The sequence below is a fragment of the Halichoerus grypus genome, chromosome 4, assembly GCF_964656455.1.
Source record: "Halichoerus grypus chromosome 4, mHalGry1.hap1.1, whole genome shotgun sequence".
Taxonomy (NCBI): Eukaryota; Metazoa; Chordata; class Mammalia; order Carnivora; family Phocidae; genus Halichoerus; species Halichoerus grypus.
Window position 1 is genome coordinate 139,152,896 of NC_135715.1, and position 447,981 is coordinate 139,600,876.

The 447,981-nt window shown below is 39.3% G+C and overlaps 4 protein-coding genes, 3 long non-coding RNA genes and 1 pseudogene across 19 annotated transcripts; 2 read left to right on the forward strand and 6 right to left on the reverse strand.

The window, feature by feature from the left end:
- Positions 1 to 6,611: 6,611 nt before the first annotated feature.
- LOC144381631 (uncharacterized) lies at positions 6,612 to 128,931 on the reverse strand. The gene is made up of 7 exons (XR_013447226.1): positions 128,440 to 128,931; positions 127,038 to 127,261; positions 109,250 to 109,366; positions 58,373 to 58,573; positions 55,930 to 56,030; positions 12,916 to 13,032; positions 6,612 to 7,113 (listed from the first exon to the last, which is right to left on the reverse strand). It is a non-coding gene; the product is annotated as an uncharacterized LOC144381631 (long non-coding RNA).
- Positions 47,136 to 54,629, reverse strand: LOC144381508 (uncharacterized). The gene is made up of 3 exons (XR_013446770.1): positions 54,423 to 54,629; positions 48,122 to 48,245; positions 47,136 to 47,393 (listed from the first exon to the last, which is right to left on the reverse strand). It is a non-coding gene; the product is annotated as an uncharacterized LOC144381508 (long non-coding RNA).
- A 132-nt stretch (positions 128,932 to 129,063) lies between the features above and the next one.
- On the forward strand, positions 129,064 to 139,153 carry HNRNPA3 (heterogeneous nuclear ribonucleoprotein A3). 6 transcript variants are annotated; one of them, XM_036099184.2, is made up of 12 exons: positions 129,095 to 129,208; positions 130,162 to 130,235; positions 131,105 to 131,227; positions 131,317 to 131,463; positions 131,541 to 131,751; positions 132,027 to 132,116; positions 132,200 to 132,292; positions 132,370 to 132,450; positions 133,371 to 133,514; positions 134,491 to 134,613; positions 134,713 to 134,785; positions 134,878 to 136,837. In XM_036099184.2, the coding sequence occupies exons 4-11, from the start codon at positions 131,320 to 131,322 to the stop codon at positions 134,763 to 134,765; spliced, it is 939 nt and encodes a 312-aa protein (XP_035955077.1). In that variant the 5' UTR covers positions 129,095 to 129,208; positions 130,162 to 130,235; positions 131,105 to 131,227; positions 131,317 to 131,319; the 3' UTR covers positions 134,766 to 134,785; positions 134,878 to 136,837. The 6 variants fall into 6 exon arrangements, with proteins under 6 accessions (XP_035955076.1, XP_035955072.1, XP_035955071.1 ...); XM_036099186.2 differs by having other exon boundaries at positions 129,099 to 129,142; XM_036099183.2 differs by lacking the exon at positions 130,162 to 130,235 and having other exon boundaries at positions 129,064 to 129,142.
- Positions 139,154 to 144,849: 5,696 nt separating this feature from the next.
- NFE2L2 (NFE2 like bZIP transcription factor 2) lies at positions 144,850 to 179,944 on the reverse strand. 4 transcript variants are annotated; one of them, XM_036099168.2, is made up of 5 exons: positions 179,756 to 179,944; positions 149,362 to 149,628; positions 148,739 to 148,828; positions 147,706 to 147,897; positions 144,850 to 146,589 (listed from the first exon to the last, which is right to left on the reverse strand). In XM_036099168.2, exons 1-5 carry the CDS (start codon positions 179,798 to 179,800, stop codon positions 145,363 to 145,365), a joined length of 1,821 nt encoding a protein of 606 aa, XP_035955061.1. In that variant the 5' UTR covers positions 179,801 to 179,944; the 3' UTR covers positions 144,850 to 145,362. The 4 variants fall into 4 exon arrangements, with proteins under 4 accessions (XP_035955061.1, XP_035955069.1, XP_035955068.1 ...); XM_036099176.2 differs by lacking the exon at positions 179,756 to 179,944 and adding an exon at positions 179,069 to 179,220; XM_036099175.2 differs by lacking the exon at positions 179,756 to 179,944 and adding an exon at positions 178,899 to 179,033.
- Positions 179,945 to 190,609: 10,665 nt separating this feature from the next.
- On the reverse strand, positions 190,610 to 247,085 carry LOC144381632 (uncharacterized). Its single transcript, XR_013447228.1, has 3 exons — positions 247,059 to 247,085; positions 197,374 to 197,549; positions 190,610 to 191,053 (listed from the first exon to the last, which is right to left on the reverse strand). It is a non-coding gene; the product is annotated as an uncharacterized LOC144381632 (long non-coding RNA).
- Positions 247,086 to 247,239: 154 nt separating this feature from the next.
- Positions 247,240 to 435,110, forward strand: AGPS (alkylglycerone phosphate synthase). Of its 5 annotated transcripts, none has more exons than XM_078071030.1 (20): positions 247,240 to 247,455; positions 316,515 to 316,604; positions 329,614 to 329,704; positions 331,711 to 331,831; positions 331,927 to 332,001; positions 336,666 to 336,737; positions 338,268 to 338,347; positions 349,584 to 349,664; positions 359,414 to 359,539; positions 361,834 to 361,942; positions 371,644 to 371,771; positions 381,618 to 381,669; positions 385,139 to 385,215; positions 387,767 to 387,879; positions 393,513 to 393,582; positions 394,517 to 394,578; positions 399,730 to 399,819; positions 404,757 to 404,856; positions 407,018 to 407,075; positions 429,258 to 435,110. In XM_078071030.1, the coding sequence occupies exons 2-20, from the start codon at positions 316,525 to 316,527 to the stop codon at positions 429,377 to 429,379; spliced, it is 1,707 nt and encodes a 568-aa protein (XP_077927156.1). In that variant the 5' UTR covers positions 247,240 to 247,455; positions 316,515 to 316,524; the 3' UTR covers positions 429,380 to 435,110. The 5 variants fall into 5 exon arrangements, 4 of the variants coding, with proteins under 4 accessions (XP_077927156.1, XP_077927153.1, XP_077927154.1 ...); XM_078071027.1 differs by lacking the exons at positions 247,240 to 247,455; positions 429,258 to 435,110 and adding exons at positions 284,386 to 284,664; positions 408,350 to 408,599; XM_078071028.1 differs by lacking the exons at positions 247,240 to 247,455; positions 429,258 to 435,110 and adding exons at positions 284,386 to 284,664; positions 407,933 to 408,330.
- On the reverse strand, positions 399,929 to 400,055 carry LOC118540142 (U4 spliceosomal RNA; annotated as a pseudogene).
- Positions 435,111 to 441,421: 6,311 nt separating the features above from the next.
- Positions 441,422 to 444,289, reverse strand: IFT70B (intraflagellar transport 70B). The gene has a single exon (XM_036099161.2). It carries the CDS (start codon positions 444,043 to 444,045, stop codon positions 442,048 to 442,050), a length of 1,998 nt encoding a protein of 665 aa, XP_035955054.1. The 5' UTR covers positions 444,046 to 444,289; the 3' UTR covers positions 441,422 to 442,047.
- Between the last annotated feature and the right edge of the window lie 3,692 nt (positions 444,290 to 447,981).

Below are 447,981 nucleotides of genomic sequence, written 5' to 3' on the forward strand. Positions count from 1 at the left end.
GGCAAATGCTTCAGATTCTTGAGGAAGATAGTTTAACTCTTCAGCTCTGCCTCTTAAATTTTCATCCCAAACTTGAGGGCAGTTTCAGAGGTCACTTTTCCCACATCAGAGCTCTTACTCTGCCTGAGTTATTCAGTTGGAAGCCTCTGGAAGACAGCTCTCCATCACAGCTCCAGCCGACACAGGGAAGGGGTGGTTCATTCTATTGATGACACGGGCTCACCAAGACAAGGAGGCCAGGGCCAGGGGATGGAAGCAGACAGACTGGGAGCTAGACTAGGCTGGGAGGACCATGCAACAGAGGATGGGGTGCAGCGGTCTCAGCCCTTATGAAGGGGGCACTGAGGTGGGTATGAGAGGACCCGATCGGATCTGCGGGGCAGGGAGCCTCTAGGGAAGCAGAAGGCAATAAAGTGTTAGGGGTCCGAGGGCTGCCGTGGCAGCTGTAGGAGATCTCTCTGTACAGTCCAGCACAAGCAGCCAGCACCCTGGGGGGGCAGGGGGGCACTGCACAGTGGTCAGGCAGGCTGACTTGGGTTTAGGGAAGAGCAACTAGGTAGCCCGAGATGCTGGTCCCTGGACTGGCTAGAGATGGCGGAGACAGATAACCCTGTGGCTAAGGGAGGGCCTGGGTGATGGATCAGGTGTGGTTCTGGAAGGAAAGAGATGCACACAAAAAAAGGAAAGGGAGAATTTCATGAAGGGACAGGTTTCAACGGAGGGGGCAGGGTTAAAGAAACCCTAGAGGGGACCCATTGTGCTCCCAAGTGCGGGTGAGGGAAGGAGTTACCACCAGAGGCCTGGTGGGTTAAGGGGAGGAGCCTCCGGGAACTGTCTCTCAGGGGTTTTGACCTAGAGAGTTGTCAGCGTGGCTGCAAGAGAGGCCCACCAAACAGAAGCTGCACCCCCTTGAGGAGGAGCACGGCCACCGCCAACACAGGCCAGGCAGGGAGGGAGCCCAGGCGCGGACACGTTCTCTTGTCTTCTCTTCCCTGGTCAGATGCAACAGAGGGCACGGGAGGAGGGCGACTGATGCGGGAGACACAAGACAGCCCCTCCGAGCGCAGGGCAGGAGGCGCGAGCGTGGAGAGTGAATTTGCTGCGGCAAACTAAGAATATACAGCACAGTGAGGACCCTGGGAGTGAAGGATACACAAGCCCAGAAGTCACACTTCGCGGCCCTAACTGTGAGTCCGAGCAGGTAGACCTGCTTCCAAACCCACAGAGATGAAGACGTGGGAGGGAGTATCCTAATGATTCAGTTTCTATTCTTATTTTTTCCCCCCAGCTTGACCTAGGTACTGGAGCTGGTCTGAACTGCACAAACAGTGGAGCAGAAGAGATAGAGGTGGGGCAAGCAAGATGGGCACGACCTGCCAATACAGCTCTCTGGGCCCCACCAATCTCAAAAGCATGCCCACTCTGATACTTGTACTTGATTCTCAAGGCCCCTTATTTAGTGGGTCAGGTCAGCATTCATGTTCTAAGCGCCATTCAGAAACCTGAGGAAATTTAGACAGCCCAATAAGCAGCCCCTCTCCAACTCCCCCCACCTGCAAGCATACTGGGCACATGAATCACAAAGAAGTTTGATTAGAAGAAAATCCACAACCATTAGAAGAAATTTCTGTTCAAAGGAGCCCAGGGAAGGCTCCCTCATCAGCACACACCACACCTCCACACCTCCCTCCCTCCCTCCCTCTGGACTGGAGCTGCTGGGGGTGCGGGGGGGGGGGGGATGGGGGAGGGGACGAGGCATGGTGCCACTGACCGCACTGTGTTTCCTCCCGCTGCCCTTCCCCAGTCACTGCTGATGCCAGAGAAGAGAATATGATGTACTGCCACTTCCCTGGTCTCTTTCTTTTAAAGCTCCGCCCCCCAGCTGGTTCCCTACAGCTCCCCCAGTTGCAGTGGTTGTTTGCTTGCTTGTTTAATGAGGCTCATTAGCGTCTAGGCTGTAGCAGGTCAGACCAGAGCAAAGCACTCAAGCCAGCCGCTCCCCCAGCACAACCAGCACGGTCCCAGCAGGAGCCCCAGCACCCCAGCTCCCCCCTGCCTTCCTTCTCGGCCAGGCATACTCTGAGAGCTGCTAAGAGCCTCTCTCTTCTTCTCTCTTGTTTGAGATCACAGACCTGGTGCTAACTATCCATCTCAGCCTTTCCCTCCCCTACTTTTACCCACTAGGGCTCTTCAGGAAACAAGTTTTACGAATGCTTTGCAAAGGTGAGATGATGTTGAAAGAGAATAAAACAGTGACAGCAATCACATCTGTGTGTATGTTGCCCATAGGCTCATTCATCTGATGCTACACAGCTTGCAAGGCTCATAATTAGTTTGACCCAGAGAATCTGGGACCTTCCCGAAGCAGTTTCTAGAATAGCAGCACAAATTGTCACCATTATAATGAAAACCAGCATTTACTGAGACTAACTAGGTCCCATACATTAAACTGCATGGTTTGTTTATTTATCTTTAATCTCCACAGTGGCCCAATGGATTATGGATTATTATCTTCATTTTAGAAATTAGCTTAGTAAATTGCAAAGACAGGATTTGAATTCAGGTGTCCTGGACAGGCTAATCTCAGCACCTGCCAGGCCTCCTGACCCACTCTGAGCCTCTGCTGTAAGGGAGCGCCAATGCACCTTATTAGGCAGAGAACTGGGAAGATGTTCGTTTAAAACAATAACAATGTCCTGAAACTAATGTGACATTTGTGTCAACTACACCTCAATAAACAGATAGATAGCAATTCCAAAGCATGGAATCCATAGCATCATGAATGTGAGAATAAAATGTCTCAGGAAACACGGCATGTGCGTCTGGGCTTTCACCTCACTCATATCCGTGTATTCTTAGACCCGTTTCTTAGATGCATTATGTTCTTGGAATACTACATAATTTACATATTTGCTTTTCAGAGCACTTCTGGAACTATTTAAAGTTCAGAATAATTATTCTTCTCACAGCTTCCTTAATACAATACTTATTATAAAAATTATTAATTCAGTATCTGTGTTTAAGTTGGCAAACTCCTTTCCCTAAAGCACCATTTCCAGCTTCTGATCTTAAGCGGGTCCAGCAGTTCATGACTGCTGTCCATATGGGCCCTCCCTGATGTCATGACACATTTTCCTCGCTTCCCAACAACCCCTGTGATGCGTCCTCCTCGCCTTCCAAGATCCGCAGACATGGGCAGCAGTCCTTGACCAACTCAATTGCAGGAGGACCTCTCTTCTGAAGACTTTTCCTAAGTGTCTACAACTCTATCCCTTTAATGCTCACTAGAACAACTTTCCTGCCTTTCCTGAGGGCACTTTAGATGTATTAATATTTCAAAGGCTCACACTTGAATTGAATTTATTTTTTATTCCTATTTGATGTTGCCTCACACCTAGGCTGTCTTTTCTCTTTAAATTCTTAAAGTGAAGAGTCGGGTCAGCTTCTCCTGTTCAGTCGCTTCCCGAAGGCCCCCCAGCTCCTCCCCACAAACGCAAACATGCTAACATTCAGACCTCTGTCTTTGGAGTTAGCTGACAGTGCTGCCACTGTCCCCCTTGGGCCTCCTGGGGGTTCTGACCTGTCTGAGGACCCGTGGCCAGGACTGGGAGCTCTCTGAGGGAATTCTGCAGATATTTATCTGGCACCTCAGCAACCAGACTTTCTGCCAACACGGAGCCATGTTCATCCCACCTTTCCTGGATTCGTCCCAATATCCGGTCGTTTCACAGAACTAAGATGTCAAAAACAGAGCCAATCTTGCATCTAGAGAGAGTAGGCAATTACCTATATACTGAGCTTTAGTCAAAAAGACAATAAAAACTAAAAACTTCCCCACCTGTTCACAATGGCTGAAACCTCAGGCCAAATTTTTCTCGCCACCACAGAAGTGTGGGAGACTGCGCCCCGGAAAAAGCTTCAGCAAGCTTCAGTCCATCCCGAGGGGGAGCTACCAGGTGTCAAGCATTTTCCTGGGAAAGCAAAGGGGGAAGCTGGGGAAGACGTGGGGCCATGAAGTCCGTGGGAGGCCCGCCCAGGAGAGGGCGAGGAACCTGAGATGAGGGGCCCGACAGTCATTGCACTGTTTTGACCGAATTGCTCTCCTACCTCGCTCCCTCTTTGCTCCTCCGCCAACCCTGGAGCACAACCCTGGAGCACCGTCGGGACCTTTGCCCGCCCATAGGGGAGAATCTGGGGAAATATTTTCATCCTCCCTGCAGTCATTAAGGCAAGATTCCAGCCCTCACTCCCCTTCCACCCCCAGAACTCCCACACCACCCCAGCGTCGGGCCACTGACAGACAGCGCAGGAGACCCATGAAATCTGCTGGAGTGTGAGGCTGCTAATTCCTGCCGCTGAAGACTGAGGCGAGCCCTCTCTCATGGAGGAATTTCACTTTTCCTGGTCCAACAGAGATACAGCCCAGAGGGCAAGCTCCCATGTTGGGCATAATTCTTCGGGTGAAATGTTTAGAAGAGTCCTGCCAACACAAAGCAGCAATTTCCATGCAAATTCGTGCCTGTGGGGGAAAATGCAATTGGCCCAACAATGGTACTGATGGGACACCCCCTTCCCACTGCAGTGGGGTGCGGAGGCACGGCTTGAAGGAAAGGATCTATCCGTTCAGCTTTTCTCCCTCTGAGCGTGCCAAACATAAACGACTCCTGTGTTCCAAAAGGGGTGTTTGCTCCACACTGCTGCTCAATGACGGGACTGCATGGAAATGAGAAGTCATGTTCCCCTCCTTCTCAGGGGGCCTGTGAGAACAAAGGCAACCTTTTCTCAGAAAGAAAGAAAGTCAGGAGTTTCGTGTTTTGTGAAACCAAAAAGGCTGGTTAGCCATGTGGAGTTTACAAAGAAAAATAGTAACAATCCCCTAAGCTGCAAGCCCCCCACCGCGATTCTGATAGCCACGCTGGGGCCTCGGGGGATGTAGTGGCCGAAAGAGTTCAGGATCCGTAGATTGTTCTGGTCTCCACCGGTAGTATCAAGGTGAACCGGGGCAAATTGCAATAAATATGATGTTGCTGAACTAGCTCGGGGATCTTTAAGTTGGGGGAGAGCTACATGTGCCCTGGTGCATGAAGACTTCCCAAGGGCTTTCCAAGGGAAGGGATAGCTCTGGGGAATCAACCGCTAAATCTTCAGCTTCTGCATGTCCTCTTTCCTGAAATTAATTTGTCTAAGATCATGCCACAAGGACTCTTTCTATCTCCAGTAGTCCTTTTCCGACTTTGCAAGAAAAGCATACCCTTCACCCACCTCGGTCCTACTCAGGTGCATTGTCCTGGGGTGCCAAAACTTTCACGGGTTCTTCCTGAAGGACAGTCCTTTGAGAGAAGAGCAAGCGAGCTTCAGAAAGGAATATGGAAGGCAGGTGAAAAACTCATGGTTAGCCTCTTTTGTTCCTTCTTCCTTCCCCTCACTTCCTTCTTTTCTTCCTTCACTTTTTTTTTTTAACTTTATATTCTGTCTACTTTATTTAGGATGTAATGAATGTGAGACCGCCTTCCTTCACTTCTTAAGAGTCAGAATTCAGGAGCAAGAAGATTTCAAAGGGTTGCATGCTAACACTTCTCTGAATTAAAAAATGAAGTGAGATTTTTTTTTTCCTGACATGAAGCAAGTCCAATTTGGCAGAATGGTTTGACAATAAGGACTAGCTTTGCCAATTAATTTATATGATGGACACTCTCCATAAATTTAATGAGCTAAATCTGCAGCTCCAAAGTTTTGATGAAAATATATTTTAATCATGGATATGATATTCAGTACTTCATCTAATACATACTTTGCAACTACTTAAATTTATGATAAAAAATTTTAGATGTCAACTCAAAAAGAATCTTTCAGAATTCTTTCATGGAGTACATGAGCAAAAAAAGACTGAAACTACTAGTCGAACTGATTCTTTCCAGGTCAGAGTGCTCCTAAAATTTCTTGGTATCTTCTCTTTCTCCCCCTCTCTGCACCCGGCTCTATACCTCACTCTCCCGACCTTGCCCCACTGCCTTCTCAGTCACGGCATTTGAGAGGTCTTGGTTACCAGGGTTCAGTATCTCTTTCAGCTCCCACAAATTAAAACACACCTGAAAAACCCAGAAAAGTAGAGGGAAAATCTATGGGAGCCAGGCATAAAGTCCCCAAAACACTTCCCAAATATTTTGACCGTCTTACAGATGAGGAGACTATGATGAACAGACTGAATATCTCAACTGTTTCAGAAAAAATAATAAATTCATTCTGCTCCCAGTTTCCCCACTGGGCTAATTTAATATTCCCTTCCCACTCGTAAGAAATAGGTATGATATTCAAGGCCAAAGTAGCAACTTTTCCTTTTAGGTTTTTTTGTTGTTGTTGTTAGTTCAGTTGACATTTAATATTGGTTTTAGGTGTACAACATAGTGGTTCAACATTTGTATATATTTCAAAATGATCACCATAAGTCTAACCACCATGCAAAGTTCTTACAATATTATTGACAATATTCCCTATGCTGTACTTGTCATCCTCATGACTTACTTATTTTATGACAGGAAGTTTGTACCTCTTAATCCCCTTCACCTATTTTGTCCATTCCCCCCACCGCCTTCCCCTCTGGCAACCACCAGTTTGTTCTCTGTATTTACAAGTCTGTTTTTGTTTGTTGTTATTTGTTTTGTTTTTTAGAGTCCACATATAAGTGAGATGATGCAGTATTTGTCTTTGTCTGACTTATTTCACTTAACATAGTGCCCTCTAGGTGCATCCATGTTGTCCTACATGGCAAGATTTCATTCTTTTTTATGGCTGAATAATATTTCATCAGAGAAATACACCACACCTTCTTTGTCCATTTATCTATCGGTGGACACTTAGGTTGCTTTTGTATCTTAGCTATTGGGAATAATGCTGCAATAAACATGGGGGTGCATGTATCTTTTCAAATTGGTGTCTTCAGTTTCTTTGAGGAAATACCCAGAAGTGGAATTACTGGATCCTATGGTGCTACTATTTTTTAGTCTTTTGAGGAAGCTCCACACTGTTTTCCCAAGTGCAAACTTTCTTTTTAACTTTCTCTTTGTAATGCCTCCCATTGATCCAATTCTCTTCTTTTGTCCACAATGACCACTCCTGGGTGTGAAAATAAGGAGAAAAAAATACTTAGATGTAGAGATACAGATAGAGATAGCTGTAGAGGTAGAAGTAGAGATATCCCCCATTCCCTTTGCTTGGTTGATAGAAGGCCAGAGTGATGAGAATCTCAGTCTTTACCAACAAACCTCAGAAAAGGACATAAATTTGATGACTTTGATTAGCCATACTAGCCAGCTGGTTCTTGATCTAGACAAAATTCATAAAATTTTCATGCCATGCCCCCCTTTGGTCATCTAAAGCCTCTACAAACCTTTTTTTTCCCCAGAGTGGCTGTACACTTTTTTGTTTATTGCGGTAACCCTTAACACGAGATATACCCTTTTAACAAATTTTTAAGTGTACAATTCACTTAAAAAGAACATGTAACATAAGGCCTATCCTCTTAGTGAACTTTGATGTCCGCTGTGACTACAGACACTGTGCTGTACCGTAGATGTCAAGGACTTTTCATCTTGCACAACCAAATCCTGGTGCCCTTTGAACACCACTTCCCCATTTCCGTCTCCTCCACCGCCAGCCCCTGTTAACAAACATTCTGCCCTCTGCTTCCAAGAACCTATTTCAGATTCTTCAGGTAAGTGAGATTATAGAGTGTTTGTCTTTCTGTGTCTGGCTTATTTCACTTAGCATAATGCCCTCCCGATCCATCCATCCATCCATTCAATCCAAATGGCAAGATGTGCTTCTTTTGTAAGGCTGAATAACATTCCATTGTGTTTATATACCTCATTTTCTTTATCCATTCATCCATAGATAGCATTTTGGTTATTTCCTTATCTTGGCTACTGTGAATAGTGCTGCAATGAACATGGGAGTGCAAATATCTCTTTAGGATTCCGATTTCAATTCTTTGGGAAGTGGGATTATATGGACCCCTTCTCAGAATACATAAAACAAATGAGTAAGATTGCAAAAGGAGATAATTATCTTAAAATACTGTTATCAAAATATCTTTAAAAGCAATTTTGTGGCATAGTAATATATGTGTTTTTTTATTAACATATTAAATAGCAAGGTCAGCATATTATTCAGGAATAATATCTATCATAATTTTGAAGTAGTAATTAGTATAAATGATATTTTGAAATATCTGCAACCACTGTAGTATGTTATAAAAATATCTATAAGTTGGTGACAAATTCACAGACACTGCCAATATTACTGGGGTTTGTTGGCTATGTACATAAGAAAAGGAAATGTTATATTTTAGTTAGAACTTAGTGAAAGTACACACCTGTGTATTTTCCTATCCAAATTCATGGATACCCTGCTCTAAACAAACCGTGACTCAGGCAATATTTTGAAGACACGCCTACCTTCCCTTTTTGCTCCCTCTTTACTATTCCTGTTGACTCTTCCTTCCCCAAGCACCTACCCTATGGTAGTTTCGATAGCTGAAGTAATGGCTCACGAATAACAACCATCATTCATGGACCGCCTACTGTTTCGCATACATTATTTGTATGCCTTACAACAACTGTCTAAGACCTTTTATGAAAATAACACCTGAAGCTCAGAGAGCTTACACAATGTAACCAAGGCAACAAAGTGGAAGACTGGTATTTAAACTCAGGTCTGCATGGCTTAAAGTTTGTTCCCATTTCCACTACATTATACTGCCTCCTTTCAGTTTAGAGAAATTTTGCAGATATCTTAATAGGGAGTCTAAAAACCATATACCTCCAAGAAATAGATTTCTAATGGAATTTCAGATAGAATCAGAGGTAGAGCTTCTTGGAGATGAGGAGTCTTTAGATACTCTCTAAATCTTGCGAGACCAGTGACAGTTCTCACTCACTGCCGTGCGTCTGCAGAGAGGTAAGCAACTGAGTCAAACCACAGGAATCTATCCCTAATCCCTGGGAGAGCTGCACAAGTTACAGAACATGTGGGCAGACAGAACCCTTCAATACTTGTGAAAGACAAAGAGAGATTATAAGAAGGCTCTTTTTCGTGTTTTGGGTTTTTTTTTTTTTTTTTGGTTTTTTTGGGTTTTTTTTTTTAAGCACTCCAAACACAGTAAAGAAACATTATAGAGGAAGAACTGCGTGCCAAAAATGATGAAGAAAATGGCACAGAGCGCTCTCTTCATCTGTGCAACTTGACAATGGCTTTCTGTTGTTACAAGTAGATTTTCCACAGCCTAAAAGGAAGAAGTGTTGGGCAGAGGAAGGAGAGCATGTCTTTTGTGGCCCAGCCTCAGAAGGACATAGCATCACTGTCATAATATTCTTTTTGGCTGAAGCAGCCACAAGCCTGCCATCAGAGGAGACGTAGACCCCTGCCTCTCCATGAGAAGAGCATGGAAGGATTCATGGCCATGTTTTAAAACCGTTACATATGGGTTTCTTATTATTCCATTTCTTGGCCAAGAGTTGTTTCTCTTCCCATCCCACCCCCATTTCCTCTTCTCAAGTCACCCAAGTTGGTGAGCCCTCTTCTACCTGTCCTGCACACTCTGCACGTTCCTGTCCCCTGCAGTGTTGTGTTGGATGCTCACCTCCTGAATCAGGGCCCTCGTTACGCACGGTTCTCAGCCACTGTCTATGGCTACATGAGGTTTACACAGGGGACTGAGTCTTCATTACTTTTATTTAAAGTGCTGCTGGTTAGTGCCAGGAATGGCTTCTTTCTCCATCGGCACTGCATTTGCATTGCTCAGTCCCTGAGGCAGTTTGCTCCTTTCTTGTACGTCCATCAGTTCTGCACTGATCTCTGCCAGTTGAAAGTGAACTCTCAGATTCAGGCCTTTACCCATCCTAATAGGATATTTTGTGCTCCCAACAGTACACTTGAGACTGGAGTGCAACATGGATAAGAATACAAGCTTTGGGGGCAGAAAGATCTGGATCTCTAATCCCTGCTCCCTCACTTACTGTGTGATCTTGTCCAAGCTACTTAATATCACAAAGCCTTAGCTTCCTAGTCTGTAAAATGGAGACAGAGAGATATACTTCACAGGGTTGTGAACAGGATTAAAAGGGACTGTGCGGCCCGAGCAATTACCACACTGCCTGGTACTCAGTGAACACCCACTAAGGGCTAATGATAGTAGTAAGAGCAGCATTACTAGTAGTAACAGCGGCGGTTAACAATCTCTAACTGGGAGAGGACCATGACGACATAAAGTACTCATGACGTGCAAATGAGCTTTTAAAGCTCCAATCCTTTCTCTGTGGGTACATAAACTGGACTCAAAGAAAATCTGTGTACGAATATGGGCATGGACATACATACGCATATGTTTAGTCAAAATCTTTTTTTCTTTTCACCAGCTGTATTTTATTTCTATTTCTTAAATGTCCACATGGATATTTTTCTGTCAGTCATTTACACCAGCATTTTAAGTAATTTTTACTAAGAGAATCTCCCTGTCTTAGAAAAGCATTCAAATGCAGTGGTTGGGCTCAGCAGATCACAAAGAATACGGCATGATGAAAATGTCTCCAGAGCATCATAAAGTAACACTTCAATATTTAAGATGGCTGGATTTACTCCAAGGACTGAGACAGTCTGCCTATCACCAGCTCAGCTTCAAAATATAGTTCTTGGCTCCAGTCTGAGTTCAATGAATGCGATCAGTGCAAATACAAGGTGAATAAATCTTAAAGATACTGAACAAAGTTATTTCCCAACACAAGAACACAAGGGACAAGACAATCTTGATTAGTCGATGCCTATGCTAGTATTTCATCTTGGACTAGCTGATGTGAAGGTTCGTGTTATTGACTCCCTGTTTGAATCTTCCTTGGAAGAAAGCAATATTCTACTTTGAATTGGTTATTATCACAACACCCTCTCCATAGTTAAGATCTGTCAATATTCCTTTATCTGGGAGATGCTTAAAGGTCCAAGGTTTTACTGGTGCTGACATGAAGTAATCTGCATCACAATTCATGTCACTTACACAGTTCACCCTTTCTGAACAAGTGAGAATCCTCCCAACAAGGACTCTACCTGCCATTCATCTACAGCTGTGCAGAGGAAACTGGGTGGACAATAGAGTTAAGGACTTTTTAGAGGGTCTGAAATTCTACTTCTCAATAGACAGCAAAGGACTGGAGGAAACATTGAAAGTTCCTAAGTTCAGAGTAAGTACCGTTTCGTAATTACCTAGGGCTGCCATCATGAGGTACCATAAACTGGGTGGCTTATCATCTTATAGTTCTGGAGGCTAAAAGTCCAAAATCAAAGTGTCAGCAGGATTGGTTCCTTCTTAGAGCTATGAGGAAGAATCTGTTTGGCTCTCCTAGTTTCTGGTGGCTCTAGGCATTCCTTGGCTTATGGCTTCATAACTCCCATTTCTGCCTCCACCTCTACATGGCCATTTTCTCCCGGTGTGGGTTTACATCATCTTCCCTCCATGCATATCTATCACATTGGCTAAATTTCTTTTACATAGGGACATTTGTCATATTGGATTAGGGCCCATTATAATGATCTCATTTTAACTCAATCACCTCTGTAAAGATCCTACTTCCAAATAAAGTCCTATTCTGAGGCACCAAGGGTTAGGACTTCAACAGATCTTTTTTGGGAGACACTATGTAACCCATTATATACAGTAGGCAAAACTTTGAGCAAAACAGAGCAAGGAAATGGTACAGTCATATTACAGCAATGTGGACCCAGGAAAAATGCCAAAGTAATACAAAAGATTCCCATTCTAGTTTTCTAAACCCACTTCTCCATTGTTTAGTCTCCTTTCCTGCAAGCTACCATTCATGTCGTTCCACTTTCAATCTCTGTAATTCAAAGCAAAGAGTACAACCTGATACCTTGCCCCACAGATCTGTTCTGGGAAATCTAGCTCTCAAACAGGTTCATCTGTTAGGTACAAGATTCCCCTGAGTTTTCTGTATTTGTTATCTCCTTAGCAAGAGAGCTTGGAATAACTCACAACCAATTGCTTTGTATCTTATTTTGCTAAGAGTAATACATGTGCATGGTAATTATCATTAGACCTGCATTAGTTGTAAACTGACAAAAATCCTTCCAAACGTTGTAACACTGACCTCATCTTTCTCAGAAGAATGTTTTTCCTCTCTCCACCTCTGGCCTCTAACTTCTTAGAACCAACACATTCAGGAAAGGTTTAAATAAAGAACCTACAGTATTTACGATGCTCTTAGGCCATAAATAATGCCTCTGCCAAAGACTAGTCTCCCTGGAAATGGACTTTCAGTTTCTCTCAAGTACACTTCAAGGAAGAACACTATGAATCTGAGAATATCTCCTTCCTTTACCAAAAGAACATATTTTAAGTTCTGAACCTCCTAAAGGACTAGCTACCTACAAATTCTGTATTAGAAATGAGGGACAAGAGACCAATTCATAGAGATCATATCTGAATCCAACTCTGGATATATGTGAGACTTTGAGACTATACTCCAGACCAGAAGCAATAATGTAGAAAGTCTACCCACTGTAAGAAATGGGTAGACTCATTTTTGCAACTGCATCTTCATCCTAGATTGGGTGCTGAGTTTTGAATATTCCAAAGTAAAAAGAGCAGCCATGTTCAAGAGATATGTGGGGACGCCTGGCTGGTTCAGTCAGTAGAGCATGTAACTCTTGAACTCGGGGTCGTGAGTTCAAGCCCCATGTTGGGCATAGAGCTTACTTTTTAAAAAGAGAGAGAGATGTAAAGAAACATTAGAGAAAATTACCTGTTCACTAGAACTTATAAGTTAGAGTTATGGAATTATAAATAATTGTAACAAATTTAAAAATGAAATATCAGCATCAAAGGAGCATTTAGTTACAACATATTTTTACCTGAGAAATGGATATTACAGAAAACCATTTGTGGAAGGTGCATTTACAGCAATAGAGCCCGAGATTTGTGTCCCACATGTAGATTTCTGGATCTTTCAAAAGGTGCCAACATGTGCTCTATGAAAGAAAAAAAATATTAGAATTATCTTTCCCAAAGTTGACCTATTAATTTCAGAGATAGAAGTCATTTAGCTTAATGGTTGTTTGGCTACTTGTGCTAGAGTACTGGTTTTAGATATTTTTCTTTCAAGTGAAATTGTGGCTTTATCATACGTAGATATTTTGTGACATCTCTACAACATTGATATGTTGTAATAACTAGAATAGTTGTGTTGCATGATCTCAAAACTAGGACAGCCCTTAGAGATTATCTAAACTTTCAAAGTGACTTTTACATACATATCACTGTATCTCATATAAGCTTCCAACAACTCTGAAAAGGAAGTAGAAAAACATTATTAACTTGAATACAGAGGTCCAGAATGGATGTGGGACTTGCCCAGACTGCCCCCTAAAACAGAGCCAGGACTTCACACTTCATGCTCCCTACATCCTCTTTTCCATTTCTATTTCATGTCTGTGTCACGTCCAAACACTTTGTTCAGATACTTGAGACACAGTTACTCTCCCCAATCTTTGGCCATAATCCTCAATAACAGAATCACCCATGATGAGGACCACAAAATTTCTCAACTGCTCTCACTTTCAACTCAACTCCATCACACTTCAGCCCCAGCTTGGGTTTTCCCACCACTAAGAACTGTTCATCTCTAAGATTTCTAGTCAGTTGTTATTTGCTGACAAAATCTCCTCACTTTCTGCTTCCATCCCCACTTACCTACTCAACCTGCCGTTTGCCATTGTCAGTCAGTCAAAAAACACATATTGAGAACCTACTTCACCTGGGCCTAGGAAATCAGTAGAAGACTAGCTAACCACCGGCCCAACCCAGCCTGAATCTTCCCCCTCAGCAGAGCCCACCCTCTGACCTCTTAGTCCTTTGGAGCTCCCCGTATTCCAGTCCACACCTGCTCTGAAGGCCTCAACTGTCTCCCCAGCAATTGACGGTCATTTCAACTTTAACCTCCACAGCATCTTAAAATTCTTCAATTCACTGATCTTCCAACCCCCAGATCTGAGTCCCTTCATCATTCATTCTCTGCTCCTAAATTACCTTGCTGCTGGTTAAGATCATAAAACTATGATGATGGGGTCCATCACAAATTCAAATTCTCCAACTTGACCTAAGACTTTTAAATTACTCTAAACATTCCAGAAAGAACCAAAAAAAAAAAAAAATGGGTGGGTGCCTTGAAGATGAAAATTTTGGTTTGAAATAAGATAACAACTTGTAATCACATCAACTAACCAGGAACAAAATAGTAATGAGCTCAGTGTTACTGTTGATGCTTAAGTAGAGTTCAGGAATTCCCAAACATGACTGGCTAGAAGAACCCTTGGAGAGATTTTTTTGAAATACGGAATCCCAAGTCCTACTTCAGATTAGTGAAGCAGAACTTCTAGAACGTGTATATCTAGAGCTCTCTAGTAGACCTGATGCAGCCAATCCACAGACTGACTCCCACGGAGCTGCACTGTTGACTATGCTTTTCTCCAGGACACAACGAAAGGGATTTCTTCACTGAAGAGGTGTCTGGGTTGGATGATCAGGCTTTATGTTTTATTACCTCTTTTTTTTTTCTCCTCTGCCTGAACCTGAAACCTGTTAGTGTTATCTATTGTTTACACTCCTTCTTTACCCCACACGTGGCTTTTAGAGCTCCACACACTGAGGCGACTTGGGAGCACAATGTGTGTGTCAGTCCAGGACTCCTGCCAGTCTAAAAATGGCAGCAATGGATGTGCGTCTGAATCCTGCTCTTTGCACATCCACCAACATGAAGCACCCACAACTTCTCTTAATTTTCCCACTGATAGGGACTGACACTTGCTTTACACTCCACTGCTCTCTTGCCTCATTTGTAATGACTTTATGTTAGCCAAAATGAATGTGTCTTCATGTCTGCCCTTACAGCAGAAGTAAAGGCAAGATGAATATCATGTCTTTGCTGGACTAAACACTTAAATCCATTGCTGCTGCCGTGGCCTTGGTGGACTCTACTGAGTGCGGCTTATGTCACTGTTTTTGAAACATCTTTATGGACAGTGAAAAGATCAAGCATTACCTCCAGTGATGGTAAGATCCAAATAGCCACTTCCAGTAACATCCCTGAAGATGAGTCATAGTCTGATCAGTTGATTTATAATAAACCTTCCCCACATGTATCTTGATAAAAGCAGACCTTTCAGGATTTTTTTAAAAGTCCCCTACCAAGGCTTTCCTTTTCATACTTCTCAGTTGCCAGATTATACAAAATTATAATTTTCCTCATTTACTATGGATTTGATTGATTACATAGTCCTTAAAAAAAAGTTACCTGCAAATACAGTTACTTGACCCCAATTGCATATACACACGAAAAAATAGGTAATACTCTAAATGTTGTCTCTTGTCTTTTTCTCATTAAATTGCAAAAGGTTTCACACAGTTCAGCATGGCTGGTGCCTCCTTACTTTCATTTCTGTAACACTCTTCTTTATTATTAATAACATTTATGGCAATAAAAGTAATAATAATGTCTACATTTCTTCCCAAGAGCACAAAGGTCTTGGCCCTGGGTACCAACATGCACTAAAATATATAACAGATGCTGTGAATCTCTTTTCTTTTAACATCTTGAATGTCTTAAACAATTTTCCTTTAGTTACTATTCCCAGTTACTAAAGGCAAGAGAGTGGTAAAAAAAAAAAATTAATTAATTAAATATCCTTCTTTCCTTTTGTCCTTTTAACAGAGCAGCTCACATTTTCAGTCTTTCAAGTCTCATGTACACAACACAAATTCACTGAAATTGACCAGACATTAGAGAAACACTTCTGTTTTCTTCTCAAGGAAGAACAAAGCCAGAATTGACATAGGGGCTTTTCTAACAGGGAAGGCACTGAGAGAAGACAGCTGTGACTTATCTAGAAGTACGCTGTGTCTCTGAGGAAAGACGGGTTTCGGGCCCCAGTCTGGACTATTCTCTTCTCACCCTGAATCATTCACCCTTCATCTTCCCTTATTGAACCAGCCTTTTGGTTTTTTGTTTTGTTTTAATTTAAATTCAATTAGCCAACATACAGTACATTAGTTTCAGATGTAGTGTTCAATAATTTATCAGTTGCATATAACACCCAGTACTCATCACATCATGCCAGTTGCCCCATCCCCCCACCCACCTCCCCTCCAGCAACCCTCAGTTCCTTTCCTATAGTTAAGAGTCTCTCATGGTTTCTCTCCCTCTCTGATGACTTCCCATTCTGTTTTCCCTCCCTTCCCCTATGATCCTCTGCCCTGTTTCTTATATTCCACATTTGAGTGAAACCATATAATTGTCTTTCTCTGATTGACTTAATTTGCTCAGCATAATACCCTCCAGTTCCATCCACGTCGATGTAAACTTAAGTATTCGTCCTTTCTGATGGCTAAGTAATATTCCATTATATATATGAACCACATCTTCTCTATCCATTCATCTGTTGAAGGACATCTTGGCTCTTTCCATAGTTTGATTATTGTGGACATTGCTGCTATAAACATTGGGGTGCACCTGCCCCTTTGGATCTCTACATCTGTATCTTCGGGGTAAATACGTAGTAGTACAATTGCTGGGTCATAAGGGTACCTCTATTTTTAACTTCTTGAGGAATTTCCATACTGTTTTCCAGAATGGCTGTACCCGCTCGCATTCCCACTAACAGTGTAAGAGGGTTCCCCTTTCTCTGCATCCTTGCCAACATTTGTTGTTTCCTGTCTTGTTAATTTTAGCCATTCTGACTGGTGTGAGGTGGTATCTCATTGTGGTTTCAATTTGTATTTCCCTGATGCCGAGTGATATGGAGCATTTTTTCATGTCTGTGGCCATTTGGATGTCTTCTTTGGAGAAGTGTCTGTTCACGTCTTCCGCTCATTTACTGACTGGATTATTTGTTTTTTGGGTGTTGAGTTTCATAAGTTCTTTATAGATCTTGGATACTAGCCCTTTATCTGATGTGTCATTTACAAATATCTTCTTCCATTCTGTAGGTTGCCTTTTAGTTTTGTTGACTATTTCCTTTGCTGTGCAAAAGTTTTTTATCTTGACTAAGTCCCAATAGTTCATTTTTGCTTTTGTTTCCCTTGCCTTTGGAGACGTGTCTAGCAAGATGTTGCTGCAGCTGAGGTGAAAATGTGAACCAGGCTTTTAGAAATGTATCTTCTCTTTGATTCATCTAGTAGACCCCTTACTATCAGTGAAATGGAGTCTGATTTGTTGGTTGTTTTTTTTCCAGGCACCAGCCCTACCAGTCCAGAGGCAGCCACAAGATGACTGGGGCAGGAGGTGCAGATCAAGTTCTTCGGAAGCAGAGAACGATAAAAATGACTGAACAAAAGCCCCTGTTTAGCCCAGACTCTAGTTTTTATTCATTCCAATGTACTAAACATTATAGAACTTTTATAGTCCTGGAATAAATTCCCTTGAAAATTGAGCCTGGGTTGAGGCTTACATTCTAAGCTTCATTAGGAGTGTAATCCCAGGGCAGTGTGATGATGGAGAAGAGAACTGAGGCAGGTAAGACTGGGGAGCACATGCAAGATGCTGTGTTACAAAATTAGTCCCTTCACAAAGAGAAGCCTCCTAGGATAACCTCTACAGAAAGCTGTCTCTCGGAACAGCCCATCTAGGGGTGGAAGAGAGACAAATTATCTATCCAGCCCCTGCATCTATCAGATCCTGGAGCCATACCAAGTCAGTTACCAGCCGGCAACTACAGTGGAAGACATCCAGAGCTCCAGCAAGACAGGTGAAGGCCAGAGAATCCGAGGTGGCACAAAAGAGATGTCTGATACACTTACCGTATGCAATGAAATCTCTGGTATACTATTTCCTGGTCAAATATAATTATCAAAAATATAATGAAATGTATCCTACCAGTGTTTTCAAGCCACAACCAAGGGAAAATACCTCCTGATCACCGGTTTCCTTTGAAGAAGGCATATGTAATAATAGCATATAATTTTTTTCAGGAATTGTTTTCACCTGTGAATTTCATTTATAGTATTTCCAAACAATAAGCATTCATCAAAGGAAAAAACAGTTGATCTGGACAACTTTTGCTTGCTGAAGCCCCTCTAGATTAGCAGAATTAAATAAATACCAAGTAAGGGCTTCTGAGGAAACACTAAGAGATCACGTGAGCTGTCTAGGCAGCCACCCTGTCGGGAAGGTGGTTACACAGATGACACTGACTTTCTCAACAGAGTAGTGTGAGCATGATGTCCAGTGCTGCGGGAGAGGGAGGAGAAATTGAGGAAGAATAAATTACTCCCTTTGTTAGTATGCAAATAAATTATTTATATGCAAATAACATGAGCAAACAAAAAGTCTATCTTATAAAGAAATTTTTAAAATTTGTCTGCCTGAAAAAATTTTAAAAAACTTTTTTTTATTATCCTACCAAATTTTCCACTAAATTATTTAGGCCAAAATAACTCTCCATCTGATGCAATCTGAATCAAGTATCATTGGATACATCTTTAATTGTGATTAAAACACTTCAGCTCAGTGTAATTTCTTTCTGCCCCAAGGGTGTCCAGCTGTCCTTAAGGACAAATGACTCTACCATCGTCACAACCATCATTAAGTATTTGGATTGAGTTGAAAATTCATTTTGGATAATAATGTCTTATGTTAAAGAAGTCATTTATTTGAAAGGCACAAAAGACAACTTAATTCTACTATGTACCAAGTCTTACTTGCCATGAATTAGCAGTTCAAGGTGCTTACACCATTAACCCTAAATCCTTAGACTACCTTTATTTTCAGTTTGTCCAAAATTCTTGAAAAATAAACTCCGTTACTTACATTTGATTATTCTCTACCTACAAGAAAAATAAGGAGTCTGCTCAGGCCCTCCAAAATAGTACTGTGGACCTTGTCTTATTATAGGACTAGTCCACACAAAAGATGCCTTCGCCCCCGTACCACTTTGCCAGGCTTGCCGGAATAAAGCATCACACAAGTTCTGATGGCTTACATAACAAAAATTAGTTTCATCATTTTCTGGAGCCTAGAAGTCCAAAATCAAGGTGTTAGCAGGGTTGTTTCCTTCTAAGGGCTGTGTGGGAAGGATCTGTTCTGGGCATCTCTTCCTTGGAGGGCAGATGGCTCTTTTCTCCCTATGTCTCTGTCTCTTCACGTCATCTTTCCTCTATGCAAGTCTCTGTATTCAAATTTCCTCTTTTGGTAAGAACAACAGTCATAGTAGATTAGGGTCCACCCAATGATTTCATTGTAACTTGATTACCTCTAAAAGACACTATTTCCAGGGGCACCTGGGAGGCTTAGTCGGTTAAGCGTCTGCCTGAATTCAGCTCAGGTCATGATCTCCAGGTCCTGGGATTGAGCACCATGTTGGGCTCCCTGCTCAGCAGGGAGCCTGCTTCTCCCTCTGCCTCTCTCCCCTGCTCATGCTCTCTCTGTCTCTCTCTGTCTCAAATGAATAGATTTTTTAAAAAATCTTTTAGAAGAAAGAAAGCAATTTCATAAACCCTACCTCCATTATTTTTTTTTCTGTTTATTCCAAATCTTTATTGTTAAATGCCTTGTTCTTGAATTGTGGGATACAGCCTGGCAGTGCGTCCTCACTTGGCACAGGTTGGGTCCCCAGGTCCTTTTTGTTTTAGTGGTTTCAGGGACCAACATCAGCAAACTGCACTTACGCACAGGAGTAGGTGCTGAGCGCCCGAGGCGGGGCAGGAGGAGGGCAAAGGCTCTGACAGGTCGGCCGCAGAGCTGCCATGCCCCCGTCATGGAATCCATCCCAGTGCAATGAGAAACAAAATGGTAAACCAGAAAGTAACTAAAACCCAGACCCCAGAGAGCTATGGAAGTGGAGGCGGGGAGGCAGAGATGGGGGCTTTAGGAGAGAACATTGCGGCTTGAGGTCTCAGGGGGACAGCAGAAAGCACTCATCAAGACTACCCGAAACACAAAATCTAAACCAGCCTGCATTGAATCCATAGTGTGGTGCGGCTCCCACAACTGAGCCATGTTCTCAGGAAGAGGTCAGCACCACAGGCCCAGGAAGGATGCAGGGTGTGGGTCCATCTGCAATGCCACCAGATGGAGACACTACACAGGTCTAGTAAGCTTGGTGACCAGTGGACATGCCCCCGTCACAAGATTTAACATGAGATAGCTAACTCAAAGCCATAGTGCGTGGGGACTGGGGAGGGAGGCAGCACCATGGGGGCCTGAGAAGGAATGTCAAGGAGTCAGGGGAAACAGCAAAGCCCCACAGACAGGGAGGCAGGTAAGCTGACCTCCCTGGATGAGAAACTAGCCTCTGGAGGGGTAGGGGCAAGTCAGAACAGAGCACTCAGAAGTAGGAAGGTAGGGTCCCCCTCCTCCAGGAGGCTGAGCAGCCCAGCAGGTCCAATGCAAGAAGAGGGCTATAGTGACCATGTGAGGAGGGGCCGGGCCTGCTGGACAGACACGGGACGCAGAAGGGAGAGCAGGGCACAGCAGCAGTGCTGAAGGTGAGGCGACCAGAGTCGGAGACCGGAGCTGATGTGCGGTCAGTGTGTGTGAGTCACACCAGGGGCCTGCGCAGCACACAGTGTGGGGCAGAGCCAACAGTCCTCTGGGAGGAAGTGGGAGTGACTGGGCTGACGAAGACAGGAACAAGGATGGGGAAGGACACAGCTGACGAATCGTCTCTTACATGTATTTATGCACGATGAGGGTGCCGACACCTCACCATGGGGTGAGAAGCCACTGGCCCAGCTGGGCCCGGGCTTTGCTTTGTGTGAACACGGGGCTGGCCAAGTGGGCAGTGAGGGCCCAGGGAGAGGCGGGCACGGAGGGCAGTCTGCAGAGGCTGGGGATGAGAGGACGACTAAGAGTTCCCTTAGGAAGGGAATACTCACTGTTGAAGGGCCTCACATGGTGGAGGGGAAGCTGCCTGGTGACCCTCAAAAAGTGACCCATGGGTCCTATGAAGAGAGTCCTTGTAGGGAAGCCTCCGGTCTTGACCCACAGAAGGTGCCTCCCCAACACACACTCTGCCTGACTCTGAAACGCCAGATGGAACTGCTTCTAGAGGTCTGGTCTCCCCGAAATACATCTTTGGTGTTGGCTACATCTTGAATCCTGAGAACAATGAGAGTTTCTGCTCCTGGATACAAGACTGTGAGATCCAAAAGGATCAGGGCCCAGTGCGTCCAGCCAAGGTTGCGGTCCACCTCTTCATCCACAACACCCTGCCCTTCCCCGAGGGTCTGGAGCGCAGGCGAGGCTGAGCCGCCCATGCTCAGCAGCCCTAGCCAAGAGGAGCTGCAATCTCTGAGCTGAGGAGATGGTGCTCAAACTTCACAGCCAAACCCCCTTCCTGTGTCAGCTCCAGGCACCTCAGGAATCAGAGGCGGCCTTACCCAGAGACATGGATGGGGCAGAGCCTCGAGACGTCAGAGTCCCAAGGGACAAAGGAAGGGCTGCTGGCCACAGGTAGCCATGTCCAGGATTTCCAGAGGCTCTGCTCACACCTGGCTCTGCCAGAGCCTCTAGTACCCAGAGTAGCACAGGGGCCTGGGCCTTGGTTTCCCCAAGGGCAAGAGACCCTTACACACATAGGAGCAGCCAATATGAGCTCACTCGGTCAGAGGCAGCCATGAACGCCAGTCACAGAGGAAGAAAATTCCTAAGCCACGATCATCATTTCAAAGGAGTATTTTGCAGGTAGGTCCTCTGGAGCCTAGGACACCAGGCAGGGGAAGACCCTGGTTGCCCCAGGCACCCACAGAAGTCAGCTGCTAGTGGCTCATGTCCTTGCCCACGCTGTCCAGGTACCGGTTCTGGTCTCCTGCGTCCCTATCGATGTCCAGGGCCAGCGATTTGAGCCTGGTGACCTTGGAAGCCAAGCTGTCGGCCATCCGCTTATTCTCCCGGTCTAGAAGCTCCTCCACAGCGGCGGGGCTCTGAGCCCGAGCCCAGTCCACCACCGCGCCCGGCCCCGGCCCCCCCGGCCGCGGCCTCCGTCAGCCGCGCGGCCGCAGCCCCTGCGAACGTGGCGTAGTCGCAGGGAGGCCCCTCCGACCCCTGCCCTACCTCCATTATATCTTACAACCCTGCGAGGTTTTGTTTTTTTTAAAACAAATATATACAATTTTATTGTTTTTAAGTTAAAAATGAATGAATACTTGTAAAAATTTTCAAAACAATATGGAAGTACATACAATAAAGAGTGAAAGTTTCCCTTAATCCTTTCTACAAATTCTATCCAGAGCCCTTTCTCACAGGTAAAGTTTGGCACGTATCCTTTCAGACCGTTCACAATGCATTTACACACACACACACACACACACACACACACACACAAATCCTGAAATATTCAGAAAAGCTAGAGATGGAGGCAGGAGATTTACCGGGAGAAAAGAAACTTTGGGGAGACAACTGAGATGTTTGAGGATGAACTAAAATATTTTGTGACAGGCAATGTAACCCATACATCATTGGAGTGTTGGAGTTTATGTTTGGTTTGGGACAGAGAGGGAGAGAGAGAGAGAGTTAAAAATAATTATTGGAAGTCCTCAAGGGTGGGTGTTGGGTGAGAGCAGAGCCATCTCAAAGAGCCTAGTTACTTAGGGTACATAGATTATAGAAATTGGAAGGAAAAAGATTGTCTAGTACTCCAATCTCCAAGCTGAAGAATCTACAGGTTTTTTTCTCGAGGCGGTAAGAAGTCATTGAGGGCTGATGAGCATGGGATGGATGATGTGACTGAAATCTCAGGAAAATGCATCTTGTAGCAATAGGCAGGACATAGACTCTGAAGTTATGGAGACCAATTAAGAAGTTACTAGATCCTTGAAGTATATATTCTCAAGGAAATAGTCTTAAATAAGGTCAAATATTTATATACAAGTATTTTTACCACAGTATTATAAAAGCAAAAAAGTTTCTAAACAAAGAAACAACCAAAATAGCCAAAAATAGGAAAGTAGTTAAGTAAATGATGGCATCCCCAATTCAATGAAATTTCATGAAGCCATTAAAAATAATGTTTTTGTAAAACACTTAGTGACATGAAAATGCTGGTAATGCAATGTTGAGTGAAAACACTGACACATAAGATCTTGCCATTTGCAACGACGTGGATGGAACTGGAGGGTATTATGCTGAGCGAAATAAGTCAAACAGAGAAAGACATGTATCATATGACCTCACTGATATGAGGAATTCTTAATCTCAGGAAACAAACTGAGGGTTGCTGGAGTGGGGGGTGGGGTGGGAGGGATGGGGTGACTGGGTGATGGACACTGGGGAGGGTATGTGTTCTGGTAAGCGCTGTGAATTGTGCAAGACTGTTGAATCTCAGATCTGTACCTCTGAAACAAATAATGCAATATATGTTAAGAAAGAAAAAAAGAAGAAGAAGAATGTAGCAGGAGGGGAAGAATGAAGGGGGGGAAATCGGAGGGGGAGAAGAACCATGAGAGACAATGGACTCTGAAAAACAAACTGAGGGTTCTAGAGGGGAGGGGGTTGGGGGATGGGTTAGCCTGGTGATGGGTATTGAGGAGGGCACGTTCTGCATGGAGCACTGGGTGTTATGCACAAACAATGAATCATGGAACACTATATCTAAAACTAATGATGTAATGTATGGGGATTAACATAACAATTAAAAAATTAAAAAAAAAAAAAAGAAAGAAAACACTGACACAAAACTATATATGAGCTTGACCCCAATTATATCGAGAATTTCCTTAAGAATACTGTTGTGATTATCCTGCCTTAGGAAAAGACCATTAGTCATAATGAACATGTTTTAGTTTATAATGCTCTGCTTTCAGTAAATAAATTAGAGAAAACTTTTATGTATCACAATGACTTGGCTAAAGGAATGTTTCAATTCCTATGATCAATTCAGGTTTATCTTCCTAAGCGTAAGAAAGGATAATAATTAGACTCCACTTCTCTGAATAGGACTTAGAAGTAAATAAGCCAATGAAAAGTAAGACTCACTTCTAATATAATAACACTGAACCCGTGGGGAGCCAGCGCCTGCTAATGGACCCCTTGCAATACCAATATTTAAAAACAAACCCAAAAAGGGGCGCCTGGGTGGCTCAGTCGTTAAGTGTCTGCCTTCGGCTAAGGTCATGATCCCAGCGTCCTGGGATCAAGCCCTGCATTGGGCTCCCTGCTCAGCGGGAAGCCTGCTTCTCCCTCTCCCACTCCTCCTGCTTGTGTCCCCTCTCTCGCTGCGTCTCTGTCTGTCAAATAAATAAATAAAATCTAAAAAAACAAAAAACAAAAATTATACATCCACATCCATCTAGAAAGAAAGAAATCAAAAGTCCTAGCCATGTTATCGCTGGAAATGCCATTATGGCTGATGTGTTTCACTGTTATGCTAATAAGCATATATCACTTTGAAAATTAGGGGAAATTTTGTTTGTTTGTTTAACTGGGTTTATTTATTTAAATAAAGGAGCAAGTGCTTAAGACTATGAAATGCAGGAACAGAGAAACCAAAAAAGATCCAGCAGTACCTTCTAATTCAGGATATAAAGGCTTGATAAAATACAGTTTAAAGTTGTATACACATTTCACCGACTTTTCAGAGAAAGAGGATGATAGACACTTTAGACATTTAAAAAACTCAAGTAGGTAATTTTCTCGGACTTTTCCCAAAGAATCTGTGTGGAATAAAGTAGAAAAGTGAAAAGTACATTCCCTCTACCAAATCTTTCTCCAAATTTCCAAGATAGCTTTCAATCAGCACTGTCAGTGTGGTAATAAGAACATTTCAAAATTTCAATTACTAGTCCAAAACAAGCAAAACAATAAAGAGGAAAGTTACACAGTATTGCTGTGACATTTTTGAAGGGCACCGAGTTCAGACCCATCCTTTTCTTATACAAGTTCTCAAATTATCATTCTAATCATTCATAAATGCTAATAGGACTATAAACTTACTATAATGATTTATAATAATGAAGACAGAGACTCCTAAATTAGCAGTCTATTCTCCATTTTCCACCAAAATAGTCAACAGGTAAATTCCATTTTGCCATAAAATTTCTATTTCTATTATTTCAGTCATTAAACCAAATGGTAATGAAATAAAAATTTACAGTGCCTGCTGGGGCCAGGATTAACCCAATCCTGCCCACAGTCTTCATTAAAATTGACTGTGGCCTTCCTCCCTGCCCCTGACTTCCCCCAGGAGAAACAGACACTTCTGGACCACCCAGAGCTTCCTGTCCACTCTAACAAGAATGTTCCTGGGTAATTATGTAGAGCTCAAATAAAATCAAATAAAATTAAATAGAAATCAGACATACTCTAATTTCACTAATAAAAAATAATAACTAGGAAAAGTTTATGCCACATCTATAGAGGATTTGTTTCTTAGTAGCAATGGATGCACAATAAGAATATGGAGAGAGATTAACAAAAAACATTTTCATGGTACATTTTTGCAGGCTCTGACATGTTCATGGTTTTTTCTGATCTCACACTTAGTCTTCTTAATTTGTTTTTAAGCCTCGGCATTGTTAGTTGTACCAAAACTGGTAAATTAAGCTTCCTGAGGCCCATTGGCCTTATCAGAAAATAAATTTGTTAAAATTTATTTAACAAATACGTATGAACCAATTGCTCTGTGAAATAGGTATATTTCACCAGTGGAAATTTTAAAACTACTAATTCTTTTTCTGACTATTGACCATTAGCCATTCTTCCTCAAAGCCTTCTCTACCCAATATGAGATGAAAAGTAATAAAATCCAAATACTAAAGGATCATTAACATAAAGTCTTTAATTTACTCATACAGTCTGATTCTATTTTCAAGTTCAAACCCTAAGACTATATACAACAATGCTAAACTTCAAAACAGTGATATGTCAATTAATGCATGCTTAGAAAGCTCTTTTTTTCCAGTTTTACTGAGATATAATTGACATATAACATTGTATTAGTTTTAGATATGCAACATATGATTTTATATATATATATATGCAACATATGATTTTATATATATACATATATGTATTGTATATGTTTATATATATAATTATATGTATATACATATATATGTATATATAAAATATATAAATAACAAAATAATTATCACAATAAGTTTAGTTAACATCTATCACCACACATAGTTACAAATATTTTTTCTTTTTTTTTAATATTTTATTTATTTATTTGACAGAGAGAGAGACAGCAAGAGAGGGAACACAAGCAGGGAGAGTGGGAGAGGGAGAAGCAGGCTTCCTGCTGAGCAGGGAGCACGACGCGGGGCTCAATTCCAGGACCCTGGGATCATGACCTGAGCTGAAAGCAGATGCTTAACGACTGAGCCACCCAGGCGCCCCACAAATATTTTTTCTTTCCTTTTTTTTTAAGAATTTTATTTTATTTTTTTTAAGATTTATTTATTTATTTATTTGACAGAGAGAGAGAGAGACAGCGATAGAGAGAACACAAGCAGGGAAAGTGGGAGAGGGAGAAGCAGGCTTCCCACTGAGCAGGGAGCCCAATGCGGGACTCGATCCCAGGACCCTGGGATCATGACCTGAGCTGAAGGCAGACGCTTAACGACTGAGCCACCCAGGATTCCCTATTTTCTCTTATTATGAGACCTTTTAAGATCTACTCTCTTAGCAACTTTCCTTTTTTTTTTTTAAGTAATCTCTACGCCCAACATTGGGCTCAAACTCATGACCCCAAGATCAAGAGTTGGATGCTCTACCAACTGAGCCAGCCAGGTGTCTTCTTCTTCTAAGTAAACAATAGTTTTCAAATATATAATACCATATTGTTAGTTATAGTCACCATGCTATACATTACATCCCAGAACTTCTTTATCTTCTAACTGGAAGTCTGTACCTTTTGATCACCTTTGCCCATTTTAGAAAGTTCTTTAAGGATACCAAATCCTTGGGCATCTATATGCTCGGCGGCATGATTGTATCTGTTGGTGGCCTCTAGCTGTACTGAAAATTTTCTTGTGAAATAGGACTGCAACCTGAGTTTCCCCAGGCCTCCTCAACCTGTGAACACAAGCAGAATCACACGAGTAATTAGAACTCAAATTCTGTTGGTCCTTGCAGCCACCTGGCAGGACCTCAACAACCTATAAAATTTCTCAAGTGCTTCTGGAAGTACAAGTTCTCTCTGAAGTCAGGTGCTTCTGGAATTCAGGTGTGCCCATGAAGAATCTGAGCATCTGCTGTGGCTGTCTCTGACATCCGCTGGGCACTTCCATGTCACCAGGTTTGCACGCTCTGCCAGACCACACTGCTGCCCTTCTGCCACCGGAGGAACCAGAGACGTGCAGTGGGATGGGGACGATGCCCCACATCTGCCCGATGTTGACGAGTACTGACGTTACAATATGTTCAAAGGTTCCAACATAGTGGTGTTTATGTGACTGAACCATACAGAATTTTAGGTTTTTCACTCTATTGTACACCTGCAACTATTATAACACTGTATGTTAACTATGCTGAAATTAAAATAAAAACTTAATAATGTAAAGAAATAAAGAGAAATTTGGGAAAAAAAAAGAATTTTAGGTTTTGTTTGTGGTTTGACTTTTATAGGCAACATGCTCCCCCACAGTATCCAGAGCTCTATCACTGTGTCAGGCGTGCCTGGCACCTTCTTTCTTTAAAATGAGTTCTCCCCGTGAAAGCTCCCCAGCCCCCCTTTCATATATCCTTTAGGTGCCATACCATGCACACCCACACATAGCCAAACCCCAGCTCAAGCTCAAGCTGAGATCCCCCTATGTATTAATCACACCTACTGGAAGGCTAAATGGAAGTGTCAACTTTGGAAGAGAAAAATACTCTTTCAGTTTCCTCTAGAGAAAGGCTCTGTGGTCCAAGTTTGGGGTTTATTATTTTGGGAGAAATAAATGTTTTATTTAGAGCAAGTCACTATATTTCTTCCTTTGGCATAAAATTTCACCAAAATAATTTAAAACTTGAACCCTAAAATTCCCATGTGCTCACTCTCACAGAGTAAATGAGTATTTAAGCCAGGCAAACAGAACCACTTATATTTAATGGTGTCATAAATGGATTGCAAAATATTTTAACCCATTGGTAATCCTTTGGGCCATTACTCTCAAGGAATGAAAGGATAGCTTATGAGTGCTATTTCTAAAATTAGTAACATACCCAAGAATTCCAGTAACTCTCCACTGTTTCACTGGATAATTTTCACCCGGCTAAATGCAAGTACAAGAAGAAAATGACAGTGGGTGTCAGGAGAACTGTTTTTCTCCGCTGATCTCTTCACTTCTGTGCACTGGTTCTCCCCAACACAATAGTTTTCTCACTGGTTATCATTCTTGGCAATGGCAGATGGCCTTTCCATTCCATAGTTCACTTTAAGATCAAAAGTTCTAAAACACGATACCATCCTTCTCTTTATCCCCTCACTTATTTAATCACCCCCTGATTCTGGTGAGTATGTTTTGGCTACTTGTGAGCAAGAAATCCTGATTCTGTTCCAAGGCAGACTCTCCTTTCCATTCTCAAAGTCTTGATTCATGTTTTGAGACACAGTATAGCATAGTATTCAAGAGCACAGACAATGGACACAGATCACCCACGCTCAAATCCCGCTTCCTCACTTATGAGTTGTATGACCTTGGGCAAGTTACTTAAACTCTCTACACTCCAATTTCCTTCTTTTTAGAATGAAGACCATGATAATAAGACCCACCTTATAGGTTTCTTGTTAGGATTAAATGAGTAACACACATACAACTGTCAGAAAAGTGTCTGGTACATAATAGGCATTAGTTGTTGCTAATACTTTAGGACTATTCTCTTGAAGACAGGAGGAGGCAAAGCCGGCGAGATTCTGAAGAGGACAAATACCATTATCTAAAAGCACTCTCCAGGGATTTGGTTCATGGCTGAGTGACATTAAGAAAGTCACTCTCTAAACCTCTGTCTCCTCATCTATAAGATGGTGCTAATTGAAAAAAAAATGCATGTAAATTACTTGGCAATGACCTAACAAGCAGTAAACATTAAATTAGCTCCTATATCATCTGTAAAATAATCCATAATTATGTCTGCTTTACAAGAGTATTGTAGTGAGATAACAGATGAAAGACTAGCATAATGATTTAATATCTATTAAGTAGAGGGTTGATACATAGTTTCCTTTCCACACTTTGCTCTCAAACTCTACGGAATTATATATTGTCTCTTTTAATTACCCTTGTCTTTCCTTCCCTTGCCAGCTATACCTGAAAGTTCAAGGAATGAAGGGAGTCAATGATTATGTAAATTCTACCTACCAACAAGACCCTCCACAAATCTATAATTGATAAACAAAGCTTTATCAAAAGTGAGGATTTATCTGGATAATTGAATTTCTAGCAACATATCAGACTAAGTATCAGCACCAACCTTTCCTGGAAATGACTAAAAATGCTGGATATAATATAGGAACATCTTGAATGCACCCAAATGAAAGCAAAAGAGTAAGGAATACCTAGAAATGCAGTACTGAATCAGCTCTACCCTCAGAGCATTTGCTGAACCAAGTGAACTTGAGCACAAATTCTGTGCTCTGGAAACACAAAACAAAACCCCAGGACCACCCACATTGGAGTGTCTTATATTAGAACCCTCATAAAACTGGGTCCCAAACACAGAAACTCAGTGAAAGAGGGGACTAAAATAAACCACCCATTTCCACCATCCCCCCCAAAAAAGATTGCATGGAAAACTAGCAGTCTCAAAACTTGGCAGTGAGTAGAGTGGGGGAAAATTATACCCTGAGAATTTATAACCACAAACTACCCTTCCACAAGTTAGCACAACTGATTTTCACTTTTGAAGCAGCCTAAATAAAACCTGAAGTCAATTGTATTTAAAGTGGTCCTGGACTGGTAAGCCCCAAGTGTCTAACAGAAGCAAATGCAAATCCTTTGTAGGAAATAGTCTCACTCTAAGATACAGAGAATCTCAATGGATACTTTTCCAAGGAAAACTAAACAATGTAAGGTTCAAAATTACTAAAGAAGGAATCAAAGCCATGAGTAAGAGCCAGCAGAAACAAAAATTAGCACAATCAGACCCAAAATACTTCAAATACTTAAATTATCAGATACAGAACATTAGTATAGAAAAAGTGGGACAAATGGATAACATAGAAGACAATAAAAATAAACCTAAATATGTTTGCAATTACAACAAATATAAGCAGATTAACTGCTTCAGTTAAAAGACAAAGATGGGGCGCCTGGGTGGCTCAGTTGGTTAAGCGACTGCCTTCGGCTCAGGTCATGATCCTGGAGTCCCTGGATCGAGTCCCGCATCGGGCTCCCTGCTCAGCAGGGAGTCTGCTTCTCCCTCTGACCCTCCCCCCTCTCATGTGCTCTCTCTCGCTCTCTCTCTCTCTCAAATAAATAAATAAAATCTTTAAAAAAAAATAAAATAAAAATAAAAAAAAAAAATAAAAGACAAAGATGTTAAACTGAGGGTTTTTTAAATCTTTTTTTATGTTATTTATAAGAGAGATGTCTAAAGCTTAAAAACACAGACTAAGAATGTAAAAGTAAAAAGATACAAAAGGATATACAAGGTAAATACCAAAGAGGGGCACTGGGTGGTTCAGTGGGTTAAGCATCTGCCTTTGACTCCGGTTATGATCCCAGGGTCCCGGGATGGAGCACTGGGCTTCCTGCTCAGTGGGGAGTCTGCTTGTCTGCTTGCGCTCTCTCTCGCTCTCTCTCTCTCTCTCTCAAATAAATAGAATCAGAAAGAAAGAAAGAAAGAACGAAACCTGGTGTAGCCAGTTCCAATAGACAAATACTTTTATAGATGAACTTTATTAGACACAAAAATAATCATCACCTAATGATTAGAAATTCAATTCATTTGGAAGATATCATTTCGAAGTTGCCTATACCTAAAGCCCTGAAATACACAAAGCAAGGAAACTTGACAAATTCTCTACCATACTGAAAGATTTCAACACACTTTCTCAGCAATTGACTGTTGAGATAACATAAAAATCAGTAGTTTTATAGAAAACTTAAACACAGTGAATAAATTTAAACTAATGAACATATATTGAATACTGCACTATTTGGCTCAAAATGTACATTCTTTCCAAACATTCTTGAAACACTTTAATCAAATGGTGTTTTCAAAGAAGTTTCAACAAATGTAGCCCTACCCCAAAAAATAGTATCACCCAGATGAAGTTCTCCAACCACAATGGATTTGCAACCAAAACACATAATTAGAAAAATTCCTATATGTTTGGAAATTAAGAAACACCCTTTTAAATTACTCAAGGATCAAAGAAGAAACTATAATGGACATCAGAAAACATTTAGAACTGAAAAACAAAATAGTACATATCAAAACATATGTAACATATAAAATATTACATTATGGAGCTAAAGAACTTACAGGAAAATATGCAGCTTTAATTTTAAAATAGAAAATAATAAAAGCTAAAAAATAATGAAAACTGGGGCACCTGGCTGGCTCAGTCCATAGAGCATGTGACCCTTGATCTCAGGGTTGTAAGTTTGAGTCCCATGTTGGGGATGAAGATTACTTAAGGGGCACCTGGGTGGCTCAGTTGGTTAAGTGTCTGCCTTTGGCTCAGGTCATGATCCTGGAGTTCCAGGATGGAGCCCCACATCTGGCTCCCTGCTCAGTGGGGAGTCTGCTTCTCCCTCGCCCTCTGTCCCTCTCCCTGTTCTGTCTCTCTCTCTCTCACTCTCTCAAATAAATAAATAATTTTTTAAAAAAAAAGATTACTTGAGCGCCTGGGTGGCTCAGTTGTTAAGCGTCTGCCTTCAGCTCAGGTCATGATCCCAGGGTCCTGGGATAGAGCCCCGTGTCGGGCTCCCTGCTCAGCCAGGAGTCTGCTTCTCCTTCTCCCACTCCCCCTGCTTGTGTTCCCTTTCTCACTGTGTCTCTCTCTGTCAAATAGATAAAATCTTAATAAATAAATATTACTTACATTTTTTTAAATCTTAAAAAAAAAAGAAACCTATGTCTATCTTAAAAAGTTAACAAAAGGACAGAAAAAAGCCCAAAAATAAGAAAGGAAATAATAAAGTTAGGAGAAAATAATTAAGTAGAAAATGAAAGATTTAAAAATTAAAAGTTGGTTCTCTGAAAAAGCTAGTAAAATTTACAAACCTGTGATAATATTAAAAAACAAGAGAGAAGACCCCCAAAATTAAAATAATGCATATATAACATGAAAATATTATATATATATGAAATAAAAAGGGGACATATATTAGGATGCAACAGACATTAGATAATTAGGAGATATATGAGCATTATTCCAATAAACTTGAAAACATAGCTGAATGACTCCTATAAAATATAACTTATCAAAACTGACTTAAGAAGAAAGCAAAAACCTGAATGGTCCTATAACTATTTTTTTAAATATTTTTTAAAGATTGTATTTATTTATTTGTCAGAGAGACAGAGAGAGAGCACAAGCAGGGGGAGCGGCAGGCAGAGGGAGAAGCAGGTTCCCTGCTGAGCAAGGAGCCCAATGTAGGACTGTATCCCAGGACCCTGGGATCATGACCTGAGCCAAAGGCAGCCACTCACCCAATTGAGCCACCCAGGTGTCCCTAGTCCTATAACTATTAAAGAGATTTAGGTCGGGGCGCCTGGGTGGCTCAGTCAGTTAAGTGACTGCCTTTGGCTCAGGTCACGATCCTGGAGTCCCAGGATCAAGTCCCATATCAGGTTCCCTGCTCTGCTGGGAGTCTGCTTCTCCTTCTGACCCTCCCCCTTCTCATGCTCTCTCTCTCTCTAATAAATAAAATAAAATAAAATAAAATAAAATAAAATAAAATAAAAAGAGAGAGATTTAGGTCATCAGTTTAAAATCTTCACCCAAAGAAAATGACCCAGGCGACTCTACTGGTAATAATCATTCAAAAAACAATTTCATTTTACACAAACTATTTCAGATTATGGAGGGGAAAAAAGACATTACTCCATTCATTTTTTGACGCTAGTATAACCTTGATACAAAAATTCAATGATATTCAAAAAGAGGAATTTACAGACAGATCTTACTTGTGAATATAAATGCAAAAGTCCCAGACAAAACACTAGCAAACCAAACCTCTCCAAGTATTAAAAATACACACACACACACACACACACACACACAAATGAGCAAGTGGGCTTATTCAGAAATAAAAATGAGTTAAAGAGGAAAAATAAATAATGTTATTGGCTACATTAATGTACTGAAGGAGAAAATTGTGACTATCTCAACAAATGCACTTGATAAATTCAACATTCCTTAATAGTAAAAATTTTTTTTATTTTTATTTTTTATTAAAGATTTTATTTATTTATTTTGACAGAGAAAGAGAGACAGCCAGAGAGGGAACACAAGCAGGGGGAGTGGGAGAAGGAGAAGCAGGCTTCCGGCTGAGCAGAGAGCCAGACGTGGGGCTCAATCCCAGGACCCTGGGATCATGACCTAAGCTGAAGGCAGACGCTTAATGACTGAGCCACCCAGGCACCCCAATAGTAAAAATTCTTAGTAAATCATGAATTAAAATGAACTCCCTTAATCTGATACAGGATATCTACCCAAAAAGTTACAGCAAACGGCATATTCAATTTTGAAGTTTTCAAAGCATTCCATTTAAAGATCAGGAATAAGGTAAGTTTACCTACTATCCCCACTTCTACACAAAATTAAACTGGAGGTCCAGACCAGACCAATAAAATAAGAAAAAGAAATATGGTATAAGAATTCAGAAAGAAAAAACAAACCTTTCATTATTTTAAAATGATGTGATTGTCTACAAATATAAACTATAAAAATAAAAAGTTCAGTAAACATGATAAATATAAAACCATTATGCAAAATCTATTTTATTTCTATATACCAGTAATAAGCAGAAAAAAATTTTAAAGATGTCATTTCTTACAGCATCAAAAATATGATGTGCTTAGGAATAAATCTAACAAAGGATATGCAAGATCTTTAAGGGAAAAAGTACACATCATTATTGACAGATATTAAAGAAGACTTTAATGAATGAATAGCTATACAATATGACATATAATTTTTAAGAAGGGAGGGGGGTGTAGAAACTTGAACCAATGGAACAGCATAAAGAGTCCAGAAACAAACCACACATAAATTGCCATTTAACATATCACAAAGGTGCTAATGCAGATCAATGGGGAAATGATGGATTGTTTTCAATAAATAGTGGTGGAGCGATTTGTTTTCAATGTGAAAAAATTAAACTCTTACTTCACACAATAAACAAACATCAGTTCCAGGTCAATTAAAAACATATGTGGGGGTGCCTGGGTGGCTCAGTTGGTTAAGCGACTGCCTTCGGCTCAGGTCATGATCCTGGAGTCCCTGGATCGAGTCTGCATTGGGCTCCCTGCTCAGCGGGGAGTCTGCTTCTCCCTCTGACCCTCCCCCCTCTCATGCTCTCTCTATCTCATTCTCTCTCTCAAATAAATAAGTAAAATCTTAAAAAAAACAAACAAACATATGTGAAGGTAACTCTACAAAACTTTTAGAAGACAGTAAGTCGAGCACCTTTATGGTCTCAAAGTAGGGAGAGGTCTTAAACCAGACATAAAAAGTTCAAATTATAAAGGAAAATATTTACTACATTGCAATTAACGTCTTCTGTCGATCAAAAAGCATTATAAAAGGTGAAAAGACAAGCCCAAACTGAGAGAAGATAATTGCAGCACATCAAGCATCATGATTTGCAGATGATGATGCAAATCAGCAGGAATGACAAATATCCAAATAGAAAAATGGAGCACAAATGGCCCATAAACACAAGAAAAGATGTTCAACTTCCTCGCAAATCATGGAATTTCAAACCATGAAAGACCATTCCAAAGCTGCCAGACTTAAGAAGTGTGATACAGTCTTTTACAAGACTGAGGGGGCACGAGAATGTTAAGACTCTGCTGGTGAGAAAGGAAATTGGTACACTTTCGGAAAACAGCTTGGCATTACCTTGTAAAGTTAAGCATGCCATATGTTCCCACTCTTAAGTATGTGTCCTAGAGAAATCTGTAGATGTGCACCAGGAGACATGCAGAAGGATATGGATGACAACATTGTTTATCGCAGTGAAAACCGGAAAGCAACCTCGATGCTTTCAACAGACTAGATCAATAAGTTGTGGTACACTTTCATAATCAAATACCATACAACAATAAAAATTAGCTTACTACAGCTACAAGCCCACATGAATGGAGCTCAAAAATAAATACAATGTTAAAAGAAACAAGTTACAGAAGAATATGTACGGCATGTTTTCACTCATATAAAGTTTTAAAACTAAACAATACATCGCTTCTCGGCCTTTTGGCTAAGATCAAGTGTAAAACTAAACAATACAATGTTTAGGGAACATATAAATAGGCAGTGGTGACCACAAAGAAAAGCAAGGAATGGATTAACAAAGTTCAGAATTGCAGACATTTCCAGAGGAGAAGGAGAAGGACAACAAAGGGGATTTCTGGGTTACGGTAATGTTCTGTTTCTCAGTCTGGGCGCTAGATACAGAGGAATCTGTTTTATTTTTCTTTAAACTGCATACATATATTTTCATACATTCTTTTGTATGCTACTGTATTTTGTAGTAAAAAATAAGTAAAAAATATGTTTAAAGGATTTTGATATTTGCCTTATCTGAATTTTTCAGACCAAACTGTTTTTTCCTGAATTACAAGAATAATTATTTCAGTTTCCTCTTTCACACTTGTAAAAGGGAGTCCCAGCACTTAAGGTTTCTCTGTGATCAAATTGGAAAGAAGTACTTTTATGCACAATCCCTGTGTATCTAGCAATAGGTTTCAGTTAAACAGTGTAGGTTTTCACAGTCACTCAAAACGTGGTAGAAAATTATGTCATATCCCCTAAATTCTTAACAGCATTCATAATACTCAAGAATGGCACTCGATAGCAATGTTGTCCAGTAGAAATACAGCATAAGCCAAAGATGTAATTTTAAACTTGCAGTAGCCTCAACATCTGATCAATATATTTAAAGTTATTAGTGAGATGCTTTACATTCTTTTTCATACTAAATTTTCAAAATTCAGGGTGTATTTTACACTTCACAGCACATTCTCATCTGGACTAGCCTCATTTCAAGTGCTCGACAGCCCCACGTGGCGTGTGACTACATACTGAACACCACAGTGTTCTGGTCTCCAAAGGAATAATGATCTACTTGGCTTCAGCTTTAGAGATTAAAAATAGAGACCCAACCACCAAACCCAGAGGCCTATTAAACCTCCAAACTACAAAGGAGATTTCTAATTTTAGCATTAAGTAGAAGCAGGTACCTTATTCACAAAGAACAATAGAACTGGTCATTTTTATCACATCTTTTCTCTTTATATCCCTGAATTTCCTCTGGATTGGGCCTAACAGGAACTTCTTGTAAAAGGGAAATAATAATGCTTTGGACTTCTTAAGCCTATTTTCCTCTGGGATCTAAAAAATTTTAAGAACATTGGTTCACTAAAAAAAAAAAAAACAAACACACACACACACATTGGTTCACTAATCAACAGTCTTGACATATTCTGCCATTGCAATTCATTTATATTTAGGGAAATTGAGCCTTAGAATAGAATGGCTAACATCAAATATGGAGACAGAAACTGAACCCAGGACTGAGATTCTGAGTCTCACGGGTCTCTGAGCATATATACCTGTTTCATAAGGTTATTAAATTTTCTTTTGGTTCTACTTGTCAATCCTTCATGCTTAATTCCTTTTATTATCTTTCATATTTCACCTAATCTATCCCATTTCAATATTACTCCAGCCCTCAGTTGGCTGCAGGAACCAAATATAATATGCTAACACTATGCCTTATTTAGTAACATTTCTAAAAGGAAATATACAATTCATAAAAGGTTTTGTTCCCTGATTTTTTAAGGATCAGATATTATAATTTTTGTAGAACAACTTTTGTAGCAATAAAAGCCAAATACTGACTAATTACCAGAGAACTAGAGAATGAGATCATCAATATTTATGGGATTTTTCTTCTAATTTCACTATTTTGCATAGGAAATGTGCGTTTTCTTAGTAAGTGTTGTTTAGTGAGTATATTCATTTTCCAGCAGTAATTGCATGAAGGTGTTACTAATGAGAATCAAACATTGACTTTCTGGAATTCATTTGTATGCTTATATACACACTCATTTTCCTGGCCTTTTCCTATGTTTTGAACTATTTATTATCCACAGCAGCACAAAATTATTATTTAACGAACCTCCAGTACATTGGTTTTCTGACTTTCAGATTTCATAAACTAACAAAAAGTACATGTTTTAATTGAGGGACTAGCGTAATGTTGCCAATTTCTTATTTTGCCAATTAGGGTTATAAAAAAAAATCATTAAAACCTACCCCTTATTTTATAACCATCATTTCATTAAGGCAGTGGTTCTCAAACTTCAGCATACATCAAAACACCTGGAGGGCTGTGAAGACATAGATTGCTGGGCGCCACCTGCAGAGTTGGGTTCAATAGGACTGAAATAGGGCCCAAGAATTTGCATTTCTAACAAGTTCCCACGTGATGCTGATACTGCTGGTCTGGGGAACCACACTTTGAAAAGTACTGCATTAAAGAGAGGCCATTTCAACAGCAAAAATGAGGGAAGATAACCTCAGGATAAAGGAGCATCATTTAAATTGAGTAAACTCAGGGGCACCTGGGTGGCTCAGTCAGTTAAGTTGAGTGTCTGACTCTTGATTTCACCGGAAGTCATGATCTCCCGGTGGGGGGGATCGGCTGGTGCTGGGCTCTGAGCTCGGTGGGGAGTCTGCTTCTCTCCCTTTCCCTCTCCCTCTGCCCCTCCCCCTGCTCATGCGTGTGCTCGCACATGCTCTCTTTCTAAAGTAAATCAATACATCAATCAATCAATGCCATAAACTCAGCTTATGTCTCTCATTTCTCCCAAGGCCCATGCAAGTTTCACAAACAGTGACAGTCCCTGAAGTAACATTGGAAAACCAATGCCCTAGTACACTGTCTGGTAAGGTAGCCTAAGCAGCCACACGGGGCTAGTGAACATTTGAAATATGGCTACCCTGAATTTAGATGTGCTGTAAGTATAAGACACACACTGGATTTTAAAGACTTGCTACCAAAAAAAGAATGTAAAATAGTTCATTAATAATTTTTTGTATTGATCAGATGTTGAAATGACAACATTTTGGATACATTACCTTAAATAAAAGATATTAAAAATAATTTCACTTTTTACTCTTAAAATGTGGCTACTAGAAAATTTTAAATTACGTATGTGGCCCACATCATAACTCTATCAGACAGCACTGCCTTGAGCGGACGTTCTCAGTGTGGCCTCTGGATCAGTAGCATCGGCAGCACCCTGGGAATGAACATGAGAAATCTAAGTTCTCAGCCCCCCAGACTTACTGAATCAGAATCTCTAGGGATAGAACCCAACAGTTTGTTTTAATAAACCCTCCAAAAAGATTCTGATCCAGGTTAAAGTTTGAGAACCATTGCTATAACAGGGCTTATCAAATTTTAATATATATACAAATCACCCAGGGGGCTTTTAAAATTCAGATTCTAGTTCAGAAGGTGAACAGTGGAACTCAAGATTCTGCGATTGTAACAAGCTCCCACAAGATGTTAGATGCTGCAGGTCCTGGGCCATTCTGTGGGTTGCAAAGACCTAGAACATTTACTCCTCATAGAGCACTCACCAATATCCATTACACATGAGCACACATCTCCAAACTCCAAAGGATTCACATCTCAAGATTCCAGGTGGGCTGCTGTAAACAGAAGGGAATTGTGTTTCTCTGACAGAAGGGATTCTGTCAAGACCCTTGGAGAGCTATAAATAAATTCTTCTGTTTGTTTGCATTATCAGACAACCTGCCATGTTCATCGAATAAGAAAGTGTGTATTTGTGTTCCCATTTTTCCAGTAGGAGAATAGTGATTCAACATATTTAGAGCTGGAAGCTACTTTTACTAGGCTGGAACATTTGAATGAAAAATGGGCACTCCAGCCGAATCTCCCTTGGCAAAGTGATCCTTTTAATCAGCACTGTTGTTTATATCCAGATAGTAGGTTTTAATCTGAGTTACTATCTGCTGGTTTTAACTAAGAGAAGGCAAAGAAAATAAGGAAAGGAGAGGGAACTCTTCTCTTAAGCTATACTGAGTCAATTTCTAGTTTATCCATCATGACAAGAGCCACTAGAGATGGGGCAGACCTTCTCAAATTCTGCTTGGTTCCCAGGAGACTCCATCATACATCCAAGAAACAGCTGCTCCCATATTTGAAAGAGGTGTTATTTTTCTTGATTTCCTCCTCCTCTGAGTCTCTTATTATATAATATATCCCCCACAATTTGCTGTAGTAGAAGAATACAGAAAAACAAACACATTTACAATTGTCTGGGGGGGGGAGCTTACAGTCCAACTGAAATGATAGAAAGTGACTATTAACTGTTCAGGTTGTATCGTGTCATATTTTTTAATAAACCAGAACACAGAAATGAGAAGTTAGGAAACGTGTCTCCTATAAAATTTTGCCAATAGTCTTTGAAACAAAACTATAGAAAGCTTTTTTTTTTTTTAACCAAAATCTCTCTCTTTCATTGTCTATTGTAAGTATAGGAAGGAAAAAACACAGAATGGATGAGGCTTTTTTTTTTTTAATACGTGATTTATTACCCTTCTTCAGTTTTGACAAAAACCTATAATATACAGTACATTATTCATGCTAGGTACAAGAATATGCTGTAAAATAGATTTTTGGTATGTACACATATACATGTGTGTACATACATATGTATGTATATACTTGTTTTTTCAGCATTTATGCAGTGACTTAAACCCAACCATTGAACTTAATTTATAAAAATCTTAGTTATGAGGGACACCTGGGTGGCTCAGTCAGTTAAGCGTCTGCCTTCGGCTCAGGTCATGATCTCAGGACCCTGGGATTGAGCCCCGCATCATCGGGATCCTGCTTCTCCCTCTGCCTGCCGCTCCCCCCTACTTGTGCTCTCTCTCTGTGTCAAATAAATAAATAAAATCTTTAAAAAAATAAATAAAATAAAATCTTTAAAAAAATATCTTAGTCATAAGAAGCCAGTCCACTTTGTGCCTAGGCCACATGCCATTTGAAGAGACAAAGAGTCATATAATGCTGGGGCAATAAAATGAAAAATTTGGCAATTGAGATCTGTGAAGATTTTTCCTTATGTGGCTATAAATATAAAACAATCATTTATTGTTTGGACAGAGACTATAAAAACAAATCCCATAAATCACTAGCTACAATACAGTAAAAGGTTAAATCCAAATAGTCACTGTACTTGAAAACAAACAATTTGTATCTTTTGCATGAGTTTAGATCTATGCGTGGTCATGGGGAGGCACATGCTGTGGAAACTGAATTTGCCGGGAAAGGAAAGCGGCTTATAGAGCCAGTGAAGAATGAATGAGTCATCCTGGCAGGTCTGGACTTCAACAGGCCATCTCCTGGAGTAGGACACTCAGTCTCCCTCTGGTCCCACGGAGCAGTGTGACAAATCCCTTTTACACAGTCCTGGTTTCGGATCCCCGGCTGTTCCCATTCCAAGCACGTTGACTTTGAACAAGTCACTTACCCTCCTTCCACCCCAGCTTCCTCGGCTCAGGTTGATCCTGAGTGCAGAGCAATGTTCTTCCCAGTGATCTCTGGATAAATCATTTTCTTCCTTGGACTCCAGGACCCTGTTGATTTTTAGTTCCTTTCTAAATGCAGGCTGACGGCATTGTTGAATATGTTAAAAATACATGTACATTTCCCGGAACAAGGTGGTGCTCGGTCACTGAACTGTGAGAATTTGGAGGCAAACCCAGGGGACTAGAGATGAGCAGGCAGAGAAGCAGTGAGGCTTGCTGCTCTCTCCATCTCCCTCCTACATGGTGATTCTGCTTCCTCTGAGGAATGGGAGAGATACTCTCTCCTTCGAGTAAACCAGTAAAGCTTTGTGTAATCTTTGAAAACCATGGGATTTTCTTTTTCTTTCTTTTTTTTTTTAAGATTTTTTATTTATTTATTTGACAGAGAGAGACACAGCGAGAGAGGGATCACAAGCAGGGGGAGTGGGAGAGGGAGAAGCAGGCTTCCCGTGGAGCAGGGAGCCCGATGCAGGGCTCGATCCCAGACACTGGGATCATGACCCGAGCCGAAGGCAGACGCTTAACGACTGAGCCACCCAGGCGCCCAACCATGGGATTTTCAATTAGCTCAGAAACGATGCCTACTCTGCTATGTTCACATTATACATTTTCCTTGAGTTCAAAAGTCCTAGCTTTGTCCATTTTCCCATGTTCATTCACCAAATGTTTATTTAACATTTACTGTGTTCAATGTTTTAATGCAAGAGGAACTGTTTATGTCTAGATGTCTCTAACTTTTCATTTCTGTGGGAGCACGTGAAGCACAGGGCTCAAGCCCAGCACCACGCAGCTGAAAGACCGGCCGAAAGATGATACCGAGTACAAATGACACAGATATAGGAAGAGTCCATGCTGCATTCAGAGTAAAATGCCAACTTGTTTGTGTGGTCCCTGCTGACCTCTCCAGGAGCACCTCCTCTCACTCTGCACCAACTATTCTAAGAGTTGCCTTCCCCTAGAAGCAGCCCTAAAGCCTCCAGCCCCCTCTCCATCCCTGCTGTACCTACCAAAGTCTGCTAAACTGATGTTCCTCCTAGAGACCAGTGGTTATCAAACTTTATCTAAGTCACCATAGGCCTTGTTAAAACCGTGCTGAGCCCCACCGCCAGACTTTCTGATTTAGTACATCTGGGGTGGGGCATGAGAATTTGCTTTTCTAAGAAGTTCCCAGGAATGCTACTGCTGCTGGTCCAAGATCACACTTGGAGAACCACCACTCTAGTTTACCAGTTCCTCGAGAAGAACCTCAATTTCTTTTATTCGGTTATCCCTAGCACCTAACACAGAGTCTGACATATGGTAGACATTCAAACAGTATCTACTGAATGGAAGCAATGGGTGAACTGATGAATTCCTTGCTATTTCATTTGGAGATTGACATATTCGTCTCACAGTATAAGAAGAACCCAAGACACTCCTCCATTAATATTAAGCTCCCTCGACACATCATAAGAGACTCTTAATCATACGAAACAAACTGAGGGTTGCTGGAGGGGAGGGGGTTGGGGGAAGGGAGACCTAGGGGATGGACATTACGGAGGGCACGTGATGTAATGAGCACTGCGTTTATATAGGACCCCTGAATTACTGACCTCTACCTTTGAAATTAATAATACATTATATGTTAATTAATTGAATTTAAATTAATAAAAATTAAGCTCCCTCTTAAAATGGATCAGAGACTTGGTTTGACTGGAGATTAAAATGGTAAACCTTCTCTTCTGTTAAATATCGCTTTTTTGATAGTATTCATATGTGAATAAGTAAAAGAAGACAAATAAGCCACTGGCATGAGAACTGTCTTCAGGACCACTAAATTCATTTCAAAAATGTGATATTAAGTGCTCTTTCCCAAGACTGACACCCTAAATCAGGTCGGCCAAATTTCTCTGATCACCTGGGAGTCTTGTTTATAATACAGATACCCAAGGCCCTCCTGCGGAGAGTCTCAATTCAGGTAGGTATGTGATGGGGCCCCTGAATCAGTCTTTTTAACAAGTTTCCGATGCGGCCCAAATGGTCGTTTTTTTAATCTCCCCAGCCTATTTTTTTTCTTTTTTTCTGTTTTTAGTCCCCAGCCAAGTTTAATGTGCAGCTAGGAATGAGGACCACTGCAAGAACCCAGGTAAAAGTTTTCCTATGAAACTATTTTTGACCTAATATTTTTCACCTGGAACAGGTTAGGTCATGGTGCAAAAGGCCAGGTTCTCAACATGGAATGTGGCTTTGTTGCCCTTTGGTTTCCTGGAAGGAATAAATGTGTAAGGTATTTCTACCAAAGATCAAGTTTTGCGTCATGGCTCTATGGAGCTCAACCCACTCCAACAATAACAATAGAGCCATTAGTCAAAAGACCTCAGGAAAAGGGGAAACTTGTCACAGGATGATGCCAATTACCCAATTATTCTGAACTCAAAAACTAAACCTTGAACACTTGTCTTATAGCATCAGAACCATGGGTATGATCTGGAGAAGTAATTAGCATATCAGAATTTTATGCTGGGACAATGTCAGGTAAAATACAGGTAGGCTCTGGAATGTTACAGGGGATGGAACTAGGAATGGTCTTACACTTGAGTGTAAATATGGTGATGTCAACAATTAACCTTCCACTAAAAAAAATTTTCCTGTTTATACATACGCTCTGGTGGGAAAAAAAAATTTGATGTAGTTGGATATTATGTTTTGAAAAGAACTTCCTTTGCGCTAAGTTTATTTACGGTGAATTATAGTTTTAATTCAGAAAGTAAGAATTTCTATTTTTTTTTTAAGTAGGCTCCATGCCCAACATGGGGCTCGAACTCAGGATCCTGAGTTCAAGAGCTGTACGTTTTACCGACTGAGCCAGCCAGGCACCTCTATCTTTAAATCACAATGTCTCAGAATCATACTTGCTTTCCTACCTCTCTTCACTCTCTTGCCTTCACATCAAGTCCCAAGAATAAAATCTTGGCAACACACTCTGTATTGGCCTCTGCTCAAGGATCTAAGGGAGGCCAGTCAGGCTACGTGAGGTCTGAAGCACCTCGGTTCATTAAATTGTTTAGAATGAGCACTAACTTTTACAATTGTGTAATAAAAGCAAATGTTTTCCAGAATGGACAGTAGACAAAAGTAGAAAAGTATATAGGATTCCAGAAAACAACTCATGGGGACTTGACAGCTAAGAAGTCATTTTTCTAAAACATATTAAATAGTGTTGCAAAGTGCCATTCGTTCTCAGCAAAGCATCAGCATACAGGAGCCGCCTGGTGAGTGCTTGATGGCATTAGCTTTCTTTCAATAACTGCCCATGTCGTTCGTTAAACACCTACCATCAAAAAAAAAATCATTTCTTGGGGCGCCTGGGTGGCTCAGTCGTTAAGCCTCTGCCTTTGGCTCAGGTCATGATCCCAGGGTCCTGGGATCGAGCCCCGCATCAGGCTCCCTGCTCAGTGGGAAGCCTGCTTCTCCCTCTCCCACTCCCCCTGCTTGTGTTCCCTCTCTCGCTGTGTCTCTGTCAAATAAAAAATTTTTAAAAAATCATTTCTTACAAAAGAACGCTTTGAGGAATGAAAGGCTGCCAATGTGCAAACTAAAGTTCATCGCATTTTTAATAAGAATTTTGAGCACAATAAAGATTTTATACCCAAATATATTACAAGGAAATAGATGTAATGCTACAGTAAACGATCACTTCATTTGCCTCTTTCTCTTTTTCCCATGCCCAAAGCCATTGCCTTCCTTTTAAAAAGGACACGGTCTGGGGCACCTGGGTGGCTCATCTGGTTAAGGGCCTGACTGTTGGTTTCGGCTCAGGGTCCTGATCTCAGGGTGGTGAGATTGAGCCCAGCGTGGGCTCAGCATGGAGTCTGCTTGTCCCTGTCCCTCCTACTCTGCCCCTCTCCACCCCCTAAAATAAATAAATAAAATCTTTTTTAAATAAATAAATTAAATAAATAAAAAGGACAAAGTCTGAGATGCATGTGGTAGTCCCCGTTTTTATGTCTGCAAGTCTTTGGGCATCATGTAGTCCCCTGGCCCCTGTTGTTCATGACGGGAGCCTGGACCGCCTGGGCCAAAGGAGCGAGGCATTGCTGCAGGCTCATGTCTCTGCAACCCTTTCTCAAACTGGCCAAACTCATCTTTACCAATCCCTTGTGTGGGAGATTCAATAGTTGTCACGTGCAGAAAAGCCTATGCCAAGAAAGCAAGAATAGAAGCAACCTCCCTCTCTCCTATCACCCAGGTTCTTGTGGCTATTTAAATGTGTTAAATTCAGACGCCTCGGTGGTTCAGTCGGGTGAGCATCTGCCTTCGGCTCAGGTCATGATCCCAGGGTCCTGGGATCGAGCCCTGCATCGGGCTCCCTGCTCGGCGGGAAGCCTGCTGTTCCATGCGTGCTCTCTCTCACTCTCTGACAAATAAATAAAATCTTTAAAATAAATAAATAAATGTGTTAAATTCAATAAAATTTAAAATCCCATTCCTCGTTTGCACTAGGCACACTTCAGAGCGCTCTGCAGCCCCCAGGGCCTAGAGACCACTGCATTCGACGGCACAGACATAGAAAGGTCTGTCGGACAGCACTAGTCTCCAGAGGGCAGAGCTAAGGAGGGGAATAACAGCTCCCTTCAACCGAGAAGGAGAGAAGGAAGACGTAGGGCGATCCACTATTTCTCAGAGCATTTGTTTAGGCCCACCAAATTGCCCCCCCTTTTTCCCCCATAGGTGCCACCCTTCCTCCTCCTCAAATCTTTCCCATATTTCCTCAGCCCAGGGGAGGATAGGGGTGGCAATGTGTGAGAGATTTTTGAAGGCAACTTTTAAAAAAAACAGAAAGAGGGAATACCTCTTGTATGCAGCCCACTGGGGTAGCTTCCGTATGGACATTGCTCTTATAACCCCTAGATGTTCAGCAGGGGCACATTTATTCAGTTATTATTATTTTATATATTATTAATGTTATTCTATATATAAATTAATATATTTTATATGTTAGCATTATTTTTGTCATAGAATCCTCCTACTGGTTGGAATTTGGAATTCATATTCATGCTGCCTCAAGTAATAGCTGTGGTAGTTTAATTTCAAAGATTTAAAAGAACAGTTTTAATATTGATGAAAACTGATCTTCTACTACTTTTAAATAAAAATCTGATTGCCAACAATCCCACATATATTAAAAGATAAAAAGAATGATAACTGATAGTAACGAAGTCATTTTGTGCTTCATGTGGGAAAAACACAACCCTTCTATTTCCAACACACATGGGTGGAGCTGAGGAGGCTGGCTTTAGCAGACATCGTTACAGTCCCCGATATCCAGAAAACACAAAGATTCTAACTCTCTCATCCCTTTGAACTTAGACATGGCCACGTAATTCTTTGTGACCAATGAAATGAGGGCAGAAGTGAATATATCACTTCCAGGCAAAAAGTGTTAATTGGCAGTTCTTGACTCCATGCCTGTCCTCCCTGCTTTGAGGAGCCCTGAAATATTGTACTGGCAGGTCACATCTTAAGGTGAAATTGCCATCTCTCTAGGACATGTAGAATGTAGCAGAATTTGCCACCCATCTATGTACCAATCCACACTGGACATCAAGGGTGATCAAGAAATAAACCTTTCTTGTCTTAGCCACTGATGTTTGGGGTTATTTTTATTGCAAGCACAACTAGCCTATTCTGACTAGTACACCAAACCAGAACCAACATGGTCTCTCTGCTGGCATAGCAAACTGTTTCTGTTACTTAGAGCTATGAAACCAGATTTTTCCATGTGTTTGTCAGTTAGACACCCTCTGAAATACCACTTACTATTTCTTTTAGGGATTTCCTGAGAGTGGGTCTCTAGTGAAACTCCACGATGATGCTTCATGGATTTAACCATACACAAACACATCATACCTCATGTGCCCAGAGCTGTCCCTTCAGTACCGTTTGAAATGTTACCCTTGCCCTCTGACATCATTGTTCTGTATGACAATGGGTGTGGCTTAGTGAAGCCCTCCCTGACAGTTCTTCCCTCCTGTGCTCCCTGGTGCAGACCTCTATTCCAGCACAACACATTGCACTATTATCACCCAGATACAAGAAAGTGAATTCCTGGGAGGGAGGAATCCTGTTGACTCATCTCCATTTCCCCAGCACATCATCTGAGAGTAGAGAACTACTAACCATTTGAGTGGAGAATTGAATAGATGTATTTACAGGTTTGGTCATACTGTCTTTAGCCTCTCTCTATTTTTATCCCCCTCTTCCAGCACCATCTCAAATAAATACACAACCTTGTAAAAATAACGTTCTATAAACACAGCTTTGGGGCCAAGTCCCTGAATGACCCATCCTGCCACTGAAATTGTGTTACACCGTGGTTAAGCTCACCACCTCGGAAACTGTCGGCTTAGATTCAGATTCCAGTTCTGCTACTTACCAGCATGACGATTCTGGGCAAGTTGCTGAACTTAGCCAGGGCTCAGTCTTCCCATCTGTAAAACAGGACCTCTGGCACAGGCTTGTGAGAATCCAGTGACTACAGAGCACTAAGCGCCGGGCCTGGCACAGACTCAGCACTCCACCTGATCTTAGGGTTGTGGATTCGAGCCCCATGTTGGGTGTAGAGATTACTTAAAAAAAATTATTTCAAATGTTGTGAATGATCCTGTTTGCTCAAAACAAGAGTGCTTAAAGCTGTGGTCCTCTACCCTCACTGTGCCTCAGAATCCCAGGGAGAATTTTAAGAAAAAATCACACATGCCTGGCCCAACCCCACCTAAACCCAGCCCGCCCCCCACTAAGCCACCCTGCCCCGCCCCCCGAGACTTATTCTATTGGTCTCAGGTGGATACAACTTGGCATCCTAGTTTTTTACAAGATCTCCCCAGGTAATTCTCATGAGATTGAGACCCACCTGCTTAAAGAGAGCATTAAATTCGGACAAGGTCTGTGTGGTGACCCAGCTCACCGGGAAAAGAAACAGGGTCAGTAAAAAAGAAGTTACTCTGCAACTTGAGGAAAGGATTCCAGGAAGCCCGATCAGGTTTTTAGGTCTTGCACTGTTCGCCCCTCAGCCGGGAGGGCCTACACCTGGGACCTTCACCTTCACTCCCTCTCGGTCGGCTTCATTCCAGCGCCATCTATCCTTGCTTCAGGCTCTGTCTCCTGCCCTGCCCTGACTTCTCAGCGCCCTTCCACTGGTTCACCCACATCCTGCTTCTGACCCCAGGCTGGTCCTGGATCCCGATTCTGATCAGAACTAGATGAGACTTTCCCAGGGCCATGGTTCTGAGGAAAAAACAATACAAACCCTTCCCCCTAAAACTGAAGACTAGGGGAGCCAGAGAGGGATGCTCACCTGTTTAAAGACTGCAGAAACCAGGGGTGGTTGGCTGGCTCAGTCTGTGGAGCATGCGGCTTTTAATCTTGGGGTTGTGAGTTCAAGCCCCACGTTGGGTATAGAGATTGCTTAAAAATAAAGTCTTAAAAAAAAAAAAAAAGATTGTAGAAACCAGCCTCTCGGAGCTGAGGCTGCCAGCAACTATACCTCAGGCCTCCCCCTTCCCTTGCCAACTAATTCTGTCAGCAAAATACCTAATGACAGAGAATATTAAACAAATATTACGACTGTGCTTTTTTTTACTTTTGAAAATTTATAGCTAAAAGCTCTGGGGTTGACCCAAGAGTTAGAAAACACTGATTTAAAACTTGCTCTTTGGGCGCCTGGGTGGCTCAGTCTTAAGTGTCTGCCTTCAGCTCAGGTCATGATCCCAGGGTCCTGGGATCAAGCCCCGCATCAGGCTCCTTGCTCCACGGGAAGCCTGCTTCTCCCTCCCCCACCCCCCCCCCTGCTTGTGTTCCCTCTCTCTCTGTGTCTCTCTCTGTCAAATAAATAAATAAAATCTTTTAAAAAATTTTTTAATTAATAAAAAAACTTGCTCTTACCAAAAAAAAAAATGTGATATATATACCCAATGGAATATTATTCAGCCATGAGAAAGGAAGATACCCTCCCATTTGTGACAACATGGATAGACCTTGGGTACATTATGCTAACTGAGATAGACAGAGAAAGACAAGTACTGTTTGATATCACTTATATCAGCAGGGAGCCTGCTTCTCCTTCTGCCTGCCTCTCCCCCTGCTTGTGTGCTCTGTCTCTCTCTCTTTCTCTGACAGATAAATAAAATCTTAAAAAAAAAAAAAAAGGAGTGAAAGCAGAGAAATCAGTTAAGAAGCTACTCCAGGAGTCCAAGCATAAGAAGGTCACAAGTTGGGGCACCTGGGTGGCTCGGTTGGTTGGGCGTCTGCCTTCGGCTCGGGTCATGATCCTGGAGTCCTGGGATCGAGTCCCGCATCGGGCTCCCTGCTCGGTGGGGAGTCTGCTTCTCCCTCTGACCCTCCCCCCATCATGTGCTCTCTCTCATTCTCGCTCTCTCAAATAAATAAAATCTTAAAAAAAAAAAAAGAAGGTCACAAGTTGAACTTGGGTGATGACAGCAGATTCAAGAGATATTTTAGAGGTAGAATTAACAAGATTTGCTGATGGATTTGATTAGGTAGGGAAAGAAGGAGGAATCAATCCTAGGTTCCTGGCTGGAACCTCTGGGAAGGACTCTTACTCTAATGGAAAGATCAACAAAGACAGACTCTTTGGACAGACCTACTGATGTTCTGGCAAGTACTCAGCAAAAGGAGGAGAGGCAAGTGGAACCACCAGGTAGAAACTGCAAGAGTAGTTATCACGTGTGCATTTAAACACTGGAAGAGTCTAGTGCCTAGAGTGGGTCCTCAAACACCAGTGCACCTCCCCAGGTACCCAAACCTTCAGTAGTTAGGATATTTGTCAGAGAACAAAGACAGATTCAAGCATGGGAGAAGAAAACAAAGACGCAGGCACAGCAATAGATGGAGCCTGGGGACAAGCCATGAAGCAAGTCCTAAGATCCAGGAATTCAGGTCCAGGGTAGAATGAGAGCAGCAATAAAGGTCCTCTTTTCTGAGATGTATTCCCAGAATCCAGCATAGCGCTTGCCTATGTTATGTGCTCCAGTATTTGTTAAATGGCTTTATTTATTTAATAAGTACTTGTATAATGCTTACTATGTACCAAGTACCATTCCAAGGCCTTTAAAATATTAACTTGTTTAATCCTCACAACAACCTTATGCAGTAAGAACCATGATTATCCCCATCTTTCAGATGACTTTTACAAAGTTTTCATGTTTTAGCTGCTGCAAAACACTGGTAAATTCAAAGCTGTCGCAGAGAGGGTAGATGGTCATCTGTCCTTTCTACTCCTCTCCACTATATGCATACATACTCTAATGGGCTTGATACGTTAGTTTGTCTGAGCCCTTTCAAATTGTGTTGTGTTATTTTCTTTGTGGCTGTTTTAAATCTCTCTCTATATATACACTCTTCACTAAACACTATATTTTAAAATCATAAGATGTTACTGTAAATCTCTATTGTTCCCAACTAACTACTGCAAGATATGCATCCACCACATTTTATTCATTCACTCTTTGTGGTGGACACATAGGATGCTTCAAACACCCTGCTACCACAAACAAGACTGTGATGAACTTTTTGTGCAGCCCCTAATGGACTTATGGAAGAATTTATCTGGAATATATATGTAGGAGGGGTCATAAGATATGTATAAACTTAATCTAAATACCGACACATTGCTTTCCAGAATGGCTATATAGTCCAGACTCCCATCAACATTACTTGAGGGCTCCCACCACCCACATCCTTGCCAATACTTGCTATTATCCACCTTTTAATTTCTGCCAGTTGGATGAGTATGAAGCAATAACTTGTATAAATTTGCTGTTCTCTGATTACTGATAAGTTTCAGCATCTGTTCATATATATTTTTGCTAGATTTACCAGTATACCCCTGTGAAAATAATCTATTCATAACTTTTGACCATTTCTCTGTTGGGTTTCTTATTTTCCTCATGTTGATTTGCAGTAGGTCATTGCATATTCTTTATATTAATTCTTTGTTGCTTTTAAACATTGAAAATATCTTTTCCCAGGGGCGCCTGGGTGGCTCAGTCGTTAAGCGTCTGCCTTCGGCTCAGGTCATGATCCTAGGGTCCTGGGATCGAGCCCCGCATCGGGCTCCCTGCTCGGCAGGAAGCCTGCTTCTCCTCTCCCACTCCCCCTGCTTGTGTTCCCTCTCTCACTGTGTCTCTCTCTGTCAAATAAATAAAATCTTTAAAAAAAAAAAAAAAAAGAAAATATCTTTTCCCAGCCTATTACCTGTCAGTCAAATGTATCTACGAGCTTTCTATAATTTCTATGGCAAACAATAGGAACTTTTGATAAAATAACATTCTTTTTTTTTCTTAAGTAGAATGGAGAAATGTGAAGGTGTCAGCTTTCATAATTGCAAAATCATTCCTTCATCAAACTATGAGACACAATAACTAAGGAGAGAACCTGAAAATAAATAAATTTGAAATTCTAATTCCCAAACAACTAAGTTGGTGATTAAGGAACACTTTTGGTATATTCTATTAATAAGCTGAAGCCATTTTTTATTTACCCCACCTTGTTTCACAAAGGATCTGAGGAAGCTTACAAGAAAACAAGCAATAAAATCAAAAAATATAAATAACCAAAAAATCAGGAACAAGGAAAACACACAGCAGAATAGAAGGTCAAGACCAGGAGGAAACTAAGAATGCAGATATGTAGGCCACAGGGTTCGATAAAATTATTAATGTTGAGCCAAAAATTTGGCTCTGAGCTTCTTGGCAACCAGAGGGAAAAGGGAAAAGGGAAAAGGGAATACAATCAGGCACAGTCAACGATATTCTTTGTTGATAAGAAAACATACAAGTTCCTCAGGGGAAGATAAGCTTTTCCTGGCCCCGAGTTCTAAAATAATTTCTCAGGTGGGCTTCATACAGGGGACAGTTCCTTCACTGACATTTCTGTGTTCAAAGCAATGTGTCTCATTTCTTGTAACATTTCTGTAAACGCTAATGGCCACCAAACTATTCTTAAACATGGAAAGTAACCCTGTCTCTGATATGCCAGTTAAATGTGACAAGGAGGAAATGAAGAAGAGAGGAAGACACCAAAGAAAAGTCCATCCAAGGGGTGCCTGGGTGGCTTAGTTGTTAAGCGTCTGCCTTCGGCTCAGGTCATGATCCCAGGGTCCTGGGATCGAGCCCTACATAGGGCTCCCTGCTCCGCGGGAAGCCTGCTCCTCCCTCTCCCACTCCCCCTGCTTGTGTTCCCTCTCTCGCTGTGTCTCTCTCTGTCAAATAAATAAATAAAATCTTTAACAACAACAACAAAAAAAGAAGTCCTTCCAAGGGCAAAGCGTTCGAGACTTCAATTTAGTTTAAGAGTCAAACCAAAAACATCTGGAAGAATTAACGACATATTAGTTAAGATAACACTAGTTGCTGACATAGAAACCCCTGAAAATCTCAGTGGCTTAACACTGAATTGGGGTAGGGGCGCCTGGGTGGCTCAGTTGGTTAAGTGACTGCCTTCGGCTCAGGTCATGATCCTGGAGTCCTGGGATCGAGTCCCGCATCGGGCTCCCTGCTTCTCCCTCTGACCCTCCCCCCTCTCACGCTGTCTCTCTCTATCTCATTCTCTCTCTCAAATAAATAAATAAAATCTTTAAAAAAAAATAAAACTGAATTGGGGTAATTTGGGAATAGAAGTTTCTTTCTTCCTTTCTTTCTTTCTTTTTTCCTTCCTTCCTTCCTTTCATTTTCTTCTTAAGCAGGCTCCAAGCCCAAAGTGGGGCTTGAACTCAACCCTGAGATCAAGAGTCACATGCTCTACTGACTGAGCCAGCCAGGAGCCCCTAGAAATTTGTTTCTTATTCATGTAAAGCCAAAATGAGAACCAGGCTCCTTCCATCTTGAGTCCCCACCATATTCAACATATGGGAAAAGAACAAAGAGGAGCATGCATGGGAGGTTTTTATGGGCGAGGCCCGGAAGCAACAACACATCACTTCTGCTCACATTCCACTGGCTAGAACTTAGAACACTCTCAGCCACAAATTATCAGTTGTGTCTTTCCAATATTTCCTCACAAATAATTTTCTATACCAAGGTTCAGCAAATTACCACATGAAGGCCAAGTCCACCTCACTGCCTGTTTTTGCATGGTTCACAAGATAAGAATGAGTTTTCCATTTGTTTAATGTTTGAAAAAGAAATCAAAAGTGGAAGAATAGGGGGCGCCTAGATGGCTCAGTCGTTAAGTGTCTGCCTTCAGCTCAGGTCATGATCTCGGGGTCCTGGGATCGAGTCTCACATCGGGCTCCCTGCTCAGCGGAGATCCTGCTTCTCCCTCTGCCTGTTGCTCCCCCTGCTTGTGCTCTCTCTCTGATAAATAAATAAATAAATAAATTTAAATAAATTTTAAATAACTAATCATTTTATTATAGAAAGGATACTATTTTTTGAGGATTCTAATGGTGAAAAGGTAGAGGATAAAGGTAAGTGGCTAGGAATCATATTTCATGAAATTCTCTCTCAAGAAGTTTATTTATAAGTAGTTTTCTGACAATTCTGTTGGCATAGCCTTCTTTGTTTCTTGATAATTCTAGAGTCAGATCAAGAACAAAGGTAACTCTTTTTTATCAAAATGCCTTATTGACCTAACATTGACTGACAGCATTTCTTTCTACTGAAGTTTCAAAACAGGGAATATGCGCTGCTTGTACCTACATGAGACCAGTTTAAGACTTTAAGAAAGAATATACCAACTTATCAAAATAAGCTTAAAAAAAACCTCAACCTTCACGTCAATAGGCATCCCCCTTGAGCATCACGGTGACATAAAGGACAAAGTTTGTCTTTTAGCCACTGTGACTGTAATCGTCCAAAGCACAAAACTCCCAGTCCTGAGGACCCAGGCTCCCTGAGACCAGAATGCCCAAAACTTGGGAATGATCTGAGTGATGATCGTACCAGGATCCAATATCAAAGTCTTGCTGTATATAAGAGTAAACTGAGCACAGACTGGGTAAGAGACTTGTCCGGCGAAACAGCCAGCATCAGAATCCAGCCGACCCATTCCCCACCCTGTGCTTCTCCCTGTACACCACAATTCATCCGCCTAGGCACTGGCTCTCCAGAGCTATCGGTTTGCAAGCAAGGCTCAAGTAGCTTCCTTCTAAGACAGATAAATTCATGAGGCACCTGGGTGGTTCAGTCGGTTAAGTGCCCAACTCTTGATCTCAGCTCAGGTCTTGATCTCAGGGTCCTGAGTTCAGGCCCCATGTTGGGCTCCATGCTGGACATGGAGCCTACTTACGAAAAAAAAAAATAGGGGCACCTGGGTGGCTCAATTAAGCGTCTGCCTTCAGCTCAGGTCATGATTCCGGAGTCCTGGGATGGAGCCCCACATGTGGCTTGGAATCAAGCCCCCAAATCAGGCTCCCTGCTCAGCTTCTCCCTCTCCCTCTGCTGCTCCCCGCACTTGTGCGCTCTCTGTCAAATGAATAAATAAAATCTTTAAAAAAAAAAAAAACTAAGTAAATTCAAATTCGAGTCCCATACCACTTACTGCATGAACGTCTCCCAGTGAGACCTATAAAACAGTGTCCTGTCAGTTCTGTGGGCCCTAAAGATCCCACAATGCCTTTTTGTAAGAGCTGAGTTTACCTTGACTCTTTGGCCTAAGGCTCAGATGTCTTTCACCTTTCCCTTCAGGCTGCATTGGTTAACCATGGTTAACCATGGTTCTTTTCTTCCCTTCTCCGGCATCGGCTTTGCAAATCATTCTTCTGTGGTATGCGGGGATGGTTAACGCCAACAAGCACACAACTGCTCAACTGCTGGAGAGCAGTGCTGGGCAGCCAGACCCACCACTTCCACCTGAATATTACAAATTTCTGTGTGAAAGTCCATGATGTGTTTGTAGATTTATTTCTGTTAACACAACGATTTTACTAACTAAAACCATGATGAAATTTTGCTGATTTGTAAAGTTTTTTAATTCTTTTTTTTTTTTTTTAATTCTAAGACATTACAACCTGGGCCACTTCCTCTTAGTCGGTTATTTAGGGGAGAAAAAATCTCTAATCAACCAAATTTAATATTATTTGGTGTTACTTGACAAAACTAAATAGTAATCTCTTATTTCCCTCTGTTTTTGAATAAGACCAGATCTCAATTTATAGCATTGATTTATTTAAAAATAAAAATAGCAATCTCTCTTTATTCTCTAGTTCCCAATTATAAAATCTCACTATCTCCAATTAACACTGATTCATTTTAAGCAAAATTGTAGCAACTTTTTATTTTCTCACCCATTCCCAAAATGTAAATGTTACTTTAGTGCTTCTGCTACCCCAAATCAGATAGCTGAAGCTCTTTAAAAATCTAGCATGATAGATACCATCAAAATGGGTAAACACTGCAATCCTGATTTTCGAAGTTCTTTTCTAGTAATGACTAATTTTCTTTCTAGAGCTTGAACTGTGATACTTCCAAGTGGTCAGCTCCTGCAGTTTCTGATTTTTTCACCTAGACCTAACTTGTGTTAAAACACAAAATCATGGTAGTCCGACCTCAAAGGCTGGGGACACAGAATGTAAAGCATCAGGATTAAAAAGTAAAAAGGCAGACATCTTGGGGCACCTGGGTGGCTCAATCGGTTAAGCGTCCACCTCTTGATCTCAGCTCAGATCTTGATCTCAGGGTCATGAGTTCAAGCCCCAGGTTGGGCTCCACACTGGGTACAGAGCTTACTTTAAAAGATTTTTAAAAAGGGGCACCTGGGTGCCTCAGTCACTGGGCGTCTGCCTTCGGCTCAGGTCATGATCCCAGGGTCCTGGGATCAAGCCCCACATCGGGCTCCCTGCTCAGCGGGAAGCCTGCTTCTCCCTCTCCCACTCCCCCTGCTTGTGTTCCCTCTCTCGCTGTGTCTCTCTCTGTCAGATAAATAAATAAATAAATAAATCTTTAAAAAACAAAATTAAAAAAAACGGCAGAGATCAGATATCTCGATGTCTGGGAGCATATATAAGTCATCAAGAGATGGGTTTGTTTTTTATTTTTCACAGAGATATTTGAAGTTAGAGTTTTATATGAGTTACAGATAGAACGGACCATGAAGATCACATAGTCCTACCCTTCTTTAAAAAAAAAAAGAAAAAAAGATAAGCACCTTAGTTTTGGACTTTGATGGCCAGGGCTCAAATCTTGACTCCGTCATCTTCCATTCTATGAAGTCGATCAAGTAGACTGTCTTCTATATAACTCTATCTTCTATAAAACAGGGTAATAATGAAATTTACCTCATGCATTTTGTGAAGAATAAACAAAATTATATAGATATATATTTGGGAGGAACACTCAGGAAGAACCTATGTTTTAGTAAATGCTTGACAAATACTAGATTTTTAAAAATATGGATTAAGAAGTTAAGGCCAGGGAGATTATGTGACTTACCGGTATGACAACACAGGGAGCGCTGGAATTCCTGGTCTTCCTACTCTACACCAGTGAGTTGACTTTGCCATTTTCTTTCTTACAAATGTTTTGATCCAGTAAATGTTTTGATCTGCTATAAACATTGCCTAGCATTAAAGCAACAGCTGAGGCAAATGCAAGTGTTTTCCTCAAGAATAAAAAAAGAGACTTCCAGGGGGCACCTGAGTGGCTCAGTCAGTTAAGCGTCTGCCTTTGGCTCAGGTCATGATCCCAGGGTCCTGGGATCGAGCCCCACATAGGGCTCCCTGCTCCACAGGAAGCCTGCTTCTCCCTCTCCCGCTCCCCCTGCTTGTGTTCCCTCTCTCGCTGTCTCTCTCTCTGTCAAATAAATAAATAAAATCTTTAAAAAAAAAGAAAAAAGAGACTTCCACAGGTACGGATGCAACTTGCAGAGAGTTTTCTAATTGAAGGCACTTCTGTAATACTGCCCACATTTTCATAGTAATTTATGGTGACTTTGCTGTTGTTCCCATTAGTTGCTACTCTTCCTGTCCTGTGAGAAGCAGGACTAGTACTATCCCTACTTACAAAAATGGAAGCTGGAGAACAGAGTTGATCACAGAAACCAATCTCCCTATAAGCCTGCACTTTTATGAAATGACACAAAGATTTAGCTAGATTTATCAACTTCTTCCAGGAAATGTAAACATCTAAATTTTTATTTCTTCTGTATATAGGACTAACTCCAAGGGAAAAAAAAAATCCAATTTGTATGTCACAAAAGATCAAATGAAGCCAAACAAGTCTTCTAGAATAAATTTGAGACAGAAAGTAATTCCATTATCACCACCAGAATAACATGCCCTGGTTTAATAGTAATTTTTTAAATCTTAGGCCATCTCATACACTAAAGAAATGCAAATAAGCTATATTTTGTTTTAATTTGGGGATGAAAGGAAGAGGGACTATAAGCTCACCCAACTTTTAATAGTTTAAAAGAGGATTTTAAAACCTTTCATAGGCAAGTATCCAGATACCAGGGTATCTGTTACAATGTTGTTTGTATAATGTGTAAAATAGACCACAGGGGTGCCTGGGTGACTCAGTCCTTAAGCATCTACCTTCAGCTCAGGTCATGATCCCGGGGTCCTGGGATTGAGCCCCACATAAGGCTCCCTGCTCAGTGGAGAGTCTGTTTCTCCTTCTCCCCCTGCCCCTCCCTGCCACTTATGCTCGCTCTCTCGCTCACTCGCTCACTCTCAAATAAATAATTAAAAAATAATAAAAATAAAGTAGACAATAATTTAAATACCCCATAAGGGGAGGACAGTAAATAAATTATGGCATATCACTATTATGGAATATTATACAACCATCAACACTGATGATAAGGCATATATCCAACATGTAAAAATGTTATATTAATGAGAAAAAAGCAATTATAAATAGTATTTGTTATGGTCCCATTTTGATAAAAATCTAAGTGAAAAACATACATCATATGCATAGGAATACATAAAAAGGAAAGGTTGGAAAAACACACATCAAAATAAAAATACGGTTTATTTCTGGGTAGTAGAATTATTTTCTTTTTTATATTTTCTAATTGTTTCATATGTTTCACTTGCTAAAAAGAGTAATAAAGTTTGGGACACCTGGGTGGCTCAGTCGGTTAAGCATCTGCCTTTGACTCAGGTCATGATCCCAGGGTCCTGGGATTGAGTCCTGCACTGGGCTCTGGGCTCAGCAGGGAACATGCTTCTCCCTCTCCCATTCCCCCTGCTTGTGCTCTCTCTCTTTCTCTCTGACAAATAAATAAATAAAATCTTTTTAAAACATAAAATCAGAAGAACTAAGACCAAAACACAAAGGTTCAGAATTTCAATTCCCATTACTAAAGTTCATTAATTCAATAAATAGTTATTATGCAGCTAGAATTTAAGGAGCATAAGGATAAGTCATAAACAGATCCTACTCTCCGAGACCACAGTTACTAAGAGAATAAAGAATCTACTTGAATTAAAAAAGAGATAGTGCCACAGAAAGGTTTGTATGAAGGAAAGCTTTCTTTTTACTCAGGGAGTTAAGGAAGTATCATTAAACAAACAAACAAAAAAAACACAACAGAGGTTTGATATTGGAAAGTTGAATTTGTATGGTTATATGATGTGTGTTACCTGAGGAAGATGAACTCTGTATAGTTTTAGGTGAAAAAAAAACAAGTTTTGGTGCGCCTGGGTGGCTCAGTCGTTAAGCGTCTGCCTTCAGCTCAGGTCATGATCCCAGAGTCCTGGGATCAAGTTCTGCATCGGGCTCCCTGCTCGGTGGGGAGTCTGCTTCTCCCTCTCCCTCTGCTCGTGTGCTCTCTCTCTCCTTCTCTGTCAAATAAACAAACAAAATCTTAAAAAAAAAAAAAAGTTTCAAAATAATATGTGTGTTTAATAAACACATATACCTTAGAAACGTATACACCAAAATGTTAAAATGGTATCTCTAGATAGGGAAATCACAGGTTTGTTTTTTTCAATCATTTTGCTATCTATCATGTCCTATCCTACCACAATAAACCTAAAGGGTGTATTACAATCAATAAATGGGGAAAACCTGCCCATCGTGACCAAATAAAAGCTTGCATCATGCCATGATTAGTGCAGACTATGAAGGAACTAATGTTGGCATGTGATAGATTGTGACCAGGATACAGGACTTGCCGCCTTTTCTGACATACCGGGCTCTGACTTTCTCCATCTGACAACATTGAATGAGTGGTACAAAATTATCATCTCTACTTTGGTGTAACATTCGGAGAACTAAGTAGAGGTCTACAAACTGAAAAAAGGATCAAAATAACCAGAACTTGTGTGTTCGCGATTATATGACCATGAATCATCAGTAGGACTTCACAAAGAACTGGTCGCGTCTGGGGACTATATAGTCAGCTTCTGACACAGGAAAGTAGCAGGCCTGGTAGATCACAGAACTTAAGCTGATAAAAACCTAGCCTGACTTTAGGAGGGCTTTAGATCCTGTCCTATAAGACATGCTGGGAAAATATGAACAGGAGCAGACAACTCTTCACTAGCTAACTACAGCCTGATAGGGAAGCAGTAAGCTAAAACACTCGAATTTAGGAGATCACAAATAGTGTTTTGTAACATCAGACCAAACAACAAAGAGATATGCCAAAAAGGGTGTTGAGAAGGGAAAACGACAAGTTAAGATGAAACAGTATAAATCACCAGAAACAAAATTCAGAATTAAACTTAGTAAGAAAAATGTGCTCCAAACATACCTTGATTGTGGGAGATAAAGAATTAGAAATGATTTGGATAGAAATCTGACTTACCAATAGGCATTGCAATAGCCGTTAGACATGGCTCTGACATGGCTATGGAATCAGGGCTGTAACATACAAATGCACATGGTACACACCCACATTAGCATTGACCACACGGTGCTGTCATTATTTGTTGGCAAGTCTTGCTCTCCCTCAAGTTGTTTTTTTTTTTCTTTGCTGTATTCCCAGTCCCTAGCAGAGCCTGGCAAGAGGAGTCTTTCAATAAATCCTTAAGAATGAATGAGATCATCCTCCCATCTTCCTCAGGATACCCCAATAAAGCACTAAGTTTGCTCTTGGCTCTATATTTAAAGACGGATATGAATAATTTTCTGACCATTCAGAGGAGAACTTAGAAATGCTGAGAGGTCAGTAAATGAGAACAGGATTATCAGTTTATAGAACTGGATTCTTCAATTTATGGAAGAGAATCCGGGGTGTATTAGTTACAATGCTCAAATTCTGAAGAAATCTGACAAAGGAGACATCTTTTTCTACTAAAAATGTCCCCAAATGGATGAGTAAGAAGCCCAGATTAGAGAAATGGACCATTAAATGTTGTAATGGAGACTAACAACATCAACAACAACAAAGTTAAAATACATTTTACTAAATGTTTTCACAAAAGAGCCGGCTCCTCAGCTCCACTGATGAGGGTGGTATGTGAGCCCTTGTCAATTAAGGAGCTAACCTCTCAAAAGCAAGCCCCTTCCAGAGCCAGAGCCCCACAATTTCATGATAAATAAGAATAATCAGACATCATCAGAAGGTTTGCATGAAAATGCGAAACCCAATTTTATTTTTATGATACTTATGTTGAATGCATCATAGAGGTCTATATCAACAAAATATAAAATATACTGTGGGTAGATAGGAAGTAGATTTCTGGAAAGTCCCCATACTTATCTCTTCATGTATATTTGCATATATTTCTATGTTTTAAAAATTAGCTGGTTATTTAGTAGTTCAGAATGCTCTAAATGAAACCTGGTATCGAATATAATTATTTCAGTTTCAAAATGCATGACCTGGGCGCCTGGGTGGCTCAGTTGGTTAAGCGACTGCCTTCGGCTCAGGTCATGGTCCCGGAGTCCTGGGATCGAGTCCCACATCTGGCTCCCGGCTCGGCGGGGAGCCTGCTTCTCCCTCTGACCCTCTCCCCTCTCATGCTGTTTCTCTCTCTCTCTCTCAAATAAATAAATAAATAAAATTTAAAAAAAAATGCATGACCTTTGTACCTAATGTGTTCAGTATACCCAGTAATATATGGTTGTAGGGAGAAATTGTGAGAAAACAACCTAACTCTTGTTGATTCATCTGATGTATTTATTATTATATTGTTCTATTCTTTGGCCATTGTTTTTATTTGCAATACATAACTGTTCTAATAATCCACCATAAAGAACTGCCACCATAAAGAACCTTTGGATTTCTTCTCCTGTCCAAATAACAATGAAAGGGTTCCCCAAACCTACTGATTTAGCACCAAATTTAAATAAGCCCAGAGACACTCTCACTTTTCACATTGAGTAGAACAAGGTCAGATTGGGCATCTTCCAAATGTAAAGGCTTAATTGGACTAATTCTTTCATGATAATAATGTATATTTAAGATAGCCACTAAAAATTGTCAATGCTAATTTAGTAGATCAATTCCATTAAATGCTTTGAACTTTTCACCACTTGCTAATCTCATTTGTTAAAGCTGCTGTTTTTGTTGAAAATCTGAAGCTGTAACTTAATATCAAATTACAACAATTCCAGCCAGACCTAAGAAATATTTCTTTATATGTGAAATATAACAGTAAAGGATCTTAAGTTGTGTTCAATTGTAAGATTCTAGCCATAAAATTTCCTGCAACCAAAATGCAGAGAGATCCTATGAGTCTACTGGCAATTGGCGCTATTGTAAGAAGCGTGCAGCAGTGTTTCTATTTCAGAAATACACGTTTCTGCTGTCTGAAGCAAAGCTTTAACATCTGTGATTATTGATTATAGACCAACCTCCATATAACTATGTGGTTCGGATTTTTATACCAAACACCATGTCATTTAGGTAATAGTTCAATTCAGATCAATAAAAATGTCAAGATTTTGCTCAACATTCTGATGAACAACTTAAGCAATATAACTCCTCAAGGTAAAAATAATAATGTATCTGTTAATTAGCTAAGGAAGAATTTGGAGAGAAGAGACTCCACGCCACGATCACATAGCCAACCATGTGTAACATTTGTTTGGAGCTAGACTTCCAAAGCTATTTTTATTCCCCGTGATTTACCACCAGTATCCTCTGGGTGATAGTGGAGGAAACAGATGCTGGGAATCTCTCTCTGCTCAGTTCCTGAGAGGAGAATTCTGACTCACAGCCCTGCCAGCTCCCTGCTTTGTACTCACATGCCGAGGGTGGCGGAGTGAAACGTAAATGACTGCCTGATTTCCAGTCTCCCATTGCCAGTTTCCTCAAAGTTTCCACTTACGCATTTGACTCCTTTACCAACTTCGTTTGAAGTTCCCATTCCAAAATCCTGAACAGCATGTTCCCAGGATACATTCAATTTTTTTTTTTAATTCATTCAGTGGGGATTTTCCAACTGAAATAAAAAAATAAATTGAAACTGGGGAGTGGGCGTTCTTTTTTGGGGAGGAGTTTTTCTTTCACCTTTGACTGGGAGTACTGATTTCCGCAGAGGGAAGGTGCAGGGGAAAAAGAAATTGAAAAATATTCCCTGCCAAGCTCCAAGCACACTTTCTTATGGAGAATCATAAACCTTACCAAAGTTTCCTGGACCCTGTTATTTATTGTGAACAGATTTGAACTAAAATAGATCTGCATCTATTTGGAGATTATATTTAAATTGTTAATAAAAAATTAATGTTTATTAAATTTCCACAAAGCTTAGAGCCTTTTTCTTCCTTAATGCATGTAAGCTAACAAGAATATAAGGGAGGAGGGGGGAATCTATGCAGTTTAAATACCTTTCATAATGGATTTATAACAGAAGCGGGTTACAGATTGAGAACTCAGTTTCACAAGGCAACAGTTTCTATTAAAACTACTATTTTATGGAGAAATTAAATTCACTGGCCAGTCTATGTTTTTACAAAGCTTTTTTAAAAAACCTACTTTATTTGAAACAATAGGACCTATATAGGGGACTTTTACAATTTAATTTTATGTAAACCAATGGGTTTCCTTATCAAGCACCACTGAATTACCTAAATGTGTACTTATTAATCCTGTTATTTAGTGTTTAATGACAGCCTAGAATAATTGACTTAGGCTATTTTTACATTAGAAAACTTAGTAATTGTTAACTGCATTTCAGATAAAATGAGTTTAAGCAGATGAATTAGGCCTCACAACATAACTGCAACAACTTCTGTTGGTGTCTCTATGTGACACTGAAGCACAAAGTCAATTTACTAATCTAATGGAAATCTATCCATGCGGGGCGGGGCGGGGGGGGGTATTAGCATAAAGATCAAGCAAACCACCTAAAGACTAAATTATAGCTTTTCCTTCATAAAGACATCTAACCACACTCAAGGTTACCACCATATGATTCTCTGTGGGAGACCCCACTCGTAGATTGGGCACAAAATCACTACCACCAAATAAGTACTTCTTCCTAGCCACACACACACACACACACATAAAAAATATACATATATGTGTATATATATATATACACATATATATATATACCGTGCCAAATTAGTAACATTCTATTGGAAAATGAGGCAATTTGAATGAGGAAAACTACTTTATGAAAAAACGTGGTGAGATGCCCACACTGAGCAGAGAAACTTAAAATGCAAGAGATCCTCCAGTGGAAAATCATCCCAAACCACTACACAACAAGCAAAAAGTCAACATAAAAATTTTGACTTAAAAAAATCCACTTGCCAATAATATTTGCACAGACATTAAATGAAAACCGCACATACACACGAAAAACGTATATGATGCTGAAAACTCCTTTCGTACCTGCAACAAATAACGGATGCTTAACAGTTTACACTCTTGGGCTCAATGTATGTACAAAAACACCAAAATAACCAATCAACTTGATCAGACATTTGAGCAAAGAAAGTCAAATATCTGGGTGATCTAAACAACTATTTGGCCACCCAGACAAAGAGAGAAACTCACCACTTTACATACAAATGACAAAAGAGAGGGTCAGCAATATGTTCATGGGGACACAGACAGGAGCAGGGGTAAAATTTTTTAATGAATACATCAAATCTGGTATATGAATTACAAAACTAAAATCCCTCCAATACACTGAAATACAGCTGCCTAATCTAAAAGTCCCAGTCTCAGCACCAACAGAGATAAAACATACTTTCATTTTAATGATCCCTGATGCCATCAAATGGCCTAATAAGTGTAATATTGAAGATCAATTCTATAGCATCTCAAGGGTTAAGTTCTGTGTTGTGAATAATTTTGAGAAAGTATTCTAGTAAGAACCAGGCTTAGGCTGGTTCAGCAAGAGGAATGGTTCCATAATGAGGCTTGGCCTGGCCCAGTCCCAGTAGAATTCATTTTGTGCCGCAGAACACCTAGATAAATTAGTTTTGCTTTAAATATTGAGTCCTAAAAGAGTTAAAAGAGGGAGAATATCAATCAATAATTTTTAGATTAACTACTTTGTATATGACAAAACAAAATTAACTTTGGCATTATAACCCCTTCTTCTGGCATTTCAGATGAACCCCAAGTTTAAAATAAATAATTAGAGATTTAAAAACCAACCAAACGTGCATTCGTCTCTTGGCACAGAATACTAACTCACTGCTTGGTTTGTTAAAAGAAAAGATTACTCATACATTTTGCAAAATGACAAATATGGTTCTTATTTTTAGTTATTAAAATAATCGTGTCTGAGAATTAAGACTTCTGAAAATATACAGAAATATATTTTGTAGGGTTTTTTTTTTTAATGGAAACACTGAAGCAGTTAAGCTTTAAAAGTAAGTGGAAAAATAATATCTCAGTTAACAATGTTAGATTCTCAAAATTATATTTTAATTGATTATTCCCCTCATGTCTACCTAATTATTTCCCTTTATAAAATTGATTTCTATGGAAATATTTGCGCAGAATTAAAATCATGTCTACAGATGGCAACAAATTTAAGCTAAAACTCCCTTTTGTCTAAATGGCTTTTTCTGGTTAAATGCCTACCAAAAGGTAAGTATAAGATTTATTTCCACGGGAGATGAAATCAGGCTTTTAACCTGGCCAATTGCCCATATAAACAATCTTCAATGTTATTTGGTCATCATTTGGTAATTAAAATGGCAAATCACAACCATGCTGAATTTACATCCATGTGCTGAAAAGTTATTTAGCAGATAACTAGAGACAGGGGAAATGTCTCTTTAACAGATTCTTTTAAGAATACATCTACAGGAAGCATCCGCCTTTCAAACAGTCATAAAAAACAAGAAGCAGTTGAACAGTGGCACCCAGAGGTGAAAAGTATATTACTTCTAGAGATTTACATGGTTAACCATCGTCTGGTTTTCAGACATCCTTTTTGTCACCTCCAGGTTTTTTTTACTAGTAATGTACCAGAAATAATTTTTTCTCAGTTACATATTGAAATACCATCATTTAATGAAGAAAAATAAATGTCTTCGTTTTGAAAAAGTACTTTCCTTCTGGATTACATTGCGTATCAATTCCGCCCCCCCAAAAAAACAATAAGCAAACCAACTGAACACCAGGCAAAATACTTTCCAGAATGGAATATAAAGCCCACTCGTCTACTTCTAGCCTAACCAACATTATTAGCAAAAACATTTTTTCAGAAATAGTTCTGTTGACTGCTACACAATTTCCATATACCCCGTATTACCTTTTTTCTAAAAACGTTTATTTGAACTATTGTATAGCCCTGAACCCAAATTATCAGTCTGAGGAGATGTTAAGAATTTTCTACTGAACCCTCCCATTATCATGACAGCAGAAGGTGGGGACGGAATAAGAGATGGGCAAGTACAGCAAAGGAAATAAGAGTACTGTTTCATTCCACAGGAACTTTAAAAATAACAAAATCTATTTTGACCAAAATTAATATGAACCTGCAATTTTTTAATTAAAGAGGCTCCAAAACTTTTAACCTGCCAACAAGCAGCTGCATGAAGCATTTGACTGGTGCTGAGTTTCTAAACTAACTGCAGGAAAAAAAACACCTCCTTCTGAGTATAATCACCTTCAGGAGCTCAAATAAACCTTAGTTTGTGGGACCAGAGCAGGTCAGGTTTTTTAAGAGCCTCAGAAGAAGAGTCTTACTTCTGCTCTTGAGCTGAAATGCACACGTGTACTGTAGCAGAGAGGGTTTTCCCAGCCGGTTACGGATTTTCATCTATGAACTGTGTTTCCATTACCTTTTTTTTTTTTAAAGATTTTCTATTTATTTGACAGAGAGAGACACAGCGAGAGAGGGAACACAAGGAGGGGGAGCGGGAGAGGGAGAAGCAGGCCTCCTGCGGAGCAGGGAGCCCGATGTGGGGCTCGATGTGGGGCTCGATCCCAGGACCCCAGGATCATGACCTGAGCCGAAGGCAGAGGCTTAACGACTGAGCCACCCAGGCGCCCTCCATTACCTTTTGTCAGATGTTTTCTCCAAGATTCCACTGCTTCTTTTTAATCACCTAAGAAGCAACACTAACGTGACAAGCTCCAGAATGAGGTTCATTCTTTCTGATCTGCATCTTAAGCCTAATGAAGAGAAATGGGCTCCCATAAACTTGAAAGAGGCAGGGAAATGCTGCCAAAGTCATTATCCACTACTCTGAATTAGAAAGAAGAGATGTGTCCCTTTCTAGAAGAATATTAATAAAGTATAAAATAATTTTACAAAGCCTTCAGCGTTTCATTTGTGAAATAAAGGCAATTCCCCAGTGCCATTCAAAAGAAAAAACACTTCATCCCCTACTATCTGAAATCTACATCAGAATATATCCTCGATTTTGCATCTCAAGCAGAGTGTTCAATTGTCTGACAGAATGAGAGAGGATTATGCATACATGAAAAGCTAATATTAAGATCTCTTCCTCTTTCTTGTCCATCTTCTTGTCCCTTTATCCCTTCTCCACAAATAGCAGGGTCGTTGCCTAAATCAATATTTTGGCATTAAGGAGTAGCTTCTATGTAGCTTCTAAGTCGCCAGCATGCAATTTGCCCGCGAACAGGCTGTGAACTGCAGCTAAGTAAATGCCTGTCTGCCCGCTGCCTGTGGCTAAGTCTCGAGGCGAAATTGCAGGCATTCTCGGATTCAAACCACAACATCGCTGCCCATATTTGGTGATTCCATTACAGTAACAGTGTGAAGGAGCTTACAGCGTTTTGGCTTACAGCATTTGGAGCAGATCTTTAGGAAGCTGCTGCACACGGATCTTATTGATCTCTCCAGCCATTCTTAGAAAATCCACCGCTGTTTCCAGGACCTGCGCCCCGCGGAGGCAAGACGCCGCGGTAGATCTGGGCGCCATCTAGTGGACACCATGGATCTGGGGGAGTCGGCAAGAGATTGGGGAGTTGTGTTAAGATTCTGGGAATAATCCCTACAGCGTACTTGTAAAAAAATGTTTTGCCTCAAACGACAATCGAAGCAGTGGGGAAGGAGGCTTATCTAAAAACAAAGGAGGGGCACTTGGGTGGCTCAGTCGGTTGAGGTCTGCCTTGGGTTCAGGTCATGATCCCAGGGTCCTGGGATAGAGCCCCACATCGGGCTCCCTGCTCAGTGGGGAGCCTGCTTCTCCTTCTCCCTCTGCTCTTGTGCTTTCTCTCACTCTCTCTGTCAAATAAATAAAATCTTTGAAAAAATAAAAACAGGGGCGCCTGGGTGGCTCAGTCGGTTAAGCGTCTGCCTTCGGCTCAGGTCATGATCTCAGGGTCCTGGGATCGAGCCCCGCATTGGGCTCCCTGCTCCGCGGGAAGCCTGCTTCTCCCTCTCCCTCTCCCCCTGTTTGTGTTCCCTCTCTCGCTGTGTCTCTCTCTGTCAAATAAATAAATAAATAAAATCTTTTAAAAAAATAAATAAAAACAAAGGAAAAGAAGAATATATATAACTCAAATGACTCTTAAAGGAATTTCACCACTGGTTTTTCAATATGAATTTTTAAGTCTCTGAAATGTCAAATGTGCTTCATTATTTATATATTTATTATGAGAAGGAAAATATGAAAAGCTTATTTTGCCAAAATATTACCATTTTCTCTTTCCTATAATCTGCCAAAATGGATACTGTACGATTACATGTTAACTTTAAGGGTTTATGATTCAGTAAGGCAATCCAAATGGAACTGAACCCTTATTTTTCCTAACATCTAATAAATATATGCTTAAAGATGCTGCTTATAAAATATTCCACCAGGGCGCCTGGGTGGCTCAGTTGGTTAAGCGACTGCCTTCGGCTCAGGTCATGATCCTGGAGTCCCTGGATCGAGTCCCGCATCGGGCTCCCTGCTGGGCAGGGAGTCTGCTTCTCCCTCTGACCCTCCCCCCTCTCATGTACTCGCTCTCTCTCATTCTCTCTCTCTCAAATAAATAAAATCTTTAAAATTTAAAAAAAAAAAAAAATATTCCACCAACTATTTCTCCCTTCTTTACCCAAATACCATCTATTCCTAGCATCTCCCAAAAGATGTTCTTTGCATACACATACCTTCTGGATGAAAGAACTTCAACTTTCTTCTTGGCCACATTATGTCAATTACTCAGTACAAGATCAAATTCAAAATACAACTCCTGGAAAGCTGTACCCCTGGCTAATCCACGATTACTTTTTACTTTATGTTACCAATCATGTCTTTATTTTTTTATCGAAGTATAATTGCCATACAATGTTATATTAGCTTTAGGTGTACAACATAGTGATTCGACAATTCTATACATCACGCGGTGCTCACCACGGTAAGTGTACTCACCATCTGTCCCCATATGTGATTACAGTATTATTGACTGCATTCCCTACGCTGTTCTTTTTTAAATTTTTTTATTGAAACATAATTAACATACAATGTTACATTAGTTTCAGGTGTACGACATCCCAACACGTCTTATTTAACCGTTGCCACTTGTCTGTGATTTCCTAATTGCTTATCTCCACAAACAGTACTTTTGTACGACCCACAGACTCTACCACAGTCCAGGAGCCTATTAAATGTTGAATACATAGCCGTGACATTAAGTAGATGACTGTCTCTGTTCAGATCTGTTAATAAATACTCTCGTTATTCTACCCTTTCTGTTGGGCTAAATATATCAATAATAACTAACTTTATTGAGCCTTATTAAAGCAGGCCTTGTAAGTACTCATAATTTTCTTATTGGGTGCTCACAACAACCTTATGAAATAAGTACTACTACCATCCTTATCGTATAGTTCAGGAGAGCCGAGTCTGAAAGGTTAAGAAATTCATCCAGCTGACATGGGTAGTAAGAGGTAGAGCAGGAACCTGATTTCAGCCTGTCTCCAGAGCCTGGACTCAGAACCACCGTGCTACACTTTGTCTGCCTTCTATGTTGTTATTAAATATATGATACACTCTGATCTTATTACTGGTTGTATTATATTTCAATGATTCATGTTACACAAACTAAATAGTTATTATTTTATCCCATGTAAAACCAGTTATTTTAGATAGCTGCTAAAATTATTCAAGTTGTTCATATTTTTTACCATGTTTGTTCTTCAAAGAATGAGCCTACTATAATTAAAAGACTTGTACAGAGGAAGGAAAAGAAATTACTTTGCTGATCAAAGGACTGATGTAGGAAAATATGCAAGCTGACTGCATTTAGCTAAGATTGCAACAATGAAGTGGAAAAGCTAGGGGAAATGGGGGATCTGGTAATAACTCTTTGTTTTTTCAGTTCACCTGACCTCTTTAAACATTTTAATTTAGAAATGCTCTTCACAGTCCTCAGGCTTGGCCTCATGAGTAAGCAAATCAGGAACCCGACAGGAGCCACCTGTGGGTTTTCATTTCAAGAAAATTAGAAAGAGCTCCCACCCCCTAAAATGTTTAAAGATATTTAAAATCGCATTCTTAGAGCATCCTGCCTTTGACTTAACCGAAAAAGGGACAACATTGGTCATTATTGCTCAAAACTGGAAATAATCCACATGTCCCTAGACAATAAAACAGATAATATGGTAAATTCATACAATGAAACATTATTCAGCATTGAAAATGAATGCACTGATGCCACACACAAACAAAATATAATTTTTTATAAACATTATATTTTTGGGGGCACCTGGGTGGCTCAGTCGTTAAGCGTCTGCCTTCAGCTCAGGTCGTGATCCCAGGGTCCTGGGATCGAGCCCGGCATCGGGCTCCCTACTCAGCGGGAAGCCTGCTTCTCCCTCTCCCACACCCCCTGCTTGTGTTCCCTCTCTCGCTGTGTCTTTCTCTGTCAAATAAATAAATACAATCTTTTTAAAAAATAAAAAAAAAATTATATTTTTTAAAGTCTGGGTTTTCTTTTTAAGTAAACTCTACCCCCAACATGGGGCTTGAACTCACGACCCCAAGATCAAGAGTCACATGCTCTACGAACTGAGGCAGTCAGGCGCCCCACACAAAAGATAATTTTGAGCAAAAGAAGCAAGACACAGAAAAACACACACAATTCCACCTACATGAAGTGCCCAAACAGGCAAAACTGAACTATTGTTTAGGAATGCATCACTCAGATTGGGAAACCACAGAGAAACGTAAGGTAATAATGCCACCAAAGCTGGGCTAGTGGCTGCCTCAGGGAAGAAGGAAAAACAGGAAGGGAGACACAGGCAATTTCTGGAGGTCTGGTGATGCTTCCTCAAACTGTCCGCTCATGTTATGTTCACTTTTCTATTTGAAAGTTATATTTCACAATAAAAAATGTAGAATAAGCACATCTAATGATCAGTCCAAAAATGCATCAGGAAAAAGAACACACTAAGCTTTATCCATCATTTATGCAGATTTGCAAGGAGAGGGAAAAGGAGCAGGCATGAAGACTTTAAATTCTAGAAGAAGCAGTGGTTGGATTGTGAGCTCAAGACGCAGACACACTTGGATTTGAACTAGAGGGCTGCTACTTGCCAACTCTGGGCCTTGGGCTGGTGGATAAGCCTCTCAGAACTCTTCACTCTCTTCACCTATGAAATGAAAATCACAGTAGGGCCTCTATCACAGGGTCATTATGAGGCTCCTACAATGCACTGGTTTTCAGTAATTGCCCGGTAAGTGGTTCTGTTTTGTTTTTTTCTTTCTTTCTCTGAGATTGGGGATAGAGGAAATCTCCACAGGGAGTAGAAAAGGAGAAAACTCAGAGACTGCACTCACTATATTTCCTTTCCACTCATCCCTGGGTGACTCCTCAACCCCACCAGCTTCAAGAACCGCTCACCTGAGACGGCTCTAGGAAGAGTCGCCAGGGACCTTCTTGGAACCCAACAAACATATTTTCTTGACATCGTTGGACTGTCCCTGAGCTGTCCTCTTCTCACCGAAGCCCTGCCACTTGTCAGGCCCTTGTCATTTCCCTCCTGTCCTCCCCCAGCTGCCTACATGGTCCTCGCTATTGTGACCCCTCCCCAATCCTTTCCCCACACTTTAGCCAGAGTGCTTATCCTAACAAGTAGATCTCATCATGCCTCTCCCCTAGAGCCTTCATATGAACCTCTATGATCCTCAGCCCTGGAGAACCTGGTCTGTCTGTCTGTCCATCTTCAGGCTCATCTATTGCTATGCTAACCCACCCAAACTCCTTTGGACCTTCTGGCCTTTATTCCACCTGCTCTCTCCGCCTAGAAAGCCCCACCCTCCTGCCTCACCCTTCACCATATTGTCTGCCTCACTTGTAAATCTTCAAAACTGAGGACAAGTCTACCTACCACCCACCTTTTCTAGATTACATACCTTCTTTTGTCGTCAGTACAAATTCCTGATCATTCTTAAGCTACTGCACTATTTGTGTGATGGTCTATATCCTCATAAGGCTGTACACTCCTCAAAGGTGGACACTGTTTCTTAGCTTTGTACACCACCACCCATCAGAGTGACCAACAAAATCCTGCTTCAGTGAATTAATGAACTGGGCAAATAATCAATGCTCACCTCACAGTGTTACAGGACTGCTCTGCCATCGCGCCTACTGTAATCTCTCTCTCACTCTTTCTACAAGGGAAGAGGGTAATGTTCCATATCCTTGGCCCTTAAACCCTGCCTTCTAGCATTCTTGGCCTTGTCATAATTATTATATTTTTCCACCTGATATTTAACTAACAAAAACTTTACAAGTAAATTTACAAGTAAATTAAAGCTATCTGATCTTGTTCAATGTACAGTGGGTATAAATGGATAGCCATGGGTTAAAATCCTAGCTCTACCAATAACTAGCTGTGGGACCTTGAATAAGTCATCCAATCCCAAGTTTGTTTTTCACTCTAAAATGAGGGTAAAAATATCTCCCCCCACCCCACCCCACCCCTGCCGGCTTGTGAGGCTAATGAACTACATTGTACATAAAGCACTTAGCACATTGCTTAGAACAAATAAGTATGCAATAAGCATTATCTTTATTATTAATGCACAATTAAGACACTTGTGCGCTTTGCAAACTATAATTTGTTAACCATTCATTATAGTGCTCTCTGTACTTTTCAAAACTGAGGGTCACCTTGGTTTTAAGATGAAGGCCTTAATAACAAGAAAGATGTTATATACATATATGCATATCAAATGAAAAAACCCTAAAACATATGCTTGTATTATATATATATAATTAGTAATTAATATATGTGATATATATATATATTACTACCTTGCTTATTTTATAACTGAAAAAAATATCTGAACTACGGTAAGTTCAATGAAAATATAAATAGATTCCATTCAGTAAATGCTGGAATTTTCACAGTGGAATCAACATCGTTTATTAAATACACATTAACCATATATGTTATTCAATGGCGAAATATGCTTTAAGTACATAAAATGAAAAATGCAATACCACAAACTTAACCTTTGCTATTGCTATTTTTCTGTGCTTAATATTGCAATTCAAATCTGGTTATGTTTTAAATGATGGTTTTGAAGAATGCAGTAAGAACAGAAAAGTAAAAATGAAGGGAAACAAAATTCATTAGCTAGAACCGTATGAGGAGATTGCATGGCCTTTGGAAATATGAAGACAAGACCTTTGGAATTTATTCCTGATCTTTATTTATATTAGAGGGATATTATATATTTGTATTTTTAAAAATCACTCATCCAACAGGGAAGGGTCTGTTTGTTTTATCTACGAAACTTACTTTCTCTCTCCCAATTGCCCCCAAAAAAGGAAAACCAAACGTGAGCCACTTTATTCAAAAAGAAGAATCTCATGACAATAGGATTATTATGACAAGCATTTCCCATACTTTATTCTTCATGCCCAGAATGACATTGGTAAGATAAGACATTTTAAAACTCAATAGCACTTATTTTGAAGTTTAAACTATCATGTTAAAAAAAAAAAGTCATTTCCTTAAACAGGAAATGTATTAATAATGGCACAAAAGACAGTACCAGTCACACTATAGAGTACAATGTTGCCCTTCAAAAAGAAAATAATATCCTTATCCTCAAAGGGTAGTAATTCTTGAACAGATTTGTTTAAAAAATAAATACAGAGGGGGAAATCTTGACACCCCTCACCTCACATTCGCATATATTTTATTGAGTTCTGATCATGTGACTTAACTAAAGATTTCAGTTGAGGCCATCTAAAATTTAAAGTTGCAACAATATTCTCTAGTTCTCACCAAATAAGTTCTCTTTGCTTTATACATCAATTTTTACACCAATATTTCCAAAACGATCATATTTTTGCAATTGGTCATTCTGTTCAGCATTATACCCCAGAAGGCTCTGCAAAGAATGACTTACTAAAATACATTTTTAGAGACTCCTAAAGCTTTTAAATTTATATAATAGGAATTTAAGATGAAAGCATTTGGGGCGGGGCGCCTGGGTGGCTCAGTTGGTTAAGCGTCTGCCTTCAGCTCAGGTCATGATCCCAGGGTCCTGGGATCGAGCCCCGCATCGGGCTCCCTGCTTGGCGGGAAGCCTGCTTCTCCCTCTCCCACTCCCCCTGCTTCTGTTCCCTCTCTCGCTGTGTCTCTATCTGTCAAATAAATAAATAAAATCTTAAAAAAAAAAAAAAAAAAGCATTTGGGGCATTGTTTGTTTTTATTTACTATTACTTTGGATTAGATAGTATTGGGGGGGGGGGAATTCCAAGAAATGTAATTATACATGGATTCAAAGTCCTGAGGCGTTGGAAACAGATTTTAATTTCCTATTAGCTAAAAACATAACCTTACATTCTGCTTCAATTCACTGCCTAACTCATTTTTTTGAAAGATATTTTAAATTTATTTTAGAGGGGGTGGTGGGGAGGAGCAGAGGGAGAGAGACAAGCAGACTTGTACTGAGTGGGGAGCCCGACGTGGGTCTCAATCCCACAACCCGAGATCATGACCTGAGCCAAAACCAAGAGTCGGCCGCTTTAACTGACTTGAGCCCCTCTGCCTAACTCATTTTACCAACAGGTCCGATTTACCTATTCTTACCTAAGTAAGATTTCTCCATTTGATTATAATGCAAAACTTTAGTCTTAGTTTAGCCTAATAGCTAGGGGTGTGTGTGTGTATGTGTAAGTTCCTTTGTGTGTTGACCAGCTACTGGTCAATCAATGGCATTATTAAATCCATCCTGAAATACAATAAACTAGACTTTAGTCTTAGTTTAGCCTAATAGCTAGGGGTGTGTGTGTGTGTGTGTGTGTAAGTTCCTTTGTGTGTTGACCAGCTACTGGTCAATCAATGGCATTATTAAATCCATCCTGAAATACAATAAACTAGACTTTAGTCTTAGTTTAGCCTAATAGCTAGGTGTGTGTGTGTGTGTGTGTGTGTGTGTGTGTGTGTGTGTGTGTGTGTAAGTTCCTTTGTGTGTTGACCAGCTACTGGTCAATCAATGGCATTATTAAATCCATCCTGAAATACAATAAACTAGACTGTGTCTGTCCACTTCATAAAATCCATCAAAACACATCAAAATTAATGAGTTTGGGTCAATTTTCTAAACTGTTTTTCCAAAGTAGCTAACAACCAGATTTCCTGAAGCCAGTGGACGGGACTCTCTCAGTGGATTGAGGCAGTTCATTGAGTCAGCATGTTTGTGAGTAAAGGTTACAGAAAGGTTGTTAACCCAGTGCAAGCCCCTTATTCTCCAGGGTCTGGATATACATTGGTTTCTGGAAACAAACCGTTCTTTACTTGCTAAAACTAACTTTCTAAGATGGGACACTCCTGAGCCTCCAAAATTGTTGCTTTGCTCTTGAATCAGCTTCCTCAGGATCCAAGATGTAGATTATTCTCTTGAAAATAACTTTTTACTAAAAACTGGTTTGAGGAGTGATCCAGAAATACTTATTCTTGGGCGCCTGGGTGGTTCAGTCGTTAAGCATCTCCCTTCGGCTCAGGTCATGTTCCCAGGGCCCTGGGATCGAGCCCTCCTGGGATCGAGCCCCGCATCGGGCTCCCTGCTCAGCAGGAGTCTGCTTCTCCCTATCCCTTTGCCCCCTCTCCCACCAACCCACCCCACCGCCCCCCTTCCGGCGCACGCACAATCTCTCTCTCTCTGAAATAGATAAATAAAATCTTTTAAAAATAATGAAAGAAAATAAATAAAAAGAAAAAAGAAATACTTATTCTTAAAGTCTCATTTTTATGAGCAAAGAGGATCAGTTTGCGCTTGGTAATAGAAACAGCAAAGAGGAGATTTTTATTTTTGCATAAAGTTGGAGGTTGCATAAATACACGAATATGAAAAGACACATCTTTTAAATGTGAATTACCTGAAAGTTGATTTTAACCAAAAGACGAGCAAGAGAAAACAGTAAGATCAAATCTGCCTTGCTAATAGACTTGGATTCACTGGAGTTGAGCTGGGGGGTGGGGCGGTGGGGGGGGTGGCGGAATCACTCCATTAGGTTGATTTAGTAAAAGCCAAGAAATATGCTCCTGAGCACAGCATGGATGTAGGATGACTCACTCTTCCACTGTTTCTTGAACTGTTTTATGAGCAAAGATGCCTGTTACTTTGGTGTGATTTGAGGGGACTTTAAGGAATCTAGAAGTTCCTCATCCATTCAAAAGACAAACAGACCCCAAATAAGAATTTTTTTCTGTCCCAAAATATCTTCCTTACTAATGTGTGAAATTTCACCACCATTTTATTAAAGTAAATAAAAGAGCAAGTCTGTATATTCTAAGGAGACAGAGACTATAATCTCAGTTCTGTCCCCAGGATGAGATTAGTGCCTGGCAGAGAGGCTAATCAATAAATATCTATCTGTTGAATGAACACATTTCGTGACACTTTTATGCAAAGGAGAATTTTTTAATGTTGTTTGCTGTTTTTTTTTAAATCAATTTTCTTTCTAATCCATAAATGCTAGAACTTAAAGAAATTGTTGAAAGGCAAGAAAAGAGGGAACTTCAGAGTGAATAAAGTATAATTATTCTTTCAGGATAATGGAAATGAGGGCAAATTTCTGATTTTAACAATTTTTTTTTGGCCAGCCTAGCTACAGTCTAATAAATGAAAAGGAAAGAATGTGTTGTCTTTTAATACATGAATTTGGTTGCTTACCAATGGAGTACATTCCTTATCATCAAAATTTTGTGACCCAAAAATCAGTGGGTGGTAGTGTGTCCTTATCTTCATAAATTCCTATGAATCCTAATTATTTTTTTTTTAAGATTTTATTTATTTATTTGACAGAGAGAGACACAGCAAGAGAGGGAACACAAGCAGGGGGAGTGGGAGAGGGAGAAGCAGGCCTCCCGTTGAGCAGGGAGCCCGATCCAGGGCTCGGGGATCCCAGGACCCTAGAACCATAACCTGAGCCAAAGGCAGGCGCCTAACGATGAGCCACCCAGGCACCCCCCCATGAATCCTAATTCTAACCTTATTTGGTTAAGCAGTTGGGGTGGGAGTGGTGGGTTAACTGACAAAAAAAATTATTCCAGCACATAGATTTTTCACCGGCCTCTTCATGTTATCAGATTTCACAGTAATAATATTTATTATTGGGACTGAGCGTTAACACACTAAAGAAGGACAAATAACTGATGCTGGAGACATCATTTTTTTTTTTAGATAATTTTAATCTTTATGAAAATTCTTACATGAACAAAGTCATCCCCCCCCAACCCCAAGGGCCTGTGCTAATTTGCATAGTTTATAACCTTAAATCTGAGTAAAGTGTTGGCATAAGTCAAATGCAGGGCTGTGTACTATCATATTATGCCAACTCTCGGATTACCTTTTAAAGAGGGAAAAAATATATGGCAGGTTTCATTTCAATACTTGAAAGAAAAGGCAATTGGGGGAGGTTAAATTCAGGAAGGAAAATTGTTTAGTTGCATCTTTGTTAACAATTTGGAAGCATCCATTGTATTAATTCTGCAATGGTACTGAGCTAGTTTTATTAAGGCAAATTTATAGCAATGTTAGAAATTAATACCACTCTTATTTCCTCCACTGCCTGACTTTATTGAATGCCATGGGGCATATTAATCAGTAAAGCCAAGTAGTGCATGAAATAAAAGTATAAATTAACCTGTAACATGAATGTAAAAGGGGCTTAATAAAATAGAAATAAATAACACTTTAATGATAATCAACCTGCCCTGTCTGAGCCAAGCAAAAATTGTGATAATGCCAAACACAGGGTCTAAAGAGCCCTATATATTTTTATAAAGTTAGATGGAACCAAGCATTGACATAGAAGTCAAAGTTGATAATTACGGCCACATAAGCCACAAATGATGTGTTGCAGGAATCTGGAACTATTAGTTCAACAGACAAACATATGCACTGCATTAAAAGAGTTTGAACACTGAGCAGCTAACTATTCTAAGTTTCCACTTTTTTACCACCCTGAACACACCCAATCTCATCTAAGTTCCCACTTTGGGTCAGGTAGTTTAGAAAAACATGATTGTCTTACTGGGCTTCCCCGGCCAATATATTCTGGTATTTTTTAAAAGTATAGTAAATGGCTTTTAAATTTATTGATGTAAACTGTACTTTCTTCACATTTTTATATAAACTGTATTTGCTTCAAATTTTTAAAAAATATCACATTTTATTAAAATTTTTAAAATCTTAAAAAATCTCTTCTCTGTCTATAATTAGGACTCCCTTTTGCTTTTTTCATGTTACCGTACCTTTCTCTTTCTTTCTGGATCAAGTAAAAGACAGTGTTAATATCAATACCAATATAGTATATATATATAAGTTGTAAATTTTTTCAGAGAAAAAAAAGATATACCAAACAACATATATAACTGGATGACACTCTATTTCCCTCCAAAACGTGTTTGCTTTGAGTATATAATTGAAGCAATGATAGTACCACAGTGTAAGACACCTACAAAATGAAATTCAAAGCTTCTTTGAAACAAATAGCCATAGAGGGGCACCTGGGTGGCTCAGTGTCGGTTAAGCATCCAACTTTTGATTTCAGCTCAGGTCATGATCTCGGGGTGCTGGGATCAAGCCTGTGTAGGGCTCCCTTCACAGGAGGGAGTCTGCTTCTCCCTCTCCCTCTGCCCTCCCCCTGCTCATTCTCTCTCTCTCTCAAAAAAATAAATATTAAAAAAATAATAATAACCATAGAATAATATTGTCAACTCTTCACAAAGAAACTGACACAACCATAAGCTTCATTCTAATCTCTCGATCTACATTTACATATGCAACCAAAAGATAATGTGGGGGCGAAGGGTTGGGCATGTAATACCTGTTATTTTTATAAGTATCCATTAACCTTACCAGATTGATAAAAGAATAAAACAGTATGTTGATATTTGGAATAATAAAACATGCTCCCCAAATGCAAGATACTATTATTAATATTCATGGAAAGAAAATATCCACACACAGCTCTACTCAGACTTGTTCTCCTGGATTTTAGCATTGACTATAATAATCAAGGAAGATGATATAAAAACACTTTATTTTTTTTTATAAAAACACTTTAAATCATATTCTAAAATTATGTGAACAGCGACTTTATTTTTTTTTTTAAGATTTTATTTACTTGAGAGTGAGCAAGCACAAGCAGGGAGAGGGGCAGAGGGAGAGGGAGAAGCAGGCTCCCCGCTGGGCAGGGAGCCCAACTCGGGGCTCCATCCCAGGACCCTGGGATCATGACCTGAGCCAAAAGCAGGTGCTTAACCGACTGAGCCACCCAGGTGCCCAAAACAGCGACTTTAAATTATAACTTATTTTTGCTTTCTAATGCTGATGCTATATCAATTTGATTAAATCTTCAAGGATCCTGTTCCCTGTCACCAGATCAATCTCCCTGGAATATTATTCCTATGAGTATGTCTCCCTCTAAAATCCTCCCTGGCTCCCTCTGCCTCCAGAATAAAGTTCTAACTGCTTAGCTGCACATCAAAACTTCATGATAATGCCCCACTCCTTGTAGGTAGCCAAGGTTCCTACGCTCTGGTCTGTGACCCTTTCCAACTATGACCCTTTGTTTATGACCTTCTTTTTGCCTGGAGTGTCTTTCCCTCTCACCACAACTACATACTACAGCCCCACCATCATCCCCATAAAGTTCTTCCCAACCTTCAAAGCTCTGCTCAAATGCTACTCCTCCTAAACTTTTCTGATCACTCTGAGATTGCATTTTTTTCTTTTTAATTTCAGCATGGAGGAAACCAGCGGATCCACAGAATTGTGGATCCATCATAGAATTTTAAATCTTACAGTCTTTTAGCAAAAAAGAAAAAAATTAATTCTTTATTTTGTTAAAATTGCATGTGTTGTACCAACAGTGTCCCAGTCAATATACAGTTGATGCTTTGTTTTAAGCTATTTCTTAAGAAATTCAAAAATTATTCAATAGAAATTGTTTCAATTTACAAACCCCTTTTTAACATCACAATGAAACGTCACGCTGTGAGGTGGCTTTTCTGATATTATGGGCAAAATCACCAATGCAGGTATGTGAGTATCACTCTAGAATTCCTTCCCCTCCAATAGAGCAGAATAATCTAGGATGGGCTCCAATATATAGAATGTATGCCTAGAGACATTACAATGGCTTATTTAGAGAGCAAAAAGTCATTCAGATATTCTGAATTATTTTATGGTAGTGAAAACCTACTGACCCAAGGATCTCATCAAGAATAAGAAAACAATATTAAAGGCCATTGGGCTTTTGCATTTTATTAACTTCAAAATGGAAAATTAAGTCTGGGTCATATTAGAACACCAAGCAATTGCCGTGGGACCTCCCCTCACTATCACAGTCTCAAAAATATGTCAGTTGGTATATTTTAACTTTTACACTTTATTTCAGGGGGTGAAAAAAAGGTATAAAGTGTAAATGCCAAAGAACAGGCACAAGAAATTATATAGGGATTTTAGCTGATTTCATTTTCTGAGAAATAAGATTCAGAACAAGTTTTTCCCTGGGTTAAAAGACAGGGAAGAAAATTCTTACTGCCAAATTGTTACCTATCAATTATTCTTAGTGCTATCCTAATAATTTCATATAATTAAAGAATAAAAATTGACCCTCTGTGACTTAAAATTGTAATAGTCTAGCACATGGGGATTATCTGAATTCTAAACATCTGTTATAAATGTACATAGATTGTAAACATCTCTGTTATAACTGTAAAACAACAACTATAATAATTATTATAATAATCAGCCAGTCAGAGAAACTGCAGAGCATAAAACAGTATGGGCTCCCCCTGCTGTCTCTACTGCTAAACTTAACTAACATTTCCGGTTGCCAGGGCTTGGTGCCCTGATTTTAAGGTTGATTCATAAACAAAGGGTAAACAAAACAATATTAAAATGCCATTATATCAATAAATCAGTAGGTCGAGAGGGAAAGGAGAAATGAGATTGTCGTAATAAGGAAGCACGTACATGAAGGTGAGCATTGCCTGGAATTCCAAAAGCTGTGCTAATGAGCTTCTGGGGAGCATCAAGACTGTCCTGGCACTGCATTTAGATAAAGAAGTTTATAAGTCTGACTTGCTAGGGAACTTTGTCAAATCTGAAAATCATCTAATGCCCCTTGGCAAGTTGGACACAGTGCCGCCATCTCAGCTCTCTGCAAGCAGGACATGGAGACAAGCCCAAGCCCAACAGGGTACACTAAGGAGATTATTTTGGAGAAGTCCTAATGACATTGAACAGGAGGCTAGCTTAACATCTTATCCAAGTGAGATCCCAGGCCTCCTCCGTGATGGTTGCTTGGAGTTCTGTAGGCTAATGAGGGAAACCATCTGTAGCACTTTGCTGGCAGATGCGTCCCCTCCTCATACTGTGCCAGAGTCTCCTAATGAGGAGGTCTGTAGAGGGCTTCGGGATCACTCTGAGAGGGAAGATTATGCTATTTAGGAACCATGTGATCTAGAGGCCAGACCAGTATTTGATTATTTGTACATATGCATTTTAGTATGCCTTGTCTTTTCCAGTGTGAACATCGTAATGTGTGACTGTATTTATAAGTTTGTTTTCATGTTGCCAAATTCAGGGACACCCACGAGTAAAAATTATATCCTATGTTTATTTCTTTTGTAAAAATGTTATAGACTATTTCAAATAAAAGGAGAATCCAAATTGAGTAAACCGGTTATTTGCTATCACTATTTCAAAGTCATCAGAGAAATCTCCAAAGAGGAAAAATATATAGAGAGACACTCAGGTGTATTTTCCTTCCTTCCTTCAAATGTGTTTATTTTGCAATGTAGAGGTAATTTCTAACTTTATAATATCAAAAAGTAATAAGAAATCAAACCCAAATGATAAATCTTAAAATCTTTATGAGTAAATTTCAAATTATGACGGAATGACATTTCAAAGCATTTACCTGGCAGCATATGGGAAATTACATAAGGATTATAGTAGGCATCAAAATATTTTAAGGCAACCACTAAACAGTTTTAAAGATAGACTTAATTGGGGCCCCTGGGTGGCTCAGTTGTTAAGCGTCTGCCTTCGGCTCACATGTCATGATCCCAGGGTCCTGGGATCGAGCCCCACATTGAGCCCCACATCGAGCCCCACATCGGGCTCCTTGCTCTGCAGGAAGCCTGCTTCCCCCTCTCCCACTCCCCCTGCTTGTATTCCCTCTCTCGCTGTGTCTCTGTCAAATAAAATCTTTAAAAAAAAAATAGACCTAATCACAAACTCAGCATTTAAAATAAGTAGTTACATACTACAAAACTGTTTTAAAAGAGCATAAATTATTTTATCTTGCTGTAATTCCCAAAATTTTATGACAATTCCACTCTATCATTCATTTCAGTTTCAATTAATCTACTGTCATTGAAAGAGCCTTGTTAAAATTAATTTTCTTTTTCCAAAAAAGAAAAAAATACTCCTTAAAACTCATACTCATTTAGATAAGCTCAACTTCCATCACGAAGAGAGATAAAAGAGACTCAGAGGAGACCAGATAAACTGAAGATTTCAAGATGTTTAACTAGGGCTTTATTATAGATCAAAAGTTACAAGATGCTTAAAACCAAAGAGACGATGTCTATACTTTAACTTGGTTGACAAGGAGGTTAGGTGAATTTTTAATATGAAATATGCAGCTTTTAGCAAAAGTGCAAAGTAAGTTCAAAGTTCCAGTTTACGTAAATCTCACACAGCGGCACCGGGAGCTGCTGGCTATTTTCCCATCTGACGTCTCCCATAGAGAAGATTTTAAATGTGTTTCCCCAACAGCAGAGTAACACTTTAGGCTGCCCGGGAAGACTGTGACAATAATTCCTGCCTGAAACCTTCTCTTAAATTAGATCTGCCTTCTAAAAATATTATTACAAGAATTTTAGTTCAGATTATCCTTATTCTCTAGAACTGACATAGAGATATACAAATGACATTTCTTTTAATAATAAATTCTTTATTTAAATGCAATTTAGTTAGCATATACTGTATTATTAGTTTCAGGTGTAGAATTCAGTGATTCGTCAGTTGCATATAACACCCAGTGCTCAATAACAAATGACATTTTTTTAAAAAGTTCTTTACAAGCTTCAGCTTGTTTTCATTAGAAATTCCACATCGAATATTAGTACTAATAATTGATTTTAGCAATAAGTAATAGAGTTATAAACACTCCTGCTATTTAATGAAAGAAATGTCTCAGCTTCACGTTTTATTTATTAGCATTTGAAGTCCCTCCATAACCCTAGTAAGATCAGCTATAGCTTAAATGAGAAAAATGGCCTGCCAAAAATTCTTTGTTCTTAAATACATACTGTATGTTTGAAGTTTTCCTGCAAATCCTTATAACCTATTTCAACTTGAGGACAAATTGGGCTCCAAGCCTAGATTTACTTCATACATCCCCAACAAAGTGTCTTTTGCCCGAAATTTTTATATTTTTTTTTCAGAACGTACCAGCTACAAATATCATCTTAAGAGGTTTCTGTTTTATTAACCATCTGAGAGTTATTCATCTAGAGTTGTACCAGTGAGAAGGTAGCAGAGCCTGTTCACAGCAGAAATATTTGCTACTTAAAAATGAACACAAATTTAGACTTACAACATGTCTGTCTTCAGTGCTGTGTTTGTGGTGAAGTTCCATAGTTATTACATGTCCTAGTATATATTCAAATATCTCTACAAATGAAAAACAAAAAGCTAAGCATTCACTCGCAAAAGATTGAGCTGCTCCATCAACATGGCAGGAATATTTCAAATAAATGATCTCTTCTCAAATCCATTGGAAGAATGGAATGCATTTGTCTGGCCTTTCCTCTTTCCGCCCCTGCCCACCATTTTTCTCTACTTTGATCTGCAATTCCGCCTGCCCCTCTCTAGGCACGCGGCAATGATCCCCCATGATACTGATGGGGGAAAAAATGGGGAAGGACGAGGGCTAAGGGGAAGCAACATGATGAGAGCCGCCTCGCCTGATTTGAGAGCAACCACGCGGCTCCCTCTCCTACCACTAGCTGGCGCCAGAGCTCTAAAGATGCAGTGATATATTGCGTCACAGCCTGCTAATTAACAAGGCTGTTTTCAAACTGACCGCAGTTATCCGAGGAAAACATGAAATGATTTTCACTGTGAACACGTAGTAAAGCAGCACCACAGAGGCTGCCATTTCGATTAAAATAACTCCATTTTATGCCTCCAAGCTTTTGTCGAAGGAAAGAAGAAAGGAAAGGAAGGACGGAAGGAAGGAAGGAGAGAAAAGAAGCATCGTTAAAGAATTTGAAGGGTTTTTTTTTTCTTATCTAAATTTAATAAACCTAGGAGAAGCCCTTTTTTCCTCCACCAACTACTCACTATACATATAAAACTGTAAAAATTCTGGTTATATAATGCTCTGTTAACCTAAATAATAAAGTGCCTTTTTTTATTATGCCTTTAGTCTTAAGACAGAAATGTCCAACATAGGAGGGTCACACATGAAAAGCAACTTTACTGACTTAACTCCTAATTCACTGTTACACCCTCCTTCCTTGTAACTAGCTTCAGCTTTGCACTCCTAGCATGCCTGCTCTGCAAGACCAGCTTTCTCTCATCCTGCCCTTGCCTCCTCTCATGTAAGCAGAACACCGCCCTTCCAGACACTGCCATGGCTGCAACTCTGTGGCCAGGAATGGCAGCCAAATGCACATAATTGCTCATTTTAGGGAAAGATGGGTCCTGGACAAAAGAGAGGAAACAGCACTTTTGGTTCATGACATAAATTATCGTTATGCAAGTAGATACACTGAGATAGAGGTGTGACTAGAACAAAATCATATGTGAAAAATTCAAAGCCTTTGCTGCCATGGAAAATACTGGTTTTCCAGTATGGAGGTTCATCAAAAAGTTGAAAATAGAGCTACTGTGCGACCCAGCAATTGCACTACTGGGTATTTACCCCAAAGATACAAATATAGTGATCCAAAGGGGTACGTGCCCCCCAATGTTTATAGCAGCAATGTTCACAATAGTCAAACTATGGAAAGAGCCAAGAGATGTCCATCAACAGATGAATGGATAAAGAAGATGTGGTGTATATATATATGTGTGTATGTGTGTATATATACGTATGTATATGTGTGTGTGTATACACATACAATGGAATATTATGCAGCCATCAAAAAAACAACGAAATCTTGCCATTTGCAATGACGTGGATGGAACTAGAGGATATTATGCTAAGCGAAATAAGTCAATCAGAGAAAGAGAAGTATCATATGATCTCACTAATATGAGGAATTCTTATTCTCAGGAAACAAACAGGGTTGCTGGAGTGGTGGGGGGTGGGAGGGATGGGGTGACTGGGTGATGGACACTGGGGAGGGTATGTGCTATGGAGAGCACTGTGAATTGTGTAAGACTGATGAATCACAGACCTGTACCCCTGAAACAAATAATACATTTTATGTTAAAAAAAAAAAAAAGATAGTAGGAAGGGAAAAATGAAGCCAGGAATCGGAGGGGGAGATGAACCATGAGAGACTATGGACTCTGAGAAACAAACTGAGGGTTTTAGAGGGGAGGGAGGTGCAGGATGGGTTAGCCCAGTGATGGGTATTAAGGAGGGCACGTATTGAATGGAGCACTGGATATTATATACAAACAATGAATCATGGAACACTACATCAAAAACTAATGATGTATGGTGACTAACATTACATAATAAAATTAAATTAAATTAAAAAAATACTGGTTTTCATTTGAGCAAACTTCATATATATGTAATACATTTTTACAATTAGAAAAATGGCAGACACCGATTATTTTGGCAAGAGGAGAATTTAGACAAAACTACAGTGAAATATCATAATTTTCTGAAGCAATACTTTTTAGTTTAACTTATGAATGGTCTAAATGGCTGGTAATACCCATTCGAATCACGTACCTATTACCCACTCTGCCCCCTCGTGTCCTCCAGGACAGTGGAGGTGGACCACGTGGGACTGGGGAGGAAAGAACTGGTTTCTCGAAACCAGCCTTCCCCTGGCTTTCGGGGACAGAAAAACATCAAGCTTTCCTTCACTCACCCTTACGCTAATTCCTCAAAGAATGAATGCTAAGCTTTATCTTGGGCGGATTTGCTTCACCTCCAGGACAAATGAGATAAATGTGTTTTCTGTACTTAGAAGCCAGTCCCTCTCTGAGCCAAAGTATACATGTGGTGCCTCAGACTTGCAGTTCTAAACCTTTCCTGAGCTGAGTTTTCCCTTGGCATATCAGTGAGTCATGTCCTTTCCTCTCCAAATAAGGTCCCAGAAATGAACCGGGACAGAGTGTGGGGTGCCATACCAACTGATGTTTGTTTTGGTGGCTTTTCAGTATGCCCCTTGAAATCTTTACAAACACCTAATGACACCTAGGTGACTTTGATGAAAGAGGGAATATTCAGAAGGTGATAATAAAGTTTTGAGACTGTAAAAAATTCTGCAGAGCAAACACAATGGAGCAGCTCAGTGCGTCTGCAGTGTCATGGAGGGTCAGATTTACTCTTTTGTTATCAATCCTGATTTTGCTGGGCCTTTCCAGGAGACATAATGACGGGGGAAATACATTAACCACAATTTGGAATGCCTTGATCTTCATGCTAACTGCAGTTGTCTTTTGTTACTTACTGGCCTTTACCTATAGATGGACTGCATCAGTTGCTACTGAACCCAGCAGGTTCCTAGTGCAAGCCCGAGTCTTATGCATAGTTTAATTCATATTCCACTCAACATGCCCGTTTTATTTCCAGTGGAAATTGCTCATTTAATTGCACTGTAAGTTTTATGGGGTATGCCCCAGGCTGCGTTCTTTATGCTAGGCATTTCAGTATTTATGGGCAGAGCTATACCCAAAACTTCAAACATAAAGTAAAACCAGCAAAATATGCTCTCCTCCAGTTCCATAAATACTTTTCTCCAGTTTCATTATTTTTTCCAATGAAATTAAAGGAGTGTGCTAAACCTGTAACATAGACTATTGCTTGGTGTCTCCAGAGCTGCTTTTGTCCTTCAGATTCATATCTGATACAGCTCTGCTTTCCTGCTCAAGAATGAGACTACAAGAGAGCAAGAGTGGTCCGTTCTGTGCATGAGCTCGCTCTCCACTAACAGAAAAGACCTCCTCTGTCCATAGTCTACAGAATTTTTTCCATAAGACTAACCTGATTTTTTTTCCTTTGTTTTTTTAATGAGCTGTGCCTGCTTCTAGGTGACACCTACACACAGTAAATAAACGCTCTGGATTACAGATTTAATGGATGTGTTGCACAATAGGTCTGGCTGAAAGAAAGAAATATCTGTCAGCCTTCCACACAGATGGTTTCTATGTTGGGGGGCAGGGGCAGACAGACCTGATTTTACCTATAGCAGATCAGAATACATTCCTAAACTACTCAAATACTAAGGTTCTACTGTGTTTTCTAAACCTATGATTTGCTTTTATCTACTATTGTTATCCTGGGAATTCCAGAGATTTCGACAAACACTTCCTACGGATTACAGCATTGATGCCATCATTCCTGTATTGGTTGGGATTCAGTGAAGCTCAAGTAGAGGAAAACCCAAAATAACAGTGGCTTAACCAAGACAGAAATTCTCGTACTCATTAGGATAGTTCACATATTCTGGTTCTTCTCCCATTGGGGCACATGGAAGGATTGTACTTCCCTACCCTCTTTGAGGTTAGGCATTTTGATGTGACTTACATTAGCCAATGAAGGGACACATGTGTTTTCACATGTGTGAAAACACAGGTCTTTCAGGCGGAAGCTTTAAGAGTATACGATTGACTACATTCCCTTTGCCTGTCTGGACAGTAGTGGGAGCACTGATTGAGATAGAATGCTTCAGCCCAGGTCTCTCAGTGCCCTCGATGAGCAGATTCCCCTGCTGACCAGCGCTGGACAAATGGTGGGATCAAGAAATAAACTTTTGTTGTGTTAAGCCACAGATTAAATTTCATTCTCACATAACAGTCGGGGTGGAAGGGCCAGAACTGACATAGTGATCCATGGTTTTAGGAACCCAAGCTCCTCTGTCTGGCTGTTCAGGGGAGCATAGCCACGTGCTCTTGTTCTAAAATTCCAAGCAGCAGGAAGCTCCACTCAGATCCCCCTGGCCAGGACTTGGTTGCATGGCTACCTCTAGAGCTGCAAGGGAAGGGGGATAGATGAAAGCTAGCTGACGCTCAGCCAAAACTTGTGGACTGTTTTACTATGTGAGAGGAGACAGGGTGCTGCCGTTCTGCTCTCTCAAAAAGTCCTTTTGTTGGGCACTGGGTGGCTCTGTCAGTTGAGCGTCTGCCTTGGGCTCAGGTCATGATCCCAGGGTCCTGGGATCCAGTCCCGCATCGGGTTCCCTGCTCAACGGGGAGTCTGCTTCTCCCTCTCCCTCTGCCGCTGCCCCTGCTTGTGCTCTCTCTCTCTGACAAATAAATAAAATCTTTTTTTAAGTCCTTTTTTTTTTTTAAGATTTGATTTATTTATTTGACAAAGAGAGACACAGGGAGAGAGGGAACACAAGCAGAGGGGGTGGGAAAGGGAGAAGCAGGCTTCCCGCCAAGCAGGGAGCCCGATGCGGGGCTTGATCCCAGGACCCTGGGATCATGACCTGAACCGAAGGCAGACGCTTAATGACTGAGCCACTCAGGCGCCCCTAAAAAAGTCCTTTTGTAAATAGACGCTGGTGGTAGGATTGCACAGCCCCCATCACAACCATCTTTTATAAAAATGCAGAAGTAATTAGAATATTGGTCAATATGGATGATGAGAGATTGAGGCCACCTGAATTTATTTTGTTGCTGGGGAGAGGTTCTTTTCTTCCCCAACATCTGTGTTGGTAAGAAATTCTGAGACAATAATCCTCATTTATAACCTTCAACAGGATTTGAAATGAGACTGTTTGTATTAATTCCATGTATTTGTTCATCTGGCTACTTTTATTTTATATATTTTTTAAGAAGATTTCATTTATGGGGGTGCCTGGGTGGCTCAGTCGTTAAGCGTCTGCCTTCGGCTCAGGTCATGATTCCAGCGTCCTGGGATCGTGCCCCGCATCGGGCTCCCTGCTCCGCGGGAAGCCTGCTTCTCCCTCTCCCACTCCCCCTGCTTGTGTTCCCTCTCTCACTGTGTCTCTCTCTGTCAAATAAATAAATAAAATCTTAAAAAAAAAAAAAAAATTTCACTTATGTACTTAGAGAACACCAGGGGTGCCTAGCTGGCTCAGTCAGTGGAGAATGCGACTCTTAATCTCAGTACCAGTTCAGGCCCCGCATTGAGTGTAGAGTTTACTTAAAAATAAAATCTTAAAAAACAAAATCACAAAAATCAAGTTTATATTATCTGCTATGATATCTCACTACCAGTCCCAGAAATACAAGAAACAGGGACAGTGAGTTTGGCTGTACCTTCATTGTTTTTTGCAAAGACCAGAACTAAAGAAAAATCAATGTGATCAATTCCAACGTCAGGGAGTTGTTTCCCTATTGTGTCTGAGCTGAAGCTGGCAGCAGGAATTAGTGATGCTATCTTATATGCACACCACAACTGACCCAGTCCCCAAAACCCCCGTTGGACAAATCGGGTGAAACTGGCCACATTGGACCTATATCACAACGCAGAAAAAGCCTTGTTCTTTTAACAAAGTATTCAGTTCAAAGCAAAGTGAAAAGCCTTTTTGTCAGCTTTAGTTTCACATCTAAGTTCATTTTTGGTCACCCCTCCTTGTGTAGAAAAAAAATTATTTATTTATTTATTTATTTTCAAAGATTTTATTTATCTATTTGATAGAGACATAGAGAGGGAACACAAGCAGGGGGAGTGGGAGAGGGAGAAGCAGGCTTCCCGCTGAGCAGGGAGCCCGATGCAGGGCTCGATCCCAGGACCCTGGAATAACGACCTGAGCCAAAGGCAGACGCCTAACGACTGAGCCACCCAGGCGCCCCCCCTCGGGCAAAAAATTTTTTTTAATTGTCCAAAATGTTTCCAAAGCATTTTTGGTCAACACTACAGCTCAGCCAGGGGGGAGCCTGACCCCCAAAGGATTTATGGTCTAAGATGTGGAGAGAAGCAAGGCAGACAGGTGAGTACTGCTGAATTAGTCACCCAAATGCAAATCCACAGCGGGCCTGGGGCAGGCAACAGCACCAAGTGTGGCAAGTCACACCTTCTTTTCACTCTCCTTTCTTGACCTCCACTTCTCTTCCTGCTTCCTGGCCTTCTTTGTACAGTGGGAAATCTACTGTTAACTGGTGGAGTTCCAGTATGCCTGAGCATGTTTGTCAAACTGGTGGGGCAGGCCTTGGAGAAGCCTGAGGGGCCTCTGGCAATGAACTCAAACTGGGTCTGCTACTTAAATTCAAACACATCCAGACAAGTCTGGCAAATGAGTAGGGGTAGGAGAAGGGCGTCTGTGTGAGATGCACAAGTTTCCCAACAGAAGAACTCCATTTTCAGGGTAGAGCGAATCTTATTTGCATGAGCAAGGGCTGACTTAATCTTCCCCTCTCAAAATAATTCTTTTTTTTTTTATGATGATTAAGGTATAATTGACATTCAACATTATATTAGTTTCCAGTGTACAACATAATGATTGGATATTTGTATATACTGCAAAATGATCACATAATAAGTCTGGTTGACATCCATCACCATACATAGTTATAGATTTATAGATTTTTTTTCTTATGATGAGAATTTTTTAAGGTTTACTGTTAACAACTTTCAAATATGCAATACAGTATTATTAACTACAGTCACCATGCTATACATTATATCCCCATGACTTTTATTTTATAACTGGAAGTTTATACTTTTTGACTCCCTTTACCCATTAAACCCCCCCCCCCACCCTGGCCACTGGCAGGCACCAATCATGCTAACTTTCTCTGTATCAGTCCAATTTTAGTGTACGTGCTGCCAAAACGAGCCCTCAAAATAACTCTGATGATTGTTTTTGAGTCCTAGGAAATTGGGACACAGGGTCAGAATCTTGTATACCCAATGGGAATATCACTGTTGCAGGCTTCAGCAGGATTTGCTATCAGATCAGAAAACAAGCCTTATGGGTGCCTTCGTATTCATCAGAAAAAGATGCCCTGGGCGCCTGGGTGGCTCAGTTGGTTAAGCGACTGCCTTCGGCTCAGGTCATGATCCTGGAGTCCCAGGATCGAGTCCTGCATCGGGCTCCCTGCTCGGCAGGGAGTCTGCTTCTCCCTCTGACCCTCCTCCCTCTCATGCTCTCTGTCTCTCATTCTCTCTCTCTCAAGTAAATAAATAAAATCTTTAAAAAAAAAAAAAAAGATTTAAAAAAAAAAAAAAAGAAAAGAAAAAGATGCCCTGCCTCAGAACCTGGCCAAGGGAGAGGCTGGGGCTGGTACCTGCAGTTCAAAACCCCACAACCACACATGGAGGCCCTGATGGGAACGATGAGCATGCTATTAAGCCAAAGGACTCCAAAGTACCCAGCTCTCCTCCTCTCCTCCGCATAGGCCCCGGGAAAGATACTTAGAAGCAATGAGAAATGGAAATCAAAGAACCATACACCTAAAACCCCAATGCAGAGCTCTCTGATGCTAGGCCAAGCACATGGTTTAGGCTTAACTCAAAATGAGTTCTCTCCTTTCCCTCAAGCCCATCTTACATCTTGGCATCTTCCATCCCTCAAGCCAGCTAGCCTCGTGGGATAAGAGACCAAAGTAAAAAATAGCCCAAATGGTGACCTGAAATCTGACCTAACAAAGCCTGAGAAAGGAGCAGTCAGAGGAGAGGCTGGGGAGAGCTGGGGAGAGTGATCTAGGCTTTAAATCACCAATGCTTCCTGGTCATGGGCTTGACCATCATAGGTCTCAAAGGGCAAGTTTAAGGAGCTGCTACAAAAAATGTGAGGAAAACAATTGGGAAGCCAAAAGTAATGAGGGAAAAAATCAATACAGTATTTCAATACCATAATCCAAAAAAGAACAAAAATGTTAACCAGAACTTAAAGAAATATTAATTCTGCTCCCTGGCAGTATTAAAACATAGAGGAGTGGCAATTTCCTGGAACACATCCATTTCTGTAATTACTTAGGTGACTAATCCAATAAAGTCTACATTTACTAAACTCCAAGCCTACAACTAAGGGTTTTTTTTTTTCCTTTTGATGTATTTTAAAGCATTTTAAAGTACTTGATGCAGGCATTTTATGTAGATTTATTACAAAGCTTATGAAACGTAATGTAACCGCTATAGTTTTAGTAAATAATAAAATTAAAATGATTCATAGTTCTTCAAATTACAGATGGCCCTCGACTTACGGTGGTTTGACTTACTATTTTTTTTTTACTTTACAATGGTGCAAAAGTGATAACGTTCAGTAGAAACCAAACTTCCAATTTTGATTTTGATCTTTTCTGGGGCTAGTAACATGCAGTACTATACTCCCTTGTGATGCTGGGCAGCCCCAGCCCCCAGGCAGCCCCGGCTCCCAGTCAGCAGCAGCCCCTAGTCAGGCCAGCCATCACGGTGGGGGGTTGGGGGGGTGAAAACACCCTTATAAAACCTTTCTGTACCCATACAACCATTCTGTTTTTCACTTTCAGCACAGTATTCAATAAATCACATGAGACATTCAACACTCTGTTATGAAATAGGCTTCGTGTTAGAGGATGTTGCCCAACTGTAGGCCAGTCTAAGTGCTCTGAGCAGGTTTAAGGTAGGCGAGGTTAAGCTGTGATGCCCAGTAGATAAAAGTGCATTAAATGCATTCTTCACTTCTGATGGGTTTATCAGGACTTAACCCCATCATAAGTTGAGGAAGATCTGGATAATATTCACTATGCATTTTACTCAGAAAGGAAGAAAAAAAATCCAACTGAGGCATGGTGTTCAAAGTTCCTCGTGGCCACAAAACTTTTTCAAAAGCTGTATTTTACACAGACATTACCTACATAAATACAGATAAAAGCAGATCTGCTCCAGGGGTGTGCTGGTAATGTTTAACAAGGAGCTCTCTAAGAAACCCTGATTTGGAGGTTCGCTGCTTTCTGTGGTATAAATGCTCCCACCTTGGCGATCACCGAATGAAGACTTGGAAGAGATACACAGAATCTGCACCTAGGCGCCTCAGACACCCCTGAGCCAGCCCCCCACCCCCACCACTCAGTCCCCTCTCGCTTAACACCCAAGGGCACAGTTTGAAAACTCTTAGTGAGATAACTTTGTACAAGGAAACTTTTTGGGGCGCCTGGGTGGCTCAGTCGGTTAAGCGTCTGCCTTCAGCTCAGGTCATCATCTCAGGCTCCTGGGATCGAGCCCCACATCGGGCTCCCTGCTCAGCAGGGAGTCTGCTCCTCCCTCTCCCTCTGTGCTCTCTCTCCCTCTCTCTCTCTTTCAAATAAATAAATAAAATCTTTAAAAAAAAAAAAAGAAAACTTTTTGATGGTTATCCCAAAGATTGCTAAATTGCTGCTTAGCAATACTTAGAAATCCTGTTTTCCTCACCTTATCTTACAATTCAATGAGAGCTCTAAAAATACACAGTAGAGATTTACTAACCCCCAAAAGACAACTCCCTCCCTCATTTTAATAACCTTTAACCTTCATTGTAGGATATTCCCAGTATACACTTTATATGCGTTTTGTCTCAAAGAGGACACACAAAAATTTGCTCTTAAAATTCTAAAAGTCAGAGGGACAGATGTTATCTGCCTCCCACTTTCCCTCCCTCTCCTTTTCCTTATCTTTTTCTCTCAAAGCCTCTCAAGCCGCCCCCCTCCTCCCTCTCCTTCACTATCTCTTTCCAAAAGTTGTAGTACATGTGGAGCTGGTCGGCCTGGTTGAATGAGGAATTCGTACAGAAGCAGAGCACATTTCAATCCCCTACCCTCCCAGCCTTAGCCCTGAAGAATGCGGGTCTTTTGATTTGGGGGAGTCTAGAGAGAAGGCCAGAAGCAAATTACCCTCCTGGTGATTCTGTCTCTGAGAGCCCAGGGAGTCACAACCATCAGCCATTGTCACATGAGAGAGACGCCCAGTTAGGGAATGTCAGGAGAGACAGTGGCCTATGGACAGAAGCATGAACGGAGGAACTGGTTAGGGATCCCTGCTTGTGTCACTTCTTAGCAATACCTACATTTTTCTCCCCTCTTTTGATGTGTTTGCTCTCTTGTTAGCAAATAACCAACTCCATTTTTTCTTCTTTTCATGGCTCTCTCTGGCCACCTTATTTTTTTAAATACTGTTGTATTATGCTATCAGCCGACAAGAAATAAACATTTCCTCAGATATGGTAGGAAGCTACAGTGAAATCTTTGCAGTTTTTCATGGGCAGGTCAAGTTAACCAAACAAAATAAGGGGCAGAGCCTGATTCCCAGAATTAAGTAAAGTCAGGAGCCCTCGAAGACTGTCCTTCCCAGACTATAGCTTGGCTGGAAGGGGGGGCCAGTTCAGTATTCCACACACGTTTATGAAGCTCCTACTATGTGCTAGGCACTTACTAGGTGTGGAGCTCTGGAAATCAGTTCTGCTATTCAAGAGCCCCAGGTTGCCCTCATGTTATTATTATTGTTGTTTTTTGGTGGAGTCAGGGAGCTGAGTGATCTATTCTCATTCTAGGCGATATTTAAATGCCTTGCATACACCCACAGACTTATCTGAGACTCTAAGCAAACAGCTCCCAGAGGAACTTCTGCGGCCAAGCCAGGGAGGGAGGGGCAGTAACTGGGGAAAGGAAAGTGAAGGTCCTCTGGATCAGGCTAGGCAGCTTGAGGACTTGGGGAGAGGGTTTGTGAAAGGCGAAAAACTTTCAAGAGAAATCACAGGAGAGGATCTAGAATATACGAATTTAGGAGAGAAGAGCTCCAGGAAGGAGCAAGGCAGGAGAAGACAGAGAGAATACCTCCTGATGGGAAGCTCACCATGGGGAAACTGCTCAGAGGGGAAACCCTCATAACCAGGAAATACCGGAGAGATTCCAGCACCCAGAGTTCAGGATGTGCAGCCCACGCGCCAGTCACATGGCTACGGAAAGAACAGAGTCAAAACTGGAGGGCAAATCTGGTGAACGAGAGCAAAGTCAGGACTTAGCCCACTTCTTCAGAAACCAGAAGGCTGAAAGAGACAATTCATCCTAAACCCGGGAATAAAAGAATGATAGGATAACCAGCATAGGCTGGCCCAGGGAAGGAGCTAGACAAACTAACATTCATAGTGTGTGCTAAGCACCATTCTAAGCACTTACATATATTTTAGCTCATTTAACCAACAACAATAGTTCTGTGAGATCGGTGTTATTATTATAACCATTCTACACCTGAGAAAATTGAGAAATAGAATGTTTATTTCTGCACAGCTAATAAGTAATATAGTCTGGATTCAAAACCAGGTAGCGTTGTTCTGTGGTTGCAGAACCCGCACCCTCAATCCTATGCTAGAGCACTAAAAAAGAGCAACAGAACAAAACTGGGAACAACAAATTCATGTTTTCAAATGAGTAACCTTGAAATTGGGTTTTTAGAACTTCATTCATCACTAGACTGTGTCCCAAAATTCTTTTATGTCATAGTAAAGGTATTTGTCCACATGATGTTCTGAGCACATTGTACAAGAGACATGCATTCAGCAAATATTTACTGATCACCCCTCTATCCCAGGCAATAGACTAAATCATAGGAGTTCCTGCTTTGGTGGCGTTTACAGCCAAGTGTGGGAACTCAGTGGTTATAGGTTATTACTGGAGAAAGCAAGATAGAGAAAAAGGTTTTAAAAAAAAAGAATTGGGGGTGCCTGGCTGGCTCAGTAAGTAGAGCAACTGACTCTTGATCTCAGGGTGGTGAGTTTGAGCCCCACAGTGGGTGCAGAGATCACTTAAAAAATAATTAAAACTTTAGGGGTGCCTGGGTGGCTCAGTCGTTAAGCATCTGCCTTCCGCTCAGGTCATGACCCCAGGGTCCTGGGTTCGAGCCCCGCATCGGGCTCCCTGCTCGGCGGGAAGCCTGCTTCTCCCTCTCCCACTCCCCCTGCTTGTGTTCGCTCTCTCGCTGTGTCTCTCTCTGTCAAGTAAATAAATTAAATCTTAAAAAAATAATAATAATTAAAACTTTAATATTAAATACTGATTCCATATCATGTACCAAAAACTTCACACATAATTGCTCTATTCCCACATTAACTCTACCTATCATACAAAGAAACTGAGGCACTGAAAAGTTAAATAAATTGGCCATAGTCACAGAATAAGAGGCAGAGATTCAAATCTAAACTTCTCTGATACGAAAATCTAGGTTCCCTCTTTGACTCTACACTGAAATAAAGAAGTCCCATGAAGGGACGCCTGGCTGGCTCAGTCTCTTGACCCTGGGATCGTGAGTTTGTGATTACTAAAAATAAATAAATAAACTTAAAAAAAAAAGTCCCATGAAAAGAATGAAAGTTAGTGGGGCGCCTGGGTGGCTGAGTCGGTTAAGCATCTGCCTTCGGCTCAGGTCATGATCCCAGGGTCCTGGCATTGAGCCCCACGTCCCCATCAGGCTCTCTGCTCAGCAGGGAGCCTGCTTCTCCCTCTGCCTGCTGCTCCCCCTGCTTGTGCTCTCTCTCTCTCCCCCTCCCTACCTCCCTCTCCCTCTGTCAAATAAATAAATAAAATCTTAAAAAAAAAAAAAAAGAATGAAAATCCGTGATAGTTAACTGAACCTCTGTGGACTTTCTAAACCATAATCACAAATGTTTAGTTTGAATACGTGGATTTTTTGTAAAACCCGTGTGTGTATTGGACAGGGAGTGGATTTGAAAGCAAGGGAATGTTGGATTAAAGGCCTGCTTGTTCTGAAGTAGAAATTTTATAGGAAATACCTTTAGTTTAATGATGATAAATACTTAGCCTTTAATTAGCTCCTCTTTTGAGGGTGTTTGAGGATAATGGCATTTTCAGGGCAGCCTTAAGATGTGGTGAGAAACTTCACCTAATTCCTAGCGTAGGGGGTAGAATAAAGTCCCTTTAGTGACTTAAACTACTCTGCATTTCTGTTAGAAAGCTCCTAGTGGCAAGGTGATCTAAACACTCTCTTCCCTCAGGGGGTGGTGGAAAAGCTTGACTCATTGAAAACAGCTGTGGTCCCAGTTCAATTTTGGACCCCCCCCATTTATTCCTGTTTTGGTAGAAATACAAAGCAACCCAAGGTAAGTAAGTAAAGGTAGTACCATCCTCAAAATTAATTTGTTCTGTTTACACACACAGAAACAGTGATCTGGCGGCCCTATGAAAGCATGTCCTAAGAGTGAAAAGGGAAAATAATACAGGACCAATGTAGTAACAAGAAAAGAGGAATAAAAATGATATAATGAAATCTTCATGAGGATCCCCATGATTGTCCTTCTCTCTGGGATCCTATAAGCAAGTGCCACTCTGTAACAGCCTTTATTTCATTAGTCACAAGAGTATCTCCTAAAGTAATCAAAGCCTATGGGCTTAAAAAAGAAGAGTTAGCCGTTACCACTTTGATGATTGGAATCATCTAGGGAATTTTTAAAACTCTTGATGCCCAGGTTCGACCACCAAAGAATTGGGCTGGAGTACAGCCTGGACATCAAGACTTAATTTTCCAAAGTTTCCCATCTGATTCTAATGTGCAGTCAGTGTTGAAAATCATCACCACTGTGAGGTTTGAAACATAAGGTGTGACTGGCTTTCATCTAACTATTTAAAAATAATTAGTGTGGCACCTGGGTGGCTCAGTCGTTAAGCGTCTGCCTTCGGCTCAGGTCGTGATCTCAGGGTTCTGGGATCAAGCCCCGCAATCAGGCTCCCTGCTCCAAGGGAAGCCTGCTTCTCCCTCTCCTACTTCCCCTGCTTGTGTTCCTGCTCTCACTATCTCTCTCCGTCAAATAGATAAATAAAACCTTTAAAAAAAATTAAAAATTAAAAAATAATTAAAAAATAAAAATAGTGTGTTGTGTCTAGACAGGACAGCCCCCGAATTCCTGGCCACCCATGGGTAAGAATCTAGACTATACCCCATCGACCCTTTAGAGGACAGCTTTTATGGCCATCTCTTCCAGAGGGAACATGGCAACAGGGCACACAGCAGAGCGATGCACTTCCGTTGCCCTGCTAAGCCCAGGTGTAAGAACCACCATTCTTCTCCTGACATGATGAGGAAAGTCAGTTTCTAGGAAGGCAGAACCACCCCCCAAACCCTCCTCCCCATGCGTCTCTGCTATCACTGTACATGGATCCTGCCTGGAAAAAGCTGAGAAGCTGTAACCCTTAGCACTTTTGGAAGGCCAAATTCCTGGCAGGAAAGCCAAACTTGCTCTAAATGCTGCCGCACTCTTGTATAGGAGAAGTGGTCTACCTTTACTTCTGAGAAAACTTTTCTTTTCTTTTTTTTTAAAGATTTTTATTTATTTATTTGTCAGAGAGAGAGAGAGAGAGAGAGCACAAGCTGGGGGAGCAGCAGAGGGAGAGAGAGAAGCAGGCTCCTCACTGAGCAAGGAACCCGATGCGGGACTCAATCCTAAGACCCTGGGATCATGACCTGAGCCGAAGGCAGACGCTTAACGACTGAGCCACCCAGGCGTCCCATGAGAAAACAACTTTTCTGTGATGGATTTTGTTCCAAAGTTTGCTTCTTCCAAATATACTTATCATCATTTTATTCCTATGCTTTTATATTTCATTCTAAAAATATTACATAAGTTTTAATAGGGGAGGTTAACACCTTTTATTTTATTTTAGTCAAAACATTTTGAAAGAATTCTACATTGTGCTAGGGGCAAATACAAAAAATTTGGGAGAATCTTCTTCCATAAATACATTTATTTTAGGGGCGCCTGAGTGGCTCAGCTGGTTAAGCATCCGACTCTTGATTTCACCTCAGATCATCATCTCAGGGTTGTGAGACTGAGCCCCATATTGGGCTCTGAGCTGGGTGTGGAGCCTGCTTAAGATTCTCTCCCTCTCCCCCTCCCCACCCCTCTAAAATTAATTAATTAATTAAAATAAATTTATTTTACTTATTTCCACTTACCAGACATACAGTACCTGTGCACTGATTGTATTTCTATTGTACTGATTTATATATGGAAAATATTTGGTGTCTAGTCAAAAAGCAAGTACAACTTGGGGCACCCAACTGGCTCAATAAGCAGAGCATGTTACTCTTGATCTCAGTGTGGTGAATTCAAGCCCCATGTTGGGTGTAGAGATTACTTAAATAAATAAAACCTAAAAAAACAAATAAACAAGGACAACTTAAGTGATGTATATTTCAAAAGCAAACAAGTCAACAGGTTATATTGTGTCATAGAGCATTTGTCACTTTCAAAGGCTTCTAATTATTGGATTTAGACTGTTCAATATCTACATAGTCATTTTTGTAATATCTCAGGATCATACAAGATTTTTTAATAGTATTTGCATATTAATTCCATATATGCCTGAAAACAGAACATAGAACACTACAACACCAACGCTGTCCTATACAATGTTACACAATGCAAGAAAAAGGAAGTCTGTGGTATCAGCTCCAAGAAGGCAGGGACCCAGTGTGTTTTATTCACCACCGTATATTCAGCACTTTGCTCTGTGGTGAGCACATGGTAGGTGATCAATCAATGTTTGTTTAGTGAGAATAAACATGGAAAGAGAATAAAAGGAAGGGAGAGAGAGAGGAAAGGCAAATATGGAAGTAAAATAGGAGAGCATTTCACAAATCCTAGTACGGAACCTCTTCTGTTTTGACATTTATTACTCTTGCTGTAAATAGGTCTTTGCATTGAAACCAGTTATTTTTTGATGACGGCTAAGACTATGTATTCACATGTATATTGTCAGAACTTTTTGATGGTGATAGAAACCCCACTCCATTTATTTTAAACAAATAAAGAGAATATTTTTGCTCACAAAAATATAAAGTTCCAGTTCTTGGCTGGCTTCAGTACATCCAGATACTCAAACGGTATTCTCTGGTTTGTCTCCCTCTGTCCCTCTGTCTCTGTCTCTCTTTCTGTCCCTTTCCTTACTAGGTTTATTCTCAGGTAGGGTTTCTGCATGTGCTGCGGAATATGGGCCCTGGTAGTTCAGATACCTCTCCCTCTCTGAGCATTCATATCAATCTCCCAAAACAGGGTTGGTCCTGCTTAGACAGGTCACAAGCTCATTCTTAGACCAGCCTCTATTTCCGGAGAAGTGGGTTGTTGTGATGGCCAATCATAATCACTCAGAGCAGGAGAGAGGCAGTTCTCAAAATATAAGCTATGGAACAAACAAGAAACTCCTTCCTTTCACAATTTGGAAAGTGAAAATATTTACGCAGATAACTATAATGCAAAACCTGTCCTTTCACATATTGTGAATACTAAGTTTCTATTCACTGTTTTTTAGTGATCTCTATACCCAACATGGGGCTTGAACTCACAATCCCTAAATCAAGAGTCACACACGAATTTTGTTTCCTTAGGTTTATGAAAGCTGAGGTCTCTGCTCCTTTCTTCTAATTTCCTTTCTCACTTTTGCCTAAACCAGTCCCCAAAGGGAAATGTTGATTGGTCTTAGCCCAACACATCAAATTAGGCCAAGTTGACCCTTGGGCAGATTTACCGTGTGTTAAAGGTCATGCTCACCTCTCTTTCCGTGACACTAGATCAACTGGTAGCCTGATTCAGATTCCTGGCTGTCTCTTTTCTCATTCTATCCTTTCATGTAGCCAATCAGATGATAAGATCTCAAAGCAAGTTTGAGAACAGAATTGTCCAACCTCAAAAGAATCTTATCTTCCTTAAATTTGATTGAACTCTTAGCCAGCATTCTCAAAAGTACCTGAGGCAAAACAAATGCAAAGGTTAAAAAAATTAAAAAATGAAAACTATTTCAGGAGTGATCCCTTTAGGTTAGGAGTGAAGTAGTTTGTGGAAAACTGGATAAAGACTAAAAAAGGAAATTAATCTGAAGTCACATTTTGTGTTTTATCTAATAATAACAAGCCAGAAAAATCTGCTGGTTAGTGGTGGAAAGTTGTCCTGGCATGCAGTGAAGAGGAAGCTACCATACATAAATACAAATATAAAAAGGATCTACTGAAATTTCTGTATAACCTGGAAGCGATGGGCCAATGAACTGAACAGAAATAAACTGAGAAGATACTCTGTTACTGGAAGAAGCCGGTGAAGGTGCAATAGGAAAGGGAGGGCGCTCTGGTTCAGGTTTGTTAGTTGGAGCTCAGCTGAGAAACACTACCTGCAAGAACATGCTACTGGTTCTTTCATGAATCTGTTTTTACCATTTTATAAATGCTGTGGAGATTTTTTTTTAAAGATAAAGCAAAAGAACAAGGAATAAAAACATGGAGTTTTATTTGCACTTTGCTTGTGTTTAGCAATTAGACTTCGGTCAAATCACTCAACTCACAATGAGGAGACAGCAATTTTGACTGAGCCAGGAGTAAATATAATAAATCATTGTAAAGTACCCCACTACTAAATACCAGTGTGATCAAGATTTGGTAGTTCTTATGTTTGTTTTTGCAATTAAATGTAAACTAACTTTAATTTCTTAATCCTGAAAACATTTTTTCAGCGACATGATGCTAGCCAGAGAGGTTCCAGAACCTTCCTGAAGCTGCCCACAGAGACTATGCAGACAAACCCATTTAAAGGAAGAATACCTCTGAAAATATCAACGTATAGTTCCTATAAAAAGGATTGTGGTATTTTATTTCAAGGTAAAAAATTGAAACATGTTGCTGGTGGGGTGCCTGAATGGCTCAGTCAGTTAAGTGTCTGACTCTTGATCTCAGGGTCGTGAGTTCAAGCCCCGTGTTGGACTCTACCTTGGGTGTGGGGCCTACTTAAAAAAAAAAAAAAAAAAAAAAAGTGGGGAGCCTGGATGGTTCAGTCGGTTAAACATCTGACTTTTGGTTTTGGCTCAGGTCATGATCTCAGGGTCCTGAGATCAAGCCCCTGAGATGGAGCCCCATGCTTGTCCCTCTCCCTCTGCTCCTCCTCTTGTCCTCTTCTCTCTTTCTCTGGAATAAATAAATAAAACTGAAAGACAAGAAAAGAAAGGAAAGGAAAGGGAAGGGAAGGAAAGGGAAAGAAAGAAAGACAAAGGGAAAGAAAGAAAGACAAAGAGAAAGAAAGAAAGAAAGAAAGAAAGAAAGAAAGAAAGAAAGAAAGAAAGAGAAAAAGAGGAAGGAAGGAAGGAAGAAAAGAAAGAAAGAAGAGAAAGAAAGAAAGAAGAGAAAGAAAAAAAGAAGGAAGGAAAGAAAGGAGGGAGGGAGGAAGGAAAGAAAGGAGATGGGGAATATCCTTTATGTGCCTCAAAATCAGCCCAGCCAAACCATGCTCTTTATGTCTTTCTTCATCCCTCCTGAGTCCTACCTTAAGTCTCAGGAGTTAGTTGGACCATCATCCACTCAGTTGAAGAAACTTCAACTCCTACTTTATTTAAGCAATTACTAACTCTTGTAAACTTCCTTAGAACCTGTTTGTTTTCCTTATATACATCCAATAACTCAGGCCCATAACCCCTGACTAGTCTGTCCCCTCCTCTGCCTCATTCACCCCAATAACAATACAGTTAGATGAAATAATCGATGTATTAAAAACAAAAATTCAACTGAGTAAATTTGAAGATCTAAGTGGCCTTCTTAAGTGATTCATAAATCAGGCAGCATCCCATCTAGCAAGAAGAAAGGAACTCTGGGGGCGCCTGGGTGGCTCAGTCGTTAAGCGTCTGCCTTTGGCTCAGGTCATGATCCCAGGGTCCTGGGATCGAGCCCCGCATCTGGCTCCCTGCTCCGCGGGATGCCCACTTCTCCCTCTCCCACTCCCCCTGCTTGTGTTCCCTCTCTCGCTCTGTCTCTCTCTGTCAAATAAATAAATAAAATCTTAAAAAAAAAAAAGAAGAAAGGAACTCTGAAGAGTTGTACAAAATGGAAGGAGGGTGGGGCAAGGAAGTATTAGCAAAAGAAAAGAAAACATTGTTTCAGGCAAGGTCACTTTTCCTGAGGGGGAAAGGCAGGGTATCTTATTATACAGATTACCTCACCTTCCTTTGGGGGTGGGGGAATGGAGAGGGCCCATGTGACAGATTACCTCATTGGTGCGGATCAGAAAATTCCTGACTGACTGGTTAAGAATACATTTCTGAGGAAGGTTGCAATTAGGATAAATATCAATCCCCAGTTTGTTGGTGTGGCCTAGTATAAATGACTCCATTTTGGGCTTGTGGTTTTCTTTTTGACAAATGTATATTTATAAACCCCTTGAAGAGAATGAAGAAAATTTAGATTTGATTCATCAATTGTCATCTACTGAAAATACATGGGATTTTATAAAAAATTCATATTATAAAAATTTCAAATATATATATAAAAAGAAGAAAAAAGACCAACAAAATAAAAAAGAAAGAAAAAAAATAAAACAAAACAAAAACTTCAAATATATACAAGAGAGAAGGAATAATGAAACTTCATGACCTATCACCTCTCATTGCTCCTCCTATCTGCTCCTCTCCCAACTTTGTTCCTCCTGGAATATTTTGAAGCAAATTCTTTCATCTTATTGGCTCACCGGTATATACTTCATGTACTGAATTTTTGAAATTTTAGTTTCACTCAAAGAAAGAGGAGAGGGCACCTGGGTGGCTCAGTTGGTTAAGCAACTGCCTTCGGCTCAGGTCATGATCCTGGAGTCACAGGATCGAGTCCCGCATCGGGCTTCCTGCTCAGCAGGGAGTCTGCTTCTCCCTCTGACCCTCCCCCCTCTCATGCTTTCTCTATCTCATTCTCTCTCTCAAATAAATAAATAAAATCTTTGAAAAAAAAAAAAAGAAAGAGGAGAAATTTGTAGCTGATAGTCTGAGAACATACTCTGCCCCCTTAACAAGAGTTTTTCATAGTCTTTAGGAATTTTTCCTAATTTTCTATCTTCCTTTCCTTCATAAATTGCTCTTTAACAGTTGTATTGAATTCAATTATTTAAATTCAAGTAGGAGTTTCTATGCTGAATTGTGAGTTCTCAACTAATAAACTGTCCTCAGGTAAAATTAAATTCTTGAATTTTACTCCCAGATCAACAAAAATTTACAGGTCACATACTTGAATGTTAAATAAGGGCCTAGATGATCATTTGTCAATGAGATTAATTCACTCATTTCCAGGACATCCCATGATTCAGTATTATTCTAAAGTGAATTATTATGTTTTCACTCTTATGTAAATAATCCTATATTCTGACGATTCTATTTAATATGCATTAATTTTTTTAAAATTTTAAAAAGATTTTATTTATTTATTTATTTGAGAGAGAGAGAATGAGAGAGAGCACATGAGAGGGGGCAGGGTCAGAGGGCGAAGCAGACTCCCCGCTGACCAGGGAGCCCGATGCAGAACTCAATCCCAGGACTCCAGGATCACGACCTGAGCTGAAGGCAGTCACTTAACCAACTGAGCCACCCAGGCGTCCCTTTTAAATTTTTAATTGAAGTATAGTTGACATACTATATGTTAGATTCAGGTATGCAACACAGTGATTCAACCTTTATATACATATATAAGACTCATGCTCACCACAATAAGTATAGTTACTATCTGTCACTACTGTTAAGCATCTAAGTTATCAATAAGGGACCTTTCATCAGAAGTGTTTATTTTTATTAACAAAATTGAGAGGGCCCTTTTGAAAATTTGTTTGAAGACCCAGATCTGAAGTTTAGATTCAGGGGCGCCTGGGTGGCTCAGTCAGTTAAGCGTCTGCCTTCTGCTCAGGTCATGATCCCAGGGTCCTGGGATCGAGCCCCGTGTTGGGCTCCCTGCTCGGCGGGAAGCCTGCTTCTCCCTCTCCCACTCCCCCTGCTTGTGTTCCCTCTCTCGCTGTCTCTCTCTGTCAAATAAATAAAATCCTTTTAAAAATAATTAATTAATTAATTAATTAATTAAAATTTTAAAAAAAGAATGTACCTCGGGGCGCCTGGGTGGCTCAGATAGTTAAGCATCTGCCTTCGGTTCAGGTCATGATCTCCAGGTCCTGGGATGGAGCCCCAGGCGCAGGCTCCCTGCTCAGCGGGGAGTCTGCTTCTCCCTCTCCCTCTGCCTCTCCCCCTGCTTGTGCTCTCTCTCTCTCCCCCTCAAATGAATAAATAAAATATATTTTTTTAAAAATATATCTTAAAAAAAAGACCACTTGCTTGCACATACTCTCAGAATTTTATTTTTTCTAATTCATATAGTGGGCCTATGTTTTAGCCCAATTTACTAAACAACAAAGTGTAGGGGAGATTGAGTGTTCTTGCTTTTATGTGGTAGGTGTAAACCCAGGGCAGTGAGAGGGAGGAGAAGCAGAGAAGAATGGGAAGCAATGCACAGGTAGGCTGTATGGGAAAGCTGTGCCACAAGGTAGTCAGCCAATGAAAGGGAACAATGGGGTTCAGGGCGGGTCACCCCAAAATATGCCACTTTGACATATTGATTATTTTGAACTAAAGTTACCTAAGAAACAGCTGGTACAAGAAGGCCCTTTTGTCCCCCTGAAAGCAGGAAATAAATTCCCCATGTGAAGGCTACCTTCCCTGCACCTGGAGGGTAGAAAGCATCCTTACCACCACGGATAGGGAATTCAGGGCCAAGAAGGCCACATAAACAAACTTGGTTACTTCTTCATTTATTTGCTACCCCAAACCCAAAACCTTTTGTCAGTTCTTCACAAATAATTGTTTGTTTAAAAGGTATAAAGGCTGCCTGCTTTGGTCACTTCAGGGAGGCTCATATTTTTATCAGCTCCCTTATGTTTGAAATTAAATTTGTTTTCTGTTTATCTGTCTTATGTCAATTTAATTTTTTTTTTTAAGATTTTTTATTTATTTATTTGACAGAGAGAGACATAGAGAGAGGGAACACAAGCAGGGGGAGTGGGAGAGGGAGAAGCAGGCTTCCCGTGGAGCAGGGAGCCCGACACGGGGCTCGATCCCAGCACCCTGGGATCATGACCTGAGCCGAAGGCAGATGCCCAATGACTGAGCCACCCAGGCACCCCTCAATTTAATTATTAGACCAACCAAAGAACCTAGAGGGGACACTGCAGGTTCTGATGCATGCTCCAGGCTGTTTGGGCAAGGAATTTGGGGGTCCCAGGAAGCCAAAGCATGTTCCAGAAGGGGGGGCTGTCCCAAGAAAACCACAAAAGAGCATGTCTTTTGTAGGTAGTTGAGTGCAGTAGACTGGATCTGCTCGATTTAGGCCTGGAGGCCTTCCCAAGTGCTTCGTGTCAGCGGTGGCTGCACTGTTCGTTATCTGCAGATGATATACTGGCCTTTGGTGTGAGTGGCTAGGAGAGAGTAAAGGCTTTGTTTGTTATGCAGCAATTTTTTTGTTTTGTTATTCTATTATGTAAATCTAGCCAAGGAATTGATTATTGACATTCAACAGTTCATACTGCAGGGTTTATTTTTAGCAGAGAATTGCTAAAGCAGAATGGTGTGAAGATGTTAGGAACTAGATGATGAGAGATTACTAGGTGATAATTATAGCTTCACTTTAAATTGTGTGTTGCAAAATACCTGCTTTGTTTCTCTTGTGGATGAGGAGGTAGGGAGGATTTGAGGATTTAGCCAGTCTCTCAACCTAATTTCTCAGGGACAGTTCTTGGAAATCACTCATTTTTCTTGCATGAAATGATATCATACACTATTATTTTTTAAGTGACTCTACACCCAACATGGGGCTCAAACTCACCATCCTGAGATCAAGAGTCTCATGCTCTACCAACTGAGGCAGCCAGGCGCCCCGATACCATACACTATTTTGATTACAATTTATGCCATTTTGTTCTTTAATCTGAGCAATTTATTGTATCTTGTGAGAAGGTAGTTAGTTGCTTATTTTATACCCCTTAACTCACAAATCTAATTTTTTTTTAAGATTTTATTTTTATTTTATTTATTTGACAGAGAGAGACACAGCGAGAGAGGGAATACAAGCAGTGAGAGTGGGAGAGGGAGAAGCAGGCCTCCTGCCGAGCAGGGAGCCCGATGCGGGGCTTGATCCCAGGACCCTGGAATCATGACCTGAGCTGAAGGCAGACGCTTAACGACTGAGCCACCCAGGCGCCCCTCACACATCTAATTAAACAAACAGAACAATTAGCATATATATCTCACACCACTTTGGAAAGAAAAAAAGACCTTTACTGAAAGCCAATTCTGAGTCTTAAGAAATGAATTGCCCATAACTTGAAAGACTCAAAGGAGGAAAGATTTGAAAGCACAAAAACAAGCCTGCACAGTTTATTTGAGGTCGTCAGAAGAGAAAGCTCTGGTACAGGTGTCCCACATCAGCCTGTATGGTGAGCTATACGGACTCCTTATGGAGAATTTTCACTACAAAACTGTTAATAAAAGAAGCAATTCAATATTATACCTTCCATTTTTATGGCATCTTACTACAAATATACTTGGCAGGTTATGGCCTTTATTTCAGAACTTAAAGCTTCTACGGGATGGCAGTTGCCCTCATCCTGCTCAGAGGCCCAGGGCAGCCAAGGCTATTACTGCTTCTACTGTCCGTGTGGAAGGGCGGTGAAGAGAGATGAGGGTGCGTGGCTTACCGAGTGAGAAGTTCATCTCACGCTATCTCTGTTTCTGCTCAGGCAGTGTTCTCTCCCAGTCACTTCTATTCACCATATGACCTTAGGCAAATTACTTAGTATCTCTGCCCTATAGTGTCCTACTCTCTAAAAGGGAGATAATTGACCTACCTATGGCCAATAAAAGGATTCATTGAAACAATTTGCACACACTTTTGGCAATTAGTGGGCTTTTTTTTTTTTTTAAGATTTTATTCATTTATTTGAGAGAGAAAACGAGCAAGAGAGAGGAGCAGGGGGAGGGACAGAGGAAGAGGGAGAAGCAGACTCCCCACTGAGTGGGGAGCCTGATGTGGGGTCTGATCCTGGGATTCCAGGATCATGACCTGAGCTGAAGGCAGACTTAATTGACTGAGCTACCCAGGCGCCCCACTAGTGGGCCCTTTACGTGTAAGTTTCCAGCTACTTCATATCTTTTAAATATAGGTGGAAAGGAGGAGCCACACTGTTCCTACCTTGTTATCTTTATTGCCTAGAAATTCAAGATCACAGTGCAGGAAATAGCACAAAATCTAGTGTCGAAATTGACAGAGAGCCAGGGATGGGGGAAATGACTGTACTGTTCTTACCTGAGACTTATTTAAATCTAGCGAAGCAAAGTTCTCAAAGGAATAAGCAAGATTTTTTTTAAATTTTAGATATCTCTTTTTAATTTTTTTTTAACTACTTAGGAGTTTGACTTTATGAACACTTTTTAGAAACAATCTTTGCTCCACACTTTAAGGGATACTTTAATGACACCCTCGACTTGGCTGACACTATCATGTAAAAAAATGTATTGGCTAGAATGTGATGTTCTTGGCAACTAAAAATAGCCTGCTGTCTGTCCTTTCCATTGCTATGCTGAAAGACTCCTTTCAGTTCTCAAAGGTGTGTGGTCACTAAAACACGAACAAAACTGAAATGTTTGAGCCTGACGACTTTAGCTTGAGGACTTCAGAACACATACTTCTTACAGCTGAGATGGTGCCTTGTCCATCAGGGCACTACAAATATTAATAAGTATAGAAATAAGCTTTCCTTTATCAAACAGCATACTGTTCAAAACTTATTGTAAGACTAAAGTAAGTTTTTCAAATTTGTCTACATAGAAAAATCTCAACATCAGTGATCCATATAACGTCTGTGTATATTTGAGACTCAACTAATTACGAATGTAGGAGAATCACCTAAAATTTGGTTTTCTTTCCTGTAACAGAAACCATAAACATGGCCACCTTATTTCATATCTGTGAATACTATGATTATTCCAAATTTTAAAAATCTATCAGGTCGGGGCGCCTGGGTGGCTCAGTCATTAAGCGTCTGCCTTCAGCTCAGGTCATGATCCCAGGGTCCTGGAATCGAGTCCCACATCGGGCTCCCTGCTCAGTGGAGAGCCTGCTTCTCCCTCTCCCTCTGCCTGCCACTCTGCCTACTTGTGTTCTCTCTCTCTCTGTCGAATAAATAAATAAAATCTTTAAAAAAAAAATCTGGGTGCCTGGGTGGCTCAGTTGGTTAAGCGACTGCCTTCAGCTCAGGTCATGATCCCAGGGTCCTGGGATCGAGTCCCACATCGGGCTCCCGGCTCAGCGGGGAGCCTGCTTCTCCCTCTGACCCTCTCCCCTCTCATGTTGTTTCTCTCCTGCTCACTCTCTAATAAATAAATAAATAAATAAATAATCTTTAAAAAAAAATAAAATAAAAAAATAAAAAAAAATCTATCAGGTAATAATTATGGGGTAAATGAGTAAAGCTTTATTGATAAAGATAAGGCCTCATTTGAGTTTTGTTTCCTTTCCAAAAAGCACTTCATCTGATGTAATTCCAGATTTTTCTTATTCCTTTTTGCTACCTCAATATGGTATACCAATAATTGGAAGGATAAAATATAGTATTAATTAATGAGGGAATTGGACTCCATAATTTCTAATATTTCTTCCAGGTCTAATATTCTAAGATTTATTATAATCAAATTTCATAAATATAAAGAAAGTTAGAGGTGAATAATATCATCATAGAAACAATGAACTGAAATACCTGAGGTGTAGAATCCTTTCTGAAATCCAATCAGGCAATGCTTTCTTGATGTGTTGAATATATCTGGAACTTCATTATTATGAAGTGAATTATAGTAACTCCAAAGAACTGAAGTCCCTAGAGCGTAAGCAACACACTCACAGTTACGTGTCAATCCAGTGCACGTTTGTTAAAATTATCAAGTATCAAGAGAAAAACCTTTAAATAACTTTATTAGATCTTATTTGCCTATCTTAGTTTGGGCTACTACAACAAATACTACAGAGTAGGTGACTTAAACAACAGACATTCATTTCTTATGGTTCTGGAGGCTAGGAAGTCCAAGATCCAGGTACAGCAGATCTGGTGTCTGGTGAGAGCCCTCTTCCTGGTTTGCGGATGGCAGCCCTCTTCCTATTTTGAACAGACACGGAAAGCCTGAAGGTAGCTATACTGATAGGTCAGACTTGGAGACTGCCTGCCATTTCGGGAACAGGTGCGTTAATGTGTCAGCTACATGAAAGAGGAAAGTGGAAGAGATGTGCTAAGAGAAAGGAAGAGGAGACACCAGTTGGTCCCAGTGAGACAGAAAAAGGAAGAATATAGATTCCTTGGTTCCTGATAGCTTCAGTTTACAGCCTTATTTCCCATGAAGTCTGACTATGTTTGATTTTGTGAGATCTTTGCTATCACATGTCCCCACCCCTTTTATCTGAATTAATTAGATTTCTGTTCCTTACTTCCAAAAAGAGAAGAAGCTAAGACAACTGGGGATATACCCCCAATGACTGCCTGTAGGGCTGGCTTGACCTGTGGTAGAGAGTTAAACAGGAAGCAGCACTTGAAAGGACTTCATGGACCATCTGAGGTCTTGGTTTACAATGTTTTATACTGCTAGTTTACTGGGAACAATGATATGAGTGCCTGGCCTGGAATTAACCTACCCGAAGCGCTTCCTGAAGGCAGACTGGGAGACCCAGGGAGACTGGGGAAGCAAGGAGCACCAACCAGCTGGAGGCGAGCTTACCCACCTCCATCAGCTACACCATGTTACAATATTCTACCTTTCAGCAAATAGCAGTATTCACTGAAGGAGAGTCAATTTTCTACTTCTTAGAGATTTAACTCTGATTATTGACAGTTTTAACTTTAGCAGTTACACCAATATGTGACTAGTTTGTCTACATTACTTATTATAAGGTCTAGACTAAGGAATGTGTAATTCCAAAATTGAGAAATCAAGGTCATTTTTTTAGCCAAAAAGAGAAAAAACTCAGAATCATTTCAAATCGGGGCATCAAAATATGTGAAATTCCCCCTCAGATACACGGAATTAAGTGTTCTGAACATGTTAGCACATTTTGAGGTGCTTCATACTAAATGATTTATTAAGCTGTTTGGGTCACTGCTTAGATGTTTTTTTGTTTTGTTGTTTTTGGATTTTTTTTAATTTATTGAGAGAGAGAATGATAGAGAGAGAGCATGAGAGGGGGGAGAGTCAGAGGGAGAAGCAGACTCCTTGCTGAGCAGGGAGCCCGACGTGGGACTCGATCCCAGGACTCTACGATCATGACCAGAGCCGAAGGTAGTCGCTTATTTTTTTTTTTTTATAAAGGAATTTATTTATGTATCTGACAGAGACAGCGAGAGCAGGAACACAAGCAGGGGGAGTGGGAGAGGGAGAGCAGGCTTCCCGCCGAGGAGGAAGCCCAATGCAGGGCTCAATCCCAGGACCCCAGGATCCTGACCCGAGCCGAAGGCAGACGCTTAATGACTGAGCCACCCAGGGGCCCCTGCACTTTGTTTTCTACTTGCAATTTTGTGATTGTCATAATTGCTACAAGGGACCAACTGAAAGCACACATCTGTGATATACACAGCAGAATAACATTGTTTGATTTTATGTTGCTCAACTGTAAAAATAATTCATTAACGCAGTCTTCACCCCACTTGTGTTTATCATATCTTATGGATTTAAGGTAATTTCTGTTGCATGAATTGATGATGCAACTGAAAGCATATTTATTCATCTACTAACTTTTGCAAGGATTATAGGTTATCACCGTCTACATCACCCTACATCAATATGATGAAAATCAATAAATACCTATATCCGGAGCCTAAGTAAACTCCTTTTTAAAAAAATTCCATTTTGGGGATGCCTGGAGGCTCAGTTGGTTAAGCCTCTGCCTTGGGCTCGGGTCATGATCTCAGGGTCCTGGGATGGAGTCCTGCATCAGGCTCTCTGCTCAGCGGGGAGCCTACTTCTCCCTCTCCCTCTGCCACTCCCCCTGCTTGTGCTCTCTCTCTCTCTCTCTCTCTCTCTGACAAATAAATAAATAAAATCTTAAAAAATAAATTAAAAACTTCCATTTTTTTCAGCCATTTTTCTCCATTTTGTTCTGAGACATAATAATATTAATACATAATAGCTAACTTTATTTTGAGTTTTTCTATATATCATGTTTTGGGGTTTTTTTTAAGATTTTATTTATTTATTTGGCACAGAGAGACACAGCGAGAGAGGGAACACAAGCAGGGGGAGTGGGAGAGGGAAATGCAGGCTTCCTGCAGAGCAGGGAGCCCGATGCGGGGCTCGATCCCAGGACCCTGGGATCATGACCTGAGCTGAAGGCAGATGCTTAACGACTGAGCCATCCAGGCGCCCCCCCCCATATATCATATTTTAATTAAATTAATCCTTACAAGAAACTTACAAAAACCTTGTAAAAAACCCAAACAGTACCACTTGTAAGAACTCTCACATAATAGGAGAGACACTAACAGAGCTGTAGAACAAAGTAGAATCTCAAATGATGTTGTTTACGATACAGGCAAATAATCTCAATTTGGCAGGGCCAACCATATGGAACTTTACAATGATAATATATCTTTGGTCTTGTTTACATCCTGTAATCATATAGTACGAGGAAGGTGTTTGTATTTAGTACCTCCTTTCATGTAGGGAACTTACAGATAGCAAGGGGGAGTGCTGGGGTTCAAAACTACACAGTCTGGCTCCCAAATCCTTGCTGTAAATCACTGTATATGTGGCCTCTGTGCCCATGTGGCATAAAGTAAATGCCAGAGCAAAGCAGTCCCCTCTCAAACTGAAGGCATCCAAGCTGTGTGCATCCCAAAGTATACACCTTCACCTGCTGCTGCTCACCAGAGCCAGCTCCCGCAGCAGGCCAGAGATCCAGGCCCGGGCTTCGAGGTTCTGGTTAAGGTCTTTCCTACTAGCCTTAACCCTACCTTCAGGCTCTTTAGGCCCAGCTGATTAAGAGAGATACCCATCAGGCTCCCTTCCCTCCTGGGACTCATTTTCTAAGCAGTCTTTTCACATACAATTTGTAGTAAAGACAGGACAGGACTAGTCGTAGCCAAAATGGTAAGATAAAGAACATTTGCTACTTTCTCAGCTAACAAAACCCACTTCCCAGCCTCTTGACATATTGAGAACTAACCTACTCCTGACACTCAATTCCCTCCTACAGGGTTGCCTTTGGGCTGCCCAGAGCCCTGCTCATGGCCTTCCACTCAGTACTGCCCTCTACCTTGGAAGTCTCATTCTTCAAACTACCTCTCTTTTGTTGCAGAAAGTGCTAGTTATTCCCCAATAACTGTACGTCCCTTCTCCCATAATGACAGCTCCTATTTCCTGGCTCCCTTGCAGTCAGTTATGGCCATGTGACAAAGTTTTGTCCAATGGGATAAGAACACACATTGTATATGCAGTTTGCAGCAAACGTCCTTAAAGGAAGGTGATGTACCCTTCATTCCCTGTTTCATTCTGCTTACTGGCTGCAATGTAGATTAAATTTCTAGTGTGAAATATAGCAGATAGGAAGACTGAAGGAGTCTAAGTCTCCAAGTTTTATTGAATGCCATGCCAGATTTGTACAACCTCGTGAACTAAAAAAAAGACTTCTGGAATATGATGGAGAAACAAACTTCTACCTTGTTTACTCTTACCTGGAGTATTTTTGTTACTTGCAGGCAACCTTAACCTAAGTACTCCCCCTTTATGCTATTGGGCAGCAAGACTTGTGGTTTTATTAATATAAACAGACGAGTATCCTCTCTTTATACCACAGAATTTTATGAGCTGGTCCCTCCTGCTTCAACCAGTGAATAACAAAAGGATTTAGAAAAAATCCTCTCTTAAGATAAAAATTCAGCCTGCAAGCCTATTGACATGCATAATATTATTTTGCTTTCCAAAGCTGAATATCATGTAGATTTTTCTTTTTGTGTCCTTTCCATCTCAAATCCTAATTTCCCAGTTCGGCCAGCTAGATCAACACCTCTGCTAATGAGAGCAAATACTGCATTTTGAGAAAAACAAAAGAGAAGGACACTATAATGGTTTTCCAAGTTAATCCCTTTGAGTTACCAGAAGGAAAAGAGTTAAGTCTTGTTTCTCTGCATTCTTTAAGCCATTTCCTATCCACATAGCCACCAAAGTTCACCTTTTAAAAATGACAGATAAGGAGTGCCTGAGTGGCTCAGTTTGTTAAGCATCTGCTTTCCCAGGGCGCCTGGGTGGCTCAGTCGTTAAGCGTCTGCCTTTGGCTCAGGTCATGGTCCCAGGGTCCTGGGATCGAACCCCTCGTTGGGCTCCCTGATCTGTGGGAAGCCTGCTTCTCCCTCTCCCACTCCCCCTGCTTGTGTTCCCTCTCTCGCTGTGTCTCTCTCTGTCAAAAAAAAAAAAAAGCATCTGTTTTCAGTTCAGGTCGTGATCCCAGGGTCCTGGGATCAAGCCCCAGGTAGGGCTCCCTGCTCAGCGGGGAGTCTGCTTCTCCCTCTGCACCTTCCCAGGCTATTCCTCTCTCTCTCATATAAATAAAATCTTAAAAAAAAAACAAACCTTAAAAATGACAGACAAGTTCATAGAGACAGAAAGTAAATTTGAGGTTACCAGGGATGGGAGGAAGGGAGAATGGGAAGTTTTGACTTACTGGGTACAGAGTGTCTGGTTGCAGTAATAGACAAATTTTGTAAACAGCAGTGATGGTTACACAATATTGTGAATGTAATGTCACTGAATTGTACACTTAAAATTGGCTAAAATGATATATTTTATGTTATATATATTTTACCACAGTGAAAATAAATAAAATGCCAGAGAAAAATGTCTATTAAGGGAATAAAGAGAATGATGCCCACCCTTCAAGCCTTATAATAATCTGCCTCTTCTTACACCTACTTCTTTTTATTCTATTTTCTGATTTTTTTTAAAGATTCATTTATTTATTTGAGAGAGAGAGCACAAGTGGGAGAGGCAGAGGGAGAAGGAGAGAGAATCTCAAGCAGACTTCACGCTGAGCTTGGAGCCCGACACGGGGCTTGATCTCACCACCCTGAGATCAGGACCTGAGCCGAAACCAAAAGTTGGGCCCTCAACCACCCAGGCGCCCCTCTATTTTCTAATTTTTATGTACACTTCTGGAGGCTAAGGAATGTGTATAAGATATGCTGCCATGGTAACCAGCATATTTTGTTTGCTTAGGTGAATAATTGTAAATAAAAGTACTTTTCTTAGTACATGGTTTATATATTTAATGATATGGAGGCAGGAGAAGTAACTTCTTAGCAGCCCATACCAGGATTCCTTTGAGAGAGAAACTTTGAGCAGAGCTCTAGGGTGAAAGAGAACCTGAGATGGTTTAGCTACTCCATGTAGCAAAGCAGAGAGGGGACACCTGAATTACATGTAAGCCTATCAAATCTACATCCTTGTTTAACTTACAAATTACTTGTCCTCTAAGATTGTGCATAATTTTATATAGTGTGTAGGATTAGCAGAATCCCCTTCATATTGTTTCCAGGAAATATTTAACTAAATCAAGAAACCCCAAAGCTCCTTGTTAGGAAAACTGAAGTATAAAAACATTCTTGATGGGAAGCACATGACACTAGATCCCAGGATATTAACTAAGGCAATGACAGTAAAAGGATCAGATGAACCAGAAGGAAGGGAAACACAGGGAAATGAAAATCAGCACATAAAGCAAAAGTATTTAAAATCTACGTGGGGATCTAAGTAAATAGAATGAAAAGAGGTTGGGGGATTATTGAAAAGACTGGCAGTCTTAAGTGTCTCTTCCAGTCTTCACAGAAAGTTATTTAAGTTTCCTACATCAAATATGTCTCGAGCATTACTATATTCGCAGCAACGTGAAAGCATTTGTCCTTCCTTCTATAAGAAAGGAGACTGCATAACTCAGGGTAATTTAATCTTCTCTACCTTCTGCCTGTTCACAGCCATATAGTGATAAGATTGTAGGCAGGGCCAAAGATAGGTAGCAGAATAGGAAGTAGCTATGATGGTGTGACTTATGAAAAGAGCCTCTGTCCAAAATCAAATTCTTCCACTCACTTGTCTCAGTGACTCCATTCCCACCCTTTGAAAATGTTTGCTTTGGGTTAAGGTATTACAGTCACAAGAAATTTTTTCTTTCTTTCTTTCTTTCTTTTAAAGATTTTATTTATTTACTTGACAGAGAGAGAGAGAGGGAACACGAGCGGGGGGAGTGGGAGAGGGAGAAGCAGGCTTCCTGCGGAGCAGGGAGCCCAATGCGGAGCTCGATCCCAGGACCCTGGGATCATGACCTGAGCCTAAGGCAGATGCCCAACAACTGAGCCACCCAGGCGCCCCACAAGAAAATTTCTTAAGGCACGGCTCTCCCTTGGGATAGCTAAGATAATGCAAAGCTATGGGATTTGTTGTCCATGTGAGCTCAGAAGGCCATGAAGGAACAAGGTGTGGGGCAACCAGGTGTCTGTGTGTGGACGGCCCCAAAGGTGTGCTCTCTCCGTCAGAAGTCTCTCATCACTATATACATTAACATGTGTTAAAAGATATACAGGCATATTAAAAATTTTGAGTTTATTTGAGCAAAATAGATTCAAATTGGGCAGCATCTGATCTAGCAGACAGAACAGCATTTCAAGGAGCTGTACAAAATCAAAGACTTCTATAGACAGGAGGGAGCAGACAGGAGGAAGTTATGCTGGGCAAAAGAGCCGGTTGGTTATCACAAGATTACTTTCCTTTAGTGGATGGCTGGGGCCTCTCAGGCATAGGACCTATAAATAGTGCTGATCTGGTGATTCCTGACTGACTGGTTTAGGAGTCCATTTCTGAATGAGTGAAACTGTGATTAAGTCTTGGATTAGTGATGTAGGATTTAGCCTAAATGAATCCATTTTGGACCTATTGTCTTATTTTTAACTATGTGCTTTCCTCATTTAAGGTCCCATATTGCTACTGGTGAGTATTTCCCTTTAAATTTTTTTAAATTAGTGTTTATTTATTTATTTAAGTAATCTCTACATCCAATGTGGGGCTCAAATGCAGCACCCCAACGAGATCAAGAGTTGCATGTTCTACTGACTAAGCCAATCAGGAACCTCCCTCTTTTAGTGGGTCATGTTATCTTGACTCTTCCTACACAGATATATAGGAAGTTCTTAATTTACAAACAAGTGAAACATTCACGTAGTAATTTCAGCCTCCCGTTGCCAATAAATTCTGAAAAACAATGGCACTTTTGGTGAAAATGTGTGAATGTGAAGGAAGGGAAGATTCCCCAGGTCAAGATGAGCCTAGGATGGCTGACTTTAGGACAATCTTGCTGGCTTACATGTCTATAGGCCACTTTTTTTTTTTTAATTTTTTTATTGTTATGTTAATCCCCATACATTACATCATTAGTTTTAGATATATGTCTATAGGCCACTTTCTCCCTTTCCTCATCTCCCAATCTTTCTACATATTGCTTAAAATTTCACCATCTACAGTTTGTTTTGATTAATAAAATTCAAATGCACCTGAGAGAGAATTCAAGCAAACTCTTTAAGGCTCATGGGGGCATGGGATGCCTCGCTGGCTCAGTTGGTAGAGCATGTGACTCCTGATCTTGGAGTTGTGAGTTCGAGCCCCATGTTGAATGTGGAGATTACTTAAAAATAAAAAATCTTAAAAGAAAAAAAAAGACATGGGGGCATGACATAAAGGACACAGAAGCCAAATTTGAGGCAATTTACATATCAAAAGGAATAATGACTACAACTGATTATAAAATATTTAATAAATAAAAAACCCATGGCAATGTGATTATAGAAGAGAATGTCCTTATTTTTGGGGTTATGCAGGCTAAAGTATTAGGGAAATGTGTCATGATGTTTGCAATGTATTTCCATACAGAAACAAAAAATATATGGCAAATGGTCATCAATTGTTGAATCTAATTGGTATAGGTATAAAGGTGATTTTTGTACAGTTCTTTCCATTTTTCTGTATTTTTTAAAATTTCTATAATAAAAATAGAAAAAAAGTAGCCCTGAGAGAATTAAAGGTCTGTCAGTCAATTTGGATGTTAATCTCATTTTTTCAATCGGATTACTTTCTTCCAAACAATAGCTGAGACCAACTGTACTGACAGCAACCCCCACCCAAATTTTTCTTCACAGTCTTAAACTTCATACTATTTTCATTCAGTGTGTACACTGATATTTCTCATCCACAAAGAAGCCAGGTTGGTACATGATGTTAAAATTAATAAAAGTAGGGGCGCCTGGGTGGCTCAGTTGGTTAAGCAACTGCCTTCAGCTCAGGTCATGATCCTGAGTCCCGGGATCGAGTCCCACATCAGGCTCCCTGCTCAGCGGGGAGTCTGCTTCTCCCTCTGATCCTCCCCCTCTCATGCTCTCTGTCTCCCATTCTCTCTCTCAGATAAATAAATAAAAAATAAAATCTTTAAAAAAAATAAATAAATAAAATAAAATAAAATAAAATTAATAAAAGTAAATCAAAATTAGGGTGATGGTAACAGTAGTGGTGCTGGTGGTAGAAAACTGAAGTTGAGAAATTAAGATAAAACTGAGGGCTGGCTGCGGAGAGCTACCAAGATACCACAGTAAGAAATGCCGCATCGAGGTGGTTACATAAAGTACTCCCAGTTGGAGGGAAGTAATCCTGAGCTGGGGAAACTGTCCACCAAAATTAAGTCAATCCCCTTTCTAGGACTTCATCTCCTTCCTCTTACTTCATCTGCCTGGCTCCCTCCTAATGATGTGGGAAACAAAGGCAGAAGGAAATGTAGATAAAATTAAATTTTCTTTTTTTTAAGATTTTACTTATTTGACAGAAAGAGACACAGCGAGAGAAGGAACACAAGCAGGGGGAGTGGGAGAGGGAGAAGCAGGCTTCCCGCGGAGTATGGAGTCCGATGCGGGGCTCGATCCTAGGACCCTGGGACCATGACCTGAGCCGAAGGCAGACACTTAACAACTGAGCCACCCAGGTGCCCTAAAACTAAATGTTCTTATAACCTGCAGCCCATGGACAAATACTTGAGGCAGGCAGAATATAATGTTCCTCCAAGAAGCTCCCAACTGTCTTAATGTTAATGCTTTGCTAGAGGGAAAAACAACCTTGGCTTGACAATAATAGCAAGGCCTCAGGCTTTAGGAGCCTTCTTTTAGCATATGAAAATCCTTTTGGTACTTCCCCCATCTTTACTTCCTCCCCACCCAAAGTATAATAATCAGTTGCTCCCCACAATCCTGGGGCAGCCAGGAGCAGGGGTGGCAGCAGCAGCTCATTCTGCCCACGGGCCCTGTCCCCGTGCTTTAATGAAACCACCATTTTGGGGGCACCTGGGTGGCTCAGTCATTAAGCATCTGATTTCGGCTCAGGTCATGGTCCCAGGGTCCTGGGATCGAGCCCCGAGTCGGGCTCCCTGCTCGGCGGGAAGCCTGCTTCTCCCTCTCCCACTGCCCCTGCTGTGTTCCTTCTCTCGCTTTGTGTCTCTCTGTCAAATAAGTAAAATCTTTAAAAACAAAGCAAACAAAAAACCACCATTTTGCACCAAAGACGTCTCAAGAATTCTTTCTTGGCCGTCTGCTCCCAGACCCCACCAAACCTCACCTATATTCAAAAACGACATCACTAACACCTGGCTCTTATTTCATGCTCAACTCATCTCAGACTCATTCAAAAGTCTGTCCTTGGCTCTGAGGGCTGGAGATGACAGTTCACCCTCAACTTCACCAGTTCTGAGTCCCTCTAGCCCTAGTCATTTCAGTTCTACCTACCATGCACGCTGGGTGGGATTTGAATTGCATTGGTCTGAGATTAATACCAACACTGTACTGGGTTGTTGTCTCCTTTGAGGACCTGAGGCTTTCCAAATCCCTCCCATCTAGGAAATACCAAGTAGGCACTGTGTTGTGTTGTAGGTACACTCGTGCAGATTATCTCAGTTAACTCTTTAAAGAATATATCACTATTTTCATAGCTGCTAAGTATTAGAAGCTAGCTCTGCTGACTCAAAAGTTTACCTTTCATCTTCTTTCAACTACCTAGCATCAACTCCAACAAAAAGTCATCTTATTTTCTCCATATATTTTTATCTCTAGCCAAGATGTTTTCTCACTTCCCTATGTTAATTTAAGATGCACCGAAGACATCTCAGTCTTTCTTGGCCATCAGCTCCAGACCCCACCAAAGTTCACCTATATTCAAAAACTGTATCACTAACACCTGGCTCTTGTTTCTAGCACAGTTTCCTTCTCTACTCCAGTCCTACTGTCATCAGGGATAAATCCAGTGTCCATGTCTAACTAACCTAACATTCTGGTTTCACATTTCCCTGACTCTAACATTTGGCTCCCATTTGGACAATCACAAAAACTTGAAAGACGATCAAGAGCCAGGGCAGGGAACGATAAAGTTCACCTCCTATACAAGACTATTCCCTCAAGACTGGGAGAGGTGACAGAGACTTAAGGAAAATGAAGAAACAGGTGGCCTGGGTGGCTCAGTTGGTTAAGCATCTGCCTTCAGCTTAGGTCATGATCCCGGGGTTCTGGGATCGAGTCCTGCATGGGGCTCTCTGCTCAGTGGGAAGTCTGCTTCTCCTTCTCCCTCTGCCCCTCCCCCCCTGCTCATGCTTGCTCACTCTCTCTCTCACACACACTCAATAAATAAAATCTTTAAAAAAAAAAGGAAAAAGAAAATGAAGAAACAGAGAAATGTGTTCCCCAAAAAAGAGAACAAGATAAAACCTCAGAAACAGACCTTAATGAGCAAAGATAAGTGCTTTACCTGATAGAGTTCAGAGCAATCCTGTAAAAATTGAGGCCTCAAAACTATCCAATGGTTTCTCCTATCCCAGGAAAAACCAAAATTCTTACAATGTCCTACAAGTCCTACATGATCACATCTCTTATTATCTCTGATCTTACTCTAGTTCTCTACCCCCTCACTCACTCTGCTTCTACCAAATGAGCTTCCCAGCTCAAATACTTCCGACAACACCCAGCTTCAGGATGTTAAAAAGAAAGCCACAGGCCCAAGATGGAGTCACTTGCCCCACCACAGCAAATCAAGACTGAATTGCAGTTTCAAAACTTCTCCAGGAGTGGAATCTTAAGCCAAAATCTGGAATTTTCTGGTAGGCACCACCGAGGTAATCTGTCACCTAGGCCCTTTCCACCTACCCTAAAGGAAGATGAGGTAATCTACCTAATAAGACACCTTTCCCTGAATTCTTCCCCCTAGGGAAAGGACCTTGCCTGAAACAATCTTTCTTTCCTTTTGCAAATAACTTCTTGCCCTACTCTTCTTTCTATAAAAGCCTTCCATTTTGTACAACTCCTCACAGGAGGCCCCTCTACTTGCTAGGTGGGATGTTCCCTAATTCACGAATTGCTTAATAAAGCCAATTCGACCTTTAAAATTTACTCAGTTGAATTTTGCTTTTTTTTTTTTTAAAGATTTTATTTATTTATTTGAGAGAGAGAGTGAGAGAGAGAGCACAAGAGGGGGGAGCGGGAGAGGGAGCAGCAGACTCCCCGCCGAGCAGGGAGCCTGATGCGGGACTCGATCCCGGGACTCCAGGATCACGACCTGAGCCGAAGGCAGTCGCCTAACCAACTGAGCCACCCAGGCGCCCTGAATTTTGCTTTTTAACAAGGGTCTCTGCACTTGCTATTTTCTATTCCTATAAAATTTATTTAGTTTATTGTCTGCCTCCCTCAGTTTGTATGTAAGCTCCATGAATGTTGTCTTTTATCTTTTTTTTTTTTCCTGTGATGTATCCCTTGCACCTAAAACATTTTCAGGCACATGGCTGGTGCTCAATAAATATTTGTTGAGTGAATAAATGAATCAATGAATGATAAGTCACTTGCCCAATCTTGAACCAATTACTATAGCTTAGAGGTGCCACCAGCAAGACCCCCAACAACCCCCTTCTTCAGAAGAATGTTAACCTTATCTTTTAGAGGCAAACAACAGGAAGAGCTCCTGCTGGTCTAGACCAGTTTGAACTCAACCATTGACTCACACCTGCACAAATGGACCTCTGCAGGTGGGCCCTGGAGTGTTGGACAGTTACCTCTACCTAATTATGTTAAAATCTCCACCCAAGGAGGAGTACAAACGTCGTTAACATAACATACAATGCATGTATAGGCATGTTTCCTAAACATGCATGCATGACCTTATTATCACCTCTACATATGATGATAAAACTTCCCTTTCTGAATATTTACCCTAACCCTAAATAAAAAGAACCCACTCACCCCTGCTTGGGGAGTCACAGCTTTGGAAGTTATTTCTTGTGATCTCCTTATTTGCTGCAAATAAAGGTCTCTTTGTGTAATAATTCCATTTGGTGTAGTCCTTTACTTGTAACTCACCAAGGAGCAAACTCCTTAGTTCAGTTACAAAGGGATACAATGTTCCAACTGGCCAGGCCTAAGTCAAATGGGGCTTCTGTGGTCAGGGGTGGCATCAGTTAGCTCCCCCTGAACCCTATAGTCTAAGAATGAGAAGTGGGTAGTTCCATAAGAAAATCAGAGTGTGATTACTAGAAGGAAACTAGATGCTAGACAGGTGAAATCACAGATATTCAGCCCACAAGATATGACAAGGGAAGCACAGGGAAGTCATTTGTAAAAGACTTATTACAAAGATTTTTAGCCTTTTCAAACTTCCAAGCTGGGACCTGTCTGAGAGAGCATAATCAGTGTGCATTCATCAATACTTCTAGTATCAAATTACCTCATCCTTTAAATCACCCACCTGTGGGGTGTGTGTTGTGTGGGTTGGGGAGGAGAATGTTGTGATCTATCCCATCATTTCAACACACTTATCAGAACTGACCACTACTTTAACCTCCTGGGAAGCATGTACAGATCCCTGAGGATTCTCAGTGTTACAAATCTCATGGAAACAGAGGGAGAAGGAAATGGAGGAAAGGATCCAGAGGGGAGCAGAGAGAACAGTGAAGGGGAGAATCAATGTCCTTAATAAAGACAAGGTAGGGGAACACCAAAAAGGAGGGACAGGCAGTATTGTCAATCCCCAGGTTAGGGAGGTATGCTATGGATTGAATATTTGTGTTGCCCCAAAATTCATGTTGGAACCCTAATCCCCAATATGTTGGTACTTAGAGATGAGGCCTTTAGGAGACAAGTCATTAAGGTGGAGTCCTCATGATGGGATTAGTGTCCTTATAAAGAAGAAACACAAGAACTAGCTTTCTGTCTTTCTCTCTCTCTTCCATGTAAGGACACAGCAAGAAGGCAGCCATCTGCAGTGAGGAAGAGGGCTCTCACAAGAACTCAACTATACTGGCACCCTTGATAGACTTCCCAGTCTAAAACTGTAAAAAAAAATAAATGTTTTTAAATTTACCCAATCTGTGGTATTTTGTTAAAGCAGCCTGAACTAAGTCAAAAGGATTAACACTGAGAATAGAAAAATTAATTTGATGATTAGATAATCATTTATGACTTTGAAGAAAGAATTTCCAAAGCCTGAGGCACAAACTAGATTATGAACACTTAAGAAATGAGTGGCTGATGAGGAAGTGTAAATACATCACAAAATGAGAAGTGAACAAATTGCTTAAGAGATTAAGAGCCTACTCTAGACAGAGCACTACGGCTAGGCACCAGGGTCAGTCTCATGGGTGTATGATAGGACATTCCACACAGGGTGCTAGGCTCTGGAGAGTCCTGGTTTAGCTTGATGCTCTGATGTCACAGTCTTGAAATTCTTACTAATTTTTGAACAAGGGGCCCTGCATTTTTATTTTGCACTAGGCCCACAAATTATGCAATAGGTACTCCTGAAAGGGACCCAAAATATTTCATTCATTGTTCATTCACTTATTTATTTTTAAAGATTTTTTTTTTTTTAATTTATTTGACAGAGAAAGAGAGCGAGCACAAGCAGGGGGAGCTGCAGGCAGAGGGAGAGGTTAGAAGCAGGCTCCCCACTGGGCAGGGAGCCCGATGTGGGGCTCGATCCCAGGACCCTGAGATCATGGCCTGAGCCAAAAGCAGATGCCAAACTGAGCCACCTGGGCGCCCCTCATTCACTTTTTTATTCAACAACAAATGAATTGCCTACTATGAGTTACCCACTCTTGTAGTTTTTGGAGACATGATGAAAGAAGTAGTGAACGTGACAGATACATGACAGAAAATCTTTTAAGAAAAAGTTGTTACTTTCAAGAATATTAAAATGTACAAACAGCTATGACATAACATTCCACCTCAACTCCTCAGCTGTAGGGCCTATATGACCCTGATCAATTTATTCAACTTCCTAAGCCCTAGTTTACTCACCTAAAAAATGGCAATAATAGGACCTACTCCTAAGGTTGTTAAGCAAATTAAATGAGATCAGGAATAGAAGGTGCTTAGAACAGTGCCTGGTATATGGTGCGTGTTCAAAAATGTGACTATAGGGGCGCCTGGGTGGCTCAGTTGGTTAAGCCTCTGCCTTCAGCTCAGATCCTGATCTCAGGGTCCTGGGATGAGGCCCCTGCCTCTGACAGCGTGAGATCCCTGCTCAGCAGGGAGTCTGCTTCTCTCACTCCCTCTGCCCCTCCCCTGCCTTGTGCAAGCATGTGCACACCCACTCTCTCTAATAAATAAATAAAATCTTTTAAAAAAAATGTGACTATAATGAATTTCCAGTACTTAGCTGTGCCTGGCACATAGTTAGAGTTCAATAAATGACTGGCTTATTAAGTGGGGGTAAAATGAAAACTTCAGATCAATCTGGATAGTTTGATATATTTTTGTATAAATGAAACAGTTATGGTTACATATATATGTTCATATATTTATTTATTTGAGAGAGAGTGCACGCACACACACAAGCAAGGGGAGGGTAGAAGAAGAAGGAGAAGCAGACTCCTGCTGAGCAGGGAGCCCCAAGTGGGGCTCTATCCTAGGACCCTGAAACTGTGACCTGAGCTGAAGGCAGGCATTTAACTGACTGAGCCACCTGGGCACCCCATATACATTCATGTATTTTTAATGTATTCATTAGGTCTAGAAGAAAACATAAGTGGAATTTTGTTTTGTTTTACTTTATATACTCCTTATTTAAAAACCAAGATTTAAAAAAAAAAAAAAAAAAAAAACCAAGATTTTAGGGGCACCTGGGTGGCTCAGTCGGTTAATCGTCTGTCTTTGGCTCAGGTCATGATCCCAGGGTCCTGGGATCGAGGCCCACATCGGGATCCCTGCTTGGTGGTGGTGGTGGGGGGGGCTGCTTCTCCTTCTCCCACTCCCCCTGCTTGTGTTCCCTCTCTCGCTGTATCTGTCAAATAAATAAATAAAATCGATTTTAAAAAAAAACCCAAGATTTTAGGAAAATAAAGCTATTATTATATTCTGAATATAGTGGTGGGTAACAAAGCTTATAGTATATTACAATTCCTCCTTTCTAAGAATTACCTTCCTCTTCCAAAATATTTTCAATCCATTTCCATTCCCTTTTTGTTCTGACTCTGCCATAATTTGCTATTCATCTTAGAAAAAATTAACTCCTTGATCTGCAGAACAACTTCCTCATTCATAAAATGAGGCACACAATCTAGGTAGTGCTTCACAACTACTGAACTTTGGCATGCTGGTGTCCTGAATGTGGATTAAGGAACTGACCTCTCCTGCAATGGGGCAGTTGAGAGGGGTCAGGGAGAGCCAGAGCTCCCTGGGTCAGTACCTCTGGCCATGAGCCACCTTGTTTAGGTCTCCTTAGAGCAGCCTGTGCAGAGCAGTCTGGGATGTATGCCAAAGCAGCAGCAAGCACTGTGGACAATAACCAGCAGTTACAGTCCTGCTGAGTATGCATGGCCAAGGAGATGCCTATCACATGGGCATCCATATGCAAAGCACTTCACTGTCCATAATGGACCAGAGAGATGTTGGAGCCAATGCTCAAGCTTGTGATCCAGATATCCAAGGGGCAGAGCACACAGTCTCAAGGGCAGTCTGTTAGAGGGTGAAAGAGGAGTCTGGGCAGAGTGGGGTTTCCGGTGGGCTCAACTCCAGGCAATGCCCTTAATATTTTTCTTAACATATAGTGGCTATTTCTACCCTTTGTAGCAATGCACTCTTTTTTTGGTGCCCAGGCTAGCTGTTGACAATGCACGCATGTTCTGAAAGCTAGAGTTTCAATGTGGAAATCCAGATATAAAAATATACTATTGGGTTCCAAATCCATTTGCATTATCTTATGAAATTGCAATATTACATCTGTCAGTAAAAGAAAAGGAAGAGTAGTTATTCTTTACATATAACTAAATTCTGAATGGTTGTATACAATGGTTTTAAATATTTTATCACCCACTTACGTGATCAGAGTCCCTCACTGATAATTACTATTCGGAATATGAGAAGTTTATCATTAAGAAATTTAGATCGGGGCGCCTGGGTGGCTCAGTTGGTTGAGGTTCTGCCTTTGGCTCAGTGGTGATCCCAGGGTCCCGGGGTCAAGCCCCACATCGGGCTCCCTGCTCAGCAGGGTGCCTGCTTCTCCTTCTGCCTCTCCCCCCACCACGTCCCCCCCACTTGTACTCTCTCTCTCACTCTCTCTCTCAAATAGATAAATAAAATCTTAAAAAAAAAATTTTAGATCAGAAACTGCATAAAGCACTTCAACTATAAAACCTAGTATCAAAATATATTCACAGAAACAAGTTCCAAGTTGATCATTAAAAAATGTGGAAAAATTTGATTTATTCAAATGCAATTTTTAATATCTTCTCTAACACATTGTAATTTATTTTATCATTACATAAAGACAATGCTATGAATTTTTTTTTTACCATAGTTTCGATGCTTCCAAATCTTGTTTATGTAACCTAGTGTGCTGTGCAAAAATTATCATTTTCTGTATGTGCTGTGATATGAAAGAAGTTGAGAGGCCCTGATATTATTTATAAAGTGTGTCTGCCACCTCATCTCACCCTAGGACCCTTGTCCCCTGCCTCCCACCCCATATACTCTCTTTCTCTCTCACATTTTTTTTTTCTTTTTTAAGATTTTATTTATTTATTTGACAGAGAGAGAGACAGAAACAAGCAGGGGGAGTGGGAAAGGGAGAAGCAGGCTCCCGGCCGAGTAGGGAGCCCGATGTGGGGCTCAAGACCAGGACCCTGGGATCATGACCTGAGCCAAAGGCAGATGCTTAACGACTGAGCCACCCAGGCGCCCCTATCTCTCACATTTCAAAGACAGCCAGGGCTACAGGGGTAGACAGCGGCCAAGGTTCAAGTCTGTATCCAACAGGGTCAAGAACTCCAGCATGGATATTTCTTTGAGATACCATGTGGCTGCAGGGCTGGAGGGCAAGCTTAGACAAAAGCATAAAAAATAGCTAATGTCTAAAAATCACAGAGTCTGGATGAACAACAAACCTTGACAAATCCAAAGAGAGGAATCTACATTTACTGAAGGACAAAAGATGAGAATAAATGGACTGACATACCATGCTCCTGGATGAAGTACTTAGTATCGCATGTCCCGTCGTTTCTCATATGAATATAAGAATTTAATACAATTCAGGGACGCTTGGGTGGCTCACTCGGTTAAGCGTCTGCCTTTGGCTCAGGTCATGACCCCAGGGTCCTGGGATTGAACCTCATAGCGGAATCCCTGCTCAGCGGAGAGTCTGCTTCTCCTTCTGCTCTTTCTCTAATAAATAAATAAAATCTAAAAAAGAAAAAAAAAATTTAATACAATTCAAAAAGAAAGAATAATAGCAAATTATGATTGTTATTATTGATTAGAAATAACTTGGTTAGGAAACATCTAGACAAACATCCCCTATAGTGAAGCCAAGTGATCAGTCTTCTTGGATCACCCTTGAAGCACCTCTTAGGTACCTTGATGTGGATACCATCTTCCTAAGGTCTTTAACTTCGTGTTTTTCTAAGTACTCAGAATTGATGAAGTTATGCATGACTATTCCACAGTAATCACAGTAATCAAACTCACAAAGCCTTGATGTATAAACAAAACACTAAGGGTATACATTTTCTGAACGTCTTAACTACTATTGTTGGCTATCAGGCGTACCTGATAAGAATATGTAATGGTTTGCTTGTGATATGCGATCATAGTAATAGGAGGAGGCTGGTTTGGAGAGCTATTTCATCCAAGTTATATTAAGGCCTGGTGACTGGTTTCTGCCGCAGAATAGAGTACTTCTTGTTCACGTCTCCCAAATAAAACACCTGTTCTGCTTGGCAGTGGTAGATAAATATCAACAAATTCTTATTCTTTGTGTTCCCTTTTCCAAACTCCAAACCGACCATTCCCCATTTGTTAACACAAACTGTTTTTCAAGCAATTTATAATATATTTGCTTTGATTTCTAATCTTTCCAAGGGAGGGCTTGATCAATTCTAAAGGAGCTCCTCTTAAGGACTGCTACATTAAAATACAGGGCATTTCTAAGCAGGTCAGGGAGACTTGTAAATTGTGGTCACTTTTATCAGTACCTCTGTTTAAATATGGATCCGTAGATTATTTACAGCTCTCACAGGTGTTGGAGATCACCTAATTACACCCCCAGTTTCATTAAAAAAACTAAAGCTCAGTAAGGTCGAATGATTTAAAATTACTTGGCTAGATCAAGAAAGGATTATTAGATCTCTGGTTTTTAACTCTTTATCTCGTGCGTTTTATTTCGAGACCGAGTTGGAAACATTAAGGTAAAAATCACTCGCACATAGGAAGCCTATCTGGCCATGCTTTTAGAAATCTTGTAAATCATTTCTTAAATTAAATCCACGAGAACAGCTGCTTCAGCTCTTTCCACAGTAACCAGAAGTTAGTAAACAGTGGCGACAGATTTCTTGAGTTCGGTGAGTACTTAATGAACTGACCTCGACCAGTTCTGCCTCAGCTCATTAAGGGTGAAATTTCACTATATCAGGCGCATTTTTGAGGCCTTTCCAAGGTGCCCATGATTCATGTAAGTCGGGGTCGCAGGAATGTTCTGTGCGGGCCCTCACAGTGGGCGTCGCAGTCACAGAAATTGGTCTCCGGCATCCGGAAACGTGTGAGGAGATGCCGAGAGGCCCAGAGGGCTTTCTTGCAACCTTTAAGTACAAGAGAGAAAAGTGGGGTTTTATTCAGGCACGGGAAAGAAATGAATTCGTAAACGAACACCGGGAGGCCTACGTGGGGGAGGGGAAAGAAACGCGAGAAGAAAGAGAAAGGCTTTTTTTCCTCCGGTGACGAGCGGTCACAAGGCGTTCTCCCGACGTGGACGCTCGCCATTGGCTGAGTCCGAGCTGGCGTCACCACAGCAGCCCAGGCGCGAACGGCGGAAAGGGCGGCACCGCACTGGAAGTTGGCTAGGCCCGCGCGCTCCCGCAGCCCGGCCCGCCCCCGCTCCCCGCCGGCCAACCCGCTCGTCCATTCTCTCTTCGCGCCCAGTTGGCCACGCCCCCTTCCCAACTCGCCCCTCCCCCACCAGCACGGCGGCGCGCGGAAAGCGCGTCACGTGATTACTAGCCCCGCCTCTTCCTCTCGGTCCCATATTGAACTCGAGTTGGAAGAGGCGAGTCCGGTCTCAAAATGGAGGTAAAACCGCCGCCCGGTCGCCCCCAGCCCGACTCCGGCCGTCGCCGCCGCCGCCGGGGGGAGGAGGTATTAGGGGGAGAGCGGGGGGTTGATGGGTAGTGGCCGGCGTGGGGGGCCTAGCTCGGTGGGAGCGGGGAGGCCGGGTGGACCGGATCGGCCGTCCCGCGCTCTGCGTTGAGACGGGCGGTGGGGGGGGGAGGGGAGCGGGCCTCAGAGGCCTTCTTGGGGCCCCTCGCCCTCCTCGCCTTCTCCTTCGGCTGCACAAGTGGCCCCTCGGAGGCGCTGCGTGGCTGGGGAGACCTCGGGAGGGGACCCGGCCTGCCGGCCGCGCGGCCTCTGATTCGAGGCCGAGGGCGGCATGGCGGGCCCCGGCGGGAGCGGTTGGGAGGAGACGGTGGGGGAGGGGACGAGCAGTCACATCCGGGCGAGCGAGCGAGCAGGCGGGCGGCGGCCACATTGACATTGATCCGCTGCCGCGTTACGAAATGGCGCATTGGGCCGCAATGGCCGCCGGCTCGCTCCGCCGCCGGGAAAGAGCGCGGGATTGGAAGGAGGAGGGAGGAGGCGGCCCGGCAGAAAATGCCACAAATGGCCTCGGATCTTGCGGCCGACTGCTTTCGCTGAAGTTAATGCCGGCGCGTTTCTAGTCCTTTCAGATCTCTTAAGGCGACGAGAATTTAATTCTCCTGTTTTTTTCTTCGCAGTACCCAGTTGACAATACGAAATTTTTTTTTAAAAGTTTGCTGCTTTAAAATACTCCCTGATCTGGTATTCTTGCTAAAGTACTTATACGTATCTTCGCGCCATGTGGGTCGACTCGTTGTAGTTTTTTTTGATTTTTGTTTGAGAGGACTGCAACCACAGTTGGATTTTTCATGTGTTTGAGATAATTTTATGTGGATTATAATTGTTTTTTTCATCTGTGTTCTATCGATTAAATACAGTTAACCAAGATTTGAAAAGATGAGACCAACTGAATTGATGCTTTAGGCTATTAATCATTTAACATTTTTTTCTAGCATGTGACAGTCTTTTCATATTAAATGCCTTAACATCTCTACTTTGGAAGACACGAAGACATTAGAATGTAAATGTGAGCCCCTTTATTTAAGGAATTTGGATGAACTATACTTAATGCATGCATTAAATGGCAGTTCATGTAATTTACTGAGGAGCTAGTTGAATTGCAAAACAATTCAGGCTGTATCTTAATTTTTTTAAAAATCTGTTTCTGTTGTGCTCCATTGTCAAAAAGTATATACTACATTTAATATAAGTGCAACTTGCCTTTTTTGTGACCCTATAAGATGTTTTTGAAGTTTCTGCCCTGTGATACAAGTGCAAATAGGTAACTTTACAGTATATAACCTAAAACATAAATTGGTTACAGAAAGCTATCAAGGTAATGGTCGGTTTCTTTTTGTAATTTTGGGGGGGGGGGTGCTGGTTCAGCCTTTAATTGAGGAATACCTATTTTAACCTTGCTTTGCTTGAAACTGATGAGTTTTTTAAACTTTGGCCCTCAGAACCTTTAAGTTACATACTAAACAGTTTTGTGGTTTAACATTAAATGTTTGAAGTGTAGACTGACGAGGGAAGACATGAAAAATGGCATGGATGGAACACTACTTTTACAGCACTTTGGTTTCTTGAAGAGCAGTTTGTTAGTAGCAACTTCTAAAATAATTTGTCCCCAGATGCTTTTAGTTGTAGTCTAAAGTTAAGGGACTTTTTGATTCTGGAATTTTCGGGACTTAAATGTAGTTGAAGTGATGTTGGCATTTGAAAGGCTGTATAGATTTAATCAGTTGACATGTGATCTTACTCCAGTTTTTAATTGGACAAAGTGTTAATGGTACAGGAATTTGATGCTGGGTTTATTATTTGTAGCAGATTAAAGACTTGTGCATCTCAGCAATTGACCTGCTAAAAGAAATAATTAAAATGTATTTGTTTCCTCAGGGCCATGATCCAAAGGAACCAGAGCAGTTGAGAAAACTGTTTATTGGTGGTTTGAGCTTTGAAACTACAGATGATAGTTTAAGAGAACATTTTGAAAAATGGGGTACACTTACAGATTGTGTGGTGAGTTACTAATGGAACAAAAAAAGGTTGTTAAGGGGTGTAGGACCTGTACAGATATATTTCAGTACTTAAAAATTTTTGTTTTGTAGGTGATGAGAGACCCCCAAACAAAACGTTCCAGGGGTTTTGGTTTTGTGACTTACTCTTGTGTTGAAGAGGTGGATGCAGCAATGTGTGCCCGACCACACAAGGTTGATGGGCGTGTAGTGGAACCAAAGAGAGCTGTTTCTAGAGAGGTATTTTGATGATATTAATGCTGTGTAATATGTGAGATTGTTGGAGAATTTGGTTTTTGACTTTTTTTTTTTTGTAGGATTCTGTAAAGCCTGGTGCCCATCTAACAGTGAAGAAAATTTTTGTTGGTGGTATTAAAGAAGATACAGAAGAATATAATTTGAGAGACTACTTTGAAAAGTATGGCAAGATTGAAACCATAGAAGTTATGGAAGACAGGCAGAGTGGAAAAAAGAGAGGATTTGCTTTTGTAACTTTTGATGATCATGATACAGTTGACAAAATTGTTGGTAAGTAGAAATTTATTGGAACTTGAATGAGAAAAGAAAAGGTCCCTTTGTGCTATGTTAGATTTGCCAAATTGCTTATTTTGTATTGCATTTAATAGCATATAAAGCATGTGGTTCAGTTTTCATAAATGACATTTTAGAACACTGATACCCACTCAAAGTCACTACTTTCTTGATGATACTTCATTATGTAGTGATAGAGGTTATCATTTATATGTGCTTTTCCAAACCTCGAATAATTTCTGTTTGTTTGTTTGATTAAAAAAAATTTTTAGTTCAGAAATACCACACTATTAATGGGCATAATTGTGAAGTGAAAAAAGCCCTTTCTAAACAAGAAATGCAGTCTGCTGGATCACAAAGAGGTGAGTAGTACAATATATATACATAAAATAGGTGTGAGTGGCATTTGTAAAGTTTTTAAAGCTCTCCCTTGCCCATGTTAAAGGTCGTGGAGGTGGATCTGGCAACTTTATGGGCCGCGGAGGAAACTTTGGAGGTGGTGGTAACTTTGGCCGTGGTGGAAACTTCGGTGGAAGAGGTAAGAGGATTATCTTTGATTGTCTTCCTGAAATTTATTGGTAAGTTGTATATTTTTAATTCCTATCTTTTTCTCAGGAGGCTATGGTGGCGGAGGTGGTGGCAGCAGAGGTAGTTATGGAGGAGGTGATGGTGGATATAATGGATTTGGAGGTGATGGTAAGTTTTTAACGGATGTTTGATATTTTAATTTTGTTTCTATATGGAAAGTTACGTATTTGTTTATATTTTTAATTTTAGTTATAACTTGCATGGCTTGACTACATTCAAATATGATTCTGAACTAATACCATGGAAGACTAGACTCCCCCCCCCCCCCCCATAAATTTGTAACATTAGCTAGTTCCCCCGTTTTTTTTTTTTTTAACATTTTATTTATTTGACAGAGACACAGCGAGAGAGGGAACACAAGCAGGAGAGTGGGAGAGGGAGAAGCAGACTCTGGCTGAGCAGGGAGCCTGATGCGGGGCTCGATCCCAGGACCCTGGGATCATGACCTGAGGCGATGGCAGATGCTTAACGATTGAGCCACCCAGGCGCCCCTAGCTAGTTCCTTTTTTGGTCAGAAACGTGGTGCTAGCATTTGAGCTGAATTGTCTGTCTCAGGAGACTGTTTACTATTTTCTTTAGTGAACTTTAATGTCTAAAAACAATAATTTTTTTTGGTATGAAAAGATATTTAAGCATTCATCTTAATCCTCACTAGGTCAGGATTTTTGTTTTTGTTTTTTTAACTTTAATTATTTTGACAGAACACAAGGCAGGCAGGTTGGGAGGGAATGGCAGAGGGAGAAGGAGAAGCAGGTTCCCCACTGAGCAGGGAGCCTGATGTAGAGCTCAATCCCAGGGCCCTGGGATCATTACCTGAGTGGAAGGCAGACGCTTAACCGACTGAGCCACCCAGGTGTGTCTAGCCCAGGTTTTTGATGCTTTGTTAATGAGGTAGTACCAGTCTTTAAAATGTTAAATCAAGTCATTGGTTTATTTTCAAGTTGACCAGTTGTAATATGGAGTTCAATAACTTGACTTTACACGTTTATGTTTTTGTGACTCCCCCCCCCTTTTTTTTTTCTTTAAAGGTGGCAACTATGGTGGTGGTCCTGGATATAGTAGTAGAGGAGGCTATGGTGGTGGTGGACCAGGATATGGAAACCAAGGAGGCGGATATGGAGGTGGTGGTGGAGGATATGATGGTTACAATGAAGGAGGAAATTTTGGAGGTGGTAAGCTTTCACTTGTTCTAAATATTCAAAATTGTTTAACTTCAAAAATGTTAAAATGTAGCATTTGGTCAAATAGTAATATTAGAAAATACTCAAATGATGAATGATTGAACTGAATTTTCTTGCTTTGCTGGCTATTTAGCAAATGGTAAAGCATGTTCACTTTTTATGTAATTGAAATGGATGTTTTTCAGTAATGTATTTTGTTAGTATTTAGTGCTAATTCTGGGCACTTTTAAATTGGACAAATGGGAACTGCAAATTGAAGGCAGACACATTGAAATGAATAGGGTGTGGTCTGGAGTTCAGGGGACAGAAGTACTTGGAATTTTAATGTCCTAGGTACATTTCAGACAGTAAGTTTGCATCATTATTCCATGATAACTACAAATAAAGAGCTTTGTTATAAACAAATGCACTGAATTTTGTTGGGGTGCATTAATGTTTCAACTTCCGGTTTTTAGGTTTGTTTTTTTTTAATTTTTAAATTTATTTTAAGTTCTGTGCCCAACGTGGGGATCAAACTCACAACCCCAAAATCAAGAGTTGCGTGCTCTACCCACTGAGCCAGCCAGGCACCCCTAGAAAATTTTTTTGACCAGCCACTTTAGGTACCTTCTTTGTCATTGACTTAAAAGTTGTGCTATGTCCGAATTAGAGTGAATCAAGCACAGTTGATAGTGGTATGAAGGCAAGAATGTGTGCTAGGGTGTTGGCATCTGATAGGTGCCATCTTTTGCCCACATCTAAATACATGCTCTTCTGGACCATCTTCATTATTTTCCCTCTCTTAATGCCTGAGGTCTGCTAGTGGGCCTCTTGTGGAGTCGGTAGCTCTGTATATGTTTTTCGAAGGGTTGCATTGTAAGTGTTCCTAGAGTGTGTTGTCGTGATTGTGGAAAGATTATAGTCACATATATTAAAAGAGGAAAATAATTGTGTAGGTTAACCACAAATAAAACTTTTGTAATTTCAGGTAACTATGGTGGTGGTGGGAACTATAATGATTTTGGAAATTATAGTGGACAACAGCAGTCAAATTATGGACCCATGAAGGGGGGCAGTTTTGGTGGAAGAAGCTCGGGCAGTCCCTATGGTGGTAAGTACTCCTCCCCTTCCCCCTTTTGGTTAAAAATTTTCATGGATTTCTTAATTTAAAAACTTAAACATATTAAAAAAAAAACTTGTGTATTTCTAGGTGGTTATGGATCTGGTGGTGGAAGTGGTGGATATGGTAGCAGAAGGTTCTAAAAAAAATTCAGAAGAAAAGGGTAGGTATCTTTAAAATTTTATCATGATGATAAAGAATATGTGGAACTGTTCACTGAGTGTAATAATTTTTTTATCCTGTATTATTCAACAGGCTACAGTTCTTAGCAGGAGAGAGAGCGAGGAGTTGTCAGGAAAGCTGCAGGTTACTTTGAGACAGTCGTCCCAAATGCATTAGAGGAACTGTAAAAATCTGCCACAGAAGGAACGATGATCCATAGTCAGAAAAGTTACTGCAGCTTAAACAGGAAACCCTTCTTGTTCAGGACTGTCATAGCCACAGTTTGCAAAAAGTGCAGCTATTGATTAATGCAATGTAGTGTCAATTAGATGTACATTCCTGAGGTCTTTTATCTGTTGTAGCTTTGTCTTTTTCTTTTTCTTTTCATTACATCAGGTATATTGCCCTGTAAATTGTGGTAGTGGTACCAGGAATAAAAAATTAAGGAATTTTTAACTTTTCAATATTTGTGTAGTTCAGTTTTTCTACATTTTAGTACAGAAACTTTAACAAAATGCAGTTTTGAAGGTGTTTCCTTGTGAGTTAACAAGTAAAGAAGATCATTGTTAATTACTATTTTGTATGAATTTTGCTAAAGTTAACTGTAAAGAAACACCTGCTGACTTGCAGTTTAAGGGGAATCTATTCTCCGCATTTCCAAACCATGAAATGAATGGGCTCTGACATGTGGAGAGAATAGATATTTGTATGTTTGCAATGTGTGTTTTAGATAAATAGAATTGGGTATTTAAATTAGCATATTTGTGAATTTAATAGCATTAAGATTTACCTTCAAATGAAAAAATCTCAAAATTCCTATTTGGTTTTTGTGCATTTTCTTTCAAAATGTAATCATATGATTTTAGTGTGTTAGTTTTGCTGAGAGTCCTAGCCGTGTTTAGAACATCTCCATTCTACATTCACCTTGGTCACATGTGAACTGCCATAGTTTTATTTGGGTGTAAAGAATGTCTACTGCCCTCTGTTTAAATTCTGGAAAGGGGTAGTGGATGTTATCCCTTTTCCTTAAAAACCATTCTTAAAAACTTCAAAATACAGGACCACTAAGCCTGTTGTGTTTGAGCAAATTAGTGGCTATCCTTTTTTTTTTTTCCTTACTTTACAAAGCACAAGAGGCCCATAAGTCTTCAGTTATTTTCCTTGGTTTAATATATATATTTTTTTGATACAAGCTTTCAGAAGCAAGAGAATAAAAATCATGCATTGTTGAACCCTTAACTGGCTGGCATGCTTTCCTGTTTTGTACCCTCTCTGTTTTATTGGATAAAACCAAGGACAGTCTAGATAAAATCCCAAATGACCTTACTGCAGTAGAAGTGTAGCACAGTTGCTTAGTACAAGCTTCTCACTTCCCAGAGACCTCAATTCAAATTTGAATAGTCTGAGTTCTTGCTCACTCAAAATCCAAGAGAACACACTGTTATTCCATGTGTATGCTTGAACCTAAATCATGTTGGTATGAGTTATCAGTTTGGTTTGGAAGAAATTGGTTGAGAAGAGTTTCAGATAAGGTCATATATATAAACACCAATGTCTACTGTTCTGCGCCAGCTAGTGCTTACAATTTCATTCAAGCCCTAAGTTATGTGCTCTGCTGTTGTTCTTTCTTTGGCAGTTGAACGTTGAATTCGAGATTATTTTTGTTTTCAGAAGTACTAAGCAAAACAAGCAATAAAAAGGGGAATGGGGCGTGCTAGTGTTTGAATATGCTCTCTTGTTGCTCTAATTCTGTGCCTCTGTGCATTATTAATATTTGGATGCATGCAATGCCAGCATGGAAATCGGTCTTCGCAGATACTGCAGTTTTCCAGAAAACACTCACAAACCAATAAATGTAACAGACAACATTCCATTTGTTAATGGACATATGTGAATAAGCAGCATAGAAAATAGGCTAATAATTAGAAAATGGTTAAGTCTTTAACAACTTCAAATGTGGTTATATAAATGGACACTGTCAATGTTCATAACTTAAACCTGGGTACCTGGTCAAAGTACTGCTTGGGAAACATTAAAATTGAGCTAAATTGTCTCAAGTTCTTTTATTCATATAATAAAGGTTGAAGGAATGGGGGAGATTAACATTTCCTGTTTCTATGTTTGTGGAATTGTTTGACACAACCTTGACAGTATCCTTTAATGGCATATGAGGTTAATTGTGCTGTTAACAAACTTTTTACGTTCTGGAACTAGTTTAATAGTGAAAATATTTTCAGTAAGTTGATGTTTGCAACCTATAAGCAGGTGAAATCTGTGTATGTGACCTGTTTATAAGTTGTATTAGCTTAGTTCTTGTGAACAGTGTGGAAAAGTAAGCCATGAGGAGAGCGATTTAACCAGCTTTAAAGGACCTAAGATGTGCATTTTAAGCACAGTCTGGATCAAAGGAGACTCACTAAGACAGGACTTCAGCAGCCTTTTGAGTATGGACAAGTCAGCATAAATAAAGAATGACAAGGCAGCAGCAAGAGCTTCAACTACAGAGAAGTGAAGGCATAAGATACTATGGTGATAGTGAGCAACTTTCCAAAAGCTAGTTAAATCTGCTTATTACAACTGAAATATCGAAGAAAGTCTAGCAGGAAGGAGCTCTTCGCCTATTGGAACATCAATGAGAGCTAGTTGCCACAGTCACTAGGTCTAGCATTTAGACCTGCAAGGAAGGGCAATAAGCATTAGGTAAGGCTTGAATTTGAATTTTTTCACTAATTAAAGAGTAATTTTTTGTAAAGCAAGGTAAGAGTAATCTTTTTGATTTGCAGGTTGAATGAGAACCCTACTTGCCTAAATGAGGAATGTCTTTCCTACCATCTTAAATACGAAGGTTTCTGGCTGGGTAAGGTTTGTAGCTCACAGTAAAAGCTGATGACACCATTTGTTTCCCTACAAAATACGTATTACATATTTTCAAACTATTAGGTACATTGGCAAAATTATTCAGCTGAACACTTGCAGAAGCACATCCAACACATTTTAAACAGTTTTAGGCCCTGCAACAACCATGAGGATCTTGAGTCAGATGTGGCTCCATGTATACAATTCATTCTTGGTGTCTTTAGGGTAAAGTTGAGTTTTGATAAGAGGAGTAAGGTAGTAAGTATGACACTTGTAACAGAAGCATTAAGCTGCCAATCCTCATTCTTTGGAAAGCACCTTAGATGAACCTTCAAAATTGTCAGGTGTTACAGATAGAAAAAATGGTCTTCATTCAAGTGGCCTCATAAATACTCTTGCATATAAATTCAGGGAATTATTTGAACTAATAGGATACATTTTTGGTTCTTTTTAACCAGTTAGCCAGAAGTAGTAGGGGCCTAATTATGCTAATGTTCCCTTTTTAGAAGATTTCCCAAAGAATAACTAAAATAATACTCAGTTACTTTTAGTATCCGTTGGTGATCATTCATAAGGGCTATTGCTGTCCTGAAAAGGGCCTATTAAAAATTGAGATTTGAGGGGTACCTGGCTGCCTCCGTTGGTAGAGCATGCAACTCTTGGCTTGGGTTTATGAGTTCAAGCACCACATTGGGCAAACACTTGGACAGGCTTAAAACAGTGTCTAAATGATAAAGTTCATTCAATAGATTTAGTTTGCCAGAGTTTATTCTCAGAAAATGGTTGGCTCTGTTTCTGTACCTAATCAGATTAGGACTGAATTTCTATACAGAATGAAGTGTTGAAGGTAATAGCCTTTTAATTTTCTTTACAAAAGTGGTTTTAGTGTGAAATTAAGATAGGAAACATTTTTTTAAAAGGCATTGTTCTTTACAGTCCATCTTATTTCTTAAGAAATAAAGTGATTTTATTTAAATGTAGTTCCACTGTCGTTCCTGAAAAATGTGCTTTTCAGTCATAGCACCAGTAAAAAAAAGGAAGTTCTAAGGAGGGGGAAATGGTTGAGGCAAACTTTTCAACTGATCTTGTCAAGCCATCTCACATGTTACCGCTTCCCACGCTACACTTTTTCAAAAAAACCTGATACACATTGAAATCTTGAAGGAAATTGGGTAGTAATCATTTATTAAGGATCTGAACAACTGAAATAAGCTTGTCTTTAAGAGTTCCACTATGGAAGTCACAACTTGAAACATTTCTTAGTTAAGGACAGTATCTCGGAGTTCCAATAATTGATGTCTGAAGTAGTTGAATAATTCGCAAGTTAATGCAGGGGTGATGTATAAGGATTGTTAGCCTATATAATATTCAAGATTACTTTTAAATTTCGATGTTTTACCCTGATTTTTAAGACTTAAGAGGTGGTCTGTAATGGATTCAAATGTTTCATTTGTAGTATAATGAAATGTTTACAGAAAGATAACTTTTTCATTAAAATATTTTTAGAAATGTGTGTGTGGTTTGTTGCTTCACAGTGTTCATGTGATTTAAACACTAGGGGAATAGTACATTAGTAAAATAACAGGAAACTTGGAATGATCCTTTACATAGTTAATTTTAAAGATTCTAGATTCTATTTAGTGGAAAACAAATACATGGCGCTAGAAGTAGGTATGAAAATAGATAAAGGGAAAGCCTATTAAGGATGTAAGTCTTGAATACCAATAGGTGAGGGTGCTGGGTGACAAGTGAGGAATCTGAGCTTTTGAGGGAAAATACATTAAGATTATGATAGGCCAGTGAAAGTTGGGAAGAAAGGAGTTGGGCTTCAGGTGGTGGATGAATTCCCCTCCCCCCCAAAGTGAATTGGTTGAGTCTGGGGTGAGGGTGGGCTGGGAGGAAAAAGCATGAAATTTAGTCTAACTGCAGTGCTGCATTTTAACCCAAATAAAGGTGATAATCTCAAAGTGATCAATTTGTAAGGTAGGGCTTTGAGCAATTGTGATTTTTAGGAAGACTTCACAATATACAAGTATTTAGATTCTTGGCATTAAGAACTGTTAGCATGTTAAATACTTGGGAGTTGAAGCCATGTGAGGAATTTTAGCTGTTAGGATTGCAACACATTTTGCTTGATTACAGCACAGTATATGCAGTGGTTTCACATGTGCAGCTTTAAGTACCTTATAATCCTAGTTTAATATTTGAGTTCCAAAGTAGGCAAGAGTATATTTGCCTTTTTCCAGAATGAAAATGTTCAGGCAACAAAAGATTGGAATCTTCCATGTGTTCATAGACTATAATCTTGGGAGATGAGTGTTTTACAAAAATTGGACCTTGTTATGGTTAAGTTAGGATTGTATAGAAAGTACCAAGGATTGAGAAGGGGTAAAGAATAAGTAAAATAAGCCATTTTTGCTTAATTTTTTTCAAAGATTGGTAATGACGTCGAACTGCCTTTTAAGTGATAAAGGTTAAGTGGACATCCTACTGAAAGCTAGCTAGGAAATAGGAATTTGCCCAAGATAACTCAAAATTTATTGGTAAGTGTGGATAAATATAAGTACAAGGGTGCTGGCAGCTTAACGTTAAGACATGAAATGGTTAAGGGCACCTGGGTGGCTCAGTCGTTAAGCGTCTGCCTTGGCTCAGGTCATAATCCCAGGGTCCTGGGATGGAGTCCCCTGTCGGGCTCCCTGCTCTGCGGGATGCCTGCTTCTCCCTCTCCCACTCCCCCTGCTTGTGTTCCCTCTCCTGTTGTGTGTCTGTCGAATAAATAAAATCTTAAAAAAAATACATGAAATGGTTAGTGTCACCACATCCATGTATATAGCCATTGTAATGGTTAAAAGGGCCTGTAATCACAAAGATGAATCTCATGTTAACTAGTTACGCCTGAAGTTAAAATACATCGTTAATCTGTGCGTTGACAGAAATGTTGAATAAACTTTTGTCCTTTAAAATACGTACCTATGAAAAGAACTGATAGGTGGTCTGTTTGGATTTATTCTCATTTGTCTCCTATTCTTACATCCTTAATAGGTATTGGAAAATGCAATTAGGTTTTTGTTTCTTAGCATCAAGTTTAACTATCAGTAAAATACTTAAATACAGAACTTAAGTTGTTTTGTGAGCTTGGGCAAGTTACTTGGGGTTTCTTTTTTATGCATGCTACACTTTGGCAGTTTGGTGGTGCCAATAGGCTCCTAAGAATGTTGGTTTCATATACATTAAATACATAGAATTAAGCATTACATTGAAAATAGTAATCAAGGGGCACCTGGGTGGCTCAGTCGGTTGGGCATCCGACTGATTTAAGCTCCGGTTGTGAGAGCCCCATGTTGGGCTCTGTGCTGGGCTTGGAGCCTGCCTAAGATTCTCTCCCCCTCCCTTTCTCAAAAAACAGTAATCAAAATATATTAAGTTTGGTTTAGTAACACATACTTCAAGTATTAAATGAGGCTAGTGGGTCTGACTTCAGATTTTGAGGTTGTGATGCATAAATGGTATTTTGAAATAACAGGAATCTGTAAGGATTTTTAATAGTTTAAGCACTGAATACCATTGTGATTTGTCTCTAATATTGAAGGAAATGTTAAGTTTCATTAAATGTTTTAAGTAACTCCGTTCAAAATTCTGACATTCTATCCAGATTAGCTGTTTTTACCTAATTCCTTTTTTGTAAAATGGAGATACACCTACCCTCATTAAGTCTGAAGTTTAAATCTGATAATGGGCCTAAACTAAAGAACTTAATCTGGGGGTGCCTGGGTGGCTCAGTCATTAAGCGTCTGCCTTCGGCTCAGGTTATGATCCTAGCGTCCTGGGATCGAGCCCCGCATCGGGCTCCCCGCTCTGCGGGAAGCCTGCTTCTCCCTCTCCAGCTCCCCCTGCTTGTATTCCTTCTCTTGCTATGTCTGTGTCTGTCAAAATCTTAAAAAAGAAGAAAAACTTAAATCTGTTGCCTGGTCCCTAAAGATATTTTTGGTAATAATTATGGGTACCATCTTAATATCTTCAGGCATAGTTAAAATTTTAATGGGTGACAAAGGTAATTATGCCAAGGTCTTTTTTTAAAAGATTTATTTGAGAGAGCAACAGATAGCGAGAGAACACAAGTGGGGAGGAGAGGGAGAAGCAGACTCCCCACTGAGCAGGGAGCCCCACTCAGGGCTCCATCCCAGCACCCTGGGATCATGACCTGAGCCAAAGGCAGATGCTTAACCTTGACTGAGGCACCCAGGGGCCCCTTATGCCAATGTCTTGAGTTTTCTTCTCCACATACAATGAAAGTGTTTGAGGTCTTTTAAGTTTTTTCTCCAGCTCTCAAAAAGTATAAAAAGTAACTGAAAACTGAACCTGTCCTGGTAAGTATCTTTTTTTATTTTTTTTAAGATTTTAATTATTTAATTGACAGAGACACAGGGAACACAAGCAGGGGGAGTGGGAGAGGGAGAAGCAGGCTTCCCGCGTAGCAGGGAGCCCGATGTAGGGCTCCATCCCAGGACCCTGGGATCATGACCTGAGCCGAAGGCAGAAGCTTAACAACTGAGCCACCCAGGCGCCCCCTGATAAGTATCTTTAAACTAGGAATGAGAAGTATTTTGTCTATGTTCTGAGGCTTAAACAAGTATGGTAAGAGAAGTAGTCTAAGTTGAGCAGCCACCCATTCCCTAAAAATCCTGGGCTTGAGAAATCTCAGCAAGAAAATGTTTCTTTACATTAACAAATGCAGTATCGTTAAGATTTCTAAGAATGCTTGGTATACATCAGTGTAAAAGGCATAGGTACACATTTTAAAACTAGAAACTTGAGTTTGATGTTTAACAATTGGATAGCCAAATTTAATCTGAGGACAGTAAAAAGCTCTAACTCAAGTCCAGATCAAGAGATGAAAACTTGGCTTCGTTTTTTTGTCATGAGGTTAGGATTTGCTATATTTGAAAATTTGGTTTCTAATTCTGCATAGTGCAGTATGGTTAGTACTTCAAAGTAATTTTTTCAGGTACTGTAAAGAACTATGGTTATTTAAATAACTCATGTGCTATCCGGCTAGAAGTCTGTTCCAATCTGCCCGGCATTGTTTTTCACCCCTTGCCAGTGCCAGCCAATTCCAGGTGGTGCTGCTGGTTTCAAATTCATGCCACACCCCCAACACACACACACACACACACACCCCTATAATTTTGTCTAAGGGTGGGGCACTTTAGTCAAGATCCGATTTTTTTTTCCTTGAGGTTGGAAAAATGTCTCTAGGGATCTCACCATCACCACTTACAGGAGAAGATACTTGACTGCATGAAATAGGCCTGAGGCAGAATCTCAATGCCTATTAACATACACCCATTAAAGGTTTTTTTTTTTTTTAAGATTTTATTTGACAGAGACACAGTGAGAGAGGGAACACAAGCAGGGGGAGTGGGAGAGGGAGAAGCAGGCTTCCCATGGAGCAGGGAGCCCGATGGAGGGCTCAATCCCAGGACCCCAGGATCATGACCTGAGCCGAAGGCAGACGCCCCTACTCCCATTAGTTCTTGAATTCATTTTCAACCCTGAGCTTTGTCATTCAAGTCAAATTCTCTTTATCTGACTTTAGTTTCTTCCACTAGCAACTAAAAGTGATCCTAATAACAAGGCTAATAAGGAAAATGAGAAAACACCCATTTATAGAGTACTTAATGAGCTAGGCACAGTACTTTTTGTGTAGTAACTCAAAATTTCTTGCCTTACAGACAAGGAAATGAGCCTGAGTGCTTTGAGTTACTGGAGGCCATTCTAGGAAAATGGCAGCAGCAAGCCCAGCCAATCTGGTTTTAGGAACTGTGGACCTCTGCACTGTATTGCTCTTAATGGATTAATACGACTCTGTGAATAATCCACATGTAGTAAATTATTCTAAATGTAATTCTCAAGATAAATCTCCATTTCCCTACTTTAAAACAAAAAAACTGATTAGATGAAGAACTAGTGAATCAATGCTGTGAGCAGTCTATTGGACAGCCTGCAGATTTTCAGAGTTTTGTGGCGCCTTAATTTTTTATGTTTAATCTCTCAGTATGTCCTAAAGTGAACTGACTTTCCCACCTAGACTTCCCTTCTCACCAGTCTTCATCTCAGGGCAACTCAATTCTTAACGGATGTTCAAGTCCTTGACTCCACCTTCACCCAACATCCATTCTGTCAGAAAATTATTTTAGTTTTACCTTTGAAGCCTGTAGAATCCAGTGCCTTATTCCTATCACCACCCTAAACCAAGACAACACTATCCCTCCCACGTATTTCAGAGCTTCCCCATTTGTCTGACTGCACTCCCATCTTAACCCTCTAGACTATTTTCAACACACAAGGCTAAGGAAATTTAAAAATCAGATGTTACTACTTAACACCTGTAGCTCCCCATTTTGCTAGGTAAAAGCCAAAGCCGTCAGGAATGTGTAACAGGGTTCTGTGCCATGTTCCACTCTACCTGCCCTCAGTTTCCCCCCCTCCGTTTTTAGCCGTGTAGTCCTTGTTCTGTCTCAAATAGACTTCAGAGCCTTTGGACTTCTGTGTCTTGTCTGCAATATTCTCTTTAGCTAATAGAATGGGTCTCCCACATCTTCAGATGTTGCCATCTCAATAAGGCTTTTCCTATTTGCAACCCTATTTATTATAGCATGGGGGCAGAGGGAGAGAGAATCTTAAGTAGGCTCCACGCCCAGTGCAGAGCCGGACATGGGGCTTTATCTCACGACCCTGAGATCATGACCCGAGCCAAAATAGTGTCTGACGCTAATTGACTGAGCCACCCAGGTGCCCCGGCAACCCTATTTTAAATTGCAATGCTTCCTTTCTACTGGCCTTCCCAATCCTGGCATGTGTAAGGTTTGCTGTCTTCAATTCCAGGAGGACAGGGATTTCCACTGTGTCCTTTGTACTTTAAAAAATATCTAGCACATGGTAGGCATACATGTACTGATGTGAGTGAACTGAATCAATGTTTTCATGTCAACATACAGTATTTTCCTTGGTTGAGCTATACTTGCTATTGAAGAGAGAAAATATCTTCTTGATAATACTTGGTATCTCTGGGACCAGAAGTTTAGTACAAAATGCTTTTCATATTTTCAGTGGATGCAAACATTCTGAAAATGCAAAATACTTAAATATGTTAAGTGTGTTACTGTTATGGAAGATAGTGTGAATAAACTCAAATGAATTCCAAAGAAATAACAGTCATAATACTCCTTTATTAGTACCAGCTTTTTAACTAAATTGGTTTTTGCCAGAGCTAAACAATTTAATATAAAAAAATGCCTTTTTTGTTCATACAGTATTTATAAAAAAGTACATAGTGGTTAGTTTTGCAACAATTTGCTTTTAGCCAGATACCATATAAATGAACGTAACAAATGAGATAAGAACAGTATAAATAAGTTTTTGTAGTATTTACACTTATACAGAAACTAGCCCAAATGGTGTTCTAAGAAATTAAGTTTGCAGTTAAAGTGAAACTACTGATTCAGCATACTGATGACTTATTTTAATGCTTTTTAAAGTTTATATTATCTTCTATACTAGTTTTGACTATAATTTTGCATAGAATTACTTATAAAGTATATTTTTGCATTTCACATCACAGTAGGAGCTTTTAGTATAACAGTACAAAAAAACAAAATAACAAAAAACAATCCCCAAAACAAACAACCCACTAGCTCAGAAAAAGGTCAGATCTTCCCAAATCTAGTTTTTCTTAGTATCTGGCTTCTTACTTTTGGGCACAAGGAATACATTGCCATCTCTTGTTTGCTGCAGGGAGTATTCACTAGGAGAGTAAGGTTTTCCATCTTCATCACGGAGCATGCTGAAGACTTCGAGATACAAGGTGCTGAGTTGTTTTTTCAGTAGATGGAGGCTTTTGTCATTCTCCCCTTTTTCTCTGAGCAATTTTTCTTTTTCATCTTTTAAATGATCCAAATCTTGTTCCAGTTCCACTATATTTTCCAGTTTTCTTTTTCTGCAATTCTGAGCAGCCACTTTATTCTTACCCCTCCTGCGTATATCTCGAATTAATGCCAGTTGAGCCTCACTGAACTGCTCCTTGGACATCATTTCATTGAAGTCATCAACAGGGAGGTTAATGATTTTTTCAACAGGGAATGGGATATGGAGAGCTTTTGCCCTTAGCTCATCTCTTGTGAGATGAGCCTCCAAGCGGCTTGAATGTTTGTCTTTTGTGAATGGGGTTTTTCGATGACCAGGGCTTACAGGCAATTCTTTCTTTGGTGTGTTTTCGCACTGGGGATCCCGCGCTGGAGCGCTGTGCCCCGGAGATGGTGACAGGGCTTGGGCTGTATCTCCAGCAGACTGTACTGGCGGTGTTTTAGGACCATTCTGTTGGACACTTCCAGGAGCACTATCTATCTCTTCCATTTCAGAATCACTGAAGCCAAGTGGTGTGTCTCCAGAGACAGAAGATTCCACCGAGTGTTCTGGTGATGCCATGCCAGGACTTGTGTTGAGTGAAATGCCAGAGTCAGAATCATTGAATTCTGTGCTTTCAGGATGATTTTGGTTGAAGGCTTTACAAAGTGATAGATCAGAAACATCAATGGGCCCATTAAGAAGTTCAGAGAGTGACTGGCTTAAAGTAGCAGAGGAGGGCATGCTGTTGCTACTACTGGGTTCTGCTATGAAAGCAGAATAAAATTCATCACCAAAATCTGTGTTAATTGTGGCATCTGAGTTTAATGAGTTCACGGTCAGCTGGCTGGAATCTTCTGTGGAGAGAATGCTGCTGAAGGAATCCTCGAAAGCACTGAGAAAATGTGGACTGCAGTTACCTACTTCTTTTTCCAACGAGGGCATTGATGAGAAGAAATGGTAACTGTTGTCAATTTCTGTCATTTTGGTTTCTGGACTTGGAACCGTGCTAGTCTCAACCAACTTGTCATTTTGAATATTAAGACACTGTGTGGAAAAGAAATTTTGACTAAATGTAAATCAAGGTTAAATATTTTAATAGCTGATTATGTATATCTCATGGCAAATATTTATTTTTAAAGATTTTTTTTTTTTTTTTTTTTAAAGATTTTATTTATTTATTTATTTGAGAGAGAGACAGAGAAAGAGAGAAACAGCATGAGAGGGGATAGGGTCAGAGGGAGAAGCAGGCTTCCCGCCGAGCCGGGAGCCCGATGTGGGACTCGATCCCAGGACTCCGGGATCATGACCTGAGCCGAAGGCAGTCGCTTAACCAACTGAGCCACCCAGGCGCCCCTATTTTTAAAGATTTTGAAGTAATTTCTACACCCAATATGGGGCTTGAACTCACAACCCCATGGTCAAGATTTGCATGCTCCACTGAATGAGCCAGCCAGGTTACCCTGATGGCAAATATTTTTAATAGCTGATAATCTGTATCTGATGGTAAACTCTTTCCCCACCCCCATTCTTTCCAGGCTCTTCTGTAATTCAGATAATTCCCATTTCTAACAGATATTTAGGTCTAAGCATATGTATTATTTTCACAGTTCCTACCTCAGACTTCTGGCCTACAAAGACCAGATCTTTCCTCAAGACATCCAGTCCATTTAACTAATAAAAGTATACTTCAGTGAGTACGGGCAGCTCTCGTGACTGAAGTTTATTTATTTAAGTAATCTCTACACCCAACGTGGGGCTCAAACTCAAAACCCCGAAAGAGTCGCATGCTCTTGTGACTGAGCCACCTGGCAGCCCTCTCATGACTAATTTTTTTTTTTTTAAGATTTTATTTATTCATTTGACAGAGGGAGACACAGCGAGAGAGGGAACACAAGCAGGGGGAGTGGGAGAGGGAGAAGCAGGCTTCCTGCTGAGCAGGGAGCCCGATGCAGACTCCATCCCAAGACCCTGGGATCATGACCCGAGCCGAAGGCAGACGCTTAACGACTGAGCCACCCAGGCGCCCCTCTCATGACTAATTTAAAAGCACCCTCCAATCCTTCCATTAAGTAGGTGGCATGTAAATAACTGGAGTAATTAATTTAAAGGCACTGAATATAAAAGTATCTTCGGCATTTATTGATATTAGATCTTAGTCACCTGCAATTCTGGAATGGATAACAGCTCCTCCCAAACTTGCTCGATGTCCTGCTGCATATTGTCTAGATCAGCAATGACTGACTGAACGACGAGAGTTTGAGGTGACTGAGCCTGATTAGGAGCAATGAAGACTGGATTCTCGATTTGGCTGGGAATATCAGGAACAAGTGACTGAAACGCAGCTGAAGAAACCTAAAATTGACAGAGCATTTCTCTACATGAGTCTGCCAGCAAGAGTGGGGAAGTACACTCCCAGGCACCATCACAACACCTTAAACTAGAACTGGCTAACAGTTCTGTATTTCTCTAGTTATAACCACTTATAACCCCTAGTTCTATATAATGAAACAAATCTTTTTTTCCCCTGCCCAAGTGACTCCAAATTGACTCATTTACTAGCTTAATTGTTCTATCCCTTGCATTTCAGGTGAATTTCAAAATAAGTAACAATCTTTAGGATTTAATTTGTATCTCTTGGTAAAAATACCTATTATAGTGCTTCAACCCAATAAATTTAAAATTGTTAATTGAGCAAGTCTTTTTGTTACCCAGCTTGCTTCTCACTCACCAAAAATTCTTTTTTTTTTAATTTTACTTATTTATTTGACAGAGACACAGCGAGAGAGGGAACACAAGCAGGGGGAGTGGGAGAGGGAGAAGCAGGCTTCCCGCCGAGCAGGGAGCCCGATGCGGGGCTCGATCCCAGGACCTGGGATCATGACCCGAGCTGAAGGCAGACGCTTAACGACTGAGCCCCCCAGGCCGCCCCCCCCCAATTTATTTCTAAGTACCTATAACCAATGAGTTATTTGTTTCCATGGTTATGCAGATCCATGCTTCTGAGTATGCAGGGATAAGTGGTTTTGGTTTTGTATTGTGTAAGGGTCTTTTTTTTTTTTTTTAATTGTAAAGTTATCTACAGGCTAAGGTTTCTTTGACAAAATTTCCTCCTAAAATATTTTTTTAATAGAGACACACTTATAGGATGTATTAGATATAGCTGGGGAGTTTCACTGTTAGCCAAATGTTGTACCTCATTGTCATCTACAAACGGGAATGTCTCTGCCAAAAGCTGCATGCAGTCATCAAAGTACAAAGCATCTGGTTTGGGAATGTGGGCAACCTAGATAAAAGGAAAGACAGAAAAGAAGAAAAAGATTGTTTTTTTCTTTCAGTGTCAGTGTCATACAAGGTTTATCATTTAGTTAATCAAACATTTATCTTCTTTCAGAAATCAGTTTAGTGTAGTATAGAGCGCAGAATCAAACAAACCAGACTATCTGGGTTCCATTCTTGGCTTCCCCAATTTCTTGAGTGCTCTGGGGAAGTTACTGAGTCTCTGAGCTTCAACCGCTCATCTGTGAACAAAACGCTAGTAATCTGTGCTACTAGTTTTACTGCTGCTAGGTCCTTACGTACTGTTTCCACAGCTTACAAAGCACTGTCATGTAACTTAGGCCCTGCGCAATCCTTACAACAACTGTGAGGTAAGTTAGTCAGGTGTTGAACTCATCAGGAGGTTGGGAAGTTGACTTGATATGGTAACGAAGACATAGTAAAAGGCAAAGCTGGAACTCAAATCCAGATGTTTTAACTCTTGGGCCAGTATTTGTTCCTTAAACCCTGATACCTTCCCAAGAACTGAGTTTTCTGTACCTGGGAGTAGTTGGCAGATCCACTGGTTTCTGATGGGATGTGCTGGGCTGGCTGAATTGGGAGGAATTCACCTGTTTCTTCATCTAGTTGTAATTGAGCAAAAAAGGCTTTCTCTTGCTCCTTTTGGAGTTGTTCTTGTCTTTCCTTTTCAAGTTTTTTCTGTTTTTCCAGTTCATGCTCCTTCCGTCGTTGACTGAAGTCAAATACTTCTCGACTTACCCCAAGATCTATATCTTGCCTCCAAAGTATGTCAATCAAATCCATGTCCTGTGTTTAAAAAAAAAAAAAGGAAAGAGACCACGGTTAAGATGGTTTTTTAAATGGCAGATATCATATAACTTACATTATGCCATTGTTGATGGTCGGGGGTAGGGAGATGACAATCTGAATGGGAACACAGATCCAGTGTTCTGGAAGGGCATAGTTAATTCCATTCAATGAATCTATTCATTAAAAGAAACAACAGCCTACAAACACAGCCATCCATTCTAATCACTTATTACTTGGATTATTAACAACTGGGTGATAGTAGAGGTCACTAAAGAGCAAAGTAACATGCTGCACATTAAAGCTCTTGAATTAAAAGAAATCCCACACTTGTTTAATGGAATATAGAAATTAGAGCAAGCACTCCAAGCCACTGGTTTCTTATGACAAATGGAGTTTGGAAAACATAATCAAATATGTGGAATTTTTTCTAAACCTCAGCAAATATCCATTTTACAGAGGGGGAGAACCCTTGTTAAATGTCAATCTAGCCATTGTGAAATATCACCATTCTTTTGGTATTTCCTACACTGAATTACCTTCCCTCATCATTTCTTGCTATTCTTGTCCCCGTAGCTCATTTATTAATTTCCTCTTGACTTGAGTTTTAGCTCCTGAGGCATGAACAAATCAGTAAAGAACAGTCCTAATCTTGTGACCCAGGGATGCAGCAAGAGGCTGCCTTGAGAAAGAGGTAGTGCTCACTAGTTTCACTTCTGAGAAATCACAAATAACCCTCTTAAAAAAACGCACAAAATTAAAAACAAAGAAACAAAAGACATGGCTCCAAGGAAGGAAGGAAGTTACTAAAAGTTTATTATTTCTTTTTTTTTTTTCTGATAATGTCTGATTCATCTAGTTTTCTTCCCCCCCCCCTTTTTTTAAAGATTTTATTTATTTGTCAGAGAGAGCACGAGCAGGGGGAGGGGCAGAGGGAGAAGATTCCCTGCTGAGCAAGGAGCCGGATGCGACACTTGATCCCAGGACCCTGGGATCATTACCAGAGCCCAAGACAGATGCTTAACCGACTGAGCCACCCAGGTGTCCCGGAAGTTACTAGAAGTTTTAAGATATGGGGAGAATCTTACAATGAGGGAATGGTTATTTTGATCTCTGTAACAAACCTAGGCCTTGGTACCATGTCCAGATTTTCCTAACCACGTGTTAAAAGCAGTTTTTCTGATTTATAACTTTAGTTTTTGGAAAAGTCTACACAGGTAGGAAATTTAAATCACTTTCCATTTAAGACATCATCTATTCTGAAAATAATATAATGAACTGAGACTAGAAAAATCAAGACATGGGGGGAAGGGAGCTGGAGCCTGAAGGCAGGTGGACACAGTGCGCACGACCATCACAGATGCATTTCGGTTCTGGTGACGGCTGGCGGCACTGGGTGGCCCGGTGTGTCGAGACTCTACTACTTTCTGCCTCCAAGGACAAAAATAACATGGCTGTTGCTTCACTGAGCAGTCAGGCTATTTCTACCCAACAGAGCAGGAGCAGGCCACCCAGCCTAAGGGCAGCACAGCTGCATGGGTAGCAGAGGCCACCTCTAAGCCCTGGTGGTAGAATCGTAAATGCTGCAAAACCCCGCTCGTCGGGTTCATCAGTATTCTCGCCCGGAGCAGGGTTGAGGAGTATCCGGCACACATAGTAGGTGTAGTTGGGACGGCATCTGTAGCTCTTCAGAACTACAGCCGGCATCTACCGAAGGCTTTCTACATGCCCAGCATTGTTCGAAGTACTTTACCATATATACAAATGAATCCACAAGACAACCATATAAAGATAACGTTCTTATTTTACAGATGAAAATACTGAGGTTTAGAAAAAAGGGATACTGCTAGAAAGTGTACAGGGATATGTCCTGGGCAGCCTCAATCTTGGACTTGTGCTGTCTTAAACCCCAAGTTACACTAAAAAATATAAAATCTGATCACTGACCAGTGGTTCTTAAATTGGGCAGGATATAAAATCCATTGTCATATATATACTTTGCTTTCACATCTTGGTGTGAAAAAGTGGCCAGTTTACAGAAGGTTGGATTGAGCCTCAAATCGTCTTCCTGGCCACAAGAGCATAGCAACCATAGAGCATTTATTCATACATGGCTATCTCCTCAGACAGCTCCCCACTAACACTGAGCATGAAAATCATTTCCAGTTTAAAAATGATGTGTTTCCACCATTTTAATGGACACATTTATCCAAAGGTCATGTGAAAGACAAAGGTCCAAGGCAGAGAGAAACCTACTTTAAAATTCTGATTTGGTAGGTCATATCTTCTTAGTGAATTTAGATACAGCAGAGAATCCTAACTAGGCTGTTCTCCAAGCTGGAGCAAAGGGAGCAAGGTATTAAGGAGGTCTTCAGACTATTCACATCCACTGAAAGCCAGCACTAAAAATTAAAAGAATGCACGATCACACAGTCTCAGTTGAACTCCAGTCCCTCTCAAAAACTGATACGGACAGTGTGCTGAGCTCTTCAGATCAACAAAAGAGAAATGCAAACACGTGTCCTGGCACCTGGGGTCACTCTGGCGCATCCCTTCCTCACTTGCCCAGAATGCCTAGGCGGAGGCTTCTCTCCTTGTTAAGAGATCCCAGGATAAAAAGCATCATCCAGTTTTGATTTTTTCATAAAAGAACTCAAAGAACACAAGCAGTTTATGCTGCAAATACCTGCTCACAAACCAGACTTCCAGAGTATCCCCAGAACCCAGCTCTATGGGCTGAAAGAAAATTTCTACTGTAATTTACTCTAAAATTATCAGTAGCGGCCACACCAAGAGTTGATACAACTCTATTCTTTCTTTTCCTCCCCTTTCCCCCCACCAGATGAGCTGTCTTGAGTGGGTTCAGATGGTTTAGCTATACATTCAGTATATAACTGTTCTATCCCACCCCTATCATACAGATGTTGGTGGATCAAGTGAGACGTGAAAGAAATCTCTCCATAAATGTAAAGTCTATGCAAATGTTGCTGTGCATGCTGACAGTGATGGTTCTAGAACTTGTTGTAATATAAGCAAGATCAAACTCAAGGCCAATGGATGATCATGAAGCTGTGGACCTAAGTGTAGTGGGAGCCTGCAATAACATTCGGCAGTGAAGCTACTTGGTTGCTCCTCAGGGAGGGTCTGAAATGGACTACTGGGCTTGTGCAACATGTGTTGAAAACAAAAACACATAACATACACTTTCCTGTTTACTTTTATGTACACACATACACCCATTCAACTGTTGTTCAATTCCTGATAGGACTACCCTTCAATGCACAGCCAAACTGATGCAATTTTTTAAAATTTCCCCTAACATACTCAGAAAAGAACACCTTGATGGATCTTTATCAACAAACAGGAAAAAGACATCACGAAGCATCACTTGGATCAGCTCTTAAGCATCCTGTTCTCCTGTGATCTGAAACAATGCTGGGCCCAGGGAGGCGGAGCATCTCCTACAGCCCGAGCTTACTGTCTCCACCAAGAATGCTACCAAAAGATGTTTCAAGTGACAACATCTACTTGGTTGTTTTTTTTTAATATTTTATTTATTTGACAAAAAGAGTGAGAGAGCACAAGCAGGGGAAGCAGTAGAGGGAGAGGGAGAAGCAGACTCCCCGCTGAGCAGGGAGCCTGACGTGGAACTTGATCCCAGGACCCTGGGATCATGACCTGAGCCAAAGGCAGATGCTTAACCATCTGAGCCACCTGGGCGCCCCAACATCTATTTGTTCTTAAGGCAGACTGGGCAGCCTTCCATGAGATCATAGTGGGACCAAAACAGGTTTCAAAGTGTCCTCAAAGGTTTTCCTCTGTGTTTTAAAGTTTATTTTTATGTAGTGTTTATTGTTGCTATGAGAAGTCTCTAAAAGAAAACTTCTGCTTAAAAATAAAAGCAAGGGTAGTCTTAACTACCCTGAATTCCTTAAAACAGATGTTCTGATCAAATTTAGAATGAAGCAACAATGGGTTTCTTGTCACGGCCTTCATATATTATCCTCTGTCTTACTCACATATTCACATCATTTTCAGAAGAAAACACCTTCAGGGATTTGATATTGTATGCAATCTTCAAAGCTTTATGTTGAAAATGAGAACTGTGTCCACCCAAGACTTGCTGTTGGCGAGCCCCACGGCCTCGGGACTGTTCTGTGCCACCCCGCAGGCAGGGGGCACTTCCTGCAAGGAGCCCTGTGACGGGGCACATGACTTCTTCCACAAATGACCTATCCCCGCACGTGCACCATCTAAGAGGAAGGAGTCTGGGCGCAGCCCATCAACAAACAAAAACAGGACACCAGACAGTGGGGAAGGGAAATGCCTAAGGAAAAGCTAAAACTGCTCTAAGGCACATAAATCCCAGGCCCTGAGAAAGAATAGCTTCTTAACCCCTCCAAGCCCCTAAAGAGGAAGGCCGCCACGTTAATTGGCAGGTCAGTAGAGTCTGGGGAAGGAGAGGAAAGCAGGGGAATGGTTTCTACAGCATTCCAACAGGTATTTCCTTAGGACTAGGGAAAAAGCTGACTGTGAGCCTTCACATGCCATATGGAGCCACTTGGTATCTGAATTTTTTGTTGTTGTCCTTTAGTGATTCCTGAGTGTGTTGCAAATTATGCTGCTAGCTTGGCTTACACAAAAGATGACAATTTAATAAGAAACATAAATGTTTGGCAATTTGCATTAAATCACCATCTGGTCCAACGGAAATCTTCATATTTAAAATGTATATATCATCATTTGCCATCTGTTTAATCTATTACATGTTTTATGGGGAATCTGAAGTTGGATTATTAACTCCTACCACTTTGAAACAAACATTTTTGTTCCAGGATAAAGAAAGGAGAAAGGCCTTGAACAAATCAGCATTTTTCATACTCAGATGAACCAAAAAATTAGAAAAGATAAGGCAAGACAGCACCATCTCCTCTTAAATTAAGTAATTCTGTAAACCGAGGCTTTGGGAAAGTATCTGAAATGAAAGATAAAATGACTTCTATAATATATCCACACATGTAAATGAGGCTTGCACCTCTCAACCCACTGCCCTGCCCCCCCCATCCTTTATTTTGTCTTGAGGATGGGAAGGTGGTGGGAGGTTTGCTTCTAAAAATAAATTTCACCAATAAACTTAAAAAAAAAAAATTAACTGCACAGATTACTAAGCTTGTAAACAAAGTGAAAACTGCTACTCACTTTCAATTTTTCTGTGTAAGCATGAAACCATGTCTCCAGCTACTCCTTAAAATCATGTATTTCCATTAAGATAATAAGTCTTTTAAAGTTTATTCTGAGATCTCTCCTTCATTCAAATATTAATTATTGGCATTCAGAGTCTTAAGTTATTTTTTTCAGTAATTTTTTTCCCCATCCATGTCAGTCTTTAGATTATGCCCAGGTGGTTATATTATTCACCTGAAAATGAAATCTGGTTTAATATTTTTTCCATAGAAGGGGCGCCTGGGTGGCTCAGTTGTTAAGCGTCTGCCTTCAGCTCAGGTCATGATCCCAGGGTCCTGGGATCGAGCCCCGCATCGGGCTCCTTGCTCTGCGGGAAGCCTGCTTGTCCCTCTCCCACTCCCCCTGCTTGTGTTCCCTCTTCGCTGTCTGTCAAATAAATAAATAAAATCTTTAAAAAATATATATTTTTTCCACAGAAGCTGCTCCAATATTTTTGAGCAAAGCCCGATGGAACATGATATCCTACCCCGCTGTCTGACACGAAGGGCCATAGCTGGCTACAACAGAACCGAGGGCATGCTCAAATTCTGAAGAACTGACAAAACAACAAATCTCTCCTTGATTCACAAGTCACAGTCCTTAATAAATGAAGTAAAATGACAACAAGCAGGTATAATTTTAAAATACATCTCACTGATGACTATTACATTTCATAAATATTTATCTGCCCATTTACTTCCCTTAGCTTCTCTCCCATGGCGTCATTACAAGAAGATACACAACAGGGGCGCCTGGGTGGCTCAGTCGTTAAGCGTCTGCCTTCGGCTCAGGTCATGATCCCAGGGTCCTGGGATCGAGCCCCGCATCGGGCTCCCTGCTCGGCAGGGAGTCTGCTTCTCCCTCTCCCTCTGCCTGCAGCTTCCCCTGCTCGTGCTCTCTGACAAATAAATTAAAAGGAAAAAAAAAAAAAGAAGATACACAAGACAATGCCAATTGTTTTTTCAGTGAGCATTCTAGAGAAGGCAGGTAACAGGTTATTCTTGCACTTTTGGTTCTGCACTGATGTGCTAATGTCTAAATATAGTTGCTACAGTAATTGTGAAGTAGTAAGAGTCCCAAAGTTTGTGTATGTATATACATATGTAAAACCACAGAATGTTAGGCATGGAAAGGGCCTCTCAGCTGTCTAGGCCAAGTGTAAATGTCACCGAGTTAACTTCTGTGTAACTACAGCTCCATTTTTAAAAATAACTGGCCTAGCAAAAAGTTCTGTCGGCAGAGACTCCTAGTAGGTAGTAATAGTTACCACTAGTCCATTCCTTTTTGAGAAATCTTATTAAGGCTCCAATCTTCAACAATCAGCGATTTCTTTTTTTTTTTTTAATAAAGATTTTATTTATTTATTCATGAGAGACAGAGAGAGAGAGAGAAGCAGGCTCCCAAGGAGCAGGGAGCCCGATGTGGGACTCGATCCCAGGACCCTGGGATCATGACCTGAGCCGAAGGCAGACGCTTAACCATCTGAGCCACCCAGGCGCCCTCTTTTTTTTTTTTTTTTTAAGATTTTATTTATTTGCGAGAGAATGAGAGACAGAGAGCATGAGAGGGAGGAGAGTCAGAGGGAGAAGCAGACTCCCCGCTGAGCAGCGAGCCCGACGCGGGACTCGATCCCCGGACTCCAGGATCATGACCTGAGCCGAAGGCAGTCACTTAACCAACTGAGCCACCCAGGCGCCCCCAGTGATTTCTAACAATAAAAATTCTCACACATACACCAAGAGATCAATTATTCAACAAGTTAAAACCCTAGATCACGAGTTTGTTCTTCCCTGAGGAGTGGAATCATCCTTCCACCCTTTTGTCTTTCAACTAGAAAACAGTCCAGTTTCCTGAGTCTGGCATGTTACTATGTACAGACATTTTCATGGGCTGCTTCCTGTTCACAAAGAAGTTTCTCAGCAATGACTCAATCTAAGAAATATGATCCAGCCAGTTTACTGGAACTCTCACCCATTATGCTTGTCTGCAAGCTGCAAACACGATGCAAAGATAAAGCAAAACTGGAGAGTGAAGAGAATAGGAACTTGGATTGCTGGTTTTCTCAGGAGGTACATATGTGTTTAGCCAAAAAGAAGTCAGAAAGGACACTGAATTTCCAAAAGGGTAGGTGATCCCACCTGCTACAAAAAGTACACGGATCCAGCTCATCTACAAGAAGTTTCACACCTGCACCCCAACAGACTCCTTACTTGGTTGTATTTGGGTGGATGCTGCCGCCAGGCCTGTGAGGGCTTCTGGGGAGGTTTATCGTGAGTTTGCAGGAGAATGGCTTGGTTTGATAAGCAAACTTGAGGATATATTTTTCTAATCTCTTTCACATCACATTCAGTTCTGGACGCTGTCCTCCACACACGAAAGGAATTCTGTGAGTAGGTCTCCCAACCCTAGTAGAATGGGGCGACGCCTGGGTGGCTCAGTCAGTTAAGCGGCTGGCTGTCTTCTGCTCAGTCATGATCCCGGGGTCCTGGGATCAAGTCCTGCGTCTGGCTTCTCCCTCTGCCTGCCGCTTCCCCTGCTCTCTGACAAATAAAGAAAATCTAAAAAAAAAAGAATGATCCTACTGGGAAACAACCCCCCCCCCCCCCCCCCCCCGCCGTCAAAGAACCTTCAGGAGCACTGGATCTAACTCCTCTATCTACTTTACCTAAGGTTCACTGAAATTCACTGGGCGTGGACTCACCACATGGCTCGGCTATCCACACTGAGGTCAAACAGCCCTGTCTGCCCATCCTGGTGTGCCTTCCTCCTACGGGGCAGCTACCAGGAGGGAGAGCAGTGCTCCAGCACGCCTCAACTGCTGGCACTCTTTACAGCCACTTCTGCTACTTCTAAACACCCTGTGTCATCTTTAGCCTCTTTGGGTCCTGCTTTTTTTTTTTTTTTTAAGATTTTATTTGTCAGACAGCGCACAAGCAGGGGGAGCGGCAGGCAAAGGGAGAAGCAGGTTCCCCACTGAGCAGGGAGCCTGATGCAGAACTCAATCTCAGGACCTGGAGATCATGACCTGAGCAGAAGGCAGACGCTTAACCGACTGAGCCGAGCCACCCAGGCGTCCCTAGGTCCTGCATTTGTAAGAAGAAATTATTTTCTTTTATTTATATCTTAAAGCTCCTTTTCAGATTTAACTGCCCGCCATTAGCTTTAAAAAGAATCAGGAGAGTCACCCAGGCTTGGAGGCTGAGTAAGTACTATATGCTGGTTGACCACCACTAGCCAGAGACCTTGTTTGCCACGGTGGGGTGGGTGCTGAATATTAGATACAGATATATTAAATGTGGTAATACATATAAACTATCTAAAACACTAAGTTTGTTTTTTGCTTTTTTTTTACTGTAGACTGTTAAAATACATTCTAAGGGGTCTGTTTTTTTATTTTTTTAGCATGCTCTCTTTTGAGAATGAAATCTTTTTTTTTTTTTTTTAAAGATTTTATTTATTTATTTGACAGAGAGAGACACAGCGAGAGAGGGAACACAAGCAGGAGGAGTGGGGGAGGGAGAAGCAGGCTTCCCGCAGAGCAGGGAGCCCGATGCGGGGCTCGATCCCAGGACCCCGGAATCATGACCTGAGCTGAAGGCAGACGCCTAACGACTGAGCCACCCAGGCGCCCCGAGTATGAAATCTTTCTTGAAATAATGAGCCACTCCTCGCTAAAACTTCATTTTACTGGGATGGTGGTAGTTATAATAAAGGTGGTGGGGGTCAAGATCAACAAGATTAGTGTATGTAACTACCCCAAATGGATGATCACTCCATCTCCCCATCTAATATGTATGTACAGATCACCTCTCAGGTGCCAGGAACTGTGCAAGGTGCCCGGGGAAAAAAATAAGTAAGATAGTCTCTGATCTTAGTTTGGACACGATGAGAAGCATATAGGAGCCAAGGCAGCCCCAAGGCAAGTATCACTAAACTGCACAGAGGTCACAACCGACAAAGTCACAACTGTGTGAATGTGAATGTCCACTTAATAAACCAGGGTTACACCTGGTTTCCAAAGGTCTAATCCAAGGAAACATTCAAAAGCAAAGGAGGTTATGGAGGTGGAGAGACGAGCGAACCATGAACACATGACCACTCACTTTATGCATTCCTGGTCTCCCCTCTTGGTGGCGGTAGTGGGTCACCTCCTCTCCCCACAGAGGCTCAGACTCCCCAGCACATGGATGATTCTCAGACCCAGAGGCTTCCTCCCCACACACGTGGACTTCTCCGTCAGCATGACTCATGTCAGCTGAGCTGGGTATTACTGCTAATGCCACACTGTCCCGGAATGCTACAACTAAAGGGACCACAGGACTCACACAGACGGCCCCTTTCATTTGTTTTTCTTTTTTTTTTTTTAAAGATTTTATTTATTCATTTGAGACACAGAGATACAGAGAGAGAGAGCATGAGCAGGGAGAGAGGCAGAGGGAGAAGGAGAAGCAGGCTCCCTGCTGAGCCAGGAGCCCGATGCAGGGCTCGATCCCAGGACCCTGGAATCATGACCTGAGCCGAAGGCAGATGCTTAACCATCTGAGCCACCCAGGCGCCCCCCTTTCATTTTTCAAACAGGAAACAGGCCAGAGGATGAAATGACTTGCCCCAAGGTCAGAGCTCAAGGATTCCAAAACCACCAACCTCTCTACAACTCTTCCAAGTTATTTGGCAGAGAGGAAGAGATACACTGATACATTTTTGCTCCACCTTAATTTTTAAATGACCCTCTCTGGCTCTAACTTGCCAGCGTGCAGGCTTGCACTGTGGCTGGCGTCTGCCAAGCACTCATGGTTTACAGGGGCATCCGCGGGCAGTTCTCATTCCAGCCTCACTGCAGTGCCCGAGGGAGCTGCTTTATCTTCACTTAGGGATGAACACATTTCGGCTTTGGGCACCGAGCAACCCTGCCCCAAATCACATGTTTGGCAAGCGGCAGAGCCAGGACTCCAACCCAGAACGGCCTCCGGGCCTGCCAGGCTCTTCCCAAGCCGTGGGGCCGCTCCCCAGCACTCACACCCCGACAGGACAAGGTCTTGGAAACTGCTTTAGCCCCAGTGCCCTCTCCCCAGGCAGGACAGGCAGACTTGGAAGCCGTCCCTCTTTACATGAGGGCCTGCCTGCCCTGATGACTGCTGGTAAGTCAGGTCCACTTAGCTGCGCCAGGAGACGTTTGCATTTAAATCTACCTTCCTGGGCGCCTGGGTGGCTCATTGGGCGTCTGCCTTCGGCTCAGGTCATGATCCCGGGACCCTGGGATTGAGCCAAGCACTGAGCTCCCTGCTCCGTGGGAAGCCTGCTTCTCCCTCTCCCACTCCCCCGCTTGTGTTCCCTCTGTCAAATAAATAAAATCTTTAAAAATCAATCAATCAATCAATCTACCTTCCCATAAGGCCAGTAGTTTCCCCACACTTCGTTATGTCTTTTTTTTTTTTTTTTTTAAGATTTTATTTATTTATTTGACCGAGAGAGATAACAGCAAGAGAGGGAACACAAGCAGGGGGAGTGGGAGAGGGAGAAGCAGGCTTCCCACTGAGCAGGGAGCCCGATGTGGGGCTCGATTGCAGGACCTCGGGATCATGACCTGAGCCGAAGGCAGACGCTTAATTGACTGAGCCACCCAGGCGCCCCAGTGTCTTTTTAAAATAGGTAACACATGCATATGTGGTACAGAATTGAAAAGATGCAAAAGTAACCTCCCAGTTACCCTTCCCCAAGGCAACTGCCGCCATCAAATTTGTGTGTTTTCTTAGGAAGAGATTCTATTAAATACACACAAAATAGCATATCATCATTGTGTTCCACACTTACTAATGTATCTTAGAGACGGTTTTAAATCACGGCATAGAGATGTTCTAATATTATTATTCTCTTTAAAGATTTTATTTTTAAGTAATCTCTACACCCAAAGAGCAGCTCGAATTTACAACCTTGAGATCGAGTCACACACTTCACCGCCGAGGCCAGGCTCCTGTTACATTATTTTTAATGGCTGAGCAGTATTTCATCATAAAGATGCACTAGAATAATATATTATTTGATAACATAACTATTTAATTAGTCCCTCCTTGGGTTTTTAAGTTATTTCGGATCTTCTACTATTACAAATAATGCTATAATGAATATCCTTGTACGTAAATCATTCCATAAAAGTGTGTGAAGACATCCGTGGAATAAAGAATTGTAAGTGGAACTTCTGGGTCAAATGGCACAGCTGACCCTTGGACGCCGTGGGCTTTGTGGCACCAACCCCCCCACACGGTCAAAACCCCGGGCGTAACTTTTGACCAGAAGCCTCACCGGTAACAAACAGTAGATTAACACATATTTTGTATGTTCTATGCATTATGTATTACATTCTTGCAATAAAGTAAGCTAGAGAAAAGAAAATATTAAGAAAATCAGAAGAAAGAGAAAATACATGTGGCCAAAACCATGTGTGTGTAAGCGGACCCGGACAGTACAGTTCAAACCTGTGCTGTTCAAGGGTTAACTGCGCCTGCATCTGTAATTATGACAGATACTGCCGACAGCTCTCCACAGTGGCTGTGCCTCCCCCCCCAGCAATGTGTGCGAGTGCCCACCTCCCACTCACGTGTCCTGCAGAGCTGGCAGCACAGTGGCACATGGTACCCGTACGATAGACACGTATTAACTGTACGAGGTCTCCTATATTAATGCCAGAATCATTTCAGAACCAGCCCCTCCCTCCATCTTTTAATAATGAAATCAAGGCTAACGGTGAGAATAAACATTACAGTCGGCTGGCTAGCAAGCACACCTCTTTAACCACCAGTCTATGTCCAGCCTTGCTCGGGCCAACTTAACCTTGGTCGGTGCCTCTGGAGCTGGCGGCACACGTGCCGGAGCGACAAACGGAGAGGCCGTGGCACCAGACGGAGGACAGAGGCTGGCCCAGGGCTCCCCAGCGGAAATGGCACAGCAGGCCCGGAGAAGCAGAAACCTCTGCCTTTCTCGTAGACAAGGCAAATGTCAAAGGAAAATAGCAAGTCCAGCCTAGCTGACCCCTCTCCCAAGTTCTTAAAGACCAGGAGAAAGCATTCTTTCTAGGGATGGGTCTCTCAGGAACAGATGTTTCTTGGTCACTAAATTACATTTAGAGTACACAATGGACTAAGGAAAGCTGACCGTGATCTTGGGAGACCATAGGCCAAACCCCAGATTTATAAATGAGGTTCCTGAGGCCACAAGATGCTAAATGAGTAACTGTCCCTAGGTCTCATAGGATGAAGCAGAACCAAGGAGGGGTCATATGGTCAACCTAACACAAATTAAGATTTTAAGGTAGACTTTCTATTACAACATCCATTACTTAGGACTCATGAAATATTAGGAATTACTCTGAAAACAGACCTTCACAAAACTGCTGTGTGGCACTGAACCCTGCGGCCAAATTAGTGGCCTATAAAACCCTGTTATTTGATCAACATCTAACATGCATTTTTCTGTGCAGAACTTTCCTTCTGCCACCCCCAAGCTCTAAATAGTTTCCTGAAGACTGCGCCCCTGCTCAACACAACAGAACTAAACCCCTTCAGGCAGATCATCTCTGCTACCACAACAAAAGCAACTCAGAATCTTGTCTTGGGATTTGTGGGCCCCCCCCCACCAAATCCCCAAATCCCAGAGACAAGGCCATGTACCTACTAAATGCACATTCCAAACCTGACGGAATCATCCAAGGGTTTGCTGAGAACAAGTGTGATCCAAGAGATAGTTCTACACTGTCTTGGGGAAAGCAAGCCCTTGAAGACAGCGGCCCATACATTTATAGTGCTTTAAGATCAGAAAACACTTTCACGAGCATTTTTTTTTTTTTTTAAGAGAGGGAGAGAGCGAGCGAGCACATGTGCACACCAGCGAGGGGCAGAGGGGTAGGGAGAGGGAGACAGAGAATCTTAAACGACTCCACTGCCAGGGCAGAGCCCAACGCGGGACTCTCGATCTCACAACCCTGAGATCATAACCAGAGCCGAAATCAAGAGTCGGACACTTAACCAACTGAGTCACCCAGGCGCCCCTCACGTGTATTCTTATGTCATTTAATCCTCACACTACTCTGTGTGAAGATCAGTGGGATGAAAAAACTGAAGTTGAGAAAGGCTAAATGTCAAAGGTCACACACTTGTCACCTACAATTTAAGCAGAAGTAGCCTCCTCTAATCTGAGGGACATACTCATAAATCAAATCACCATTTGGTAAATCGTAATGCCTCCCTTTCTTCTTCCACGCCTCAAAATACAAATAAAGTTCGGGTTTGCTCTAAGGGTATTCCTTGTAGTTTGCTGGTGGCTTCTTTCTTTAAATCAGTTTTGCTGCCCTTGTAAGAAAACAGAACCATAAAACAGGCCTAGACTTTTACCAAATGACCTAAGACAACCTACCTAAATAATAAACACATGAAGTCAAACTCTCAGTCATTTTCTCAAAGACAAAAGCTGTGGGTCTGGTTTAAAATCTTCGGGCTTTGGGAAAATGACTTTAAGTATGAAAACCAGATGTGTGGAGGTTCCCAAAGTAAATGTTCACACAAAGCATGGGAATTATTTTTATTACCTTATTACTATTCCCCGTGATTGTATCATTATACAGCCCAACAAAAACACGTGTCGAACACGGAATTGACCATCCCGTCCACTGGTAGGTGAAGCAAAAAAATTATTTTTCCTTACCATCTAAAATAATTTCTTCCGAAAGGCCTTTTCTTCGGTCTGGATCTGGGGGAAGTTTAAGTTCCTCGCAGCCCTGACGTCCACCAACTTTCCGAGGCCAAGCAAACCTCAGACCCGAAGCAGTAGGCTATTAAGAACACCAGCTTCCAGTCCCCATCTAGTCTTGCCATCTTACAGTATTTTTCAGCCTCGGGTTCTTCCTCTGCCAAAGGACACGGCTGGGTTAGGTAACTCCTAAGATCCCTTCCTCTAAATACCTCTGATTCTACGATGTCCAAAATGTAAGTCTGAAATCTAATTTTGAATTTGACGACAAGCTAATTTTAGCTACCTGTAACAGATGCTCTAAAGCAGTACCGTCCAATAGAAATATAATGCAAGCCACATGTATCATTTAAAAATTTTTAGTAGCCTTAGTAAAAAGACCAAAAAATAAACAAGTGAATTTAATTTTAATAATATATTTAATCCAATATATCAAAAAATTATTTTAACACGTAACCAAAAATTCAGAATTATCAATGAGGTATCAGAAGTGGTGAATACACTTAATATACACTACAACAAATCTCATGGATATGACCACATGAAATGTAGTGTGCTCCCAGAATAAAATTATATTTAACAAAAAAATAAATCTTAACACTCTTTTTAATTTTGTTTTACTGTTTTTAAATTTAAATCAAAATTCATTGAAATTAAAAATTCAGTTTCTCAGCTGCACTAGCCCCATTTCAAGTGCTCAAAAGTGACAAGGTGGTTAATGACAGTGCAGCTCCGGCGAGGAAACTTGCAAAGTCAGCCCTCCGCACTCCTATGGGGGGAATTCTAGTGCACCAATCTCTTCTGTTTTGCAAATTACTTCCTGAGGATACACTGGGAACATTAAGTCTTCCAAACCTCACTAGGTAGTATTTACACTGCTAGCAATTATTTGTAAAAAGCTACTACAGTGACCAGCAAGTGCTAGGGTGAATCTGAACGCCTAAAGGGGCTCTTAATGACTGACGGGACCTTGATGGTCCTTAACTTAGCACTTGTCTAGTCCAGACACCACACAATTACCAGACTATTGCAAAGGTCATCTGAAGAATGGGGAGAAATAGGGGGCTTAGGTGATGGGAAAGCACTATCTGTTTCAACTAAGGATATGAATTAAGCTGAGTTTGGAAATTATATTTCAGCTACTTTCAGATGCATAGGTTTGAAGATGCACAATACCCACTGTTGTTGCCAACTGCCAGGCAGCAATCTGGACCTCTTAGAGAAAAACTGTAATTAGTGTATCTATCGTATTTCATGCTCTTAAGACCAGCACAGCAATCTTTTATTTTCCTTAATGCAAATCTTTTCAATTAAGTTGCTAAATGAATATGTAAAGACAAGGGTTACCTGGTGAGCCTTCACATTAAGATTTGAGAATGAAAGATCACAGTGCCACAGGATTCTGAATCCAGATCAAGAGAGGTATGACACAATTTAAGTAATACTAATGATGATGGCTACCATTTATTGTGCACTTTCTATGTGCTCAACATTTCCGCAAGTACTTGTGTCTATTATCTCATTTACGCACACCAATCTGCAAGGTAGGCAGTATTATAACCATCGCCCTTTTGGAGCGAGGAAACCAAAGCATGAAGAGGTTAAGTCATTTTGCCTGAAGACCCCCACTACTAAATGACAATGAGATCCAACGCAGGTGTATGTCACAGGAGCACTCAAAAACAACACAGGCTTTTCTTCAGAATAACCTAGGATCTCTTCGGGGAGACTGCCCAGTGTGGTACCAGTTCAGCCTCTGCTGTGAGGCTTGGACCTTGCCGCCTGGCCTCACTGGGCCACGCCTATCAGGAATAACCAGGACACTAAGGCTAGCCTCACAGAGTTGTTTTCCATAGGCAAAAAAAAAGTCTGTAACGCCCCTTAAAAATATAAAGGGCAATCAGGGGTGAGGTATTAAAACTGTTAATAAATTCAACTTCTGTTGCAATGTCAAATGAACACGAGAAGCATCTAATTTTTAGGCTTCTGGGTCTAACTACTATATAAAAAATAGAAGGTGAGGTCATAATTTATTTACGTACAGACATCTGCATGGCAACATCAAAGGGTAAGTGAACGTAAGAAGTTTTCAGCTGTGTCATCTCCCCTCGAGGGTTTTCTAGATGTCTTCTTTCCCTTCACCACCCTAACCCCCACCCCCCCTTTTTTTTAAGCCAGCATTACTCGGGGGTAGCTGTTACAAAAGGAACATTTCAGTCCTGAAAGACTAAAAGAAGGGGTACGATTGGGAAGAGGACAAGGTCGCGGAGTCAGCTCAGTTCCTATTTGGATTTGGCCTTCTACTAATATACTTCTATTCCCCAAACTCTATTCCTTCAACTTGCCTGTGGACACTGCTCCTTTTCTAGGCCCAGAACCCCAGAGTAAGAAATTCTGCCACGAGTGAAGGAGTCTGTCTGGGAAGGAGTTCAATGAGATGGCTTATCAATTCGCATCAGTACAGGGAATCCAGCAGATAGGCTGCAGGGTCCCACAGGGGAGACCCGGGGCAGCAGGCAGCCCCTCTGTGGTCACCACAGACTGGTTTTCTGTCTCTGGAAACTTCAGTGCCCAACGTGAGGGACATGCATAGGGAAGAGCACAGGAGAATAAGTTTACAGCAAAGAGCAAAAAAGGGCATGAATGTTTATGCCACTACACAGCTAGAATTCAAGGAGGGGTTTTTTTCAGGTGTGCCAAAGAAATCTCAGCCCCCCACATCAAACATCCCTGACGGAGAAGAGACACAATCATGAGAACAATAAGCACGGCCACTGTTTGTCGAATGTGCACAGTCTGCTCGGTCTCAGGCCCAGTTCTTTTCTGGCTTAACCGCAAGAGCGCCATGGTGGGGTCCTCCACATTCTAATGATGATGAAAATGAAGCACATCCCACTGGAATATAAATCAGCTTAGCCTCTCTGGGCCTCGGTTCTCTGCCTACAAAACAGGGATCAGGTCCACCTCACAGGGCAGAATCAGGAGCGCACAGGACGAGATCAGTGTGCTGAAGCATGAGCACGCTGGCCAGCGCCGGGAAGAGCCCGAGAGACCGCAGCAGCCACCACGGATAGCGTCAGATGCCCACCTCTGTTCACCTGGGGCTTACAAGCAAAGCACGCAGGGGAGAGAAAAAGAGAGGATATTGTCTATGCTTTCTTCTCTGGGGTGAATACTGCTAATCACTGGGCTTGGAAGCCAAGGATGAGACTTAACAGTTGAATAAAGGCAGTAAGAGTGAATTGATCTTAGAGGGCACGAAGAGACAAACTCCCTCTGTGCCACCTTGGACAAGAAAACAATCCATCCCTCCAGCAAAGCGCAATTTCTGGCTCGTTTTCCCTCCCCTTCCATCACGGGCATGAATACAGTGGCGGATGCTTTCTCTTACCACACAGGAACAGCAGGGTGCTTGAGCACAAGTGCTATCATGATGGGACCAACAGGAAGAGGAAATCTCCCCTCCTTTGAAAAGGGGGCTGAAAAAATTCTTCTTAAATGGCTAACAAAGGTGGTACAGATTCGAGTTACCAATACAGATCCTCAGTACATGTGCTGAGGCCAAGTCAGCTAAGCCACCCCCAGACCCGTCTTCCCTGCCATCTTTCTCTCTGCCTCCAGCCCATCCCTCTTCTGATTCATGGGCCACAATAACTTCCTGTCCACGTCCAGCTCATGTGTCTTGCCCTTTCCAAAGCCTTCTGTGATTCTGAGCTACATACATAAAACCTGAAATGCCACACGTGGGCACTGCAGGGCTCTCTACAGTCAGCCCCAAATTAACCTTTTCATCCCTAGTGACCCAATCTGTCGCCAGAGCCCAGCTCCTCCTGCCTGCACCCTTCCTCAGGCTTCCAACGGAAGCTTGAGCCAAAGAAATCTTACTGACTTAAAAAAAAAAAAAAAAAATCTAGTTAAAATGCTACCTCCTCCAGGATGTCCTCTCTGAGCACCCCAGGTGGAAATGACATTTTCTCCTCTGGACCGTCACACATCACCCATGAGCTTGTAGAAGTACCAAGCTCGTAGAGGGCAGTAACAGGCCCACCCTCACTTGACTGAACGACTACTATTATGTAAACACTAGGCACGATGCCAGACACCAGAGTTATAAAAATGAATAAAATACATTTTAATCCCTGCCCTAGAGAAAGTCATACCTTAAGCAGAGCGGACAGAGATGTAAAGTAATTTTTGCTCACTGATATGAAACATGTATAATCCAGGTGTACAAAGAACAAAGGGATTGATTAGGAGGAGGGGCCATTTGAAAAGCCAATGTCCTTCAAGGAAGACAATGTATTTGCTGGAAAATACCTTGGAAAAGTAACAACTTCATGCCCTGAAAGTTCCTAGGGTGTGTAAACACCTAATAAATATTTGTGGAATGAGTAAGTATACATTTAGGCTCAGGATTCAGTATTTTAATTGTACACCTAAGGTATCTGGGATCAAAGAATTCTAATTACTTAAATAACAAAGATACCATGTTTGGTATCAGTTATGACCTACTAGTCATAGAAAATTTATTTATTTTTTTAAAGATTTTATTTATTATTTAATTGACAGAGAGAGACACAGCGAGAGAGGGAACACAAGCAGGGGGAGTGGGAGAGGGCGAAGCAGGCTTCTGCTGAGCAGGGAGCCCGATGCGGGGCTCGATCCCAGGACTCTGGGATCATGACCTGAGCCAAAGGCAGACGCTCAATGACTGAGCCACCCAGGCGCCCCAAAATTTAATTATTAGACTTATTTCATAGTTACCAATACTTCAAATTATTCCTTGGGTGCTTTACTAAAAACAACGTATTACACCTTAAAAACTATGAACACCTACCCCTTCAGGTTAACAATAAAATTGAATTTTTGAGGGAATCAACATGACAGTATCTTCAAATATCCATCAAAGAATCTTGGAACCTGAGTAAGACATCAATCAGTCAACATAAATGCTAAGTGTATGTTCTTAGAGGACAACACTTACGTCCCTCAGACTGATGGTCAAACATGGCAACCTCACTTTGCCCCCATATTCTAGACTTTTTTTCCAAAGCATCAATCTATTACCACAATATCTTAACCTCTTCAACTATTCTATACTCAGTACTCTAGACTTCTTCACAAAGTACCCAGCAGAAAAGGCAGTAAAGACCCAGAGAGATATGGCATATGACTTTTAACTTCATCTTGAAAATTTAAAACGATGCTTGCCTTGGGAGGACAGGTTCCTTGCAGCTGTAGGCCTGAGAAATGGTAAATACCAGCAGTGACAGTATTACTGTATCAAATGACATTGATCCAGGGATCAGTTAAGTGAACTGGCCCAGACACTCTACCGGAATAAATGAAACGTACTGGGCGCCCCTCTGGTTTCTGGAGCTTTCATCTTTCTCTATCGCTCCCTTCTAGTTTAGAATAAAAGGTGTGACTAGACTGCCATCTGAGGAGATGGTGGGCTTCCCTACAAAGAACAAGGAAGTACCCACGGAGCGCCCCCGATCCGCGGTTTTGTTTTCCACCAGTTTCAGGGACCTGCACTCAACCAAGGTCCAGAAGCAGACGACCCTCTCTTGATGCATCGTCAGAGGCTCAACAGCAGCCACAGCAAGGCCTACGTCACTCACGTCATCTCGTCACGCAGGCATCTTATCTTCTCACATCGTCACGAGAAGAGTACAGCATAGTGTTTTGAGAGACCATGTTCGTAACTTTTATTACATTACATTGTTGTAACTGTTCTCTTTTATCATGCTGTTGTTAAAATCTCTTACTGTGCCTAACTGCTGAATTAAACTTTGTCCTAGGTGTGCAGGTATAGGAAAAAACACGGTATATATAGGGTTTAGTACTATCTTGGCTTCAGGCTTCCACTGGGGGTCTTAGAACTGACCCCCACGGATAATGGGGGATTACTGTGATTTCCTGGAAACGGTAGCGTCCTAGCTTCAAACTACCTCTGGAAGTCAGCGGATCGCAGTGGTTCTGCTGGGGCTGACACCACCACCGACGAGCAGCTGATACTGGATGGGGACGGGGGACGGATTTTCTAGTGGTCACAATGGTGCTGAGTATCCTGGAATGTGGGAACATCCTCCACCCCAAAGAGAAGCCCAGGAGCACTCCTTCTGATAAACAAGAAGCAAGCTCCGTGAGGTAGGGACACTGCCCTAATTACTCTTTGTAAAGGAGTCGCTCATTAGATAAGAAAAGAAGAAATGGAAGGAAGGAGGAAAAGAGGGAAGGGAGAACAGGGATTATGGGCATTCTAAATCCCTGTTCTGCCCTTGAGAGGGACATGGCCCTGGACAAGTTACTTAACCTCTCTGAACAGGTTTCCTTGTCTGTAAAATGGAGGTAATGACCCTTATGACCATAGATTTATTGTCAAGATCCAGTAAGAAAACATGTCCAAGACATACTACAGTACTAGCAGGTGGTGTTCGCTTTTTTCCTTTCCTTCCCTGTGAAGTTGCTAGTTGTTTGTATGCAAATGCCTTGTAACATCAAAAGGCTGATTCTTTTCACAAATTGGAAGCGAGCTGGTAAAAGGTGAACTGCACAGAAAGACTAATTCCCTCCCCCCATGCCCCCGCCCCACCCCGGTCTCCATTACTATCTTCATCAGCACACACATGAGTGCTGAAGAAAGGGAGATGGATGAGCTATCTAGGGGAGTCATTTCTACTGCCATCCCTCTGGAGTTTGAGAAAAGCCTTTATTTATCAGGATCAATGAGAAAAGATGTGAGGTTCCCCAGCTCTTAAGATACTTTCCCCTCCTTTTGAACTTCTCCCCAAGTTCAGGACCCAGAGGCCCAAGTCCTTCAGCAACACCAGAAACATCCCTACATGCAATCAATCCTGCCCTGGCATCCCGGGGACACCTCACAGGGGAAGGGAGGTACACGACCTACCAACAATGGGAATACTCCCCCCAACTGGGAACTCCCCTAATGGAGACCGCATCTGTCCCCTACAGGAGTTTCTAGATTACATGATGACTGAATTGCCCAGTGGTCACATATGTGCACTCAGTGCACGAGAAGGGGCACAGGAGGGGTGCTGGAGGGTGGGAGGGAGAGCCCTGCTCTCAGGGTTGCCAGGTCCTGATGCAGTACCAGCTTCCAGAGGGTAGTGGCCTCCTGAGGCTGCTCATCTCTGGGTTGTCTGTCCATCACCTATAGAATTAATTTCCTATATTAAATTCCCTGCTTGAAATATCTCCTGCGGTTTCTGGTTTCCTAAACTCAACTCTGGACTCTTTCTTAAGCTTTCCAAAGACTTTTCTCAAGAACGACCAAACCTCGGGCGCCTGGGTGGCTCAGTCGTTAAGCGTCTGCCTTCGGCTCGGGTCATGATCCCAGGGTCCTGGGATCGAGTCCCACATCGGGCTCCCTGCTCGGCAGGAAGCCTGCTTCTCCCTCTCCCGCTCCCCCTGCTTGTGTTCCTGCTCTCGCTATCTCTCTCTCTGTCAAATAAATAAATAAAATCTTTAAAAAAAAAAAAAGAACGACCAAACCTCTATTAACAGGGTTGTTACAAGAACTAAAGGTAATGAGTATAAACAGCACAAGTAAATACTCGAAAACACTTTCCCTTTCCTCACATGGAGAATCTAAGTGCGAGCTGCATGCCGAAGAGCAAATCTAAGGATTAAAGATTTAGATCTTCAGGTAAAAATTCCAGGTCCATCTGAAGCTTTCCTCAGGAAGAGTCCAAAAGGTCTGTATTCCTCCTGGGTTCATTAAAAAAAAATCCCTTAAGCTAGTTTTCTTTTTCCTCCCAATCTCTCTCCCTTTCATGATAGAACCTTTTTCCCAAGTCAAATAGAACCTGGAATTTTCCTTCACAGAGTCATTCATCATCCTACTCTCAATCCACTGCCCCAAGAATTCTCCCAAACATGCAGCCTGGTAAAGAATTTTCCAGCAGAGGGTGAGCCTCTGTCTCTGGAGAAGAAAAGAGCCTGAATTCACAGAATGGTTCTTATTCTTGGTCCTGGTCTCAGTTCCTCTCAGAAGAACATACGGGCCAGGGACCACAGCTGGCACAAAGTGAACCAGCCCTGTTCCTGTCCTTTGGGGCTGTTTTCTCAATGTATATTTTAATTTTCACTGAGAATTACCAAGAACAAAAACAACTTCTTCAAAAACTGGCAGTTTTTCCTACTGCAATTAAAAAATACAGGTTTTATTTTTGGTGGTTTTCATTACCAGGATTTTAATGTTAATAAATTTTTTTATTTTTTAATTTTTTTTGCTGTATCAAAAAAGTCAGGGCTCTTCAACACTCTCCAGACATAGCAGTAAGACTCCCCAGGTCCAATACTATAAAACAAAGTGGCAAAAAGGACAGGTTCTTTAGTCAACCCTCAAGCTCCTAAAGAAGCAATAGCGTAGTTCATTGTCTGTCATACCTCTGTTCCAATTCTGTTCACAGAAAACAACAGAACACCATAATCATTTTCCCCTGGATTCTAATCCCTCAGACTGGAAAAGGCTGGGTTCTACATGCATGTGCATTATTATTTTGTGCTGAAGCAGAGCAGACAAAAGGCTGTCAAGTCTGGAGTAAAGCAAAATTCCATCCCCATTCTCACTAGGCCACCCACACGGACAGTCTGTCCCCAACCTCTTACACAGACATGGGGGCAGGGGTAGATGGGAACTACCCTACCCTGAATGACGGCTACATTCCCGCAAAGAAGGAAAAGGAGATTTAATGGGAGAAGTAATTCTCTGAAATACAAGTATGCGTTGCATATAACCCTAAATATTAACGCTGAAATCCTTCTGTTTTAAGGTACTTTAAACATATATTACATCCACCACTTAGCACAAAACTCTTAAGAACAAATGAAAGAGTAAGATACTGTTTTTTAAATCTTAAGAAGAAGAACGGGTTAAAAAAATTCTGAACTACTGACTAGAGTGAGAAAAGCAGCAGCTTCCCAAGAGGTGACTTCAACGGTACCCCTCCAATGACAGATGGTGGGGAAGGGCTGGAGATGGGCTGCAAAAGTTCGGCTCGGCCACACTGTAGAGAGGCCGAGGCAGGAGCGGGGTGCCTGCTCCCCTCTGGGCCTGTTCCCACCCTGTCCGCAAGGCGGGGCTAAGCCAGCTTCAGGAGGCCCTGCACCACACCTTCAGGTCTCCTGAGGGTACTGCTGTGCTGTACAACGCTCGCCAATGATTCAGAAATTAGCCTCAGTTTCCAAAGATGTCCACCAGAAAGCCACTCAGCTAAGTACAAATGGCAGCCACTGAGGTCAGAATATAAAGTAGACTTCACCAGGCAGATTACAGGCAGTCAAAAAATGAATTGCTAAAAGTTGCCTTGTAGATTTAAGGTTTCTGTTCTTTTTAAATAGGATAATGAGGCCGAGGAATGCAGAGCACTTCCTAGAGTAAGGCGAAGTCTGTCCTGGGCTCCAGGCTCTCCAACACCTAGCCCAAGCACTTTGTCCTCAAGGCCTCTTCTATGCTAGTCTCAAAGAATCCAGACTGCACGTTCTCACAGGTCACGTTCCTGACCAAACAGAAAAATTCTGACCCACTGGGAGAAAATGTTTTAATAATAAAATTATCACCCAAATCAACTTAAAGAGCTTAAGGAGCTCAAGTTATATGTACTGAATTTCAAACATTTTGCCAGGACCTTAAAACAGTTCCCAGATTTGTGTCAACCTTAGGTTATGAAGGTCAGTGACCAAACACATTATTAAGACAGACATCCTAATACCATACCTTCGATGGGTACCAAGCACTGAGCCAGGTGCTCTAGGGCACTTGTTCATAAACATGACTGCAAACTGGAGTGCCTTTTCAGATGCCTTAAAAAAAAAATACTGATGCCTGGGTCCCACTACCACAGACTTTGATTTAATGAGGGATATGGCCTGGATGTCAGGGTTTTAAAATACTAATGGTGATTCTACTAGACAACAAAGTTTAAGAAACTTTGCTGCAGGGAACAAAAAAGAAATATGTAAAGTAGAAACAACCCAAATGCCCATCAACTGATGAGAAGATAAATTAAATGGGGGGTGTATCCATACGGTAGAATGTGCCACCCCAAGGTTAAACCTTATAAACACTACATCAAATGAGAGAAGCCAATCACACAAAATCGCATATGGCATGATCTCATTTATATGAAATATCCAGAACAGACAACTCCACAGAGACTGAGAATGGTTAAGTGGTTACTAGGGACTAAGGGAGTTAAAGGGAAATGGGGAGTTACTGCTATTAAGTACAGGCTTTCTTTTTGGGGTAATGAAAATGTTTTAAAATGGATTATGGTGATAGCTGCACAACTCTGAATACACTAAGTCACTGAACTTCTGTCTTAAATGGGTGGAACATACGGTATGTGAATTCGATCTCATAAAGCTGCTTTAAAAAAAGGACAGAAATATAAATTCTATGTCCAGCTTTCAACAAATTTACAATCTAGTTGTACAGGGAAAAAAAGACAAACAGTCAAGACAAATTATCAGAGATTTTAAAAGGCGATTTAATAGACTAGCTAATATGGAAAACAAAAACTCTTTAAGTTCAAAAGAAGGCTTCAATGATCCGATTTTCTCTTTTCTTATACAACTGTTCTTCTTTTATTTAAAAAGCAACGGAGAGCTCAGATCTGGCTGGTATGCTGTTACTACAGACCCCAAAGTCTCCATTTCCGAGCTTGTGAGAAAGGAGTGACTACTTAGCATTGCCAAGGAATTTTTTTTTAATCCTCCAGAACACAGGCTCTTGATGGGATTATAATGAGTCTCAAGAGTCAGTTATCAACAGGGCCATTGAAAGATGGACTTGGTGCTCTAATTCTTCTTATATCCTGGATTTGTCTTTACCACCAGAGTTTAGGCCAAATAAATGTACGTGCTTACACACAAAGGAACTCTCATATATGAGGCTTTATGACACCCAGGTATTATAGGCCATGTGCAGTGAAGATGATTGGTTAAAAGTGTGTCCTACGCCAGAGTTCCTAAACTTCTTAATCTTTTTTTTAAAGTAATCTTTATACCCAACATGGGGCTCAAACGCATGACCCTGAGATCCAGAGTTGTATGCTCCACCAACTGAGCCAGCCGGGTGCCCTATTCCTAAAATTCGTAACAGCTGAAAAGTGTTTATTGTGGCAGGGGCTGACACACAGAAAACTCCCAACTTTAGGCAGAACAGAATTTTGTTTAGCAGTCTTGGTTTTTTGAGGGAGGTGTCCGTGTGTGTGGGAGGTTAGTGTAAGAACACCATTTTTTCCCCCTAATACTGTTTGGGAATGTAAATATTGTAAACTTGAGCGTATTTTTGCTTTTGCTTCTAGAAAACCCACCATTATCAACTGAGCAATTGAAAAAGCCTTGGCCTGTATCTTAGAGCCTTTTATTTTATTTTTTTAAAGATTTTATTTATTTATTTGACAGAGAAAGACACAGCAAGAGAGGGAACACAAGCAGGGGGAGTGGGAGAGGGAGAAGCAGGCTCCACGCTGAGCAGGGAGCCCGACGTGGGGCTCGATCCCAGGACCCTGGGATCATGACCTGAGCCGAAGGCAGACGCTTAACTGACTGAGCCACCCAGGCGCCCCATCTTAGAGCCTTTTAAATAAACGTTTCTTGAAGCATATTTAAAAGCAGGTGGCAATGAAATTTTAGTAACTCCCAGAAATTGTATTACCAAATATAAATTCTTTTCTCCATGTTACAGTAAATTTAAAACAAACATACAGCCAAAGGTAAAGGAGGCAGGCCAAATACTGCATTTAGTAAACCTATCTTCCTATACCTTGGTGTGCAACAGATTTCCGCAAACTTTCAAAGTGGCTGGACCAGGCATTTAAATGCCCTGGGTTTACCCAGACTAACTTTCAGGCAAATCATCCACTGGATGGCAGCAGCCTTAATCAGACAAATAAGACAATTCTGAAAGTGACTTGTTTAACAATAAAGACTAAGAAATAATATATTTAATTTTGAAATGTACTGTACTCAAAACCCTAAGTAGGCTTCACCAAGATTGATTTGGGCTCTTACGCTTGCTTCAATTCAGAAATGCCCCAAACAAGAGATTAGTGTTTAATTTGAGCCAACAGGTTTCTCCTAGCCATTTTCCACTCAAATTCTCCCCATTCTACCCACTGACCTTCAACCTGGCTTAACCCAGTCTCTCCCACTCTTTGCCATATTATGTATCTTCACAATCAAATTTCTTTTTGACTACTACTTCAAAACAAAAAAAAGCCAATGGAACAGGAGAATGTACCAACTAACAAGGCAAATAAAGGTAAACAAAGATTCCAGTAGCTAACAGATTTAGTTAAGAAAAAGGAAAATGGTCCCTGAAAAATGTGATGCCCTAACCCCAACCCTAACCTAACTCTAACCCTAATCTGGAACACTGCTGAAATCCCAGGGATTTTTTAAAGTACTATGATATTAAGAAATGGTCCCGGGGTGCCTGGCTGGTTCACTCAGTAGAGCATGCGACTCTCAATCTCAGGGTTGTGAGTTTGACCCCACGCTGAGTGAGTGTGATTACTTAAAAATAAAATATTTAAAAAAGGTCCTGCCTCTCTCAATTAAACCCTTCTAGGTCTGTGTCTTCCTTAAAAGGCCCCTTTGACAGGTTGTATTTACTCTCACTGAGCAGGGAGCCCGATGCGGGGCTCGATCCCAGGACCCTGGGATCATGACCTGAGCCGAAGGCAGACGCTTAACGACTGAGCCACCCAGGCGCCCAACTGTATTTAAGAAGGTCCACCTCCCCCAATACACACAGTTAGTGAATTTCTTGTTAAACGGAAAAGGTGAAGAGATCAATCTTTTTAACTCCTGCCTCTCCTTCCCTGAGTTTTTCTCAGTTAATCCACTTTTTAAATAAAGTATGAGCTTTTCCTTCTGTTTAAAGTTTAAGTAGTCCTGGTCTAGCTTGGAAGTGGCGAGTAAAAGCCACTGGAGTCTGACTACGGTGGTTTGATTCCCATCTCTACCACTCAACAGCTGGGGCATCTCAGGTGCCTGGCTGGCTCTTGTAACTCTTGATTTCGGGATCATGAGTTTGAGCCCCACACTGGGTGCAGGGATTATTTAAATAAATAGATGAATTAATTAAAAAACTAGTTGGGGCAGTTTAAGCAGGACTCTTGGCCTCTTTTCTCCCCCCCCCCCCCCCGGAAACTTAAGAGAATAGTACTTCCCATGGGGTTGGTGTGCAATTATGCATGTGAAGCAATTATTGCAGTGCCCGGCACGCAAGAAGTGCCCAATAACTCATCTATTATCATCTTAGTGCCAAATTCTTCCTGCACCCAAGAGTTCGCACTGAAAAATTAACCCCAGATCAAGGAAAAATTAAAGAGAAAATATTATTTACGCCAAACCCCCTTTAAATTATGTTCAGCCAGTAGGTAGGCAATTCCCAGAAAAATGTGCTTACAGTCCAAAGAGGGTTCATTTTCTATGTAGCTCTGAAGAATATTTCATCCTGAATAAAAAGAAATATTAAGAAAAATACTGTATTTGGCTTTCAACTCATTCTGGTAGTCTTAAAGAAAGACAGGAGTTCTTTTTTCTGGCATTGCTTATAAAAACACAAATTAATGAGAAAGAAAGATTCCAAAATGGCCCACGTTATTTTTAATGCAGAAAGACTATTGTGAATTGTGAATTTATTCTCTGACATGCAGCTTCCATAATCTCTCAAGTCTAAAAACTCGTATCTAAAAAGTCAAGTTGTTCTTTGCTCAACATTCATTCAGATGAGAGGCCTGTCCTATTTTTCTTTTTAAAAATAATCTTATCAGTCTAGTCCAAGATCAACTTCATCCCTTCTTATATAAAAGTACTTTATCTCTCCAAGACACCCTTGGAAAGGGTAATGGATGGTTTCTTCCACTTAACGGAAATACAGAACCTAAGGCTCTCCTTGCTACCCTGTTTATCAACATCCCCTCCACACACAGGATGAAAAACTGTATCCTAGTACCACCTCACACCTGGAATTTCTTTGACAGAGGTCAAAATCCATTTTTGACTCTGATGAAATCTTTCCAGAATACCAACAATTATTTAGGATGAATCACAGTTACAGACATGAAACTGATTCCAAATTTTACTCCATTTTCTTTCTGCATAGTCTTCAGATATGAAAATTGTGTCTGATTAAAGGTGGAAAAGTAGTTACCTTATCAAATGAAACTGAAAATTCACTTTTAAAAGAGAAAGCAGTACACGTGCTTTATGAGCTTTTGTATGTATGGAATATTAAATTACAGTTTTTTGCCGTTATTATTTAAAAATGAGAGAGGGCTCTAGGCTACAATTTAGAAAAGCAAAAGTCCATTAGCCTCATAGCCTTTGATCACAAAGATTACTGTATAAATGGCTATATGAGTTACTGTTGAATAGCAGCTAAATTGGAAAGCACAATTTACTTCATACCAGTGCGAACTGGGAGAATACGATCCTAATCATAACTGGGAGAAAGTTCCAGGCAAACAGCTTTAAACAACAAAAAAGCGCAATTAATAAATTATCAATAACTTAAAATCTTACTTTAAATCTTCGAGATTAGTCTAAAACTTCACATTTAAGAGTATAAACATATGCTCTTACTGTACTTATTACGTTACACATTTCCTTGAACCAAATATTTTTTCCTAAGAACCCAATTACCAAAAAAGTTGGAAATACAAGTATCTACTCCTTTAAAAATCCCTACAAACTATGAATAGAAACCTGTTTTCACTTTTATAACAACTTACAAAACTTGTTTGCAAAACGTTATGAAACACAAGTGTCCCTCCCTCTGCCCTAGCGAAAGAAGCAACATGCTAAGAAATCGAGGCAGATTCTTAAATAGAGAAAAACCGTATAAAGCATCCAAGGAAGAAATAGTGTATGATGGCAGAAAATTCGGTAACAGCCTAAAATCAATAGAAATTCTAATCTACACTCGAGAAACTCTTACCCTTGACAGCACAGAACGGAGTATCCTGCTTTACACATTTTGGAACTGCAATTCTGAAACGTTAAATCCAAAGACAAAGCCGCCCTGGGGAAAATAACAATTGCGCAACAGATCAACAGCTCCAACTTGTCCCTTGGCCCCGGCGCGGCAAGGTTTGCACGCTATAAAGCCGGAAAGGGCCAACCAAGGGCCGCCGTGACAGCCAACCGGCCACTGTCATGGAGGCCGAATCCACGCACGCGGCGTGCGCCACTGGGAGGCACCGCGCGGGGATCGAGCTGGGGCACGGCGGCGTCCGACCTCAGTCCGCTGGCTCGCCCGCACTTACCTGCGGGTTGCCAGAGGCTGACCTCGGATCTCCGAGCCTTTCCCACTACGCGAGCGAGCGCGCAAGCCCGCTTCGGCCGCCGCACGTCGGGGCATCGGAGCGCGCTGGGCACTTCGTGACCTCGTCCCTCCCCCACCCTGGGGGCTGGGCTTTCTCGCCCAGCTGCCTACCAGCGATCCGACGGATGGACTGATTACTTTGCAAGGGAGCGCCCTTAGACGGCCCAGCGGGGTGGGCGCATAGCGCCACAGTCCGCGCCCACGGAGGCCGTGGATGGGGGCGGTGGCAGAGCAGGGGCGCCGGGTCCCAGTCCGGAGGAGACCTCAACTCCCCCGAGAGCGGCCCCGTGACTAGGCACATTTTTGCCGGCTCCGAGGCGGAGGAGCAGCGCAGCCCCGGAAGGGCCGGGCCGCGCCGGCTCAGACCGCCAGCGTCCGCCCCAGACCGGCAGCGTCCGCCCCCTCCTTCAGCCCTGCCACCTCTGGGCAGCTCAAACTCCGGGGGCCAGCTGGGGCTCCCGAGTCCCAGCTCCGGAAGCTGGGGACGCGGCTAGAGAGGCCCCCTCGCCCTATGCACGCGAACGTAGCCTCCAGACCTCCACCCAATCGCCCTCGGGGGCCTCACCCCCCACTCCCCTCGCTGCCCCTTGGGTCCTCGCGGCCCACGGAGTTCTCGCTCCCCCTCCCCGCCCGGGCCCGGCGCAAGCGCAGCGGCTCCAGTGTGCGGCCGCTGCAGACCGGACTCCGGCCGTAGACGGGACAAGTCGGCTGCGGCTGTCCCCGCCAGGTCCGCGGCTCCCTCGCGCCCCTGCCCCAGTCCGGGTACCACCGCGGGGCTCCAAGGGTCGCGGGCAGCACCTGCTGGGACGGCTGTCCGGGCGGCGGCAGCTCCAAGTCCATCATGATGAGCTGGGGACCGTGCTCTGGCGCTCCCCGACGGCGGCCCTGTCCCAGCTGCCGAGGCGCGGCGCGGACCCGGCGGCAGCGGCGGCTCCACGAGACTCCCCGGCACTCGCTACTCCGCGACACGGCTCGAGTGGCCAGCCGGGCTCCTGCCCCACTCCGCCTCCCGCCCCCCGAGGGCGGGGCAAGCGCCGGGGCCCTTCCTTCCCGGGCTGGCGGCGCGGGCCGAGCTTCCGAAAATCCCCCACCCCCGCTCCAGCTGACGCAAGAAGCTCGCTGGCCGCGGGCGGGGGTCCCTGTGGGCGGCCGTGGGTGGCCGCGAGCGGGCGGGCGGGGTGCCCGGAAGAGGGCTGCATTAGCTCCCTGCTCCCGGCGCTCACCCCCCCCCCCGACAAATAAAACCTACGCTCTCGGCCCGCGAGATTAAGAGTTGTTTGCCGAAGGTCGCTGGGGTTCGGGCGCTTTGCAACAGTTTAAACAGTTGGAACAAACACGCCTGGAGACTGGGTATCGGAGCTGCGCCTCCCTGATTTGGAGTTGCAGAACCTTGCCCGGCTTTATCTCACTCCACCGCTCGAGAGTGGCGCCAGCCCTGGGGGCGGGGGCTAAAGGTTTGGACCCAGGCCCTGCGCAACGCGAACTGCCCTCTCGCCCTGCGTCCCCTCCGGGGCCGGGGCCAGCGGGACTTGCCCAGGGCAGATGTGGACCGCGCGGGGAGCTCGTGCTCGCAGTCACCCTGAACGCCCTGCGCTTACTCCCCCGCGCTGGCGCTCCCGCTAGGCCCACATCGCCAAGGGCAAACGCGGAGGTCTCTCCTGGTCGGGGAGTGGTCAGGCTGGCCCGGCAAGAGTTTTCTCTTCCCACCAGAGCGCACACACCACACCACAGATGGCGTCTTTTAACACTGCAGTACTACAACATGCCATAATCTGTACAAGTTTCTTTTCGCGTACCACGCGTATAATTTTAAAAATAAGAATAAAAAAGACCAAATTATAAAATAGTTTGAGTTGTATGGACCCGTCTTGTAAAAACATGTGGTGTCTAGGGGAAAAAATGGGAAGTTGTTACCCAAAATCGTAGTTGTAACATCACGAATGATTTTTATCTTTCTCGTTGTTACTTTAAGTAAATTTTAAATCTGCAATGAACATGTATTACGTTTTACATTAAAAGCGATTATTTAAAAAGTAATTGTCCACAAAAAACTTCAAGTACTTGAAAACAGGAATATTGTGAAATCTTTCTTAAGAGAGAAGAGATAAATGGTTTTGTTCTGTTTTGTTTTCTCTTATGTATTGACAATCTTTCTAACTCTTTAAGAATCCTTGTGTTTAGTTTCTAGTTTCTTGGAATTATGCAAAGCCAGGTGAAGTAGACAGTGTTGGCAGAAGTTTTACTATTTCATTCAAAAATCTGACGGGAAAAAAAAAGCCTGATTATTGCAGATCAACGCCCAGAAAAACTGCAAAGAACTTACCCGCTCTTGGTTGCGTAATTTGACACTCCCAGGATTTATCTGTAAATTTATAGGTTCAAATATTCCTTGAGGTAAGTGAAGCCTAAATTAATTGCTTGTAATTGAAGCAAACTTCTTCAACTTGAATTAAACCTTTTCAGCTGTTCTTTGAAAAGCCTGCAAAATGATCTGCACACTGAAAACAAGCTTAGGAGCAATTATTTACAATGAGCCTGACATAAAACATGCAGAGACATAATGAAAAGACATTTCTGCGTCAAAGAAGGGCACAGGAGTATATTGTTTAACAATTCTGGTTACTTATTAAAACTACTACATGGGAGAAAGTAGACAATGAGCCCAGGAGGTAAGAGATACCAAAGTCATATATGACACGGTTGCTGCCCTCCAGGAGTTTATAAAGTGTTCGGTATTTCCTTGTTAAGCAACAAATTTCCATTGAGTTTAATGAATGAAATAACCTTTATTTTTCAAAACTGCCACTGCTGTGAGAGTATTATTTTAGGGACCTCCAGAGTACATATTTTCAAAGGGAGGAGAATGATAACAGTCTAAACATGTTAAAGAAAATAAACATTAATGAAAAGCTGCTTGGTGTTAAATGGTTGTTCCGCACCAGAAAAGGGAACCCTAGTCTCAGACCATCCATGTCAAAGAGGTTCCCAGTCTTTGCAGACACTGAAATGACATTGTCTTTATGTGAGAACCTGGGCCCTTCCTTGCCCTGTAAACTTACCTGTTGTGCTCTGGGGGCACAGATAGTATGCATTTTGAGAAGCTCCAGAGCAATAGGAAAGAGGATGCAGGTTTTCTTCTCCTGTCCTGGTGCCATGGGAATCTTTACTGCCTGCTCCCCTAACTACTAATTTTTTCCCCCAATTTGTTTCAAATGCTACTAACCCTTGCACATTTCCATTGATGTCTGAATTCTCCGCTGTCTTTGGAAAGACAGCCCTCCATATATGCTTCAGATGTTTCAGAATTATAATATTTTGTTCTAGAGTTATAAAAATAAGCATCATCAGTTAAGTTTTCTGAGTACACCAAGTTTGGATAGTGGTGATGCAATGACCCATTTATTCCACCTTCTTCTCTGTGATTTAATCCGCCAAGTTTGCAAGGTTATTAAAGCACCTGTTGCTTCAAAATCCTTCATCACCTTGAGGCTCCTTCCCTCTTCTTTTCACTGTTTTTTTTTTTTTTTAGTCACTTTCTTTTTAATTGTACTCTGTCTTTGAGCCAGAAAATACCCAGACTCTTTTGAAATTATAGTCGAAATTCTAAATTTGTCCAGCGTACAGTTGGAGAATACTGGGTAACTAGTTTCCCAAAAATGGCACCCAGTGAACCACCTCTCCTCATATTGATGTGCTTGTATAGCACCCCCCCCCACCCCCCCCCACCCCCCCCCCCCCCCCGCAACATTGAATCAAGGCTGGCTCGGAGTTGCTTTAACTTATGGAAAGAGGCTGAAACTGATACTATGCCAGGTCTCTGCCCAAGCCTTAAAAACTCCTGAAAGCTTTTAATTTTATACTTACGAGTCAGCCATCATGGAAGAAGTCTATCTTCGTGGGAAGAGAGGCCACGGAGAAAACCCTGGGGTTGAGACTCCAGGTGGAAAGGGAGGCTATGTGAACCAAAGCACCAGACCTGTGAGTGAAGAAACCATCTTGGAATCTTCCGGCCCATTTAGGCCCCCAGTGAACTCCAGCCCCAGCTGCTATCTGACATCGTCAATGAGAGACTCCAAGCAAGACCCGTAGAAGACTGCCTGGCTGTGCCTAATCAGCCCAGAGAATTGCAAGAGATTATAATCAATTGTTTTCAGCCACTAAATTTTGGGGGTGGCTTGTTTCTCAGCAATAGATAACAAAGCAGCATATATTAAATATCAAAGGCAAGGTTTCTCCTGGCTGCTTTTTCTTTGTTAACCATCATTGGGAACACATATAGGGATGGTATTTTGCAATTTAATAGAGTCTCAAACCCTTAGAAGCAAATTGACTTCCCTGTGAGTGAGAAAGATATCTTTCCTATAATGTATACTTGTTGCTACATACAAAGTAAGTCACCTTCTCACAGCATATGTCAGTATCATACCATTAGATAGATGATGGTGGATGATGAGATATTCTTATGAGAACACTTAAGGAACACAGACATTTCATCAATTAAATAGATGGAGATAGAAATGCGTATAGAAATTCTGGCCCTGACATGACCTCGTTTATACCAGTTATGTAAGATACTTGCTGAATATCGGCTGAGGGAATTTGAACTTCAGGAGCAGCTTGCCCAGTGGATAAACTGAACTCCCGTACAGCAGTATTCAGAGTAATTGGTGTATTAATTTCAAAACATACCCATAACCTTGGTTCCTTGGTGTGCATACCCTGCTATGCAAACTACTGATACAAAGAACTCTGTATCTCCAAAGCCAGTTTTAACTTGTATAGTTTCCTGCCCATAATAGAAACAGTGCTGTGCAGGAACGGCAGTGCAGTGAGTGAAGAGAAAAACCCAGAAGTTTAAAGAGTGCTTTTGAATTATGTATTGATACTTATATAAATATATATGCATAGAAAAAAAAAGACTGAACATATATGCTCCAAAATGTTAGTCATAATATTCTTTTTTAAAGAAAAGATTTTATTTATTTGAGAGAGAGAGAGCATGGGGGAGGGCGAAGGGGGAGGGAGAAGCAGGCTCCCTGCTTGGGCTCTATCCCAGGACTCTGGGATCAGGTTGAGCCCCTGGGATCATGACCTGAGCCAAAGGCAGATGCTTACCCAACTGAGCCACCCAGGCGCCCCAATCATAAATATTCTGATTAGATTACTTATGATTTTATTTTTCTCATTTTTGCCTGTCTGTATTTTCCTAAATAAACACATATTACTTTTATAATAATAAGCAAGAAAAGTGGGGGTGGGTTATGGGGTAAAGGAGGAACACTTGCTTTTCTCCCAAGCCACTGGGTCCATTTCATTTCCAAATTGAATTTTAACCACAAGCTTTGCAAATCTTTCCTTTCTGTATCTACTAGAGTGGAGCCTGGAGAATTTGACCACATCTTTAAGTGTGGTTGTGGTAAGGGTCTAAAGATCCCTTGCTCTTTCAGTCTACTGCTATATTTGCAAAGTTTCACTTAGAAGAGGAGCCCCCCAGACAAAGATGGAATTTTGTGAGTACATTGAGTAGAGACTAAGAACCACAGCTTCGGAATGATACTCAAAGTTGTTCACACATAACATTGCCATATTAAAAAAATAAATGGAGTACAGAAAAACACTTATACCTAGAGCTATGTTTGCAAGACCAGTTACCAAATAGTAATAAAGGGTGTTGGGTATCAGATAATTTTCACTTTTATTTTGTACTTTTCTACACTGTTCAAATTTTTACAGTAAGCATTTTTAAGAATTAGGGGAAAAAATGAAACTCTGTTCATTTTGGACAAACAAAAAGCTGAATGCAATCATGGAAGAGCAAAGTTTCCTCATGGACAGGCCTTTCAGACAAAGTGTTTAACACTCAGAGATTGGAATGTGAAAAAGAGAAGTAAGATTTTCCTAGGTATTTGTCTTTTGGCATTTGCTATTTCATAGATTCTCATTTTGGCCTTTGAGTAATATTAGAATTAAAAGAAACTTTAAAGATCTTCTGGCCCAAAGGTGGCAAGTACGGTTTACTTTGACTGCCAACTCTATCATGCTGAGAATTCAGAAGCAGCTTCCCAATTTGGTAGAAAAATTTCAGTGATTGATTAATAATGTCTGCCCTGGACACAGAATTGCAGGAGTAGTGGCACATATTAGGTGTTATTCCTCCCTGATCTTGTCCAACTCTCTACTTCTACATTTGAGGAAATTGAGGGGTGAAGTGGTTACCAGTGATCACAGAACTAGTTATTGGCAGAGTCAGGAGTAGAATAACATTTCCTGATCCTGGTAGTGTGTTCTTCCCATGCAACAAATTGACTAGGACTTTTTTTCCTTTTTTTTTTTTTAAAGATTTTATTTATTTATTTATTTATTTATCTTTTTTTTTTTAATTTTTAAAAAAGATTTTATTTATTTATTTGATAGAGAGCACAAATAGGGGGGAGCAGAAGAGGGAGAGCAGGCTCCCCACTGAGCAGGGAGCCCAATGCGGGACTCGATCCCAGGACCCTGGGTTCATGACCTGAGCTGAAGGCAGATGCTTAATCAACTGAGCCACCCAGGTACCCCTGACTAGGACTTTTGAAGGCCAATTTAATACTGGACCAGCCCTAAAGGGTCAGTGGTAAATTTTATTTACATGCCAGCACCTTATTTTTGGAGGAGATTAATAACTCAGTTTATTAATGATGATAATTATTTCATGTATTTAAAAAATATTCCCTACAAATCATGGAGACGTGATTAGACCCAATATTACAAATCAGAGGGCTACAAAACAATGATGTGAGTTGCTCAAAACTCAGGAAAATTATTCTCTGAAGCTGGCCAATTCTTTTTTTTTTTTTAATTTTTTATTGTTATGTTAATCACCATACATTACATCATTAGTTTTTGATGTAGTGTTCCATGATTCATTGTTTGCGTATAACACCCAGTGCTCCATGCAGAACATGCCCTCTTTAATACCCATCACCAGGCTAACCCATCCTCCCACCCCCCTCCCCTCTAGAACCCTGTTTGTTTTTCAGTCCATCATCTCTCATGGTTCATCTCCCCCTCCGATTTCCCCCCCTTCATTCTTCCCCTCCTGCTATCTTCTTCTTTTTTTTTTTTTAACATATGTTGTATTATTTGTTTCAGAGGTACAGATCTGTGATTCAACAGTCTTGCACAATTCACAGTGCTCACCATAGCACATACCCTCCCCAATGTCTATCATCCAGCCACCCCATCCCTCCCACCCCCCACCACTCCAGCAACCCTCAGTTTCTTTCCTGAGATTAAGAATTCCTCAGATCAGCGAGGTCATATGATACATGTCTTTCTCTGATTGACTTATTTCGCTCAGCGTAACACCCTTCAGTTCCATCCATGTCGTTGCAAAATGGCAAGAGCTCATTCCTTTTGATGGCTGCATAGTATTCCATTGTATATATATACCACATCTTCTTTATCCATTCATCTGTCGATGGACATCTTGGCTCTTTCCACAGTTTGGCTATTGTGGACATTGCTGCTATAAACATCGGGGTGCACGTACCCCTTCGGATCCCTACATTTGTATCTTTGGGGTAAATATCCAGTAGTGCAATTGCTGGGTCGTAGGGTATGAAGCTGGCCAATTCTAAAGCCAGTCTCAGTCCACTCTAGGTCAGGTCTCTGTAGAGTCTCTTGGCTGTGCTGTATTTACTGAGAGTACTGACAGCAAGGCTCCTTGGAGATTACATTTTTCCACATTCTGTTTATTAATTCCCCATAGACAGAATGATAAAGTATTTTTCACTAGAGAGAAAACTTGTGAACAAATATGAGAACAGGATTTCTATGTGTAAGAACCTCAAAGTGAAGGGCAGGAGAAAACTGAATGGACTGTTTGCAACTTCAGCCTCTCTACCTAATGGTAGGGTTTTTATTTTTCTGTTTTAATGAAAAGGTCTAAGAACATTGGTATAAAATGTGCTGACAAGAATATAAACTATTATAATCCTTGCATTTCTTCCAATAAATTAAATTCCTCTGGTTGTGTGCTTCTGAAAAACCTAACATGCAGTAACTTTGCTGCCAGTTTAAAGCTATCTTTCCTGGTAAGGTTTAAGTAACTGTTCATCACATTTCTTTTTCTTTCCTTCCTTCCTTCCTTCCTTCCTTCCTTCCTTCCTTCCTTTTTGTTGTTGTTTGTGTTTTAAAGATTTTATTTACTTATTTATTTATTTATTTATTTATTTATTTATTTATTTATTAGAGAGAGAGAGAGAGAGCAGAGGGATGGAGAGAGGGAGAGGGAGAGAGAGACTCTCAAGCAGACTCCACACTGAGCATGGAGCCCGATGTGGGGCTCGCTCCCATGACCCTCAGATCATGACCTGAGCTGAAATCAAGAGTCAGATGCTTAACCAACTGAGCCATCCAGGTGCCCCCATCACATTTCTTTCTCCTACAGAAAGATAAAATATTTCAGTCTTTGAGGTTCATAAACTTTAAAAAGTTTGTGATGGTAAATGTATGAATTCACTTGCCTTTTAAATACTGAGTTTTGGGGGGCCTCTCGATGGCTCAGTCAGTTAAGTTCAGCTCAGGTCATGATCCTGGGGTCCTGAGATTGAGTCCTACATCAGGCTTCCTGCTCAGCAGTGAGTCTGCTTGTCCCTCTCCTTCTGTCCCTCCCCCAGCTTGTGCTCTCTCTGTCTCTCTCTCTCAAATAAATAAATAAAATCTTAAAAATAGAATAAAATAAAGTTGAGTTTTGACTATGGGCCATGCACTTTACATGGATCATTTTATTTAATCCTCTCAGAAACCAATGACATAGGTATATTATTTTTTTTTAAAGATTTTATTTATTTATTTGACAGAGAGAGAGAGAGAGAGCATGAACACAAGTAGGCAGAGTGGCAGGCAGAGGGAGAAGCAGGCTTCCTGCTGAACAAGGAGCCCGATGTGGGGCTCCATCCCAGGACCCCAGGACCATGACCTGAGCCAAAGGCAGACGCTAAACTGACTGAGCCACCCAGGCGCCCCGACATAGGTATATTATTACCTCCTCTAAAAATGAGGAAACAGAAGCATGGAGTGGCTATTTTTTATCTATGGCCAAGCAGTAAGTAGTTGAGCAGGTCACTTTGGCACTGAAGTCCTTAAGCATGAAGATTTGCTGCTTCCCTTGGATGTAAAAAAAAAAAATTGTTGATTAGGGAATTTGGGTAGAACTGTTTTCTGAAATGTTTTCCTAAAAGGTATCCAGGCAATTTATTCATTTAAAATATAACCATTGAGAGGGTTACCATACTGGGGGGTTGAGGGAAGACCCAGATGAATTAAACATGGATTCTACCCTCAAGGTCCTTAAGGTCCAGTAAGAAAACATGACCATTGCTCGCAGCCAGGAAGTGGTGGATACCGCAGAAAGAGGCAGTGGGTCTAGCCAACCTAATGGCACAGAGTCAGGGTTGTCTCTTCGTTCTTATGAAAAATTGACACAATACTTTTTTCCCCCCCAAAACAGCTTTAGGGGGTGCCTGGATGGCTTAGTCTGTTGAGCAACTGACTCTTGGTTTCGGCTCAGGTCGTGATCTCAAGGTTGTGAGATCGAGTCACACCATGTGTGGACCCAGCTCTATGCTGGGCGTGGAGCCTGCTTAAACTTCTCTTTCTCCCTCGCCTTCTGCCCCTCCCCCCTCCCTCTAGAAAAAAATAAAAATAAAGAAACTTTGCTGTTAGATAATCAAAGAGGAATTATGGGAAGAAAATAACATTAACTATTGATTTAAATGGCATAAAAATTCCAGAAAATATAAAATATGCATCTTAATGCAAATTTGAGGTTGTAAAGAAAGCAACTACAAAATACTAAGCTTTTACTTTCTACTGGTATCTCAGAATTTCTTCCATGCACCATGCATTGATGGACCTACTTACTCAGGCTTCCTGAACTGTGTTGAGAAGCAGCAACTATTACCTGTTTCTTTTACCTCCTTGACTCCTTTCTCTTTGAAACCCTAGTTGTTACCATAAATAATTTAAACCAAATTAGTTAAAATCATCTATTAACTACCCTGACAAGGTCACTGAAGATTTATTAGCAACGATAACAACAAAGACCTAAACACTGAATAAATAGATATTTTGTGACAATACTTATTTATAAGACAGAGGACATTTTTGTGCATACTATAGACTTCTCCATAAAGGAACATTATGGAGACATTTCTTTTCTTTTTTTAAAGATTTTATTTATTTATTTGCCAGAGAGGGAGAGTACAAGCAGGGGGAGTGGCAGGCTCCCTGCTAAGCAAGGAGCCCATTGCGGGACTCGATCCCAGGACCCTGAGATCATGACCTGAGCCGAAGGCAGATGCTTAACCATCTGAGCCACCCAGGCCCCCCTATGGAGACATTTCTTGCTAAAGTTGGTCTGTTTTAGTCTCCTGGGGAAGTAAGTACTGTATTGTCAGCAGGAAATATGTCCTTTCAATTTCAATTGTCCATTCCAGGAGGAAGGTCATATAACACCAACACTTAATTTCCTTTTAATCAATTCAATTTAATAAAAAATCATTGTGTATACTTTGTGAAGTATCCCATGTGAGACTTGACTTCATCGAGCACCTACTATGTAAGAGCCTCTACTGACAGTCATTACTAATCCTCACAAAAATCATTTTACAAGTGATAAAGCTTCGTTCAATCTGGTATAGTAACTTGGCTAAGGTCACACAACTCGATTCAATAACTTGGCCAAGCTTCCATGGCAGAGTTCATGTGAAATCCTAGGTTTAGCTCATTCCGAAACCTTTGCTTTTCACTAGGCCAACCTAGGTCCCAAGATACCACCCAATTATGATTTACAATAACTTATTCACAATAAATTAAGTATTTGTGAATAAATTAACAACATAGGGACTGTGATTTATACCATAATTGTTGCCATGGACCTCACGTAAGTGTATGATATACTTCGAAGGGTATAGCATAATTTCATGCTATTGGGATATAATAAAGCTATACACGCTGTACTATAATTTTTATGTTGAAATTCAAGATTTCCACATTTTTGTCTTTCTTGATTGCTGCTTACCAACCCTCTCCTAATGATCCAAATCTGTAAATACATTTAAAAAAAGAAAGAAATTACAAGGGCCCCTAGAAACTTGTATGTGATTGCTGGTCGCTCACAGGTGAATTTGAAGAATATCACTCTAAGGAACACAATTCAGATTTTATGGTCTGATTCCAAGGTCCAAGGTCTTTAAAGCTAACTGACAACCAGTGGCAGATTCAATCACAGGACTTTCCCCAAATTATCTTTTACTGTAGATCACCTTCATGATTGCAAAAATCCAAACCCTGCTCCGAGGAAGCTATGCATCAGTAATTCACTGTAAAGCGATTGTCTTGCTCCTTGGAAGGCTTAAAAGTAGAAGAGCATGTGTGTTAAGAGGAGAGTCACACTAATGTGGCTAAAAGAAGAAAAATCAGGTACCTTTTTAAAAACATAATAAGAATATAATGTAAAAATATTATAGTAACTTTAAAATATAGTAGATTTGATATGGACATTCAAAAGACATAGAGCAAAGCAGTTCAAATAAACAAAAGATAGGGTTATAGGGTTTGAGGATAAAAAGGTAAAGGACTATAATTTTGGAAAAAACACTAACTTCATTTAATCATTGATCATTTTAATGCAGAGTATTAGAGCGACCAAAACGGATAGTTACCCAGTGTCATTTCATGGTCTTCTTGAACTGACATTAAGGTGCTCAGAAATACGTTGTTTACGGTTACAGTGTGCTCTTCTCTCCGAAAGTCTCTGTGAAGCTGCAGAATATTTAACAATCAAAATGACAACCATGTACTCTTAAAGTAGTAATACTAATTACAACGTCTAAAGCTTACATTTTGACGAATTCCGCTGGGTACCATGGTAGAAAGAATATAAGCACTAGCAACAGACAGAACTGGGTTCACTTACTTACTAGCTGTGTGATGCAGGGAAAGTTGATTAATCTCATTGATATCAGTTTCCTCATCTGTGAAATCAAAGTTTTGTGAAGCTGTCATAATGTATGTAAAGTTACTTGTGAAGATGAAGAGCAGTGAGATCCTCTGAAATGATAATCCAAAACCAAAAAATTACTACGTGAAAAACACTGAAGTAATAATAGGCAATTGCCATTCCTTAGATTTAGTTATTTTCATAAATGCTTGGTGTGTGGCATAATCAAAAGAAGTACTGGTCTGAACTCAAGAGACCTAAGATTCTTCAAAATAAAAATAAAGGAGTAAGCTTAGGCAAGTTTCTCAAGGGCCAGAAACTGTGTTACTCATCCTCTTATCCTACTGCTTTTTACTTTGTCCTACATGGGTGTACTTGATAAGTATTTGTTAAATGAATGAATGATTGCATGAGTGGACTTGATTTCTAAAGTTTCTTCCAACATCAACACACTACTTTTATAAGAAGAGAGGAAAGAGAGTGTATTGTATAAACACTGTTTTGTTGTGTTGTAATAAGGCACATGTATTAAAAATATCAACTGCTGCTTTGGCTAGAGACCCTGGATATTTATTTTGAAACGGGGAGGCTCTATATGTTTTTTTCATAGCTACTTGTAACATTCATTTACTACTCATCAAGGAATTTTCAGAGTCAAAGGGACATGATATATGTATATATATATGTTTTAAGATTTTATTTATTTATTTGACAGAGAGACACAGCGAGAGAGTGAACACAAGCAGGGGGAGTGGGAGAGGGACAAGCAGGCTTCCCGCGGAGCAGGGAGCCCGACACGGGGCTCGATCCCAGGACCCTGGGACCATGACCTGAGCTGAAGGCAGACGCTTAACGACTGAGCCACCCAGGCGCCCTGAAGGAACATGATCTGGCTGGGGGCTTCATAACATGGTATTTGCTTCATTGCACTAGTGGGATGTCAGATTCCAGTTAGAAAATATTTTTAATAATTTTTAATAACAGCAGTGGAAAATTAGGAATAATTTTTAGTGTTCTTTGCAACTCTTTTATGTTTGTAATTTAGAAGCCTTTGCTGGCTGAATTCTGTGCTTCCATTGCCAAGACTTTTCAGACTACATAAACATTTCATTTGCTGAAATGTTAATGTCTTAATGTCACATCCACATAATACTTAGCCCATTAGAGCTAATGGCCTCTACCATTCACTTTTACATTGCTACCTAAGTCAGAATTATTCCAGTTCTAATTTTACATATACCTGAACTCACATAGGATTGAATGTTCTATGTAAGCCCAGGGGCTCATGATGAGTGCGCAGAAGGAGGTCAGTATTTATTTCCACTGCTCATCTTTGGCCTAAGTGGATGTGGTAGTGCCAGGACAACATTTCAGAGACTCCGAAAATAGTGTTTTCCTTGCCTACTACATGATTTTTAAGCAAGTATCCTATCTTCTCAATGACTAAACCTCTTAGGGTTAATAGCCGTCTGTTGGCATTGGTTTTCTCTGAGTGGTAGGTTTAGGGGTAGGGGGACATTCAATTCCTAACTTAGGCGTTTCTGTATTGTTTGATTTTTTTCACAAGCACTTTTACAATATTTAATATTTTAATAAGTAATATATACCCATGACTCAAATATTTTAAAAATATGAAAGGTGAAAGTTTCTCTTCCTTCCCTATCTCTCATTCACTACATCTCTTCCCAATCCACTGTTACTGGTTTCTTGGATTATTGTTTCAGAGTAGTTTAGGTATATACAAACACATACTTATATGCATATATATTTTATGTTTTTTTTTTTCCCACACAAAGGGTAGTAGATAGCGTATACTGCGTTCTGGAGATTTTTACATATCAGTACAGCATATGTTTATGTATTTCTATCTTTTTATGACTGCATAATATTCCAATATATAGAAGGCATTATGATTTACCTAACCAGTTTCATATGGATGGACACTGGGTTGTTTCCAATTTTGCTATTACAAGTAATGCTACAATGACTAACCTTGTACCTAGGTCATTTTATGTGTCAAATATATTCATAGGATATATTTGATTACAAGGAATTGTTGGGTCAAAGGATATGTGCATCTGTAAGATTGATCGATTTTGCCAAATTGCCCTCCATGGAGTTGTACCAATTTACAATCCCACAAAGATAAGAAACTTTTAAGTGTTTGAAAATCTGATATATAGAAAATTATATATCAACATAGCTTTAATTTGCATTTCTTTTTTAAAAAAATATTTTATTTATTTATTTGTCAGAGAGATCGAGAAAGCACAAGCGGGGGGGTGGGAGGCAGAGGGAGAAGCAGGCTCCCCGCTGAGCAAGGAGCCCGACATGGGACTCCATCCCAGGACCCTGGGATCATGACTTGAGTAGAACGCAGACACTTAACAGACTGAGCCACCCAGGCAACCCAATTTGCATTTCTCGTATGAGTGAAATTGAATATCTCTTCATATATTTATGAACTTTTCTGTGAGTTGTGACTTGTGATTTATAATAAGAAATATGTATTTGGTCTCCATAAGTTTCTGGCGGAGCTCCTGAAACTCTTAGAATTTCCTAAGTGACGAGCCACAATAAAGATATCTTTTTTTATGTTAATGAGGTTACTTTTGGAAGGCACCTAAGGAGGGAGCTAATTGTCAAGGGAGCCAATCTTTGATTAGAGGCTTGGAACTTTCAGTCACACACCCCTGACCTCCTGGGATGGGAGAGGAACTAGATATTGTATTCAATCACCAATGGTCAATAATCTACTCAATCATGCCCATGTAATGAAGACTCCATAAAAAAACCCTTAAAGGCTCAGAGAGCTTCCAGGCCGGTGAACATGTGGAGATTCTGGGAGAGTAGAGCTCTCAGAGAGTATGGAAACTCTGTGACTTTCTTCATACTTGCCCTATGCATCTCTTCCATCTGGCTACTCCTGAGTTATATTCTTTTATAATAAACTGGTAATCTAGGAAGTAAAATGTTTCTTTGAATTCTGTGAGCTGCTCTACCAAATTAATCAAACCCAAGAAGGGGATTGTTGGAACCTCTGATCTATAACCCACCTTCAGAAGCACAGGTGACAACCTGGAATTGCTTTTGATATCTGAAGTGGAGGGTTGGCAGTCTTGTAGGACTGAATCCTTAACCTATGGGATCTGAGGCTATCTCCAGGTAAATAGTGTTAGAATGGAGTTAAATTGTGGGACACCCAACTGGTGTCTGAGAATTTCTTGTTGGAACTGGTACCCGAACCCTTGGTTGTTTATTCATTTCCATTGCCCATTTTTCTCTTGGGTTGTCAGCTTTTTGTCTTATTTATTTCTAATAGTGCTTTGTATATAAGGGATATTAGTGCTTTGTTATATGAGTTGAAAATACTTTTTCCCCCATTTGTCATTTGTCTTTTAACTTTAATTATGGTGATTTTTCTTATTCCCAAAAGAAACTATTTTAATGTAATCAATTTTATCGATTTTTAAATGGCTTCTGGATTTTCGGTCACATTTACAAAGACCTTCCAAGGTTGTAAAGAAATTCTCCCATAGTTTTCTTCTAGTGATTTTATTATTATTTTTTAAATACCATAAATTCCTTTTTTTTTTTTTTTTTTAGTTTATCTATTTTTAGCAACCTCTACATCCAATGTGGGGCTCAAACTCACAACCCCGTAATCAAGAGTCAGATGCTCTTCCAACTGAGCCAGCCAGGTGCCTCCCTGCTAGTGATTTTATTTTATTTATTTGTTGATTTATTTATTTGAGAGAGACAACAGTGGGGGGGAGAGGGAGAGAGAGAGAATCTTAAGCAGACTCCATGCCCAGGACAGAGCCCTACCCAGGCCTACGCAGGGCTTGATCTCATGACTCTGAGATTATGACCTGAGCTGAAATCAAGAGTTGGATGCCTTACCAACTGAGCCACCAAGGCACCCCTCTTCTAGTGATTTTAGTTGTATATTTTTTACATTTAAATACTTATCTGATATCTTTATAATGTACTTTATTGAATAGTGTGTAATATGGGCCCAGTTTTATTCCAGATGGCTATTCAGTTATACCAATATTATTTATTGAATAGTCTCTTTTCCCTGGCGATTAGCAATGTCACCTTTGTCACATACTAATTCCTGCATCTCTTTGGGTCTATATCAGAACAGTCTCATCTGTTCCATTCATCTGTATGTTCATTTATGGACTAGGTCCACATTGTTTTAATTACTGAGGCTTTATAATGTGTTTTAATATCTAGTAGGGCCAACCATTCCACCTTCTGCCACACACAGAAGTACATATTTCTTCTCTTTTCAGAACTTCCCTGGCTATTCTCCTCCTATCCCCAATACAAATTTAAGGATTATTTTGTCAAGTTCAAAAAGAATAAAAGTTGATATTTTTATTGGGACTGCTAAAAATTTTTTTTAAAAGATTTATTTATTTGAGAGAGAGGGAGAGATTGTGCACCAGAATCCTCTCCCTCTGCCCCTCCCCCCACTCGCCTGACGCCTAACCGACTGAGCCACCCAAGCGCCCCTAAAGATAGTCTTCCGCCTTATCTGTCCTCCCAACCTCCAGTCTCTTGCTCCATGTCTCCTGTTGGCTCGTCCTAACCAGAAGACAGAGGAGAAGGGAGTCCCTAAGGGTCAGCTTCCCAGAACACACAGCAGGGTAGAGAAGAAGGACTGACAGTAGATCCAGTGCAGAAGACAAAACCAGATAACAAAAAATCCTCTCTTTTCATTCGTTGGGAAAAAAAAAAAAGATTATTACAGGTGGTAAAAGCAATTTTCTTGAAGCTAGTAGCATCACCTTTGTTTATAAGCAAAGTGTGCAGTCTCAGTCTTAGGCATTTTTATGTGGAAAGCTGCTGGTACCGATCTTTTCTAGGTCTCATGCTAGCAGGCCCATGGCCTGCATTTCCTGGTCAGGACTGAGCTTCTCAAATGTAGTTCTCCCTACATCTAGTACCTTATTTTTAAAACCTTGCCACTCCTTCTTCAGATCTAAAAATAATGTTTTCGTGCAATGGATATCAGATGGGTTAGTTGTCACCGGAACCAGACACACTGTATCTTCTGGGAAGGATCCAGCAGAACACGCCCTTTTCACCCGCACCTTGGCCTGTCTCCAGGGGTTTTCAGTTCAGGCCTACTTCAGATGCCCCCACGCATCAGCAGGCTTGGCTTTAAGGGCCGAGAGTTCACCTGACTGTACCACGTGTTGCCCTCTCGGATGGACTGGTTTCCTTCTGCCAGACATTTGGAAAGTGTTCCAAACTCCGCAGCAATCCTGGCCTTCTACTGCACAGGCTACATATTTGGGAGACCTCATGGGTTGCAGGGTTGCCAGATAAAATATAGGACACTGAGTTAAACTGAATTTCAGATAAACAACAAATAATTTTTAGTATATCACAAAAATTGCAAGAGACATCCTTATACTAAAAAATTATCTATTGTTAAAGTGCAATTCAAATTTAACCGGGCATCCTGGATTTTTCTTTGCTAAATCTGGCAACACTTACCACAGAACTCTTCCCAAAATAATCCCTCACTATGCTGCCCGCCCTCCCCCTCCCCTCCCAGTTTCAAATCCCTCCACTGGAATTAGGGTCACTGAAGTGTTAAGACAACCTAGAAGGAATATTAACTGTAAGGTCACAGTTAAGATTTACTTTTGAGGTCTTCACCTCTGACTTCCCATTAAAAGTGATTCGTTTACAAGATCAATAAATTTGTTATTTGGGCATTAAGAAGGACATGTCATGAATGGTTGAGAACAAGGGAGGATCATGACAAATTTAGATTCCAGCTTGTGTGTGTGTGGGGGGGGGTATGGGGGCATAGCTTCAAGGAATGCATGCAGAGAAGAGAATATCCTCCTTTCCATCCCTTCTCTATTCAACACACACTCGCCCCCACATTTAGGGCATGAACTAGAGGCGGGGTCCCGGCAGAACAGAAAGCAGGAGGCCTGGTGGGGAAGACAACTGCCAAACAACCGAGGGCTGGGAACAAAATAGACCAGGAGGAGAAGTAAAACCGAGAAATATCTAAAAATTAGGTGCATGACATTTGAGGAGAAAAGTCCAAGGTTAGCCAAGAATGACTGCTTATTGCAGGATTCAAAACCTCTAAATGACAAAACTTCTGAAAAAGGAAGCGGTGGTAGCATGGGGCACCCTGCTGACCCTTCTCCCTGTCTGAGTACTTCCCCATTTCATCCTCCCTGCAGCTGCCTGGAGCAGAAAAACCGTGGCAGCACTCTCCTTGCAGGCTCAGTGAGCGGCATGCCTGGGGCTTATACAGCAGCTCATCTCTATCCAGTGAATAAACCAGACCTCAGCCTAATTTGCAGAGACTGACTCGGTCGAACCAGCTGTCCCGAATGGTGTGGCCCCAGAGGCTCAGGGTTCAGTCAGGAGGCAGATACAACCTTACCTTGCATGGCTGCTCCCTTTGGCATCCGTGTTCGTGCCTAGCGACTGACCGCTCGGGGATTAGCCTTGGTTAAACTGAGCCATGTAAATTTGTGTTGCCGTCATCTTCCCACCTGGTTCCTGAGTTGTACCGAGCAGCTCTGAAGTCCTCACTGCAAGGTCCTGCTCACGTCTGACCTGTCCAGAGAAGCAGGAGAGTTTGAGGCTCCAAATGAAGTAGAGTGGCCAGCTAGTTCTGGTTCATCTTACATTTTCCCAGGCTGAGCACTGAAAGTCCCACATGCCAGGAAAACCCTCAGTCCCTGGCAAACTGGGGTGATTGGTCACCCTAAAAATCAAGATGCCACGGCTTTGGCACCTGAATATGTCTCCTCAGCTGTACAACGCTGGGATCGGCCGATACAGCTTCTAAAGTTACTGCCACATCTAACAGCTCATGATTCACCCTCATGCTCCTGGCCTTACCCATCAGCTCTCAAACAAAATTCACGCGATCCAGGTCCTGAGTTCATGTAATCTGATGATAAACTAATCATCAGTGTGTTAACAGGAAAGGATGGTGGGGTTCGCAGAGGAATTTTAAAAATGGCCCCTGGAGGAAGGCGTGTGGCCGTAGCCAAGTGACTCTAACAGTGGGAGCTCAGCTGGGGAGATGGGGTGTGTGGCTCCGTGTTATCCTGGAAGGGAGATGTTGGTAGACAGGCATTGCGAGGCAGCCGGCCCCAGAGCTGCTTTGATGGGCTGGTTGCAGGGCACAGCAGGAACGGTAGCCACAGGCAGGCATTCTTGTCTGACCTGAGCCAGCTTCCACAGTATGACATGAATAAAGTCGGTAGTTGAAACCAGAGACTGCAGAAGGAAGTACTCTACTGAGCGCACTATTTATTTTTAAATGCGTTTGCCCTGAGCCCCAGTCTGTCATCTGAAATACAGGGGCGCCTGGGTGGCTCAGTCGTTAAGCGTCTGCCTTCAGCTCAGGTCATGATCCTGGGGTCCTGAGATCGAGCCCCGCATCGGGCTCCCTGCTCGGCGGGAAGCCTGCTTCTCCCTCTCCCACTTCCCCCTGCTTGTGCTCTCTTTCTCTGTCAAATAAATAAATAAAATCTTAAAAAAAATAAAATAAAGGGGCGCCTGGGTGGCTCAGTCGTTAAGCGTCTGCCTTCGGCTCAGGTCATGATCCCAGGGTCCTGGGATGGAGCCCCGCATCGGGCTCCCTGCTCTGCGGGAAGCCTGCTTCTCCCTCTCCCACTCCCCCTGCTTGTGTTCCCTCTCTCGCTGTGTCTCTCTCTCTCAAATAAATAAATAAAATCTAAAAAAAAAATAAAATAAAAAAATAAAATGAAATAAATGAAATACAGATACGCAGCTATCATTTTGGGGGTCCTTGAGAATTCAAACTCTGGCATCACCCCTACTAACTCTGTAATATTGAGCAAATATTAGGTTGAATCATATGAACTTGCTAATATTAGACCTTTTTTTTTTTAAAGATTTTACTTATTCATTTGACAGAGAGAGACACAGCGAGCCAATATGAGGTCTTTTGACCTGCAAAACCAGGAATTCCACATGGTTAAGTCTAAGGAGTTCCTCTCTTTTCCTTGGTCTCCTCACATATGAAAGGTGGGGAGGTGCCCACCGAGAAAGCACACGGAGAGGACTAGGTGAGAAGGTGCTCCGAACAGTCCCTGTCACACTGCCCGTTCAGGGTTGTCACTCTTCTGCTGCCTCCTCGGCCACCACTGGCATAGAAGTCCAGAGGCCCACGTACTCCATCAGCGGAGCGTAGGGAGCCCCACACCATTTCCCTGGACAGTGAGCAGCACCGACAAACCAAGGGAGAGGGGGCGCCTTAGCTGAACGTAGAACTTCATTCTCATCCCAGGGTTAGGAGGGGAGAATAAGGGTTATACCTCAGATTTTTCAGTTGTTCTGAGAATTGAAGTTTCTGCTTTTTCTCTCAGGACAGAACGACCAACTCCGAAGCCCAGCAAAGGGCTTTGATAATGGGGTCTCGCTCTAGCAAAATTGGGCCCCATCTTTAGCCTTACATCTGTGTTTGTAGCAACCACACAATGTGGCCATCTTATTCAAGTTGATTATATACACACATATACATATATTGGGACACACAAACAAAACAAATGAGGTAGCCTCATCATTAGCAGAGTATGAAAAAGTGACATTGGATTTCTTCTCTCAATAACGAACAGGAAGCAATAAAAGGAGAGGAAACAAAACATTTTGCTGCAGTATACTGTCATTATATAATTAAATAACATTTATTAACTTAAGCAAATTCACTTGGCTTTTTATAGCTCAAGGAATCTAGGAAATGGTTTCCTTACATATAATGAGGAAGTGCATTGTTAAGTCTCTTAATGTGCTTCTTCCCTGTAACACTTCTGTGTTTTGTCTGTTCTCTGCACTTTCATTCCCTTGACACTAAAGTGATCTGCTCACAGAACTGGGAACACTATAATTCTTGGGTCAAATGATAGCTGGGGGAGACTTTGGACTCCAAGGCCAGCACCTCCCTACTGTGCACATCCCATAGATATGTCATCAGAAATCTAAAAAAGAAAAGAAAACAACCGTGAGCCTGCCTTGGTTAAATTCCCTCTCAAGCAGGCCTCTTTCAAATGTGAGAAAGTTCAGCTCTCAACATGTATTAACAATAAGGTGTTTACAACAAAGTGCCTGGTTGTGCCTATTAATGGCCTTGCTCTTTGAATTAATTCCTTCCTGGTGACAAAGGCTGAGCTTTTGAACTTCTGGGTATGGCTAGGCAGGGCATTTTTGCTTGGCTGGGCTCTCTTAAATGGGTAGAAAAGGCTTGGTTGAACACCTGGTATTTTGCGGCTGGTAATTATACCACAGTTGTTACTGTGCATTACCGAACTTCATTGTTTGACCACAAGCCAACTGTATTCTTTAAAACAAACATCTTTCGAAAGCCTCGTGTGCTTTGAAATGATTTTAAAACCCACTTTGCCAATAGGATTTGGTGCAAGACAGAATTTTTTAAACGAGGGTTTGCTTTAAGGCAGCATCTCTTTATTTGGTCTGAGTTCTTCAGCTCTCACTGGCCGTAGGTGATCTTCCCACTTAACGTGGCTGTAAGCCTTCCTTTTCCTCTCAGCACTGTAGGTGTGCTTACCGTACAATGACCTGTGCCCCTGGGGAACAGATTTACTCTAGGGTGTGTGCTCATAACTGAGGCAGGGGAAGTGATAAACACTAAAACATTCGGAGAAACAAATCACCTTTTCCGCATTTAGAACACTAGTAAATCATCTACAGACAGGCTTTCGAAGCTGTGAGTCTTCCTCCAAGAAGACCAGGTTCCCAATTCTTTTCTTTTTTTTTTTTTAAGATTTTATTTATTCGTCAGAGAAAAAGAGAGAGAGCACAAGCAGGGGGGGAGCGGCAGGCAGAGGGAGAAGCAGGCTTCCCGCTGAGCAGGGAGCCCAACATAGGGCTCGATTCCACGACCCTGGGATCATGACCTGAGCCAAAGGCAGATGCCTAACCGACTGAGCCAGCCAGATACCCCTCTTTTCTTTTTTTTTAAAGATTTACTTATTTGAGAGTGAGAGAGAGGAGAGTGTACATGCATGAGTGGGGTGAGGGGCAGAGGGCGAGAATCTTCAAGCAGACTCCCCACTGAGCGTGGAGCTGGACTGACCCAGGGCTCGATCTCACAACCCTGAGATCATGACCTGAGCTGAAATCTAGAGTTGGCTGCTTAACTGGCTGAGCTACCCTGGTGCCCCCAAATTCCCAATTCTTTTTTTTTTTTTTTAAGATTTTATTTATTTATTTGAGTGAAAGAGCATGAGAGAGAGAGCACGGGGTGGGGGGCGGGTGCAGAGGAAGAGGGAGAAGCAGGCTTCCCACTGAGCAGGGAGCCCCATGTGGGGCTTGATCCCTGGACCCCAGGATCATGACCTAGCCGAAGGCAGATGCTCAACCGACTGAGCCGCGCAGGCACACCCCCCTCCCAAGTTCCCAATTCTTTTTTTTTTTTTTAAAGATTTTATTTATTTATTCATGAGAGACAGAGAGAGAGAGAGGCAGAAGGAGAAGCAGGCTCCCCGCGGGGCAGGGAGCCCGATGCAGGACTTGATCCCAGGACCCCGGGATCATGACCTGAGCTGAAGGCAGACGCTTAACCATCTGAGCCACCCAGGCTCCCCCAAGTTCCCAATTCTTAAGTGAAAACCTGATCACCAAGAGTGTAGGATCAAGCCATCAAGGGTGGAGCCATTTGGGTTGAGGTGGAGGAGGGAAAATAGTACATTTAAAGACCTAGCAGGCAGGAAGGGGCTTAATCTGCTAGTTCCCTTGACAGAAGAATTCCCATCAATCAATGCTTCTTTGCCTCATGGGTTAGTGTTATTTATTTATTTATTATTATTTTTTAAATTTATTTGAGAGAGATACTGACAGAGCATGAGCAGGGAGGAAAGGGAGAAGAAGCAGGGGCCCAGTGAGCAGGGAGCTGGACACGGGACTTGATCCCAGGACCCTGGGATCATGACCTGAGCCAAAGGCAGATGCTTAACCAACTGAACCACCCCTGCACCCTGCCTCACTGTTAGTTTTAGGAAAATGACACAGAGACTTCACCTCATAAGGACCTGATGAAGTTAAATGTGATACACATGTGATCAAGAAATTTTTTTTTCCCTTGGTATTCCCCTACCCCCACCTCCATGCCTTGGACAGCAGGCCCTTGTCTCACTACCTTGAGGTGGAAGAATGATGTGATAGGGTAAAAAGCAAAACAAGAACAAAACTTCTGTGAGTTGTATTTTGTGTTATAAAAGCCTTCAGAGGACTGGAGAGGATTTGGAATATAGCCAAAGGATTTAGAAGGAAGAGGTTGGAGGACAGTGGGGCTTTCTTGGAACACTAGAAACACTTCCCTTCACTGGGGTAGGAAGAGAGAAGGATGAAAATTGAGAGAGCAAAGGCATGAATGAGTCCTTCCTACCCTGCCCTTCTGCCGCAGGAAGGCAACAAGCCTGGGGAGAAGAATGGCTGTGTGGTGTGGGCCTACAGAACTTCCCAGGCCCTGGAGTGGCTCCAAAGTAGCAGGGAGCTGCTGGACATGAATAGGCCACGTGAACGGGAAGGAGGCACAGATACATCAGTATCAGCGGGAAGACAAAAGGACTGTAGACATCCTGATGCTGCCTCCTCGAACACGTGACTTGAGAAACAAATGGATCTCCAATACCTTGTAATAACCTGGGCACCGCTGCTGCATCCCACCTCAAGCTCAGATATACCTTCAAAGGTAGAGAAGTACCCAAATGATGGAAGTCATTGCTGACACCTTTCAACACAGCCAGAGCTTAAAAGATAAAGTAGGTTGACCATAGTGGAATAAAGACACACTTCGGCATACCTGCGTTTTATACTGAAATCTGTGCCTTATCTAGTTTGAGCTTCTGTGGAAGACAGTGTGGTGTAGTGGGGAGACACTAGCCTGAAAGAGAGCTCTGTCACTTAGTAGTATGTGACTTTGGCCAAGTCATGTAACTACTCTGGGCCTCAGGTCCTCAGTCTATAAAATGTGTATCATAACACCTGTCCTGACAACTCATACTGCTGTTGTGAGAACAGGATGCTCCAGGTGGATGTCATTAAATATAGCGAAAGGCAAGGAGCCAGCCTAAATAGTGTCAAATGCAAATCATAATTAGAAGAAAATCTTATGCAGTAACTCCAACTTACAGAAGCTTGTGGAAAAGACCCATCAATTTCCTTTTCTCCCCTAGCACACAAAAGATAACATTTCCCAACACTTTCCAGCCTCCCTTGTGGTTAGGATGCGGCCACGTGATTGGGTTCCGCCGCTGGGATGTGGCAGAAGTAACAAACAGTGCTTGTAGACCTAGCCACAAATCCCCCTGTGTGGTCTTATATATATTCCCTTCTCCCTCTGTAGCAGCTGCTGAGGCCATATGTTGAAGCTCATGGCATTTAAAGATGAATTGCCAAGTCACCACTTGGAGGAGTCGCCCAAGAGTGTCCCCTTCCTACATTGGATTGTGATGTAAGATGTAAACTTTTATCATGTCAAGCCAATAGTATTTTTGGGTTATGTGTTCATGTAGCCTATCTAGCCTATCCTGACTGGTATGGTACTATAATAAGATAACATATTATTATAATATATATACATATTTCATATTATCTATCATCTATCTATCTATCTATCAAATGAGATGTCTCAAGAATGAAGGAGCGTCTCAGTCAATATCTTTCCTTCCACATGACGAACATGTAAATTCAGCTTGTGCTACTCTTGAGCAAAGATGTCACAAGCGCAGGTTATGATGACGTTCAGGTCTGGGTCTGGCTTGCTCAGTGGGAGTTCGGTCACCTGTAATCCTGGCTCTGACAGACCCCAGGCCCTCTGCACTACCTCACTGCCGCTGCTGCAGTTGAAGCGTCCTGTCTGATCGCCGCACGGGCCTCGCTGGAAGATGGCCTCCTCTCTCCTCATCTCAAACTCTCCGTGGACACGCAGCATTTTAACAGGGAGGACCCAGGAGATCCTCTTGGATCTAGGCAATGAGGAAACCCGTTCTGTAGGGAGCACAGCTGTTACTAAACATCTCAAAGCAGTAGGTTTTGCATGTTTGCTTATTACTACCTCCATTCCCCAAACAGTTCCAACATACATACATTTGCAGCTTAACTTCTGCTCCAGCCCCCAGGGCAGTGGGTACTATTGACTGTACTCAGAGATCACAACCTCACTGCAGCCCTGGAGACTGTCCAACCGCAGACAGAAGGACAGTAATGCTTTTCCCCAAAACTATACTCTCTTTGTCCAGGGCTGGCAAGAGAGCTCAGTTATCTTCAAGGCCCCAGGCTTCAAATTTTCTCTGCCGCATGCCTGGTCATGCCTGGTCACCACCCTCTCTCTGGGTAAGTCTTTATTCTTTTTTTTTTTTTTTCAAGATTTTATTTATTTATTTGTCAGAGAGAGAGAGCACAAGCAGGGGGAGCGGCAGGCAGAGGGAGAAGCAGGCTCTTTGCCGGGCAAAGAGCCTGTTGCGAGACTTGATCCCAGGACCCTGGGATCATGACCTGAGCTGAAGGCAGACGCTTAACTGACTGAGCCACCCAGGTGCCCCTGGGTAAGTCTTTATTCTTAATGCCTTTGCACCACTGGGAAGGATCTCTAGGAAGGCCTGGTCACTTAATTCCTTAACAAAGACTACCCTCTTTTGGACCAGGTAGCTGGCTCTGATCCATGCCAGAGAATTTTACCCAGGGGGCATGCAGACTTGAGTCGTTGGTCACACAGGGCAAATGAAGAACCATGAATACAGTGGGAAATCTGTCAGCACAATGAATGTAATCTCAAAGGCCTTGTCCTGAAGGCCATAAGTGCAACTGTACATCATCTTTGAATGAATGGTACTGACCTTCAGAAAAAGAAAGCATTAATATATTTTCGATAGGTATTATTATTATTATTATTATTATTTTTAAAGTAATCTCTACCCCCAATGTGGGGTTTGAACTCATGACCTTGAGATCAAGAGTCGTATGCTCTACTGACTGGGCCAGCCAGGTGCCATTATTACTATTATCGTACTGAGAATTGGTGACCTGAGGAATAAAGATACTTAAAATGTTTTAATTGTTGCTTTAGAAAATAAATGCTTTTAGAATCATAAAACTAACATGTGTTTATTGTGATCAATTTGCCAAGTACAGAAAAGTATATAAAATGATAAAAAGCTGATATAAAATATCAGCTTCTGTTTTGTGATATAATTGGTACTGTCTATCTTCCCTCTACGTTATACGTCTCTTGAGGAAATAAATCATAGCATTTCTTCATTCTTGTCTGGCCCATGACACTGAGGCAGAGAGCCTGGAATACAGTAGGGGGCAATTAATGTTTGTGGAATGAATGTCATTTAATGAATTTAGGAAAGCTGGTATTTTCACCTACCTCAGTCTCCAAGGATGAAAACAAAATAAAAAAAAAAAAAAAAGATACCTGCAATAGACACTGGGTGGAGTGGTCATGACTATGGACTCTGAAGTCCGGCAGATGTGGTCTGAAATCCATCCCTGACCTTACTAGCGATGTGTCTACCGGTGAGTTATCTCAACGTTCTGAGTCTCTGGCCTGATGGGGCTCTGCTTCAAATTGCCCTCATCCTTGGCCCCAAGCTGATGGAATGATCTCTACCCCAAATGATGCCTGGAACTGTCCCGATTTCAGTACTAAAACCCCCACAGCTCAGGAAATTCCTCAATCTCAGGCAAACCAGAAAGGCTGGTCACCCCACAGAGAAGTAGGACAGATCACACACTGGCTCTCAAAGCAAAGCACAACACTTCAGCTCTTTTCAGTGACCCCAGCAAGTCACTCAAGTTTTTTCTTTCCTGAGTGGGAAAAAAAATATCCAGTTCTTCCCTACTATCTCTTTCTTCCCTGTGTATGTCCCTTACTTTCAGAGAACACTTCTGACACTTCTGGTCACCGGTGTGTGGAGGTGTTTCCCCTGCCAACAAATTCTCTGATACCAGATGGGTATCTGACAGTTTAATTCAATCCTTAGCTTTTTTACCTGGAGATAGGGTCAGATCCCACAGGTTAAAGGCTCAGGCCCATGAGACTGCCTCCCCCCTTCAGATTCTAGTCCTAAACCCAGGTTGTCCCCTGTACTTCTGACCAACCAGCTATAGACTGGCATTTCCAACGACCCCCTCCTTGGGTTCAATTAATTTGCTAGAGAGGCTCACAGAACTGATGGAAACACTTATGTTTACCAGTTTATAATAATAGGATATGATAAGGGATACAGATGAAATCCAAATGGAAGAGATGCATAGGGCTAGGTATGGGGGAAGAAGCGGGAGCTTCCATGCCCTCTCCAGGTATATGCCACTCTCCCAATACCCCCACGTGTTCACTAACCCGGTAGCTCTCTGAAGCCAGTTCTTTTTGGGTTTTTACGGAGGCTTCGTTACATAGGCACGATTGATTAAATCATTGGCCACTGGCGATTGAGTCAATCTCCTGGCTTTCTCCCCTCCTCAGAGGTCAGGGGTGGGGTTGGGCATGTGGAACTAAAAGTTCCAACCCTCCAGTCACATGGTTCGTTCTCCTGCCAATCGGCCCCCAGCCCTAGGGGAGGTCCAAAAGTCACCTCATTAACATAACGAGAGACACCTCTGGGAGCTGTGAGTCAGGAATTGTGGACAAAGACCAGATATATATGAGATATATATTTTAGGCATCCGAATGACCAAATATATATTTCTTTTAAATCACAAGATCACAGGTGGGGATATGCCATCCCCACTATATCAGGGGGAGGAGACCTGGAAATATTTGGTTGCCAGCTCTTATGACCCCCACACCTGCTTTGCCCCTTTCCTCCCCCATCTGGGTTTTTAGTCTTTCTCAGGTGACATTCAGCTCTCTCACCTGATCCTAGCACATTTATTGCCAATGGACTTTTGTTCCCATGCTTCACTCCCAGAACAGCACTGGTAGTAAGTGGGGCAGTGGATGCCAAAGACAGAATCAGCCTCTCCCTCAATTGCAACCGTTCATAAATTTATTAATTAGTGGACTCATTTATTAGACAAATGCCAGTTGAACCCCTATTGTCTGCAGATGTACCATGTGACATGATGTGACCTTCAGGATAAAATATTTAAGTCCAAGAAATATTGAGCTGCTAACGTTAGGCTTTTACTATGCCATCTATAGATCTCATTTCCTTTATTCAATTATTTTGTGGGCAATTTGATATTTTCTCTCCTGCCCCTTTCAACATTCACTAAAGACTGAATTTATAGGCTTAAAGTAAGTAATATTACTAAAGTGCTCAAACTAATAAGCTCATACCTGCTTACCCAAAGAGCACTGCCCACCCATTTGTTCTGCCTGCAGGGTTAGGTGCTAGGTTTGGAGAGGGGGCTGGGTTTGGAGAAGGGAATAGGACTTAAAATTGGGAAGTTGTGATGCTCTTAAATATTTGCTAATCCCTGGAGCTTGATTTTATGCCATAAGTGTGCCATTAGCCATTCCCAGATGCCGAGCTGCTTCAAAAGGTCTAGGTCACAGTAGTTTCCAATTACCTGGGAGTCATGAAAAGTCTCATGTCCAGGCCACATCATAAATCAATTACATCAGAATCTCTGGTGAGGTAAGACTCGGATATTGCTATTTTTAAACATTTCCCAGGTGAAGCCCTAGGCCTAAGACTGTGGTTCTCAAATTTTAACTTGTATCAGATTCACCTGGAGGGCTCAGAGATTGCTGGGTCCACCCTCTGGTAGTTTGTGATTCAATAGGTCTGGGGTGGGGCCTGAGAATCTGAATTTCTAACAAGTTCCCAGATAACGATGCTGCTGATCTGGAGCCCACATTTTGAGAACCACTGGTCTAGGCCACCTTCGGTATCCTTAACAACTGAATGGAAGAGGGATGGGAGTGGCGAGGAGGCCTACCCTAGATTTTTATTACTTCTGGAGGATCTGTTCCGGTTGCTCTGCAGACTCAGATCTGCTTGAGAGTAATCTGGAAAACGGAGGTAAGATAAAATTATCTGTATCGTTGTGAGGTTTAACTGCGATAAGGCACACAAAGCTCTAGCCCAGAAGTGGCCGCAAAGCAAGCACTCAAACAATGCTAGCCAGCGATGCTAAACCATGTTTCCCCAGAAACCCAGTAATGATCTGGAACCTCAGAGAAGGGTCTGAGGCCTCCATATCTCAGAGTCTTTCTTCTTTCCTTGCTCCCTCTCTTTCAAAATAATTATTGAAAAGGCAATACGCATTTATGAGAAAGGGTGAGAAGTATTTTGCCTCCCCCAGGAGCTCTCCAGTCCTCCTGTTCTGTTCATCAGAGATAAGCTCTAGTTCCAATTTCTTATATATGCCTCTAGAGATATTTCTTGTAGATAAAACGACAATTGTGTGTATATGTGTGTATCCATCTCTTTCTAAAGAGTATTAATGATAGCATGCTATATACACTGTTTTATAATCTCTTTTTAAATATATATAATTGTGCAAACTGTTTTTTTTTTTCAGCTAAGATGATATCTTGGGGATAATTTCATATTAATGCATATGAGCCTGCATTATCCTTTTTCTTTTCTTTTAAGTAGGCTCCAACACAGGGCTTGAACTCATGACCCTGACATCAAGACCTGAGCTGAGATCAAGAGTCAAATGCTTAACCAACTGAGCCACCCAGGTGCCCCTCTTTCTCATGAGTCTGTATCACCCCATTGCAGTTATGTAGCATAAATTACTTAACCAGTCCCGTGTAAACAGATGTTTACCTTTTTTTCTCTTTTGTCGTTATAGGCATTCAAACAACAAGTCAAACAGATCTATCAGATAAATTCATTAGGTGAAATTGCTGGATTAAAGATTATGTCCAGTTTCCATTTTGACCTGAACTGCCAAACTCCCTAGGAATTATGAAGAGACTCTACAGTAGTAGGGTTCTCCTGTAGGCTGTTAGGGTCAGCTTCTGGCTTAGCCACTTAACTAGTAGTGTCACCTGGGGTAAATTCCTCAATAACCCTATGCCTTATTTTCCTCATCCATAAAATGGTAACGTGAGCAGTTCTTTCCTCACAGGGTTTTTATAAAGACTAAATGAGAGAATACAGGTAAAACAGTACAACACCCGACACAAAGCGAGTCCTGGGTAACTCTGACACAAGATAGAAAATACAAAGTCAGAACAAGACAAGTAGAATCTCTGAGACAATAGGGGAGCCTGGGTGGCTCAGTCGGTTGGGTGACCAACTCTTGATCTCAGCTCAGGTCTTCATCTCAGGGTTGTGAGTTCAAGCCCTGCTTTGGGCTCCATGCTGGGCATGGAGCCTACTTAAAAAAAAAAAAAAGAATCCTTGGGACAATGGTGGATGACCTGGATTATCCCATCTTGGTTGGGCCTCTCTGATTCCATGTAACACTGATAGTTTCCAATGACCCTTTATTTGGGCTACACATTGTAGGCTGCATTGATGGGCCTTGTGTTATAGGGCATGGTATGCCTAAGGGGTCTGCTGATTTCACTAGGACTAAGGTGACTTCCCTGAGCGTTAGGCTGATGCCTTCACTTCGGATCCTCCATAATAACTAATATGGCTTAAGAGTGGAGATTCCAAAGGAGCCTCCAGAGGAGTGATGTGCCAAGAATGAGATTTAATGCTGATGATGTACAGGAGGCTTGTGTAGGGAAGCCGGCACTGAGATAAGTAACTTGCCTGAGATTACACAAAAGGAAATGTTGGAGGTAGAATTAGTATAAGAGAAAGCATTGTCTTTCCATTGTGGGAAACAGTCTCTAACTCTCTCTTTTACTACAGGAATGGTATTGGCCATGTAAAGAAATGACGGTGATGATAATGAGGATGACTATGACAACGGCGGCTAACTAACATCAATTGAACACTGTGGACCAGGTGTTTTGCTAAATATTTTATGGGGATTATTTTACTTAGTTCTCACATTCCTTATTCCCTAGTACGCTCTCCTCATCAGTCCCTGTAAGACCCCTCTTTTTGTCTATCTATTTATATCATCTATCTATCTATCTATCTATCTATCTATCTATCTATCATCTATCTATCATCTCATTTTATTTACACCTCCTCCCATTCTCCTCCCTCTGCCTAGAAGCAACCATTCTATTGTACTTAATTTTTTTTATTTTTAAAAAGAATTTATTTATTTATTTGAGAGAGAGAGAGAGTGCACAGAGGGACAGAGAGAGGGAGAAGCAGGCTCCCCGCTGAGCAGGGAGCCCGACACTGGGCTCCATCCCAGGACCCCGGGATCATGACCTGAGCGGAAGGCAGATGCTTAACCAACTGAGCCACCCGGGTGCCCCTCTACTGTACTTAATTTAACGTGTATCTTGTTTGTGTGAGTTGTTACGACACAGGCTGTGTTGTTACGTTGCGTGTGGTTCTTCATCCACCTTTTCCAAGGCTGGTAAGTCCTGTGTCACCTTATGCAAGACTGCGGCTGCTACAGGTTGCTTCAAAATGCTTGAACCGCTGTTCTAGAAAAGTTAACACACACTGCTCTCTCTCTCTGTTGATGGGCAAAGATCCAGCAAGACAGTCTGAGAACATGAAAACCACATAGTCTTGGTTCCATTTCCAACTAACAGATTTGGTTTAGTTACAATAGATCTTTTTTTTTTTTTTTTTTAAAGATTTTTATTTATTTGTCAGAGAGAGAGAGCACAAGTAGGGGGAGCAGCAGAGGGAGAGGGAGAAGCAAGCTCCTCACTGAGCAAGGAGCCTGATGTGGGACTCGATCCCAGGACCCTGGGATCATGACCTGAGCCGAAGCAGACGCTTAACGACTGAGCCACCCAGGCGTCCCTACAATAGATCTTGAAAGGTCAGCAAAATGAAAGGATAAGCTAGAGACCAATGGAAGTCCAAAGGTTGGTTAGAAGTATGGCCCCTTTCCCCCCATGAGCTCTTCTAACCCCAAGTCACCTCAAATGACAACAAACCATATAGATATGATGGGTTTGCCATAAAATAGCTTTAGGACAAGTTCCCTAGCCTCCCACTTCCCACCAGAGTAGCATCCCGAGCCTCAGCATAAGACCAGGTCCAGGTACACTGGAGCTTTAGTAAAGCACCTGACTTACATATCCAAGTCAATTCCTGATGGTTAAAAAAAAAAAAAAAAAAAAAGACATTCTAAAGCTAGAGATATAATTATATCTGTATAAACCAATATAATCATCCCAAACTCAGACCCATTTGAGGCCAAAAGCCCCTCCACCATCCCCGAGTGTTCAGAAATTCTACCCGCACCTCTGCCACACTGACCAGCCCCCATTCTTCCCCTTCTCCCCCTGCTTCACACTATTCTTCTTTCCTTGGTTGAACTGTGTTCCCCCAGATAGATATGTTGAAGTCCTAACCCTGTGGCCCAAAGTAAAAGGTCCAAACTCCATTGCCTGATACATGCCCTGCACGTAGCTCCAACCTATTATTAGAGCTAACTTTTTCACCACTCATTTTCCCTTCAAGTGCCCTCATACCAGCTAAACTGAACTACTATTTCTGTTACAAACACTCTGCTTTTTTACCTCCTTGTCCCACCACCTTTGTTTATAGTCTATGTTCTGGGAGTACCCTCCTTTCCCCCATCTCTTCATTTGTGAATACTACTTATTCTTCAAAGCTCAGTCACAATGCCACTTTCATAAAGCCATCAATGAATGCTTTGCTCTGCTTTGCCCCCCAAAAAAGTTATTGCTCCAGTCTCTGAGATTTTGTAGCTCTTTATCTAGACCTCTGGACACCTAACATTTCCTTTTGTATTAATGTTATTTGTGGGGCGCCTGGGTGGCTCAGTCGTTAAGCGTCTGCCTTCGGCTCAGGTCATGATCTCAGGGTCCTGGGATCGAGCCCCACATCAGGCTCCCTGCTCAGCAGGAAACCTGCTTCTCCCTCTCCCACTCCCCTGCTTGTGTTCCCTCTCTTGCTGTGTCTCTCTCTGTCAAATAAATAAATAAAATCTTTTTTAAAAAAAAAGTTATTTGTATTAACAATAGACATCCTTTGTTAAAATCTTAACGCATTATTTCATTTAATTCTCCTAATGACTCTATGAGGTAACTACTATCATCCCCATTTTGCAGGTTGGGAAAACTGAGGCACGGAGGGATTAAATAATTTATTCAAGAATGCATTAGTGGTGAAGCCAAGGTTCAAATGAATAGAGCCCCAGAGCCCACACTTCTCACCACTACTACAGGAGACATATTGTGGTTTGCTAGACAAGGATGGCAAAAATCCTTGGATGCTCCATCTTTGCATCTCCCAAAGTACCTAATGCCATTCATTGCACTTTAAAGAAGCTCAGTGAGAAGAGGCACAGACTTGGTCAAATGTTTCCTTTTCTCTCATCAGTAGGTGGGTAAATTAATGACTATTATACGGTGTTTGATGCAAATACTACAGTTCCGTTTCCCCAAGGAGGCCCCTCCCTGTTGCTTTTTGCCCCGTTCAGCCCGTGGAGAAGGCAATGTCCTTGGGAGGGGTAGAAGGGACCTGTTTCCATTCTGAGAAGACCTTAGACGAGTTGTAGTGGGCACGAGAGACTTCCTGAGTAGTTCTCAGGCTGCAGCCCTCTCTGGCTGGCAAATGCTCCACAGTTTGCCACCTCAGGCAATTCCAGAGAATGAACCTTTGGAAATGAAATAAACAGAGAGGAATGGGACCTTTTATTATCTCCAGATGGGACTGTGCAGCCTTAGAAACTGTAGAAATAATTCTGTCATGCCTGGATCACACTTCTGTTATCTCCCCAAAGGAAAGAAAGTTCCTTTCACTGAGAAGTGGTAAATTATGTTAATTAAAAAGCCAACGTGGATTAAATTCTGCAGATTGAATCCCCATCCCCCCATCCAGATTTTCCTGGTTTGCTTTTTATTTAACTTTGCATTTCTCTCCCCGCTTTTAAATAAGATATTAGGTTGAGTTGGAACACACACACACACATAATTGTAAAACTGTCATTTCTGGGGCTCCTGGGTGGCTCAGTCATTAAGAGTCTGCCTTCGGCTCAGGTCATGGTCCCAGGGTCCTGGGATCGAGCCCCGCATCGGGCTCCCTGCTCGGCGGGAAGCCTGCTTCTCCCTCTCCCACTCCCCCTGCTTGTGTTCCCTCTCGCTGTCTCTCTCTCTGTCAAATAAATAAATAAAATCTTAAAAAACAAAAACAAAAACAAAAAACCTGTCGTTTCTGAGTCATTACCCAAGACTTAGATGTTATTTTTAAAATGAGGATGAAATCCGGCAGTGAAATGTCCTTTAGGGTATTATTGGAAAAGGAAACATGAAAAGCGTATCTGTAGTATTTTATTTTTTACTGTTAGTGGTGGCCAGCTGGGTAGCCTACGCATAGAAGGTGCCCAATAAACATTTACTGAATGAATTCCATACTTAATAATTTGGGGCTCTAACAATATAAAATATAACTTTAAAATTGATGGTGCCACCTGTTGGTGAAGATACAAAATTTAAAATGGTAACTTACATAATAAATTAATGTTTCTCAATCATTTGTTACTTATTCCCGCAGAGATTCTAAGAGATATTGAAGAGCTGGAAGGAATAGCTTGCTTGATCCATGCAGACAAGAGGCACTAATGTTTTCAATTGGTTTGCTCTCTACTGGGTACCTATTAAAAAAGCTCAGTATTTTAGAAGATACCAGAGAAGTAAAGACATGGCCCTTGACTTCAAGGAGCATCTTATCTACTTGGAAAGAGAAGACCTACCTCCGGAGAACAATCAACAAATACAATAAGACAATAAATACCCTGACATTAAAATGTACAGTGTTCACTCCATATATATGGTTATATCTTATATATTATGTAGTAACCATACTTTTTGGACAGTACAGAAACAAGTCTGTTTTGCTTACCACCTACCCCAGGCCTAGCACACCACTATCCCTGGCACTTAACAGGCAATGATAAACACTGCTGAATAATTGAATAATTCAGGTCTCACGTTTAAATACATGTAGACATGTAGCTTATAGAATATTTTAAATCCAGACCGGCAAACAGATCAGAAAATACATGTGAACACAGGAAGTCCTATGGAAGAAGTGGGGTTGGAGTTGTGTTCTGAAGAATTCCTCCAGGATTTGATAACCTGGATACAGATGAAGACATCAGTGCAGACAGCCCTCTTGCAGTCATGGATTTGGGTCTAAACTGAGATTTCGGTAGTTTGCTATGCCAACCCATGCTTTTTCCTCAGCCAATGACTAGGTTTTGCTCAATGTTGGTGAAGTCCAGAAGCAAAGAAGAGGGCAGATGGTGGGTAGTTGCAAGACTGTAAACACATGTTTTCCTCCTGAAATCTTATGGGCAGGAGTAGGTCCTGGAATAGGCAGGTAGCCCTGTTAGGCTCCTCCAACCTAACTATGTGCTCCGAACTAGTCCTATAATATTAGACAATATGTATCAAGAGCCTTAAAGTGATCATATTTTTTGATCTAGTATTTTTTCTCCTAAGAAAGTATGCTAAGGAAATAATCAGAAATGTGAACAAATGCTTTCTAGAACAAAGGAAAAATCTGTACTCAATATGGAAACAGTTAAGTGAGCTTTTTGTTTTTTTAGTTAGGAAAATTTTGTTATAGATGTAAGACAATTCTCACGTGATCTTAAAAAATATGGCACAAAATTGGGTTAAGCGTCTGACTCTTGATTTCAGTTCAAATCATGATCTGAGGGTCATGAGATCGAGCCTTCTACTGGGCTCCACACTCAGCGGGGAGTCTGCTTGAGACTCTCTCACTCTCTCTCTCAAATAAGTAAACATTAAAAAAATATGGCACAAAATTTGTATATGTTATCTCTGACTAGAAGAATTACAGGTTGTTTTGGTATTACTCTATTATAAAAAAATCTTTGAAATTTAGCAGGTGAAATTTAGCTCATCCATTCTGGTTATTTTTGCTTTCATTGTCCTTGGCTAGATTATTTTACAACTTTGTAGAGAAAGAGGTTAACATGTAGAAAATTGATAGGAATGCAAATATTTCCTGTTGTAGCTATGTAAATGATTCCATTAATGCAATGGAAATTAATTTTGTCTGGTAGATAATAAAAGTTTCCATAATTCAAATCCATTTTAACTGGTTATAACACCTTACTGGTTCCCTCATTAATTAATGAGTTAAATAAAATCTTTGATATGTGCTCATTGTATATTTATATGAGTCACGATTTTATCTTTTTTTTTTAAAGATTATTTATTTATTTATTTGACAGAGAGAGAGAGATATAGCAAGTAGGTGGAGTGGGAGAGGGAGAAACAGGCTTCCTGCTGAGCAGGGAGCCCGATGTGGGGCTCGATCCCAGGACCCTGGGATCATGACCTGAGCCGAAGGCAGACGCTTAACGACTGAGCCACCCAGGCACCCCATGATTTTATCTTTTTTGAAAGCTATCCTTTAATACTACATATTTTCTAAAATTTTAGATTTTTTATAGTAAACATGTATTGCTAATTTTTAAATAAACCTTTAAGTATAACATGCATGCTCTATGTAAGTTTAACACGTATGCAGGTTTTAATTTAAGTATGTATTCTTGCATACGTAAGTATACAGCTCAGTGAATTTTCACATAATCTGTATAGCTATGTAGCCAATCCTCAGATCAAGGAATAGAACATTCTTACAACCTCAGAAGTTGTCTTTGTGTCTCTCTCCTAGTCACTGTTACCTCCCCACCAAATGGGCGAACAATCCTGATTTCTAACATCAGAGATTCATTTTGTCTGACTTTAACTTTATATAAGTTTCATTTATTTATCTGAGAGAGGAAGGGAGAGAGAGAGGGAGAGTGCACACATGTGCGTACATGAGCACGGGGAGGGGCAGAGGGCGAAGGAGAGAGAGAATCCTTAAGCAGACTCCCTGCTGAGCTCAGAGCCCAACTCGGGGCTCAATTCCAGGATCCTGAGATCATGACCGGAGCCAAAATCAAGAGTTGGACACTCAACCAACTGAGCCACTCAGCTGCTCCTGACTTTAACTTTATTTATTTATTTAAAAAGATTTTATTTATTTATTTGTCAGAGAGAGAGAGCGCACAAGCAAGGGGGGCAGCAGGCAGAGGGAGAGAGAAGCAGGCTCCTCGCTGAGCAGGGAGCCCGATGCGGGACTCGATCCCAGGACCCTGGGATCATGACCTGGGCTGAAGGCAGATGCTTAACCAACTGAGCCACCCGGGCACCCCTGACTTTAACTTTATATAAATGCAATCATATGGTGTGTACTCATTTGTGCCTGGCTTCCTCTACTCACTATTACGTTTGTGAGATTTATCCATGTTGTTGTACAAAGTTTTAGTTCCTTCATTCTCATTGCTGTGTAGTATTCCATTATGTGAATAGATTACACTTTATCTATTCTACTGCTGAGGAACATTCCGATTGTTTCTGGGTTGGGCTACTATGAATAAGGTGCCTGTGCACATTTTTGTACATTTTTTTGGGTGAAAATATGAATACATTTCTGCTATCACATGTTTTAATTTAAAATCTGAAAAAATAAACCAAAACTACATAAAAAAGTCATTTTCCCTTTTTCCTCTATAGACCATTCTATCAATATGCAATTCCTTCGATAAACAAATTCTTTTAAAACATAAATGTATTCCAGAATTAATCCCCATTCACACCTTATTGTGAATTTGTATAATCCGATGAAATCAACAGCTAGTTGAGAAGTTTCTCCTGGTGCTGGAGGGTATAAGGAAATCTGGGTGAGGAAAAAGGAGTGGGAGATTTGGGTGTGATAGGAAAGCAGTGAGTGTTGGAATTTGAGGGGTGGGGCTAGGGAGAAGGAGGCAGAAGAGGGGAGATGTACTGACTTTTCCACTCATTCAAGGTCTTGGCTGTTTCCTTCTGAAAAGAATCACTACAACGATTGTTAATGTGATTTATCTGTTTTAAATAGTTTACAGTTGGCAAAGCAAAGTGTTTTCATATCCATTACCTCGTTTGATCTCGCTCTCACAAGAAGTTGGGTATTTTCACAACTGTTCTTGTTTTAGACGCTTACAGCTTAAAATTGGATATCACAGTTGGATGGGTAGGATTCCAATTCCTCCCACTGAGGCCAGACTCCATAAGCTAAGCACATTTAGTTCATCCTCTCCAAATCAATTTGGTATCTCCCTATTCAGTCCCCTTCTCAGAAGTAGGAAAAGAAGGAGGAATTAAAGCGCAGGAGGAGCAGAAAATATGCCTTTGACATCTCTCTTATCAAATATTGTAGACTCTAAGGGATATGCCAGAGGTCTATCATATAGGTGATTAAGGGGCAAAAAGAGTGGTACAGCCTTGCAGAGTCTACACTTTGGCCTTCTGCAAGTGGGCACTGACCAGACCAAAGGACAGTGGGGTAGGGTGAAGTGGGTGAGTGGAGGGTGGAGATCCAGGATAGGCCCAACCCAGCAGGTTTGGTAGGGATGGGACGTGGGAATAGTGGTGAGAATGGCATTGGACCTGCTGAGCAGAGTCCGAGCTGGAAAGAAATTTTAGCATACCTAAGTTTTGGGTGAAATGGTGCAATGGATGGGATGTCCTAGACAAGTTGTAGTGAGTCTGGGGGTGCAGGTGGGTATTAGGTAAGTAGTTTAGCAGCAAGTCTGAGATTTTGGAGGTGATGAACAAAGTGGTCAGGCATCTCAGTGAATCTGAGGAGAGAGACCTTTGTCTCAGAACTTTCATCTGGACTTTAAGCTGTTTGAGAGTCTTCAAATATGGTTCAGCTGAGCTTACTGTAAAGCACCCCAGCAGTCCTAACATCAGATGACAGGGGAGGTGGCTGTGCTGCAGGCCTCCTGTGAACAGTCAGGCAGAATGGGATTCACATGAAAACCCGACAGCTATTCCCCTGTGTCTTTTGCTTCAGTGCCCTGAGAAAGGATTAAGGCTGATCCATGCCAACCCTGTCAATGGGCTCACTCTAACTTGGCAAGCAAATTGTTGTTGACAGCTTCTAGGTGTGCATTTTCTTAGAGATGGATTCTATGCAAGAAAAATCAGATTCTTGTTGCCAAGGTATTAATTTAACAAGTAAACAAGTTGCAAAATGCCAAAGGGGAACATGAAAATGCTTCCAGGCTTCCCACTGGGCTCATCAGGAACTGCTTGTGGGCTACCTCCCACACTAAAGAGGCCCAACATCTTCGCTGTAGATAGAGTGTTTTACCCTTTTCCTAAATATATATTTCAAAGCTTACTGTTATACCTCAGGACCCCAGCACTGTATACCCATAAGGAGCCTCTCATTTAATATGCAAAATAAAGAGTATGTTTTCCATTTTGAATCTACAAAAATAAAGGGGTACAGGAGATTAAGTAAAGTGTTCTGCATCACATAATAAGGAATTAAAACTGGATCCTTAACTTGTGATTAGGTATCTATATCCAAGTATCTATCCTCCATAGGAACATACAGTCTTGGAGTCTCACTTTCTATAGACCCAAATCATTAACCCCGCAACCTGGTCAGGCTATCAGTTTAGACAGATTTCGTCAGGGCTTGGCCCTCTGAAAGAGCAGGCAGCCCTCAGATGCTTCTTATTCTCTAACTTCTAAAGTATCCAAAGGATTTGGCTATCCCACAGGCCTCTGAGATAAGTGCTCAATTGCCCTTCCAGGATTTTAAAGTTGTTCTCTGGGGACAGCCCAACCCTGATTGCTCAATTTTGCCCGCAGAAGCACAGATTAATCATCGGTATGTGATTTCCTCTTCTACGCTCTCTGAAGTTTCTCGGATGACTTTTTAAAAAATTTTATTTATTTATTTATTTATTTATTTTAAAGATTTTATTTATTTATTTAATTGACAGAGAGAGAGACACACACAGCGAGAGATGGAACACAAGCAGGGGAAGTGGGAGAGGGAGAAGCAGGCTTCCCGCTGAGCACGGAACCCGATGCGGGGCTCGATCCCAGGACCCTGGGATCATGACCTGAGCCGAAGGCAGTTGCTTAACCAACTGAGCCACCCAGGCGCCCCTATTTATTTATTTTTAAAGATTTTATTTATTTATTTGACAGAGACACAGCGAGAGAGGGAAAACAAGCAGGGGGAGTGGGAGAGGGAGAAGCAGGCTTCCTGCAGAGCAGGGAGCCCGATGCGGGGCTCCATCCCAGGACCCTGGGATCATGACCCGAGCTGAAGGCAGACGCTTAACGACTGAGCCACCCAGGTGCTCCTGGATGACTTTTTAATTTATAAAATAAAGTAGTAGCCTCTTTAATGTTTCTGCTACAAATGGCCTTTTCTATGTATATTTCAAATTCCCAAATACCAATTTTCCTACAGATAAATATAAATTGAGTTTCTTTTTCTTTAAAGATTTATTTATGTATTTATTTGAGAGAGAGAGAGAGTGGTAGGGAGGGCCAGAGGGAGAGGGGGAGAGAGAATCCACAAGCAGACTCCCTGATGAATGTGGAGCCAGACACGGGGTGGATCCCATCACCCTGAGATCATGACCTGAGCCAAAACCAAGAGTTGGCTGCTCAACCGACTGAGCCACCCAGTTGCCCCTATAAATTTGAGTTTCTTAAAATTTCATGAAGCACTTTATATAAGGAAAAAGACAAACAATTGAGGGGCTAGTTATACACATCATTAACACAGATGCGGATTGAGTGAATTTTGTAAGGCATAAAATTGGGATGCTGTATTATCTTTTTACTTAAAAAGTGTTCCAGGGACGCCTGGGTGGCTCAGTCGGTTAAGCGTCTGCCTTCAGCTCAGGTCATGACCCCAGGGTCCTGGGATCAAGTCCCACATCGGGCTCCCTGCTCCGCGGGAGTCTGCTTCTCCATCTACTTGTGTTCTCTTTGTCAAATAATAAATAAAATCTTAAAAAAAAGTAAAAAAATAAAAAGTGTTCCATTTGGGGTGGCAGGAGGAAAGGGGCTATCTCTTGGAGTTGAGTCATGAAACCTGTTGCCTTTGGAAAAGAGGAGTGACTGGGTGTCCACCAGCCAGGTAAAGGTGGAATGAGAGCTACAGGTACTGTTAAAAAAAATTTTTTTAATACAGTCTTCTTATTCAAAAAGGAAGACTTTCTCATATTTCAAATAGAAAATATGACAAAAGAGAGAGGGGGAGAAAACAAAAAACACCTTAATACACCACTGATTACTAATTTCTACAGTGGCTTTCCATTGTTTTGGGAATTAACTTCTAAATTCAGGGAGGAATGATAATTACCCTTGAAAATACCCTAAGTCACTCAGTTTTGGAACAGAATGTTGCTTCCTCAGTCGAGCAGCTGATGACATAGTTGTATTTATAAGCCATGTTATTTAAATGTAAAGAAACAAAATAAAATTTTCTGTTAAGACTAGAATCACACTCAGCATGACTAGATACTCAAAGCATGAAAAGCACATGGGACCAGAAATGGTTCAAATTCACATTACCTCCTTCATATTTACTTTGGGTTAAGTTCAAGCTAACTGAAAGGAAGGTAAGGCAGAAATCACCATACCATTTAATATGTTCTCACTTGCTCTCCCCTCCTCCTTTCTTTCTCCACGTTCCCTCTCCCTTTATTCTTTCTCTTTGCCACCTACTCTTACTAAGTTTAAGTGAATCCTAGTGAAGATAATGCTAAATGTGAAGCTACTGTATTAATAATACATTTGTATCTATCCTTCAATAACTTTTAAAGTTACAAAAATACATACATACTAATGAAAAAATTCAAATAGTAGAGAAAGTATGAAATAAAAAGTAGAAATCTTTTTCTATCCTCTTGTCTCATTCCTTGGCATTCTTTCTTTTTTTTTTTTTCCCAAGTGCATTTGCATTTAACCTTTATTTTCAAGTTCTAAATGCAAATACAATAATAAACCTTTGAATCCCATCTTGCCCCCCTTAATAACTCCAAGGAACAGAGGAGAATGTCAAGGGACTTGTTTGTAGAGAGCAGCCCCTGCTTCCTCCAGAACAGGCTCAGAGTTGGAATTGTGATGGCTTTAGATGCTGAAGGGCAGTCCCTGCAAATTGGCATGTCACCGAAGGCCCCCTTGGTCACTTTGGTGGCACATAACACCACTACTGTGAATTTGTGGGAATACTGGTGCTCCACAAAAAAGTGTGTTGCTTTGAAGCTGGAGAGCTAGGTTCTTGTCTCATTGAGTGGAAGAATGAATCTTGTGGACAAAGTAGAGTGAGTAAAGCGATACAGGTTTATTAAGTGAAGATACAGAAAAAGCTCTCAAGAGTGAGAAGGCTCCCTACTGGGTTGCCTCCTTGGCATTCTTTCTACTTTGAGAAAAGGAGCAAGACCCAGTATTGGGTTGGGAGTTCCTTTCTGCACTTTTATAAACTATGTTCTTTGTGAATGTTGTGGTTTTTTTTTTAATTAAAACTTTTTTTTTTAAGATTTTATTTATTTATTTGAGAGAGAGCAGGGGGATGGAGAGAGGGAAAGGGAGAGAATCTCAAGCAGACTCCCCACTGAGCGGGGAGCCCAATGCAGGGCTTGATCCCTTTACCCTGAGATCATGACCTGAGTCGAAATCAAGAGTCAGACGCTTAACTGAGCCACCCAGGTGCCCGTGAATGTGTATTTTAAAATTATTTTAGTGGGTTTGGAGAGCAAGAGGAGATGAAATGCATCTACTCAGTCTACCACCTTGAACCAGAAGCCCTTTAAGAGCTTCTAAAACCATGCTTATATTCACACATTTATTTATTTTACAAAATTGGAACCATTGAGCACATATTGGTCGTCACCAGTGTTTGTCCTTAATAAACTTTAGAAATCTTTTTTGTTGTTGTTGTTAGGGTTTAAATAAAGAGCCTTTATTAAAGCCACTACTTAAAGAGGCATGATTAAAGCTATGGGGCTACCAAAGGATGCTGGGGGGACTCAGAACGAACAATGACACGTTCCTAAACCCTCATGGAGAGACACAGCTCCTGCCAAAGGCACAGCACCCAAGCAGGGGGGATTAAGGAAAAATACCATGATTATCTACCTCCTCCTGACACCTGTTCTCATGCTGGTGCCTCCCATTGGCCAGACCAACTAAGAAGCCAGCCAGCAAGGGAACCTGAGTGATGCAGCCTGCTGTGATCAATACCTGGGGTTGCAGAGTTCAGAGACTGGATCTGAGGCAAATGGAGAGTTATCAGCACAGAAATAATTCAAATTATGCTGCAAATGTATAAATTATTTACATACTAATAGAGGGAAGATACAATCTTCTATTAGCAAAATTTAAGGTAATGTTAACTATTTTGGGTCGATGAAGGCTACCTTTTGACCCTCAGGTCACTACTGATCTCTTATAAGTTGTCAACCTTACCACAGACATTCTGTGTTACTCAAGAAAATAATGAGATAATAAGAGGTGAGATTAGGATGTCCCAATCAGACTGTCTTTTCTAATTTATAAAACTTTAGAAATCTTATCACATTAATAAATATTTACCTATAACATTACTTTAAACATAAACAGTGTACCTCCTATGGATGTATTTAACTAAACTCTTATTATTGGATATGTAGGCTGCTTTTACTATTTCTGTGTGATAAATATAGCTGGGCTGTGCTCTAGGTAGTCTCACTCTAAACATCTTTGCTGTAGACATCTTTGCATTACTGCAAACATTTTCACTGCATAACTAATTGACCATAAGGCAATTTTGTCATAAAAGATAAAATAATGAAAAAATAAAAAAGATACTAAAAAGGACATAATGAAACATGAAAAAAGTTAATAAAATTAATTATTAATTTCTTCCTACTTTAAGAGAAGTATCAGTTTTCCAAGTATCAGGATGTATATTTGAGCTTTGTACTGGGTTGTGAAAGCTTTTGACATGGTTGTTTGTTCTTTGCCTATTGTCACATGGCCCCTTGACAGACGTTCCAAAGTTCCATGGGAAATGTGGAAGAAATGCTAACTCTGGGATGCATTTGTTACTGAGCTTTGTTATCATTATAACTGATATGTTATTGTTTTCTAGTATAGTCTAGTATGCAATCTGGCTTTATACTCTTTTATTTCACACTTCTAGTAAGTTTTATCACCGTATTTTCTAACAAGTTGATGTATATATTTATCATCTACTATTTTGAGACCACCATGTCTACTCATCGCTGTATAGACCATTATGAGAGCTAGCTAAGATTTATATACTATAAAAATGGGAACTTTGCCAATGGAGAAATGGAACCAAACTGTCAACCAGTTATTTTATCTTTCATGGTGAAATTGCCTTACAGCCAATTATTACAGGGCAAAAATGTCTGTGGCAAAGATGCTTATGGCGAAAATACTGGACACAGCTGAGATGATCTGCCTAGTAAGTAGTTCAATTTTTGCACATATCCTTATTTCTCAAGATAGAGTTCTGAAATTGAAATTGCTCCCCAAAAGATATGTGCATTTTTAAAGCCTTTGAGTGTAAAGGGTATTTGCTGTTTTTACATCTTAACTGTGCAATCTAGAAGCTAACAAGGAATTTAGCTTCTGTACTAGGGTAGGATACTACTTAAAACTTTTTTCATGTCAGGACGCCTGGGTGGCTCAGTCGGTTAAGCATCTGCCTTCAGCTCAAGTCGTGATCCCAGGGTCCTTGGGATCAAGTATCGAGTCCCGAGTCAGGGTCCCTGCTCAGCAGAGAGGCTGCTTCTCCTTCTCCCTCTGCCTACTGTCCTCCACCCCCCGCCTCCGGCTTGTGCTCTCTCTCTCAAATAAATAAATAAAATCTTTAAAAAAAACAAACTTTTTTTCATATCAAGATCTGCCTAGGGGCACCTGGGTGGCTCAGTCATTAAGCGTCTGCCTTCAGCTCAGGTCATGATCCCAGGGCCCTGCTCAACGGGAAGCCTGCTTCTCCCTCTCCTTCTCCCTCTGCCACTCCCCCTGCTTGTGTTCCTTCTCTTGCTGTGTCTCTCTCCGTCAAATAAATAAATAAAATTAAAAAAAAAAAAAAGACCTGCCTCATCTTCCAAAGTGGGAGTTACCAGCACTAGGTTTGCAGGGGGTGGAAGCATGATCCACCTCCTTCCAAAAACTGGAGTGAGTCACTATCAGCTTTCTTTTCTCCACCCTTAATCCCAGCTTTTTTTTTTTTTTTTTAAGAGATAGAATTCAGCCTAAGGGTTCCATTGGATTGGAATTAGAGAGAGGTGTCTGTTCTAGGTCTTCTTGCTTCCAGATCCAAATTTATCTCATCTCTTAAAACAGAGCATTCTTAAGATAAACTCTTATCTAAAGGCTAATTTAAGGTATCTTAACCAATTTAACAAAGTAAAAAGAAATCTCCACAAGTCTTTGAAACTATCAGCAATAAAAAGGGCTATTAAAAAAAAAAATGACCCTTTCTCGCTCTCCCCATCTTGGGAGCTGCTCTTGGTTGGGGCTGTCCCACACATAAGGCAGGAAGATGGTGGCCGCAAGGAAGAGGAAAAGTCATTGGAGTTGATCAACTCCAGGCTCCAAGTCATTATGGAAAGTAGAAAGTACCGGCTAGGATTCGAGCCGACTCTGAAAATGGTCAGAGAGGGCAAAGTGAAACTGGTTGTCCTCACCAGCAACTGCCCAGCCTTGAGGCAATCTGAAATAGAGTGCGGCGGCATGTTGACCAATCACATCACTAGAGTGGCAATAATAATGAATCGGGCACAGCAAGTGGGTATGCACACTGCCTATCATTGATTCAGGTGATTGTGATATCATTAGAAGCATGCCAGAACAGACTGGTGAAAAGTAAGTCATGCAAAATTTTTCTTTACTAAAACTGGCCAGAGCTTGTTTTTTGATTTTTAAGTGAAATGAACTTGTGACGGATAGTTATTTTGGTGGTAAGATTAATGTGAATTCTGATGTCTGGGTAGATTCCCCATCTAATTTGTGTTCCTTCCCATTTGAACTCTAGAAGGCTTTCACAGACCATCTTGGGGCATGAAAAAATCCAGCACATGGGCATGCACACATACCCCACCGCCCACAGTCCTCTTTTTGTTTTCTTTGCTATTGCTACTATCATACCACCATCATCAAAGTCTAGCAATGCTTTCAAAATTTGTAATGTGGCCATTACGGCTGGTCAGGGCATTTTCTAGGTTAAAAAAGCAAAGGAAAGGGGCGCCTGGGTGGCTCAGTCGTTAAGCGTCTGCCTTTGGCTCAGGTCATGATCCCAGAGTCCTGGGATCGAGCCCCGCATCGGGCTCCCTGCTCGGCGGGAAGCCTGCTTCCTACTCCCCCTGCTGTGTTCCCTCTCTCGCTGTGTCTCTCTCTGTCAAATAAATAAATAAAATCTTTTTTTAAAAAAAAAAAGCAAAGGAAATATAAAAATGAATTTTCAAAATCTGTAATGGTATATATTGTTTTAAATTTTACAGGGCACTTTCACATATCTCACTTGATCTTATAATATTCCTATTAAATAGATATTAAGACTCCCTTTCACAGATAACAAAACTGAGGTGGATGGAGGCTTAAAAATTCTTCAAGACAAAGTTTAAGGTTACTTTCCATTTCAGTACACTCCCCTTCCTGCAGATTCTGCGCTCAGGGATCTCATCCTACTGAAATTGCTCTTCATCTGAGGAGGAAGCAACAAGATGAACTGATCATTCTCTGGGATCAGGGATTTTATGTTTCTTCTTACAAAGCCCTGACATTCTGCTTTCCATCAGGATCATGGACAGTTTGAGCAGGTTCCTGTACCAGACCTACTTGATGGAGTGAAGCAAATGATTCTGAGTTTCCTTTCTCTAGGACTAAACTCATGGTCACAGAAATACAGACTAAGATGTTCCAGGAAAACTAATTCCTACTGTGGGTCATCTTACATTCAGCTAATTAGGGATTACTTTTGAGATAAATAAGCATAATTAGAACTTTGTAAAACACTTCTCTAAAATCTTAAATGATTCCTACCAGGGGGCTCTGTTTTTCCTGAAGTGGACAGAAGCACTAACTTGCTTAAGTTGAGAATTGGTTTCCAGACTGAAACATCTGCTTCAGTCTGGAAGAGTAAGGAATAGAGAAAATACCAGAAGTTTCCCTTTAAAGCGGCCAGGTTTATGAGTTAAGGTACTTAAGAAATGCGAAGAATTTAACATGGTTCATAGTCAAGGAATGTAACCAGATTGGGATCCAAAATTGTTTTGGGGGGACATGTTCATATTTTTCCATATGATTGTTTATATACAAATATATAAGTTTAAGGTGTACAGCATGATGGTTAGATCTACAGATATTGTGAAATGATTACCACAATTAGTTAGAATCCATCATCTCATATAGATGCAATAAGGAGAAAAAAAAAAGAAAATTTTTTTCCTTGTGATAAGAATTCTTAAGATTTATTCTCAGGGCGCCTGGGTGGCTCAGTCGTTAAGCATCTGCCTTTGGCTCAGGTCATGATCCCAGGGTCCTGGGATCGAGCCCCGCATCGGGCTCCCTGCTCTGTGGGGAGCCTGCTTTTCCCTCTCCCACTCCCCCTGCTTGTGTTGCCTCTCTAGCTGTGTTTCTCTCTGTCAAATAAGTAAATAAAACCTTTAAAAAAAAAGATTTATTCTCTACAAATTTCATATACATCATACAGAGTGGGGTTTTTTTTAAGATTTTATTTATTTATTTGAGAGAGAGAGACAGAAAGCATGAGAGAGAGAGAGCACAAGCAGGGGGGAAGGGCAGAGGGAGAGTGAGAAGCAGGCTCCCCCTTGAGCAGAGAGCCTGACTCGGGGCTAGATCCCAGGACCCTGGGATCATGACCTGAGCCGAAGGCAGACACTTAACGACTGAGCCACCCAGGTGCCTCCAGAGTGTTAACTATAGTTGTCATGTTGTACATTATATTCCTAGTACTTATTATCTTATAACTTAAAGTTTCTACTTTTTGACCACCTTCCTCCAATTCCCCCTCCCCTCACCCTAGTAACCACAAGTCTGATCTCTTCCTATGAGGTCTTTTTTTTTAAAGATTGCACAAATAAGTGAGATTGTACAGTGTTTGTCTTTCTCTCTCTGACTTATTTCACTTAGCATAATGCCCTCTAGGTCCATCCATATTGCCACAAAAGGTAGGGTTTCTTGTTTTGGTTTTTGTTTTTTGTTTTTAATGGCTGAATAATATTCCATTGCATATCTAAACTACAACTTCTTTATCTATTCATCTGTTGATGAACACTTAGGTTGTTTCCATGTCCCCAAACCTTTTAGAACAATGACCTGTACTTGATCACACTTTAAAAAAATACATATTTATTTGAGAGAGAGAGAGCACATGAGCAGGGGGAGGAGCACAGGGAGAGGGAGAAGCAGACTCCCTGCTGGGCGGGTAGCCCGATGCGGGGCTCCATCCCAGGACCCTGAGATCATGAGCTGAAGGCAGACACTTAACCAACTGAGCCACCAGGTGCCCCTTGACTACACTTTCTTAGATTGGGTAGTAAAACAACATTGCTTTAAAAGTATACTAACATTCACATTTACTCACCAAGTCTAACCCTGGTCTTTTCATTTATTTGGAAGCAGATCAATTCTTACTGCAATTTCTGAAAAAGAACACAGTGCTCTTGCAACAGTGATGACATTCCAAGAGGTGGGGTAAGGAAGGAGACACAGAGCAACTGCCTGAGGTGGATTGTTGACATTGTGGGAAATCACTATCACAGATTGTATTTGAAAAGAGGTTCAGAAAAATTCACAATTTGGAGCTACCTGTTTTACAGTGTAAAAACTCATCAGCCTAACTGTGTCAGGCATGGTCTGTCGGCACTCAGCATTCATTTTCACTACCTTCCATAGATACCCCATCCTCATTCTGCAGTATTATAGGAGTTGGAAGTCTCAAAACTTGTTTCTTCCTTTTCATCATACACAAAAATCAATACCAGATGAATTGTAGATCCAAATGTAAACAATAAAACAATAAAGTTTTCACAAAAAAACATTGGAAAATACCTTTGTGACCTTGGAGTCAGCAAAGATTTCTTAAATTGGACACATACAAAATAAAGGAGCCATAAAGGAAAGCCTCTGATAAACTGAACTACATTAAAATTATAAATGTCTTCATCAAAAGACCCTATTGAAGGAATGGAAAAACAAGTCACAATGGCCAAAGGTGTTTACAATACATACACCCAACAAAGGACTCATAGAATAAAGAACTACAAAGAAGAAAAAGTCAGACAAGCCAATAAGAAATTGGGTGAAAAACAGGCAGTTCATAGAAAAGGATATCCCAATGGCCAATATATATATGAAAAGGTGCTTCACTTGTTAGACATCAGGAAAATAAAAACTAAAGCCATAATACAATTTCAATTCATTGCATTAGGCTTTCAACAGAATAGCTAAGATGTAAAGGTGGAAAATACAAAGTTTTGGTGGGGATGTGACACATCCTTCATTTCGGAAGACTGTTCGGAAATATCTACTCAAGCTAAACATATGCATCCCCTATAACCCAGAAATCGCGTGCTTATGTATCTAACTGAAGGTCGTACATATGTTCACCAATGCTCGTAACAGCACTATTTGTAATCACCCCCAAATAGAAACAACCCAAATGTCCATGTTAGTAAAATGTATAAATTATGTTATAGTTATCCAAAGGAATACTATGTAGCAATGAAAATCAAGATGCTATTGCAACGCACAACATGGATGAATCTCACAAATACAGTGTTGAGTGAGAAGAGCTGGTCACAAAAGAGGACAGACTACATCATTCCACTTTGTACAAGGTTCAAAAACAGGCAAAATTTCTCTGTGGTGTTAGAGGCCAAGATTATAGTTACCTTCTGGGAAGATAATGCCTAGAAAAGAGCATGAGGGAGGCTTTCTGGTGTACAAGTAATTTCTGTTTTCCAGTCTGGGTTATGGTTACATGGGTATGCTCACTTTATAAAAATTCATCAAGCTGTACCTGATTGTGATTTGTGCATTTTTCTGTATGTATGTTATACTTCAATGAAAATTGATTTAAAAAAATCCCAACAGCTATAATTCTTAGACTTTCCTGCTAATGGGATTCAGTATACAATTCGGATTTTGCCAGTCAGGTAAATGATGTGAGACTGGAAGGTAAACGCAAGATGGAGCCTATTTTCCCTGCCTGTTAGTTTTCTCTCTTACTTCTTGATGTGCATGCTACATTAGATGTGATTCTCAACGGCCAGACTTTCTGTGCCTTTGCCTTGCCACCAATTCCACTGGTGAGAAGGGCCTGGGACACCAGCTATGGTCTCCACAGGCTCCTGATCTCTAGGTTGTTGCTGTGTGGTGTGACTTGGAAGCCTACGGGCCGCCCTCTAACCTCTGCTCTTCCAGCCCACCCCTATTTGTTTCGGAAACATCTAATTCCTTGTATTCAACACCTAGAATGGTGTCTGCACTGAACTCCAATTGATATATCAACTTATAATACAACTGATAGGCAATGTAGTAGGGTCCAGTTTGGTTTTAAACGTCTTTGAAAAAGGAAATTACCATTGGCAATCCTACCACCTAGGATCAGCATTATTATCAGATCTGCTTTAGAGCTAACCTAAATCTACTCTGACCCACTGTAAAGCCATTTACTTTAGAGGATATACTGCTTTCTGCTGCCATTCAAAGATGATTCTTAAGGCATCCTTTGTCCTCTCTTCACAAGCTAAATAATGCCAGTTCTTTGAACTTTTCTTTGCATGTTCTGCAGCTCTTCCCAGTTGTGGCTATTTGAATACAGTATTCATATAAGGACTGCCTATTCTGGTAGGATTAGTTGTCCCTTTCTTTTTCTTTCTTTCTTTTTTTTTTTTATAAATTGAAGTATAATTTACATACATTATATTAGTTTCAGGCATACAATGTAATGATTTGATATTTGTATATATTGTGAAATGGTCACCGCAATAACTCTAGTTAACATCTGTCATCATATATAGTTACAGAACTTTTTTTCTTGTAATGAGAACTTCCAAGATTTATTCTCTTTGCAAATTTCAAATAAGCAATACAATATTTTTTAATAAAGATTTTATTTATTTATTTTAGAGAGAGAGAGCACGAGTTGGGGGGAGGAGCAGAGGGGGAGGGAGAGGGAGGGGGAAAGAATTTCAAGCAGACTCTGCACTGAACATGGAACCTGATGTGCGGCTGGATTTCACGACCCTGAGATCATGACCTGAGCTGAAGCCACCAGTCGATGCTTAACCGACTGAGCCACCCAGGCGCCCCAAATATGCAATACAATATTATTAACTATAGATAATGCTGCACATTATATCCCCATGACTTACTTATTTTATAACTGGAAGTTTGTACCTTTTGGATCCCTTCACCCATTTCACCTCCCACATCTCCCATCTCTGGCAATGACCAATCTGTTTTCTGTATCTATGATCTTTTTTTTTTTATTCCACATATAAGTGATATCATATGGTATTTGTCTTTCTTTGTCTGAATTATTTCACTTAGCATAATACCCTCAATGTCCATGCATGTTGTCAAAATGGCAAAATTTCATTCTTTTTTAATGGCTGAATAATATTCCATTATATGTTTATATACCACATTTTCTTTGTCCCATCATATGTAGATGGACACTTAGGTTGTTTCCATATATTGGCTATTGTAAATGATGCTGCAATGAACATAGGGGTGCATATGTTTTTTTGAGTTAGTGTTTTTTACTTTCTTTGGATGGATACTCAGAAGTGGAATTGCTGGATCATATGGTATTACTATGTGTAACTTTTTGAGGAACCTCCATACTGTTTTTCACAGTGGAAGCACCAATTTACATTCCCACACAAACAGTGCACATCCTTGCCAAAGCTATTATTTTTTGTCCTTTTGGTAATAGCCATTCTAACAGGTGTGAGGTGATATCTCATTGTGGTTTTGATTCGCATTTCCCTGATGATGAGTGATATTGAGCATCTTTTCATGTACCTTTGGCTATCTGTATGTCTTCTTTGAAAAAAATGTCTGCTCAGATCTTCTGCCCAATTTTTAATCAGCTTGGTTTTTTTTTTTTTTTTTGCTATTGAGTTGTATGAGTTCTTTATATATTTTGGATATTAACCCCTTATCAGATAGATGATTTGCAAATATTTTCTCCCATTCATTAGGTTCCCTTTTTATTTTGTTGCTTGTTTCCTTTGCTGTGCAGAAGCTTTTTAGTTTGATATAGTTCCATTTGTTTATTTTTCCTTTTGGTGTCAAATCCTAAAAATCATCACCAAGACCAATGTCAAGGAGCTTAGTGCCTATGTTTTTTTATAGGAGTTTCATGGGCTCAGGTCTTACATTCAAGCTTTTAATCCATTTTGAGTTATTTTTTTGTGTGTGTATAGTGTAAGATAGTGGTCCACTTTCATTCTTTTGCATATTGCTGTGCAGTTTTCCCAATACCATTTACTGAAGAAACTGTCCTTCCTTTCTCCATTGTATATTCTTGGCTCCTTTGTTGTAAACTAATTGACCATATATGTGTGGGTTTATTTCTAGGCTCTGCTCTGTTCCATTGATTTATGTGTCTGTTTTTATGTTAATAGCATACTGCTTTGATTACTATAGCTTTATAATATAGTTTGAGATGAGGGTGCATACTGTGTTCTGCTATCTCAAGATTGCTTTGGCTGTTCAGGATCTTTGTGGTTCCATACAAACTGTAGAATTGTTTGCTCTATTTCTGTGAAAAATGCCATTGGAATTTTGATAGGGATTGCATTGAATCTGTAGATTGCTTTGGGTAATATGGACATTTTAACAATATTAATCTTCTAATCCATAAGCATGATCTATCTTTCCATTTATATGTGTCTTCTTAAATTTCTTTCATCAGTGTCTTATAGTTTTCAGTGTACAGGTCCTTCACCTTCTTGGTTAAGTTTATTCCTAGTTATTGGGGTGCCTGGGTGGCTCAGTTGGTTAAGCATTTGCCTTCGGCTCAGGTCATGATCTCAGGGTCCTGGGATCGAACCCTGCGTCAGTCTCCCTGCTCAGCAGAGAGCCTGCTTCTCCCTCTCCCATTCCACTGTGTGTGCTCTCTCTCTCTCTCTCTGTCAAATAAATAAATAAATCTTCAAAAATTTATTCTTAGTTATTTTACTCTTTTTGATGTAAATAAGATTATTTTCTGAATTTCTCTTTGTACTACTTTGTTATTAGCATACAGAAATGCAATGAATTTCTGTATATTGATTTTATATCCTGAAACTTTACTGACTTCATTTATTAGCTCTAACAGTTTTTTGGTTGCATCTTTAGGGTTTTCTATATATAGTACCATGCCATCTGCAAATAATGACAGTTTTACTCTTCCTTTCCAATTTTGATGCTTTTTCTTTTTCTTGATAATTACTCTGGCTAGGACTTCCATACTATGTTGAATAAAAGTGGTGAGAATGGGCATCCTTTTTTTGTCCCTGATCTTAGAGGAAAAGCTTTCATCTATTCACCACTGAATATGATGTTAGCCGTGTGCTTGTCATATATGACCTTTATTATGTGGAGGGGCATTCCTCTATACAAACTTTATTAAGAATTTTTATCATAAATGGATGTTGAATTTTATCAAATGCTTTTCTGCATCTATTGAAATGATTATATGATTTTTCTCCTTCATTTTTTAAAAGTTTTTACTTAAATTCCAGTTAATTAGCATACAGTGTAATATTAGTTTCAGGTGTACAATATAGTAATTCAACACTTCCATATAACACTCAGTGCTCATCATAACAAGTGATCCCCATCACCTATTTAACTAATCCCCCCACCCTCCTCACCTCTGGTAACCATCAGTTTGTTCTCTATAGTTAAGAGTCTGTTTCTGCTCCTTCATTTTTTTTAATGTGATGTATCATGTTGATTTATTTTTGCATGTGAAATTATCCTTGTATCCTGGAATAAATCCCACTTGATCACGGCATATAATCCTTTAAGTGTATTAGTTGAATTTAATTTGCTAATATTTTGTTGAGGATTTTTGCATTTATGTCCGTCAGGAATATTGACCTGGACAGGAATGTAAGCCCCCCTGGCATCCAGAGCCGGGCAGGCAAGGGTGTCTCCTGGGTGGCAGCTGCAAGAATCAGGTCACCAGATGTAACAACCAGGGCATCAGATGTGTGTAGAAGCTCTCCTCCGGGAGATACTGGCACTGTGGAGCATGGCGGAGGGAGAGTGCGAAGATTGTGCTCACTGGTTGGAGCAAGGCAGAGGGAAAATGCAAAGATGGCACTTGCCAAAAAAAGGTGAGAAGAAGGAGAGAAAAAGGAAAAGGAAAAGGAAAAAAATAAGGTGGCACTGGCTGGTTTTAGTAAGGTAGGAGAGTGTACAGGATGGTACCCACCTGTCTCTAACCGTGGAGAGTATCTCAGCAGGTCCTTTTCCCTTAGACTTGTGCTTTAAAATTAGGAAATAAGTCTCTTTCACATAAATCTGGTCCCTTTTCAAAGAACTGTCCTGGGCAGGTGAGCCTGAATGCATGCCCTTTAACAGATATTCCTTAGTTCACCATGGATCCATGGGTCTCCTGGGCATGAGCCCCATTCGTCTTCAAAGTCAGATGTTTTGGAGGCTCATCTCTCAGGTGCCAGTTTTAAAATCTGGAATGCCTTTTGTGGAGTCTGAATGCCTTGCTTCTCAGGAAGAAGCCCTGCATTTTAGTTGACTCCCAATTGTGGGTCACGGTACCAAGGGTGGGGCTTATGGCAAGATTGTGTTTCAGCCTTTCCTGACTCCCTTTGATGTGGTTTCCCTCTCATTTACCTAATGTGAAGGGGTTGCTGTGAGTTTTTAGGGTTTTTTTCAGAGGAGATTTTTCCATATGTAGCTGTAGATTTGGTATGTCCATGGGAGGAGGCGAGTTCAGGATCTTCCTATGTCATCACTTTGGACTGGAACTAGCTGTCCTTTTCTATTGGTTATACTCCTAGGCACACACTTGCTTATCTGACCAAAATCTTACACTGCTGACTCAAGTTTAGGTTAGGGTCCAATAGACTTATAGAAGGTTGAAAAATAAAACTTGCGAACCATAAGCAAGAATTTTTGTCTGGCTTTCCAATACAGAACAATATCTAATATAACAGCTTATAAACAATAAGGATCAGCAGCCTAAAGAAAAATTAATAGGCAAAGAGGAATTACTGAATTGTAGATTCATACATTTAGAAGAGACCTTAGAAATAGTCTATATATACTAGGAAATTGAAGCTCAGATATGTATCCAGGCTTCTAGTCATTGCTTACTCTGAACATTCTTGCAACTCAGAGTGTGGCCCTCAGGCCAGCAGCATCAGCACCATCTGGGAGCTTGTTAGAAATGCAGAATCTCAGGCCTCAAGCCCCACCAAATCAGAATCTACACTTTAACAAGACCCCCATGTGATCTGTATGCATGTTAATATTTGAGAAGATATACGCAAAAGCACCACAGGCTTTTGTTCTATTTAAAGTCTTGCGTAAATCATATTACAGAGAAAACCTGATCTCTTTTGGGCAAGACCTGTACTGTTACAGGTCCTGGTCTAATACATTATTTGAATAGCTGGATTAAATAAATTAAAAAAACTCTAATGATCTCTGGGAAAAGAGGGCATCTATTTGAGCTGTGCTTGTTTTTAATGTACCCATTCAGATTTTAATTCGCTAGAAAAATTAATAGCCTATTTGGTGGTAGCATGTCCTGCAAAAATAGGTGCAATAAAATGAAAGTATTTAAATGGGTATTTAAACTATGCAGTCATCAGTGATTTAGTTTTCAATTACACAAAGATAATTACACTAGAATCCACCTCATTCACCCTTCCGTGAGAAAATGCTGGAGTGTTGTAATAAACTGATGCTTTCAGGCAATGACTGATCTCCACTCCTTGTTGGCCAGGGCCTGAATTCTTTCAGGCAATGACTGATCTCCACTCCTTGTTGGCCAGGACCTGAATTCATTTACTTTAAACAGTTTAGGGTGTATGCTAGGAATATAAATGATGGAAACACCCTTTGTGACCCTTCTGACAAAGGAAGTCACATCACTATTAGGGGGGCATGTGAGGCCACAAGCCTAGCCTCTCAGATTGGGAAGGGCTCACACAGCATGCAGACTTGTCTCAGGAGAGAAAGATGGGACTGTGGTAAAGGAGAGCTCCACCACAGGGCTCTTCCTCTAACAGCGGTTCTTAAAGTTCCATGTGTGGAGGAGGGTTTCTGGGGTGCTGGTTACATGGGTGTATTCAGTTTATGAAAATTCACTGAGCTGTTCACTTATAATAAAAATACTTTTCTATGTGTATGTTATACTGCAATAAAAAAATTTTAAAGTGTAAAGAGTTAGAGTTGCATAAGACCAGATTTTTGTCCTCCTCCCTCTTATTCAGATGGAGGGGGTCTGTGTCCCTTACTTTGAGAAACACTGCCCAGAGTAACCTAGGGGGCTACAATCAGAGAAAACTGATGAACAAGCTTCATTAGCCCACCATATTCATAGAGGTGGACAAGTAAAACCAAACAGACAATAATGCATACTGCAAGGTGCACTACGTTCTAGGTGCTACGTAAATACATTCTTCTGGTCCTCATCCTTGAGAGGATGATATTATCCTCATTTTACAAATGAGGCAAATGGCATTCATACAGCAGTCTGGGCCAAAAGTCCATGGCAGATTTATCAGAACCAAAGTTTATCTTATTTTCACTAGTGCCACTGCCAGGCAGCTTGAAGGAGCGCTAAGTCACAAGGACAGTCGGAGGGAGGCGAGAGTGGACAGAGAAGGAACATAGGACACTTTGCCAAGGCAGTAGGTGGTCATTAAGGGCAGATTGCAAGTAGGTACCCCTGATTATTTTAGAATACTCTGGCAGCTTCTCAGAGGCAATGCCCTAAGGCCAAACCCATGGGACCTCCAGGCACCTGGAGAGTCCCGGACCATAGCCCGAGCTTGGTTGAACATCAGTATCACCTTGGGAAGGTTTGAAACATACAGATTCACGGGCTCTACCCTAAAGTTCCGGATTCAGTACCTTTGGGGTGAGGCCCGAAAACTCTTTACAAACCCCCCCAGGAAATTCTGATGGTCAGCTGGGCTTGGGAACCACTACGGCAGTTATGCTGACCACAAGAAAGAGTCAGACTTGAACTGACCTTCGTAGTAGTTCATCACAAGCCAACCAGGGGAAAGCAGAGGGCGCATATGGGGCACCCTCAAACTGTGTAACTATACCAGATGTTAGGCCAAGAAACAAAGCAGAATAAAGGGAAACTTGCTATCATGAGATGGAAACTCATGACTAGTTTAGGTCTGCAAAAGCAAAGCGTGCACCTGTTGTATCCTGGCATTTACACTCAACTAGAGTTTCTCCTCTAGCTTGTTCACAAGGAGAGCATCAAAAGGATTAAGAAAATTTAAAATTTTACCTTTTTAAAACACTGAGATATAACTGACATGCAGCATTTAACAGTTTTTAAAAAGATTATATTAGGATTTTAAAAAGTATTATAAGAAGAGAGTCAAAGGATAAACTTCCAGTTATAAAATAAGTAAGTCATGGGGATATAATGTACAGCAGGGAGATTATAGTTAAAGCTGTAAAAAAAATGTGAACAGTAAGTAAATTCAATATCTCAGATACCAATATGAAATCCTTGGTCTAGGCTGTTTTTAATTTACAAGTTTGAGAATTTTGAACAGAGTAAAAATGGGCTTTATAAAATTTAAAGAGGCAGTATTGCAAAGGTAACAAGATCCAAGGGCACCCTCTTCTACCCCATCAACCTGAACTGGTTTATTCTAGATTTAAACTATGACTTTGAACAACCTAGATTTCTATTTGACCCCAGTGTTCAGTGGTAAAAGTACAGAGGTGGTTATGTACAGTCAATAACTTCCCTATCTCATCAACTAGAATAAATAGCTAAAACTGATAAGTTGATAAAGTACTTTTTTTTTCTTGGAGAGTTAATAACTTACTCTGAAGTAGGCTTTAATTACTAGACCTTGCTAACAACTGACATATGAATTAATTGCCAAGTTTAATCCCTGAGCAAGTTTAAAAGAGAACTTCACAGCACTCAAACCTAGAGGAAGTATTTATGATATAAATGATAGAACACAATTCAATCCATTATTCATCAGTATAAATGGGAGCAAAATACAGGGAACAATAAAATAAGCCTAGAATTGGAGCTAATTAGGTTTAAGAAAACCATCTTAACCCAAACATGATCTCATCCTAAGCTCTTGTCTCATTTGAGGAAACAACCCTAGTTTTTCATATATGAGATTAAAGGCCCATGTTTTATTTTTTCTAATATGTAAAAGTAGGGTAAAGGGACCTTTGAGCCAAGAAATATATTCTGGCTCCAAACACTAGAGAGCTGATCAATCTCCATGAATTTTGCAAAAAGTTAATATTACTCTTCTGAATAAAAAAAAGGGGGGGGCAAAAAGGACAAATTAGAACATATACCCAGAGATTAAAGAGATCCGTGGTGTGTCCTCAGTTTCCTAGTTTGTTCAGATTTCTGTTTTCGATCTCAGTAAAATACCTCTAAGGAGGAAGAATGTTTTAGCTGCAAGTAGAATTTCCTAATAGCTCTAGCGGAACAAAAACAATTATTAAAGTAGGTTTTCTAAAAGAGATTTTATTTTTAAGTAATCTCTATACCCAATGTGGGGCTCAAACTCACAACCCCGAAATCAAGAGTTGCATGCTTCACTGATGGAGCCAGCCAGGTGCCCCTAAAGTAGTTTCTAGTTTGAACTTCTTGATTTAAAAGAGTCATAGTGGGGCGCCTGGGTGGCTCAGTGGGTTAAGTGTCTGATTTTGGCTCAGGTCATGATCCCAGGGTCATGATACTGAGCCCTGTGTCCGGCTCTGCACCAGGCGTGGAGTCTGCTTAAGATTCTCCTTCTCACTCTCTCCCTCTGGCCTTTTCCACTCTCTAAAAAAAATTAATAATAAATAAATAAACAAACAAATAAATAAATAAGTCATAGTAGCCTGAGATATGACTTATTGCATATCCCTTTAGTAGAGAAATTATCGGGGTGCCTGGGTGGCTCAATCGGGTAAGCATCTGCCTTCAGTTCAGGTCATGATCTTGGGGTCCTGGGATCAAGCCTTGCATTGGGCTCCCTGCTCAGTAGGGAGTCTGCTTCTCCCTCTCTCTCTGCCCCTCACCCTTGCTCGTGCACTCTCTCTCTCTCTCAAATAAAGAAATAAATAAATAAAATCTTAAAAAAAGAAAAAAAGAAAAGAAATTATAGATATCAGAAAAGGGGTATTTTAAAAACTCATATATCCTGACACTTATGATCATTAATTTTTGACAAGGGTTTCAAGATAAGCCAATGGGGAAAGAATAGTCTTTTCAACAAATGGTTTGGGATAACTGAATATTATACCCAAAAGGTAAAGTTGGACCTTTACCTCACACCAAATATACAAATTAACACAGAGGCACCTGGGTGGTTCAGATGGTTAAGCATCTGCCTTCGGCTCAGGTCATGATCCCAGGGTCCCAGGATTGAGCCCTGCATCAAGCTCCTCATCTGCTCTTTGGGGAGCCGGCTTCTCCCTCTCCCTCTGCCCCTCCCCCTGCTTGTGATCTCTCTCTCTCTCATGAATAAATAAAATCTTAAAAAAAATTAACACAAAATGGAGCAAAGACCTAAATGTAAGATCTAAAACTCTATAACTTTAGAAGAAAACATAGGCATAAATCTTTGCAACTTTCAGTCAATGGTTGGTTAGATACGACACCAAAAACACAAGCAACAAAAGAAAACATAGACAAATTTGACTTCATCAAAATTAAAAACTTCTGTGTTTCAAAGGACACCAGCAAGAAATGTACAGAATGAGAGAAAATATTTGCAAATCATAGATCTGACATGAGAGTTGCATCTAGAATACACTAAGAATTCTTACAACTCAATAATGAGAAGACAACCCAAATTATAAATGGGTGAAAGATCTGAACAGACATTTTTCCAAAGAAGATAGACAAATGGTTAATAAGCTCATGAAAATATGCACAAAATCATTAGCCTTCAGGAAAATGGCAATAAAAATCACAGTGAGATACTACTTCATAGCCACTAAGATGGCTAGCATAAAAAAGACAGAGAATAACAAGTGTTGATGAGCAAGTACAGAAATTGGAATCTTCATACATTGCTGGTGGGAATGTAAAATAATGCAGCCTTTTAGGAAAACAGTCTGGCAGTTTCTCAAAAGGCTAAACACTGAGTTGCCATATGATCCAGCAATTCCCTTTTTAGGTACATAACCCAACACAAATGAAAACATGTCCAAGACTTGTATACAAATGTTCACAGCAGCATTATTCATGACATCTAAAAAGTGGAAACAGCCCAAAATCAATCAATTGATGAATGGATAAATAAAATGTGTTATATCCACACAATGGAATATTGTTTGGCAATAAAAAGGAAGTACTGATCCCATGGATAAACATTGAAAACATTAGGCTAAGTGAAAGAAGCCAGTCATAAAGGACCACGTATTATACAATGCCATTTATATGTAAGGTCCAGAATTGGCAACCCTATACAGGCAGGAAATAGATTAGTGGTTGCCTAGGGCTGGGGCAGAGGGTCTTAGACTGGGAGTGACTCCTAATGGGTTCAGGGTTTCTTTTTTTTTTTTTTTTTTAAGATTTTATTTATTTATTTGACAGAGAGAGATACAGCAAGAGAGGGAACACAAGCAGGGGGAGTGGGAGAGGGAGAAGCAGGTTCCCCGCAGAGCAGGGAGCCTGATGTGGGACTCGATCCCAGGACCCTGGGATCATGACCTGAGCCGAAGGCAGACGCTTAACCGACTGAGCCACCCAGGCGCCCAGGGTTCAGGGTTTCTTTTGGGTATGATGAAGATGTCCTAAAATTGACTGTGACGATAACTGCACATACCTGTAAATAAACTAAAAACGTTTACTGGTTCTTTTAGAAAATTTATCTTAAATATAGACATTAGTAAAACAGGGAAAGATACTCTATCAAATGAGATCAAATGATATAAAAAATTGGGGAAAGTGCTTAGGGTACCAAAACTTTTTAGAAATCCAAACAGGATTTTTATTTTTTACTGTCTGGAATACATTTTGGACCTAACTATTATGTCAAATAAACCTAGAATAGTAATTTTGAAGAGCTATTCTTCACAACAGGTAAATAATACATTGCAGGAGCCAGGACTGCCCCTAAAATCTGTGAAACTGAGGGTAAAAGTACAGATGGATGTCCATATTCCATATGTATATGTAAAAGTTATAAATAAAATATGTTCTATTTTCCTAACTTGGTAAATATGTCTTCCTAATGACCTGAAAGCCAAGTTTGAATGTGTAATTCTTAGACACCTTGTTGTTCTGCATCAGGACATGGAGGCATGGGGAGATCTGAAGCGACCCCCTTCTCTTCCCATTCCTGGCTCTGACTGAGAAAGATCTGTCAGGCATGTGCGATGCCCCAGCCCACACACCCACACTCTGAGCGTATCCCTAAGGTTCTCCTTGGCCACCTTCAGCCTAGGGAGTGCATATACTGGTGACATGGTCTGCCCTTGAGAGGATGGGACTGGAGAAGCGTAGGCAGGCCTTGGAAGTGGAATTCTGAGGTGGTTCAAGTTATCCAGACTGTGGTCTGGCAGGGATCAATGTGGATTCTGAGTGGGTGCATCCCTTTTGTCCCAGTCTCCTCACTCTGTGGTGAGGGGCTCAGCCAGGGAGGGTCAGAGCAGGGCCCTCTACAAGTTGAAAGGCAGTATCAGCAGGAGCTCCACATTGTGGAATGTGGTAATTAGTCTAAGACACGGAATCCTGGCACATACCTCAGGCCTGCTTCAGCAGGAAGAGGGAGGCCAGATCAAGCTTGTCCAGACAGGGAAGATGGATCATGCTTCACTCACCCTGGAGGGTTCACAGAAGCTTATCAATTCTTGGCAAAGCAAAACAGCTCAACCTGGGAGAGTCTGTCCAGATTTGAATGCCAGTTTAGTTAATGATTTAAAGGGGCACTCACCTTTTCATTTTATAGAGATAACGTCTGGAAGATTCTGGTGTTATTTTTATAAGGGCTGCTGAGCTCTCTGTTTGTCCTCCTCCTTGTTGTGACTCTTGCTCTCTCACCCACCACTGTTCTCATAGTGCCAAGGGCTCACTTCCTTTCAGTCTGTTATTGGTGTTGATGATTTCAGGAATGATCCTGATAGATGCCCTCATCCCCTTGGTCCTTCATTCTTTCCTGTCTTCCTAATCCCTACCCTAAATGAAATCCACCATGTACTTTCTGTTTCTACTCCCAAGCAGAAGATATTGCTGGAGAAAATTTAGAAATCTGATCCAAGCTATGTCAGGTGACTGGTCCCAGACGAGCCCTCACTACTAAGAGCGATTCTTTGAATTTTCAATCAAGGTACATGCCTTCCTATGACATTCCCCCCTTCTCCTTTTCTAAATCTTTCCTACTTCCCCCAAGTCCCAATCCCACCTCTTGCATATCACTTTCCCATTTTGCTTAATGGAAGAAATTAAGATTCTATAACATGAGCCTCCTCTTTCTGTTTCTTTTCTCCTTCCTTCCTCCCTCCCTCCTTCCCTTCTTTCCCACCTTCCTTCCCTTCCTTTGCATTCACTAAATCCTGGGATGTATCCTATATTCCCCTCTTTTCTTTCTTTTCTACTCCCAATCCAATCATAACCACGTCCTATTGATCTTCCTTCCTAAACATCTCCTCAACCCACTCTCTCCTCTTCATTTGTCATTTTCTTAATTCAGGCCTTCATCATCTCTGCCTGGCCTCATTCAATTATTTCCTAAATGGTATCCACTGATCCACTTCATCCTCTATAGTCCTCCCAGAGGGATATTTGCTTAGAGAAGGAAGTAGAGGCTGAGTTGGGGGTGACAGAGCAGGGAAGAAGGGAGAGTCAAAAGAGAAGAAGACCCAACATCTGGAAATCAAAGAGAGATGTTGAGGGGAGAACAGAAATGCCTGCCATTTAGACTTTCTCCGTCTCTTCATAAAATCTCAGTCAAATCTGCTGCTTTGTGGGGTTTACTTTTAGAGAAATACAATAAAGTACTGAGTCCTGCTTTAAGGTGAAAGGCAGTGCACATGAAGCCAGCTCTTATCTGGTTTGCATGTTCAATTTATTCTTCATTCATTCATCCATTCATTTGTTATTTAACAAATATTTATCGAGCACCTACCATGTATCAGGCACATGCTAGGTGTTGGAGGGTGTGCAGTGATCAGGACTTAAACAATCTTGCCTTGAAAGCATTTATAGTCTAGTCAGAGAGCAGATAAATAAAGCAAATTAAAATATGATAAATGCTATGACCTGAGAAAGTTATGGGAGTACATAGAAGGGACACATCAAGGCTGGGAAGGAGGTCAAGGAGGACTCTCCGGGGAGCTGGCATTTACTCTGAGACCTGAGGAATGTGCAGGAATTAACCAGGCGTAGGGAAAAGTTGGAGAAAATCCTCTAAAATGTAAGAAAGTCCAGAGGCAAGAGAGAGCACAATAAGCCCGTGGAACTGAAAGAAGAGGGAAAATTGTGGGAAATGAGTTGGGAGAGGTAAACTGGGAACAGACCTTAACTTGTAAGTCAAGTTTACAAGTTTAGATTTTATCCTAAAGGCAATGGGAAGGTACAGACAGGCTTTTAGCAGGTGAATGACCTGATCAGATTTATGATTTTGAAAGAACATGTGATAGGATGATATGTGAAGTATTAACAGAATGTATTCTCTTCACTCATTTCCCTGGGCTCTGGACTGCCAACTTGTACCCTGACACCAAACCAACCAACACACACTTACACCCACACCCACACACACATCCACCCACCCACCCACACAGACATACACCCCACCACCACCACCACCACCACCAGACTCTTATTAATAGAGTAGAAAGTACATTAATTATTGTGGAGATAATCTGATGCTGAGAGAGACCCAGACTCTACATTATAAAAATGAAATACAAAGGGCTCTGTTCTTTCACCCAGAGATTAAACTGAAATTGAGAGAGATTAAATAATTAATTTTTCTATTCTTTGAGATTAATGCAATTCCACACATGTGAATTAATGAGGTTAAACAATTTACACATGTGTAAATATGAATCAATTTTTCCTGTCTGTGCTATGAGTGGAGAAGAAATGACTTGATATGGAAGGGGATGTGCTGGACAAAAGGAAGAGATATTTCTGGATTGTTTGCTGGGGTTGCGGGGAATGTGATTGCCCCTCTGCAAGATGAAGCTACGTGGGACCTGCATGTAACCCAGCCAGCCCATCACCGCGCATCAGAGCCAGCAGGGTCAAAAACCTAGGGGGCACCCTTGGCCCTGCCGGGCTGACAGAGTAGACAACAGTGGCATGAGCATTCAAACCACCCAGAGGAGACTAGATGAAGAGCTCGCATTCCATCACACCATGCAGCCAATCATACATAGACCTCCATCAAGCAGTCAGGGATGATGCACAAGTTTCTGGCCACATCAACAAGTCCAGGGTAGTGCTTACCACTCATAGGGGAAATTCAGGAAGAGGTCCATGTTTGAAGAGGAAATGAGTTCACTTTAAGATGCCTTGGAACCTATAGGTGGAGATGGTTAGAAGGTAGCTATCTGGGTCTGAAGCTCAAGAGAAAGGTCTGGGCTGGAGAGATATCTGAGAGCATGTAGGTGGTGTCATAGACACCCAGAAAAGAGAAAGTGTCAAAAGGAGGACGTGTCAAATGTCAAATAAAGAGAGAACTGACAGGTGTCCCTTGAGTGTAGCTACAGGGAGATCACTGGTTATTTTGGAAGAAGCAGATTGGGAGAGTGAACGGAAAGTGAGGAAGTTGAAACAGTGAGTGGAGATAACTTTTCCAAGAAGTTTAGCTGGCAAGGAGTGAGCAGGCTGTAGATGGAGGGGGAATGTGGCTTTTTTTTTTAACCTGAGGAGGAAGGAACCAATAGAGAGGAAGAGGTTGAATATATAGATAAGAGTGAGAAAGAATAACCGAGAGTGAGGTGAATAAGAAGTCAGGAGGAGAGGGGACCCAGAGTGTGGGCCAAGACATGGGCCTTAGAAGAAGGAGGGAACAACTTTTGTAAACAGGTGAGGTCGAGGAAAGAGGCAAGGTGGGGGAAGCTGCAAGCTGATAGGCTGGCATGGAAACCTGAGACTACTCACATCTCATAACTTCTATTTCACCCCCTTGACAGGTGGAAGATAAAACCACCTACAGAGAAGAGTAAAGAAGGCAAGCTTGGAGGTTTGGAAAGAGGGGAATTCTCAAAATAGCTGCTCTGGTGACTCAGAAAGAAAGAGCAAGCAGGTCAGGGGAATGTGGTAGGATGGCAGGCAGTACTAAGTCCCACTGGAGGTTGCTGAGCCTGAATTTTGGGCAGTCCAATCTGTGTGACCATGCGGTTTTCTCCAGCAGTGTCCAGCAGCCCAGGCAAGGAATGGCCAAAGCAAACAACTAGATTCAAGTTTTGTCGGGCAGATGAAACAAGAAGAATGGAGCAATGGAGCTGGGGCCACGTGTCAGCGGCTGACATTAGAGAGCATGGAATCTTTTCTGGATAGAGAAGGAAAAGGAGCCAGCAAATGGAGGACACATAAGGAGAAAGAAGAAAACAGAATTCTTAATAAGCTTGGAAAATCAGTAGAGTAAAAATAACCACAGGAGAAGAACTAGAGGAATAGAAAGTCATGAGTTCAGAGGTGCTGCGGTTTCTTGATGACCGAGCCTGGGGTGGCCATGGGATTGGGTGATTGAAACAGAATAGAGAAGGAAATCAGAGATGGAATCAAGGAACTGAGAGAGATCAAGTATGCTTCATGGTCATAACATGGGCCAGATTGTTGGCAGAATATGGAATGAAAAGGGATACTGGGGTTCATTGCTAATGTCTCTAATAAATAAAGGACATGGCTAGGCAGTCAGTGGGTGACAGCTGGGGTAGAGAGTGTGAACTCATGGCTATGTATGTAGTCTGGGTCGCAGAGGGCAGAGAACTGAGACCCATGGAAATGACAGTGTTTGACAGAAGGAACCTGACTCAGCAGCCTCCACTTGTGAGGGCTGCAGGGAAGCAGTGTGCTTGCAGGGAAAGCCACGTTAGGGCTCGAAAGCTAAGGAATGTCCAGTGAAGAGGTTGGGAGTATCAGGGTCTGTGTTGATGATGAAATGGGATTCCTGAGGTCACAGAGGAAAAGTTTAGGAGGAAAGTGGGGACAGAAGCTGAATCAAGAAGAGGATGAGAGTTCATGGAAGATATAACCCCTTGAAAGGGCTTCCCTCTTGGGCACACATCAATGATATCAAGAATCATATCATATCAGGGATCATCATATCAGGGATGGCAGGTTTGGCAGCTACACGGATGCAAAAGAATTAATGGGTCAGGGCTCTCAGGATTCAGCTTTGTCCTGGGTATGTGACACCTCCGAGTCCTGGGTCTCAGAGTAATCTGGGTCTTGGCTCCAGGGAAAGTCCCAGAGGGGGAGAGCTGCTGGCCTGCAGCTCTGGATGGTGGGGGATGGTGTGGCCCTTGACAGGCATGCAGGCCTGTGGCTGGGTGATACTCAATATCCCAACTTCACTCTCTCATATTCTGCATTATTTCAATGCCTCTCAGTCTAGTCATTTTAGGACTCAGTTTTGTCTCTAAACTTAGAGCCCAGGGGAAAGCATTCAGTAAGCTTAGAGCACCAGGAGTTGTTTTGGGAAAGGCAGATTTCCTGATTCATCAAAGCATTAACTGATTACAACCCAAGGAATATTAAAAGGTACTCCTTCAAGGAAAGATACAGTGTTTAGAGTAATTTCCTGGAATATTTGCTTTCATTAAAGAGGGGGGGTGGAATTTAAAAGGACTCTGATACACTGCAAATTGATTTTTTTCTTAAATGTGAATGGCAATCCACTTAGCCTCAGGTTGGTTTATTTATGTATTATAGTTATTTTCACTCTCCATGGTGAGGTTTTTGTTGTTGTTGTTTGTTTAAAAGGTACAGGTCACATTTTAGCTTCTGTCCAGTTCATTACACACGAACAATTTAGTGTTCTTTAGGATACCTTTGAGCCCTTGAAATGCCATATGTTGAAGGGGCACCATCCTTATGTTCTCCTTGTCAGCAGATTTTGTTATGAACATCTTGTTTCTTTGTTAAAAAAAGAAACAACAGGCCCCCAAACGGAGTCATTTATGCTAAGCCTATGTCACCAAACCAATACTTAATACCTAACTTAATTGCAGTTTCAGCCTCTCCCGGGAATGTAACCTTGAGTCAGTCAAGCCGAAATTTCCTGGTCAGCAGTAGTGAGGTAATCTGCCTGATAGGTCCCTTCCATCCCCTAAAGAAAGATGAAGTAATCTGCCTTTTCTTTATCCCTGCCTCTACAAAAGCCTTCCATTTTGTGCAGCTCCTCGGAGCTCCTTTCTGTTTGCTAGATGGGATGCTGCCTGATTCATGAACTGTTGAATAAAGTGAACTTGATTTTTAAATTTACTCAGTTGAATATTGTTTTTTAACACCATGAGGAATAAGGTTTTAAAAAACCTTAGTGGGGCTTTGAAGTAAAGTATAAAGGTCTTCTCTCTAAGTCTGTTCTAGTCCTTTCCTCTTGCATTATTAATTCAACCATAAGTTGCATGCTTTTAATGAAGTGTTACCTTCTTGCTAACATAAGCTACAGTGCAGCATCTGGTGACATGGGATCATTTTACAGCAGGTTCAAAGCATCGGTTGACACAAGGGTCGGTAAATGGCATTGTTTATATCTTAAATGAATCCAATACTCACAGCAAACCAGGTGGCTTGGAGTTTGGTTGTATCGGGTGCCCAGTGTCATGATGCAAACGACCATGCTTATATGACCTTCTGCATGGCATGGGAACACTGATGACATTATGGTTAAGATACAGAAAACACAGCTAGCGTGGGAGAGGTGCTGCTAAGTGGTCAGTTTCCTCATTCACTGATACGTTTGTCATTGATTCTTTACATCCCCACATGACTGATTCAATCTATTTGAAAAAATTAAGTGTAATTATCATACCTTAGGTTCTGCCTTTTTTTTTTTTTTTTTTTTAAAGGAGAGTTAGTCTAGGGTAGGGCAGTGGTTAGCTGTTGGCTGCTGTTGAAGTCAGTTGGCTCCGAGCTTTTCTAGCATTTTTTCATCTGTGCTGCCATCTAGAGAGGAGAATTAGAAACACACAAAGGTAAACTGGAAGTCCCAAGATGGAGTCTGGGAAAATGGATTCTGTGTATTAATTTGTAGAAAACTGTAAGAAACATCAGTGAGATTTGGGGGTGACAATTTTATGTTTTTTCCTCTCTCTCTCCCTGTCCCTCCCACATACAAAACAAGACTTGGATATCTGTTTATTGTTTTTTATGACAACATTCCAGGCATTGCTAGGGAACCATTTCCTGGATTCAAACTGACTTCTTACGTAAGTAAAATTCAATTGTATTAACTTTCTAGTACCTCCAGACTGGTGTCCATAGTTAAAATATTGCTGAAAATGCTCATATTCTCAGTCCTGCAGGATTTGGAGATGAAATGCCAGGGTGTGTGTGTGTGTGGATTAACAAGGTAAAGAGGTCCTTTGAATGCAGTGGGGCAGTTTCCTGAAGTCAGTGTGTTCCACAGAAACTACTAGCTTTGTTTATAGGTGAAATATTGGTGAAATAAATTTGGGGGAATGCTAGGTAAACAATTTTAAACACTTTTCTTTATTACAGGCAGGACTTCTGATAGGTTTTAATTTACCAACGTACACTGAACTTTCAAGAGAGGAAAATGCTGGGCAAAACTTCCCAAACTTATTTGACCTTGAAACCCTGGGCTATTCATAGGACTGGTTTTGTGTGGGGCAAACTTTAGGTAAATTTACAACAGGGAAAGGAAGTTGGCGTGCTGCATGCACACCATGTGCAAACACACCAGTTATCCCCTGATCTGTCTTGTTTCTTCTGTGTTTAATATTTCTGAAGTTTTGTTTTGGTTTGAGTAGAGATTGGGGAATTTAAATATTTTTTTCCTAGCAGAAATATTATGGGAGTAAGATTTGTTTGATAATTGCTACTTCCAGGTAAAACAAAGTAAGTTTACCTATAACTTAGGGTAGATTTTCTCTCGCAGCTTGTATGTCAAATAGCCCATAATAAGATATGGTCTTCTTAGCCACATTTAGTGTGCTCTCACCCTATGCAAGGCACCATTTGGTGGAGAGAAGAGGGAAAGCTGAGTAAAATAGGATTCCTGCCTTTATCAAGCCATTACATAGGTGGAGTCATAAGGTTAGATACAATTTACTAAAAGATCCCTTATAAATAATGGTCATACCAGATTTATTCATAACTGAAATAACAGGGCTTTGTTTCCCCCATGGAAGAAAACGGCCTTAAAGAAATACTGTTGTAGGAGCATCCGTTGTTTGAGGCTTTTGCTTTATTATTGTTTTTTTTAAATTAAAATGTCAGTGGCCATGAGAATATTTCTGTATTAATTCTGAAAAATGACATTCTTGGTGAAACTAAGTGAACAATATTAATGCTTCTCTTTCAATAATTTTCCTGCACTTTAGGAAAGGAAATATATAATTCATGCTTTTGACTTAAGAAGTAATATCTCCGTTTAGGTATTAATAAGGATAATGATAAATTATCATCTCTCACAAGGGACATATATTACTTTCATTTCGTAGAGGCAACTGGGGCTCAGAAAAGAGAGTCAGTTTGTCTAATCACTTGTAAATTGTGGGGTTGAGGTTCAATTCTAGTCCTGTTTGCCCCAAGTCCTATGGTCCCTTGGGGTGGGGCAGAGTAATTTTAGAAAATGTTTACATACCCCCTGATTTCTATAACCTAAAAATATGACTTGCCAAACTGAAGTGAGAAAAACAGTTTTCCTGGGAGTTAGAGAATTATACGCATACGTACACATATACGACACTGTAGGCTTTATGAGAGCAGAAACCAACGAACCATGTCTGTTCTCGTTACATACTAAACACAGTGCTTAGTACCTGCTTGGCTTGTAGGTCCTCAATAAAGATTTACTCAATGAAGGACACACAAATGATAACGTTTGGGATTGGGTGGTGGGTACACACGAACACCTTCAATATCCTATTGTCATTTTTTTGCAAAAGAATTCACAGTCATGAATCTGTAAAGTCTTCTCTCTTCATGAAATGGTCTGAACCTGGTCAAGGGCAGTATCCACATTTGCAAATGTATTTTCCAGTCAAATCTCAATAATTAATTAATCACATTGTGAGTCAATTTGTGGGATGACTAAGAACCTTCCCCTACATAGTTGTATGGTCATTCTCTAACAAATTCAGTCCCTGGAAATGGATAAAATTAGTAGGCTTGAAAGAAAACTAGATTTGAAGGCAAAGACTAAATATTTTTTATACTTGTATTCTTGGTGCCCTGCTATATAATAGGTGCATAGCACATGTTGAAGAAGAAGGAAGAAAGCAAGCAAGTGGGGGACCGGGGTGGATGTTTTAGCCTTGGTTCAGCCATATAAACTTGGCCCCTCATTTCTCCTTTTCGTTCCTCAGTTTGCTTACCTAGTTGATCACTAAGGCTCCTCTAGATTCTTTCTTGGTATAAACAAGACCATGTTTCTTCGGGTCCACTAGGGGGTACTGTAGTACCAGTGCAGTGGCCACCATCTTCCGATTTATCCAATTCTGGTAATTTTTTTCCCTGAATTTACTCCCCTGAGAAACATTCCTTACTTTTAACTTTGCAACTCAAATTTATACTACAAAGTATATGATTTAATTCAGTAATAGAAGCTGGATAAACCTGGGAAGAATTTAGCTTAATGACTCATTCAGCTCAGTAGGGAAATTAGAATCATAGAGTGATTTGCATATAAAATAATGAGATGTTAAGATTTTGCTTGGGCCAAAAGAAGGGCCTTGAAACTCTTAAAAGAAAATAAAATGGAACAAATTCTAGTTACCCTAACAACAACAACAAAAAGACATAAATTTAAGAAGTGTGCCAAATCTAAGTGAAGACAGCTATACCAGGAGTATAAAAGAAGGCTTAAGAAAATAGAGATATACCATGTTCTTGGATAAGAAGATTCAAGATAGTAAAAATTTTAAATTATTTCTCAAATGTATTCATAAATATAGTACAATTCCAATTAAATTCCAATGGGATATTCTTGGAAACATGATGAAAGAGTTCTGAAATTCACTGAGAAATATTAAGCTGAGAAGAGCCAAGAAAAGTTTTTAACCTTTTGAGTGGGAAGGGGTGAGCTATCAGATGTTTAAAAATATTATACAATGGCTGCAATTAAAACAGTGTCATAGTGATAACAAAATAAACAGACCAATAAAACAGAAGAGCAAGTCCAGAAATAAACCCAAGTATGTGGCTGTGTGTGTGTGTGCGCACGCCTGTGTGTGTGTCCATGTGTGCTGGCTACCTAGCATCCCAACACTTTTCCCAGTATGGAAACTGATAAAGGGCAGATTGTCACTCTTCTAGACAGCAAGGGCATCAGCATAGAGCTGAGGTTTGTCCAGTGGGATTCTGAGACTCAATCCAGAAGGAGTGATATACAAAGGTGCAGGGACTAGCAAGTTATTTACAAGGATGGTAGTGACCTCAATAATCCAGGAGAAGAAAATGTCTGATGGTGGCAGTGTCACTGAAAACATTCTGCTTAACCTCTTCCTATAACGGCTCTTGGCCAAGTTCTGGCAGCATTCTAACCGGACTGTTCCTACAGAGGTTCTTGGCTTAGTTTTCTGTTGCCAGCCTCTTTTGGCTCCTATCTGTTTTCTGAGCCTGGTTTTTAACTTTCCCACAGATTTTGTGAGCCCTTGGTAGCCTTCCAACAAATTCCATTCTGTTTAAGCTACCTAGAGTTGATCACTAATGCTTGTAACTATGAATCCTGGCTTGTACAGAAACTGGTGATGGGGAGTTGGTTTCAAACAACAGACTCTTAACAAAATGATGAGACTAGTTACCCAGACTCATTATGTTTGAAGATAATAAAAACCCAATTAATATTCAGAGATGGGATGCTGGAAGCCCATAGCTTGTTATGGTTAAAGAAAGTAACGCCTGTGAACATTAGGACTAAGGTGGGCATTGAAGACAAGACCGTGGAGGACCTAACTGTTGTTACCGTAGAACAGCATGAAGGATATGAGGAATTCAAGAGCTGTGTGCTGGGGTTAGCTGTTTCCATTGAAGAGATTAACAAATGGAATCTCTAGATTCTCATTTTAAAACATGAGCTGAAACCCAAACTGGAATTTGTTAAAAGAAATTCTTACCGCCCTAGGACTGAGATAGCTATAACTCAATATTTGTTCTTTCTGATTACTTACAAATCAGTTGAATTCACCTCCTTAACCGGGGTCTTACATAAACATATGCCAAGGTGCTGATCCAAAAAGTTACAGCCTCAAAATTAAAATACCACATAGAAGAGAATTTGAAGAACTTAGATAACCCCCTCACCCCCAAACTTCACTGAGCCTCCCTTGCCAGCTGAAGCAGTATCTCCGTTTGCTTATGAGGCTGTTCCTCCTTTGTCTGATGATACTGAAGCACCCTAGTTTGAGGGGGTTACCTTATAAGAGGAAGCCAGTTCACTAATGCCCTACTCTTACTCTGCGTATCTCCAGATCTTTGGAGTTAAATTCTGGTATGTTTCAAGAGGCCTATTACAAAGGGAAATTCAGGAAGAGATGGCTCAAGCACCAAAGGAATTGAAGAGTTTTGCTAATTAATCTGTAGAATGTGGGTTAGAATAGATTTTAAGGATGCTGCATGAAGAAGAGGAGGACACAATTGTATCCTGGGCTGATTTACAATTAGGGTTTACAAGAGATTCTGGATTAACTGTTCTAGCTTGCGAAGCTGGGGATAATTCTGTTTGTTCTGCTGAAGGTTGACTGAAATCTGGACATAACAGTGACTCATGTAAAATGAAGTTAAGATGCAAATCTCTTCAACAAAATGTAAAAGAACAAATTTAAAAATTTCAAGAGAGGAATGATGGAGTGGATTTATCATTTCTGACCCAACCACTCACCTCAACTATGTCTTTCAATAAGGTTCAGAGCCATTCTTCCCAAAGGCCTTTATAGAATATGTGTGGCTGTGATTCTAAAGTGAGGGAAAAAGCGTTGTACGTGAACCCTTTACCAATAGGAAGAGGCACTATTTTTGAGGACCTTTTTGGATTTTTAGAGGCTGGCTACTGGGTCCCACTGTAACAACTAACCCTGGGACACCAAGTGGTTGCAATCGCAATTGCTCATCAGGATCCTGGTGTTATCTGAGACTTCTAGCCCAAGTTGAAAAGGTAAACATAGAACCAGGCTTGGACAGGTTTTGAAGGCAGGTAAATTTAATGAGAAAGTTGCCTATATTCTCTTGTTGCTTATCATGTCAGACTGCTGTCCCTTACACATATGGCTTCACAGGGGTATTCACATGACCAATTAGGTGGAAAAAACTGAAACCCTGGTTTACAGATGTTTCTTACTGGCCTGAAGGGCATTGTTCTAGCATTTACAGCTCACTCAGAGACCAGAAGGACAAAGGAAAAGGATAATCCTCACAATGGGCAGAACGTGAACTAGTAATATACCTCATTGTTCAATTTGCCTGGAATCAGCAGTGTCTAACAATTTGATCTGGTAACCTGACCCGCAACTTGGGAGGGGTAAGACTGGTGACAAGGAAGTTTGAGAAAAAGGTATGTGATAGGACCTTTAGGAACGGGCCAGGAGATGTGAATATGATTTCTATACTATTGAAAAGAGAAGTAGAGGTGATCAAATTCCCTGGTTATAATATCTAACATTTTAGTTAGCTTTGGAGCATATACTGGAGATTAATAATTAAAAGAAACTTGATCCAGCAGTAGTTGAATGTGGTAGGGTGTGTGTGAGTGTGTGTGGCAAAGATCTCACCTAACTCCTCTTCACTCTTCCCTTATAAGCCCTTAGGCTCCTCAGAGTATGGTTTGAAAGCTGCTAAATCTAGTCCATCCTCCTTATATATATTTTTTATTTTTATTTTTTTAAAAATTTTATTTATTTATTTGACAGAGGGGGTAGGGAGGGAGAACGTGCACATGCAGGGGGAGAGGGAGAGGGAGAAGCAGGCTCTCCACTGAGCAGGGACCCCAATGCAGGGCTCGATTCCAGGACCCTGGGATAATGACCTGAGCTTAAGGCAGACACTTAACTGACTGAGCCACTCAGGCACCCCACCATCTTCCTTTAGAGACCAGAAAATGTCGAAAGAATTGACTTGACCTGTCTCAGGCCGAACGCTAGTGGCATAGCCAGGATGAAACTCAGGTCTGCCTCTCAAGTTAGTGCCCTCCCCAGAATAGCATATTACTTCTGTAATTGGGAATAAGTCCCACTTAATGGCAGCCCCCTCTTCCCCATTATTTAATTCATAACTTACCACGACAGAAAAGTACCACCATTTTCCATTCTTCAAAACATGGAAAACAGAATGGCAGGGGTAGATACCAGGATAAAAAAGATTAAATATTTGAATGCATATTTGTAATCTCTGTCATATAACATTTTCCTCTCAGGCTTGGAATGGCCTTCCAGGTATAAGTGTCTAAGACTGTGCTAAGCATGTTGTAGTCATCATGTCATTTAAAGGGAAGGCAGATTAATTCTTTGAAAGATGTTGTGTCCAGTTCTAACTTCTCTTATCTAAGGCTGTATTGCCCAATATGATAGCCACTAGCTACATGAGGCTACTGAACACTTGCAATTTGGCTAGTCTGAATTGAGATATGCTGTAAGTGTAAAACGCACACCGGATTTTGAAGACTTAGTATGCAAAAATAATGTAACATATTTCATTAGTAGTTAAAAAATATTGATTGTATGCTAAAATGACAACATTTTGGAAAAAAATGGTTAGATAAAATATTAAAATTTCACACGGTTCTTTTAATTTTTTTGTTAATGTGTCCACTAGAAAATTTAAAATTATGTATGTTGTTTGCTTTAATTTCTCTTGATCAGTGTTAATATAAGGAAATCAAACCAAACCAAGTGGAATTTGGCCAAAGTTCCCAGTAGTTCATTAGAGTTGACAGAATTCTAAAGATGTCAATTACTTAAGTCTATGAGCTGCTGAACTTTTACTTTTGACAAAATTGCCATTCACAAATTGGAATTTTTGCACTTTTTCAGAAAATATCAGCATGGCAGTGAGCAAACCGGGACAGTATCTAGTTCTGTTTTTAAAACAGAATGAATTACATTGTTGGCATTTGATACTTTTGCTTTAGAAATCAGGTAGACAAGAGCTCTTTAGTTCCCCAGGGAAGGTATAGCGAAAATGTTCCTTCTGGTTAATTGCTTTGAACATAGAAATATTTATACTGAAAATCTGAGCCTCATATCACTTTATTATATTCTTTCCAATTTTATTTCACTATAAAATTTTAATTTCTCTACCTGTAACCATGAGCACAAAGTAGGCAATGAGTTGATGGTATTCTTTATGATGTGTGATATACAAAATTTTAGGCTATAATTATTCTTTTAATTATATTCACTAAATAAAACCAACAAGTAAATAGCATATACTATTTTTGATATATTACATATAAAATATATAAAATATATTATATTATACTAACACACACCAGCATGACAAAACTACAGTTAATGCCTTCCTTATCAGAGACCTAAATTTCCAGAACTTAATGATTTCCTTGGCCTCCTACCTGGAGGAATTCCAATAAAGTAGAAAAAACCTGTCAAGCTATAATCATATTATGGCTGTCTTTGAAATGAGAAATTCTGTGAGTGCTACAGGGGCACAGAACAATCTTACTTGCTAACATGGACCATAAAGGTCAGGGTGATACTCAGATTAGTCTTCTCAAATCTGTTCCTCTACCTTCTCCTGTGTTGACGGTATCTCCATCTATTCACAGTCCTTCTGTACGTCCTCACTTTCATTCCTTGTATCCAGGTGGTCATTAAGTAGTGCTAAGTCTACCTCTGAAATTTCTCTTGAATTCTTCCCTTTTCAAACCAGGTGAGTCCCTTATCAACTCGGCCTCATACACCTGGAATAGCCTTTACATGATTAGATTTCTAGAATAAGGACCTATGAAACTATTTTCCCATTTTTAAAAAAGATTTTATTTATTTAACACAGAGAGAGAGCCCACACTCAGGGGGAGCTGCAGAGGGAGAGGGAGAAGCAGGCTCCCTGCTGAGCAGGGAGCCCAATGCAGGGCTTAATCCCAGGACCCTGGGATCATGACCTGAGCCGAAGGCAGACGTTTAACCGACTGAGCCACCTAGGCACCCCTGTTTTCCCATTTTAAATGAAGTCCCACAGTGCCACCAGAATATCCTAAAGATCCAAATAGATCACTCCCTAGCTTGAAAACTTTCCAATTAGATCCCTACTACCTACAAGATAAAGTCCAAAGTCCTTAGCATGACATTTAAGGCTCTGTATGTTTTAATCTCAGTCTCCTTTTCCAGACTTATGTCCTGCCTTTCCACCACATCCCAGTCTAAGAAAATCTAAGTTTAAAAAAAATCACATAATCAAAAATCCATTAACATTCTGAATTTTTTTATTGATAATATGTGGGGGAACTGAGAGGATTTATATGTGGTATAATAAAGCTGACATTACTCAAATATAAATCTATTATTTATGGAAGATTAATCTATGTATTTCCTTTTGTCAAAGAAGTGGGAATTCTTTTGCTAGCAAGTGACAGCAATCTAATTTGAATTAGCCTTGACAAAAATGAGAAATAATTGGCTTATGGATGCCAAGGAAGCATTATAAAACCAACCTAAGAGATGGGCAGGGCTGCAATTGGCCTCAGGAACAACAGCAGGAACTCCACTGCCATCAAAATTCCTTTCCACAGTTGTCTTGGCTCTTCTCTGCATGTCAGCTTCATCTGCTCTCACTGCGGGATTTCCCCACAAAGCAGAAAACGTGGACAACAATAGCCCTTCGGGTCAGTGTCTTTTAACAACCGTATAAATGACTCTCTTTCTTGATTCCAGGTTGAAAAATCCATAGGAAAGCTTCTGATTGTACTGGCTGAGGCCAGGTGCCTACCCACGGACCCGCCAAGTCTGGCCAGGGGAGTGGGGTCATATAAGCAAGAAAAGTTCTGCTCATAGCCGTGTGGCTGGTTGTGGGGCAGGGGGATACCAGTTCTTAGGAAAGAGCTTTTGGGGAAGGCAATATCACTGACATCCACTATGGTAATTCTTAAGTAATTTTAGTAGAATTAAATCAAAACAGCTGAAAATTGTATAACTAATTATATTTAACTTCAATTATAATTACTAATTGATTCAGGCCTGTAGCTGGCTCCACTATTTGCGGGCCTGCTTGCCTATAGGTTTGTGCTCCTAACTTGCTTATTCTATCTAAGATTTTCTATTTGTTTTAAGGTATCTAGTCAGAGTGGTTCCAAATACTGTTAATTATATTTCCTAATAGTTATAGCTCGTGTTTCTGTTTTGTTGCTTATTTTATTGGCCAGAACTTTCAGAATCACATAAAAGAATCATTTGTATAATTGTAAAGTTTTCAGGTATATGTTTAAATAAAGCCTAATAGGGTAAGGAAGCAGGAAAAGGGTATCTCAATTGAGTGATGTATAGGTTCCTGTTGGAGCTAGAAGGGAACTCAGATACAAAGCTTGTAACAAACCAGGATGCAGCATATGGCATTCCCAGTTTTTAAAGTATTGGAACAATTCTATATGTGTTGGTGAACTTTGCTCCCCTGAGATATTACCCCTCTTCTACCTCTCTGCAATCCAACAACTAAAGATTATATCATGACATAGTAGGGGGCTGATTGGTTCCAATTGGTTGCTTAATATTTTGAGTATCAGTGGTATTAAAACAAAGTGATATTAAACACATTGTATAATTTGACCCCTGGTGGAATATACCCTCAGTACCAAAAAACCCCCACAAAACAACAACAAAAAACCACCACGATAAAAAAAAAAAACCTGCAAAAAATTTTTCAAATTATCTTTTTTAAAAAAAAGATTTATTTATTTATTTATTGAGAGAGAGAGAGAGAGAGAGAGAGAGAGAGAGAGAGAATGAGGGAGAGAGGTAGAGGGAGATGGAGAGGGAATCTCAAGTGGACTCCATGCTGAGTGTGAAGTCTAACTTGGGGCTCGATCCCACAACCCTGAGATCATGAGCTGAGCCAAAATCAAGAGTCAGACACTTAACTGGCTGAACCACCCAGGTGCCCCTCAAATTATCTTTAATGACTAAATAATCTGTAAAAATTCTGAAAGTATTAAAGTATTCTAAAAGGAGGGACCAAGATTTTCAGCAAAAAGAAAGGAATACAACTATAAAATCAAAGAAGCGAAACTCTGTATTCCTAAATTTGAATAGAAAATATCAGTATGAACTCATAATAGATTTTCCTATTTCTGTTCACTGAAAAGGCCTAGAGGCAGTGAACAATCCATAGAATAAATACTATTACTGCCCAGACTGTAGTCCCTAGGGATTCTTAGAGAAATGTCTGATTAGAGATCTGGGGCAAGAAATGTATGAGGCTGGATATCTTGTCATACAAAAAGTGAAGAAGCTATCAAAGACTACTACATGTCAAAAGGACTCTGGAGCCAACTCGAGGAGGTTCCTATAATCTGAGCATCAATAAGAATAACTGCAATTGATCAAACATATTAAATATGTTAAAGTCCTGAGATCACAATGATATTTTAAAAATAGTTGTATCAGTCACCTTTAGAGGATGATAATGAACCAACTCATTATTCTGGTAAAATAAAAAATAAAATAAATAAAAATGGTAAATAAAAGGAAAGAATCAAGTAATTAACCTGTCTTTCTTTTATGAGCTTTATCTCATGGCAATTAACTAGTTGAGGTCAGGCAAATTGTAGAAATAGATATTACAGAAATAGTCTAGCTAATAAATGAAGAAGAGAAGGTATAATTAGAATATTACCAATTGCAACCCCCCAATGGAAATAATGGAGCTAGGCAATTATCATTAAGGATTGTTAACATAAAAAGAAAGACAATTAGATATCACTATCTCCTGATGGAAATACTCATTACCTTGTGAAGGGTTTTTGTAAAGAAAAAAAATCAAGCCTGAACCAGATCAAACTCTAGACCTAACTAGAAGTTTATAGGTGATAAAGAGAACAGAGAAACATGTTAATTGAGGAATACAATCAAATCCAGATGTGGGAAACTCTTTAGGATGAATACCCTGTTTCTTCAACAAATACTTTACAAGGGAAACAAAAATGGGGGACATAAGGAAAGCACAGATTAAAAGAGACTGAAAACACATAGCAGCCACAAACAATATGAGGACTTTGCTTGGTTTCTGATTTAAACAAACCAATCAGAAAACAATCAGAAAAATTTAAACGCTAGATATTTATGATACTAAGAAATGACTGCTAATATCTTAGATGTGCTAATGGTATCGGGGCTATGTTTTTAAAAAGTCTTTCTCTTTAGTGATAAATACTGAAATATTTACAGATCAAATAATATATGTAGACTGTTTCACAAGAATCCAGTGGGCACAGGGGTGGGGAGCAAAGTGGGTGGAGAATAGATGAAGGGAGAAGGGTCATGAGGTGCTGACTATTGTGGCTCGGGGAGAGGGCACTGGACAAAACTTTCGACTCTTGTGCAAGGGTGAAATTTTTCATAATAAAACGTCAGCAAATAAGTCAAATTTATTTACTATCATCCATGGACATCACATAATTAAATTCCCTAATTTTACAGATGATACAAACTGAAGCCTAGAGAATTCATCAGTGGAAAAAACATCTCCCTTACTCTACTAGCTATGTGACCTGCGGCAAGTTACTTAACTTCTCTAAATCTCAGTTTTGTCATCTATATAAAGAGGCTAATAAAACTTATCATGGAGGGTTTTGTGAGAATTAAAGGAAATCATACCTGTAAAGAGCCTAGCACAGGGAGCACAGAGTAGGTGCTTATAAGTGGCAGCTGTCACTTACAGCATCTAAGATCACACAGCTTGTAGGGGCATAGGCAGATCTGGAGCTCACATTCCCTTTCTTTCTTTTTTTCTATTTTATTTATTTACTTTTGCAAGAGAGAGAGCGCATGTGTGCATGCACGAGTGGGGGGTTGCGGGGCAGAGGGGGAAGCAGACTCCCCCCCTGAGTAGGAAGCCCAATGCCAGACTCGATCCCAGGACCCTGTGATCATGACCCCAGCCGAAGGCAGACACTTAACCGACTGAGCCACCCAGGCATCCAATTTCCTAATTGGTAGTTCTGTTATATTATGTAATTTCTTTTGAGTAACAGACTTTTGATAAATACTAGTTGAACTGGGGAAAAAAAAAAAAAAAAAGAAACACCCCAATTGAAATTGGCAATTGACAAGTAGAGGTTTTACCTGAAAAAGATTTATTTTCCCAGATATCATATCATAGTATACCTTTGATAATGGCAAAATTTAGTTTCTCACCTGACAGTCATGGCCTGACAACATCCTTCTGCAAGTCCACACATGATTCCATGTGGGCTGGTTGAAATAAAAGGAAGTTCCTTTAGGAGGCTTTCTATTTTAAAATCTGTGACATGAGGCACCTAACTATAGATGGTAACCTGACTTGCCCAAGTCACTCTGCTAGAAAGGGGCAAATGGGATTAGAACCTAAATTTCCAGGTCTATGTGTTTGGTTTCAGTGAATGTATCATTTTTAGATGTTTACACATTAGGGAGGATGATTTCCATTGCAAAGCATACAATGCACAGTATCATCCTTCTTCTAAGAATCAACAATAAGGCATGTTCAATTTATCAGCACATGGGCTATTAGTTTCAGTGGATGCCCCTGGCATTTTAAACTTCTTATCATCAGCTATGAGGAAGAGCCATGGGGCTTTAAACAAACATCATACCCAATGCTATGTATTTATTGGCATTACTTGGTTTGTTCTGTATTTTTATAAGCCTCTTCTTTCTTCTCTTGCACTTCTTTTAGTAATCTTTCATAAGAAAGGCAAAGAGGACAGGATGTCTCCATTCTCTGTACTTCTTTGTGGAAGTGAGGGAGGATATACGATGAAACTGATGAACGGAACTGATCAGACTAAAGGACTTAGCCCCAGTCTTGTCCTATAACAATGGGAAAAAATAAATTTAGTTTAATAAACATCTAACATTGTGTTAGATGCTGAGATACAAAGATGATTCAGACAATATATCAGTTCAGTGTACCTGCCCTCAGAACAGAGTTTAGGAGGTTAGGTAGATGGGTATCAAAACAACTGTGAATAAAAAAACCAAACAGAATATAACTGCTAAACATGGGTAAAAAAAAAGCACTTTGGCAAGAGGAGAGTAGTTCTGACAAGAATAGGCAGGCTTTCAGAGAGAATGTGGCATGTGGTTGGGACTTTGACGGACCTTGCTTTCGCTGGCTAGGAATCAGTGTGGCCATTCATTTAACAGCTATTTAACAAGCCCCTCCTTCTGCTGGGCATTGTGATAGATATGGGGGATAGGGCAGTGAACGAGACCCCCATGGTCTTTGACTTCATGGAGTTTATATTCTGACTAAGGAGACAGTCTTTAAAAAACAACTAAGTACAGAATTGCAACTGTAATAATCATTGTGAAGGAGAAGGGCAAGATGCTAGGGGAGCTTCTGACCAGGGCCCTCATGTATTAGGGAAGTTGTCCTTGAAGAAGTGACATTTGAGCCGAACCCTGAAGAAAAAGTAGGGGTGCAGGGGCCAGAGTTAGGGTTGAGGGCAGGGGCAAACAAGGCTGGTGGTAGCACAGTGTGGGTGGCCCACAAACAGTGAGAAGGCTAAGGAGGTGGGTGAGAGCCTCTCTGTGCATGGCCTTGGAGACCCCAGTCATGATTTGGGTCATTAGCCCTGCACACCAGGAAGCAACAAGTTTTTAAAAGGTCGTTCTGAGTGCAGAATGGAGAAAGGATCAAAGTGAGACAAATACAGGTGTAGAAAGGCCAGTCAGCAAGCTATTGAGGTCTGCCTGCCTAGAGTCCAGGCAAAGAAATGAGGGTGACTTGGACTGGGGTGGAGACAGTGAGATGGAGAGAGTCCAGAAGAAAGGTCGGGAGGAGGAGGGCACGATATGAAGAGAGCATGGCTTGACCAGGTCAGACAGTGTATGTGTGTAAGTGCGGACCACTTATATCAACAAGACTGTACTGTTTTTAGTTATACTCTCTTTCTCTTCATGCCAGAATCCCCACACTCCCAAACCTGGCCCCAAGTCAGACCAGAACTTTAAGACTCAGTCATTCTTTTCCTAATCCCCATATACAGAAACTGTGCGAGATTTGGCTTGTGGGGTCACAGCCTAGGCTTTCTCACTCCTTTCCCAGAATCTTGTGCTCAACTAACCAGAGACCACAGGCAAGGATGCTAGGAAGATATAAGAGGGCAGAGGAAACTTATAAGCAGCTAGAAAAAAAGAGTAGCTGAGTACATATGGGTTAACTGTACCCGCGGAGTTGGAAAAATATGTCGGTTCGAGTTCCCCAGCCTCTCTGTCTTGGGTGGAGATAAAAATCACCCTTTCCAGTGAATGTTAGCTATAACCATGTTTGAGGCTCCTGTCTGCTGAAGCAACACCTAGTACTAGGCTCGGACCTTGCGGTCACTTGGTCAGTATTGGTTGAATGGAAGCATGATTGCAACAAAGTGTAAGGGCTGTCCCAAGATCCTGAGGTCTATATATTCTCAGCACACTTTAGAGTCCCCATCTCCTATCATTTCATTGTAGAAAGGAGAAGGAAATAGGGAACAGATGGGGCTTGCTTACTGCTGTGGAAACAGGAATTTTGTGGCATATGAAGTAAGTTTTGGGCCAGGAGTTCTAGTAATATCTAGGTGACCAAGGCTGTATCTTTACTTTCTTAAAGTAAGGGGATCATATAACAAGGGCTCCAAGTGTAATTTTTAGTCTAATGTAGTATGAAAAGCAAGGCCCAAAAACTCACATAGATTTGGGTGGGGAAAGAAAAGAAAGCAAGCCAGTTATTGGAGGCAACTAGAGAGCTTTCCCCCTTATATTTCAAAATTAAACTGAGACAGTGCTCAAGTGTGCATTCCTCTCTCTGGGCTCCTGACTAGGAAGTGATTCCTTTATCTCTTTTTGTTCATACCAGCAGCTATTATTGTCTAAAACAAGTATTCTCACTTCACTAAAGTCCTTAGTTTCCCAACAACTTTCCTAACAACACAGGAAACCCAGCAACCTTGCCAAGGACCTAGGTTCATCTCAGTTTCTTCAGCCACAGCCTCTTAGGGTCCTTACCCAGGGTGGCCAAGCCTCATGCCTCCTTTGCAGGCACTTCAGTCTCTAAGGGCCAAGGGAAAAAAATTTTTTAACCCCTAGCAATAAAGATGGTTTTATAATTTCTAATGAATTCTCTTCTATGTGGGAATGAGAGCCGGTATGGTGAGGCTGGCCAGGGATCTCTATGCTTATCTGCTCTTGCAAACTGTGGCCTTTATAGCTAGGGGAGCTCACTGGACTTTAGGATACAAGTAACAGGTAACCGAGGCCCTGGCAAGCCTTAACTGTTCCAACAGGGGTTTGGGCAATGGTTGGACCCCCTTGATATGTCAAACGAGGTAGAAATCAAGGGCCAGTGGTAACATATCGAAACCTTCTTATTTGAAACACTGATGGCCAAGCATTTCCCTCATCTTTTCTTTTTATCTGAGGAGTCAGCAAGCATAATTTTCATATATTTTATTTATTTTTTTTTAAAGATTTTGTCAGAGAGAGAGAGCACAAGCAGAGGGAGCGGCAGGCAGAGGGAGAAGCAGGCTCCCCGCCAAGCAAGGAGCCCAACGTGGGACTCGATCCTAGGACTCTGGGATCCTGACCTGAGCCAAAGGCAGACACTTAACCAACTGAGCCACCCAGACGTCCCAGCAAGCATAATTTTCAAAGAGAGATTTTTGACAAAAGGGCCTTCAGATAAAAATGTAATTATCGAAAATCAAATTTTCGAAAGGGCCTTTACACACTGTATAATTCTCTTTCCTTGTAATAGATATTCAAGCTGCTACTTTGAAGGGTCCCAATAGATAATAGTCATAGTTTCCTCATTCTATTAGTCAGAAAAAATTGTGAATTCAGGAGATCTTTGGTCATAGGAGATCAATTCAAGATATCCTGTAACAAGGGTTGACATAGAAACACGAAAAACTCCCAGTAGACACAAATTTAAGAAAACAAAAAGCATTAAGTTGGCTTTTTTTGGGTCACTTTGAAGGATAGGCTGGGGCCTACTGGAATCTAGTTGAATGGCAATACACCCGTTTGCCCTGTGTTCTTCCAATAGGGTTTCCATGGCAATTCTGTAGATTTTCTGGTTTGTCAATAGCAGCTGCCTTTGACTTGGCAACTAATGTAATTACAATAGACCTGAAATTCTAAAGACATATTCACCCTACTTGGATGAAGTTGTCTTGGGGTCACAATAGGGTCAGAATAGGGTATTTGGCACCCAATCAGCTTCCACAAAGAATCATCTAGAAACTGTGCTAATATGGCGTCCATTAGCCACATGTGGCTATTTAAATTTAATAAAAATTAAATAAAAACTAAAAACTCAGTTTCTGAATTTCAGGTGCCATATTTCAAGTGCTCAATAACCACATGGAGCTAAATGGCTAACTCATGGGCAGTGCAGTTATAGAGCATTTCCATCATCATTGAAGTTTCGTCAGATAGTACTGATCTAAAAGAACCATTTATTTGTAAATATATCAATTACTAACTCAATTTGTAATTCATTTAAATTGGGACAACTCCCCAAATTCTTTCAGCCTCACTACAAAAACTGAAAAAAAAAGCAATCTCCTCTCCACCTCTTGAAATGGTTCTTTAATAGTATTTCTATGTAGCTCCAAGTGGGGGGGGGGGGGGAGGTGGGTAGAGGGAGAAGTGTCCTTATTAGTGAAGTTTGGGGAATGACACATATTAGACAGAATCCACATTGTTCCTAAGTTTGAAAGACTCGTGGACAAAGGCTCTCCATATCTTGTATTAATTTAGGGAACTGCAGAAGGTCCTTTTGTCTTGCTTTAAGTATACCTTTTCCACCTACTCATTGATATATGTTCCTTCAACAGGGAGAAAAACCTTTTTTTAAACAATAACATATAAAGATTTAGTATAAATATCCTTGGGAGAAATACACTAAGCTGTGACTCCTGTTTACGACTTTCCAATAGGTTTTCATTGGAAATGGAAGAGAAAATTCAAAGTTGCTAAATTCCTAGATTGAGGTAGAACTGGTTGAGAAGGATCAGAAGGAAAATGATTTGGAGTGGGGATAGATTTTTATGCTCAATTTTTGAAAGCTTTGCCTTTGGTATTTAGGGAATATATAATGACAACTGAATTGACAGAATATTCAGCTCTAGTTTCCATTTGCTTTTGAAGGTGGGGCCCTCCTAAACCCTCAAGAGATTTACTGATTGCTGTCAGCATGAAAATGGTCAATATTGGTTTAGGGTGGTATCTTAAAGATGCCCTTGACTCTTGGTGACATTACAGAATTTCAGAACAAGGAACTTTGGGTAGCATCTTGTCCACTTCACTAAACCAAGAATTTGTAAATTCTCTTCTTTTAAATTTCAGGGGGCATTTTAAATATCAGAGGATATCACAAAATTTTACCTGAATTTCATTTCTAAGTTGCAAAACCTGGTAGATTAGACTAGACACTTCCTGCCTGTCATCTCTGGTCTCCAGCACATGGCAGAACACCTAATAATGTTTGTGGAACTGCTGAGCTGCAGTCCCCTACTTTAAAGGTGAAGAAAATGAAGGCTAGAGAAGGAAAAAGCTTCTCCTAAGGTCACAGAATGAGGTAACAGTAAGACAGCAGTAGGACAAAATCTTCTGTGTGTACTTTCTACTCCACTCTGCTGATTGCTCACAACTGCTTTCTTTCTTCAAATACTTAGGTCTGGAGGCTGGTACAGCATCTCACAGTTTAATGGGTGCAATTATCGTTTCTCTCTTATTTATGCATTTTTTAATTTATTCCTTGTCCAGCAGTGTTGAAAGCATCAAATGACAGTATTTTTCTTGTACTAAACAAAGACAGTTTAACATTAAAGAAAAAAAAAATACTAGAAAGGGATACAACAAAATATTACCAGCCTATCTTTGTGGGTGGTGGAATGATAAACTAGTTTTATTTTCTTCCTTATCTTTTTTGGCACATTCTAATTTTTCTACAATGAACATTAATTTAAAAAGTTTTTATTAATTTTTTTTCTCATGAATTACTTTATAATCAGAGGAGATCATTATATATATAAAATCTCCTTCTGCCCCTATTTCTACTGTTTGAAAGGATCCTGCCTTCATTTAAATAGAGTGGAACAGTGGGCTTCCATTAAGCAGGGTAAAGGGCACATTAATTATCCAACAGATATTTGGGACAGTCAAGGAGGACTCTCATCTGTGCCATATTTTCAGCTCAAAGGGAAGACTGTTGTTTGAAATGATTGCTGGTCTTTCCCCTCCCCAGCTGAAACCAGCTCAGTCTCCTTTTCATTTTACAGCACATGTCTTGGCTTTCTGTAAATGTGCAGCTTTGCTTCATTCTCACCAATCCATTGATTTTAATATTTCATATATGTGTGTGTGTGTGTGTTTTAAAAGAAAACCCCTTCATTTACCTACATAATTCAGTAAGGAAGTATAAAATATTAACCCTAGGGGTAGACTTTTTATTTCACTTGGCAGGTAAAAGGTAATAACTTCCTGAATATTGCACCTAAATATTTTCCCATGATACATAAAGAGGAGAGTATATTCCTAGGCTTTTGTATATGAGAAATAAAATAAATAAAAAATAAACCTCAGAAACTATTAATGATGTGTGACTGTGTGTGTATGAGAGAGAGAAAGAGAGATAGAGACCGAGAGAAAGAGAGAGAAAGAGATTGAGAGAAAGAGAAGGAAGGAATCGGCCCTGCTCCTCTATTGGTTAGCCTGGGTATGTTTTAAGATGTTTTTCTGCATCTACCACCACCACACACACACACACACACACACATCTACGAAATCCCACAGAAGTTAAACTCTGAGTTTCTTCCAAAGAGAGGTAATGTGGAGAATTTGAATCTTTTTAAAAAAAGATTTTATTTATTTATTTGAGAGAGAGCGCACACGCATGCGTGTACATGAGAAGGGGGAGAGGGAGGGGGAGGAGAGAGACAGAGGGGAGGGGAAAGGGAAAAGGCAGAGGGCCAAGCAGACTCCCTGCTGAATGTGGAGCCTGCCGCAGGGCTAGATCTCAAGACCTTTGCTAAAGTCAGATGCTTAACCAACTGAGCCACCCAGGCACCCTGAAAATTGGAATCTTTCAAAGATTTTTTTTTTATTTCTTTATTTGAGAGAGAGAGAATGAGAGAGAAAGCACATGAGAGGGGGGAGGGTCAGAGGGAGAAGCAGACTCCCCGCCGAGCAGGGAGCCCGATGCGGGACTCGATCCAGGGACTCCAGGATCATGACCTGAGCCGAAGGCAGTCGCTTAACCAACTGAGCCACCCAGGCGCCCGAAAACTGAAATCTTTTAATAACTATTTAGACATTTTTTTCTTTCTCCTCTTCTCCTTTGCTGAATCCCAACCACCCTCACCATACCAAGTTCCCCTATGCTGCTAATCAAAATAAAAATCTGACAACGGCATCTGTTTTGCTACTTTTCAGCTTTGCCCAGATACTAACAATTAGGCGTGCAATAAGCGGTGCCAATTTACTCACTGACATTTTTCTATTTAATAGGTAGGTAATATATATTATAAAATATATGTTTTCCCCTAGGAGACTTAATAGAGGAGAGGTATTTCATTTAGAGTTTTTAAAAATGTAGCCAAAACCATTCTTTTCCCCAAGTTGGGTCTCATGCAAAATAGTGGCTCACCACTGAGCCAAGATTACTTCCTTGGTCATTTAAAAAATTTTTTACTTTCTGCCATTAAAACTGTCTTTCTCAGTATCTCCTTCTCCAGGGCCCATGTGTGAAGACCAGGAACTACCCAAAACACTGTGGATTCATAGATTATCCAGTTCAGTTAATGATTTCAATGACCTCTTCGGGAAGAATCCCTTCTGAAAGCCACCTTTTAGTGACTCTGAGAAAGGAGGTTTCAGGAGGCCCAAGGCTGGCAGGGAAGGTCTTTTCTTTACATCCCCCACTTCCCTGGCTTTCCTGTGCCCCTGTCTCTCCATCTGCTGTCTCCCTTCTTCCTTCTCTCCTCCTTCTCCTCCTTCTTCCCCCTCCTCCTTTTATTTTTCCCACCTTTTCTCCCTTTCTCTCTCCTTGCCTGCTATTAAACTTAGCCATGTAGCAGATGGATGGGCCCTTTAATGCTAAGATCTGAGTATATAGCCCTCGGGGATTACACCATGAGACTGTGGGAAAATAAACTCCTCATATTTACTACTGTTATTAATAATAATTATTACTACTACCAATAAAGTTACTATAGCTATAACAATTCTTTATTTTTGTATCATGATACTCATAAAAGAATGTTTCCATCTAATAGCTATCTGGTTTGATTCTCAGGGCCACCTTGTGAAGAAGGGCAGGCACTATTTCTCTTTTTCAGATGAAGGAGTGAGGCTCCAAGAGGTCGACCCGCATGTAATAGCACAGGCAGCTAGCAATGAGTTTGGGACTAGAACCTGAGTTTCAGGGGCTGTATTCTCTTAGATGGAGTTGAAACTGGATTACCGTAATTTTAAGTTATAGCGAGAGGTGTCCAATAAAAAAGTTTGTCATTACGAGTAAGTGCCAATGTAGATAAAGGACGTGTGCCTAAGCAGCAATTCCTTATATGCTTCGTAGACTTGGTTGAGGTGGCTTTTGCCTCATCTTACTTCCATGGGCTATTCCTGGAATGCTCTTTGGCTGCCTCACACATTTGAATTTTAAGATGGAAGCCGAGGATTTAACCAGGCACAAACACACACAGGATTTGGAGCTTACTGTAAAACACTAAAATAATTTTCTTTTTACAAATACGTTACTTTGGAGCACCTGGGTGGCTCAGATGGTTAAGCCTCTGCCTTTGGCTCAGGTCACGATCTCCAGGTCCTGGGATATAGCCCCGCATTCCACATCAGGCTCCCAGCCCAGTGGGAAGTCTGCTTCTCCCTCTCCCCCTGCTTGTGCTCTCCCTGTCTCTCTCTCTCAAATGAATAAATACAATCTTTTAAAAAATTTAAAAACAACACAAATGTGTTACTTTGGGGTGTCTTTACAGTAAAAATAGGCTTTTAGGGCAAAGAGGGGTAAATGGGGCAATGTCAGTGAGTGGAGGATAACAAAGACAGTGGAGGTTAGAAATAGAGTTACAAGACAGCATGGGTGACTCAGGGCCTTGCCCAGTTGTGGTGGCCTTGCTACTGAACCTGGGAGAATTTTGCTGTAATCTCCTGTGAGGCTCGCTCCAGGCAAGCTCGTGAAAGAAGGGAACTTTGTTTTTTTGTAATTCTTTCAGTACCCCCTCCCTCTGTATAACCAGAAATCCTTCCTAGACCCCTTATGCAATCTCCTAATCCCTCCTAAGGGCTCTATCAGTAACTCTGTACCCACTCCATACCCTGAAAGTATTCTAGGCCTTTTCTCCTTTTCCATCTTGGTTTCACTGCCAGAGAGCTGGGCTCCAGTGCTCAATGGTATCATTGTGTTACTCTAATCATACCTCAGGTGGCCATGTTATCTTTCTGCACTTATTTGTGGGGAAATTGAGATAGCTTTGTGTTACCTTTCCACTTTCTCCGGTGTACAAGCAACTTGGTGTGTGAAATCTTGAACTATTACCTTTAGGGGATAACTTTCAAGTTCATGTAATAAAACTGTAGGCATCTCAAAATCAACATGTCTGAAAACTGGACATACGGTTTTCCCCCAAACTTGATCTTCTTTTTGTGCTCTGGCAATTCATTTCTTAGTAGAGTAGGCTTGAAATATGCGCAATTTTATATGGCAAGAGCTAGTTGAAATTTTCCCCCATATCCGTAGATTTCTCCAATTTCCTTAATCGGAGTGAATCCCTCTCCTACCTCTGTACCTTGGAGCCCTTTGCTTGTATCTACAGGAGAGCAAACCACATTGTATCTACTGGTGGTCACTTTTGAGGATGTGTGCGGTCTCTTCTTCAGGATCCTGCAAGTTGCAACCTATCTCTTCTCTGCCCTGTTATCTAGACCCTGGTATAGCAGGTGGGGCTGGTGGAGTGTGCTGGAATGTCACAGGTCTCTACCAAAGCATGTTCTTCAACTTAGCTATGCTCTCAAATGTGTCCTTAGTAAGAGCTCTTCCCCATTCTTCTCTGCAGGTATTCCAGTCGTGAGTACACAGTTCCTTAGACACCCCCTACCCTGCCACCTCCCTGGCTTACTCTCAGGAAAGAGCCTTGCCTCCTGTTTCATTCTGAAAATTGAGAACACTAAGGAAGAACTTTCTTCCTAGACAGTACTTTTTAGGCCAGAGATCTTTTTTTTTTTTTTTTAAAGATTTTATTTATTTATTTGACAGAGAGAGACAGCGAGAGAGGGAGCACAAGCAGGGAGAGTGGGAGAGGGAGAAGCAGACTCCCCACTGGGCAGGGAGCCTGATGCGGGGCTCCATCCCAGGACTCCAGGATCATGACCTGGGCCGAAGGAAGACGCTTAACCCACTGAGGCACCCACGCGCCCCCAGAGATTTTTTTTTTCTTTACCTGACCTTGCATCCTGACTCTACTATATGACAAGATGCTTTCTCTCTCCATACTGTAATTTCTTTGTCTGTAAAATTGAGATAATATTAGCGCCTTCTCTAAATGGTTACTGTAAAGATTGGATGAGACAACCTATGTAAACTGCTTAGCACAGTGCCTGGCACCATGAATATTAATTAATGTTGATACTAATAACTTCCTCTCTCACTGCCTACAACCTTATCTTTCTCTTAGTCCATCTTCTTTTTTCCTCCTTCTGCCTGGGGCTAATTCCACCTCACCTGTGATTTGTCCCCTCCTCTCTGTCTTCTCAGCTATCCAGCCTTATGAAGCACCTCTCACCCCAACTGCCCTGTTTCTTAACCTTTCCTCTCTATTGACTTTTTTCCCTCCACATACAAAGAGGTTCCAATTTCCTCATTGTAAAATAACCCTCCTTCAATGCTGCATCTCTCTTTCTCCCTTCTTATATTACTCCCGACCCTTCACAACCAAATTTCTCAAAAGGCCAATCTACACTCACTGTCTCTACTGCCTTACAGCGTCAATCCCCTGCAATCCCACTTCCTTCCATTTCCTTGATAACACTCTTACCAATGTCCCTAGTAACCTCATGATAGCTAGATCCGGGGGACTCTCTAATGCCTTCACTTGGGGCTCTGATGTTTCTGGCCAACCCCTCCTTGAAATTCTTCCATAAATTTTTCTACTTTGTTTTGAATTTGTACATCCCTGGCCAGTTCACTTTCGTCTCCCTTTGGGCCACTCTTTTTCCATTCCACATTTAAATGTTGGTATTTTCCTAGCTGGGGGCCTTAGACCTCTGTTCTCTATCAGTTCCTTAGTCACCTCACCTATCCAGAGGTTTCAGCCACTACTTTTCTCCTGATGACTGGAACATATTTATTTCACACCGGGGTTTCCCACAGGTTTCTTTACCACAGGACTCCTCTAAGGCAATAGTGTGTTAATGAGCCTCGTGACTCTTTGGGAGAGGGAATGATGGTGTCCAGGGCTTATTTATTTGACCATGAAACCTTGGTTTTTTGTTTGTTTGTTTGTTTTTCATGGAGAATCTTGCAGACTAGTGCTCTGGGAAACACACTTTGGACAATGATGTTCCATTCCTTCTTATTCCCAGTCTGATTTAGTTGTGTTTCCTCTGGCTGTCCGTAAGCATTTGCACACAGTCTATTCTATCTTCAACACACTGTACTCTGACTCTGCCACCAGCTCCTTGAAGCCAAGGCTTATAGCTCTTTGCATCCGTTGCAGAGTGCCTGGCATACAGAGTTTGCTCAAAAATACCTGATGAGTGAATAATGCAGGAATGAATGGTAACCTACTTCTTCCTGGCATAGCACAGAATATTCTATGGCACATTTAAAGTAGTACTGATTGGGCAGTACTTGATTCTGACAGTTGGTCTTGAACAAGTCTTGTTCAAAGGGCTATAGTAGCTGAAAAGAAATAGGAGACAAACTCTTTTTCCTCAAGGAAGACAAAATAAATTCAAATAGAGCCATGTGGAAATATTTAAGTGTTAAGTTGTATGGGCCTGACTATTAGTGCTATGGGTACTCTGAATTTGTATTGATCACTGAGGTCTGGAGTAGTCAGATTGGCTAAAGGGTATTATAAATGGTACTTTAGTAAGACTATTCTGGCAGGAATGTAGGTAAGAATAATTAAAAAGAGGGAGCCTGGAGAAAATTATAATGGCCAGGAGTGAGGAGATGTGGCCTGAAATAAACTATGGTGATGGGAATAGTGAAGAAAAGGCAATTCCTTTTCTGGTATTACTTGGTGATGATCAGAATGGAAGTGGAAGGACAGGAGACAAGTAAAAGAGAGTTTTCAGGTTTCTATCTGAGCCTGAAAGGACAGTGACAGCACCAGCAGATTTGAAGAAATTTGTTGTTGCAGGTGTAGCCAATCCAAGCACTTGGAAGTCACAACTCTAGAATATAGTGAAAATTCTGTAGAACTAATTACTATGTAAGGCATAGACTACACAGAGACTTCGATGATAAATTTAAAGACTATGTCCAACAGCTGAGCTGACATCATTGACTTGATGAGGTCTATAGATAAAAATGACTAATAACTTGCATAAATTTCAGACCAGGTTTGCTAAAAATGTTATGCATGACAAACCACAAAAACAGTAATGAGAAGTCAGGATTTCACATAAGCAAGTAGTAATTCATTTTGTGATCCACTAATCCTGCTATTTGCAGCAAGTTCTCTAATTTCCCCAGCCAGAGGGAGATAATAGAGCAAAACATGTCTTGACCATACATGTCTTCAAAATATTTGGTGTTTTCATGATAATTCAGTACAATGAAACATGCTGCCACTGTAAGTCAACACTTAACAGTAAATTACTTTAAGGAAACAAAATCAGTAGGTTTTAAAACCCAGACACAGTTTAAAAGTGATGCAAGTGAGATCTGGCTTTACTGGAAACTCAGGCATTAAGAATCCTGAATTGGACCTTATTAACTTTCTGACTTTGTGCTTTTCATCTAAACTTCTTTTTCATCATTTATTGAACACCCCCAGCATGCTTACACCCACTTAGAGCATGCCATAGATGCAATCCTAGAAGGTCACGTTCTAAAAAAATGGATAAATTCACAAAGATGGTTCTTTTCTGGATAAAAAACTGAAAGAGGATTATGAAGATTACTCATGAAATTCAGGGTGGGAAATTTATACCTAAATTCATGAAATTTAGGTATAAAATCTGTCCATTTTATACGAACATGACATTTTGTCCAATTCTGAACCCCATTCGGTCTATAATGTTGTCAAGTCAAGTTAAATATCAAGGACAGAGCTGCTAATATCTCATCCTCCACCATATACAACTTTCCTACTCTCAAATAAGAAATAAAGTAGTACACTCGGAAGCATCATGATTCTTGCCATGTGCTGAGATATTATGAGTTCCTTCCTTTCCTTTTTACAATGTTCTTATAAGTCTGACCCCTCCCCTCCCTTCATCCTAACTAAGAAGTAGTGGACTCATTGATTCTTCTATTCTACCATTTGTTGAATGTTTCAGTATCATCTTGAATTCTTGTGCTTTCATCTAGGGAATTAGCAAGCTCACGAATCTTGGTCACCCATCTTGATTATGGCTTCCATGTACAGAAACACTGAATTTTTAGTGTACATGTGAATGTTTTTGTGTGGAATAAGCTTTCTAGGTCTGTTTAAACGGCTTGATTCTGCACAATTGGCTGAACTTATAGCTAAGAGAAAAAGGTTTTATTACATAGATTTAGCTTTAGTCTCATATTCAAATGTTAAGAATATGCTCCCATGACCCTCATCCGGGACATTAATAATTAAACTCAGATTGACTATTTTGGGCCACCATTCACAGAATGATTTCATCAATGATCACCGTTCTATGGGTGCTGGCCTTGGTTATTTGTATCTTGAGCACTTACTCTGCAGGACCTTAAAATTAAGCCAATGTATCCCAAAGGTATTAGGAAGAAAATCATTCTGTGGATGAACAGACCGTATTACACAGGGTTACAAAGAATTCAGAATCTTTAATGAGTAAATGGGCAATGTGACTTTGCAAGGGGGCAGAGTTACAGTGGGAAGTGTTTCCCAAATTTATGACAGTAGAACCACAGAAACATGCTCAGTCTCCAGAAGAACTAGCATCCTAACCGAATTTACACTGGGAAACCTCCAATATCTAAATTTCCAAAGTGGCAGATCTCTGCAATCCACAGTCTTCTTTTCTCTTTCTCCAGGGGAAAAATGCAGAACATTCCATAGGCCTCTGGAAAATGCCCAATGGCTATTTGGTGTTGGACCAACTTTCAGTAGGGCACCAGAACCAGATGTATAAATACCAAACTACTCTGATCATCTAACTAGTTCTAGGGTAGAATGCAGGAATCCAGACTCAATGTAGGCAGTTCTTATTATATTACACTTGGGGTGTGTGTTTGTGTGTGTGTGTGTGTGTGTGTATACATTACACTTGTACAGAATCTTCAACTTAAAAAATATTTTATATTAACTTTTCTATTTATCACTCTAGAAACCCTAACACTCTAGCTTAAGGCTAAAGCCAAAAGCTTTGCCTAAACCAAATAGCAATTATTAGTCATAGACTGAGAAAGGGGATGTGAAATAGAATGTAAAGCTTTATTAGTTTTTCTACAATCATATTAAATATTTGTGAGCATTTGAACTGTGGCTGAAGCCGACTTACCTGTTATTTTTCCCTTATTTTGATAGCCTGTTATTATGTTATAAGATGAACTTATTTGTTACCATTTCTCTGTAAGAAGCCATTTTAATTGCTATCTGAGCAAGGAGTTGGTACTCTCCTGATAGATTAATATTTTACTGATCTGTTTTAGTATTTTTATGTATATCAAAACTAAACTCAAACTGGGTTTCCTTTACCTTCTTTCTAGCATTAAATATTACAGTTATTCTTTTGCACGTTTTAGGAAGTTTTGTTTATCTTCCAAGGTGTAAAACAGAATGACAAATGACAACATGTTCTTAGGAATACTGGCATTTTTTTTATTAACATATAATGTATTATCTGTTTCAGGGGTACAGGTCTGTGATTCATCAGTCTTACACAATTCACAGCGCTCACCATAGCACATACCCTCCCCAATGTCTATCACCCAGCCACCCTATCCCTCCCACCCCCCACCACTCCAGGAACCCTCAGTTTGTTTCCTGAGATTAAGAGTCTCTTATGGTTTGTCTCCCTCTCTGGTTTCATCTTGTTTCATTTTTCCTTCCCTTCCCCTATGATCCTCTGTCTTGTTTCTCAAATTCCTCATATCAGTGAGATCATATGATAATTGTCTTTCTCTGATTGACTTATTTCACTTAGCATAATACCCTCTAATTCCATCCACATCGTTGCAAATGGCAAGCTTTTTTTTTTTTTTTTTTTTTTTTGATGGCTGCATAATAAGGAATACTGGCATTTTTACAGGGCTATTAACTTTGAACAGTACTTTCATTTGTACTCCTTCACTTGACCTTAACAATAGCCCAACAGGTAAACAAGATTAAGATCTTATTAAAGGGTTAAGTATTGTGAACAAAGGCAAGGAAAAGAAGAGAGCAAAAGCATACAACCAGAACTTCAATCCAGGTCTCCTGACTCAGTTTTGAGTTATTTCGACAAAAGCAGGTTTCTTTCCCTCTCTAATATGGTGAGGTGTATACCACCAGACCCTCATGCTAAATATATTCAGCAATTAAAAATATACATCAGCCATTTCCATCTCTGATCCAATGTTTGCTTTCTACTCTACTTCATCAAGACCAACTGTTGTACCTAACTCAATTATTTTAAGATTTAGGGATAAAACAACCACCACCCAGAAACCATTAAAAAAGAAAAACAATTATCTTTACATGGTCAATTGTAATCACTTTTGCTTCCCTGTTTTGGGGAGTATGTGTGAGATTTTCCTCGCTCTTCCTTTAATATATACAATTGAAGAATGCTTTTCTGTTAACCTTTATATCCATTTTATTTTTTTTAAAGATTTTATTTATTTATTTGAGAGACAGCAAGAGAGAGAGAGAGAGCATGAGTGGGGTGGTGGTGGTGTGCATAGGGGCAGAGGGAGAGGGAGAAGCAGACTTCCCTCAGAGCAGGGAGCCAGACATGGGGCTCGATTCCAGGACTCTGGGATCATGACCTGAGCCGAAGGCAGATGCTAAACCGACTGCCACCCAGGCGCCCCTTTTATATCCGTTTTAGATTGCATCTCATTTCTTATTTATCTTTCTCTCATCTTTCCTTATAAAAACCATTCTTCATATTACTCTTCGGTAATTCAGCCTCAAGGAATCTTGTCTAGGTATCAGAGAAAATTCCCTGAAATATGAGTGACTATAAAATTAGGTTTTTTAATGAAAAAATAAGAAAAAATTTTAATGAGTTGACAATAGTTTTGAAGTCATAATATGAAGGAATATTCCCATATATTCATTTCAATTCCTCTGGAAGTCTTTGAGGTGCTCTGCCCTTAGGTAGAACCTGGATAGAAGGACAGACTGCTGATCTTAGATGTAGGTATGTTCTGCCTGACCTCTTAACTCCCTCTTAGGTGCTGTGTTCTTGTAGTATCTCTATTTCTGACCTATCAAAACTTGCTCTTAGGAAAGAATCTGATATTAAACACTTATTCTTTGGTGAGATATTCCTAGCTTTTTTGAGGGTTCTCTTTCATGTTTGTGTAAAAAAAGATTTATTTCCTATGCTACCCTCCTTGTCCCCTCCTTGACACACACACACACACACACACAAATCATACAGAATAAACTTCTACCTGTGGTTAAGGACAAGCCAGTCTGTGGGAGTTCTTCAAAAATAAACATATGAGAAAGGAATTAGACCTACTGCTAGGATCAACAACACTGTTCTTCCCTGGGGAAAAGTATCTGCTAAAGTGAACCTAAAAGGAAAACCCAAATAATGTGGGTGCATAAACATTATAATGCATAGAGTGTAAATCAAAGAGGACAGTCTTCATCCTGAACTATGTAATTATCTGTTAAAGAATAAAAAAGATTTTATTTTATTTGGGAAGGGGATGCAGTATAGGTCTTTATTCTTCAGAGTGCTACCAAAAAAAAAAAAAAAAATCCCACAAAAAACACAAACCTCTTTTAAAAAGATACCAATGAATTATCTTGACAGGAAGAAAATACCTGACAACAATGTAATTCCACATGTTCTGATAACATCAAGAAAGGACTCAAAAAGGAATCTGCACCTCAGAATTGTAGGATATTGAGAGGACTGTTGGGTTGGGAGGAGATAATGATTGATAGTGACTATTAGACTCAGAATGAACAGTCATATGCATCAAACTCTTTCCATTAAAAAGAGTTAATTTATTATTTAACTGATTGTAAAAATGATTAAGTCGCTTTTACCAATGAGTAAAATTATCATTAAACTGATTTCTTTCGTGATAACTATTATGAGAATGAAAAGATGTCACTCATCGTTCCCTTTTTCTTCTACTATAATGAAATAATCATTCTTCGATTTGCACAGTTTATCAATTTAATTTTTTTTAAAGATTTTATTTATTTATTTGAGAGAGAGAGAGCACAAGTGGGGCGGGGTGTGCAGAGGAAGAGAGAGAAGCGGGCTCCCTGAGCAGGCTCCCTGCTGACATGGGACTGGATTGCAGGACCCTGGGATCATAACCTGAGCTGAAGGCAGATATTTAACTGACTGAGCCACCCAGGTGCCCCCATTTATCAATTTTAGAGCTACTTTTGAGTATGTTATTAGTTTTTATTTTTGATGAGACAGTATCTACTTGCCAATACATCACATACTTTATTATAATCTCATCGACATCAGAATTTAAAAAAATAGGCTTCTCTAGGTGGACTGGAATTTGTCTACACTTCAGTGATATACCCATATCAATTACTATTAAGTTATTGGGTCGAGTTATTTGCAACGATGACTTGCATTCTGAAAGTATGGTAGGAAACCCTAAAATGCTTTTCAAAACTACTAGTGCTAGAAATCAACACATAAGTGTGGATTTAGAGATGAATACAGAGGAAGAGACTGAAGCATAACTTTTAATTATGTATAAACTAAGGCCTAGGGATAGCTAGGGGCCGTCAGTTTATAGATTTTCCAATGTTTTCTTCAAGGCCTCTATTTGTGGGTATGGGAGATTATTTTCTTCCTTTGTTGAAATTTTAAGGTTGTGGAAGTCAAAAACCATTTGCTGTATTTTCTCTCTTTTCTACCATGATTCTTTTGTTGGGGTGGTTAAGATAACGTATCAACAAAAAAGCCAGGCTGGAGCATTTGTGCCAAGTCAGACTGAAGTCCACTAGGGATGGGACTAGAAACCAGGAAGCAGGTTTTGGCAGAGGGGCACGCATCATCCCATTTGGGAAGGGTGGGGATAAAACAGAATTTAGCAGCCATACTATTGCTGTCTATTCAGCTCTAAATGTAGATAAGCTCGGCATCCTTTGGCTTGAGTGCTTGATAGGGGTTCTCTGCTTTTACACACAGAGATTTATAGCATTAAGGTATTTTGAAAGTTTTACATGACTGAAAGTTACTGTTTGGCTCCCTCTTTAGTAACAAAACCATCCTAGATAGATTAGGGTCCAACTATCTATCGAACTATCAACTCGAAGACAACCCTTGCAAATCCTATCTCTAATATTTGAGAATTTTTTCTTTCTTCTATCCTACATGTAGTAGCTAGCCTCCAAAATGGTCCCCAATAATCCCTGCCTCCTGGTATTCATATCTTTGTGTCTCCCTTTCCATGATGTACTAGGGTTGGTCTGTATGACCAACGGAATAAGACATAAATGATGCTATGTTATTTCCAAGACTAGATTATAAATGACTGTGGCTTCTATCTTGGGTGCTCTCTCATCTGCTTGGTCTCCTCTTTCTTTTTTTCTCTCTCACTCTCTTTCTCATCACTTACTCTGTGGGAAACCAGCTGCCATGACATGAAGGCATCCAGGCAGTCTACTACAAGAGAGCCTTACTACAAGAGCAATTCTCGTAGTAAGGAATGGAGATTGGCTAACAATCTTGTGAAATGAACTTGGAAATGGACTCTTTGATTCTAGTTGAACCTTCAGATGACTGCAACTCTGGCCATGAGCTTGACTGCAACATCCTAAGAGCCTGTGGGCCAGAACAACCTGCATAAGCCACTCCTGGGTTCCTGACTCTCAGAAACTGTATGAGATCGTGTTTATTGTTTTAAGCTGCTAAATTTTAGGGTGATTTGTTAGCCAGCAATCGATAACCAGTATACCACAAGTGTACTGAACTGTGAAATACTGGCTTTATGTTAGGTTGAAGAAATGACATCTCTTACTGTTTTTGCAGGCGGCAATTAATTGTTCACCAGTGCTTTCTCAGGGTGCTTTGCAAAGCTACTGCAGACAGTAATTGACTTGATGATGTCTTATTCCCTGACAGAGTTCATTCAGATCGTGAAGGATAAAAACATTACTCTCAGGTATCTATCTACTCATGTTGGTTCACCATTGGACCTGACCTTGCAATTATCATGACTTCTGAGTGATTAAGCAGCACAATGTGTTTTATAGCTGTTTTTATCATCTCTTACTTTCACAAACGTGGGATAAGATCAGTTTTATTCAATAATAGAGAAATCATGGCATGAAAGTTAAGGGCTACTTGGGGCTACTAAAACCACTGACCAATTTACATTTATGAAGTGACATTATTAGCGTATTTGATATTTGAGTGTTGGGAAAGGTCGTTATGTATGCCGAGATTTTTTTTCTCCTTCTTTACATTTTACTATGCTTTCTAGAATCTTTACAATCTGCATTGGTTGTTTTTGAAGTAGTAATAAAAAAGACAAAGCAAACATTTTAAATATAATTCTTAAGCTTCTTATTACAGAAAATTTTAAACATGTACAAAAGGAGAGAGCATGTGAATCCTCATGTAGCCAACACCCAGCTTTAACATGGCCAATTTTGTTTGATCTACTCTCCAATCTGCTTGCTGCCATCCTGGCTCACCTGTACTAGATTATTTGGGTACAAATCCAAAACATCACATTCTTTCAAAAGACAAGGTAATTTTAATAATCCCATTTCAAAGCTGGAAAGCAGAAACTTACCTGTTGTTCTTATGGATTGGTTCTAAGGAAAATGTGCCTTAGCTGAAATATGTTTTTATTTTAGCAAGTTGTGTAACTAGTCATCGACCTATATTTTATGAATTCCTGTAAGCTAACATGGAATTTTCACACATTATTATGGTGGTTTTATGTATTCATATATGGAATTCTGGGTTTCTGAAATTTTTTCCCTGACGTTTTGAGATCTGCTGGAAGATTCATAGATTGATTATAATAAACAAACTCCCTCGATAATGGAGTCGTCTTTAGAAAATCATGGTTAGAACTTGGGATGGTGCTGACTACAAATGTACTTGTAGCTAAGTAGCAAAGGGGCAGGTTAATGGGTAGCCACTGAAGGCAGATTTCCCTGACCTCTTAAAAGTACCACCCAGAACTAGTATACAAAGGGATTCATTCACTCAAACATCTTCCCCTTCCTTTGATAGAACCCCCAGCTGCTGTGGGGCCTAGATGTCTTCATGATTATTATTGCATCTGGTGTCATGTTTTTCCAGCTGGTGCACTGTCTCCCTGTGGGAGATTTATTGACGTTCACCCCTGCACCAGCCTCCTGCTTGCTCTCTGGAGGCTCATCCTATGACCCTACTCTACATAGGCAACCTCTTCTAACCTGAACCGTGATTAAATAGATGGGCTTAAAAACTGCTTATAGATCATATGGCTCATCATAAAAATAAATTGCTAGAACTGACTATAATTAAAATTTCAGTACTGTGAATTTCAACTCTGCCCCATCCTCAACCATACATAAGCAAATCAGAATATTACTTTTGATCCAGGAGCTTTGGACTTTTCCCTCCTTCCCTTCCCTTCCCTTCCTTCCTCTTTTTCTAGAAATAAGAAATGAATTGGGGCCCCTGGGTAGCTCAGTCAGTAAAGTGTCCAACTCTTGATCTCAGCTCAGGTCTTGATCTCAGAGTCATGAGTTCAAGCCCCGTGTTAGACTCCATGCTGGGTGTGGAGCCTACTTAAAAAAAGAAAAAGAAAAGAAGTAAGAAATGGATCACAGTCTCCTAATATTTAAATCCCTTCAAAACAGAAATGAAAAATTATCTAACACTTCAAACACGCCGTTATTTTGCACAGAAGCTTAAAACAAGCTGGATCAAGGATACATTTTGAGGACTATATTCAGAGGGTCAGACAATGTTCTTAAAGAGTGTATTTTAAAAAGGTTCCCTTTTAGCAGAATTAGTTGGCCTCCAAATGACCATCTTCACATTCGTGCCTTGCAGTCTGGCTATTAGTGGTTCTACTCAGGGCTCCATTTTGAGGTGTGTTTCCTGCCTTGATTTCTCTTAGGGGGATCTCCTGACATTAGCTTTGGTTGTCTTCCCATGATTTTGTCTCATTTTACTGACCCTGAATACTACTTTCCATACCTCTTTTTTAGCTCTGATTATATTGACTCAAGTTGAAAAACTATAAAGAAAAAAGATGGTTTTAAAAGAAAGAAAAAATACATGGGGGGGGGGTTGTTAAAAAATTAGGAAAAAAAATAAGAGCATGAAGAAGCTACCATATATCTTTGTTTGAAAAGAGTCATTTGTCAACATTTTGTTTTATTTTATTTTTAAAGATTTTATTTATTTATTTATTTGAGAGAGAGAGAGAGCACAAGCAGGGTGAGGGGCAGAGGTGAAAGGGACAAGCAGACTCCCCACTGAGCAGGAAGCCTGACATGAGGCTCAATCCCAGGATCCGAGATCAAGACCTGAGCCAAAGGCAGACCCTTAACTGACTGAGCCACCCAGGTGCCCCAGATATTGCTCTTTAAAAGCAGATTTTGGGGTACAGTGGAAACACTGCATGGGTAGTTAGTAGGTCATTTTAAACATTTGATTCAAAGTAGCTCTCATACCTCTTCAGGCTTCAAGGAGATGTGATTGCTGGTGGTGGGAGGTAGTGCCATGGTTCAGTAAGACTAGAGAGAAAACTTCTTTAACTGTAAAAGGATAAGGATGGCATGACCATTAGAGGTGTGTGTACTCCTAATAAACTCACAGTAGCTTTCTTGCAAAACAACCTAAGGCAGTGGGGAGTAAAGATGGCTCCCCCATTCAGGAAAGATAATAATGGGAAATGGTTGAGTAGAGAGAGCCGAGGGACACCTATAGAGGATTAAACAGGCAAATTATTTCCACCGTAAGTTCTCCTAAGTATGGAGTAGGGATTCCTAAAAACGTATATAGTCCTGAAGCAGCCAAAAGTAGATTTAGCCAGAGTTGAGTTACAGGCGCCTGGAAACCACTGACTTTTTGCCACAATAGCCTCAAACTTGGCTCTCTTTGGGACTCTGGAGGAGTCTTAGCACAAAGACTTCATTTCTTTATCCCCACAGAATATGTTTGAGCAATGGAAAAAAACAATTCCCATCGTACCTGAATTAGGACAGACAGACTTACCTTTGAGAGTATCTCTTCTCCTGAGTGCTTGATCACTGTTGTCCACACACACAATGTGTACTATTAAACTGAGGATCGTGGTTACCTTTGGCAGATAGGGAGGGTTAAGGGATTGGGAGAGGGCATAAGGGGGACTTCCAGGGTGCTGGCAATGTTTCTCAGTCTAGTTGGAAGCTACATGGGTGTTTGATCTGTGATAATATATGCTTTGGTTCACTTTTCTCTGTGTTATATTTTATAATAAAAATGTATAAAAATGCAAGAATTTCTGAATTCAGGGAATTCCTTAAAACAGGTTATTCTGTTGATATATGCAAAATTTATAAATTTTGGACAATTATAAAATTTGGACAACAGTGAAGAAATCAGTTAACTATTGTCTAGTGTTAGACTAAGCTCTCTGAGAGTCAAGTAAAAATTAATAGACCAGCTGCTCTGTGGATAAGTAATGGAAATCAGTGCAGTAAATTTGGTACATGTTTCAGGTATTAATTTATCCTATTTAGACTTTTCTTGTGCCACATATCAGAAGAGATATCATAAATGCAAATAAAAGCCATTCCATTTAAAATTCCTTTTGTTCTTGGGCTCCCCCCCACACATATATCCTAACTCCTAATTAGCCTGATTATACCATGTAGATGAGGCACTGACTTACATACTTTTGCATCTCATAGCACATAGTAATGAATTAGGTACATATGTTTTTACTGCCTGTATTTCATTACTGTATATATATTTGAAAAAATATCACTAATTTTTCCACTGGTATGTAATTTTGGTTTATATCAAACTTTTCATCACCCAGGAGAAAAGGCTTTTTGTTATTCTGTTGATATGTGCAAAATTTATAAATTTTGCCTCCTGAGAGTTGGTGAGAAGTATATCCATACCTCAGTTTGGACAATAGTGAAGAAATCAGTTAACTATTGCCTAGTGTTAGACTAAGCTCTCTGAGAGTCAAGCAAAAATTAATAGACCAGTTTCATTCCAAAACAATTCTGAGGAAGTTGTTGCTTGTAATAGCATTTTGGCAAGAAAAATACCAATTTTACATGATTGCAAGCAAATTTTAATGCTGTTCTAGTGGCATGTAGAAAGGGTGTGAGAAGTTTGAGGGTTAGGGTGGCTGAACTCTCAAGCTTGAGAAGTCTTTGTCTTTAGAGCACTCAGCAATTGACTCCTCCTGGACCTTTTCTTCACTCCTCCATCCGAAAGAGGGAACGGAGAAAAGGAGCAGCTAAACAGGAGTTGGGCTCAGTGATTCTAGAGCTAGACTAGATATTTAATGCTGAACTATCTCTTAAGATCTGGAGATCTGGCATTTAAATCAAGTCTCATTGTTGCCTGAATTTTCTCAGAACTATTAAGTAGTTCTTTTATATTAGTCAAATAGCTCCAGGAATGTCTTAACTCTTTCATAGAGCCTGTGTTAGACAGAAGTGGTTATTTGGAAAGAAGGTGACTTCATTGGGCTTGGAATGCCTATGGCAACCCTTTCTCTTACCATTCCCAAGACTTATCTTTGAATTGCACATTATGGAAAAAGGAACTTTACTTCTGATGGTTAGGTCTGCAAGGTGCTTTATAAAAGCCTATCTAATCCACTGGCTAACGGTTGTGGAGCAGGGCTCTATGAGATCCCCTACTTTCACCAAGTGCTATTATCCAGAAAGTCAATTTGTAGAAAAGCGAGAAGTCCCAAGAACAGCTGTTGGGTAATTCTTTCTGTAGCAATAAAAACTCTGCCTCCATTAAAGTAAGGAAGGACATAGCATTCAGTAATGAATGGAAAGAAAATCTCGGTTGCAACTCAGCTTTACGTCCTCAGGTAAGTTAGTGTCTCTGTGCCTCAGTTTTTTTAATCTGTAAAATGGAGATTACTTGAGATCTAGCATTAAGCACAGTGCCAGTCACGAAGTAGGCGATTTGAAAATGACAGCTATTTGCTCTAATGGTTATAGGCAACGAGTCAGTTTTGAGCTACTTTAGTGACGCGGAGGGGACACGGGGAGTAGTAGGAGCTCATTCAGAAGAATGGCGCTGCTCAAGTTGTCAGGTCCAGAGCACCCTGGTCCTAGGCGTCTGCCCTGGAAAGCTACTCCGGAGGCCGAGGAGACACCCGAGGTCACCACCCAGGGTACTAGGCCATCTTGGGACGTTTGTGGTTTGGATTCTGGTCCAGCTCAGCCCAGCCCGGCCTGGGCCAATCAGGGGACAGCTCAAACTCACCTGCTCGGCAGGTGCTAGCCGTCCGAGGCGTGACCGCGGAGGGCCGGCGGGCGCGGTGGGCGGGAGCTGAGATGGTGAAGCTCCCGGCGCATGGCCCCCGCCGCCCAGTCGCCGCGGTGGCTGCCGGGATGCGCCGCAGCGAATGGTCGCGCCGGGCGCCGCTCTGAGTGACCTTTCACCTGCGCCCAGCGGTCTTGGGCGGCAGCACAAGGCGGAAGCCATGGCGGAGGCGGCGGCTGCAGCGGGTGGGACGGGCGCCGGCGCGGGCGCGGGCTCCGGCTCTGCCGCGGACCGGGACCGGGACCGCGCCGGGCGGAGGCTCCGGGTTCTCTCGGGCCATCTCCTGGGCCGGCCCCAGGAGGCTGTGAGTACCAATGAGTGCAAAGCGCCGAGAGCCGCGTCGGCGGCCACGGCGGCGCCCAGTGCCGCTCCCGCCGCGCAGGAGTCAGGCACCATCCCCAAGAAGCGGTGAGTAGCGGCTCTGTGGAGCTGGCTGGCGGCGAGACCAGGCCAGGCCTGTGCTGCGGAAGGGCTTGGCAAGGTGGGAAGGGAGGAGACACCGGTGGGAGGAAGGCATCCTGTCCCTGAAAGTGAAGGCGCGTCTCTCGAGAGAGTGGCCGAGACCCTGGACTCTGGCAGGAAGGGGGCGGGATGGAATGGTGGATTTTGGTCACTATTTGAGAGTAACAAATCTGAAGAACTCTTACTGGGGAAGGCTTCAGGGGGACCCGTTTTCTTGGATTCTTAATGCCAGGAATTCATTATCCTGAATTAATACTTGCGGATAAGGTCTTCGAATGGATAGAGAGGTTTCTAACATGATCCTCCAAGAAGATTTAAGTTTGCACTAGATGATGGCTCTCTTCTAATTCGCGCAAGCCTGGGTGTGGGGAGATGTGATGGTTATTGGAGGAAGGTGCTGACTGGTTTCTGTGGGGCAGGTTTCCATTTGCTTAGGGGCATGGTCTTTGACTTTGAGGGAGGAAAGTGAGGGATGGGTAAGAAGCAAAAAACTTAAGACACTAGTTAATGATTTAGGTTGTGGTGGTAACTGAACTCTGGTGTTAACTAGAAGCTGAAAGACCCTTGCCTGTGGATGAGGATTTTTTTTAAGAGATCTTGACTTAACTACTTTTTGGAGAAATCTTAAACGCTGATAGAAGCTACCAGAGAAGATATTTTCTGAGATGTGGCTTTGTCACGTCGATGAACTTTGAGAGTGAGAAAAAGTGTTGCTAATGTTTAATGGTACTGCCAGTGTGGCAGAGACTGTGTTAAGTCTATTATTTCTTTTACTCCTCTCCAAACTCTGAGGTAGGTACAGTTATCTACAGATGAAGAAATAAAACAGATTTACGAAGCCTGCTTCAGATGTGGCAAGTTAGAATTCCAAAGTACGTCATATTAACTTTAGGGCCAAGTTCTTAACTTGTACTGCTTATGATGAATTCTTTCAGTAATTCCACATTCATGAGTCCTTCCTCTGCTAGTTATATACTCTACCAGGAATACAGAGATTTAAAAATGCAGTATTTACTTAAGAACTAATAGCCTAGTAAGGTAAAGTCATAATACAGTGTGATAAGAAATTTAGCTGATAACCATAGCAAATGGTCACTTACCCCAGTTTTAGGTCTGTATGTCAGGGGGGAGGCTTCCGAGAGTAAGGATTGAGTAAATCTTGAAGTTTGGGTTGGAAGTAACCTGCCAAAGGAGATGTGTTCTTGGTAGAAAAACTGTGTTCACAGGTAAAGCAGTGAAAGGTTAGGAAACTGTTGGGAGTTCAATGTGATAGGAGGGGGTGAGAATAACAGAGGATGAGGGCTGGAGGCAAGTCTTGTTTGCAGGATTTTATGTGGGGCAAAACGTGATTACATTTACCTTTTAGAAAGGTCACATTGGGGACCAAATTGAAGAAGGTTAAGCAGATGGTTAAGGGCTGGGAACCAAGACCTGAGTCTGAATTTCCACTACACAATTCTAGTTGTATGACCTTGGGCAAGTCACTTAACCTTTTTCAGAGCTTCAGTCCCTTGTCTGTGAAAATGAGGACAGTAATTCCTGCTTTGCAGTGTTGCTGTGAGAATTCAACAATACAGAGTTCAGTGATAAAGTGCTTAGTGCATTGCCGGTTATATAACCCTTCAAATGAAATGGTAGGTGCAATTTTCATTGAGTCCAAGGACAGGGAAGCCAATTAGGAGACTGTTACTCTGATGACAAATACTGCCATTCTGAACTGAGGCATAATATTGGGAGTAGGCAAACCTATTTGAAAAAATATTAAGACGTAAATTTTTTATAACTTGTTTACTGAATGATGGGGGAGGGAGGAATCAAGGATCACATCTTGGCCTCAGGCTTCACTTGATGTTATATTAGCCATCATTGGGTTTAAAACTTTTTTTTCCCAAATGGCTTCATGTACATTTATGTCTATTCATTTGTATGTATCTGTGTATTGTACATTTTTATGCGTGTTCATGTTCTTAGAACTAAGTAGGTAGGTCAGGTGTTCGTTTTTTTTTGGTCAGGTGTTCCTTGTAGTTGGATTTAGGGGCCTTGGTCTGCAGTAGTCAGAGAAAAATAGTAATGTTTATAAGGCACACTGGGGTGACGAATGAGGCTTCCCATGGCTAAAGGTGACTAGTTTGTGTGGTTACTCCAGAGACAGAAGGCACAACTGTAACCTGTTGTTGGTGTAGATTACGGGTAGAAAGCTCTGGTCTTTGGTTCAGAGTTAGGTGTGGCTAGTGGTAAAATCTAGTCCTGTACAACAGTTTTGAAGTTTGAATCAAAATATGAGGGAACATAAAAACTTTTGTTAGATGGAAGAGTGATCTCCCTCGGAGAGTGATTCTACTTAGTATATTGTTAATGGGGAACCAGGGTCTCCCTTCAACTTCCTCCTGCTTAGCTGGGCCTCAGTTTGCCAGCAGCAGAGTTGAATCTTAAGGGAAGACAAATGATGGAGCAAGGAGGAGCCAGCGCGTAAATCTAATAAAGTGTGGGTGTGACTGTATGTCTCTTATTTTGGAATCATTTGGTGATGTGTGATTTGTACAACTCCTTTTCTCTGATTACCTTGGATGATGTCATTGGTTGTAATTCTTCTATTTCAGGGCTGGTTATCATCATGGAATTGAAGGAGTGACTTCTTGAAACTTCATGTTTTCATTTCCCTTACAGGATAGTCACACGTGTGTTAATTTATCTAATGTTTATAGAATAGTTTCTTTATGACAAGTACTGTCCTAGGCACTGAAGGCAGAGAGATGAATAATTATCCTTGGCCTCAAAGAATTCACAATAGTAAGGGAGATACACATTCCAGTACAGTTTGAGTAGAGCTGCTATAACAAAGGTACAGATGTAGCACAAAGGAAAAAAAGAGTGATTATCCTTGGGTTCAGGGGAAGCTTTCTGGAGACAGTTTTAAAATATGGATGATGGTGTGGCAGATTGGATGGTGAAGACAGTTCTAGGCAAAGGTAATAGCATATGGCAAAGCAAGGGGGCATGAAAGTGCATATTGTATTTAGGTAATTAAACAATTCAGTATTGGTAGAGGTGGGAGTGAAGTAAAAAGAGGAGGGCCCTGGCAGGTCATCAGTCCATTAATTCATTCATTTACTCATTCACTCATTCATGTGTGACTATTTCAGTGCTTACTATGCAACATATAGCGGTGGACAAAAACTCTGCACTTAGGGACTTACATTCTAGTTGGGGCGGGGATAGCAAACAAGTAATATAGTATGTCAGATGGTGATAAATGTAATAAAGACAAATGAAGTAGCCAAGAAGGTTAGGTAATGGCAAACCCTTGAGGCAATTAAGCTGGGAAGAGACTTGATCAGATTGGGTTTTGATTTGCATCCAGCTACAGTGTTAAGAATGGGCTGGAGAAGGATGAGGATGCACATAGGGAGACCAGTTAGGGAGCTGTTGTAGCAGAACAGGTGAGAAATAATGAAGGATTATATCAAGATGATGGCAGTGAGAATAGAGAAGAAAAGATGGATTTGAGTTTTGGGAAGTAGTGCATTAGGTAGTACATAAAATTACGTGACTATATGCCATGGGAGTTTGGAGACAATGATAATAGAAAAGGGATGGTAAGAGTCCTGAGGAATGTGGATATTTAAAAGGGCTGGCCAATCACAACCTGTTGCACTTATCACGTTGGTCCCCTATGAGTTGGTTCTAGTTACTTCTATCCAGGAACATATATTCTCATTATTTGAAGTTGTTGAGCAGAGTTTTAAGAGTGATGGTTTACTTTGGACCCTCTGTTTTTCTTTAAGTTGCATGAACAGTTTCTTTTTTTTAATCTTGCCACTGGACTCAGTTTTAGATTCCTAAAAATCATAGTAAATGCCAGTTAAGTATGTGACATTTATATGCCTTGGTTTTGGATTTTTTTCAGTTTAAGAAAAGCTATTGTAATGTTAGAAAAAGAGAAGAAAAAAATCCCTTGTGGCATTCGTCCCTCCGCACTGTTAACGGCTTTCCCAGTTGTGGTTTGGGTTAGTCAGAACTGTTCTGTGGCAGTTTTTACAGAGGTTATAAACTCTACTGCTCAGATCAAAGGAAGATCTGATTAACACTGCTACTGATTGCTTAATTTACTTATACTGCCATTTATACACACCATTCTTTACAAAATCATGTATTATTTAACATCTCCCAGAAGCCTTGGTAGATGTTTTCTAGAAGGAAAAAGCTGAGTTAACCTCGTGTAAATGTTTCCTAGGAGGGCATCTTTGTCATGCCAAGTTTCAACCATTTGTGATTAAAGAGATCATGATCAAATACAGTGTCATATAGTTAAGGCATTAGTTTATATTGTACTTACTGAATAACTTACAAAATACATGATCCTATCAAACTGAAATTCATAATTTTAGAAAATGTAATGCATGGTTTTAAAAAATAGATCAACCTATTTCCTTATGTGAGTGAATTTTGTTTTGTTTGTGCAAGAAAACAATGTTGAGAATAAAACAGAAGCATACGTCTCTTAGATTGCAAGTATCATTTTGGGATGGACCACATTTTCTGCAAGTAAACTTCGTTATGTCAGGAATTTACTTACTATAAAGCCACCTACTCCCAGTCACTTAATAAAAAATATCTAGGAATAAATTAAGTGATCTATTTTTAGGCTGCAGAGGAATGGAGTGCTGTTGTAGTCAGATGATATACTTTATGGAACACTTTAAAAGCAAATGCTAAGCAAGTATTACTCCTTTCAGTTTTATTTTCTTATTTATTGAGAAGAGAGTTTCTGTTGCTCAGCAGATTAGTATGTTAATTTCAACTCCAAACCAAATCAAAGTATCCTGAGTAGAGTTTACTTTTTTGACATGAAGTAGTAATTGCCCTCCCCCCATTAGTATTCTCTTTATTTGTTAGGCTTTAGGAGTAGTATTTAATTTTATCACTGTCCCACATCTGAGTTCAGAATCAATTGAGAATACATAGAGTATAGACAGGTGGAGATAAAAATGTCAGCTTTATTACAAATAAAGCTGGTTGGAGAATATGGCTTAGATTTGGACTGCCTGAATTGGATAGACAGTCACAGGTAGTGCTGAACCACAGAAGGCCTCCCCTGCAAGGGCAGAGCCAGCTCCAGTAAGCCTTGTACATGGCCCTGAGAGAGACTGGAGTATAACCACTTTGTAGCTGATAGATTCTAAGGAGAGAAAAGGCTGACTCCAGAAGCCTGGTGCCTCTTCTCAGAAATTACTAACCAGGTAAATCACTCCTCCCATGAGAAGGGATGAGTGTGTGACCATTGGGGAGATACGACCAGGACAGTTACTCTTCTGAATTCCCTCCAGATTGGAAACTAGATGCCAGAGAATAGAGGTATTGCTGATATATTTTTGGGTAAATTAAGGGAAAGGGTTGAAAGCTTTATGGTAGGTAGTCTTCCACCTGCATCATTTGCATGTGTCATCCTCATTGCCTACTGAATACATTCCACAGTTTCCTTGGTCAGGACAGTTAAGGTCTTCCAGGGAAGCAAGTGGGCCTTTCTAGGCCTCTTACTTCCTTGATACCTACTATGTACTCTAGCTATACACCAGTATTATTGCTGTTCCCGGGACATGTCCTTCCTTTCCCCTTTTCTTTCTTTGATATGTTGATGTTTCCAAAGAATAGTACACATAGTACTGATGGTCCTGGGATAATTTGGGGTGGTACGTGGCTTACAATCTCACTTGGGTAGTTATAAATGTTTGTATATATACTTATTTTTTTTTGTTAAACTTTATTGAATTATTACATAATTTATTATAAAAGTAAATGCACAAATCATAGGTTTACAGCTTAATTACTTTTCACAAAGTGAACACATCCATCTTACCGGTATTTAGATTAAGAAACAGCATTACCAGTCCCTACAAGCCTTCTTCATGTTCCTCTTCAACTCCCACTATAGTTTGGATTTGCTTGTTTTGAACTTTATATACATGGAATCATGCAATACATATTCTTTTTTTTTTTTTTTAATTTTATTTATTTATTTAAGAGAGAGAGAGCAAGAGAGGGGACACAAGCAGGGGGAGTGGGTGAGGAAGAAGCAGGCTTCCCGCAGAGCAGGGATCCCGATGCGGGGCTCGATCCCAGGACCCTGGGATCATGACCTGAGCGGAAGGCAGACGCTTAACGACTGAGGCACCCAGGCGCCCCCATGCAGTACATATTCTTTCGTGTGTGGCTTCTTTCCCTCATCATTATGTTTGTAATCTTCATCCATGTTGTTCTCTCTAGTTGTATTTTGTTTCTTACTGCTGAATAGTATTCCACTGGATGGATATATACTGTAATTTATACGTTATGTGTTTTTTTTAAGATTTTATTTATTTATTTGATAGAGAGCATGAGCAGGAGGTGGAGCAGAGGGAGAGGGAGAAGCAGACTCCCCGCTGAGCAGGAAGCCCAACTTGGGGCTCTATCCCAGGACTCTGGGATCATGACCTGAGCCAAAGGCAGACCCTTAACCGTCTGAGCCACCTAGGCACCCCATTCAGTTTATCCATTTTGTTAAGGATGAACATTTAGGTGGTTGCTAATTTTAGGTTTGAATAGTTATTTATTGATTTTAATATGAAGTACATACCTAGTGTTTTTATAGATATTGCTGCATAGAAATAGGCTAAAATAATTAAAATAGTATTTAGTATATAATATGTTCAATTTTCTGAAGTATATCATTTGTTTGAGGTAATAAAATGCTCCTAGATACTAAATCATTCATTTAAACATTAAACTGACTTTTTAAACGCTGACCTTAAAGTCTTTGCAAGGTTCAAATGTTATTTATAAACTTGTAAGATCAGCTTAAAATCACAAGTCTAAATCTATAACTCAGTTACACATTTTAAATTTGTTACAAGCCATTCTTATGAGATCCTCTTCAATTTTGTAAGTGTATAAAAGATCAATTTCTGCATAGCTTTCTTGAACCAAAAACATTAACATCTGACTTTGATTCCCTTCTCAAGCATTTGTATATTTAATTCTAGATCTTTTTATAGTTGAAATAGGCTTACTCATTAAGGAAGGCTATTACCATTCTAGGTAGCTGCAGTTACTTTTGACAAGGGAGTTTTGCTGCTTGGGTGAGATTTGGAGCTGTAGGTATCTAATCACTCACTACTGTATTGCATGTAATATTTGTCCTGCAGGCATATCTGAAGTTACTAACCAGAGATTGGAGCTGGGATGCTGACCAAATTCTTGTTGGCAACTTCACTGGGCCTCTCCAAATTCTTTTTATAGTTGCCTTATCAGTGACCTCATATTATCAACTGGGGCGTGTTCATGTATTCTAGGACCTTGCAATGAAATAATATGAATTATTTCATTTGTTATATTCACAGTTTGCAGTTCCCACTCAGATTGTTTATGTGGTTGGATTTTGCATTTCTTCAACCTGAACTTTCCAGGAATCCAGCATCAGGGATATTAAAATAACATTCACTTGAATTCTATTCTGCTATCAAAGTTTATAATCAGCACTGTGCACTAGAGCTCTCTGTGATGCTGGAAATGTTCTGTAATCTGCTGTCCTATATGGTAGCCACTAACCACATGTGGCCATTAAGCACTTGAAATATGGCCATTGTGACCAAGGAGCTGAATTTTAAATTTTATTTAATTTTAATTAATTTAAATTTAAATAGGCATATGTGGCTAGTTTTACCTAATGTTGGACAGCACAGCTGTAAATTGAAATCTGACTCATTATCTGTCCTTTCTTGTTTCCAAATGAAGTTACCTTTCTGGGTTTTCTTTTCATTTTTTTTCTTTTATGATTGATTGATTCTCTTTTTTTTTTTTTTTTTAAAGATTTTTATTTATTTATTTAACAGAGATAGAGAGAGAGCATAAGTAGGCAGAGCGGCAGACAGAGGGAGAGGGAGAAGCAGGCTCTCTGCCGAGCAGGGAGCCTGATGCGGGGCTCGATCCCAGGACCCTGGGATCATGACCTGAGCCGAAGGCAGCCGCTTAACTGACTGAGCCACCCAGGTGCCCCTCTTTTTTTTTTTTTTTTTTAGGATTTTATTTATTTATTTTGTCAGAGAGAGAGAAAGAGCGAGCGCACAAGCAGGGGGAGCCGCAGGCAGAGGGAGAAGCAGACTCCCCGCTGAGCAAGGAGCCTGACAGGGGACTCCATCCCAGGACCCTGGAATCATGACCTGAGCGGAAGGCAGACTCTTACCCAACTGAGCCACCCAGGCATCCCTGAACTCTCTTTTGAATTAATTTATTCAAATAACTAATTCTGTAGTTATGCTGCTACTCTTAAACACATTTATCTCCTATGACCTTCACAACCACCCATTTTACAGATTAGTAACTGAAGTTCATAGGTGTTTGCCAGAAAACAGTCATTTGCTATAGTAAGTGGTAGGGCTTAGATTTGAATCCAGATCTTTTATCTCAAGTCTAGAGCTTTTTCCTTGATACTGTGCTGATATCACCAGTTCTAGTCATTTTTTTCTTCACAGTCTTTCTTACATCCATTTTGTGCATTAAACAAGTTTTTATTGGTCATTTGTGTTCTAGGTGCTTGGGCTATACCAGTGAACAAATGGACAAAGATCTATTCTTTCATGGGACTTACATTCTAATAGGTGGAATAGATAATAACAGTAAATAAATCAATTATTAAGTGTGTTAGAAGGTGATAAGTGGTATGGAAAAAAGAAAAGAACAGAGTAAGGGGTTAGGGTTCACATTTTAAATAGGATATCACTGGAGAACATGACATTTAAGCAAATATTTGAAGGAGATGAGAGTGTTAAGCTATATGGATATCTAATTGAATGAGCATTCCGGACACAGGGATAGTATGTGCACATACCCTAAGAGAGGTACATGTGTGTTGTGATAGGAGAGTAACAAGTGTTGCTGGAATCAATTCATAATCCTCCCACCCCCACACTGTTTAAAGTGTGTACCTTTGAGACCTTAGCTTCTAATTTACCTGTCTCTTCTGTTTTAGTCAAGGTCTCTTATTCATGCTACATTTTCTAGCTTCCACAGCTTTCCTTGTGCCACTCTCTGGAAGATCTTTGCTTGCTTGAGACCAGGCTTCAGGGTCTCTGCGTTTTGGGGATCTTTTTATTTTTGAGAATTGAGGGAGGTGATACTGGGCTATTGTCTGTTATCTCTTCCCCATGATTTCCCATATTATAAATAGTAACTCTAAAATCATTGTTAAGTATCATGCGATATAATATCTAGGCCTGGAGACAATTCATTTAAATCAGCTAGATACCTCATGGCATCTTCTCATCTGTTTGAAACTTCCATCTACTCAAGTTTGTTGGCAATCGATTCCTTGTTTTCTACGTGCTAAGCACTGGGGAAGATTAGCACTTAGTTTTGCCTTATGGGACTTGTAGGTCTACTAAGGAAGACTGATTTGTCTTTTTTTTTTTTAATTTTATTTTATGATGTTATGTTAATCACCATACATTACATCATTAGTTTTTGATGTAGTGTTCCATGATTCATTGTTTGCGTATAACACCCAGTGCTCCATTCAATACGTGCCCTCTTTAATACCCATCACCACCAGGCTAACCCACCCCCCCATCCCCCTTCCCTCTAGAACCCTCAGTTTGTTTCTCAGAGTCCATAGTTCTATTACTGCAGGGTGCTAAGTGCTAGAATAGAGGCAAGAAGGGGGAGGAATGATGACTGGTACAGCAATGGAAGGGCATCTTCATTTCAAGGAAACATTGATTAGAAGGGTGGAGGAGTGCTCTTCTGTGTTAAGATGCTATGTGAAAATTCTTAAATCTGAGGATAAAAACTTTGATGAGAGCATTTGGATGAGAATAGAATCAGAAGAATTAGAGTAAGAGGTAGTGGACAATATAATAAAGAACTAGTATGGCAGTTGGCTCTAGTAATGTTGGGGGCCTTCAGCTACCTGGATAGCTTTCAGAAGTCTTATTCTGAGAGCAGAATATCTGGCAGTTAATTTACATTTTAAAAAAATCAGAGGGTACCTAATTTATGCTGAAATGTTACACATTTTGTTTGAAGAAAAAAAAATAATCAAAATGAAGACTAACGTTGAAAATAAGAGATAAACACTATAGCATCTCGGCATCTTTTAGATATAGCATATGTGTGTAGTCATGTTGTAATAATGTCTTGAAATCACCATTTTTCACTCACTATCTTGTGTATAACTTTCTATGTCAAGAAATAATGGGCAACCTCATCTTCAGTGACTCATCAAGTACTGCAGTATATGTAAGTACTATAAGTTCAGCCAGTACAGTATCACTTTTAATTGTTTCTAATCTTTCCCTATTATAAAGAATACTGTGATAAACTTTTTACAATTAAATCCCTAAAAATTTCCTTAAGGCATATTTTTAAAAAGGTCTTTAATGGGTTAAAGAACATTGGAATACATTATTCATTCATCTCAGTGGGCAGAGGCAGAAATAAAGCACAGTTGCTTGTTTGGATTTAATTTTGACCAAGAATAAAGAATTGGAAATTATTGGAATCCTAGGAGAAAGACTCCTATCATGTTTGAGCAGATTTATATCTTATAATTTAAGAAAGCAGCTTTCCAGAAATTCACATAAAAGGAAACGCAATGTTTTGGCTTGAGTTGCTAAGGGGAAACCAAAACATGACCACAGAGAGCCTAGGAAATATTGCTTAACTTTGCCTGGGCCTTGGAGGTGATGAGGAGTGGGAGCTGAGGCAACTGGCCAAGATGTTCCAGTTTATTTATTTTTTAAATTTTTTAATTTTTTAAAAAGATTTTATGAATTTGTTAGAGAGAGTGAGAGCACAAGCAGTGGGAGCAGCAGAGGGAGAGGAAGAAGCAGGCTCTCCACTGAGCAGGGAGCCCGATGTAGGGCTCGATCCCAGGACCCTGGGATCATGACCTGAGCCGAAGGCAGACGCTTAAGGACTGAGGCACCCAGGCGCCCCGGATGTGCCAGTTTAAACACTTATTGTTATCAGTAAATATTGTACACTACATGCTTATTCAGATGGCTCATACTGTTTGGTCAAATCTTTCTGCATCTTGTGATGCACCTTAAGAATTGTAATGTCAGTAGTTTTCTTTTTGTCCCAACGTATTATTTTGAAAAAATTTAAACATATTGCAAAATTCAATTTTATAATGAACACTTTTATACCAACTACTTAGATTCTACCTATAACATCATACTATGTTTCCTTATCACATATCTGTCCATTAATTCATCCTTTTCTCCATTCAGTATTAGTCTGTCTTATTTTTGATGAATTTTTAAAGATTTTTTTTTTTTTTTTTTTTTATTTGACAGAGACAGACACAGTGAGAGAGGGAACACAAGCAGTGGGAGTGAGAGAGGGAGAAGCAGGCTTCCTGCGGAGCATGGAGCCCGATGTGGGGCTCGATCCCAGGAACCTGGGATCATGACCTGAGCTGAAGGCAGACGCTTAACAACTGAGCCACCCAGGCGCCCCTATTTTTGATGAATTTTAAAGAAAATTAGTAGCTTTGGGGCACCTGGGTGGCTCAGTCGGTTGAGCGTCTGCCTTTGGCTCAGGTCATGATCACAGGGTCCTGGGATCGAGCCCTGCATCAGGCTCCTTGCTCAGCGGGAAGCCTGCTTCTCCCTCTCCCCCGCTTGTGCTCTCTCACTCTCTCTCTCAAATAAATAAATAAAATCTTAAAAAAAAAAAAAAGAAAATTAGTAGCTTCATTTTGAAGTGAAATCTCCTGTATTAGCTTTCACTACTATTGAGGGAACTTTTAAGTTAATATCTCTAACTCTTCAATCTCCATTTTCACATTTTCAATTATTGGACATTTTTATCTGAGAATGTCTTGGTGTTTTGACATAGTGGTAATCCCTTTTTGAAATAAAATTTTAAAAATCTGTTTTTTGAAGTAGAACGTTCTACTTTTGTTCTTTTATATTGATCTTGATTTCGATAGTATTTTGTCTGCTTTGTCTTTGTAAAATATTTGTAGCTTCACACCATAATTATTAGATCTCTAGTTTGATTTTGGCTTTATTTCCAAGTTCTTTCCTGCCATCTGCCATTATTTGCAGAAAGTACATTCTAGTTTGCTATGCCTGTCTTCAGATTTCATACAAGTGGCAACCGTTTTTAAGAACGAATTCTTATTGTTAGCATGTGTGTTAATTAGAACTTTTGTTTAGAAGTATTAATTAATTTGAGCTAAGTGAAAAAAGAAAAGGGGAATTTATTGTAAGAGTACAGGGGCACCAAAGAACCCAAGGGCAGGAATGGAGCTTGGCCTCAGGATGGAATCAGAACTAAAACCCAGAAAGCCATCAGGTTTCTTGCTAGCATCACTTCTTGCTAGTATCTGCTACATGTTTCGCTAAGCAGATAGCTTTTTCGGCTCTTCTGTCCGAATGGTAAAATATGGTAACCCCTCTCCTCCCAGATGTTCAGCCAGTAGCAGCAAGTAATTGAACCATCTTGTTTCCAATAGCTGGGTCACATGTCTACATTGTTCTAATCAGCTATTGCCTAGAAAAGAGTGTGGTGATCTTAGTACAAAAATAGCTGCCCAGGCAGCTAAATGAACTGAACTTACTCTGGTTATCCTACTTAGAAATATGTCACAGCCAGATCATCTGCTCATCTTTTTTGATGATTCCTTCCCCAGAATCTTGCTCCATGAGTTATCCTTTTGTTTTCCTCTTGGGTTATCAATCTTTTTTTCCTAGTTGATGATGATTTTTTAAAAATTAAATTATAATTAACATACAGTTTTAGGTATACAATATAATGATCCAATTCTATATATTACTCAAGTGTGCATCAAGATAAGTATACTCTTAATCCCCATTATTTATTTCATCCATCCCTCTGCCCACCTCCCCTCTGCATCCACCAGTTAGTCCTTTGTATTTAAGAGTCTGTTTTTTTCGTCTCTTTTTTTCTTTGTTCATTTGTTTCTTAAATTCTACACATGAGCAAAATCATATGGTATTTGTCTTTCTTGACTGATTTATTTCACTTAGCCTTATACCTTCTAGGTCCATCTGTGTTGCTGCAAATGGCAAGATCTCATTCCTTTTTATGGCCGAGTAATAGTCCATTGTAATAATATCACACATCTTCCTTATGCATTCATCTATGGATGGACACTTAGGTTACTTTCATATCTTGACTATTGTAAATAATACTTCAGTAAACAAAGGTGCATATATCTTTTAGAATTAGTGTTTTTGTTTTCTTTGGGTTAGTACCCAGTAGTGGAATTACTGGATCATATCGAAATTATATTTTTAATCTTTTGAGGAACGCTATACTGTTTTTCAAAGTGTGTGCTGCACCAATTTGCATTCCCACCAACAGTGTACGAGTGTTCCTTTTCCTCTACATCCTCATCAACACTTATTATTCCTTGGGTTTGATTTTAGTCATTCTGTCAGGTGTAAGGTGGTATCTCATTGTGGTTTTGATTTGCATTTCCCTGACGATTAGTGATGTGGAACAACTTTTCATGTGTCTGTTGGCCATCTCTGTGTCTTCGTTGGAAAAATGTCTATTCAGGTCCACTGGCCATCTTTTAATTGGATTATTTGGGGGGGGTGTTGAGTTGTGTAAGTTCTTTATATATTTTGGATATTAATCCCTTGTTGGATATATCATTTGCAAATATCTTCTTCCATTCAGTAGGTTGCCTTTTTGTTTTCTTGATAGTTTCCTTTGCTGTGCAAAAGCTTTTTACTTTGGTGTAGTCCCAATATAGTTTAATTTTGCTTTTGTGTCCTTTGCCTCAAAGAGACATACCTAGAAAAATGATTTGACAGCCAATGTCAACGAAATTACTGCCTGTGTTTTCTTCTAGGAGTTTTATGGTTTCAGGTCAGACATTTCGGTCTTTAATCTATTTTGCATTTATTTTTTGTGTGTGGTGTAATAAAGTGGTCCACATTCATTCTTTTGCAGGTAGCTGTTCGGTTTTCTCTGCACCATTGGTTGAAGAGACTGTCTTTTCTCCATTGTGTATTCTTGCCTCCTTTGTCATAGATTAATTAACCATATATGCGTGGGTTTATTTCTGGGATCTTTATTCTATTCTATTGATCTATGTGTCTGTTTTTGTGCCAGTACCATAGTGTTTTGATTACTACAGCTTGTAGTATATTTTGCAGTCTGGGATTGTCACACCCTCAAGTTTTGTTCTTCTTTCTCAGGATTGCTTTGGCTATTTGGAGTCTTTTGTGGTTCCATACAGATTTTAGTATTATTTATTCTAGTTCTTTGAAAAATGTTGGTATTTTAATAGGGATTGCATTGAATCTGTAGATTGCTTCGGGTAACATGGACATTTAAAAAATATTGGATCTTCCAGTGCGTGAGCATGGAATATCTTTTCATTTGTTTGCATCATCTTCAGTTTTTTTCATCAGTGTTTTATGGTTTTAGGAGGGTTAAGTTTATTCCTAGGTATTTTGTTCCTTTTGGTGTAATTGTAAATGGGCTTATTTGGTTATGTTTATTCCTGGGTATTTTATTCCTTTTGATGTAATTGTAAATGGGATTATTTTCCTAATTTCTTTTTTTGCTACTTCATTATTAGTGTGTAGAAATGCAGCAGGGGTGCCTGGGTGGCTCAGTTGGTTAAGCTTCTGCCTTTGGCTCAGGTCATGATCCTGGGGTCCTGGGATCGAGCCCCGCATTGGGCTCCGTGCTCAGCAGGGAGCCTGCTTCTCCCTCCCTCTGCTGCTCCCCCTGCTTACGCTCTCTCTCAAATAAATAAAATCTTAAAAAAAAAAAAAAGAAATGCAACAGATTTCTGTGTATTAATTTTGTATTCTGCGACTTGACTGAATTCATTTATTAGTTCTAATAGTTTTTTGGTGGAATCTTGAGGGTTTTCTATATATAGTAGAATGTCATCTACAAACACTGGAAGTTTTACTTCTTCCTTACCAGTGTAGATGCTTTTTATTTCTTTTTGTTGTGTCATTGCTCTGGCTGGGATTTCCAGTACTATGTTGAATAAAAGTGGTAAGAGTGGACTAATTGTTCCTGATCTTAAAGGAAAAGCTCTCAGGTTTTTACCATTGAGGATGATGTTAGTTGTGGGTTTTTCCATATATGGCCTTTATAATGTTGAGGTATATTCCCTCTAAATCTTGTTTATTGAGAGTGTTTATCATGACTGGATGTTGTATTTTGTCAGTTACTTTTTCCGCATCTATTGAGATGATCATATGATTTTTATCCTTTCTCTTGTTAATGTGATATATCATGTTAATTGATTTGCAAATATTGGACCACCCTTGCATCCGTGGAATAAATCTCACTTGATCATGGTGAATGATTTTTAAAATGTATTGTTGGATTTGATTTGCTAATATTTTGCTGAGTATTTTTGCATTTGTGTTCATCAGAGATATTGGCCTCTTGTTTTCTTTTTTGGTAGTGTCTTTCTCTGGTTTTAGGGTAATGCTGGCCTTATAAAATAAATTTGGAAGGTTTCCTTTTTCTTTTCTTTTTTTTTTTAAGATTTATTTATTTTAGAGAGTGCACGTGAATGGGGGAGGGGCAAGAGAGAGAATCTCAAGCAGACTCCCCGCTGAGCACAGAGCCCAACGTGGGGCTCGATCTCACGACCCAGAGATCATGACCTGACTAAATCAAGAGTTGGATGCTTAACCAGCTGGGACACCCAGGGCCCCCTCTTTTTCTGTTTTTTTTTTTTTTTTTTTGAATAGTTTGAGAAGAATAGGTATTATGTCTTATTTAAATTTTTGGTAGAATTCACCTGTGAAGCCATCTGGTTTTGGGATTTTGTTTGTTGCAAGTTTTTTGATTATGCATTCAATTTCATTGCTAGTAATCATTCTCTTCAAAATTTCTATTTCTTTTTTTTTGTAGTTTTATGGTTTTATTAACACAAATATGATGTGCACAATAAGCTGTCTATTCATTTTCTTCGCTGCGCAACCTGGCGTTGGGATTGGTGACTCTGATTGCCAGCTGGGCTGCTCTTTCCACAATAGCTTTGTGGTTCTTGGAGGAGACATTGTGAGCAATCTCTGCACAGTAAGATTTGTTGCACATCAGCAGCACTTCAAGCTCCTTGATGTTGTGGACTAGGAACTTCTGGAAGCCACTGGACAACGTGTGTTTTGTTTTCTTGTTGCTCCCATAACCAATGTTGGGCATCAAGATCTGGCCCTTGAATCTTCTGTGCACCCTATTGTCAATGCCTCAGGGTTTCCGCCAGTTGCGCTTAATTTTTTTTTTTTTTAAGATTTTATTTATTTATTTGAGAGAGAGAATGAGATAGAGAGAGAGAGCATGAGACGGGGGAGGGTCAAAGGGAGACGCAGACTCCCTGCCGAGCAGGGAGCCCGATGCGGGACTCGATCCTGGGACTCCAGGATCATGACCTGAGCCGAAGGCAGTCGCTTAACCAACTGAGCCACCCAGGCGCCCCCAGTTGCACTTAATTTTGACATAGCAGTCTGACTGGTGCCAGATGAACTTCTTGGTCCTCTTTTTAACAATCTTGGGCTTCACCAGAGGTCTGAGGACGGCTATGATGCCCAGTAACAGATGGCTGCCGCCTCTGCAGGCAGCGCCGAGGAAGAGAGCCTATTTCTTTCTAATTCAGTTTTGGAAGATTATATGTTTCTAGGAATTTATTCATATCTTCTGGGTTATCCAATTTGTTGGCATATAATTTTTTATAATATTCTCTTATAATGCTTTGTATTTCTGTGGTGTTGGTTGTTATTCTTCAGTTCTGATTTTATTTGAGCGCTCTCTCTCTCTCTCTTTTAATGAGCCTGGCTGAAGATTTATCAATTTTGTTTATCTTTTCAAAGAACCAGATCCTGGTTTCTTTGATCTATTCTATTGCTTTTAAAATATCGATTTCATTTATTTCTATTCTAATCTTTATTATTTCCTTTTTTCTATTTGCTTTGGGCTTTGTTCTTTTTCTACCTCCTTTAGGTGTAAGGTTAGCTTATTTATTTGAGATTTTTCTTGTTTCTTGAGGTAGGCCTGTAACCCTCTAATCTTCCCTCTTAGAACACCTTTTGCTGTATCCCAAAGACTTTGGACTGTTGTGTTTTCATTTTCATTGTCTCTGTGTATGTTTGATTTCCTCTTTGATTTCTTGGTTGACCCATTCATTGTTTAGTAGTGTGGTTTAGCCTCCATGTATTTGTATTCTTTCCATATTTTTTCTTGTGATTGGTTTCTAGTTTCATACCGTTGTGGTTGGAAAAGATGCATGATATGATTTCAGTCTTTTAAAATTTATCAAGACTTGTTTTGTGGCCTAACGTGATGTGTTCTGGAGAATGTTTCATGTGCACTTGAAAAGAATGTATATTCTGTTTTTGAATGGAATGTTCTGAATATATCTGTTAGGTCCATCTGGTCTAATGTGTTATTTAAAGCATTTTCTTGATTTTCTGTTTGGATGATCTCTCCATTGATGTAAGTGGGGTGTTAAAGTCCCTTACTATTATCTTATTACTGTCAGTTTCTTCCTTTGTGTCTGTTAATAGTTGCTTTATGTATTTAGGTGCTTCCATGTTGGGTACATAGATATTTATAATTGTTATATTCCCTTGATGGATTCTTTTCTTTATTGTTATGTAGTGTTCTTTGTCTCTTGGTACAGTCTTTGTTTTAAAGTCTATTTTGTCTGATATTAATATTGCTACCTCAGCTTTCATTTGCTCCCATTTGCATGGTGAATGTTTTTTCCATCCCTTCACTTTTAATCTGCATGTGTGTTTAGTTCTGAAGTGAGTCTCTTATAGGTAGCAAGATGAGTCTTGCTTTTTTTTTTAATCCTGTGTCTTTTTTTTTCAGTCACCCTGTGTCTTTTTTTTTTAATTTAAAAATTTTTTAAAATTCCAGTATAATTCACCCTATGTCTTTTGACTGGAGCCTTTAGCTTATTTACATTTAAAGTAATTATTAATAGGTATGTACTTATTGCCATTTTGTTAGTTGTTTTATGGTCGTTTTTGCAGTTCTTCTCTGTTCCTTTCTTCTTTTACTCTTCCCTTGCGGTTTGATGGCTTTCTTTAGTGTTATGTTTGAATTCCTTTCTTGCGGTGCCTGGGTGACACAGTTGGTTAGGTGTCCGACTCTTGATTTCGGCTCAGGTCATGATCTTAGGGTTGTGGGATTGAGCCCCATGTTGGGCTCCGGACTGCTGAGCATGGAGACAGCTAGGAATTCTCTCTCTCCCTCTTCCTCTGCCCCTCCCCCGTGCCCAGGCTTGGGTGCACTCTCTCCCTCTGTGCTTCCTGGATCTGGACGTCTGTTTTCTAACCCAGATTAGGGAATTTTTCCTTCAAATAAGTTTTCTGCCCCCTTCTCTCTCTCCTCTCCTGAGATCCCTATAATGCAAATGTTATTACACTTGATGATGTGGCTGAGTTCTCTTAACCTAGTCTCAGTTTTTGTTATTCTTTTTCTTCCTTTTTGCTGTTCTGCTTAGTGGCTTTCCATTACCCTGTGTTCCAGATTGCTGATCTGTTCTTCTGCCTCCTCTAATCTGCTGTTGATTCCCTTTGTGTGTGTTTTTTTTAAGATTTTATTTATTTGACAGAGAGATAGTGAGAGCAGGAACACAAGCAGAGGGAGTGGGAGAGGGAGAAGCAGGCTTCCCGCGGAGCAGGGACCCGATGTGGGGCTCGATCCCAGGACCCTGGGATCATGACCTGAGCCGAAGGCAGATGCTTAACGACTGAGCCACCCAGGCGCCCTCCCTTTGTGTATTTTTAATTTCACTTATTTAGTTCTTCATCTTTGAATTCTTCATCAGGCATATAACTTATCTCCATTTTTTTTTTTTTTTTTTTTTTTTTGTGGGCGTGGAGCCCAATGTGGGGCTTGAACTCACAACCCTGACATCAAGACCTGTGCTGAGATCAAGAGTCGGCCACTTAATTAACTGAGCCACCCAGGCACCCCTAACTTATCTCCATTTCATTTAGCTTTTTTGTTGTGGCTTTGTCCTGTTCTTTCATTTGGGACACAGTCTCCTGTCTCATTTTGTCTAATTCTCTGTGTTTGTTTCTATGTATTAGGAAAGTCAGCTACATCAATTGATCCAGAAAGTAGTGGCCTTATGAAGAAGAGATCCTGTGGTACCCTGCAGCTCAATGGTCCTTTTTCGTCAGAACCAGGCGCTTCAGGGGTTTCTCCTATGTGGGTTCTGTGTGCCCTGTTGTTGTGGCTGAGCCACATTTGCCTTCAGTCCAGTGGCTGCAGTGGCCCACTTTGCCTGTTGTGGGTACACTGGGCAGGGTTTGGTCCTTGTGTTGTTAAGGGACCAGTGTGGGGGCCACTGCTTGTGGTTGGGTAGTGTCAGCAGTCAGACCAGGTGCCTGCCCTCAGCCTGTCTGCTGGGGCTGTATTCACACTGACCTGCAGGGTGCTCTCCCCACACTGTCGCCTGAAAGGCTTTCATTTGTGGGCAGGGCGGGCCGTCAGACCAGATGCCTTCTCCTAGTCTAGGACTAATCAGAAGGGCACGTTCTCTGCACTGCCAGCTATAAGGTTCGCTGCTGGGACTGCAGGCACACTGGTGTGTGGTTATATTGCCCTCTTGCTAGGGCAGGAGTCACTTTGAAGTGGCACTGGTCCTTGTTGGGGTTGCTTGCAGGGAGAGTCAGGGCAGGAGATGCTTTGGAGGCACACCTGCTGAGTGGGTTGGGTTGGGTGGGGTGGATCCAAAGGAGAACATTTACAGGGTGCCTGGTACTAAGAAGATAGGTAGAGAGTGTTCTTGCTGGTTCCTGCAAGTGTCAGTCTATCTAGGCTGGGTAGGGGGAGAGAAATGGTGCCCGCCAGCATTTTTGTTGTTGGAGAGGTCTCCTAAGGATCTCTCCAGTGCACTTCTGAGATTAGTGAATAAACCTTCAGTATATCCCGGCGCTTTTCAAACTGCTGCTTCTATGCTGTATCTTGCTAGATTATTTGTTATGCTGGCCCTTTAAGGGTGGGGACTATTTTTTAATCTCTCTCTGGGTGTCTCCCAGAGCTATGCCGACTGTTTTTTTTTTTTTTTTAAAGTACCTAGAGTTAAGTCCTGCTTATTGCAAAAACTCCCTAAGTTAAGCCCCACTGGTTTTCAAAGCCAAATGTTATGGGGATTTGTCTTCCAAGGGCCTCCAAGCCTGGAGTGTTTAGGGTGGGTGTGATCTTTCCACTTCTCTGTGCTTGTGGTGTCCCTTCTGTTTGTGGTTAGTCTCTTGAGAGGGGGTTGGTGGGTTGGGAGGGAGGGGTGAGCAGGAGGGGTGGGTGTAGGGAGCAGAGTTTGGTTCCCAGTTATGTCTCTGACTCTCCTACCCTTTTTGATGTGGAAAATCTGTTCTGACAGTCTTTGGGTGGTTTTCAGAGTTAGCTGCACTTGTGTAGCTGTTACCTTAGTGTGTCTTTGGGACAAGGTGAGCTCAGGATCCTCCTACTTAGCCATTTTCCCAGAACCTCAGCAGTCTTTTTTTCTTTGTTGATTTTTCCTGTTTCTTAAAAGCACACTCAGATAATTTATTGAGATTGTTTTCAGCCTATATCACTCTTTTGAAGCAGCCCTTTTAAAAGCCATCAGTAACCTAATTATAAAATCCTTAGTCATTTTCCTGACCAGTTCCCAATACCTGGTACCTAATATCTCTTTCCTTAGCTCCCATGTTGCTACACTGTCTTGGTTTTCTTCCTACCCTTCTGGCCATGATTTTGCTGACTTTTCTTCCTTCTGCTTCCTAAGGATTTCCTTGAGATTAATTTTTTAGTCCTTTTTTTTTTAAACATTTTCTTTCTTAATAACCTCATCTACTTGGACTGTATTAGCTTTTACCACTATTAGGAGGAACTTTAAGTTAATATTTCTAACTGTCAGGTTCCATTTTCACATTTTTAATTATTGTACATTTCTATCTGACTGTCTTGCTGAATTCTCCAATCTAGTATGCATGTGTAAGGTCGTTATTTTAGCTTTCAATCCTAGTACTCCACTATTTCTATTTATTTCTCCTGTTATTTAGACGCCTTTCAAGGCCAGTGTCTCGGTTATAAGGCCTTGCTGAGCTCCATTTCCTCTCTCTTATCCAGGCTGTTGATAGATCAGATAGATTCTATCTATTAGTTGTGATTGTCAAGACACTTTTGTTTTTCTCCCATTGACACCAACCTAGATGCAATCTTAATTGTCTCACATCTACTCTGGATCTTCCTTTATTTTTCCCCTTCAAATGATTCTCCATTCCATTACCAGACCAATCTTTGTTCAGAGAAAGTGTGAGTAATTGTTACCTGCTAGTGCTGTGCTACATTCTAACATTGCAAAATTTATTAACAACCCAGTAGAGATATATAGACAGATATGTAGAAGATATGACATAGTAAATGCTATAATCAGTGTAATACAGAGGGAGCCATAAATTCTTCCTGAGGAAGATAGGAAAGGCTTTATAGGAAAAGTAACTTTTGGACTGGTTCTTGATGGATACAAAGGAGTTTTCTAGAGGGAGAAGGGCATTTCAGACGAGGGATGTATATATATATGTATGTAAGTACAAGAACAGGCAGACAAAAGGTCATGGTGTGTATAAGGAAATGTGATAACTTTCAGTGTGGCTGGAAGAATAGTTGTTAAGGAAGGTAAAAATGTAGCTTGGAGCCATTGTATGCTATGTTAAAGAATTGGAATTTCATCCACATTGGAGAGTAGCAAAATTTTAAAGCAGATACTGTTAGATTTTTACTTTTGGTGGCAGTGTGAAACATAGAAAATACTGTTTTGATCCTATTGCTCCCTATTAATTATTGAAGTAATAAAGCTTAATCCCTTAATTTGGCATTCAAAGTTCTGCTATTCTCCATGACTTTCTTGCATATGCTCTATGCTTCAGCCAATTTGGGCTATTTACTAGCATGGGAAAGTCCTTGTGCTTTTTTGCCTCTGCTTGATTATTGAATTTTCCAAAGCAACTGGAAGTGAAGCCTTCTCCTCTCAGCTAAATGAATGCTATATTCTCTGAGCTTTTGAATCAATGAGTACATTGAAATCATAGTTTGGTAATTAAGAAGTGTTGCAGCCAGAAGACCAAGATTTAAATCCTAGTTGTGTCATGTACTGTTTGTGTGACTCTGGACAAGCTACTGACTCTTTCTAAACCTTTCTTATGTTTTATTTTTTTATTTTTTGAAGATTTTATTTACTTGAGAGAGTGCACAAGCAAGAGAAAGAGCATGAGCAGGGAGGAAGGGCAGAGGGAGAGGGAGAAGCAGACTCCCTGCTGAGCAGGGAGCCCGATGCAGGGCTTGATCCCAGGACCCCAGGATCATGACCTGAGCTGAAGGCAGACACTTAACTGACTGAACCACCCAGGTGCCCCCTTTCTTATGTTTTAAATAGGAATAGTAAAATCTTTATCATTAATCTCACATACATTAATATGAAAAAGAAATGAGGTAATGATTATATAACCCATAGCTTTACAGTATTATGCACTATTACTACTATTGCAGTATACTGTATAGAAAGAGTAAGAAGAATCTGGTGCTGAAATAATGTTTGAAGATGAAAGCATAGGTAGTGGCAACCGTGGCGTTTTAATATCAAGAACAGATTTCTAATGAATACCACCTTATGTGTTAGGAAGAAAAGGAAGAACCCAAAGAGGAAAGAGAATTAGCAATTTCTTGTACTGCATGGTGTGCTGATTGTCAGTATGATGCACACAGTGGTCACCATTGTGCTTCTTGTCGTTTGCAACTCTTCTTTGTGGCTCTTAGGAGTTGTGGCCCACTACTGCCTCTACTTGGTGTGTGGCCTTGGTGAACACATAAACTGGAACTTTGAAATTTGAAATTGCTAAAGGCAAGTTATTTGATAAACCATTGCCTTAATTTTTATAACCCTTTTAACATGTATAAACTAGGAAAATTTCCATTAATAAACAGGTTGACTTTCCTGAAATTTGGGTCAGAAAGTATTATCTCTGTATAGCTTTCATTCCCCCTTACAGGGTAATCCTTTGTAAAATTGGGGTATAGACCTGTCTGCCTCCTCGATCACATAACCGAATCTCCATTTCCTGTTACTGCCTTTCCCCTGTCTTTCACTTGGTGAGTGCCCTCACTTTGCCCTCTTGCTGCCCTCTTGTTTTGTTGCAGAATTCTCCTCAGGTCTGTCCTCTCCTGTAGTGCAGTGAATTTAAAGTTGTTCCCTTCTCCCCCACTGGTCACACTCCCTTCTGATTTTGATAGAGTTTGGGTAAGAGTTAACTTGATAAACCATTTACATTAAGGCTTTGTATTCCTTTGTGGTTATTCAACAGTTGAGGCTTCTGCTCTCAACTTTTCCTCATTCCTTAAGGCAGTGCTTACACAATTATGGTCTATGGATGGCTAGCATCAGAATTTTCTGGCAGTGTTTGTTTAAAATGTTTATATTCTGAGACCCCACTTTCAGAGATTCTAATTATTGGCTAGGTCTAGAGTGACATCCAGAATTCTGCTTTTAAAATGAGTACCCAGTGATTTTTATACCCCAGGATGTTTGGGAACCTCTATTGTGATTGTGATTGGGTCATGATTGTAATATTTCTTTTTTTCTCCCTCCAAACTTTGTGGGGTTCATTTTTTTTCTGTGGGTTTGCCAGAAGCAAAGGTAACAATTCCAGCTACCTGTCTTTTAAAGTAGAAGGGGCTGCTGCTTACTATTTTAGTAAATAGAAAAACCCCACTTGTTACAAGCAAGAATACTATGGATATCAAGCAGGTATGGATTTTAGTCTTGGCTTTTTTAGGGTCTTGTCAAGATTATTGGGTTGTACCCTGGAAGACAGCTGAGAAAGGGAACTCAAAGGCTTGGTTTCTGTTATAAAATGGCATACGGACTTTGGAGACATTCATATTTTCTTTGTTGTTTGCAGAAATGTAAGACTGTACCAGAAATGTTTTTGGTCACTTACAGATTGGTCAGTATAATAAGCTTGCGTTATTTTTCTTATTTCAATTACTAGCAAGCAGAGAGGGAGCAATTAAAGTGAATTAGCATTTTCCCAGCTGGTGGTAGACAAAGTCTGGAATTCGCTGCCTAAATTGCCATATTGGTTAGATTACAAGTGGACAGTGGAGGGAATAAAACATGAAATTTAAAGTATAGATTAGGGAGCTCACATGGTCAAGGGAAGGGTATATCCTTTCTCTTTGTCTTTTGCCAAGACAACTCCCAGATACTGATTAGGACTGTTTCCTCACTACATAGACCCAGATATGAAGGTAAAGGACAGGATAGTTGTGTCTTTCCAGGCCTTTGGAATGGCAGATACCAGGCTTGTGTGAGTACATGCTTATATAACATGCCTGCCCTAGCACAAAATATTTGGAATATATACTGCTACTCGTATGAATGACTAATGGTCTGTATTTCTATTTTCAAAGAGATTATTCAAACAATAATGACTTTCCAGTTGGTAGAATTTGGTGTGTGTAAGAAAAGTTTGGCGGGTAAGGGAAGACATCCTAGGAACCTGCAGGGAGTAGTTAGTACCAAATTATTCTGCCAAGGGGTAAAGCTGGCCTTGCCTTATTTTCCCCAGTCTCCCCTTCTTTCACTGCTTCTTTGTGCCTCTGTCTATAAGATTTTTTCCCCCATAGCTATCTATTCTTTTTCCTTTCATTCATTGATTCATAGCAAGTATAATAGGATTTCGACTTTGGGGACACAATTTTTGACCCTTGAATTCAGGTTTTAAAAAGTTTCTTCAGTGAAGTGCCAGTTTCTTGTAACCTAAAAAGTTGAATCTAGGAAATTAAATATATATTTGACTTGCTGACTATTTGAAGCTGATTCATTATGAATGGATTTCTATTATTTAAAAAAAATTTGTGGGGATTGCTAAGAAATCCAACAGTGGGTTTTATAACAAACCATCATGGAATATCTATGTATATGTGAAAGAAAGAATTGTTTTTTTGGAACAGAGAGAAACTGCACTGAGATTCAAGGGCTGAGCAGCATATTTGCTTCAGGTGCAGAGTTGTGGTAATCATAATTTTTTAATTCATTGCATTTGCATAATATAATATTAATAAAACACTAATAAAATGGCATAATACTATTTAGTCAAATTAAAAATACACCCAGAAAGTAACATATTTTACTTTAAACACATGCACATATGTTCAAGAACATTAATGAATGTCCATGGAAGGGGCCAGATAGGATTAGGAATCAGAGATGGAGGAAAATAAAAATAAAAAATAAGAGAGGCCTCACATTTGTTCATAGACAAATGCCATGAACTAAAAAAAAAAAAAATAGTATTATGCTACAGATCTTACTGTTTTCTCCTTTTATGTTCGCCACTGTTTAAAAAATCTTTTCATGTTTCTGTATATATATCTGTCTTCCTCACTGCTTTTGGTTGCTGCATATTATTTCACCGAATTTGCTTAACACTTATCCATTCCTCTAGTGATGCCTCTAGCTACTCTTACGAATAATGCTCCAGGGAATAGTCCCTTATGGAACTGTGTGTGAATTCCTCCTGAATATATGCCGGGGAGTTGTATAGCTGGGTCATAGAAATGGCATTACCTATGAAAACTTAGCACATAATTGCTCTGTGGAGTAGTTTACCAGTAATGCATTTGGATTCCTCTTCTCCATGTTCTTGCTAACAACTTTCTCTGTCATAAATCTTATATTTAATCCATTTTACATTATCACACTGGAAGAAATTAGAAAGTTGATTAATAATTTATTACATGGAAGGGCCAAATTTTTATTATGGCAACTAGGGATTTAAAACTTATAATGGGGATTTTGAGGGAAGATTGAAATTCGTGTTGAAGTTTAAAGTGTTGCATGATCCTGTACAGGTTTTGCAAGGAGAAGGTACACAGTTTAGAGGGCAGGGATATTATCTTATTGAATTGTCCAGCAACCTGATCTTGTCAGGGCCCTGGAGTCCATCATATTTAGGTAGTCTAACTTGTGTAAACTATTCTCATTAGTGACCAAAGTTAATTAGTATGTCAGTGGACTAATTCTTGGTGAAAAAACACAATTATCAAACCTCCTGGTCATTTCAATTGGCTACTTTTTCTTGGGGGAAAATAAAGTGTAATTAGAAGAGTTCTTGGTAAGTTTTATATCCGGGCAAGAGGAAGTATTCTGTGATTCAGATGTTTGATGATATCAAGCCATCAAAGGCCGATGACATCTATCTATTCTAAGTCAAGTGTTTTAACAGTCTTGGCACCCTGATATTTGTAGCAGTGTTAAGTGATGATAATTTATCCATGTCTTTTATTTGTTTCTTTATTTAAGTAGGCTCCAGGCCCAGTGAGGAGCCTAGGGTGGAGCCCAATGTGGGGCTTGAACTCACCCTGAGATCAAGACCTGAGCTGAGATCTAGAGTCAGAAGCTTAACCAACTGAACCACTGAGTTGCCTCCATATCTTTTTTAAAAAAATTTTTTCTATTCTTTTTTTGTAAAGGGGCTTTCTCTTATAGTATACATAAATTATTGTACTTATAATTAAGCTGCTTAGGTTAACAAAAGGAAATTAGTTGCACTGTTAGGTTGAGGAAGTAAGCATTGTAAATAGTTTCATACAGTTTTTCTATTGAGTTTTTAGAAGTAATTTTGTAGGGACGCCTGGGTGGCTCAGTCGGTTAAGCGTCTGCGTTTGGCGCAGGTCATGATCCCACAGTCCTGGGATTGAGTCCCATGTTGGGCTCCTTGCTCAGCGGGGAGTCTGCTTCTCCCTCTGCCTGCCACTCCACCTGCTTGTGCTCGCGCCTGCACTCTCTCTCTCTCTGACAGAATAAATAAAATCTTTAAAAAAAAATAATTTTGTAGGACCTGTAGACTAGATATGATATTAAATTTATTTTAAAATGTATACATTTTAAATTAAGTTTAGAATTAGTATTCTATAGTTTTCTCCCCTCATTAGCCCCTTATATTTCTCATGGTAACTCAGCTTCAATTTTTTTTTTTAATAAAAGAAGTTAGTAGGATTATTATTTCAATTATAGGAATTTTTTTGTAGCAGATCTTTTTAGGGATATATTTGTTTATTGATAAAATCTTGGTATCTTTCTCAACACTTTTTTACTTCACTTTCATGATTTCCTTTAGGTTTTCTGGGTCTTGAGGTAATTAAGCACACAACCTGATAATAAGGATTTTTTATTTATATATATTGTACTACGTATGGGATTAATTTGAATTTATCTGATACCGAGCCTGGTTAGTTAGAATCCAGCATTGAACTTGGTTTTGGCTCACATCATGATCTCAGGGTTGTGAGATCAAGCCCTGCAGTAGACTCCATGCTGGGTGGGGAGTCTGCTGGAGATTCTCTCAACCCCCTGCCCTCTGCCCCTCCCCCCACATGTGTACTTGAGCTCTCTCTCTCAAATAAATAAATCTTAAAAAAAAAAAATCTAGCATTGAGGCTTGTTTCATACTTCAGTTTTTATTTTCTAAAATCTCTGAGATCATAGTATCTTTTTCTTATTGTTTAAACTGGAAAAGATAGATAAAAATTTGGTTTTCATCTGAACTAAGTAGTGAAGTATCTTTTATTAGAATTTTGATTATTGGAATTATATTGGAAAAGAATTTTTGTTATCACTTAGTTGAATTTTTTATTGCTAAGCCAAAATAAAATTAGGTTAAAGCATATTTTCCTTTTCCATATTTTCTAATGAAAAAATATGATTGAAATAGTAATGGTAGAAACTATGCGTTTATATCAGGATGCTTGCAATTTATTACCATTTTTAGAGGAGTAGTAGTCTATGTCTATGCAGAGACTTAAAAGTGAGTATCTCCCATTTTTAAGAAAGGGTCTCTGGGTTTCATAATAATAATGTTAGATCTAAATATTTCAGTTAAAGATTGTGCAAACAACAGCTCGGGGAAAAATGCAGAGTACTGAATATGTATATCATGGGAGAATACTGCCACCTTGTGTATACATGATGCTATGTTATGTCTCCGTTTTCTTTTGTTACGCCAGCTAATACAAAGTGCTTCTTTACCATTTGATACTATGGTTAGATAAGTAAATGTGTAAAACATTTGTTTTATTTTTTTCACTTTTCATGTAGCAAAATCAATCCAGTTTTATTTTTTCTTGGCAGGAGGAGGGGTCTTGTATTTTGAAGACATTAAATTTGGTGTAGTTAGCTCTAAGAATTGGAAAGTCTGAGGGATCAGTCTGGTTAATTGATCTCTGGGGTTAGTAGAAAATTGAATCATTTTATTTGAATCTTATGGAATGTTGATGATTCTTTGATCATTCTTCATTTTAGTGCTTGCCATGCTTTGGGATAATTATTCTGAATGCCGGAATTCATTATACTGTAGATAAAGAAAGTAAGGGCATTGGGCTTACTGACACAACCATAGTCCTTGATTTTTAAATGTCAAGTGCAGAAGAAGGACTATAATAATAAATGGAATAATGCTTTGAAAAATATTGCTGTGATGAAAGAAGGGTTCTTTTAAATCATTTTGATTACTTGAGGGCATGACTTAGTGGGTTTTGGATATTACCTCTCCCAAGACTGGGGGTTCACTTTCTTTTTTTTTTTTTTTTAAAGATTTTATTTATTTATTTGACAGAGAGAGAGAGACACAGTGAGAGAGGAAACACAAGCAGGGGGAGTGGGGAAGGGAGAAGCAGGCTTCCCGCGGAGCGGAGAGCCCGATGCGGGGCTCGATCCCAGGACCCCGGGACCACGACCTGAGCCGAAGGCAGACGCTTAACGACTGAGCCACCCAGGCGCCCCTGGGGGTTCACTTTCTGATGCTCACAACTAGCTTAGCTGTGTAATCATGAGTGCTTCTCTGGGCATAAGTTTCTTCATCTGAAAAATGAGCAGTTGAACTGGGTGATTTCTAAGGATCTTTTTAGCTTTAGAATTCTATGACTGTAAAGTTTTATTATTAACTTTTAAAATGTTAATGCTATAATGCCCTTCAGGTTACTCATTATATTCTTCTGTATAAGAAGTTATTTTGAAAGTTTAATCACATAGTTGTGTTTAACTGTCAGGAAATATATTAGTAATTTGAGGGTTATACCTTTGTACAAAGTTTAATACCAGAAACCTAGGAAATTTGCCTACTTTTTATATAATATGTGGGGTACTTGAAGATATCAGAAGATTGATTTTGGGGTAACCTAGATTTTAAATATATACTATTTTCAGCAACATAATACTGTTGGCGGGGCACAAATGGATTACAAATGTCTACATTTCAACTTCTGGGAAGGCTCCATAAGTTGGTATAAATATGGTAATGGTATATAAACAGTAATGGTTTAAATATCATAGGCAGAATTTTCTAGTTGAGATGAAAAGAGAGAAAAAGTACCTTTAGCCTATAGTTGAAAACTTGGGAATTCTTTAGACTGTTACCCAACTGAAAATTTAAGGCTAGTGATTCTTCAGAATGTAAATTTCTTCATTTTTGAGTGCACAGCAGCAGATATTTCCCGCTTCCCTTGATTTATTTTTCTTGTGCAGTGCTAAGAGTGAACACATATAATCAGGTTTCACTTTTTACTTTGAGGCCATATGGGAATAATTTTTTTTTTAATTCTAAACATATTAAGGAAAATGATTCTCATTGTTAAGCTATGTAAACATACCAAATTCAACATCTGTACTGAAATAATTTCCCAGTGCCTAGTGATTGTAATACCAAAGCAAAATGACTATGTTGGTATTTTTGCATTTATTTTGTGTGACACCAAACTTTGTTTTATAGAGTACAGACTTCATGACAAATGTTTAAATCCACTAATAAAATGCATTTCACAAATAATTTATGCCATATTATAAAACATTAAGTAAAATGTTAATTAAAATGTACATATCATCCTCATGTAAATTATGGAAATACAAAATATTAAGTAAATTATACTTCATAAAAGTGAAGAGAATTAATTATGAAAAAAGTGAAGCAGATGATAAGTTAATTGGTTTTTAGAAAATGTAATCTTAAGAAAATGGGAAGTCAGTGGTGACATTAGCCATGAGGTTTTTCTGTAGAGATTTTTCCAAAAGCTCTCTTCCAGAATCTCCCTCTACAATGAGGTAGGAATGTGAAATCAGAAGAAAACATTGGGTGATAGTTCATAACAGTCTCATTTACAAATCCAATCTCTGGATTGATACTCTTGAGATATTTTTGAACAGTTTGTTTTTGTTTAGGGACTAGAGTTTTTATTGATAGCAAACTAGTTTTAAAGAGAGCATGCCTAGTTTCTTTTTCTCAGTTTTATGTATAGGTAATGACCAGTTAACAACCTATACTTGGTTCAGTTGTGCTGTGTTAGTGTTCTACTTGTTTGAAAAGTCTTTGATTTGGATGAAGAATTATGATTGTAATAAAAAATTTGCTTGTCAGTTGACATATTGTTCTTCCTTGGGAATTATGGAGAATTAGAATGCTTTCTAATGAGTGCATCTTTGTTTATTTTGACATTTTTAAAAATTGAGATATACTTGACATGTAATTAATTTTAGGTGTACAATATAATGATTCAAGATTTGTATATATTGTGAAAAGATCACCACAGTAAGTCTAGTTTAGTTAACATCCATCACCACAAATATTTACAAATTTTTTTCTTGTGATATATTTTGAAATTTTTATGCAGCAAATGAGTTTCTGTATAGAGAAGAAGTTTTCCTCAAGTATTTTCATCATAGATTGCATAATTGAATTTGCAATAAAATTTATTGCCCAGATATACTAGGGGACCATGCTAAAACATGTAATAAATGTTGGTAGAATACTTCAGTGTGGTTGCTTATTGTGTTCTGCACAGGCCTAGACCTATCTATTCTTATGTAATATTCAAAATTAAAGAGTCTTTTTTTTTTAAGATTTTATTTACTTATTTGTCAGAGAGAGCAAGACAGAGAGAGAGCACAAGCTGGGGGAGCTGCAGTCAGAGGGAGAAGCAGGCCCCCTGCTGAGCAGGGAGCCTGATGTGGGATTCAGTCCCAGGACCCTGGGATCATGACCTGAGCTGAAGGCAGATGTTTAACCTACTGAGCCACCCAGGCATCCCATTGAGTCCCTGATTCTAATGAAAGTGATTTCTAAGACAATGAAATATTAGCATTTTAGAAATTCAAAATACCATATTGTTTTGGAATACTAAAAACTAGTGTAGTCATTAACTGTTATGTTAATATGTAGGTCAAGATAGAAATTGGTAGTTACATGGAAGTTGGAGGATTTAGAATGTTTGTAAACCCAGCTCTCAGATTTTTTATCTATTTTATTAAGTGTCTGCTACTAGGAGTGTCATTACTAGAGAACTTACTCTGTAAATTGGTCTTTTTCATCATAGCAGATAAATAATTGTGATTTTTCTAATATATGCAAAAATTTGCATCTTACTCAAATTTTATTTTAATTGCAAAATTTTTTAGGCCATCCTATAATGTAAACTAGTAACATATACAAATTGATGCATACTCTATATTTTTCTCTCGTTCCTTTTTTTTCTTTGAATGCATTAAATTTAGTTGTTGCCCTTTGTGAAGCAGGTGCTGCTCATCAGAGTGATTCTGTATTTAAAAAGATTAATACATAGACATTTTAATATATTATTTAAACTAATGTAATATTAATGGGATAAGGTCTTTTAAATGCTTGTAAAAGTTAATATCAATGATATACTCTTCAGTTATGAGATTTTAGCATAGGTCTAACATATTTTTTTATTATTACTAGGCAAGAAGTTATGAAATGGAATGGATGGGGATATAATGATTCCAAGTTCTTCTTCAATAAGAAAGGCCAAGTTGAGTTGACTGGGAAAAGGTAACTGGTTGGTTTATTCTTTTGTTCCTTTTTCCCCCACTTTCTTTCTATAAAAAATTTTAAACATAAATAACATTATTATGTTAAATAATAGACATACATAAAAATAGAGAGGGTAATATAATGACTCCTCCCTTGATTTAAAGTTATCAACATTTTGACATAATTGCTCCTTCTTTTGTCTGGTATTTTAAATTCTGGCATTGTCATGTCACTTCTAAACTTACATTTACATATGTCTCCTTTAAAAATATAAGGACCTAATATTAGCTAATCATAATAATACTATTATCATACTCCTCAAAGTAAGAGAAATTTTATATCTGATTATCCAGTCCACATTTCCCCTGATATCTAAAAAATGCCATTTTATAGGTAGTTTGTTTGAATCAGGATCCAAAAAGGCCTATAGTCATCCCACTACCTAGTCTCCATGCCATTGACTTGTTCAAAGTAGCTCCATTTTTAGGACTGGGAATTTACTTTTGGGTGTGGGTTATTATGGAAAGTGAGCAATTTTAGGTCTTTGTGAATATAAATAGTATTTTAATTTTTAAAAAGATTTTATTTATTTATTTGACAGAGAAAGAGAGAGCCAGAGAGCACAAGCAGGGGGGTTGGGTGGGTGGTAGAGTGAGAGGGAGAAGCAGGCTCCCTGCTGAGCAGGGAGCCCAGGGCTTGATCCCATGCCCCTGCGATCATGACTTGGGCCTAAGGCAGACCCTTAACTGATTGAGCCACCCAGGCGCCCCATGAATGGTATTTTTAAAATTAGTTTTCTGAGATACATTAGGGAAGAAGTGATGAAGAAAGAACAATCATTTGTGTGGTAACTTTCAAATTTCTGAAATATTTTTGGTAACGTGTGGATAAGAATTCTAAAGAATATTTGTATTGTTACTATTCCAGATGCAGACAGAATTGTAAAGTAAGTTCTTAGTTGATTTTAAGAACTGACCCTACTGGGGTGCCTGGGTGGCTCAGTTGTTAAGCATCTGCCTTCGGCTCAGGTCATGATCCCAGGGTCCTGGGATCGAGCCCCGTATTGGGCTCCCTGCTCGACGGGAGGCCTGCTTCTCCCTCTCCCTCTCCCCCTGCTTGTGCTGTCTCTCTCTCTGTCAAATAAATAAATAAAATCTTAAAAAAAAAGTACGGACCCTACCAAAGTTGGTGTTTTGGGTGGTTTGTGTATTGAATTTTTTTTTTTTTTTAAAGATTTTATTTATTTATTTGACAGAGAGAGAGAGCGAGAGAGGGAACACAAGCAGGGGGAGTGGGAGAGGGAGAAGCAGGCTTCCCGCGGAGCAGGGAGCCCGATGCGGGGCTCGATCTCAGGACCCTGGGATCATGACCTGAGCCGAAGGCAGACGCTTAACGACTGAGCCACCCAGGCGCCCCTGTGTATTGAATTTTGATACAACTTTTGAAAGGACAGTGAGTACAAACACATAAGATTTGAATGCTGGGTCTATAAATTAAAAATTGAGAGTAGGTAAAAAATTGGATCAGATATATTGGGGCGCCTGAGTGGCTCAGTCATTAAGCGTCTGCCTTCGGCTCAGGTCATGATCCCAGGGTCCTGCGATCGAGCCCTGCGTCGGGCTCCCTGCTCCGCGGGAGGCCTGCTGCTCCCTCTCCCACTCCCCCTGCTTGTGTTCCCTCTCTCGTTGTCTCTCTGTCAAATAAATAAATAAAATCTTAAAAAAAAAAAAGAAAAATTGGATCAGATATATTTCGAATCTGTTCCGGTATTGTGCTTTGACTTAATATCTATTGGGCATTAATATGCTTAGGTTAATATTTTTGGTATGTGATTATATTGAAATATCAGCGAGAAAAGTTTTATTCCTTTGGAGAAATTCTCTTTGCAACATAATCATTCCAGTTTTCTGATTTAAACATACTTTGTACCTGAAACAAAACCTCAGGAGTAGTAATTAGAAACTAATTTTAATAAAGGTATGAAATGTACATTTGACACTTGCTTTTTAATAGGAAAAACAAATATCTGTATTCTTATTACCATTTTTAAGTGTGACTGGGCAGCATGTTGGTGGAGGCTTAGTTGAGAAATTGTGTAATTCAGGTAGAAGGGATTTCTGGTTAAAATTAAATTTACCAGTGTTCTAAATGTTGAGTGTTTTGTGTTTTAAATGGAATAATGTCTAATATGGTAGAAACTTATGTATGTAAAAACTGGCTTTGCAAACTCTCCTGGGGGAAAAAAGTAAATCTTCTGAACTTAGAAAATCAACTTCCTCTCCTCTCAGACGCTCTTCATTTCTTTCTCTCTTCGGACCTTGAAAGTATGGCATCTTTATTTTATGGGAGGGGGGCAAATTGTCACTTGTGCACAGTGCCACTGAAAGTATTAGACACCTACTGACTTGTGTAGAGCACTGTCGGCTATTTAGTAGTTTGTGTTGGAAGTCTATGTGTGCGAAATGAATGATCTGTCACAGAAAATATCACAAGTAATTATATTTTACTCGTGCCATGGGTTCGGAATCTGGTTCCTATTTGAGGTGTTCTGGCACTTGATTTGTCATTTTTCACAGAGGATCAGGCTGTAGAGTTCTGACACATGTACCACACTCATGATATACTCATGAAAAACATTAGAACCCCGGTATATTCATTTATGTTTAGATTATTCCTTTTTCCGTGGATAGAGCACTTGTTAATGCCCTTCATGATATTAAGATATATAGAATATAAAATATAAAATATATTGTTCGGAGAGCATAGGTTCAGAGTAAAGGGGATTCAGTGGTCTTAAGAGAGACTTTTATCTAGGTTGTAATAGAACCAAAGAATGTATTTGTTTGGCTTCTGACTTTGGAAGATTGCTGCTGCTGCCACTCTAACCAGAATTAGTTCCTTAAAGCCTTCATTTCTTTGCATTAACCCCTGAATCAGGTCCAGTGGGAGAAAAGGGAAGAGCATGGGGTGCATCTGACTGGCAGAGCCTACAAGGGAGACCTGTAAAGCGATGTTGGGCACGTTTGCTTTAGTGGAAGGTAGCCTTGGCTTCTCACTAAGACTCATCTAGAGGGCAATTCTCCAAATACAGAAATGGAACTTAAATGCTCTAGGATTAAATATATACTACATAAACTATTTAATAACTAAAACCAATAATTAAGTAATATTCAGTTCCCATTTTAGTGCTTCCAGAAGTACCATTACCTTGTTATAGACAGGATAATAAACTGGATTGAATTGGATCATAGCTTTCTGTAAATTTAGTCTAGCCTCCTAGGGATAATGGTTGAATTAGTAGGTTTCTCTGGTTTTTATCAGAAAACATTTAAACATTCTTTAAGATAATAATACCTATTATTTAATTGAGTGCCTACTGAATTATCTTAAAATAACCCTAAGATGGGTAGTGGTATTTTCTTAAAAAGAATTAAGAGATTGAGGGTGAGAGAGGTTAAATAGCTTATTTGAGGTCACTTGCTCAGCAGGAAATTGGGATTAAAACCCAAGTGTTTTTAAGCTTTGTTCTTGTGCTGTTTCTATTGTACTGTTCTTCTGCAGATAACCATATTCATCTATTGTATTGATCTGTTTTCTCTCCAGACTCTGAGAGCACTTTATAGTAGCCTTCTACCTGCTATACACTAGCACGGTAGAAAAATTGTAAAAAATTACCCTGTGACAGAAATTCCTGTTTTTCCAGTGAAAGGCACAGTGCGAAAGCAAAAGAAGGTTGTGATATTCTTTTTTTAAAATTTTTTTTAAAGATTTTATTTATTCATTTGAGACACAGAGATAGAGAGATAGAGAGCGTGAGCGGGCGGAGAGGCAGAGGGAGAGGGAGAAGCAGGCCCCCCGCTGAGCCAGGAGCCCGATGTGGGGCTCGATCCCAGGACCCTGGGACCACGACCTGAGCTGAAGGCAGACACCCAACCATCTGAGCCACCCAGGCGCCCCTAGGTTGTGATATTCTTAAAAGAGAAAATGGAATTTATGACTAGAAAGGATGAGTTACAAGAATACACTGATTAGGCTGAACAGTACTAATTCACCCCCCCATTTTTTTTAAAGATTTTATTTATTTATTTATAAGAGAGAGAGACAATGAGAGAGGGAATATGAGCAGGGGGAGAGGGAGAAGCAGGCCTCCCGTCGAGCAGGGAGCCCAATACGGGGCTCGATCCCAGGACTCTGGGATCATGACCTGAGCCGAAGGCAGATGCTTAACAACTGAGCCACCCAGGCGCCCCATTAATTCACCCTTTTGTATTAATAATATTAGACTGTGAGGACAGTTTTTGAAATTCTTTGTAAAGACTTTTTATTCTGGCATTGTAGTGGACTGAACAAATTACATATCTTTTGTTCTCTATAACTGCATAGAAAACATGAGTAAGATATCCTAAGAAAGATATAAAACAGAGCTGGGAAGAAAGGGGAGTTCTTAGGTGCCAGCAACCAAGGGTGAGTTTCAATGAAAATTTATAGGGGTTCCCTTATTTCTGATCCAAAGACATTGAAAAGGTAAGAAATTTTTATAAGCAAATGTGTTTGATTGTGTATATTTTTGGGAGGGTAACATTGACATTTCAAACCCAGCCACTAAATTAGTATATGTGCTGCCGAAGCAAGCACTCCAGCCATTAAATTAGAAGCAATTATTATAAACTGTTAGAGATCTTTGGGAAAAATCTGAAGCTTTTTCCTGAACACAGTCTTCTGAACATATTTACAGTTTGTCAGGTTATAAATCCTTAGGTTTATTATCTTGCCATTCTTACTCCTTCTAGATAATAGATGAATTGAGTCCTCCTGGGTTTAAACAGCAAAAGGCAATACTTCAGAGCTAATGCTACACATTTCTACAAACTAAAATTTTAGAAAAGTGTCATTATTCATTGACTTTAAAGGTATTAAACATTAATTGGTGCTTACAAAGCACAAGTTAGTGTTTAAATGGAGAGAATTTGTTTTGGTTTGTTGTACTTTATATTTTCAGTGGCAAATTTTTCATTAAAGTTTTATCTGATTATAAAAAGATTTTTAAATTGCTTAGCAATTATTATGGAACTCACTCTGAGGATAGATTGTTGTATCTATAGATGGTTTTGCTGCCACTGTGCACTGCTGCAGAGTGAGAGTACTTTGTCTTTAGTCACAGTTCATACTGATGTGCACTTCTTTCTTATATATTTATATTCACAGAAATTTCTTTCCACACAGTGATTTCTTTGGTTTTGAGTGCTTCCCCTATTTCTATATCTTCTACAATATAGTTTAATTCTGTTCTGAGGGAATGTGATAAGTTGATCTCACCTTATATTTTACATGTGAACCATTTCTTAATTCTCAAATTCTCAAACTCATCTTCAATTGTGATTAAAGATCCATTTCTGTTTCAATAATTGATATAGGTACCTGGCTTTCCTCTTACCACATTTCTGGCAAAAGTTGCATGTTTCTTGCCCATATATTCATCCTACCAATCAAGTGTCTTTGTAGCTTTGACTAAACTAGGTTGTAAATTAATTTTCCTTCCTTCCTTCCTTCCTTCCTCCCTCCCTCCCTCCCTCTCTCTCTCTCTTTCAGGTTGTTTCTTAACAGTTATAATACCAATTCTTCGTGTCCTGCAATACTCAGTGCAGTCTCATGAGTGTTAAATGCTTGTTTATAGTTTTGAATGTAAACCTAAATTATTTTAGTGTAATGTAATAATCAAGTTATTACATGGCTCTTTCTTAAATTAAAAACCTCTAATTCCTTTAACTTTTCTTATAATGTTTCTTTTCAGTCAATTTACTTCTTTGACTTCAAAGTTTTCATTTTCACTTCATGATATTTTGTGAGATTTTTAGAACCCTTGGCAGTATGCTAGGCTTTATGATTATTAAGTCAGGCTTCCTTTACTGTTTTTCAAATCCCAAGGCATTAGATGCAAGAAAAAGTACAGTTGGAAGGTTTACATTCTGACATGATTTTTTGAACTGTATGTTTTGTGCAGGAATTATAGATAATGGAGCACAGTCTTTTTTTTTTTTAAAGAAACATAGTTTTTCTTTTTTCTTCTTAAAGATTTTATTTATTAGAGAGAGCACGCTAGTGCGCACACACCTTTGGGGGTGGGGCAGAGGGAGAGGGAGAAGCAGGCTCCCTGCTGAGCAGGGAGCCTGACTCAGGGCTCAATCCCAGGACCCCGAGATCATGACCTGAGCTGAAGGCAGACGCTTAACAAGTGAGCCACCCAGGCACCCCAATCAGGGAGCAAAGTCTTAAATCAAATATTCTGCACACAAGATACTTCTTCAGAGTCTGAAATACTGTGCATTCAGATATGAAAATGTATTGTGTTTGTCTTAATGGTAGAATGTAATTTTAAATTTTACACATGGCAGAAACACCAACTCTGTATCTATTAATTCAAGTATCTTGAAAGTGGTCACTTTTTTATTTTATGGATAAAGTTATTTGTGAATTAAGGGATTCACAAAGGTCTGAGTATGATTCTGTCATGAATATCAAAGGTCTAATATATTTTATGGAGACCCAGATTAATTGTACACTTAACGTATAAAGACCCAGTATTAAAACCTAATAGTTCCAAACAGGGTTTTAGAGGGGAGGGGGTGGGGGGGTTGGTTAGCCCGGTGATGGGTATTAAGGAGGGCACGTACTGCATGGAGCACTGGGTGTTATACGAAAACAATGGATCGTGGATCACTACATCAAAAACTAATGATGTATTGTATGGTGACTAACATAACATAATAAAATTAAAATAAATAAATAAATAAATAAAACCTAATAGTTCCAAATTGGTCTTTTTGTAGGACATTACTAACACACAATTGCATATCTGTTAGTAAATTCCAGAATTTGTACTTTTACCTCAGTTGAAATGAAGAAGATTTTATATGCTGAATGACTATCTGTAGTTGTTTTAGCTATGAGTCCCATACTGTTTCATTTCAATTTTTTTAGATTTATGAAAAAGGTATTATAATATAGTACTTCAAACATACCATTTCAGTTTGATTTTTAGCACTTGTGATTTTTTAACATGAAGAAACTTGTTTGATTAAAACATGCGTTCTTCATGTTTTTTTCCTTTCCACTGTCATTTTTGTTTTGTTAATGTTTATGTAAAGACTGATTTGACAACTTTAGATAGGATTTTTGTTGTATAATTTGAAGTTAACATGAGGAGTGACACCCACTCAACCCTTGCTGTGTAACTGTTAAAATTACATGATAAAATGAGTGCTTTTTGTCACTTCCAATTAAACATTCCTTTAGATGGGGCTTAATACCAGCTTTTTAAATACTGAATTCTGCATTATTATAAACATATATTTAATTTTGGTAAAGAGTTTATATATTACCCCCTGGCTTTTTAAAATTTCTATCTTTGTTGGGGCGCCTGGGTGGCTCAGTTGGTTAAGCGACTGCCTTCGGCTCAGGTCATGATCCTGGAGTCCCTGGATCGAGTCCCGCATCGGGCTCCCTGCTCGGCAGGGAGTCTGCTTCTCCCTCTGACCCTCCCCCCTCTCATGTGCTCTCTCTCATTCTCTCTCTCTCTCAAATAAATAAATAAAATCTTTAAAAAAAATAAAAATAAAAATAAAATTTCTATCTTTGTGAAATCAAAGTAATCTTTTCAGGCTAGTTTTGCTTTGCCAGTTCTCAAGCTCTGATGAAATGAGTGGGAAATAACCTTGAGCAAACATTATACTTTGAACTTTTTTTTTTTTTTTTTTAAAGATTTTATTTATTTATTTGACAGAGAGAGACACAGTGAGAGAGGGAACACAAGCAGGGGGAGTGGGAGAGGGAGAAGCAGGCTTCCCGCGGAGCAGGGAGCCCGATGCGGGGCTCGATCCCAGGACCCCGGGATCACGACCTGAGCTGAAGGCAGACGCTTAACGACTGAGCCACCCAGGCGCCCCTATACTTTGAACTTTTTAAATAACTTGCCTCACATAGATGTTAAGACCAATTTATTGTTTATTCTGATTTGTTGTCAGTATTAGTTTAATTATTATTATTTTTTAAATTGTTTTTTGATCTGGAATGGATAGTGACTACTAGAGTACTTCTTCTTTTCTCCATTTAAACACACACACACACGCACACACACACACACAGGAAATAAAGATTGCTATAGGGCCATTTAAACTATCATCTTGGAAAAAATTAATTTTGATGTTACTTCATATCAGATACAGAGATCAATTCCAGATAGATTGTAGACCTAAATGTATAAGCTAAAACTGTAAAATTGCTGGGAGAATATACAGAATGTCTTTCTGAATTTGAGGTTGTCAAAAAGCAGAGAACAAAATGTGTTAACTTTTATAAAGGAAGAAAATGAATCAGATAATATTAAAATATACAACTCCTTTTCATCAAAAGACTCCCTTAAGAGAATGAAAGACAAGTCATAAAGCAAGAGAAAATATTTAATACGTACATCCTTGATTTCAGAATATATAAATAATTCTTATACATCGATGAGAAAACAATAGTAACCCAATAGGAAAATGAGCAAAAGATGAACTGGCAGTGAAAACAGAATATCCGAATGGACAATAGATACATGAATAGAAACTCAAACCCATACGTAACCAATGAAATTCAAATTAAAATGGTTAAGAGATTACCAGTAGAATGTTTCGCATTAAAAAGAACTATAGCACCAAGTGTGGGAAGGATGTGGAATTAAGTCCATATATCATTGTTAGTGGTAAACATATTGGAAAACTTATCTACCAATACCTACTAAAGTTGAACATATGCATAGACGATGGCCTGGAAATTCCACTCTAGTTATATACCTGTCAGAAAAATGTGATACATTCTTCAGAAAACAAGTTCAAGAATGTCCCTGCATGCACCAAAAACTAAATAACACTATTGTCTATCAACAGTACAGTGGATAAAGAAACTGTGCTATACTCACACAGTGGAATTAAGCCATTGAAATGAATGAATGTTAACAACATGTATCAACATAGATGAATCTCACAAATATAATATTTGAGCAAAAGAGGGCTAACACAAAAGAGTACAGTTCATATGATTTCATTTATATAAAGCTCAAAAACAGTCAGAATTACTCTGTAATGTTAACAGGATAGTGGTTCTTTTGGTGTGAGGGAACGTGGTATGCCTGGAAAGGGCATGGAGGGGAGTGTTTCTTGGGTAGTGGTAAGTATTCTATTTCTGGATCTGAATGCTGATTACGTGGGAGGTTTACTTTGTAAAAATTCAGCTCTAAACTTGTCTATATTTTTTAATGTATATCGTACTTCAATATTTTATAAGTAAAATATTTATAAAATCAAATAAAAATAAAGCAACTATAATATAGTTTTATTTGGCTGTCCCATCATCATTTTGTTGGGGGAGTAGAGAAGTTGCAAGAACATTATAGTGAAAAAATTTACTGAATATAGGTACAATGATTTTATAAATAATCATTCATAAAGAATTTTAGAATAATGATCTCACTTGGAATGGTGGTACGGGAAGAATCAGACTAAGGGCAGCATCGTATAGTGGTTAAAAACAGAGACTGAAGCCTTATTTATGACCTGGTTCAGATCCTGTTTTGTAACTTACTAGCTATGTGACCTTGATTAAGTTACTTAACTTACTTAACATCTTAAGTTAATTTCTGTGCTTTACCTTCCTCATCTATAAAATAGGGATAATAGCACCAACCTCATAACATTATTTTAAGTTAATATACATAAAACACTTAGAACAATGCCTGGCACATGAAAATGCTATATGTGTTTATTTAAGTGAAAAGTTTAAAGTACTGTTTTAAAATACACATTTTAAAATGTTGTTTTGGTCTTTTCAGAGAGCTATTATATTAGTGCTGTTATAACACATTGGATCATTATTGTTTGCATATCAGCCTTCTTCACTATAAGATACTTATTTTATCTCTTTATTTTTAGCACTTATTGCTATTTAATATTTTGCCACCTCTGGCAAGTATTTCCAAAACTGAAAAGCTGGATTTCTAAGTACTTGAGTTTTCTGCATCAGTCTTCTCATATATATATACACACACACATGCACACACACATATATGTTTATATAAATAAATAAAATAAATGAATAAAATTTAGGATTTCTTGTGTATATAAAATAATGTTCATATTTCATATAAACTATTCAAGGATTGGGATGGAAAATATAGGAAACATAATCAGAGTAGCAAATCTAGTTTTTTCCGTACTCTTCCTATTCTATAGAGCTCTTTTGTGTGTTTTAAATTTCTTGTACAACTTCGTGTAAAATCTAAGTACCTTGCAAATCTATAGGTTTATTTACTATTCCGTGTTCTTTTTTTTTTTTTTTTTTAAAGATTTTATTTATTTATTTGACAGAGAGAGACACAGCGAGAGAGGGAACACAAGCAGGGGAAGTGGGAGAGGGAGAAGCAGGCTTCCCGCGGAGCAGGGAGCCCGATGCGGGGCTCGATCCCAGGACCCTGGGATCATGACCTGAGCCGAAGGCAGACGCTTAACGACCGAGCCACCCAGGCGCCCCCCGTGTTCTTTTTATAGTTGTCATATCATAAACTCTGTGACACAGTGATAGAATTTTGTTTTTGTTTTTTTGCTATTTTTTATATTTGTTATTTTAATTCAATTAATTAACATATAATGTATTATTGGTTTCAGAGGTACAGGTCTGTGATTCATCAGTCTTATATATATAATACCCAGTGCTCATTACATCACATGCCCTTCTTAATGTCCATCACCCAGTTACCCCTCCCTCTGCCCTCCCCCCCCCTCAACAAACCTCAGTTTATTTCCTATGATTGAGTCTCTTATGGTTTATCTCCTTCTCTGGTTTCATTTTGTTTTATTTTTTCCTCTCTTCCCCTATGGTCCTCTGTTTTATTTCTTAAATTCCACATATGAATGAGATCATATAATTGTCTTTCTCTGATTGACTTGTTTCGCTTAGCATAATACCCTCTAGTTCCATGATAGAATTTTTAAAAGTCATAAATATTGGAAAGAAATTAAGAAAAAATAGTCATTTATATTTACCCACATATTTACTCTTTCTGTTATTATTTATTCTGCTTGAAGATTTCAGTTTATATTAAGTGTTGTATTTCCCTTCAGCCTATAGAAATCACTTTAGCATTTCTTGTAGTGTAGGTCTGCTGGCACCAGGTTCTCTCAGTTTTCATCTGAAAATGTCTTAGTTAACTTTTAGTTTTGAAGTATATTTTCACCAGATACAGAATTCTAGGTTGACATTCTTTTTCTTCCAGCACTTTAAAAATGTTGTTCAGTTTTTTCCTGGGCTTCACTGTTTCTGATGAGAAGCTGGTCATAATTTTTATTGTTATTACATTGTATGTAATGTGTCATTTTTCTCCAGATGCTTTTAACATTTCCTTCCTCCCTCTTTTTCTCTTTCTTTGAAATTGCAGTTTGACTGTGCTCGCTTTGGCAGCACATATACTAAATTGCAATTTGACTATGATGTGTGTAGTGTGAGTTTCTTTGCATTTATCATCTTAGTGTCTTCTTGGCCTTCTTGAATTTGTAAATGTATGTCTTTCATCAAATTTGGAAACTTTTTGCCATTATTTCTTCAAATACCGTTTTACTCCATTTCCCTCCTTTTTTTTTTTTTCCTTTTTCTTGGGACTCTATATGTATGTTATGTATATTATATATATGTTAGTCTTTTGCTATTTTTTGCTATGTTTATTTTTTCAATCTTTTTCTCTGCTCTGCAGATTGTATATGTTTTATTGCTTTACCTGTACATTCACTGACATCTCCAGTCTGTCCTTCTGTTCTTTCAATGAATTTTTAAGAGTTTTAATTATAGAATTCCTATTTTTTTCTTTTTATAGTTTCTGTTTCTCTGCTGAGATTTTTTTTCTTTCTTACTGGGAACATAGTTTCCCTTTTGTCCTTTAACATAGTTATAGCTGTTTTAAAATGGTTGTGTGCTACTTAGGGTCTTAGTAGATCTTAGATCTTCTTAGGGTCAGTCTTAGCTCTTCTTAGAGTCAGTCCCTATTTATTACCCTTTCTCTTGATTATGGATTACAGTTTCTTGTTTGTGTCTAGTAATTTTGGAGTACATCGTGGACAGTGTTAATGGCTATTGTAGAAACTCTGTATTCTATTATGTTCTTCTGAAAGGGCTTTACTTATTTTTTTAACATCAAGTAGTTAACTTGACTATTCTCAAATTCCTATTTCTCTCTGTGGTGGTGAGCAACTGAGTTCTTTTAAGCTTAGTTGGGCTGCTTCAAGTCTGCTCCATACACATGTAATTCAAGGTCAGCTAGGCATTTGGACAGAGTTTATACATACATCACTCTCTGACTCTCTCCTTTTCTGTGATTTCTCTGTACTCTTCCCAGCTGTTGTGTTCACTGCAAACACTGCCTTCTGGTTTTTCAAGGCAGGAAGACAATAGATTTTCTGTATTTTTGTTTCCTTTCATGGTACCAGCTGGGCTGTCCCTCAGTCTAAAACCTGTTTTAAAAATAAAAAGACCCTAGGGCGCCTGGGTGGCTCAGTCATTAAGCGTCTGCCTTCAGCTCAGGTCATGGTCCCAGGGTCCTGGGATCGAGCCCCGTATCGGGCTCCCTGCTCGGCGGGAAGCCTGTTTCTCTCTCTCCCACTCCCCCTGCTTGTGTTCCTCTTCTCGCTGTATCTCCCTCTGTCAAATAAATAAATAAAATCTTTAAAAAAAAATAAAAATAAAAATAAAAAGACCCTGGAAACTCGTGTAATGCTGTTTCCTTTTTCTAAGTGTATCACATCTCCTTCCCCCTGTTATTGCCTGCTTTTATCTGTCCGTACTGCCTTCAGAGTGTTTTGTTTTTCTCCAGAGATTATAGTTATATGTTGGGGGGGGGGGTGTTGTTTTGATAGGAACTACTTGACCATTACTAGAAGCCAAAGCTAAAATTTAAATTTAAAAGAAGATCCCTTACTCTAATGTTTTATCTTCTTTGTAATTTTAGGTATCCTCTTAGTGGTATGATTTTACCAACTTTTAAAGACTGGATTCAAAATACCCTTGGAGTAAGTCTGGAGCATAAAACTACCTCTAAAGTAAGCAAATAAGAATGATTACTAATATGCTTAAGTCTGTGTGGGTGTGTCTGTGTGTGAATGGACATGTGTTTAATCCCAAATCAGTTAGATTTATCTTTGTAATTTGTTATAATTGCTTTAATGCATTTGTTGTGATTTTTTTGTTAAGAACTTTACTAGTTTTATTGGCCTTGCTAGGTTTTCTAGGGATGACTTTTCAGCATCACAGATCTAGATCCTAATCTCAGAATTTATCTGAAATTTGTCTGGTAAACTATTTATCTTCTCTGAGCCTCAATTATTCCTGATTTGAGAAATGAGAGCAATAACTGTCTGTTCTACCTTTTTAGGGTGGTAGTGAAGTGCAAATGAACTATTTCTGTGGGTGGACTCTTAGAAAAATATTATAAATTGCTATTAATTTTAGGATATTTAATGGACTGACAGTAATCCAGGATTAATATGGAATAATTTGAAATAAAAATATAATGTTACATTTAATATCAAAGCATTTAGAAGGTTAGAAGACTTACAAAAAGGTAAAAATTTGATAAAGATATGAGTGATAATTTTAGTTCATGTAGTTTCACTTTTCTTAAGCTAGGGTTAAAAAACTTTAAACTGTATTCATATCAAACTAACAAAATAGCATTTCTTTATGTTATTATGTTTATTATTATTTATTTGCTATGCCATGGTATTCTGCATGTCCCTCTAAATTGGCTATAAGTTCCATAAGTTCAGAGCCCGTGTCTTATACTATATTCTCTACTGTATCCAACACGTTATTCGGGACTGTAAGTATTCAGCAAGTACTTATTTGATTTATTCCTAATTCCACAGTTACATTTTATTCTACTAAGTAAATTATGTTAACAACTAATTCTTACCCCTCCTAAACCAAATTCTTTCAACTTTTCTTAAAAGATCTATTTCCTTAATTCTTTCTTTTGACTATTTGTAGTTACTTTTTTTTTTTACATTGATGCAATCTGTATACCATATTCAGAAATTTCACCAGTTTTACATGCACTTTTTTTCTGAGTTTGAGCCCTTTTCTGTTTTTAATAACAAAATAGTAATATGTATGTTTTGTTGGGGTTCTTATGGTCATTTCTTTTCACTATAGCATAAATTCCTTGAGGTCAAATTTTTTTTCCCTGATTATCTCACTGCTATATCCCCAAGGCCTAGAACAGTGCCTAGCATATAACACACACTTAATAAACATTTCTCATATAATTGAATATTAAATACAGACCCTTTAATAAGATACTAACACTATATAAATATCATATATATATATTTTATACATGCTTATACTTTCTTTTTTCCAAATACTATATCATAGCTTTTTTTTTAATAGCAGATTTGATTTGGCCAGTCTTTTCTTATATGGTAGGCAGGTTTTTGGTGCTTTTCACAAAAATTATGACATTTAACCTTTTTTCCTTAGTAGCTGTATAAATTTAGTGGTGATAATCTCATTTAACAGATGAAGAAGCCAAGGCCCAGAGAAGTTGGGTGACTTCCCCAGTGTTGCCTAGCTTTAAAGACTTTTTTTTTCCAGCTTACCTAGTAGTTGAAATTAAGTATCAAGGTATAATTATGTTATGAGTTTTAAAGCAGTTCTGTGAAAATGGACCTATTATTATGAGGTTTCTTGTTGATCATTTTAAAATAGTAATTGAAGTATAAGAAATGGTAAATTTTATCTACAGGTGAAAACGTAGATGATGAAAAAAGGTAAGTAGCTTTCCCCCAGTTTCCTTGATCTAAAATGAAAGATTTGAGACTTTGCCATCTTCTTTGTTCTTGATTTCAATCTTCAGAAACAATGAAAAAGTGGGCCATAGATGCAAAAGAGGAAACATACGGCTTTTATAACTTATGTTACAGAACGTGATTAACCAGACTATTTATAATTTGTTACTGTCACAGAGTTGGTTTCCGTATGTGTTACTTGGTATTTTCCCATGCTTTTGTCTCAATTTGGAGTCAAAGAAACCAATTTTATTTTCTAGGCATCCCTAAATCCTAGTGATACACCTCCTTCTATTGTAAATGAAGATTTTCTTCATGACCTTAAAGAAACTAATATTTCGTATTCACAAGAAGCAGATGATCGAGTATTTAGAGCTCATGGTAAGCAGCTTTATATAAACAGTATTTGATTTTAATTTTAAAATTTCCTATAATTTAAGATGTTTTTACATGTTCTTTTTTAAACTGCAAAACAGGTCATTGTCTTCATGAGATATTTTTGCTCAGGGAAGGAATGTTTCAGCGAATTCCTGATATAGTTTTATGGCCAAGTAAGTTCTTTTTTTTCCTTTGTATCATTAATTTAGTATTGTAGAATCTTAAATAAATTTAGTATTGGAAATATGTACTTTTAAACATAGGAGTTGTACAAAGTACAGGTAGCTATATTTTTAAAGTTTACCAAAAGTCATATAATTCTTTCTTGATCTGATCATCCTGAACTGTTGGTTTTCATGATTGATTTTGCTGTTGATGATTAACTCTTCATTTTAAATGTTAAAAACATATTGGGAGGTCAGGTAAAAAAATGTATTTCTGGTTAGTTTGAAAGCTTCATGAAATTAGTATCGATCAATGATCTGTTCACAGGTAGAGAAACTCTTTAACTACTGATTCCTGCAAATTTGTTGTAGTACTTTGTTGATATCAGCTTGTAGCCTAAAAAGCATTATGTCCAAATGATGAAACAAGTTGTTTAAGATACCCATTGTCTTTGATATAAATAATTAAATTCTGAAAAATTAATATTCATGATTTGGGCTTGAGGTAGAGGATAGATGAGCTTTGTGTTGTTATTTTGCTCTTGCTGATTAGGCAGTCAGTATATTTATATATATGATTTTTTTTTTTTTAAAGATTTTATTTATTTATTCATGAGAGACAGAGAGAGAGAGAGAGAAGCAGAGGGAGAAGCAGGCTTCCAAGGAGCAGGGAGCCCGATGCGGGACTCAATCCCAGGATCCTGGGATCGTGACCTGAGCCGAAGGCAGATGCTTAACCATCTGAGCCACCCAGGCGCCCTATTTATATATATGATTTTTATAGCTATCTCTTTTAGTAGAAAATTTAAAGCAGAATTGGTATATTGTACCTTACTGTCCATAATTACCATTTAAAATAAGTTGCAATGATCTGGTCCTTTTTCCTCTTCAGATTCTGTTAAAGAAGTAGATGGAGTATTTTATTTTTCAAAAATTGGCTCATCTGTTTTTAGATATGATCCTTTTACTTTACAGGGAGTATCTGAAGGAGAAAATCAGACTTTAATATAGAGGTAGGAGGGAGGTGACATACATAGGAGGAAAATCCAAGAGTATATGTAGCTGAGATTAAATTACTTTCCTGATACTTGTGGTGTATATTCTCCCAGTATTCTTTTAATAGCTTTAGGCTACTTCTTCACCAGGATTTGGGGAAGATTCATTCCATTTTTTTACTGGAAAAAATGAAAGCAAAATTTATCAGTTTTCATTTCCCATAGGAAACCTTAATACACCATCTTTTGATATATCTTGAGTAGAACTTTCAAGCGTGCCTTCTAGGTATTTTCTTCATGTGTTTGACTATTAAAATACTGAGAAATTACCATAATGAAAATGTAGGTCTTGCTTTAGGAAATACAAATATTTCTGAAAATCCAGGTTTAGGAAACATGCATAATTAGTCTGTTGTTGCACAGAAGTTTTCTTTGTTTTGTAAAATCCATCCCATTTGGCAGTTCCCTCAAAACTTTGTCCTTTTTTTTTTTTTTCCATATCAGTTTTCAAATCAGGCCCTTATCAATGCATAGCTGGATTTTTGTTAATAGCCTATAAGGTTCTCTCTCGTGCTTCAAGTTTCTTATTCCTCCAAGCCTCTCATATACTCTTGAGAGGTTATTTTTTCTTTTTTTTTTTTTAAAGATTTTATTTATTTATTTGACAGAGAGAGAGATAGCGAGAGCAGGAACACAAGCAGGGGGAATGGGAGAGGGAGAAGCAGGCTTCCTGCCGAGCAGGGAGCCCGATGTGGGACTCGATCCTAGGACCCTGGGATCATGACCTGAGCCGAAGGCAGACGCTTAACGACTGAGCCACCCAGGCGCCCCGAGAGGTTATTTTTTCTAAAATATTCCCTTTACCATCATGTTCCATACCTCAGGAATCTATATGAATAGTGTATAGGTGCCTGAATCAAGTTTATAATTTTATTCTGTTGAATCTTCCAGTATAATGACTTCTTGGAAATAGTTTTTTTTTTCCCCCAACAGGTTATCACATCTTTGAGGCCTTTATTTAACTTTAATGTAAATTTTCTGTTGGTGATAAAATTTAGGTTTTTTCTTTGCATGAGGGCAAGTTTTGAGGCAATATGGCAATTTAAGACAATGTGGTATTCCATAGAGTGGAGGTGGCCGTCTCATCTTGCAGTTTGAATACACACACACACACACACACACACACACGCACACACCCCATATATATACATGTATATAGGAGATCTATCCTTGTGGATGTCTATAATTTGAATCTGAATTTTATATTTGCTTTAATAGGATGTCTAGGGCTTGTCTTAGCATAAGAATTTGTCATATATGTAATTTTTATGATTTGGAGTTCTCCTTAAACCAGGATTTGTCACCATTGTGACCCTTAACACAGTGTGAATATCTCTGCTTTTCATTTAGTTTGGAAAAGTAGTTAGTCACTCATATATGTTGTCTGTGGTAAGTATGGTTATAAAAATAAAGTCTCCTTTAACAATTACATATTTTTAAATCATTTCATTTATTAAATTTAATATTTATGCATTATTTTTAGTGGTCTAAATACCAAAACTTTAGGCCTGTGAAAATATGTGCTAGGTACTCTTCCAGGTATTGAGGATGAGCTGTGAACAAAACAAAAATCTGTTCTCAGGTGCCATACAATTTAGTGAAGAAGGAGGCAGAAAAAAGAGCAAATAAATATATAATGTATTGAGCGGTGATAAGTGCTGTAAAGAAAAGGCACAGTAAGAAAATAGAGAGCTGTATAGGTGAGCAGTGGAATGAGGGAGTGCTGTGTCAGATAACATGGTCAAAGAAAGCTTCTGATTAGGTGACAATCGAAGAAGTAGTTTTGCCCTGTTAAAGGATTTTTGACAGTCATGTTTGGTTATTTTATTAATTATTAATCAACTAGTATTCCACTTAGTAAAAAATTTTACCACAGGTAGTAGTTTTTATAAGCTTAATCGGAAAGCTTAAAATGGATTTTCATTAAAAATTGGAATGATATAAATGACATATTCCTAGTTTTAAACAAACCTGAGAAATGATAACTCTTACGGAACAATATTTTTACTTTCATAAATGGATATTCACTTGTATGTTTTACATCCTTAAATTTCCCTTTCATTCCCTTAGCAGGTAATACCGGGTTTTTTGTTTTTTTTTTTAAGATTTTATTTATTCATTTGAGAGAGAGAGAGCACATGAAAGGGGGGAGGGTCAGAGGGAGAAGCAGACTCCCTGCTGAGCAGGAAGCCCTGCAGGACTTGATCCTGGGACTCCAGGATCATGACCTGAGCCAAAGGCAGTCGCTTAACCAACTGAGCCACCCAGGTGCCCCGGTAATACTGGATTTTTGCATAGTTTCCTTGCCTCAAGTCTTTTTCTCTTCTTTGCCATTCCATATTATCAGGAGATTTATCTTTCTCAAATAGTTTCTTTGCCATGTTGGTCCCTGGCTTAATGCTCTATTGCTACTCAGATTGAGGTTTAGCATCTTGTGTGTCTTGTATTTAAAATCTTCTGTTGTCAGGTTTTTGTTACTCATATAGCTTTTACTCTGATAAAGAGTACTCTTTAGTTGTATGCAATAGGAAGGAATATCTGTCGTACATTATGTATAGCATTTTAAAATTTGTTTAAAAAACAGAATAAAGAATCATCAATGACTGCAAAAATTAGTGGGTGAAAGTATGATGAGAAATGTATTTATATAGAGTAACTCTCTCCCCATTATTAATTCTCTCTCCCCTTATTAATTATAGTATTCTTATAGTGGAAAAACCTAGCAGATACTTTATAACCAAATGATGAAAGTTAACATTACCAGAAATGAGACCTGTCTACATCATGTCCCTCCATATGTAACTCATTAAGAAAGGCACACCATCACTTCTGTGGAATTCCTGCCTAAATGTGTAACCTGGATTTAATAATGAGGAGGCAGAAACCCAAATTGAGAGATACTCTATGAAATAACTGACCAGGGCTTTTCAAAAGTGTCAGCGCCATAAATAAAAATAAAAAATAGACTGAGGAGCTCTCTCAGATTAAAGAAGAGTAAGGAGGGGTGCCTGGGTGGCTCAGTCAGTTAAGCGTCTGCCTTCAGCTCAGGTCATGATCCCAGAGTCCTGGGATTGAGCCCTGCATCAGGCTCCCTGCTCAGCGGGGAGCCTGCTTCTCCCTCTCCCTCTGCCTGTCGCTCCCCCTGCTTGTGCTCTCTCTCTGTCAAATAAATGAAATCTTTAAAAAAAAAAAAAGAAGAGTAAGGAGACATGACAACTAAATACAGTGTGTGATTGGCTGGTCCAAAAGAGGGGACATTAGTGGAACAATTGGCAAAATTTGAATAAGGTCTGTAGATTAGTTAATAGTATTGTGTAATCGTAAATTGCTTGGTTTTGATCATTGTAAGTGTAAGATGTTAATATTTATGTCTGCTGGATGAAAAATTCTTTGTACCTTTTTTGCAATCTTTTGGTAAGTATTAAATCATTTCAAAATGAAAAGTTAAAAAGATAAATAATATACATTTTGTTTTAATATAGCTGTTTAATGTGTGTTAATGAGTGAATAAATGAAAATGTTTAGACACTAAAGAACTTCATGGACCCTTATTTTGCAGGATTACCCAGGTTTATTCATATCCCTGTGATTAATTTATTTTCCCTTTTTTTTCAACAGCATGTCATGATGATGTAGTTAAGATTGTGAATCTAGCGTGCAAATATAACCTTTGTATCATACCAATTGGTGGTAGGTATTGTGCCTTTTAAATTTTGATATGTATATGTGTTTTTTATTTTTTATTTTTATTTTTATTTAAATTATTTGTATTCTAAATATTTGTGCCATCCCATTGAAAGTAAACATTCTTGTAATTATGATAGGGTTATTCTGAAAAATTCATTTATGCTGCTCATTTTTGAGTAGATCTATCTACCTGAACTGTTTGAAACATGTAGTTCATGGGTTCTTTCCCATATAGATCCTAGTTGATGCTGTGACTTAATGCTTAAATAAGAAAATGTTCCCACTTTAGTAATTACTTTATAACTTTTATCTTTATGGAGAGAATGTTATTTTTCAGAGGCTAAATATACCCAATATATACTTTTGAGAAGGAACACTGTGGAGTGTGAAAGATCAACTAGGACAATGATGACCAGATCAGTAATACATTTTAATGTTGAAAACTAACATTGCTTTGCATTTTAAGACAAATTTGATCTTTTGATCTTTTATCAACCACATTCTTTTAATAACCTACCCAAGCCAAAGGAAATTGCCTTCACTGATTCAATTAGCATTGATGGAACAGAAGTGGGACCCCAGACAAATCAGGAGCTCCAGATTCCTTCTTCAGCTGATACTTTCAGTTGAATTCATGAAAAAAAAAAAAAAAAAGGCACTACAGTGCCACTTTTAGCGAAATATTTTTCTGATTTCAAATGACTATGACAAGCAAATAGTGTTTACTGATTACAAGCATTTCTTAATTGACAGTTCATGGTCTCATCTTGTAAAAGTAAACTGAATATTTAGATCAGCACCTCTTGTAATTCTTACTTGTATCAAGAGTTTTCTATCCAAGACAAATGGAAATACCAATTAAGAATTTATTCTGATATATGGTAATAAGATGGTTAAGGACTAAACATGGTATTATTTTACGTTGGTATCAAGAAAACATTTTTCCTTTGATAACAAATGTTAATGGAAACAGGAGTACATTGTTTATATACTTGTATATATTGTTTATTCTATATTAAAATCACCTTTTCATCATTAGCATATAAATTTGTTCAAATATTATATAATCTGGGCAATTTTAACTTGTTTATATTCTAATTTATTAAAGTCTTTTTGTATGACAATATATTATTTCAAATGATAAATGAATCTCATAATTAAGGTAAGGTGTCTTTAGTTGAATTAGGAAGGGTATTTTTTCTTTTAAGCAATATCTCCAGAATAATCATTAGCTTAGAATTTTTCTAATCATGTTTTTGGAGTTTCACAAATTGCTAGGGCGTCACTTGAGTGTGCCCAGGGGATGGAGCCATATCCCATTGCTTTCATCTCCATAATATTTCTTCATTTTGGCATGCAGCATAAAATAAAGGTGAGTTTGCTTTTAGTGTGTTAGCATTTGCAAATTACATTTTGCAAAGTAGAAATAGGTATTACTGTTCTAGTGGGCCTGTTTGTATACTTTGTATTAGGGATTTGCCCTAGAAATGTAGCTAAAAAATAAAATATTAAAATTGTTTCCTATTTTGGCAGGAGGAACAAGTGTATCATATGGCCTAACGTGTCCTGCAGATGAGACAAGAACAATTATTTCTTTGGACACTTCACAAATGGTATATGATAATTTTAGACATATTTGAAGATAGTGTTTAAAAAAACTTTACGGCTCAGTCTTAGTTGTCATTAAAAAGGTATATTTTCCATTTTGTTTTAAATTTATTTTATCATTATATTTTACCATTGTCTTCAGGTCTCAAAAAGCTAAGTTTACTCACACTCAGGTACATATCTTGGTAGTTTCTACCAAATTGGCCTGAGAAATTGATAATTTGAGAAGCGTGGGTTGGAATATTGATACAATAGATGACCTGATTTGTATTGTTAAAAGCAAAACAAATATTATTAATTAAGGTTGATTTGAAACACCAAGACTTGTCCCCCAAATTTTCAATGCTGTTAACATTTTTGCTTGTGGAAGAATGGAGAGCAAACTAATTTTAATCATAGGATTATTTTGTGACCTTTTGGCTCACTGTGGTCCAAGAGTTGGACATCGTACCATGTTAAAGCTTTGATTTGAGTATGAACTTAATCTTTATATAATCAATAATATTTGTGGTTGTATATTCCTTCATTACTATAAAAAGTTTAAGATTTATTTATTATTTATTAATTTGAAATTTTTCAAACACCAAAGTAGAGAGAAGAGTATATCCATTTTCTAGATTAAGTAATTATTGATATTTTATCATATTGGCTTTATCTTTCTTTGTCTCTTGACTATTTTTATTTTTAAATTTTTATTTAAATTTAATTAATTAACATATAATGTATTATGAATTTCAGAGGTAGAGGTCAGTGATTCATCAGTCTTATGTAATACCCAGTGCTCCTTACATCACATCCCCTCCTTAATGTCTATCACCCAGTTACCCCATCCCCCTGACCCCCTCTCCTCCAGGAATCCTCAGTTTGTGTCCTATGATTAAAGAGTCTCTTATGGTTTGTCTCCCTCTCTATTTTCTTTTTCCTCTCTTCCTCTATGAGCCTCTGTTTCATTTCTTAAATTCCACATATGAGTGAGATATTATGATAATTGTCTTTCTCGGATTGATTTATTTGGCTTAGCATAATACCCTCTAGTTCCATTCACGTTGTTGCAAATGGCAAGATTTCATTTTTTTGATAGCTGAGTAGTATTCCATTGTATATATATTCGACATCTTCTTTATCCATTCATCTGTCAATGGACATCTGGGCTCTTTCCATAGTTTGGCTATTGTAGACATTACTGCTATAAACATTGGGGTGCATGTGCCCCTTTGGATCCCTACATTTGTACTTTTGGGGTAAATACCTAGTAGTGCAATTGCTGGGTCCTAGGGTAGTTCTATTTTCAGCTTTTCAAGGAACCTCTATACTGTTTTCCAGAGTCACTGCACCAGCTTGCATTCCCACCAACAGTGTAGGAGGGTTCCCCTTTCTCCTCATCCTCACCAACATAACTCTTGTTCCCTGACTTGTTAATTTTAGCCATTCTGACTGGTGTGAGGTGGTATCTCATTGTGGTTTTGATTTGTATTTCCCTGATGCTGAGCGATGTTGAGCATTCTTTAATGTTTCTGTTGGCCATTTGGATGTCTTCTTTGGAAAAATGTCTGTTCATGTGTTCTGCCCATTTCTTGATTGGATTATTTGTTTTTTGGATGTTGAGTTTGATAAGTTCATTATAGATTTTGGATACTAGCCCTTTATCTGATGAGACATTTGCAAATATCTTCTCCCATTCTGTCAGTTGTCTTTTGGTTTTGTGGACTGTTTCCTTTGCTGTGCAAAAGTTTTTTATCTTGATGAAGTCTCAGTAGTTCATTTTTGCCTTTGTTTCCCTTACTTTTGAGGACATGTCTAGCAAGAAGTTGCTGCAGCCGAGGTCACAGAGGTTGCTGCTTGTGTTCTCCTCTAGGATTTTTTTTTTTTTAAGATTTTATTTATTTATTTGACAGAGACACAGCAAGAGAGGGAACAGAAGCAGGGGGAGTGGGAAAGGGAGAAGCAGGCTTCCCGCCGAGCAGGTTACCCGATGCGGGGCTCGATCCCAGAACTCTGGGATCATGACCTGAGCTGAAGGCAGACGCTTAATGACTGAGCCATCCGGGAGCCCCTCCTCTAGGATTTTGATGGATTCCTGTCTCACATTTAGGTCTCTCCTCCATTTTGAATCTATTTTTGTGTATGGTGTAAGGAAATAGTTCTGTTTCATTCTTCTGCATATGGCTTGTCCAGTTTTCCCAACACCATTTGTTGAAGAGACTGTCTTTTTTCCATTGGACAGTCTTTCCTGCTTTGTCAAAGATTAGTTGACCATAGAGTTGAGGATTCATTTCTGGGTTCTCTATTCTGTTCCATTGATCTATGTGTCTGTTTTTGTGCCAGTACAATACTGTCTTGATGATTACAGCTTTGTAATAGAGCTTGAAGTCCGGCATTGTGATGCCACCAGCTTTGGTGTTCTTCAGCATTCCTTTGGCCACTCAGGGTCTTTCTGGTTCCATACAAATTTGGGGATTATTTGTTGCAGCTCTGTGAAAAAAGTTGATGGTATTTTGATAGGGATTACATTGAATGTATAGATTGCTCCATGTAGCATAGACATTTTAACAATATTTGTTCTTCCAATCCATGAGCATGGAACATTTTTCCATTTCTTTCTGTCTTCTTCAATTTCTTTCATGAGTGTTCTATAGTTTTCTGAGTACAGATCCTTTGCCTCTTTGGTTAGATTTATTCCTTGGTATCTTACAGTTTTGGGTGCAATTGTAAATGGATTGACTCCTTAATATCTCTTTCTTCTGTCTCATTGTTAGTGTATAGAAATGCAGCTGATTTCTTCTGTGCATTGATTTTATATCCTGCCATGTTGCTGAATTGCTGTATGAGTTCGATCAATTTTGGGGTGGAGTCTTTTGGGTTTTCCACATAGAGTATCATGGCATCTGTGAAGAGTGAGAGTTTGACTTCTTCTTTGCCAATTCGGATGCCTTTTATTTCTTTTTGTTGTCTGATTGCTGAAGCTAGGACTTCTAGTACTATGTTGAACAACAATGTGATAGTGGACGTCCTTGCCGGTCAGGAAAGCTCTCAGTTTTTCCCCACTGAGAATGATATTCACTGTGGGCTTTTTGTGTATGGCTTTTATGATACTGAGATATGTTCCCTCTATCCCTACACTGTGAAGAGTTTTAATCAAGAAAGGATGCTGTACTTTGTCAAATGCTTTTTCTGCATCTATTGAGGATCATATGGTTCTTGTTCTTTCTTTTATCAATGTAGTGTATCACACTGATTGATTTGCAGTTGTTGAACCAGCGTTGCATTCCAGGAATAAATCGCACTTGGTTGTGGTGAATAATCCTTTTAATAACTGTTGGATCCTATTGGCTAGCATCTTGGTGAGAATTTTTACATCCATGTTCATCAGGGATATTAGTCTGTAATTCTCCTTTTTGATGGGGTCTTTGTCCAGTTTTGGGATCAAGGTAATGCCGGCCTCATAGAACGAGTTTGGAAGTTTTCCTTTCATTTCTATTTTTTGAAACACTTCAGAAGAATACCTATTAATTCTTTAAATGTTTGGTAGAATTCCCCTGGGAAGCCATCTGGCTCTGGACTCTTGTTTGTTGGGAGATTTTTGATTACTGTTTCCATTTCCTTGCTGGTTATGGGTCTATTCAGGTTTTCTATTTCTTCCTGTTTCAGTTTTGATAGTTTATACATCTCTAGGAATGTATCCATTTCTTCCAGATTGCCTAATTTGTTGGCATATAGTTGCTCAGAATACGTTCTTATAATTGTTTGTATTTCTTCAGTGTTGGTTGTGATGTCTCCTCTTTCATTCATGATTTTATTTATTTGGGTCCTTCCTCTTTTCTTTTTGATAAGTCTGGCCTGGGGTTTATCGATTTTATTAATTCTTTCAAAGAACCAGCTCCTAATTTCGTTGATCTATTCTACTTTTCTTTGGGTTTCTGTTTTCGTGATTTCTACTCTGATCTTTATTATTTCTCTTTTCCTGCTGGGTTTAGGCTTTATTTGCTGTTCTTTCTCCAGCTCTTTAGGTGTAGGGTTAGATTGTGTATTTGAGATCTTTCTTGTTTCTTGAGAAAGGCTTGTACTGCTATAAGCTTCCCTCTTAGGACCACCTTTGCTACATCCCAAAGGTTTTGAATAGTTATGTTTTCATTTTCTTTTATTTCCATGAATTTTTTTCTTTAATTTCCTGGTTGACCCATTCATTGTTTAGTAGGATGCTCTTTAGCCTCCATGTATTTGAGTTCTTTCTAAATTTCCTCTTGTGATTGAGTTCAACTTTCAAAGCACTGTGGTCCGAAAATATGCAGGGAATGATCCCAATCTTTTGGTACCAGTTGAGACCTGATTTGTGACCCAGTATGTGATTTATTCTGGAGAATGTTCCATGTGCACTCAAGAAGAATGTATATTCTGTTGCTTTAGGATGGAATGTTCTGAATATATCTGTGAAGTCCATCTGGTCCAATGTGTCATTCAACGCCCTTGTTTCCTATTTGATCTTCTGCTTAGATGATCTGTCCATTGCAGTGAGTGCGATACTATTATTGTATTATTATCGATGTGTTTCTTTAATTTTGTTATTAATTGGTTTATATAATTGGCTGCTCCCATGTTAGGGGCATAAATATTTGCAATTGTTAGATCTTCTTGTTGGATAAACCCTTTAATTCTGGTATAGTGTCCTTCCTCATCTCTTATTACAGTCTTTGATTTAAAATCTAATTTGCCTGAGATAAGGATTGCCACCCCAGCTTTCTTTTGATGTCCATTAGCATGATAAATGGTTTTCCACCCCTCACTTTAAATGTAGAGGTGTCTTTGGGTCTAAAATGAGTCTCTTGCAGAAAGAGTCTCTTGCATATCTATGGATCTTACTTTTTTATCCAATCTGAAACCCGTGTCTTTTGATTGGGGTGTTAAGCCCATTTACATTCAGAGTAACTGTTGAAAGATACGGATTTTTATTTATTTATTTATTTATTTTTTATTAACACATAATGTATTATTTGTTTCAGGGGTACAGGTCTGTGATTCATCAGTCTAACACAATTCACAGCGCTCACCATAGCATATACCTTCCCCAGTGTCCATCACCCAGCCACCCCATCCCTCCCACCCCCCCTCCACTCCAGCAACCCTCGGTTTGTTTCCTGAGATTAAGAGTCTCCTATGGTTTGTCTCCCTCTCTGGTTTCGTCTTGTTTCATTTTTCCCTCCCTTCCCCTATGATCCTCTGTCTTGTTTCTCAAATTCCTCATATCAGTGAGATCATATGATAATTGTGAAAGATACAAATTTAGTGCCACTGTATTACCTGTAAAGTCACTGTTTCTGTATATTGTTTTTGTTCCTTTCTGGTCTATGTTCCTTTTAGGCTCTTTCTCCGCTTAAAGGATTCCTTTTAATATTTCTTGCAGGGCTGGTTTAGTGATCACAATTTTTAGTTTCTGTTTGTCCTACAAGCTTTTCTTTTTTTTTTTTTTAAAGATTTTATTTATTTGAGAGAAAGAGAGAGAGAGCAGGAGCAGGTGGAGGGGCAGAGGGAGAAAGAGGCTCCCCACTGAGCAGGGAGCCCAATGCGGGGCTCGATCCCAGGACCCTGGGATCATGACCTGAGCAGAAGGCAGATGCTTAACTGACTGAGCCACCCTGGCGCCCTTGTCCTGGAAGCTTTTTATCTCTCCTTCTATTTTAAATGATATCCTAGCTGGATAAAGTATTCTTGGCTGCATATTTTTCTCATTTAGCACCCTGAATATATCATGCCAGCCCTTCTGGCCTGCCAGGTCTCTGTGGATAGGTCTGCTGCCTGTCTAATGTTTCTACCCTTGTAGATTATGGACCTCTTGTCCCAAGCTGCTTTCAGGATTTTCTCTTTATTTCTGAGATTCACAAGTTTCACTATATGTCAGGGTGTTGACCTATTTTTATTGATTTTGAGGGGGGTTGTCTGTGCCTCTTGGACTTGGATGCCTGTTTTCTTCCCTGGGTTAGGGAAGTTCTCCACTATACTTTGCTCCAATATACCTTCTGCCCCCCTTTCTCTTTCCTCTTCTGGGATCCCAATTATTCTAATATTGTTTTGCTTTATGGTATCACTTATCTCTCGAATTCTCCCCTCATGATCCAGTAGTTGTTTATCTCTCTTTTTCTCAGCTTCTTTATTCTCCATCATTTTGTCTTCTATATCACTGATTTTCTCTTCTGCTTCATTTATCCTAGCAGTTAGAGCCTCCATTTTTAATTGTATCTCATTAATACCCCTTTTGATTTTGACTTGATTAGATTTTAGTTCTTTTATTTCTCCAGAAATGGATTCTTTAGTGTCTTCTATGCTTTTTTTAAGCCCTGCTAGTATCTTTATAATCGTTATTCTGAACTCTGGTTCCAACATCTTATTTATATCCATACTGATAAGGTCCCTGGCAGTCAGTACTGCCTCCTGTTCTCTTTTTTGAGGTGAGTTTTTCCATCTTGTCATTCCCCAGAGAAGAATAGATGAACAAGAGAACAAAATACTAAAATGGCAACAACGACCCCAGAGAAATATACACTAAACAAATTAGAAGAGACTTGAAGCCAGAAAAAAAAAAAGAAAGAATATAATCAGACAGATGAACAGACCAGAGCAATACACTGGATCATGAGTATGTTTTGGTCTCTTTGTTAGAAAAGTAGATCCCAAAATTGTAAAGAAAGAAAAACTTGTACGAAAATAAAATTAAATACAATGATAGAATGTAAGTGTAAAAATGAAATTTAAGGGCGCCTGGGTGGCTCAGTCGTTAAGCGTCTGCCTTCGGCTCAGGTCATGATCCCAGGGTCCTGGGATCGAACCCTGCATCGGGCTCCCTGCTCCGAGGGAAGCCTGCTTCTCCCTCTCCCACTCCCCCTGCTTGTGTTCCTGCTCTCGCTATGTCTCTCTGTCAAATAAATAAATAAAATCTTTAAAAAAAAAAAAAAAAAATGAAATTTAAAAGACAAATAAAAGACAAAAAAAAAAAGGAAGGAATATAAACATACAGGTGAACAGAACAGAGCAATACACTATATCCTGAGTGTATTTTGGTCGGTTTGTTAGAGGAAACTACATCTCAAAATTGTAAAAAAGAAAAACATATATATACGGAAATAAAATTAAATACAATGAAAGGATAGAATGTAACTGTAAAAATGAAAATTAAAAAAGATTTAAAAGAAAGAGTTGATAAAATAAGAAATTGGTTGAAAAAGGAAAGAGAAAAAAATGAAAATTGAAAGACTGGAGAATCGTGGGGAAAAAATCATGAACTCTAGATACTATTTTCCCCTAGTGCTGGAATTTTGCAATTCTGTATGATTGGTAAACTTGGTCTTGGCTGGTTGTTCTTGCGGATCTTCTGGGGGAGGGGCCTGTTGCATTGATTCTCAAGTGTCTTTGCCCCAGCAGAATTTCACCACTCTTGCCAGGAGGCCAGGCTAAGTAAGCGGCTCCAGATTGCTCTATGTGGCTTTTTTGTTCTCTGAAGGCTTTTCCTGCCACTTTAGAGGATGAGAATGAAAATGGCAGCCTCCCAGTCTCCTGCCCTGGAGCTGAAAGCTCGGGGCCCCAATCCTCAGCACACTCAGGGAAAAGCAGTCAATCACTCCTGTCTCCCTGGTCTCCGTCCTGTGACCGAACGTTTCTACCTCAGGCATGCAACTCCATTTCAAGTCTGCAAACCCTGTAGACTCTTGTGGTGTGCATCTGTGCCACTCCTCCTGGGGGAGGGAGGGAGGGCTCGCCGGTTCTGCTGCTCTCTGGGCCCCTGCTCCGAAGAGCAGTTGCCCAGCTGTGCCACGGTTGGTGGCATATGGCAACCCTGAGCTGAGAGCCCACTCCTGGGCTTGCTGATTGCAGCTGGCTTCCCTGCTCTGATGCTGGGGATCTCTGCCACACTTAGGCACCCCTGGTCTTCCTGTGATCCCAGGGATCCTGAGACCACACTGTCCCACCTAGGATTCCACCCTGCTTTGCCACCTGAGCCCCTTTCAGGCCGGGACATCCCTCACTGGAGCAGACTTCTAAAAGTTGTGATTTCATGCTCTTCCGCTCTATCACTCTCCAGTGCCACCTGACGGAGGCTCCCTCTCCCTCCCCCTGCGGTTTATCTTCCCATGTATCACCTTGGATTCACTTCTCTGCACCTCCTACTTTGCAGAAAGTGGTCAGTTTTCTATTTGTAGAGTTGCAGCTATTCTTTTAGTTTTCCGGTTGAGTTCACAGGTGTTTAAGAATGATTTGATAGCTCTCTAGCTGAATTCCTGGGATGAGATGAAACTCCATCATGTTAGACGGTCTCCTCTTGACTATTTTAAAAGTAAATCCTGATATTATGCTACTTAAAACTAAATATTTCTTATGTATCTGATTTTAAAAGGACATTTTCTCATTATATTATTATTTCTCCTGGCAAAATTAAAAATTCTTTATATCATTTAATACCGAGTTCACATTCAAATTTTATAGTGGTTTCAAAATTGTCTTTTATACTTCATTTGTTCATATGGGGATTCAGACAAGGCCCATGTTAGCTTTTCATTGTTTCCCTATCTCATTTTATCTGAAACTCCCTTTTCTCCTTTTTTGAATGTTACTGACTTTTGGAGAATGTAGGTTATTTGCAGTATAAAATGTGTCATATTTTGAATTTCCGTGTCACTTCATCTTGCTGTCATTTAACTCTTCCTCTAGGCTTTGTATGTCCTCTAAACTCAAAGTTAGATATAAAGTCTAATTAGATTCAGGCATAGCTTTTAAATTTTTTTTTAAGCAAGGATATCTTGTAGATGATGTGATGTGATGGGTGTTGTGTTTTTCTATCTCACGTCACATCACATCAGGAGGCACGTAATATCTGGGTGTCCACTTTAAGTGTTGCTAAAATTAATCAGGACGTTCAGGTGGTGACAACCTCATTATTCTTCTTAAGGTTCCCCATTAACCTTTGTCCTTATCCCAGAGTTTAAGAAAAGGCAGTTTCCTTAGGAGATCGCTTAAGAGTAGCCTATTCTGGAATAGGCTATGGATGTGTTTGAATTTCTATATATTTTACGGTGTACAAATTTACCACTAAATCTGTTACTGAATTTGTGAAATAGAGACCGTAATAATGCAGAAGGTAGTTGTGAAGATTAAATGAGAAAATATAAAAGTCTTTAGACTGAGTAGATGCTTAAAATTCTGTGCCAAAATTTTAAATGCCAGGTTTTTCACTATTTATTTTGTAGAAAAACCTTGTACCTTCACTGCCTTTAATGTTGAACTCTCTTAAATATTGTAGTAGATGGGTGGTGCTTAAAATTGTGATTTGCTTTGGAGTTGATAAGCTATGTCTATGCATGATTTTGCACAGAATACTTCTGATACAGTATGTACAAAATATGATAGGTACGCCAGCTTTCTATTTTTGTATTTCTTAAATATGTACAATAATACTAAGACTAAGATATTGGTCTCAAAGTTTTTGTCTTATTGTTAACTTGTCTAGGGTAGGGTATACTGGATATAATAGGGTATCCTATATATTTTCTTTAGTTTTTCTGTGAGTACCCATAAAGGTATTTTTTTTTCTCTGCCTCCTTCAATTTTTTTTTCCTACCAAAAATATGTTTGGGCCCCTGGTAGATACAAGGTATATAATTAGCACAAGTATGTAGTCACTTCAAGAGCCAGCCTACTATGGGGTGCCTGGGTGGCTCAGTTGTTTAGCATCTGCCTTCGGCTTGGTCATGATCTCAGGGTTCTGGGATTGAGCCCCGCATCGGGCTTCCTGCTCCGCGGGAGGCCTGCTTCTCCCTCTCCCACTGCCCCTGCTTGTATTCCCTCTCTCTCTCTGTCTCTCTCTGTCAAATAAATAAAATCTTAAAAAAAAAAAAAAAAAGAGCCAGCCTACTAGAGAAGATGTGTGTAAGTTATTATAAGGTACCAACAGATTACTGAATTCTGTCTTTTTACTTTAGTTTAATATTTCCTTTTGTTTAGTGGCTGTAGGACCAAAAGACAGAATTACTGTTGTCTTATTGTGAGAGTTATATTGAAATTACTGTTATTGTGAGAGTATAATTAAAATGAGAGTTTTATATAACATAAAACAAAAAGTACATTCACATATATCATCTTATTTAATGTTTATCATAATCCTGTGAATTAAGCAGTGCAATTATTTGTATGTATTCAAATTTCAAATATAGGGAAGCAATTTTCGTATTGTCTGTTGTATTCTTTCCTTTTCATTACTAGCTAGACTTATCTGTATTAGTTATTGCCATGAAACCGAACATATCAAAGTGCAAAGAAAGCTTCCCTGGGATCCAAAAGAAGAGTGTATATGTTAACCTGATTGTTCAGCCAAATAGAAGGGGAAAGAAGTCTGTTTTTAATAGAAAATAATTCATGAAGATTCATATATAGAAAAATTAGGTCAACCAAGAATGTTAAAAACATTTTTTGGGCAGTCATACATTTGGTAAGTTGAGCCAGTTGATACTCAGTTCCTTCTTTTTAAACAGGAGGCAGGGGTGTGCTTTGGTTTCTGTCCAGGGCCTCTCGTCCTATTTTGGATTAAAAATAAAGCGGGAATGCCATTTAGTATATTCAGATGTCTTTCTTTGCAGGTGTCTTTTTCTAGTGTCACAATGGGCATCTTCTGATACTCTTAAGTTATATATGATCGTTAACTATTAATAGTAGTGCAGAGAGTGTTTGCAGAATGCCAGGAACTTTGTATGCTAAGGGTTTTTTTGTTTTGTTTAAGATTTTATTTTTAAGTAATCTCTTCACCCAACGTGGGGCTCAAACCCACAACCCGAGATCAAGAGCTGCATGCTCCACCGAATGAGCCAGCCAGGCACCCCTGTATGCTAAACTTTTTATGTGCAGTATCTCATTTAATCCCTACACCAACCTTATGAGTAGTATTATTATTCATACTTTACAAATGAGGAAACACTAGACTTAGTTAAATAATTTGCTTAAGGTAAGAGGTAGAGTTTAATTCAAACTAATCCCTGAATAAAGACAGAGTCTGTGTTTTAAACCCAACTCCTGTGCACTATACTGCTTATGTTACTGTATCTGTCATGTTGTATAGTCTGGGATACAGGGGTAGTATAGTAGTGTGGGTAACCCTATTTGCTAGTTTTCTGTCTTATCACTTGCTGTTTTGAATTAGGAAGTTATATTTCCTCAGAAAATGTCAGTAGTTCTTGGAGATGAGACTTTTTTCTTCCTTTGCAACAGAATCGAATCCTCTGGGTTGATGAGAACAATCTGACAGCTCATGTGGAGGCTGGTATCACAGGACAGGAGTTGGAGAGACAGGTACGTTATTACCTTTAATTAAGATTTTCAAAATTGCTATGTGTCCTCTTTATTTTTTTAAGATTTATTTAGTTAGAGAGCAAGCAGGGGGAGGGGCAGAGAGAGAGAATCTCAAGCAGAGACCCTGCTGAGCATGGAGCTGGACTCAGGGCTTGATCTCATGACCCAGAGATCATGACCTGAGCCAAAACCAAGAGTCGGGCGCTTAGCCAACTGAGCCACCCAGGCACCCCTCTGTGTGTCCTCTTTATGAATGGAGTACCTGTCACAGCACATTCTCTGAACAGATTTGCTCAGTTTCCATTGTGGGTCAGGCATTGAGCTAGATACTGAGGACACAGTAGTGAATAAGACACCATTCCCTACCCTTGGAAAGCTTATATTATAACAGAAAGTTAGGTAAATAGACAGTTATGATTCAGAGTGAGAATTGCAAGGTGAATGCTGAATGCAGGGTGTTATGGCTCATCAGATAGGGTTAGCAGGGAAGGAATTAGACAAAGAAGGTATCACAGAGAACACATTTATTTATTTTATTTTCTAGGGAATTTATTTTTTGTTTCTTTTATTAACATATAATGTATTATTTGTTTCAGGGGTACAGGTCTGTGATTCATCAGTCTTACACAATTCACAGTGCTCACCATAGCACATACCCTCCCCAATGTCCATCACCCAGCCACCCCATCCCTCCCACCCCCCTCCACTCCAGCAACCCTCAGTTTGTTTCCTGAGGTTAAGAGTCTCTTATGGTTTGTCTCCCTCTCTGGTTTTGTCTTGTTTCATTTTTTCCCTCCTTTCCCCTATGATCCTCTGTCTTGTTTCCCAAATTCCTCATATCAGTGAGATCATATGATACTTGTCTTTCTCTGATTGACATATTTCGCTTAGCATAATACCCTCTAGTTCCAACCATGTCGTTGCAAAGGGCAAGATTTCATTTTTTTATGGCTGCATAATATTCCATTGTATATATATACCACATCTTCTTTATCCATTCATCTGTTGATGGACATCTTGGCTCTTTCCATGGTTTGGCTATCGTGGACATTACTGCTATAAGCATTGGGATGCACACACCCCTTCGGATCACTGCGTTTGTATCTTTGGGGTAAATACCCAGTAGTGCAATTGCTGGATCATAGGGTAGCTCTATTTTCAACTTTTTGAGGAACCTCCATACTGTTTTTCAGAGTGGCTGTACCAGCTTGCATTCCCACCAACAGTGTAGGAGGGTTCCCCTTTCTTTGCATCCTCGCCAACATCTGTCATTTCCTGACTTGTTAATTTTAGCCATTCTGACTGGTGTGAGGTGGTATCTCATTGAGGTTTTGATTTGGGTTTCCCTGATGCCGAGTGATGTTGAGCACTTTTTCATGGAGAACACAGCATTTAAAATGAGACTTAAGGATGAGTGAAAGTCAGCAAAAAGGGAAATGGGAGTGGAGAGAACAATCCAGTCAGAGGAAGCAGCAAGTGCAGAGGCTTTTAGGGCAGCTCTTGCTTTTGGGCGGCCTGCAGACAGCTGGGTGTGGCTGAGGTCTAGTGTGTGTTTATGGGAGAATACACAGTCTTGGTGTTTATATGTTGGGTGGGAATACGTATAGTGGTGGTAAAGGATGAAGCCGGGAAACACAAAGAGATCATATTTTAAAGGGGCCTTATAAAGTCCCTTTTAGAAGTTTGAACTTTACCTCTGTATTCAGGTAGTTCTGGCTAGCTCCTGTTGGAGGATGGATGGGGGGCACATAAGGGTGGTTAAGAGGCTACTGGCATAATTCAGACAAGAGCTGATAGTGACCTATAATGAAGGAGTAAGAATGGAGCGAAGTGGAACATATTGGACATTGAATTCTCAGAAGTTGATGACAAATTGGATCAGCTGGGTAGATGTTGGTATTTGCTATTAATTGAACTTTTCAATGCCTAATTTCTTTTTCTTTAAGATTTTATTTGTTTTAGAGAGAGCAGGGTGGGGGGTTGCGTGGGAGAGCAGAGGGAGAGGGAAGAGGAATGAATCTCAAGCACATTGCGCTGGGCATGGAGCCCGACGTAGGGCTTGATCTCATGACCCTGAGATCATGACCTGATCCGAAATCAAGAGTCAGACGCTTAACTGAGCCACCCAAGTGCCCCAATGCCTAATTTCATTGAAAACCGCTCATCTCAAGAATTAGTCAAACTCTTGGAGACCTTGTAGCACTTTTTTAGGATCCTGAAGAATTCTTGGAAAACTTTAGGTTCCTTTCATGAATTCTAAGGAGGTAATTATTAAAATGTGTTTCCAACTTTCGCAGACATGGTCAAGATGACTATAACTCAGCTTTTGTAAACAAAAATTAGGAAGTTTAATTTGTTGGTGATATATTGACCACTTTGTTCAACCTGAGTTACAGAGACTCCTCCCTCCTACCTTTGGATGGGACAGAGAGAGATGAGACATGCTTGTCCATCTTATTTTTACTGTCTTTTTCCTTATTTCTTGGTAAAGTTGAATGAAATGGGTATGCCACTGACCAATCCTGGATGAAAAGCTTTGAAAAAAATTATTAAACTATTATCTTTATTTTTGATTTAATGCACTAAGATAGAACTGGAATGAAATTGAACATATTAGTTGAGGCAGTGTTAAAGATCTTTAGTAAGCCAAGGTTTTATATAAGTCCAAGTAATTAGATTTGTTAATTATTATAGTTTATAATGAACTTAAGTGGGCAGAATAATAGTATTTAATGAAAAAACCTGTAAAAATCCCATATTAGTTTTCCATTATATCTAAATGAGGCACTATCAACACAGCAATTTTTTAATAACAAAGAGTGGCCTTTCATGTCTCTAATTTTATATCTTTTATTACAGCATTTGATGGAGTATTTTAACCTTTCCAAGTTTTCTTTTTTTTTTGAAAGGTTAGAATTAAAATTCAAGGAACATATTTCCTTGAAATTTAAATGACATTTTCCTAGACTAGGAACTTCTGATATTTTACCTACTAGTTCATTTCCCTAAATGCCAACATAGAACTTTCTTTTTTGCCTCCAGTAAACTGTAATGTAGTTTCTACAGCTGTTTTGATCCCACTTCAAGTTCTTTCTCATTAAACTTCTGTACTCTTCAGTTTCTTAATCAGCTGAGGTAACCAGCTTAAAACATCCTGCTTTTTCCTCCTAGAAATTCTAAAACGACACAAAGATAGTAGTTGGGTAGCACATTTTAATCTCTTTAGTTTGTAAATTATATTGATTTTATTATGTGTACAATTTAAGGGAGGTCACTAACATGTCAATTATGGATTTGTTGTATAGTAACTTCATTGAGGTCTAAGTGTCATACAGTAAATTGCACTTATTTAAAAGGTACAATTTGTTATGTTTTGGTACATGAGTACAGTCATAAAACCATCACCACAATCACAATAATGAACACTTGTACCATACCCAAAGATTTCCTCTTGCTTCTTTATGATTCTCTCTACCCTACCCTTACCCTCCACCCCTGACAGTCATTGATCTGTTTTTTGTTTGTTTTTTTAACAGAAGTATATTGTCTCACAGTTCTGGAGGCTGATCTGCTTTCTATCACTGTAGATTTGTTTAATTGTCCTACAATTTTACTAAAATCTAATCATGTACTCTTTTTGAGGTTGGGGATTGAGGGTATGGCTTCTTTCACTAGGCGTAATTAGTTTGAGATTCATGCATATTGTTGCATGTATCAGTTAGTTTATTCCTTTTTATTGCTCAGTAGTATTATATTGTATAGATATACCACTGTTTATTTATCCATTCACTTGTTGAACACTTAGATTATTTCCAATTTGGGGCTATTACAAGTAAAGCTTCTATGAACATTCATGTGCAAATCCTTGAATGGACATATACTTTCATTTCTCTTGGGTAAATATCTAGAAATGAAGTGGTAGGTATATATTCACCTTTTTGAAAAACTACCAAACATTTTCCCAGAGGGCATTATTTTATATTCCCACTAGTACTGTGTGAGAGTTCCAATTTCTCTACATATTCTCCATACTTGTTAATGTTAGTCTTTTAAGTTTTAGTCATTCTGGTAGATGTGTTACAGTATCTCATTGTGGTTTTAATTTGTATTTCTCTAGTGACTAGTGATGTTGAACATCTTTTCAAGTGTTATTTGTCATCCATGTATCTTCTTTGGTGAAGTGTCTGTTCAAGTTGTTTGTCTAATTTTTAAATTGGGTTGTTTTCTTATTGAGTTTTGAGAATTCTTTACATACTCTGGATATTAAGTCCTTTTGCAGATCTATGCTTTACAAATATTTTCTCCCAGTCTGTGGCTTGTCTTTTAAATCTCTTAATAGAGTCTTTTGACGAATAGATGTGTTTAATTTTGGTGAATTCCACAATGTATTTAATTTTTTACTTTATATTTCATAGTTCTGCTGTCATATCCAGAAATCTTTGCTTTACCTGAGGTTACAAAGATTTTCTCCCATTTAAGTTTCATAGTTTTTAGTTTACATTCAAGTCTCTAATGAGTTTTGAAGATTTTTGAGTTAATGTTTATGTATGGTGCAAAGGATGGATTGAAGTTCATTTTTTTCATATGGTTATCCAGTTATTTCAGCACCATTTGTTTGAAAAGACTACCCTTCAAATTGTGTTGGCTATTCTGGGTCTTTTTGCCTCTCCATATAGACTTTATTTATTTATTTTTTTAAAGATTTTATTTATTTATTTGACAGAGAGAGCGAGAGAGCACAAGCAGGGGGAACAGTAGAGGGAGAGGGAGAAGCAGGCTCCCCGCCAAGCAGGGAGCCCGATGCAGGGCCCAATCCCAGGACCCTGAGATCATGACCTGAGCTGAAGGCAGACGCTTAACCATCTGAGCCACCCAGGCGCCCCTCCATATAGACTTTAGAATCAGTTTGTTAATATCTATAAATAACTTGTTGAGATTTTGATTGGGTTCTTTTTTTTTTTTAAGATTTTTAATATTTATTTATTTGACAGCAAGAGACACAGCAAGAGAGGGAACACAAGCAGGGGGAGTGGGCGAGGGAGAAGCAGGCTTCCTGCGGAGCAGGGAGCCGATGCAGGGCTCGATCCCAGGACCCTGGGATCATGACCTGAGCCAAAGGCAGATGCTTAACGACTGAGCCACCCAGGCGCCCCTTGATTGGGTTTGTTACACTGAATCTGTAGATCAATCTGGGAAGGACTGACATCTTGATAATATTGAGTCTTCCATGAATATGGAATATCTCTCCATTTATTTAAAACTTTGATTTTTCCGTATAGATCTTGTAACATATCTGTTAGATTTATACCTAAGTATTTCATTGGGGGGGGGCTAATGTAAATGGCATTATGTTTTCATTTTTAAATTTCACTTGTTCCTTGTTGGTATATTGGAAAGCAATTGATTTTTGTATATTAATCATGTATCCTGCAGTCTTGCTTTAATTCCTTATTAGTTCAAGGTTACCTTTCTGTTTTTTTCAGAGATATTTTAACTGAGTGTAGAATGATAAGTTGATAGTGTTTTTCTTTCAGTAATATAAATATATTGCTTCACTGTGGTCTCACTTTACTGTTTCTGGCAAGAAATCTTATTTTTGTCCCTATGTACATTCTGTGGGGTTTTTTTTTTCTCTGTTTACTTTTAAGATTTTTTTATAACTGGTTTGAGTTATGTGATTGTGATAGACCTTGGTGTAGTTTTTGTGTGTGTGTGTTTCTTACACAGGGGCTTTGTTGAGCTGCTTTTATTTGTGGGTTTATAGTTTTCATCACGCTTGGAAAATTTTGGGCTATTATTTCTTCAAATATTTGACCCTCTCTCCCCCACCTGACTTTTAGGGACTCTTGTTTACTCATATATTAGGCTGTTTGAAGTTCCACAGCTTACTGATGCTCTTTTTTTTTTTGTCTTTAGTTTTTTTTTTTTTTTTTTTTGCTATGTCTTGGAGTTCACTAATCTTTTATTTGCTGAGTATATTCTGCTGGTAACCCCATCAAGTGTATTTTTTTTTATCTCAAGCATTGTATTTCTTACTTTTCTAGATATTTAATTTGGTTCTTTCCATATTTTCTATGTCTCTACTCTGAACATATGGAATACAGTTAAATAAAGGTTTTAATGTCCTGGTCAGCTAATTCTAACATCTGTGTTAGTTCTAGGTTGGTTTTGATTATTCACCTCATAATGATTATTTTCCTCATTATGGGTTGTGTTTTCCTGCTTCCTTGTATGCTTGGTAATTTTTTATTAAGTACCAGACATTGTAAATATTATCTTGTTAGGTCTTGGATGTTTTTCAATTCTATAAATATTCTTGAGCTTTTTTTCTGGGATGTAGATATTTGGAAATAGTTTGATCCTTTAGTTCTCACTTCTGTGATCTTTTAGGTGGGTTCAAGAGCAGTGCTCAATCAGAGGCTAATCATTTCTCATTACTGAGGAACGACCATCTTGGGTGTTCCATCTCATGCTTTATGAAGGAAAAATTATCCAAGTCAGGCTGGTGGGAACAGATTTCTGGCCTGTATGAGTGCTGGTACTTTTCTCTAATCCTCTTGGATTACTTTTAACTCTCATCCTGGGTAGTTTCCTCACTTGTATGTGCTTTTCATTACTCTGCTGACTACTTGAGGGGGACCCTCTGCCAATCTCCAGGGTCCTCTCTCTGTGCTGCTCTCTTCTCTTCAGTACTTTCTCTTGTGAATTCTAGATGCTTTGGTTTCCCACAGCTTCGAACTCAGTCTCCTTACCTCACACACAGTGTTTGCCAGAGTTGTGCCTGGATTCTCTTTCCCTGCATCACGGTCTGGGGTATAAGCAAGGGGCATTCATAGTATTCACTTCCTTTGTTTGCTTTCTCAAGGGATCACAGTCTTTTGTTACCTCATGTCCAGTGTTTAAAGACTTTTGTTTCTTATGTTTTTTCAGGTTTTTTTTTTTTTTTCATGTGAGAGGGTAAATCTAGTTCCTTTTACTTGAACTTGGATGAACGTCCTGCTGCACTTTTAATTTTTTCCATTACACTTCTAAATGTTCTGTATTTAATTATGTTTCTTGTTAATTTGAGTTCCATAGTAGTAACAAGCTCTGCCATTTAGGATTTGCTCTTAGTGATGTGTCTGATGCTTAGAACATAGTAAATATTTGTTGTTTTAATATTGAATGGGAGTACAGAAGTAAGATAAAATTTTTTTTTTTTTTAAAGATTTTATTTATTTATTTGACAGAGAGAGATACAGAGAGAGAGGGAACACAAGCAGGGGGAGTGGGAGAGGGAGAAGCAGGCCTCCCATTGAGCAGGGAGCCCGATGCGGGGCTCAATCCGAGGACTCTGGGATCATGAGCCAAAGGCAGACGTTTAACGACTGAGCCACCCAGGTGCCCCTAAGATAAAATCCTTATTCTGTTTTATGGCATACAGATGGAGAGGAGAGGTTATTTTGTTAAAAAAGGATGTTTGACGGGACGCCTGAGTGGCTCAGTCGTTAAGCATCTGCCTTCAGCTCAGGTCATGATCCCAGGGTCCTGGGATTGAGCCCTGTATCAGGTTCCCTGCTCAGCAGGAAGCCTCCTTCTCCCTCTCACACTCCCCCTGCTTGTGTTCTCTCTCTCTCTTTCTTTCTGTCAAATAAATAAATAAAATCTTAAAAAAAAAATTAAAAATAAAAAAGGATGTTTGATTAACTGTGTGAGTTAAATCTGTAAACCTTTCTTCAGATTTTTCTAGCAGCTAATGGCATTAACAAAGACACAGCAAGGGGTGCCTGGGTGGCTCAGTTGGTTAAGTGTCTGCCTTCGGCTCAGGTCATGATCCAGGACACCCAGGATTGAGCCCTGCATCGGGCTCCCTGCTCAGCGGGGAGTCTGCTTCTCCCTCTGCCCCTCACCCCGCTCTTGTGCTCTCTCTCACTCTCTAATAAATAAATAAAAACTTTAAAACAAAAGCAAAGACACAGCAAAGACATAGACTTTTAGAAGAAAAAGTGACTGATTGTATATGGTCATAGGTACCATTTATTAAGCACCTAACCATATGCCAAAAATTGTTTCTTATTAGTGTACTGTAGCAGGCAGATTTTCTAGGAGGCATAAATGACAAGTTTCAAGTTCAGGTTCTTAGCCATTACACTTCACTTACCTAGTAGGAAATTAGTCAGATTTTAACAAAGTAGTAGATTTAAAGTGGTGTGCTAGGTCAAGGTCCTTGAGCATAGAGACTGTCTTTCTGTTTTGTTTTGTTTTTTCATTGTTTTTATATCCTCATTTTCATTGCTTTACATAATTCCTGGCTCGTGGTCACCAATTAATAATTGAGGAAGGTAATGAAGTAGCCTACTAGACATAAGAGGCAAATTATAAGTATATTTAACATTGAATGTACTTATAGAAGTAGTTTAGATTTAATTTGCTTTGGTGTAGGTTATGTGGAGATTTTGTCATGAGAGTATGTGAAAACGCCCTGTTTAGTGCTTAGGATATCTAAGTGCCCTATGAATGTTTTTTCTTTTTCTGCTAATTTCAGAAAAATTGAGTTAACAGTAGTCTTTTTTTGAGAGTAAATAATATGAATATAGATTGGGAGTTAGGGAAGAACTATAAAATAACAATCCGATAATCATTTTAAATTGTCCATTCATATATTTAAGCTACTTCTTTGTGAGTAGTTAATAACTTCTTAAAATTAAGTAAACACCTTCAATATTTAGTGAAAATAATTTATTATTAATAATTGATGTCTTTTTAAATGTTGTCTTCCTAGCAAAAATATTAGAAAAGATAAATAATTTGCAATGCTTATGTGCAAAAGCTAAGAAATTATGTTTAACCTATTAGGTTCTTTCAGTTTGGATCACAACTTTTATACCATACTTACAGATACAAACATAGTTGACACATTCTGCATCTCTGCATGGCTTACTTGAAAAATCGAAGCAGTTGCTTAACTGGATGACTATCAAAATGGTCAATACAGATTGATGGGCTTGAGTGCAGTAGACAGTGAGCGTGCAGATGGTGGTGCCTGTACCATTTGACATGAGATGGCTGAGTCTTTAAAATGATTTCAGTGGAATGGCTTTGGTGGTATTGCAGTAAAGGGCATCCATTCAACTTCAGGTGCTGTGCAGATGGCAAAGCCAAGCTAATATAGAAAAATGAGAAACAAGTGACTATTTAATGTACAGGAATGCATGATCTGCATCACAAATAAATGATGGTATTACATTCAGGAAACCTAGCCAGATGGCTGTACATTAAAACACATGACTCCTTGAGAGAATTAAGTACAGGCAATTTGCTTAGATTTTCTGCAGGCCTGCTGCATATTATATTAGGGTAGGGAGAACAAGAGATTAAGTGCTTTATTTATTGAAAGTGTTTAGGTGAAGTTGGCAGTTATTTAACCATAATCTGATCCCCATAAGTATTTAAATTGTCTCTTTGTGATAAAAAAAAAAAAAGGAGGGACAGTAGTTGATTTTATTTTAAAAGGATGTAAGGAGTAAGATTGGCTAGCGAACCTGTCTTTTGGTCCACATTTTTCAGTTTTGTAAAGTTTTCCACTGGGCAAAAGCTTAAAAATTGTTTTGGATGAGCATGATAAAAGTATTTCTTTTTCTATATAGGTTTTAATGAGTCCAAATACCAGTGACATACGGAAATTTTAAAGTGTGAAGAGTTAATGTGTTGAATGCTATGTGAAATGGTCCCATTTTCACTAGTAAAATACTACATTTTTTGTTTTTCAGCTTAAAGAAAGTGGTTATTGTACAGGTCATGAGCCAGATTCCCTGGAATTCAGCACTGTGGGAGGATGGGTATCTACTCGGGCATCGGGCATGAAGAAGAATATCTATGGCAATATTGAGGACCTGGTAAATTTTTTTCTGGTTACTATGTCATAATTGATTAGTCTATTACTGTGAAGTGATTAAAGCCTTTTTTAGAGTTGGATGGTAGGGTCTTCCCAAAAGTATACCCCTTTTGATTATAGTAAAGTTGACTATGTATAGTGGAAGCAGTTTAAAGACAACTGTGGTCATTATTTACAGTTGCTCCTTTTCAAGTGACTGATATTTAAGGTTTATAGATGCTTTATAGTATCTTACTTATATATAAACATTATTTTATAAGCTTCTTGGAGCCTCAGTCTTCAACTCTCCCAAGGTTTTAGTCCATTTATTTAAGTGATCTCATCATCATTGCCACTTTTTTGCCTTAGGAGAGTTTATACTTATTTTTCTTAAAAATTTTTTTCTATATAGAATTAAAGAGCCTGATTGAAAATGTTCTAGTAGGTGGCAGTATGACCTGTAATGGTTTATGTGCACACCATTTTATTTTAGCTGATCTGGTGCCAGTGTTCTGGGAGCTAGTGTGGTAATAGTGTAACTGTGGGCATTCTGGCTAGGGATTAGATATCATTTGTTCCATGTGTAGCTTTTCCAGTGATTAGTTGTGTGACCTTGTGCAAATTGGTTCACCTTTCTAAACTTGTTTCCTCTTCAGTAAAGTAAACTAATGATACTCACTGCATGGAATTATTATAAGTGTATATTATAAACACTTAAAATGTTTACATTATCCTGTTTTTTTTTAAATTGAGGATATTTTAGAAATCACATTTTTCTTTTTACAAATAAAACAAATTCAATTTCAGAGGAGAGAATTTAATCCTTTTACTATGGATTATTAAAAACTTTATCATAGTTAAGCAAACATGTGATAGACTGCTACATTTAGTACTGCTAAAGCATGTAATTTATTTTATTCCTTTTTTGGAGAGCCTTAAGGACCACAGATTATAAGCATATATCCTAACGTGCTTATTTGCATGTGTATATCTAGCTTTTAATATAAAAAAGGATCACGCTGTGTTTAATCTCCTTAAACTATATTGTCAGTATATTAACTTGTAAATGAACAAAGACAAATGTAAATGTACACTATCATTTTTAGAGTGCATATAATTCTCTTTTATTGATAATTCATGGTTTATTAAAGTAATTCCCTATTAGTGAATATTTAAATTATCCTTGATTTCAAAATTGTAGGAAACAAAGGGGAAAATATCTTCTTTAGTAATTTCTTCAGCATACATCTTTAATCACTTTCTTTGGGCAAGTTCCTAGAGAGCTTGAATTGTTGAATCAAGATGTTTATATATGTTTTTTAAGTCTTTGAATCTTTATCGCCAAAATGCTTCATAGAAATTTGTGCCATTTGGCATTCCCACTAGCACTATGAGAATCTTTGTTTTATTGGACCTTTTATTTATATTTTTGTCTTTTTAATTTTTTTATTTCTTTAATTGCTAGTGAATGTATACTTTTAAAATGTCCTCATTGGTGATTTTTAGTTTTTGTTTTGTGAATTGTTTATTGATGTCCTCTGCTCATTTCCTTAAATAATAAATAGACTATTTTTGTTTATCTGTCAAAAAGCTATTGTAAAAATGTGTTGGATTTTCACCTAACCATTTCCTGATTTGGGTTTCAGGAACTATTTTTGAGTGACTCTCTACCTCCAATATACTTACTTTCTCACTGGTGTGAGACTTGTATCACATGCATCTCTCTTTTCTTCTCTTTAATTCAATCACTACATCTCCCTCTTCATCCCATTTTTGACCTGATTATAATTAATACTTCATTCTTTTCATTCTTTTCTACTAAGTGGGCAAAGTAGGTAAATTGAGGGTGGGAATAAGGCAAGAATAAGTGTTCTCTTAGAATTCTAAGCATTTGAAGCAGCTTGATGTGAATAATAGTGATTCATCAGTACTGTTAAATAAGTGAAAGAATGAACCTATTAAAATATGATCATTGATTATTTCTTTTGTCCTTTAGTTCTTTGCCACATGGATAATCCTAGACTAAATTTGGTTTAAAGAAAAGTGCTTTTCATTTTTTTAAGATGATGAATGAATATACCCAAATCGATAACAATCTTAGAATCATTTTTTTCTTCTTTTAAAGTTATATAAAATTTATTTTTAGTCTAAGAATTATTACAAGATATTAGAATTCTGAAGGGTATCACCATTTATCACTTAATCCAATATCTTTAAAAGTAGAGTTTTTAATAAATATAGATGGATGTGTGTACACACACACACAACATTCACTGACAAATATGTAGAATTTACATCGTGCATTGTATTAAACAGGTGGTTCATATAAAAATGGTAACACCTAGAGGTATAATAGAAAAAAGCTGTCAAGGACCTCGTATGTCAACAGGCCCTGATATCCATCACTTCATCATGGGATCTGAAGGTAAATATAACTAAATTTATTATAAAGAAATACAGGTTAGTGACTCAGTTTTCTGAAAATCTGTGATATTGTGATATAAGATCTTTGAAAGAAAGACATGTTTTATATATTTAAAGAATGGTGATTTTTTTTAAGTTTTATTATTTTAATTTAGTACTTCATAAAGTTTTTATTATGAGAACATCTTATTAAACATCCCTTTTACGTTTTGGTTTTTATAGTTTTAGAGATAAGTTAGCCTCTTTGGTATTTTATTTTTGTTTTAGAGTTTTTAATCAATGATTTTAGGAAGAGTAGTTTTTAAGATTTAAAATGGTTTGCTTTAAAATTTTATAGTATTCTCTAATCTTGTCTGACTTCTCGGGGAAAGGGCTGAGAAAGTACTGTCTTAGTGTCTTGTCTTTCTATAATTTTACCTTTTGTTACTTGCTATTTGATTCTTTGAAGAAGTGGAATTTAAAATCCTGTTGATTTACATATCTTTTAAAACATGTTGGACTTTTTTTTTTTACTATTTAACTACTATTCTTTTGCTTGGTTACTTAATGCTGGGATGGATTAGAATATAGTTCTTCATCTCATACAAAACATTTAATTGCTGTACTGATCAGGAAAAAACTGACCTTCTATTTTGCAAACTAACTTTTATGTGGTGAATTTTATGGATAAGATGAACATAGTCGTGTTTGTCAATTCTTAAAATGGTAGAGAGGGATATCCCTTAAATCCAGAGAAATAAGATAAAATAAGTGTCTCTAAATGAGTGGAGGAACTCATTACTAGTTTAGAAGATGTGGTACAAGCTAAAAAAGAGATAGATTTTCAAAACATTTAGCTGAGCAATTACAATAAACTAGGATGATAGGACATAAATTCTATCTTTTGATAGTAACATCAGGGAGGGAAAAAATAACAAACTATGTCTCAGTGACAGGCTAGAGGTCAACTAGTGATTTGATGACCAATGATATAGCTTAGGTATTTTTTCATGATAATCAATGATAAACCTTTGTCAAGATGTCTTACCAGTTTACCCTCTTACTCTTTTTCTGATCAGTATACTCTTCTATGGAAAAATAGAACTACATTTTTAATGAGAAAAAAATGTTAAATTCTCTTAAAATAATATCATTCTTTGGTAAATATTCTGCAACTTCTTATACTAACACATCATCCAAAAGTTAACTAAAATATATAACCTTTTGCCACCAGGTGTCAAACTGAGTAACAAATAGGTATTAAAACTGATAGTCATTAATTACACTATTACTATTTGTGCGTACATAGTTGGAGTCAACTCTAAATATAAATGATCTTTTTAAGTAACCGTATCAGACCTTTTTTTTCTCCCATCGCTTAGTATTTTAAAATTTTTGGTGCTAGGTACTGTGCTGGCACAATGAAGGACACAGGTAACAATTGACCCTTATAATACAGTACAATAAATTATATGATAGAAGTAAATGCAGGAGAAATACAGACAAAGTTTGCATTGATGGGTGCTTAAGAAGACCTTTTCAGAGGGGTCATGCCTAAAGTGGTCCTTGAAGGTTGATAAGGAGTTGAGGGAATAAGGTGGGGAGGGAGTTGCCCTGCAGAGAGAACTGCAGGTGGGCAGACTTAGAAGTGAGAAGAGCCACGTCTGCCTGGTGAAGCGGCCAGGTTTCCAGTGTAACTGGAACATAAGATTTAACTGTAGGGTGGAGTAGGCAGCAGGTCTAGGAATAGAGTGGTAAGGGTTACAGGGTAACTGGAGAGATAATTTGGTCTTTTATGCCTTTTAAAATAGTTTAAACTGTATCTAAATGACTAGACTACCTCCCTCAATAGTAAATTATTCTCTGAATTTAAGGAAGGTAAACTCATAATAATAAAGTAAGCAAAGAAATATGATTTGTTAAATGTATGTACTAGGGCAAATTACTGTATTTAAATGAGATCTTACTATAAACATACGTGTAAAATGCTATAGTGATTTAGGAGCAAGAATGATGAAATCTTTCAGATCTGGATTTCAATCCTGGTTCCACCACTTAAATTTCTGTGACTTTGTGTAAATTAGGTAATTCTCTATGCCAGTGTCCTCAGCTATAAAATGGGGATAATAAAAAAATCCATCTTAATAAGCTTTTGTGAGGATTAAATGAGATTATGATAAGCAGTCTATAAGCATTTAGTAAGTATTCAACAAATGTTAAATTTATTGCTATTGTTGTTGCTGTTTATTATTTTGGTATCAGTGATCTTTACAAGTGTATTTATAGTCCTTAATCTCCATCTCTGTATGTGGATATAGAGTCATCTTAATGTAGGCCAGGAGACAGCATGATTGAGAAAGTTAATTTATGTGAAATCATATTCTTTTTTATTTTATTTTTTACTTTTGAATTTTATTTTTTTAAAGTTTTTATTTAAATTCTAGTTAGCATACAGTATAATATTAGCTTCAGGAGTACAATATAGTGATTCAACACTTCTGTATATCACCTGGTACTCATCACAACAAGTTCATATTCTTTTATAATATGTATTTTTATCTGCTATCTTGAGCCAATCTAAATAATAACCTCCTGCCTTAAATGTGAATCATAAACTTTTCCTCAAGTTTTAAAAATACTTTTTTGCTATAGTTAAATCATCTGATGACAACCTTGAAAGGATTATCATTAAAAAAATGTATTTTCCTGATCCTACTAAGTTCTTCATGTGACTAACCATGTTAAATTTAATGTTTTTGTCTTGTTTTGTGTTACGAGTTTTTCATAATGATTTTTTTCAATTAGCAGCTTCCTTCCATTTTAGATGCTATAACATGATCAATATAATGAAAATTATAATAAATAGTTAAAGCCTCTGAAATGCTTTGCATTCTTACGTATGGAATTTACTAGTAATTCAAAAGAATTTGCTCTTTTATTTGAAAAATGGTTAAAAGCTACATTTTTATTTTTTTAACCCATGACCCACCCTTGTTTTCGCCTTTGCTCTATGTTGAAATAAGTGAAATGCTTATTATCAGTCCTTTGTGTATTTTTACCTTTTGTATGACCTTGACACTTGTAGGACAGCTTGAGTAGTTATTATAATATCCATGGGTTGCACTTTCTTTCCTTGTTTCTTGAAACTACTGTCCCAGTGTTGCCCTGTTTTATATGTTGTTTTAAAGAAATCTAATGCTAGTTATTTTGCCTTTATAGCTTGTTTCCCTTTTTCACCTGAGTGTCCTGAGGATTTTTTTCTTTATTATTGAAGTCTACAACTTTTATAACTCAGAGTTGATTGTCCTAGGTTGTTTTGCGTGGTGCCCAGTGGACCCTTTCTATGTTTATATTTACGTCTTTTATTCTTTCTGGAAAGTTTTTTTTGTATCTAGTGTTAAATATTAGGGGTTTTCCCCCCATTGTTTTGATTTTTCTTCTTCAGGGACACCAATTATACTATGTCTGATTATGTTTGCTTGTTTGGCATTTCAACCACTATTTCTCTGACCCTTTTTATTCCCCACCTTTTTTGTTTATTTCATTTACATTCTCTTGGTTATTTTCCTGCTTTTCTTCAATGCCCTTTATTGAGTCATCATTTGAATCTATTCTCTGTTCTCCTTGGGTACCTTATAACTTAGCCTTCAGTTTTTATATGGTTTTTTTTTTTTTTTTTTATTGTTGTTGCTGCTGTTCTTTTTCTTTCCTGAAATTAGTCATCTCTTATTTCATTTCTTCTTGTGTTTTGTCCACTTTTAATGTTTGTATTTCTGACTCAGGTATTTTTTTTTAATATCCCTAAATGCTTGCTTGACAGTATTTAATTCAGTTTGAGATGTTTATTACTGTTTTTTTCCAGCATATTGGTTGGTTTAGGGGAGAGACTTTTCATCAGCAGAAAAGCTTTTATTTATATTTTGTCTTTTTCCAATAGTTTTTGTGGATTTGTGGGTCTGCTTTTTTCTATTGCTATTTATTACTTAGAAAGTGTTTCCTAGTTTGGGAATGTCCTTTTCTGTCACTCCTACCCTCTCTTGTGCTACTTGTTTTGTGGATGGTGGTATTTTTGGTAGAAGAAGGCTTGGCATGTCTTCTTTCTCTTTTATTTCTATAGGGTCTTTAATTTCCCTCTCTTACTTCATTCTTCCCCATCATTACTTTGTCTCCAAGGAGTGCCACACTTCTCTGAATATGATGCTCCCCTGAAAATACTCCCCTTGCTTCTCCAAGGCTGCCATTTCTAGTTCTTCCCATTTTCAGACCCCTCCCCATAGCCAGGGCTGTGGATTTCCCTGTACAGGATTTTGGTATTATTGTTGTACTTTTGCTGTCTGTGGTTGATTTTATCTTTGCTTCCTCCAAGTCCTCTGATACTCTCTATTTTTTCATATAAAATCTTTTAAGCCTCCCTTTACTTTCTACCCTTACAAGCTAGCAGCAGGTAGAAGGCTGTAGTAGGTCTTTTGGAATTTGTTTTATCTCTGTTTAACAGATAATGTGAAGTTCAGAGTGTTTTTTTGTCTCCTAGTAATATTGAAAGTTTTGTTTCATTATTATATGTGTTTTTCTGTTTCTTGTTGATTTTTATGTTTTGGGGGGAAAGTAGAGAGGGGGGAAGATTCAGAGTCAAATGACTGCCATTCTTCTTAGTCCCGAAGTCACCTGAAAGTATATTGTCAAATTACAAAAGAGTTTATTTACTTTAAGCAAATACTTGCATTTTATATCAAATAGCACTTGAAGCTTTTAGTTTTCTTGAGAACAAATATTATATTTGAAAATTATAAAGTAGAAAATTCTTAAATTTATTGTAATGTAGTTTTGATAAAACAGAAAAGTGAATGATGTATAAGCCTCTGTGATGTCATATTGCCATGGAGTTATTTATAAGCAATTATATAAAGTTGATATAAAATATAGGGCGCCTGGGTGGCTCAGTCGGTTGAGCGACTGCCTTCGGCTCAGGTCATGATCCTGGAGTCCTGGGATCGAGTCCCGCGTCAGGCTCCCTGCTCAGCGGGGAGTCTGCTTCTCCCTCTGACGCTCCCCCCTCTCATGTGCTCTCTCTCTCTCTCTCTTTCTCTCATTCTCTCTCTCAAATAAATAAAATCTTTAAAGTAGATATAAAATATAAAAGTGTATAAAGTGGTACAATATACATATAATCAAGTGATAAGTAATCCAAGTCTTTTCTATCACTCCACTGACATAATATTCCCAAAGCAAAAGAATCAATACATATAATAACACAACAGAAACGAGGCTTTTGATTAAGTGAATTTAGATACATCCATTTGTGATGCGCTAAGTTGAATGTAAGTCTGAGTGGAAGCTGCTCTCTGAGACCTGGATGATTTTGCTTTCACAGTGGGACCCCATGTAGACTCATAGCAGGATAGTTGCAGAGACTTGCCTTGGGCATTTCATTAACCTTGCAATAATGCAAAGTCTCATTTTACTAATTTTTATTTTATTTTTTTTACCTCACTTTCAATGTTATGGTGGGTTTTACTACTTTAGGGTGCCTACTCTACAGAGGAAGCAATACAGGTATATAGAAGTTTAAGGCGTGGTCACTTTTCACTGGTACCTTGGAATTTTGATGTAGAATTAGAATTTTAAAGGAAGTTTGCTAATGTAAAGGGATATATGTTTTAAAATCAACGTTTTGAATAGGTAATTACATATACAAAATTAAAATATGGACAAATGTACAAAATTCAAAAGGTACTAAAGGATGTGTAAGGGAAAATCTGCCCTTCTATCCCTTTTTCTGAGCATTTCCTTTGTTCAGAGTAAACAGTTACTGCTATATTTAAGTATATATGTATGCAGTCTTTCTGCCTTACACTTCCTTTTATAAAGCTTACTTCATATCATTACATTTAGAGCCACTTCATTCTTTTTGACAGCTACTGAATGTACACTAACCAGACCCTCATTGATTGGCATTTAAATAGTTTCCAGCTTTTTCCTGGATTATATTGAGGTTGTATTAGATGATATTATATGCTATAATTCAAAGAAGTATTTTCAGATGGCTCCATTTCTCAGATATTAAGGAAGGATTTCACAAAAACCTGGGAACTTGGAGTTTAGTTTTAAGTAGAAAAGTGTTCCTGTCTGCAATCATGGCTTATACTGACCTTTTCCTTAATGGATTTCAATCTGGTGACTTTGAGTTTCAGCAAGTATTTATTAAAGTGTTCTATATTCTGTGGTTAGATTAAATAGAGAAGATGATTCCTGTGTTTCAGACTATATGCCTGTCAAATTTCAATTCATTTGTAGAAACGACTTTTAACATGAGGTGTTAATTCCAAGGCTACCAGGAGCTTCTAAAAATGTTGAGAAGAGTTGAAAGAATTACAAATAAGCTTAGTGATGGTGTTAGTATAGTGGTAGGGAAATTAGCAACTTTAAAAATTAAATTGATACGACTTGTATTAGTTGTAGGAACGAACAAGTGTGATAGATAATTCTGTACTGGTGGATGAGGAGACACCATAGTACTAGTAGTTTACCTGTCAGCCTTTTACCTCTTCTCTGGCAAAGGTTTAGAAGTTCTTTTAGACTCCTTTTATAGTCTAAGATGTTTATTTCTAAAAATTTTCCTACTTGTAAAATGTATAACTGTTAGCTCCTTATTTAAGAAAATAACTCTGAAGTTTCATTTGTAATTCATTTAGAGAATTAATTAACTTATGGTTATCTTTAATAGATTTATTGAAATATAATTCACATACCATAAAATTCACCCATTTTGTGTATCTCTTAGAAGGCATAGTTCCTGAGGTTAGTGTTTGGGATTCTTTTCTGACCATAGTTGGGATCCTCCACACTGTTTCTATACAAGCAAACTAGCTGGCATACAATGTTGCCTTTATCTCCAATAAACTTACCTATGTCCTCCCAATTGCCTTTTACATCCTCCACTGTTTTCAGAGTGTTCTTAGGCTTGAACTTCTCCATATTCTGTTTGTTGGAAAGAAAGTAATTTTCTTTGGAAAGAGATTAGGAGCTGTTTTTTGCCTTGTGTTCCCTTTCCCCCTCCCTCCTCAGCCCCTTGAGAACAAGTCTCTGAGCCTCTGAGTCTCTGAGCATGGCTCTGGAGGGGAGGAAGGGGAGCAATGGCATGCTTTTCTCTGAGGACATCCCTACTTTAGTAGCTCCATGCTGGGGAAAAGAGGGAAGGAAAACAGATCTTCGTGGTTTGCTTCTCCTGGCAAGATGCCATCTCTTTACAAGCCAGGCTAAGGGCAATTGGGACCCCAGTATTAATGTGTCATTCCAAGTAGAGCCTCTGTCCCACCAGCTAAGGCTGGGTACAAGAAATGAACTAACCTCCTCCCCATTCCCCCAACGTCTTGGTGGTACTTGCCCGGAATGTAGCCTTAGGAAAAGGTAGCTGAGAGCAGGGTTATGTGGAATAGGACCAGAGGTTTTTCTGAAATTACAAAAGTCTTCATGTATGTATTCCAGAAAAAGGAAAACATACATCCACACAAAAATATGTATGTAAATTTGTATGTATATTTATGGTAGCATTATTCATATGAAGTAGCCAAAAGGTGGAAACCAATGGAACTTTCAGCTCTAGGGAGGGGAGAGGGACTAGACATTGAATTAGTGGTTTAATCAATCATGCCTACGTAATGAAGTCTCCATAAAAATCACTAAAATGCGGTTCCAGGGAGCTTCCAGGGTGGTGAACACATGGAGGTGCTGGGAGGGTGGTGCATCTGCAAAGGGCATGGAAACTCTGAGCCCCTTCCCCCATACTTTGTCCTATGCATCTCTTTTTTTTCATCTTGGCTTTGCCTGAGTAGTATCGTGTTTTATATTAAACTGGTAATCTAGTTTAAAAAAATGTGGAAACCCAAATGTACATCAGCTTAATGAATGGATGAACAAAATTGGTTATACATACAATGGAATAATAGTCCACAATTAAAAAGGAATGAAGTACTAATATGTGCTATAACAGGGATAAACCTTGAAAACATAGAAGCCAGTCACAAAGGACCACATATTGTAAAATTCCATTTACATGAAATGTCCAGAATAGGCAAATTTATAGAGATATTCCTAGATTAGTGGTTGTCTAGGGCTGAAGTATATGTGTGGGGAAACAGGGAATGGCTGTTTCACAGGAACAGGGTTTCTTTTTGTGGGTGATAAAAATGTTCTAGACTTAGATTTTTTTTTTTTAAGATTTTATTTATTTATTTGAGAGAGAGAGAGCACGGGGGAGTGGGGGAGGAGCAGAGGGAGACAGAGAAGCAGACTCCACACCAGGCATAGAGCCCAGTGTGGGGCTTGATCTCATGACCCTGAGATCATGATCTGAGCCGAAATCAAGAGTCAGTCACTTAACTGACTGAGCCACCCAGGTACCCCCTAAACTTAGATTTTAATGATAGTTGCATATATTTGTGAATATACTGAAAATATATTGAGTTCTACACTTTAAATGGGTGAATTTTATGGTTTGTGAATTATATCTCAATAAAGATACTAAAATAAAAGATAAAGCCTTAGTCATTTTTGTGATCCTTTAAAATTTACAAGGTATATTTACTTTTTATTTAAATACTAATCGGGCCAGACTTGCAGAGTTTTTGTGATTTTATAAATTATAATAAGGTCATATTTGATATCTCAGTAGGCAGTCATTTGTATATGTGAGGAACATACTGTGATCTAATGTAATTTACTTTTTAATGGACTCTTAGTTTTTAATCTTGTATTCTGTATTGACATTCTGGGTGTATTATAAATTTACTGGAAACTTTGGTTTTTGTGGTACTTTTTATTTATTTCTAGTGTTATCATTAAGTTCTCCAATTCAGAGATTTCCCTCTTTATCCTTTTTTTTATGATTCTCAGAAAATTTACTAATAGTATTAATAATTTCTACCATTTGTACATCAGAAACCACTAATTCGAAAAGCTTGGCTTCGTGAATATAATCATTATAACCATGTCTCTTCAGATATTTTAGCATAGTTATTTAGATCTCATAGAATATAGTTTATATTTAACTTTCTTTTTTCCTATTTGATTTGTCCCTCCTCCATGTAATAAAGGAAAGAGCATTTATTTCATTGGTGGTTCTCTTGTACTAGATATTTATGGTAACTGCTCTGTCTCTGAAATACCTGGTCTGGGTTTTTTTTGTGTCTTACAAGGGCATCTTAGTATTGCCATTGTCATTGTATGAATTCCTAGGAAAAAGGCAAGGTAATAATAGTCCCTCTAATTTCTTCTATCATTTTAAATTCTCATAGAAGTTTCTTTTTTGCCCCAGCAAATTTTTCTCACAGTAAAAGTAGGCACAAATATCAAAATATACTTTTGTCTGAATGTTTGAGATATACAAACCTGTTGTTTTTCAAAAATTTTTTTCTTTAATAGGTTGTAATACTTTTAAAACTATTTAAAAGTAACCGTCTTGGAGGAAGGTTACCTTAAAAATGTTTTAAAGTATTTATGCATAACATAAGAAAAATGTATTCCCAAACCTTTTTTTTTTTAGAAAGTATAAAATTTGTTTAGTTGTTTTTCTAAAAAGACTTGAGTAGCCATTATTCCCCACATAGAATAAATAGATTTAAATATGAATAGAATAAATTAATAGAATAAATAGATAAAATAGATTTAAATATGATTTAGAAAATTGGCATGTGATATATTGGATTATTCCCCCTTCTTTTTCAGGAACTCTTGGTGTGATAACAGAAGCTACAATAAAAATCAGACCAATCCCTGAATACCAAAAGTATGGCTCAGTAGCTTTCCCTAATTTTGAACAAGGAGTAGCCTGTTTAAGAGAAATTGCAAAACAGGTAAAAAACAACAACAACAACAAAAACCCACCCATCTATATTTATATTTTTAAAAATTCTGCGTAATTGATTTTGATATGTCACATATAATCTTCATATTTAGTTGTGTTATATATGTGGTTTTACCCAGTGTTATATGAAAAGGTAATGTAAAATCATCCCTGTAAGTGCAGTTGCTATTTCTTTATTTTTTGGTTTAAAGAGTGCTGTGTGATTTTAAGCCAAGGTAAGATATGTACTTGGGTTGATGGCTTTGAATGACTCTGCCTTTAATGAATGTTATGTTTTCTTAAATTATTTTTAGATGAGACATTTTGTGATTAATTTGAAGTAATATATAATTTTTCTTAAACTAAGACAGTTATTGAAATTAAAATAAATGGCTGAATGTCAATTATCCAAAAATACAGAAATTAAGTATAGGTAATCAAACTCTCTCAATTCTCAGAATGTGCTACTACTAGGCCCTACTTTGTTTTATAATATTACCGAAGCTATAGTTTAAATTAAATAACATAATACAGCATAATATAACATAATATATTTAGCTATAAGTTAAGAAGAATTCCCATTTTCTCTTCCCTTCTTGAAAAAAGGATATATTATCAGGGATTTTTAAAAGACCAGATAATGCCACGTAATTTTATTTCTATGTTCTATGTATCATTGTAGAAATTCTTGCATTTCTTTAGGCATTTGGTTCATTGTTTGAACTACAATGGTTTTTAGAAAAATTTTATTGCAACATTTCCCAGCAGGGAGGAAATGAAGGGAATATACTCCAGCCTGTTTCTTCTTGCTTTCTCCAAACTCCTAGAGTTCTTTAGTACTTCCCATCAGCTATATGTAACTAGAATCTTGAGGGCAAGGGAGCTTTCTGATGTGACCCATATAGGTCAGCTTCCAGGTATCATGAGCAGGGTGAAGGGAGGATCTGATGAGGCAAAGGAATGATATCCAACAAATACTGCATATTCATTGTGGACTTTGTAAGGTATTGAAATGGAAAGTGGTCAAGAGTCTTATCTTCCCACCATCCCAAGACAACCACCCTAAATGTTTTAAAAAAATTTAAAATAAGCAGAAATATTTTATATTTACTCACATATTTACCATTTCCAATGTTCTTGAGTTCATACACTTTTGCTTTCTGAGACAGTCATTTTTTTCTGTCAGTTTTCCATTTGCAGGGAGTTCAGTTATATGGTCACCTAATCTCACAGTTGACAAAGGTAATTTTTATAATTTCCAAGTAGCTTCAGTTACTTATCAGTTAGATTGCTTCCTTCATCAAGACTTAGCCATAGGCCCCTTAATCTTGATTGTCTTACTGCTGGGAGGGGGAAGAGTTTAAATCAAGAAGTATAGTCCCGGAATGAACATTCTTGAACTTGTGGCAGGTTACTTTGGTGGTATTAAAGCAAAAGCGAATGTTAGTAGTTGAAATTTTTACAAGAAGAGCCCCTAATTCCTAGAATTTGGGGATATTATGATTAGGGAGCTAGAATATGCAGTAAGTATTATGCTATGTATGCTAAAATAATGAGATGGTATAATATTTAAATATTATTTTAAAATGTAACTATCTCAACACATCATATATTATTAAATAATATATATTATGTATAATTTATGTAATATTAAATATTTATAATATTTAAAAGCAGGACTGTTGAATAAAGGAGTGGAAATAAGTTTTAGGAATAAATATTTGTTATTCTAACATAATATCTGAACACTGAGCAGTAAAGTTCAAGTGTGTTTTAATATTGTTGCTAAAACCTTCCACACTTAGAGGCAAAGGAAAGTAATTTCAAATTTAAGATAGCCCAGGTGTTAAAGAATAAAAGAACTATTTGCAAAGCCTCATGGTTTTGTCTGTGAGTTAGTTAAAACCTAGGAGAATGGAAAGCTAAGTTTTGGTGTTCTTTATTTTTATTTTGTTTTGTTTTGTTTACAAAATAACTAAGTTCGCCAATTAAAAATCAGAACAAACCATTTTCCATAATTAAATTATATTTTCTTACCAATTTCAATCTTAATGACTTTTTTATTAAGGTGTTTTCACTTTGTATTATAATTTATTCTTTGTGTTACTTTTATTTGCTTTCTGTCAGTCAAGCTTGATTATTTCCCTCCCAAAAAAGCTTTATAATAAAAGATATAGTTCATATTATTTCTCTTGTTCAAGTTTTGAATGACATCTTTTTAATTGGCCATTGTTGTCTCCGTTTTTTATGGCAAAATAAGAAGGAATGCCAAATTAGATTTTTTTAAAAAAATCATAGAATTTATAAAACTATCTGGTTTGTATGTATTTTCAATAAATGATCTCATTGAGGTCACATTCAGTCTATGTTGGCTAAATCTGCCCCTTCACAAGATCACCATTCTAGAACACAGATTTAGTAGACTTGTTAAAAAGTGTTGTTATGTGATCTTTGAAGTAGAGGTAGACATATTTTGTGTTTTCCTGCTTTTCCATATTGCAAATATGTAAACATATCTTAGGTTTCATTAATGAGAAATGATGTACAAATATATCAGAATCCTAAATTTATAATTCTATTAAGATGGAAATGTTGGATTTAAACATAGTTGCTATAATCTGATGTGGCTTTTGGTACAATTTAATATGCTCCTGGTAGAAAGTAACAGAGAAGAACTACTTGTGCTAATGAAAAGCAGAGGGTGAAATTTTCCTTCATCCTTGCATAAATCAGTAAAAATTGCCCTTTTGTTTTAAAAGATTCTTTGGATATTCACCACTGACCATAATCTAAATTGACTACACAAAACTGTATTGGGTATATGGTTTGGAATAAACAAAGGTGATGGTTGATAAAGTGCCACCCTGTGGTTAAATACTTAAAAAGAAAGCTCCTTTCTAATCTATAATTTTAATAATTTGGTTCTGTGTACTTAGTAATAGACAGTTTTTAAAGACATATATACCATGCAACTAGAAAGCTTGCCTTGCTTGAAACTGATTAAAAAGCCTAGATAGATAATATTTTATTTTCAAATACTGCCTGTATGAATGAAACAGAATAGTTATTGCAATTTGGAGATATTCCACTGTTTGGGGAACTTATGTTATTTTACTTCACAGATACATAAGCATTAATGTTTACATTCCCTGGAAATGGGTAAATCCTTGTATTATAATTTAGGGACATTTACATATCAGTTTATAGAATGTACAAATCTTGTAGGTCAAGAATGGAACTGTGTGTGCTGCCCTGCTTTGTAACAGTATTCTGAGGCAGAAAAATTGAGCAAATGATCAGATTTTGGCACTAGCTGTTCAATTTGCAATTTGGAATTTCAACTGATAGCAGGAGAATTAAGATCCATTAAAATAGATGGTACATGGTTTATGATTGTGCCAAATTCTTGATTGAATAATGAGTTGGCTGCTTGTAATTTCTCACTGTCATTTCATAGCACTTCCATTTTTGCGGTATTTTCAGACTCAAGTTGCTTTTGAAATGGGAAACTGTATTTTGGATATGTATCTTTTGGAAAGGCGTATACATGCTTGTTTACAAATAGCAAAATGGGCTCTTTGTATATTTTTATCACTTTTCCTACTGAAGGAAATAAATTAAACAACTTTATACTGACAGCAGAAGGATTTTACTAAGGTATCTCATCTAATCTTTGTCCATGTGAGGATTGTCCTCTTTCAATACTTCACTGCCTGGTGAGGAACTAGAAAGGAAGATTTAGTGGAAGATTAATGTGATTCTATCTTATAAATGGCAGTCCAGTATAATCTCCAGCTTAACTCAGTAGATGGGTAAGTAAGTGATTTTTAAGACTTTCTGAGAAAATAGATTTCCTACTGTAGCCTCTCAGGAGAGGAGAAAGTGTTTTTTAATCAGAATATCAGTTTCAGGTGTATTTTATTATTCTCTTATTGTTTGTTTAAAGATGACAGTGATATCTTTATAAAGTTTTAAGGGAAGAGTGTTGAAATAAGCTCAAAAGCAATTTTTGAAGTCTGGCATTTCCCCTTCCCAGTAAAAACTTACGAATTATGCCCTATAGTATTGAGGGAGGACCATTTGTTCCATTAACAGGAAACACTGTATGTGTGGCACAGATCAGTATGCATTCCTCTGAAAACTGTCTTTCTCGGTATTAGAACTAGGTTTTTAGAATTATAAATTAAAAAGCAGCCTTTTCTCTACCTTTTGGTAAGGGGTGGCCCATTCTACCTACCATCACCTTTATTTTAAGCAATTTTAAACTGGTACGGTGTTATTTTCTAGAGAGTTTAGACCATAATTTGGAAAGAAGTACATAGTTCATGTTCGACACCTCAGACTGTTATATCTCAATTCTGAATTGTTCTGTCTTAAACTTGATTTATCCTGGATGGGTTGAAATAAACTAAAAGGAGCTAGGTTTAGCACTTACATTATAAAATAATTAAAACTTCTTTGTATTAGTGGTAATTCTTGGAAATAATTTGTTACATGTAGAAAATGGCATTGTTATTTTAAATGAGTGTGTGTGTGTGTATGCATGCGCGTGCATGCGTGTTCTTTCCTCCCTCTGAAGCAGAGAAAATAACCTCGCCAAATGTTTGATTAATTGGATTCTGTACTCTGTGATCCAGCAAAATGTATTAAACTTGAGGACAGTTACAAGACATAATTTCAACCAGGAGCTACTCAGAACAAGTCATTACACCTTTACAAAAATGAAAAATGAAAATGATGAACCAGAGACTGTTTGGCATTAACTTTTGGCTCTTCCCTTAATATAAATGGAGGGAAATATCTACTCTATAAGATGTATTGTTTCGTTCTTTAAAACCAAGAGATAATTCTCTTGTTAAAGAACATTCTTATTGTTTATAACGTGGACTCCTAGCGTCACTTCCGATAGGACTTACCAGTTCTACCAGTAGCCTAAAATACTGTCTGTGGTAACAGCTCTGAGAAAGAACCAATTATCTGTCTACATTTTAAGTTTTATCTGTCTAGAAATTTGCAGTTAAGAGAATTCTCTTCACATACCCTTTTTAAAACTTATTTATTAATTTATTTTTTTGTGCGTATCTCTATGTGAGATAGTGTGCTCTTAACTTTATATCCAACAAAGTACATTGGATATTGTGTAAGTTAAATAGACAGTTCCTGTCTTCTAGTAATCACTATAGATGGTGTATATCACAATAAATTTTAGGTGTTTAAATTTTTGTATGGCTAGGTACAAGGGGTTTGGTATTGGAACTTTGGCTTCTGATACACTATGAGATTACTAGACTATCTCCAAAATAGACTCAAGGTTCAGGAATTTGGGCCGTTCTAGAGTCTACACAAAATGTTTGATTTACTTCTTGAATAAACAAGCTTTTTCAATTCAAAGATGATACATATGTTAACCAAGGTACCATAGATATAGGACTACCATCCAGTGCTTATGTTTTATCTTTGTGAAGTTGGAATAGTAGAAATCCTGCTGACATTTGGAATGTTTTAATATTGATTTGCCAGTAACTAGTAAACTAAGGGATATCTTCATGAATAATGTGTCGCATCTGCAGTGCAAGTTCTGGTTTTCTCTGTGATAAGAAAGAGATATGACTTAGTTCCATAAAAACAAGTTTTGTGGAAACCATTTGATGTCTTATAGGGATTATTTTTTGGAGAAAATGTTTGGACTGAGAAATCTGTTGCTTTTTAAGTTAGTATAGAGATTTCTACTTAGTAAATAAGACTAATCAGTGATGGTTTTTTATTTTTCAGGTTATATATTCAAGTAAATTCCTGGTTGTAGCATCATTGAAGGGAAGAGATTGGCAGCAATTTGACTTAGTCAGTCTTACACTTGTGCTCTGAGGTCAATGTGGTTATTTATTTCTTCTCAGATAAAACACAGATAATTGATATTTCCTTAGTCGATAATGAGTTTCTCATCTCTTTTCAGATTATTTACTAAGTATAAAGTATACTTGGGTACAAGTCAGATGACATGAGGGATTCTAGTAAAAACGCATTTATCATAGTAGGAAATACATCAGTTATTTCATTAACTCCAGTTTGGGTAAGCAAATTTTGTTTGAGTGTTCCTTAAATTCCCTGAATGAGTATTATTAACTCACCAATAAAATTACTTGTTAAAACTATTCCCTCTCAGGTTAGTTCTGATCATATACCACCAGGGGTCACTTTAACTCAAGGACCCTTTTCCCCCTTTCCTCATCTATGGAATACTCTTAGGGTAATTGAGTAGCATGGGAATGAATTTAGAGCTCAAATTCTCAGGATTTGTGATGTCTCTTAAGTTTTAAAGGAAATATTTTTAGGTTTCCAAATGAGGTTTTATAGCAGTTGAAGCATAACTTGATCTTAATCATAGGTAGAGTTACCCAGATTGAGTGTTGTTGTTTTTTAAAAATAACATTATTTTGGTCTTTTGATTATAGGAACTTAAACTAAATTAGTTATAGTGGCAAGTTTTTATGTAAAACTCTTAAGAGACTTTTCTTGCTTTATATTTTTAGAATGATGCAGTCATTTACAGATTATCAATTGCCAGAGGATCATAAAGCAATCTAGATGATGTTTTTTAATTTGAGAATTTACTTTATGAGAGAGAGAATGGGAATTTACTTATGAGAATTTACTTGTGATTATAACTAAAAAACTCATTTACTGACTTTTGAAAATATGACACTATAAAAACAGACTAAATAAAGCTGTTGTTTTGATTTTGATAATTTTTAAAAAGTCAGTATTGAAAGCTAATATTTATTATCTAGATACAATAAACTTTCTTTAGCTTTTCATTCTTTTGTGATAAGTGTTAGTCTGCAACCATCTACCCTGCCTCAGTATAAATAGGAGTAGTACATAACTGACTAGTTTATGTGACTCAGCTGTCAAGTTAAAATCGTGTTCAGTAATATTAAATATCAGTTGTTATATGTACCAAGTGCTCTGAAGCTTACTTATTTTTCCATTTTTTTAATCTGAAAGTTTTAAGCATACAGAAACTTTAAAATAACAAGGTAGTGATCACCTGTATATCTGTCTTATATATTCAACAATTGACTTTTTGCTATGTTTGTTTTATGTTTGTGTCTATGTTTTCTGGGCCATTTGAAATTAAGTTGCAGACAGCATGGCACTTGACCTCTAAATATTTATACATACATCTAAAAATAAAGGTGTTTTTCTTCATAGTCATGATACTATTATCATGTCTAAGAAAATCAGCAGTAATTTTTTAATGACATTCTGTATTCATTCTACAATCAGATTATTTCAGTTGTACCCAAGATATATTTTGTAGATAGTCTTTCAAACCAAGATTTTATCAAGGCCTGCATATTTATTGTATTTTAGTTGTTTCAGAGATTGAATTCCACTACAAATTTATTCTACTAAATGTAATATACTTTCCCCCCATTTTCTGATACATGTGTGCCTATGCTGGTCGTTTTCATTAATAACACTTGCTGTAGGCATAGGAGTAGTAGAATCTATGTGGCAGTAGGAGATGGAAGTTACAAGTTGTTGTTAGGAATTTAAAAGTTGTTTTTTGGGGGTGGGGGTACGCCCTGGCTGGCTCAGTCTGTAGAGCGTTTGACTCTTGATCTCAGGGTTGTGAGTTTGAGCCCCATGTTGGGTGTTGACATTACTTAAAAAAAAATCTTTAAAAAAAAAGTTTGTTTTTCTAATAATACCAGAAGGACTCTGAATTCTTTCTCATATGTTACTGGTGTACTTAAGCCAAAGCATATAAATATGTATTTTATGTGATATTCTATTTATTTTATAAAGAAAAGAAACTTGGTCTAATCAGGCTTCATCTGTCTTATTAGAAGTTGATACTCCTGGGGCATCTGGGTGGGGGCTCAGTCATTTAAGTGTCTGACTCTTGATCTCAGCTGAGGTCATGAGTTCAAGCCCTGCTTTGGGCTGCATGCTGGGCATGGAGCCTAACTTAAAAAAATAAATAAGAATAAAAATAAATTTAAAAAAAGAAGTTGATATGCCTGTTTTAATAGGAACATTTTAGGAAGATTGATTTTTCTTTAGTATTTTGGAAACTGGTTTGGTTTTTAGAAGCATAACCCAATTACAAAGATATCTTTATACCAAGATTTGAAATTACTCAGGTTGTATATTTTTTATTTTATTTTATAATTGTATAGTGAATAGATAGTTTTCATATAATTTTTGTTTCAAATATGGTTTTAAAGCTGTGTGTGTCTGTGTTTGTGTGTGTGTGGTGTATGTGTGTGTGTTAAGTGATTTTTTAGGAGGCTTTGTGGTATATTTGAAATATTGCTTATCTAGCATTCAGGATATCTTGGTCCTAGTTCTATCTTTTAGTTTTGTCTATTTAACAGTCATATGACCTCAGATAAGTCTTTTAACCTCTCTGGTTCTTATGTACTCATCTGAAAAATGGGTATAATACCAGTTCTGCTACCCTGAGGGGGTTGTTTCTTATATTAAATAAGACATGTGAAAATAAGTTAGACATCACAGGATTCTATAAAAGTAAGGCAATAGGTTATCATCATGCTATGTATATAAAATTACCTAATACTGTTTCTTTAGACTCGGCACTGACTTTTTAAAATATAGATTGAATTATCTCACCTTTACTATCAAAGGTGAGTAAATAAATTCTATAGTGTTCAAAATAAGAATCTAGTCATTTTGTTGTGTGAAATAAAATGTGTATTGTGAGTGATTTTATAAAATTAAGTATTTGTTTAATTAAAAGTGAATAATAGCAAAAATGTTATAATGCACATTTATGTATTAAGTTTTGTTCTTTTGAATGATCTACATAAATCTAAATGTTGTGTTGATATAAATTTTATTGATAAATGTTATTACTCAGAAGATAAATGTTTAAAAAGTTTATGACAGTGAAAATTTTGTCATCTGAAAGCAGCCTCTTGGTAGAAGTGTAACCATGTTAAAAATTTACATAGAAAATAAAATTGTATTTAGAGTCCAACTTGCCTTAATATTATGGAAAAATTGTAGCTAACTTAAACCTTGCCAGAGTTTGTATTGTAGTATTTCAGCATCACAAAATTTATATGGCTATCTGTTCTCATTTTTCTTTCCTTGCAGCTTTTAGTGTGGTGCCTAGATTAAATTTAACACTGGCACAGTTTTAGATACATTATGTTATCTTTCATAATTTTGTTGCTATTTTCATACAAGTAACCTTGAAAGATTTTAGAATTCTGGACATTGATAGTATCCGGAATTTTCTATTTAAAATGGATTATGAGAAGGGATAAAAAGAACAGTTCCTAGAGTTATGTATGAAGACATCACAGATAATTTTTTTTAAAAGTGCTTTTACTCAGAAAAATTCCACCATCATCTTCTTCATCTTAAAAGTGTATATCCACCATCATCTTCTTTGTTTTAAAAGATGATATAAGGACCTGAGGACACATTATAATTCACAAATGTATAATGTTCTAGGCATTGATTTTAGTCTTTGAAATTTCTGCTTTGTTCTAAAATAATCCACTTCAAGGCCCAATATTTCTTTTAGGTATTTCCATAGATCTTTGCTAGGCATTAAGAAGATCTAGTTGCAGACAAATTAAAGATTTGGCAACATATATGTGTATGTATTATGTATGTGGATTTCTCCTCCAAATATTTAATAGAAGCTACTGGTGTTTTGTCAATTTAAAATTATATAAAAAGTTAAGATTTTTTTACTGTATATATTCCTAGGAACTAAATTCTTGATCTCAAATACAGAAAGTTGACATTTCTATTCTATCTGTCTAGCTTCTTTACAGTATTAAATTTGTATCACATTTTTTTCTTTTTAAAACAGAGATGTGCTCCTGCATCTATCCGCCTCATGGACAACCAACAGTTTCAGTTTGGTAAGTAAGGAGTGGTCATTTTAAAAACTGCTCATGAAGCCACAAAATTTGTGAAACAGCTGTTACCTGCCAGGAATAGTACTGAATGAAGAGGTAGGAAGATGAATGTCATAGTTCCTGTCCTGCAGGAAGCTCTCAGTTTAATGAGGACAGACAATTACATAAAAGAATGAGTGCAGGATTGTTGCAGGTGTTGTGAAATAAGAGTACGCTGGGTACCCTGGGGTGCATATGAAGGAGTGGTTGAGCCTGCTGGATTTTGCTGCATGTTGACATGGGGAGTCAGGAAAGGCTTCTTAAAGGGGGGTCATGCTTAAGCTAAGTAATGAAGCCTTTTGTGTATTTTGACCTGCATTTAGAGCTCTAGGCCTTAAGAGAGCCATGTATCTGATTAATAATGTTGTGTTATCTATTTATATATGCTGTTATTATAGTGAATTATGTTAGACCTAGACATGTTTGTAAAATTAACTATGATTTGACTAGATTTTATTTATAATTGGGATTTTAACAATTTAAAATGAAGGTTTAAAGAAAAGGTCCTTCAGGCCATCTGTTGTTCCTGTTCCACATTCTCATTGCTGTATCTAGGAACATACTCTAAGGCAGGTTCTACCGTCTCTAGTCTGGACTGTATCTCTTCTTTCCACTCTTTTCATGGCCACCCTTTACATAGCCATCAAAGTGATTTTTTGAAAAGACAGATCTGATTCTGCTTATTGGCTGTCTATAACCTTTTTGATTTCTCACTACCTGTTGAAGCCTTTCCATCTATATATCCTGCCATGGCTCCATGATCAAGCAACTAAAGAATAGCGCTTAGCACAGCAAGGGATGTCTAGGACATTTTACTAGCCGTATGGCTGATTGGCAGTGTTTGTACCATATTGGTTGTTAACAAAGCACAAGCCTTATTATTAGATGTTAATATTTTAAATTTCACTCCTACCTCTGACGCAACCCTTTAATTCATTATATTGAAATGATATGGGTTTTTTTAATATTTTATTTATTTATTTGACAGAGAGAGAGAACACAAGCAGGGGGAGTGGCAGGCAGAGGGAGAGGGAGAAGCAGGCTCCTCACTGAGCAGGGAGCCTGATGCGGGGCTCGATCCCAGAACCGTGGGATCATGCCCTGAGCCAAAGGCAGATGCTTAACAGACTGAGCCAGCCAGCCATCTTTGAAATGATATGTTTTAAGTATACTGAAATGATATATATCATTGAGTATATTGAAATGATCTGTAGATTTCCTCTGAAAAACTAAAGTTTGTCAAATTTAGGGGATGTTTCTTATTCATTTTTATATCTCCTGCACCTGTCCTATGATAGGCACTGCTGTTGATTGACTTAATCATCTACTCAGCAAAAGAGGGTGAACAGATCTTGAATAGCACATAGTAGAGTGTCAAGCACGCTATCAAAAGCACAGTTTATCCAGTACTCCTCACAACTGTTTCCGAAAGTGGTACTCCCAGTTTACAAATGACTCAAAGGCTAGACATTTCAGCCAAAGCCCACAGGTCGTATGTGGTAAAGCCGGGGTTGAACCCAAATCTGTCTGACTCCAAGGCCCAAGACTTTTCCCACCATTTGAGATCAATTCTTTGAAACGTAGATATTTATTAAATAATTAAAAATGTTTAAGTTGACACTGTAACAGCACCAAATTTACTAATAAGACTGTTCTAAACTAGTAAATTTGAAAACTTAGTTCCTTTATTTAGCAAAAAATACAAAACACAGTAGCCAGAATACATTTATAATGTAATTATTTTGAAAGGCAACATTAATTTAAAAATAAAAAAAATAATATCCTCTTATGTATTCACCTAATGCTAAATGCTTGACGCACTTAAAGTTAATATCGCTTTTAGGATAATTATTCTTCAAAGCTATCATGTCAACTCAGTATTTGGGATATACGTGACTAAGTCCCACTAGTGTTAATGGAAATCGTGCAAATAAATTTCCATGTGTTAAGATGAACATAGACCCTTAAGGATTATTTCACATCAGTGTAGTGACATTTGGAGTCTCCTCATACAATATGTAAAGATGTGTGGATCAGAAGGCTTGTATGAGGAACAGATAATTTTAGTTTCTTGCAAGAATATGACTAACACACTCACACATTTATGTTTATTTATTTCCAATTATTAAAGTAGGATAAATTCCATTTGGGACAGGAAGTGAGTATTTTGATGGTATGTTATTTCTAAATTTATACTGTCTATAAATGGTATTTTTTTAAGGCACTGATTATGCTGGAGAAGCATTTTTGACAGCGTACAGTAAAAGAAAAAAAATTTCCTAAACATGTGATCCAGGAACTTGAAAAGATTGCTGGGTTGATCTCTATCTAATTTGCCTGTCGTTCTTGTTGTTTTTTGTTTTGTTCAGTTATAGCATTGATATCTAACTCTTAACCTCTGGTTAAGACTATGTTACTTGGTCTTTTGTGTCACAGTTTCCTATTATAGTCAGTAAAAATGTAATAAGTATTACAGATTCAGATTCGAACTTAAAAAAAAAAAAGATGAATGAAAAAAAAAGAAAGGACTACAAGTCATCTCCTGCCTCCCCACCAAAGAAACTCATTTGCACCTATTTTAAAGAAGGGATCCATGCTTTAAAAAAACCAAACAAACAAAAACAACATCCCAAAATCTTAAAGCTGTTTTTAAAAAATAAAATTTTTATTTAGAGATAATTTCAGATTTAGTAGACACTTTAAAATTCTTTGTAAAAATTCTATATAAATGGTACGCCCATTTTTCTGAATTGGGCAGATGTAGGACTCTTAATCTAACAGTCATGGGAGTTAAGAAGTTGTTACTCTAAAAACAATGAGGAAACAGTAAAAGACTTTCACTCAATTAAGCTCAATCCACAGGCAAAGATGTTAATTTAACAGACTCTGAGACACCGTTTATGTTGTTTTGGCAATTTTAACTCTCTGGGTGTGATTAAGGAAGCAGTTACTAGTTTTATGCCAAGAATTCTGGAAGAATTAAGAATTAATTAAGAAACAACCTTAAACTTGGCATTGACTGCATATTTGGTTATAGTTCTGAATGGTTTCTGCATAATTAAAAAAAATAAAAGTAAACTCAGCCACCGTTGGGTGTTCTTAATGAAATAAAAATTAATGAAGTGATTTTACTATGTATAAACTATACTATTGAAAGATAACCTAAACTATATGTAGTATTAATTACATATAGTCATTTGAGTTAAAAAAGAAACAGAGGTTTTGTAAACAGAAAGTTGTGACTTTTGAAAGAAGATAAAGTTAAAAGATGTAGATCTTAATATCAGTATGCTATATATACAACATAGGAAGATTTAAAAAATTGGAGAAATGAAACATTCACTTTTTTAGGATACTAAATTAAACTAGCTTCTTAATCTTTTGAAAAACAGAATTTGCTATTAATTTAAATTATGAACTTTTTTCTTCTTAGGTCATGCTCTTAAACCTCAGGTTTCCTCTATTTTCACATCATTTTTGGATGGCTTAAAGAAGTTTTATATTACAAAGGTAAGAATTTTTATAAAATGCTAAAATTTTTAATGCTTATGATATTAATTTTGTTTTCTGCCTTCTCCCCCCTCACACATACGTATTATCAAGGATGTTTTTTCATGGTGCTGTGTACATTTCTTAATTATTATTTTTCATGTTGGAATAAATATTTTATCAAGTAAGTAAGTTATGCATTTAATTTCAGAAATTTTAATTTTTTCCCAGATTTGAAGTTCCTAAAAATAACATTACATTAAACAGTTTCATGCATGTCAGATTTTTTATAGTTTGATTTTTTTTTTTGTATTAGATATCTATATCTAGTGAAATAAGAGTATGGATTTTTTAAAAATCTTTGCTGAATTCCTTTCTTAAAGGATTATGCCAGCTTGCACTATCCCTAGGGACATACAGGTGCTGTTTCTTTGTTCCATCCTTGCTATGGAACAAAAACACAACAAATGTTGTGTTCTGTTCTGTTTCAAATGTCCTGAATCTAGGGGGAAAAGTAGTACTTTATTTTAGGTAATGTTTCTCATTGAAATTCCAGTGAGACCCATCATTTCCCTGTATTTCCTAGATACAGTTTTTGTGTGTATTAGTTGAGTATGGTTATTTTGCCAGGGGTGCCAGCTTCGTGGTATTTTTCCTTGGTACTTTTCATGTAGCCTTTGAGTAATGGGATTATTAGATGTCTTTGTCATAAATGTGAATAATTTTTTGAGTCAGGTGACTCCCTTTATTTATTTATTTAGGTGACTCCCTTTTTAATAAGAGTTTTTCTTTTTGGTGCAAAGGTTTCAAAATTTTGTATCTTTTCCTGTGATTATTTAATCATTTCTAAGCTGGGACCATTTCTTCTCTCTCTTGCTTTTTTTTTTTTGTTAAATGGGAATTTAAAAATTTTTATCTTTATTACTATTTGAATTTATTTCAATTTTATGATGTGAGATAAAGCTCTAAATTAATCTTCACCTTCCGCTGCCCCAGTTGCTAAGCAGTCGTGGCAGCACCATTAGCTAACTAACCCCTGCTTCTCTTACATGGACTTGCTGTGTCTGAGACATCTTCTGAAATACTGACTCAAGATGGAGACTCCATTTTAATGTATCACATATTGTATGATCTCTCTTATATGTGCAGTCTAGAAAAAAAATATTTAAAAAAAAACATTAAAAAAACTAAGCTTATAGATACAGAGAACAGACTGGTAACTGCCAGAGACGGGGTGAGGGGTGGGAGAAGAAGGTGAACTTTTTTTGTTTTTAGGGGTTGAGGGGTGGAAGGAGAGCGTGAACTGTTTTTACTTTTTCTAGTTTAAATAAATTGAATTTTAAAAAGGTATCACATTTTTTTAAATGAGTTTTTGTTCGGGGCGCCTGGGTGGCTCAGTCGTTAAGCGTCTGCCTTCGGCTCAGGTCATGATCCCAGCGTCCTGGGATCGAGCCCCGCATCGGGCTCTCTGCTCCGCGGGAAGCCTGCTTCTCCTTCTCCCACTCCCCCTGCTTGTGTTCCCTCTCTCGCTGTGTCTCTCTCTGTCAAATAAATAAATAAAATCTTTAAAAAAATAAAAAATAAAAAAAAAATAAATGAGTTTTTGTTCTTGGAAAATTAAATGGATTTAATCGCTATAGTTCTAGTTCTTGTTTCTTAGAATTTTCCTTGTTATCCATCATAACCTACCTGTTTATCAACCTAGAAAAATTTTAGAAACTCTTCACCATCTTAGGAAGTCCATTAAGTTTTCTCTTTTTTTTTTTTTTTTTTTAAGATTTTGTTTATTTTCTGACAGAGAGAGACACAGCGAAAGAGGGAACATAAGCAGGGGGAGTGGGAGAGGGAGAAGCAGGCTTCCCGCCCAGCAGGGAGCCCGATGTGGGGTTCGATCCCAGGACCCTGGGATCATGACCTGAGCTGAAGACAGATGCCTAACGACTGAGCCACTCAGGCGCCCCTAAGTTTTCTGTCAGAATTGGAATGAACCTGTATATTAATTTGAGCAAGAATTGACAGATTTATATACTTAGTTGAGGCATTCTAGAACATACGTCTTTATAATCTATTTTTAGACATGTTTTCCTAATGAGGTTACATATTTCCTTTTATGGTTATTCTTAGATATTTTAATTATATATGTAAGATCTCCTTTGAAAATGTTATTTAATAAGTTATTGTTGGTATGTAAGGATGCTGTTATTTTTTTACCTTTTCCTCATCCTACATTTTGCTAATTCATTATATTCTATAATTTGGTATTTTTATTTGCTTCTTTATTGCAGTTATAATTCTTACAAGTTCTTTGTTGTATTACTTACCAATATGTCATTACAATTGACACCATGGCATACTTTGAAATTAAGTATTTTTCTGTAGTTTTGTTATTTGTAACAACCTGAATAGGTGCATTAAACATTCTTTTTGATTCACATGTAAAATTCCAAAGCTCAATTTTAAAGAGTTGGTATGTTTGAGCCCAGATCAGAAGGAAATACGAGCAAAATGTATTTTGATTTCCTGTTTTATAGGATAAGACTTATCTGTAATAATTTTTTTTTTTTTTTTGTAGTTTAAAGGATTTGATCCAAATCAGCTAACTGTCGCTACATTACTGTTTGAGGGGGACCGTGAGAAGGTTCTTCAACATGAAAAACAAGTGTATGACATTGCTGCAAAATTTGGGTATGGCTTTAGTTTATAATGCCAAGAGAATGTTAATCTAAAATGCTGGTATCTGCAAGCAGTTGTTAATACCCTTTAAAGTATTAAATTTGTAGCAATATATGATAGTCAACTTAAAATGTTGTATTGGTTTACTTCCAAAATTTGTGATCATATATATATTAAATATTTTATTGTATTATTACATTAATGCTAATTTTATAATACTTGCTTTTGTTGTACTAGAGTAAAATATGAAAAATTCACAGTCCTCTTACTATTTAGTGGTAATTGTGTATTTGTATAAAACATGTTATTAGTATGTTTTTAAAAGGAAATTTTTTAAACAAAAGAATTTGATAAATTATCTATACTCCACCCCTTGTCACTTACTGTTTTGTGCTGGTATAAAGAAATGGAAAACATTTCACATCTATAACCAACTGAATAATGATTGGGTGGTTTCTTTCTGTCTACGTGATGGATTATGAGACTGATCAATGAGAACTATAGTGAAAATGCCATTTATCAGGACTACATTTTTTCCTTTCCTTTCTAAGTACTTAAAGTTTCTGGATACCAGTTTACTTTTTTTTAATTTCAGAGCTTAAAGTATACATTATGCTTAATCTGAGTTCTTTGTAAATATTTACTTTAATTTCCCTTTTTTGCTATTTATGAGAACAAATGGGCACTTAATTTGTAGCCTTGTGTTTCAGAATGCCCCACTTTTATGTATTTTTCTCACATATGATATTCAGCTCTTTATTTTTAGGATTTTCTGAACTTAGTGTTAAAAAGTAGAATTCTTAGAAAAAGATCTAATCTTGGGCTTAATTTTTAGTTTACTTTTGTACTGTTTTTGAGTATAGCAAATTAGCCTCTCAATTTTATTCTTACCTTATTCTGAAATTGGCAAGTGGAATTTAATTTCTTTAGCAAAAGATGAAATTCATTATCTTTCACTTATTTCTCTTTCACAGTACCTTTTTTGGGAATTACTGATTTTTTAACTAAATTAGTTAAGAGTAATTGTGCTATAAAAATTCAGTTAATAACCAAAAGGCTTGGATTTCAGGTTAATCTCTGAATTTATTTTTGAAATGTACATGTACCTGTTTTTTAGTTTCTAAGTTATGTGGAGTTTATATATAATTTGATTTTTAAACTTTTTTCTTAAAATCCATGGTATTAGAAACAATTAAGGTGATTTAAATTAAAATCTTTTATATCTAAATTAACTCTTTTATTTCTGTTCTAACCTTAAATATTAGAGGCTGGAACTTTAAAAAATTGTTTTTTATATATTTAAATATTTAATTGGGATTTCAGAATCGTTCAGGAGCACTTGTAGGGAAATGCATGCTATAATATTTGAATCATTTTGTATAAATAAGGTAAATTTGCTTAGTTTCACCTCAGTCCCCTGGTCCTCCTCCTACTTCCAACACACACACCCCCACACATGGATACACATGCACAGAAATTCCACTTTGTAATATGTTTAAGTGTAATTACAATTCAGAGTAGCCAGCAAAATCATTAGTAGTTAGTAATGTGCTACATTTTTTGTTGGATGGGGGGGGGGGTAGGATGATGGCAAAATGCCTTTTTATGTGAGGTAAGACATAATTTTTATAAGGCATGACCTGCCTTTTCTTGGACATTACTGCTGATGCCTGGTATATACTAGATGCTTGATTGAACATTTGTTGAAAGAATTAAGGAAACTGAATATTTTTCCCTAACAATTTTTATTCTGTTTCATTTATGCCTAATTGCTGTGCCATCCTTAAAACAGTGTATTTTAATCTTTAGGTATTTATCAGAGCCATTTTGTCAGTTTTAAGTTGAGCTGCCAACTGTCATGAACTCTCTTGTCATGTAATTTGTCTTGTTTTTCCCATGTAATTTACAACTTAAAAGTTAAAAATGAACTTCCTTAAGATGAACCCAGGTCTTTTTAGATACTGATACTGAAGCCCCAGAACTATTGAGTTAATTCCAGTTATTTGTTTATACCAAACAAAAAATCAAATTCACCCATTAAAAGAGGTTATAGTAAGTGAGATACCTATTTAAAGCAAGGGCAAAGTATTAAAATTCACACTCTGATTGGGGTCTCGTTTTTTTGGCTATTACTATTTGCTACTTATTAGTTACGTTATAATTAATTTCTTATGTACTTTCATCCTGGTTTCCTTCATTTGGATGTAGAAATCTTCAGTATTCACAGTCCAGGCTGTCATTAGGCAGATGACTTAGGGCTGTTTTAGTTTTGATTTGATTTGATTTGATACTTGGAAATATCTTCATGTGGTTTTCTAGCAGAAGTCCTGGTTTTCTCCCATGTTTCTCTCTAGGCACTAGTTCTTTGTTCTAATCACTGAAAGATTCAGGGATATTTTCCTCACTTAAGATGCCACTTGGCCAACCCTTGCTCCCCAGTGAATGATTTCTTATGCATAACTAAAAAGCAGCACTAAATTTATTTCTGCTAAAGTTTCATGAGTTAGTTTAGCTCATGTATTTTACTTTGAATTAGGGCATTATTCATCTGTCCTTTATTTTCTGTTCTTTTGTTTTATCTTCTGTTCCTACCACCTCATTAGCTTTGAATTGATGGTTTTTAATGAAGTACTCCCAACAGTTTAGAACATTTTTATGTGTTATCCTAGCCATTTTTCCTCCTTGCCTTCCACCCCCACCCTAACACCGTTTAATACCTTTGAACACATATGATCCAATAGAACATAATAGGCAAATGTTGAATAATCATACTTTGGTTGTTTATCTATGTTTGCTAGTAATATACTTTAACTTCTCTAAGAGCTAAACAGAACAAACATTCCCTGTCAGCAATCATGACAGACGTATTGACATTTACCATAGAACTTAAGGTAATGTGTTGTTATTTTTAAAGTGTGTGCTTAAGTTGTTTAATGTAATTCAACATGAGAGTGATTAGGTTCACCAGATGGCTCTTTTATATAAAAAGATTGTCTCTTACTCCTCTTTCATTAGTCTTCCCAGTCCTTTCTTTTTTTTTTTTTTTTTTTAAAGATTTTATTTATTTATTTGAGAGAGAGAGAATGAGAGAGACAGCACATGAGAGGGGGGAGGGTCAGAGGGAGAAGCAGACTCCCTGCCGAGCAGGGAGCCCGATGCGGGACTCGATCCCGGGACTCCAGGATCATGACCTGAGCCGAAGGCAGTCGCTTAACCAACTGAGCCACCCAGGCGCCCATCTTCCCAGTCCTTTCTCATGAAACAGGTTTAAATTTGTTTAAGAACCTTGTTAATTGGTGTTTGAAATTTGTGGAGGGAGCAGGAAGTAGGGGATGGGTATTACTACTTTACCATAAAGCAGTTTGAATCTTAGTATACTTTTTTGGAGTGGCTGCTGCGAAAATGGCAAGTTAGAAGCATTTAATTTCTACGCCCTACTGTTGTTTATATTGTATTTTAAGGTAATTCTGTCTAGAAGATAGAGTTCTGAAAGCTAAAGAAAAGAGAGAGAGAGATCGAAGTTACAGAAAGCTAAATTTGCAGAGAAACCTATGATTCAGAAAAGCAAGCCCAGAATGACTTTTCTTCTCCTTTGGGGTTTATGAATTTAGAATGGATATCAATTTCATCCTGTTTTGGATAAGAAAATGCATGTTTCAGTGTGGTTTGTCACACTGAATTCCATAGTGGAGCAGATCTCCCCACCCCCACCAGATGTTAGAACAGGATCTAAAGAAAAATGGCTTGACATGGGACTGCAAAGTAAGACTTTTTCTCATCCTGATATAAGAGAGGTAGGCCTACTAAATGTCCATACCTGTTACTTCTCACCAAATACCAGCTTAGAATGTGCCTTCTCAAGGATTCCCAGTGCAGGTCTCTTGCACCCTTTGCTAGTCTTCACTGTCCTTTCTTTCTGCCACTAGGCCCAAGATGAATTGTTCCTATTTACTACCTCAGTAGTATTTTTTTTTTTCTTTCTTGGACTCAGTGTCTGACTCTGCTTCATATCTACCCAAGGTATAGATTCAGATATTTTCCTCCACACATTTACCACAGCAACTTTCTGACTTGTTTCCTTCTTGTTTTGGAACTTTATTTGACTTCCTACCCCTAACCTCAAACCCATATATATCCAACCCAGAATTATATTATTTCTTCTTACTTTTCACTCTCAACTGCTTGACTTAAGTTCTGTCTTCTTTGCTCATTAACATTTAGTAATACAAACAACCCCCCCATTTCATTTTATTGTACCCCACCCCCAAGTGGTTCTAGACTAGAGCTGCTCCTATCAAGTGTTTGCCACTTCTCTGGGTGATACTAATTTGTTTATATGCAGCTATAATTCTAAGGAAATTTGATTTGGCCTTTACATCCTAGCCTAAAATTGCCTTTCAGTATTTATATAGCACAACGGTATATCTATGCTGAATTATTTTCTTACTGCTAAATCCAAGCAAAACTTCAGGGGAAGGAAGAACTTAACTATAAGGTGTTAATTGAAGCAATAAGAAAATTGATTCTTCCAGAGGAAGCTCAAATAACAGAGGCTCAAGATTTGAGTCTTGGGCAACACCGTGGTTAAGGGCTCAGTATCCTGAGACCAAGGAAGTGTAATTACAGGATTGAACAGAGAGACAGAGAAGTTAATCATCCATTATGACCCAAGAAAGTCACATGAAAATATACTTTTCTATCTAGTTTTATTGAGGGATTTTTTTCATGGGTACTTTGGGAGTTTGTGGAAGTTTTCTTTAATTGACTAAGAATAGTTAAAATTTAATTTCTATCTGATGATGGAAACAAGGAAAATTAAAAGCTCTTTACTGAAGGTAGTAGAAATCAATAATCATTCATAGTCTTTTAAAATAAGAATGACTTTCACAAAGCAGAGTACTTGGACTGAATTACATGTTATATGGGATTAGTTCTAACTAGATCACCAAATACAATTTCTGTGGATAAAACTACTTTCAAATTGAAATGGATAGTTCATGGTAATAAAACCTTACCTGTTTTCTTGTAATTGTCTATATGTTGCTTCATACACTTCAATATTTCTGTGTAAGTGTAAGTATGTTTTGTCTCATTTAAGTTATAAGTTTCATAAAATAAACATTCTAATACTTCATATACAGTGTGCATGAGTATTCAAAAAACTTCTTGGTATTTGGAAGATGTAGTCAGTCATACATCTTTATATGTGAATAAGATTATAATGACACATGAATATATGGATAAGAATATATGAATAAGAGTATTTTAAGTATCTTGTTATGCTTGTGAAGTTTATTAAAGTTTATTTAAGTTTGTTTCTCATGGCTAATTCTCTGTTCTTTTGTCAGTATGGGTAGAAGTAGTTGAGTTCATATGAGTCAGTTTTATTAGTTTAATGGATGAAAGTTTGAAATTAATGACCAAACTGAAATATTAAAAGTATTTTTAGGTTGTTGTTATCCAAGCTTATTCTTTTGACAGCTCTTTGATACATTTATGATAAATTAGATTAAAATAAAAATGAGATGCAGTGTAATATTTGTTAATCCATTAAGCAGTTACCTTGGGGTGTCATATTAGTTTGGTTAGTTTTATATATTTTTAATAAATATGTATGCTATATATTGACACTTTGTTCTTTACAGTGGGTTGGCAGTTGGAGAAGATAATGGACAGAGAGGTTATTTGCTGACCTATGTCATTGCATACATTCGAGTAAGTTACCTTGTATTTCCCTCGTCAGTTTATGTTGCAGACCGTACTTTTTCTTACTTTGAATGAATAAAATTATTTTCTTAAATTTTAACCTGTTAATTTCATAAATGAATGCAGAAGAGAAAAGCCACACATTTTAGATCAGTAATTGGGGATTTTTCCTGTCAACCAATGGTAGAGTTGAAGTGATTCATTTTGCTACAAGTGAAAACTTAACATGTATTGATTTTTCTACTTATAAAATTTTCTTTCCTATCTTTTCACTTCTGTGGTGGCTTATGAATTGTTCTTTCCAGTTTTGATATTAAAGCAGAATTGTATTCTGGTTAAAGAAATTTTTATTATAAATTACTTACCAAATAAGAATTATATCTTGTGTGTTATAAAATATATTTTCCTAGTAGAGGTGCTTCCAGATACCCTATTTTATTTAGTTACTACAAAGAAGGGCTCTAATTTGTTTTTAAAGAAAAGTTGATTTCAGGACAGAGATACTTTCTTCTTTTAGTCCTCCTCCCCCCACTTCTCTGTTGTCCTAGTCCTTCCATCCTGATGACCACTTTTTCTTGTTGTTTAATTTGCTGTTCAGGCTACTAAAAAATCTGTTCTAGTATCCTCTACATGTACATAGACGGTTCTTAGAGACTCCATTCCTTGAAGAAATATTTAAATTCCTACCGTGTGTCAGGCACACTGCCTGGTGCCAAAGGTACAGCGGACAACAAGACAGACAAAGTTCCTGTCCTCCTGAAGGTTATAGCTCATTCTCAGGGCCACTTTCTGGTGCTTTTATGGAGTGGAGAGTAAAGAGCAGTGGAGGTTACATTAGAAACATGTAATACTAAAAATTGTATGAAATACTAGCAATATACAATATTATCGATTCTTCTGCACCTGTTGTAATTGCTTGATTTTTGTATATATGTTTTAACAGGACTTGGGTTTGGAATACTATGTATTAGGAGAGTCTTTCGAGACTTCAGCTCCTTGGGACAGGTAAAATATAATAAAAAGCCTGATATTATTCAAATACGCTATAGGAGTTGCTGAAATAATGTAACTTTGTACATGAATATACAAATTTTTAAATTTTTATAAAGAAGCACTTTTATATAAATTAATATCTTTGGGGCGCCTGGGTGGTCCAGTCAGTTAAGCATCCGACTCTCTATTTCGGTTCAGGTCATGAGCTTGGGCCCCCCCATCGAGCTCTGAGCTCAGCGGGGAGTCTGCTTGATATTCTCTCTTTCCCTCTCCCGCTGCCCCTCCCCTCCCCTCCACTCGCTCTCTCTCTCTCTCACTCTCTTTAAAATAAATAAATCTTTTAAAAACTTAATATCTTCATCAGAATGTCATATTTGCAAGTCTTTTTTTTTTTTGGTTTGAGGCAGATTTGTCTATGTCCCATAGAAGGAAAAGATATTACTGAAGTCTACATTTTAAAGAATCTTATTGAGCACTGAAGTGTCACTATATAGTTTTACTGGCTTCTATGGTTTAAATTTTTAAGTGCTTAATATGCTTGAATGTTCTCTAAAAAGTCCCCCAAAATTATAAAACCAGTGTTAACCTTCTTTTGTAACATATGATTTAGCTTTTGATATTTGTGTGGGTATTATTAAGTAAGATTTTAACTTGTATTTCAGTGATTTCTAAAAGAAATCCCGCTTAAGATATTAATTACATCCTCTATTTTTGCATTACACACATATACATACAGATATTGGTTAGGGAATTGATAATAAAAACTGATGAGCAATGTGAAGTGGTTTTATTAAAAATGTACTTTTGAGGGGAGCCTGGGTGGCTCAGTCGTTAAGCATCGGCCTTCAGCTCAGGTCATGGTCCCAGGGTCCTGGGATCGAGCCCCATATCGGGCTCCCTGCTCAGCAGGAAGCCTGCTTCTCCCTCTCCCACTCCCCCTGGTTATGTTCCTGCTCTCATTGTCTCTCTCTCTGTCAAATAAATAAAATATTTTTTTAAAAATGGACTTTTGAGTTAACTCACTCAGTAATAAAAGTTCTTAAGACTGTTAGTACAGGGGCGCCTGGGTGGCTCAGTTCGTTAAGCGTCTGCCTTCAGCTCAGGTCATGATCCCAGGGTCCTGGGATTGAGCCCCGCATCGGGCTCCCTGCTCGGCGGGAAGCCTGCTTCTCCCTCTCCCACTCCCCCTGCTTGTGTTCCCTCTCTCGCTGTCTCTCTCTCGGTCAAATAAATAAATAAAGTCTTTAAAAAAAAAAAAAAAAGACTGTTAGTACATTTTTTAGTATGCCTTACATTTTACTTTTTCTTTATAAAATATACAAATTATTTTAAATCTACAATAAAGTAAATAAGGTATAACAAATCCCCATGAATCCACCTCCTAGATATTACATATCTTAACATTTTTGTTCTACCCTAACCTCTTTTCTCCCCTCCCGCAGAAAACTTTATACTTTTCTGCTTTATCTACTATGGGTATAACTTTTGGTGCATGGATGTTCATATTCCATGCATTGTAAAATTAATCAAATATATAGTACCAATCTGTTATTCACAATTGTTGATGCTATATTTTAACAAGGGGATAAATCTTATAAATAAAAAATCAACTATTGACATCTGAACTTTTGAACAGCAAATATCATTTGGTAGCTGTTCATAGTTGTCTCAAAGACCATTTTAGTCTTTTATACTTTTCCTTGCTTGGGAAGGTAGGTTAGCGTAGTGTTAACTTCTTCAGCATTATGAATTTCCTCATCAATTACTATTAATTGATGATTGTCATTTGTCTTTTTATTCTTGCAGCTGTGGAAGCTAATCACGTACTATCTTTTCACTTTTTTTTTTTTTTAAAGATTTTTATTTATTTATTTGACAGAGAGAGACACAACGAGAGAGGGAACGCAGGGGGAGTGGGAGAGGGAGAAGCAGGCTTCCCGCTGAGCAGAGAGCCTGATGCGGGGCTCGATCCCAGGACCCTGGAACCATTACCCGAGCCAAAGGCAGACGTTTAATGACTGAGCCACCCAGGCGCCCCCTATCTTATCACTTTTTAAATCCTTTTCTTGTGTATTTTTATATATTTGACTCACTGACAATATCTGTTTTATACGGGGTTATATATTTGGTTTGTTTTCACTTAAAACAACATTGTCAGCTGAAGTTTTCATAAATAAAATTAACGGAAAGCAGCTACATTCCTGACATAAAATTTACTCATTACCCATTTAGCAACTTGCTTTTTCTTTCAAACATTTAGCTAGGTAGAGACAATGTTTAGCAGAAACCCAAGGGATCAGAGTCTTCAACTTTCACACATTATTAGGTTGCTAGGCCTTTTCATGTGTAAGTCTCTTAAGGGATTATTGGTCTACTAGTTTTTGTGTGTTTCTCAGTGGGCCTAGCAAAATGACTGTACCTGTTAAGTGCTCAATGAATATTCTGCATAGAGTCCTATGAGTGAACTCTGGAATGGTGTAAGAATGCAGCCTATAAAAATAGCTGTCTGGAAGGTCTGAGTTGGAGATTTAAAGATTTTGTAGACACTAGCATGAGACTTGTGACAACCAAGGGAGTAGATACAAACCCTTATAGATAGTATAGATGAAGGAAAAAAAAAAAGAGGGCCTAAAAAAGAATTCCAGGGAATCCTAAAATTTAAGGGATGAGCATACAAACAAGAGCTAGCAAAAGAGAATAATATCTAGAGGATTTGGAGGGAAACCAGTGATGTGAGAGAAACCCAGGGAAATTTTTTTCAAGCAGGAAATGGTCAACAGGGTTAAATTTGCTAATAGGTCAGGTAAGAATTTAAAAGTATACACAGTTAATTTTCTCTCCCATAGAATGATTGGTCCAAATGGACGGAACTTCGTACAAGCTCTATGAGAGAATGCTTTCAGAACTCCCTCTGTGCAAATCATTTTTAGAAAGTATCCGATTAAGGGTTTTAACCATTCAGACATGTTCTTTGTCCCATCTCCTCCTCATTATTACTGTAGGTTATGATGATTATTGTTATGTAACACTGTTTTCTAGTCATGATAAAGAAATTGTTTATAAATTTATAATCGTCATTAACCCCTATAGCTCTTAAAGCTCTTAAAGGTTTTATTTATATTTAAAGTATTTGTTTTATAAGTTGGATTTTCAAAATAAAGATACAATAAATTCCAATAATCTAAATACTTTTACAAGAGGTATTTTAAAAACATACATCCTTATCATTCCATAAATGAGGTATAGATAACCTTGATAAATCATGTTTGCCTCCAACTCTGATAGAATTAAGCAGAATTTAACTTAAGAGCACTGTTTTGTAAAATCAGAATTTATAAAACTTGCAGATACTATATTTAAAAAAGAAAATTTAACATGCTAATACAATAGCTAATAAAATACTGAAATTCCATATTTATGTTTTAACGTATATTCTTTGTTCTTATTGGAAATATAAGTGACTTTAATGTGTTTTATAAAGCATAATCCATGTAAATGACTGTTTTTATCAAATTGGTTCTCACACAGTCAAATCAGTCTTTAGACAATAGAGATGGCCCAGGGCGCCTGGGTGGCTCAGTCATTAAGTGTCTGCCTTTGGCTCAGGTCATGATCCCAGGGTCCTGGGATCGAGCCCCACATAGGGCTCCCTGCTCCACAGGAAGCCTGCTTCTCCTCTTCCACTCCCCCTGCTTGTGTTCCTTCTCTCGCTGTGTCTTTCTCTGTCAAATAAATAAATAAAAATCTTCAAAAAAAAAAAAAAAAAAAAAAGAAATGGCCCAGCCTTTTGAGTTTCTTTGTTACCTTTTCCGTTCTCCTAATTCTAAACAGACCAAGGTTTAAAACACAGAGTCAGTGTCAGTATGTAGCCAGAATGTTAATTGGAGAATAAGATGACTTATATGTCCCCTAGGAGTTTTATTTTCCAAAAGAAATGGAATATGTAGTAATAACAAAATATTACAGCTCACATTAAAAAATAGATTAGTCTTTTGTCAGTCAAATCTCTTGTCTCTGGATCTCCACCCTAGAAGCATTGATTGACATCTATTTTCTATTTCAGAACTTTTTCCTGAGCATGTTCCCAAAATATGAATACGTCACCATTAGACCTCCTTCACTCCAAAATAGGACCTTAAAAATTATATCAAAAACTAAACAACAAAAGAAATCAGATGCCTTCGTATTTTAAAACAACAGTATTTTGTAGTCAAAATGAAATTTGGTGAAATATGAATATAGTCTGTGTTTTAGTTAATAGTGATGTCCTGAAGTCAGTTTTGACAAATCTGTCATGGTTAATATAATATGTTAACATTAGAGGAAACTGGGGAAAGAGGAACTCTTTGTACTGTTTTTGTGATTTTTCTGTATCTAAAACTATTTCAAATAAAAAGTTTATTTAAAATATAGAAAAAATGATTAATATTGTTAAATATTATCAATTCCCTCTTCCCTTTAAGAACTTTCTTACCTGTCTGTTTTCATTGACTTTTAATATCAGTCTAGCATAGCTTTACACATAGTTCACGTCCAGTCTTTGTTGAACTATATTTTATTTTATTTATTTATTTATTTATTTATTTATTTTAAAGATTTATTTATTCATTTGACAGAGACACAGCGAGAGAGGGAACACAGAGAAGCAGGCTCCCCGCTGAGCAGAGAGCCCGATGCAGGGCTCGATCCCAGGACCCTGGGATCATGACCTGAGCCAAAGGCAGTCGCTTAAACAACTGAGCCACCCAGGCGCCCCGAACTATATTTTAGCTCAGTGCTTGACAATAGGCTACTGGACATTTGGTATAACATCATGATTATTGATTATTTTTTATATTAAGGGAAATGTCTTAGACATGGGCACAGATTGATATTCCTATAAACCCAGAATTGAATTTTCATTAACATGTTCGATACGGCTTTCTTTAAAGCTTTTAAAATCTTATAATTAAATTTATTTTGAAATTGGATTTGCCTAAATATAGGAAACCACCTTCAGCAGGCTTGAGTATGGTATTCTGACTTATATCTTTCCTATGGCAAAAAAGAAAGAACTTTACTCCTTTGAAGTTATGAATGGAAGGATGCCAGATTAACTAGCATTTATTTAAATTTTTGTAATTTATTTGAAAACTTCATATTGTGTTCAATGATGTTTTCTAGGGTTGTGGATCTCTGTAGAAATGTAAAAGAACGAATAACAAGGGAATGCAAAGAGAAGGGTGTTCAGTTTGCTCCTCTTTCTACCTGCAGGTGAGTTGTTCTTATACTACTTATCCTGAAAAACAAACAAACAAACAAGCACATTTTTTATTTAATGGACAAACATAATTTGCCAACTGAGGAATATCTTCGATCTATTCCAGTTAGCAAGTTTTCCTAAACTTCCTTTTGCCACCTTCTTAGGGTTGTGCCACTAGGATTTTAATTAGCAATAATCATGCCTTGGATAAACCTCATTGGCTACGATACTGCCGCTGCGCAAAGCTACCACTAGGATTTTAGAGCAGTCCTCAGCCCTTTAGGAGTAGAATACCTTTCTGTAAGTGAGCTTTCTACCCTACTGGGACAGCATGACAGTGCAGAGCCAAACCTTGGAGCTCCTGGAATAAGTAAAGGACTCCCTCTTCATTCACTGAAACTATAAATCACATTTATATTCAAGAAAGTATAATTTAATACACAGTCAACATAGCTTTTTCTTCAATAGACAAAAAGCATTTTTAACACTTTATTAGTTATTGATTCAATGAATGGGCATAGAATAAAGGAATGAGTGGAGCAAAATATCCAAATGAAGATTAACTCATTGCTTTCAATAGATCCTTCTACAGCAGTGGAACTGTTCTTTATCTGCCCTGTCTATTATGGTAGCCACAAGCCACATGGGGCTGTGGAGCTGGTGAAATGTGACTGTGGAACTGAATTGTAAGTTTTATTTAATTTCAAATAATTTAAATTTAAAACATCACCTGTGGCTGGTATCTTCCATAGTGGCAAGTTAACTGAAGGTCTTGTCCTCTTTGTTAGGTAGCAGCAGTCCAGAGTGAGGTTTTCTTGAGAAGGGGCACTTTGTATTCAATCTTTTCTTATTAAAAGACCTGTATAAACACCAGAAGATTAAATGTATCAAGATTGAATTGAGCATTTGACTTATCTATAAAGTTATAGAATTAATTGGAATGGAGAATAAAGAGAAATTAGGGGAGATTATGTGAAGGGGATCCTTAAAGTAAATGATACAGTAGTAATCTAGCGCTTTAAAATTTACAAAACACTCTAGGTTACATAACTGCCTCTCCTTTTTTCTGTGTGTGTGTGTATGTGTGTGTGGTTTTCAAGAATATAACTCAATATTTATTATAGAAATAAACAAAAAAATTACAATAGAAGCAAAATTATAAATTAGGTAATTTGGGAAATAATGTAGTATCTTTATTGTTAAGTGCACCCGATGTGGGACTTTAAAACAACAGATATTCACCAAAACACCATTTCTGTATATTTCTATGCATGAGGCTTGTTCTGATTTGCCTGGAATCACTTAATCTCAGCCTGGGAAGGTAGACCTGGGCCTATTTCAGCCTATTCCAAGAACCAGGCCCTGCTGGCCAACTATATGGCCATGACAACTTCCTGTTTACTTTTTAAATTTCTTTGTTTTGTAACATTACATGTGTCTGATGGGTGAAGGCACTGTTCTGCTGTTTATTAGTAATTTAATCTCTTTGGGCTCAAAGTTTATCATTAGTAAGGCAGTGGTAATACCATCTACTTGATGAGGCTTGTGAGTCTGAAATCTGAAAGCATGTGAAGGGCTTTGTGAATGCCATTGTATTGTTGTGAGGTCATTACGTGAAGATTGAGGTAGACAACCTATACTAGTGCTAGTGAGGGAAATTTGGGTATTTTTCTTCTCCAATGACAAATCCTCATGAAGGCATCCAATTGTTAAGTCCTCTTTGATATTTTAATATAGCATGATAATTTGCATATATTTGCTTTGCAAGACTAGAAATATTTCTATACTCTTCAGACTGCTATCTCTTCTGATTTTTTTCTTTTTTCTATCTTTTATATCCTCATCTTGTACTTCCCTACTACCAGATTGTGTTTCTTAGTTCTACATATTGCCCCCATTGGGACAGATATCTTTCAGAACTTGCTAAATTTTTTGCTTTTGCTGGGGTAAGAAAGCAAAATTCTAACATGAGATCTGAGGAAGGCATCTTTCTTATACAGTAAATGTTCATGTCAACTAGAAGGATCTACTCGAAATTGTGTTTTTTTGCGTCTGTGTGGGAGAGAGAGGGTTTGAAGACCATTTCAGGAAGTACTAAACCTATATGTATTAACCTATGTATTAACATGTTTTAGAACAAATGTATTCGGGGTTGAATCCAAGAACATAAAAGCTAAAAATGTGAATTTAGAGATTATTGACTGGTCATTTGATATATCTAAAAGAAGGGAAAAAGGGGGCCTTGTTCTGTACAATAAAAAGCTTATAACTTGGTAAACCTCCTGGTGCCCTAGTGACTGATCTTGGAGAGAACTTTTCCAAATAAAGGTGTAAGAATGTATGTATTCCTTTCTTTCTTTCTTTCTTTCTTTCTTTCTTTCTTTCTCTCTCTCTCTCTCTCTCTTTTAATTTGGAGATGTCTTTTAAAGTAAGTCTTTTATCTTAAAGTCTAAGAAAAAATTTTGTGTTCATTTATATTATGAACCCAAATTGATACTTAATTCTTTTGACAGTCTGGTCTATCAGGCCTCTTACTATAATACTGAAAGCAAATCAGGCCTAATAATCCAAAAGTCATTTGTTACCAGTAAAATTTGAAACATTTTAAATAATGGAATCTATTTTTTTGTAGTTGAGAATTTTTATTCCTTTGTTTTATCAAGTAGCGACTTAATAGATCTTATCCCCTCTTCCTCCTTCTTCCCCACCTCCTTATTTATCTCTCTAGACTTCTCCCCTTCCATTATGAGAATATCATTGTGACAAACCACTACTTACTGAAAGTTATTGCGAAGTAAAATATTCTGCCTCAGACACCTACCGTAATAGCACAAGTCTTGGAACTCAAAAGAACTAAGGTTCTTTATTATGTATTATAGGTAGACTAAATTTGACATATGTCATTTATTAAGTAGCTGTTTTTTAAAGAATGTTTTTCTGATAAAAGCCTATATGCTCAGCTTCTGTGATCATTTTATAAAACCAAAATTTAGAATGTGCAGTCTAGTTATTTGAATGGCTTTGGTAAGGAGTTTTAAATATAGTTCTTATATCTCATACTTGGTAAAACTAACATTTAACCAGAGTTTGATTTTAGTTTAGTTTGATTTGAGCTGCTTATTACTGTGGCCAAGGAGGCTATTGTGTGTTGAATGTAAATGTTGAGTGTGCAAGATACACTTTTTAAACGAGTTTTTTTAAAAAGTTATTCCAAAATTAACTTGAAATAATTATAGCTCTCAAGGAAATCAAAGATCACAAGGGAAATAACTAGCTGTAGGGTGCATTTATTGAGTTCATTTATTTCATTTCTCTCTATTAAAATGTACTTTGTATACTGGAATAGAAATTCTAACCCAAAATTTTCTGAAGTTTTATAGGAAGGAATTCCTGGCCAGTGAGTCTAACGTAAGAAAAAAACTCCAAAAACTTTTTAGAAATTAAAGAATAATATAATGACTTTGGCAGGCATGCTATCACTTGTCCAGATGATTTTGGAAGACATTGGTGTTTGTCTTAAATGATAGGATCAATCTATTAAAAGGTGTAGATATGAGTCAGTTTCTGAAGTAGATCGAAAATGAGGTTTTCCAAAAAATGTTTTTTTATTATTTATACTATTATTTTTGCTTTGTCTTTGAGTTACTGATCAGTGAAACTTTTAGAAGCCTGCTTATCTATTGAAAACAACTTTGTGGTATAGATCCTGGATTTGTTGGAAGGTAGCAATGCTCTATTAATATTTAGTTGCATTTTCTATTTATTGATACTGATTCAAATATGAGTGATATATATTTTACTAATTGCTATAAACTCATTTCATTCAGGTATCCTTTCAATTTATTTAAATTTGGTTATTCCTAAATGATAGTGCCCTCATAGTTAAAATGGTTCTCCAATTTTTCTTAAACTTTGTAAATCTGGTACTTAAAATGTAAACATTCAAGGGATCTTTTTTATGAGTGTGAATTAACACTAGAAGAAACACACAGCTGGCAAATTGACAGTAGCATTGTTAAACAGTTCATTTCTTCTGTTCTGAGGCACCTAACATTTGGCCTAAAAGGCCATTAAAATTTTAGATTAGATTCTGTTTGTATTGTTGTAGTAAAAAGAGTATTTCCTCTGTATTTGCTCCTTCTGTTAAATTAAATTCTTTGTAGGAACCTCTGTAAATTGCACTCACAGATCTGACTATGATTATCTTAGCCCTCTTTTAAATGCTTCAGCTAATTGCATTTTGAAAGTCCAGATATATATCATATATATGATTTAATAATCTAATGTGCTAGGTATCTTTTTTTAAACACACATACAACATGCGCACATATGGGGCCCAGAGTATAAAACCTTCAGGGACAGTATTTTAAAGCCATGTCACTGCATTTGGTCTGATCATCCAATTTGTTTCCAAAGTTCTAAATAATTATTAATATGGAGTTAGTGAAGATGCTATATTTTACCCAGCCTGATCATTTTTGGTATTTGAACATGTTTCTTGTTTCCAAGGTTTAAGTTCTCATGCCTATTTCTGTTGATTTTGAGGAAGTATAGGAGGCTTATAATGGATCACCAAGTCCCATCTAGTCTATTTGGGAACTTCTTTAACTTCCCTATACTTTGTAACAAAACAAAACAAAACCAGTCTCTTCTGAGGAGGTGGGGTTTTTGTTTATTTCAGGCCAATTGGAGAAACATTTACATTGTTTTTAATTTTTTAAATTCTTTGGCTAATAATCCAGACTTACCAAAAAAAGTTGTTAAAAATAGTACAAATAGTTCCTGTATTTCCTTCAGCCAATCTCCATTCCTTCCATGGAGTTAAGAGTCTGGGTAGAGGATGAGATTATGGCTTAAGCAAATTAAATGATCTTACCTTTACATTTCTAGATGTTAAATCTGATTTCACTTAACTTAAAGCCTTGTGGAAATTGTCTTTGTTTTTTAGGGTGACGCAGATTTATGATGCAGGTGCATGCATCTATTTCTACTTTGCCTTTAACTACAGGGGAATAAGTGACCCACTGACTGTGTTTGAACAAACAGAGGTAATTTTGCATATATGAGTATACTCTTACATTCTTTTTTAAATAAACTTTCCTATCAATTTATGAATTTTAGTTTGACTCTCTTTAATCATTCAATGGCTTACTTGGTAGTTGATAGAAATGAGAAGCATATTTGGTAAACTGAGTTGTATAGTGAATTGTGAGTCTAAAATTAATATTCTCTAGAGATATTAGAATTAATATTCTGAAATTAATATTCTGTAGCCTGTGATTCTTTGGTTGTTATTTACAGTATATAAAACCTGATTAAATTAAATAACAAAGGACTGTAGGAATCCTTGGTATCACTTTGGCAATTCACCCATTTGCCAATGGTGGCTGCAGTTGAGGTCAGCAGCCCTGCTGTTCTTGCTGTTTGTTGCTATAATATCCTCATTCTAGGTTTCTAATTTTCTGTTTGCTCTAGCTATACGTAGGCCATTGAGGTTCATTTGCTGCCAGTTTCTGTTAACATTCCTTGAATGGCCTTAAGATTCCAGTTTTCATTACAAGTATGCCTAGAGTTGAAGGACAGACTAGACTGTGGAGGAGCTGGGAGGAGACTGAGGTTTGGTTAAACCTCACATGTGCTAGTGTTTAAAACCTAGTGTCTTAGTGTTATTGCATGCCTGCCAAAGGTAGTACCGTGCAGTGATTTTCAGTGGCACACTTTTAGACACAAACCATAGACAAGGTTTGGTTGGCTCCCTCCTATGCCTCCTTTTTTTTTTTTTAACAACTTTTTTGAAGTATAATTGAAATACAGGAAACTGCACGTATTTGGAGTGTACAGTTTGATGAGTTTTGCATATGTTTACACCTGTGAAAATATCACCCCAATCAAAATAATGAACATATTTATCACCCTCAAAAGTTTGAGTACTTTTCTGTCAGCTTAGCCTTTCAGTGTTTTGGTTGCCCTCCGGCTCCTCAAAGGTCCCGTCCCTGTACTATACTACAAGAGTGAAATTATTCCTTTTCCCCCAATCCAAACTGCCATTCTTAAAGTGCTACTAATTTCAAGTAGTTATTGCTTTATTTAAAATTATTTGTTTAATTAATGTAATAATTTATTAAATGTAAAATAATCTTATTTAAAATAATTTGTTAGAAGATATAATGCTAGAATTTTTTTGATTCATTTGAAAAACCCTAAATCCTAAATGATGAGGGTTCATACAAGTTACTTTGCAATGAGATATGGTCCATCTGTCCTGCCTGGGCCCTTTTCTACCCTGGCCTAACTCCTGATAGTTTATACACACCTGAGTAATTCTGAGAGGTTCTAGGCACTGTAGATATTTCACCTCATGGCTGGTATATACTCATGAATTGAATATAATTCTTTTGTTCCCCTTTTTTCACTCTGCACTTCAGTCATTCTGTATTTTGCTTTAAGTGTTTATTTTTCTAAACTTAGTGCTCTATAAGGAGGTTAATCAGGGCCGAACATGTTAGGAGGAGAAAACAAGCAGGTTTTTTTGCGCTTAAATGTCCATAGGTCTGACAGTAATTTGTCCCAGGACATTGACCTAAGAAATGTTCTCCATAAGAGCTTTTCTGTTTGATCTCTGATAGCTTTGCAACTAATTTTGAGTCTGATGCCCACTTTATGATATTTGGTGAGTAATTTAACGATCTAAGCCTCATTTTCTTTGTGAAATGCGGTTAATTGTAGTTATTCCATAAGGCTATAGCAGAAAATAAATGAGTTACTACAGGTAAATTGCTTAGTGTACTTTTGTAGACATAAAATAAGCAGGTAAATGTTATAATAAGCAGTTAAAATAAATGTGAGTTACTAACACTTGTTGGTATAGTGAGATGTTTACTTCAGAGTAGGACTTGACTGTCTTCACAAAATTATTAACAATGTAGTGCTGCTGAATTGATCATTTTGTCTTCTTTTTCTTTTCTAGAATCTTGAAGTGACTATTATAGACATTGTGACCATTCACTAGGAAAAAGTGTATAAAGCTAGGCTGCATATTTTAATTTTTCTTAAATGTAGTTAACCCAAGAGAAAGGAAAATTAGGCATCCAGTTTGTTATTTAACCCAGGAAGTACATGCCTCCTTTGGGAGCTGGGTCTTAGTCTTACTCTTTCACTTCAAAGTGAAACCTAAGTAGCAACTATTTGTTGTGTTGTTTCCAAATACAGGCAGCTGCTAGAGAAGAAATCCTTGCTAATGGAGGGAGCCTGTCGCATCACCATGGAGGTAGAATTTCTAATATTCCTACTATTAAAAATAATTGGTTTGATAAAGTGCTATGGTGAACAACAGTACGTAATTGGAGGGTACCTGATATTTCTTGAGAGTTTGTATGTCTGTCATTGAGGTAGCCTAGGTTGTGGTAGTAACCAACAGAAGAAATACTAAACATTACTGTTTTTCTTTTAAAGTATAAAACCTCTATTTCTCCAATTTAGACACTAAGTTAATTACTTGCCATGCTTTAGATGTTAAAATAGAAATGAGTCAACATTTTAATTTCCACATCATAGACATTTCATTTTCTCAGCTCTTACATGTAAATCAGTTGGATTTTCTGGTTGTTTTTATACTTCCTGATTGTAGGTTTTAACACGTTGTCAGGTAACAGGTAACAAACAAATATAGGTCAGATCATGTTACAATAAAACTTCTGTAATTTATGTGCATTTTCAGGTTCTAGGCCTATAGGTCTTTATTTGTTAAGGATTCTCAAGTTTGATGAAATGATTTATTTTTAGAAATTATTGGCTTGAACTTGAATGTAGCTAGGTTTGATTGCATATTAATTTATTAAGAGATTCTGCCTCATTTAAATAGAAATCTTTTATTTCTATCATATTTCTCATATTTTTATTTTCTGTGTGCTCAAAAATTAAAACTGCATAGAAAAAACTCTAAACTACCTGGTTTCCTCTAGTGCTTAGGAAAAGAAACTAGGTAAGCCTAAATACAAAGTATATTTCCTATGTGCTGGTAAAATGAAGATGCTTTCCCTTGCCAGCTTGCCCTCTTCTAAACTACTAAATATTGGAGTATCCTCCAGGACTCTGCCCTGAGCCAGTTTGTTCTTCTGTGTTCAGTCCAGGTGATAACCTGAGTCCTAGGACTTAAAGATATGCTGATGATTCTCAACTACCAGAAAGCATCACCACCACGACATCTAGTTCAAATCACTATTTCTTCCTGCTGAGACTGCTGCAGTAGCATCTTAACTGGTCTGTCTACTTCCACTCGTGTTCCCCTACTGTCATTTCTGTTGCTGCCAGAGTAATCTTTTCCCAAAACTCCGTGTTTTCCCCTCACACTCAAAATGAAATCCAAACTCTATCAGGACCTTCAAGGATATACATGTGTCTTTCTCTCCATCCACATCTCTTACTACTTTCTTACATTGGCTTTCTTGCTATTCTTCAGACATACCAATCCCCTTTCCCCTGCAAGGCCTTTGCTGTTTCTTCTTTTTCTGATGTTCTTTCTTTCAATTGTTTTTCCCCCAGATATTTTCTTGGCTCACTTTCCCCATCATTTAGTTCTCTGATAAAAATGTCACCTGGGACGCCTGGGTGGCTCAGTCGTTAAGCGTCTGCCTTCGGCTCAGGTCATGATCCCAGGGTCCTGGGATCGAGCCCCGCATCGGACTCCCTGCACCGCGGGAAGCCTGCTTCTCCCTCTCTCACTCCCCCTGCTTGTGTTCCCTCTCTTGCTGTATCTCTCTCTGTCAAATAAATAAAATCATTAAAAAAAGAATGTCACTTTCTTAAAGGTATCTTCCCTGTTCTCTTGTTTAGTTTCTGTGTTCCTCATTTGAATAAGTTCAGTAAGGTTACTGACTTTATCTTGTTCGTCACTGTTTTTCCCAGTCCCGAGAACAGTGACTACTGGCTCTTCTGTATAGTAGATGCTCAGTGAATATGTTAAGTGAATGGATAAGTGCCTCAGTGCTCACAGAATTTGGGGCAGTTTTGCAAATTCTCAAAGGGCTCTGAATCGTTCATATTAAAATGGCTATAGTCTCACTGACTGTTAGTTTAGTTTCAAACATTTAATGGTCAGGCCTTGTTTGAATATAAGGTCATGTTTAATCATGAAAAGGCTCAGTTTATTTCATAATATATTTTTTTAAAGATTTTATTTATTTGACAGAGAGAGACACAGCGAGAGAGGAAACACAAGCAAGGGGAGTGGAAGAGGGAGAAGCAGGCTTCCCGCTGAGCAGGGAGCCTGATGCAGGGCTCAATCCCAGGACCCTGGGATCATGACCTGAGCTGAAGGCAGATGGTTAACGACTGAGCCACCCAGGCGCCCCATTCCATAATATTTCTGAGAAAGTGTATTAGCAGAGCCAGTTATTCAGTAGAAAAGTGGGGTGAAATAACATGCATTTCTCTACAACTGCATTAACAGCAGACATTTTAGTGTTCTTCCATGATGCATTGGTTCTATTCAAACTTTGTCTTAAAGCAACTAAAAAGTCGAGAGGCAGAGAAGGAGCAAGGTGGCAGAGGAAGAGTAGAACTAAATTTTCTCTGGTCCCAGGAATTCAGCTAGATAGGTATCAAACCATTCTGAACACCTGCAAACTAAACAGGAGATCGAAGAAAAGAATAGCAGCAACTATCTGAACAGAAAAGCGACCACTTTCTGGAAGGTAGGACGTGCAGAGAAGCGAATCTGAGGTGATATACGGGAAGATAGACCGCGGGGGGAGGGAGCCTGTGTCAGCCGCTACCGGCAAGTGATAGAGCAGCGGAGCACAAAATCGGAACTTTGAGAAGTCAGCTCCGCTGAGGGACATCGCTCCAGTGGCTAAACGGGGGGTGGAACCCTCGCTGGGACAGTGTGGTCTCAGGACCCTCGGGGTCACAGAAAGACCGGGGGTGCCTGAGTGTGGCAGAGATCCCAGGTATCAGAGTGGGGAAGCCGGCTGCAAAGACAGAGTCGAGGAGTGGGCTCTCAGCTCGGGGTTGCCATAAACCATAATCCGTGGCACAGTCGGGCCACTACTCTTCCAGCAGGGACCCAACAAGCAGTAGATCTGGGGACACTCCCTTCCTCCCCCGGGAGGAGCGGCATGGGACTACACCGAAGGAATCTGCTGGCTTTGGAGACTTCAAATGGGGTCACGTGATGGGGCCAGAGATAAAAATGCTTGGTCACAGGCCAGGTGAGCACAGAGTTGTGGCTGGAGACCGGGGAGACGGGAATGATTGACTGCTTTTCTCGGGGGGCTTACTGAGGAGCGGGGCCCTGAGTTCTCGGCTCCTCTGGGGCAGAGATTGGGAGGCCACCATTTTCTTCCTTGTCCTCTAAAGCGTACGGAAAGCTTTCAGGGAACAAAAGCTACCGAGAGCAAACCCGAGCAGATTACTTAGCCTGGCCCCTGACAAGGGTGGGGCAATTCTGCCTCTGACAAAGACATTTGAGAATCTCTGCAATAGGCCCCTTGCCCAGAAGATCAGCAAGAGCAGCCAGCCAAGACCAAGTTTACTGATCAATGAGAACGGCAGAATTCCAGCACTAGGGGAATATAGCACATAGAATTCATAGCTTCTTTTCCCATGATTCTTTAGTCTTTCAAAGTTAATTTTTTAAATTTTCTTTCTTTTTTTTTTTTTTTGAATTTTTCTTTTTCTCTTTTTAAACCAACATCTTATCAATTCCTTTTTTAAAACTCTTTTTTAATTTTCATTTTTAGAGTCATATTCTATCCCTTCATTGTAGTTAACCTTATTTTTTGTATATATATAAGTTTTTCTCTCTTTAAAATTTTGGGATACAGTTTCTTCTAACAGACCAAAATATACCCTAAATCTCTGGTGTATAGCTTTGTTCTGGTCTCCTGCCTGATCACATTCTCTTCCTTTTTTTTTTTCTTTTTTAATTTTTCTTCTTTCTTTTTTCAACCAACTTATCAATTCCTTTATAAAATCTTTTATAATTTTCATCTTTACAGTCATATTCCATCCCTTCATTGTATTTACACTTATTTTGTACATATATAAGTTTTTCTTTCTTTAAAATTTTGGGAGGCAGTTTCTTCTAACAGACCAAAATATGCCTAAATTCTAGTGTGTGGCTCTGATCTATTCACCAGCCTGAGTCTTTTTTTTTTTTTTTCCCCTTTCTTTTCCCCCCATTTTCGGGTCTCTTCTGATTTGTTTAGTGTATATTTTTCTGGGGTCTTTGTTACCCTTTTAGCATTTTGTTCTCTCATTCATCTGTTCTCCTCTGGACAAAATGACAAGACGGAAAAACTCACCTCAAAAAAAAGAACAAGAGGCAGTACCGACTGCCAGGGACCTAATCAATATGGATATAAGATGTCGAATGACGATTATGATGATACTAGCTGGGCTTGAAAAAAGCATGGAAGATACTAGAGAATCCCTTTCCGGAGAAATGAAAGAACTAAAATCTAACCAAGTCAAAATAAAAAAGGCTATTAATGAGGTGCAATAAAAATGGAGGCTCTAACTGCTAGGATAAATGAGGCAGAAGAGAGAATTAGTGATATAGAAGACCAAACGATGGAGAATAAAGAAGCTGAGAAGAAGAGAGAGAAACAACTACTGGATCACAAGGGGAGAATTCGAGAGATAAGTGATACCATAAGACGAAACAGTATTAGAATAATTGGGATCCCAGAAGAGGAGAGAGAGAGGGGGGCAGAAGGTATATTGGAGCAAATTATAGCAGAGAACATCCCTAATTCAGGAAAGGAAAACAGGCATCAAAATCCAGGAGGCACAGAGAACCCCACTCAAGATCAATAAAAATAGGTCAACACCCTGACATCTAATAGTGAAACTTACAACTCTCAGAGACAGAGAAAGTCCTGAAAGCAGCTCAGGACAAGAGGTCTGTAACCGACAAGGTAGAAACATTAGCTTGGCAGCAGACCTATCCACAGAGACCTGGCAGGCCAGAAAGGACTGGCATGATATATTCAGAGCACTAAACGAGAAAAATATGCAGCCAGGAATACTATATCCAGCTAGGCTGTCACTGAAAATAGAAGGAGAGTTAAAAGGTTCCAGGACAAACAAAAACTAAAAGAATTTGCAAACACGAAACCAGCCCTACAAGAAATATTGAAAGGGGTCCTCTAAGCAAAGAGAGAGCCTAAAAGTAACATAGACCAGAAAGGAATAGAGACAATATACAGTAACAGTCACATTACAGGTAATACAATGGTAATTCATATCTTTCAATAGTTACCTTATAGGTAATTCATATCTTTCAGTAGTTACCCTGAATGTAAATGGGCTAAATGCCCCAGTCAAAAGACACAGGTATCAGATTGGATTAAAAAAACAAGACCCATCGATATGCTGCCTGCAAGAGACTCATTTTAGACCCAAAGACACCTCCAGATTGAAAGTGAGGGGGTGGAAAACCATTTACCATGCTAATGGACATCAAAAGAAAGCTGGGTGGCAATCCTTATATCAGACAAATTAGATTTTAAACCAAAAACTATAATAAGAGATGAGGAAGGGCACTATATTCTATTTAAAGGGTCATTCCAACAAGAAGATCTAACAATTGTAATATCTATGCCCCTAACATGGGAGCAGCCAATTATATAAGCCAATTAATAACAAAACCAAAGAAACACATTGACAACAATACAATAATTATAGGGGACTTTAACATCCCCCCCCTCAATGAAATGGACAGATCATCTAAGCAAAAGATCAACAAGAAAATAAAGGCTTTAAATGACACACTGGACCAAATGGACTTCACAGATATATTAAGAACATTCCATCCCAAAGCAGCAGGATACACATTCCTCTCTAGTGCCCATGGAACGTTCTCCTGAACAGATCACATCCTAGGTCACGAATCAGGTCTCAACCGGTACCAAAAGATTGGGATCATTCCCTGCATATTTCTGGACCACAATGCTTTGAAACTAGAACTCCATCATAAGAGGAAAGTCAGAAAGAACTCAAACACATGGAGGCTGAAGAGCATCCTACTAAAGAATGAATGAGTCAACTAGGAAATTAAAGAAGAATTAAAAAAAAATTCATGGAAACAAATGAAAATGAAAACACAACTGTTCAAAATCTTGGGATGCAGCAAAGGCGGTCCTAAGAGGAAAGTATATAGCAATACAAGCCTTTCTCAAGAAACAAGAAAGGTCTCAAATACACAACCTAACCCTACACCTAAAGGAGCTGGAGAAAGAATAGCAAATAAAACCTAAACCCAGCAGAAGAAGAGAAATAATAAAGATCAGAGCAGAAATCAATGAAATAGAAACCAAAAGAACAGTAGAACAGATCAATGAAACTAGGAGCTGGTTCTTTGAAAGAATAGGATTGATAAACCCCTGGCCAGACTTATCAGAAAGAAAAGAGAAATGAATCAAATAAATAAAATCATGAATGAAAGAGGAGACATCACAACCAACACCAAAGAAATACAAACAATTATAAGAACATATTATGATCAATTAAATGCCAGCAAATTAGACAATCTGGAAGAAACGGATGCATTCCTAGAGAAGTATAAACTACCAAAACTGAAACAGGAAGAAATAGAAAACCTGAACAGACACATAACCAGCAAGGAAATTGAAGCAGTAATCAAAAATCTCCCAATAAACAAGAGCCCAGGGCCAGATGGCTTCCCAGGGGAATTCTATCAAACATTTAAGGAAGAATTAATACCTATTCTTCTGAAACTGTTCCAAAAAATAGAAATGGAAGAAAAACTTCCAAACTTATTTTCTATGAGGTCAGCATTACCTTGATCCCAAAACTAGACAAAGACCCCATCAAAAAGGAGAATTACAGACCAATATCCTTGATGAACATGGATGCAAAAATTCTCACCAAAACACTAGCCAATAGGATCCAACAGTACATTAAAAGGATTATTCACCACGACCAAGAGGGATTTATCCCTGGGCTGCAAGGTTGGTTCAACATCTGCAAATGAATCAGTATGATACAGTAATAAAAGAAAGAATAAGAACCATATGATCCTCTCAATAGATGCAGAAAAAGCATTTGACAAAGTATAGCATCCTTTCTTGATTAAAACTCTTCACGGTGTAGGGATAGAGGGAACATATCTCAATATCATAAAGGCATCTGAAAAACCCGCAGAATATCATTCTCAATGGGGAAAAACTGAGAGCTTTTCCCCTAAGGTCAGGAACACAGCAGGGATGTCCACTATCACCACTGCTATTCAACATAGTACTAGAAGTCCTAGCCTCAGCAATCAGACAACAGAAATAAAAGGCATCTGAATCGGCAAAGAAGAAGTAAAACTCTCACTCTTTGCAGATGATATGACACTTTATGTGGAAAACCCAATCCACCCCAAAACTGCTAGAACTCATACAGGAATTCAATAAAGTGGCAGGATATAAAATCAATCCACAGAAATCAGTGGCATTTCTATACACTAACAACAAGACAGAAGAAAGAGAAATTAAGGAGTGGATCCCATTTACAATTGCACCCAAAACCATAAGATACCTAGGAATAAATCTAACCAAAGAGGCAAAGAATCTGTACTCAGAAAACTATAGAATATCCTTGAAAGAAATTGAGGAAGACACAAACAAATGGAAAAACGTTCCATGCTCATGGATTGGAAGAACAAATATTGTGAAAATGTCTATGCTACCTAGAGCAATCTACACATTTAATGCAATCCCTATCAAAATACCATCAACTTTTTTCAAAGAAATGGAACAAATAATCCTAAAATTTGTATGGAACCAGAAAAGACCCCGAATAGGCAGAGAAATGTTGAAAAAGAAAAGCAAAGCTGGTGGCATCACAATTCCAGGGACATAGATCAATGGAACAGAATAGAGAGCCCAGAAACGGACCCTCAATGCTATGGTCTACTCATCTTCGACAAAGCAGGAAAGAATGTCCAATGGAAAAAAGAGTCTCTTCAACAAATGGTGTTGGGAAAATTGGACAGCCACATGCAGAAGAATGAAACTGGACCATTTCCTTACACCACACACAAAAATGGACTCAAAATGGATGAAAGACCTCAATGTGAGACAGGAATCCATCAAAATCCTTGAGGAGAACACAGGCAGCAACCTTTTCGACCTCAGCCGCAGCAACTTCTTCCTAGAAACATCGCCAAAGGCAAGGGAAGCAAGGGCAAAAATGAACTATTGGGACTTCATCAAGATATAAAGCTTTTGCACAGCAAAGGAAACGGTCACCAAAACCAAAAGACAACTGATGGAATGGGAGAGGATATTTGCAAATGACATATCAGATAAAGGGCTAGTATCCAAAATGTATAAAGAACTTATCAAACTCAACACCCAAAGAACAAATAATCCAATCAAGAAATGGGCAGAAGACATGAACAGACATTTTTCCAAAGAAGACATCCAAATGGCCAACAGACAAATGAAAAAGTGTTCAACATCACTCGGCATCAGGGAAATACAAATCAAAACCTCAAGGAGATACCACCTCACACCAGTCAGAATGGCTAAAATTAACAAGTCAGGAAACAACAGATGTTTGCGAGGATGCAAAGAAAGGGGAACCCCCCTACACTGTTGGTGGGTATGCAAGCTGGTGCAGCCACTCTGGAAAACAGTATGGAGTTTCCTCAAAAAGTTGAAAATAGAGCTACCCTATGACCCAGCAATTGCACTACTGGGTATTTACCCCAAAGATACAAATGTAGTGATCCAAAGGGGTACATGCACCTCAGTGTTTATAGCAGCAATGTCCACAATAGCCAAACTAGGGAAAGAGCCAAGATGTTCATCAACAGATGAATGGATAAAGAAGAAGTGGTATATATATATATATATACATATATATATATATATATACACACACACCCGACACATACAGTGGAATATTATGCAGCCATCAAAACCCCCGAAATCTTGCCCTTTGCAACGACGTGGATGGAACTAGAGGGTATTATGCTAAGCGAAATAAGTCAATCAGAGAAAGACAAGTATCATATGATCTCACTGATATGAGGAATTTGAGAAACAAGACAGAGGATCATAGGGGAAGGGAGGGAAAAATGAAACAAGATGAAACCAGAGAGGGAGACAAACCATAGGAGACTCTTAATCTTAGGAAACAAGCTGAGGGTTCCTGGAGTGGTGGGGGGTGGGAGGGATGAGGTGGCTGGGTGATGGACACTGGGGAGGGTATGTGCTATGGTGAGCACTGTGAATTGTGTAAGACTGTTGAATCACAGACCTGTATCTCTGAAACAAAACAATACATTATATGTTAAAAAAAAAAAAAAAAGATAGTAGGAAGGGAAAAATGAAGGGGGCGGAAATTGGAGGGGGAGACGAACCATGAGAGACTATGGACTCTGAGAAACAAACTGAGGGTTTTAGAGGGGAGAGGGGTGGAAGGGTGGGTTAGCCTGGTGATGGGTATTAAGGAGGGTATGTATTGCATGGAGCACTGGGTGTTATACCAAACAATGAATCATGGAACACTACATCAAAAACTAATGATAAAATGTATGGTGACTAACATAACATAAAATAAAAATTTAAAATAAATTAATTTTTTGAAAAAAGGTCGTGAGGCTTATAAACAGAGGGGAAAGAACATAGACTTTGGAATCAAATCTGTATTTGACTCCTGGCTTTTGTACTTAACTAGCTGTGTGACCTTAGGGAAGTAACTTCTCTGAGCTAGTGTTCTCTTCTGCAAATTAGGAATAATAGTACCTATCTTGTATATTATTATAAGAATTACATGTAATAATGTATGTAAAGCATCTCAGGTGCCTTGCATATAGTAGCTGCTTAAAAAAAAAATAGCTTAAAAAAATAGCAGTAGACAACTCCAAATGGAAACTCTGGTTTATATTCTTTTTTTTTTTTTTTTTAAGATTTTATTTATTTGCGAGAGAGAGAATGAGAGAGAGAGCACATGAGAAGGGGGAGGGTCAGAGGGAAAAGCAGACTCCCCGCCGAGCAGGGAGCCCGATGCGGGACTCGATCCAGGGACTCCAGGATCATGACCTGAGCCAAAGGCAGTCGCCTAACCAACTGAGCCACCCAGGTGCCCCTCTGGTTTATATTCTTAACCATTGAAGAAAGTGTTACCGTTTATATGAAAGGGATACATTAATATATTTAAGGGATATGATACAACAAGTGTCCTAACATATTTTCAGTTGTAATCTGTAGTTGGTCTCATTCTATAGGAAGTTCTATTATAATCTGTATGAAAAGAGAAATATCATTCACACTCTTGGCTACAAAATATGCTATACAAAAATGTCTATTTTCATAAATGCCTCCTGCTTAAAGTTAATTATCTAATTTATAAATATCAAATATCCTGTGCTGTTCAGTATAGTTTCATAAAAAGGAAACCTTTCTATATAAATTTGAAATAGAATGGGTTTAATTGTCCTGCTAAACTTAACTAATGATAGAGCTTTTGAGAGATCACTTCTTTTTATGTGAATAAAAGATTTTCCTTAATTTGCATCCTGAACTTAAAACTCAAGTTGACCTCATAGTATCATCTTTATTTACTGACCTTCACCAAGTGTTGTGACATTCTCAGTACCATTTTTGAGTTAGAGAGTAGAAGGGCTGGGGGTTGGGAGAATATTGATACAATTTCTCTTAGAGGGTTTGGCCTGTAATTGTGATTAATAACGGTTGCTTTCTCTATCTGGAAACAGACAGGCTGGTTTGTCTGCCTACAATCATGCTGTGATAAATGGAGCTATTTTAACTCTGGTTTTGTGTATCAAAGAAAACAGATGTAGTCTGGAACTGGAGGCTATAGGAAATATAAAGCCTGCTTAACTTAATCTTCATAGTGCTTGTTTTTGTAACTGACAAGCTGGTCAGTTTAAAGAGTTTATATCAGCCGTGTACTTAATTTCATTTTATGACTTAAGTTTTTAAGTTGTTCATTGGCTAAAATTATACTTAAGTCCTTATTAGGAAGTACAATTCTTTGATTAAATAAAACCAGACTTAGTTCAAATATTGGTGTCTTTACCTTGCCAAAATTATTTCCTATTGTTCGGAGAATAATTGTGGGGCAGCTGCTCCAAGTTTTTTTTTGTGTGTGTGTGTGGTCTTAACAGAATCTGGTAGTATCCGAAACTTTAAAAGTAAAAAAGAGACTACTCAAAAGAATGAGGAAAAGATTGGCTTTGAAGCCGTTTGTTAAAACCATAGTGTGAAATAAAAGACATGCATATTGTAAAGGAAGAAATAAAATTCTTGCTATTAATAGATGCCATAACTATATAGAAAATCCCAAAGAATCTATAAAAACAAGATCAGCAAGATTGCAGAATTTAAGAGCACACAAAAATCAATCACATTTTTAATATTAAGAACAAACATAGAGAAACTGAAATTTAAAATACAATACCATTTCTAGTTGATTCGAAGAAAAGGAAGTGGACATAAATCTAACAAAATTTGTACATACTTAGGCATAAATCTAACAAAATATATACAGGATCAGTATTCTGAGAATTATAGCATGTTGATGAAAAAAAGCAAAGAAGACCTAAATAAATGGAGAGACCGTGTTCATGGATTGGTTGAAAACTAGAAATAGTGAAGATGGTCATTTCCAGATTTATTTGTTTAATGTGATTCCTGTTAAAATTTCAGCAAAATTTTTAGTAGACATAGAAAAGATTATTCTATAATTTATATGGCAAGACAAAGGAACTAGATAGCCAAAACAATTAGGAAAAAGAAGACTAAAGTCATAGGAATCTATCTACTTGATTTCAAGACTTATATTATAGCTCTATTTACTATATAAGACTTATATAGTAAAATCAGGACTGTGCCGTTAGAGGAGAGAGAGAAACATCATCAATGGAACAGAATAGAAACACCCCCCCCCCCATAAGTATGTCCAGCTGAGTTTGACAACAATACAGAAGCAATCCAGTAGAGGAAATATATAGTTGTTCAACAAACGGTGCTGTAGTAGGTGGATATCCATAAGCCAAAAAAAACAAAAAAAAAAACCTAGACCTAAATTTCAACGTCTTATACCAAAATTAACTCAAAATAGATAATGGACTTAATTGTAAACATAAAATAATAAAACTTTTAGAAGGAAACAGGAAAAAATCTTCAGCGTCTAGAGTCAGTCAAAGAGTTCTTAGGCTGGTCACCAAAAGTACAGTCCATTAAAGTAAAAGTTGATAAATTGGATTTCATCAAAATTAAAAACGTTTGCTCTGTGAAGGAATCTGATAAGTGGATAAAAAGATAAGCTACAGAGTGGTAGAAAATACATGCAAACCACATGTCCAACAAAAGGCCTGTGTCTGTAATATATAAAAAATTCTCAAAACTCAAGAGTAAGATGCAAACAGTCCAATCAGAAAGTGGGCAAAAGATATGAAGAATCATTTCACTGAAGAGGATATACAGATGTTAAATAATCACATGAAAGAGGCTCAACATCATTAGCTATTAAGAAAACGCAAATTAGGGGCGCCTGGGTGGCTCAGTCGTTAAGCGTCTGCCTTCGGCTCGGGTCATGATCCCAGGGTCCTGGGATCGAGCCCCGCATCGGGCTTCCTGCTCCGCGGGAGGCCTGCTTCTCCCTCTCCCACTCCCCCTGCTTGTGTTCCTGCTCTCGCTATCTCTCTCTCTGTCAAATAAATAAAATCTTAAAAAAAAAAAAAAAAAAAAGAAAACGCAAATTAAAGCCACAAGGGAAATCACTACACACCTATCAGAAAGCTAAAATTTAAAAAAATAGTGACAGTATCAAATGCTGGTGAGGATATGAAGAAACTAGATCAATAATACATCGCTGGGGGGAATGCAAGGTGGTACAGCCACTCTGTAGACACTTTGCCAGTTTTTTAAAATCAAACATGCAACGACCATTTTAACCCAACAATTACACTCTTGCGTATACCAGAGAATTAAAAACTTAGGCTCACACAAAAACCTCTGCTTGAATATTCAGAGCAGCTTTACCTATAAGAGTCCCAAACTGGAAACAGCCTAGATGTCCTTCAGCTAGTGGTTGGTACATCCATACCATGGACAACTCCTCAGCAATAAGAAGGAACCAACTATCAGTGCATGCAACGACTTGGAGAACTGTCCAGGGAATTATGATGAGTAAAAGAAATCCAGTCCCTAAAGAGTAATACAGTGTGCTTCCGTTTCTATGACATTTTTGAAATGACAGAATTACAGAAATAGAGAATAGATTAACAGTTTCCAGGAGTTGGTTGTGGGGAAGGGGTGACTATAAAACGGACAACACAGGGATCCTTGTGGTGATGGAATTGTTCTGTATCTTGACTATATCAATGTCAGTATCCTGGTTGTGATTTTCATCTTTTGATGCCTATCAGATGAGTATAGCCTTTCCAGTATTGAATATCAGATTACCATAATATAGCAGAAAGTTTGTTTTGTGCTTTAAATTATTTTTTTTCCTTTGGTTTCTTCTTTGTGACTGGCTTTTTCTCACAAAACTTATTAGTTGATTATAATATTTTTCCACTGAAGCAATGTTGTAATAGACTTCAAGACCAGACTGTAAAAGCCAATTTAACCCATAATTTCACTGAACATTTAACAGCTATATCATAGGATAAACAGATTTGAGAACTAACAGAAAGTCTGTTGTAAAGAATGTATTGATCCCTGTGCCTTTCCATGTATGCAATTACAAAAGCTACCTGTTGTAGTTTACACCCTCAGGTGTATCAACATCATAGAATAGGTTGCTTAGATACTAATACTTCTCTTTGGACCTCTAAAGAGAACTTTCCCTTCCCAGCAATTTTATATCCAAGACTCTTCTAAGTAAGATGTTTGTTAGTCTGAGAATGCCTGTACTACATTATTAGATTGTTAGAGAATAATTAACTTTTGTAGTTTCATATGATTAGTAAACAGTTAATCCTAATAGATGTTTTCAAAATGCTTAACATCAGTCAGCATCAGGGACATACAAATCAAATGAGATACTGCCTCACACCAGTCAGAATGGCTAAAATTAACAGCTCAGGAAACAACAGATGTTGGCGAGGATGCAGAGAAAGGGGAACCCTCCTACACTGTTGGTGGGAATGCAAACTGGTACAGCCACTATGGAAAACAGTATGGAGGTTCCTCAAAAAGTTAAAAATAGAACTACCCTATGACCCAGCAATTGCACTACTAGGTATTTACCCAAAGGATACAAATGTAGTGATTCAAAGGGGCACCTGCACTCCAGTGTTTTAGCAGCAATGTCCACAATAGCCAAACTGTGGAAAGAGCCCAGATGTCCCTGCACAGATGAATGGATCAAGAAGATGTGGGGTGTGTGTGTGTGTGTGTGTGTGTGTGTGTGTGTGTGTATAGTGAGATATTACACAGCCATCAAAAAAATAATGAAATCTTACCATTTGCAATGACGCCGATGGAACTAGAGGGCATTATGCTAAGCGAAATAAGTCAGTCAGAGAAAGACATACCATATGACTTCACTCATCTGTGGAATTTACGAAACAAAACAGATGAACATAGGGGAAGGGAAGGAAAAATAAAAGAAGATGAACTCAGAGAGGGAGACTAACCATTAGGGACTCTTAACTACCGAAAACAAACAGGGTTGCTGGCGGGGTGGTGGGTAGTGGCATGGGGTGACTGGGTGATGGGCATTAAGGAGGGCACGTGATGTAATGAGCACTGGGTGTTATTTGAGTCTGAAACTAATAATACACTACATGTTAATTAATAGATTTTAAATTTTAAAAATGTATAACAGAAAAAAACCCCTATAGATATTTTCAGATGTGAATCTATTAAAAGTGACTTTAGTTACAATTTTTTTTAAATGTTGTTATGTGTTGTCTAATAGAAAACACACTAGGCTACCTGTGGCTATTTAAATTTAAATCAATTAAAATTAATTAAAATTAGGGGGACCTTGGTGGCTTAGTCTATTAAGTGTCTGTTGATTTCGGCTCAGGTCATGATCTCAGGGTTGTGAGATCGAGCCCCATGTCAGGCTCCACACTGGGCGTGGAGCCTGCTTAAGATTCTCTTTCTCCCTCTCCCTCTGCCCCTCTCTCACCTCTCTGTCTTAAAAAAAAAAAAATTAGAATTAAAAATTCACAGGATGCCTGGGTGGCTCAGTCAGTTGAGTGTCTGCCTTCAGCTCTGATCATGATCCCAGGGTCCTAGGATCGAGCCCCAAGTGGGACTCCTTGCTCAGCTGGGAGCCTGCTTCTCCCTCTCCCTCTGCCTGTCCCTGCTGCTTGTGTTCTCTCTCTCTCAAATAAATAATAAAATTTTTAAAAAAATGAAATGAAATTAAAAATTCCTCACTTTCACTAGCTACATTTCAAATGGTAATATCCACATGTGGGTATCCACATGCTGAAAATGCAGGTAAAGAACATTTCTGTCATCATAAGAGAGTTGTATTGGATAGTGCTGTGAAGCTTTATTTCATATATATATATATATATATATATATATATATATATATATTCACCCATTGGCTAGAAAAATGGTGCAAGAAATGACTTACAAGTCATTTTTCAATATTTTTCAATATATATTAAATTCAAGTTTTTAGGAGTTAATTTTTAAAATAAAGTAGCATTTGTCATCAGTGGTTGATGTTCTCAGATGTAACTTCCATCTATCACTTTCTCCAGAATTTCTTTCAATTTGGTCAGTAGTCTCAAATTTAGAGCAAGTTCACCTTGCAAATGGCAATAAGCCATTTGCCACTAATCCAGTTGGTTGTAGCAGTGGAAGTATGTTGCCCTTATGGAAATTGTTTGGGCTTCTAAGAGATAGCCCCTTGGAAGCACGTAGACCAGGATTTCTTCATTTTGGCACTGCTGACATTTTGGTCCAGATAATTTTGTTCTGGAGGCTGTTCTTTGCATTCTAAGATGTTTAGCAGCATCCCTGGCCTCTGTCCTTTAGATGCTGGTAACATCATCCGAGTGAGGACAAACAAAAATATCTCTAGACATTACACTGTGTACCTTGGAGGGCAAAATTGCCCCCATTGAGAACCACTTATAGAGTCCAAAGAGTCCTAGAGATTTGAAGGAAAAGAGTTTTAGGTTCTGTGACTTACACCTCTTGTTTTAGCTACTGTAAAATAGCTCTGATTATATCCAAGAAATAATGTCAGAATATAGGAAATGCAGGGCAAATATAAGCAATGGAAATTAAGGAAACCCCGATAGCTTTCCCTAGATACTTGAATTTCTGCTCCTAATCTAACAAGACTTATAGATAACTGTGGTTCAATATTTATTTTTTATGTCAACTAACATTCTTTTTTTTTTTTAGATTTTATTTATTTATTTGACAGAGAGAGAGACAGTGAGAGAGGGAACACAAGCAGGGGAAGCGGGAGAGGGAGAAGCAGGCTTCCCGCTGAGCAGGGAGCCTGATGGGGGGCTCGATCCCAGGACCCTGGGATCATGACCTGAGCCGAAGGCAGACGCTTAATGGCTGAGCCACCCAGGTGCCCCACATATATTAAATTCTTATTCTGTGGCATACACTGTTCTACAACAGAACCACAAAAATGAATAAAACATGGCCCTAGTCTTTAGGGAGCATATGATGTTTTCTGCCCTTATCTATCTCATGTTATTTCACCTGTTCACTTGCTTTTTACTCCATTGTATAGGCATCAATTGACAACTTGGGCTTAAATTCCAAGTGTGTCAGGCCATCTATGGGGAAAGTGTAACAGAATTAGCACTTGATTATGTTCTGAAGACAGATCTCTTGTGATCTGTTCTTGGCCCTAGTAATTCAAACATTAATTCTGTTTCATAATCTCTAAAAACCTATTTAAGGATCAATAAGATCTTCGAGCTATTGTGTGAATTGCACAGATGAGATATTAGCATGGAGAAAATTGACATTTTAAATATTTAATAAAAGAAAAATCCTATTAGATTTTAATTGCTTTGTTAAAGCCTGTTGTATCCATGCGTTTGTCATCTCAATATCGGAAGTTTCATTAGTAGAAAGTAAGTCAAATGTCTGAAAAAGAAATGGAAACATGACTTTAAGTATCCACAAAGCACTAAACTAAACTCTTGGATAGGCATAGTCCCGTCTCATGTTAGCATCCCTCGTTGGAGGTCTGTTGGCTAACATTCAGCATGTACCTCTACCAGAACCAAACACACACAAAAATGTGCTGTCTAGCACAAATACATGGACAACCACACTCTCTTTTCATGTTGAAACCCTCCCTCTGAAGAAGCATCATCACAGTCAGATCACCTCAGAGTGGAAGTTGTCCATGTTCTCTGTTCTCATCAGTACCTAACAGGTTTCATAGGGCCAGAACCTCAAATGGCATGAGGTTGTGGGGCTGATTCCAACACATCTTCCAGCACTGACCCTTACATAATCCACCAGTAGTTTGGTTGGATTAATTAAAACTTGAAATTACAGGGACGCCTGGGTGGCTCAGTCGGTTAAGTGGCTGCCTTCAGCTTGGGTCATGATCCCAGGGTCCTGGGGTCGAGTCCCACATCGGGCTCGCTGCTCAGCAGGGAGTCTGCTTCTCCCTCTGCCTCTGCCCCTCCCCCTGCTTGTACTCTCACTCTCTCTCTCTCTCTCTCTCTCTCTAGCAAATAAATAAATAAAATCTTAAAAAACAAACAAACAAACTTGAAATACAAAGTTAATGCACAAAGTTAATGCTCAGATCACTCATATAAGCAGCTAAGTCTAGATTTTCTCTTTAAAATCTGACCTATAGAATAGTGCTAAAGTGATACCCAGGATGCCCAAACCAGAACTTTCAAAATATAGTTGTTATATAATAATGGTTAGGTTCTTTTAGCTTTGGCTGAATTCTACTTCTGAGCTTTAGCTTTGGTAATCTTCTAAATGTACAGTATGTTTCATAACTTGTTTTTTTTTTTTTTAAGATTTTATTTATTTATTTGACAGAGAGAGACACAGCGAGAGAGGGAACACAAGCAGGGGGAGAGGTAGAGGGAGAAGCAGGCTTCCCGCGGAGCAGGGAGCCCGATGCGGGGCTCGATCCCAGGACCCTGGGACCATGACCTGAGCCGAAGGCAGATGCTTAACAACTGAGCCACCCAGGCGCCCCTCATAACTTGTTTTTTAAATAAACATATAATCTTTGCAATCTTAAAATCAAATTCATAATTCAAAAAGTTTTTATTTTTTTTTTTATTTTTTTAATTTTTTTTTTTTTAAGATTTTATTTATTTATTTGAGAGAGAGAGTGAGAGAGAGAAAGAGCACAAGAGGGGGGAGCGGGAGAGGGAGAAGCAGACTGCCTGCGGAGCAGGTAGCCCGATGCGGGACTCAATCCCGGGACTCCAGGATTATGACCTGAGCCGAAGGCAGTTGCTTAACCAACTGAGCCACCCAGGCGCCCCCATAATTCAAAAAGTTTTTAATTTGTCTAGCTTTTTTAAAAAGAACTCTGGCTAGCAGACCCCAGATTTATCCCTTTTAAAACAGGACTATTTGGTAGCTTCTGCTAAGCCTTCAGTCCCTTAGACCATAAAGAGTAGTTCCAGATAATTTTTGGTGACTAGGCTGGCTACCATGTCCACATTTCTCACACCCAACGCTCCCAGTACTCCCCGTACATGTTTGGTCATTCATACCACAAAATGCATTCTTTCTTGGAGCTGTTAGCATCCAAAGGGGATTGTTGAACTTGTGATTTCAAATACTGTCCCTAAAGGCTTCCATTTCCTCTCTTCCAAAAGTAATTTTTTTAAAAAATATTTTATTTATTTATTCATGAGAGACAGAGAGAGAGAGAGAGGCAGAGGGAGAAGCAGGCTCCCAAGGAGCAGGGAGCCCGATGCGGGACTCGATCCCAGGACCCTGGGATCATGACCTGAGCCAAAGGCAGACGCTTAACCATCTGAGCCACCCATGCGCCCCGAAAAGTAATTTTAAAAAAATGTACTGTATATTGTTGAGGAACATAAAATACTTGTTTTATCCAATCTGTATATACATGAGATATTAAATTGTAAAAAGGTGAATTCCACTTTTAATTTAAGCAGAAAAAGAATTTTCCCATCAGTTTTGATAATGTTCAGCACTTAGCTGGTCTATATTTTTTGTATTTTGTTTTTTTTAAGATTTTATTTATTTTTTTTGTGAGAGAGAGAGAGAACGAGCGGGGGGAGGGGTAGAGGGAGAGGGACAAGCAAACTCCCTGCTGAGCAGGGAGCCCAATGCGGGGCTTGATCCCAGGACCCTGAGATCATGACCTAAGCTAAAGGCAGACGCTTAACTGACTGAGCAACCCAGGCGCCCAAGTTTTTGTATCTTTAAAAATATATCTAAGACTCTTAAATACCTGCATATATTTAGGATAATTGTGAATTGTGAAGTACAAGGTCCCTATCTTGGCTTTTTGTAGCTCTATTGTTAGCTCTCAGACTAGGTTTATACTTCTGGAAAATCAGAAGTCAAAAGAATATAGTTGAGTCAGTAGTCATGAATATCCCATGTCAGATAATCCAGGTTCAGAAAGAGGCATAAGCTTCAGTGGTAAGAATGTACATATGTCTTGTCATGAATAACTTGTGTGAATGCACACAAGGGATGCTGAAATAGTCTTCAGCTGCCTGTCATTTGCTATTCTTATCCATTCTCCCCTCCCCCAAATATGACGTGCTACATAAAGGACAGAGTGTCATTTCTTCCATTTGTAAAATGAGCTCTACAAATGTTTTATGCTCACGTGTACTTGTGCACATGTGTGTTACATGTATCCAGACCAGTACAGTCAGCTAATTTCTGAATGCCTAGCAGTGCAAATAAGGATTGTACAAAGGACATTATTATGTTGTTTAGCTCTAGAATGAAAGTCTTCTACTTTGAAGCGTGCTTTCTCTTTGAGATTACGGTCTTTGGTATTTTGTTATTGTTGTTTTGATTTATTGATTCATCTGAGATAGCCACTGAAGGGTCTTTAGCATTTTATGAAGACTATTTCTACTCACAGTCTTAAAAGGTTGAAAGGCTGAGCATTTTAACTTAAACTATGTTTTCTGTCTGTACATTTATCCTACAGTGTAGCTGACTTAAATTGTTAAGCAAAACTAAAAAGATTCCTGGTTGTTTTAATTATATAGGCCATGATTTCTGACCTCAGTTCAAATTCTGTTATCACTGAAGGAAGAAGCTCGCAGACCTCTGCCATCAAGGGGTTAAATTCTTTCATTAAATATGTTTATGAGGGGCCACAGCCATTTTGCCTGTACTGCTTTTTTTTTTTTTTTTTTTACTTTCTAGTTCACTAATCAAATGTATGTTAGATTGATTATTGTAAAAGTATAAACCATAGAAAATTTGACAAGATAGATGTGTAAATTATCCTTCTGACAGAACTAATGATGCACTCCAAGCACCTTCTGTTTTCCAGCGCTTGGTGAGCAACTTCATTAAATATGCAGTGGCTGTTGGGTGGCTTCTCAGACGATGGTTCAGCTCCTTGTGGAATTGCATTATTACTAGAGGTGTAAAACCAGGCAGACAAGCTAGCTGTTGGGCATCCTGCTGAGGTTCTAATGTGCTCCATCTTGTTGGAGCAGTTGTTTGCAGTGTTTTCAGGACAATTACATCCATAACCACAGGACACATTCAGTGAAACTATATTACAGATAATAGTGGAGACTAGCATTGACTGCTCTTCACCCCTCTCTTGAGCTGCCTCAGTGTGGGTAGCTTATAATAATGCGACTTCTATCACTCACAGAGTAGTTGCTTTTTTTTTTTTTTAATCCCTTGGAGCAAATCTGAAAATAACTGATTTGCAATTTTTTTGAACGCTTAAAATCATAGGCTATTTGAGGTGAAGGAGTTCATAGATTGTAATCCCTTTGAAGATGACAAAACCAAGGCTAAAGCATTGTGGTGAGTTGTCCTTTAGAGAGATAGTAGGAGGACCAGGTAGAACATCTTTTTGGTGGTAGAGAGCTCATGAATAAGAATTTGTTTTGTTTGGCTTCCAGTTTTAGAGCTTCTTTTAAATGGTTTGTTTGTTTTTTCTTTTTGAATTTAAGATTTTTTTCTGCTGTATCTCATTTTTCCCCATCTTAATACCAGCAAACTTTTTTTATTTCTGGAAGTCAAGCAGAAATACTTTGCTTTCTAAGGAAATCATGCTATAATTTTAATGACAATTTGATAGTTTCCTGGAGAACTGGACACAAAGATGGTTTGAGTGGAGCCTGAAATGGTATTTAAGGTTCCAAATGGCAGATGCTGCAGTGTATCACTGCAGCCTGATAAATGAGATTGCATTTTAGAATGACAGGCTGAATACTTTAATGAAAGAAGGTTTCCATTTCAGTTGGCCAATTAAATCACTGTTGATGACTTTGGATCATTAATGAACATTTGTGGAAAATGACCATTTGAATTCAATTATTACAATAATACATTTGAAAAGTACTAAATACAAATAAGCCTATCTGTAAATTAAAAGATTTATCCATTTTGCCACAGATAAATTAGCATATTGCTTTGCTTTTCTTAATGCCAAAGCAAGTTAACATTTCAAAATTTTTTTACAGATTAAGTACATATCATTTCTTATAAAAGTTATACTTAGGAAAGTTTGTTTTTTCCTTGGGTGCCCTTAAAAAGATAATTTATTTGTGGATCATCATATTACTTCATTATTCTCAAATTAGCAAGAGCTAGAAACAAAGAAGGGGAACATTATACAATGTATAAAAGTAGAAGATTAAGTTTAAATTGGATTAGGATTTAGTGCCTAAAAAAATCTCTAATTCTGGAAAAACAGTAAGAAGAAAATAACCATTATTTGGGAACATGTAAATTTATTTAAAAGTAATATGAAAATAAAATGCAAATGAAAGTTTCATAACCACATTTTTTTCTTAAACCCATTAAAGGTTCAGATTTTCTTAATTATTTTAAGTGTTAAAATGTTTTATGGATGTATATATCCTGCTATTTTTGCTATAATCCCAAAAAATTCATCTGGAGATGATGCTTTTCTTTAGTTAACTTCATTTTCTCTGAAACTTTGGCGTGTTTTGGTGGTAAGACAGGAGATAGGTTCTTTTGAAAAGCATGTTTTTCTCATTTTGTTCTTTGTAAAGTGGGCCCCAGTCTCAGCCCAAGCTTCCTTCATCTCCGTTTCATAGTTTACAGAGAAAGGAGACGCTGTGGAGCTCAGGCTTCCCCTGGGAGTACATTGGGCTTAATGAGCTTGATAGTCTGGTGGGCTCAATAAATCAAATAAAGCAAAACATTTCTCATTTTTGAATAAAAGCATTTATCACACAGTGTTTGTTCATTCATGGTCACAAGATTGATTGGTTCCTAGCATCATAGTGTATATTGAAGCATTTTTGATTTTGTTTTTCCAGTGGGCAAGTTACGGAAGCAGTGGCTAAAGGAAAGTATCTCTGATGTCGGCTTTGGGATGCTGAAGTCTGTCAAGGAATATGTGGACCCCAATAACATCTTTGGAAACAAAAACCTTTTATAAATCTATTACTGTTGTTACGAAAAATGTCACTTTTTTTTTTTTAAGTCTTCAACTATGGTTATACCAGTAATCAAATATATCATGGACTGTATTTCAGCAAAATTTTTTTTTGGTTGAAAATAAGTTGTTTCATTCTGTATTTGTTTTGTTTCTACATCTATGGATTGACAGATGGTATTTCTAAATCTCTCTCATTGTAGGTGCATCCGTTTACCGCCAATTGGTTGTCATTTCAAATTTTAGTCAGGCAGCACAAGGCTGCTAGTTGTTATTTCAAAGGAAGATGCTGCCAGCTGGTCTGTATTGATGCTTCCCCTTGGGAACAAAGGCAGATTTTGGTGTCATCCACTGCTTATCTAGCCTCTTTTTAAAAGGGCGTTTCTGGGAAGCCGGTATTAAGGGAAGGATTCCGTTGAGGAGTGATTACACATTCTAGTGTGAGTGGGCCATTAAGGAGGGTACTCATGAAAGAACGTAGGCAACCTGTTATTTAGGATACCTGCAGTTCTGTGAGGTGCTTGGCCTACATTTTTCTTTGAAATTAGTATGCAGTTACAGAACCTTAAATCAGTCTAAAAATTGTTGTTAGGGGACATGTTTTTGTTCTCCATGTTTCTGTTTCTACTGAGGTATGAGTTGTATGTGTATAACTGAAATAACCTCTTGTTATATCCTAGTTCCTTTATGATATGTTGTATAAGAAAAGCTGACTTATCACTCATTGTATGTGAAGAACAGGTTTACCGTGAAATGAATGCCTTTATTCAGCTTAAGAGTCCTAATGTTTCTGATTTCACATTCTTGTTGCTGAGATGCAGAAGAAGCTGCCACAGAAACAGAAGAAGGAAGCCCCCTTACACTTAATATCTCCAGTTCAAAGAATCGTTTGGCTAACGAAACACAGTTACCGTTTAACTATTGAATTTGAAAACCTCAAGTTTCAGTGACAAATTTTTTTTTCATTAGCCCAAACAACATGATAAATTTTCATATAGAAGTAAAGTTTCAATTTAGTTTTTAATAGTGGTTTAATGCCTTTTTTAAATTACTGGTTTAACCTAAATTTTGAAAAAATGTATTAGTACACATGCCATAATCAAAAGTTTGAAATATCATATTTCTTAAATAATAGGGAGAATGTTAATCACATTTAGCAAACATTTTTACATTCAAACCTGGATATTAAAATAAGTGAAATGATTACTTTGAATCACTGTCTGTCAAGGTTCATGATTCACATTTTGGGATGGATTCTTTTCTTAATGCAATACCTAACTTTTGATAATTTTTTAAAATTAATACTTCATCAGATAATGTAAGTCAAAGTGCACACGATCCTTTAAAAGGACACACTGTCTGTCTATGTAGCAACGGCTCCAAAGTATTTTTGGGCAGTTTGATACCTTTTTTATCTGAAGTATACTTAACCAGAAAAGTAAAAATTTAAATTGACAAAATGGTATTTTTAAGACTTCAAAATGATAAATAATTTTTAATAAAATTGGCCTCAAACTAATAAAATCTGTAAGCAAATCAAAATTAAATATCAGTTTAATAACAAAAACTAAATATTTATTTATTAGAAGCTGCCTCTCTTCATTGGTGATTTATTTTTAATTGTAAAATTTCCAGCAGATCTTAGCTTTAAAAGCCCTTGCTATTTGAAATAGTTGGATGCTTGATGAGGAAATTACACTTGCCTCTAGAATTATAAAAATCTCAGCTTTATAAAATGCATCTATCTATTCATGAAGGTAATTTCTCTAACTGGTGATCAAAATGTAAAATTTAATACAGTACTAATATCTCACTGGAGTGTATACATGTTTCTGAGTAATTTTTTTAAATAAAATTTCCAGATTCATAAGCAGATCCATTCCTTTGCACGTGATTGTTATAACATTTTTTCCCAGGGAGTTCAGATTTCAACAGCCTCAGAAATCTGTATTTGGTATTAGGAAACTATAAATGTCACAGCTGGAAATTGTTGTGTTCACTGTTCTACATGAACCTTATGGAAATTAGTGATTTATATCTTGGTTTTTCTTCTCCCATGTATGCAGGACTCCCCAACCTTGATTTTATAGTGATGACTACATTCTGTTCTTGGTATCATTTCTACAGGGATTATTTTGAAACACATGAACACTCAACACCAGTGCTGTTTGACTCTGATTTAGTAAATCAGAAAGCCTTTTTCCCCACTCTCACACCTGCTTCTGAGAGATACCTCAGCATATACTTAGTTTCTGTGGAGAACTGGGTTCTTGATTATGCACAGAGGCACTTAAACCTTGCCTCATATTTCTGAAATATCTGAAAATGGCTTCATAAAAGTTAAAGCCTGGAGTACGTTGTTTATGTGAGGCTTTTAAACTCACTTTGAATAAGTTTGTTTAAAATTTTAAAAGCTCATAACCTATTTGGTTTTTAGTACAGCATAAACATTGACTTGTCTTTCTTAAATTAGTCATATTTCTAGTATTTGTTGATGTCACATTTGGGTTGAGGTTTTAGTGGGACTAGGAACTTGCTGCTAGTGAGAAGTGGCATTGAATACTAAAGACTCAATATGAACAGGCTTTATTGACCCTTAGAGACTGATGCCTTAATGTTTGGTGCAAAATATAGTGCGTAAGTGAATTTCGTCTTATACTGAGTAACTTGAGCTTTTTTAGTTTGTAAGAACTGTAGAAGCCACATGCTTATTGTGCCCAGCATTTTACCACAAAGAAAGGATTGAATTCTTTCCTCTTTGGAAGAATTGGGAGTTTACTTCCTAAATGCTTACATATTTAGTACTATTACTTAAGAGTTATTTATGAAGCTGGAAGCCTTCGTAAATGTAGTTGTGTTGATGTATTTTGGAAAACAAAAGCGCAATAAAGGATGAGCTTCCATCAGTGTGTATACTGTGTCAGGTACAGATGGTTGCAAGGAAACTTGGTTTTCAGAATATTCTCTTAGTAACTGCTAAGTCCTAGCTTACATTTTTGAGAATGCCTTTCTGCATGCTGGCTCCAGAGACTTTTCTTTGTCCTTTCCTTTTTTACCTACAGCTTCTTAACCAGAGCTGATCAAAGAAGCCCTGTAGTCCCAAGCTGAAGTGTGTAACCTCAGCTGTTCAAATGGGGCTGGGTGTGGTTGAGCATCTATTCTGTGTAAGTGTAGAACACAGACAGTTTTTATGGATTGATTCACAAGCTGCATAGGCTGGTGCTTGAAGCAGCCACAATGGAATGCTGTGGAAAGTGTCTACGTTTTAAGAAACACTGAGACAGGCATTAAGGACGGCTTTAATAGCTTTTCGTTTACCACTTAATCTTTGGCAACTTTGCTTTTAATTAGGGCTTAGCTCATGGTGGGAGAAAAGCTGAAAATAACAAGTGCTAGTTTTGGATTGAAGAATCCAGAATCACCTTTGGCTTGACGAGTGATTGGAAGCGCGGCTTTGCTCAAGGCTCCAAATGAACCATATGTCAATATATTCATTGAATTGTTATTAATTTCAGTGTCCTGAAAAGGAAAGAATGTATACATTGATGCTGAAATTCAGAAAATGTAAAAGAATTTTTTTAACTATCGAATAGAGTTTCTGCTATGAAGGATGTAAGTTACTTGGCTTTCTGCTTCCTAAACCACACTGTTTGTCTTTAGTGTGGAATTTGTAAAAAACTACTTGTAACACCACAGGTTACAGAAAAATATATTATTAATAAAATGCACCCAGGTCTAAGAGATTTTGTTTTCTTTAAAGGGAGTGGGAAGCTCATTGTTCTGTTTGCATATGGGTTTTTCTTTCAATTTTTTTTTTTTTTTTTTTTAGTATTTTATTTATTTATCTGACAGAGAGAGACACAGCAAGAGAGGGAACAGAAGCAGGGGGAGTGGGAGAGGGAGAAGCAGGGTTCCCACCGAGCAGGGAGCCCGATGCGGGGCTCGATCCCAGGACCCTGGGACCATGACCTGAGCTGAAGGCAGCCGCCCAACTGACTGAGCCACCCAGGTGCCCCTTTTTCTTTCAATTTTAGTTTTTCATCTTCATATTTCCACTGATTTGAAAACAAAATTTTATAATTAATGATGCATAATCAAGCCCCTTTAGAATATAGTTAGCTAGATATTATCACTCTAATTATTTTTTAAATCAATGTTATATTCCTAGGAGGTGTTTAGTCTCCCGTGAACCTGAAGCATTCCAGTTTGAACCTAGGAAGATCCTTGGAGAATGAGCACTGTGCTCTTCTAACCACAGCAATTCCTTAGCGAATGTAAGGACCACTGATATATGGAACACTCAAGCCAAAGAACCATCACAGAATTAGTAACTTGAGTTCTGTGAACATGAAAAGATTTCTTTTTTTGGTTCCCAAAGGAGATTGTTTTAGAACCCTTTTTTTCCCACAAGGAAGAAAAATAATACATTAAATATCATTAAGAACGTTTTTCAGAGACTGAACTTCCAAATCTAAGAGGGAGAGAGAAGGAAAAGAAAAATGTTTTAGTGTGGATTTCTAAGCATCACAAATACCTGTTTTTCAGGCATCTTATTGTTAGCAGTGTTCTCATGAACAACATGAGCACCCAGTGAAACCTATTGTTTAACCCTTAAAGTAATCTTGTTCACATATCCGTAAAGGACATGAAATGCTTGTACTGGTATACAGTTTCTATAAATAATTATTTTTTTGGGCCTCGTAAGGAATATCCCCAAAAGTTCACAGTGCCTTGTTGGGATTTTTTTTTTTTTTCCCCATGAAATAGCCATCGTTTAAAATGAGTGGGAGAGGATAAATAAGTCTTTAAAGACTGAGATTGTTTAGTAGTTCAGGGCTATTCCTCTTCAAGAATATGTCAGGAATTAAGTAGTTATATGTAGAAATACTGAAAATCCTTTCCACAGTGTGGGTTCAGATCATCTAGTCTGTTTCACTGATTATATGGTGGACCTGTACTCCATATATCCATTCAGTTGATGGGATTTATATGTACTTTCATTCTTAGATTTTCATTCCTATTGTCCCAACTTAGTAGCCCTAAGATGTGGCTTAGTGGATGTGCTCTACTCATTCAGTCCCTGAGACACCCACTACATGCTTTTGGATGTTAGCTCACACAGCTCCCTGAGGAGCAGGGCCTGTGGGGGGGGGGGGGTTCTATTCCTTATATTGTGTGTCAGTCTTTTTTTCTGTGATGGTGCCTTCAGAATAATGAGTATTTCTGTTCCTGGACAATGATAAATCTTATGAGAAATATGTGTAGATTATATTTCTTAATTTTTGTCCTTTTTTGCTAAGCCTGTGAAATACTTTGGCTCTGATACAACTTGACTTGAATAATATCTTATCCTGAGTCTTCCTCCAAGGCAGTGTATATTCCTGCCAGTACTGTAGTAATCTTTTGGGAACTACATGTGGGTAAGCTCTTGTATGTAAGCCATTATATTGCTGTAACTAATGCATACAAACAGTTCTTCTCTTTACATTTATAGTTTAAATGTTGATATGTAGTGGGACGGGAAGTTCCTGAGAGATTTCAGCACAGCTTTGTCAGTTCAAACTGAGCCATACTGTTTTCCACAAGGGCTCAAAACATAGTCTATATACTGTGCTTTTGGTGTATGTTTGGATTCTCCTTTTATTGCTTTTCCTAGACTGTACTGTTCTATAAGCAAATGCCCATGTGTGATTTTTAAGATGTGCTGGGAAGAAATAAAACAATATCAAAACCACTCATTGTTACAGAAATTGTTGCTTATTTCATACTGATTCCATTTAACCTTTTTTGTCAGCATCATGCTCTACTGACAGAGAATGGATAGTATATAGTGCGTACCCATGAGTAGCCTCTCTATTAGTGAATGACGTGTGCACAGATACCGATTTTGTCCCTGCCTGTGGCTCCTATACTGGAGGGAAGGTTGTAGTTTTCTGGGCTCTGAAATGACTGAGGATCAAACCTGTTGAACCTAATCTTACTTGGTTCATTTCATAATCACTTGTCTCACTAAGATTTCAGCTCTTAATTAATTAAAGAAGTTTTCTGCCTGACTCATATAAGCTTGGACTGAATGAACCTTAGAAATCCTCTCATCTTACCTTTTCCCAAACATAATTGTCTAATTTCCCCTATCCCCCAGGCCACAGATAACCAGTCTTCCTGAACATTTGCTGTTACCAAATGGCAATTTATTGCCTTTCCAGGAAGCTTTTTCCAACTTTAAATCTTCAGGTATTAAGAGGTTTTTGTTTATTAGACTGAAATCTGCCTTCCTCTTCTATTCATTGATGTAACTTTTATCTCTGTAGTCATAAAGAATTGTCCAGTTGCTCTCTTGAAGGGCAGCTCTTCCCATGTTTAAAGGCAGCTCGTGTTCCCCCACGTCTTCTCCAGTCAGCTTTTGCTCCTGTGAGTTCTAGACCTTCACCATCCCAGTCTCTTCATATGTGTCTCTTTGATGTTCTTTTTTTTTTTAGATTTATTTATTTTAGCGCGGGGGGGGGGCGTGCAGAGGGAGAGGGCGAGAGAGTCTCAAGCAGACTCCTCGCTGAGTGCAGAGCCTGACACAGGGCTCAATCTCACAACCCCAAGATCATGACCTGAGCCAAAACCGAGTCAGCGCTTAACTGACTGTGCCACCCAGGCACCTCAAAATTTTATTTCATTTTTAAAATTTTAATTATTTTTTCTCTTTTAGAGAGAGAGAGTGCATGAGCAAGCAGGGGGGAGGGGCAGAGAGAGTATCTCAAACAGGCTGACGCTGAGTGGGGCTGGATCCCACGACCCATGAGATCATGACCTGAGCTGAAATCAGAGTTGGATGCTCAACAAACTGAGCCACCCAGGCACCCCCTCTTTGAAGTTTAAGTGAAGTGTCTAGGCCTACATGTGCCAGAGTAGTAGCAATGATTTCCTTATTCTAGTCACTAATAAATGCATTTTTGATGGACATTGTACTACCTCACACTGAACTTGAATTTAACAAAGCATGTCTTTTCTGCATATGCCGTTTTGGCCACATCTCCCTGGAGTCTGATTTTTTAAAGTCCAATTACCTATATTTATCCTTACTAAAATTTGTATCTTGCTGGATTTAATTCCAGAGTTTCAAAATTTTAGAATCTTGACTCATCCAGAATATTTCTTGTTCCATCCAGTTTTGGGTCCTTAGTAGAAGTGACACATATTATGTCTGGATTCTCTTGCAAGTAATGAGAGATAGCTGTAGTACACAAGGGTCTGCCCAATAACACCATGAAAGAGCATTCGGGGCTCAGGCATCTATTCTTCCACTTGACATGCTATTGTCCACTTTACATTTTTATATTTTGTCCACAAATAGGCTTTTTTCCCCCCAGTGAATCAACAATTATTTCAGACAAACATTAAACATGCAATTACATTTACTTAACATTGTCAGCTGCCAGACTGAAATCCTTTGATGAAGCTTGCTGCTCAAGTTTTTTGTGCTACCCTATCAGAAAAGCAAATGAGCCATTGCATTTACTTTTGCCTATGTTTGGCCTCAGGAGCATGTCTCTATTTTCAATATACTCAAACCCATTTTCTGACACGATCTGTTGAATGGGTCTAGTATTGGCTGGTGGACAACCTCATAAATCCATTCTTACACAGTTCTGTCACATCTTTTGTATCTCATCCACATTACACCTGGGAAGGTACTCTTTAAAAATCGAAATCTTGTCACTATACAGCTGTAAAATAAGAGGATGGAGTTCTAAAGCCTAAGAACACAATGGAAAGAGTTCTGTTCTGAAATTTTGTGTGCGCTCCATTTTCCTCTACCACCTACAAGTCACTTTCCCTATTTGGAACTAATTTCTTTCATAAAATGAAAATCTCTAGGGTCCCTTCTAACTTGGTCTCAGTGATTCTGATTAAGTCTAGATATTTTTGCTGAATAATACCCTAGGAATGATTATTGCATTGGTAATTTACTTTTTAATTCATCCTTTATTAGCCAGACACTGTGCTGAGATTTAACCCTAGACAAGAGGTAATTATTGTTATAACAATCCTGTGAAGTGAGTGGTATCATCCTTTTTTTTTTTTAACTGGTGAAATAACTGAGGTTTAGTGAGGTTGAGTAACATCAACCGTTAGGAGCTGGCAAGTGGGTCTGACTAAAGCCAGTCCCTCTGCTGGCTGCTTCACTGCTCTAGGCTGCTTGTACTGGGTATCTGTGATGTATACAGAATTTCTGCTTTTAAAGTAGATTATTAGTCATTGCCCTCTACAGAAGGGCACAAGTAAGGAAATGGAGTCTCTCTTAGCTACGAAGTGGAAGCCGCTGTCTCATGACTACACACCATAGAAAATGCCGGGACACCTTTTGTCTCAGATGCTGTCTTGCTCTGTAAATGTTTAATCCAGAAGGTCCTGTATTGGTGCCTTTATACGTTTAATATGAAACTTACAAAGGAAGTGCTGTATTTGATGGACTTAATAAATTTGCATTTTTATAACTTTTAATACTATATTCCTGTGAGCTGCACTTAAAAATGTGAGAACACCTGTTTCTCCAAGTTATATACCTTCCCATAGAGAGACTGGAAATTGAAAGAACTGTTAAGATTAAGGAAATGTTTTATAATCTGGAGCCCATCTACGGAAAGTCACAGTTTCTTAAAACTGCTAATTTAAGACTTAAAGTTGCTGCTGAAGGATTTGAGCTACATTAGGGTACTAAAAAAGTTGCATGTGTCTTATAGCTAGAATGAAAGTGTAAGTTTAGAATCTGGTGGTTATGGTCATGGTGCTTCTGTGGTTGGACAACCAAGAACCCAGAGTTATTGGCTCTTCACAAAATGTTCTGTTTAATACTCTGGGTACAGCCCAATAAGTGAATACAAAAAAGCCCAAATGTCACTTTAGTCTCAGTGATAAGACAACAAAGAATAAGAGGTAGTTAGTGAATGGTAGATAGTGAGCTGCAAGTCACACCATTGCTAGGAATGTGTCAGAGAATACTGTCAAGAAACCACAATCTCCAAGGTGTTTCTAGATCACCTATAGCCATTAAGAAAAAGACTAAGGAACCCAAGACAAAACTTACATTCAAAAATGCTGGTGTGTTCACTTGAAAGGTTTCACTTTGGTGATGTTATCCTTTAAAAATTAGGTACTTTAATAGCTATACCCTACTTACCTGGACAGACTTCCAGCACTGCTAACCCTCTGTATGCCAATGTGGAAATAAGCCCAAGCAAGGATTATAGGACAGACGGCTCAGAAAGTTGTTCCCTTAAAGCTTCCCCTTCAAGCCATTTACCCTTTCTTATCTCACATTTTTTTGTAAATTTATTTATTTGGGCATCAACCCCATAGCCCTCCACAAACAAATCTGTTTGTTAGAATCTGGGGCCAAACCTATCACTGGCAGTTCTATATGGATTCGATCTGGGTGCTCCTCAGGTTTGAGAGGCCATAACCTCTATGGCCTCTATATTCCTATATCACCCTGCAGGGAGAGAGTGAGATCATCTCCTATGATTTCATTGCCTGGTGTCTCATCGCCCAATGACCTCCCTCTAGCCCACAGTTCTCCCAGTTCCTGGCTTCTTAGGAGTAGGTCAGAGGTAGTCACTGTACATCTGACCTCACAGATGGAGTTAGTGTGAACATTCGAGCCACAGCTGAGGCCAAATTCAAAGAAGGATGTCAGGAGGAATGGGAATCCACTGGCAGGCAGTCAGATCACTGATCAAAGGAGTCTGCTGGTTGTTCTGCATGGAAAGATCAAGCTCTTATTCATGTCTGAGAAAATAGAAATAACTACTTGTGTACAAACACAGGCTTATATTCTGAACACGTGGAGATGGGGGGGTTGACTAGGATTTTGAAATACTGGATTTAATCTTCGATCCCTTTAAAATATACCATGCAGACATAATGAAGAAAAAGGAGTAAAAGCTTTAGAAATATACAGAAATCTTTTTTGTCAAGAAAAGTGCTTTTAGCATTGAATACATAATGTTGTAGGAGCACAGACCAAAACTTTACATCAGAGCTTTAGGGATGAAAGCCTTCAGTTAAATGGCAAAATATAGAGTCATTGTAAAGTCATTTGTTAGTGTCATAGTATCAATAAGCAGAGCTAAGTACTTCCAAAGGTGAGTTTAAAAGAAATATATCCTGGGACACCTGGGTGGCTCAGCTGGTTAAACACTTGCCTTCCGCTCAGGCCAGGCTCCTGGGATCGAGTCCCGCATTGGGCTCTTGCTCAGCCGGGAGTCTACTTCTCCCTCTGCCTGCCACTCCCCCTGCTTGTGCTCTCTCACACTCTCTCTCTCTGACAAAATCTTTTTTTTTTTTTTTTTTTTTTAAAGATTTTATTTATTTATTTGAGACAGAGAGAGAGAGCACATGAGATGGGGGAGGGTCAGAGGGAGAAGCAGGCTCCCTGCCGAGCAGGGAGCCCGATGCGGGACTCGATCCAGGGACTCCAGGATCATGACCTGAGCCGAAGGCAGTCGCTTAACCAACTGAGCCACCCAGGCGCCCTCTCTCTGACAAAATCTTAAAAATATATATATATATATCCTAAAAATAAAGAAGAGTAAGTGAAGAGTTAGGAATGTCCTCACCCTTCTCAGTCTCCTCTAACATTCAGAAGACTGGGCAGCTTTATAGGTGTGGTTCAAGATTCTTTGCTGTTACCAGGCAGCAGTCTGTTAATCTGAGGGGCTGCCTCTCCGGAGAGCCTGGGTAAGGAAGGGGACAAATGCCATGATTGACGTTTATTCCTTTACTCAGTGGTAGGAGCAGTCAGGATTTCCTGATTCATTACTAACCAGGAAATCCCAGCTGCCCAGCGGCAAGGGGTTAAAAACTGTTCTGAAAAGCTTTTTATGTTCTGGAAAGCTAAATTACACATACATGCAAACCACAAACACGCAGCACCTGGATAAATAAAATGTGACTGAATAAAGGCCAGGCTATTTGCAAAAGGGAATCTGGAAAACATTTGCTTTTGGGTGGTTAACATTACTTACACTGTTTTTTTTTTTTTAAGAAAAAAAATAGAGGAAATGTGCAAAAACACCAGAATTTTAACATGGCTGTTGAAAATAAGATTTCAGTTCATTTACTTTCCTAATCTTAAGGGGCTATGGAGATTGAGAAGGGCATAGAGCTACTGCACAAAGAAGCAGCAATATTTTTAGTACAAAAGTTGTTAAACAAAGACCATTTCCCAGATATAGAATTGTGCTGTGGGATATACTGAAGAGGTCATTAAACATCGATTGTCCTCCAAACATGGGATCAAACATCTATGGTAAATGGTTATCAGCATACGTAATTAAGGTTAAAAATGCTTATAAACTTAAAACTATTGGACTTCATGGTAGGCCAAATTTTCTGATAGATCTAATAGAACTTGAGCACCCAGGAAGTCATGCTACAGAGGATTTATGCTGTGCATACCTTGTCTGTATATCCTTGAAGGAAAAAAATCATCTCATTATGGCAGGGATTCACTATTACTTGAAAGCTGTCTGATTGAACCATGAGAAACTGCTAGTTTCATACAATTTCATACAATTCAACCTAATACGTTTTTTTTTCTGAATCAGGTCAAGTTGGGGTTGACAGTTACATTTATGGATAGAAAAAGGGTGGGTGAACAAATAGTAAAGCTTATATAGGATTTAGAAAATGAAATCCCTAAGCAGAATGAGTGGAGTTCTCCCTGGAAATGTTGTGGGTGTGAAACTAGCATTATGGATCTACCAGATAAGGTTTCAGAACTTTTCATCTGTGATAGAGGTAGGAAAGAAGTTTGGCGGGGTCATGGGAATTGTGTAGATTTTTCCTTACCAGAGAAGCTACAGCACAGAAACAACTCCAGCATTAACCTATCCTAAATAGGTAGGAATTAAGAACTAAGTTTTCACGGTACCTTTGCTATCAGTCACTGTCAAGGGATAAATGAAAACAGAGTTATAAAAAAGAGTAACAGTATATCTTGTTCATATGTACACATTATTAACAAATGGAACAAAAGAAAACTACATAAAGTTGTTTCTTCAGCAATTGTTTATTGTCTTTATACCATAGCACCATAATTTTGTTAAGGGCACAAGATTTTCCACTGAATCTTGTACATTAAGAAAACAAGAAACCAAACATTTATCACCTAAGGGATTTTGGTTACAGAAAGTGTTAAATCATTATTGAAAAACCCTGCCAAAACATCTTAAACTCTATGCAAAATGTGTGCATTTCAAATTAATATGAGGGTAAGTTGTGAGAATAGAACACATAATCCCTAAAACTTAATACTAAAAGCCCAGAAATCCTGTATGTTAACTACTCTGTTCTGGGCTTGATAGTGCCAAGATAGTGCTGGAAACTGTAATCCCTGTGCAGGGGACTCTCTAAATACAGCCAAGCACAAATGATAACAAAGGAGAGGGAAAATAGGCACTACAGGTTCTAATAAACACAGAGTCCCAATTCAGTTTTGAATTTTTCATATATCTTTCTAGGTGTCAAACTTAAAATAAGGTTAATCTAATTAATATGATTTTCAAATGTACAAAGTTTAACATGTGACAAATGTAAAGATGCCAATGGCCAAATATAGATAGAACTATAAAATGCAGATATATAAAGCTATTATGATAAAAGACTATCAGACATGACTATATATTCCATCCTATAATCTCATAAATCAAAGCTTTTAACTGTCTGGATTCATAGGTGACTGTATTCTTTCCAGTATGCATTCTTTCTTCTTCCAGGGGTTGTTCAATAAGGGCAGGTATGTTCCTGCCATAAAGTTCACATTGTTGTAGAAACTGGACACATTCTTGAATAACACTGTCACGAAGCATGATCGTGTGTTTTGACATGTTTTCTAATAAGGACAGGAAGCATCTTTTGGCATAATACCAGGTATCAGTTCCCAGTTTCTTATGGTAAGGTTCCAGGCTTTTGATAACCCGAGAAATACCAAAGTCATAATTTCCTTTGGCACAATAGAGGGTCCCTATCACCAAATTCACAATGCAGAGGTGGTAGATTTTCTTATCTGGGTCATCATAGGACAGCTGCTCTTCCTCCTTTTCGATCTTTCTCATCAACTCCTCAGCTTCTTCATTCTGACTTGTCATAATGTATGAAACACACAGATTAGCCAGCACAATAGCACTGACGTTCAGGATGTTGTCATAATGCTTCTTGACTATAGGTTCATAGAAACCGATAGCTTCTTTGTATTTGTTTTCCTGCATGAACAGGACGTGAGCCACGTTCAGCTTCCACACATCATGGTCATTACAGAATTCCACAGATTTGCGGAAGATCTTTTCCACCATTGGATAATTCTCCAGGTTCCAGTAGATCTTTGCCTGGGCCATCAACACGGGAATATACTTCTCCAGAGTGTCATCATACTCATTCACTGCCTTTTTGACAGCTTCATCGTCCCTATTGTGTCTTGCTTCCTGAACTTGTATGGTGAGTCTCCGGAGCTGTTCAGTCAGCATCCCTGCTAGCCCATCAAGCTTAATGAAAGCCTCTTCAGGGGCTGTCTGGCAAGTGATCATGGCATCCAGGAAGTCATAGAGATAGGGTGTGAGCAACCTGTAGGTCAAATGGGCATTCTCTGCCAGGACATCGGCTGCCAGGTCAAAATACTCATACTTACAGTAGAGCAACAGCAGGTTGCCAAAGGTCTCTGGGGGAAAGGGGTTCTGTTGGAGCAAAAATTGTAGCTTTTCAAACCCCTCTGTAGGCCTGGCGTCCATGTTCATGAGCGCCTGGTTGTGCAGGGTCACGGGGTCTAACTCTTCTTCTGCCCGAGGTGGCATGTCAGTGAGGGCTTCCTGGGCCGCCTCATAGTTTCTCAGTTGGTACTCGATGGCTGCCTTGAGGTTGAAGGCTTCCACCAGGGCAGTCTGGTGAAGGACTAAGGTGTTGCCAACGCTTCGAACATCAATGCCCTCCGTGGTCATGCCCACACCTAGCTCCGGGTGCTGGCGGATGCCACGCTCTATGATGTCGGCGATGTACTTGAGCGCCGGGGCATAGTGCCGGCGGCTGTAATAGGCCAGAGCCAGGTTGTAGGAAAGGTCAGGCCGGTAGCCCGAAGCCTGGAGGGCCGCCAAGAACTTGGAGCACGCGGCTTCATACTGGCCCTCCTTGTAGAGCAAACAACCCAGGTTGACCTGGCCGTCGGGCTCGTTCTCGCCCCCACCGTCCTCGCCCCCTTCCCCACTCAGCAGCTGCTCCACCAGACTCTTGGCCCCTGGCAGGTCGCCCTCGCTGTACTTGATCGCGGCTTGCAGACGGAGGACCCGGCTGTGGTAGGCGGGGTTGTCCAGCAGGAGGAAGGCCACCCGGGTGGCCTCTGGGTAAAGGCAGGCCTTGTACAGGGCCTGGGCCTGGTACAGGCGGTACTGCTCCAGTTCGGGGTGCAGCTGGCCCAGCTGCTCATAGCACTCGGCGGCCAGCGCGAACTCCTGCAGGCGGTAGTAGCAGTAGCCCAGCAGCGACAGGCCGGCGCGGCTCCTCGGGCTCCGCTGGAGCTCGCCGCCCAGCAGCTGCACCGCCTCGGCGTAGCGGGAATCGCGGATGAGGCGGTACACGACGGCGGTGAACTCCCCATCCGGGATCTGCGCGCCGCTCAGCCCGGCCATAACCGCCGCGGTGGTGGTGCGCGCTGGTTACCACGGCAACAAGCCCGCCGGAAACGGAAGACACAAAGAATATTTCAGTTTTTTTCTTTTTGTGGCTTTTTGCTTACTCCAAAGTTACTTTGCAGGGTGAAGACCAGACTAGGGTTAGAAAGGAGTCACTAATGTATCTCATATATGGCCTGTCACCAAGACTCCAGAGTGTGAGCGGCGTTAGCAAAGAAGAAACTCCTCCAGGTAGTTCGGGGACCGAAACTCCACGTCCCGTCATGCTCCGGTCCAGTCGCGCCGCTGTCCTGGTCGTGACCGCGTTGCATGCTGGGAGGCGTAGTCTCTGCCGGGCGGACGCACAGTCGTCAGGAGGTGAGGTTTCACTGACTTTCTCTTTCTTTAGGGTTTACACTTGGTGCTACACCCTGCCTCGATCCTCCAAATTTCACCACTATATAGAGACGGTGGACAGATCTATGATCTAGTCTTTTCCAGGGTGGGGTGGGAATAAAAGCACGACCAAGTGTCCCTAACCTGTTAACTCCTCTAACTCTCCAAAAAACGACTTGTGTGTGTGTGTGTGTGTGTGTGTGTGTGTGTGTAAAGAGTGTGTGTGTAAAGATTGATTCAGCCTCTACGTGTGTGTGAAAAGATTGATTCACCCTGCACGTGTGTGTGTGTGTGTGAAAGAGAGATTGATTCAGCCTGTACTTGTCAGGCTTTAATGTTTTTGGATATCACTGATAAAAACTGGATTTTCTTTCAGTTAAAATAAAAAGAAAATTTCTTACACTTTAATTCTTTTCTCTCGGATTCTTAGTTTGAAGATCTCTGGAAATTTGCTATGGTACAAAAAAAATCCTGGATTTTCTTTTGTTCCTTTGTCATATATTTGGAATAGCTCTAGATTCCATTTTACTACCTCTGGTCTATATTTGTATAAATACTTTTGAATTCAGTATTGCCCTCATGGGACAGTGGAAAACTAGGGACTTAATTATCCCATAAAATTATAATGGATCACTAATAAAAAACATACCCATAGTTTAGACTGATATGGAGACTGTAAAATTTGTGAGAAATGAATATAATTTTTCAGTCAGGAAGTAGAGACATAGACAAGATAGCAAAAGCAAAACTGGCGTATCCCAGTGAGGTAACACCAGTTCTTAAGATAATAAAATTAGCTGTAGTTTATGGGGCACCTGGGTGACTCATTCGGTTGAGTATCTGGTTCTTGATTTTGGCTCAGGTCATGATCTTGGGGTTGTGGGATCGAGCCACATGTTGGGCTCCATGATGGGCATGGAGCCTGCTTAAGAGTCTCTGTCTACCCCTCCTCTCTCTCTCTCTCTCTATATATATATATATATGTATGTGTCTCTCTCTCTAAAGGAAAAAAATAGCTATAATTTATGAATATCGTATGCAGTGCCTTGGGGTAAGAGGGTTTTCTTTCATAGTCTTCCACAGTCTTTCAGATTTCCATTGGCCTCACTACAATCCAAGCTAAACATAGTCCAGGTAAAAGCATGTCTTTGCTATATAATTAAAGATTTCAATGCAAATCCCTTATCTGCCTCAATAGTATTGCAGCCTATAAGCCTTTTCTATAAATACATTTTAGAGCCAACATCAACCATATTGCAGGGCACTCTATGAGACTGTTTACATAGATTATCTCTAAGCTTAATAATCACCCAATATTCTGCTTATTAGATAGAGAAGGAAAAAAAAACCCAGCTGAGCCATGACATCCAAAAGCTAAGTTATTAGGAAAGAGAGACTGTTGAATTAATTCAATGTATGTATTACCTAAGGGCCCATTTTTGAGGGAATACTAGTGTCTTTTTTGTTGTTGTTGTTGTTATTTTTCCTATTAAAACAACCACCTTGATTTGGGCATTAAAATTTGAACTTCCTGGCCTGAGTTGCAGCTGTTAGCAGATGTAAGGAAGTGATTGGTGAGTGGCAATGTAGTTCCTAGTCACCTATTATAGCTGAAAAGAGATTTCAATAAGGCATCTGGATACTATACTATCAAGCAACTGACTTCATGTACTTATGCATTCTTTTCCCTTGTTGAGAAATTTGCCAAACTTGTGTTCTTCTAGATGGGACCAGACGAGGAGCCTTTCACTGCATGAAGACTAACAAAAGGAGAAACTGCACCCATTTCAGAGGAATTGAGGGGGGCCCTGGGCCACTCGAGATTCCCTGAGAAAACAGCTGAGGAAGACCACTGTATAACCCTACTCAAAAGCTTCTTCCAACCCAGTCTCTGGCTGCAGCCTTTTCTGGTCTTCAACCAAAGGAGGTACATGGCTTGAGGGATGCTAGCTAGTGTGGCTGAATAATCAAGAAATAGAGTGTCTTCTCCTTTATGGCTGCCTGATTAACACTTATCGCTTGAAAAAAAATTCTTATTCAGAAGGCTCAATATTTTATTTTATTTTATTATTAAAAATTATTTATTTATTTATTATTTATTCATTCATTCATTCATGAGAGAGAGAGAGGCAGAGGGAGAAGCAGACTCCCCACTGAGCACAGAGCCCGATACAGGGCTCGATCCCAGGACCCTGGGATCGTGACCTGAGCCGAAGGCAGACGTTTAACTGACTGAGCCACCCAGGCACCCAAAAGGCTCAATATTTTAAAATCTTAATGTATTTTAAATTCTTATGTATTAAGCTGTTACCTTTGGTAATTTGCTATTAAATCAAGGTGAAATGACAGAACATAGAAATGGGAAATTGCCTTTTATATCTTTTAGTCTGTTTCAGAGTTGTATCACGAAAGCATTCACCTTCAAATGGCTTCTTAGAAATGGATGAAAAATGGACTGTCTGCTCTCCCCCAAATTTTCCTGATCCCTTCAGGCGTCAGTTGGGGGCCCCTCTGTGTTGGTGCCTGTGGGCGTGGCAGCTGACGGGGGCAGGAGGGAGGCTGCTCTGTGTCTTTCCCCTTGTTTCATGTGCTACTGTTCCTGAGGCCTGGCTTGAGAAAAGCAGGACATTCGGTTTAGACAGATGGAGGGCAGGGTCATTTTCAAAATGAAATGAGTGCACAAATCACACTGTGAAATTGGCATGACCATCACTGCTGCTGTGAACACTGACTTTTATTTAGTCTCTGATAGGCAGTTGGGGAATAGATTAGCGTTTTGGGGGGGGAGGGTGCAAGAAGGCCCTTTAATTAATGATAGAAATTCTGGAAAGCAATTAATGGGATGGAATATTATAGAATGTCATAAAGGATCATTTTATTTCCAACAAAATCTTGGAAAGCGGAAACATGTATCAGAAAGTAAGTGCATTGTACCATTCCTAGCAATGAGAAAGCATTTGGTGGTTGAAATAAAATTATTTGGTGCCTTATTGAAAGGATTTAGGCTTTGAGAAAATGAAGTTGGACTCAGGGTAGATTTTGGTGCATAAATGGAGCCATGTTGACCATATAGAAGAATTTCATTTAGGCAAAATGTATAGGAGCTAAAAGCATGAGGTTTGGTTCTTCGTGTGCTTATGTTTCTCCCTGCCAAAACATGAGATGATTAAATCCCCTGTAATTTCTATTTGGCATTCTCTTATAAAGCTAATTGGAAATGACTGTTTCTTATTTATCTTGTAAAAATAACCACTTCTTTTTAGTAAACATTGTTTATTTATGAGTATTTCAACCTCAACTGTGATTAAACATTTTCCTTGATAAAGGAAGACTTCTGCAAAACCATTTGCCAAGTTATTATTTCTGTTTCCCATCCAGTCCAGGCCATTTTCTGCAGGATGGCCAGATTGATTCCTCTGGAGTCCAGCTTGATATTTTGTCCCTGTGTGTCTATTGATGATGATAGAACTGACCCGCTTTCCACCACCTCTTACCTCTCACCCGTAAACAGGGAAGAAAAGAATAAATTAGCGCCAAATTTGTAATGTAGTTCACTGA

Excerpts from the sequence above, each read along its gene's own strand:
- HNRNPA3 (XM_036099179.2), top strand. The coding sequence starts at position 129,137 with ATGGAGGTAAAACCGCCGCCCGGTCGCCCCCAGCCCGACTCCGGCCGT. Across the intron at positions 131,752-132,026 it reads TACAGTTGACAAAATTGTTG|TTCAGAAATACCACACTATT; the intron begins GTAAGTAGAAAT and ends AAAAATTTTTAG. Across the intron at positions 132,451-133,370 it reads TAATGGATTTGGAGGTGATG|GTGGCAACTATGGTGGTGGT; the intron begins GTAAGTTTTTAA and ends TTTTCTTTAAAG.
- NFE2L2 (XM_036099168.2), bottom strand. The coding sequence starts at position 179,800 with ATGATGGACTTGGAGCTGCCGCCGCCCGGACAGCCGTCCCAGCAG. Across the intron at positions 148,829-149,361 it reads GATCTGCCAACTACTCCCAG|GTTGCCCACATTCCCAAACC; the intron begins GTACAGAAAACT and ends CCTTTTATCTAG. Across the intron at positions 147,898-148,738 it reads CGTTTGTAGATGACAATGAG|GTTTCTTCAGCTGCGTTTCA; the intron begins GTACAACATTTG and ends TGTCAATTTTAG.
- AGPS (XM_036099188.2), top strand. The coding sequence starts at position 284,417 with ATGGCGGAGGCGGCGGCTGCAGCGGGTGGGACGGGCGCCGGCGCGGGC. Across the intron at positions 336,738-338,267 it reads TTGTATCATACCAATTGGTG|GAGGAACAAGTGTATCATAT; the intron begins GTAGGTATTGTG and ends CTATTTTGGCAG. Across the intron at positions 371,772-381,617 it reads TAAGAGAAATTGCAAAACAG|AGATGTGCTCCTGCATCTAT; the intron begins GTAAAAAACAAC and ends TTTTTAAAACAG.
- IFT70B (XM_036099161.2), bottom strand. The coding sequence starts at position 444,045 with ATGGCCGGGCTGAGCGGCGCGCAGATCCCGGATGGGGAGTTCACCGCC.